Below are 532,500 nucleotides of genomic sequence, written 5' to 3'. Positions count from 1 at the left end.
AAAAGCCTTAACAGATGTGATGCTGTTCATGCTGCTAAATATAAACAGACTTAGGAGACAGTTCTCAACTGTTGGGACACAAAACCACACACCTCTGGTTTTAGCAAAGAGACCACTGTCCCAGTGGAAGTCAAAAATAAAAAAAGCTTCTCCAACACTAAGTGCAATAACTTATTGCAATGGTACATTATATAAAGTCAGAATCAAAAGTAGAAATACTTGATTAATATACAAAATGCTGCTTAAAGCCATAAGACAATTAGAAAGAAATTTCAACTTAAAAGTCCAAAATAACACACAAAACATAATTTTACAGTTTTTGGCAATATTACTGCAATACTTTTTACTGGTTTATCTCTGGAGGTCCATTATTTGACAAATAAGCAAAACAATGTACAAGCACATTCACACAATACAACATTATAACTATGGATTTCAATTGCTTTATTTCAGTAGTATCAACATGGACGGAGCTGCAAAGGAGTTAACTGAGGGAGGACCAGCGAGAAGACAAACTCAACTCGACAAAGTAGGAATTCTGTCACATGTAGTCATGCAATATATTTTGTGACCACATCCTGCTTTTATCTTGAAATTTTTAAGATAATTTTCTGACATTTAGTCCTCACATCCAACAAAGTCTATAGTGAATTCAAAATATGTTTTCCTTTATTAAATGGAGACAGAAAATTAAATCAACAACTATATTCATAATAATTTTAAATACATTTTCAAGCAAAAATGGCAAATATTCTCTGGTTCCAGACTTACACTTTGCTGCTTTTCTTTATCATATGGATAGTAAACTGAATATTTTGGGGGTTTGGGGCAACAAAACAAGACACGACGACGTCATATTTGGGTCTTTAATTGATTTTGAGAATTTTTCCACAATTTTCTGGCATTTTACAGACCAAGCAATTGATCGACCAATCGATCTAATCAATACTGAAAATAGTCGTTAATTGCAGTCCTTCTCTCAAGTCGGAGGGCTGGATTGGGCACTCATATCTTACAATGATCAACCAGCTATGAGGAGCAGAAACGGACTCTCTTGCCATTATCCTTACCGGGGAAAGAAAGCAGATACGGTATGTAGCCCAGCGGGCGTCATAGAGAGATCAGCCAAAAGACTAATGAAGCCTGTCTCTAGCCTCAGCCTGCAGCCCAGCCCTGGTGACAAGCTTATTCCGACGGGATAACACACAGAGACACCCCTGCAATCACGGGACATATTCACCACATTCCTGCAGTCCAGCTCTAAAGTCATCACATTACCTAAACGTGATGGAGTGCTCTTCGGGACGATTGGAGCCACTGATTTGGCCTGCAGTCTCTGGCATGTGACAGATTCTGTGAGCGAGCTACAAATCCAAGAGTCATCTCTGCTGAGCCCACATCTAACGATGAATTGATTATAACAACTTGTGGAACTGTGTGTGCAGTAATGTCCTCACCGTGTACACTGTGATATACTGCGGTGTTTGCAGGGCCGGACAGCTCACTTTGATGCTAATTAAGTGTGTCTATTCCTGTTGGTTGCTGATTGAAGTTGGCGTGGCTAGTTGGTGTTGAAGGCTGCTGCTGTGCATTTCTTCGCCTTGTCTGCCAGTGGAGACAGTGTTTCCTGTAATCTGAGGCCTGAGCCTAGCAGGGGAACCTGTGGAGGCACCCCTGAGAGAGGAAATGACACGTTGGTTTGAAATTGCTGCCAATCCAATGCCTGCCCTCCTCCCAGAATAATTGGCACAGGCCATGTCTGCTCAATTAGACTGTTCACTTATTGCATTCAACCTCTGTCCTTCTTAGCAGGGACATAAACTATCCACCGCAGGCTTCGACAAATTTAATGTTTTTCTTTTATAACCAATTATTTTTTGCTTTAAAGGAGAGTTTGCAATGGCAAGTGACAGAAAAGAAACTCTCAGCACTTGGTATTCATCCAAGCTTGGCCTTGTTTTTAAAATGACTTTTAAAATGCAAATACTGAATGTCCAGATATGCAATTGAACTCATGTATATGAGAGACAAGTCTAAACTGACACAAACAAAATGAGTGGGTTAGGATGGGTGGTATAAAAAAATAAGCTAACGGAATTAAAACGAGAATCAAGCTTACTTCTGTAAATTAAAATACTATATGATATGGTTGCTTTGGCACTGAATTCTTGTATTCTATGATACTATTTTGTAAACCATATTTTTTTTCTTATTATTCTGAAACCTATTACTATCATGAATTATAGACTAAACCCCGATATTTCAATGAGACCTGAGAGATCAAGGAATCAAGAATGAACACATCTCAGTAACATCTTCTTCTGAGTCACACCTCTGTATTTCTCTCACTTTCAGCATCTGCTGATTGTCACAGCCACAGTTGTTATCTTGGTTGCGTTGGCCGCTGTAATGGCCTCTGTAATCTCCACAGTCTCTCCCTGTTCATTTGGCCTGTGTTATCATTAGTGCTCTCAGGAAACACCCCCCCCCCCCCTACACATACACACACAGCGCTCACTGATGGCTGCTCCAGAGAAGAGGGCCATAGGGGGCAGGGTGGAACTGGGCTGAGACATCATGTAGCCCAAGAGATGGCTGCACTGTGTTCCTTGGCCTTCATACGCAGCGCAGCTATGCTGGAAGACTTGCGGTCTGGATCAAGATTGAGATCATAGCCATTGATTCCCCCGCCCATCCCAGGACCCCCAAAAAGGCTGCCCATATGTGTCTGTCCCATGTGGCTGCTCCCTGGACTAGGCACACCCAGGAAGTCAGAGACTCCTCCGGGACCGTGAGGGTGAGGCGGCATGCAGGAGGGGACGGAGTCACAAGGCACAACGCAACCCGGCACTGGAGATGCTCCACTGCTACTCCCAATCCACGAAGGGTTCTGGATCTGGAGGAGAAGAGCAGGGATTATAAATTAAAGTGGCTAGAATTGATATTTTTTTTTAAATAACAAAATCAAATGATGATTTGAAAGAGGTCGCTAGTAGTGATGAACCTACAGAGAATCAGCTCCTTAACCTGCAGCTCCCCCATTTATGGAGCATTATAGCGAGTTTCAGATCATTGTTTAGCTGTCCGGCCCTCAACTTTACTGTTTTGATTCACTCTTGCTGCTCTCATATTGTGTTGTTTTTGGCCGCAGCAGGCAGCTGTTTTCAGCAAAAAAAAGCTCTTAAAAACCCTCTGTACACTACCTGCTCAGCACCAAACAGCAGACAGACATAGTTAGCGTCGAGCTGGTGGACATAGTGGAGCATTTAGCAGCTTAAGATAGCCAGCTATTTACCTCACAAATTGGTAGAGACCAAACATGACTCCAAATGAATGATAATGTTGCTCCGTATCTGCTGGGTGTGTAAATAAGCAACGAACAAAGTTTGCCATATGATATGTCAATGTTGTGTTCGCAACTTGTTTCTGCTGCTCCCTTATGGTTAGAAAAATCAGGTATTGCAGGTTTCCAGGTAACAAACCTTACTCATAACCATTTATGATTTGTGATATCTCAGATCACCATATCAAGTACCTGTGTTTAGTAATATTCAATGAGTCGACTACCACTTATTTTCCTTTACCTGTGCATAGTTCTCGGGCCGAGTCAGTAGAGGCAGCTCGTAAGCAGTTGAGAAGTGTGTCCGGACCTGTTGCATCTGGCCATAACGCTCCCTCTTCCTCCACTTGGCTCTGCGATTCTGGAACCACACCTGCAAAGAAAACAATCCATCAGGAAAACACAGACCAGCCATTACCAAATAAAACATAATTTTAAACGCAGCTCTCATAGATCTCCTATCACGTGCCAACCCAAGTACTTTCTTTTGCAAAAAACAAAGGTCATCCTCTCCCCTTAGCAAGACAAAGTAACTGAACCACATAAAATGAAGATTGTGAAGCAAATAAATTCTGCAGCACATGAAAGTCCAGGCCCAGGTTTTAAGACTTGACGTGTCTTTAAAGTGCCATCCACACGGAGCTATTGATGTGAAAATGGTGAGTCTCCCCTGGTGCTGCACGAATCAGCTCCTCCCTTTGATACACAGGCGTCTGCCTCCCTTCAGGCTGCCAGCGTCGACAGATCCACATCTGGGCCTGTAGCCATTCATAAATCACTCTGAGAGAGGTGTGCTCTCCCCCACATGTCGGCACAGTGGGATACAGTGGGGAATCCCTCTGTATAATCCATGAAACAAAAGTTCAACTTTTGACCAAGTACATGTTTTTCTTTGTCCGTCTTTGGAATTGGTAAGTGTTGGATGTGGCTTATGAAGTAGGTTGCTACTCTGCAAAAGGTTGTACTTTCAGTACCTGCTGACAGACCAAGTGCAGGGTACATAGCTGACTTCTCCCTACTGTAGCTGTGAAACTAGAGGAAGCAGGACTGAAGGGCTAAAGGCAATGATTGTTATGAGCAAAAAAGTTAAATTTGTATCCTGAGAGAAATTTCCTGAAATATTTCTACTGCAATCTTGGTATTCACTGTCAACGCTGTGTAATGTAATCATTTCTACCTATGGTAATTTATGTCTGCATATACAACATCTATTGTATGTCTGTCCTGGAAGAATAATTCCTCCTCTGTTCTTCCTGATATTTCTTCCTAATTTTTCCTTGTTAATGGGGGACTTTTTCATTATCCAAATCGAGGGTGTAAATATAGAGGGTGTCATATGTTATACAGAGTGCAAATCCTTTTGAGGCAAATTTACTGTTTTGTGATTTTGGGCTATATAAACAAAATTTACTTGGCTCATTGATATTGCTGATAGATTTAACCCCTCTAATGCCATTTCTTTTGTTTTAAGTTGTGCTAAGAATGTTACATTGCTTTATAATCGGTTAAATATGAGCTATTTGGACACCTACTGTACGTAGCCTCCAACATGAATGCACTGCTTGTGCAGATTGGCGATCGGATCATATATATGTCGTTTTGGGAGTCTCGACAATGGACCAATTCTGTCGTTTAGGTACGAGGACGTGTTGGATCATTTGATGCTTTTGCTTGTTTTTATCATAGTTACTTAAATATCTTTGGGTTTTAGATTGTTGGTCAGGCGAAACAAGACATTTATTTATGTCACCTTGGGCTCTGTGGATTCTGTGGCTATTTTTATAGATTAAGCGATTTTGTTTTTTTTAATAATCGAGAAAGTAACTGCCAGAATATTTAATAATGAAATAATTGGTTAGTTTCAGTCCTAGCACGCTATATTTTATGTAGCCCAGATATAACTTACGTGTACAATAATCATTTAATGTGGAGATAAAGTCAGACTAAAATCATCAATCAAATAATATGATTTAATGTACTTCAATAATTTAAATTAAGACAATGATAATATTATTACATTCATTTTAATAAAACATAAGCCATTAATTTCTCCAAATTTTCTCCTTTCCTAACCATGCATATCTGCAGTTCCTAAATATAATCAGTTGTAACTTTTGCTCAGCTTTTTTCTACAAAGTCTTCTCACATCTCTATGCAGGAGAATAGAGGAGCAAAGGGGGGTACTGGATGTCTCCACATGTTTATTTGTATGCATTTGTTGGTTGTCTGAATCTTATTCTCCCAAGAGGGAAAGGGAGACTTCTTCAAAGAGAAAAGAGAGAGTGATCCTGCCTCGACTCACGGGTTTGAACTTGGATTGTGGGTTGATTCCCAGCCCAATCAGCTTGTGGTTTTCACAATCCCTGACATGCAATTTCCCCTCAGTCAACCTCCTCAAATCCCCCCTGATGTCCCTCTCTCACCATTTCTCTCAATAAACTTAAACACTAGAGTTTAGTGACAAACATGAGTAGTGTCCCACAAAGATATGATCCCATATTGAGTATTTCTTATGGAGCAGGAGTGAATTTTTATCAAATGAAATGAGACCAACTATAAGCAGCACTGCAACATGAACACAAATATATTTTCTGACTGGATAAAACAACTAGCTGGCTCATTTTCAAAGAGAAAACCATATATGGCCTCTTGTGGCACATATAGCCGTTGACTGTGTTTTTGTGAGAAGGTGACGTAAAGAAATGTCTTCTGACTCCAACATTCTTCGGGTCAGCTGGCGAGTTTAGAGGACAGCTCACCCTTGCAAAGTGGTAAACTGATATCTGAGGTTGTGGCTGAACCTTAGTGTCAAGGTGAGGGGTTGTTGCCCTTTGAATTATATCATATGTTTGGAGGGGGGCTCTGAGTCTATGTAATGCTCCCCCTGAGGATTTGGGGTCTATTATTGTTTAGGGTTTGTCATGTCTTTCCTTTGGTTCTTCTTTGGTTATGTGAGCTCATAACATCCCAGGTTTCCAAATATGATCCTCAACACAAAAGGCCCTGATTGGACTTATAAGCGTAAAACTCGCTTATAGTTTTAGTTTTAAAGTTATGGCACGGTTTGATTTGTCAGAGGTTAGGTTTAGCCTATTACGTATTATTACAGACAGAGAGTTAAGCATCTGATTTTCCTAAATAATAAACGCACACTTAAATCTGAAAAAGCATTAACCAACAAAAGCAATCCTCAAAGACTTTTCTAACCATCTGGATTAAGGAATATTTGGTCTGCTGCACGATAAATACATTTTTAACCTGTTTCCCAAATAACGCCTTTTTTTCTTAATCAAAACAAAAATAGTAGCCTTGCTCAATTTGTGCAACATGAACACAAATTAAAACTCAAATTAAAATGTCTTATATATTATATTGGTTTTTATGATGTTTCTTTCCAATATTTTCATACAATATAATGCGCCACTATTTTGCTTGTTTTACAAAAAGAGTAAAGAAGTCATTTCGGATTTTCTGGATTAGGAAATACTCTCACAGTTTCAGGAAACGGGTCAAATATTTTTTTATTGTGCAGCTGATGCAATATGTTTTCATTCAGATGGTTAGAAGTCTTAAGATTCTGGGAATACTTTCAGCACCGCGGTTAGTGTTGTTAAACGACCTTCTTGGTTTTTAAAAGATCACCAGGAATTTATTTGAAGGAAAATCAGATGCTTAGCTCTGTGACTCAAATGTAATGGTAATACATGAGGCACAACTGGGGCTAAGGTTAATGTCGTACAAGTATTTCAAAGCTCCACGCTCCTTTTCAAAATATAAAATTTTATCATTTACAGAGCTGTCAATTTATTTGTTGATGGATCAAGATAACCCAACTTTACTCCTCTACTTTTAATCTCTTTGTCGTCCTCCTACCCCTCTGTTGAAGCTCAGCCTCTTCTCTCCCACTCCAGCAAACCCCCCCCCCCCCTTACCGCCGACCCTTCTCTCCATGTCTCTCTCCTCCCTCCTCCCTTTTAAGTCAGCGAGGGGAAGTGGGGATATTGGAAAGTGAGATGGGAGAATGTTCAAACTGGAGCTTGTTTTCATTTCATGTTTAATTTCCTGACGCCTAAGCCCTTGGCTTTCCGCAGCTAACCTCTTTGACCTTTCGAATGCATGCAGACGAGAGCGGCGGACTAAGCGCGCACACACATTTGTATGTGTACACGCAAATCACACGCATTAACATACCATGTTATATACAAAATTCAAAGTCAGTCACTAACAAATGCATTCTTTTAACCTGGACACTCTCATACACTTACTAGAGCCTTTTATAAACAAGCAAACAATGTCTGAGCACATATATGCCCCTTGTCTTGGCTTCTGGGTACTGAGTGTGTCATGTTTCACAGAGGGTTTGCTCTACGTAGCTTTGCCTTTGAACGGCAGTAGGAAGGAGACCCAAGCCAAATAGTTTGGCAGGGAGATCATTCGGGGAACATTATGAAGTCAGATGTGTCCTTTGCGGCTCCATGTCTCTTATTCCCCAACTTCTAAGTTTGTTGGAAAGGGAAGCCAGTGGTGTTTTTGCACGAGCAGAATTTCAATTAACACAAATCATTTGTATTATTTCTCATAATTATCCACAATGACCCGTCCTATATATGAAGCCTAAAATTTCTTTATTTTATCTAGCAGACATCTGCAAGGAAGGTGGCTCAGAGCTCTCTGAGCTCAAAGTGCTTGGCGGTGATACAGTAATTGCTAAAGACGTTGACAGCAAAAGGCAGCTTACAGAGCCATTAAAGAGCTTTATTTATGCTCCAGAGCCAGCAGGCGGAGAGAGAGAGAGGAAGAGGGAGAGAGGGAGGGCAGAGTGCACAACTTCCAAAAGCAGCTTTGAAGTCCAGCCGTCTCACCTCATCTCTGTCATCCAGGACCACGGCGATTGATAGACTGCCTCAGCAGTCACTCACACACAGCCTCCCTCTCCATAAAATGTAGGCAGTGTGGTGAAGTTCAAGTCTGAGGTTCAGAGCTAATTGTACTAAATAAACTAATGGCAGCAGAAGTCACAGATGTGATTATGGAAAACTGCAGCCGGACTTTATGAAGACATTCATCATCAAACTGAGGATGAAACTGTAGGACCTTGACATTGGCATTTTGGTAGAAAACATCTGTACTCTGGTTTTCAATGGCTGTTGTTGCGGAGATGAAAAGGATTCTCCGATTGCTTGCCAAGCTTCGAGTGCCCCTTGATATTCAACAATTGGATATCCCTGGACTTTGTCTTGATAGACCTTCAGTTAAAATTGTGGGATTTAGTCTTGATTGCATACATATTTAGGGTCTGATTTTAGAAGTATGGGTCAAACCTCACAGTGACTCAACAGAGTCTGCTGTGTGCTTGTCAGATGAGAAAGTTAATTATATTCATCTGGGGAATAGATGGGTCTGTGTGAACGCAGCATGAATGTACTTATTTTACTGTACCACCACAAGGACTAGGCCAGGTTCTCTGTCCCTGACTATGTCTTGGACCATGCGTGGAAATTGAAAGTGGCATCTCAAAGTGTTTTTTATATCCTTGCCAAATAGCTTTGATGACTCTTTTTTTTCTCCATGTGTTTTCCCTCCCTGCCTCCGGAGTTGTGCGGAGAAGTAGTTTGAACATGGTAGTGCTGGGGAGAAACCCTTGGCCTCTGACCCTTCTGCAGAGTCTGAGCTAAGAGCAGAGTATTCCCTTAGTCCCACCCATCCCACTCTGATCTAAAACTGGCAGGCAGAAAGAGAGATGGGGAACAATAGGCCTCGCTGTCTGCTACTCCGAACAATCTTTGTCAACATGCCAGTCTTAACTCTCCCAGCTCTCTCTGTCATTTCCCCGAGTGATTATTAGCACGCAAACCTTAAGGACTGCAGTTATTCAACACGGCTTATGGAGAAGGAACGGCAGCATTCACTGTTCAGCAAGTGCCCCAAAACAACATGTATGTTTACACTGAAGTGACAAAGCCCTCCAGTGGCCGTAGTAATTTTGATTGAAGCCAAGGAAGAAATCAGATGACTTTTAGTTTTTCACGTGTAACCTGGTGTTATTCCCCCATCCTTACCTGTACACGAGCCTCTGTCAGGTCTGTCCTCAGTGCCAGCTGCTCGCGGGCATAAACATCTGGGTAGTGTGTCTTCTGGAAAACCTTCTCCAGCTCCTCCAGCTGGTAGCTGGTGAAGGTGGTGCGATTGCGTCTCTTCTTGCCTTTGTTGCTCTCGGCCTCACTTTTGTCCAGAGGGCTGGAGAGGTCAGAGCCCGGCCGCTCGCTCAGCCCCTTCTCGCCGGGCGCCTTTAGGTTCAGATAGCTGCCTTCCATCCCGGAAGAGTCGACACTCTGGGTCAGCTCAGAATCTGTCAGGCCGTTGTTGTCTTTTCCTGTAAGTAGATTAAGAACGACACAGTGTGAAGGATTACGATCAATCGTATTTTGTCCTTTTAAAGGGGCACTTCACCAATTTGACACATGAATTTTAGGCCGGCTACACACTGCCTGCGTGGCGTGAGCGTGGCATTTCTGTTGCGTGGCAGCTGCGTGGATTTTTCTTTGTCTTTACACACCAGAAACGTGTCTGACGCGGCACTGCTGCTGCTAGCCTTGTCTGTACACATGTATGTTTCCCATTGATAAAATGAAATACCATGTTAAACATAAATATATATACTGATTTGATTACAGCAAAGACAACGTCAGCAGTATTGACGGCAAAATAGGCTACAGAATATTTCGTTCTGTATTGACAGGTGCAATATTATAGAAAATCTTTTTATTTATTTTTTTATTACATTTATATCTGCATTTATATCAAAACCTAGACACTTTCAAACATCAACATGTCATTTATTAATATGTATTTGTGTCAAAATTACATATAAACATCTTTTCCTATTCTATTTTGCCTGGAAACGCTTCCAACACGCTTGCGTGTCGCGTGAAAAATAGGCGGCAGTTCTATTCCTAGCATGCAGGGTGCTGACGCAGGTAGTGTGTAAGCTCTAACCTGTTAACATGGGAGCCGAAATATAAATGGACACGCCACGCAGCTGACAGGCTCACGCGACGCACCAGTGTGTAGCCGGCCTTAGTTTACTTGTCACAGTACTACTCGGCCAGCGAAAACAGTTAATACAATTAATATATGATTTCATTTCTTTTTCTGTGGCTCTGGAGGGACCAAAGTTTGAAAAAAATGTCTCCTCTTGGACTCACGCCTTTTTTAACAGAAAGCCTGCATTACACACTGAAGGTGTGGAGTTTAAAAGACCATTTGCATTGTGGGGAAGAGTCCCTTTAATTCTGATGGTACTGTTCTGAAAAAAAACATAAAACACATTTTAAAGTTTAGATGTTACACTGTGGTTCTCATAAAAAAAACATTTGATCAATTTTGGTTTTGGTTGAAGTGCGCCGTTCTTACGATTTTCATATGAAGCATGAAAATAACCATAACAGTTTACTTAACTGTGGCTTTACATATAATACAAAATAATTTTCTTACTTTAATATCATTTTAAAAGAAATGATTATAATCAACTTCCTGACCATTTTAGTGCTGAAAAAAGGGTGCCACATGTTGTCAATAATAGTCCTATAATTATAGTTACTACTTTACAATATTCAGCAGAACAATACTTTCTTTAAAATGTGGCTGAATAAAATTGGTGCCTCAGGTTCAAGTCAGGGAGTTCATCTGCTCATCATCACGTTACAACATCCACATGAAATGACATTTACTTTCAGCTTACATCACCTCTGTAATGTTTTATTTTAAGGTTCAAAGGCCTTGTCTGTTTGCAATAAGAGAAGAAATGTCTTTCTGTTTGAAAGCTATGTCACTACACATTGGCGTGACCTGTGACACAACCCTTGAAGCCCTCTCCCTCACATCTCTCAATCATGCCACCTGAAACCCGAAGCCACTCAAAACCTGCTCCATCTCGAGCCGTGTATGGCGGGCCTTGTGTACGGCCACGTTTGACCTGCAGCCTTGCCCCTAAGATGTAAACAACATTGTGTTTGTCACCTTCAATTTCGAGAGCGTCCATTTTGTGACAGACCCCGCTCTGTTCCTGTCAGCGCTTGCTAGCTTTTTTGTTTCCTTTTAGGAGATGAAGAAAGCTGTCCCTTCTCCTTCAATAAACAAACAGCTGTGTGAATAAATAAGCTGAAGGGCTCTGGTTGCGGGCCAGTAAGAACAGTGTGTTCTGTCAGCCTCTGTGTTTGCCTTTCCTGCGACTGGGCAAGGGGAGCCCCACCATGTATTGGTCTGAAACCAGCTCATAATGGTCTCCTCCACATAACTAGACCTGTAAGTCTTGTGCAACACCAGGATTTCTTTAGTCCAACAACATTTGTCTCTGAGTTAGATCGTGTTTAGGATGATTAACACATTTTACTTTGTCACTTTGCATTTTTGTTATGAATAATGTCAGTAATGGCCTCCTGTAATTCTCGGAAACCCAGAGCAATGAGGGAAAGAGAGTTGACACCTTGTGGCACTGGTGACTCTCTGAGCCAAGTGTTTTAGTGGTTAGTAAGATGACTGAATAGTTTTAGAGTGATGAAGCGAGGCGGTGGCCGTCTGCAATATGCATGTTTATTTTCATGGCTTAGCACGCTTTTGGCTAGTGTGTCCCTAAATGAGATGTCAATAGCCATCCTCTTGATACTGCTGCAGCCCTCCCCTGCTCTCTGGCTCAGACCTACCCCGACAGAGACACTAATGGAACAACACAGCTCGCCCAGCTGGAGTTCATGACCTCATATCGCTGTGGCCCACCTGTCAGACCCTCTTACAGTCTCCGCGCAGGCAGATGTTCTGACATCACCTACCCCTGCACTGGCCTCTAATGCGTATGCACTGTGCAATATTTTCTTTCTACCCCTGGGCAGGAGCATGGCTGCAATGTTAGGAAGTAAGACAGGTCAACTCTAGGTTCCTGCTTGGTATTTGCATCTGTTGAAGAAAATGCAGTTATGCCCCTGAGCAAGGTATACATCCTGTAAGGCAAAGTGTGCAGCTGGGCACACAGATGAGGGGATGGGAAGATGGTGGGATAGTGGGTGAAAATGTTAAAGTTCTCAGTCTTATACACATGGTGCCATTTGCCAGGGGGGATGCAGGGGATTTCCCCCTTTCTGATCTATATATCTCTGCCTCTGCTGAATTATTTTAATCCCCAGTGGAGACTAAATGTATCCCCCCCTCAAAGTGATCAATGCTTCACCAATAGACCATATATTATATACCTAAAATAGAAGTATTTTAAACCCTTAGTAAAGCGCTGTAACGTGAACACATTGTGCCATAGAACGATAAAATCCGAGCTGCAGTTGCTGGTTGTATTTTGCCTCTACAGAGCTCCGGGATGCCGGCTACCAGCAGCAGTTGTTTAGCCGCCAATAGGTGACTGCGAGCCTGCTACAGGCATCGCCAGATGGCGGCCCTTTCAGCAGCCATGGAAGTTGAGTTTACCCAAAAAAGTTAGCATCATGTGGCGATGACTGGTAAGTTTAGGCACAAAAACGATGAGTTTAGAAAAAAGATGGTGGTTAAAACACTCCTGAGGAACAAGCGTTTCCTGGGTGAAAGTACCTAGGCCTATTTTGTTTTCGCTGCAAAGTGAACTCCGCTGTCTGGCTTGAAAGCACTGTGTTATATGTTAACACCACGTTGTGGTATTTCATTTTGAGATTATTTTTCATTGCATATTGAAGTTCATAAATAAGTGTTTTGGCATGGCTGGCCGTGTGGCACTATATCCATGGTATTGAAAGGGGGATTTCATTCTTGCATGTTTTGTTTTGCAGTAATACAATTACAGTTATTTGTTTTCATACTGAGAGTTAGATGAGAATAATATTCATGTCTGTATGGTAAATGTGAAGCTACCTTGAGCAGGTGCTTACCTTAGCATAAAGAGCTGACGATTCACCATTTTAAAGTACAGGGGTTATGTGACTATTGATTGACTGGGACCAGTTGGCAACCAGCAAAGGCTCCAGGTAACCTAGTTACTGGTGCTGACCTAGAAATAGTGGCACATAACCCCCCGTAAAATGATGAGTTGACATTTATTTTTATTTTTTTTAGTACAGATTAAACAGATGAGACACAACTTTTTAATTAGTCAGTTTTAAAGGTGCTGGTGGGTGGATTTTGTTACCTTTGGACAGCTGTTTCCAGTCTCTGCTATGCTCAGCAGCTAGTGGTGGTAGCTTCATAAATAGACATGAGAGTGGTATCGGTCTTCTCTAAGCAAGAAAATTTAATAAGCGAATTTCCCAAAATGTCCTTTTAAGGTTTCCAGCCTTATACAGATTTATATCACCACAATGAACTAGAACTAAAATCTGCTCTTATAAACATATTTCTCGGTCTACTCCAAACTCAACAACACAGAGTCCTTTGCCACAAACATCTTCCAGTATTCCCGCATGCTGAGCTGTCTTTTCTGCACGCTGTTCTGGAGAACATTGCCATCTCACACTTTCTTTTGCGAGCCAAGATTCCACTGTGTTGGCTCCAGTTTTTTGGGGGGGGCATTTAGAGGAATGTGTTTTTGACTGCTCATTTCAGGATTCATCAACGTGTATATATAAATGCAGCCAATATGACCAGTTGATCCTGCAATTTGCCAGAGTTACTCTGTGACAAGCTGCAGACCTCTTCAGTTAGCCAAGGTCAGATGTTTACTAGGGTCAGCAATTTAATCACTGCTGAAAACAGAGAGAAAACATCAAAGTGTAATTTAACTGGTTGTAAAGCAACAGGGCACCCTCTCAGTTTTTATGGAATGGGACAGGGAGGGTCAAGTGAAGCCAAATAAAAGAAACACTATAAATTAGTAACCTGGGGAAGGGTTAATGACCAAACACTAAATAGGGAAGGGAATGCTTTTAAACAGAGTGCTCCAAAATGTTCTCTCAAAACACTCAAAGCTGTCTGCCACAATGGCTCTCCACTCATCACACCTTATATGGACCAGATAAAGTCAAATATTCTACTGGCTTTGGTAGCTATTCATTTTACATTCATTGCTGGTTCACAGACATGCTTTGGGCTGGATTATTTTTCCCGCAGCAGAGGCTAAGACCTGATGTTGACTGTTGTTTCCTCAGTGAAAGGGAGGCTCCCAGATGTTCCTGAGGAGAGAGCTATGCCAGCGGCTCATGCAGGAATGCAGATTCCCTGGGAAACCAAAAACTCTTTCTGTTCAGCCTCAGCTCCTGATAAATTGACACGATCATGACCTCACTACTGTCATACAGTAATAATACCTTGGGCTGTGGCTGTCACTGTCTCATATCAAAGAGCTCAAAAATTGTTTGAGATTTTAAGGGTTTTGTTGAAATGCAGGAAATAATGGTGGAAGTACACACATTTTTTTCTTAAGGGAAAACTACTTGTGGAGCTTCTTGAAAAGTGTATTTTGGTAAAAATATTTCATTTTAAAAGGAGAGTTTTGAAGTATTTGCAGCTTAAATGCATGTGCCATAATAAAAAAAGTGCATATTCAACCTAATGACATACAGCAGTCGATAGTTAAAGCATTAACCTCTCAAGGTCATGATGAAATAATTTGTCAGACTAATCTTTTCATTGCTGTGATTGTGTTCTGTATTATCAAAATTACAAGTAAGTTTAGAGTTGGTGATAAACATGAAGTTAAAAGCAGACAAGGAATTAAAATGAGGAATTGAAATCACATGTGATTATAGATCATGTAATCAATCCGTTAGCCTCTCCCTGTCTTCCAGTAGTCATGAATTCATTCCACGACCACATTTATACTGTCTAGAGATCATATTGGAATCCTGTCTTGGTCCTGGTATTTTGCCTCTTTGAAATCATAGAAAAGCATAAAGAAAGTTTGTGGTGCAGGCAGTGTCACTCGATGAGGATTTGGGTTACTTTCCAGGCCTGGCTTTTATTAAAAATATATATCAGACACAGCTCATTTGGCTTGTTTATCTGCTGAAAGCAAACTCAGAAAGAGAACAAGAACTTGTTACTCACGGACCCGAAGTGATCATTCCTACTTTTGCGTTGCCCGGTAGTTTCCATTGTTAGTCTGTCATAGTTGGCTTTCTTGAGTGAACATTTTGTGATGTGTTATGTCCCTCTTTTGACCAAAACATAGTACTGTGGGGCTGGATGTTTACATTATTCAAGAATTCCTATAGAGGTTAGATTAATCCAATGATAAGAATCAAGGAAGTCAAGGTAAAGACACAGCGCCAGCCTCAACATGAAAGGCACAGATCAAAACGTGCACCAGCTGGTTAAAGTTTCCAACGCATCTCTTTAATCTGGCCTGTGTGCGTTTCTCAGGTAGACGGTGGGGAGTTAGCTTCCCCAGGTGGCTCAAAGTAAAAGGCCAACCCATGCTGTGTTAGCTACACAACAGCATGACAAAAAATATGAGTGGCGATAAGAGGAGTTTTAACAGAGCTCTCAGTAAAATAACGCCTCACGAAACAAAACACTCAGAGTTGAATGTTTTTTCTTTCAATGGCAGGCAGATTGCTGCTGCTTTACCTCCTGCGTCACACATTTATACAAGCCATTACATTTTAACAAGCCATGAATTCATCCTTTCAAGCATTCTCATTCTATATTCTAATTTATTCTGCTTCACAGACACACGCCTGCACGATCACAGGTGTCATTCAGGCTTACTGTTAAAATGGACACAATGTGTTAGTCATCAGTACATGCATATCCTGTGACATCACTTCCCCGAGCCTTTTAACATGTACTTAGAGTACTATATTTTGACAAGAGGGTTTTAAAACGCTGCCAGGACTTTTTTTGGGGGGTCTTGTTTTGGTTTTTATACACAGAGAAAAATGTTTTTCATATCACAGGATGCTTCAATATCCTGCTGAAGGGAGGAGGGGTGGTTTGAAAGTACAAAGATTGACAAAGCTGTATGTTATAAATGTTTAATTTGCTTTAAACTGTCATTTTCTGAAAAGACAAAGAGGATGAGTCATAAACAATTTTAGTGAGCACCAGTGTTCCTACAAACACTACTGTACATCAACCTCAGTATCAACTACAGGCCTATAAACACAATGATTTCTACATTTCACATTCAGCCTTAGTTTCACTTACGTTCCCTCAAATGTCTAAAGAGAGTGTGATAGTATTTTTATCATAAGTTTGTTTTTACAAAATGTTATGGTTTCTCTATGGCAGCAAGCAATCTGTATCAAGGCTGAAATCTCATATATGCAATGCATCTCAAAGCCATAGAGTTTAGTAAAGTGCGTGCATGTAAACAGTCATTCCCACACGTGTGCAGCTTTCCCAGAAACCCTCTCATTTCTCCCAAGCCCTTCAAATCATTACCCAATCTCGATGTCCATTTCTGACTCGTTGCTTATTTCTACACAGTATTGTTGAGACAGGGTTATGTAAACCAGTCCCACTTTGTCATTTCAGGGACTCTCTGTAGCTTTGGAAATCTGATGTTTGGGGAGTATGAATAATAACTATAGGAGCCAGTAATGCACATCTGCCTTGGATTAATGCAGACCTCTCCTGCAGTGCTGACCTGCATTCCTCAGCACTCGATCAGCTCCAGGGGTTTTATTTCAGTCATCGCTGTGTGTGCAGGTAGACGGCTCCATCCCTGTTCTCGCTGTGGGACAGTCTCACTGATTAACATTGGCCCAGGGAAACAAACCCACCACCCCTCGCCACTACTGTGCAGAAATATGTTCATTCACTCCTCCAGAGACAGATTAATATAATTTAAAAATCTGGTTGTGACTACGTAGGATTTTCATCCACACAAAACAACCGGTACCTTGCAAAACTTTAGAGATTAAACAGTAAAAATGTACAAGAATATCTGAATATGAATTTTACAAAAGCTCTTACATTTGTATATTGTTTTACCACAGCTGAATCCTACTTACTGGCATTGGAGAAAAGTAAAGAAATAATTTGTTTGTATAAATTAAAAGTGTGAAAAGAGGTGTGAATATCATGCAGCATATTCCTGAATTCTTTTCCCATCAGATTTAACACAATTAATCCACATCTTTTCTTTTGCTTCTCTTATTTGTGTTATTAAATGTAAATATTAACATATCAGTTATTTTAGCATAGCCTATATCTACACATTTTATTCTCCTTTTTTGGTGTATTTTGGTGTACCCAAACACAGTTTTGCATGTAACATCCTTAGAATGACACTAATAAAAAATGTTAGGTTGACATGTAAACAGTATTACAGTTGTGTTGTACTGTAGCTGAAGTTGCCACACAGAAAACTCCCTTCGGGTATGACATGACTTTTGTCATCATGATGGAGATAAAGAGTCATCATTGAGCAACATATCTCCCATTTAGGACCACACATAACAGCATAAGCCTGTTGACGCCTTAGGCTTTGGCAAAAGCCAAAAGCATCCTCTCCAGGGCCATGATGCCTTCATCTGGCTGCAACATTTTCAATTATAACATTGCAGAGCTCTCCTTGAGGGAGGCATGTTGCATTTAATGATGTTGTTTAAATGGTTCTGTCAATGCACTTGCCAAATCAATTCACTACAGTGCAGGGGGGCTCCAATCTGTGTGGAGACATTGCTCCCAAACTCCAGAAAAAAGTGACAGTTCAGCTTAAAGTAAGGAGTGACTCATGAAAACAGATTACTGTGCATTTTGTGGATGTATTTTGGCAAAGTGTGGTACTGGCTACTGCGCAAATAAAATACTTATTTTGCAGGCCATAGTTGGTCCCACTGAGCATTAGGGCAGTTCCATTTAACTTGTTACAACTAATTTTTACATTTACTTCCATATAATTAAGCATTTACTGTATTAACATGTTTGCCATTGTTTAGTCTTTTTTCTGAACAGTTTTTCTCCTAGTGACTGGATCTAGTTTCCAGCACGAATCACAGATTAAAATGTCTAAAGTTTGGTTTACTGCATATATAAGTTTTAAACAAATTCAAATTTCAGCCACGATCATAACGGATGTTTTCTTCTGTAATATCCGCATCATGATAAACATCTGGATTTGAAATATATAGGCGCCAAGGAGTCTACGCTGATAACCAAAGTATTATTTTTAATGTAGTTTTTCTAGTGGGATATATAATATATTGTATAATTACCATATGCATATATGCAAACTTAATTATTTACACGTAGGCTAATAGATTCTTTTTTTTAGGCTATCGGCTCTCTCGCGTGGACCTGTTGTCACACCGAGTCCACTTCGTCTGCTCAATAAGAGAGATTCTATTTTTATTTTAAGCCCCCACGTCTCATAAAAGGGATAGTAAAATGGGTCGTTTTCTTCAAACGATACATTTGTAGTGCAACGAATTGTCGGAAGCTGTAAATCATTCGTTTTAAATGTTTGTAAGGACGTCCAAGCAGTCTCTAAATGTTTAATTTCGTCATTGACTGTTGTATTATAGTCGACAAATTGTGAGGTCTCGGCCTATAACTGCAGCTGGATGAATGTAGGCTATATTCCCTTTAATAGTTGCGCCAGTTTTGTTATCAGTTATTCCCGTTAAAAAATCACTAGTGCTATAAATAAAAAAATGAAAAAAACATAATGGACTACGTGATACATACCGTATAGTCCAGTTGAAATATTTATTTCTTCATTTTAAGCTACCACATAGCGCTTGGACTTTAAGTTTGTGCGCGCGTGCCTCGGCTGTTAGTAGTTCATATTTAAGTATTAAAATAATTCATGTATGCCTATATTTGTCAGTGGTAAAGAGAGTTTGACTTTCTGTAGGCTAGTCAATAGCACACTGCAGTTGTATAGGCCAGTGAGATCAGTGACAGTGATGCTGCGGCTTCCGGTAGAAATTATAAACTTAGTGATGTGGATAGAAACGTCATAAGGTAAATACAAAAGGGCAAACATCCATTCAAAAACAGTTTTAAATACCTTCTTCGCCTCTCAGTCTAAGCACACACCTTCATATAAGAAATACATTTCTATATGTAACGCTACATTACTATAGCTCTTGCAGGGAGTCTTTCCCTGCAATATTTCAAATTCATTCAGGGGGTTATTTTGTCAATAAATGGTTAAATTCAGTTCTCCCAGCACTTATTGCATGCAAATGTTATCTGAATTTCTAATGGTTTTAGGCTTTTAAGGTATGCAAGGAATTCTGTTATATCTCGTCTTAGCTCACAGTTGCCCACTTTGATAAAAAAAAAAAAAAAAAATTGTTACATTAAATAATAATTTCTTTTAGACACAGTTTTGTTCAGTTAAAAAATGGATTTCTGATGGGAGTCATGGGTTTACCATCTCCTTTTCTCTGCTCTGCGCTCACACATGTTACTGACTATAAGGTTTATTACACACTACAGTTAATTTCCATTATTGCTTGCCAATATCCTCTTTTTTTTCATGCATTTCCGTTAAACTCAATGCCTCATATAGTCTCACTTTGTGCCTCTCTTATAGGCTATGTGCACTCACCATAGCAGGGAATGAGCGTCCCATTGTGTCCGCTGTCCGGGTGCAGCTTGTTGCCTTCGGGCGGAGTTTTGCAGGTCGGTCGCTGCATGAAGAGCTGGTATTTGTTGAAGGTGCCCTCCTCAGCGCCATCCAATGACTGGCACTCCGGCTGGAAAGGACTCCGGGACTTCTCTCCGTAAGCCTGTCCTTTACCCGGAATGAACGTGGGGCTGTATTTGGTTTCAGTAGTCGGGAAAGTCCTGAAGGGGTTCGCCTGGTCCCTACCTTGCGCAGTAGACGTGCTATAATATGAATCCATCGATGTCATATCGCAGTATGAGACGCACGCTGCGTTCATACCTAAAAAGTAATATTAAAAAAAAAAATCCACACGCTTCTTCTTTCCCTCCCCTTCTTTAGACAGCAGATATTCTCCCCAAATTCTCATGCACTGACAAACTCACACTGACGCGCTCATGCATACACTCTCACGCTGCCGCATCTGGGACTGGTTAAAAAAATGAATCAGATGTTTTCCAGAGACTGCAGACTGAACAAATGCTAAAAGCCCCCTGAAGGTTTGTCGGGGTAAGAAGAAATGCCTTGCTCAAGCTAATGCCGCCTCAGTAGCCTATCTGTGACACACACACACACACACACACACACACACACACACACACACACGCAGCACTCCGACCTTCAGGCTCCACACACATCTGAAGTAGGCCCAACCAGCTCCAGCCTGCGCTATTATGCAGCCTGCAGAAATGGGAGGTCAAGCTCAGAAGGGGAAAAGCTTTTTTGGTAAACACGCGGGGGACAACACATGACATTAATGTAATTAGAGGATGAATATGTCGGCTTTGATTCCTGCTGTTACATGACTGAAGACCCTAACATCTGACTTTTTTTTAGGCTATATCAAACTTTAAAGCATTTTAAAAAAAAGCGTTGTTTCCATCTCTGTCACAGGAGCCACACTTTGTTATTAACGTGTCTTAAAGAAGACCTTAAAATGAAGTGTAAATGAAAGGATTAAGCCGGTAATTTGGCTTAAAGCAAACCTCCTTAACCGTTTGACCAGGACGTTATGTGAGAAGTCAGTCTGTCAGTGCGGATATATCCACTTATAATGATGGAGAATTAGAGCCAATCGCTGCAAACAACTTTCAACCCTGCAATTTGAGAATTTGCTACTTCTTAATATTCAATTAATTATAAACCATTAAGCCTATGATGCTCATTAAAATACTTGGCCTCGTTCGCTTTCACAATTTTGTAAAACGACGCTGCGCCAGCAATTCCTTGCCTTTCCTAGGCTATACAAATCTGAATTAAAGCTTAGGCTACTTTAAGGAGACAAGAGGCCTTTATGCGGGCTGGTAGTTAAATTGGATAAATTATCTCAGATCACGTCCTTCATTTTTTTTCTCTTTAAGCCAATATCGATATTTGTAGGTGTTAGTAAAGTAAATTAAGAAAAAAATCCATCATATTAAATGTGACACAACAGAAATGTTTGATTAGTGTACAACGAAATATTAAGTAGAGTTTATAAGTTAATAATTGAGGACCGAACATATTATTAGTAAGCCTATAAAAATGTATATGCCTGAATTATATGGCAATATAGGCCTATGGAAATATTTCTTGTTTGAACTGCGGCTGTCAGATTAATTCAGATTGAACACTGAAATTTCACTCCGCCCTTCTCTCTCTCTCTCTCTCTCTCTCTCTCTCTCTCTCTCTCTCTCTCTCTCTCTCTCTCTCTCTCTCTCTCTCTTATTTTCCGGCGTAATTAACTCATTTATTATGACTCGCAGTCCAACTTCACCCAAGAGGAGAATAACATTTCTTAAAAAAAAAGATACAAATGAAACGATGAAAATCACAAGCTGTGTTTTTTTCCACTTTCCCTAAAGCAATACTCTTTTAGCATCCAATACGTTTCTTGCTGTCAGGAGTTCACATTTTAAAATTGTTGTTAAAAACAAACAAAAACAGTTGACTGGTTTAGGCCCAGTGCATGTGCAGTCTCTTCCGTGTAGTCTGGTTCTCTCTCGCTGTGCAGGTATTCGTTAACGAGACTTTGGTCTATATTCTTTATTGGTTTATTACTACATTTCTCCCGTTAAAGCTATTTCTAATATATAATGCGCTGCGACCCCAACTTCCTTTGCGGCTTTTTAATATGAGGAGAAGTTTCATTTTATCCTCGTGTTTTCGCGCTCAATGCTGCAGTTTATTTCAGTCGATTTTATTTTTAGATAGCTTTTGTCTGCATTATGTATCTGCATATCAATATCATTATCAATGTGTGATTGACACAAACCAGCAGAAACACCTAAGCTCTTTGTCAGTTGATCTTAATTTGTACATTTTACGTTTTTCAAAGAATTTAGTGAAACATTTCAATTTGTTCTCTAAAATAGCAAATTGATGTTGCCTTTGACTTATAAATAATAATGTTGTTAGATCTATTTAGATTTTTTTTAGCATTACAATGAAAACGGCTCTCATAATTCTATCAAACATTTAGTGAAAATTACGTTTTATTTTCACTTCATACTTGTGTGCACAGGGCATGTAAAAAAGGAAGTGGACACACATACATGCACCTTTGCACATGCCTGAGTTTTGGAAGTACCAGTGAATTGGAAGTTGGTTATATTTATATTTAATTTTCTTTCTGCTGTTGTTTCCTCTTCACAGTAAACTATCCTGCAGAAAAAGCTGAGACAAACAGATAACAATGTCACAGTAAAGAAACTAGTCGAATGGTTGTCACACAGCTAAACAATCAAGAATGACAGACTTCTACTCTGAGTGCAGCGTATATGCAGGCCTCCCTTAATATAAACCACTCCACTGCTACAGGCTAAAGTCTCAGCTGTCACAGATATGCATCACTCATGCGTGGCATTCTCTCTAAAAGGTTTTCACTAAATGGCGACTAGTCTGTTTAACTTCCAGCAGGAACCATGTCCAGGTATTCGGTGCTGAGGGGACGGGCTCTCCACTGATGCAGCAGCTCAGAGCCTCTGGGGTTTATGTTGGCACAGGTCTCCATGTGTATCAGCAGCAGGGTCCCTGGAACTCCGCTGGCGATCAGTTTCTTGTATGAGAGGCGTGGCGGTGCGGGTAGTGGGCTGGAGAAAGTGCTTTAGGTTAGACTTCATGCAGTTTGGCTGTGGGAAAGGCCAGACAGGGGAAACGCATAGCCTATATGTTGTTGTTATGGGAACATTTTCTATACAGTATATAATAGTATTTTTGTAAAACAGCACATGTATCGAAACTTTCTTCAACAATGACAATCAAAGTCTGTAGTTGTGTAAGATTTAAAGTAGCAGTCCTTCAGTCCTGGTTGATTTAGAATTTGTATTTGAGTGCTAGAAGTGTATGTGTCTGGAGCATAGAATGAATCTCTTTCTATGTGTATGGTCCAGAGTCTTGTTGTTGATACATGAGCTTCAAGTTTTCATAATTGTGTGCATAGTTCCATTTTGTGTGTGTATACTATGGAAAAAACTAATACAGCATTTTTTTTCCAGGATATACAGTATAAATATTGCAATACTTTCATCAATGGGCCATAGGCTCAATCCCCATTTAGTCACCTGCTTCAGTGATAGTATAGTGACTTAAGAGACATTTATATGAACAAAAATTATCAGGAGCACATCACAGCAGTAAGAGCAGTTTATTGAAACTGGAGTTGGACTTGAACATGTTTCCTGTGATGCAGTTTCGCTCATACTGCATATGGGAATTTTAAGTAATTAGAAGAATGTTGGGAATTTATAAACCATCTGTCACATAATGGCTGCAGATCAGATCTCACTCTCATATGTCCCAAAGTCTATTTTGGGGTGACGTGTCTCTGTGTCCTCTATGAACGGCTGCAGCAATCCCTGCTGTAGCAGTGTCCTTCATTCTCTCCGTCTCCTGACATTTGTCAAGTCCATCCTAAAGCAACACTTTAGGATGCCCATATTGAAACTGTTTTTAATGCCGTAATTGTTTCTACTCTAAAGTGGTTGTGAAGAGATTGATAATGCGTTGTCAACTGGTGTTCAGACAGAAAACAGCATGTGTTAAAACAGTGCTGCATTGGTGGGAGCGTGTTGTTTCAGGTAACAGTGAGACAAAGAAATATGATCCAGGAGGGCCGGGTTAAAACTGCACAGCGTTTTATAATACTAAATGACACAGGATTTTACAACTCTGGATAGTTATCACAGTGACAATCATTTTATCTTTTGTCACGAGGTGATCAGTAAAAATACACTTTTCACGTCATAAAATAGCCCAATATACCAGTAATGTGCACATGTATTTGATTGGCCAACGCAGCTTCACAGGGGCGTCGGACTGGGGGGAAAAAGGGGACAGAGTACCCAGAGCCCTCATGTGAGGAGGGCCCAAAAATATGCTATAATGAATAGCTGTGGATGCGGGGAGGGGCCCATAGAAAATGCCTTTCTACAGGGCCCAGAATTTTGTGCTACACCCCTGCAGCTTCATGTCAGATGATGTTGAATTGCTTTGCAGCAAAAGGTTGTTGTTTTTTTTGCCAGAAGACTGCATTGTTAATCCTTTTTAATGTGAAATTCCATCTTTTTGTTTCTGTGGACAGTGTTTCCTTACTGAGCCTAGTGGAGGGATAGTAACACAAAGTGGCCTTCGCAAGAATCCCATCACAACCGAGACAAGTCAAGAGATCAAAAACAGTTTCAATTTGGATATGGGAATGTGAGTGTTTTTAAGAAGAAGAAAAAAATGTGAATCTTACTTTTGACTCATAGCTGCAGTTGAAAATATATTGCACACGTGTGTGACAGCCATTACTTTGTTGTGCTGTTTATTTGTGTAATTTTACACGTAAACAGAGTTCAAGTTCTCATGTTAATTAGCTGAAGTTACATCTCTGGTCTCACCATACGAACATAGCTCGTTCCATCCAAAAAACTGTTGATCCGTTGTCATGGCAACAAGACGATGAGCCTCGGGATGTTGCCACAATATTTATCTGCATGTGGTGTAAATACACAACCCTTCAAACCACATACATTTTTGTAAACATGGCTGTACTCACAGTCATTGCCAAATTGCTTTTGTGTCCAGCTGACTTTAAGAAACCTCTCTCTGTCTCACCTGTGGACATCACCTGGCGAGATATATACCGACAAATTCATTCTAGAAGAAGGTCTCTACATCTCTCACAAATGGCACACACACCACACCCTCTGTCTGTCTGTCTGTGTGTGTGTGTGTGTGTGTGTGTGTGTGTGTGTGTGTGTGTGTGTGTGTGTGTGTGTGTGTGTGTGAAAGAGACACCAGATTTGTATGTGTAGCTTTAAATTGGTTTCACATGAGCTGGGCACACACTGCATCAGCAGATTCTCTGATCAAATTAAGCAGAGATGAGGGGAGAGCAAAAAGAGGCAGCGGTTGTACTGATGTATAATTCAATAAACAGGACCAAGCGGGGGCAGACAGAGTGGATGCTGTACTGCGTTTATCTCTCTGTTCTATATCTGGTTTAGCCACGGACCGTTAACCCATGAGCGGGAGACACACAGCACAGGAGTCCTACACCTAGTCAACTGAAAGAAATTAATCTGCATCTGTTTTGACGATTGATTACCGTTTCAGTCATTTTTCAAGCAAAAATGCCAAACATTCACCAGTTTCAGCTGCTCCAACTGGAGGACATGCTGCTGTTCTTTATCATTTGACAATTACATGACAATATTTTTTTTAAGATTTCACCTTTTTTTGATTTTCTGACATTGTACTGCTAAAATCATTAAACAGTTTATTGAGAAAGAAATTGTCAGATTAATTGATAATGAAAATAATCATTAGTTGCAGCCCTACATCATAGTGTCTGGCAACTATGGATTTTATAAAAGAAAGAATTTGATGCATTTTTTAAAGTACTGGGTTACTTTTTGTGCTGGTGATTTATTCTCTTGTGGTGTTCACTTTTATTTATTCATCGATGTATAGCTCTTTTAGCTCTGCATTGCTGGAAGGTTAGGATTATTTATTATCGCTAATGTTCTTTATAAATTATTTGGAACTGAAACGATTAGTCGACTGAATTAATCCACAACTGTTTAGACAGTCGATTGTTTCAGTTGTTTTTCAAGAAAAATGTCAAACATTCATTCTTTCACTGCATAAACGTGAGGATTTGCTGCTGTTCTTTGTCATATTTAACTGAATATTTTAGAGGTTTGGATTCTTGTCGAATTTGGAGATGTCACCTTGTGGTCTGGGAATTTAAAAATAAATGAATTAAATAAAAAGTACTTCAGTCAATATTCTTTGCTGTTTTATAGACCAAACAATTCATTAGTTAGTCCAGAATCAGAATAAGTTTTTTTCAAATTCTGATTCTAAAAGAAAATAATAATGTGCAAAATATTTTATAATGAAAATAATCGTTATTTGCAGTTCGATTGTTATTACTATTACCATCAATTCATCGATTACGATCAAGCCAGATTTACTGTCCTCCTTACTGAACTGTAATATTGATCTACATAAAATCTATAATCAAAAAAAAAAGTCTGTTAAATCCATGCTTATATCACCTCAGAGGAACACTTAAATTAATCAATGCATATTACAAAGGGATTTTGCTAAAAATAGATCAAATGTTTTGCATGTGGAAGTTTGAATGTGGAATATATTTATCGTTCCACTGTGTTAACATATTCATGGATGTGCCTTTCTCTAATAACGAAAAGAATTGAAGCAGCACTCGATGGTTGTTCAAACATGCAACATATGGAAGACTTCAGAGTACGAGGCTGAACAGTTGTGGCCACATGCTGCAAATATCACAAGAGATCTCACACACACACACACACACACACACACACACACACACACACACACACACACACACAATAGCAATGTATTCCAAAAGAAGAAACATTTTTGCGCTGGTGTAAAATGTCTTTATAGAGCACTAGTTGATGACAGCCAAAGGGCATTTTCGCCATGAGCTTGCGCTGCAAACAAACACAGGAGATAATGAAGATAATGATAATGCAGTGCACCTTCTGAGCGATTTCATACAGAGACTCACATTCAAGGCCAGCCTAATGCGAGTCAAATGCTCTCGATCTGAAAATACTACTTGTTGCATTTCCATCTACTAATGTTTATTGTTTACCGAAGCTCTAATTCACAATAAGTACTCAAGGCCAAATTACCTGGAGTACTGATTACACTTCAAACACACATCCTTTCTGATCATTATGGAATAAGCTGCTGACGATGGCAGACCTCTCCGTGGATATCTGTGTACTTAAGTCAAAATTATTATGATTGAGCCTAACAAGAGAATCTATTTGGTGTACATGTCGGTACAGTATTTCTGCAGGGAAAGTGGCTGTGTTCATTTAATTTAAACGTAACACGGCTTGCATTGTATCTAAACAATGTAATTGCCCAATTACATTTGACTTGGGTTTGTGAGTCTCGGAACTAAATAAATACACAGGGAATTACACTAGCCATGTTTGCTTGTGTTTTAAAGTCTGAAATGAATGGCATTTTATTCATTGAATCTCTGTGTAAATCAGCCACTGCTGTCATCTCAAGACCATGCAAGGTAATAGTCAAAAATACTGCAACATTATTTGTCTTCCCAGGTCTTTTCTATCTGCCCGTTTGATACAGTTTTAGTTAGTGTTTGGATTGTAACAGAACACCATGTGTGTACTGACCCAACCTGATCTTCCCACAGCAGTGTCTGGACCAGGCGAGGCGATGTGTGCAGAGACGCAGCACCAAAACAGAACAAACGGGTCTGAGGAACATGTCTGTTGATCCAGGGTTCAGCGCAGCCACACAGGGCTCAAGGAAGACTCCTATCTAGATGGGGAAAGATCCACATTCCCCTGAAATGAGCTTCTCTGGGATGAAAGCCTTGTGTGAGCTCCCCAGATGACCCACGACCCCGTCTGTATTTGTGCAGGGGGGAGCCCTGATCCTGGGTTCTCTGCCTCCCTGCCAGGATCCTGGGGAGTCGGGTTGGGGTGGCCTGACAAGCCCACCATTCTGCCCTTTGGGTGTTTTGCTTTTGGGGTAAAGAGAGACCCTTAGATGAGCCGGCACTGTCACAGCAGTAACCTTTCACCCCAGGAGTTTCAGAGGTGGGCCATAGACGGCTGTTCCTGGAGCGCCGTGCTATCCCGTGTCAAGAGTTGGCAACACACTAATATTTCAACAAATCTTGAATCTGAAAATCTGTTGTCAGTGTTTTGCTTCAAGACACAGTTTGATATTTTAATATTGGCTGAAAATCATATGTATCTGAGTTCAAATCGCTGTCATGTGATTTTAGCATATTGCACAGGCAACATGATGTTCACATTTGGCTTGCCAGTAGCTGTGAGGAGCCTGGCATGTCTCTGCGAACTGGAAGACAGCTCTAGAAAATCTAATCTGTGAATGGAGGCGAGGAGAGAAGCTGTCATCAGAAACCTGTTTGCTCCTTTAATGTCTGCCAGCGACGGTGTGCTGACATCATCACACCCAGAAGCCTCTGATAACTCGCTCAAGGGATCAGAGGAGCAGAGATGCAGCTTCACAGGTCAGAAAAAAAATCACTTTTATACCCAAACCTGATATGTGAATGCCTGAATGTGAAATGGACGGATGCTCAAAGTTCAATAGCAGCGGTCAATGTGCAGTTTCAGGCATGAGCACCGTGTATATACCGGGACTACAATGGCTAACCTCTGCCCTAGCCCTTAGGCTTTGCAGGATGTCAGAGTCAGCCCCAAACACACCCAATTACAAACAAACACAGATGCCCCAAATTCCACTTTCACTTGAAACAGTTGGCTGACCCCCCTTTCCACTCTGTTCAGGTTACCTCTACCCACCCTCACCCTTAGGCCAGCGTTAATCCAATAGAGCGGTCACTTTAAAGGAGGTTGAACAGGAGGACACTGTGGGTGACCGGCTGACTAACCCAGCCTCCCCCTCCCCCCCAGCCTGCATATGTTCCACGGGGGACACAAGGATAGAGTGCATCTTGACCCGATTGTTATCGTCACCGTGGCCCACCCCAGGTTACCTACACTTCCTTCCAGCTCTGCAACAAGACAGTTTTCCCCTCATAGTCAGTTCTATATTTTTTTCCCATTTTTACGACCATTGAATGAAAACGTTAAAATTAAGATTTTGAGTTTCATCTTTAACCAAAACACCTACTATTATACATAGTTTTCCATTATGGAAAGTGCAGAATGTTATTGATTAAGACAATAGAACAAGAGTCTACAGCACTTCTAGCAGCTCTTTGAGGCTGCACACCTCACAATGACGATGTCAATATGCTAATGTTTTAGCTTAACATGTGTGCACGCTAACTTTTACTAATTAGCACTAACACGAAGTAAAGCTGAGACTGATGGGACTGTCATTTAGTTTGCAGGAATTTGATCATAAAACAAAGTGCTGGATGAAATAAAAATTGTATCTGATGTTGGCATCATCCTCCGGGGATCACGATTGTATGCGCAAAATTTTATAGAAATCCATTAAATAGTTGTTGAGATATTTCAGTGTGGACCATGCTGCTAGCACGGTTAAACAGGATCCTCACCCAGAGATACTTTTTTTGGTTTAAAGAAAGTTGGATGACTTGGTGTGCTTCTGCTTGGCTGATCTGTCCTTATGTTGGCTTTTCTAGTGAAGTGGAGATGAAGCTGCAAGGTCACCAAGGGTCTCATTTATAAAACTGTGCGTAGGATCCTTACTAAAAGTGTACGTACGATCAAAAGCCAAAAATGGCGTACGGTAAAAAAGAATCAGATTTATAAAACCGTGTGTACGCACATCTGTAAGCAATGTTCCCTTTATAAATCACAGATTACCCACAAGTGTGCATACCTGAATCAGCCTCTTATCCCGCCCTGTACACGCCCATTTTTAACCATAAATAGTCAATGCAAAGCACCTCATGAATGCTGATCAATATGTTAATGGCCTGGCAGTTCTTTACACTGAATCATGACAACTGGTGGGGAAAAAGCAAAAACTTCTCAGACGCTCGGGAATTGCTGCAAATTGAATTATAATTTCGGCCTGTTCTCGCACAGTTTAGGGAAACCTGATCTATAGACTACCTATATTAATAATATCTTCCAAATCAGCAGGCATTACGGCACTTAGGGACAGTTTCGATATACCAGACCCAAACGATAAGATTTAACAATACTATACATTAGGGTGCCCGGATAGCTCAGCTGGTAGAGCGGGCGCCCATATATAGAGGTCTATTCCTCAACGCAGCAGTCCCGGGTTCGACTCCGACCTGCTGTCCTATCCAAATAAAGGCTAAAAATGCCCAAAAACATAGTCTTAAAGAAAAAACAATACTATATATTATATCCAAACAAGCCTTAGCGATAAAGTTGAAGATTATATGTAATATTTATATAAAACACTTAGCTGTCTGCCATTTCCCTCTGGAAACAGCCGGTTGCCCACAGAGTGGCAAGGCCCTGTATTTGGACCAGGATGGCACGGTTCCGGCATGTTGCCCTCTCTACTGGACCCAATTCAGTACATAGATCCAAGAGCACAGCTTTAGGGAATTTCAATCGTCACATTAGCCAGTCATCGTCATTGTCCCTGAAGCTTCTTTCTCTCCTGTTACTTCCATTAGCGTAGTCCTCCTGCAGGGCCAGCAGTGCCATCATGCAGCATTACGCACAGGGTCACACCAGTATTTATGTTTACAACAATTTGTGATTATAGACACCTTGTCAAAATCACAGCATCAACTAGTGGTATCCCCCACCCAGAGATACAATTTGAAGACGAAAGTGTAATAGGCAAACACACTTTTCTTCATGGAGGTTTTGTCACTAACAGTATTAAAGTTCGGACTGATAACAAGGACATTGTGTAACGATTGCGCGAGAGCTTAACGGCTGTATTTCCAGACTTTGACATTTGATGATATATGCACAGTATTAAAGACAGATATTTAGTTATTTACACTGTGTTCTGCCGTTATCTAATGCTAGGGTATTTGATGCTATCCTGTATTCCATGCAGTCGGGTCATCTCCTCCTTCTGCGCCCCGTAGCGGACAATGTGACGGCGAGACAGCGCCAATTAAATATTAAGAACAAATTTTGATTTAAGATTTGAGTTGGATTTTACAAGGTTTATGGAACAATTATCACTCAGTACAAGCGCAAATAACACTGCTAGATTTAATCTTCATGGTAACGTGGATGATATGGAGTGAAGAAATGTGCGTGAGACATCAATACTTGAACATATTACGAGTCGTAATTCCCACATTTACTTTCTGCAGTCTGACTTCAGTTCACCACCTCACCATCTGCGTCGCCAATTCCTATTTTGTCTCCAAAATGTGCATACGCATGGGTCAGAATTTGCGTGGAGGACCGCACATTCTCCCGTCAAGTTTGTTTTTTATAAATCACAACCTTTGCGTGGGAAGTGGCGTTCGCACATTTTCAGCCCCGTTTTGTGCGTACGCCACGTTTATAAATGAGACCCCTGGTGTGTTCTTGTCTTAAAGAGACCTCTGCTCCCCAGTTGCTTTTGCACACCTGAGGGTTGGGCCCAAAATATTTTGGGAAGTTTATGTGTCAGACAACAAAATTTCACTCAGTCACTCAGTTTTCTCCTTCCTTGCCCAAACTTTGTCTCTTTTCCTTTTTCATCTCTTACCAACCCCACTCATACCACTTTGATTATCTCTCTTTTTTCCTCGGACACTTCATCGCTCACATTGTTTCTCTTGCTTCTAGTGCAAGTGTTTGGCACCAAAAGTGTCCCAGTAGATGATATGCGGATTCTGTTTAGTAGTGGTTGCACCATAAGATATCCTGACCATGTGACATTCCCGTCTATGCTCTTTGGATGGCTGCAGCTAAGCATTAAGCCACCTAACTCCAGTCATATAAGGGCTACATTAAATGAAATTAAAGTTTACTCTTTGTAAACCAGATTTATCTGTTTAACGTCTTTGCTGCTCGTCATGATCAATAATAATAGCATTTACTGTAATTGCTGTAATTTTGAATTTGGGTGAATAGTACTTAACAGATTGTGGCTCTTCACCTGCCGTTAAGATTGACAGTGCAGAGATGCATACAGATACATCAAATTGTTCCTGTGCATCTTCGACTCCCAGGTGGTCACTGACCCAACAGACAAGGTTGCCTCCGAGAGACAAACAAAGCTGTACTCATCCTTCTAATTGTCAGGAATGTCCTCATTGAGACAAGAAAGAAGCTCATTCACATGGCTTTATAATCAGAGTCATGCTCCTTGCACTGAATTTCGGAGAACACTTGTTGAACAACTGCCTTGTCCTCTTTCAAATAGCTCTGTGTCACCCCTACTCACCCCTGCAGAACCACCACAGGACAGTGTTAGTTCACAGCCTCCTTGCCCATATCTCAATCTCTGTAATGTCACATCCGTTCACTGCCACAAACAATGTGTCACCTTCTACTCTTGTTGATTATTCTATTTGTTCATGGTTTGAATTTTTTTTTTTTTTTTTACAGATTTACAGATCTCCCAGAATAACTTAATCAGGTTGTGTTGGGGTTGAACCCAAGGACACATGTTGGCAAACAGATTCCTGCAGCTCGGGTGGTTAGCTTTGAAGGCTAGAGACATACAACCAAATGTTAGTGCAGAATGTAATCAGCTCTTTAGCTGCTAAATGCTTATCGGTGTTCCCCGGCTAGTTGATTACTTTCTCTGTCTGCTGTTTGGTGCTGAGCAGGTAAAGTACAGTGGATTTATCACAGCCTTTTCACTGAAAACAACTGCCTGCTGCAGCTGAAAAGGACGTTGATGAGAGCTTTGTGAGAGAACCAAAACATTAAAGTTGCGGGCTGTAAAACGCAAACAATGAGCTGAAAGATGCTAAAACTCTCTATAGTTGTTGAGGGGAACTGCAGAGTTGGGTGATAATTCTCTGCATGTTCATCACTACAAGCAACTCCTTTCACATGACACTTCATTTGGTGCATTGTTAATAAAAATAATGAGTGCAGCTTTAAAAAGAATGGCAAATTATGGCTCATGGCATACTTTGTGTATACATGATTTGGTGATTTGCCTGTCTGTATTACTATGTACTATGTATTTCTTTCATAATATTTATATTTCATTGATCTGGTTTCATCCAGTATTTATTTTCCTTGTAGTTCTTGCCTACATATTGCTGCTTTATCATTCTGGAAACACAGACCCTGAAGATCTGATGCCTTATACTGAGAATTCACTATTAGCAGTAATAACAACGTAGGTATTCTTATTTTTTGTTAACTTTTTTTTTTTTTTTAAACAACATAGTTTTTTTTTAAGACTATTCATTCCTTATCATACAAGGGAATGAATATATTAGATATTACAAAATGAGCATGTCAGTCATAAATATGTCAGTGTCTGAGCGTCGATTACAGCCCCACTTTGCTATGCTGATAGAAACACACACGCTGACTTAACTGTGATTTGTAGGTTCAGATGTGATCTGAGTCAGCTGCAGTAGTCATCATTGTATCCAGGAGTCTGTAACAATTACAGTAACAAAGCTTTACAACATATAACTTGAGAATAGGGCCTCTGGCTGCCCCACAGGGCTCTGCTCTCACTATGGTGCTGCAGGGTATTATTGTAAATCTATGGGCCTTCTTGGCACAATCCAAAGAGGGTGTAGTCTATCTTTAACAATATGACAGTTGGCAAGTAGGCTGACCAAGCATTAAAGACATATGTTGGATAATACACTTGTCTACACACACATTTGCCAAGATTGCTTCCACAAGTCAGCTCCTCAAATGGTGGCGAGAATTTTCTGACATTACAATCCTGGATTTAGGATTAACATTTTCTTTTATATTTTATAACAAGCCTTGACTTACTAATCCCAATGAGGGCTTGTGTCCTTTTGGTTCAGTAATGATCCATATTTTACAAACTTTGGCTCCTCTAGGGACTTTGATTTACTCTGAGAATTAGCAGACTTGAAGTAATTTATGGAATTATTTCACTGCATCATAGTAAAGCTATGGAGCGGGCCATTTTCATTTTCTTTATTATAATGCCAGCCATTTCCTGCCAAATTTGCATGAGCTGGGGCAGATTGACAGTAAACAGCTGTGTGAATGTGGGGCTAATGGGGCCACAAGGGTACAATTTCAAACTGGGATAAGTTGTGTCACAATTCGGAGTAATTTCACAATCCTGTGTCACTGCTGTTTTTAAATTTGAAGCTTTCTTCTTTCAGTTGTTGAAAGCAGTCAAGTCGATGTGCTTATTGCTTTAGACTGAATATAGGCTTATCGGAGTTAGCTGATGGCAAACATGGTGGGGGTGGTGCAGTGGATATAACACATGCCTTTGGTATGGGAGATCTGGGTGCGATTCCCACTGCGATACATCAACCAATGTGTCCCTGAGCAAGACACTTAACCCATAGTTGCTCCAGAGGCGTGCAACCTCTGACATATATAGCAATTGTATGTCCCTTTGGATAAAAGCATCAGCTAAATGACATGTAATGTAAAAACATTCCCATAAACTTGATGTCTCTCAGCAAAATGATTTGTAGAAATTCTGCTCACAGAAAATAACAATTGGGATGTTTCTGTGTGGTTGATCCCAGTCTAAAGATAGTGACTCACATGGCAAACACAAGACATGGCAGGCCAGAGCACTAAACCTGCATGGTTCCTGAAATTGGTGGCCTAGAGTGGAGGGGTCCACACAGGAGTGCTGGCCAAGGCTGATCAGGCCTCGTGATTTAGCCTGAAAGGTAGCAGCGATGATGGACAAAGGCTCCACTCACCAGTGCTCTTTTGCTTTACGCCTCAAACTCACGCGCATTGCCCTTCGATTGCTTATTGAATTACATCTAATCACTCAATTAGAGTCACATGGAGAAGCAGCATACGTTGTCTCAACTGAGCCACTGGACCCTGGATAACGGGTGGTGTGTTGTTGTTCGTGGGAAGTTTCCAAACAAGATGTCTGAAATGTTAGCACTGTGACAAGCGTCTCAATCACTGGCTGCAATCGGTTTTGTTTGACGACAACTTGGAAAAGCACCACCATGAACCTAAATCAAACACGGGCATTTTTCTAAAAACTACATCCCATTCATACAAACAGCTCACATAGTAGGAATTCACATAGTTAGATGGTACAGATTAAATGATACAGATTTCTTTAATATATATATAATAATTATATAACATCTGCCAAACCGTCTTTCAAGTTAGACAGTTATTCAAATGTATTTATTTATAATTGAATATAATTAGTGTCCAGACTTTACAAAGAATCATGTGATCAGCAAAAATTATCCTGTGAGAGAAAAGAGTTAGGAAGAGAATCGTCAGACTCAAGCTTGTCGGGTTGTCAACTAACATCTCAGTACAGTGCTTTGCCGAAGAATTGTTTTAATTTGAATGTGTCTGGGCTGAAGCAGTAGAAGACCCTGTCTCTTGTCAAATAACAACAAGACGATCAGTCTTCCCCGGGCAAGTGATCACCAACATTTCATAATTGAGGGTTCTGAAAATAGAATATGTTGCTAATGAATCATGTTGATATGCTCATGCTTGCATAAACAGCATGAGTATATGCATCCCTCCTACGTAGTGTCAGCTGTACAGGCTGATGTAATATCAAATCAACGTGAAAAAATATTTTTGCAAAACATTGTAGCACTTTTTTTAAATCTATTAAAAAAAAAAAATGCTATATCTATTCTGGAGGATGCCGGTGTCCTATCCTATCTATAGAGGTACATGTATGGTGAGTGCTTATCTCTTAGGGTTTCCATTAGTAATTATTGTCCTTATCAGTTAATCTGCTGGTTATCTTCTTGATAAATCAACATGAGATGATTCAATTGATTTCAAATTGTTGCATTATACCATTAAAATGGTCCATCCTACATGGGATTGCATGACACACCACAATAGGACATAAATAACAGCTTTGACATTCATGTTCTAAAGAAAAGCAATACTGCATGTAGTTCTTGAATCGAAGGGAAAAAATGAAAAACATGTTTTTCACAAAAAAAATAATGTAAAGTTACTTATACAACACGTTTGTTTCTAATGACCAGGCAATGTCCAAATACTTACACAGAGCAAAAGTGTCACAAAGTGTTTTCATAATTTCAACATTTTCCTAAAGAAAGTATTTTTGTTTTGTTTTTACTGTATAACCTCTGTCTAAAGTTATGATACAGAAATAGTAAAAATGGCCATTACAGTTTTGAATGTTCAGTTGACATTTTCATGTTGCTTGTTTTGTCTAAGCCTAAAACTTAAAGCCACTGAGGGGCTGCTATGCGGACTTAAACAATCAAACAAACAAACAAACAAACAAACAGTCACGCGCTCTCTTCTACCGGACACCGCTCAGTAGTCTCCTGTTGAAATCACAGACTCCAATAGTCATCGTTGCATTTTGCTGGGCATTTATTGATCACAAAGTTCTTCATATCAACGTGCAAGAAACCATGTGTCCATCAAGCTCCATCAACAAACATTTCATCATCCACATGAGCGTTGCGCACTGTAGCGATTTGATGCGGTCAAAAACAGTTTGTGCTCCTTCGCTTAACAGCACCCCTAGTTACCTGTTCCTATAGGTTCCTACCTATATAGACTTCACTCATATGCCTACCAGTGCCACCAGTGGACAATTTGTGTCCTACACCCAAACCAATGAAAATGGCTCTTACACCAACCATATTCATATTACCAAAGCAAGAAAATGCAGCAAATCTTCATCTTCGTATTTTTAGATGTTGGAACCATGAATCTTTGGTCACTTTTGCTTGAAAAATGACTTAAACAACAAATTGATTGTCAAAATAGTTTTTGGTGATTAGCCAGTTGATTAATCAACTAATTATTTAAACTGTAGTTTACGTTAATAAATGCAATTTGGTGCCATTTTTTTGTGCATATAATCAAACATTATAAAGTATGTGAAATCACTTCTCCTGTTGGATAACCAGCAGGATCTGGTAGAACGATGTATCTGTATTTATCATTATAATCAGACAGAAACATCTTAATCATATGTTCATATTGCAACAAAGTAAATTACATAATATTTGGGAGGAATGGGTAATTTATTGGCATAGTTCCCCATGTATGTCTAAGGCCTTATGCAGGGTCATTGCCAAGGTTTTTTCAATCTATACAAGTTCCATGTGGAGATCTACTGTGGCTGCAGCCGGTTGGGTGTTGAGAGGCAGCAGTGAGTGAGGAGGAAATGGGGTCTGGCATGTTGACTCAGGAGTAAATCCCCCCGGACTTCTCAAAAGGCTGCTATTAGTGTTTAATCATCCTGCGATCGTGGATACACTCTAAAGCTGAGAGGGATGACTGATGAGCATGCAGCATACAAACTGTAGGCATCAACTCATCCAGAAGCTGCAATCAACGCTTTGGATGGATGAGTGCAATCCAATGATGAGGAAACAAAATAGGCCTTGAAAAAAGTAAAGTTACACTCTTCTTTCCACATTTCACACTTCCTATTTTATTAAAAACGGGCCTGCTTTGGAACAATTGGTGTGTGAAGCCATTATATTATACTAAATGATACTTAAATGGCCAGTGCAAGTTATTCTTCCTCGGAGTTATATTTTATTATACCTCAAATTCTCAAGGCCTTTGCAACAGTGTTTTCAATCTCTCAACAAGCCAGGCTCTTAGTTTTCATTATGCCTAGCTTATTTTTTAGACAAAGGGCCTATTCTTCAGCAAAAGGCAGAGCACCAGTGAATTGTTTCAAGGACATTTGCATAATGCTTAGTGACTATGAGTCTCTATTTTAAGATGAATCTTTTCCAGGCATGGCTGCTTGAGCTACCAGGGAAAAGAGAAAAGAACAAGTGTGGAGAGAAATGGACTATCAAAGGAAAGAACTGAGCTTTCATGTTAGGACACTTTGATTGTGTTACAGATTGGTTCCAGGTGAGGCAACTCTGAAAGAGAGGAAATCCAAGGGAAGAGAGAAATGCTTAACTAAGGATGGCATTGCCGGGATTTAAGCATTAAGGGAAGATTTAGAACAGCAGGTGTAGAGAATCGATGACGCTCAAATATTTTATATTGTGGTGGGTGGCAACTCCCTGCAGTGCTTCAACAGTTGTTTTTTTTATCATAGACAAGATTTTCACAGACGAAAACCAGTGGTGGCAAGTAACTAAGTACATTTACTCAAGTACTGTACATACGTACAGTTTTGAAGTATTTGTACTTGAGTGTTTCCTTTGTATGTAACTTTATACTTACTACTCCACTACATTTCAGAGTTGAATATTGTACCTTTTCTTCCACTACATTTATTTGGCAGCTGTAGTTACTACTTATATTGCAGATTAGGATTTTACACATAAGACATGTAATCAGCTTCATTAGTTCTACAACTAACGATTATTTTCATTATCGAGTAATCTGTCCATGATTTTCTGATTACGACTAATCGATTAAACGACTAATCGTTGCAACTCATGGAATAGCTTATTAAATATTATACATTTAGATGAAACTACCCAGGATACAAAGCAGTTAAAATTGGCCACATCTTAACCAGCTACAACATAAAAGGGATGCTTACACACACACACACACACACACACACACACACACACACACACACACACACACACACACACGCAGGCTTTTACTTGGAGTCAAGTATTTTTGCTTCTTCCATCACTGAAAAAAGCAATATGAAGCCTGCAAATGTGTAATTTAAAATCCCTGCCCAGTTGGTCGTGATCTGTCCAACCGTCCTGCCAGTGTTCTTGCCTGCGCTGGCTCTCTGCAGTGATTGGAAGCAGGCATTGCGTGGGAAGTCCAATTAGAGACGGAAATTGCACTGAGCCCGACGCTGTGTAGCCACAAGTTTGCCGCATGGTCACTTACCTGCACATCTGCACTGATTTTTTAAAAGCAGTAGCCACCTTTTTCCACCACCTTAATTGGAATTTCCATCGCTGATTGCTTGAAAGAGAAACACACTGTTACGGTCTGCTTCCTGGTAACGGTCTGGCTTTTCACTGATGTCTGATGAGAAGGAGGTGGGAGTCAGGTTTAGATTTATACCAGGAGGTCTTTTTTTTATGCTCATCTAAATAAAGCAGGTCCAAACTTACGAGGTCCCCACAATGTGTGGTGCAAGAGGTCACCTACTGTCACTGAAATAATGTGTAGATAAAATATGATATACATGATAGTGTTGGGTTTTAATGAGAACATGGGGGATTGTTGGCCAAATGAAAAGAAACCACAGGAATAAATCACTAAATTGTTAATAACTGAAATAGCTTACGTATTCACATGTAAAAGAGAATAAATCACAAACATTATGTAAGATTCTCACTTGTGAAAATCATTTTTCTACTTTATTGGACAGGTTTACTCTTTATAACGAGCCACTCTCTCTGCTTGCAGCACAGAGAAACTTCACCTTTGACCCGTAACACCGTATCCACTTACTCATGGTCATACTGAACTCTCGAGAATGTTTTCATGTGTCATGTTGGTTCATTTTCTTGGCAATTCATCCATGAAAGTACAACAAGTCAGTAGTATGAGTTATAAAACGCATAACATCCATGATTTCAGTTTCTAATCTATACTATGTGGTCTTGACATGCCGCTACATTTATTATTCTGCAATATTGCTTCTTGCCTGTGTCAGTGAAAGAGAAAAAAAAATGGTTCTCCTATCACCCCACCCATTACATTTTTTCCCCCATCCCATAAGGGCAGCATGTTTGACGCAGGTCTTGGGACAGAGCCTCATGTGCTATGTGTAGTTGGTTCATCAGAAGCCAGGAACACTGCTCAACATATGGGGATCATTTTAGGGAGGAAAAATGACTTATGGCCAAAGAAACGTATGTAAAAAACATACAGTAGATTGGCTCAAAACAGATTTACTACACTAGTATCTCAGTGTATGCATGTGTTCAGACAAACTGCTTTGACAGTGGTGGAATGTAACAAAGTACATTTACTAAACTGCTATGTGACATCTTGGGAAATTTGCTTATTCGTTTTCTTACCGAGTTAGATGAGAAGATCGATAACAATCTTATGTTTGTACACTGAATATGAAGCCACAGCAAACAGCCTGTTAGCTTAGCTTAGCACAAAGGCTGGAAAAAAGGGAAGCAGCTGGCCTGGCTCTGTCCAATGGTAACAAAATCTGCCCACAAGCACCTACAGACAATTTGGGGCCAGGCAACCAGGAAGAGGAGAGTCCAGGAAGTTACTGGTGCCACATATCCCCCTGTAAAATTATTATTTTTACTCTTTTTTGTACAGCTCAAATCAGCTATATTTTATATATAGCTATATATTTTATATATGAAATCATTTTTTATACCTTTGGACAGAACCATGCAAGCTGTTTCACCCTGTTTTCAGTCTTTGTGCTAAGCTAAGCTAACCAGCTGCTTGTGGTAGCCTCATATTTACTAGTGCTATTGATCTTCACATTTACCTCTCAGTAAGAGTGCAAACAAGGATACTTCCCAAAATGTAGAACTATTCCTTTATGAACAAATGTGCAGTTATTTTGCGTGGTATTCCCACTTTATGCTACTTTACACTTACACTACAGGTCAGGAAGAAATATTATACATTTCACTACACCACATTTATCTGACAAATAAAGTTACTACACATTAAGATACATATAAAACATACGCTCATCTTGTAAAATGTGGTGTATTTACACTGATTTAACTACAGTATAGAACATTAGCTCCATCTTGACCAACTACAATGTAAAATGCTTATACATTAATGCATCAGTATTAACCATTCAATAATATAATATATTATAGATAACACCCACAGGGATAATTGTTCTGCATTGAATACTTTTATTTTTGATACTTTAAGTAACTTTTTCTGATTATGCTCTGTGCTCTAGTCCCTAGTCTCTCTGCAGGCTTTGGCATGAAGGCTGAAGCAGTAAACATAATAATAATCACAGAATCCATCACATCACACATATATACACAAGGCTGATGGGAAGGTAGATGAAAATGGTTGAGAGAGATTGTGTGAGGTAGGAAGAGAGAAAATATAAGGTGGCAGAAAAGTCGAGGTGGAGGCAGCTCAGTTTTGGCATTTTTCTGGGGCCCCAGAGGTCTCCTACATAATAAATCCACAGCACATATTTAATCCAGTCAGAGGACAAGCCCGGCGAGAGCTAAAGGATGCACGCTTATTACTCACCTATCCACCTCTAAATGTGCTGCCGTTACCCCATAACCCCCACCCCCCAAAAAACTCTATTCCCACAGCCTGTCCTCCATCCAGACTGCAGGCGCTACAGGCTATCAGAGAATCGGAGCAGGAATGTGACTCCTGACAGACACATCTCTCAGGACCACAGACTGAATATGTTCCCAATTAGCTCCATCTGATAAAGTGTGAGTGCAAGGGAAACCCAAAGCGGGCATGATCAATAGCACTTGACTCATTTTGTCAGATGGGTTTGACATTGACAGGCCGCGCTGTGATTAATCACCACGGTGCTGCAGATAATTGTCCAACCACATCTTCCTTTGTAGGTGTTGTTGAACTCTCACTGTCATGTCTGTAGTGCTTTGAATATGGCTCGTCACTTTCAGTTCAGTTCTAATTATTCTTTTCTTGAACTGGCATCCATACGAAAACCAGCTTTCCCCTAATCTGCCTGTCAGTTATTTTACACACACACACACACACACACACACACACACACACACACACACACACACACACACACACACACACACACACACACTTTTCTTGTGCATTTTCCCCAAGAACATCTACCTGGACCAGAACCGCCATCTGGTGTTCACACTGCACACTGCAGCAGAGTGAGGTCGATGTGTGGTGGTTGTTTCAGTGGGTTGAGTTATTTGATAAAAACAAGCTGCGAGCCTTGCGGTTTCATCCTCAGAAGGTCTCCTTGGTTTTCATGCCCACAGCTGGATGTTTTTAGGTTTACCCGTACGGGCTGCTGTGACATGGGCACTGGAGATGAAACAGGCCTCCCTCAGCACACAAACACGGCACTACACTCCTGGCCTTGTGTACAGCTGGTAGGGATGACACAAGAGGCACAGGGCTGTATTGAGTCCTGCTGAGGCTGCTGTGCAAGTCAGGGCAGTGCTCTGGTAAAGCTCAGCCTGCAGGGCAACAGAGGAGAGCTGGCCGATGGAACGCAGGCCGCTTGGCTGATGCTGTGGGTCTCTGTAGGCCGGTGTGTTGTGTGTGTGAATGTCGTGAGATGAGACCTGGCTTCCCCTCAGCTCCAGTCTCATTAAACTCAGTGAACTCTTTGTAGAAAGGGTGCCACAGATAAAGAGTACAACACCCTCCTTTAACACTCACATTTGGGAGTCCCAGCTTTCCTTGACAGCTCAAAAAACATACTTAACGTTGACTATCAGCTTGAAACTTAATAACTTTTCCTGATTGTATGATAATTGCTTATGAACATGTTTTTGTACTGATGCCATGCCTGAGAAAAATGTGCTTTACTTCAGTTTGAGGTCCAGCTGTAAATAAGAGTCTACAGTCATGCTAGTGGCTATTTGAGGCTGTGAGTCAGCACAGCAGTGCTTGGACTTGGGTTTACCATGTTATCATGCTAACATTTGCTATTTTGATTGAGAGTGATTAGCAGTAATCACTAACTATAGATGAGGCTGAGTGTAATTCATTTTGCAGGTATAATTTGCATTATGTAATATAAAAGTAAACCAGATGATGGAGCCAGATGAAAAGTTTAGGGATCATCAAAGTTCTATTATGAAGTATTATGAATGTCTGTACAAAATGTCATTCAAAGTAAGAGAAATCACCTTTTAGGGTTCATCCTCCAGGTACCATGGGTATCTGTAGCACATTGTATGCCAATGCATCCAACAGTTTTCAAGATATGTTACTAAAAGCCCAAAATGTCAACCTTCTGGTGGTGCTAGAGGAAAGTCAGGGAATCACTAAAGTTAGTTGGATTTATCCTCTGAGGACCTTTAATGTCCGTATAAAATGTCACCTTAATCCATTCAATCACTGTTGAGATTTTTCAGTCTGGACCGATCGACCAACAGATCAACATTCCCATCCTAAGAGCCATGCTGCTATCATGGCTGAAAAGGGTTATCTATCTGTCTGTTGGCATGTCTGTTATTGACATTATACAGTATAATAGTTTGTTCATAAGAGATCGAACAGGGGACAAGAGTTAATTGACCTCAAACAACATCACTGTGTAGGACATCACTTTGTCTGTAAATGACAAATAAAAGGAATAGTTGTTCATGCTTTGCCTAAATGACGAATGAAGAAACAAAAATAATATATGAAGGAAAGATTTCTGGGTTTTGCAATTATTTTTTACACACAGCATTGAGGTTTATGAGACCTCAAACAATGAGGAAGTAATGTCAACAAAGCACAGGGGTTAACAGCCTTATGTCACCAGTGTTGTAGATGTTTTAGACTGCTGAGCTGCTTCCAATACTATTGTTTATGTAGTTACTATGTTATTTATTCACCACACATATCTTAAGCCTGGTGTTCAATATGGAGCTGATTTGTTGTTGAGACCACCGTGTAGTAGATTTTTCTTTGCAGCCATTCCTCAAGCATTGCTTAATGCCACACTGACGATTCTTGAGTCTGCAGACCTCCAAATGAGCAAAGGCCCAGTATCCCTATGTGTGCCTATACAGTATATTCCCATCTCTATTGTGGGAAAACGAGTTAGTTTCACCATAAGCATCTCTTTTAGCTAAAGCATCATCTAAGCCTGGGTGGGTTTTTAACTCTATCTGTTCCTTCGCTCCTCCCTCGTCTATGAATAAACTACTGTCAGGCCACGCTAGAGACACCATCCTGGATTGTTGTTGCTCTGCCTTTTTACCCTACTCTCCTGTTTTTCTCTCTCCTATGTCTATGTTGCAAATAACATTTTTCACCCACTTTTTAAAGTCACTTAACGCTGCTTCTCTTACCCACTAATACGGTGTGGTCAGGCGCCTTCGTGCCCAACCTCACACGCAAGAGCAATTTATGGATTCAATTATTGATGTTATGCCTGTAAATATAACGGGATGGCAGGAGGTTGTGGGATGGCACTGGAGGAACACGCCTTGTGGCTGTCAGAGTGAGTTGGCAGCTGGCAGACGTAAAGAAGAGAGCAGAAACTCTGTCAGGGTACCAGCTTTGAAGGAGGGGAAAGCTAGAGACAGTGAATGTTACAGGCCAAAACATCATGACTTCATTATCATTATTTCTTCTGTTTCTCTCCCAATAATTCATTCTCTCTTTTTGCCCTGCCAGGAGAGTTTATTATGAGAAAAAGCTGCATCCCACAATGGTTTTGCAATAATTACTAGTATAACGTCCAGCAGCTCTCCTTGGCCTGGCCAAAACAACCCTGATAACTGAACAGTTATTCATCGTTGGAATTTATGAATAAATAAATTTTTTAGTGACCTCTTGTGGCTAAGACTGGTATAACTACTACTTCACCATACAGAGCTACTGTTATTGTTTTAAACACAGCAACAGTCATAGCTGTGTTCTTTTTGGCACTGCATTGTGGGAGATCACTGTCCCTCAACAGTTTACTTAGAGTATAGTATACTAGAATTAGTAGTATGGATTGTTGTTGGTGTGTTGGTGTCTTAATTGTTCCTTTGAATGACTTTTAAGTTTCTCTGTAACTCACAGGAAGACACTCACGCCAAAGATTATCAATGTTTCTCTAATTGAAATTTATTTAAATATTCAAAAAGCCATGGGTGCATATGCATATCCAGAGAGGTGTAACAATTACAAAAGACAGACTAGAAACAGCTCCAAAGTCAGTCAAATCAGTATTGCATGGGATACCTCGATCACTAGAGGGTGTCACCAGTTGAACCTGGCAATACAGTGCAATCATTCTGATCAGGACTTTTCAATATGGACTTTGTATTCCATTTATAACATGAAAATCTGGTACTGCTTAATTTTACAGGTCTGTAATTTACTAATAAATTATCACTATTTTCCTAGGGAAGTTTCATACAAAACTAGTCATATAAAGAGAGTCAGTGCAGCAGGTTGAACATGCAAGTATAATTCAACATATATGAAATATTAAACTTCCAATAATGAATGAATAACGAATAAATATTTACTTGGATTTAAAATACAGCAGTTCCTTTGATGACGTTTCTATTTTCCTTATAATTAGTACCAGTGGTGGAATGTAAGTACATTTATTCAAGTATGTACTTAAGTACAATTTTGAGGTACTTGTACTTGAGTATTTCCATTTTCTGCTACTATATATTTCTACTCCAATAGCCTATGTTTCAGAGGGAAATATAGATATACAGAGGACTTTTTACTGTACTACATTTATTTGATCACTTAGGTTACTTTGCAGATTCAGATTAACAATACAAATATAGTAATAATTCTCAGGAAATTACCTATCCATAAAATAAAACCTCATTGAACACTTCAGACTCTGGACCAGACTGAGGTGATGAAACAGTGTTTGACTACAAGAAACTTGACAAAGATTTAGTTTTTGTTCATTGCTAAAGTTCTAAAATTCCAATGTGTATAACAAACGAGTATTATTGGATGTTTAAGTATTTCCAGTATTTAAGCATTTTTTGTATTTAAGGATGAAAGCCTTAGATGAAAAGCTTTGTTATTGCTGGTGCAGTCTTCATTAGTCTCCAGCAGGGAGCCATGCAGAGATATAGCTCTTTTAATGTTGAATTATTCCATGTAAATGTCAGATGCATGATAAAGCCTGCACAGGCTGCAAAAAAATCAGTTTACCAATGGTTTGTTCCCTTCAAAGCCAATATGGGAAAAAGACAGGGTGACACTCCATCATGTTGAGCAAGAGATTCTGCTAAACCATGTTGTTATTGTTGAGTTTGGTCCACTCAAATATGTCCTGCTCGCACACAATGTCTGAGTTGATGAGCAGGTAGCGGTCACCCACGCAGAAGTGCTTCTGGCAGGCGGCACACTTGAAGCACTCCAGATGGTAAACCTTGTCCCGCACACGCATTGTCATCTCAAATGCTCGAATCCTCTTCTCACAGGAAGCACAGAGACCGTCCTGACCAAAAAGCCTGAATGGATGAGAAGATATCAACATACTGAGAAGGAGATCGAAAACATGAAACTTTAAGGAATCCCTTGAGTCTCCATTTAACTACTGTGGATCTATTTCCCTGACCATATACCTATACTGGAATAATACTACTGATTTCTGTTTGTGGTCACTTAATTAAACACAACTTTATCCAGGACTACTGGTGTATTTGTAAGTATTTATAGCACCAGAACAGTGTATGTGACTCAAAGTGCCCATGTTCATCGTAGGGAAGAAACATGTCACCTAATGCAACAATGTTGCTCACTGATGATTGACAGCAATGGGGGTCTGGCTATGACAGGCTTCGGCTACATAGACATACTTGTTGGTCTTTGGATTTGATGATAATAAGAACAAAACTGCTAACTAACAAACCACTTGATTAAATCATGATGTTACAACATTGCACCATCAGACCAACCTGAGGTAGTCTCTCCGACATAATTTTCTTCCCAGCTTGTAGTAGAGCCGGCGGCCCACCTCCCCGAGTCGACAACCACACAGGTCGCAGCTCAGGCAGTCCTCATGCCAGTACTGCTCGATGGCCTTTAGGAAGAATCTGTCACCGATGCTCTGCTGACACCCACCACACGTCAGCAGAGACGGGGGCATCTGGAGGACCTCATCCACGGGCTCCCTAGACCAGAAAGAAAACTGGTCAGAAAAACAAATATATCCTAGGGATACACCGTTAGTTATCTACAAAAGAATATGATTGAACATTTTTTTGTTAATTTGTTCATATTTTGAGATTTTCAAAATAATAGAGCTTAGAGCCCAGACTTTCAAAATGGTCTCACAATGCCATGTATTGGTCCACTGATTCTAATCTGTCCATCCTGAGTTACTTACAGTTGCAGTTTGATGCTGTCCACCTGAGGGAGCCATTGGATATTGTAAAATATATTACTCTAGCCACAAGGCAAGGCAACTTTATTTATATAGTACATTTCAGCGCAGGGCAACTCAAAGTGCTTTACATAAAACATTAAAAAGCAAAGAGCAAGATAGGAAATAAAAAATAAAGTGAAATATTGGGCGAATACAAATATAATACAAGATGAAATACAAGAATAAAATTTACAGTTCAGTATAAAATGTATACGAAATAAAATAGAAGAATAAAATTAACAGCTCAATTAAAAAAATTAAGAATAGGCAACATCAAAAAGAAAGGTCTTTTGCCTTAATTTAAAAGAGCTGAGAGTCGCGGCTGACCTGCAGCTTTCTGGAAGTTTGTTCCAAATATATGGAGTGTAAAAACTAAAAGCTGCTTCCCCCTGTTTAGTTCTGGATCTGGGGACATCAAGCAGACCTGTCCCAGATGACCTGAGAGGTCTGGGTGGTTCATAGTGCACTAACAGATCAGAAATATATTTTGGCCCTTAGACATTTAGGGATTTATATACCAGCAGAAGTATTTTGAAGTCTATTCTTTGAGGCACAGGAAGCCAGTGTAAAGACTTGAGAACTGGAGTAATGTGATCCACTTTCTTGGTCTTAGTTAGAACTCGGGCAGCAGCATTTTGAATCAGCTGCAGCTGTCTAATTGATTTTTTAGGGAGACCTGTAAGGACACTATTACAATAGTCAAGTCTACCAAAAATAAAAGCATGGACAAGTTTTTCTAAGTCCTGTTGAGACATAAGTCCTCTAATCCTTGATATATTCTTAAAATGGTAATAGGCAGATGTTGTTATTGTCTTAATGTGGCTGTTGAAATTCAGGTCTGGGTCCATGACTACACCTAGATTTTTTGCTTTGTCTGTTGTTTTCAACATTGCCGCTTGAAGCTGAGTGCTGTCCTTCAATCGTTCGTCCTTTGCTAAAACAAAACAAATGCTACTTTATTAATCCCTTACAATTCAATTTTGCCGTTTTCTTTCCCATTAGGAAGCTTACATTTTAACATTAAGCTTGTATATACAATATACAGATGATCTTATACATCGTCTGTATATGTATATTGTATATGTTGTTCCAATTCTTCATTGATGATGGTTAGTGAAATATTCAAACCCAAGACCTCTTCATGTTTTTTTGTGGCTTCACCAATAATCAAATGTAAATGTTGATGTCTTGTGCATCAGCTCAAAGCCTGACAAATTTGGTATTTCATTTTTCCACTAGAATTTCGAATAAAGTTCATCATGTTTAAATAATGTTTGGATGCACATGTTTTAAATTACTGACCCTTGGCAGGCAGCTGCTTTTGAAGGAGAAAGCCCTCTTATATACAGCATATTATGCTTTTATGCAAAATAGACTATACTAAACCGCCTGCAGACTTAAATATCTTAGGCTACCTTTAGGACCCTTCACTCACACACTGAACTTTTTCTTACTTGAGCTATTTTTATTCCCTGTTAAACACACTTTTAACAATCTGCTTCTGGACATGAACGTGGTCATTTTTCTTGCCCATCAGCAGGACAATCCTGACCTATCAGCCATCTGCAGTTATAGTCACAATGATGATGCATGCGTCCTTGAATGTCTTTTTATATCAGAAATAATAATATTGCCTGTTTATGCCTAAGCTACTTACTCATTGGCTTCCAGTGTCTTCCTCTCTATAGTGGATGCCATGTCTAAGATATGATGTCCAGCCGGATCCAGATTAGGTTTCAGAGTCCACAGCAGCGGCTACCTGTGAAGCTGCCTGCGGGCAGACCGAAGCCAAGACGCGCTGCACCTGCTCCCACAGCCCACAGTTTAAGCTTTTCGTGTGTTAAATTAATAAGCAATTGAGGAAATGGCCGCAAGAGAAGGCAATTTCGCTGTAAACAGCTAAGCGATGATGGAGGAGACTGTCATCATTTCCTAAGGCAATGACCCGCGGTGACACTATCATGTCTAACAAGTCTATATTTGATCATCCTGCAGCGACTTTGCGGACTATCCGTTTTGTAAATTAAAACACCATCAATCCGATCAAAAGGTCACTTGCGGGGATCTCCGTGCCCGTGCGTCTTTTTTAACTGAGCGGGCTGCAGACGCGCTCCACTGTATGCAGCCGTGGTCACCGTTATTGTGCGGCAGCAGCATCGTGTTTAAATACGTCGGGCTCCCTCGGTCTCTGCTTTCGTTTCCCTCTTCCTGCTCACGACTGTTTGACAATGGGGGGAAATCGGTCTTAAAGCGACAGCTAAACACTGCACAGCCTGCTCTGTCAGGCCAAGCGGGGAGTTTTAGGTCGTGACTGAGACTAATGAGTTCATTATAGGATATGCTTTGCTTCACCAAAGTGCCGATAGGACAAAAGATAAAGAGTGGCATGATACAATTAGTACAGGCTTCGTGTATTTTCTTGGTAAATACAGTGGACTGTAATTAACAGGGACGAGAAAATGTAGTCTGTAGAGAGTTGTTCCACTTTCAAATGAAGATTTAAACCTTTATAAAGGATTTATAGTTAATAAATAATGTCATAGGCCCCTAATGTTTTATAGATCAGTTGGCCTATATGACATTAATTAGAACAACTTTTGGGTTAACAAGTTGTGAAACCTCTCTCTGGCTGGTGAGTCATTAACAGTGGTGGAAAATAACTAGATTCACTCAAGTAGCCTACTGTATTGCAGTACAATTTTGAGGTAGTATACTTGTAGGCTTACTTTGCTACTTCATACTTCTACTCCATTCATAGGGAAATATTGTACTTCACTACTTTTATTTAAAAGTTAACATTATTAGTTACTTTGATTTCACATAAAAACGTGATTAATTTGTAAAATATATAATTATATATATTACAGATCAGAGGTACTGCATAACCACACAGGTGTTTTCTATTATGTGGCTGATTAGACCTATTCAGGCTGAAGTTGTACACATCTATGTTGGGATTTAAATAAGGTCACCAATTTGTAACTTGTCCCACAACAAAACTAACAGGAAAACCCCTAAAATTCCCAAATCATTATTCTTTTTTATCTTGTTGCACAAAACTGTGTGCACAAAAGATTAAAGATTCGACATTGAGGGCTCCAGAATTTAACATTCTGGTTCTGCATAATGAGTACTTTTATTTTTGATACTTTAAGTAGGCATTGCATCACATAATTATGTCAACATAAGTTCATAAATTGCAGTTTCCAATATATATATTCATCTTTTTTCCCTCTAGGGTTGTCTTCTTACAGAGCTTTTCGATTACAAGATAGGCCTACAAACTAGTAAACTGGTGGAGGAGAGAAGATGACTAATGCTATAAAATACCCCAAAATATGATCTTTTGAAAGTTGTTTCTGAGAAATGAATGCAATTATATTTGTAGTTGGTGTCCTCACAGCCTTTCTCTTTCAAACCAGAGCTGCTGTGGGCTCTTCCTCTTATCTGCTGCCAATGCCTCGAGGCTGCCTGCAGGAGGGAGGGACACTGACAGCAGTTGGACTGGGCAGGGAGATAAAGCACCTCAACTCAGCTCCTCAGCCAGATGCAATGGTGCAAGATTGCAGGCAAACTCTAAATTCAGGTTGAATGCACCCTTGGGCTAAACAGTTGTTGGACTGTGTAGGCTCACTGAATAGATACAGGGGCCCAGAAGCAAGGTGAGCATGGCACCGTGTTGTGCCAGCTACACAGAAAGCAGAGCAGCTTGACAGAGATAAAACTCACTTCATATCCCTCAAATGAAAAACATTTTCAATGCAAGGTTTTTGCCTACTGTCTTTGTACAAAATAACAGCACAGTGCAAGGGCTATGGTGATTTTCTTAGTCTTAACAAAATAAAAAATGCCACACATTTGAACCCTAAAATCTCCCCTTTTACTTCCTTTAGGTAATCTCACCACCAGGTCCACTCTGCAGCTGATCTGGAACTTTCCATCATATCACACAATCTTCCTCAGCCAAAAGAGTTTGCAGTTGTCATTTCAATGTAAATGTTCAAATACCCATTTTTTATTAGCACTTTAAGGATCTATCGTCCATGTTGGTTTACAAATTGAGATTTAAAGTTTTTTTAAAGTCTTGACAATCTTTCCACATGGTCTACTCTGTAGCTGTTATGGAGTTTTGGATCGTATCACGCAATCAGTCTCAACTTTTAAGCCATAGACGAGAAGTACTTAAATAAATTAAATAATGGAAATGTGAAACATTTATATTTCATCATCATATTACATCTCCTGAGGAAGATGGTGCGATACAGTTGAACGCTCCAGCTTAGCTACTGGGTGGACCTTTTCATAAGAGTTTTTTGTCAACTGCTGTTTCCAAGGTCAATAATGAACTTTCAATCTCAATGTCTCTAAAGTAGATTAAACATTGTTTAACTAGCAACAATCTGATCACATAGCAATACTGTATACTCTGTATCTACTTATTCCAACACTGCATTCAAGCTATGTGACAATACATCATTATCAACATTATCAACATCTGCACAGTTACATGAAATGTATTTTGCATAATTCTTTGTCTATAGAATTCTTGGCTTCTCAACAGGAATTTAAAAGAAAGTTTAGTGGGTTTGTACAGTGTTTATTTTCACACGTCTTTGCAATGATGAACACAACTGATAGTCTATGAGGAGCTTAATCAGAAGCAATTAATCAGAAGTACACATCATTACCATGATGTCTCAACCCTGCAAAATGTCATGTTGCACAATCGCAAAGCTCAACGAGAAACAAGAGAAGAGAAAGTTAGTACTGATATGACACCCAAGTCATACTTCCTGTGGAGTTGACTGAGAAAGCCCAGAGGATGTGCAACTGGCATGCAGAGATGAAGCTTTCCTGTGGGGTTGGTGCACACTGTAATCACTTCCTACCCCCTCTCTCACGTGCATGATGGCACCCCTCACATGGCTTCCCAGATAGACAGGTTGACTTCAGATGGTCAAGTACGATAGGAGTAACACTGCTTACAGAGCACCATAAAAACTAGCTTCTGCTCATTAGGCTTCCTAAATGTCACCAGAAAGCACATGTAAACTTCATGTCTCAATCTGAATTTTCAAAATAAGATCTGTACATATGTCATGGGCAAGCGGACAATCTTTTCCACTTTTATTCCAATTTAAGGTAGAATTTGGGGAACAAACAGTTAAGAATGTACAACCTTTTGGGAAGTGGTGTCACTCATGTCCAGTTTCCTGTTTTGCCTGTTTGGTACTGAGAGTATAATGGAGTTGAAAGCAGTGTGGAATTTGAAGGCAGCTGGAAAATGAGTGTCAGCACTAAGCAAACATACTATACAGCTATTTCTCTTATTATTCAGCAACTTATGTGAACGTATTACAAGTTACAACTTCCTCTACTAAATAGCAAAGCATAGCAAGGCTGTTGCAGGAAATACAACCAATATCCACCAGCTTGCTGAATCATAGATGGCTCGTTAAATAGATATCATTAGTAGTGGAATAAAGATGGTTATCCATACATCATGGACTATCTGGGCACAGGCTTGCAGGCTGATTTCCTGAAATAAGGGGACTCTGGATGTATTGTTGACGCTTTGATAGCACGAACTCTGGAACAGCAATAGCAAAGCCAACCGCTTCCTGCCTAATCTGAAATGAAGTGATAATTGGCAACTGTTTCAGGACAACTAAGGTGGGAATATTTTATTGTTCACTGTTACCACATGGGTTTAAATTAGAGTGGGATTCATTATAAGTTTTATGGTGAGTCTTAAAATGTCAAGGTGTAAAGGTCAGAGGTCAGACGAGGAAACACCCTGGAATTCTTTTAGAAAATGGCCGGTGGACTGTGTTCAGTGTTGTTGTTTGATTGAAATACAGCAGGCTGCGGAAATGAGTCACTCGTTGAAAGGGAGCTTCACTTACCCTTGGGATCCTCCCATAATCAGTATTATCCCTAAAAGAAAACACTTTCAGTGGAACAGTGCAATCAAAAAGCTGTGCAGCCATGTTAACTGTTTCCTGTATTTGGCAAAACAAAAGAGAGCTGGTTTCACATTCTTCTGGTTAGTTTGCTGCCCTTTAAACACTGATAAGTCTGTGCTCAAAAGTGAAGAAAAAACAGAAACACCTATTAGTGGCCCAAAAGATATTAGAAAAGTTAGATAATCAAATATGTATTCATTTGTTTTCAGCATTGTGTGTATGCATATGTCCTCTGTGTTTATAAGGAAGCTATTCATTTTGTCTTATAATAGTAAATGCGTCAATCAATTTATTAAAAATAGATAGTGTTTTTAGTTTAGTTTAGTTTTAGATTTCAGAGTCAGAGGATGCACACAAACGATACTTTCTCTCTAACCACAGTTTCACTGTATCAGTGTTTTGTTGTTGATCATACTGCTGAGCTTTACTGCCACCTTCTGAGGTAAGGTGGCAGTAAAGGTAGCAGCATTGGAATGATTTCTGGAACCAGTTTTGTTCTTGCACATATCTGAGACTTTCCATTCATTTAAGTGCTTGCACAGCTCATTATATGATATAATTATGTAATTAATTCTCAATATGAGAAACATTTAAATTAAAATTAAACATTTGGATTTTGTGGTTGTAAAACTGGCAGAATGATATTTGTTTGACATGTTCTAAATGTGAACAATAGATTACAAAATACTCAGGATTAGGATTTCTATAACATGTTTTTGGAGCTAGCCTTTAAGTTCTTGAAAATACAATGCAAAAGAAATCCCTACTCATATTTACATGATGACTTGACATCTCTCTTCATGCTGGAGTAATAATTTTAGGACTTTAAAAACTAGGCCATACCTGTCAACTCCAACTCCTCATATACATATTTGTACTGCACTTATTACAGGTTCCGTAGTAAAGTAGGTACAAATGCTTCACAATAATTTATCATTAAGACCAACTGAAAAAAAAAATCAGTCATACAGTATTACAGGTGGGGCTCTTACAGTATTTGTCCGTGGTGAGGGATTTCAAAGTAGCAATGTTGCAATCTTTCAGTGGTCAATTTCACATCCATCTTAATTTAGAATACTTGAATGCATTTCTCCAGCAGGGGCAGACCACATATTAACCAATCATATAGACAATTTCTGAGCAGATATACTTAATGGGATTATACATGTTTTTATTATTCCAAGTTACAAATGTATAACTTTTGTTTAATAACAACCGTGAAAAACTTGAGTCAAACAACCCTAGATCTTTCTGACTTTCACTTTCAGTTTATTTGTGTGGTCCCTACGGCTTCGTGCAGCTTATTGGGCCTATTCAGAAATCCAAAATAACCTTTTGACCTGTTTAAAATGCATTACATAATTTGTAATTATCATTATTATTATTATTATTATTATTATTATTATTATTTGCTTCATGGAGGATTTTTTTTCATTCCTAAATATCTATATTTTGGTGTTTCTGGATTTGGAATAGGCTTTTGTCTAACAGCTTGCAACTTAATATTTTGCAAGGTAGTAAATAAAGCTTTAACTTCACAATGTAGCTAACTTTAACTAAACTTTAACTTTAAAAGGTATTTTCAGTGACAGTCATCTTCAGATATTTAAATCCCAATTTTACTGTTGAACTTGAACTTCAAACTGATGTGGAAAGATAGTACAGTATTGTCATGAGTCATGACTAATTGTGTAGTGAGACATCTGTAAACCAGCACATGCTTACAGCGGGATGGGACAGTTGCTGCAGAAAGAGGAAGAATCATAAGGAAGAATAGCTTTATCAAAGCTAATGATTGTGCAGATTTTTTGCCAAGAGGCTGTTGAATGTTTTTGCCTGACTACAAATAGCAACTTCAAAATGTTTAATTGCGGCAAAGTTAATCAGTTATTAAACAGTTGGATTAATATGTTTATCTTATATATGATCGTGGTGTTATTTATAAAACTAATCTCTATCAAGGTTTGTTTTTGCAGTTGATTTATTCAGGCATATCTTTGACAGCTAAAAACGGACCTTCGTCTTTATAAAGAGTTTCTCCGTCTTTTGCACCGTCTCAGTTGTCGGTGAGGCCGGCGGGGCGGATCCCACGCTAGAGTGAAAGAGAAAATAAAGCAACATAACAAATATAATAACTTGGCCGTTTTTTTTACATTGACTAGCAAGCTCCCCTGTGGATATACACCATCAAGGTGGGTGAATCCGGACTCGTGCTACCAAGGTAACGCAGCCCCCGGCCCGGCTGCTGATTAGCACGCGTCGCTGTAGCTAACGTTACCAGACAACCAGGCTAGCAATGCGTGAAGATACTAGCTAACGGCAATGGTCTATGCTAACGGTTGTGTGGCCAGGGCCATTTTATCAAACCTCAGAGATAACACAGGCCTTACTGTTAGGGGGGCTCTGACCACAGAGGTGGTAGATATAGCTTTGTAGCTGCAGTTATAGTGAAAACATGTTGATGAGGAGAAATGCAGGGTTCAAAAACATCTCCTTCCAGTTTACACACAGCTCGGACTGAAGTTAGCCAGTTGCTATTAAGATGGATTTTTGAGGCTTATGGATAATTCTGAAGCTATACTAATACTTCACGTTTTGAATATCGTTTACACCTAAGAGATAGATGATTGATAATGCACCACCTGTAGTACATGATATTGCTGGGCAATATATCGATATCGTGATATGAGACCAGATATCGTCTTAGATTTTGGATATCGTAATATGGTTTATATGTGTTGTCTTTTTCTGGTTTTACAGGCTGCATTACAGTTAAAGTGATGTAATTTTCTGAAATTGCCTTTACCCACTTAGTCATTAAATCCACATTATTGACGATTAGTTATCAAAAATGTCATTGTGTAAATATTTTGTGAAAGCACCCCTACAATATCAATATGGAAGTATTTCTTTAAAACATATTGTGATATTTGATTTTCTCCATTTCGCCCAGCCATAGCTGTACTGTTTTGCTTGTCACCTCAATACCTCTTTCGTTATTACAGTTTTTTACTTTTGTCAATACATAACTAATCTCTCTAACATTTGATTCCTGTGGCATCTATCTTTCTGTCAATCTGTTTATCTAGACCCACTGTATCATGCAATCTGGTGTTTCTTTATATAGAACTGAAGAAAATTAACCAGCCTCAGTTTAGATAAACAATCATTTCAATTATTGTTTAAGCAAAATGCCAAACATTTTACAGGTTTCAGCTTCTCAAATTTGAACACTTGGTGGTCCACTTGCTTGATACCTTCAGGTTTGGGGCTATTTGTTATATAAAAATAAGCAATTTGAATATGTGGATTTATGCTTTTTGAAATTGAGAGACAGTTTTTCACTATTTTCTAGGAATGCACAGATCCAACCTTATCTCTCCTGATACCGGTATTGATACCTCAACTCAGAGCAGCTGCTGATAGCAATTGCTTATATATATATACATACATACACATTTGCTTTCTTTTTCTTACATTTAAATTCTGTTTACTGCATGAAATTCATTGGAATTGTTTTTAAGTACCCATAAATCAGTTGTGGGTCTGCTGTGGCTGAATTAATGTAATGAATAAGGACATTGATAAATAGCTGTATCTGCATTGATACCGATCTGGAGTATTGGATTGGTGCATTTCTACAATTATTGGACCAAATGATTAATTAAACTGAGAAAGTAATCGGCAAAATAATCGATAATGGAAATAGTTTGCTAGGCAGCCCGAATCCCATGACATTCATTCCAGTCATCATGCAGCATTTATTGACTTTTATATTATATTTGTCTATTCAACCATAGTTTTGCCATGTTTCAACTCGTGTTCATGACATTTATTTTCAATTAATCCTTTGTTTGTGAATTTTTACAATTTTAATATTGATGGATGCATCTCTGTTACCACCGAACAGTAACCTTTCACGCTTTAATTTCTAGATGCCCTCAGCGATGAATGCAAATCGGACAGTGCAGTCTGCCAGCCCAGATGTGGGATCCGCTCCAGGGTCAATGGTTAATTTTGCACTTGGTGGACAGTCCGAAGTTATGAAGCAAGTGCTGTGTGTCCTCGACAAGAAGGTCCGCAACATGGAGAAGAAAAAGGTGATTACTGTTGAGAGCCATTTGTTCCAGATCCTTCCTGATAACATGTAGCTAGCTATATTTCGGTTGTGTAAAATATGAGGCATGACAGGTGTCCCACTTAGAAGCAATCCATAGCTGAAGTTTTGGATATTCTATTACAGAGTAAACTGGATGACTATCAAGTCAGGAAGGATAAAGGGGAGTGTCTCAATCAGGACCAGCTGGTGGGTGCACTGAAGCCTTCATCATTTTATACATAAGCACCACTAATCCTGTTATTCTTACAAAGATTTTACAACCTAAAATGTCTCTTTTCCTTTGTCTTTTTTAGGAGGCCCTCTCCAAATTCCAGGAAATCACACATAACTTAGAATTTGGCCGAGAGTTGCAGAAGACGTTCATCACACTAGGACAAGATGTAAGGGTGACTGTTGTTTTGTGAAAAAGAATACAATTCTAGCGGAATTTATGGTTCGCTGTGTAGTTAAAAATTTAAGAGGTGCACGTCAGGCTATGGTGTAGGGTCTGTATCTACACGTACTTACGGCGTAGATTTAACGTAACATAAATTGGGCTGCCTTGTAGTAACTTGACTTTGTGTGGCTCATGTATATTATCACTAGATCCAGAAGGTGGTGAAGAAGTCTGCACGGCGGGAGCAGCTGCAGCGGGAAGAGGCCGAGCAGAGGAGGCTGAAGACGGTTCTGGAGCTGCAGTTCCTCCTAGACCGGCTGGGAGAGGACGCTGTGCGTCAGGACCTGAAGCAGGGAGTCGGTGGCTCAACGCTGCTGACAGATGCAGACCTCGCAGCTTTTGACGAGTTCTACAAGCTAGTGGGGCCAGACCGTGATCAAAACGTCAGGTAGGTCTGAGGCATTGACATCTGGATAAAGTTGAAATGCCAAAGACTTGTTTTTTCGTGTTTTTTAACAAGGTGATCCATACAACCTATCTCTACACTCGCAGGTTGGTTGACCAGTATGAAGAAGCATCTGTGCACCTCTGGGAGCTGCTGGAAGGGAAGGACAAGGCTGTGGTTGGAACAACGTGTAAGTGAAATGTAACTTGGAGCCTCCAATGTTTGCAAGCAGTAGAGCTCAATATTTTGGTTAAAGATTGCTTTAGCTAATTCTTTTCAGCAAACAGCATTTTAAAGCTGAAACAATTAGTGTCATTTGACAGAAAATTAATTAGCAACTATTTTGATAATCAGTTAATTATTTCACTTTTTAATTTTTTTACATTTTAACAAAATTTTATAATCCAACCATAATTTATTTGCTATATTATATTACACATCCATGATCAGAAAGGAGCTGGATGAAGACAAAAAATCTTATTTACCCAGCCCCTTTCTCAGATGAGACAACAAACAGAAAAAGGTAGACTGTCCGTTAGTTAACATTTAATTTTACAGAGAAGAGAGAAGACCAAGAAACAAAATTAAAAAAAGAGTCAAAAGCCCTCACCATAAACCAATTAAAAAAAAAAAAAAAAAACATTGTGATAAGAATGCAAATATTGAATTGTATTGACTGTAATATATTGTAGCCCCTGTTTGAAAACTTTTAACAATTTCTTTCTGAATTTGTGTTGGAGTTTTTTCTCTATTTAAGTAAATCTTTTAAGAAAAAGATTCAAAAAATCCACTTGTTCCTACTGTGCTGTTTTTGTCTTCTGTGATGGTAGACTGAATATCTATGGGACTTTGGCTTTTGTACAGACAAAACAAGCAATTTGAAGATATTAACTCGGGCCCTGGAAAACTGGTGATTGATTAATCAATTCATAGTGAAAATAAGCTTCTTTTTTTTTTTTTTTAGATTCCCAGTTGGTGGTGAGGAAATTGTTGGCAGGACATTTTATCAGATGGTTGGTGACACAGCAGTCATCGGCAAGCTTTTTATTGTGTTGAAGCTGGCCATAAGTAATTTGTCATTTGAGTAATCCCAAGGCAAGGTAGATGAAGTTGTCAAATGCTCAAAAACAAAACCTTGTCATAAGGTACTACAGGCCATTAACCAGTCTTAATATGTTCATTTAGCATGCACTTTTTTGTTTTGTTAATGCAGCATTTGTGCAGTGATGTGAATAATCAGGACTTGGGGATATTGGTGTACTGCATTCTCAGCGATCTGGCCTCAGGACTCGCACTGCTGCATTCTGCTTGGGGGCTGAGCGCTGTGGGCTTATCCTGACTCAGCAGCGAGGCAGGGCAGGGTGCCAGTGGCCCAGTCGCCGGTGGTTTCACTGGTGAGATCTCTGGAGCCATATTAGGACACTGGTGACCCAGTTCACTGTAGTGACACCAGCTAACCCTTTTACCTCAGCAAGGAGGTCCCACTTTGTGACTCAGGGTGATATTTATTCAGGCAGATGCAGACTACATGGCAAGGAAATGACACTGACCTGCTTTGCCTGAAGAGCCCAAAGTGTAATTGTCTGAGCTAGCTTAAATGTTCTTTTTAGGGTTTGTAGTTAATTACAAGTCATGATTGTTATTTTAGCATATATCTTATCTAGGCAGCAATTTAGGACACTTTAGCTCCTACCAGGTTGTGGAACCTTTTTTAAACCATGAGTAATGTTGATGTTGCCATAGTTTCAGTTCATCTTTCAGTTTTTGAACAGTTGGGGAAAAGATTATGTCCCTTGCATTTGTGCACCAATCAGGATTAAGGAACTGTTGATAATTGTGGGGTTCCTTGCTTATGTTGTCAGACCACCGTCAATCAAACCATACTCACACTGTCTGGAGGAAGTTTTTGTGTGTTAAATAATACCTAAAGATGTTTTTTCTGAACTTAAGCTTTGGTTGTTGCTTATTTAGTTTTAAATACTGAATTATATAGATAGATATGGAGATTTGAAACAAAGTTTTGGGGGGGGCAGGGGTTTAAAATGGTTATTTAAATTAGTTCTGGTCATGCACGCAATGTTTGGGATCAAATAAAAGCACTGTATTTGGCTTTGCTTGCTGCAGTGTGCTGTGTGTGTGTGTGTGTGTGTGTGTGTGTGTGTGACATTTTCATCTATTCTAAATGTCCCTTGATTTCTTTTTGTCTTTCTTCTCATTTTAATGCTCTTATCAACATGGAAAAGTGGATTGGCTTGCTTTGTGCGAATGTTTTTTAATTGAAAACATTGGCATACTGTAGCATTCAATTTCACACTCACATTCTCACTTGTAGCAAATAATCTCTCACACAATGTAACGGCTTTGACGAGGGGGCGGAGAAATCGCATCAGCTGTGTGCTTGGCCATCAAGTGGTATTTCAGACTGGACGTGCTGCAATGATAGCTCAGTTCACAACGACAAAACACACAGATCACTTTGGTCTTGTTAATGGAACCATTTGGCAACTTTTCAAAAGTAAACTTTTCATTCAGAATCTTATTGGCATCCATTTCGGCGTCTCGCGCTCGCCATCCACTCAAAACGTAACGGTAGCCTACTACTCTTTGGCTGGCTCGCAAGCCCAAACAAGTGTGTGCGGCGTGCCTGTTTTGTTTCCAGTCTAGCTAGATCCGGTGTGGTGTTGTAGTTTTTCCAACGTTACTAGTTGTTGCAACAGCATGTGAAAAAACTACAAAGTTTGCTAGGCCAAAAATGTTAATCTCGCGATAAAAAAATTTACGCCGTTAAAATGGGTTTGCGTCAAAGCCGTTAACGCGTTTAACTGACAGCACTAAAATATATATATATATATATATATATATATATATATATATATATATATATATGTATATGTATGTGTGTATATGTATATGTGTATGTGTGTGTATATGTATGGAGGGACATATATATATATATGGAGGATATATCGGCTATTTGCATTTTTGTTTTTCTTTCTTTGTTCTTCTATCTGACCAGCAGTCCCAATCACAAAGAGTCAGTTAACTATCATAGAAGACTACAGAAACTAGCAAATATTTACATTTGAGAAGCTGGAATCAAGTCATGTTTTTATTAACGGCAAACTGAAAACACACCAGTTGAGATTATGTTTTGAGAATATAGCTGCGTTGTTCATAATTGTCATCTTAGTTGGTGGCTGGTTGAATGTTACTAGGGCTGCAACAGAAAAATTAACTATTTTCATTATTGATTAATCTGCAATTATTTTCTTGATGTACTTAATATTAATTGTTTGGTCTATAATAGAAAACGGTGAAAAAAAGCCCGTCACGATATTCTTAAAAAGTGATGTTAGTATAGTGTAAGGCAAATTCTCAATTTAAGATCCTTGAACCATCACGTTTGGTATTTTTGCTTTAAAAATGACAAACAATTCATTGATGATCAAAATAGTTGCAGATTTGTATTTAGTTTTCAATCAATTAATCAACCAATCATTGCTCCTCTAAATGTTACTAAGGAGTTTAAAGGACTTTTTAAAGAGTATCTTCATCTATTTTGCAAGTGGAGTTGTGAAATCTGTTCAACATCACTCCACCCTAAACGATGGTTATTAGTTCCAAGCTCACAACATAATGGTTTGATCATTGTGATTTGTGCAACTTGCCTTTCCAATAAATTGCTTACTATGTTGTTATTCTGCTAGACAAGGCACTGAGAGAGACTTTGGACCAGGTTCTGCTGAGTGGGTACTTTGACCAGGTTCCATCTCACCAAAACGGTGTGTGTGAGGAGGAGGAGGAGGAAGAGGAAGAAGAAGAAGAAGAGGAAGAGGAAGAAGAGCCAGCCGCCGCCGCAGCAGCAGCTGAATCGTCAGAAGCAGGAGAGCAGGCTGCTGATCCAGGTCCTGACCATTCTCTCAAGTCATGCTGCATTAAACTTGCTATTTTTAAAATGTTATTGTAATGAAGTCATAAAGAAACCAGCACTGCATTCTCTAAATAGATTTTCTCTTTACAGAAACTGAAATAATTGAGGAATTTACAGAGCCCATTGCAATGGAAACAACAGAGGTGAGATTAAGTTTCCCCTTTCCAGTGAAGCCTTGGGGCTGATCATTTTATTTTTAGCATTGTGCTGATTTTTGCTTATTTCCCTCTAGTTTATAAACAGACAGTTCATTCCAGATGGCACATACAGCAGCAGTGAGAAGGAGCAAGGGGATGAGTGGACCACGGAAACAGAGGTATGCTGCAGGGATGTTGTTTTTCTGGGATTGAAGTTTACTTTTCCTCTAGTTTCGGATTCCCACTTTTATTGCATCCTTAAGCAATCTGGCCTCGAATTACCTCAGTTTTAAGTCTGGTTTTAGCTGGCTGGGACAAAATCCATATCGCAAAGTATTTCGGTGGAAGTATATCCTAATCTAACGAGCACATTTTAAAATGATAAATTCAGGTAATTTTATAGCATAATAAACTATGCATACATTCAAGGAAGTTAAAACCTTTGCATGAAAAACCTTTGAATGTTTCATCAAACAACAAAATTCTCTTTGTGGATGCCCTTTTCTCAAATTATCATTGTATTGCCAAGTGGCTACTTCTGTTATCACGGGACATCTGCATTTTCTTCAGTCATGTTCAAACTGGTTCAAAATGTGATGTTCAGATTAGACTTGTCAGTGCTTAGATTTAGAGACTTAGACTTCTCTTTATTGATCCTTTTGGGATGACTCCCACAAGGAAATTAGATTTACTGCAGCAGATTTCAGCAACTTACAAAACACTTGTATAGAAAATAAAGAGGTATGAAAAATACAGTATAGAAAATACTGTATAAGAATAACAAACTTTTAGCTAAATATAGGAAGTAAACAAAAAGTAAACAAACAGTAAAAAACAAAACTACAGATAAAGATAAATATATTGGACTGTGTATGGCATTGTGTTATTAATCAGTGAATAAAAGACATTTAGCATAAATTAGCAATCATATCAGACTATTTTTTTCCCCTGTGCCTATATTAAAGGTAAAAACGTCAAAGTACGGGCTTATCTGCTAATGTTAGCTACCGACTGTTACCTTGAAACCATCCAGCAAATAGACGGTACCGTAGGGTCACCGCTCATTTTACACACAGTTTAACAACAAAACGCTAGTGAATATTACTAGCTACATTTCCCACTAACCTGGAAAACGGTTTTAAAACACTAACATTAATACAGCGTGTCGGAGGAATACAGCGTCTCCTGCAGCGGGGAGTCAAAGGCAGAGGGACCGTCACTGCAGCGTTCGCTAATGTTAATTTCATCAACTTCAGTGTCCACAATGCTATTTTCCAATAAACTGTAGCTGTCATATTTCACGGGACCCGCGTGAGTGCGGATTTCATGTCACAGCTTTCGTTACCATTTGTCACTTTGCCTAAGATTGAGTGACAAGTAATACTCGCCCTGTTGTTTATTTGGTTGTCATGACTTCATGAGTGATGACATCCTGTCACTGTTCCAGTTGCTCACCTTAAGGGGAGAGAGAGCGGATGACAGTTCGCTTGAGTTCAGTAGAGCAGACGGCTCTGCAGAGTCGTGTAATTACGACTATGACTTTTCATAAACAGCTGAAGGAGCGGCGGTACGTGGTGTACATAGCAGAAACCCTGTTGTGTGTCTGCCCTATTTCTGATACCGTGGCGGCAGAAATTTTACCGTGGCGGGCCACCGCGGTAACAACAGAGGAAACACTGTAAACATTTGACATGCAGATCAACAGAGAGCATGAGAGAGAAGCCATTGCTAACTGCTAAACTAAAGTAGCTAACAGAGCTATTAGCATATAAGCAACTGTGGGATTAGCAAGAAAGTCGCTGAAATAAGGAGAAAGCTATGAGTGCTTGAGTGAACTAGTGTAGGTTTAAATATAAAGCGGATAATTAGCAAGTGTAATGAAGAATATGACAATCAATTGTGTCAAGCTACCGAAGCGAGACGCTATCAGCAACACAGAAAGCATCGTCAAAAGGAAATGTAGCAATATGCTTATCGCTGCATGTCAGTCAAGCAGGAGGCAGGACAGCAAAGCCGGTGTAGCCAGTTTCATTGATTAAAGTGGATGCCACTCCGCATATGCATAATGTTTTGTCCAATTACTTGTGCAATGTAGCCAGAACGCATATCGGCGATCTTGAGTAACCATGATTGGATCATTTGAAAATATAAGCCATCTCCCAAGCCTAGGCTGCAGTCACAAAGTCACAAAAAGGCCATGGTGTCCCTGGCATGCAGTGTAGCCTGTTTTCTAAGTAGAAAGTATCGGATCCGAGATGGGCATTTTTTTTTACTTATCCGGGATCGGAAGTCTACCAGTTTCCAATTATTTCTCCTGTATGTTTCTTCACCTGTTTTTTGTCTGTCTTCCACTCTCAGGCAGTCAGTGCAATGCAGCAACAGCCTATGCAGCCTTCGGCTTCACCTGTTGCCCTGGAGACCCACCCCTTAAACCTAGTGTCTCCTGTGCCGCCTGCTGACCCCCTGGTCAGGAAGCAGGTGGTGCAGGACTTAATGGCACAGATGCAGGGAACGTACAACTTCATGCAGGTGGGAACTTTGTCCTAGGAACGACCTAAGCAATCGTCCACGATCAAAAACGGCACCTCTGATTCATATTTAGATAATTTAATTACCGTAAAACATAGCTTCTTACCGATTTTTCCTGCTAAAAGCTGAGGAGTTAGCCATCACAGGGTGTCTTTGGTGTCTTTCTAGCCTTTACAGAAGGTTTTCTATCCAGCCTGGAACCTGTGCCTTTTTTCGGAGTTGTTGAGCAATAAATCCAAACTCTTACATCCGAGATTTATCCACTTGATGTCCATAATTTATCACGTTTTCGGTCATTTCTGCTGCTAGCTCCGTGCTAATGTCTACCATAAATCTCCCATAATGCTTTGCGAGATTGTGTTGACGTCTTTCAACCAATGGGAAGGCAGGTCCATCATACAAAGACTATATGGAGTGGAAAAGATCGATCACTCCAGCGAATCCGAGCGAGAACAAAGACTATAGAGTGGAAAGATGGGTCACTCCAGTCTATTACCGTTCTACAGAGAAGAATGTTTTGAGATTTGGCATACATTTGGGCCTTTTTTGAAGAAATGTAAATAGTTTGTCCTTTTACATGAGTTATAATGTTCATTATGTTTATTTTTGCACTGCATGACTCCAAATATATAGAACTGTTTGATTTCAATAAATATGACATTATTATTTTGATTATTGGCATAAGTGAATGTCATGAGGGCAAAAGCATCTGGACTTTTTTTTGAAAGAAATTATATATTTTGTCAACTGTATAAGTTATAATGTGTATTTTTTCACAGTTTGACTCCCAAGACATATGGGAACTGATTTAGACAGGAGATTGGCTTAGCTTTTATTGCTGTTTGTGTGATATCAATACATATCTGTGAGATTCATGTTCCGTTTTATTTATTTATTTGTTTGTCTTTAAGGTCATACAACCTTACATTCAAGTGACCTCACTGCAGCACAAATATTCTAATAGCCCAGTTTTTCCTGAAAAAAAATTATGTTCATAAATTAGGTGCTTTCCGACCTTTAGCGAAAAGTACACTTCTAAGCAGTTCTAAGAACTACTCTTCCCCCCCAAAAAATGTTTCCGTTTGCATTCCCACTGGCCAAATGGCCATAGGGACTGGTAGGAGGGGTAAGGGAGTGACGCAAGCACGGCAACGGTCTTTATAGCATCGTCACTAGACCTTAGCGCCACATACTACAACAACAACAACAACAACAACAAAGCAGCATTCCGTCCATTCTCGTAGTAATTCACGTAATGTTTTGCTCAACACAGACGGGGCTTTATTATACTCGGAACAGACCCCGCCTCTGCCTGCTGCGCTGTGGACGTGTGTGTGTGACGGCCGGCGAGCCGCAGGATACGCTTGTGGAGTTTAACGCCACGTGTGATATTTAAACAAACGAACCGTCAACGGCGAAATAAAAGCCTCTTATTTACGAGAGCGGTCTGAGAGACCTCCAGCTTACAGCGAGGTGTCTGAGCATGACTGGCCGAGCTAGAGGCCGGGGCAGGCGCTTGCTGGCTGTCGCCTCACTTGATGGAGGTTCTCAACTCCGAAGACGCAAATTGTCAATTTGGCATCAATTTTCGCAAGACTGCCTATATTCAAAATCTAAACAGTTAATTTCTCGCCTAAAACGTTGTCAGAAGTGAATTTAATGATGAATAAGATGGTGAAAAATGTCCCGTTGTTGGTTGTTGCTCTGTCTGCAAGTTCCGAGTTGGCAGTGGGCGTGACTTATAAGTTCGACCAATCAAGTACACCTGATTGGTCACCCCAATTGAGGCCAGAGGAACTTAAAAATCCTCTAGAAAAAAAGTGTTCTAAGAACTGCAAAAATCCCTCCGGTCGGAAAGCCCCCAATGACTGTAGACAACAGGGTTGATGTTTTACAAGCTTTTTTAGAAAATAAAACCAGACGGACAATGTACTGTAAAAATGACCTTAGGTTTCTGAGCGTTAAGCACAGTGCTCATCACTTCTCTGCTCTCAGGACTCTATGCTGGAGTTTGACGGACAGCCCATTGATCCTGCCATTGTCTCAGCACAGCCTATGAAACCCGCTCAGAACATGGACCTACCACAGATGGTGTGTCCTCCAGGTACGTTTATCAAAGAGAAGTCAGTTCTGATGTCTTGTGTAAACATGACACTTGAAAGCTTGAAATTACTTTTCTGGTTTACTAAGGTGCAATGCTCAAATCTTCTTAGTTCACCCAGAGTCCCGGCTATCGCAACCCAACACTGTTCCTGTCCAACCTGAGCCCACACAAGTAAGTAATCAAACTTGAAAAGTCAACACTGATTGTGTAGCCATTCTGAAGACATTTTAAACAAGAGACTTTTACTCTCTCTGTTTTCAGGTTCCTATCGTCTCTCCAACTCCGCCCCCTATGTATCAGACCTCACACACGCCAGATCCTCGACCCTCAACAGAAACTATCGACCCCATCCAGGTAAACCATGCTGTTTTGTGAAAGAGTACCTTTTGTGAGAAAAATATTACTGGGTATTTGTTCAGATTCAACCTGATTTTAATTAAGGAAACTTTTCTAACTTGAGACTCTTTTATTAAGGGAAAGGTTTTATTTAACATGCATTACATTGCATTGATATATTTCAAATTTAAAAAGGGTCAAAATTTGTTTATAATCTTTAAAGCAAGGTACCACATAAGCATACATAAAGAGACCCAGCCCCAGTCCTGTATTTAGTTGACTAAAAGTAGTCAAATGTAGGTATATGGAGTCTAAACATAGTGGAATCGGTCTGTAAAATGCCCACCTTGTGTACATATTTAACTGTAGGTTGGTACAAAGTATATGACCTCAGTTATCAGCATACTTGTTTCCCCTCTTCAACAGACCTCCATGTCCTTGTCGTCAGAGCAGCCTCCTCCCTCTACAGCTCTCCCACCTGTCCCTCAAACTCAAGTTTTCCAGCCTGTTTCCAAAGCTCCACACAGCAGTGGCATCAATGTCAACGCAGCACCATTCCAGTCAATGCAGACAGTAAGGCCCTTGTGACGACACTTCAAAATTTACTGAAGAATTGCCAGTGTTATCAAATAATACCTGTATTAAAAGCATTTCATGTTTAAGGTAACCCAAAGGCCAGAATATCTGGCCTGTCATGCAGTTAAGAGGTCTTTGCAGGACTTTGTGCGTCACTGCCAGTGGAATCAAAATGGAAAAGCATTAATGACTTCCATTAGAAATTGCTTGTGGAGTCCTAAAGTGCCCTCTCATCATATTGCAGTTTGTATGGGTTTGTAGTGAAGCAGCTATATCCAGGAAATGCTGAGTAATGGACTTTACTCCTAATGAGCCTGTGAACTTTCCTCTGGTTTTGGCTTCACCACAATGTGACCGTTGTTCTTCCCTCAGGTGTTCAACCTCAATGCCCCAGTCCCGCCAGCTAATGAGACAGAGGCTTTGAACCAGGCCAGCCAATACCAGAACACCTACAACCAAGCCTTCAGCAGCCAGCCGCAGCATCCTGTGGAGCAGACAGAGATGCAGTCAGAACAACTGCAGTCTGGTGGGCAGATTTTTCATTTATTTTTCATTTTCATTATTTACTTACTGGATTGATTGTGCCAGATTTATTTTCCTGTAATGACTGGAGATGACTTTTATCTGTTTTGGGGCACACAACTCTGTTTCTTAGTAGTCGGTGCCTTCCATTCCCAAGACCAGTCAGGAGGCCATCCACAGCCTCCCCAGCAGGGCCCAGGCTTCGTCAGGCAGGGTCAGTCCTTCTACAACAGCAGAGGAATGCCTCGTGGTGGACCTCGCAACGCCAGGGGCATGATCAATGGCTACAGAGGCTCATCGAATGGATTCAGAGGTAAGCTCACAACCTACAGCCACAAATGAATCCTTTATTTTCACTGAAGCCCTTTTCAGACATAGAATATGTAATAGTGCTGGCTTCCCTTACATGTTAACGTTATGGCTTTCTTTCATTCAGACAGGTGTCAGTTACATTATGGCTTTATTCAGACATTACAGGACCTTTATGGAAAGAAGTGGCATCACTGAGTTGGAAAGTATTTGATATCAAGGAAAAGTGTTTCTGTTTTCCTACAGGCTACTATGTCAGTGATGGATTTTACGCTTGATTGTACAACTAGAAAAAAATAATTTTCAAAGACTAATCTCACATTAGAATAATCTCTTCAATTTATTAACTATTAAACAAACGTTATTGTCTTGTATTAAAGATAATACTTGATGAGTATGATGATAAATATATTGCAGTGCTCTTAAGAAAGAGGAATTGCATTCAATGTCTCTGTGTGTAGTTAACCTCATGCTGCTGTTGCCTTTAAGTTAATTTTAAGGCATTCTGATTCAATTCAGATTAGTTTTGTGGAGATGTTACTTGGCTCTGCCTTCTAACATTGCCGTTGTGACTTTTACGTAAAAGTGACGCAGGCACTCATTACATGTAAAATGACATGCATGTCTTAAAGGGGCTAAAGAGTCTGAGCTTATTTTATTGTAAATCTCAAGAAGCATTTTAAGTTTTACATCTTCCTGTTTTCAGGTGGCTATGATGGTTATCGTCCTCCTTTCGCCAACACTTCAAACTCTGGTTATGGGCAGACTCAGTTCAACACACCTCGGGATTACTCAAATGGGAATTATCAGAGGGTAGGAAGGAAGCATTCAGACTTCACACTGGCTCTGTGATTTTGCTGTATGTTGGAGTAGTTTCTAAAATGCCTCCTTTCTTTTTTTGTCTCTGTTGCTCAAGGATGGTTACCAACCAAACTACAAGCGTGGAGCTGGTCAGGGACCCAGAGGAGTGTCAAGAGGCAACTCTCAGGCAATACGATCCTGAAAAGGCCTTTCATAATGACTGTGACTGACTAACTTGCACCACACTGAAAATTCAAGAATGCATTTGCCCCAGCTCACTCATGTCCTCTTCTTTTTTTTTTTTTTTTTTTTTGTTCATCAGTGGTATTTTTCCTGTCTCTTAAATCAAAGTAATGCCTGCTTTGATATTTGGAAATATTAAATCATTTAAAGTCTGAAACACAAGCTGAGCTGTAAATCCAATCATCGACTTACACAAGCTATGTGTTAAAATATTCCTGTAAACTTGAAAGATTTCATAAGTTATTTTTTTGTATAAAAAAATGCACCTGCCACTGCTGGTCCAACCCTTGGGAGTTTATTCCCCTTCTCAATTCTTTTCTGTCATTTTGGTTCTTAAAAGGCGTTTTATGTTCAATGAGCTCCTGTTTCCTTGTTTGTAAATTGATGTTGCTTCATGAGTTTCAATAAAGTTGTGTTGCATACCCATGTTTCAGCCTGTTTTCTGCTGTACGGTCTTCAGTTTTATTTATTACCCTAGTTTTCAGCAGCCTGTTATGAATGGTACCGCGTGGCAAGCCTTTTTTCTTTTTTTTGAAATTATACAAATGTAAATTAAAGTTACAAATGTCCTTTTTAATTATTGTATCAGACCCGAGTATTAGTAATCCAAATTTGTTTCATTTATTTATTCTTACCACGACTATAAGCAGTAAGTACTATAAGTGTAACTTGACCGTTGCTAAATGTCATTTCTAGTGCTAACAAATTCCAGACACTGCTTTGAAAAGCAACTCCTTGTTCGTGCTGTGTTTGGTAGGTATGTTGCCACAGACAACCGCGTGCTCAACCCCTCCTCCTTTGGTCCCAAATTTAAACCGTTAAACTTGGATCTCTCAATTATCTCTTATCTTCTTAGTATAAATTAAGCAATAGGCTATGATCGCCATTCATGTAGTTTGATTGAAGAATAGATCTAACGTATTAACGATTAGTTCATCAAATTGCTCTTCTATAGAATATTAGAAAAAAGCTTAAAATGCCCATCACAATTTATTGGAACTTTTAAAATTGCATTCTTAATCTTTGACCATTTATCAGTCCAAAACACAAAATATATTTAACTTACTGTACTATCATCAGACTAAGAAAACCAGCAACCTATTCACATTTGAAAAGTTACAACCAGTTCATATTCGACACTTAACGCTTAAAATAATTACTTGACCAATAATCAGGATAGTTGCAGTTTAAAGTCTAGTTTTAGGTTCTATCGAACGTTCAGTTGTAGATAATTCCACCTAGCAGACCAAATTCTGGGCATCACCTGCACACTTTCTAGGAGACCGTCGCGCAGTTTTTACGTCACGCCGGGGGTCCTCCATTAACGTCTGTCTCCACGTGAGTGTATCAACCATGGCATCAACAGCATGATGGCTGGCGTGTGAATTCCTAAATTCAGCCCTCGACTTGTTGGAAGTGCATAAAGATTAAACAACAACCAGTTTGTCTGTAACAGAAGGTAAGTTGAGTGTTTGAAACGATGCTTTAATTCTGTGTTTCTTCAGATTTTAGTTTCCCTGCTGCCATTAACTCATTTGTTTTGGCTGCAAGTTAGCTCCACTCAGTCCTCCTTCCTCTCGGTTTGACAACACGTTGTGGATGTTACTGCGCCGTTTATGTCGCACTGTATTTTTGATAATTTGCTTTTAACGAGATTTTTCTGACCTCTCTCAGTAGCAGTGAGACGATGGCAACAGTCCGCAAGAAGGTAGACAACCGGATTCGTGTCCAGATAGAGAATGGAGTCGCTCTGCAGCATCGGTCCATATTTGTGGTGGTGGGAGATCGAGGGAGAGATCAGGTAATCTTTCCTTTCCTGTTCTCTCAGGCAAATGTATCAGTTTTAATTCAATTGTATATACGTGTCTTTGCATTTGACATCAAAACCAATTAAATCTGCCTCTGATCCAGGTTGTCATTTTGCATCACATGCTGTCTAAAGCTGCCGTCAGAGCAAGACCTTCTGTACTCTGGTGCTACAAAAAAGACCTGGGATTCAGCAGGTGAGTGTAAACTCCCCTCAGAGATGTAGCTGTTTATTGTATCAAAAAGGAGATATCTCTACTTGCCTGTATTAATGTATGGTGGTTCTGTTGTGCTGCTGCAACATCCAAATTCCCCCGTTCGTGATCAATAAAGGTGTATCTTATCTATTTGATTTGTCAAAAATGTCTGAAACAGCAATCGGAAGAAGCGTATGAGACAGCTGCAGAAGAAGATAAAAACTGGCACGTTGAATCTGAATCAGGATGACCCGTTTGAACTGTTCGTCGCTGCAACCAACATCCGATACTGTTACTACAACGAAACGCACAAGATCCTGGGAAACACCTACGGCATGTGCGTCTTGCAGGTGAGTTACTCCTCTCACCTGTAGACCAGGGGCTCCCAGGACGTATCAAAGGACACGAAATATGTTTAATTTTATTGGGTCACAATCCAAAAAAGGTTTGGAACCACTGCTGTAGACAAGTTGATGTAGCAAATATACTCTGAAGAGCGTTTGTTTTCTGTGTCACACAGGACTTTGAAGCTCTCACTCCCAATCTCTTAGCGAGAACTGTTGAGACTGTAGAAGGAGGTGGTATAGTGGTGATTCTGCTCAGGACGATGAACTCTCTCAAGCAGCTGTACACAATGACTATGGTAAGTCTATAACCTGTTCCATCTCCACACATGTCAGACTCTGTTTGCTTGACTTGGGATCGCTGCGGTTTGTTTTCATCTAGGACGTGCACTCTCGTTACCGCACCGAGGCTCATCAGGATGTGGTGGGAAGGTTCAATGAGAGGTAAGAAGTGTTCCGCTGACTCTCGTGGAATTTGGTGCATTTGTAGCCAACAGTGTAACAATATTCATTAGTTTTGTTTCACTGTTTCTAGATTTATTCTGTCACTTGCATCCTGCAAAAACTGTGTTGTCATTGATGACCAACTAAACATCCTGCCAATCTCCAGCCACATGGCAAACATCACGCCTGTTCCTCCAAAGACTCAGGTAATTATATTAGAGTAGAAATGATTAGTCGTTTAATCAACTAGTTGATCAGCAGAAAATGAAACTGCAATTAGTTTGATAAGCGATTATTCATTTGAGTCAATTATCAACCAAACATGACGAACATTTCTGTTTCCATCCAGCGGCTCGGAGATCCACAACAATAAAAGCAAAAAGCACAATTCAATGCTTGTTTGTACAAAATGTAGATCACATTGCATCTTGTTGCTTCTCTCCACTGGCTCAATGTCTCCTTTAGGACTGCTCTCAAAACTTTACTCTTGTGTTCATGCCTCTTTAATGAGTTGTTACCACTTGGAGGAGCCTCAGGTCTCCCAAGGAGACTTCTGGCTGTTACAATATCATGTAAAGGTGATGATCTGTTGTTGCTCATTGACGTTGGAATAGCCTCATGAAGACAAACCAGTGCACTTTTTACAAAGTATCTTCAAACTTGCTTATTTTCTGTGGATTTCTTTTTTGATTTTATAAGTTAATAGTTTGAGTTGTGTACACTTCACTCTCTCTCACTTCCATTAAGTACTTTGTGCTACATAAATACAGTTTGCTTGTTACTTTACCTCTTTCGATTAAGGCGCCCTGATTTCCCTGTCTCATTCCCTTCAGGAGGACGGTTTGTCTCCACGAGAACAGGAGCTGAAGGATCTGAAGGAGTCCCTTCAGGACACTCAGCCTGTGGGTGTGTTGGTGGATAGCTGCAGGACTATGGACCAGGTGAGGACCTCTCACTAAAGAGCCACTTTATACATTTACAAACTATAACTACTGATCAATGCGCCAATACAATTTCAAGTAACCAGCGCTTCACCAACTAGAGAAATAAAACCTCAATAGTCCTCCCATTTTATATCGGCATTTCTAAATGTAACTTTTGAGGTTTGTTTTGTCCTTTAGGCTAAAGGAGTGCTGAAGTTCATTGAGGCGATCTCAGAGAAGACTCTGAGGAGCACCGTGACTCTGACTGCTGCCCGTGGCCGAGGCAAGTCTGCAGCACTGGGGCTGGCTGTCGCTGGAGCTGTGGCTTTTGGGTACAGATTAGTTTTTTATGTAATACAAATGTCATACAAATATATCAGCATTGTTTATTATATTGTCTAAATTTTTTTTGCTAATGATTTCCTGTCATTCTTTACAGCTACTCCAATATCTTTGTAACCTCACCGAGCCCGGATAACCTCCATACCATGTTTGAGTTCATCTTCAAAGGCTTTGATGCTCTGCAATATCAGGTAGGCCGCCTGAGAAGCTTTTCCGTATCAGCGACCGTACGTTCATGCTCTTAGCACACACCACCTCATATCCCCGTTTTGCATTTGTAGGAGCATCTTGACTATGAAATCATCCAGTCTTTGAATCCAGAGTTCAACAAAGCTGTGGTGCGGGTGAACATCTTTAAAGAGCACCGGCAGACAATTCAGGTAAACAAGACCAGACCACTCTTCTCCATCTCTGCTGTTCTTTACAATAGTAAGTGAATTACCCCTATCTGACCATCCTGTTCATTTGACCAACAGTACATCCACCCAGGTGATGCATTGAAGCTGGGCCAGGCTGAACTGCTGGTCATTGATGAGGCTGCAGCCATCCCTCTTCCTCTGGTTAAGAAACTGTTGGGGCCTTATCTGGTTTTCATGGCCTCCACCATCAATGGGTCAGTAATAGAGCTGGATGATATTTACATAATCAAACGCCGTCTTACTTTTGTTTGTAACATAACACACAAGGACATTTTAAGAAACTATTTTGAGTAATATGGATTTAATGAATAGGGAAGTATAAGCAATAGTAATGATTATTATTTGTAGGGCTGTAAGAAACGATTATTTTCATTGTCATTCTCGATTCATTGTTTAGTATATAAATTGTCAGAAATTCACGAAAGAAATGTACGCCTTTCACGTAAGTTTATATATTCAAATAGCTTTGCAAATTGTTTTGTTTGACCAGTTGTCCAAACCCCGAAGACATTCAGTTAGTTAGTATAGTAGAAGACAAAGAAAATTAGCATTGAAAAGCTGCAACCAGTGATTACAAATGGTTAATATTTCTGTCGATCGATGAGTAGCCTAATCAGTTCACCTCTTGCTATTTGAATTCCTGACCAGTTTTCCTTTGCCTCTCTTCATCTCGCAGCTATGAAGGCACTGGGCGCTCTCTTTCCCTCAAACTGATTCAGCAGTTGAGGCAGCAGAGTGCAGACAGTCAGCAGAGCATGTCAGCCGAGAACAGGAGCACCAACACAGAGAGGCTAGCAGCAGGTAAATCTGTGTGTTCAGTCAGTGTAACCATGGCCACCCCTCCTGGAGCCAGACCTAAAAGGGAAGTTCGCTGGTGAGGGTCTGGTGGCAGGTAAAGGCGGAGACCTAGGCATCCTGCCCTCTGGGATCATAGACTGGTTCTAGGGACGTGGAACCAGCGCTAGTGTGGGATATGGACTAGATTTAGCTGGGCTCACCTACACATGGCACTGGGTCTGGCACCAAACTCAATCCTTTTCTGGAGTTGCCCAGTGTGGTCTCGGCCCCGGATAAGTGTCAGAAAATGGATGGACTGACTGCTGTTTATCTGTCTCGGTTCACAGCTCGCTCTCTCCAGGAGGTTTCTCTTCACGAGTCCATTCGGTATGCTCCAGGGGACGCTGTTGAGAAGTGGCTGAATGACCTCCTCTGTCTCGACTGTCTGAACATACCCAGGCTCATTTCTGGCTGCCCACTTCCACAGACTTGTGACCTGTATCCTTTGTGCACGTTAAAGGGCTCTCACCGTCATGTGCATTTAACCCATCCTATAAGCCTACATAGGAGCAGTGGACAGCCACAACCCCCCAGAACCAACTCCAGTCTTTTTGCCAGTGTCTTTTTGGTCATGGGGCACTGACAGACAGGGATTTTTGAACATAACTTAAAAGTAACGATAACCAAGGCGACATGTGTGATAGAGCTGGAGAATCAACGTAAAGATGGTGTGACAAACAGCATTGGAGTAAATGAAAGTGTTTCCTTGGTCACTATCTGTAATCGGACATTTAGAGTAGGGCAGCAAATGATTACTTTAAATGTTGATCAGTGTGCTGATTACTTTCTTGATTAATTGTTTGGTCAGAAAATACAGAAATATTATTATTATTATTATTTTCAATTCACTATCAAATAAGACAAAAAAGCAGCAAATTTGAAAAGCTGCAACTAGAGTATGTTTAGTGTTTTTGCATGAAAGTCAAAGTAAATGATGACTTGATTATCGCCTGCTCTTTAATATTAACCAGGAGGTATTAAAATAATAAACGATTCATCTCTGTGCTCTTGTTAATCACATATCCTCTTCAAATATTTCTAAAGGTGTTACTTACCTTGGGGCTTACCCAGAAAGCTTCTCATATTGGGCTAAAACAGAATCTTATGTGAATCAGATAATCGGACAGATCATTAGAGGTTCAAATTGCAGGATATTGGATTATTTGTAATAAATCTGTAATTTTTTATATCCAACTGTAAATCATGTAACTAAATTCTTCTTCGCTGATTTGATAGTGACACACTCCTGAACCCACACTGTCCAGATATTATGTGAACAGAGACACACTGTTCTGTTACCACAAGGCATCTGAGGCTTTCCTGCAGAGGTTGATGGCCCTCTATGTGGCATCGCACTACAAGGTGAAATTATTAGCTTGTGTTCACATAACTTGTTTTTACCCCAAGAGCGTAATGTCCTGCGTACAGTGTTGTGTCACCCTTGTTGTTCATTCACCGACTTGAATGTTTTCTTGGATCCAGAATTCACCAAACGACCTGCAGATGTTGTCCGATGCTCCGGCCCATCACCTCTTCTGCCTCCTGCCACCTGTTCCTCCCACACAAAACTCACTACCTGAGGTCCTCGCTGTGGTGCAGGTGAGACACCCCCCCACTACATTTAGTAGTAGTTGTTTGAGTCTTATTTTTTTCATTTGTCAAGTTTATTGACTGGACTTATGTTTTTGTTCTTCCTTTTTCCCTCAGGTGTGTCTGGAGGGAGAAATATCTCGGCAGTCCATCCTAAACAGTCTGTCCAGAGGGAAGAAAGCCTCTGGTGACCTCATTCCCTGGACGGTGTCAGAACAGGTACACACTAGTCATAAAGCTTTTGACGAAATCATTACAGCTCACGTTTCCACAGACGCAAACATGAATTAGAATCTGCTCTTTTCTTTGTAGTTCCAAGACCCAGAGTTCGGGGGCCTCTCTGGAGGCAGAGTGGTGAGAATTGCGGTCAATCCAGACTACCAAGGGGTAAGAGCTTGCAAAGGCCTCAGCGTATTTGTCCAGTGTTTAATTAATCTGGATGTAATATATGTAACTGGTTTTCCATCTAACCACCAGATGGGCTACGGCTCCAGAGCTCTCCAACTGCTGCAGATGTACTATGAGGGCAAGTTTCCCACCATGGATGAGAGCACACACTCAAATCACAATGAGATCACATCCGTCAGCAGTGAGGTAACACAATTAAATGTATTCAGCTGTATTTGAAAGATATCCATTACTCGCATGACGTGTAACTAGAGTAAGAATACAATTTAGAGATTACATGAGGCAGATTAAATGCACACTTCTGTGACAATAACCTTGTTGGTGTCTCTTGTTGTCCAGGCGGTCAGTCTGCTGGAGGAGGTGATCACTCCACGGAAGGAGCTCCCTCCTCTGCTGCTGAAGCTGAGTGAGAGGAGAGCAGAGAGACTGGACTATCTAGGAGTTTCCTATGGTCTTACTACACAGCTACTCAAGTGAGTTTCTTTGAATATGGAGAATGGAAAGGGGGTCGTAATATTTTTTGCAGATTTAGAAAAGTAAAAAAACTCTTTTTGCAACCTAACAGGTTCTGGAGGAAAGCGGGTTATACTCCAGTCTACTTGAGACAAACCCCTGTAAGTATAAAATAAATGTTCTCGTATGTTTCTGTACATTGTGCTGTTGTCACATGTTGTAATGATTGGTGTCTGGTTGTCTCTAGAATGACCTGACAGGAGAGCACTCTTGTGTGATGCTGAAGGAGCTGAACACAGATGAAGCCCCTGAGCAGAGCCAGTGGCTGTCTGCATTCTGGAAAGGTGAACTTCCACAACTTTTCCTGCACTACCTCTGGAGATCTGGTTTGTTTAAACTTATTATAGACTGACTGAACAGTTTTTGTTTTCCTCAGATTTCCGCCGGCGCTTCCTGTCCCTCCTCTCCTACCAGTTCAGCCGCTTCCATCCGAGCCTGTCACTCAGCATCCTGCAGAACAAGAAGTCCAAGGAGGAGACGAGCAGTAAGACTCCTCTACTAACTGACCTGATCAGGTTTTCTCTGCGTCTCACAGACCTGATCTAACTTGTCTTTGACCTTCACAGCTCTCAGTAGCTCCGAGCTGGCATCTCATTTCAGCCCCTACGACCTCAAACGTCTGGAGTTATATTCGAGGAGTATGGTGGACTACCACCTCATCATGGACCTGATCCCAACAGTGGCTCGCATGTTTTTCCTCAAGCAGCTCGGTGACATCTCTCTCTCAGCTGCACAGTGTGTAAGTTTCCCCATTGGTTATGGTCTCAGTTGTTTGTTGTGAATACAGTTTTATTGTGATAGAATATATTGCGATACAGTTGTTGATTGTCCCTGTTCTTTCCTAGGCATTACTGCTGGGCATAGGGTTACAGCACAAATCAGTAGAACAGTTGGAAAAGGAAATTGAACTCCCAAGCTCACAGCTCATGGGCCTCTTCAACCGTCTGATCCGGAAATTTGTGCAAGTAAGTCTTTAAGTCATAATCCATTGAATAATATGATATAAAGAAGATGCCATTAAAAACTATTGCAACAACATTAATACCTTTTTAATGCGTTTACTATCCTAGGTCTTCACCAGCATCCAAGAAAAAGCTATTGAGGCACAGATGGCGACCACTAAAGACGTTGCCATGGAGCCGACTGTCAGAAGCCTTAATGATGATCTGGTATGTGGTCAACAATTTAGAATCATTATTCAAGTCATTTATCAAGCGAAAATGCAAAACATTTGCTGGTTTCAGCTTTTCTTGTTTTAATACAATTGTAAATGAAATATTTTTGGATTTGGAGCCATTTTTCAGGGTCACCTTGATCCCTTGCAAAATGTATGTTTTTTGTTTTTTTTCCTCCATTTTATAGACCTTGCAATTGACTGTGAAAAGAATCGACACATTAATGATAAAATGTTATTTGCATCCCCTTACCTTTTTTATGATGTTTGTTTGAGAAAAAAATGTATCTGTCACTAACAGAATGAAGCAGCTAAAGAGTTTGAGGAGAGACACAAGCAGGATGTAGAGAAAGTGAAGGAAATGGACATGGAAGAGTGAGTATGAGGTTTGGGAGGGATGTCCTTGGTCATTATTTGTGTGTAGCATTTACTGTAGTTGTAATGATTTCCTTTTTGTATTTACAGGTACAAGATACGTGGAGATGATGAGGAATGGGACCAGGTGTTGAAGAAAGCAGGGAGCACCGCTATCGTCAGCATCAAGAGGTGCAGTTGCATTCATACTTTTGGCAAAAGTGTGGTTGTTGTGGAAATATGTTCGTAACAATTTCCTACTCTCAACAGTGACAATAAGAGAAAGTTGGACGGGGGAAACGCCAAAGCAAGCAGTGGGGCTCCCGAGCACGGGAAACTAAAGAAGAAGGAAATGCAACACAGCAAATTCAAGAAGAGCAAGGACAAGCATGGCAAATTTGGAAAAAAGGCTTGACAGTTAACGGTGCTGTGTTGACAGGACAGTGTGTAGGCACAAAGCAGCATCAATATGATCTGTTCTTTTTTAAGTTTGGATAATCTTGGACCGACTTGCAAATGCTGAAGAGCACCCAAAAGACTGGATATCTGTTGAATTCTGCTGTCCAGATACACCTGCATTTCTACAGTATGTCATAACAAGTTTGTTGCTTTGATTTGTGTGCAACACTGCACATAAACTTAAAAAACATACACTTAGTATCTTTTACTTTCAGTTATTTCAAACATTTTCACAGTATTTTAGTTAATGTCATGATTTCTACAAAGACTTGTAAAAAGTTAAAGGAAAAGTGTTTTAAACTGAAATTTGAGGTATATGGTTGGCTGTACGTTTGACTGAACCGGTCACTTGAACATCTGAGGCTGTATATCAATCCACTTCTGTTTGAGCTGCTGTTTCACGGTGTCTGGTGCAAATATATAGTCTATGGCCTGCTGGGAGAGTTTCCATACGGCTTCATGACTGAGACCAAACGTTGACGCTGCCAGCTGATATTCCTGAGACAAGTCTGTACTGAAGACTCCCTTATCATCAGTCTGTAATGTGACAAAGAATAAAAATATTCATGGTGAACCTTTGATTTTTCTCACCATTAGGCATTATCTCAGGTTACATTACATGTCAGTTAGTGGACGCTTTTATCCAAAGCGACTTACAATTGCTATATATGTCAGAGGTCGCACACACCGCTGGAGCAGCTAGGGGTTAAGTCACTTGCTCAGGGACACATTGGTTGATGTATCGCAGTGGGATTCTAACCCACGTCTCCCACACCAAAGTCGTGTCATATCCACTGTGCCATCACCACCCCGGTTCTACATCGGGGGTTCTCAAAGTTTTGATGACAATTTAAGGAGCCAGCATATTTCCAAAAAAAAAAATCATAGTATGTCATAAAGAACGTCAGTGTAGTATGCGATAAAAATGTATGCCATAAAAAGTCATAGTATAGTAGCATAAAGAAGTCAGTCATACAAAATGTCATACCGGTAAGTCAGTAATAGTATGTAAAAATAAATAAATAAAACAAGTCATAGTAGTATGTCATAAAAAAGTCAGTGTCGTATGCCAAAAAAGTCATAGTATAGTAGGTCATAACAAGTTACAGTAAGGTACGTCATAGAAAGTCATTAAAAGTCATAGTATAGTAGATCATAAAAGTCATAGTACAGTATAAAAGTGGTCAATTGGTTGATTGTGGGATGGGCTAGTTATCAGTGCCTTCTGGTGGCAACTGGGCCCGGTGCGCCAAGATTATAAATGTAGGCCCTGCTACTCATTCTCTCTCCGACAGGTACCCTCCATGGTGATGTGGCATCTTAAGTTTATCCTTGGTTCTCATTTGCTCATTTTGTACAATCACAATATGCACACACGCCACATTGTCATACATGCACACCCTACATTACTGATTTACTGACATTCCCATTCCTTTGTTATGCTTTGCAATTACCTCACTTGTTAAATAAATAGCATTGTTTCATACTTCCAACTGGTGCATCTCTGATATAGTCATAGTATATATGGTCATAATATATGTCATAAAAAGATATAGTACGTCATAAAAAAAAAATCATAGTATAGTATGTCAAAAAAAGTCACAACAAAAAAAATATTGTATAGTAGGTCATACAAAAGTCAGTATGTCATAAAAAAGAGGTTTAGTTGAAAATAAGGATTTTGTGCAAAAAACCTGTAACAAATACATTAATTAATAATGTTGGCATCACTGTCTGTGAGGTGCAAAGAGAGTAAACTTACACATATCACACTTGGATGCCCCATTTTGTACCAGTAATTGAAATGATGTTTAGAGTAACATGATACGGTTTGTCCTTTGACATTTGATGTCAGGCAAAGCTCTACAAGAAAAAGAAAGTTAAGAAATCAAAAAACAAGTCAACTTACTGTGCACACCAAAGAAATGTAATCATTTCATATCACTCTTACCCAGCGGTATGTTGTTCTGCACCACTTTGTCAACAAGACTTTGAGATCCACCCACTTCAGGATGCAAGAAGGTGCCGTGACCGATCCTGTCTGGAGGAAGGTTCAACAGTAGATCTGACTCCTCCAGCTGTGATGGTACCTGCAACAGTGTTTGTTGTAATGTCAGCTCACTCACAGATAATGTGACTACAGATAACAAATAAACATTAAAAATGTTATGGTCATACTTCTGAGAGGTGCAGTGACAACTTCAGTCCACAGTTCTTGGCCCTCTGTAGAGCAGGAAGTAGGTATTTTCCATGACCAACCTTAAAATTAAAAGTACATTCATTAACAGAAGTATTGTGACAAAATCCAGCAGCAATCCTCCCCTTGGAGGAAAAACACACTTGTTTTTAATCTGATTGAATATTCCATTTAGATAGTTTTGATATGATTTGCTGAAGTTTGGAGGCATCAGCTGTACTTCACCATCCCAAAACGTTGCGCTCAATGGCATTTAATTTGTGAAACTCAAGATTGTCAAAAAGCAGCATTTTAAAACAGCAATGTATCTTCGAAAACAAGACAAAGCTGAAATATACAAGAGATACCCTGTTCTGATCTGTTTAGGAAATACACCCACCAACTGTAAACGGTAAAAACTGTTAACAAGGTCTAAGTCATATTTTTTGGCACTTAAAAAAAAAAAGTAATCACCATACTGGGATAAGTCACAGCTATTACCAGAAAACCTTGGCAAATTGTACTGTAGCCAGCAGGATGGAAAGATCACACTTTCGGTAAGCGTTAAAATTAAGTTTTGCTATGCTGCTTTTTTACTAACTTTAACTAACTAGCGAGTAGGTGTTTCAAATTTTCATGATGCTCAATATTAGAAGTAAAACTGTAATTTTAATCTGTTTGAGAAATAAACCTACCACCTGTAAAAGGACACCAAGATCCAAGTCATTATATTTCCAATAACAGTTTTTTTTGGCACTTGAAAAAGCAATTGAGCTCCACCATACTGGGATAAATTACAGCTATTATGAGAAAACCTATAGTAATCAAACAGTGGGTGCTTCAACTCAAATGATGCATAATATTCAGAGTAAAACTATGATTTTTACTGACCGTTGGATCTCCACTGAGGTCAAGTCCTACCACCAAACCATCAGTGGACAGCATGAACTCCTCAGCAAGCTTCACTGTCTCCATGGCAACTTCAGTCCCATTCCTGCGGTCAATTGCCACCAGAAACCTTCAAGACAAATGGGCACATTAAGAACCATGCACTACTGTGGCCAGCACTCAAGTTACTGGATCATTATAGGAAGACATTATGCAGTGTTTTGTTGGTTTTATCATCAGCCAATGATGGTGACGTGAGTGTGTCCAACACAGCCACACATCACACACCTGAGATACATTTCTGGATTTGTTGCACACTGAAATAATACAGTCTAGGGCTGCACAATATATTGTTTTTTTTTTTAATAGCAGTATCAACTGGCGCAATAAACACATCGCGAAAGGCTGCGACATATCGCGAAAGACACTCCGAGATTTTTTGTGTTAGTTGAAAGAAAATATCAGTAGAAAACTGCACTTTAAAATATAACTGTCATTGTTTTTTAGTGGTGACTTTTATATTCTAATCAATGTTCACTTTGTTCAATAAAAGAATGTTGGAAATTATTTACTTTCATTTGTTTTAAATTCAACAAGCAATGTGTTGTATTTAGCAGAGTACTGAAAGCAGCAGAAATGCAGAACTTTATTCATCGCAAGTAATATTGCGATATTCAACAACTTTTTCGCGTATCGCATATTTTCCTCATATCGTGCAGCCCTAATACAGTCTATGCCTACCTGACATCAATGTCCACTCCCTCGCTTTTACACTGTCGGATGGCTTTTATGACAGTTTCAACGTATCTTTTTTTTGTCAATCCTATAGGAAAAAGATGATAAACTTATAAGCGTAATAACGTAACGTATAATGTTAAATCACACCATCCAAGTATTAGGCTCCATGTTAACATCTTTACCTGTGTTTTCCTCCTCCCTTGGTGTACTTCTCAACTCTAAATATTTGACACCATCAGCTGCAAACTCCTTGATAACATCTGTGGCCACCTGGGAAGAAAGAAAAGAAACACCTGTTACTGATACTCTGATAAGTTAGCCAATTTTAGTTTAAACAAAGAGCATATCCTCACCATCAGGATGTCCTCCTCCGTGTCCACCAACTGATGGATGACCTTGAAGACCTGAAAACACCTGCGGACATGCGCGCCATGTTGTTTTAATGTTTAAGACCCCCCTCTTCACACTAGTTCTGCACAATAAATCTGTTTTTTTTATGTCATTACGCAATAAACACATTGCGAAAGACTCAGGTATTTTTTTCATCCATCTTCATCCATCCATCTTCATCCGCTTATCCGGGGTCAGGTCGCGGGGGTAGCAGCTCCAGCAGGGGACCCCAAACTTCCCTTTCCCGGGCCACATTAACCAGCTCCGACTGGGGGATCCCGAGGCGTTCCCAGGCCAGGTTAGAGATATAATCCCTCCACCTAGTCCTGGGTCTCCCCCGAGGCCTCCTCCCAGCTGGACGTGCCTGGAACACCTCCCTAGGGAGGCGCCCAGGGGGCATCCTTACCAGATGCCCGAACCACCTCAACTGGCTCCTTTCGACGCAAAGGAGCAGCGGCTCTACTCCGAGCTCCTCACGGATAACTGAGCTTCTCACCCTATCTCTAAGGGAGACGCCAGCTACCCTCCTGAGGAAACCCATTTCGGCCGCTTGTACCCTGGATCTTGTTCTTTCGGTCATGACCCAGCCTTCATGACCATAGGTGAGGGTAGGAACAAAAACTGACCGGTAGATTGAGAGCTTTGCCTTCTGGCTCAGCTCTCTTTTTCGTCATAACGGTGCGATAAATTGAATGTAATACCGCACCTGCTGTGCCGGTTCTCCGACCAATCTCCCGCGCCATTGTCCCCTCACTCGCGAACAAGACCCCAAGGTACTTGAACTCCTTCACTTGGGGTAAGGACTCATTCCCATCGGTTTCCTGCTGAGAACCATGGCCTCCGATTCAGAGGTGCTGATCCTCATCCCAGCCGCTTCACACTCGGCTGCGAACCGATCCAGTGAGTGCTGAAGGTCACAGGCCGATGATGCCATCAGGACCACATCATCTGCAAAAAGCAGCGATGAGATCCCCAGCCCACCGAACTGCAACCCCTCTCCACCCCGACTACGCCTCGATATCCTGTCCATAAATACTACAAACAGGATTGGTGACAAAGCGCAGCCCTGGCGGAGGCCAACTCTCACCTGAAACGAGTCCGACTTACTGCCGAGAACCCGGACACAGCTCTCGCTTTGGTCGTACAGAGATTGGATGGCCCGGAGAAGGGACCCCCTCACCCTGTACTCCCGCAGCACCTCCCACAGTATCTCCCGGGGCACCCGGTCATACGCCTTCTCCAGATCCACAAAACACATGTAGACTGGTTGGGCATACTCCCAGGCTCCCTCCAGGATCCTTGCGAGAGTAAAGATCTGGTCCGTTGTTCCCACGACCAGGGACGGAATCCGCATTGTTCCTCTTCAACCTGAGATTCGACTATCGACCGAACCCTCCTTTCCAGCACCTTGGAGTAGACTTTACCGGGGAGGCTGAGAAGTGTGATACCCCTGTAATTGGCACACACCCTCTGGTCCCCCTTTTTAAAAAGGGGAACCACCACCCGGTCTGCCACTCCTTAGGCACCGTCCCAGACTTCCACGCAATGTTGAAGAGGCGTGTCAACCAAGACAACCCCTCCACACCCAGAGCTTTAAGCATTTCTGGACGGATCTCATCAATTCCTGGGGCTTTGCCACTGTGGAGTTGTTTAACTACCTCAGCAACCTCCACCAGGGAAACTGATGCCAATCCCCCCTCATCCTCCAGCTCTGCCTCTACCATAGAGGGCGTATTAGTCGGATTTAGGAGTTCCTCAAAGTGCTCCTTCCACCGCCTATTACCTCCTCAGTTGAGGTCAACAGCGTCCCATCCTTACTGTACACAGCTTGGATGGTTCCCCGCTTCCCCCCTCCTGAGGTGGCGAACGGTTTTCCAGAAGTACCTTGGTGCCGACCGAAAGTCCTTCTCCATGTCTTCTCGAACTTCTCCCACACACGCTGCTTTGCCTCTTTCACGGCAGAGGCTGCAGCCCTTCGAGCCCTTCGGTACCTTGCAACTGCCTCCGGAGTCGTCTGGGATAACATATCCCGGAAAGACTCCTTCTTCAGTCGGACGGCTTCCCTGACCACCGGTGTCCACCACGGTGTTCGTGGAGTTACCGCCCCTTGAGGCACCTAAGACCCTAAGACCACAGCTCCTCACCGCAGCTTCAGCAATGGAAACTTTGAACATTGTCCACTAAGGTTCAATGCCCCCAGCCTCCACAGGGATGCACGAAAAGCTCCGCCGGAGGTGTGAGTTGAAAGTCTGTCGGACAGGGGCCTCCTCCAGACGTTCCCAATTTACCCGCACTACCCGTTTGGGCTTACCAGGTCTGTCCAGAGTCTTCCCCCACCCCCTGACCCAACTCACCACCAGATGGTGATCGGTTGACAGCTCCGCCCCTCTCTCCACCCGAGTGTCCAAAACATATGGCCTCAGATCAGATGAAACTATTATAAAATCGATCATTGACCTTTGGCCTAGGGTGCTCTGGTACCAAGTACACTTATGAGCATCCCTATGTTCGAACATGGTGTTCGTTATAGACAATCCATGACTAGCACAGAAGTCCAACAACAAACAACCACTCTGGTTTAGATCAGGGAGGCCGTTCCTCCCAATCACGCCTCTCCATGTGTCTCCATCATTACCCACGTGCGCGTTGAAGTCCCCCAGCAGAACTATGGAGTCCCCGACTGGAGCCCCATGCAGGACTCCACTCAAGGTCTCCAAGAAGGCCGAATACTCTGAACTCTTGTTTGGTGCATATGCACAAACAGCAGTCAGAGTTTTCCCCCCACAACCCGCAGGCGTAGGGGAGGCGACCCTCTCGTCCACCGGGTTAAACTCCAACGTAGCGGCGCTCAGCCGGGGGCTTGTGAGTATCCCCACACCCGCCCGGCGCCTCACACCCTGGGCAACTCCGGAGAAGAAAAGAGTCCAACCCCTATCCAGGAGTATGGTTCCAGAACCAAGACTGTGCGTAGAGGTAAGCCCCACCAGATCTAACCGGTAGCGCTCCACCTCCCGCACAAGTTCCGGCTCCTTTCCCCACAGAGAGGTGACATTCCACGTCCCCAGAGCCAGCCTCTGCTGCCCGGGTCTGGTCCGTCGAGGCCCCTGACCTTCACTGCCACCCATGTGGCAGCGCACCCGACCCCAGCGGTTCCTCCCACAGGTGGTGGGCCCATGGGATGGAGGGATGTTCGCCACGTAGCTTTTTCGGGCTGTGCCCGACCGGGCTCCGTGGCAAACCCGGCCACCAGACGCTCGCTACTTCACACTTCATTTGCTTACCATTGAACAATGTATAATCTAATATCACATCATTTAGGTTAAATAATCAAATAAATGAATGAAATGACGACGAAATAATCATCAATTAACGTTAGTTAGCTAGGTAACGTTAGCTCTAATTGATGATTAATTCGTCGCTCGCCAGCACTTAGCTATATTAAACTTTGCATTCAAGTTATACACACTCATCCAGTGTCCTCCGCTGGCCTTTGCCGATAGCAGTCATGCCGTGTTCAATGTTGAGATGCGGTTTTCGGCTGATGAGTTTCTCGATGGTTTGGAAGCTGACGGAGCCGTTGAGATGAGCGTGAAGCTCCTGGTGACGGTTAAAACACTGACGTTAGCATGTAGCCAGCTATCACATTAACTAACATACATTTAATTATTTTTAAACTCCTCCGAGTCCTTTTTCTTCTAAAGATTTACCAATGCATTTGTGACTTACCACTTTTGGCAGCTCCCGATAAAAGACATCAGCCTCATTATCCATCACAAAGTTAAACAAAGCCTGGGTTTAATAATCCGTGAGCCTTGAGTAACGTTAGTCTGTCGCTGACAACTCGCTTGTTTTCAGTCTACATTTTCCTGTAGCACCACCAAGTGCAACACAGAAATAAGTCCCCTCCTTAAGGTTCCGCTAAGAGGGACCCGGCAGCAGAGCTGGCCGGCACCTAAAAACTAATGTTATTCAAGACTTTTCCTTTCCTTCGAAGATATCACCTTTGGATTATTTCTGGTAATTACGTTTATTTCCTTATTAATTCATGTATTTTTGTGGCAGAATTTCATATTCACAAATGTAAATTTTGTTTGCTGTTTTCTTTAAAGAAATTGTAAATTACAGAGCCACTATCCTACCTTTCTTAAATAAGAAAGCTCATTTCTTGATGGCACTGTTGCCTTGTTTGCACACTGCACTGGATTGCATCTTTTTTTATTTTACAAAATTTCTGAAAACATTTTGTGCTTTTTAACTTAACTATAATATTATAATAGCTGTAATTATCAAGTTATTAAGTTTATTTTGAGAACAGGGATTTCTATGCAAAACACATGATAACATAGTAGGGCGCCTGGGTAGCTCAGTTGGTAGAGCAAGTGCCCATATATAGAGGTTTACTCCTTGACTCAGCAGCTGTGGGTGCGACTCCAACCAGCAGCCCTTTGCTGGATGTCATTCCTCCTCTCTCTCCCGTTTCATGTCTCCATCTGTCCTATAAAATAAATGCCTAAAATTCCCCCAAAAAATAAATAATAAAAACTGTAGTAAAATATATTAATACCAAAAATTGTTCTGGTAACAATTAAAAGTATTTGAGTAACATTAAAGTACACATTCTTAGTTTAAATTACAATTTACTACTTCCATATTAGATAGAAAATACATTAACTAAGACAATTGATTTTAAAAAAGGATGCTAAAAAACTGTTGTTTTTGCAAAACTATTTTCAAAATGTATTTTCTTTATTGTTGAAAATGCCAGCACAATACATTTAACCTCACATTCTCATTTTCTCATTACATACAAAATCCAGAAAAATTCAGTTCAACCTGAAGAGTCCCAAAATAAAACATTTATTGATGTTGGATGGAAAAGTCTGTACATGGAAATGATGTCTACATGACTAAGCTGAATGATGTTATTATATCAATAGTAAAGTTGGCATTTGTCCAAACTTGTGCTTACCTTTTTGACTTATAGAAAGATCCAACACATTCAAAATTATATAGCAATGAAAAAATAAAGCTGCATAATTATAGTTATTTTAACTTAGTCCTTTTAACAAAATAATTAAACCTTCATGCAAAAAGGTGTACCTGGAAACCGTAAAAAATAATGACGTATTAAAACTGTATTCCTACTTTTAAAGCATCTCTCCTCTTTAAATGGATACCATGGTTTCAGTCAACTTAGTCAAATTATGTTACGGTCTACATGTTCATAAAATGTAATCATGCCATCAATATGACCAAGTACATCAACATAAAGGACGTAACATATCTATTTTTTTAAACAGGTCAAGGCACTGTGGCTCTGAGGCAGCACTGTGTTCTAAGGAAAGAATTGTTGATATGACAGTTAATCATTCACTCTTGATAACCAAGCGCAGAAATACTCACTAGAGCGACTGAGCCAGTAATTAAGAGTTACTGCAGTTTAAACAACCTGAGGTGAGGGATGACGCTAAGAAACATAAACATTGACAGTTTTAATTAACGGTTCATGGACATTGTGTGAAAGCAGACTTTGTCGTGAACTTTGCAAAATAAAAAAGTCCTTTGAAATCAATTTTTTCCTCCTAGGTTATAGTCCAAGTGGTCAAAATGAAATAAGGAGAAAGTCCCTTTTTGTGTCTGTTCTGTCAGATGTATCATTGTTTTTTTCCCATCCCTTGGCTGATATGTTGTAGCCACTCCTTCAACATTTGAAAGCTTGGTCGAGCAGCAGGATCCAAGTTCCAGCACTGTTTCATGATGTTATACACCACTTCAGGACAGCCATCTGGACAGTCCATTTTGTATCCCTTCTCCACTCGAGGCACAACGTCTTTTAATGGCTACAGAATGGAGAAAAGTTGTAAGAGAGTAGACAGTGTTGACAGAAAACTTAACTTACTTTGAAAAACTAGTGTGTTCCCTGTGTTCTGTATTTGGGGCGAGCAATGCGACTGGTCAAAAATACAGTCCACATTAAAGAACACAGTATATACAGTACTTTTTCTAAACAAAAAATATTTCATTAGAAGAATGCAGTTTAAAGTCTCTTTTTTAATTTCAGTTATGTACATTACGTCAAAGAAAACCTTTTTAGATGGTATACATATTGTACATTGTTAAGTTCTATAAGTCACAATAAAGTCACAATACCACATCGAAATTGTACCCTTTAGCATGATAAACTATACATCATATAATCTGAAATAGGAAAGAGTCTAAACTGTAAATGCATTGCCCTCTCAAATCAAAGCCCTAATTCCTTCTTTATATTTTCTGTATGCCTCTTTCCGAAAAAATACTGATACTTACAATTCTCGGGTAAGGCACTCGGCCAAAAGAGTAAATCTCCCAAAGCAAAATACCGTAGCTCCAAACATCAGATTTGGTGGAAAACTTCTATTGATGAAGAGAAAAACACACATGTAAGAGTTTGTTTCAATCTGTGGGAGCTACACTTGGCAAAGCACACTACTCAACATGGAAACAGTTCTTGTAAACAACACTTCACCTTTTCTCTGAGGGCCTCTGGGGATGTCCACTTCACAGGCAACTTAGCAGTGTCCTGAGTGGAAGAGGCCTCCTTGGTCAGACCGAAGTCACTGACTTTGGCCATATTGTCTTCTGACACAAGAACGTTGCGAGCTGCTAAGTCTCGGTGGACAAAGTTATTTGTTTCCAGGTACGCCATGGCTTCACAGACGTCTCTGTAAAAGTACAAGAAAACAAAGTTCCAAACCTGAAGGACTTTTCTCTCTCTCAATCCTGGGTTAAAAAACATGCAGCACAAATTTCCTTATAATCCAACAAAACATAGACAATCTTTAAAGGTTCACTGTGGAGTTTTCTTGCAAATAAACATGGCTTAGTTCATTCAGTGTTTCTTGCCTACAATTTGTTGCATGCATCTCCACCTTAATGAAACATTTGCCTATTGTTGTCGTCTTCTTCTCTTTTACTGGTGCCGTGCTGCCTTTCAAACTTCTAATCGTCACCAACTGTCAATATGTGGAATTGCATGAAACCGAGAGACATCACACAGCTGTTCTTGTACCTTTTATTTGGTAATAATGATCAGTTTTTAAAGTATACCTATGCAAGAGATTATTTTACAAACGCATTCAGTAATTTGACATGCAGATCACAAAATACAAACAATTCGGGGAGCTGCTCATCAAAACATTGCTCCGTAATCAAAAACTCCACAGTCTACCTTTAATACAGTATAATTGTAGCCAACTGTAGTCATACGCACAGTACAAAATTAAGTAGAGCATCTCCACCAAGTACTGTCCGGCCTCTGGAACGTAAGTAGTCAACCAAACAGCCCTGAAAACAAACAAACATGTGACATCTTTATAACAGTACTCTGGATGCTGACAAATTGTCAGACAGACAGTCTGCTACCTACCTTGGCCATGTACTCAGTAACTATAAACAGACTCCCATTCTCCTCTACAATCACTCCAAGCAGTTGCACCAGGTTATCGTGCCGTAGTTGCCTGAGGAAGAAGAGGAGCACACAGACATGTTATGTGGTTTACATGTGACTTGTGTATTCATGTTTCTAAAAAAAAAATAAAAATATTTTCTTTACGTCATGACTGAAGCCTCTGCAATAAAGGCCTGTGCTGTAGCATCATTCTTTATGCACTTCACAGCTACTTTAGTCCCTCTGTAGTCTCCCACCATGACATCTGGAATGATCACAAACAATAACAATGAACTGTAACTCACATTTAACACTGTCTACATGAATTTTTATTCACCATTTATTCCTGATACAAAACCAACAACAAAAATAACATAACCGTCACTTAAACCATACGGGAAATGAGGGAATAGGATTTTTTGTTAAATGTTATACCTGGAATTCAATGCAGTTAGGCAAGTTTGCATGGTTAAGGTTTAACTTTACTTTTAACAAAACCTTTGTACAAATTAAATACACACAAATGTTAATTCTCAATTTTTATTCATCATACATATCTGATCTCTGAAACAATAAATTAAAATTGGGCCAGCTGTAAACTTGAAGCTACTTGCCTCCAAACTCTCCTTTCCCAATAACCTGCTGCAGCTTGAGGTCTTTTCTGCTCATTGACCAGCCACCTGTTCAAAGAAGAAACAACATTCAGCTGAAACATAACAGGCCCATGCATGCTTCTCATAAACAAAAAGGCTACAATGATGTGGTTGCATAAATTTACTTACTCCTGGAAAACTCATCTTGAGCGGCCACCGTCCCCTCCTCCACCTTTGGCTTTATCAGTTTGGTGCACAGGCCATCGGCATCTTTGGTGTAGTGCTACAAAGAAAGCAACACATTAAAAAAAATTAAGTAGAAACACCAGCATTACAGCACTTTTAGGGCTCTCCAAAAGGTTGCTCATTGCATATAGCCTTATAAAAGGCAAAGACAATTTTATTAGAAAACACCAGAACTGCCTTCAGTACATCATTGGCTAAATAATCTAATAATAATGATCTAATAATCTAACTACGTAATCCTCCAACTGGACAGAATTGTCTTTGCTCTAAAGGACAAACTTAATATATTGCTGGATTATATATTGGAAATATATTGCTTTTCTGGAAGAACGCCATACCAATTTGAAAGATAAGTCTCACTTCTCATATATCTCTATGAGGGTCTTAATTTATTTAATTTATGCACTTCTCTTTTGATTTTTTTGTTGTTTTGTCATCTTCAGCTCTTCACTTTGTTAACTGTTTCTTAATTCACAATGTTTTTCTGGCGTTATTTTAAGGAATATTTAAGCATATAGTACAGTACAGTTTACGCAGCGAGCAGTGTTTCACAATGACCAATAGAGGGCTGTAAACGACAGACAAGGTTCCCCCTTAAATAGGTCAGACTAAAATTACTCCTCTATTTTAACTCTGTAGAATATATAGTATGCGTCTGTTCAAAATAAGCATGTTAAACAGGGAAAGGACTCATTTTGAGAGCAAAAGGCCTGGTGTATTTTTGAGGTTACAACTCTGCACCTCAGCATACGGTTCACTCTTCCTCTTTGACACTTCCTGTTCATTATTTGTTCCAGGAACTTTATGTGATCTACTGTATGAGGTGGAACAGACACGCGGCGGCTCTAAAACAGGAAAATACAACAAACATACAGTAGACAAAAGCTCTATATAGCACCAGAGCAAACACTAGAAACACCTTGTTTTATTTATAAAACAAAGCCTAATTTGAATGTCTTACCTCAACCAGCTGCATGAGGTTTTCAAAGTAGCCCTCGTCATCGATAGTGAGCTTGCCGTTGTGGTAGATGATGCGGTAGTGCTCCACCTTGCTGTCGCAGCTCACACACAGGGTGTAGTCACCGGGGAAGTTGGTGCTCTCTCGCACCAAGAACAGGCCTGTTTCAGGAGGGTAAAGCAACTGCTCTGCCTGATCCCGCGTTATCTTCCCATGAAACCATCTGCGAGTGGAAGAACAAGAGAGGTAACATCAAAAAGAGACCATTACAACTCCGTCAACACCACTCATCTAATCAATGTAAATTGAAAAACCACTCTGAAATGTAGATCAATAATCCTTAAAATTATGATAACTCATACATTTTAAACACCTAATGATTGAAATCTATTTGGATCCTTCTGTTTGCATCAATCATTGCAAAGCATGCCAGTTTATAAAGGTACACAAATCTAAAACTATTGCAGTGTAATACAACAGCCCTGCAATAAATCTGCCTTTCATGAAGTTTATAATGTTCAGTTATTGTGTTGGTTCAATTTTATGGTCGTTTTGGCACCTACACCTATAGTGCTGTTGATATTGATTATACCGCATTGTACTGATACTGAGAAGTGTTTCTAATATTTTGTCCACCCTATTTTTATCAATGAGGGGAGACTCAAATATTATAAACACCACTCAGTATAACGCTGAAGCACTGCAAAACTACAGCCATCAAAATGAGCATGAAGTTATTTGTAATATAAGTATGTCCCCTGACAGCAGCGGAAGGGAAGCCTCTAACTGTTTTAAGAGGTATTAATCAGACCGACATCAGTGTGTAAAAGCAGAGAAGGCCAAATCTGAATCCTGCCAGTTAATAAGGAAAGACTGACGGGATCCATGTTGGGCCTGTGTTGTTGATGATTCTCCAAAAGCCTTTGAGACAATAAACAAAACAAATTCTGTTCTGAAGATCCAGAGGTATAGATTACAGTCATTTACATATCCACTGTGACCAGTTTTATTTTGGAGAGGGTCACAGAAAGTACAGTAAATTCATTTGCATCTGGGTTTATGAGCAAGGTACATTTAAATATCACACAGGAAACCTTGTTGGAAAGCTGAGAAAGAGCCTTTTTCTCCCCACACTAAGAGAAGCAGCTTCCCTTCGAGTTTTAGGAAGAGGAGTTTTCCTTTCAGTTATGTGTTACAGGGATTTAATATTTCATAGACATAATGCTGCTTCCACTCAGAGGCCCCTAGATCCCCTTTACCATTCTACTCTCACATTCATGACTGGTGATATTTACAATAATGAAAACAGTTGAATTCCGCCACTTCTGTCTGTTCTTTTAATATTATTTCAGTATAACTGTCAACACACAATGTTCTGCATGTATAAATACAACATTATAGTCCGTAAACATACTACATACACATACTAAGAGTAGCTCAAGTAGGGCTGTCATGTCTTTCTAACGGCTATATTTTGTCATGTTATGTTTCATGTTACCTTTCATTGTGTATTGTTTTGCCACTAGGTACGTTTGTCTTCATCTGATACATTATTTTGTGATCAAGGGCTCTATAAATAAACATGTCATTCATTTACATGCTCACATGCATGAAAACGGAAACCAGTCATGTGGACAAACAGGGAGATTTTTGAGATTACTTCAGCCTGAGATAGAAAAGAAACAACAGGAAACTACACAGAGTTCAAGCAAAGCTGAGCTAGAAACCGACACAAGTGCACTGCAATTACAACACAGCCCGACCAATTGTGGTTTCCATTCACATAACTCACTAAGCGTCGCCATAGGAAGAAGGCAAAGCTATTTTAGCCGCTTCTGCAGACGCCACACAAAGCTGGTGTAGTGGCAACTTTTAAGATATAGACAGCAGATACATTAACCTAATCTGGTTTGTATTGAAAGTATAAGATTACATTGGGCATCAGAAATAAATAAACCATGATAATCTGTGTACTCACGGCATTAGACTCAGCTTGCCTCCAGATTTCACACCTTCTCTTTTCATAACATAGTTGGCTGGAATGGTTCCCTCGCGACCTGCAGCATTTTTAGCTTTGTACCAGTTTGGATCCTAAAACACAAAATGTCAGAAAATGTTAAAATGAATAAATGTAATATTGTGGAGTAGGAAACATAACTATGATGTCATTTCATGTGTTTTCATATAGAAGTGTCAGCATTGTCAAATTCACATATTGCATGAAATCTCAGAAGCAAAACTCTATATTTATAGGAACATAAGTTAGGTCATGAAACGTTACCTTTGTGACGATAACAATAGTCAGCACATCTCCTTTGTTAAAGGGCAAGTCCTGTTCTGATGTGCCTGTGAAGTTGTACCTGGCCACACACTCTGTGCCCTGTGGCCATGGAGTCTACGGGAACATGGGTAGATCACTAATCAGTAAACAAATGTCTCACAATTTACTCATCAGACATGTCTTGTTGTATCTGAGTTTTGACATGCATGTACTCTGGAGGCCTATCTTACCTGGACCTCGGTCATGATGAGGTGGTTCAATCCTTTCACAGGCGATGTTTTCTAGCTGCTACCATTAGAGCTGGTAAACACACAGACACACACACACACACACACACACACACACACACACACACACACACACACACTGCCTAAGAAGAGAAAGATAATTTTCAGCCTGCTTCGGAGATATTTACTTAACCACCAACAAATTCTCAGGAAGACAGTGAATTTGTGGTTTGTCTTTGTAGGTGTAGGTGTTATTTCATAGTTAACAAGTCAGCTATTATCAGAACACACTAGAGTAGTGTCAACTCAGACAGTGCCAGTAAAAAATAACTTGCCAATACAGAAAGCAGAACTAACGAGTCTTCTTTTTTTTTTTAATCTTTTTTTAAAATCACACTTTCACAACTGGGGCAGAATGTTTCCATGACGCAGGATAACAGTATGCACATAAAGACATGGCCTCAGTGTGTTGATGGATAATAACTCAGAAATATACTATAAAGTATATTTTTGGAACAATATTCTAGCTGACTAGCCACTTTTACTTATTTATTGTTTTTATCTCACGTATTCTAACCCATGGCAGAGGAAGTCTGTGTCTGAAGTGTATGTCTGTGAAATTTGTAAGTGTCAATGCATGTCCATGTCTGAAGCCAAAGGAACATTTTCACACGAGTGGACAATAAAGATGTCTAAAAGCCATATAACTTGTAGTTTCTATTCTGTATGTTAACCCAACACATTCTCCAACTAAGCCCCAATGACTGGCCCTTGTAGGAATCAAGATAGTTCTCTTCAACTCTGGAATGCAAACTTGTGGTGAGATCTGACCAGGCCCAAGGGACTCATCCAGCCCAGCGTTTCTTTACGTCAATAAAGCAGTCACTACGACTGTAACTTAAGTTCTGAGTCACCCAAGGGCAGTGTTTCCATGATACATGAACAACAAATCAGAGCAGAGGATGACCTTTGGATTAAGTCATGCTCTAACCCTTTCAATCTTCCCCCAAAACCCCACTTCCTCTCTTCCTGTATCAGTTCCGATGGAGAAGAGGTGGGGCTCAATTGTCAGAGCTCAGGGAAAATCCTGGCTCTGATCAATTCTGTCACTGAGATCACATCCTCCGACATGTCCGTTACTATGCAGTCAACTGCCTGCCCAGATTTAGAATACTACAATATTTGTGTGGGGTTCTTGGAAACATGAACAGATACTCTGCTGATATCACTCTCTGAGCTCTTCCTTTTAAATTAATCTTTCATTCACTGAAAACATAATCTGGCATGTCACACATTCAATGACCAGCCCCTTCACAGACACCAAATGTGACACTAAGAACTCTCACATGTCCCAGAAAGGACTGTCATCACTTAGTATGATGAGGATGAGACGGTTGTTGTCCCCCATAGAGTACTGCAGCTGTCTATCTAAACACATTTCCCACGCCCATCAACCCAGCAAGGACACCCCCATTTAGCATCTGCTCATTCGAACCCCATCTTTTCTACATTACACTTTGACATTTCACACTGTGCAGAAGTTCTTAACAGTAATAGAAGACTTAAAATCTGAAGTCATGCTAGCAGTGCTTTAAGGCTGTAATACTCATTGTGAAGGAAACCAAACCAATCTGTCCAGCTGACAGTTTAAAATGTGTATCTTAAATCATGAGCAGTTCAGCCAAAGAGATTTTCTCTCCTCAAATTGTTTGGTTCAAATTTTGTTTAGAGGCCTGGGAGGCTAAAAGTATCCAGTATTTCACAAGAAAAAAAATTATAAGAGAAAAGTAAAGAAAAAAAAAAGTAAACATAAATTGTGTAGAAGAAATATTTTTTGATTCTCTCATAATCCATTAATCATCTCGTGGCCTCTCAGATGACCCCTCTAGGATATCCCGCCCCCCAGGTTGGAAACCACTGCGCAAGATACAAAGCAGTGGTGGAATTAACAGTACTTAAGTACAATTCTGAGTTATTTGTACCCTAATTTTATGCTACTTTTTACTCCACTACATTTACTTAGTACCTGTTGTCATGTGTTACTTTGCAGATTAAGATTTGTAAAACCTATAATGAGTATATAAAATACAATCCATTGTTATAAAGTAAATTAAACCATCCAACTGTATAAAGAATGAGTAAAATGAGCTCTAGCGCAGCCAGCTGCAACATAAAAATACAGCTTACATGTTACTGCATCAATAATAATAATCTAATAGTATAATATATAATAATGTAACAGAGCCCATTTTAGCTGCATAGTGAGTACTTCAGTTTTTAAACTTTAAGTACATTTTCTTGATAATACTTATGTACTTTTACTTAATTAAAAGATGGTAAAACACTTCCACAAAGACCACATGGTCTTGTTAAACAAAGATCATGAATATCTGCACCAAAGTGCATGGTAATCTATCCAACATTTCACTCTGAATCACAAATGTCTACCTGCTGGTGGTGAGACAGGTAAAGTCAGTGAATCACCAAGGTCAGTAGGCTTCACCCTGTACTGTCATGAATGTCTGTACAAAAGTTTAAGGCAACCATCCAGTAGTTGTTGAGATATTTCAGTCTGGACCAAAGTGGTTGACTAACGAATGCCATGCCTGGAGTCATGCTGCTAGTGTGGCTAAAAACTCATCTAAACTAAGTGAGAAATCTTCTGACTTAAATCTCTAAGACTAATTTATAACTTGAAGCAGGACATCATGCTCACAATGCTCTGGAAACAGAATCTGTCTGGGCAAAGTCCTTGAAGAAGCAAAGTGATCTCACCAAGTGAGGAACAGATCAATGGGGCCAATGCTGACACACAACAGCACATTTTAATTCCTCTGAATGCATCTCAGCAGCAGGCCACCAGCAGCTGATTGAATGGGACAGAACTCAGTCTGTCAACGTGCAACATTGACATTTCCAGAGAGCTCTACATGAAACCACAGCTTGCTATTTTCAGGAAGCCGACAAGGCTGTCATTGTGAGTCAGTCGAGTTTCTACTGACCTCCGGGCTTCTACTGACCCCTGTCTCAATGAGAAGTCCATCATCCTCAGTCTGTCCAGTGAGTAGCTTTAGGGGCAGCAATGCTACAGTTCTGCAGGTCTGAAGATATACATTGTATTTCACGTTTTATTACAATCAACAGAGTACAATCAACTTGTGTCTGCTGCTTTGTTATTGTCAGGTAAATTCTCTTTTAAACACAGACAAAAAAAATATACCTGATCAATACCATGATACAGCAATGGCAGTCAGTGAATTAGTACATTTAACTGAGAGATAGTCTGCTACAGGAGAAGCTATGCATGACATAAGCTACTGAAAGCAACAAGAAACCAGCAAACTTAGTGACAGACTAAGTGAATGGAGTCAGGAAAGAGCACAAACTTGCTCCAAATTTAACAAGTCACTAATAAATATAGGTGCCATATCTCTTCAAACAAAGCTCATGTAGCTATTATAGTCTAATTTCACATATTCTTGGCATCCATAACAATCCTATTGTTCAAACCAAACCGGTTGATCAACATTTGACTCTTGTCTTGTGCAAGTCAGTTGTAGTCTAAACTGTACAAATTAGCAGTAGCCTGCCTGACTGCAAGAAGCAAGACAGGACAGGAATGTAGAACTATCTTCTTTGGTCGTGTTTAAATCTGCCACTCCCTCGTCTATCTGCAGAGGTGAAAATGCTGACCATGCAAGGTGTTGCAAAAGCTGCTGTGATAATATGAAGTGAGGATGGCTGGAGGTCCTGTGGACACATTTGCAAATGTATCACTCAAAAACCGCATTGTATGGATGGACTTTGAAATGTTAATTTAGGGAATAACAGGGCAACCTTCAAATAGATATCCTCAGTTGTGGAAAAGAAACAAAGTACATTTACTCAAGTATTGTACTTAGGTTGAATTTCGAGGTACTTGTACTTTACTTGAGTATTTCCATTTTAGGTTACTTTATACTAGAGCTGGGCGATATGGAGAAAATCAAATATCCCCATATTTTTGACCAAATACCCCGATATCGATATTGTGGCGATATTGTAGGGTTGACAATTGGTGTTTTCACAAAATATGCACACAATGAGATTTTTGATAAATAATCATCAGTTATTTTGAAATAATAACTATGTGGGTAAAAGCAAATAACAGAACAGCTAGAACAGTCTGGTGTGTTCAGAAAATTACATCACTCTACTGTAATGCAGCCTTTAAAACCAGGAAAAGACAACACTTGTGTCATATCAGGATATTACGATATCCAAAATTTAAGACGATATCTAGCCTCATATATCGATATATTGCCCAGCCCTACTTTATACTTCTACCCCACATTTCAGAGGGAGATATTGCACTTTAATCTCCCCTACATTTATCTGACAGCTAGTTACTTGTTACACTTCAGATTAGCATTTCACATTTTTATATATATATATATATATATATATATATATATATATATATATATATATATATATATATATATATATATATCAGTCACAGGGCCATTTATTTTTTACTTTTGATACTTTGAGTGTATTTTGCTGATAATACTTCTGTGCTTTTACTTAAGTAGGATTATGAATGCAAGACTTTAACTTGTAATAAGTATTGTTACATGAATGTATTGTTCCTTGTACTAAAGTAAAGGATCTGAATACTTCTTCCACCACTGGATATCCTGTAATAACGTATCAATGAGTATCAAGTCTGTGTTATTGACTGTGTGCTCCTGCATCCCTCTTCTATGTGCAGCAGGGGGGCCTGGGTAATCTGCCCCACATCTTGACCCCTTCAGCCTCAGGATGCTCTACGACTGCTTTGATGCTGCTGCCCTGTCATCACCATTGCAGCAGCAGGGTGGCAGGGCCAAGGGCAGAGAAAAAGAAACAATGATTTCTGTCCATGCCCCCTGAGCTTTTATCTGGCTGGTAGACAAACCAACTCACAGAGTGGTGAGAAATATACACTAAGAGAAAGAGTGCATGCCAACAGTTCACCCAGCTGAGTCTGACAGCCTGCAGATGTTCTTGAGGAACCTCAGACAAGCAAATCACCTCTTCCTCCAGGACAACAGCTGGACTCTGGTGCAGCACCACTGCTCACTGAAACAACTGTCTGCAGGATATAAGACAGGAAGTGTGAGTCTAGTGGTAGGGCCTGCAGCACAAGCAGTCATTGTATCACTTTAATGGCCGTCAGTTTTGCCTGTGAGGCTCGGTAAAGGCACGAAAGCAAATGACAGGGTACACATGTGAAATAGCATCCTGTTTGTCATAAATAAATGCAAAACCTAACCCTGAAAAACAAGGCTGTCTTCAGAGAAACAGGGAGACAAAATAAATTGTCAGTCAGGGGAAAATCCCCCTTAAGTTGGCATCCAGGCATTACAGTTAACTTTCCATTTTACTTCTATCCAAAGTTCAAACAACATAATGAAGGTCTTGACATTTACATGCATGGCACTATTGGCAATTAATGATATTACAAAGTAAACACGTCAGAAAAACACACCATGTAAGGCAAAGCTGCCATGCCTGAGCAGTGGACGGACACTTCCTTGCTGTGGTGCAATGCAAACGATGCAGTGCAATGCTGCTCTGCTGATGCAGCCATGCATACACATTACAGGGTAGCAGCTTTGCTGTGGTTTCATGAGCTTGTTTCACCAGCTTTATTCTTCTTAACAGTTTTGTCACACTCTAAAAGAAGACTTCTCTATGGAAGAAGCTCTACGGATATGTCAGCACCTGACTGGCTACTGGCTTCAGTCTTTTCCAGAAACTTAAATGCTGCCTCAGCCGGAGGGGCATGACCCTGAAGCAGACCCAATAGGTCCTTAGTCCCTCAGTTCTGACAAATGCTGGTTCCATTGAATTTTTAGTTTTTTGTTTGGCACTTGCTTTTGATGCAGTGGTTGCTTGTCCACATTTTTTTGATTAATCGTTTCCTGAAAATGACAGACTAAATGGGAAAAAGCAATAGCAAACTGAGAGGCATTACCATTTAATACTAACCTCTCTGCAAGTCACACATTCCTGCAAGTGCAGACAGTTTTACAAAGTCAGTGTTAGTTTAAAAGAAAAAGAAGTCAAAAATCGCAGGCTCCCAGTTCTGATATAGGCTACCATCTTAGTCATCAGTGATCATTATTACACAAATACTACCATTATCTACCATGTTGTGACAGGCAATTTGGAGAGTTGCATGCTGTGCAGCGGAACAAGATGTGAAGTGGCAGAAGTTTGAAGGGGGAGGATGTTAATAAGGAAATCGCATATTTATTAAGCCAATTTTTGTTTTACTGTAAAGCACTTTGAGCTGCACCTATATACAATTAAGTATATAAACGCTTGATTATCTGTCACAGGCTCCAAACACCAGTGCTTTCTGATAAACTTCATCAGAGCTGTCAGTACGAAGTGTACACGCTGACAGGCCCACAGGTTAGCTCTATTTTGGAAAGGTATCAGGCTACCACAACAAAACAGCGTTACTGCACAAGATACGGCTCCATTACAAGATGAAACTCTTACCTGTTTGCAGGCAAAAACCAAGAAGCTTGAGGTAATAACAGGTGATTCGGCTACTGCCCAAAGTCCGTTTTCATTTGAGCAACGGCAGACAAATTGCCATTCACGAAATATATAACCGACAGTTGATGTCGACGCGCAAAACACAAGTCCCGGTGAGGAAGTGATATCTGCCTAAGGTGACTCCAAACTTCAGCACTCCAAACGTACCTCAATAAAACCGGCATAGACTGTTGTTGCTGCGTCTTCTCATGTTAACATAATTTTGAAAAGTCGCCTTATATGATGAAAAATTAACTTTCCTACAAACTTATCAGCAGCCTCGACGGTGCTCCTATTGAAAAATAGTAAAATGATTGAGAAAAAAAACACGATAACTCCGAATAAAAACTGCAGCGATTAAATAAACGCGATTCAGACTAATTTGAGTCTACTTCAGACTAACCCACTCCTTTTCCCCGTCAGAACATTCAAGTTTTTTGCCCCACCTTGATTTTGCAGTGCACATGCGCGTTAATGAGAAACTATTCGGGATAAAAAATGGATCATTGAATTAATTTCAGTCAAGTTGGTGAATAATTTGATCGTCAATGATTACAAAAAGTCCACAAAGTTAGAGCAACGGTAGAAGTTTTTTATTGTTTCAATCTGCAGACATGACACAAGAGGACTGCGCAGTCTTTTGAACCTCGACTTCGCTCCCAAAAGCAAACAGTTGTCCTGTATCGATAAAACCTCCCACTAGTTATATAATGCGATATTCTCGCACGGACTAAACACCCAGTGCAGATCTGAGGATTTAAAACATATAAACTAATTTAATAATTCTCAAGAAGTAAAACCTGCGTTTAAACAATTATTCTTTTAAACAGGTGCTTTCCTGACCAAAGCCAGACCACCTCGTAGTTTCTGACGCTTCACATTTCGTAGAGAAATAACACTAGTGTTTGTAGACGTAGTACATAAAGCTGCCATTATAACAGAATAAGGAAGAGCCACCCAAAGTGTGGTTTAATGGCCCCCTGGCGGCCACAGAAAAAAACAACTCATTACATTCAGTAACGCTGGTGGATGTTTTCAAGCCAGACTTGTCTCAACAGACGTGACATAACACATCAGGCCGGAGGAATGTTGGAGAAAGGACAAACCCTTTGTGCATGAAAGTAATTTTCACTGAATCAGTTTGTGAACCCTGTGCAGATAATGTGCACAGTGGGAAAAAAACCAACTTCTTTTTAATCCTCCTGAGATGTTAACAAGTTAATGTGTGGACACAATACCACACCATAAACCATATCCCAAATTACATCATTTGTAACTTCTGAAACTGCTTCACTTTAGCCTTTTCTAGACTACGCTGACCTCAACGATACAAGATTTAAGTACATGTTGGTGTACACAATGTGCATGTCCAGTAAAGCATCTGTCCTGGACACATTTCAACATATATGTGATCTTTTCAAATAACAAGCAAAGGGGTTGACTTTTGTTGTCAAAGAAATCTAGGAGTAGAGATGCCTACAACCTGTCTGAAAAGGCCTCAAGAAGCAGCTCAAAACAAGCAGCTCTTCTTTAATTACTCAAAATGTTGCATCTTGATCAAACCCCAAATATACAGAGCATTTATACTTTAGAAAAAGGCAGCTTGTTTTGTCAACCAACACAACTTTGTTAAAAAAAAAAAAAGTTAACTGTAGACAGTCTGACCTGCAAGGTGGTTTGAAACGTTGAAGGACCATACCACCATTTACAATCACTTCCATTTTACATCACAACTAACCATCTGAAAATCATGCTACTGTTTTTTTCAGAAAGGTTGATGCATTTTGTCTTTCAGGCATCTATTAGCTTCTATTCATTTCAATAGAACATGAAAATGTACGAGGATACTCTTGAAACTTTAGTCCATCACAATGTCAAATATGAATTCATTTTTGTTAGTGTAATGCAGTGCAGATTTTTTTAAATATGCGATTATCTACATTACCACACAAAAATAATTTAACTACTGCAGACTTTATGTTCACTGTGATGGATTAGCAACATAACAGAGCTCTAGGAGTCTGCTAATTAATTTCTTTTATACTGTAATAACTGGAAACCAATAGAAAAATATATCAGTTTTTTTTAACAGTAGTCTGAATTAAAAGAAAGGTCAGAACACATGATTTGCAAGGAACTGAAACTTGGTATGGTCCTTTAACAGATACAATAGAGAGCCAAAGTTAGCCAAAGTGAAACTGCAACTTCTTTCTGGGTACTATTCCCAGAAAATGTCATTTAAAATCTCACTGACATGTGTTACTACTCTACAGTAATAACTAAAAATCTAGCTTTGGAACGGTCTTTCTCAACAGTATGTCGTGTGGCTCGCTTCAAGAGTTTAGACAAGGCCAGTAGTTTTTTTATTTTTATTATTCAATATTTGTTTTTAGCGGCCTTTTCACACGTTTTATGGATATGGACAAAACCAAGTTACAATGACCGAAGTACCCGCGCTTGTAGTTCTTTCATGGGAGCAGTAGTTTTGTTCTATGCTCACATAGTAAGCGTTTAATTTTGTTAACGTTAACAACTGCAGTAGTGGATGGCGAATTGTCTTGATTGTCTTGACGCGACCGATAAAATAAATGCTGAACGCATTGACTTACAGAAGCTAGTGGAACAGAGGCTAGCCCGGGCAAGACGTTATGACTTTGGCTCCCCACTGTAACAAAATTTAGTTAGCAAAGGTTTTTCATTAAAAGGAAAGATTGCTAGAGGTTTTGCATGCTGGGTCATCCTATCAAATGGAAAATAAATGGATTTTCTATCCTAATAAAACATAAGACAACAGTAACAGAGTGCTGAAGAGTATGGCAGGCTATAAACCAAGTCATTAGCAATGGTAACACCAATGCAAATTGGTGTTATGTGGTCTCATCCAGATTATAGTAATAACACATTTGCATGTATATGGTGGATCTCCATTTCATTCAACTGATGGCTTTGATATGAGGTTAGATTACAGAGACATTAATAAATGTTTCCATTTGAAATCAGATATTGTCTTATTAAATCTAAAACTACTGAAGACTATGTGGTATTATTTTTGACACTTGAGCTGTATTTTTTTTGAAAAATCTATCTTCCAAATATCTTGTAATATCATGTAAATACAATGGTATCTACATAATTGCTGAATCCTCTGATGGTCAACACATTTACTTTTTCAATAAAGCGCTTTCCTATCCCACCCAAATGCACTTAGTCCTGGTTGAACTAATGTACCAAACAGTGGTCCCATTCACATGAGTTAGAAACTTGATGGATGAACTCTGGAATACAAGGTGCCAAAACCCAAATGGGCATGGAGGGATGTTGACCATTAGTCCCATTATGGAGAGTGCAAGGGGATGACAAATTTGCAGCCAAAAGGAGAAATGTACTTGATTCCCACTTCCTGGAACACCTGGCGAGGAATACCTATGTCACACAGGTAAACCCTGCCAGCTCCCTCAGCCAGGGGAAGGGGGAGGCAAAGAGAGAGAGACCACTTGGCCTCTACAGCCTGCCCCTGTCCCCTACCAGGAGGGTCTAAGCTGAGTACAGGTGCTCGGTTCTGGTTAGCCCAGTCTGCAGCTGCTCGGTACCAAGGCTGATCCAACAGGAATGTGTTCTCGTGGCAGTCCAGGCAGTTTATGATTAAGTCTACTGGGGTGTCTGGAAGGTCTGTGGATTCCGACAGAAAAAAGGAAAAATATGACCTCACCTAGAATGCAAAATGTAAAATAAAACTGAGTAAAATATAAAATTAGAAAAATATGCCCACCTTTCATGCTTGACACCTGTTTGCCACTAGTCTTGTTGAAGAGTGTGAGCTCGCTGGTGACTGAGTCGAGCATCTTGACAAAGTTTGGCAGAAACAAGATGACCTCCACTTCATGATTGGCCAGGTGACGACCACAGCTGATGCCCTGAGCACCCTGAACATGAGGGCCACACAGCAGAGCCACTGTGGGACGCTGGTGTAAATTTTTTGGAGTGAATCTAGACGAAAAATATAACACAAACTAAGTTGCTTTCCTGAGATTTTGCTATCTCCAAGCACTGAGTGCCTGTTAATTCATATTTGGTATACAACACAATAAGCTGCACTAGTATGGAGGCCTGATGTATCTTATATAAAAAAAATAAATCATGCTTCTTTTCTGATAATTTAATAATGGCTTATTTTTTCAATATTGAACATTTGAGGTGTTAAATTAAAACACTACTATATTTAGAATTTTGTTACAGCTGATAATGTACCTTGCTAACAAAACTTAGCCAATGTAAACAGGGAGTAACTAATTTCTATGAACATTAAACCTATACTGTCCAGATAGATTCTTGGCAGATTTGTATGTAGTATACTAGCACAGCAAGCAATAAAATACAAGTAGGCCTTAACTGTCATGTAGCTAAGGCTGCTTTCATATGTGCTTATAAACCATCACCATACATGCTTACCTGTTGGGCCCTCCCAGCAATGTAAGTGCCATCTGACTTGCACACACTCCAGTCATTTCAAGTCTTCGCTCCAGTGAGAGACCATGACGCTCAGCGACTGACAACAGACGCTGGTGTAGTTCATAGGATATACTGGGTACAACGAGCCCAGAGTCTGTATGGAAAAAAACAACACAAGTATATTTAACAGTACACTTCTAATAATTTGCCCTCACTACCATTTGTTTCATTACTATGTGAAACAATTTACCAGTGCAGTACTCTTTGGCCCCGGGCTGCGGTACAGTAATCTGTCTGTACACAATAGGTTTGGCCTCCAGGATGTTTTCATCATGACGGTACCGTGAAGGGGTCTGCTCCTGGGGCGTCCCACGCGACCTTGCACCATTGCGGCGCTCTGATATGTTGATTTCTGAGAAAACTGCTGCTTTGTCAAAAAGAGCCAAGTTTCCTTCAAAATCAAAGTCTGTATCTAGCCCATCGTCCATGCCATCCCCAAAACACTCGTCGTCTCTGTGCTTCATCTGACCATTTTTCACCCCATTCTTTTTCGGTGTCGCTTGGTTTGCCCCTCGGCTACTAGATGACCCTGATGGGGAAGATACACAGTAAATCTCAACACAATCAGCAATATCCAAGGAAGGTTAAATTCAAGGGCAACTAGACTTGGTTAATGTTCTTAAAACCGTTTTGTCTCTCATCCGAGACTTCCTTAGTTCTGACTGAACTGTAGGGAACCCCAACTGTAACAACGTTACAACAGCCAGGGAACGAAGCCCTGACTGCTATGTCATCTTGACAACGACTCCACAGAGGTTAAATAGCTGGGTTTCCAAGTCTCTCAAAGTCTCTCGGATGAGAGACTAAACATGTTCGAGAACCTTTACCAAGTCCAGTTGCCCTTGAATTCAACCTTCCATGGATAACTATGACCTGGATGACTGAGGACCTTCACAGACAATCAGCAATATCTGACCGAGCTGTACTAAACTGCACTTACAGGAGTTGTGTCTTTGACGAAATCCTTTTGGCTGGCCGGGTACGTCCAGGTGACGTTCTCCATAGCTTTTGGAGCAGTGCTGAGGAGAGTTGAGTTTCTCCACAGGCCTGGGGTCACCCTTTGGGACTGCAACTGGAACACTGCTTACCTTCGTAGAAGAGCTATTCTTAGCGTTGCCTTTTCTGATATCTAAAATCTTTAGTTCCTTTATGTCAATGGCACTGCAGAAAGAAAGACAACGTAAAGTACTGTATTTCGTAACAGGAAGAAACAGTGGCTGTCTATCAGCCCAATCTGTGAAAAACATCCGGGGAGCATACAACTCGTGGCTGAGCTTTACCTGAATGTGACCTCAGGAACAGGGCACTTGACTCCATTATGGAAAGGTTGTTTTAAGGAGATGGTTTGGCTGGACTGGTCCACAGACACCACCTCTCCTTGATAGACTCCCAGTGTTGGTCCACAGTTAATTGACACTAAACTACCCAGCCAATCCGCTGCCATGGCTGCACAATATTGAAAAAAAAATGTTGTAACAAAAATATAAATAAATAAATAAAAAAGTATGTTAAATTAATAATCTATCAGTTGTTATCAGTTATTTATGTCGGTAGGACATCAGAATGTTACCGAATACTTAACGTTATGCTAACTGACTAGCGTTAGCGTAGGCCTGTTATTTAGCATTAACGTTGGCTAGCCGAGTTTCTATCTCGTGTTTATTCCAAGAAGCAAAAGCTGTATTTGATTAAAGGCGTGGTGTTAAAGTGTTATACCTTTTCGGAGTTGATGCGAAGCACACTCTTTTCAATAACACAAATGAATTAAGTGTCAAATTAAGTGCTGAGAGGGAAATTGTAGTATATTTAGACTGCTAGCTTTTAGCTTATTGATAGATGCTGTTGCTAGCTTCTGGATGACTACTGGATGACTACTTCCGGCGTCCGGTGCGTTTATTTTTTTCAAAATAAGAGCTTAACTGTATAATATATTTCTTTTTTTACCTAAATGTAAATGAGCGAAATCTGACATACTGCGATTTCTATTATCCAAATGTATTTGATTATCAATACCGTGTGTTTTTGTTTTATTTAATTTTAAATGATGAGTCACATGTAACGCTTATGACTGTTTGAATAAATTGTGGGACGTGCAATATTTTGAAGGATGGAGCTGAATAATGGTCTGACTGTCACATGCAAAGAAACAACTTTGGATTTAATCAGTTGCATGCAATATTTCACACTAAGATGTAGAATATTAGCATGCTTATATAGCCATGATACGATTCATCACATGCTTTCGTATCCCTGGAGCTAAACTATCATCATCATTCCAAAACCAAAGCCCATAAGAGCATAAATATAAAGCATTTTTCTCTCTGTGTGCCCAAAGACAATCCTAATCAATCATGACACATCCACTGCCATACATAATTAATCAGAGGTAAGCTATGTGTGTTATGATCAGTGTTTGTGAGATGTTCTTAACAACTCATGTCAACAAACAGCCAGTCAGCAGGCTGAGTGAGATCATGTGGAGACTATCCCAGAAGTGTTTAGCACATGACACATCCACCCCACTGCGTCCTGTGTACATGGTTACCATGGATACTCAGTTCAAGCGCTGTACACTGAAAAGCTTGCAATCAAAGCTGTGTGAGGCTTACAAGCAGAGCAATGTGACAAAAATGACCATTGTCAGTGAACTGGAGAGGGTTTCTACAGCAAGGTACTGTAAGAGAAAGTCATTTTGTGCAGACTACAGCTATTTAATCAAAACATATGTTGTTTCTTTTCTTATCAATCAGCATTTTATACAGACATACATTTTGATATGGAAAAGGGTGTTATTATAATGAAAGTAAATCACAAACACATTGTAATAATCATGCAGTGTTAAAACTAGTTGTTGACCATCAAGCAAGTGGTGGAAATATCAAGACATGATCTAAGAATAGCCACACATCTCGAGCTGCCACCTTTGTGTGAAAATCTATCCCTGACGCGTGGGAAGATACGTGGGGAGATGAGGACTGTAGCCTCACCCATTCAAAGGGAAGAAATAACTTGGATCTAGGAAGACACTCCAAAAATGTTTAGACCCTCATACAGAAGTTCAAGTCCATTTTCTCTCACAGACCTCAACATGTGGGACACCAAATCTTGCGTTTCAGCTCAGGTAAGACCCAGGTATGGTCTTTTATCGGGTAGAGCAGGTTGATCAAAGTGTAGGCTAGTTCTTTAAAAAAAATTGTGCTTATCTTTCTTAGACCTCAGCATGGTATGGTATGGCAACTGTCTCTGGAACGGGGTTTCTGTCCAATATCAGTGCAAGGTGAGGCGGAAATGTGTACAGTTTTTAAATGACAGAGACACAGTAATGTTCATTTTCAAGTCAGGGTGGTGTAAATTCTGACTGATATACTGTATTCCAGCACATCTGGGAGCACTGGTGGCTTCAGACAGGATGACCCAGGTCTAAGGAAGTGGCAATCATTGTCCCATCTGTCACCTGAGGGTGCTCCACGACCTTTTCCTCCATCTCCAGGGAAAGAATTAAGGGCTGCCCGAGGTGAAAGCAGCTTTAGACAAGCAGAAGGGGTGCAATGGCTGCAGGCTGCTCACGAGTGTTTAGACACTCAGCTGGACCAACTGAGGACCAGAAATTCACAGCTGAGCTACAACATAACTACTGCACAACTGCTTGACATGAAACGTAAGGTAAGTGAAACAGTAAATTGTGTTTAAGTGAAAGGTGCGCTTTTGTTCTATTCTATTTTATTTTAGTGTGTATAGCTTTATTCTATTTTACTCTAATTGGTGTAATATATATAGCATTATTGAAATCTTATTCTATTCTTTTTTTATTTTATTATTTAAAATAAATTATTTATAATCATATATTTATTTTTGTATTTTTATCTTGCTTCATTTGTATCATTACTTTGAGCTGCTGTAACATGTACATTTTGACCGGTGTGGGATACATATTTTTATCTTATCTTCATTTCTTCACTGATGTGTTTCACAGCAGCTGTCAAAAATTATGAACACTCTTGAGCAAGAGAAGGAGGCAGCTGGATTATCCCAATTTGAAAAGAGTCGGCAACGTGGAGAGCTTCATGAAAAGTAAGTGCAGCAAAAGACATGGAAGGGAAATTTAAAAAACAAACAAGACTTTAGAAAAGATTGAAAGTCTTCATGTGAAATTCACTCACAAGGGTCCTACAACTGGAGAAGGAATTGTTGCAAATGAGGTCTTCTTTGGACAGAGCAAGCAATGATCAGCCAACTGAAAGAACTCCTGGCTCGCTCAGCAGAACATTACCAATGAGTCAAGAAGACTTTAACAGGCAGGTGTGTAAGCTTCATGTATTATGAAAATAGATTTGTGTTCTAAATACTGTATTATTCTGTATTTTTGCTTGCCAAACACTGCTTTTACACTTTAATTCAGGAGAGGCAGAAGGTTGACACAGAGCTGTGCAAGCTGAGAGAGGCTCTGAGAGATGCTGAGACGAGGGCAAAGACACACGAACAAGAACGAAACCAGGCACTCCAGAAACTCCAGACTTCTACAGAGGTCAGTTATATAAGGGAAATCTTAAAATGTTGAAATCACAAAGCTACACTGCAGTTGTTTGTTGTACTGCCATTTTCTTTTTCGTTACTTTTACGCCTCTGGACTCTGTGTATTTTTTTTCTATGTATCTAGACACAGAGGGCGCTGTTGAATCAAGTAGAGGATATGAATCGTAAAAGACAGAATCACTCTGAAGTGCAAGAACAGCTGAGTGAAGCTAACAACAAGATCAGCCAAGCATGCCTGGTCAGTTTGCCTCAGATTCAATATTATCTCATCCTACAGGTACATTACAACATTTTATATTGTGTGTAATAAGAATGAGCACCTTGAAAATGGTCTTTAATTCTTCTCAGGAAAAAGCCCTCTTGTCAACTCAAGTGCTAAAGCTGGGGCATAATATAAAAGAACTGAAGGCCAAACTTACAGGGGCTCTGTCTGACAAAGATTGCCTGATCCAGGTATCATATATAATCTTAACTACAATGTCTGAAGCATTCAAGATCAAAATATCATGATTTGGAATTATGACTAGCTTTATTTTTTGCATGTGTGTTGTATAGGAGAAAGCAGATCTGCACCAGAGGGCCCAGGTCCTGGAGCGGCAGCTGCAGAGGGCCCAACAAGGTTCAGAGGGTTGTGACACTGAGTCCCACAACAAACAGGATCAGGAAACTGTTCTGATGAAGGGAGAATTTAAGGCTCTTAAAGAGGTTGAAAGTTCTAAGTGGACATCTTTTTTTGGGGTTTCACCTTTTTCTGAATTGTTTATTAAATGATCCCTGTTGTGTCTTTACACCAGGTAAATGAAAAGCTGTCATTTGAACTTGAAATGATTGAGCAGAAACTGAAAACATCACAGTCTCAGCTACAGGAGGTAACAGCAGAGAGGGACACCAATTCCAAACAGATAACAGATCTGGAGGCAGAACGATCTCAGCTGATCACAGAAAAAGAGAAGCTGTTGAGTAAAATTAATGAATGTGGACATGAGGAGTTAACGGAGATGAAAGAAAAGTGCCCGCAGCTCAGGTGAGATATTGATTGAACGTATTATAATGTAGTATAATTACCCTCTTTTTACTGAAACCCTCAAACTATTTATCCAGGCAATCTGTGGCCGTTTTGGTATTAGAAAAACAGAAACTGCAGGATCAGTGCTTGTGTTTGGAGGCTGAGGTTCTTGAGAAGGAGGAGAAGCTTCACCTGCAAGACAGACAGCATCAGGAAAAAGATGCAGTGAGCATTCAGAGCATCGAGGAACTAAAAGCTGTGGCCTCGCACTGGGCAGAGAAATGGCAAAAGGTGGCTTTGACCCTGCAATCCACACAGGAGGAGCTAGAGGAACTCAAAAAGAACAACTCCAGAAATGAAGTAAGACCACTGCTTTAAATAATGGTGTACTACATCAGTGGATTTAGAGACATCTAAATAAAAAAAATAAAAAATCTAAAATCTAATTTCAGCTCCAAGTGGAAACTGAACATCTGGAAACTGAGATTGAAAAACTTCAGAAAGAGGGCCAGAAAAGCAGGTGAGTCAATATTATAAATCACAACTTCCCCTAATTAATTGCTGTCTAAATCACACATTAGCTTTTGGACACACATCCCACATCTTGTTTTGATAATGCATATTTTCCTACCTATAGGGAAGAAATTGAGAATCTGCTGCAGCACAAAGCTGATTTGGAGACAGTCCTGACCAAAGCAAAGGTAATGTATCACTCAGCGTTAGGGCACTGAGATAATCTCATTGTTAAAGAAGTAGCATTATTTAAATATGTGCTTTTTAACAGAAGGAATCAGACTCCCTGCTAAGGGTTGAGCTTGACGCATGCAAACAAGAGCTTGAGCTGGAAAGGAGCAGGAGTCAGGTTTTGCTTCAAATATATAAAGATAAAGGTGAATGTACATATTTCTCAGCAGTCTGTGGCACCTTTAAATATTCCATAGACTGTTTAACAAGATTATTGTCAAAGCACAGAAAGTGTTATTTTATTCTTTAAACACAAGAGGATGTTAAAGTGCTGTGACCTTGTATTTGCAGGTGGTGAAGCCTCAGTGCAGACTGAGGACACAGAGACACAGACAGAGTGAGTGGATTTTTATGAGATTTTCATTTTCAAAATGCATCAACAGCAAACACTCATAATTAAATTCTGTGATCTGTCTCTGTCTCTTCATCGTGTTGTCCATCCTGTCTGTTCATCAGCTTATCAGAATTCTCTTTGTTATGGGAGCAACCATCAGACTCCCACAGCAGCCAAAACAAAGCCCCTCAGGTAACAAGATGTTCCTCCCTCACTGAATGAATTTGATCTTCATAATCATCATCCTTACTGTGATAGGGAAAAGCATTGAAGAGTCTAGAAAGGCTGAGAGAGACAGAAAAAATTAGGCTCAACTCAAGTTTTCTGCTCTGGAGCTCAAGGTGCAGTCGTTACACTCTTAACATGCAGCCTCACCAAGCTATGAATGTAATAGATCTCTGCTAACTCCCCTCTTAACCAGCAGATGTGTTGAATGGGGGATTAACTAGCATATCTCTTCTTCCTTCATCATCTGTTTCTCATGAACGCTCATGAAAAAGGCATCTCAAGATCAAGATGATGGAGGCCAAGCAAATGTCTCAACCACTGACTCACTGAGGACCCAGCTGGAAGGTATGAGCCTGCTTTTGAAAAAAAGCTACAGAGGATAGCGTGTTGATTTTCCTCATTGGCTCAGCTCTAAAACTTCTTCCTCCACACGTTTTCAGAGAGCAGGAGGAGGATGAACCAGCTGAAGCAGGGGGAAACACTAGCAATCCAGAAACTTCAAACACTGAGGCAGCTTTACCTGGTAAAGTTCATAAAACAAAAAACACCTATCGTGGTGATGAACATATTAAATGACAGACTCCTTGTCTACAGGTTAAAGATGACAAACCATCTGTTGAAGGCAGAAAGGATAACACTGTCGGTCCAGTTAATCTGGAGACAGACCAGCAGAGGAGGATGGTCACTGAGCAGGTATAATTGCATGATGCCAACATGATTTCAGTTTTTTTAGGAATGTTAATGTCCATCTATCAGTCTGTCGGTCTGTCGGTCTGTCGGTCCACGACTTCAGAATGAAAAACTATTGGATTGATCGGTCATATCCCAGAGGATGAATCTTAATGATTTGCTGAAATTCACTCAATTTCAGCAAGCAACCCAGAAGTAAATAAAGTTATTAAAATTAGCCCCACCTTTACCAGCTGCAACGTTGTGATGTATTCTACACATGAATGCATCAATAATTATAATGCAATAATAGCCAATCATATACATTATTTTGAAATGGCCCATTCTTTTACTTTTGATGCTTTTCCTCTAGTAAAAACTTGTATAGCTGAATTGTACTTGTAACAGAGTTTCTCTACTCTGTGGTACTGCTACTTTTACTTAAATAAGTACTTCTTTCACCACTGAACATAAGGTGAACAAAAGGTGAACATAAAATGATATCTTTATGTTAGCATTGTCATTATGAGCATGTTCAAATGCTGACATTAGCATTTCGCTCAAGCCCCTTAAGGCTGCAAGTGTGGCTAGTCTTGTTTATACCTGTTGTTAATGTCAACAAGCATCACAAGAGGAATGTACTGTATTTTACCATATTTGTAGTTAAAGAGTCTGTTTAAGGAGCGAGAAGTAAAGGAGGTGGAAAAGGTTGACAACAGATCAGCAGCAGGTCAGACTGGAGCATCCTCACTACAAGACTGGTCCCAACCATCTACAGTTTTAAGGGTACAGAACCTCTCAAGCAACCAACAAATACTTATAGAGATTAAATAGATTACACCAATGTGAATATGTGCAGAAATAACTTGTTTTGCTTTTTTTCAATCAGAATCCAGTGGACAGGAGGAGCTGGCAGCAGGGCTCAGGTTTGATGCCAGTGTTTGAGGAGGACGAGGAGGGCAGTGACTGGCCAGGAGGGGAGGAGGGAAGGCCAGCAGAAGAGGCTCATGCTGAGGAAAACTTCCACAACCAAAGCCAACAGGTTGTAAAAGCTTAAATTACACCAATTGGAATGGTTACCAAGTTGAAAATCCGTCTATACAGGCTATATATGCAACAGCTAACCATCATAAAACCTGCAGCCACCACACCACTCAAAATACCAATGTCTATCTGCCTGTCTGCATGCTAGGATGTTTCATAACTAATGCATTAGCATCTGCGACAAAATCATTGATGGCATAATCTTGGTATACAGATATCATAAAATTAACAGAACTACCTGCACATTCATTCATTGTCAAACACACACACACACACACACACACACACACACACACACACACACACACACACACACACACACACACACACACACACACACACACACTAAACTAATCCCAGTTTCTGCTTTAATCAAAGAGCATTCTGGGAGGGGTGTCAGCCTGGCTGCATAACCTCTTAAAATGTGAAACATTACTCTCACATATGACTCTTTCTACTCGGTAAATAATCGGATTTGAAGCTGAGGGGTTAACTGGTCAGCTGGAACACATCTGACTTTGCCGTAAGAGGATAGGAAAGAGTTACAGTGCATCACTGTCTTAAGCAAGCGGTATACCTGCCGTTCCTGACCTGTCGCACGACAATGTGACGTCATGGGAGCGCCATAACTATTTATACTCGCGCGTGGTGGTCGCGACACTAGTTGCAGTCTTCTCCTGAACAGAGGTGTCGCAACTGAGGAAAGGCTACCGACTTTGCTATTTCTACGGACTAGAAGAAGAAGAAAAAGGTAAACAACGGCAGAAGTGGCAGCAGCATTGACGTCAATATTTTGATTCAATGACCTACTTCGTCGGATCAAGCCTTTCGTTCACCATAAAAGAACTCATCTTAACCGAGTAAGTTTACAAGAGAGACTTGCAGTCACTCTGAGAGTACTGCATCCTGTTGCCCTCGAACTCGTCCATGCTTCCTGTTTCCGCTTTGTCGTGCGCCGCTGAAAAAAATTGACTTTAAATCCTGGCGTGCCAGCGAGATCTATGTAATTTTTACGTCACATTGTCGTGCGACAGGTTGGGAACAGCGACTGTAAAGAGGCCTTTATACTGTAGGCCTATGACTACAATAGTGTGACAACAGAGAAGCAGTCAGTAACATCCAGCCATAATATGATAAAGCCTGTATCATCATTAAAAAGTCCTAATGGTATTGAGTGACGATAAAAAAAGAAATTTCCAATGCCAACTAAAAACTACAGACTGTGTGACACAAGATCAAGGTCTTAAATTTCAAACAGGAATTGCACTTTACAATAAAAAATATGTTGCCCTCTTTTGTAATTCATTTTGAGCTGTTATTTGAAAAAGAGATGTGAAAAAATAATAACCCAAATCTGCGTTAAAAAGCATTAAATGAAAAATATAGACTACGTTTGTAAAAGAGGTCTTACAGAAGCATCTAATATAAAGATAAAATGAGAGATTTGAAACTGTTCCCTCCTTTGCCAGATGTCAACTATGAGTGCAGAAATCCGCAATCTGAAGGCAAAAAATGAGAATCTGCTGCAAGGTGAAGTTGTGCATGAATGGATGTAATAATCATTAGTGTAGATGTGTGCTGTAATCTGTTTTGTGTTTGTTTTTTTGAGTTTTTGGGAAAATCATGGGATTCATATCTTTATCTCAGACAGGGACATATCCACAAATACCTAAGTTAATTATGAAGCACATTGTTTAATAAAATAACCAGCTTTTCCCTGACCTTAATTAATGTATCTTCTGTCCATGACCTTCTACCTTCTGCATGTGTAAGAATACAAAATTGATATTTTGAAATAATAATTTTTGTGTAATTATTTCCCCAATTTAGCCACACTAAGCTGCAAGCAGCCAACCCAAGACTGCCCTTCTACTGCAAAGAAACTAACAGACAAGTCCTCTCACTGGTCAGATGAGATTGACTTGCAGCAGAAGAGGCCACCTTTCCTCTATCCTGATGGAATATTCCTGGCTGAGCTTGTAGATATCTGTAGCCCTAATGAAGATGAAGAGGAGGGAGAGGACAAATGATGTGTTTTGTTAAGACTCCTGCATTGCTATATACAAGTCTATACATAGACCAGTCATTACAGGGTGAGCCAACGTGGTGCCTTATAGCTTATACTGTATGTTTGTTTTACTCAAATGAAATTTAAGGACTAATTCACTTCAACAATTTAAAGACAAGATTCTGCTTAGGTGATACTTTAACCTCCGACAATAGCGTTAATAAAAGTCACCAAGCTACCTCAGGCAAAAGTGTGTTTTATTTATGTGACATGATATGGTTCTTTACATCATTCTGACATTCATCATTCATCCTTTAGCCAACAAGATATTTCAAACGTATCTCAAAAGAACAGTGGCATTATGTAGATGCACATAAGAGAATACAAAGTACATTTGTGTGTATTACATGTTTTTTAGGACTGAATGCTGTAGTAACTCTTCAGTATTTCTAGATAAATGTCCATTCAATTACCATAATGTTTTCCCTTTGTTTACTAGGAGAGATATTGAATGCTTACAAGAGATAAGTTTTCAGAAATTGTAAAAGATCCATTTCGAAAGTCTGTTCTAGGTAATATTACACAATACATTGTTCTGTTATAAGCCTTCACATTCTGAACTTACATTTACAAAGGTCATTTTGTGCATATACAGTACCTTTTCCATATGTGAATTCACAGGTTGATACATTGAAATAAGGCCATCGACAGATTTTTTTGCTGAGTGCCAAATATACATCCATTAGAACTCTCAGGAAACACATCATTTGATATACAAAGTGAAACATTAGCTGTGTGCACTTCGTGGTAAAGGTGACCTATAATAGCGTAGCTTGGATGCTCACTTAGTTCATACAGTGTGTCAGGTCCACTGTTCACAAAATAATTATTTCAGCACACTTGTCAGCGCTTTATAGGTCTGGTTGTACAGTGTGCCAGCGTGCCTGCTCCACCTGCAGGCTGCACATGTCCCTCCAGTGAGCACGTCCTGCATCTGCAGCCTCTGCTCCAATTAGGACTCGACCAAGAACTTTACCTTCTGAAAGGACCTGAATTTGTCACGGAAAAAAGGAGTAGGAATGTGGAAATCACAGGGTTACATCACAAATAAATGTAGTTATTTGCAGAATGCATTTTATTCTGTAATTGTGAGCCCCCAAAGTGATCTTTACCTGCGTGATTATGAACTCGAGCATGAGGGGCAGCTGACTGATGTCTCCTGGAGGCAGGTCAAATAGGAAAGAAGTATTCCACACAGAACAGGACCCTCCTTCAGTTTCTCTGCTGCTGATCACAACTCCTTCATGATGCAGATTGATCACCACCTGGTATTCTGTGCACAGGCACACACACACACGTTATAAGGTGTGGAATTCTTCTAATCCAGAGTCTCTGTATTAGTTATTAAGATCTAAAACACATTTATCAAAAGGTGGAAATGTTGAAAAATCACATCTCACAAGAATGTGTATGCCCAGTCCAGTTATAAAAATGTAAAAATAAAATGAAACCACTTTTTTTACTGTTATCACACATTTTCTCCTGTAAATTCACCATAAGTTATGATCAGGTAAAACATGGAGCTAGAATGCATAAAATACATATTTTCCTTTATCCATACTACGCACTTCTGTCTATTCTCTCATACGGTAAACAAATACTTTCAGAATCTGATAAAGAGATTATCCAAGTCAAATGCATGTGACATAATGTACATGAAACTGATATCATACAATCTAATGGCTCTTTATACATGATGTGCTTGTCTGCAATAAATGTAATGCCTTGACAGGCTAATGCAAACAAAGATTAGATCTGTCAGATCAGAGATCCAGAGGAGATTGGAACATTTTTCTGAGGATTGTGAATAGTGAGGGATTAAACCACAATGTCATTATAAAAAGGGATGATCTCCTGCTGCATTCAGGCCCTGTGAGACATCATTTAATCCCCTAAACATTAAAAGCAAACATAGGGAATTATTTTACCTCTGCCCCTGAAAGGCAAAAAGTTAGTTCTGCCCACGCATGCTTACATAATGCCTCCATGCATGATGTCCTTATGGGATCTCAAAATATATATTTTGTCAAATTCAAGTGACATTAAATGCTGGTTGTACCTGCTGCAGCCAATGTGTAAACGAGGTTGTCTAGGTTATCTGCTCTGAGGACCGTAGCTTTGATGCGGTGGGCCAGAGTCTGATACTGAAGCAAAACAAAGATCTGTGGAGGACACATCGGTGCATCCTGTGAGATCAGACCCTGCAGTCAAAGAGCAGAGAGGGGAACCTCGATCAGCAGGAAATGCAGCATGAGACTTTCGCTTTGTAACATGTGGGAACAAACAAAAATCACATAAATCACCAAAGGATTATTTTAAAATTGCACCGACCACGGAGATCACATGTCCATATGCAATGCAGCACATGGACATGTCTCCATGTTTACCCCTTTTTGCTTGTTTAAGCAGATCATTTTAACTGGTAACCTCCATGCAAAACTGGATTACCAACCAGGCAAAACAGGCAACTTTCTGTCCCGGGCCACCAGATCCACAGAGACCCCAAAACCCCAGGTTCACTGTGTGTTTATTTATTTTTGTTTTTTATTATTTTCAGGACAATGCACATTTGATGAACATGTACAACAGTAAACGTATAAGTGCCAGATTGTAGCCCAAGGGCTAATTTCCATCTGTAGTCCATTAGGCAGGTTGAAATTACAATAAAAAAGGACAATGTTATGTTACAATGTTATATGTAGACCTTGAATGTAGAGCTTGATTGTTCATTCTTGACCTTTTTATTCTTAAACTGATGTTGTAAAAAGTGCCAAAAAGGGGCCCAGCAACAGATTTTTGCCTCGGTGCCTCCTAACAGGTTAATCTGCCCATACCTCTCTATGTATCTTAAAAATATAGACAACACATCGTCACATATATTAAATAAATCCACCGATACCTTTTTTAGCTGGCACTTGTTTGGGTTAAGCTCTTTTGTCATGTGAAACGGGTGCTCTGCTCCCCATTCTTTTCCTCCACATTCAGCCTCCAGTTCACCCAGTGTGGTGCCTCTCATGCTGGAAGGTTCCTGTGTGGATATGGCTATTCTCAGAACACACTTTTGGAGCTCCTTCACAGAGCTCACCTTCAAAACCAGCACCAGGCTGTGGGTCTCAGGGCTGAGGCTGCTCTGGGCAGAGGCCTGTATGGGACAGGGGTACAAAGGCGGCAGGCTGCCCAGCACAGACACATTCTCCAGTTTGTGGGGCGTCCCAGTGAGACTGAGGACAGTGACTGCCAGGGTTTGCTGCTCTGGAGAGAAGGCCATAGTGAAATGGAGGCAGGGTTTCAGTGGTATTGGCTGTTGGCAGCTGGCACTGGAGCCATAGCTTAGCGGAGCCAGCGGGATTGGTTCTTCAGGCATGGAAGGAGAGACAGCACTGGGGCTGGTGAGCCTGCTGTGTTCATTATAAGATATTTTATCTCCAGTCAACATACAGCGCCTCTGCAGAGCCTTGCATGTTTTGGACAACATTCCCAATTTGGGAAATGTATGCAGGGAAGCATGACTGGGATCAATGGGTTTATAAAGGGGTGCTGTTAGTGGTGGTGTGCTGAGGCGGCGGAGGGAAAAATAAGACTTTGGCTGCTCCTTCTGTTCAGAGGCAGCTCTAGCTCTTTTAGAGAATGACAGAGAGGTAAATTCTCCCTCCGAAGGTGCAGGACTGGTGAAAGTGGAGGGGTACTCCACTATGTCTCCATCTAGCTCATGGTATTGCTGCCTGGATGCTGTCGTCGCTGCTGAGGGAGGTGGGCTCAAGGCAAATGTCACAGGTTCAGCATGAGCTGGTGCTGACATCACAGGATCTTTGTCTTTCACTGTACAAATCTGACTGTTCCTCCAGCACATAATACATCCCAGGACCAAACACAGACAAAAGACTATGAGTCCCACCAAAAGAAGAATTTGGAGGTGAACTGTAGACATAAAAGAGAATAATAAGATCAGTCAGATGGCCGCAGTTTAGAAACTGTTCTCATGCAACCCCTGGATTACATAACATAGGATTATTTTACATCATCTGCCCATTGACCCCATGTTTCATATTAAAGTACTGTTAAAGGAGTGGTCCACACTTTTTCAAGTCTGTCTTAAAACAATATTCATGTATCTATATGTACACAGAAAAAAACATTGTGTCAATAACTCTTTTAATGTAAACAACATGGACATGTAAGTATTGTTTTAGACTTGAAAAAACATGACTCCTTTGAGCCCATACCTTCTAATTGTTTGGTGAACAGGACCTGCACCAGAAGCCAGAAGAAGAGTATGACAATGATGCCCTCAATCATACCCTTACAGCAGAAGAGCAGCACAGACTGCCACAGAGGCTGACCTGGGTACTCCTCATCATGGTAAGGCATGGTGCCAACAGTGTGCTGAAGGTTTCTCAGAGCCTATTTTAAAACATCCACAAGTAGCCCAGAGGTCCCAGTGAAGAAGATTGATTGTTTGATTTATGGAAACACATTCTGGCTTTCAGTCCTGGAGAAATCTCCCCACAAGTCAATCAAAGCCATTGTTTTGTGCCTAAGCCACAAAAGCACAAAAACATCCCATTAAAATATCTTGGATATTTAGAATCACAAGTTTAAGGTTTAAGCAACAATGAGTAACAAAACCTACACATTACATGATTTTAAAAATATATAAATATATTTCTCATATAGCTATATTCAAGCAATCTTTAGCAGCTGCAGGTGTCTTTTGTTGTTCAAAGTTGAAAAATACTCGCGCTGTCCTCACTTGCTACATACAGTATATTCCAGTCTTCGTCCCAGGACAGTGATCTCCTCATCTGCAGAGTGACTTGAATGGTATTATTCTTTCCTGGCGGGCGGGAGCCGTGGGCGGAGATATCATCTCATAATACCTCTGAATTGTGCCTGTAGCATCTTTCTTCTACAGTGTTCCAGATGCCAGTCCAGCAGTGTCACTATAGAATAACTATCCCAACAGTAAATCCTGCGACCCATCCCCCACCCGCATTCTCTAACCCATGAGCTCTTATGTCCATTAGTATAACCTCTGTCATAGTTCTGCTGCAGAGTAAAGGAATTAACTCTCAATACAGTCTCTTTCTGTACTTCTTCCATAATCGTGTGAATTTTCAATGTTTTACACAAAAAACATTTACAACAAATTCCAAATCAGTACAAGTTGGTTTGTGACCAATGTAGCAATAGAAACAAAACTTAATTGACAATAAAAATCCAGGACAGGATTAAGAGATGTCAAAATGATGATTGATCAATAAAATATGGATAAATGTGATAAATGTTTATGGATGCATTATACCCCCTGAACTTGTGTGGTGTCTTTATAGAGGAAATACTACCCCCATCTGGCCACTTACTTAGTATTCTTTTCTATTTTGGTATGTACCTCCCAGTGATGAAGGAAGTTTTCAGATCTTTTATTTGAGTAAAACTAGCAATACTGCAATATAAAAATACTCCATTACAAGTAATAGTCCTGCAAATGTCAAAAAGTGCATATTATCAAAAGTAAACATACTCATAAGTGTGTGTTTTACTATTATATATTATATTATTGAATTTTTCTTTTCTTTTCTTTTTATTGGTCGTAACCAAAGGGTAGGGTCGGAAGCTTCAGCTTATATAAGGCCCCCCCCCCCCTTGTCACATTTTTCACATTTTTCTCAAAATTGAGATAAGAGTGAGACCGGTCTATAATTTGTATATCATTTTTTATCTCCAGCCTTGAACAGTGGAATTACTTTTGCTGTTTTAATTTTGTCAGGGAAACAGCCCAACTGGAATGATAGGTTACAAATGCACGCCAGAGGCACTACAATGTCTGAAATGACTTCTTTTACTATTGCCATGTATATCCCATTCCAATCTATGGATTTTTTGTTTTTCAATTTATTCACAAGTTCAATTATCTCATTCTCTCCCACTTTTCTCAGGAACATTGATTCAGAATTTCTGGCTCCATAAAATTGTTCTACACTGCCCCCATCTGGCGGTATAATTGCCCCTGCCAGATTGGGGCCTACTGTTACAAAAACTTATTAAAACCTTCTGCCACTGCATTCATGTCATCAACAACTTTTCCGTTGTCAATAAAATGACTGGAATATGTGGTACCAGTTGATTTTTTACTAATAATTATATTTAGTATATGTATGTATATGTTCCCTTAGTGTTGTTTTTATTGATTTCAAGTTTATTATCAAAATACTCCTTTTTACTTTTTCTTATTATGGTTGTTAGTTTGTTTTTGTATCTTTTATATTTGATTTCTTTGTCTGTGGATCTATATTCAATAAATTCTTTGTAGGCCTACATAAGGTTCTTTTTTTACATGCATTCAATATACTCCTGGTGAGCCAAGGCTTAGCCCTACTTTTGTTTTTCCATTTGCTTTGCATGACTGGACAGCTTTTGTTGTAAAGTGCTAGGAAGGAGTCAAGAAATGTATCGTACGCAGTATTTACGTCCTTGGCCTGTAAAACATCACTCCAATCGTGAGACATGAGATCTGCTCTGAATGCATTCACGGCTTCAACAGTTCTTATTGTTCTGTATCTAATGTTGCTCTCCTCCATTAATTTATGATTACAGTCGTATATGGCAAAGACTGGTAGATGGTCAGTAATGTCTTTCACAAGAAGCCCACTTACTACTTTATTCTCCATACTATTTACAAATATAGTATCTATAATTGTGGCTGAATGTGATGTAATTCTACTTGGTTTTGTTATTGTGGGATATAGACTCACTGCATAAATAGTTTCCATGAAATCATCTATCGCTGATTTCTTGTTTGGGTTCAGTAAGTCTATATTGAAGTCCCCACATATAAACATGACCTTCTGTTCAGTCTTTGCATACACTTTTTCCATCCAATCCTTGAACATAGTTATGTCATAACTCGGAGCCAGATAAACACAGCTTATCATGATATTTCTGTTCCTGCTCTTAACAATCTCTATAGTTATGCATTCACAAACATTTTCCACAGCCCCTGTCAACCTGTCTACTACGCTATAATTTAATCTTCTATCTACATACAGCGCTGTTCCTCCTCCTGCTTTTTCTGTTCTGTTTATGTGTTTTGACCCATATCCTGGAATTTCATATTCCTCACCCCTACCATTACCAATCCAAGTTTCAGAAATTGTTATAACACTGAAAGGCCTCTTAAATTCACTTAGGTAATCAACTATGTCCTGGAAGTTCTTATTTAGGCTACGACTATTGAAATGAATAATTGAAATGTTGTCTTCTACTTTAATATCATTGTTAAATTGGTCCACAGAAAAATAATTGCAATTGTCTAAATTGTTGAAAAAGTTAATTTCCGGATCTGTATCTTGGTTTACGTTCATAAGCTTGTTTTGTATTCGTGGCCTTTATCATAGTGTTACCTCGGCTATAAGGCCTCATCTTCCTTTATATTTTCCTAGGTCTTCTAGGCCTCTCACTAGCTTCACTTCAGCTGTTTCAGGAGTTCCATCCGTTTGTATATAAACTTTACAGTTTCTGTTCCACATACCCTTATTTTTTTTTCTCTCTGCACAGCTGTCTTGCACGCCAGGCTAACTCAGCATTGTTTTTTGTAAGATGCTCATTTAAGAATACATTGGTCCCCTTGAGCATTTTCCCTTTTCTTAGTAGGCTAATTTTAGACTTTCTGTTGGTAAATCTCACTATTATGGGTGCTATCTTGCCCTCTTCTTTCTGTTTTCTTGATTGTGGGAGGGGGTGGCAAGCTTCAATGCCCTGCTCATTTACTAGGATTTCATTTGACTGTAAGAACTTAATGAGTTGCTGTTCAATTGACTGGTTGCCTTCCTCGTTGAACACGTCACCCCTTCGTGAACTGACTGCTGCTTTGGAGTAGGACTGAGGCTTTGTTTTAAACCCTGTCACCACTATGTCGTTTATTCTGGAGTACTGCTCTAGATCATTGATCCTGCCCTCCAAGGTTGTTGTCTTTCTCCTCATTCTGTCGTTCTAGCTCATCAACCCTCTTCATTAAACCCAACACCATTTCTACGTTTTTTTTTTTTTTATTTCACCTAGTTCCCCTTGTAAAAAATTCCAATGATGTTTTCAGTCCATCGAACTTGTTTTCGATGAGGCTCCTGACGTCATGAATGTCTTTCTGTTTCGCGTTGGTGTTTGCCATATTTCTCTCTTTTCAGCCTGTAAAAAGAACGGCGGCAGTAATGTTGTATATTTCACCCAATCGTCAGTAAAAACACACTCGTCTTCTATTAATAACACCGTTTTGAACCGGGACTTACTGGCCAGGGAGGGACAAATTCCCTCCCGGTGTTTTCCCTCAGCTTATCACATTAATGATGCAACAATGTGTAAGTAGCACTGTAATAGCGTAGTCAAGATGGAGCTAATTAGTTTAATCCACAACACTGCATCATATTTATTAACTTATGTTTTCTGTGCAAAATCTTACAAACTACAGCTGTCAAATAAATGTAGTGGAGTAAAAAGTGCAATATGGAGAACATGTATGAAGTAGAATTAAATGAATAAACACACTCAGTTACATTCTACTACTTGTACTTTCATTTGTAACCGTGAAGCACCTTGTAACCTACGTTTTGAAAAGTCCTAAATCATTTTGAACATGGACGCTTACTCTTGACATTGGGATCAGTATGAGTGTCAATCATTTCAACTCAGTCACTGATAAAGACTGTTAGATGCAGTTTTTTTCAAGCCGAAACTATAAAAAGATGCACGCCATGGGATATATTAGAACATCTGTTTTGGAAGAATGATCTTTCGACTTATCTTCATTTTGGCAAAAGCACTGAGGAGTTCACAAAAAAAGAACAGTCTTTCTACAGAGCACACAAGATTGTTTTATTCCTCATGGCCACATGTCCAAGAAATACGTTAAAGACCAAAACAGAGATCACAGTGACATTTGTTTGCATGATTCATATGTCTACTTGATTGTCCACATACAATATATTTCAGCAGATGGCTAAATCAACACCCCCTACATAAGGTATTGCATATTTCTCTAGAAGAGTGAGGTAGCACTGTTTCAGTGTTCACTTGTCAAAAGTTTGAGGTCATTAGCGATACATTCTCTGCGTTTATGCAAATACAACACAGCAATATATTATGAGATACAATATAACAGTAATGAGTCCAGAGGGACATTCCTGAGTCCAGAACAAATTCCAGAGAAACTTACCAACATGGGAAGTTAATTGAGGTAAATGTTGAATCACTTCCATCCTACATATAATTTCCAGCAAAACCTTGTTTCTAATGTTTTGCCTTTGATTCGCACTGATATGAAATAAATGTTCAGTAATTTTGAGGCTGAGCCAAATGATTAAATAAAAAAAAGTGAATGAAATGAAACATAAAAAAAGATAACAAAATCCAACCAACTTGCAACAAAACTCTAATTCTTTAAGAAACCGATGGTGTACATAATCCACGAAAGCTGCTATGAAAATGAATTAACTATGAGCTATCACTCGGGTTATACCAAATGTTTACTAAAGGGGATACAAAATGGCTTCAGCAAAATAGATATAGACAGGGGCTATGTCATTGAGCTAAAGCTTTTTGGACTTCATTAGCTGCACTTTGGCAACCACACTGTTATGGGAAAAAGGCAGCTACAGAACGGTTTGATAATTAGGTATAAATGCGGTTGACACCCAAAGAGGCTCTAAAGACACTTCTGAACAAATCTTGGAAAGCCTTAGAGATGGATGCCACAACATTAAAAAAAAGCTTCTAACAGGCACAAAGTGTGATCTGAATCTATATTATGGTCAGTTTGAAAGACTTTGAGGTTAAACATAAATGCCCTTTGACAAAACCCATTTAAAGTACATTAAACTGTCAAAATATTGGAAAAACAATGCTTTCCTCATGCGTTACGGCTGACTGCACTGCAAAAAGAAAATCAACAAGTACAACTAGAGGTGTACTAGTAGACAGCAGTATAGTTAGAGTTCACACAGTTATTGCCTGACAAAAAAAAGTATGCTTTTTGTATTTGCTGAAGACATTTAAGGCAGAAGACTGTGAGGCTTAATTTGGTCCCTTAGAGGAGGTGGAAGATGAAGAGGAGGGACTGTGTGAGGAGGACATGGCACTGAAACCATTTGTTCCTGCCGGAGTTACGACCTGTGACGCCACAGGTGCAGCTGACTTCTGGGCAAACAGCATTCCTGCAATGCAGAGATTAGAGAGTAGATTAAAGTTAAAACAAACAGAAATTAAAACGTATGTGTTGTATGATTCATTTGATTAACATATTTGTTTTTGAAATTACAAAATGTAAAAGGTCACGTTCAAGGGAGAATTTTGTGTCATTAAGTACGTTGTATTCAGAGGAATGAAAGCCTTTAGTGCTGCAGAAAAACAGATTAAAAAAAATAAATAAAAAAAAGGTACAAAAGACAGTAAAACACAGTACTATTTAAATAAGTAGTTTTTTCGCTTTCTTGCTGTGAGTTAGATGAGAAGATTGATACCACTCTCATGTCTGTGCACTACATAAACAGTAAAGCTAGAGCCAGCGGGCTAGCTTAGCTTAGCATACAGACTAGAAGCCGAGGGAAACAGCTAGCCTGGCTCTGTCCAAAAGGTAACACATCCGCCTACCAGCACCTTTAAAGCTCACTAAATAACACGTTTTATATCTCGTTTATTTAATCCGTACAAAAAAACGAAATGTAAAAATGACATGTCGTGGAAGGAAGTCACTGCTCCCAGCCTTGAAATAGTCCGGCACATAACCCCCGTAAAAACACAACTTGTTCTTTTTACACTGTTTTTATATGGTTTAAACAAATGAGATATAACATGTTATTGCTGAGGTTTAGAGGTGCTGGTGGGCAAAAATGTTTTATTGTCTGACAGAGCCGGGCTAGCTGTTTCCAGTCTTGACACTAAACTAAGCTTTAAAAGGCAATTACTCACCTGAGTAAACAGTGCCATTGACCTCCACAGATACACTGATACTGGCTGCTCCATTAGTGGAGATACTCAGAGACAAATCCTGTTTGCTCTCTGTGGGGGGAAAAAAAGAAAGAAAGTCCAATTAATTGACTTTCCTGAAATTATTTCAAGTAATGATAGTGCCTGCATCATTACAGCGAAGGCAACTCACCATGTCCATTGTTAAGTTTGAGGTTCATGGGGTTGAAGTGAGACGCAAAGGCCAGGAGGTTTTGTTGGAGGGCCTGCTGCATGAGGCGTTGCTGCTCCTCTGCAATCTGCATCATTTTCTTCTCTGGAGTGCCAGCTGAAGCTGCCCCAGCTCCTCGTTCCAGCCTCTCTCTGAAATGCTCCAGTGTAGCAGCTTGTGCCAGCTGTTGTTGCTGTTGCTGTCCCAGGGCCAGAGCCATGGGCAGCCGGCTGGGTATTACAGGGGTTGACATCTCATCTGATTAGGGGGGGGGAAAAAAATAAAATAAATCACAGTGAAAACTATTTTAAACACGTCATGAAATCAGAAGCACAAAAAAAAGCTGGATCAAATGCATTTTCATAATGGCGATTGAAGTACCACCAGGTTTTCATTGAGAATGATTTTCAAAATATCAAATAAGGGATACCATTTCTCTTACACAGCACACACTGTGTCATACCTGCGTTTCTCTTTAGATTTGGGCTCGGCGATGTATTCAGGCTGTTGTGTCCGGTCGGGGTGGTTCGCATGGTGGGTGAAGAGTGGAGGGTGTGTGGAGCGGAGCTTGGGGAGGGAGAGTAGCGGTACAAGCTGTTGGTGTAACTGGGACGTCGACCTTCTCTGCGATTACTATCAATGGCAGCCTGCAGCTCACCTGGAGAACTCAGGCCCTTCTTCTCACACTCAAACGGGTACAGGTACTTCATATACCTGAAAGGAAAAGTTTCAAATAAGTCACAGGATCTGGTGCTAATGAGCACTTTTTCAAATAAAGATGATCTGGGTGTAAAAGATTGAAAATGTTATTAATACTTAAGAAACTATTTTACTTGAAAGAGCTTCAATTCAAATATTCAGTATTAAGAAATGTTTGTTTTAGTTACTGAAGCATGTGACTTTGAATGTCACCTACTGTAAATAATACTGAGAAATATAGGTTAACTATTACTAAAATGTTTAACAGAGGTCAAAACTTTGACATTCTTTGATTACTATTTCATGTAGACTTGCACACATCATGACACCAATTCTTAACTAATCTGAAAGAAAGAACAAAGCTGGTGGGTTTACTTTATAGTAATGAGCGCCACAAAATGCTAATTTTTTATCATTTACAAGATTAAATAGCTGCCTTCAAGATGTAAAAAAAAAAAACAAAAAAAAAACCTAACAGCAAATAATTAATAATTTCTCAAAATGTAAACAATGTGTCTCTAATAAGGGTGAAAATATATATATATATTTTATATATATAAAAAAGTACTACAGTAATACAAGTAATACATTTCATACATTTTTATTATTCTAATAGTAGTTTAATTTTAAGTTGGTAGACCCAATGTTGAGTAATATTTGCAATCATTTAAGCATATTACATTTTAACCCATTTAGAGAGACTTTTGACAGATTTTATTCTTCCGATTGTTCCTGAAGAGAACGAGTGTCAATTCAGTTACAAATGAGAGAGACACCTACTGGGTGCGGAGGGTGAAGGCTGCGCTGGTGATGGATGTGGGGAGGTTGAGACCTTTGGTGATCTCCCTCCAGATCTTCTTGTTAATAACCTCCACCAGGCCTCCCTTCTCCGTCACAAGCTTATAAAGCCTGTATAGGTCCAGCACCTGCTTCGCCATGATGGGGATGCGGTTTACAGGAGTTCCTGAAGCATAAGAGGATAAATACAATAATAATAAATTTTATTTATATAGCACTTTACATGGTACTCAAAGACACTTTACAGTAAAACCAGCACCTTAAGCATATTAAAAACAGATGAAGCAATAAAACCAACACATGAAACAAGAATATTAAAAGCAAGTGAAACACTACATGTTTTCATTTTCTTTGGATTCTACTCCTGAGAAGTTGGCATAAAACAAGAACAAGATCTTGTAAGAGCACTATTAAAGACAGCACGAGGAGGACGAGAATCAATCTACGCCCCTGAGGGCCTGAGGATATTGTTGGGTCATAGGGCTTAGCTTGTATAATCTGTGTGGATAGACTTCTCTAACGAAGCTTATTTCAGATGGATGAGGGTGGGGATAATTCCAACACAGCAGCTCTGTTGCTGCATTGATTTGAGCGCATGGGGGAGGGGGAATTTTACAGCCAGCAGTGCATGCCAATCACAGGGTTGACAGCTAACCCTTCCAATCCCGATTTGGAGTAAAGTCAATGAAGCAAGGAGGCTTAAAAGCAGTTGTAGAACGATTTCTCTGTGCTTAAGATAAACACATGTCACAGACATACACATTTGCCATGACCTTTACACACACGGGTAAAGATTGCAGACAGTGTCCTGCTGCATCTACTTCTTTTTGACTGGGATTTGTTTTAATTGGACCACATTTATCTGCATTACTTTAACATACAGTACTTAATACTGGTAAACAACTATAGGATTGAAGGTATAGACAAAATGCTGTAAAAGCTTCAAGGTATTTCAGCTGCATTTCTATTGATAATTGTGGCTTAATGTTAAAATATTTGCTGTTTTTAGCTAATTAAAAATGCCCAGATTTTTGTAAGATTTGAAATATGAGTTTCATTATTATGAGTCTTTACTTAATAGGACTCGGTAAAACCTAAAGGGTTCGACCCGTAGACCTTCAGGTTTGTTATCATTCTATTATGTATGTATCTATAAAAAACTGTTTGTATTGCTTTTAAAATTGATAATACAATCTGTGTCACCTACGTGGAAATAACATCCAGTACAAGAAAACGGACAAATTTTATAAACCATTTTCATTCATTACTTAACATTTAAACCCTTTAATCTTTGCATTTATGGATCAGGATTTATCTTTCTAATATTATATATTGAACACATTTTGGTAAGAATTAATTTACTTAGTCATTTGATTCTCTGATTGTTTTGATGAACTCCTGGCGTATTTAAAATGTCCTCCATTTTTTAATGGCGAATCTATAAATAATAAGGTTGTATCGTATATATATATATATATATATATATATATATATCTAAATTTTTTTTCTGACAATTCTTTTCCCTAGAATCAATATATAATTTAGTTTTTGTTTTTTACCAATGATACACCTAAATATTTTCTGTTTATACGGTATCGCTGATGGCGTTTCCAGCAAAACAGACCGAAAGCAGAAACTGTTACGTACTTCTTTACAAATGAAATAAATGTCAGACTGACTGACTTGTGATGTGCCTTCTTTTTAGAGAACAATTAGTTTTTAGAAATGTCTCATGATATATTGTCTCCAGAAGTGTATTATTCAACTTAGTTTTTTGTTAAAGAAGAATAAGAAATTCGCAACACTCAGTACTATCGAATTGCAATACTTCTAGAATTGCAATACAAATTGAACCGGCACCCATGTATCGTGAAAGAATCGAATCGGGACTAAAGCATATCATTCCAGCCCTAATAAATAAGAGATTAAATTATTTACTTTATAATCTAAAATCAATTTGTGAGATAATAGTCAACTTAAAAGATAAAAAGGCACCATCATTTAAATGAATAAAATATATAGAGCAAAGCCTGCGAGCTAGTTCAGCCAGTGTCAACATGTGACATTAACCAAACCCACATAATTATATCTGCAGTGCCTCTAGAGCCAGCTCTGTCTCTTATATAAATTACGTTCCCATGCAACTAAACCGCATTCTCAATTACGTTGAGGGAAATGGAGTTTGTTTGATTTATGACGTATCACAAATGCATTTCTAATCAAAGTCTGCGTAGGGAGGAGATTGGGCAAACAGACTTTTGTGTCCCGTTTGAAGGCTCTAACTCTGAATCTTACCTCGTGTCTGCATAAAGACAAAGAGTTGATCAAGAAACTCCTTCCGCTGTGGGTCATTATCCAGTTCATAAAGCTGCAAGTTAAAAACAAACATCAGCAATAGCTAGTGAACAGTTACTTTGATTATTGCAGACGTTTTCTTGTTTACATACATCAACTAAATCTACTGACCTTGGCAAAGTCCCTGGATGGTTCTCCTTTAACTTTTCCTCCGTCATTCTCCTCAGACCAGATGGCACTTCCTCTCTGTAAATACACCCACAGAGAAACATTAGTGAACAGTTTGTCCTCCAGATTGTCCTGTGTCTGCGTTATATGATGAATTCAATAAGAGCATGGCAAAAACAATAGCAATTAAAAACAAACACTGGGATGTTGTATCCTCAGTGAGATACCATTCCTATTTAAAGCTTCTCAATATGTGTCACCTTTTCCTCAAGGACTCTGTGCTTCCCACCTTGTGTCCAAACCGGTTTTTTTCCCAGCACTGAAAACACTTTTTTCTGCTGGTGTTGTGTGTGTGCAGATGTTTTAATTTGTTTTAACTGTTCTTTAATGTTTTATGTAAATCACTTTGAATTGCCTTGTTGCTGAAATGTGCTATACAAATAAAGCTGCCTTGCCTATATTAAAACAAACCCTAAGTATTATTACTTGATCGTTTTATATATCATTCTGGTTTATGCTGTAATAGTAAGTGGTATCATATTACTCATATACTTTGCAGCTACACATCACACCACGGTCACGTCACTTGAAATGCACTATTAGTTTACAGTATGTACTCTGTGTACTGCTTGCACTGTAATTTTGAGTTTGCTCTTGTATGGTTTCTATTTTTATTTGTATTCCTATTTTATATACTTCCAATTATCTCTATTTATCTGTACTTATTTCTGTCCTCATGCTGCTGCAACAACTATTATATACTATATTTTCCCCTCTGACATTCAATAAAAGGCTTATCTTATATTTCTTAAAGGTAGTGTCCGTTTAAAGCTAGGCACAGTAAAAGGAAGATTAATGTGACATGTTATTCCTCCATCTCCTCCCCCTTAATGACAATTAAAGGTTAAAAATGTGTGTGGAGGGCAGTGTGTGCAACTGTGTGGAAAAGCCCGCTGAGATGTTATTGTCCTGCTAACGGGCGCAGAGGACGTATGCAAATCAAACATGGTTGGAAGAACAGTCTGTCATTACAATTACATTAAGTAGATGATGTTTTTTTATTCTATTATTCATCCTATATCTTTATTCAAAACTGACATTACAAATCAGTCATTTCAATTCAACTATTGTGGATCTTGTTGCAGTTTTTCTTCGCGGACTTCTATCACTGGTTTGCTTGCTGTGGGATTATGAGGGCTTAAAAGCCATTCAGTTCATGCTTTTGTTTTATGTGAACATGTTTTATATTAAAACAAGCATGTGTTTTTGTATTTGACAGGATCAAATGCTTCTATTGTCATGCTTGTGGTTTATCAAAAATAATGGACTATTTTTGTCTTTCATTGTCTTCCCTCAAGAATTTTACTTGATACTTGCATTTAAACGTATCATTGTGTACTTTAAACACATTATCCCATTTACAAATTGTTTGGTGTGGCAACCTGATTCGACCTGGGGTTAATACCCATTACATTTCACCCTTTAAGCTACAAAATACATGGGAACCAATCACGTTTTGGCTTCCAGTCCAACTCTCCTGATGTTTACAGTAAAAACACTATTCAAACTGCAACAGCTGAGACACAAACAGCTGCATGATATTGTAACGCAGAGGTTCCCAGCCTTTGTTGTCAGATGTAAGCTCACAGCCCTATCAAAAGGTAAATTGAATTTATTTCAAACAATCACTTTTATCCATTACAACAGAGGTGATACAGGTGGCTGATGATATATTTTATAAATCAATTTCTAACTCTTATTCTCTTTTTCTTCTTTCTACAGTACCACTAAATGCAGAAGTAAGTTGCCCGTCGGGTTGAAAATCACGGTGTAATGAACCCCTGTAAACACCAACTTTTCATTTTCTATTCCTGTTTTTAGTTGTTAAACTAGTTAAATATTACAACTGTATGTATTCGCTATACATAAAACTGCCCCTGTGGTGGCAGAGCTGTCAACACATCTAATGGCTTCAGTTTAAAATTTCTAATAAAGGACTTCTACTCCCCCAGCAGAAAGCTTATTGATGTGAAGGTAGATAAGGTCTTTTCACCATGAAATGGAAATAAAACCCATCCCCCCTTATTGATGAGCAAGTGAGACCTACTGTGGCTCTATTAACAAAGAGCTTTCAGTTAATTGCTCACAGAGGTTTCACACATCCAGCCCTGGGAATCCTGATTGTATTCAGTATGTAGGGCAGGAAAAGGTTTCTTTTGTTTTCTTAAAAAAGGCTAGTTTTATCAGGTTTTTAGATGTTTTATATATTCAAATTATCAGGTTAATGCATATCACTATACACAAAGTAGTTTTTGAAAGAATGTCTGTTCAGCAAGTCAAGATAAAAGTTAATAAATTAAACCTTATTTGAAATGTCCCATTGAAATACTCAAACATTTACACTAACCGGAAACTGCCTCATATAATGAGCTTCATCAGAATCATTCAGCCACTCCTGCAGAGCAACAGCGAAAACTTTTCCCTTGCCTCGTGTCATAACCACAGGGGGAAGGAGGACCAAATTTTTAATCCAAATCAAATTATTGGGCATTTAGTCACCCGAATAAGTCAAGATCATTTATCTGGCCCCTTGCTGTGCTGTAAACCGGGACTGAGAGCAAAGATGGGGCCATTTGTCCCCCCCGCTACATTTAAGGGTGTACAGTGAGACCGCACACAACGACTGAACAATGGCTGCCCAGCATGGTAAGGCTTTTACAACATTCCCAGATCTTCAAAGATAATGATTAATGACTGAAAAGAAAAAGCTAAAGAAGTAGTAGAGAGGGACCAGATTTTAGGGTGAAGAGAGTAAAACAAGAGTAAATCTTTACAACCATTTCAAACTGTATGTAACAAAGTGAACTTATTCATATCATATGCATGTCACATAAAATAGCTTCAAAAGCAAAACATTGAAGGAGTCCTGTTTCGAAATTCACTCTTACAAAAAACAAAAATCTACATTTTAGCCAAAGTGGAAGACATTTTTGTGTCTGGTTATATGTTATATTTAACAATAGGTTACTAAGCTCAATAATGTTAGCAATGATAACTCTTTTTAGCTTAACACGCAGGTAAATAGGATTAAGTTAAATATCACAAGCCTCCTAAATTTTGACACAAATGGGTCAATGAAAACGCTGCACATACGTATGTTCTTATAATAGATTAAGGTTCTGAGATGTTTCTTGTGCTTTAAGCGATGGAAGAAAAAAATACAAACCTTTTCGCACACATGCAATTAAGTTTCTTTTCACAACAGTCTTTAACAACTCATTATTTTTGCTTTAGTTAAAACGGAACAAATGTTCTTCATTGCTCTAGGTGTTGTCTGCTGGTCTGACAAAAGGACATGCAATTCTCATTACAGTGGCCATATAATGTATTGATTACTTGCTGCCATTAAGTGTTGCCAAGAGACGACTAAATTATGCAAAGCTATCCACTGAGCTACGTCAGCAGTGAGGTTTCTGAGCCTGTCAAGTTTTAAAAGAGGCTAACAAACACATAAATTACATTTATAAAGAGAACCAGTAACTTTTATCAACATAAAGACAATAGTGGGGAAAGAAAAGCACAACAAAATATTAAATATCTCTAGAACCTCTCAGAACAATAGATGTGTAAAACTGTTTCAAAAGCCGATTCTGCTCCACTGAAACTACTGTAAGTAAACTTTATGGGTAGTAGCTTGCTGTGAGGCTCTAACCCAGCTCACACACACACACACACACACACACACACACACACACACACACACACACACACCTCTCTATTACCTATTTGTAGTCAAACATATATGTTGGAAAACAATACTGTACTAGCTTTGCATCTCATTTAAAAGGAGATCTGTCTGATACAATGAGAGAAAAGTCTACTCCCTACCTTACAGTAGTTAACCCTTGTCCATAAATACACACCTTAGGCAATTTCATCAATCCTCTGCTCTCATTTTAACTTCATCTTTGTCAGGCATGAACCGGCTGCTTTGAACAGTTAGGATTGGACCACAGCCAAGACCAATTAGCTTGGTCGGTGGCGAGGATGTATTTTCAAAAGTGTGAGACGAGAAAGGTGTAGCAGAAGGAAAGATCTCTGGCCGGGCCAGTCATTAAACACTATCGAGTTTGGGCATCTTGCCAAAGGGACACGTTCCTTCCCCTAACATGTGAGAGAACAGGAGGCAGGTCAGGCAGCAGGAAGAAGTCAACTGTTCATAATAACAGAACACATAGCAGCCAACACAACAATGTTTTCACTGTAAAGATTCTAACTACTATAATATATCCAAGAATAGACGGAAATATTACAATGGGATTTTATTTATCTGTAATCTATGTGAGAAAACCTCCACTATAAAAGATGATTAACAATACATCAAAGTGTGGTAGAAAATCTTAGTAATGGCATATGTTGTTTAATCACCCATCCTGTGTGTGAACTGTTGTACCTTGATTATTGTGTAACCAAAAAAGTGCCAGTAAAATGCAGCATAACATCTTAAAATGCAATAACAAGATCGGAACATAACAACTAAGAGGTCGAGGTGACCTGAACTGCTTAAAACATTTTATTATTTTCAGTTATTGCAACACAATTCTAAAGAATTGTGTTGCAATAACAAGGGGGGGGGGGAATACTCTGATGGAGGCTAACATCAGGATGGTGGAAGATGAGGGTGTGTTTTAATAATCTTCACAGTTTATGTCATGTAGCCTATTTGCACTTTTTGGGCCGTGGCTCTACAGAACTAACTCAGGTCTTTGTTCATGAAATAAAGATCTTTGTATTGCACAATCTCTGCCTCTTCATATATATTTGGTAAAATTGGAAAGTCTTCAACAAAAGAAAAACAATATGGCCTTGATTTGGGCAGTTCTATCAATGAAACTTACTTGTTTAAATGGCTCGTCATAGCCCCAGTCAGCGAAGCCATTGGGTGATGTGAAGGCGTGCTGGCCTGCAGGAGACAGCAGCTCCTTCTCCTCCTGCTCCTGTTTTATTGCCAAAAGTGGAGATTCGGACATTGGCATCGCAGCAGACGACCGAGGTGTGGAATAAGGAGCAAAGGGAAAGCCTGCAACCTGCTGGAGTCTAGGCTTCGCCTGCTGATGAGGCCCGTCGTCCCCCTCCTCACCATCATCGTCTTCCTCCACCTCATCATTCTCTTCAGGCTCCACCATTTCCTGTTCCTCCTCATCCGAGTCCTCATCTTCCTCATTGGGATCTATTCTGCTGTTCAAAGCTTGTTGAGCTGCTTGATAAGTCTGTCCATCTGCTTTGCCAAATAATGCGGAGTCTAGTCTGGAGCCAGAGGCTCTCGCTGCAGCAGCGTGTTGAGCAAACAGGAGCTGTGCGTGAAAAAGATGTTTCTCTTGCAGATTCATCTCCAGTTTGGCCTCTTGTTGTCTCTGCAGATGCTCCATCACTGCCTCCAGCTTCACCCCAGCATTACTGGACGGTGTACACCCAGCTGAACTGCCCTCCTCGGATAAGCTTGACTATGGACAAAAAAGAAAGAAAGAAAATCCCCAACTTCATTGAGAAAATGTTTGATTAGGTGTTTTTTCTTTTATATGTTGCATACAATTATCCAAAGTTATAAATAATGAAAACTGCATTCAACAAGCATAAAAAGATTGAAAGAGGCACATTAAACTTTTGGTAAATTGTTGAAATAGGCTTACTAATAAATAAAATGTATTACTATTATTATTATTATTATTATCATCATCATTACTAGGAATGTAGAGTGAATAAAGTTATACATATTTGTTGTTTGATTCATTAAAATCGGCATGTTGAAGTGAAACTTTTTTTAAGAGAGGCTGCCCTGGCCTCAGAAAGCACAGTAATGGTGGATTTAAGTGAACCAAAGCTTGATGGCTTGAGACAATAATTAACAGAAAATACATTAGGCTACTTCAGTTGAGAATAAACTAGTCTGTCTACGATTTTCTGTGTCCTTATTTGTTGAAAGGTTACTTAAATATGAAGGTGATGGGTTATTTCACAAATAGATTATTCGGTTTTATAAACCAACTTCATTTCAAAGTATAGATAAATGCGAATGCAAGGCATACACTAATAATCATGAAAAACAATTAAACACGAAAACTAAATCGTTAAAGTGCAAATGTTGCGGAAAACGTCTACATAAATCGCCATTTGCTTTGTTACTGTAACAAACACGAGTAGGAGCGCTACCAAACAGTCGTCGACACTCACCATTTGCGCCTTTGAGTAATCCATCATCGCCAACAAATCTTATCTAGTTTTTCCTTCTTCCCTCCGGCAGAAATAAATCGCATCGCATGACCAGTTTCTTTTTAAACAGAAAAAAAGATTATTCTCATTAAATGTGATTTAAAAGCCCGTGAAGTGTGGAGGCCGGAGTGATCGGACCTGGAGGAGGAGGGGTAAAACTGCTCTGCGCTTTACATCCCTGGTCACTGAGGGCGCATGGAAACTCAAACATCTTTGATTGTCTTTGACTGAGCGGCCTACACCCCCAACTCGCATGAATGAAAGCCCCGCCCCGTGCGTAAAGCTCATAAAGAGGGTTTTCTTTTCTGCACGTGTGGAACTACCCACCCACTTCACAAGGAAACCACACCTTATGCTATACAATTGTATGGTTATTGAGGTAACACGATCTTTACTAAAAACATTACATTATTTGAGTCTTCATTCACATTGCAACCGGGTCTGACCTCTACACCCATAGGACACTTTGTTTTCTCTCCAGTGCTAAATGGGTTGCCTTTCATAGCAGAAACCTGCATGGAAATTCAGTCTGGCTAAAAAGTCATGGTTCATTAGTCATTGTCCTTTTTTTCTTTGGAGCAGGATTAAGTCAATTTAACAGAACGTGTGTAAAAGAGGCTGGCAGAGGTCATCTGTTGGAGGTATTTCTTTCCCCTAATTCCCCCCTAATCGTCAATCTTTAATTCCTATACACATGGTGGCATTAACAAATATGTGTTGCAGTCAGATCAACTTTATCAATTGGGTTCTTTTGAGCTTCAACAATAGAAAAAGGGCTCTTTTGCCATTTGATTGGCTACAAAACCAATTTTAACTGCAATGTGGCACCTTAATGAACATCTACTGTACATATGCTTCTATTTTGAACAGTCCACTGCCATGTGACAATACTGGAAATATTGGTTTATAGAGACACAAACCCCTCTATGAAAATCCGAAGGCAGATTCTGTTGACATGACCTGATTGATTACAGGATAAGAGCAAAAAGTTCTTTTTCTAGAATTAGCTTTCAATTAGCTCAATATGTCTGAGGGAGTTAGGCAGACATGACTTAAATTAAGAAATAAATCACAATTTATTCACACACACTAGCAGTCAAATAGTGTATTCATGAACCTGACATTTGTTGCTCTTATATTGATTCAGTCAGTGACTTCGTAGCAGGAGCGGAAACATAACAGTGGCTAATTTAACAAGTATAAGCAGTTACTCATATTCTGACTGGTAAATCATGGTTTACTTGTACTGCACCGATTTATAAATCATATGCAGGTGAAATTGGCAAAAGACCTGCTCGTTAGTAGCTGGTTTTATTATACAATTATCACAATAATTTGAATCCTCCCACTCCAGCAAAATGTGTTATCTACCTTTTTAATCGTGTCAAAAGAGAACAAAACACTAGAGCCACCACTCAATTAACACTTTATAGTACCTTTGACTTGTTTATAGTACCTTTGACTTGTTAATACCCCTTTAACTCTACTGCACACAATTTTGCTTGATAGCGAAAAATAATTGCCAAAATTGCAGTGAAAAAAGAGCTCCAACACTTTAATCAACTCAGGTTACTTTAAGTAAAATAATCTTACCATTGAGTAAATCTTTTATTTGCGAATAACCTTTTTTAAATAATTGTGTACATTTCAAAATGGTACAACTCAACTACAATTGAGTTTGAGACAAGCCCATTGAACATTTGATACACTTTGGAGGTATTTTTTTGCTCAACCCAGTAAAGGCAGTATTCATGGTATTATAAGCATAACGTGCCAATAATCAAAGAATCTAACATTATCCATAATACAACCCATTATCTTTTAAATCCTGAAAAGTCCATTGGACTGTAAGAATTGCCTGTTTGAACAACAAACAAAACTGAAGTTGTCATATTTAGTATAGCTTCGGGCAATATTCAAGTTATGTGTTGATAATAACATTACACCATTTGCCATTAGAACATGTTTATTTTACAAGCATGTACATTTTCCCTGAAATGAAAACAGATGTATAGATTGAATACAGTAAAATGATTTTTACATTCATGTGAAAACGCTGCTCCCTGGTGGCAAAATGTGACTCTCACAAGAATGTCCAGACACACTCAAACTAAATTCACCATAAAAGCAATGTTCTGCTTTCCATTAAAGCAACTTATGATTTGAGTGTATTGCTTCAATAAGTACCGAAACTGATTAAAAAAATCCCAAAATGTGTGGCACTTAATAACGATACACTTTCCTTTATTAGGTTCATCAATATTATACAAGCAAAAGAACTTAATAAAGGCCAAATTAAATATCACACAATTTATATGAGGCAAACATTTAAGAACAAGGGTTGTGTGTCCTGGGATATCCACTGTCATTAGATCTAAAACAAAACAAACAACATTTCTGTTAGATTGCCCTCTTATGACAAACCTTGAAAATAACACATTAATGATGAGAGAATTTAAATACCTACTCATCTACACTTTGTCAATGCCAAGCTCTTCAGGTGTAGGGATGCTAAGCTCGTGTAATGTTGGCTGCAGCTCTTGGATCAGATACGGGTAGATATCTTTATGAGGGCCGGATTTATCCTGAGGAAATAAAAATGTATAACCCATTATTCATTAACGTATGACTACCAACTGCAAAGATGCTGGTTGGCAACATTCCCAAGCTCAGAAGGTGTCCTTTTTCTCTCACCTTCACAGCTTCCAAAATCCGGATAGCGCTGGCCAAGTCGTTTAACCTCCGACAGGCTCTCAGTGCTGCCTCGAGAATCTTGGGCTCAGGTACAAGATCGTAACCAATCAATGTGTTCATCCCTGAAAGAAGGAATCACATCTTTTAAATCAGAGAACAGAGACAGAAATCAACACTTACTATAAGCTACATTTATCTGTTGCTTAAAGGATTAGGCCGGCGATATTCTATTTTCCTATGTGAATAAATTCAATAAAAAGGCCAAAACCAACAATGAATCCACTAAGAAGTATTTTCTTTGTGGTAATAGTCTGATCGACTGTATCATATCCCATTTGTACCACAGCAGGGTTCAACACTAACTTTTTAAAGTGGTTGCCAGCTTGGCAACCAGGCATCAGCTTTTGGTTCCCGAACTTGACAATACGGTTGCCATGTTTTAAACTGCCTATATTTGGAGCAATTCATTTCTTATGTAATTATACTAGGGCTGTCAGCATCAACACGTTAATTGCGATTCGATTAAGGGCCGAGCATAATTCGTAAATTATTATTTTTTTTTATTTTTTATTTTTTAAAATCGTATTAGTCACATGCCACCATTTATTAATTTATTTTCACTTCACTCGGCTTTGCGTCGTGCCTAACAGGCTACTATTTTGCCGTACTTCCTTGTAACACATCCTGCTGCTGCAGGAATAGCAACGAGGATTTCGGTGCCTCATTCCGGTGCCACTGATATGTCTGCGCTTCTCTCTGATGCTCTGAAACAGACGTTACAGGCAACAGAAACATCGCTGCATGTGACGCTAGTTAACACTATACTCGACAGCAGCTAACGTTAGCCTACCGCTAGCTAGTAGCTGGATTAAACACGGTTAAAAAGCTGACAGCTAACGCTAAACGGTGTAAAGTTTGTATTTCACTGTAGAGGATTAAACACCGGGATGTAACAATCTGCAGCTGCCGTTGTCGGAAAAACAGACAGTGCGTTCAATGAAACTGGTAATTTACAGTCTCGTGGTGCATTTAAAGTTGTTGTTAAAGGCCCTTTTCCCATCTGGTGGTTGTTTTTGTCATTCAACAGCTATTTACTAGTGAAATAAGTTATTGTTATAGTGATTACATTATTATTAAACATATTTTGACGATATGGCCTTAGCAATAAACAAGCCGTTCTTTAATGTCGCCAACTGTTTAGTACCCTTTAAACTTTCTTAAAAAGTATCGGTTCAGGCACCGTTACCGTTTTAAAAAGTACCGCTTTAGCAGCGGTATCCAAACCAAACAATACCTAACCCTAATATTGACTCTAGATTCAAATGTGTGACTAGATTAAATATATAATAAACAAATACAAATCTTAAAATCAAGTTCATAAAGTCACTTTCTTTGCATTCATTTGATTCCCAATCAAGATACACTGGTAAGAATGGCTTTCCATTGTTAATATGTACTTAAAAACAGTTCTGAAATGCAAAATAGAATTTTAATCATGTGATAAAACATGCGATTAATCGCAATTAACTATAGAAATTCAACGATTAATCGCGATTAAGAAAATGTAATTGTTTGACAGCCCTAAATTATACCACACATTTTAATAATGAAACAATGAGATAATGGCTTGCAATATAATTTCCCATCTCTCTCAAATAGGGGTGCAACGGATCACAAAACTCACGGCTGGGATCACTGTTTTGAGTCACGGATCGGATACATTTTTGGATCAGCACAAAAAAGGGGGGAATTTACATGATTACTAAAAATGTAATAACTTAACAATTACTACTTTCACCAGTAAATTGCTGTTAAAAGAAAACATAACAGATGAGAAAAGGGTATTTTATAATAACTTTGAATGCACCACGAGGTTTACCACTTTACCAGTAAACGCAACATTTTGTCCCGTCTGTGTTGTTTTTCAGACAACAGCAGTGACCAGTGCTAGTTTGTGTCTTTTAGCTCATAGCTTTAGCAGCAGACAGTTGGAATCCTCTACAGGGAAATACTTTTACACCGTTTAACTGTCAGCATTTTAACTGTGTTTAATCCAGTAACTACTGTAGCTAATGGTAGGCTAACGTTAAACTGCCGCTGAAAACGGGCGAATCAACAAAGCTGGAAGCTGACGTCAGCATCCCAAATCCTAGTCTTTGTCACGCCCCAACATTTGCATAGGCTACACCACTGACCTGAGGTCAGCTTAGTCTTCTGAATCTAGCTAGATTATGCAGATCTCCAGAGGTCCGCTATTTAATTACTAAATTCAATTCTGAGACTTTTTTTATGGGAGAAATCAACTATGTTGAGGTCAAATATGGGCCATTTTACGAAAATTGATGGCTAATTGCAAATTTTGTCCGACTGTGTGTCGCAGTTCAGCAGGAGCTCAGCAGGCTACGTGACAGCGGCCGGTGCTGCCCCGCCGCGTCCTACTTCATAGACTCCGGCTCGCTGTGAGCAAGCTGGATCTCCGTCACGAAGGGAAGCCCGAGGCGCTCCATACCCGCGCAAAGTCACCGGTTCTGGGTTACTGGACTACAAAATGCCGAGGCCCTGATGGAGCTCCAGGGCCTGCAGCTAGCCGCGATTCATAGGATTGAAGGGACAGTAGCAGCTAACAAAATCCCTGTTCACAAAAATGCATTAAATTGAAATCAGACTCCATTCTTAGCTTTATATAACATTTACCCCATGGTCTTATAAGTGGCGTGACGAAATTCAAACTGTAACTATACTTTAATTATGCCAAAAGTGAAGCTAACTAGCCGCGATCTGTACACATAGGATTGAAGGGACAGTAGCAGCTAACGAAATCCCAAATGTTCACAAAAAATTCATTAAATTCAAATTGGACACCATTGTTAGCTTTATAAGACCTTGGGGTAGATGTTATATAAGTGGCGTGACGAAATTCAAACTGTAAATTAGGGCTGAACGATCATTGCATTTGCGATAATATCGCGATATGTTAAGACGCGATTTCCTAATCGCAAAGGCTGCGATTTGGTCACGTGACTCACAAGAGTAAATCAGTCTGCACCCGCAGAGAAAGCATCAACTTAGCACGCTAGCGCTACACCGTACCTTGAGCAGATTTCTGTCATTCAAACAACTCAAAGTTGTAGTTTAAAACTTTTGCAGCCATTTTAATAAAATTAAGGGTTTTATTCGCTCGAGTCCATACATGCAGTTAATGGATACAGGCACGGAGAACTGAAGGCTCAGTTAGCAACGATTAGCTCTGATTAGCAGTTAGCTCCAGTTAGCTAGCTCCGTTATAAAGATATGGAGTGGAGGAGACTGCCACGGGGAGGGGTAACAACCAGACTCTGAGAAATGACGTTGGGGGAGCTTTTACAGCAGCGTGGCTGCATTGTTTCAATGGTTTTATTAGTACAGTTAAGCCCATGGCAAAACCAGCAGCAGCATGCTACTACTAACGTAACGATAGCCTCTCTGTCTGAGTGTGAGTGCAATGTTGACAGCTGTCATGCACGCGCACGCAACTTCATGAGGGAGGGAGGGGCTGGAGGCAGCTCCTCTGTGTGCGCTGTAAAAAAAATAACACCGTTGATATACTATAATTTTTACTTATTCAACTGTCTAGTAAAGTTCAAAGACAGTGTTTAAAAAAGTGCAATCCACATGTTTACATATGTTTATTACAGTAAATGATAATTACATGTAAATACTACTAAGTGTGGTAAAGCCACATATTTGTTTTTACTGCACTTTAGTTTGTGTGATTTGTTTCTGACTTCAATGTTTTACACCAGGCTTGGTCAGTGCTCAATATACTACTGTGACTGAAGTAGTTAAATAAAAGATGTCATTCATATAAATTCACGCATCACCTGATTTCATCATCACATACAGGCCTGGCCTCCAGGAAAGAATAATTTGTTTAATCTATGTTCATACTATACAATGATTTATTGCTTGTCTTTGCTGAATAATACAGAAGACAAAAAGAGCTTAAAAAATAATCGCATATTGAATCGCAATATTTTTTTGAAAAAAAATCGCAATTAGATTATTAACAAAAATCGTTCAGCCCTACTGTAAATATACGAAAGTTATGCCGAAAGCGTAGCAACAATCTTTTCATACGATTAAATGGGACACATAGCCTAGCTTGCAGCTCCGGAGCTCTGCGGAGCCCCGGTCGTCCAGTAACCGAGAAACGGTGACTTTCACTGGGTATGGAGGTATTTCTCGTCAGACTGTGTGGAGCTCCTAAAGTCCGACATGTCTTACTAAATTTGCAATTAGCCATCAATTTTCATAAAACGGCCTATATTTGAGCTTTATATAGTTGATTTCTCGCTTAAAAAAAGTCTCAGAAGTGACTTTAATAACGAAATAGCCCGACAAACAACGTATAACTTTGCAGTGTCTGAAATATGAGACCTGCTGTCTCGTCTCCAATGTGTTTCTATGGGGTTCGCTCAAACCTATCAGCGCGCAGCTCATCTAAATATTCATGAGCATACCATATTTGGAAGAAAATTTTAACATGCGCCGTTAACGTGAACACAAATATTGCGTTGTCTATTTCTTTTCAAGGCAAACACACGTGTGTGGAAAGCGGTCACACAACAGCTGAAATGTGTTGCACACAAAACGTAGTGTTTAAAATTTAGGGAGACAACCAAATAAAATATTTACTTTAAAAATAAATTTTCCAGTTTTGATTTGTTTTTCTATATAAAAAAAACAAAAAACAAATATTGAACAGGTGGTTGCCAAAGGGGGCAACCAGAGACCACAAAACGGTTGCCAATTGACTCAATCTGGTTGCCAAGGGCAACAGTTACCGTCGAGCCCTGCATAGACCTCTATAAATTAGCCACACAGTTACTGGGTGCCATGCTCCTTCATTACGATGAACATGAGTTAAGTTGATCCCACACACACACACACTTTCCTGGAGCTAAAATTACTCCCTTAGTCATGTGTGTAAATGTGTATTAAACCACTGCTGAAAATAGTCCCCAATAAACCCACTATTTCCTTACAATACATTGTCCAACTGTTTCAGGTAATTACTGAACCTGTTTTAACAATGAAACTACATTTGCTACCCGTATTTAAAAAAGGTTTAGATCCTCAGTTGGAGCTAATTGGCTTGCGGCTGTGAGCCATTGTAAGTATGAGAGACAGACAACATTTAGCTGGTTTTGGTCTTTTCGTGGATATTGTTGACAAAAGCTACATGGAATAGTCCCTACCTTATCCTTAAATGTTGTCGTAATGTACAAGTTGAGCATACAAACATTTTTTAGGGTGAAATTGCAAACCGACCACATTCACAACACTACTTCCTGCATATGTTTTAGTGTGACGTTCAACCACTAGGACTGCCTACTGAACCATTTCCGTAAGTTTCTGATCTTATCATTTCTCACCTGATAATGAGCCTTTCCCTATTTCGCTTTCTTTCCTGCAACTGAAACATCTCTTCTGTTGTGCTTTTTTCTCTTCAGACCAAAAATAGCCCTGCATTGAAAGAACGCATGATGCTTCAGGGGCCACTGAGATGATGAAATCCAATCCAGGAAATCCAGGGTCAGTAACAGATTAATGTGTCTGAAGGGTTACAGGACGCCAAAACACTGTACAGTTGTTTATTTTACTCTTTGACAGGATTTTATTGACTATGGCCAGGTAACAAATCTTAACAGCTTTTGGGACTGACCAAAAGGTGTCAGTAGCATGAAGTGTTGAAAACTGTCGAGTACCCAAAGATGTCATTGAATACCTGCTCAAATTGGTACTGTTCTTTACTTATTCTTTTATCACAGTTTCTGATTTTAATCATCATTTTGTCAATTTTAGAGTGTATTTTAGTTAAACAAAGTTATTGTACAACTACTTGTCTAACATTTAACATTTGAGAAATTAGGATTCTTTCGTTAAATGAAAAAGAAGGGTTTTGTAGAAAAACGTGTACATTTCTCAAAATGAGTTAACTCCCATTCAATTATAGAGACAAAAGTTATGACAATACTGGTCACATTAACAGACAGATCAGTTAAGTTACTCATTCAAAATGAAGTGCACATTTTATGGAAATAAAATAAGCATACCTGGTAAATCCAAAATATTTGTTTACCATGTTTGCAGATTAGTAATCGTACTACAATACAGTATCCTGTGTACTTTCTTAAAGCAATATCCCAAACAAAATATCAAACAATTTTCATCACATTAATGCACTCATCCTGTAATCTAACACTGTCAAAGCAGTCATCCTCACCGATTTGTTCCAAATCTCAGATCAGACCAAATCTTTATTAGTTGACAACTCTGTTGACTCAAGGTAAATATTGTCCAAATATTAGCTTCGACCTACTAAACTAGCAAAAACAACTTCCTTGAGCTATCCCCTGCAATAACTGTTGGACACTATGTATTAGGTCTCAGTTTTTAATGCTAATAACTTTAGTGATTTAGCTTCACCGTCATCCGTAAACATACCTTTTCTCAGCTCCCATGCGTCAATGTCTGGCTTGTTGAAATAGGTCACCCAGCGGGCATCAAACTCCTCATCGGTCTCTTGCTTCCCATGTGAGTAACACCTTGAGGCCAAAAGAGCTGCAGGAGGAAAACAATTTTTAGTTGGACAACCTATCACCAATAGAATACAGCACTTACAGTGGCACCTAGTGTCAGGTAGAAGGGCAACTAGTCAAGGATATCTTATCTACACTGAATGAAGTGGTTACGGACTAAACGCTTTCTAATAATGTAGCTAATGCAGCTAGATCATTGCCAACGTCCTTAACGTGACCTACAACTGCACCTACAAGCCCGAATACACTCTGACAAACAAACAGGACATTTCTATTAATGTTATGTTTCTTAGGATATATTTAAGAGCATGCGGATATCAAACGTGAATTAGCAATGTTTTTGCTAAAACATCTCGAAACATCCGAATAACGTATGTTTCCTGATGGTTGTTGCTTGCACCAACCCATACATTGATGTCAAGAACACACTGGCGACTAGCTAGTTGACTGAACACAACTAACGTTATCAACTAACCTAGTTAGCATGTTAGCAACAAGCATCAGCAGCAGAACCACAGGCCCCAGATTGAGTTTACCAACTGGGTCATTGCAAGGACACAGCCACCACCGAGCTTAACACCGGGACATTTTCAGAATAGCACACATTCAGGTTCTGTGGTTTATGGAAGTATTGGACGAAAGTCTACATAATTTGACTGACATATTAACACGCTTAACAGTGCGGCGTGTATTTATAAGGGATAGATACACTGGCTAAGCTAATATCAGCTAACGTTAGCTAGCTATTAGCCGTGCGGGCACCGCAATGTACCGACATCACATATAATTCCCGTGACAACTTCGCCCTGACAGTTTCATTAGCTAGCTAGCTAGCTAACAATACAAAACTACAAAATAACATTCAGAGGTGAACAAATACCTTGACACCCTGGTTGCGTACGGGTTAAACTCCGGACACCGGAGAACGAGAGTTGGACGGCGGCTCTGAACATGATGCGGGACAGCCAGCTACACGAACTCGAACCGGTGAGACTTTGAAGGAGCAGCGAGCAGGAGGAAGCTAGCGCTAACTTGCTTAGCCTGTCACGTACGCGATCCCGTGCTGCGCATGTGCAAACTGCATGTATTTTGCTTTTGTCTGACCTACCTCTTCCGCACAGCTGTGAAGGTAGCTCTGACAATGCGAGACTATTGACCTACTGGCTCTGACTTTGACCTAGAAATAATACAGTGCCGAGCCTTTTCATGATTTTTCGGTCTTTATTTTAAGGACAGTTGCCCCCAATGGAAAATGGATCGACATGTTTATACATTATTTATCTCACAGAAAAGTTCAGTAAATATTAGGATATAAGGATGCTATATAAAAAAAAAAAATCCAATCAGTTTAAAAATACAATGCAGCTGCTATAAAATGCAACACCCAATTGATATAATGAATTGCCCTGTGTATGACAGTGTGCTGTACTTTCCTCACCTATGCCCACTACTAATAAGTAGGCTACCACACACAGTCCAAAAAGCTATAGGCCTATCCGATTTTTGATAAGGGTTGCCTATACAGTAGACTATATTCTGTCAGGATGATAATAAGACAATGGGATGTACTCCTAAAGCTTGGGGTGGATACTATTATTTCACTGTGCATTTCACTACAACACAGAAAAAAGGTCTGCCAGATGACTACTAACTACTTGAATCAAAATGAATTGACTGCTGACAGTATACAAGTGGTAATATGAATAAAAAAAGGTTTGTCTCTCTGTAAAATTCCAGGTTTAGACGTTTTAAACTGCTTCTAGTCCATAAGGGGATTTTATTCAAATTAAAGATGTTTATACACTCTCCATCACAGCCCAACACACCAAAGATGAAATGCAGAGTTAATTTATTTCAGTGTTGTTACATCTGTAAACAGGGACAGCATTATGATGAAAAGAAATCCTTAACAAAAACAATCTGGTCCTATGATCTATGAAAACGTACATGCTTTCCCTCCAAAAGTAGAAAACGGAATAATGACTATTGATAAACCTTGGCGTTTATATTTATAATGACTGTGACCAACTTTGTGTACTTTTGCATCAGAATAAGCTCTGATGTGCCCTGTATCACTTGCCAGACAGCAGCAGGGTGAACATGCTGTTGCTGAGGGGGGTATTGTCTTAGTATCCTTTGGGCTCTGTGCAGGCATCTGCATCTCATTGATATCACTGATGCTCAGGAGCTGTTTTATTCACCCGCTGCAGAGCCCTCCTGTCCTGCCCTGCCCTGCCCATCTCATGCCAGCTTGTAATGTTTCCAGTCAGGATGCTTTCTATTGCTCCTCTGTAAAAGTTAACAACTTATCAGACTTTCATGGAGACGGTAATTGAGAACATACACTCCAGTCATCCAGACAGACTTTCTTGGCTGTGTGCTGTGAGAAGGGACAGTGAGCTGGCCTAATCAGAGCTCTACCTCTCTCTGCGTCCTCTGTGGGAACACTTAGGGTTTGGGGGGGTTGGTATCCAGTCTCCTGGGGATCCAGAGGGTCTTTAGAGAGCAGGATACAGATGGCAGGTACTGTCCTCTGCATGGTTATACCTGGTACTCCTGGTTGTTGACTCTCCCAGACCTCTTTTACTGTCTTATAGTAGAGCTTGGACACCTGGTGGAGCCCTCCAACTTTACGTTTTAGAATCTCCACACAGGTGATGGTCTTGGTGACTCCTCTACCTGAGCCAGTGAAGACCACTTGTCTCAGTAATGTCCCATTGCAGTCTTTCCCCTCTCCTTGCATGCGAGCTGTTGCAAACCGCAGCAAATTGCGAATCTTGCTTCCTTCTTTCACTCGCATGTGCAGGATGTCTGCTGCCAGCCCGGGGATTGGATAGGGACTGCTGTCCTCTGTGCGGCTGACTCTTCTGAAGTTGCTCTGGTCAGAAGATGGGACATCAGGGTCGAATGAAGCAGACTGCAGTTCCATTACAGCGCTGCTTGTAGCATTTGAACTCTTCATCTGACCCCTTGGTTCAGTCATTGTTTAGAAAGCAATGGAATATCAGTGCAGGATGCTGTTTCTGAGCCTGCAGCTTTGGATTCTTTGCATACCTCCCTTGAGATTATTTCTTGTTCATTTAGTATACAAAAATAAAAACTCATCAGCTTTAAAATCCAAAGTTGTGACTTATCCTGGTCTTCTTTCTGTCCTCTGTCCAAACTGCATTTCTATTTTGTCTTCTGAGCACCAAGATGACAGCTAGCAGTATGGAGAGGGTATTTCTTCCTCTAATCCCACTGACGTGAAGGAAAAGATGTCCTTGCTCCATTCAGCACTGAGGACAGCTGATGCCAACAAACACATATGAGGCTCAGAGAGAGACATGTAGAGTGGGACATAGGGCTCTTAAAGGCACATGCAACATTTCATAATGTCTGTCACATTCTAGTTTGTTGGTTTTGGAGGGAAGCTTTTGTTAAACCCTAAAGGGCTCAGAGATTTAATTTGTCCATGTGGATGCTTGACATATATGGATGAATTAACATGAGTTAATGAGATTTAACAAGGCATGCAGTTGACGATCCTTTGTTTTAACTGAATTGGTTTTTATGGTTAAAATTCTTAATGTGCATTTTTGCAGATATTGCACCAAACTACAATGTCACTGGGGTAACAATATTTAAAAAAAATATAATAGTTATGGAAACATACAGTATATCATGTTTTCAAGACAACTTTCCCTCTGCACTATCATCAGAGAGCCATATGGTCCTTGAGAAATGTCTTCCTTTAGGCTATATAGCAACTTCACAGTTCTCCTCCCTTCAGTCCAACGCCTGCTGAGCTGACCCAGAAAATACTTGATTCACTCATTTGTGCCTCTTTTGAGTCACTGATATTCAGGACAATCACACCTTGGAGCTGCTGCTTTTTTGTGCCAAAATTGTAAGGAAACATCTGTATCCAGATGCAAACAGAGATGTTTTTTCTAGAGGCTTTCTTTAGAGGAGCTGCGCCAACAGAGGATGTCAGGAGGAGGCAGCTGTGGGGCTCATTTGGAACCAGTATGCTGTTATAATGGTGCATTTCTGCCTCACAGGATGGCATGCACCCCATGATATTCACTGACTCGAACAATGAGCACACAAATGTGTCTCAGTGGTGTTAATATGGTTCAGAATGTCAACGATGTTATGAATGTTAACTGTCCATCAGTGAGTATATTCCCGTCATGAAAATAATAGGCTAATAACTGTGCTTCATCAGAGTAACTGCATGTGCCACAAATCCCCCCTATTTCTTCTTTATGTGTTATTTTTTATTGAAAAGCACCCAATTATTTTTGCGTGTGACTCCTGTGACACCTCTGGTGGGTAATTCAGTTGTCTAGTTGTTTTTCCTGAATTAAAAATATAACACAGGCTCATGTCAAAAACCCAAGTTTTTAATTTACTATCTAATTTAAACATCTGTAGCAGTCTCTACTTACAGACATTTAGAATCATAACTCTCATAACATAACAATTATGGGGTTTTATTGGCTCTGTGTTAGCAATGAAAAAGCCCTCAGTAGTTGTGATTGGTTCACACTACCACCTTGTGGTACAAAACAGGTATTACACAAATAACAAAGTGGCCCTTCAATCTGCTAAAGGAAAACATTTGATCTGTTGGACACAATAAGCTAATATTGAAGTCTTTACTTTGAAAATGTGTGGTTATAAAAACATACAACATATGTTTACAGTACAGAGTTATGACACCAGACTATATTTTAAGATATAAGGCAAAAAAGCTTTTACAGGTGCATGACACAACAAACAATCTAATATTATTGCAGTTGATAGCCCTCTTCCTTTCGTGGTGATATTTTTCTTTCTTTGTTTTAGCGTTTTTCATTCAAACAAAAGTTGATAAAAAGAACTGTTTTATGTCCACTTGTCAAACCAATAAAAGTCTAACTTAATACCGTATGTTTAGCCACAAAGAAACTAAGATCTATTATCAGTATTAAATACTGCACTCTAATCATAAATAATTTGTTTTCTTAGCACTGTTTTAAAGCAATTACTTGCGAAATTTCCCTGTGGATCCTGGCTTCCTGAGTGTTGATGTGGACATCTCCCACCTGGCCGTCCTCATACCTGAGAAAGACAAAAGCAGAATGTGTTGGATATCTGCAATTTAGTCTGGGAAAGTATCAATACACTGAGAGGCATAATGGTTTCTCAGGCAATTCTGTCTCTTCATGTTATACCCACACAAAAAAGAAACGTGTGCACACGTGGTCGGATATTGGACACACCCAAATGTTCCCATGTTTTTGAAGGTCCTTTGAAGTTATGACTGTCAAGACATGCAGACAACATTTATAAAACACTGTCACAAAATCATTCATTATCAAATCAAGGCTCTTTGTAACTTTTTTGTATTATCTCAAATGTACCTTCACAGAGAGCGATGCAGTTTAGATTCCTGTTTTGCAAAAACCTGGCTTGCCCCAGCTGTTCCTAAGACATGTAGTGAATACAGGATGAGATACAAAAAATACAAAAGAGAAGAACGTCCTTGTACAGAGAGCAACTAGACACATTTTGGACAAAATGTGAATACTAATCTACCTGTTTGTTTTTGTTTATTTGATTGTATTTCTGTATGAGTTCTTCTTTGGTGGGCATTTGGTGTCGCCCTTTGCCCATCTCTGCACAAAGAGGAGGGATCACTTTAAAAAACATGCTAGAATCAATAAGTAATGGTAATCTTTGTATAAGTAGGTCATGTATGTATGCAGAGTATTATGAAAATAATTACAGTATACATTCGTACCAGAATATCCAAATGATATGCTTGAGATAGGACTCAGATAGATGCCTTTACCATATGCAGCTCCATGAAGCTTGAGTAAAAAACAATGTGACCACTTCAGTAAATTTCAAATCCTAAAGGTTTCACACTTAATCTAAGTCTGACAAAAGATAAACTTTAAAGTCTGTTGAAATCGTCACTGTGACATGACATTACGTTTAAAGGCTTATATTATAGCTCAAGGAATACAAGACTTGTTGGTATTTTCATACTCTACCTGTAATTTCGTATAAGAGGCATTAATCAGCCCATTTCTCAGAATAGAGTGCCAGTTTTCGATGTGGGAACCACTGTAGGAAGAGAAGATGAAGCAGGTATCACAATCTGTATATAGTGTTGATATGAAGGTTTTATATTAGTGGCACACCCTTGTTTTTACTCACTGGAAAGCAAAGGTGCTGCCATGAAGTTTCCTGGCAGTTTGAAAACGAGCCTCTTTAGATGGAGGGCTGCTGATCAGCAGGAACTGATGGGGTGTGTGCATGAACTTAAGTTGCTATTGTGTACCAAGTGATAAAAAAAAATAGATGAGAGAGCACAAACAGAATACAATTTAAATAAAGTATAAAACCCAGTAGCCTATATCACATAAAATGTAGTTACTTATTCTAACTACTACTGCTGTAAAACTTGAAACTACTGTGCTAAGACATCATATCCAAACTGTGAACTGCTCTATCATACCCTGTTGAGCGGAAGCTTGACAATGTGTGATCTGTTGCTTGCTAAAATCCTGTTGTCAAATACACAAACACACACCAGGATACGTATCTAAGAAACATTCATATTTGATGACATATCAAGTTTTTGAAACAGAATAAAAAAATGTTTAGATTGTGTCACTCACCATTGTAGTAAGGGATGAGCGAGAGGGTCTGTCTTGTCCATCTGCTTCTTTATTTCAGAATATGGACCCTGGAAATGATAAAATACAGTTGCATCCATCTACTGTCAAGGAAACATTCACCAGTTTTCAGATTATTCTCAGGCGAGGAGATTTAGATAAGAATTTTTAAAACAGTGTCATGAGTGTAGGATTTATTTTAAGATCAGTCACCTGCGACATTCTCCTGATTAACAAGACACTGTCCAGTGCTTTTTGCAGCCGATCATAGCTCTTTCTCTGCCACAACAAAACAATACTTTATTCCTTCAGAATGAAAAAAATACGTACTGAATAGTTCATTAGAAATCAAGTCAGTAATAAGTAACAGCTGATACTTTAGGATTAAAGGCAAGGGTTTGGGGGTTGCACGGATCAACAACAGAAGGGTATGGTTCAAATATGATGCTCTTGCGTGAAGACTGAAGGGCAGCTTTGCACATGGCAACCAGCAGGTCAACTACCTGTAGAACAGCCAATAGTGCAATACATCAATCTTATATTATGACAACCCACACTATATGTGTATGTGTGTGTAACCAACCTCGGCACCAGTGGCAACCTCCTCTGTAGCTCCAGACATAACCCCCAACGTATAAAAGGAAAACACACATAGCTCCCTGGTGCAAACTGCTGGCTACAAACACACACACACACACACACACACACACACACACACACACACACACACAAACAAAACAGTGACAATATATTAACAGTAAACTGCATTTTTAGTTTTCATTCAGTAGATTAGCCAGTAAATCACCGGCAGATTTGTTTTTTAGGAGTGTACCTTTAACATAGGGCCATTTTGAAACACATGTCGCTCATCACATACAACACAGTATTCATTCAGCGTGGGGAGTCTCTGCTCAGCATACCTCATTATCTGTGAACACAATGGAAAACATCATTATAGATTTTGTTTAAATTCCATCTTAGTATCTATGGGCAGATTATGAGACAGTTGGCCCCTGGGCGCAGATATGCAAAAGGCCCACGACACTTTGGGCTCCTGGGCCTGTGACCAGATGTGGAAAGAGTATATGGTAACCACTAGAGACTAGGTGCAGTTAATCTTTAATTTCCCTCTCTGACAGAATATAATAGTACTTGATTTCTTATGCTTTACCTGCACCAAGAAACCGTGCTGTAGAGTTGGAGGGGTCTTACAGTGCCTGATGGCCTGGGAGGAGAAAAGCAGTTCTATCAGCTGTTTGGTACTAAGCCGTGCTGATGACTTGACTGCTGACACCATCACTCTCTGTGGAAGAAGAAACGCAAACACTTTTATAAAACACTTACAGAACCTATTGAGTAATAGGAGAGACAAAATCTTCAAATACAGCAGCAACCATAAAATGTCCCAGAGGTGTATTTTGAATTCACCTTTCCACTGGGTGTGTAGGCGAAAAGCTCTCCTGTGGGATTCCTGATAGTGTAGGAAGTTGTATGATTCGTGAAACGGTTCAGTTTTATTGTTGGTGGAATGATCCTTCCTTTCACAGCAGGTTCCTGGAGCTCACTGGACCTGCTCACAGTGAGTGAGGAAGCAGTGAATAGATACTTCAGAACAGACTAAATAACGATAAAACTGCTGGATTCATTAGATTGTAACATACTTTGATGGTGGGAGCCAGATCTTAAGTCTTGCATGGAATTTCTTAATGGTTCCACTTGGCCTGAACCAGCTGTGTCTTCTCTTCTGTCGGACTCCGACGTTCTCATTGGTCAGATGTTTCCACTCCCGAGATAAGAAAACAGTGAGAATACTGAGGAACAGAAATAAAGACTAAGTCTGAGCAATCATCAGGCTATGGATACCACAGAACTAAAAAGTTTATCATCTAAAAAAAGTGGCATCTGTAATAATGTGGAGGGAGTCTATTGCAATGGGAATTTACTGCTATACAATTTATATTATGAACACTCACTTCTGTAGTTGTTTCCTAAGGCTGAAATGATCTGTGTCGGATGGTTGAAAGACTTCGACTGAAGGTGCTGTGGTGAAAAACATTACTTACAGTAATCAGGTGTCATATTGATTTGTAGTAAAAGTTTAAATGTATAGAAAATCTGGTTTGCAGCATTATTGTTGATGCTCACCCGGTCCATCCAGATACTGAGATGGAGAAAAGTGCAGACGGATTACAATGGGCTCTGATGGGTTAATCCTCCAGGCCTTGGCCACTTCCTCCTGTGGACACCACACAGCGCAATCATATTAAACATGCTAAGATGCCATCATTGACAACAAACATGTCAATATATTGAGTGTATAGTAAATTTAACTTACATCCAAAACGTTGGCATTTATGTTTAAGTCAACATCCACATCATCAATTGACCAATACTCCCTAGAAGAAGAAAAGGAAGTAAACATTTGACAATATAGAAAAGCAGCAGCAATCCTTTTAAGACCATAAATAAGAAAAGATGTTCCAACCTGATGGAGACTGCAGAGTCTGAATACAAAGTCCTGACTGCCTCAATGTCAGCATCCAGCTGAGGGTGGTGGGTCAGGTCAGTGGCACAGCTCTCCTGCTGAGACAAACACTAACACACTTACCTTATGATCCAAACAGCTCAGCACCACAGGGGGCCGAGGGATTAAACCAATCACATAGTTTTACAATGGCTAAGAAGTAGGCTTTTACTCATTCTTAAGACATAATATGTGGGTGACACTTTTATTGACCTTTATTTGGAGCATACAAAAAAACGTAATACTTACTGTAACAAACTATTCCATAGTTGTCAGCAGATATAAGGAACATTTGAAGTATTTATCAATGTGTTTGTCAAATACATTTGCACAACTTCTGTGTTGCATAATTGTTGCATAAATAATGATTCAAATAACATGTTTTAAATAATTATGACTAAGTGTTTATTATATAAATTAATGACATATTTATCAATTTATAAATACTTCTTTACTCTCATAAACTGAAGAAATCTAGTAAGTGGATCTTGAGTTATGAAGTTTTGATGATAACTGGGATTGTGCCAAAATAACATTCAAACCAGCACAAAGTAATGCTTACATGGATTCCACACAGGATCTCCTCTGAGTCACTGTCCTCATCAATTTGGCTCTCTGTCCACTGCTGGCACTCAGTCTCCTGTCAGGTTAATGGGAGACGCTGTCAATCAAAAGATCCTCTAATTTAGGCTACTCCGCTAATTACTTCCTTCTGTCCACCCAAACAAAGTCAAATATCCATGCAGCTCAGACTGACACTGATTCCAACACATAATGCAGTTCAAACCATTGATCCATTATCAAAATTGTTGCAGACTAATTCTGACCAACAAATTATTTAATTGGCTGAAGATTTCAGTTCTAAAAAAGAGAGGTCCATTGCTTGTCAATGCAAACAACTGACTACCCTATAACATATCCAGACTGTGTGAAATTAAGAATAGAATATGAATATATTATGGATGGGAGAGGGATATTTACTTATAGACTCACCATGTGTTCAGTTCTCTGGCACTTTTTCAGCAACAATCAACAGTCTCTGCTCCCTCCACTGTGAGTGACACAATTAAACACCATGCTAGAAAAAGACATGTGACTTAATTAGTTCAGCTACCTCTACAATATGAACATATTACAGTCAGTATTTTCTTCACAATTTAAACTATATTTTCATTACCAAGATTATTCTGTATTACTTTATCTCAGCATCATTACTGCACATGCAAATTAAATCATTCAAAAGACAGAAAAATATTTGGTAAAAATGTGTAAATGATGTCAGTGGCACAAAGCCCAAAAAAAAGCTTACCTTTCCATCCTGGGAAAACTTTGAGTTTTCACACATTCCAATTGAACAAACATCATAATGAACATTGAATGTTCCTGTGTGATGGCTCGACTGGCTGTCTGTGTTTGGCTGTCATCCTCTCCCCCTCTGGTTTTGAACAGCAGGAAGTCCCACATGTTCAGTCTCAGACATGATTGGCTCAGATACTGATGGCCTGATCAGCTGAACCTGGTCCAGAGAGAGGAGAGGCTGACAACCAGACCTGCAGCTCCAGGTCTAGTCAAGTCTATGCTTTTATACAGACTTACGGTATCTCTGTCCTATTTATGTGATATAAATGCTATCCTTTCCATCATGTCTGTCTGCTGTGCTGCAGTCTGACCTTAATCGGCAGTTACCCTTGTTAGCAGGCGCCTGCTGCTCTGCAGTCTGGCCAGATTAGACACTTCTAGTACTGCATACATCTGTGCAAGTCTTCTCTCAACAAGTACTTTTCTCAGAGTAATCCACTTAAGACATGAGTGGGTATTTGTTATTTGGCGGTGTTTATTTATAGAGGGTGGGCACAATAGCATGAACCCCTGTACTTTACACTGTATACTGCCATTTTCAAGACAGTGCATGAACAGTAAGAACATAAAGCATCTGACATTTCTGCTGAGGTGACATCTCAGACACTGCAGAACATTAGATTTTAGATTGAGATTTATTGTCCCAAAGGTATTTTTGTTTTCACAGCCAGTACACAAAATCTTACATTCTTTCAATTATCCCATCTTACAACAGTGTCAGCAAGGCAGATTGTTCAGGGCTGCTATTGTAGAAGGAACAAAACTTCTTATGAGCTCCACAAATGTATTCCTTGCAGGTTATATTGATTTCTGTTCTATTATATTGTGCAGTTTTTGTGTTGCTTCCACCCCCTTCTCTTTTGACACATCTACTGTTATATCATAACTTTCAGGCCTTATCTGTCCGGCCCACAAGATAAACGACAAACGGGTTCACAGTGAACGATAGAGGAATCCGATTTCCACAGCAACCAGCTCTATACAATATCTACTGCATGTGTTGTAGACATGGATGTACAGTATAATAAGAAGGTTGTAGACACCAAACAGTCAACATCAAGGATGATCAGGATCAGTTTTATGGTATGGGTCTTAACCACCAGGCGCCCCAGCAAGCTAGACCTCTTTACATTTACAGCATAAAATCCTATAGACAAACAAACACATGCACACAACATCCAAATTTGTTTCAGGTCACAGTAAAGACAATGATTATAGGATTTAGAACATCTGAGTATAATGTTTTAAAATCATTCAACAGAAGGAGTGATTTCATTGAAATTTGTTTTGTAACTCATGCCATTTGTAAAAAACAGTGTGGTGCAGCTAAAGTTAAAGTAAAATTATAATTATTGTAATTACTGTAGTGAAGAGTTTTTTTTTCAAGTAGAGCCTTATTGATGTACAATAACTTAATTATTCATCCAGAAGACACTTCTGGACCACTCGTCCACAAGAGAGAGCTGTTGTTGAGAGAACGAGAGCGAGAGAGAGAGAGAGAGAGAGACCTAGATGGACATTGTGTCCTAACTCATACTATGAACAGTATACTGTGTTCTAAAATCCAACAGTAATTGTGGAATGTTACTGACAATTAAACTTCACAAATATTTCCCACAGATGTGATATTTATTTTTAGTTTAACTAGGTTAGTCTTGTGTGTTCACAAAGCTGTTTTCCAAACATCTACAATTATTTTGAATGTTTTGCAGAGTAATGCAGCCTTTTCCTTTGCACAATGCATTTTGGTAGTGTCCATCACTAGCACACTCAAAAATGAAGCAGATTTAATATGCATGCTGACTGTATTGAGTACATTAAGTCACTTATGCACTACAGACTTATTAGAATTAGTATGTATTGTGTGTGGTTACCATACAGATAATTTAACTGAAAATGTAGAAACTTAGATAAATGTAGGTAATTTTGTTAAAGTTATGTGAAATAAGAAGGGGACTTTTTACTTGTGTCAGAACTGAACACATACAGTTGAAGCACAAGTGAACTGAAAACTGCTTTACTGGCCTCAGTCCATCTTTGGGTTGTACATGTATCCATACATGGACGGAAGGAGGGGGAAAGTCAGTTTGGAGTCAGATTTAGACCTCTTGAAGGCTCTTAGCATCCACACGTTCCAAGAATATACCTATTACACATAGGTCCAGATTAAATACTGTGCAACATTGATACCTTGTTAAACAGCTTTAGGGCATAAACATTAATAGACATTATTTTTCCATTATTTCTTTTTCTTTTTAATACATTTATTTAACAACTCCAGTAGATAAGCAAATCTGAGTCTTCCCGTCCAATGACTACATAGTAACAAATATTGTAGACAAAGATTCTTTCATTTGTTCAATTATTAGAAAAAATATGGCTGTTACAACTTGAGGAATGTAAAAAATAATGTGCAACTGACAAAGGATTTTGAACATACACACAGAGAGATAAAAACACAAAACAATGAAGTAACCCTATCAGTAAAAGACATTATTGGATTCCTGAGCAGGGCTGAGAAAGCACGTTTTGTTTTATTACATTACTATGAGGCGAGTGCACATATATGTTAAACATGGCACTGGGTGGATTTAGTTTTATGTTGTGGTACGGTATGTTCCTAACATGTTCTTTAGGTTTGGCTCAACTATATATACACATCTACCATAACAAACATTGACAGTGACAACCAGATGGTGGGGTTGCACTATATTTAGTAGTTTAGGTGTGTCATGTGTTGATATTCCTGAGTATAATGCATGCATTTGTGCATCTGTATAATATGTTAGCTGGTTGATAATAAGTTTGCATCTCTGCAAGCGTTTACTGTTATGTTTGACTCATCAGCGGTCATACCCTCACTGCATGTTTTTTCAACTTGGCTGCACCTTTCTTCTCATTTTGAAGCAACATGACTGTATATCAAGGTCTTAGTGAATGCATCAACAAGTGCAACCATAAAATTAAATATATAAATATTAAATAATAAATAAAAAATAAATAAAATGCATCTATGAAATAAAGAAAAAAACAAAAAACATTGAACAAAAAATCAAGTCCTGACATACTTGTGGCCTGGCATGCATCTGAAGCAATGTGGAATCTTAACAAATAACATTTCTTATTAGATTTTGCATGATGTAAATGATAATGTAAACTATCCCGAAAAGGAAGCTAAAGGGACCAAATCAAAAGAAGGCTATGTGTGTTTCTGTATTTCTGCACTCAGCAAATTTCCTCACAAGACGGCGCGCCATACCACTTGAGGACCCAGGCTCATGTTCAGCTATATCAGCGGAGAGCTTTGTGATTGGCCAGGCGAACAACCTGCGCTGTATCCTTCCTCAATATCTGTCCAACTTCTGTGATTTTATTTGGAAATGTATCATTGGATGTGGTATTTACGTAGCCCTATAAAAAACATAAAAAAAAAAAATACGTTCAACTGTTCAGCTGTCAAAACAGTAAACGGTGCCTGAACTCTCTCTATATCCTTTGTCACCGGGCGTTGTTAACACAGGAAAGAAGTCCCGGTTAGTGAGGGGAATAAAAACTGTCGCTCCAGCAGAACCATTGGCGTCTTGGTCCATGCAAAGTTCATCCAGTAGGTGAGTAGCAGCATTACGACTCAACTATATGACAGAGAGAGCAGAGCAGAGTTCGTTTTTAGTTCAACAGTTTTACCTGAATGTTTAAATCAAATTATAATTTCCTATCATGTTTTTAAAAATGTAAAAAACTAATTTCAATCACTGATGAAACTTTTACTTTGAAGAACTCTACATCACTTATGAATATATTTAAAGTTATTATGCATGATCATAATAACAATAATAATAAACAATAGTATGCATACATTGTATTTATAATATATATTTCAAATATACAAATAAACTATCTAAAATGTCACTTTGATCTGGAATAGGGTGCAGTGGTTTGCACATGCAGTTCTTTTATACACACTGCACAAGGGTCCCACAAGTCCCATACAGCTTTCTAACTTTGATTTATTTGTTAATTGTATATATTTTATGTATTTATCTGCATCATGCTCTGGTATATCTGCTCTGCTTCTTGTGCAGATACAGAAATTAGTTTCTACTCAAACTGCACATTTCGAGAAAGTTTTCTTTCTTAATGAAATAAATAGCAGCTTAAAGTATGACCTGTTACTCTGTCATTTATGACACAACTATTCATTTTTAAGAATTATCTGTTTAAAGACTGTATTTCTCAAACATAGCCTACTAATGTGGCTTTGATCTTGTCATATATGGTAGGCATATATCTAAAAACACAGTCCTTTTATCATGCAATTATGATGAATTTCACTGATGATTTTTTCTGATATAAATTAGCTTTAGCCTCTGTCAAGTGACCAGCTCCTCTTCTTTAGCTGCACATAAACGCCCGCTGGAATGTGGGAGAGTGCAGTCAGGCAGGCACATACTGTTGTTGTTACTCTTTGCACAGGCTGTTGGGTCAGCTTGCACAGTCACGCTGGAGAGGTCACACCGTCCTATAGGCCTAAGTGTGTAGGCCCTACCTTTCCATTTAGATAATTGATAGAATCTTACTGTAGTTTCTGATTTACTTTACACACTCTTTGAATATATGTGCTCACGTTTATGTGATTATTTATGACCTTAATGTAGCTTCTATTACACACTCTTGGTTTCAGGAGCCTTTGTGTCACCATTTAGATCACAGCTGACCTGAACTGTCTGATGAAGAAAAAAAACTCCTACATCAATCAATCAATTTATTATTTGTCAAGTGAAATTATATAAAAATACAATTAATAACAATAGGCCTACATAACATATAAAATATGTCAGGGGTCGAGTTGTCAGGTTCTAATGGATCATCACACTCCTCTGTCTTCACAGGACGTTTCCTGCGAACACAGATCCAGTCATGTCAAAGTCAAAGGATATGAGCTCTTCCATCATCCACACCCAGCAGATGCATGCTGCCATGGCAGACACTTTCATTGAGCACATGTGCCTGCTGGACATCGACTCTGAACCTGCTGTGTCTCGCAACACCGGCATTATCTGCACAATCGGTCAGACTCATTAACAAACCCTATTGATTCATCTCTTGTTACACACTCGTAACAATAAAGAATATCTTGTTGTATCTTAGAAATATCATATTTAGCTTTGTATTAATTCACCTGTCTTGATGCAGGGCCTGCCTCCCGATCTGTGGACATGTCCAAGGAAATGATCAAGGCTGGGATGAACATTGCAAGAATGAACTTCTCTCATGGCACACATGAAGTGAGTCACAGACATAAATATTTAGCAAATGCACTGCTTTCTTTAAGTATTTGCATCTCTGAAACTTTACTTAAACGTTCTAGCCTGATGCACTACACAATCCCAAATGGTGATGTCGCAGCAGGTTGGTGGCTGTCGAAGCCAAAAACACCTGCTGTGACTTTACCAATTCAAGTGTGTGCAGAGTTTGTGTGATTTAGAGTGGATTTGCCCTTTACTGCAGGTGTCAGTGTGTCATTACTCCTGTGGCCTGGTCTAAAGTATTCTAGTCAATTGATATGAGAGGAACGCAGCTCTAACTAACGCAGGGCTTAAAGTACTCGGGCCTGGTGCCGGATTTCTGGCGTATGACTATTAGAACTATTAGAAAAATAAATAAATTAAAAAGTCCACATGGGATTTGTTTTTGATGCGCTGGGTTTAACCAATCATCGAACTTCCACCTACCAATGAAACAAGTTCTAGCCAACCAGATGCAAAGTAGGGCAGGTCTTTGCCGAAAAGTGAGAGTGCGGTGTGGTCTCCGCATAGGGTAAAAAAAATGGATGCAGAGTTTATCTTAAACTTGGAGCATGTAGATAGCCTACAGCTTGAAGCTTGAAGAAAGTGCATGCTAGTCATTAGATGCTAGTCACAAAGCTTTGGTCCGTGCACTCTGTCATACGAGTACGTTACCGGCAACGACGGCCCTCGCTGCTACTGCGCCTTCACTGACCGACCGTGTTTGTGATACAAACAATACGTGTGTGCACATTCATAGAGGAACACGATTTGTCATTAACGATGGCCACTGTGTAAAAGCTATCTGAAGCCCAAACTGCCTTGACAAAGCTGTCTGTTTGGTATAACGGCCATGTCCCAGAGTTCAAGTTTTTAAGAAATGTACATGAAGCAACTAATGTCAACATGTACAAAATCATGAATGTACTAATTCGCTTTTTTGATGATGACCTGGCCAAAGTAACAACATCTAGAAAGTTTTGTTTTCACAATGATTCATTGTAGGATTATGATATTATTGTATGTGTAAATCTCCATTGACTCTTAATTTAACATATTTAACATATGGTTGGAAGAAGCAGGGGGGGGGTTAAGTATCAGGCTCAGGATTATTTTTCACTTTGAGCCCTGGGTCTGTCTGTGGCTGTAATGTGATCTGCGAGCTTACATGCCCTCTTCAGTACCACGTTTGTGTGATAATTTGAGATTTGGCAGCCAACTGCATCACAGCCAATTCTTTGGCTGATCTTATACTCTTGACCCTTTGCCTTTAAAAGTCATGCCTCTTTACCTTTTTCACTGTCACCTGAGCGGATTAGCCTTCAAATCTATCATCAACTGTAGTATGAATGCCCTCAGTTGATATTTGTATCTTCAAAGGTTAAGCAGTGCTGTTTTCCAAAGTATCTTAACTCCCAGAGTTGTTTTTAAGTTGTCTGTCCAGTCTATGTTTTAGCCAGGTTTTCAGCAACAAAGAATTAATAATTGTGATCCAGGAAATCACAACTCTTAGTGGATATATGATTTTTTACGAAAAGAGCAAAAGATATCTGACCTCTGTCTCATTGGTGTGTCAGTTGTCAGTACAGCTATAAATAGGTCTTGTGAGAGACAGCCTTGCAACAACAGTGCTAGTAGAAGGCATTTAGTGAAACCACAGTGAGGCGTTCATTATTGACTGAGGACAGTAGTCATGTGCAGATTAGACTTTGAATTTATTCTGTTTTTTTGCCTGTAGTATACATTTACTAGATCCATAGCTGTGGACAGACAATGTAGCAGTTGTACACGTCCATCACATGAAGTAGGAAATTAAAAGTATTTGGTTTTTATTACATTTGTCAAACACCCTGTTTTAAAGGCTATAGCTAGAGATGTAGAGATGATACCAGTATCGGTATTGGCTCCGATACTGCCTAAAATGCTGGTATCGGTATCGGGAAGTACTGGAGTTTATGCACCGATCCGATACCACGTAATAAAGCCCTAAAGAAAATCTACGTTAAAGTAGTTTATTTATGTTATTTTTCCGTTATAACTGACTGTCAAACTGGATAAAAAAAGAAAGTTCTGTGCCATTCATTGTTTGTGTTTGTTCATGTTTCACAAAGAGTTTAACCTGAGCCAGACCAACAACAAAGATAGAAATAATATCACATCCATACAGGGATAGTAGTATACAGTATACGGTATCGGCCGATACGCAAGTTCAGGTTTCGGAATCGGTATCGGGAAGCAAAAAATGGTATCGGACCATCTCTAGCTATAGCATCACGTATTTAGATAACTATTCATGTAATCCCTGACAGGTATTTATGTACAGTGAAACTGTCAAGCGCTAAAACTGTGTGGCAGTTGTCATTCAAGGTTTACTGCATATAGTTATGTAACCGTGCTGTCCTTGTGACTACATGACCAAGTTTGTCCACCTGTTGTACTCTCTTCATTTCAAGAATTTGACACATTTAGAGATAATCTTTTCTCCACCTAAATGAAACAAGGTATTATGACTTTACTAATGTCAATTATTTCGCTTTGTATGCTATTCTAGATTTTTTGAGGTTTTCAATGTGATAACATTTGTTGCACACCCCACGTCATACAGTACCATGCTGAGACCATCAAGAATGTCCGTGATGCAACTGAGAGCTTCGGTCCAGGATCTGTTGACTACAGACCAGTGGCCATCGCTCTGGACACCAAGGGACCAGAAATCAGGACCGGACTTATCAAGGGCGTAAGTTCTTGCCAAATTACCAAGGCTTCAATGAGGCCTTTTTTTGATTTATTGCACAAATAATTGTATGAAGATTTCATGCAGGGATTTTTCATCCTGACAATGAACAAGCTCTCTCTCCTTGGTCTTGTTTAGAGCGGTACTGCTGAGGTTGAGCTCAAGAAGGGTGAGACCATTAAGGTCACAATGGACGACCAGTACAAGGAGAAATGTGACGAGAAAGTTCTGTGGCTCGACTACAAGAACATCACCAAGGTTGTGCAGACCGGAAGCCATGTCTACATTGATGATGGTCTGATTTCCCTCAAGGTTAAAGAAGTTGGTAAGCACACAAACAATCATCTGTGTGGTTCATCTTGTCTATCTTTCATACAGATTTGGCTTTCAACTTTCTGCCTAACGGTGGAAATGAAGTAACTCTTCATTCTGTGTGTCCTAAGGCAACGACTTCCTGATGTGTGAAATTGAGAATGGCGGTACGCTGGGCAGCAAGAAGGGCGTCAACCTGCCTGGAGCTGCAGTTGACTTGCCTGCTCTGTCTGAGAAGGATATTCAGGACCTGCAGTTTGGCGTGGAGCAGGGTGTTGACATGGTCTTCGCCTCCTTCATCCGTAAGGCTGCTGACGTTCAAGCTGTCAGGAAAGTGCTGGGCGAGAAGGGCAAGAACATCAAGATCATCAGCAAGCTGGAGAACCACGAGGGTGTGCGCAGGTGGGTGAATTACCAGCGGTCACACTTGAATCTGCACAGATCTAAATCTTTGGAGAATTGTTGAACTGATGTTTTTTGCTTTTTGTCTGATAGATTTGATGAGATCCTGGAGGCTAGTGATGGCATCATGGTTGCCCGTGGAGACTTGGGCATTGAAATCCCAACAGAGAAGGTCTTCATCGCCCAGAAGATGATGACTGGCAGGTGCATCAGGATCGGCAAGCCCATCACCTGTGCCACACAGGTCTGTGACATCAGTGGGAAGACTGTCTTGTGGAAAACATTTTAAAAAGAAAAGTGTATCAGAAAGTCTTGTTGTTCCTCCTCAGATGCTGGAGAGCATGACCAAGAAACCCCGCCCTACTCGCGCTGAGGCCAGTGATGTCGCCAATGCCGTGCTGGACGGCAATGACTGCATCATGCTGAGTGGTGAGACCGCCAAGGGAGAATATCCTCTGGAGGCCGTCCGCACACAGCACAGGGTAAGAGCACCTCCGACTGGTCCCATTCCTTAATGTTTTTACGTGAAAATTGTGCCATTGGTTTTGATCCAACTGCAGCACCTGCGTGTCTCATCTGTTTGTGTGTTTATTAAAGTATATTTATTAAATATTTAAGCCCTCTAACACTTGTTGTGGCATGTGGTGCATTAATGTGCTCTTGGGAAACTGACATTTAACTCTTGAGAGTTGGCTGCCAAACAGCAATTTTTTTAAATGACAAAAGCTGACCAAATTCACATGATGAAGCAACACATTGGTCATGGTAACTTAATGGCTTTGCACTTTTGGCTTTATATACATAATCACACTGTTTGGGCAAACCTGGAGCTGCTCATTGCACTTAAAATAGAAAAATAAATACCATATAATAAAGGTGCATGATCAGCATTAGGAATAATAAACAATTAACCAAGACATTGATAGCTTTACCTACTCGCAACAGAACCGTCCATGAAAGCACATCACTTGTACCAGCTTGGGTTTTACTAACAGCTTGTTTAGTATTTGTTCAACTTGCTTTGTGTATCCCTGTTGCAACGCCCCCTCCCTCCATCCATCTGCTGTCTTCTTGCATTGTGCTTTAACTGTGTGTTCATATAACTCAATTAGCATGTGTCTGAGGATCTGCAGTGCACAGCAACATCCCTGGACATCATGGCCGTCGCTGTTGTTTAACTTCTTGTCTCAGTGTGCTATCAGGTATGAAGACTTCTGCACTGAGGTTAACTGCCCCTTTGTTTTGTCCTTTATAATACAAACTTACTCCTGCAGTTGAAGCTGGCTGTGTGACTGCAGCCTGACACTACTTTTATCAGGGATTTTTTTTTGTTCACATGTTCAGATTGCCCGCGAAGCAGAGGCCGCCATGTTCCACAGGCAGATGTTCGAGGAGCTGCGTCGCACCTCTCATCTGACTCGTGACCCCACAGAGTCCGTCGCTATCGGTGCTGTCGAGGCTTCATTCAAATGCTGCGCCAGCGCCATCATCGTGCTCACCAAGTCTGGCAGGTGAGACTCCAAAAAGAAGAAGTCCACCCTGTAAATCTTCTCTGTAAAGCTGTGACTCATAATATCCTACATGGCGCCCACTGTGAGCAAAGAAACTGGTGCATTGTCACATCTCTCTATCTCTATGCCTCCTCTCCCTCCCTAACACAAGCCCTTGGCTCAAATGATGTATGCCAACTATTACAGCACTCACAATCTGTGCTCCACTTGTGACCTTTTGAGAGCTGAACCCTGACATTTTACAAGTTAATTTTAACTCCCTGTTCATTCTTCAACACATGATACAGAAGGTGTGTCAGCTGGATGGATTTCTCCATTTCTAATGATAATGGCATAATTAAAGCAGCTATAATTAATGTTTCCATATTAACAATGGATCAAACAACTACTTTCAGGTCATTGTTTAGTAGTCCGAAATACATACACATTTTTTGAATTGGCTTTGACATTGATATAGTTTCAGTTCTACATCTTATAATAACGATTTGTAATGATCTGCTACCTGCAGGTCTGCTCACATGCTGTCGAGGTACAGGCCCCGTGCCCCCATCATTGCTGTGACCCGCTGTGGCCAGACTGCCCGCCAGGCCCACCTGTACCGCGGTATCTACCCTGTGCTCTACACCAAGCCTGCCAACGACGTCTGGGCCGAGGATGTTGACCTGCGTGTGAACTTTGCCCTGGAAGTTGGTGAGTGGTGATGTTTTTTGTTAAAATTAGTCTAATTAGTCTTTTTACAGTTAGGTAAATTGTTATAGACAGTAATTTTGTTTATTGACAGAAGTCACAAGGCTTTATATATAATTATTGAATCCTTACTTTTCCACTAACGCCTCTCTTTTTCTCTATCCGTAGGCAAGCACCGCAAATTCTTCAAGTCTGGTGATGTCGCCATTGTTGTGACCGGCTGGCGCCCAGGTTCCGGTTACACCAACACTATGAGAGTTGTGCTGGTGCCTTGAACTTCATCAAAGAACATTAGTAACTGCCCCCCCTTCCCTCTCTTGTAACCTGCCTCCCCCCTGGTCGGACTTTTCTTTTCTGGTGGTCTTCATCACCAACAGAAAGTCAAAACCAGACCACACCAGACTGCACTCAAACCCTTTTAGTGGAAACTCTTCTGTCGTGTGTGTGCCGACTCTGTTTGCATGGTGAACAGAGTGTAAATCACTGTTCTTATGCATTCACTGTACACGTTTTGTCATTTCCTTGATTTTTGGTTCTTTAATTATCCAGGGATAAACATAAATATGTACTGTCATTGTGTTCTCCAGTGTTGCATGCTGAACTGACAGTTGGTACAAAGTGTCATTGTGATCTGGCATGACCGGGTTTCTGTTCATTAAAAGGAATTCTTGGGTCAACTGTGTCTGTCTTCCTCTTGTAATCACTATCACACTAAACTGAGACAAGAGTAATTTCTTAATTTATTATCGTCAGTGCCAAATATTCCAGCAAGATACATTTTTCTTTAAGGGGTGGGGCGGTATTTTATGCCTTATGCCATTAGATAGCATTAGTAGGGAGAGTTCAGGAAACAAGAGATACCTCAGTGGAAGAAATACATCAGTGGTGGAAGAAGTAATCAGATATTTTACTCAAGTAGCAATACTCTGTTACAAGTAAAAATCCTGCGTTAACCAAAAGTACAAAACTATTAGGATCAAAACATACCTAAAGATTATTTTTTACTATACTGCCAGGTAGCTCGTGAATTTCACTAAGGGATTTGATAAAGTTTTATCTTTATCCATAATAATACATCATACTTTCTTTGTTAATTATATTATGTATCATTAATCTGAATCTGCAAAGTAGCTAAAGTTATCAAATAAATGCAGTGAAGTAAAAAGTACATTACCCTCTGAATTGTAGTGGAGTAGTATAAAGCAGCAGAAAATGGAAATACTCAAGTAAAGTAAAATTACCTTAAAATTGCACAGTACTTGAGTAAATGTACTTAGTTACTTTCCAGCACTGTCACACTATTAAACAATAATGTAATCTTCAATCTCATCTAGTGGAGTTATTACAGGACAGGAAACATCAGTCTGTACACTCTTTGTCTAGAATGACATGCAGTATTTGTCTGCTTTGGTTCAACTTTTATTTAATAGCACTGAGTTAAACATCTATATTTACTCACTAATCCAGCAATAATTAACTACATGAACATGGCAGATATTTGTTTTTGTACTTTAGTTGAATATGTGGCAGGTTACGGTACATCCTGGCTATTTTAAATGTTAGCACCGAACAACACCATGCAGTCCTCAATTCTTAACCCGGCCTAATGTCTTTATCACAATCTCTGCTATTGAAATGAAATCAACAACTAGGACGAGCATCATTGACCATATGTTATTTTATTGCACTGAATTCAGTAGCTAAAATAAAAATATGCCTAACATACGTACATAGGTGATGGAATCCTCAGATGTGTTGGTTAAAAGGCAGCAAAATGAGAAAACAAATATATAAATATATGAATGACTGACACCTCCTCTCCTACACACACCTTTGAATTGAATGCACTCAAAGTAACCTTACACTCAACCCAAGCTGATGCCTCTGACAGGTGGTGTGGGGGTGAGGGGTTGGAGGAGAATAGTAATGAGGGATCGATCGAGCCCATTGGCAGTGACTGGTTAGTGACTGGTAGTATCTCCTTTCCCCCTGGTTCAGTAACCAGGCAGATAAAGCCACTGGACAGAATCCTCTGATGGTTTGACCTGCTGACTTGCAACCTGCTCACAGTTCCTCGCTGGCCACAGGTCCACAGAGAGAGAGAGAGGAATATCATTTAAACACATGAACTTATTAACAAGTACAAGGATTTAAGAGTCTGGTTTAAAAAAAGCAGTCAGTGATACACTTATTGTTGATTCAGCATAGCATCACAAAGCAGCAATTGTTCAATAACATATGTCAAATCTTACAATCAAATAATGTAAAATGAAAGAGGTAAATATGCAGCAATATTACCCATCATGGGTTCTTATTAACCACGTGTCCAAGTAACTGCTTTTAGCCCTTTGACTGGTGCAAGTACCATTCAGATCAGTCTTAGTGCATTGCTGGTTTCAGGATGTTTGATTATCCACAATTGCATTTATTCCATTTAATTCCCTTATTTTAATCTGTTCTAACTAAAAACAGAATCTCACGTATTGACTCAAGTGCTTTGATTCACAGTACCTTTGTATACCCATAAAAAAACACAGATTATTGCATACTATGCTGATGGAACACAGACAAATGTTCTGTACCTAAATTATTGTCGGACTGAAATGAGTTGAAACCAGTGATGCCCCTCGCCACATGCTGGAGCAGTTGTGGAGGGACAGAAACGGAAATGTGTGTTGTCTCTGTTACACTTTCCAGTACTCAAAAAAACACATTTTAAAATGAATCCTGCTTCTCCCACTCAGATGGACAAACATTCATTACTTCAGTTTTTTTGAGTGTGATTGGATTTGTGTGACCCATTTGGGTGTGCAATATTGCTGAAACGCTATCTTGGAAGACGTGCCATCATCAAACCATTACGTTAGGTGATCTCTGAAACAAGCAAAGTGCACAGTCTGTCTTTCCTACAATCTCTTAGAAACCTTGCATACAAACGACACTCGGTGGCGGGAAAGGACATAAAAAGGGACAATCATTTTTGGTCTCAATCATAACTGGATACAGTTGTGGACAAATTTCCAACTAAACGGGTGTAGCTAAAAGGTTACACAAAATTGCCTGGACAATGGGGTTTAAACATAATACTTATAAGAAATCACAGTGTGATTATAATACAATACATAGAACAATTTATATTTTTATGAGGTGCTATATATACCCATCAATAGGTTTTGGATTAATTACTATATTCAAAGATGCAATATCCTGTAGAAAAATATCCATCATTGTCCATAATTATCCCCAATCCATTCAGTCTGATTAAAAATGAAACCACCAATCTCAAATCTGTTTAGCATTTCACACCCTCCAACTTTTAAAATGGACAAATTATTGGTTAAAACAATGCCAAGAAAGAGGTGAGTTTGTTCAGGCATTAAAGGAGGGTGTGTCTGAACCTCACAAGTTGGATGGAAGTTTGGACTGTTTTTCTTCGGTCTCTAACATCTTAGCAGGGGATCTAGCGAGGGAAGAGTGAAAACCAACGGACTGGTTCTGAGGTTCGGGCCCAGAATGTGTCCGACTGACAGGAGCAACTTGACTCGGGATTGGGCTGTAGGGTTTACTGACAGCCATGGGTGAGGAGAAGGGAATCGATGACTCTGCTACCCCCTCTGAAGAGCCGCTCATGGCCAAAGGCCGTTCCTGGTGTATAGAGCTGTGAGAGCCTGAGATAGTCTTTATTTCCTGGGTAAAGAGATCCACCGAGGACTCAGCCGTCTCTTTGGGTGTCCACGCCACCCTGGCAGGGCATGAGGTCTGAGGGGTTAGAGGGCTGCGAGAGCCCATAGCACTGGGGCGCTCACTGTTGTAAACTGTCCTTCCCCTCACAGGGCTCTGTATGCTGGGACTGTGGAGTGGAGGCGTGTAGCAGGGCGAGGCTTCAGCAGAGCCATACTGGGCCAGGGAGGCAAGGGCCGAGTGCTCGGGGAGAACCTGGGGGAGGAAAACAGATTGGAGACCTGCAAGGCTTTGCTGAGCCAGGGATGCTGCGGCCCCAGCTCCGACTGCAGACCCTGGTTGAATAAATCCAGTGGAGGACTGAGTGCTGGTGATGAAGGGAAAATGTGGGAGGTTCATACCACTGGATATTCTGCCTGCTCTGTCATGATTGTACCCCATCTGCTGCGCGGCGTGAGAGGTCTGCTGCAGCTGGCTTAGTAAGGGGCCAACTGAGCTGGAGATGAGAGGGTTTATGGTGGAGGCAGAAGGTGCTGGGAATATTCCTGCTAGCCTCCCTGGCGCCCCCTGCTGGAGTAAACCTATCGGGTGTGGTGGTGTAGTCATAGCACCGTGGAAGGGCTGAGGGTGGAGCTGAGCAGAGCAGGTGTAGGAGACAGTGGTCTGGTTGATGGGGAAGACTGAGGCGATGCCGGAGTGGGGAGGATGGTGCGGGAGTTGGTGTGAGGGCAGAGGGGCCAGCGGCTGCAGGCTGCTGGTGAAGATGGGCTGGGAAGTCATCGTGACTGACACAGGCCCACTGGCGAGATGCTGTGCCCTGAGGGATGCCAATGTGGGAGTCTCAATCCCAGATCTGAATTGGCTGGAATTGGCAGGAGAACCGGGCCCTGAACCACAGCTACTGGATGCGTTTGCTCCAACATGGACTCTCTTTGGATGGCTGGTGGGGTCCTTCAGGGGGCCTGGTGCCAGAGGATGGTGGAAGAGGACGGAAGGAAGCTTGGAGTGGTGGGCTAAGGCCAGAGCCAGGGGGGTGGTGGCAGCAGCAGCCTGGAGCGGGGCCTGAACCAGCGGGGCCCAGATGACCGGGGTGGGTGATGGGGGCGCAGGGGGAAGGTGTAGGCTCTTTGGGCTGGTCTGGATCAGCTGCGTGCATTGGGCCATGTCACGGTCATGTTGCACTATTCTTTGGATGATCTCGCTCTCTTGAAAGTTTAGTATGCCAGAACTTTGGTGATGCTGGACTTTATTTTGAAGAACAGAGTTCCTCTTCCCTGTTAAGAAAATACAAATAAGGTTACACTATTTTTCATTTTCTACTTTTTCATTAATGAATGGATACTAAACAATAATCAGTAATCTTATATTCAATTTGGTTATTATATCATGGTTTTGTTTGAGGTTTCAATTGTTTGGTTCATAAATTCAAATAATTCAATTCATCCTTAACTGCCAAAAACAAATTGTTGGATCCTGCCTTTAAATGTGCACCCCACATCACATCAGAAGATGCCACCATCACTGTAGTTTTTTTCAGTTTCTAAGTGTACAGCCAATAACACATATAGTAAAATATAATTGCTATAATTGAACCTAGACCAGCATTAAATGCAATATATGAAGATGAAGCTAGCAAAGTGAAATATCAACACTTAAATAATAAATAATATTTACTGTAAAACATCAAATTGGCTCCTATATACGTATATACTGTGTATGTATTTATCTCTTGGTAAAGGACTCACCGATGCGGTCCAGGCGGTCGAGAGCCACGGTCTCAAAGGCCCTCCTCATCATGGGATACTCCTCCAGCACCTCGTTGAAGTTGTCCACCGACAGAGAGTACAGCCGACAGTAGTTATCTGCTCGCACGCTGGCTGTCCTCCTGCCTCGGGTTAGCAGGCAGATCTCTGCAGAGAGGGAGGCGAAAACAAGTTTTATTATTTTACCATTTCTTTAGTATTGCAAATTGTACCATTCCTTGTGTCCTGCTGAGTGCAAGTGGGTTTAAATGGGTAATTAATATGAAGTGGTATATGATGATTTTCCACTTTTCTCATAGTTGTGTGATACATTACAACCACATTTATATCGTTTTAGATGGAGAAAAATATCAGCGTGAGATGGTAAAACATGAAAAGACCAGTGCCTCTGAACCCCACAGATGGAGCACTTAATGCAATTTCTGCAGCTTACAGTTTGTCCTGACCTCATCTGTCATGCCAGATCAAAAAAATAAAATAATGCGCCATTAAAAAAAAAGTAGACATATTTTTCAGGACAGCCATATTGAGGACACACACACACACACACACACACACACACACACACACACACACACACAAACACACTCTCTTTTAAATACATTTTCTGTCCTCATGTACCATTTTCACTTCTGTGCTGAGTAGCTTTAAGCCAAAATATATAATGTTTTGTGATTATCATTATCATTATCATTATAATGCTGGAGTAAACATTAAAGATTAAAATGTGGTTAGAAATAATTGCTTGGGTTGTCAGATCACACCGCTCCCATTTGCAAATGCAAGTAAAGTAAATCATACGTTTACAGGTTGATATTTGATGATGACATTTCACTTTCCTGCCGGATACGACAACAAGACGGCGTATCAAGGGTGACAACAAATTGAAAGTTCTGGATTTCAGCTTTAAATATGCCGTTAACAAAAGGGGAAAACCCCACAGATGGAATCAAAGACCGCAAAGCTTTGCTCCTCTTAGTCCTGAGCCCTTTTAAGGAGATGATGTGGACAATTTTCCCCAACTATAATAGTGAGGGAAGTTAATCTGCCGAGTGCCGGAGTAAAAATAAATCAAAACAAATCATAACATCAGCACTCCTTTACATACATTCAAACTGACCTACAGAATATATTAGCATGCAGTCCACACAGCAGGTTGAGTGCAGACATTACCTCCAAAATAAGAGCCATCAGACAGCTTGGTGTCTTGGCTGCTCTTGGTGATGACACTGACGACGCCGTGCTGGATGAAGTACATCTTTTTGCCGATGGTTCCCTCTCTGATAATGTAGTCGCTCGGCTGGAAGACCTCAAAGCGCAGTTTGGTCAGCATGGAGGTGACAAAGTTCGGATCAGCGTTGGCAAACAGAGGCATGGAGGCCACTAGTTTGCGACAGTTAAAGTTGATGATCTCCTGCAGAAGACACAAAATAAGTGTTTTAGATTTTAAGGTGAGGCCTTCACAACACACATGTCAGTGTTACGTGTTTACATTTCAATCATAAAAGCAGGGCAGTTAACGGCTTAGTGCTCCGTTAATGAGATTCTCTGTTCTCATGAAGTCTCCAACCATTACTAATCAGATTACATGACTATTAACATTATTGTGCAAAGTAAGGGAGGCATATTAATTGTATAAATAGGTAAACCATTTAGAACAAGCATGATGACTTCATTGATTCACATATTTGCAGCTGAGAAAACTGGATACAAAACGTAAAACATATCCCTCTATTTAGCATATATACACATTATATAAACATTGAACAAATGGTTTAACACAATAATGTAGTTGTAAAAGATAAAAGGACATTTTTAAAGTGTTTATTAATGCACAGTATATTTTAACAATCCTATGAGTACTAGTATTTTATACTATTACAACTTTTACCATATTGTCTGTTTGTACAGCAGCTCCACTTATGGGTGCCCACAGGAGGAGTTAGTTGTTGAGAAATGCATAAACAAACACTTAGAGCTTCTCTACATCTACATTATATTGTATTATATAACATGTATTTATGTTTATATATTGCTTATAAATTATAAATAGGAAGAGTAAAGTGATAGTGAATCTTTTCTTGTTTTGTGATAGACGGTGAAGCCAACATTATGATGACTCAGAATTATCATCAAGACAAAACAACAAGGTAGATGAGTTCTGACCTCTCGCAGTGGCTCATTCAGCTCCTCCAAAATGCTTTCCTCGTCAAACATCTTGCCCTGATAGCGGTGTTCATAGTATTCGTGGATCCTCTGACGCATGTCGGCAGGAAGCTTGTGGAAGGACATGTACTGCTCCACCTGCTTATACTGTAACAACAACACAAGTCCAATTATTACAATTAAAAAAGTATTATTAAAACACCGCCACAGAAATACTGGGAACTGTAATGTAACTCGAGAGAAAATGCAAAGTCATGTCAAAAAAAATATATTAAAGTGATTGATGTGTTGGCTCAGAGGTGGACTATAATGTGTCTCATTATGTTAACAGTCAACTGGCAGGCCATCTGTGAAACCTGCCCACAGAGCAATGTTGTGCCTCTGTCCCATCTGACCAAAATACAGTTGCGCTCTGCAGGCTGCAGCTAATAACATTAACTACTGTGTCCTTCAGCTGTGTACTCTACCAGCAAAGCACCATGAGCGGTCCGTGTACCCAATCTATGTCACTTAGGTCATTAGTCACTGTTTTGCTTTTATTAACTAGCTCCTTACTCTATCTAGTGTCTCTTTGTTTCTGTGTTGAAAATCCACAACGACAGCTCAACAATCTTTCACTGATTTCTCTTATACAGTATGTTGCTCTGTCCCTTCACATATATTTATAGTTGCCCACTGTGGGGCATTTTCTCACTTAAATGCCCACAGATGTATGACAGGGGGGCAAAGTATTCACACAAATACTTTGTCACAACGTCACGCATCATCCTCACCATTCAAACTGCATTTCAATCAGCCGTGGAATAACTATACAGATCCTTTATGCAAGTAAAAGCAGCAAAACACAATGGAAAAATAATAATAGCTAAAATGACTTACAAGTAAAAATCCTGCATTCAAAATCGTACTCAAGTAAAAGTACAAAGGGTACTATCAGCTTATTATACTTAAATTATTAAAATTAAAAGTACACATTATTTAGAAAAATGGCCCCAGTGACTGATATATTAGTATTTATCATATTATTAGATTATTAATAATAATGCATTAATGTGTAATGATCATTTTTCTGATGCAGTTTGTCAAAATGGAGCAAATGTGAACTAATTTATACTAATCTATAACAATAAATAATAATAAGTTAATAAATATAGCACAGTATTTGTATAAATGTACTTCATCACTGATTTCAACTCTCTTAGAAAGAAGAGAAAGTGACAAATATCAGCCATGCAGAGAACAAACACCCACCTTTTCCTGGTACTGCCTCCTGGAGGAGTCCAGAGACTGAATGAGTGCAGTCGCATGCCCCACAAACATGGCGAAGCAGGTAGCGCCCACAATCATGCTGAGGATGGTGAGCCACACGTCAGCCATGCCGATAGGGGGGTACAGGCCGTACCCGATGCACAGCATGTGACTCATGGCCTTGAACAGGGCGTAGGAATATTGCTGACCCCAAGTGTCATTCTGGAAGAGAAGAAGAGGAGGAAAGAGAAAGTTTATCACCACAACATTAATGCTGCAGCACACCTTCGTGAGCCTATTCACAGTTTAAAATCAAGACCACGGGTGATGACGCCTTTATTTTCCCTACTGAGGGGCTCAGACCGTCAGAAAACATCACCTTATAACATGCATGCTGACTAATCCACTGGCATTACTGTCGTAGTTTATTATTTGGTATAGGTCTATTTCAGTTACCAGTATACCTATTATTATATTCTCTAATTAGAGCGATAATTAATAAAGCGTATCTGTTGGATTCATTAGTTATTATAAAACATTGTTGCCATTCATTTTCTGTTGATCGACTAATCAATGTGACCCTAAAAACTGAGTTTCAAAACTTAAGTTCTCTATAATATTAAATACCCATCACTAAATATGCAAGTTTTGAAAACACACCTTTAAATATTATTTATTGAGAGTTTCACATTCAAAAACTCAGCTATTCTGCTTCATCAGGACTGTGAGGGTGTGATTTGATCTGATCTCCTGATTGGTGCATTGAAGTATTTGACATCATCTTTTTCCAGCTGAGACACGCCTACTTCATACCAGTGAAAAGAGCACATAAAAAAACAAAAAATAGAAAGAATCTCTTATTTGAAAAAATCAAAACTGTTATAACTTTGGCAGAAAGGTTTGTGTACGTGGAGGACCACATCACTCATAGTAAGACTACTTAGACCACTTACCACCATCTTGTTTCTAGTGACCCAGCAGTCAGGAGGGAAGTCCTGCAGCATGGGAACCAGGAACTGCAGACAGCCATCCCAGTGACACAGCAGCAGCATCATACCAATCAGGTTCATGATGCGCACCATGGCGCTGGCCAGGTCATAGGTCATATGGAAAACCTGTGACAGATTATCAGCATTAATGAAACAGAAACAACGAAACACATCTCTCTGTACATAAATCTATGAAATGTCAATTCTCTCTCATGCATTCAGAGGATTTGAAATATACAATAGTTGCTTTGTGAGCCGATGGAAACAAGGGTCCTTTACCAGATCACACACTGTTCTTAATCTTCTATAGACCAACAGAGGCTATTTCAGTATTGCATAACCATCTGCAAGCAACATTAATGGCTCATGGGTAGTGCAGCCTCAATTGGAATTATAAAATAAGATAATGCGGGAAAATATCTGTTATTAGGTGGTTGTGTATGTGTGTGTGAGAGAGAGCTTTAGAAGGGAACTAACAAAGGAACTCTACCCTTAACAATATGTACATTTGTTTTTGCAATACGCAGTGCAAGTTAGGAGAAATCTGCTGATGCAAGGGAAATACAAAATCATTTAATACAGCACTACAGTCAGAGGAACATTTGAGAGTAGGGCTGCAACTAATGATTACTTTCATAATTTCTTAATCTGTTTGTTGAAATGTCAGAAAACTCTGAGAAATGCCCATCACTTATTTTTAGAGCATGGTGGTGTCTTTGAGTTACTTGTTTTGTACAACCAGCAGTTAAATACTCAAAGAAATTAAATTTACTGTTGTAAAATAGTTGCATTTAAAATGATGGAGTCTGGCATTTTTTTTCAAAAAAAGGGACTAAAATGATTATCTAAATTGCTGCTGATTAATTTTCATTCATTCAGAGGCGCATCTCTATTAGCTAATGTGAAGTCTTAAATGAAGATCCAAAGAGCCTGTCCCTCCTGGATCTACCTCTTCCCACTGGTGGATGTAGCGAATGAGTCTGGAAAGGCGCAGCAGCCGTAGCAGACTGAGGATCTTGGTGAACCGGACGATCCTCAGGGCTCGGGCCGTCTTGTAAAAGTCTGAGTCGATGCGTGTCTCCACGATGAGAAAGATGTAGTCCACAGGTATGGAGGAGATGAAATCCACCACGAACCAGCTCTTCAGGTACTTGATCTTAATCTGATGCGGGTCTAGGATGATCTCCGTGTTGTCCTCCTTGACGATGCCTGTGCGGAAATTGAGGACCAGGTCCATGAGGAAGAAGGTGTCTGAGACCACGTTGAAGACAATCCAGGGCGGCGTGTGCTCGTCCTTGAAGAAGGTGATGCCCACAGGGATGATGATGAGGTTTCCCACCATCAGCAGCAGCATGGTTAGATCCCAGTAGAACCTGAAATGCACGGCCACAAACATAACTCATGTTGTAGATAACAGCAGGCCAAAGTCATTAAGGTCTTTAGATAAATCATCAGAAACGTCACTGTACCTTTGACAGAATAACTGAGTTGAATGTTAATGTGAGGATAAATAAGTGAGTTCTCTGTGTTTTTTGGTATTTGTATGTCTTTATTAGAGATTAGAGCAAAAATGCTTTCGCATTTGGTGGTTCCAACTTCTCAAATATGAGGATTTAATGCTTTTCTTTGTCTTATATGATAGTAAACTGAACATCTGTGGTCTAAAACAATGGCCTCTGGGAAATTATAATGGCCATTCTTCATAATTTGTGTACATTTTCCAGACAAAACAATCAATCAAGATAATAATCAACAGATTAATCAATAATGAAAATAATTGCAGCCACTCGTAAAAGTACTGATTATCAGTAGTTTGAACTTGTTGGTCTGTTTCCTCAAAGTAAAATGGTAGAAAGAATTTGAGAGACACAGCAACAGATTATGAATAGACACCAATTTTATCAGTGGACACAGGAGACTTGAAGTCAGTGTGTGTGTGTGTGTGTGTGTGTGTGTGTGTGTGTGTGTGTGTGTGTGTGTGTGTCTATGTGCATACTGAGACATTCTGGACGTGGAGGAGCTTCAAATAGAAATGAATCTCTCTGTGAGTTGCAGTCTCACACTGTAACTCAAAATTCAGTATATTTGTGTTAAAATGGGCAGAAACAATGCAAAAAACAGCGAACACAAACAAATATAGAAATGAGTTAATTCAAGAAAACAATTTAATTCAGTTCAATACTGGGCTTCTGGCCACAAGGCAAAGAAGGAAATCGGTTATTGGAATTCATCTGAATTGCTCTTGAGGAAATACTGATCTTCACACCTAACTAAATCTTCAAGTATCAGCAGCAGAGTGTTCAATTTCATCTAGAATTCCATGAAAAGGGGGGCTGTGTGTAGTTGTTGTTTACAGTGTGTTTATAATAAAGTCACCAAATTGCATTTCAAAGTATTGTAAAATATTTGTATTAAAATGTATAGCTTCATTAACAAATCTAATCAAATTATAGCCAACAGTTAAATATAAAATAGTTAGTGGTTATTTGACACCTTAGCTGTTTTATTCACTCTGTTTACTAACCTGACATTTAATATTGTCTTATGTCTTTATTCCCCTGATTTTGCAGACATACAGCAATGTACAGCTCGGCCACACAACGGGCCAGCCAAGATATGGAGTGTGTTTGTTTACCAAATACCATCTTGAGTGTGGAGATGCAAAGCATGCACACATGTGATTGCATGTCTGATCCATTTCAGAGACCTAATTAACCACTGATCGATCCAACAAGAGCCTCACATACCTGCAGGGCCAGCACAAACTGCTTGTAGGGGTGGGTGTTGGGGGGACAGACCTACAAGGGTTATACCACTAACTATACTAAGGGTACTTAAGTGGCATGTGAGGCAGCATATCCACAGTGTATAAGCCAAGTGCTTGTTGTAATGAATGCAAAAGTCTTGTCAACAGGTATAATTCAAAACCTCCATGATTGACTGAGAGTAAAGAGTAATGTAGTAATAAGGAGTATTTGATTAAATGTAGTGATGGTGATGGTGATGATGATGATGATGATGATGATGTTGCAAACAAAATCCATAGAAAAAGAGCTAAGAGGCACATGCAACTAAACTGTGTTCCTGTGACGTTTTCTGGACTCAGGAATGAGGCGATCAACAGTAGAGATGTGACCAGGCTATATCACCACCTACAAACTCAGATTTCAGAAACTTAGTTTTACCTATTTATTCTAGTTACACACACACACCTTACCTTCAAAGGAAAACATCACAAAAAGGGAACCAGTGTGGACAGGGTGGCCATTTTTTCTAATCAGCTTTCTGTTGTTCTCTGCCAAACAAAGCATTTGCATTCCTCTCTTCATCTGCCTGTTCATCTCTGTGGTGACACACTGGTCCTAATTGCACTTCCCCTCTCTAGCTAAATCCACTGTTATCTCCTGGGAATCCATGTCATCTCCAGAAGTCAGCTCCCACCAGCCAGATGTTGAGTAGTTAGCATTACTGCTTTGCACACATCACCGTACTGCAGAACACTGGAACAGCTGGACCAACAAAAAAAAAGTCTGCTGGGGACAGTGCATTACTGCCCCTGCAGAACATCCTGTTTGCTCATCAGCTGACTGTGCACGCAGCATTCTGGACACAAAGATCAGACAACTTGCTTGTGTAATCTGGTGTTACCATCAAAATAAAGCTGACAGTTGTGGGGTCTCTGGACCTCTACTGGTCCAGAAAGGAATCTTGCACTATTTGGGTCAGAGTGCAACTACGTCAAAGAGCATGAAAGCACAAGAGAGTGGAGTTACAAGCAAAGTGAACACAAAAAGGCTTAAAATGGTGAAAGAAGCTTAGATCAATCAGGACAGCTGAAAAAGGGATCACATTTGTACTAGAGATACTTATCTCTTGCTGCCAGGGTGCAGCCGAAGCACAACAGCCTGCATGCAGCTCAGTGGCTTAACACACACCTGTAATGTGGCTCAGGCCCACCAGCAATCATATTAACCATATTTACGCAGCGTGCCAGTTCAGTATGTCCGCTGCTGTATCCACGCCGGACAGCTTTAATAAAAGACAGCAGTTACTTATGCTCTAAACAACACAGCGACCGTGTTTATAAAAGATACAAGGAGAGTGTACATTTGTTACACTGTGCTGAGTTAATGCACAGTGGTCAAGGAAACACACGGTATGTCAGCACACAACTGTTACAGATATCAGGAAGTGAAGTTGAGTGTTTGCAGTATCGGATTCAACAGTGTCATATAAGACAAAAAGACAAAAGGTTTATACCTGTAACTTAAAGTTGCTTCTATAGGATAAAGTTATTACCTTAAGAGGCCCAAAACCATGCTCCTGCTCAAAGTGTGACCTAAATTGAGCATGAAGTAATGACACCTCATACCTCATACACAGAGTTAACAGCTGGGCATCCTGATTCCTCACATCATCATTTTCATTTCAATCTCTCTGTTTCGCTCTGTGTGTGTGTGTGCAGTGTTTTGTGGTGTGTCCCCTCCCTGTCCACACCATCTCTGCTCCATTAGACTAATTGTACTGTAATAATCTCCACTGATGTGTGCTTCTAATATCTCGAATGGTCATGTTACCCTATTTTGATTACCCCATTTCCAAGCCCCTGCTGCACTCTCTGTAATCCATTGCCCTCGCTAAATGATAAAAAAAAAAAGTGTAATTCAGATGAGTGGAGAAAAAAACTGCATACAACTGGCCGGTGCAAATATAATGACAGTGAGCCTCAAGGTTAAATGTCTTAAAAATCCCTTGATGACAGTGATGAACAGAATGCTGGTTTGCATGCAGCATGCAATGAAATGTAGAGCATGCATGTTAGCATGGCACAGCATGGCTGGTAAATTGGGGAATTACAGGTTGGCTTAGTTTGGTGCACAAACTATCTTCTATCTTAATTTATAGATAGAAAATTATGCAGAGAATTGGCTGGTTAAATTACCATATTACCCATTATTGTGTGAATGTATCCATATACACACACACTCATCTTGGCCAAACAAAAGAGGGATTTATATCCTACATATGTCATTGTGCTTCTAAGAGGATTTTGCATTGCAACTTCTTTACAATACATCAAATGTTTTCCCTGTAAGAATGGCCAGTATACAGTATGAGTGGTTAAGTCTTTAGAAAAGCATAATTTTCAGAAATTAAGACATTTATCTATGAAAGGTGTGTCTGGATTACTGAGGCACATTCATCACATTTATTCTGCACCTGTAGGCTCACACTCCTGATTATCATGTTGTTATCATATTATCCCCATGATCAAATAATAAACAGTCTTGGTGTGTAGGGGATTAGTTTGTGTCTATGACATTAGGTTTATCATGTTTAATGGCATGTGTATGTCTTATCAGAAGCAGGCTATTCTATGATCACAATTTTTCTACATGTGTAGACCAAACAAGCTTAAAATGTTTGACAGGATCACTGATGCACGTTTTTTGTAAAGAAAGGTTTTTTGCACACAAATTACCTAAAATCACTGTACGGGTGGATTATCCAGAAGCCAGCGGACTTTACTCGTTCCCTCTCATGCTCCACGGCCCTCTCACTCCCCAACATCCGCAGAGAGAACTTGTTGACTCCCGGTTGGAGCATCGCCCCAAACTGCCGGTGCATGAAGCCGGCTTGGTACAGCCGGTCGTCCTCAGAAATGATTTGCTCGGTACCCTCCAACTTGATAAAACTTGACTGGTCAAACATAGATTCTTGCTCGGCTGCGCCAGTCAGACCACCCGTTGCCCACTGCTGGGCCCCGGGGCTGTGCTCACCGGGGTAACTCTCGCTGACACCAGCCTCGGGGATGAGGCGCCGCTGCTCCGCTGGATCTGACCCGGGAGGATGCCGCCCGGTGATGGAAGAGATGCTGCCCCTAAATAAGCGACAGTCCCCGTTCAAGTTGGTCTTCACAGTAACGTCCCTTCCCAAGTCTTCGCTCCTGGCCTCATCAATGCTCCTTGCAGGAGACGGAGAGGACAAATGTTTTAGCCGAATACTTTTCCTCTTAGTGTCCTTGTCGCCGTTGTCTCCCTCATCAATCACGAATGGTTTTTGCCCAATGTTTTGCGGCAAGCTGTACAGCCGTTTGCGCATGGAAGACTGGAATTTTTCCATTTTGAAGAAAGAGCAGAGATGCGCTCTAAGGATAGCCTGTGAAAAAAGAGGGATGAATCATGAATTACATACACTTCGGGTGCTACTGGAGGCAAAACAGTGGCGGCGCATCCGCAGGACAGGTTGTATCTTATTTGACACTTGGGACGTGCCTCTCTCCCCCGGTTCAAACATTGAGATGCGTCAACAATACTTGGCCGCTTCAAACCGACGGTCATGTAAAAGCGGTAAACCGTAAATGCGTGTGAATCCAGGTAACTCCACAGCGTGCAGATGAGAGCGCATCAGGATGCAGCATGCTGAGCATCGGACGTGCCGGAGTGGGAGAACGCTGCTGCTGAGCTCCTCAATGACAAAGCATGATCTCCACCTCCTCAAAATATCTGAGCTCTCTTTCAGTCCAAGGTGATGACACGCAGCTGGCACCGGCATTCAAAGAGCGCTGACATCACTGATCCATCACCCTCCCCGCTTTCTAATAACGTGAATAATGATGGAGCTAATATCGGGTTGCCATAGGAGCCAGGATGGCACATGTACTCACCCCGCCCAGTCAGGACAGTGGGGAGGATGATTCAAGGATGCGATCCAGCCTTGGAGTTGATAGTTCACTAGTTGAGAGAAAGCGACGGGATGTCATAAAGTCCGGTCTTTATGCATCATAAATGTTTGTGTACGGGCCTGCATACGGAAGAAACAATATAGTAGGCTCCTCTGCCAGCCAATAGTCCTGTCTAGTCTATAGTAGCCTATCTGTTTAGACTGTGTAATTTAGGTATGCATAATGGCTTAGCCAATGAGTTGTTTTCCGCTTAAGACTGTAACAGCAACTGTCAAAGCGCGGTGATGATGCTCTAGTCTCAGAATAATGACAATTTTGCATTAAAGGTTAAGTCTTCTTCTTAACATTCTTACGGCCTTATGAGGTCATAAAACAAAAGAGTAGGCCTACTCATTTGCAGACTGGGTTAGAGATAGGCTATGGATTTAGAATAAGTGTACCAAATTCTGATATGAAGCACATATATGACACAAAATGAAGACGTGAAAAAACATAGCATGGCATCGTATGAATGTGGCTCGTTGGTCTAGGGGTATGATTCTCGCTTAGGGTGCGAGAGGTCCCGGGTTCAAATCCCGGACGAGCCCAAAAGTTCTTTAGTTTGAATAACGTGCTGTTTATTAAGTGTTGCGCATAAGAACTGTGTTGACAAATACCCACACGTATGGTCTAGTGTAATGTCTTTGAAAATCTGTGATTTTACATTAGGCTACAGCTGAAATGATGTGATTAAAAAATGTAATCTTTTTTTATTAAAGGTTTTTCATGGGGGAGTTTTTCCTTATCCGAATCGAGGGTCTAAGGAAGAGAGTGTTGTACAGATTATAAAGCCCCTTGAGGCAAATTTTTTATTTGTGATATTGGGGTAAATACATAAAAAGATGTGACCTGTAATCTATGAGCCCTCCAGTCACCAACAGAGAATATGTTGTTGGTACAGGGGCTGAAACATCTCAAATGAACAAAAACAATTTTACATCCCTGCATCTTCTGATGTGAACCTACATGAGGAGAGAAGTCAATGTGAATAATGTTTAATACTTTCCTTGTTAATGGTGGATTTGTTTAAACCTGCATCACTACTGTGATAAAAACACTTTGAGGTACAATCTGTTTGGCCACCTACTCCATGTATCATGGCAGATGCAATAATACTCTGTCTGCAGTGTTTCATTTTTATCCCCCGAAGAAGACATTTTCAGTCATATAGAAAGTGATGCTACTGTACAGTAGCGAATCTAAACACCCAGCTGACGAACCAGCACTCGTCCTCACAATGTTGAGTACTGGGTTACAAAGATGTTATCTGACAAGAACAGATTACTATGTTGTAATGTTGTGTTATGTTGTAAAACATGACTGGAGAGAATATTTTAAAGTAGATTCCGTCTGGTGGCAAATAGTAGAACAAGTCCAAAAGAAAGGCTGCTGTGTGAATTCATTACAAATAAAACTATGAATCTTTCCAACAAAGTTTAAATCTACTCACTAAATTTGTTATGTTAAGACAATTCACTGTCCTGTTTAGTCCTGTCTGTCAGATTTATGTAAACTTCACCTGACATCTCATTACCTGAATGAGAGATTAACCCACACAGACAGACTACAAATCATTTTTGTCAAAAGTTGTGTTCCAGTTTTATGTTCAGGGTTCACAAAGTCACAGATGTCTCTTTGCTGTAGAAATGGACTGTTCTTATTACTGTTTGAATCCCACTGACATATTAATCCAGGACACCATTAAATCATCGGAATCAGGTCCAGACAATTAAAAGACCAGTTTAAAAAGGTATGAAAACACATAACAATACTCTCCAGCTGGCAATAGTTATAGAAATGTTGCTGAAAGCCCAACAATGAGACCTACTGGTGCTACCAGCCAGCAGCCACCTGGTAAAAACTATAGCCAAGTCTAGCTAATATTTTGTCCACCACTTTCATATTATATATGAGGGTACAACATTCTATGAACAATTTTCAGTATAACACAATAAGTATAATATAACTCACCAACACCACAAACTACAGCCTCCAAACTAACCATACAGTTGAATTAACACCTTCATAAAGGTAGCCTATGATTTACAGCAGGAATGTCGCAAATGTACGCCATTAATTTTAGCTTAGTCTGGCTTAACGGATGTACATTGCTGGGATAAAGCTGTCTCCGATGCACCAGATGTTCCTTCCCTGTTGCTATCGGTGCTTCGCGCCGCCCAGAACAGTTTTGATTGGTTTAAAGAAATACAAACAACCCAGAGAGTTTTTTCCCCTATCCCAGAATAGATCATACTGCAGCACTGACACAGCGCTGTGGAGATGGGTCTGGCAGGCAAGATTATAGTTTTTGCTAGATATATCTAATTAAACTGAGTATATGCAGTGTTTCTGTGTCTAAACTATAAAATCGCAAAACTGCACATAATCGGTAAGTAGCAATATACTGTCAGTGCTTGGTACTAAAGGTTTAAACATATTCTAGATTGCAAATGGAAATGGATCAGTTGCCATCAATAAATTGATTGATTTGAACATTTCACATGTTCCTAGAAGAAGAGTTGCATACCTTTGCATTGTATTTGTTTTCTTATCAGAAAGAGTAATTCAATTCAGTTCAATTTCATGTTGTGTTTTTGGCATAAAACTTTAAAACTTTTTTAAAAATAATTTGGACTCTAAAAAACATCTCAATCAGGATTAAAAACTCACCATGTGTAATTTGTCTGTAATGTAGATATTGTTAAAAACTCCTATATTTCTTGAAAAGATAGTGAGGACATGACCTCAGCGTCCTCAACGGTAGCCTTTAATGAAAATACAGAATTAATTTTTTCCTCCACCTATCAGTAATCCTAACCAGAAAAAAACAAACAAAAAAAACACTGGAAGGAATGTGGTATGCGTAAAATAAAATAAAATATACTGGTAATGATAAATACACTCTTGAACTTAGGGGTCTGGTTTTAGAGTATTTTATTTTTTGATCAATGTTCATTGATCAAGAAAAAAAAAACTGAACTGTAAATGAGCCCAAGTTTGCTTCGTATGCCATTTCCATCATTATTGTTGGCCAGATGTTAAAAGGAACTCCAAAAATGTCTGAAGTAACTGATGTTATTGGTCTGACAGTGAGGATTTCTTCATCAAGATTTGTTGTTTCGTGTTCCTTTGATGTGAGGTCCATCATCATGTTCAACATGTCTGCTGTGAGCCACTCAAAATCTCACTAGAGGGTGCTGTTCTCAATGTGCTCCTATTTCCCTGCGTCCTCATGGGACAGCCAGGTTTGCATCATGAATGGTACAACTGAATGTCTACTGTTTTACAAAGAAGCCTACTTAACAGACACACTTTATTTTTTGAGATATTTATTCTTAAAAATGAGTCGGGGATCTTGTCAGTCCTGACGTGGGCTGTAGAGAATTCATGCAGCTGTGCAGTATGCCATCAACGCTCTATGGTGATCCTAGTAGTTTAAAGCTTTGTCACAGAGAAATCAAAAGCTGCAATGATTTTCAATATATTGATATGGATAATAATTGCATAGGATAATAGCCATGCTGTACAATACACATACTTATAAAACAATATGTTAGAATGATTAGTACAGGTTTCCTAAAGTAGGTTTTTACAGTTTTTCGTTATCCTCAACATTTAAGTGCATCAAATCATTTGAATAGTCTTCATATTAAAGGAGATCTGATACATAGATATAGTGATTTAACACATACAGTACATACAGTAAAATAAACCCTTAATCAAATTTAGAGGGACATTGCGAAGCCCTTAAAAATGTAATAGATAGTTTCTGATAAAATGGTATGCAGTGGAATGATAAAACTGTACATAACTGTCATACCAGATTATAGTGGCATTTTCTTTTACATTGCCGAGTTTTTCCTCTAGAACACACAGTACTGATTATCTAAATGAAGCCACTCTCAGAGAAAAGAGCAAAAAAAAAAGCCTTTTCTGTATCAAACAGAAGGTCAACATCTTGCATGCATTATTTTAAAAGTCGTAACAATGTAAAATTAGTGAATAAGAGGGAAGAATAAATGTCAGCAACTGCATGCAGCAACAATGGTTATAATGTTAATAATTCCATATTCCATTTCCGCACCGTCACACAATAAAATCATAATACATTCCTCAGTGAACTCCTCCACAACCATACTTGTAATGACAGATACTGGATTCCCTTCTTGTTTACCTTCATATGGTCAATACATGTTAAATGATGAATGAACCTGCGAATAAAGACAACATTTAACTCATTAGCCCAGTCACACAGTAGTCTTATTTTGGTTGACAAGAGCATTCAGGGATAAGATCATATTATGGATCATCTTGTAATCTGTGGCCACAGACTGTTAATGCATTATGTATCATCAGGCTTTCTCTTAATAATGTAATACTTACTCAGCAGACAGGCTGCTCAGTTTGTATTCCTCTGGCGAAGATTCTTGTCTTTGTGGTTATTGGTTGAATTAGTTTTCCTTTAAAAATGAAGCAAACGACACAGTCAGTTAATTGAAACATGTTTAGAGCTGAAACAATCAGTCAAATGATTGATTAATTGATTGGCAGAAAATAATTTGATTCCAATTCTAATAACTGTTAAATAGATGTAGCATTTATTGAATAAAAACACAAGATTTGGTTTGTCTGTTTCATGTTATTCTAAATTAGATACTTTTGGTCAGAATAAGTGACCAACTTTAAGTCATCTTTTTGGGCTCTGCCAATTTGAGAATCATTTTTTGACATTTTGCACGTAAAGACTAAATACTAATTAAATTTTAGAAAAAAATATATATATAACAAAACAGTAGATTAAAGACAAACTCTAGCTTTCTAAAGTCTGTGAAAATTATCAGTGGAATGAGCCTTTAATCAACAATGAACCAACACTTAGCTGCAGCTCTAGTGTACACTAAACAGCTGATTACATGAACACAATTTCTACTTTTCACTGTGTGGAGGAGTAAACCAGACCTGGGTCCAGTAACATATTTACTTATTTATTTTGATCCTTTAATGGGAACACTTTACTTTAAGTGCCCCATTTATAAGCAGTATACACACATTTAATAAATGGTTTATAACACATATAATGGAGTTGTAATAACATTAAAAATAATAACATTATTTATATAGCACCTTTAAAAACAGAGTTTACAAAGTGCTTTGACCGACAAAGCAAGGCAAAAAAAAATTTATAGCAGCTATAAGGACATGATAATAGGGGGTGGTCTTTTTAAGTTATAGAGCATCATGGGCAGGCTTCCCTTATCAGGACAATATGCAGATGGTAACTGGTCATTGACAGAAAAAAATGTCCTTCCTTGACTTTAATATTTTCCTGTGATTTACATGAATGCAGCAAAGCACCATAGGATGATGCTCCCAGTTGTTTGTGACCCATATTTAAGGTGTACTGTACACTGAGCTCTAAAGACAGCCAGGAGTAGATACATCATGACAAGTTACAACAAAACACACACTGTCAAGCTATAAAAAGATTATTGAAGGTAAAAATTGTATACTTACACTGGACCTGCATGGTCATCATCTGAGGCAACAAGGGAAAATATGGAAAAAATGAAGACCAAAAACTAAAATAATCGCAAGGAAGTTGCACACTGATGATGAAGTGACAAGTGTACATTTTTGTTTTTACAGAAAGCATCAACCATTAATAACAGTAGCTGTGACTGACACATGGTGCACTTGAGGTTTGAGGTGTTTTTATGTTTCAACTGTACTGCATGTGCAGACTGTGTTATGGGATCAAAACAAAGCTTAGATGAAGAAACAAAATAGTAAAGCGACAGACTGTCATGCAGCAGGAAAACCCACCTCATGAGGTCACTCACAAACACACAGAACGCAGTTAAAGGCATACTATGTAACTTTTCCCTTTTCTGTCCCCCTACCGGTTGTCTCATTGGAACTACAGCTTGCGTGGCTGTAGTTCCAATGAGACAACCTGTAGGAGGACTGAAGAGGGAAAAGTTACATAGTATGCCTTTAAATTTAGCACATCACCACAATAAAACAAACACAAAACTCCAATTAAAAAAATGTCATGCATAGACAAGCAGCGCTCACAAAGAACAGCTGTTCACTCAAAAGAGATTAGTGAGGAGCAGTTCCATCAATATCAGCCCTCCACTCAGGGCAATAAAGTCATTGAAGCAGTGTGAAACAGTGACAGTAGAAATGATTGATGAACACAAAATATTTTCAATTATTCACTGAATGACTTGCATGCCATCTCACTGCTGGAGTTTGATGCAGAAACCTAAAGTTACCATGTGAAATAAAATCTTAAAAACGGAAGATTTCGAACGGCACTCGACCCTTCTGTTGATGCTAAACAGAACGGTGTTGTGAACTGGAAGACGATGAGGCTGGATGCTTATTGAAATCCAGGAAGCATGCAAAGTCTCACACTTACCACAAAAATGGTTTAGGTTATGCAATTTGGGAAAAAGGGGAGGATATTACAATAATCTGTTAAAATATTGAACAGCCAAAGCTAACCTATGTAAAATTTTAGTATTAACATTTCATGCTTGAATTTGCTGTAGGACTCACGCAATCTACATCCATTTTGTAAGACTGTGAAGATTCTCAAGCTAACTATCCACCATGTAATGAGCCGCGATGAAAATATATTCTTTCACAGTGTCACTGACTGATTGTCGCAGCTCTGAGCCGTCAGTCATTCGCTGCACGTTGCATCTAATCAGCATGTCACAACATCAAAATTCTGTTTGAGAAAAAGGTTACCCAAATACCAGTAATGCATTATTTATGATATAGCTAGACTCTCAAAAAAAGTAGTACTCAGTATAATTAGAAAATCCCAGGCTGACGCAGGTTGTATAGCTAAATAATGCATCTCGTGGTTAAGCTGGCAGCAGCTTAGGGACGGCACAAGGTCCTTGAAAAGCTGTTAATAATTGAAACTGTCCACCTCCGCAACACCACAGTATCATATTTCTCATGAATATTAAATGCATGAAATTGTCCTGACAAGGTGCGACCTCCTGCAACAGTGTCTGCCTGTTGGGTCAACCTCGCCAGACTGAATTATTGAATGCAGACACAGCACAGTGTCAGGTGAAGGAATGATTTAAGCAGACACCAAAAAACTAATTGTGCCTCTTTCAGTCGTCTCATTGCCCAACGCCACACTGAGGGGGGTTGGGAATTCACAAGAGAGATCCATGTCAAAGCTGAACAATAAAATCAATTTCTCCTCAGATATATTAAAACCAGTGGAATCAAAAAACAGTCCTAAGCGCCACCGCTGGTGACTCACCGTCTTGTAAATCATCTGGCTTCTTACGCTTCTCATAAACGACGATGATGATGATCAGGATGATGATCTCAGCCAAAACCCCCAGAAGAGGCCATAAGGGCGCCAAGTGGCTGCGAACCCTCAGCACAATCATCTCGTCACGGCTGCCGAGCATGTTGGTGGCATTGCAGTGGTACTCGCCTGGATCTAAATTAATGTCCAGGTTGACAATGTGGAGCTCAGTGTAGTTGTCTCTGCTGCTGATTAAGAAGCGTCCACTTGAGTTGTCAATTTCCTATCGAGGGAGAAGAAAGAAGTGTACTAAATAATGTCGAGGGTTGACAGTGGTGGTGTTTACGTGGACACAGTTGCTTTTATATTCTTGTTAAGGTCATGAAGTAAAACCTCAAAACATTATATAATTTGTTTTAATGCTATATTACAGGATCATCTTATGAAATAACAATACAGAACTTCATGGACTAGCTACTAAATTGTATTTATGTTAAATATACTGTATCTATACATTTTATTTGTTTATCTTACTCTTTTTATCTTATTATTGAGTATTGAGTACTATTTCATTCTTTCTACCTTTTTTGCCTGGATTTTATCTAATCGTAATGCTGATTTGTTTTAATCTTACTTTTCCTGTGTAGCTTAGTTCTGAAAGGTGTTGTACAAATAAAGTTTATTATTATTATGAACTCATGTACAATACATGATTTTCTATTTGGTGTAATCGTGTAGTCACAAATAAATTGCTTCTTGAGCTTGAATATTTACAGTAACTCAGTACAAGTATGGTTTCGCAAAGTATCCTTTAAAACAAGCAGATAAGAATGCAGTTGTGGAAAATGTTAGCTTAAGCTAAAGTGGATTTTAACATCTTAACCTCAATGTTTCCCTTCTGATTAGGTAGCTAGTAGAGGAGTAGTGGACTTCTTCTAATACAGGTTTGTGCACATGCGACAAAACTAAGTTTACATGCTACAGTAACCAGTTACATCAGCCATGAACTGAACATGAATTCAAGTATATGCTTATTATTTGTTTCAATATAATGCAGTACAGTACAACACCACTACAACTACCTTAATAATTAACACATAGTTGAATGAATACCTCTCTGACAGTGTCAACAAAAACTAAACATTATGATCTTCCTAAATGTAGAATTTGTATTGGACTGCATGCAATTGTATAGGTGTACCTAATGAACACACATACCCTAGGAATGCCGTTGTCCAACTTGCGCCATGTCCAGACAGGGTGAGGGTAGCCCACAGACTTACAGTAGAGCACAGCAAGCTGGCCCTCGTTCTTATTCTCACTACGTTTGTGGCCTGTAATCTCAGGAGCAGCTTAAACAAAATAACAAAACAAATAACAAAGATCAATTGTTAAAAATTATTTAAGAAAGTCCCAAAAATAAAGTGTTACACATCTATTGTGGGCATACAGTAGGCAACAGTCATGTGAGTTGCAAGTAGAAACTGATAATAAGCAATGCTCTTTTTATGGCATCTATCTTTTAAATATTAGTTAAGTAAGCAATGCTTATGGAAAACAGCTGCTTCACTGTGTTCAGATCATAAAAATAATAAAAATGTATTTATAAAGTACTTCTCAAGCACAAAGCGCTTCCCAGAGATAGGTAGATAACAACACATATAATTAGCATTAAAACAGCTGCAGGGGGTAAATAATGCAGCAAACAAGATTGCAACAAGTAGAGAAACATGAAAGAAGAGAACTCCCAATAAAAGAATAAAACAGATACAATCCACCAAATAAAGGTAATTCCATTGATGTTTTCAAGCCATGATCAGGGAGCATAACATAGGAAAGACATTTTCAACATCTAATATTTCATCTGATCTATCAGGAGTGTGTGATCCAATCAAGCTGCCTGTATTATTCTATGTATTCTGTAAATTTGCCTGGCTTTTTTTCTCATCCCAGATGAAAAGAAATGCCCCATAAAATAAAAGCAAACAAAATCCTATTTGCCTTCATAGCGATGCGTGTGACAGCTGAAAAGGCTGACCAGATTTTGCCGTTGAGACATAATCCCTTGCCATCAGACAAACAAGACACCATCTGCTGCCACTGAGCCGGGCATTGGTTAGATGGAGGTGTCAAGGGCGCCGGCTGCCCCATGAGCAGCCAACAGAGCTGTATGAAATCACAGGTCTTCCGTGACAGGGCTGCTAGTGCTCAAGGCCATTTGGGCCATTTTTATTGGTGACGTCTCTAATGTGGCCGTGAAACTGACAAAAACGCCTGCAGCTCACAAATCAACACCTACATTTAACTTCGATGGTGGCGTTTGCTGCAGGAGCCATCGCGAAGGTGAAGACACACATGTACACTCCGGCGGCATCTCCTCTTGGTTTTTTCAGCCTGCAGAGCAAAAACACACCTCATGTGAACCCACACCAGGCTGCTAAACTCTATGTTTAACACTCTCACGCACACGCACACACACACACACACACACACACACACACACACACACACACACACACACACACACACACACAAGTTGTATAAAGTTTTGCTGTGACTCCTACAGGTACTCAGTGTTCTTATTTGGGCCGCGTGTTTCCGGGATCTCCTCCCCGTTCTTCATCCAGTAGCTCTCCTGGTGGACACTGTGGGAGCTGGTCAGGTTGCACTGCAGTATGTAAGAGTCGCCTTCCACAGGAAGTGTGATGGATTCAGAGGCGGCGATTGACGGCTCTGTAAGAGAGACACAGATCAGCTATGACAGAAGTGATGCTTGCTGGGACTCGTGGGTGAGGGTTTGTTGGAGGATGTATAAAACAAGGCACAAAGGGTTCAAACCCAGACACCACGCCAACCACACTTTATACAAACAGGACAGCACAGGAATAGAGTTGTGAAGTGGGAGGAATTATTTCTGGCATCCAGGGTTCCTGAAGTAGAAGTCATTTTCTGCATTGTTAGGTAACTGGGAAGTGGGAGCACTTCTAAGGCTGGGATGAAACTCCCTCAGTTGAATCATCAAAAGATGACCAACTGCATTAGAAAATATCTGGTTCTTTAAAGGTGCTCTAAGCGATGTTGGGTGACATTACTTCTTGTTGACGTTCAAAGTATTTTCAAACAAAACAAGACTAGCTCGCCCCTCCCTCCTCCTCATCCCGTCCCCTCCCCCTCCCTTCCGTGCTTCCGCGCATTAACCCCCCAACTCCTTCTTGTCGGTTATTGGCTGGAACGCTGGCACACTGTTTGTGTATCTTTCGTGGTGCAGGTTGGCCAGTTTGTTATTGTTGCCGTTTGTAGAGCCTGGGCTGTCTACAGAGATCGCGTTTTTTTACAGTGTGTTCAGGGTAGGGCTGGGACGATTCATTGACGCGTCACGCGTAGAAATATAAAAAAAACATAGCTGCCTCCAGCAACAGCGCAAGTATGGATTATTCGCGAGTTCAACAACACGTTGAGAAAAAGGCTTGCACACAGTCTTCTAAAGTGTGGGAGTATTTTACTCTTAATGCCAACAACAACGTGATAGACTGTAGACTTGGTAAAATGCGTCACTGAGTCAGGATAACAGCAGCAAAACACTAAGTTCTGCTCACCTTTTTGGTCTGCTCCCTTTCCCTCCCAAGTAGAGTTTAGATTCTCTGCCCGAGCCCGAACTTGACCCATGGGCCGGGTTGGGACGATATTTCCTGTCACTATCCCCGGGCCGGGCCGGGCCCTTGATCTGGACCTTGTTTTTTTAATCATTACTTTATTAGCCTAACTGGGTGGGAAGAAAGCAATGCCTCTCCAGCTTCTCCCGTAGCTCTGGGTATATGTCCTGCACTGACTTGAGTGTGAGGTAAACTGTGCTAAATTGTGTCTCCCCCATCTGTAGCACTGTCTTCGATAATTGCGCAACCAGGCCCGATTGTTTCAGATATCTCACGAGTCCTTTATAACGTCAGTTATAACGGCCCACGTATTAAAAAATTGTCGGGTTTAAATCGGGCTCGGGCTCATAATTCCAGTTAATGTGTCGGGCCGGGCCGGGCTCGGACACAACGTGCACAGGCTCGGGTAGGGTCGGGCTTGATTTTTTTGGGCCAGATCTAAGCTTTACTCCCAAGCATGTGCGATTATCAACATATCGACACAGAATGTGTTCCCAGTAGTAGCCCAATGGTACGTTAGTCCGTTGATTTGGTTTACCATCATCATGAGTGACCCAATCGATTACAGACTGTTATATTAGACACGCTGCAACTTGCCTTATGTTGGATTTATTTGATACATCTGATTTCATATGTTGCTAAAATTGCACTTTTTACTGTAAGATTAAAGGGACAAGAGCTTATTCATTATTTTACCTACTGTTAAAAAAAAGCAAATACAGGCTACTCTTTTTGCACTTGCTCTGTTTACTTTTATTATAATTCCTCCTGAAAGTGACTTTATTTTGTTGTTGGATTGATAGACTACATCTGGCTTCAAGTTGCACTACAAATTCATTTTACTTGAACAGTGCAGTGTTAAACAATTTTAATAAATAGAGATTTGAACCTTATTGAAATTAGTTTTGTGTAAATTATTAATAATTGAGCAATGGGAAAATAATCGCTAATTGAAAAATGAATCGTTAGATGAATCGAAAAATTAATCGTTAGATTAGTCGACTAATCGGTAAAATAATTGCTAGATTAATCGTTTGGGACAGTCCTAGTTCAGGGGACCGGCAGCTAGCAGATAGTGAAGAGATGTTTGCTGTATGTGACAAAAAATGTTGTAGCCTAAAAAACGCATGACATCGCTTAGAGCACCTTCAATAAAAAGTTACGGTACAAGCCTATGTATTTCAGTAAGAAGCATCCAATCACTGAGCTTAAATTTCTGTAACATGATGAGCAAAAGCTAAAGATTACGCTTCTTACACATTTTTCAGAACAATATGCAGCTAAAATGAATATTATAGCTCAATTCCAGATGCATTGCGCAATTATCACGCTGCGGTTGTGGTCTCACACCAGCAATGATGAATCCGCCGTACCACAATGAACACGACTTCTCAGCAACAAATTCGAATGAATTTAAACTGATGGTCATGACGTAAACCTACAGTATCATTACATTAAGGAATTTATTAAATACAAATTTTGGAACAGCAATTTAGAGTGGGCAAAAGTTCCTCTGGAACCAGCTTCTATACAGCATACAACTAGACATTCCACACTACTGGAATACAGACAGGTCTAAACTTTCAGTGATTCTTCTCCAAAAGCTGACTAAAAAAATGAATTCATGACCACATGTAATCATGTTGCAAGCCAGTGTGGATGACTCTAGGTCAAGGTCCATTCAACAACTCTCTTAGCTTTACTTTAGAGATGAGAGCTCTGAAGGAATGCCATACAAAAACACAGAAACTCATAATAACATACATTTGTATCTGATTGAAATTCAACCTGTGGAAATTGGAGTGTTGTATTTTGCTTAATCTTGATTATCTACATCTTCTTTTTACATTAAGACACCGTTGAACCTCTAAATCTGAGTAGTCACAAGGTGAAACACTTATACATCTCTGCATCATTTTGAATAATTTTTTTAAGCTAGCGCTAAGGCAACACCTCAGATTTGGTGTATAGTAAATACCAAAATGTCTTTTTCCAATACCTTACTTTGAGGAAATTAACATCAAACCTCACAACTGGTAAATCCTGTCTAAACCTAAACACCAGCTGAACAACTACTTTGCCCACAAAAGATCATCTAAAATTGGCATGATTATAAATCTGGAGCTATCTGATCAACAAATAAGAAACATTATGGCCGGCACCAAAAAAGTATTGAGATCCGAGACCCAAGTTCAGTACCCACAAGTTTTGGTTTCCATCTAGTTCTGTGCAATTCTGATTCTGGTACAGGATTGTTTTTGGGGAAATAAAGAATTATACTTTATAGAAAAACATGGCACTGATTGCTTGCTGCTGGTGGGTAAACAACAAACAGATGTTATCATTCATAAGATTCAGAAATAACAAGGTCACTCCAAATGCTTTTGTCTGTAAGTAGTCAGTCTGCAAAATTTGACCTTTTAAAAAACACAAATGAAACAGATCACGACTAACAATAACCAAAAGAAAAATGAAAATGATTATAATGATATTCAGTTCAGGGAAATGAGAAGATGAGAGCTAAAGGAAGAGCAAAATGAAGTAGAGAGGAAATGGCGATGGGGAGGAGATCGGTCTCTACGAGGTGCAGGTTGAAGGATCTGCTGAACCGAGGGATGAGCACAATGTATAAACACTACTCAACTATGCTGGTAAAAGTACATAAGGACTAGCTGGAGTTGTTATTCTTCATTTTCCAAGTCTGTAGGGGAGGATGGTACCTATGGAGGAAGCTAGAGGTCTGAGGGAGGCTAACGGAGGGGAGCTGGGGGGGGGGGGCCTCTACAGTGACCACTCACTCTGCAGCACCATTATAGTGGCCTGAGCGCGGATCCAGGTGGTGGCTGGATTTTGGTGCAGGTTGTTACGTCGCGGGTCATTGCTGGCTCTGCACTCATAGGTCCCGGCATCATCCAGCGTGAGACGAGAGACACTCAACACGCTCACGGCGTTGGAGCCGTAGGCCGTGCTGATGGATACTCGCCGTTTACGGGCGCCATCCCACAGCTGCCTGAAGGAATCAGCTTGGTTGATCTCAGCGTACCACCACTGGATTTCTGGGGTGGGGTTTCCCACCACTTCACAGTAAAGCTCAAAGGTGTCACCCGTGAGCTTAGTCTCAGAAAAAGGTGATTTCACAAAGCCCGCTGGTGGTGACGGTGGTGGAGGTTTATGGGGCAGCATGTCCAGAGATGAGCCCAAAAAAGAAAAACAGGTGGAGTATGGAAAGGCGAAACGAATAACAGGGTAAATTAAATGGGAACAAGAAAAGGAAAGACAAACAGAAAAAAGATAATGTGAAATAATCAAAAAGAAACTGACAGACAAATTATCTTAAAATGAAAAAAGGTTGATTTAAATAAAAATGTAAAATATACAGTAGAGATTACTGAACTCAAATTAACATCAAACAAGATCAATATCTTTGGTGAGAGAGATAGAGAGAGAGAGAGAGAGAGAGAGAGAGAGAGAGAGAGAGACGACCTCAGATCTGCCCAAGTCATTATTGCTGCTATTTCTAGGAAGCTCTCATTAAATTCTACTGGGACGTCTTTGCGAGGCTGCTCTCACTTAATTTTGTCCACTCAATGACATCATATAAATTTGTGCCGGGCTCGTGCAGCACTCACATCCAAAAGTCCTCCAAGTGACCTTGTCAGTATCTTGTCTGTATAATGAAAACATCTTTCGTGCTTGTTTATATAATTATTCAATAATGGGACACAGACGCTGGGCAAACTGTATACTGTTAATTATACAGGATTGAAATGTATTCCTCTCTGAACTGAAAGCAATAAAAGCGAAACAATTGATCATGGCTGCATAGAATGGAGGAGGAGTTTGGGGGCTGAAGTGATAAGCATGGTCTATAGGCACTGTAGAGAGCAGATGAGATTGAGAGAAGATTTATAGAAACTGCAGCTCTGGGTCTCTGGGGAGTGTGTGGGCGCATAGTGATAGACCTCTGTTTCCATAGAAGCACTCTACAGCAACAAAGTGGGAAGAGGAAGAGGCGGCCAACCAGACCAAGCAGATCATCACAAGGTAGACAAACATGTCAAGCTGACATCATAGCCCTGCTGTACAGGACACAACTGGTTATCAAGACCAACACATTTACTGCCGGCACAAATAGATTCCTACATACACTCAGTTAGTAGGTACACCTGCTGTTATGTGTGTCACATGTGGGTGATGGTACTGCATTGTACTTTTTCAGCTTTCTTTCATTCTCATCACTTGAGATAATCCTGATTAATCTGAAGTTGTCCACATATTCCAAAACTAATCGTTTTAATAATCAATTTATCTGTCAGTTGTTTTTTTTGATAGTCTCTAAAAATGTTAATGTCTTAAAGCACAAGGTGAGACGTAAAACAGCTTGTATTGACTCAAAATATATTTAATTTTAAGGCTAACTAACAATTATTTTTTATTATCGATTAATGTCAATTTTTTCCGATTATTTCTCCCAACTCTGTACGTCTTTAAAAGCAGGCTTACAAACCTGTTATTTTCTGCTGCCTTCCAATGCTGTTCATCACTTTAAATTTTTTATTTATTCAACAGTATTGCATTATTTGTACACATTCACACTTGCATTTATTAAAAATGTTTGCTTCCAATTTGTTTCCAATTCCTTTTAAAGTTTAAATGTCTGGATTTTGTTTATTTGTTTGTTTTCTTGGTGAATATGTAGAAAAGTGTGAATAAAATCGAAACTACTTTGAAACTGCCCGGTGTATCAATTATGCTATAAATTAATTTGTCTTTGCCTTTTTGCCTATATTAATGGTTTGGTCAAAAAATAATAAAAAATGTCTATCCCAAATTCCCAGAACTCAAGGTGACATCTTCAAATGTCTTATTTTGTCCGACCAACAATAATAATGTTCAGTTTACGATGATATAAAAACAGACAAAAGCAGTAAATCTCCACATTGGAGAAGCTGGGGACCAAAAAATAGTTGGAGTTTGAGCTTGATAACGAACTTTGATCTGTTGATCTACTAATCAATTATTTGGCTAATTGTTTCAGCTCTAAATGTGACTTCATGGTGTATTGTTATTTTCATACAAGCCTTTTATAATCACATACTGTACTTAGCTAGATAAAAAAATTGCTATGCTAATTTCTGGTTCATTATTCATCCCCTAAATCTGACAGCAACCTGACAACAGATGGCCATTCCTCACAGATATTTTCTCTGTATCTTCTGAATTCTGGCCACCGTCCCAGTTGTAATGTACCAACACTTATTGAGTAGCTAATTAGATGCTAAATGAATATTGTATTAGAACAGAAGTGAGACCTGATGGACAGAGACAACTAGAGATTAGAAAAAGCAACAGAAAGCAACAGAAGCATATATTGCATTTACATGCTGGTTTTAAAGTGAATGTTCTGAAATTTTCCTCCAGTGACTGATATTATTGTAATCTGATGTTTACAGAAAATAAAAGAGATTGTATATAAAATGATTATGAACATGATTTTATTTTGATGAGCTCTATGTTAATTAGTTATTTTGAAATTAAAAAACAGTATATTTAACACACACTGACAATACATCCTAAAACCTTCACTATTTCTATATTTCCAATTTGCTGACAAAGCTACAGTTTGGTAAACTATACTAATAAGGGTCAAATCTGAGACTAAAATTTGAAAAATGAAAGGAACCACAACTCCAAGGTGAATAATTTGTCTGCCAGGTTATTTTTCAGAATAACTGCACTCTGGCCTGTGTACTGATAAACATCGCAACCCGACTTCTTATACAATAATATGAACCCAATATTCATTGTATGCACTCTGCAATGGCAAAGCAAGAAAATCCTCTGTTTGCATTGATCAGTTTATTAACTGAGACTTTGTTATTACGAGTTTTTGTGGCTTCTGTATGGAAATGACCCCCAAAAATGGTTTGGCTTCACACGTGAACAGCTATTAGCAGACACAAATGGCTTCTGTGACGTGGCTGGCTACTGTGTGCGTTAATATCTTGCATTACCAGACTCAGCCAATGGTATATACAGTATACTGTGACATTCTCTGAACCATCCAGCCTTTCTATGAAAACAAGCAAAGAAGAAGATACGAAAATATCACACATTGTAGCTGTCTGTCAGATAAAAAGCCATTATACATTTAAGCAGAGCTTTATCCGCTTGGGGTGCTGATTGAAGAAGAGATAATGAGTGGGTGTGCTGTATAGGAGGAGATGTCTAATGCATTCCTACATACTGTATGGTCCACTGCAGGGAAGGCCAGCGATGAATAAATTCTAACTTGCTTGCAAATCTGCACTGCACACTTAAAGTATCCACCCCCCAAATACTCAGCTGAGATGGGTTTACACTGCCCTAAACTGTAGCTGTAACTGTCTGGTAGCGGGTGACATTTATGAGCAGAGTGGTCAATTGGACAAGTAGAACCTCGCTGAGAAATCAATGCCATTCTGCAGTGCAGCACATCACAGTGACAACTTAACAGATTCACTGTTGCAAGAAGACATTAAAGCCATGGTTCCCAGTGCAGCATCTCTGCGCTAAAAATAGAAGCATGCAGCAAAATGGACTGGTGCTATTTACAGCACTTCTGAGGCCCTACATCTAATTACATAGCCTACATGTTATGTTATGCACAAGAACCTGGACTGATGCAGGGAATTATCTCACCCTGTGAGGAGAGGAGTTGTTGATCTGCTGCTGATACTGATACTGAGCCATATCCTGACACACCTGAGCAGTGTGTGTGTGTGTGTGTGTGTGTGTGTGTGTGTGTGTGTGTGTGTGTGTGTGTGTGTGTGTGTGTGAAGGAAAACATGACAGATTGTGAACTTCAGTGGGACACCATTTCCCTGTCCACCTTCTCCTATATCCCAACCTAATGAGCAGGACTTGGAGCTGATTGAATGCTTATGTATGCAGCTCCACACTTCAAAGGACATTTTAGGGACATCGCACAGGCCTCCTTGTGGCCCACTTCGGCCCAACGAATACAGATTGTAGCACATTAATGATTTATTTACCCTTTATTTCAAAGGAATACCCAAAAACAGCGCTTCATTCGACTGATATCAGTTTATTTTAGTGTAACGTTAGAGATGATCTAATGAGACTTGGCGGCCGGTGAGATATTCGTGATGGACAGCGTTCTTATAACAGACACGTCTTGTAGTGATTCATATAAAAAAAAAAAAAAAGCCCCACTGCACAACACGACATCCCTCCCTAAAAACCCCCATTTTCGCCATGAAGTGAGATTACTGACATGTATTTTCTATAAGAGAATTTCCTACCGTTCTGGGAAGAGACGGACTGCAGCATCAGGGCTCCAAAAATCGCTACCGAGAAGGACATGACTGCAGCCCTTCGTTTGCCAGGTATCATCTTCGGAGACGGGAGATGGAAAACGCCGGTAGTCGAGCGCTAGGTGACCCGAGCGGAATATGATGATGATGCGGGATGGATTCTCCGAGGCTCGCACCTACACACACGCAATCGTATCACGCACAGAGTGAAGTGTCGCTAGGTAGACCGGCAGAGGAACCTACGGCACTACTGATAGCTACCTGTGCAGCTCTCTGCTGTCAGCCCAGCGCAGCAAGGGAACCACCTTTTTTAACCACCCGTTTAATCTTAGAATCCCGCGAGATCTTGGAGGAGCGCAGAGAAAAGTGGGTAGGATACATCACAAACACACACACGCACACACACACGCACACACACACACCGTCCTGTCATAAAGTGAAGCAAAAAATCAATTAGGCCTAGGCTATATGAAAAACAATAGCCTACACAAAATGGACGCTATTGTTTTCTCAGCCAGGTTTTACCATGGTCGTTTAACAATGAAAGCCACTTGTTAAAATGTCTTGAAACCAGATTAAGTAACTTTATACCTGCAATTTACAGGGCTTTTTTGATCGCTTTGGTTCTATTATCGCAACTATGTGGTACAATTTCACAACTCTTAGTAAAGTCCGATCTCATCACACTTGTAACACAGTCCTTCATTCAAAACTTGCCATTGTGCATTCATTTGGATTGTATCTCTCACCACACAACCAATGATTCAAAATATAATTGTTCTGTGAAACGTCATGAGAACATATGGTTTAATCACCAAAACACACCATAATAATATATTTTCAGTTTAGTCTTTTAACTACAAGTGAATCCAGTAACAAACAATGCAAAATAGGCCTACATGTTTCAAATCGCCATTAGAAGTGCTGAAAGTAATAGGCTATACTACAGTAGCCTAGTGTTAAAGACAGATTACAGATTTCACATTAGGTAATAGCCTACACTTACATTACGCAACATTTACAAAATCTATCATTTCCATATCTATCAAGTGTGTAATCAAGTTGCGATCAAAGAAGACATCCTCTACAATAATTTGGCCAAATTTGTTTTTACATTACTTTTCAGATATACTTTGTAACATATACTGTAAAATCAAATGTACACGGTTACAGTAAATACTATAAAACAAATTACTGTAACTAAATGAAAACCAAGCATAATACTGTATTTAGCACACATTACACTACAGTAATTTGGATCAAGCTTGTCTTGAGCTTTTGGCCATAGATTTTCATCCACATTACAATGAATGTCATCATTGTTCATTCACCTTGGGAAAAAAACATTTGGCGTGGCAAATCCATGTTTATATTGGTCTACACTGATGTCATCACATGCCCACCTCTCTGAAGGATCCCTTGTTCCTGAGCTCTTCATTTTCCTTGCTGTCTATCCCCCCCCCACTGTGTAATTCTGTGTGTTAGTCAATTGAACATGTGATAACATGTTTGAAGAAAACAGCCATTTTGATCTGCTTTGAGTTTTGTAGAGTTGTGATGTTTTACTTGCGATAATAGTACCAAAGCGATAAAAAAAACTAGCAGTGCAGTGATTTGGAACGTTAGTTAAACTTTTGACTGGAACTATGTTTTACTGGTTTTAACAAACGAACATCTGCGAACCAATCAGGAACGAGTATTTCTCAGGTAGCCTATTGATACTGTAAATGGTATCATTAACAAACCGCTAGGCTTGAAACTGTGCCATGGGTCAAGCATTCTCTCAGGCTGACTAAGCCCTGACCTCAATGGCACTTGGGCCTTAAAGTAGACTTTTAATCCTATTTCTCTTTGAACTAGCCTAATATAGGGTAATGGCAGCCTCACACTACAACATAGTAACCATAGAAATAAAATGGATAGAAAGGCCATTGGACTGTTTCCAGTGGTCATTTGATTGGTACAAAACAAAATGGCGATTGTTGTTAGTTGTCAGGGTGACAATATGCATGTTGTCAGACACTTAGAATATTAATCTGAGCCTGTGAAGGTAAATTCAAGCTAGACAATTGCCCTATTAACTTACATTGTAGCTTGTTTCGCTCCTGCCGACTGTAGCCATCTTTCTTAATACTGGACCAACGTCAAAGATTGTTGTACCCATCAGTCAGGAAAATAGGGTCCAGGTTAAAAAAAACAGTAGTTACCCTTTAAGTAAGTCATGTCTAACTTTAGAAACTTTTCCAGTCAGACCCAAGGTAATTGAAATAATTGATAAGTCATTCAATTGTCAGTTCTATGTAAAAAATAATAATACGAACTAGGGCTGGGACGTCATCGATTACGTAAATGCGTCGACACAAATAATTTGCGTCGACGCGTCACTAAATAAAATAAATAAATAAAACTTGCGTGCAAATTAAATAATGTAATGCGGAACTAATGTAATACGGAACTACTGTTAGATACGTGGGTTCTAGGGACACCTAATCTGTAGCCCCACCTTAGCTCTGAACTAGCAAAGGGGTAAGCTCATAGACAGTGTATAAGAATGGACCAACAGATCCCGCTGCTCTGGACGGAGACCAGTGAAGGCCATTAGAAGCACTTTTCCGGTGATGGCTGAGCGTTACTGCGTAGCCTCCAACTGAGAGAGACGACGTAAATGTGACGTGAGCAACGTGTCTGAAAGTTGTAAGTCTTCTGGTAGCTGTGCCAAGAGAAATCTCAATCATTCCGAATGTTGCAGAGACGGAGAGCTTAGGTATATGTAAGGAGATAACATGGACACAGGCTAATTATTGCTAACTAAAATGCTAGTTAACATTAGTAATTACACTTAAACAGCTAATGTAAGTCGAAACTGCCTGCGAGCTTCTCCTGTACTATAATTCCTCTACTATGCGACAGTAAGTTGCATGGTTATGACACAATCGTTGCCTATTTTTACAAAAACGTCTGCTACGGAGACATAACGTGAGGTACAAGGTAATTGAGCCTTTTATACATTGTCGTGTTTCTTTAGAAATAAACAATGGACAAATAAAGTCTTTAAAACGCTTCAGATGTAAAGTTATTCGCTGTCAAAGTGACATCAAAATGAATGGCAGTCAATGGAATGCTAACGGGGGGTGAGTGCTTATTAGCATCAAAATGGCGCCATAGGAGGTTCGGGTTGTGAGGAGACGCTTACCCCCTTGGGTAAGCTTCTTCTCGGACCCATGGATGTATTAAGAGAACGCTCGGAACACGTAGCTCCTATGGCGCCATTTTGATGCTACCAAGCCATCACCTCCTGTTAGCATTCCATTGACTGCCATTCATTTTGACGTCACTTTGACAGCGAATAACTTTACATCTGAAGCATTTAAAGACTCTATTTGTCCATTGTTTATTTCTAAAGAAACACGACAATGTATAAAAGGCTCCATTACGTCAATTATAAGTCTGGATTTTTTCCTAAACTCTTAATTTATTATTTTATTATAAAGGTAAAATTAAGCATTGGGTATGTGTTATTGTTTAATTTAAAAAAAATCTAAATCTACTTTATATTTTGTAACAATGAATAGAAATGAATAAATATAAAATATAACTAGTTCAATCACTGTTTTGGTGTATGCAAAATCCAATAATAATTAAAATTACTTTATAAGAAACACTGAAGGTGTGTTTGGGCTTATCATGATTTAAATATTCATGACAAAGAAAATTCAACATATCTTGAAATGGTCAGTGTGAGTTATAGGCTATTAAATAGGTGAACATATGAACAAAGAAATCAAACCAAGAAAAGCCTTCCTCAAAAAGACATTAAGGCATCTTTATATTTTCCTCATAGATGTTTTCTCTCACTTTACATCTGCACTTCTCTTTTTGTGTGTAGAATTCATTATGGAAGCAAACCAACAACTGAAGTTAAGACTCAAGGATTACTTTGAACACAGCCCTGTTGTCAAATGTGTTTTTTTCCTTCCGCCTGGCTCTTGTAGAGAGGGTATACAGTGGAGGGGGAATTTGCCTGCCCTTGCGATCCACAATGGAATGCCGTGTTTATGGCTGCATTTTTCGTAATTCCTGCCATCATATCTTTTCTGCTAATGGTGATAATCTATAAATGCAAGTCTCCAAGTTTGTCCAGCTTTATCCCTCCTTTTATTTGGGTGGTTCTCCTTTTCCTTAATGGCCAATACTTTATCTGTGCAAAGACATACTGGCCAGGCACATTTGTTTCTGTTGACAAAACTTATCTGAAGTGGTGTACGCCAACCAACAAAACAAGATACTCATCAGAACTCAGTTTGTTCTCAGGTGAGAAAATTATCTTTTGTTTCTTTTGGTTAGGCAAGATGTCAGAAATGTATTTGTAGAGTAAGAGCATCAGTGTTGATGAACATCTTGGTTCTCTGTCTTACTAAATTCTCTGTCAACTGTCTACTCTTTAGGCAATCGGACTTGGTCTGCTTACATTTTTATCCGTGGTTCTCTTTGTATATGCTATAAGGAAATGGCAAAAAAGAAGGGGCTATTGTTTCTGAATATATTGAACTTCAGCAACCCACAAGATCCAGAAGGAACAAAATAATGGATTATGTTATATTTCAGTATTAGATATGCCTTGTTATGCAGAACATAGACAGGAAGAGTGTCTTTAAAAACACATGATTAGAAAAACATACATATCCATCTGTTAACCCTCCAATCTTTAGTTTTATTTCGCCCATGTTGTTCTCCATAATTTGGTATTGCAAGCAGCGTCTTTAGTTCCTGCCAGCTGTGAGTTTTGCCATCTTTTATAATCCCATGCTCTATGTCTGTTGTATGGAAGAAGGCAAGTGTTTGCTAACATGCAGTGGTGGGTTGTAATTTACTCAAGTACTATACTTAGGTACAAATTTAAAGTGCTTGTACTTGTCTTTTCATGCCACTTTCTACTTTTACTCTAGAGAAATATTGTTATTTTTACTCCACTACATTATTCTGACAGCTTTAGTTACTAGTTACTTTACAAATTTAGATTTTTGCATACAAAACATATTTGTAAAATACGATGTTTATTATAAATTAAACTATCCAACAATATAACGGTCTACAAATCCAGCTGAAATGATTGGACAATTAAAAAAAAACCTGTTGGATCGTTTCCCGTTTGTAAAATGTGAGGATTTTTCTGCATTGAGTACTTTTACTTTTAATACTTTAACTACATTTTCCTTATGATACTTATCGTTTTACATAAGTAACATTTGCAGGACTTTTACTTGTAACAGAGTATTTTTACAGTGTGGTATTAGTACTTTAAATTAAGTAAAGGATCTGAGTACTTCTTCCACCACTGCTAACATGTCTGTTGGCTGGTTTGATTTGGCCGTCTCTTCTCTAGTGGCCAAACAATCAGCAGAAATACTGCTTTAAGAACATACATTACTCAGAGCTAAATTATTTTAACCTTGTCTGTTATGGTCTGTGATATATTTTTTATAAAAGCATATGTTTTCAGCTTTACCTTTGCTAGCACAAAGCATGGTGCGTAATAATGAAATAGATGATTGAAAATGTTTTTATTTCAATATATCAAGATTGTGGCATGTATATATTATAATGTAAGATGTTTTTTTTTTTTTTACAACTAAATAGGACACACACACACACACACACACACACACACTCTGACTTTACTGACAATCACCCCCCACACCTAAATAATATTAATTTGGTCTATATAATTTTGGTTTTATATTAGGGATGCACCGAATCCAGGGTTCGGGTTCGGATGAATTTTGGGCTTTTTGGCGTGGTTCGGTTTCGGCCGAACCTTAGAATTTTTTTCCACCAAACCGAACCCTACGTTTGCACGGCGCACGCTACACTGGTCGACATAATGTAGGTGGACTGTTCAATGCAGTAGGCTGTGAGAAAGTGAAAATGGAACTCGCGAGCAGAAAAAGCAGCGCCTGGCAGCACCCCTAGCCAAAAGAAAGCGGCCCAAGCTGAACCACACGCCCAACCCGCAATGACGACCTGTTCTGTGGCGGCAAGGACCCCAAACAACACACTACATAGCTGCTGCCAAAACACCTGCGCAGGAAACATCCGAAATAATATGAGACGCGCATGAAGGAATCCACAGACAGCAGCCAAAACACAGCAACCCCAGGTACGGCAAAGGAAGGACAGTCACAACTAAAAACTTGTGTTAACCAGACAGCCTCTCCCGGGCTGTCAGCTGTTCTCTCGGAGTTTCTCTATAGTGGGAGCAGAGCAACTGCTGCTCGTTCGCTAACGTTAGCTTTCTAATTTCACCCACCCAACATGCCTTCATCATACACTGGTTAGCGAAAATTTGCCAAACTAAATTGTCACTCATCTGGCGATAGCGATGTGCTTTCCTACGATGTGAAAAGAGTGTGTGAATTCAAAATAAAGTTGTTAAATTTAAGGTATTTTATTGTGTAACCTCTCAGTTGAAGGTTAAGAGGAAGTTACCGTGAACATAGAGCTTTTATTGTGATGGGATATATATAAGCATTATAGCCATGTTGACAGACAAGTTTACAGCTGGCATACATCGCACACAGAGAATTGTTGAGTAAATCTTGAATTTCCCACACAAATTTTATTCATGTTTAACCTTTGTCCCAACAAAAACAAATCTCCAGAGTAACCTTACAATTGAAATGCAGGTGAATGTTACAAGCAAAGCAACTGCCAACAAAGCAGCGAGCACATCAATAGAGTTGTAAACAAACCAGGACATTTTGTTAGACTGTGTCTGCAGATGACGGGCTCCTTTATGTCTGATGACATATTCTATCCAAAACACTGCCTGGTCCAGTGGTTTCAGGGGCTGATCTCTGTGCAGCCTTGAGAGCTTCTGCATGTTTTCCCTGTAAGATGAATTGTAAAGAGCTGTCATCAGGGCATCTGCAAACATGTGTCTATCAAGCTCGGCAATATCCACAATCACAGCTCCTCCCTTTGCTTTGATTCTGGAGAGGTTATCGGCCTGATCAAAGAATAAGGGAAGTCCAACTACAGGAACTCCATGGTAAATTGTCTCCTGAACCCCGTTTGTGCCTCCGTGGGTGACAAACACTCTAGTTTTGGGATGTCCTAAGAGGTCGTTCTGTGGCAGCCAGTTGACCAATAATGTGTTGTTGCCCAGGTTGGCTGGCTTCTGTCCAATATACCTCCATACAACCTTCTGAGGCAGCTGGGCAAAGGCTGCAGCAATCTCCTCAGTGACATCTTGAGGAAGCTTCTTGACTAAAGTTCCTAAGGTCATCATAATGACCCCATGGTCTCCAGAGCTCTGGACAAAATCCTCCAGGTCCACAGTGAGTGGCTTTGGGGGCTTGCACTGAAATCCAGCAATGTAGACTATATTTGGCATTGTTGGACGTGGAAATTCAAAGACAAAATCATTCCTCATAAGCCATATATCTGCATCCAAGAAAAATGTTGAGTAATCCACACTGGGACCAAAGTACTTCTTAACTACTGGTTTGTAATGAGGTTCTGTGATGTATGACATTATGTACATACCAAAAATATAACTCAAAACATTCTTTATTCTTTGAGGGAAGGTCATCGTATCTGTCAACTCTGTTGCAGTGAAAGGAATGTATGACAGAGGTGAGGGGGCAATAAGGAAATGAGCTTCACCTTGAATGGTCCATCGGACATTGTAAACAAGAGGAACTTGGAGCCGACGTGCCAGCATTGCCCCTACGCCGATGCCGGGGTCAGTCAGAACCACGTCATATTTGGCTTCATGGAAAGACTGCATCAGGTTTTCATCTTCAAACATCTGAATGATCAGTTCACTCATTCCCTTATGGAGCTGAGACATCTGGTTCACAACCAGCTGCTCCATCTGAATATGAGTCCAGATTTTAGACCAAAAGGATGTATGCTTACCCTGAAGCCGGATCTCCAGCTGTCGAGACAAAAATGCTTTAAAGTAGTTTTCCTCAAATCCACCAGGGCTAGGAACAGTGACAGAGGTGTAGAGAGGAGACTTTTCGCTGACGTACCAGCTATCGGACGCACAAACTACAGTGACCTCATGGCCTTGGGCATGCAGTTCCTTTATGAGTACTTTCATGTTTACCCAATGGCTTCCATCCAATGGGAACACCAGGATTTTGCCCCCAGATGCACTGGATAGTTGAATCAACAGTAGAGCAAAGGTGATCAGAGACGATTGAGGCACCTTCATACTGACTTCCCTCAGAGACCTTAAAAATACACAAAAATAATTCAATAAGAGACTACTGCTTGTCTGGTTTGCACATGTTTGTGTTTACAGTCATAGTATAACATGAAACGCAGTGATGGAAAAAATCTGAGTACATTTGCTCAAATACTGTACTTGAGTACAATTTTGAGGTACTTTGTAATTTGATGTTACTTTATACTTCTTCTCCACTACATTTCAGATGGATATATGCACTTTTCACTCCCTACATTATTTGACAGCAATAGTTACTTCTTACTTTGCAGATAAAAAAATCGACACATAACACAAAAACATACCATATGCTTGTAAAATAGAATACACTGTTTGAAGATTAAACCAGTGGCTGGGACCTCTTGTCATGTTTCAGGTGTCTAAGTTGTTGAGCAGTTCCACCAGAGACATTTTCCCTCTAAACTTCTCAGATGGTCTCATTTAAATAACAGTTTGATGCCAAAAGACACAACAACTGATGAAATAAAATTTTAAAACATCAGTTGATTGCAACAACTGTTTACAAGATTACCTTGTTAAACTTTATATATACAGTACACCTAACTACCAAGACTTGCACAAACCATGTTTCAACAAAACACACACTCCATGTCTGTTTTTACTTTACGTGTGCATAACACAGCTTTTTATTAACACTTACCCAAATCCAGGTACAAGATAACCCGCCTTCAAATGCCAGTTCAACAACAGTTTTAGTTATTTGATAAGATGGTAGGTGTACAGAAAGAAAGTGAATGCACCTCCTAGTTGCATGACTGGCTGGCATGTCCTGACATGTGATGTATTATGAACTGCTCTGTTGTAAAGGTGTGTACTGCTGCTGCAGCTAGGGGCCACGTTGTATAATGGTTGTATTTTGTGTATGTACTTCCCGTGGTACTGCAACAGCAGGAGTTCATGTTTAGTTGTAAGCAGAACATATTTATCCATCCATGGGCGTCCGTTTGGTTTGAAATGTGCTGGGGACAGAGACGCATTCGGAAGTGCATTTCCAGAAGCGCTGGGTACAATGACGCATTCTTTTTTTTTCTCTCTCTTTCGCGCAGGTCATGTTTTGAAAGACGCTGTCCTGTAGCTTACTAATGTAGTGTAGAGTGTGTGTGTGTGTGTGTGTGTGTGTGTGTGTGTGTGTGTGTGTGTGTGTGTGAGATTCAGCCCAGTTTGTTATCTTTAAAAAACGAGCCAGCTGTTCGTGGAGCAAAAATACATAATTTGGCCCCTTGACCAACAGTCAGGCCATCCATGTGTTTCGTTACTCACGTTATTGTTGACGTCGGTGTCACTGACTAAGGTAACGTTAAGGTTGGTAGCTGCAGACTCCTCATTAACGCTGGCTCTGGCACACGCGTTGTTTTGAAGCCAGGCTAATAATAATGACTTACAAACTCGACACACTTCGTTTTAGTTTCTAGGTTTTCAGCAGTGAAAAATCTGTTGCGGTCAGGCTGCAGGCATCAGACAGCTTTTCCGAACTACCGTCCGTGGCTAAGCGAACTTCTGATAGGGTGGGCCGACTGTAAGTGTGGTAAATGTGGTAAGTCACATAGTGCCCTCTGGGTAATGTGTTTATGTAACGTTAGGGTTAATCTCTCTCTTTTTTTTTTTTATTTGCAAAACTTTACAAACATGTAGTATAGTGTTTGAACAGTTCGGCATCAAACACACAAAAATAATCATTTCCTAGGGTTAATCTTTCTGACACTGACGCTTTCTCTGTCAGTGGTAGAGTACCGGCTACATGCGAGAAGTAGTGGTACGCAAGAAAAAGTGCAGGTACGCTTTTAAGAGTAAAATGTAGAAGTGCCGGTACTGCGTACTGGTGAGTACCGGTCCACTTCGAGCACTGGTGGGGATAGAGATTTTTGTAGATTTGTTGGCATCTGTCGCTCAAGAATTATATGTGTTATGAAGTTTATTTACTTATTTTTTTAACTAAATTGAGCTCGAGGTTTTCAAAAAAAGTGGTGGGTACAAAATGACTCATGACACAATCTGATAGGTACGCGTACCCACCGTCCCCACCGAAATCGACGCCTATGGTGCCATCTAGTGTCAAGTCAGTGTATTCAATGTTTAATTGCCCATAATTGTTTACCTGAACAGAGCAGTAATATAAACATTGACATATATACTATATATATATATATATATATAATGGACCAACAGATCCCGTTGCTCTGGACGGAGACCAGTGAAGGCCATTAGAAGCACTTTTTCCCGGTGATGGCTGAGCGTTACTGCGCAGCCTCCAACTGAGAGAGACGACGTAAATGTGACGTGAACAAACTGTCTGAAAGTGTAAGTCTTCTGGTAGCTGTGCCAAGAGAAATCTCAATCATTCTGAATATTGCAGAGACGGAGAGCGTAGGTATATGTAAGGAGATAACATAGGCACAGGCTAATTATTGCTAACTAAAATGCTAGTTAACATTAGTAATTACACTTAAACAGCTAATGTGAGACGAAACTGCCTGCGCGCTTCTCCTGTACTATACGGTAATTCCTCTATTCCTCTACTATGCGACAGTAAGTCGCGTGGTTATAACACAATCGTTAGCCTATTTTTACAAAAACGTCTGCTACGGAGCCATTACGTGAGGTACGAGGTAATGGAGCCTTTTATACCTTGTCGTGTTTCTTTAGAAATAAACAATGGACAAATAGAGTCTTTAAACGCTTCAGATGTAAGTTAATCGCTGTCAAAGTGGCGCCAAAATGAATGGCAGTCAATGGAATGCTAACGGGAGGTGATGGCTTGGTAGCATCAAAATGGCGCCATAGGAGGTTTGCGGTCCGAGGAGAAGCTTACCCCCTTGAATATAAACCAGTCCGTTGTTTCACAGCTGCACCCATCCTAAAATTACAATTTTCCAAAAAGCATTGAGCCATAAGAACCATACTTCTTAGATACAATCTTGGGTTTTAAAATTACACATATACTGTATACATAGCATACTCATTACGCAAGGGTGGGAAAAAAACAGCACTATAAAGGTTTTCAATTAGTAGCTATCACCTTTTTTACAGTAAGCTCCATACATTTTACATATTGCTTTCACATGATCTAATCCGGTGTTTAACAACCTTTTTGGGCTTTTAACCCATTAAAACTAAGTTCCTTTCTACCCCTCGTTACAGGTTGCATCCTCCCAGAATGTTTTATCTGAATACTTTTCAGGGACTTGAAGATGTACAATTACAGTACACAGTAATTCAAATCCAAAGCAAGGATTAGAAGACATAAACATAACTTGTGCTTTAATGTTTGTTCTTTTAATCAACTACTGACCCCTTAGATTTATTTTGGCCCCCAGGTTAAAAATGTATTGCTCCAATCTATTGCACATAAATGATGTTAACACACTTTACAGTACTGTATCAGTAAACATTGGGTTAGGTATTCATCAGCATAAAAACATTTAAATTGATATGATAATGTTCTATATAGGATAGGAAGAAGAAGAAGAAGAAGAAGAAGAAGAAGAATAGTCTTTGTTGTCATTGTACATTTACAACGAAATTGGATGCAGTCCTATCAGTGCAAACACCAGCAAAGGTGCAAACCAGGTGAATAAATAAATATAAAAGAGCCTCTAAAAGTCACTATAAAAACATATAAAAAGAGACAGAAGATTGTAAAAAAAAAAAAGAAAGAAAAGAAAGTAAAGACACAAAAACACAAACATACCACACATACAAGACATTCACTGTAAGATTCATGGCGTCTCTGAGTCTGTTTGTCCGTTTTTTTTATTTGTCCTGAAACGCCTCCCCAAGGCAATAGTTTAAACAGTGAGTGTCCCTGGTGAGATGGATCTTGTAGTAGTCTATGCTCTGGACTTTTTTGAGGCAGCAGGAACTGTAAAGACCTTCCAGGGAGGGGATGGGGCAGCCAATGATCTTCGACAGCTGTTAATGTAACATGCACACATCATGCATTTATTTTTTAGTTTAGTTAGCTTTTATGACATTGTAAAAAAGAGGACATAGGAGGACACACACAACTACAAAAGAAACCAAGGATGACACTATTAATTCCAAAAAATGTGGTCCTTGATGTGAAGATAACAAAGATGCAGGGGTTCAGGCCATGGGCCAATGTTACCAACAAGCCAACACAATAAATATCATAACCATTAAAATCCCTCCAAGTGAAACAACCAAACAACTATAAAGATTTCCATACATACTTACCAGCCAGAAGCCAATACTTCTAGGGGGAGATAGGACAAGGACTATGAACTATGGAAAATTTACTTTTGGTCATATGCTCTGATCGATACTTTTTGGAGCTATATAGACGTTTTTGAGGCCTTAGTTTGAATCATTTATTACTTTAAGACATATTTAACACCTCTATGACAGCCTAAAACATCTGAAACTGTTTGACTTCACAAAGGTAGTACAGGTTTGTGTTGGACTGCATTATACTGTGCTGCTAGTTATCTGAAAGGAGCTTTAATCATACCAAAGGAACAACTTTTCTGGTAAACAATCAAACCCTTTTTTACATGGTTGATTAACCTGTGTGCTGCTGGGCCCTGTTGCCTGAAAGTTCCAATTAAATACCCTGCACACTATAAATGGTAGCTTTATTATATTTTGCACATAGGCCCAGAAACCAACCAGTAGTCCTTTACTGAAAACCTATTTTTGAATGACAGTTTGATTATGCACACTTTTATTAAGCCATAAACAACCTGTGAGCACAGTATTCCCAAAGAAATTTGCAATTAATCCAAAGCCAACCAACCAACACACAGTTAACCTGCGTCTTTTGGGGCCCCTAGAGGTCTAGGTCCCCAGGCCAGCTGCCCGCTTTACTCTATTGGTAACCCAACCTTGCTTTTTTTTTTTTTTTTTAAACATTCTAAAGGTTTTGTTTGCTTGCATATTATATCTTGCATATTTATTGTATGTAGGCCCTATATATGGGCTCCAGGTTGTAAGCACAACTACGAAATGAGTGCTAAATAAAATCATGTCATGAAATAATAACAAACTAACACAACAAACATTAAAACAAAATATAATTAAGTTAATTTAAAGTGTCATAACTGTCAAATACCACTGACAGTGTTCATCATAGACCTAACCCTCCAGCCCTTTGTTGTTGTTCTCACGCTAATGTGCGAGATCCGTAGACCCGACTTAACTGCGCGGTCACATTCCGCCCCGACTTCCCCTCTGCCAGCGGCCTGGTGGTTTGAGATGAGTAGAAGATGTCGGTTTCGGGGCTGAAGGCCGAATTGAAGTTTTTGGAGTCTATTTTTGACCCAAACCACGAACGATTCAGAATAATAGACTGGAAACCCGATGAACTTAGTTGCCAATTTAACGTAACAGGAGAGAAGCTGCTGATCATTCACTGCAACATCACGGTGAGTCCAGGCCAGCTCTGCGCACAAGCTAACCTAAGCCACTGACTATCGACTGAAACCAAATCATTCCGCGGAAGGTTCCGTGTTTACAAATGAACTACGATTAAAGTGTTCGCTTTTATTTTCATTTTGTGTTTAAAGCCATCAAGGTTTAAATAATCCCGTTTATAAACAAGCCAACAAAGCGCCAGTGTTAAATCCACTTTGAAAAAGTGTTCAAGGAAACGTCGTTTAGTAACGTTGACGCTAGCCTGTCTTGTTAGCCACAATAACTGCGTTACTGTTTGCAGCACTACGGCTGCTAACTTTCATACTTCTGAACCGTATCTAGTTTAATTTTAACGGGTTTTAGCTAAGTCATATGGGGACTTTAACTACATCACAGCTGTTTTAAAAATATAAATATTTCAAAGAACACATCTATCTGAACAGGCATACCGCTGAATGTCCCCTTAATATCGTTAACGTTTAGCTAATAGAGGAGGTTTAATGGGATGTTGGTTTTCTGCCTTTTCAGTAAATAGACCGATCCCTGTGGCGGACTTATTAAAGCTGTGACGTTAATGGTTCCTTTATCAGGACACCAAAATATGTGGAAAGCGATATAATGTAGAATAGATATTAATGAGTCTGCAATCGTATTATACCAAAGATGCCCTAACTAAAGATAACGTTAGAGCATTACAAGCTGCGCCAATGGCATGAAACGGTACACACTTCCTGTTTCCTAAGTGGGCGTGGCCTCGTTTGTAAGCGTAATGACCGTCATGTGGATGGATGAAAAGTTAATTTGCATAAATAAATTATATTTTCTTTTGTTAACATTCGATATTTATACAGGTAAAAGACATATTTAGCATGACGACAATGTCTATGGCATGGATGTACAATAAGAACTGGATACAGCGTTCAAGGTGGAGCCCCGTTGAAGTGGCGCATGAAGCCAAAAAAAGTTCAACTGTTTGCCAAAATTACCCGGATGATCGGCACTGCTTCCGCATTGTGTGGCCCTTAGAGCAGGCGAACTAGACACTCCAACCGACACAGCCGGCTACTTCTGGTTTAGCACTCAGGCTAACTTGAATGGGGATTAAATGATTTAATGATGCGTCTCTTCTAGACTTTCCAAATGTTATCTGATCGAATGGATCAAATTCTGATAATGAAATGAATCGTTTCGCGGAGGTTGTGACGCTGTAAAAAAAGACATATATAGCCAGATGTTTCTTTCGCAATGTAAGTCTATGGTAAAAAGTCATTTTGGGCCAGAGAATATCACGTGACGGACACAGAACATGTAATGCCACCGTTTGGCCTCTATGTCAAATTGGCTTCAAAGCCCAGCACACTTCCTGTAAATACATTATAAGTAATGGAAATAATCTTCAATCTTGTGCAACACTTGAATTTAACCATCAGAAAGTATAGATAATGTCCCTTATTACTTAGGCTCACTCTTGTCATGGCTCCTGTATTTGTGTATGGTTCAGGTGGTGCTGCAGATCACTCATCCTAACATCCTGACCACATCTTCCTCTTTAAGCATCCTCACGCAGTTACACAGCAGTTACACAGCAGTTACACAGCAGTTATACAGTGGCTTAATCCACTTGATTTAGCTAATCAGTTATAAGAAGAGCAGGTAGAGATGGAAAATATGCTGGGATTTTAGTACCGGGGATAAGGATTGAGATCCGCTGCCTTGATACACTGATGTGTTGACCAGGTTGTATGGGACATGATCCAATGTGAGTGTCTTCTTTGAATTTGGGTTTTTGATGCTTAGTGCTAGATCCCAAAAAGATAAGGAGATGAAAGAAACTGAAATGTTGATTAGCATTCACTTCAACAAGTCATTGAAATGCTTCCAATTTTCCTGAAAGCTCTGATATATGTGACTTGGCGCTTGACAAGACAGAAAGCCTCGAAGCCTCATGTCAGCCACAGTCTGTCATTCAAGGTATATAAGATCCAATGTAATGGTTGTAGAGCTATATTGTCAATGCACAGTACTTTAAAGCCTCGCACGACTAACCTAATTATACAACTGTCTTGAGTTGTCCGATGACAATGATTCAGTGCGATTTCATTTGATGAAACCTAGCAGTAGCACATAGAGGTGTTTTTTTTTTCTGCGATCCTTGCCACCCCGAGCATGAATGACCCTTTGCGCACATTCACACACGCACACGCTTCTGGCATTGCACACACAGCAGCAGCTTCGTTAATTTGACAGCAAAGCTTCAGTCAACCGATTTGTAACGTTAGGATCGGGCCATCGGCCGATTCTTGGTCCATTTAGATAGATCCAGGGGTCCATGTATCAGTGTAGACGTATCTGTGATAATACAACCGGATACTGATTCATCTGTGAATCTTTACTCCCCTAATCCTTACCACTGAAAATGACCAGTACATTACATGACGTACATTCCGCACAGCTTGAGCTTACTTGCTACACTACACAACAGTCCAACTATATTTTTTCCCCCCCACTATACCATAATCTCCTAGAATGAAGAATAAACCCTTTTATAAGTCATTCTCTTGCATCTTCAGTCATTTAAACTGAAGGTCACACATGATGACAACTGTAACATTTGGTCTGAAATCATTTATAGCTTTGGAATAAACTTTTAACATTTTATGTAGATTAGATATCCCTGGGCAACATTTTGGTTTCATAAACGCAGAGTTCTCTGTTTAGTGTTAATATACAATCTGTAGACAATAAAGCTATTAACAAACAAGCATGACTGACTTCATTTCCATGTCCTACTGTTGACTCTGTTGCAGGAATCCTATCCCTCAACACCCCCAATATGGTTTGTTGACTCTGATGATCCTAGTCTGGCTGAAGTGTTGGAGCGCCTAGAGGATGTGAGAAAAGGCACCACATTGGTAAGTTGGTAGAATTGTTACAGTTGTTGCAGTTTGGTTTTCAATATTAATGTCTTATTTTTTTTTGTTGCTGATTACACCCACAGCTCCTTCAGCAGTTGAAGCGCCTCATTTGTGATCTTTGTCGGCTTTACAACCTGCCACAACATCCAGATGTAGAAATGCTTGACCAGCCTCTACCTGCTGGCCCGATTACCCAGGAGCGAAAGGTACTCACTTAAAGCCAGAGTAAAATTCAATGTGTTTTTGTTGCATTTGAAAACTCACTGCTTGTCAACTCACAATGTTTTACCATGCTCCAGAATGGGCCATCAGATGAGGTGACATCTGAAGAGGAAGAAGAGGAAGAAATGGCAGAGGTACCTATGCGTATTAATGACTGAATAATGAATTAATATTCTTCATAGCTTAATGGTGTAATTTGTTTTAAATCCTGTTTCTAAACATAATTGATACACTGACAGCAGGACATTGATCTGGACCAAGATCTGGACCATTACGACATGAAAGAAGAGGAGCCAGTTGATGGAAAAAAGTCAGAAGATGACGGGATAGAAAAAGAGAATCTGGCCATCTTGGAGAAGATTCGTAAAAACCAGAGACAGGATCACTTGAATGTAAGTGCTCATTCAGGTCATGGTTTTTCTTTATTAAGTTCTGTTGACTGTGACTGTAAGTGGAGGAGCTTCTTTCACTGTAAATTCTCTTTTTGATTGTTAACTTTTGGCAGCAACCTCAGTACCACTCATCACAAAAATGTGGGAGTCTCCTAGATAGCATTTTATTCAATCTGAATCCAGTATCCAATCCACTTACTGAATCCAAGTCCTTTCATATAGGCCTACCTTATCAAATGTAATTAGGATTCACATTTATAGGTAACTTAAGTTGTAAAAAGCTAAAACTCAAAAGAGTCAATTTACATTGGTTATAACCGTTTGTCTGAAACACTGTACTTTCTAGTGGCATCCCAAATAATGTTCACAACCTGGAAATGAGATCCTTCTATATATTAGAAATGTTTCTGCTTCATGGATCAATTGTTTTCTACATTGCTCTGTATAGAGAGATAAAAGGTTCGGTAAGAGATTCGTTAGCGTTGGAGTTTAGAGAATCTGGATATTTTGTTATCAACCAGGAACCGTTTGGCAAAATGGAACTGTTTCTGGAACCCAACCCTTCTCCTGGATAGTTTCACACTAGTACAGGATTAAACTATAGCCACTGGACACACATTCTTTTTTTTCTTCCTTCTGTCAGTTTCACCATGTTCAGATCAACAGTATAGCACTGTGTCCAAAACGCAGACTCATCGTTCCTTTCACTGCTGACACAGTGTGGCTGCTGCCGCAGAGGGCTCCAGCAGAAAGAAAAGCTAGGCTGTCCAGCAAAAAGTTTAGTGAGCTCTTAACTTTTTCAGCAGCACAGTCCAACATTATCAGGCATTGCAGTAGATAAAAGATGCATGCTGAAATCAGGGGGGAAAACACCAGAATGTAGTTGTGGAAATGATCCAAACTTAATAAAAAAAGAAAAAAAACTGAACTGATTCAAATTGCTGAATTTATTTAGATTATTTAAAGGTCAGTATCTTAAAATAACTGTTATCATTACTGCATGGGTACGCTTTATGATCAAAGGTGTCTCTTGTGGGCTTATGGTAGAAAAGTTTAGCAACTTAGTAACTTGTTTTTCACTGGGAAGTTGGTTGTCCTTTCAAGTGTTTGAAAATGAATCAATTTATGCTGCCATCGATTGACAGACTTTCACGTCAGGATTTGTGATTACCCTGATGTAGCCCTGTTAACCTTTTTATAGTATACTGCTTCTTCTTGTTTGTCCAGGTGTCTTACCATCGGTGTGATTCTCCTTTGTGATTTATGTTGCAGGGTGCAGTGTCTGGCTCTGTGCAAGCCTCAGACCGCCTAATGAAGGAACTCAGGGAGATCTACAGATCACAGAGTTACAAGACAGGTGACGGCAATGACATACTTCCCCACAGTGGTGACTTTTATTGTTTTAACATCTCCTCAGCAGATTGAAGTGAAGCTCTGTGTTTGTGTCATGTATTTCACAGGTATTTATTCAGTCGAACTAGTCGGTGACAGCCTTTATGAATGGCACGTCAAGTTAAGGACGTAAGTTCTCACATTCAGTGGCTTTTTAAATTTTCAAATATTGTGTTGTATAGTGCTTTCTGTTAGATTTGACTTGTCGTTCTTTTTTTACAGGGTAGACCCAGATAGTCCATTACATAGTGACTTGCAGGTCTTGAAAGAAAAGGAAGGAGTGGACTACATTCTGCTCAATTTCTCTTATAAAGTGAGTCCCGTAATAATAATTGTCAATTGTTTTATTTGGGAAAAGTTTTCTCGAGACTCAAAGTTTGTTTGTTTTTCTTCATATGACAGGATAACTTTCCTTTTGACCCACCTTTTGTACGGGTTGTCTCACCTGTGCTCTCCGGAGGGTGAGTGTGTAGTAATACCCCCCCACAATTTCTTGGTACATCCAAAAGTTGCATTCACAACAGTTCTTTAGATTCAAATGGTCTCTTTGTGAAAATCTCCCACAAAGCAAACCAAGATATTGTGAATTCAGTTTGAACAAAGTAGCAAAAAGGGCCAAGCGAACACTTACGTGATCAAATGTACATACCTGCTTTTAATATATATTAATTAACAGTCATTCTTTGTACTGATTGTTGTTGTTTCAGTTATGTTCTAGGAGGAGGGGCCTTGTGCATGGAGCTTCTCACAAAACAGGTTTGTGAATGAGTTATATAAATTCTAAGACAACTTTCCTCAACTTAAACAGCATTAATGGTTTTGTGTGTGTGTTTTTAGGGCTGGAGCAGTGCCTATTCCATAGAATCTGTCATTATGCAGATAAATGCAACTCTGGTTAAAGGAAAAGCCAGGGTGCAGTTTGGAGCCAATAAGGTAACTGATGTTATTAGTCAGATCTCAGTGTGCTTAAAATTCATGAGGGTTCACAACATTTCGAAAACGCATTTTAAGGCAAACGTGTTTATAGCGGGCACCTGGGTGGCTCACCTGGTGGAGCAGGCGCCCGTGTGTGGGGGGTTAGCTCCTCGGCGTGGCAGCCGCGGATTCGACTCCGCCCTGTGGTTCTTTGCTGCATGTCATTCCCCCCCTCTCTCTCTCTCTCTCTCCCCCCTTTCATGTCTTCAGCTGTCCTGTATGGATGGAGCCTGGAAAGCCCAAAGGATAATCTTAAAAAAAAAAAAAAAGTGTTCTAGCTATTTCAAATGACCACACACCAAAAAGGCTGTGAATCCTATAAATGGGAATACCCAGCCACACTTTAGGACAGTTTCTCATCAAAGACTTTCATGATGTACACACGACAATTCGTTGTCTGAAAAATGATGGTGGAGTGGGAGGCTGTTTCAGTCGTTGTTTGACGATTGAACAAGCAGTATATTTGAAGCATACTGAGGCCCTTAGACACCTAACTGTGTAGCAGTGGTGTTTCAGTGAAGCAATCAGGTGAAGGGAAAAGTATCTCATGTTAAATCATAGGTCCCATTTACACCCGTCATTTAAAGTGTGTTGTACCTGGATACATTAGCCGTAGAGGCTATTCCCGCAGACCTGACATAGTTAAACTTTGGAGGAGTAAAGGGTACTTATGCGTTTTGCCATATTATGCCTTTATTGGAGCCAATATTAGAAAGATGACAAGAGTAAATTATGGGAGAGAGAGATGGGGAATGACATGCAGAAAAGTTCAGACACGAACCAGGAACATTATGTTTTGTGTTTGTAGTTGTTTAGCGAGCAATTTCTGTGCATCTAACAGAACATTATATGTTTTCCAGAACCAGTACAATCTTGCCAGAGCACAACAGTCGTACAAATCCCTTGTGCAAATACATGAAAAGAATGGTGAGTAAATATTCCTAAATGTTTGGGCCTCTGTTGACATACAGTGGTATGGATCCGTTGGCAAAGGGGTTTCTCTTTCTGTTTTTACAGGCTGGTACACACCACCTAAAGAGGACGGATAAGGAGCTACTACCACTATGCACTGGGAAAATGTCTTTGGGTCAAAGTATCTTGTTTTCTTTGGAATATTCTCCCCCCCCCCCCCTTCTGACTTAACTGGGGATATATCATCTTTCTCACGGAAACCATCTCGTTGGCTCATCTGACAAGTATTCCTTCGCCCGCTCCAGGAAAAAGACTTTTTTCTGGTATCACCTTGCTTCTCCCCTCAGTGTTTTGGTGAGGAGGATGATGAGAGGGTATCACTAGTTTTCAAAATATGCTCATTTGTCTTTAAAAAAAACAACAACAAAAAACTTTTCTCACTTGAAATGTGGGGAAATGCTTTTTCTTTAGCTGCTTTGACAAAGTGGGCTTCACAAACAGTCAGTTATCCCTCTTTAAATGGAAATTTTAACAGAAGATTGATACTGAAGCTCTTGATGTGGCACCTCCCTGCACCTGTTTTTATTGGCCACAATTTTCTCCCCTTTTTTTTCTTTTGGAAATGAACTGGTACATAAATGCAAATATTGTAGAAATATTATCCAGCAATTGTTTTTATTATTTGAGCATCCTAGACAATAAATAAATAAATAAATAAATACATTTCATATTTTGGAAGCTTATCTTATAATTGAGATGACCTACCACTCGATTATCTTTTAGCTCTTTTTAGAAATATGTGAAGAATATCGGGCTGGGTTGTTAAACTAAGATTTAACTGTTGTCTGTGAACAAATCCACCAGTGGTTCATAATAAAACGGCGCCAATGGACATGAAATATCTCAGAATCTGCATGTTGCATACCTTGAGAAGAGGATACATAGATATATTTTCACCAGAAGACGACTGTCATTTTGGAAATTGTAACAGATCTAATGAAGTTAAAGAGCGCTTTTTGCCTCATTCCTGTTAACACAACAAGGCCCTACAAGCACTCAGTTTCACTAAAGCTGCAGTGGTTGATGCCTCATTTGATGCTGAAAATGAAGCCCTGTATGTGCAAAGCTAACAGCATACTGCACGGGAGCCTCCTCTCAACCGCTGTTATAAAGGATAGTTGGATTTGATTACAGTCACTTTGTTAAGCAGTATCACACTGGGATTGGCTTTTTAGAGGGAATAAACGAAGTGTGTTTGGATGTGATTTTATTTTTTTCCCCCATAATTTTGCCCAGTTTAGCAGCATATTTCTGTGTCATATCTTCCTGGCATACATTGATTGTAGTGGTTTGCCCCTGCCCAGTTTACATTCAAAACTGCTTCCCTGTTACATGGCGTCACATGCAGCTAGATTCGAGCTACAAAAACATCTACTATTTGCAGGGCATTCTTTGCCACAACAATGTACCATAAATATGTTTCGGTATTGCTTTTGGTGTGTAACAAGGATAATTTAGAACTGACCTGAAACTCTGTATGAAACTGTACTTTGACCATGCAATATGCCGTAGTACATCATCACTACACTGTATCAATCTGTCGGCTCTTTTGCAGTTTATTTGTTAACGCTGTCTGCAAAAGTATGTTTGAATGGCAACTCAGGTAACAAATACTTAGGAGGGGAATCTGTACACGTACATGTTGAGTATTGGGTTCTTTTCTTGGATTTATTAATGCTCTGTACCTCTGCCGTTTAGGCTTACTTGCCGACTGATCTGGTGTCAAAAACAGAAAATGTATAATGAGCTTTATTATAATATGGGCCAAATTTCTTTTAATCCAAGTGATGTAAGTTGAAGGACATTTACAGAAGGATGCCTTTTTTGACAGGATTGGAGTAGCATGATGACCACCCCACATGTAATGGCTCATCAATACCATACATCATAATAAGTAGATTTGATTTCAGTGTGTGATATTCCTGATAAAAAAAATATTTGCACAACTGGCAACAATGTGCCTGGAAAGGTCAATTATAACAACCAATGCATTCTGAGAGAAATATTTTAAAATCAGGAAAAAGGCTTTTTTTTTTTTCTCAGCACACATCCTTTGTTACATGTCTGATATAGCTGAGGGGGGAGGAATCAACAGGTCTCATTATCAAGAAGTGTCCTCACCTGAAGGGCCAAGACTGGTCAGAGGGGATATTAAGAGACTGTTGGAGTTTGATAGTGATGCCGTGGTGAATAGACTTGCAACTTCTCTAACTGGACTGTGTTGAAAAGATTCATTTATCACATAACTGTCAATTTTCTGGCACCAACAAAACATGATCAAGTCTGGCTTTGGTTTTTCTCTTATTTCTCATTTACCATTTGAAGAAATGTTGACCATGTACAGTAATTTGTAAACTTGCATCAAGTTTATAAATAAAGAATTTTAAGATTATTGCTGTTTTACTGGGGTCCCCTGTGTATTATTTTTCAGTTGTTACTTAATGGATTGCAGATGTATTGGGCTGATATTGATATTTTATTAAATGAATAAAATAATTTACTGCTGACACGACTTTCATACTGATTTGATTTTGTATAAGTGATGTTTCCTGTCTTACAGCCCCGCAAATTCACATCACAGATCTTTTGTATTTACGACGAGGTTGACAAAGCAAAAAACTCAATTGCCGCTGAGGCACTTGAAATCAAAATGGTCTCAAATAATTTGAATATAGTCGCAGTTTGATAAACATCCACAGTCCCTAGAACAGAGAAAGCCAACCGTTTTAGTTGCCATATTCAGATATTTTTCTTTCAAATCTACCTGATTTTGAATTGTTTTATTATAACAGGCGATGTCTCTTTCCAGGTGGTTGAATAAGTCTTCAGATCCTTATTAGATCCTTTCCTAATTTTTAAATATATATATTTAACTTAAGGATTTATGTGTGAGCAGCATTTTTGTTAGTTGGTCAAAGTATAATTTGCAAAAGGCTCATTCTAATTAAGTCCTGAAAATAAGATTTTATAGTGCAGAAATACGTTTTCATCCTGTTCTTTAATTTAAATGTTTACAATATTTTCTGTATTGAGGCAAAAAAGAGTAAGGCAGGTTGTGGCACTTATATGATTATGATTGTAGAGCATTTTACTTTTCATAAGAAAATAAAACTCAGGACTCCATTCCAGGTGAAAATGACTTCAAAAGGGAGCTGTTTTTTTTTTACTGAGCAATGTATCATGTTTTATATGAAAAATAACCTGCAAAATAAGTAACTCAAGTAAAGTACAAGTACCTCAGAACTGTACTTAAGTCTAGTACTTGAGTAAATATAGCCTACTTAGTTACAATTCACATGACAGTGGGAACATCGGCCCAAATCATTCCCAGATCTTTGAAAAGCAGAAGTCATGTCTATCCCTAGCTTGTGTGAAATAAACAAAGTTATTGTATACTGTACATTACACCTCCTGCCTGAGTCTAACTACAACATGCAGCATGTTTATTTTGAGGAATATATTTTATAATTTAACTTTCAAAACAGGTTATTCTGTCCTTTAAAAGCAAACTATTCATTAAAGGCCTTTGGAGTTGTTGATGTGATTCGATACTTTAACAACATTTCAGTATTCATCAAGAGTAGGAGCCACTCTGTTCAGAGTAGCTCACACTAAATTAGAGTTTCACTCAGGTTTAACCACAGGCACAATAAATAATTCATATTTTGTTTGAGGCCAGATGAAGCTTAGAATTATTATTTTTTGGATAGGAGGGTGTTATAATGTACGTTAGCTGTGGTCTGCTTTCCGTTATTTTATTAGATAAAACAGTCTTGTTTTAAGTTTTGTGGCAGTTTTTATTTTCTTTTTTAAACATAAAAATAACCTAATCTAAAGATCCATGGTTCTTCTACAGAAATGTAGGATCTGTGTGCAAACGCATCAAATAAAAACACAGGATGCAACAAGAACTGTTTAATATCTATTAGGGTAAGACCAAATTATACAAAAGTAATACACAAAAATGTATTCCTCATTTACTTCACTCATGGAGACACAGCCTCCTCAAACATTTAATTTACCTAATTAGAGCATGAATGAATGTGTTTATCCATGACAAATATTTTCCTCACCTCAAGTAATTATATATTTATATCCAGTTATGATATAATACATGATGATACATATCAAACAACATACAGGACATGTGGGAGCTAATGGGAAATGGCTTTCAGAAGCATTGATACAGCAGCATTAAATGTTAGTAGTAGTATCCAGTACACTGCAGTTCCTGCTGCATGATACCTATACAGCTGTAGTTGCCATAATCACATTAACCGTGCTGTATATACATATGGCAGAAAAGTTTGGACTGATTCACAATTCACCTTGATTACTTGCTACACACAGAAAAGTAGTTTGTTCATCTTTTGGCAGACTTCACACTTAATTTATAGAACGGATCTGCTAAACTTTTAGCATTTGCTAACAGATGAGCGTGTGGGTGGTACAGTTTACAGGGTTCATAACTACTGTGTGTGCATCTGCTGGTGAAAATGTTGTGCATTTGTAAAATTATACAAGTGGTGTCAACACAGGCCCATTTTATTAATTCATAACAGTTTATGTTATGCTTGTCTTTATTTGAAGCCTGCACAACAGGATCCCACTTGATCCTTATAAGTCTACTGTTTAATATATTTATGTTTGTATTGCTCCACTGTGGATTTAGTTTGCACTGATGTCAACAGGTGCCAAACATTATCTAAGTTTTTATTAAATTATAATAAAAATAAAAAAATAAATACTCAAAGTCTGTTACCTAAACTTATTGAAAGCCAACAAACATGTGCTTCAAACTCATCCACACATCATCCAAAATACACATAAAATGTATAGGTTGGTACAAAAAACAACTAAAAAGTAAAACAGTCTATTGAATACCACATCATCACAATCAGACAAGACAACTCACAGGTTTTGAAATAACGATCATTCAGACACGATTCTTCACATCTGTTTCAGGTCTAATACTATATTACTGTAATAACCATCTACTGAATCTTAACGTTTTCAAAGAAGACTTGAGTGACACTGAAATCAATATGACAGGCTCTGACTGAACGGCGACACACAGATATTCCCTCTTTCAATTTCACCTCATGAAGAAATAACTGGCTTGAATTTTATATTTTCTTTTATATAAATATCATATTACACCTACTCATAGAATAACACCAACAGCCACGAAATGACACAATAAGGCCTGAAATCCAGAGCTTCATTTAAGCATTTACATGTAGGGGTAAGTGGGAGAATTTGCCAAGGGGTGAAAACTTCACTTCATACAATGCTATGACCACCTACAACAATGATTATTAATATTCACTGTATGTCCTGCAATTGTTTTGGTTTTCATTCACTTTTAACCTGTACAACGTTGATTTGGAATGTTTTATCCAATGAACTGCAATCCTAAATACTGCATGTGCATCACTTTAACATGTAATAATCATTCATTTCACCGAAATCAACTTGCTAAACACATAACCAGTGTGTAATGACAAAACCAATGAATAATGGTGATTAAAAGGAGACAAGCCTGATATGTTGACACTCTTAGGGCTTTACAGGTAGAATTTAAAACCCGCTATCACATCTTTCCTGAGAATGTTAAATAAAAATGTTGAAAGGTTCACTGACGCAGAGCAACTTCACATCAGTGAAAAAAACACAATCAGGTCACCAAAACATGAACTGTTACTATTTTCTCTGGGATTTAAAAGCTTTTGAGTTGGAAAAACTACATGCTCAATACATTTTGTGCTAGATATCACTTCCAGCAAATGTCTTATGATTTAAATCATGTCAGAGACAAAGTATTTGGTCCTTTTATTCATCTTCCTGTTAAATTTGCAATTTTTAAAAATTTGAAGATTTTGGCCAAGTTCAACTTCGTATTTTTCAACAAAAAAGTAACAAAGTTAAGATAATAAGAAAAAGATTGGCCAGTATCTAAACTGTACAGACATGAGAGTGGTATCTATCTTCTCATCCAACTCTCAGCACAAAAGTAAATAATCGTATTTTCCAAATTGTCAAACCATCCCTCTACTGAGACTTGTCATCAGCAAATTTATTTAGCATTTGATGACCCTAAGGCTAATGAAAGTAAAACTCTTAACAATATAGCTACTACTTTAAATAAAAAAAACACATTACAACGGCAATTAAAAGATGTTTTAAAAGTGGGACACAGGCATAGGCAGAGAAGTCACTGTGCTGACCACAGGTGAACCTACCTGAATAAAAGGATGAAGCTCAGAGGATGGGTTTTAGTTATATTATGTGTCTCCGTTGGAAAGCTACACACACATTGACCAGCTAAAGTTGAGCAGTTTAAGAGAGAAAAAAAACTGCTTTTTAAATAACCGTCTATTATTTTAGATGTGAAGTGACTTAAATTATTAACTCCCATGTGTGTCAGAATTCAATAAAAGTACACTTCCACCAAAAACATGACTTTTCTCTACATTGTTCTGGTTGAATTCAGCTTGTACAGTGTTGTAATGAAGGGCACCTAATTCTGATTTGTGTTCTTAACTGATCCCTTTTTATCTCTCCCACTCAGCAGCCTGGCCTCCTCATTGGCCCTACATCGGGTCGTCGTAGTTGTAGGTGGGAGCTGCTGAGTACTGGTTCTGCTGCATGGCTCCCTGTGCAGCTCCCATGGCCGCCTGCTGAGCTGCCTCCTGGACGTGGGGGTTCTTCCAGGCCCCACTGGCCCACTCCTCCTGGGCTTTACCCATGCTGCCACCACTGCCACGGTATAAGTTATGAACCTGCGAAAGAAGTTGTAATATCAAAGGCATTTTACCATTATTACTGTCTTTCAGGAAAAAATATCTACAGTATTAAAGTCAAACTGAATTAAAATCATTTTTGCTAAGAAGTGAAAAAGAAACTTTTAATTTTTTTACATGCAGTGATAGCGCCCCCTACATAAGTGTTCTCTAGATGGCATGAATTTGTTTGTACCACTGATGATGTCGGGTCTGTGTGGGTGGCCACCAGACGGGTGACAGAGCCTTTGCTTGGACCCATCTGTGATTTGAGAACTCAAATTATTTTTTATTATGCAGCAACATTTTGACCTCAGTTTTGGAAAAAAATATGGATTTGTCACGTTTTTTGCATTATATAAGAATTTTGACGTGTTTAACTATCAGGTAAATATATTGGCCATCAGGCACTCAAATAATTATCCTTGGTGGACTGGTTTATATTGGTCTACAGACATAGGAGGGTGGAATATTTTGAACTAAGTTAGCCTTATAGCTCTGTGAGTGATCCAGATTTAGCTAGCTAACCTTCTACACATAAACAGAACTTTTATAACTATATAAAATATGTTTTTACAAATATGTTTCTTTTTATCTGACCAACTCTCTTCATAATTTAGCCTGGGTGGAACTTTAAGAGTGTTAAAAACTTTAAAAATGAATGTCACTTCCTGAATTGAAAGTCTTTTTTTTGGAAGACGAGAAACTGTATATGACTGAATACTATGTCAATGACTTAAGTTCCCATCATCATGAAGGTTATATGATTATAGAGTTGGTTGTGTGAGGATTAAAATACTGTGCACTGACAAAATAACATCATATCAATTAAATTTAGGTTTAGAGGTCCTTTGACATGCTGCTTTTTGGATGCTTTTATATAGGCCTCAGTGGTCCCCTAATACTGTATCTGAAGTCTCTTTCCCGAAATTCAGCCTTGGTGCAGAATTACCACTAGAGCCAGTCCCACAATGAGCTTTCCTTAGTATGTGCCATTTCTGTGTCTGTAGCTTTGAATGTTATTGAGGAGGAGAGAGGGGGGGCAAGGTGGAGGGTGGGTGTGTGGCCTTGACCAACCATGCCAAGCCATGATGCCTCTCTCTCATGGGTGGGCCAAATTCTCTGGGTGGGCAAAGCAGAGAAAGGGGCGGTAACCTTGTTCCTTATGACCTCATAAGAAGAAGATTCCAGATCGGCCCATCTGAGCTTTCATTTTCTCAAAAGCAGAGCAGGATACCCAGGGCTCGGTTTACACCTATCGCCATTTCTAGCCACTGGGGGACCATAGGCAGGCTGGGGGAACTCATATTAATTTTAAAAAAACCTCATAAAGTGAAATTTTCATGCCATGGGACCTTTAATTACACTGAACAATAGTGTCTGGCTGATGTGAGGCATCCATATTGGTTTGGTTTCCAGTCACTTCCACATTAGTGCCAACTCAGATAAATCGTTTGCTAGTCGACTTGGATACGAATCACTGGTTAACATAACAAGTGCTAGGGTTAGCCTACTTGTTGCTGTTATTTTAGACCAATTTGCCATCACTGCAGTTGGACTAATGAAAGAAAAATACAGCTAATGCTAGCTCGACCCCCCCTTCTTTGTACAATGTGGCACACACTGAGTGTGTGGGAGCTGGCAGTGATTCAGCAGGTGCTAAAATAACAAAAACAAAAAGTAATTCCCACTTGAAGGGAATCAGTGCTAACATTAGAAAGCTAGGTTAATTAGCTTTTACTTTCTGAGTCAAAGCTATGTAGCCTAGTTTGCTAGCTTCCACTTTTCGAGTGGAATACAAACTTAACAGCTTGATGAGTCCATAACCAATGACTTGTATCAGGGTATGTAGGCTACAAGGTTATGCTGTACTACTAGCGTGTCTCCTAGCAACACTGGACCTAAAATGTCAGTCAACCAACCACTGCCAAGTGAAACGCCCACCCAGAGGCTTGAAGCTGAGACTAAAGCTGGAGATAGAAAAACGGTCTTATCCTCTTTTGAGAAATGGAAAATAATGCAAAATAGTAGTATAATAGTATAATAATAGTAGCAGTATCTTAATAGTTTATAATTCCTTACACAAGAATTTCAGTTCAACTTTAAAGAGCCTTTTTACCAAATGAAGCCCACAAAATGCTAATTTCTACTTCTGGAGAAGAAGCTAAAACAGTTCAGAGTTTCTTTTACTTAAAGACTTAAAGAAGAGAAGAAATGTAAAGGTCACCTTTGCGAGGGCAGTGAAGGACAGTACAGCCACCGCAGTAAACATGATGGTGGGAATCAGCATGACCACAGCGGAGCCAATGTTGGTGCTGAAGAAACTGATGGTAGCTAGCCAGCCACTGATGGGAACAACAAAAGAGTTAGTAACATCTCACACCTATGGCACTCATGACCAATGACAATACAAAATAGTTTGAAAATATGTGTAATTATTAGTTTAGGTGGAGGTTTTTTAAACTTTGCATGGTGGTCTGTGGTCTGTAAATCCATGAGCACATTGCAAACAGGGACTGCTAGTAGCGAATTCAGCATACTTTTAATGGTCCCAATTTGCCAAAAATGTAAACAAATGTAGGTATATTGTCTGAGGCAGGCCACTGTTTATTTTAGTATTCATTCCCTCTTTCCTTGTTTTTTATTGCCTCATGTGTCTCTGTAGTCCTTACCTGCTTGTCTCACCCTTGTCAGCTTGTCTTTGTGTTATCAGTCCTTGTGGTATTGTTCCCACTATCATGTCACTTAGTTTCCTCTTTTATGTTGTCTATTCATTTCCTGTGTGTTAATGTTTCCCTGTTGTTTAGTCATGGTTGTGTGTTACCCGTGTTCTTTCTGTGCTCTCTGTTTTTCCGTGTTCTATCCATTTGTATGTTTTCATGCTTCAGTTTCCTGTTTTATTTTGTAGTTTCTCTGTTTCTCCTGAGTCATGTCTTGTTTTACTTCCTGCCTTGTGTTTTCTCACCTTTGTGGTTGTCTGACCCGTCCTGATGTGTTTCACCTGTTCCTCATCCCTCATATCACCTGTCCCTAATTACTACCCTTATTACCTTGTGTATTTAGTCTTGCTTTCTGTGTCTGTTGTTGGTTCATCAATGTTTCTCCTGTTGGCATTCCCTGCGTCTCTTCGGCCTTGTGGTTTTTGGTTTCCTAGTCTTCCTAGTGTTTTTTTGAATTTTGTTGGACTTCCCTTTTTGCCTGCCTGCCTGCCTCAGGACACCTTTCATTGTAAGCCTTTTAATTTAAATAAACCTTCTAAAACTGCTCACTGCCTCCGCGCCTCCACACTCTGCACTTTTGGGTCCAAGCCTGCTATTCCTCAAACGTGATAGAGATACTCAACGTGCTTTGCCTGAGAGACACTTTTGCAAAATGACAAGAGGCCAGGGACCAGTTAATAAACAAACATTAATATTTATAAGATCAATATACAAAAGGCCTATAAATCATCTTTCTTTGAAATTTGGATTTGAGGACATTTGGTGCTTATCCCGAACTTCTGTCAGGGGGCACTTTTTTAAATGAACAATTTGTCAGGGGGCACTTTTTTAAAATTAACAATTTGGCACCCATCTGTATTTATGCTTCATGTCAAACATATTAGATATCTGTGTTTGTCAAAGCTCTTACCACACTCCCCAGCCTGGAATGCCAACACTCTGGATAATACTGATCACCACCTGGGCCATGAAGACGAAGAAGAAAGCCATAAAGTTGAAAGAGCTGTCTGTCCTGCATAGAGAGAATAATAAATGTCAGAAATCATGTGATCCAGCAGAAAAGCAGGTACAAAATGTTGAGTAAGCTCAGAGTAGGACCAGCTCACTTGAAGGCCTTGTAGATGGGCCTGAACCAGCACACGTAGGAGCAGGGGGTGAAGAGGATGAGCCACAGGAAGGCCATCCCAAAGTTGGTCACCCCGCCACCTCCACACATCCACGCCAGACAGCCAATCAGATTAACAGCCAGTGTGGCACTATTCACTGTCAACATCAAAGAGAAGGTGCAAGGATGACCAAAACATGGCAAACTGAAAACAAAAGCCTCTATAGTGAATACCCGACAGGCTGCATTACTCATAATTCAGCAGGATTGAATTACTATGATTTTCAGCAACTACTCAACACCAGATTTTCAGTTCTATATTAAAGCTATAATGTAGCACACACAGCACACAGTTTCTACTCTACATGTACCAAACATTTTGTGTAGACTAATCTACTTATTAACCAGACTTACATTCTTGTTTTCAAATGGCAGAACCTATGTGATAATGAAAAAGATACCATGATGCTCATGTGAATATTACAATTTGACACATTACTATTATGTACTATTATCACTAAGGGCTACAACTAACAATTGTTTTCTAAATTGATTAATCTGCCAATTATGTTCTTGATTAATAGATTAGTCCTTTGGTCTATGTAACCACAAGAAATTGTGACAAGTTGCCCATAGCCTGAGATGTCTTCAAATATCTTGCTTCTTTTTTTTCCCGACCAAGACTCAAAGAAATTCAATCTTCAATGATTTGCAACAAAGAAAAGCAGCAAATCCTCACATTAAATTAGCTGGTGTTGTTGTTAAAAATCAACCTGATCTCCTGTTTAAAATTTGTAAAGATTTAGTTTCTCAAAACAAAGAGCAAATGGCAAATGTGTCAAACAAACTTAGACACAATATGTCAATCTATGCATAAAAATGCACACAAAAAAACTGAAAATATATTAATTGGCTCTGTGTCAGTGACAGTGAGACCAGTCAATCTGGTCTCATGATGTTTTGGGTAAAACAAAGGACTGGCATGAAAGCACGGAAGCGGTGGACAGGTTCACAGCTTATACCTTATACTTTGAACAAAAATGTTGAAATAGGCCTGAATATGAAACTGTACTGCACGCCAACAGTCGATACACAAACTTTTACTGCAGGTACACTCACAGATCCATAGGTAATAGATCTTCTTGCACATTGTGCGATGCTGGTCTGGGATCTCATTGAAGTCTTGGTAAAAACATGGCTTGAGAGGGATGAATCGAGGCAGGGGAGGGAAGTTGTTTTCTAGGGCACAAAGAAACAGTTCAACGGAGCTGCCGTGCCCACACACCAAATACATAAAGAAATCAAGACAGCTGCATGAAGGATTACAATTTGTAAATAGGTTGGTTTTGTGCTTAGACTCTAAAAGCACATGCACACAATGTAGTTAAGAAAGCTTACCTGCCATGATGACCGTTCAGTATTTTCCTCCACTTGCAAACAGCAGGCACACAGACTTCAATCTCAGCTGCCTTGAAAACCAAACTGCAGAGAAAGAACAGAGCTGTTTTATTAAGGGCATCATGATCACTCACTCACACTGCTCTCTTTAGGCAATAGGGCCACAGACCTCCATGGGCCTTACTGTGAATGCATGCACCTACTTCATTGGAATAAACTACTTAAATCCCAACATGATTTGATTAGAGGTGGTGCTAGCCCTTCCAGTGCACCCATCCCTATTGCTGCATCATGAATTAAATCGACAGAGACAAACATGATTTTTGGCCACATATTACAGCTGTGTAATCCGCGCGGTTAGAAACTGTGTGGCCTTGTCGAGATTCCTAATGTAGCATATTCATAAACCCATGGGCGCAAAAAAGCGTTACAGGCCTACAGAGTTTACAGATTGGACTTCATATGATAAAGATATTTGTTTAGCTCTTAAACCTGCCAATAAGCTATATTTGATTGTGTTTCTAAGCCACGTTTCAATGCATTTGATGGTGGATGTGGAATAGCATAGCTCTGAAGGGCATTATTCTGCCACAAAATAAAGCAATCACTGCCATGAATAACAGACTGGCCCCGGTTGGTTTTTATGCAATGATGCAAAAACTGTCTTCTATGTGTATTTGTTTTGGGCGGAGGGCAGTGATGATGCAGTAAGACACAGTGCATCGTGATTACAAACGATGGAGAAGCGTCCTTCAGCCTGTGCGACATAGTGCTTCCTCATCATTCGGACGCGCTGAACAGGTCAAGCCCAAACTCCTCACAATAAACCACACAGGATACAGATTTTACAGGTTTTACTGAAGATAGAATCCCATTTATTGTAATAGATTAATTTCCCTCCTCCTGTAGGCTAATAGCCTACATGTAAGTGATTAAAACGCCTTACCTCCAGTTTAGTCCGAGAATGTCGCTAGAATCCCTCCGTTTGTTTAAATAGCATCCTGGATTAATCTGCATTCAAACACATTGGAGGAAACGGACAGATCTGGCGCTGCTCAGACCGAAATATGTTACGTTATTCCCAAATGATGGATTTGGGAGTAAAAGGCGGTCACGTGACGTAAGGTCTTTTCTTTACGCACATCGGAACGGAATATTTCAACAAGCCCCGCCCCTGGCTGATGCTGTCCACAGTGCTGAAAATCAGAGAAGGCATTACACGATCTGATCTGATTGGCTGCCTGTTAGCACATTATTAAATATACTAGGCTACTATCACAGCGGAAAAGAAAAAGGTGTAGCCTATGGCAGTCCTACACTGAGGGATAATAATATCACAGGGAATACAACCTTTAGCCTATATCAGAGTTACATTTTTCAGTCCAAATAACATGGCAATGAAGTAGCATATTTGTGTCGCACATTTCATATAGGCTAACCTACAGAAACAGCTCAAAGAACTATAAGTAAAGCATAAAATAAAACAAACAGAAAAGACAGCATAAAACATTGAAATAGGCTACAAATAAAATGGATAACAATATTAAATAAAAAAGGTAAAACAACTAAATAATTACAAAAATTGTAAATATATAAGTGCAAGGGGATAATGTTTAGTGCTCATGGTTTAGTGAAAGACAGCGAAGAATATCAGAAGAATTGCAGTACCACGTTATAATAATTATTTCAATAGATTATTTTATTATCATATTATAACACTTAAAGGGATTATACGTTGTAATTCATGCCTTTATTATCAGATGATTGATACATTAGTTACCAATACTTTATAGATCAGTTATAAACCATTATTGAGAGCAACTTTGGGGTTGCTAGGTTGTGAAAAATCTCTCTCCCTTGAGGGTAGTCAAGGTCTTACATCTTCTGAAAGTTTGTTCAAGCTTTATAGTGCATGATGCTTCATTTCCATGTTTAGTTTGGAATGGTCAGCAGACTGCTAATGATCTGAGAAGCAGAGAGGGCTCATATGGCAAAAGATGTATAGACAAGCAGCAGAAGATTTCATTTTACTTAATGTTTTACATTAATTTACTTCTTCGTCTTTGTTAGGACTGTAACATAATAATTCTGAATGAGCTCAAGGTGCATGAGATCCAGATCCAGATGGCAAGAATGAGAAAAGAACATAACAGTTGTCTGTCCTGCTGGAAATTAAAGCATGCACATGTTTTTCTAACTCAAGCCTACGCAAGAATCCTTTAATTCTAAGATCACATTTTGTAATTTAAATTGCTGGAAGATTTCAGTTGATTTGTCTGTGCAGGTTCATGACAAATAAGATTGGTTTATCTTTTTTTTTTAACAAAAGCCTTTGTGTTGGTAGGACTAAGAGTCAGTGTCAAGGTAAACTTTGGATGATGGATTGTAAGCTGTAAAAGGTCAGATTTTACTCAACACACAAAAGATTTTTTAAATCAGACCTTATGTCAGCATCAAAATAGTCTTCAGGTAATGTGTCAGCGCTGAACTGTAAAAGTAGAATGTAGGCTATAGCATGCCCTGTTTTAGTTACAAGTTGACCTCCCCTGCTCTTTTAGTCTTGGATGCAAAAAGTGGTAGGCCTATTTTTTAAGCGGTAAAATGAAACACACACACACACACTGCCTGTATCTACTCCATAACTACAAAAGCTGTGTAAGTATGTGTCTAATGATACTATTTTTCTTCAAAGACATAAGAACACAAGATTTAAGTTTATGCATGTTTGTGCCTGCTTTCTCTCTGTGGAATCTTTTAAAAAGCAGCTAAGAAGCCAACTTAGACAGGCTTTTAGGTTTAGGCTGTTCTCCTTTTATGGTGTCTCATAGTTTTATCTTTTTTATTTTTATTTGACAGTATTAGATTTTATTTATTTGTCTATGAAGCACTTTGTGTCTGGTGTCTGAAAACGGTGATACATAAATAAACTTTGCTTGCTTGCTTTGCTTCTTTTACAATCTACCAAACCCTTTTTGTTTGGGGTTTCTGCTTTTGATGCCCCTGTATCTGACAAAGTCTGCCTATGGCTCTGAGAAGCTGTTGGGGCAGGGAAAAAATAAAAAATAAAAAATATATTTTTTGTTTTTCTGCTGTGAAACTTAAAAAGCTCTGTGGACATCCAGTAGCCTATGTGGAATGCTGCATTCAAGTTTCTTCGGAAATGTTACGTTATTGGTGCTTCTGGCACATAATAGAACGAAGATGAAAAACGCAAACAAGACATGTATTGACTATTTTACCTAAGTTAGCTGTGTGCTTTTCCGCTATATTAATTTAACGACACGGCCCTCTACGCCTTCCCATTCGCTATCTGCCACGTTTCGTCCATGCGCGAAAATCGCATAATTTTACGCTATTTCTACAGCACTGGCATGAACGCAGCAGTTCGTTCAGCTAGCATTAGCTCTTCCTGCAGTGCTATGAGTTGAGCACGACTGAAGGTAAGTGCAAATAATGATATACAACTAGTGTCTGTCATGTAAAATAGGTCTGTGTGCCACAGGGATGTATTCCTAACGTGTGTGTTTTACATAATCAGTAACGTTACCCGGTGACGGATATATGATCAGCTCTGCACTTGTTGTAGCTTAGCTAACGTAAGCTAACGTGGCTTCCTACTTTCCTATGCTAGTAAAGGGACAACATTACTTGCTTAGCTAGCTACCTAACACAGCAGTAACATAGTGCTTAACTTGACTGGCAAGTGTTGGATTGTTCAATTAGTAGATGAGCTAATCTTAGCAAGTTACCTGACCTCTTACGAACAGCTTCAGGGCTTACGTGCAGTTTAATGTCACAAATTATTTTCCAAAAACTGAGTGTCCCAAATTATGAGTGTCTTATTTTAGACAGGTTGAGGTTAGGGTAGCACAGGTGGTTTATCAGGTTCATAATTAATTAAGGACATTGTATGGGGAATTTGTGACACTAAACTGCACGTATACCGGTCTGGTCATAAACAATAACAAGTAGTCGTTGGCAATGGAAATCTCAGGCCTCAGGCACCTCCAACAAGGCTCATTAAATACAAAAGACAACAACACACAAGTAAAAGCAAAATCTGAACAAATAAAAAAATAGGGCTAAAATATAAATAAATAATAAATGAAGTAATATAGTTATATAATTTTATGTAGACAGTATTGCAAATTAATAAAACCAAATGTAAAAAGGAATGTTATGTATATATGCATAATGAGAAGTACATATACTGTATGTACAGAGGTGTAAACAGTTCATAAGTGAAAGTATATAAAGATAACGTGACGGTTCATACAGCCAAAATATGGGTCCCCCTTCTTACATTTTAAACTATGATGCTGTTAGAGCAGAATTAGCACAAGTCATTTTAATTCATTAATCATGTAAGTCATTTGGTGTCTGGGAATTGTGATGGAGACACTCAATCAGGAACAAACTGATTTGGATGGGAGTACACATTTTGGCACAACATAACCGTGTTTAATTTCTGTTAGCACTCCCATACGTTGTCATGAGGTACTTGCTGTGCTTTTAACACATAACTTCATTTTTGACTTTGCTCCCTTGTGTGCTATCTTATCACCTCTGTTTGCAGTGCTGGGAATGCAGCCACCGCTCCCACCTGAGGCGGTCAGAGAGCTGGTGTGCTCCTGTCTGCACAGAGACCCAGTAGCAGCAGATCTCCGCTGCAGCCTGTTTGTTGCCGCTGCACAGAACTACAAGAGGGACTCTTTGCTCAGACCCTTTCCCTCTAGATACATAAGTGGTGACAATAAGGACTTTGAGGAGCTGGTAAGATATATATATATATGTATATGTATATATACACACAGTTGACAGTCAGACACTTTTTAAACACCCTATATTGTAGCAAATATCAAGCACAGACATCATTTGAAGTACCTTAATATTAGATATAATAAGTAAGCAATAAAGGCAGCAAGTAATTGAGAAAAACGTAACTTTTTACTTTTGTTAAGAACGAATGCCCATGCACACCATGAGTAATGGTGGTGGCATTATACACGTACATGTGCTGTTAGAGGCAGCAGTTTGTCAGTAAACAAAAGGTGAGAACAAAACTGCAAGATGATGCAGATAAAAAACAAACATTTGGCTTTGCAAATGTTTAAAAGATATAAGAAATATATAATTGGCGAGAAACATAGGAACAATAAACAAAACTGTGTTTATTTACAATAAAACAAAACTCAACCCACACTTTAGTAAAGCACAAATTGGGACCAAAGATCTTTGACGGTGCTTAAAAACATATATTTATGTCGTTGGTGGGCCACCTTAAGTGACTAAAGTGTCAGACTTATCACAAGTAAGTTTATATTACTCTGAGAAAGGAAAGGTTGAACCTTCTGATCCACTTTACAGTATTTTTTATGATTTTAGGCTATTTGCAATGAGCATGTCTTCAACATTTTCATCAAAAAATGCCAATACTAAAGGTGTTCAGAACGTTTAGGTTGGCAGTGTACATATGCTGTAAATTACAGATTTGTATCTTGGTTTCTGTGGGCATGGTCATAATATAGTAACACTTACAGGGACAAATGCAATACAGACATTTGTGATGACATTAATTCAGAGATGACAGTCAGAGAGACACATTCAAAGACAATACAGCTCCCCCTACAGTGAAAGGGAAGATGAGACCTATTATGGACAGGTGTGGCTACTCCTGTTGTGGCAATATGAGCAACAAAAGTTAGTTTTCTTCTCAAGTTGGCAGATGTGCACTCTTTGCCTGGTGTGAGAGAGCTGGTGAGACTACGACCCAGAGAGGGAGATCATCATCTGGCTCTCACACACTGGATTCTCTCTTCAAAGAGCTTTGCCGTGAAGACATTACAGAAAGATGAGGTACATCACTACAAGTATAAATACAGAAATGTATTTTACTACTTGCTTTTTTTGTTTACAGCAACTTTCTTCGTTCTCTTCCAGTATGCCAAACTTTGTAACCTGACGGAAAATGAAGGGATTTCTGCACCTGTGCCAGACTTCCTGTTTGCCCTGGAGTACTGTGATCAGATGAATGCCAGGTTTGAGAAGATGAGGGAAGGTAGAGACGTCTTCTATGCATTCCACGGGAGCCGCCTGGAAAACTTCCACTCAATCATTCACAATGGGCTGCACTGTCACCTCAACAAGGTTAGTGCAGTCATCACTGCTCCATCTCTTCTGTAGCACAAAATGGCGGTTTTATTATTGTGTGTGTGTGTGTGTGTGTGTGTGTGTGTATATATATATATAATATAATATATTCCTTGTAGACCTGTTATTGTGCAATATAATACATAAAGGTTGATTTATGGTTCTGTGAAGGCTCCATGCAGAGCTTTCATGGTAGCCTACGTAAGTGGCCTGAAGTTTATACTTGTGCGTTGGTGTGTGCGTCGAGCTCTTTAAGAGAATAGCAGGGCCAGCGTGTGTGTGCACGGGGAGTGTGTGGTAGAGCGAGTGAAAGGGTGACGATGATTAGCTTCGGAGCGAGTCCTAACTAGAGGCATAGTGAGAGAAACAAAATGTGTCCTCAGTGCTTTCTGACCACAGTCGGAAATCTGTTGCAGGAAAAGTTATCCCTCTACTCGATTTGATGTTGTTTATGGAGAAGAAGAACCAGGAAATGAGTAGGGGGAAATGCAACGCTACCAAGTCAGGGCCGAGCAACGTCCCATGCCACGACGTGTAGTTACATTTTTTTAAGAGATGCACGTCAGGCTACGACATAGGGTCCGTGGTAGGGTCGGTATCTCTACATACCTACGTACATACCACGATGTCAATTTAATGCAAAAGCATAAATCGGCCTTAAGACTTCCCGGAGATGTTGAGATATCTGTTGTTTGCTAACACAAAAGCTCAGTCAATCTGGTTTCTTTTCTGCATGTTTTGTGCAGAACTCAGTGTTTGGAGAGGGGACCTACCTCACCAGTGACCTCAGCATGGCTGTCCTCTACAGTCCCCACAGCAGTGGCTGGCGAGAAAGTCTCCTGGGTCCACTGCTCAGCTGTGTTGCCTTGTGCGAAGTCATTGATCACCCAGATGTGAAGTGCCAGGTGAAGAAAAAAGGTATGTAAACCGTGTGACTCGCAGAATAAAACACATTTAAAATCCTGCAACGCTGATTTTTAAATCGCTTCATGTTAAAATAGAGGATGGATACCCGAACCGAGCCTGTCGGGACCCGGCGGTACCTGGTGGGCCGGGCTGGGTTCGGACTGATATTAAAAAATGATGTTCGGGTTCGGGTCGGGCTCAGTCACATCAGCGCGATAAGGCATTGAATATTTTAAATTTAAAAAAGCTTATTATGTAGGTGCGCGCCTGTGTTAACGTGCGCTTGTTGCCCCATGTGCACTGATGCGCTCATCTGTTGACATTTCCGAAATGCCTTCCTACAGTTGCTTAATAAAAGCGGGCTTTCCACAAACAAACGTACATGTGTCATTAGTATGAGGGAAAAAAATTTGATTTTAACTGTGTCGGGCTCGGACATAAATATCTTAATTCCTGTCGGGCTCGGTTACTGCTCTGTCGGACGCGGGCCGGGCTCAGACAGAAAAATGCGGCCCGATCCGCACTTTATGTTAAAACTCGTTTCCCATTTCAGATTCTGAAACCATTGACCGGCAGCGCTCAAGAGCAAAGAACAGCGAAGGAGGGGACGTACCGGAGAAGTACTTTGTAGTCACCAACAATCAGCTTTTGCGAGTCAAGTACCTGCTTGTTTACTCTCAGAGGAGGCACCTGTCCAGGTAAGAGTCACCTGTGGGTAAAGGATGTAAATGCTGATAAAGTATTTAAGCCACATTACACATGTTGTTTCGGCAAGGCCATTGTTAGCCTCAGCAGTGGGGGATGGTCTCTTTCAAAGACTTGAAAGGCGCCCAGCGACCTGGTTATTTAAATCTTTGGCAGAAATAAAAATGTTTGCAATATTTTTTGCTGCCTCTCTACAAATAAAAGGAAATGGGAATATAAAACAGAAATAGCGTCTCAGAAGCTAACAGAAATAAGTAAATTTAAAAACAACATATGTTATGAGAGATATATATATATATATATATATATATATATATATGTATATATATGTATGTGTGTGTGTGTGTGTGTGTATATGAACTACAACCATAGTACAATATAGGCCTCTTGTGTTTCTGGAAACTAAATAAAAAAAATAAGTACATACCAGTTTCTGTTGGTGCTGGTAAACAAAAGGTCATTTTTGTGTTTTTCTTCTTCAGACGTTCCCGCAGCACGTCCTGGCTCCTCAGGCACCATTTTGCCATCATGATGAGTCTCTACCTTCTGCTGCTCATATTCATCGGTGCCTTTAACTCTAACACCTTCATATCCTTTTGGAACAGACTGTTCAGGTGACAAGACAACAGAACAGACGGCCTGGATGTTTGTTATCCCCCATGCCTTCCTGATCACAGACTGACTGGAGGCTTGAGCAAAGATAAAGTTTTATGCACCTTTTTATACTGTTTTCTCTCTACAGTTGTTCTTTATTTGTACAAATGAAATGGGTAATAAGACAATGCTGCATTTTGAAATTGTTATGCAATTTTTCATCTGTGATTTGTTTGGTTTATTAAACACTGTTTTTTCCCCGATAATATTTACATGTGGATTTAGTCCTGAGAGAACACAGTCCTACTAACCAAAGGGTTAAAAGAAAAAAACATCATGTTGTTGGAGTAAGTGCACAGCGAAGGGTCAAGCATTAATGCCGCGTTCTATTTACCTTGGAACTCGGAAGCCGGAGCTAGGAATGACGTCATACCCGTGTTGAATGCGTTCCAAGTCGGATTTTCATTGTTTTCATTAGCTCTAGCCTGGTTAGCTATTGTTAGCAATACCAGTTGATAACAACGCATTACACTGTTTTTTTGTGCATGCAAACAGCGTAACAACATGTCCACAGATAGAAGTTGAACATGCCTGTGTGAACGACTGATTTAGTGACACAAATAAGACAGAAGTGCTTATAACTTTTTGTTACTGCAGCTTTCACAACTGTTGATACAGGGGGCAGTCATGTTGGATTTTGAACTCGGGCTACTGCGAGGTTGTCCGAGTTCCGAGCTCGTAAATCCGAGGTCAGGGGGCGTGTTTCCGACTTTCACCTCCAAGTTGAATCCGAGTTCCGAGGTAAATAGAACGCAGCATAAGTTGTCTTTTTTTAGTTTGTTAGGTCTTAAGTTCGGAGACGTATTACTACATTAACTGATCGCATTGACTCATTAGTGCCAGTGACTCCTGATCTGTTGATCAGGTTCTAATGACAATTTGTCCCAGTTTAAATTCTTACTTTGTAATGTTATGTTTTTGTGTGACTCAGTTATGTGTAGAGACCTTTTTATAACCCATTATTTAAGTGTAACTTTAAGGTATTAAATATAATGGTAAGGTTTAATAAAGGAAAATATGAGGTTCTAAATACATTTTATAATCATTTTAGATATGCTTTTAATAAACTGTATATTCGCTTAAAGGCAACACATTCTGATTGAATGAATTTGTTACAATTTTTGACATCAATAAAACAATACTTTTTAAGTTGTTTGAGTGAGGTTAGTTTCTTACAAAGTTGATTTAAAAAATCTTCAAAGTGGTAGCGGTTGACTTAAAAGGAATATTGCACAATATTCTGAGAGATTAATCATGTCTCAGAGAAAGCTCTGCAGCTGCTTCCCGTACATCAAAATCTACTTGAAGGTCACTCCTTCATAATAGTCTGTTGTACTTTTCTATTGTTTTGTGTTCTATTAAAACTTTAACATGGGTTTCTTCTGACAGGAGCATATTTATTACCGCTGGCACGCTGACGGCCCTTTGTTATCCGTTGTAAAAAAAAAAAGTGACATCTATTGGGATTGATAACAGAGGCGGCCTGCTTTGGTGACAGATCCTGTCCCGGCAACAGGAAAGTTTGTGATGTTTTAGAGTTAAATATTATATTATTATTTTTTTCTGGTAGGTCTATTATAAGCAGATTTGTAAACGATTAGAGTACCTTGTATTTAACAATTATTTCATTCATTTAAGCATAATTACTTGTCTAATATTACAGACACAGGACAAGGAGCTGCACACTCCTCTTTTCTGTCTGATTAAACACCAGATACAGTATTATTTAGATATCACAGTGATTTAGTGATGCAACTGACTGACAAGTTAAAAGAAGATGAAAGAAAAGGCAGGCCTTTGTTTTGGTATAAAAACAGATTCCTTATTGTGAAATCTTTCAGATAAACTGCTTCTCCTCTTCAGAAACAACTCACATTTGAAGGACACAGAACAAACTGCCCATTGTTAGTCCACACTTTATTCCCTTTCCGTACAAGCTTCATTATTGCTGCCTCATAAACCGTCTGTTATTCAATAACCATCAACTGTCAGGGGGGCAGCGATGGCAAAGGGGACTCAAGACGCTTCTCCAAAATGAGAACAATCCGATCAGTGCTAGACTGATATGATGGTTACATTTACCACATTGCTGTATCTGAATGATTCCACTTCATTTCTCTGCCCCGTTAGCATTGTTTCTACTTATTCCAATGCAGGTGTCCAAACTGGTTCACTCATTCATGGTTCAACATTCACTATAAAGGGAGTTACTTGTAGAAGACTAAGCTTGAGACGATGCTTTGAGCTAAATGCTAATATGACCATGCTAACATACTCAAAATGGCTGTGATGATGTTAAGCGGGTATAATGGTTACCTTATTCATCAACTTAGTTTAGCATGTTAGCATGCTAACATTAGCTAATTAGTAGTTAGTAAGATAGGAATATCGTTAGTTTTACAGGAATTTGGTCATGAACCAAAGTATTGGACACAATGTTGTGACCTGATGGTGGTGCTACTTGAAAAGTCAGAGGACTTATTCTAAGGGGTGGCATGAAAGTCTCAATTGAGTTTTATGGCAATCCATCCAAGTTGTTGAGATATTTCAGTGTGTACAAAAGTGACAAACAGATAGGGCCATCTCTAGAGCCACACTTCAAAACTGTATCTTACACTGTTGCACTGTGGGATTAATTGAGACCAAATGCATGGAGTTTGATCATTTTCAATAGAGAACTTTTCAAAGCAGGGGAAATGTGTCTTGCAGGACAGTAAAAACATAGAGCACACACAGGCTTAAACATAAGATACACAAAACATACGATAAACTATGTAAAAACAAATGCTAAAATGTACCACACAAGCTCCCTAATAACAAGTGATATACTGTAAACTGTCAATCCAGTCATCAAGGGTAAAACATCGCCAATGTTCCCACTAGATGAATAAAACCAAAGAAAGTACAGAATGCCATGTCATTTTTATTCCTCATGCTTTAATAATAAATTATGTTTTACATGTTTATATTCATGTTTACATTGCATACAAAATAAGATTGTTTTCAAGTTATACACAAAGTTTATAGATAGCTGCCTTTTTGCACTTTGCTACATGAACTAGTGAAGATTTCCTCTCTTTACAAAAGGTAGTTACTTCGTTCCGTTTAGACAGGCTGGGACCAAACACAGAAAATGCCCCTCAGGATGACTCTACAGAGTTAAAAAAGAAACACAGAGTGTTAGATTAACTCTTGAAGTGCTTTAAGGGAGTACCGTATAATGAAGAAATACAAGTTATTAACATAGCTTTTCTCCCACCTACCTGTAGGTTGTTGTGGCATACAGTATTATGAGTGGCTGTCAGGTGATTGTGCACACACTTCCCAAAGTGGTGTAGACAGGAGGAATCAGACGGGGTGCAGGTCTGAGGGCATGATGGGGGTTTCAGCAGCAGACAGCTTGAACAGGAGGTGTGTTGGCAGGAGCCATGGCATGCTATCCGCTCCAGAGAGACAAACCTACAGAGCAGGACATTCAGATTTCTGTTAGAAATGCAGCACAAGAAGATATTAAAGGAAAAAATTCTCCTTTTTTTAGTCACCTGGCAGCGCAGATTTCCGAGGGGTTGGCCTGACAGTATTCCCTGGTGCACTCTGGGTGACAGCTCTCTGGATCCAACAATTCAATCACTGCACAAAACATTTTAAACACCGAATAAGAAACAATTCACAAGGCATATTAAATGCATCAAATTTAATATTTACATCTTTTCCCGTGCAGTAACAAAACATTAACATCTCTAATTTCGTACTACATCTGATACAATATCGATAACGGTGACAACTCTATTCACCATGAGGAGATAAGCGGTGTAATTATGGCTTAACTGTTAGCAGAAACCTTTGAATCAAAGGAAGCTTTGACCACACTATCAGTCTTCACAGCTCATAAACAAGATTTACCACATTGGCACCGTTCCCACTACAATGATACTAAATGATACTGAATTTCATAGGAAAATCTTGTTCTTTTTACTTTTATTTATTTCATGGTTGTAGTTATTGGTTAAAAAAAAAAGAAAGTGTGATAGAATAATGCATTGCTATAGGTTAAACAGTATATATAATACAGTAATACAGTATGTGAAATAATCAAAACTAGCTCCCCCTCCAACAGTTACAACATTAAAATGCAGCTTATATTTGAGTGAATCTGTAATAATTATACATTATTATTAAAAATAACAATTCTACTGCATGATTAGTACTTTATATTTTATACTGTAAGTGCATTTCACTAATAATACTTCTGTACTTTTACTTAATTAACATTTTGACTACAGGACTTGTTTGCTTGTAATGGAGTATTTATATTACAACATTAATTTCATTTCTTTTTCATATAAATGAAATGAAATGGGGGATTAATGTATCAATAAATTTGGCTCACTGTGGCATATTATATTAATGAATGATTAAAAGGTCATCGCATGACCTGCTTGTTATTAATTGAGGTTATAAACCATAATCATCTCACCTGCTTTACAGATTCCTTTGCGCTCTGGGTCTGGTTTGTCAGCTGCTGAGTCCTGGTAAACACACACCAGTCCCTTATCACACTTGCCCAGATAGTCCCATGTTCCTCCACAGGTCTCTCCCTCTGCTCTGGCACAGACGGGGCAGCAGCCACACACACCTGTCGTGACACCACCTTTACACTGGAGCTTCAGCGCCCGCCGGGAGGAACAGTGTATCTGCTCGCAGGGCGGGCAATGAAGGGCCTGAAGCTGCTGAGATGCTCCAGAAGGCATTTCCTGTGACCCCAACACTCTCAACAAGGCACTCAAAAAGAAGAGCATCCACATCCTTGAACGACCAAATGTTCTACTTGAGGTGAGAACACCTGGCAGCACTTTTTATATACATGTCGGCCCCTGGGATAACACACCAGCAAGGCTTCATAGTTTATGAGCCACAACCTCCACCCCCCCCCAGCAGCCAATAGACAAGGACGGGGGGGGGGGTTCACTGGGTGGATTAACTCTATACACAGTAAATTATCCCCATGTCTTATCTTCACACTATCAACAGTGTGATTTTGTTTTGAAATAATTCTTCCTTTTGAACACCTGCTAGATAAGTCTGATGAAGACTGGCCCCCTTTGTATTTGGAGTCTAATGACCTCTGGAAGGGGCAATTCAGTGCACACCTACAATCAGGTAATGACCTATTTCTTGAAAGAACAAAAGCAGGTTATCTGATCAGAACATCTCGTAAGTTTCGTATCTCTAAATCAAAAGTCAGACAGGTTGTGTACATAATAAAAGATACAAAGTTACAATGGAGGTTTCAATATAAATGCCCTATTATTTTTATCTGGCTTTCTTTTTACAGAGTGGAAAGCAGCTGAAGAGAACAATAAGTTAACTCATAAATCACACTTATGTATTTCAGGCAGGCACAATGGGATTGCAAGGTGATCACATAATTACCAGCTTATTCAACATAAAAGGGTACATTTCTTAATTGTTGTGATTTCAACAGCAACTAAATATAAAAATGACTTGCTTTGCACTTTAAGAATGAGGCAAAGCATTATGCAGCATTTCTGTTTTTTTTTTTTAATTAAACAGCCTTATAACAAAGTAACAGCACTTATTTGGCAACACTACACTCAGATAATTAGAAGTGTATCTGGTTCATTACAGTCACTAATATCTGTGTAATGTATGTCGTCAATCTTGAAATTATAGATTTTACTCTTTAAAATCTGAGATGAGAAGTGTTACACTTGAAACAGGCAGTAGAGCCACACATGCCTTTGTTTACACTGTGACTTCCTTTAGGATACTTTTTCTATCCTGCTTAAAATCTTTATTAATGTTTGCAAAACATCCAACTGTTTTTGGAGGTCACATGAGTAAAGAACGTTTCAGAAAGCTTTATTTTTTATTACACATTCTAAAATTGTTTAACAGATTCCATTTTTAAATAATTACTTTGTGGTAATGATGAAACCATCTCAGTGCTTAAAATGGCATTAGCTTTCAAAACGAAATGAAATAAAAAGGCAGTGTGTTTACCCCAAAACACCATAGGTTGCCATATTAAAAAAAGTTTTTTTAAAAACATACTTAATGATTTGAGTGGCTCTAAAGTATTCAGTTTTTAAGGTTCTGTGTGATGGCTGTATATTAGATCTGTCTATCCACTAACATATCACTACAGCCATTCCAGTTAAACTTATGAATGAAGCTGTGCAAAGTCACTCTTCTGCTGTAGAGTTAAAAGATTGTGGACTCTAATGTGCAGCAGAAAGAAATATTAGTAGTTTGTTCAAAAGCAATTTGATTTTTTTTTTAAAAACAGTTTAACAATGCAAAGGGAAACCATTTTGGGGTTCAGTAGTTTGTCCCAATAGACCCTTTTCACTGCAGACGTAATTACACTGACAAAGGAAGCTTTCAGGCAGATCTACTGGATTTCAGTTCTTCGTACTTGGAACTCATACAATCATAGGGCAAACCGGGACGATTGAAACATTCCAGTTTGCTCCGAGTGCAACGACCATATAGACCAGGGATGCCAAACTCTATCTTACTAAGGGCCACACTGGAAAATGAGAATCACATCAAGGGCCAGACGTGTAGAGTTTATTGACATGCTTTTATATCGTCAAAAGAGTCAAATATCTTTGACTGTATTGTTGCATGTCTGAAATAGCTTTCTCACTTAAAGTTTGGTCCACATAAAGCACATAAAAAAAAGTCTGGAAAAATGTTCCCTAGCCATCATAGAGTTTAGTCAAGCAAACAATCATGATGATTACATTTTTAAAAGGCTACCCGACTCACACCTGTTTCACAGGTTTGAATATTCAAACTCTCTGGGTCTGTGGGAATTTATGAGTCTCAAAGTCGGCAAATCTGCCAAATTCTGCTTTGAGTTTCGCGTAATTACTGTCTGAAAAACTGTTGCCCATCCTTTTGGTTTGGCGCACAACAAGGCGGGCCATAATTTATTGTGAATCTAAAGGCCGTTTTACGGTTTTGCGCAAACTCCACGCCGTAGATACGCCGTCGCTCCTACGGCGTCGTGACCCTTTCGGAGTTCTGCGTCGGGGTTGAACGTTTTTCTTTGCATCGCGGTGCATTTCACCGCCAGAACGCTAAGGGTTGTGTGGTTTCCGGAGGGTCAATCGCGAAACTCTTTGTTTACTTGTGCATTGGTGTGTGCCTCAAGCCAGCCCTATGTGTGTGGGGGGAGTGGGTAATTGAGCTAGGGAGAAAGTGAGAGAGTGACTGCAATTGTCTTTGGAGCAAGTTGTGACTCTAGAGTGAGAGAAACAACTGTCTCCCCTGTGCTTTCTGACCACTGTGGGAAATGTGTAGCATATGTGTATAGGAAAAGTTAACCCTCTCCTTGATTTCATGTTGTTTATGGAGAAGGAGAACCAGGAAATGAGTTGGGGGAAATGCAATGCTACCAAGCCAAGGCCGAGTGTAGTTAAATTTTTTCGAGAGGTGCACATCAGGCTACGGTGTAGGGTCCGGCGTAGACGCAGAGGGGTCTGCGGCGGTACACCGACTATAAAACGGCCTTTAAATCTATTTGTGGGCCGGGTCAAAATTTGCGAGGGGCCAGGTTTGGCCCGCAGGCCATGAGTTTGACACGTGTGATATATACAGACATCATTTGGACAAAACATAGAACATATTAACCTCCTTTGCTCAGCCAAATACCTTCCTGTTACGTCCTTTTATCACGGAGTTACAGGCGATAAACGATTTTTGATAGTCTAAAGTAAACTTAGCGGTTTGTTTTTTCAAAGTGTTTTTCATCTAAAGGTTCGACGCCATGTTTACTCAGTAGACCATTTAGTGCTCTCTCCAATCCCAGACTTTCACATTGCATGTTTGTTTGCAATGGATGCAAAACAGCCTATAGGTGCTAAATGTCCGGGACGAATGAAACAGCTGTTTCATAGTCCCGACCAGGCAGTAAATCCCATGTATTCTAAGTAATTGCATACATATCTGTGTTTATACTATATTTTATGCAGGTGAGACATGGAAAAGTGGTTTTAGAAATATGTAAATATATTGGGGCTATCAGGTAGGGGGGTCGAGTTTTGCCATGTTCACCTATGGAGACTGACGGGATGTGCGGTGGCCTTACCCACATAAGAACAGAGTGAAATAACATTTTGTACTATAGAAACATTATATAATTGGAAACATGTATTATTCTAGCTATATAAATGGCATAATGCATGGTATTTCCATAACCGCGAGATACGCGCTTCACGATGACGGCAATGATCAAGTTGTACATTCACCAAGTATAGCCCTGCAGCAATCTATCTGCAATAACACCTATCTGAAGTACCATTCATGATATGTTGCCAAATATTGAAGTTGTGGGAAGTGTACATAGCTTAAACGTTTCTTTCGTCCCCCATGCCTGTTTCATTAGTCCAGGCCAGGAGGGACGAATGAAACAAAACGCACGTCCGACTTCTGCTTAAATAACTCCCGAACGGTTTCGTTCAGAGCTGAACAACATGCTGTTCAGAACTGTATTTGACAGAGGACAGATGTAGGTTGCCAGTGATAAAATATTAGCTTTCAGTATTTTACGATGTCTTTGTAAATGACGTTTGATTAAAAAACTGTTTCATTCGTCCCGGTTCTCCCTACATGTTGTATCTTCAACCCTTCAATCTTTACGTTTTTCAGGTTTTTCTCAAGACTCCCAGCTTTAGTTGTTCAGGTCTAACAAAAGAGACTGTTGAAGTGGATACCTTCGAACTTAAAGTTAGCTTTACCTTCTAAGATATTCTTTCAGAGATAATAAAAAATGCATACTGAAATGCAGAATAGTAAATCAGAAATTTAAGTCTCATAATTTTATTAAATTATTTGTTACACTGCGACATAAATCTTCCTCTTGTATGTCGATAAACCAATTACAACTCAAGACTTTTGTTGTTTGTTGTGGAGCCATCAACCAGATCAGAAAGTAACAGCTACAGCTCCATGACAACTGAGCAAAGTCAATGTGCTGATTAGGACAGTGCGATACGGTCAAAAGCGCCAAAACAAACAAGTGGCCTTTGAGTTTAGATTGTCTGACATGTCAAGCTCAATTATCTTGCATGCTGTAATCACTGTATTGTTCAGCTGGAATAATTTACCAACTACCAGTGGCCAAAAATAACAGGTATTTTCATTTAAAAAAAATAAATAATAATTCATAAATATACCCAATGTTGTGTATTTTAATTAGGAGGCTCTGAGTCATATAAAAATGTATTTATTTTCAAGGAAACCATTGAGTAACACTGAATACAACAGGAGTGATCGTTCAATAGCCAACAAAACTTGTGACTCCTACATCATAAAGATCCCACATACGAGACGTCTTGGAAAACAAGATTTCAAAGCAAACATGTTGGCAATTTGCTGGTGCTTTAATTTCATTCCCCCCACATAACAAATTAGAGGCGATACACACCTGTATAGAAAAGTGACAAGATTTTACATCAACTTACAAAGGGCTGGATGCCAAAGTGCAAGATGCCTGAACCCTCTCTCTCTCTCTTATTGTAGAGGACAATAATCAGGAATGGACTGTCAAATACAAATCTCCAAAATTAAAATTCAGCCATTGTGGCTTTGTATTCAGTTGACCCAAGTCTAGCTTACATTACACAGATTTAAAATATTGTTTCAGAAACATTTTTCTCCAAAAGATACTTTTCTTTTTTTTTTTAAACTGCACCTTATTACAGACAACTGCATGTAATGGAGTAAAGCATCACAGAAATAATGCAGGCATTAACAGAAAAGCAGTTTAACAACTTCAAACAAAACACACTAACGTGTTGTTGGTTTATAAAAGCAACCGAATCAAAGAATACATACTAAAATCTGAAGTGAAAATAAAATGCCTTAAAAACCTTGAAGAAAAAAATCTATGTACATATATTTACAAGTAAATAGAGTGACTATTATACAGGTTTGACTGGCCGTTCAAGGACAGGCTGAAGTCACCAGGGTCCATATAATCCAACACTGCATGACATTCAGTTTTGTCAATCCAAAATTGTTCTTAAAAGACAAAATACCTTCCAGGAAGCCGCCTTCCAAGTCGCACTTAAAACAAGCGAGCAAAAAGTCTGCCGCAGTGTGCGGGTCTGTTTGTTCTGAATCTGGTTTGTGTGTGTGTGTATAAAAACATCCACGGCTTTTTGACTCAAACAAACTTAAAATTTTTCTTTCATGATTACATTTTTTTTCTTCTTTTTTTTTATAATGGCAATGTTTGCAAAAGAGAAATCTGTTGAATATATTCTTCTGGAAGTTTTTTTTTTTTCAATGTTGTTACTATCTTGAACTAAGAGAGGAACACGAGGTCATCAGTCTGGAGGAAGGAGGTTGTGCAAACGAAACTGTTCTCGAATGTGCGGTCTGACATCTTCATTCTGTGATAGAGCGAGAGAACAGATCAAAACTAGAAGAAAACAGACTTCAGTTCAGTGTTGATGACTAACACTAAGTTTTTACGGGCAGCTTTTTTCAACTGCGAATTTGCTAAAATCGGTCACATGCAGCAGATTCCAAATGGAACTGTGTCACCACAACATGGTGCTGACGGTGTACACGTTTTGTTGTGGGTTTTGGTGGTGTTGATACTTTACTATCAGTTTCTATCTGGCCTATCACAAACTATTTATTAATGGTTCTACTCCAAGCCCACATTTTGTCACATTAGAGTTTCTGTCAGTCTAACTAGACAGAGGTCTTCATACTTACCAACTCCACAAGCTTCTCGAGGAAAGGAACAAGCTTTAGAAGCTCATTGTCATTTCTATCCACAAACCAGCTCTCAATAGGGATTCCATTGGAAAGCTGCAAAAGACACATCTGTGCTTTAGTATCAGTGACACAGAAATATTGATAGACGTAGCTTTTTAATTAAAAGGAACACGCCGACTTATTGGGACTTTAGCTTATTCACCGTAGTTAGATAAGTCCATACATATCCTTCTCATCTCTGTGCGTGTTGTAACTCTGTCTGGTGCCCCCACTGCTAGCCTAGCTTAGCACAGATCCTGGAGGTAACAGGCTCCATCTAGCCTACTGTTCCCAATAAGTGACAAAATAACGCCAACATTTTCCTATTTGCATGTTGTGATTTGTATAGTCACAGCGTGTACAAATAACAAGGTCACATGAGACACAGCCATCTTCGAATCGTATACACACTGGGAACTATGTTCTCAGAAGGCAAAGCACTGCTACTTGGGCGGAGTGATTAGCGCAACACCTGAAAAGCACAGTTGTTACTCTCTGCTCCTCACCACAGGGCTTCAGGTGCTGTGTGCAAATCACTCCACCCAAGTAGCAGTGAATAACACTGAATAAGCTCAAGTCCCAATAAGTCGGCGTGTTCCTTAAAAAAAAAAAAGTTTTACCTGATAGGCAAAGGCTTGAGGAGAGTTGTCGATTATTATAGTCTTGGAAAGATCCCGTCCGAGAATGTTTAGGTCTTTAATATAATTTCCTTGAACACACACACAGTGCTCACGAAATAGCCTATGTCTAAAAAATTTTTTTTAAAAACAGAGAGAGAATATTCCTTAGTTAAAACATGCAGAAACGTCTTTTCAAAAAGTTCTTGAGATCAAACAATGACAAACAAACTGATAATCTCCCGAGTGGAGTATTTAAAAAGGTCATATTGACTAAAACGTGTGGTGATTATCCTCATTTATTTGACAGCACGGTTACATTTTACATAAGACTTCTTTACCTATTGATACAAACTTTAGAGCAACCAGTTATGTGAACAGTGATTGTCTGCTTTCTATTAGCAAAACAGGTTCTTTCCTCTCATTTGACAAAAGGGAGAGGAAGTTACTGCTGCATCCTCCCAGACTTGTGAACATACTGTATTTATTGCTGAGTATAACTGACAAGTCAGAGGTGTGGAGGACCAGATCACTGAGTATGGGTGCGTGTGGATGATTAACAAACACATCAATACATATATCGATGCTTGTTCAACTGTTGCTAGCTTGCTACGACAAGCAAACATGATTAACTTGAAAAACAGCAACAGAACTACAGAAACATACATTACAAAACACACCAACGAGGAAGTCATTTTGGTGTTAAGCAGCAAATGTATTTATTTATTCTCAATTATTTGTGAGAATGTTTAAAAGGTTGGAAAAGAAAGCAGCGAAGAGATCAAGCCTTCTTTGTCAGGCAGACAAACATATGTCAACTCTTTAGGTTGAATCATGGATTGCAAACAAATTTCTCTAGCTTTATTGTAGCTGTACATCCTGTAAAATCTATATAATTTATTATAAAAGCTGTTTCAGAGTCTTGGGTTGTCACTGACCTGACCAACTGTTTTTTCGGATCCAGGATGTTGAGCAACTTGTCTGCGTACACTTTCTTTGAAGCCGTGAAGAGAATAATCTGAAATTGTAATGACAGCAGCAATAAATGAGTAATACGTCAATTTAGAGCAGGTCAGATTACACAGATACTGTCTAGAGTCTCATGGGAATTAGAGTTGCATCTCACCTCATACATTTGAGACATGCGCTCAAGAAACTCGCGGAAAAAGGGCCTCAGCCGAACGTACACCTTCAGATTAAAACCAGAACAGAAGAAATGTAATCACAGCAGCAAGACAATGGAGACCTTTCGATTAGAGAATGACATTTAACAGTTAGTACCTGGTATATTACATCTTGAAAAAGCACAGGGAATGTCAGGGCTGCGTCTTCTAGCTCATTCAAACTACAGTGGACCAGAGTTTCGTCCTGACGACAAAAAAACAAAGAAAATCAGAAAAAAATCCATTACAGTCAATTTACTTTTAATATGAGATCCAGCACAAGAAACGATTTACTGCTTACCAGATCCAAGACGAGAGAAAACTCTGGCGTGCTGCGTGTTTTCAAAGGTAACGCTGGCTTGCGTGTTAACTGCTCTTCTGTCAGCGGAGGCACGTGCTTGATGAAGAAGTACCTTAAAGCAGAGAAACAAAAACGACCCTCATTTAAAAAAACAAACAAGGAGTGTCCCAACAAAGAGCAACGCTTTAAAAACAAGGAACATTTTAAATATGGTGTTGGTCATCCCGGCTGAAATGTTAACTAGTAAGGGCACTGAGTTGGTCTTTTCACCACTTAATGAACAGAAAATGTTGACTCCAATTTCAATACTACAGGGGTCTGAAAAGATTTAAATAAGACTTTAAAGTGAATTAACTGAACTGCTACAAAAGAAAAGCTTTAGTCCAATGAAGCCACGTAGTGGTGTAACATCAGAGTCCTGTCTTTGCTGCCACCTAGTGGTCGTTTCACATTACAGCGAGCTCCGGCCACACACCAACGTGCAATGTCACCTTGGAAGTGAGACTATACCTCGATCACAGTCTGTGTTGTAAAAAGGTGCAGAGTTGAAACTTTAACCCAAAAACCAATCTCAATTTACAGCTCCTTATTTTTTTTAAAAATAATTTTAAATAAATAAATAGCTATTGTTGTTTTAAGCTGCTGAAAATTCAACTTACGGATCAAAAACTTCCCATTCCTCTTCATATGAGGTTTCTGGAGGAGCTGAAGGTAATGCATGTGGGTAACCACCGTCTGGCATACAACCAGGAGCTGATGAAGGCAGAGAGATGGAAAAGGAGTTCAAATATTATGTTCTTGAGTAACGAAAAGCAGACATCATCGTCCGGGGTAACCTCTGTTCCACTAGATCCTGTAAATCAATCTCACATTCAACATCTCTGTCATCGGTCTGTCACGAAGCCTCACCCTGAGTTCTACTCTCCATATTCTAACACAAATCAGCATCCACTACAGGATCTGCTATAAGAAGTTGAAACCAAAGTTAAACAACAATTAATCAAGCAAGCATACGTTTACCCACAATGGACCAGGGCTTATGAGAAATGATGTTTGTTAAAGGCTGCTAAAGAACCGACATGTTGAATATTAGATCATTCTTTTAAAAATGGCCGCCCTTATCTAAACATATGGAGTAAGTCACATGACATACTGTTGAGAAAGGCTCTGTTCCAAGGCTAGATGTTGTAGTTTTTCAAGTTATTACAAATGTCAATGGGATTTTGAATGAGGTTTCCTTACTTCTGAAACAGAACCTGGACGTTCCAGTTTCACTTCGGCTCTCTATTGTTAAATCATAAAGCAGAGGTTACAACTATGTTAGCAGTTTGATTGTTAAAAGACACAGACAGTGAAACTAACTTAGCATTATGTTTCCAAAGAGCAGAGTCATGGTTACAAATCTGTGTGTCCAAAAGACGATTCATTTGATTTAAACATCCTATTATTGTAAACCCCACCCATCAAAGCAGGTTAAAATAAATAATAAGAACTGTCTGCATTTAGTATTTGCTTTCTGAAAGCATATCATGACACTCTAATGTAAGAATGGACATACCCGTTAATGGTGGCATGTCAGTTTCAGTGACTATTTCTCCTTCTTCTATGGTTGTATCAGAGGTGATCTGAAGCCTATGCGGTAATATTGGGGTAGGGTGACACGGAGTGATGCCCTCTGTAGATGTGAGTGTGCTGCTTGGCATTTCTTCTGCCGGCTCGATGTCCAACTGCTTCATGATTTCCTCTGCCTCAATCGCTTGGCCCGGAGAGTCTGAACCAGGAGTGGCTGAATAAGTTACAGTACAGTTTTGTCAAATATCACAAAAGGAATTTTTTATCAATCCAAAACATTAGATATTTTTTTAGACATGAATATCGAAGGACTTGTTTGTATTACCAGTTTTAGTTGCTGGTGAGAAAAAGTTGAAGACTGGAGAGAAGATGGTTCCGAGCAGGGTGGTGCGTGTTGGGCTGCTTGCTGCCTCTACAGGGACCTCTAGTTTACCGTTCGGTTTCATGGGTTTACTGTTGCAGGTCATTGTGTCTATATAAAAAATAATAAATAATAAATAAATAAACTCTTGAATAACAACCCAAAAACAAAATCTGTATATGGTTTCTTTTTTTGTAAACTTGAAAAAGGCATTAGATGTCATCTGTTAACGCTGTAGTCAAAATGAGACATTTCTTTTATAACACTTCTTACTGGGTCTTTAATACCTTTATTTGGACTTTTCCGGCAAACTCTTGAGACTGTTTTGTTGGAAAGGCCTCTAGTCTGTGGTGTTGACGTAATTAGATCGCTCTCAGAATTACAATCAATACGACTCCTCTTTGCAGGGATATCCTGCTCCACCTGACAGAAACAAAACCAGGAATACAGAACCAATCAAGGTTACAAATCATTCACATTTCAGCTTTTTGGTGGTCTTTTAATCTGAAAATCTCAAATTTATTATAATGAGAAATACAATTGGTAGCATTGTAAAAAAAATAAGTTATGGCAGGATATTTTCAGAACAACAATTAAATCATGGTACTATTGTGTCTCTAGCCATGCCAAAAAAGTAAATAAATAAATGCAATTTGATTTAAGTGTCTTGTAAGTAGTAGTAGTAGTAGTGTATCTTACAGCAGCAAAAACTAAATTATGAAAGAGCAGCTGTGAATTCTGATGTAAGCCCACCTTGACAGCATTTCCTCGGATGAATTTCTTTATAGTGGAGAACAGGCCTGTTTCATTCTTCTGCATTTTGCCTCGACCTCTCACCGGGGATGGCTCCACTTCCCGGTGTTTCCGTTTAGCCTGGGTCAGGTGGGTTCGACGGCCTAAGTTCGGCTGCTGAGGAGCTTTACGCACTCTCAGCCTCATCATGCTCCAACGTCACATAGAAAATTCTGACAAGGGGGAAAGAAAACTTAAGACACCTTGCTTTAAAAATAAAAAAGGTTGTCTCACTCTTGAGAAAACAAATATTTCACTAAGAAGCACTAAATTTCAGAGCGAAGAAGTAACCTGTGTCATATTTGTCCAGTGTAGCAATATTTCTTGGTGTTGATTAAACAGAAGCTATTGGAAAATTTGCCAATATTTTCTATTAAAATATTTGTGTAAACTAAATGAATTAAGAGTGACGCCGAGATCGAAAAGTGGCTGATGGTCATATGCCGATGCCCTGGCGATGCATGCTGCTCACCGGTGGCTGATGGTAGGGATGTAACGAGACCGGGTACTTCGGTATCAAGTCGGTACTCGTTTTTCTACAGTACCGTAGGTACAGGGAGATGCAATTCTTCCGGACCTGACAGGGGCAGCATATGCTTACAGTTTTCCCGACTTCACCTGGAGCTCTGAATTTTGTGTTTTCTTTAGCAGAATTACATTGTGTTGTTCTATCCTATCCAATATTTCCTATATTTCTAAGCAGATTTTCAGTGCTGTATTCTGACAAAATGCCCCCCGGCCTAAAAAGAGGGACATCCGGTAGAATTCTCAGCGGCACTTCAACAATCCCGGATGGGAGGTAAACGCGCTCAATCGCGGAAGTGAAACGTTGATATAGAATAGGTTAAGGTCGGTCTATATTGACGTTTTATTTCCGGGATTAAGCATGTTTTTCTCCCATCCTGGACTAGCTAGCCCCTTCTCCGCAGCACTGTGGAGGAATGTCTGGCAATGTGAGACTAACCTTAACCAGACCGGTTCTGTGTGAAAAACAACAACGGCAGAGAGAAACAGACCAACTAAACATGCTTGCTGTCTGGGAGTTCTAGATGAACTCATGGAAGATGGTACAGCATGCTTTCTGTGTGGTGATGCCAGGCTTCAGAGCAGCGGGCTGTGGGTCCATAATACAAGGTGTTTTCTCCTGCTGAAATTACGCTCTCCTTGCCCCCTCCACACCAAAACAGTGACAGAAAGTTGAGAGAAAAAAAAACTGCCACTGGCAAGGGAATATATGAAATTACTTTACCGTTAACTTTGTTACTGAGCGTTGCCAACGTTACCACTTCCACCTGCCGTTAAACGGTGTGCCGGTAGCTACCATGAATTAACCTTACATATTAGTAATCAAAATGAAGTGTGCTACATGAGACCAATTTAATAAAACGGTTTAATCATTATTTCACTAATATGGCATGACTGTACCTTCAGTGTGAGGATCAGCAAATCAGTTATGATAAACTCATATTTCCCCATTGATTGTCACGGCGAATTAACAAGATTACAAACTAAGTTTAGAGCACAACTTGTTGTCATACCAAATGAATGTCAGGCAGCCCCGTCAGTGGAGTGGGCGGCGTGCACGCGATAAACATTAATGGTAAACGGAAATGCGAGGCCTTTAATATATTCAAATTGAGCTGGTGTTTAGTAAAAACGGGTGATGTATGCACGTTTGGTCAATTATGCTGCAGCTTTATTAGCTACTTGTTGCTAAATCAGCTCTGGTAGCATAACAGCAGCGCTGACGGTCGTTATGTAGCTAACGTTAACCGCGACGTCAGAACTTACTAAACCAGATGCTGTCGGTGGGTTTGTGGCTAGTTAACACAAGTGGCTACAGTTAGCTTTCAGCCTAACAAAACGCCAATGGCAGCAAAAGCAAGGCCGTGACATTATTCACGTCAGTTCCCACAGCACGTCTTACACGTGCGCCGTAAACAAATGCGTTTAACATTCAGACTATCCGTTAATTCATCGGTAAAATAAAACTATTCATCAGCTAGCTGCACTCTGGCTATCGCGTCATTTTGTTCGCTTCCATAGTTATGTTCAGCCATTAGACTACGCCCCCTTCGTTGGCCAACGTTAGCCGCTAGCTAGCAGCAGTCAGGCTAACTATTTTTGTTTACATGTTGACGTTGTTTGTTACTTACTGATGATCTAGGAAGCTCTTCAAAACTTGCCGCAGCTCTCGGCCGCGACCGTGGCGGCCACCGGTAGAGGTCGGGCCGTGGTTGTTGCCAGCTGTGTCTGTAGCTCGGTAGCTACGCTAGTCACAGACCAAACATGTCTGCGGACGCCATTTCCCGCCTCATCACAAACATAACGTTGGTGGTGCGCTGCGTGCGCAGGGGAATGCGACACACACGTAGGGGAACCAACGTGGCGGAGTCAACAGAAAAAAAAAAATGGCTATGGTGGGTGTGCGCAGCTCATGGCGCAGCTGGATTGGCTCACTACCACACTTTATCCCTGCTGGTATTGTTGTGCGACTACAAGGAAGCTATAAATAAAGTGTAGACTGGTGCACGTATTAACTAAACACCATAGACTGCAACCTATAGATGTGTGCATTATCTGTAATTTCGTGTTACATTAAAGAAGGACCAGCTCTGATGTTGGCATCTTTTTGCTTAAAGAGTCCCAGAAGATTTGATCATTTTAAATACGTTTTTGCATACATTGTTTCATCACCATTACAGTGCTTGAGAAGTCTTTTTTCTGTAATGGCCTAGGAGTAGTTCTTGCTGTGCAAACTTTGAAGAGCTGTGAAAACAGACTGTGCACTCAGCTGCCTAAGAAAACTTTAATTTATTAAAGCAAATTCTCAAGCAAGTTTCAGGCTCTAAGTTCGACTTTCATACCACAGTGAAACGAACTGCCTTCCTAGAGGGTAGAAATACTAATCAATCAACGCTCAACTCTGTTATGTACTGGGTTCTAAATCCTGTTAACCAAAACTCTGCTGATAACTTTTGATGCCTGGAATGCAAGACAAAGTTCTTTAATCTAAACACAATATTGTAAAATTATGGGAATTTTCAGATACTATACAAGAATCACAGCAAAACTAAGTCAAATATAACATTCAATATTTCAGTAACACTGTTGGATGTATAATTATAAAGTGCAACAAGGTTGAAACTATACTGAGTAAATATTTATGATTTTTCATCAAACATTTCAGTTTTTACTTCAATAGCATAATTACATTTGGTTTTTAAGTGTACGCTCATTTTAATGATCAAAGATTAATACAATAATGAAGTTTGCACTGACTTTATAACCACAAAGATGTTTAATATCTCAGTTAAGCACTCGTGGAAAAATAATCACTATGCACAAAACTATATCTCTGTAAGAAAAGCACTTGCATGTTAATGGTCAAGCATTCCCAAAGAAAATCACTCGTACAAATGATTAACATCGTACTGTGAAAAAAAACACATTTTCAGACTGAATGCTGAAGCATTTAAGCTAGAGACAAACCTGAAGACTATTAACATCCTAAAATGGCAAGAAAATACACACACAATAACTGACTTCCGTCAATATACACAATTGTTAGTGTAGCAATCTGAAAAAGACTATTTTGTATACTGAAATTAGGAAATACTGTCAATACAACGATTACAGCTATAGCGTTGAGCATCCCTCCAATATCCTGAAAAAAACAAATCATGGATCATGTCATCAAAAACATCAACATTTTTAATTGTTTATTTATGCTATGTGCCAATTAAAAAAAACAAATTGGGTCAGTTTATTGGATGTACATGGGCAACATAACCTATATACTCTGCAGCAAGAAGGAAAGAAGAGCCTGGCTAACTTCAGTTAGGCTGTGGGACTTAGGTGAAACCAACTGACTTATAAAAAGGTACGGTTGCAAATCAAATAATGTTCTACAAACCTTTGTTCTAGGCTCCTATGAAATTTCACTGCTGGTTGGATAATTGAGTGGATGACCGCAGCAAGACCTTACATTCAATGTGTCGCCAAAAGAACCAAAAGATTGACATATAAGCAGCTAAAAGACACAGAACTGCAGAGTGGAGTGTTAATTCTCAGTGTTTTCCACTCTCTCATTACAGAGAGTAATTTTATTCCATGGTAATATCAATGCACCATTTAATGAGGGTTTAACTAAACCTAGATATTTAAATATTCATGATAACTTCATCAAACTTGTTGTGATTAATCATGATGTCCAGGTCATACATATTACCACCACCCAGTATGTGTCCACCCTTTTTCAGCATGATGGATTTAATGCGCTACTTCTTTCCCTAATAGTTTAGGGAATATAGCTATTTACTTGCAAACTGATGGTGAGGTTTCATTTCATCCCAAGATGAAAGAGTTTCCTGTAAGGTCCTGGTCCACCCCACAGGCCCCTGATGTAAGACAAATACAGAACATTAAAATGTTGTATGATTCATTACTACCAACTATTAACATGTTGTTAATTACGTTTATACATACCGTAGAAGCCCATGCCAATAGAGGTGAGGCATCACATCAGCTTTCATGTGGTACATGGTTCTTCTTTCTTTGGCTTGGTTGATGGGGAATGTTTCCAGTGGTTGTCCGTTGTAGTCAAACTCTGCTAGAATCACTGTGTTGTAGCTTGTAACCAACGGACATGAGGTGTAGCCATCATACTGTAAACAAGGTGGTTACTGATTATGTGTTTGCACATTTTTCAACAGAGGTACTTCCAACAGAGAAGTTCTAATATTTTTCAAATTCAAACAGATGAATCATAGTTGATGTGTCACTTACCGTCTTATCTGGCTTTTCATTTTTCATTATTTTGCTGATGGTTCTGTTTAAGATCGCAGTCTGTGCAGCTGAGAATTAGAAGAAAAAAATTGTATGTGTAAATTCTCTTTTAAGACTAAAAATGTGTTCCAAATCCATCTTACATACTAATTCTGTACAATATGTACTACATAATATCTGTAAATAGTTGAGTGTTTTAGCAGTTAGTATACAAAAAAAATACTAACATCATTTTGTCACTTGTTCACACTCCAGTGTGAACATGTAGTCTGGATCTTGAACACGCCATAGAAGTTTACAGACATGTTAGCAGCCTGAGGTGCTGTAGTAATACACAGCAGATAGGAAAATTGTTGGCCGGATAAAAAATGAAGATGCAACATAGCTATAGGTGCCCTACCACTAGTGGGGCAAATCATTTAAAGTTTGACATTTGGTGGTGTAAAAGAAAATGGTAAAGTTTTTTCCCCATCCCAACAAGCATGTTCATTATCCACTTATCATGTGTGTGGTTGCAGGGGCTGGAGCGTATCCCATTACATTCTAGGCAAGAGGCAGGGCACACACACATAAACACTCACATCAGTGGACAATTTAGAGTCACCAATTCACCTAACAGGCATGTTTATGGACTGTGGATCGTAAGGAAAACAGGCAAAAAATGCAAAGTTAAAGCGTAACTCTTGCCAAAATGCAACCTAGGGTCTTTTTGTGAATGTACCCGAGTCAAACTTTCATTTAAAAGCATAAGCACTTTTAAGATTCACTGTATTCTCGTTTTCGGTCAAATGGCCTTTTGAATAGGAGAGCTAGGGGCACTACTATTATAGCATCAAAAATCACTATTTTCAAAACACTAAGAAGGCTCGATACAACATGAAACTTTGCTTGAAGTATTACCAGGGTCTCTACACATGAACTCGAGCATTGAGAACATTGTTTGTGTACACAGAGTTTACTAAAAAGAAAGGTTTTAACAACTCACTATAGCTGTTGGTTTTTCCGGTCGCCGTCCATCTAGCCAGTCAAAAATAGTCGATCTCCGAATGTAACGTAACAAGGAGGAGAGTAAAGATGGAAAGCTCTTAAAGCTTAGTTCCATATAAATGCACGGATAATTTGTTCTTTTGTCATTAGTGAAAAACAACATTGACCTTGTAGTTGAAAAAGGAGCCTCATATAAGAATGACATTTCCTCCTATGGAATCCGTTCATTCGCATTCGGAGATAGACACTTTTTGACTGACAAGATGGCGGATAGCGTAAACAACAAAGTGAGTCGTTTAAAACCTTTCAAGCAAAGTTTCATGTTGTGTCGAGCCTTCTTAATGTTTTAAAAAAATAGTGATTTGATGCGATCATAGTAGTGCCCCTAGCTCTCCTATTCAAAAGGTCATTTGACCGAAAAAGAGAATACGGTAACTCTTAAAAGTGGTGTTTCCGTCCTAATTATGCTTTTAAACGAAAGTCTGACTCGGGTACATTCACAAAAAGACCCTAGGTTGCATTTTGGCGAGAGTTACACTTTGACATCAGCAGTGTACATATTCTGCCTCAGTGGGCCTTCATTAATTGTCATGCCTGTACAGGAAGTCCTCAGTAGATTTGAACTGATCTTACTTTATTCCATATTACCAGGTACAACAATTAAACGGCAAGTTGGAGCCAAATAATGAAAGTGTGCTTTATCATTTAACACAACGCAAGAGAAAGTACACAACCGCTAAACATTCAGTTCCATGTAATCCGTGTAAATTGTGTTGACCATGACTTCACTTTAATCGAGGGGCAAATGCCTGAAATGCCCTGACCAAAGCAAACAAAGTGAATTTGGTTTACATTCTGGCTAGTTTTTTTTTTGTTTTAAAATTTAAAGAAGGAGAAGTTCTTTTGTTCTTCTTTTTGTAATTGCAAAATGTGTTTTTATTTGATGAGATAGGTGTTTGATTGGAACTTAAACTGATCTACAGTCATGTGAACAAATTAGGACACCCATGCTAAAAAAAATCATCTTTAGGAAATTGATCTTAATGCCTTAATTAAATAAAATGAGGAAAAATCCAATCTTTAAGGACACCAATTTTCTTTGTGAATGAATAATGTATCGTAAATAAATAAATGTTCTTCCTTAAAATACAGGGGGCATAAGTAAGTACACCACTATGTTAAATTCCCATAGAGGCAGGCAGATTTTTATTTTTAAAGGCCAGTTATTTCATGGATCCAGTATACTATGCATCCTGATAAAGTTCCCAGCTATTAGGCTAACTGAAATAAAACCAGGGTGTACTTACTTATGCCCCCTGTATTTTAAGGAAGAACATTTATTTATTTACGATACATTATTCATTCACAAAGAAAATTGGTGTCCTTAAAGATTGGATTTTTCCTCATTTTTTTAATTAAGGCATTAATATTTGTTGGGATATTTACCTCTGCATCCAATGAAAGACAGATGGATTTAGAGCTGTAACAATTCAAAATTTTGCTGTACAATTAATTGTCTCAGAAATAATTGCGATTAACAAAATAATTGTCTCTTTCCGTCAAATTTCCAGGATACATCTTTAGTTATTTCACTGTTATGTGACCCAGATGTGATAACACAAACACACAGCCTGAAGTAAACAACTCCTCTTTATCATCATAAAACATTTTTTCGAACTATATCCCCCTGTCATTTTTGTTGCTATGAATGTGTATAGGGTCAAGTGCCAACAACTAACATCATAATAATAATAATAATAATAATAATAATAATATAGTCTGACAAATAACTATTTCAATAATTACAATTTGGCCTATCTAAACAAAATCGACAATTACCAGTCAAATGCCTTAAGACCTTAGCTAATGTTAGCAATTAATTGCAGTTAAACAAAGAAAATGCGTTTATGTAAAAAAAAAAAATTGACAATTATGTAATAATTTACAGGCCTAGATGGATTGATTGATTGATTTTCATTGCCAACCCTACAGCCGCTTATGTAGCACTGGCGTAGACAGAGCTAGTCTAGAAAGGATAAGATATATGGCTAAAAATACCATGCTCCACGATGAAAAAAGCATTTAGCATGACATACCTTGCACGAATACACAAAATGTAAACATGATGAGCATGATTAGGCTAAATTCTTAGATGCAGTCTGATTGCAGTTGAGCAGAAGGTGATAAGTGCTAAGTACAGATTTAGAACACCCCAAGTTGCCAGGAACTTCCCATAATTTAATCCACAGTTAACAGACAGGAACTGGCACAAACACAGGAAATTCAAATTAGCTCGGCACAGAGGGTTAAACTTTTTCACCATGTGTCTGTGTCACGTGCAAAAGCTTTCTTTGTCAAATCGAATGGTACACAAAGGTAAACTGAGATAATGATACAATTAACATTAAATCTTGATAAGGTGTGGTGTATGCTTTTAGTCTTGTGTAATAGGTAATTGTGCAATACACTTACAGTACTGAGGAAAGTACCTCTCAAATTACAAGAACCACAAGCAGTTAAAAAGAGATATAAATGTGTGAATCGTATGTAGCAATAAAGTGCATTCCAGTGTTGGGTTGATGCAATGTTCAAACTGACACAACAGTCACTTACCGACAGCAGCACCCGTTTTGGCTGTGGGCAGGTTGGTACAGTCTCCAATCCCAAACACATTGGGATACCTCTTATGTTGTAGGTGGTCTTTGTTGACATCCAACCAGCCAGCCTTATCTGCCAGTGGACTTCCTTTTATCACCAAATTGGGTCCCATTGGTGGTGTGACATGAAGCATTTCATACTAATAAAGAAAAACAGCAAAGTGTAAGCATTTTTCACTGGAGTCTCTTTTTCTAATTTGGCATATATTTAGGCGCAAAGGTAGAAACAATGTATAGTGTGTTAGGTTGTTCATAACAGGACATATATATTAAAGCGGAAGGAGGTCACATGATGGAAAAGGTTGTCCATTATACAAAGCCGTCAATACTATACTACTATGTAAAAGCCACTGTTGAGGTAAAGTACAGTAATACAGTTACCTCAAACACTTTGGTTTCGCCTGGTTTGTCAAGATTTTCAAATACAGCTTCTTTCTTGTCTGCCCGCACTTCAATCAGGTTTTGCCTAAGGTTCACTTGTAGGTCACGCTGTTTTACAATGTCCCACAATGAGTCAGCATATTTCTTGATCCCAAAGAGCACGGGTAGGGATGTGTTGTATATTACATTAGCCTTATCCCTTTTTCCTGTCTTGGATAGAAACATAAAATATCTTCATTTACTGAGAACTTAGAGAACCACACTTGATAGTTTCAAAATGTACTACATTATCATTACAATCTAAAAATTAAGTACTTTTCTGAGAAAGGCATCTGTTAGATACATGATCTTCTGTGGAGCTCCAGCACATTTCACAGGAGTATTTGGGAAAGTGAACACAGCGTTGCCCTCTTTGAAGTCCTGCAGTGCTTTCCACGTTTTCTCCACAGTTTGGACTGAGTAGTTTGAACCAATCTTTGGATATTCAAATCCTTCTGGCAGTCCTTTGATCTACATATAAGAACAGTGCACATTTAGAGGTAATAGAATTTATATACAATTGAGAAAGTTTACTATAAATGAAAAAAAGCATTACTTCACCTTTTCAAAATGCAGTTGTAAACCAAGAGCCACAATCAAATACTCATAGGAGATCTGCAATGTGAAAGAAAGTCTAAGTAGGGCTAGATCCACATAAAATCCTCATCACTTAAAAACGACTCAATGCCAAGACAGTAGATGACACAATATACACATACTGTCAAACAACAATTTCTTAAAGCAAACATACTTCAGACCCATCATCTGTGCGTATAGTATTTGTGTCTGGGTTTATTTCCTGAACTTTAGATTTAACCCACTTCACTCCAGACGGCATAACACTTGCAGTGGAACGACTGGATGAGGTTAAAGTTTTTGCACCAGCACCAACCAGGGTCCATATTGGCTGATAGTAGTGCATCTGAAAAAATAGGAAAGTTATAAGACACCAGCTTTACAAGACGGTGGAAAATATGATTATGTTTCTGAGGGACTAAAACAAAAATGCAAACATAAATTCACAGCTGAATGAAAGGCACCACATTTCATAAGTTGTAGTTTTAATCGTATTCTAGTGATACACAAAGAAAGGTACGACAAATTATAATCATAATCTACTGGATCCTTGCCTCACTGGGCTCCACAACAGCCACATTCTCAGCTCCCATCATCCTCTTCATTCGTGCACTCATTGAAATGCCCCCACTTCCTCCTCCCAGCACAAGCATTTTGTAGTGCTGTTTGGCAGAGGCCCGGCTGCTTGTGTGAAAATGAGAGATAGCAATGCGCGTGAAGTGGCACTGCCCCAGACGATGCAATGCAGCCATTCTGTGTCTGAAAGTAACAAGTCATTTTGGTTCAATTCAATTATGCTGTCTGGGACTCAAACGTACAAAATCTGTCAACAACATGCACTTCCCATTTGGCTGCTCCACATTTACATTTTGACTATGAGTAGGTAGGAAGTAGAACTAGTTTTGTCTTTTAGATTAATGCGTACTATAAATGACCTGTAAATAATACTGTAAATTAGTGGGGTTGGATGGGGAGTAGAGTTTAGGCATCTTAAAAATTTTGTGTTCTGACATGCAATATGACAACAATGAGATCATGAATTGATCGATTGTAGCTTTAAGTTAGTTGCCACCATAGCTTTTGTAAAAAGTGATCATCCCAGATAATTTGGAAAAACACACACGCGCGCACACACACAAACACACCATAATATCTGCTGGAGCAAATATGACTTTTCTTGACAAGTTGTAGAGTAACGAGGTCAGCATAATAAGGGCACCTACTTTAGCTTATGTGAGAGATTCTCACTTTGACATATTTCAGTATATGCCAGTTTGACAGAAGCCACTGTCCTTAGCACAAGTAACTGATTATATAATGATGTAGGTTACATTTATTTGGGGTGTTTACATCCTCTTCCGTGAAGCCTAATCTGAGCTGAACCATTGCTGCTGCATACTGCGTAATCAACTGACAGAGCCTTACTGTAACGTCGAAAAAGAAAAGACTTGTGTGATACTTGCCTTGACCAGCACTGCTGCCCGTTTAACTGTTTGTCTGAGTGTCAATTTAGACAAAAAAAATTCCGGGAGAATTAATTCCAACCTAATTCGACTGGGCGAAGAACGCAGGACTTCCACAACCAGCAGCTACCCCGTTGTGAATGTGAACCTTCAGTTGCCACCCTTTGAGGGGCGGACGTAGCAGAGTTGAAATCATTATTTATTCCGCCTCCTCCATCGTCCGACCAATCAAAAGCGATCATTAGCCTATAAACCGGCAGTTAACGTTGTAGCCACCGACTCAAGGGCCATTCACATTGTATGCGCAAACGGCAGCGCTGCGCTATGAAACCCATTATTGTCAAAGGCTTTCGCGCGCAAGAACTGGTCTGCAAGCGGCATTTTGCGGCTGGCCATTCTTGCACGCGCAAGAGCGGCCGCGGTGCGCTGTGACGTGCATTCAAGTTTCATTCAAGTGCAAAAAAACAAAACAACAAAACACAGAATACCCGTGGATCCACAAACGGAACATGGACGAGAGGTTGATTTTGGCTGTATAGGCTACGACACAAGTTCGAGGTCGTACAGAGACCTCGGACGCAAAACTATGCTGTGGAAGCATATTTCACTATAATAGGCATGCCAGCTGTGTAGATTATTGTAGCCTCTTAATTTAAATCATTCAGGTTTGTTTTAGCTATGTGAAATCAACATATATGTCTCCACTGAAATACAATCCTATGTTTTTCTCAGTTACTTTGGTGCATTTGTCAAATCATAATTGCATTTGCACAACAGTGAGTGCATTTCTTAAAACAATTGGTGTAAACTGCACCGCATAGTGACTGACCTGAAAAATCGTGTATCTTGCTGGAAATCTTTTGTTTGTGTCCAAAGCAAGTATTTATACCAATGAATCAAACTGACAAGTCCTTACGCCATTGTTCATACCAAGATAGTGAAATTGCTTTGTGTTGTTGTCCATATTTAACAGTTCACTCTGTAAGTATAGTCTAATGAACAATGCACATGAAAGGGAGCACTATTCCCTATGTAAGTTACACATTATTGTCATCTCTGATCTGAGAAATGCGCCAGAGCAACTGAGAAGAACTGTAGCCTACTGTTGTGAGCTGCGAAAACCAAATACCAAGTTGATTATACAGCTCCATACAGGTATTTGTAGGATATAGCCTATTTGTATTTTTTATTAAAAAATTAAATAATGTATACTCTTTATTGATCCCCAATGGGGAAATTACAATTTACACACCGTTATTACACAATAACAATATTGTATTTGTATGTTTATATGATGTAAAATATGTTTGGACTGATTGACACAAGTCATGTTCATTTTCATTGACGTTCACATATAGGTAGGCTATATAGGTAGGTATATGGCTTTTACACAGAATAACTACCCATTTCCAAATGTGTAAGCTCCAGTTTTGGAGGAATTAATTGTGTTTTCCAGAGAATGAATGATGCATGTATGAATGTAGGCTAATATCTTAACTTTATTATACCCAACTGCAATGACTGCAGACCTCTTACTTAAGTATATAAACATGCAATGACACATAGTGTTGAAATGCTTTCGGCAGCAGACTGTCAAATTGCTCCCTGTTGAGCCGAAAGTACCCCTGGAACCGGTCACAGTGAATGCGGAGCTCCTTCACTATGGGGTGCCGAATGTACAATTTTTTAGCTGATAAATTTTCAACATTTAGCCCACTTTCCTCACATTTAGCGCATTTTCCTCACAGAAATTATAATATATATATATATATATATATATATATATATATATATATATATATATATATTATATCTAAATGTTAAATGTTAAATCTAAATGTTACATCTAAATCTAAATGTTATATCTAAATCTAAATGTTAAATCTAAATCTAAATGTTAAATATATATCTAAATGTTAAATATTAAATCTAAATGTTATATCTAAATCTAAATGTTAAATTTATATCTAAATGTTAAATCTAAATATTATATCTAAATCTAAATCTTAAATATATATCTAAATATTATATCTACATCTAAATCTTAAATATATATCTAAATATTATATCTACATCTAAATCTTAAATATATATCTAAATGTTAAATGTTAAATCTAAATGTTATATCTAAATGTGTCGCCAAGTGTAAAGCTAAATATTTAGAAAATATTCAAATCTCCAAGGAAACCTCGCCCACTGCAGTGGCTTCAAATCACGCTGCACCGCAATTTTCAGTCAACACCTGTTGGTACAGTAAATACTGACTACAGTGGAGCTGTTCGACTAATGTTACTGGATTAAAACACATTTCGGTCAGTATTTTGTATTATTGACTTATATCACAGAAATGTCTTAATATTTGTGTGTACTATAATGCCGTTGGTGTGTTTAACGTTAGTTTGACTCATCCTTCACAAGCAATCTAGCTCACACACTGCAGCCGACATGTCATCTGAACAGGCCTCGCAGCACTGTAACTAGCTAAGTTAGCTAGGTCTCGCAATGCGAGACTGAACAGCAGTAGGCCTGTCACACTAGAGCCACATGTAAGTAGTTTTCAATACTTTGGTTACATTACCGTTTTTTATTAACCTGAATTATGTTGCTATATTAGCTTGCGAAGGAGCTGTCCGTTGCTAACGCTAATTTATCTCAAAAAGCAGAAATGTTAGCTAACTACTGCCAAGATATGATTTCACTAGAGACCAGAGAGGTGTTTTAAGACTCGTCAAGTGTTGTCATGTGTTTACACTGTCTTACAATGAAACCATATCTTGGCAGTAACATTAGTTAGCTACTGCTTTTTGACATAAATTAGCTAGCTAATATTAGCGTTAGCAACGGATAGCTACTTTGCAAGCCAATAAAATATAGCCTTGGCAAACAGAATTAAGGTTAATAAAACACGATAACTAGCTTTGTAACCAGTATTACAAACTTCTTACAAGTGGCTGGATTGTGACATTTTAGTTGTGTTCGGATGAATATGTTGGATGCATAGCTGGACTTTATCCATGCTGGGCTAATGTTAGATTGCTTGGGAATGATGACGTCGCACACGGAGATATGTAATTCAAACAATGGTATTGTGATTAACACAACTATTAAGGCATGTCTGTAATATACCGGTCGGTCAATAATATAAAATACTGGAGATCAGTGCTTTCCAACCCTTCTGGTCTGAGGTTCCCCCACAGCCCTGTCATATAAACTCACATACCCCGCCCTATCAATTCCCAATGTGTTCACACTATTTATCATATTAAAGTGAATATTCTGACATTTTCATGCAATTGAACTGTAAACATTTAGGTTGGTTTGGTCAGAAATTCTACTAACTAGACCTTTTACTTGAAGTGTGATTAATGTTTCGAAAGTCATCCATTACTTTTAGCTAATCATTTCAACTGTTAGCTAAGTCAGTAGGCCACTTTTAACTATTTTTTTCTACCATTGATTACTTCGCTATATGTTTTAACATATGTGTTGAGCTGTTTTAGCTGATATATTGTTTTAAATCAATCATAATTCAATTATTATTTTGATTAGTTAAGCTGCTCCACAATCTTTCCAAGTACCCACTGGCTACAGCAGAGATATCCCTTGTTGGGGCATCACTGGGTGCAGCGCAATTTGAAGCCACTGCAGTGGGCGTGGTTTCCTTGGAGATTTGAATATTTTCTAAATATTTAGCTTTACACTTGGCGACATATTTAGATATAACATTTAGATTTAACATTTAGATATATCCTTCAAAAATCCTATGAAAAATCGAGGAAGGGATGAAGTGACCCTGCCCGGAGGAAGCCTGGGGCCCCCGTCTGGAGCCAGGCCCAGATGGAGGGCTCGTCAGCGAGCGTCTGGTGGCCAGGTTTGCCACGGAGCCCGGTCGGGCACAGCCCGAAAATGCTACGTGGCGGACATCCCTCCATCCCATGGGCCCACCACCTGTGGGAGGAACCGCTGGGGTCGGGTGCGCTGCCACATGGGTGGCAGTGAAGGTCAGGGGCCTCGACGGACCAGACCCGGGCAGCAGAGGCTGGCTCTGGGGACGTGGAATGTCACCTCTCTGTGGGGGAAGGAGCCGGAACTTGTGCGGGAGGTGGAGCGCTACCGGTTAGATCTGGTGGGGCTTACCTCTACGCACAGTCTTGGTTCTGGAACCATACTCCTGGATAGGGGTTGGACTCTTTTCTTCTCCGGAGTTGCCCAGGGTGTGAGGCGCCGGGCGGGTGTGGGGATACTCACAAGCCCCCGGGCTGAGCGCCGCTACGTTGGAGTTTAACCCGGTGGACGAGAGGGTCGCCTCCCCTACGCCTGCGGGTTGTGGGGGGAAAAACTCTGACTGTTGTTTGTGCATATGCACCAAACAAGAGTTCAGAGTATTCGGCCTTCTTGGAGACCTTGAGTGGAGTCCTGCATGGGGCTCCAGTCGGGGACTCCATAGTTCTGCTGGGGGGACTTCAACGCGCACGTGGGTAATGATGGAGACACATGGAGAGGCGTGATTGGGAGGAACGGCCTCCCTGATCTAAACCAGAGTGGTTGTTTGTTGTTGGACTTCTGTGCTAGTCATGGATTGTCTATAACGAACACCATGTTCGAACATAGGGATGCTCATAAGTGTACTTGGTACCAGAGCACCCTAGGCCAAAGGTCAATGATCGATTTTATAATCGCTTTCATCTGATCTGAGGCCATATGTTTTGGACACTCGGGTGAAGAGAGGGGCGGAGCTGTCAACCGATCACCATCTGGTGGTGAGTTGGGTCAGGGGGTGGGGGAAGACTCTGGACAGACCTGGTAAGCCCAAACGGGTAGTGCGGGTAAATTGGGAACGTCTGGAGGAGGCCCCTGTCCGACAGACTTTCAACTCACACCTCCGGGCGGAGCTTTTCGTGCATCCCTGTGGAGGCTGGGGGGCATTGAACCCGAGTGGACAATGTTCAAAGTTTCCATTGCTGAAGCTGCGGTGAGGAGCTGTGGTCTTAGGGTCTTAGGTGCCTCAAGGGGCGGTAACCCACGAACACCGTGGTGGACACCGGTGGTCAGGGAAGCCGTCCGATTGAAGAAGGAGTCTTTCCGGGATATGTTATCTTAGACGACTCCGGAGGCAGTTGCAAGGTACCGAAGGGCCCGAAGGGCTGCAGCCTCTGCCGTGAAAGAGGCAAAGCAGCGTGTGTGAGAGAAGTTCGGAGAAGACATGGAGAAGGACTTTCGGTCGGCACCAAGGTACTTCTGGAAAACCGTTCGCCACCTCAGGAGGGGGAAGCGGGGAACCATCCAAGCTGTGTACAGTAAGGATGGGACGCTGTTGACCTCAACTGAGGAGGTAATAGGGCGGTGGAAGGAGCACTTTGAGGAACTCCTAAATCCGACTAATACGCCCTCTATGGTAGAGGCAGAGCTGGAGGATGAGGGGGGGATTGGCATCAATTTCCCTGGTGGAGGTTGCTGAGGTAGTTAAACAACTCCACAGTGGCAAAGCCCCAGGAATTGATGAGATCCGTCCAGAAATGCTTAAAGCTCTGGGTGTGGAGGGGTTGTCTTGGTTGACACGCCTCTTCAACATTGCGTGGAAGTCTGGGACGGTGCCTAAGGAGTGGCAGACCGGGGTGGTGGTTCCCCTTTTTAAAAAAGGGGGGACCAGAGGGTGTGTGCCAATTACAGGGGTATCACACTTCTCAGCCTCCCCGGGTAAAGTCTACTCCAAGGTGCTGGAAAGGAGGGTTCGGTCGATAGTCGAATCTCAGGTTGAAGAGGAACAATGCGGATTCCGTCCCTGGTCGTGGAACAACGGACCAGATCTTTACTCTCGCAAGGATCCTGGAGGGAGCCTGGGAGTATGCCCAACCAGTCTACATGTGTTTTGTGGATCTGGAGAAGGCGTATGACCGGGTGCCCCGGGAGATACTGTGGGAGGTGCTGCGGGAGTACGGGGTGAGGGGGTCCCTTCTCAGGGCCATCCACCTCTGTACGACCAAAGCGAGAGCTGTGTCCGGGTTCTCGGCAGTAAGTCGGACTCGCTTTCAGGTGAGAGTTGGCCTCCGCCAGGGCTGCGCTTTGTCACCAATCCTGTTTGTAGTATTTATGGACAGGATATCGAGGCGTAGTCGGGGTGGAGAGGGGTTGCAGTTCGGTGGGCTGGGGATCTCATCGCTGCTTTTTTGCAGATGATGTGGTCCTGATGGCATCATCGGCCTGTGACCTTCAGCACTCACTGGATCGGTTCGCAGCCGAGTGTGAAGCGGCTGGGATGAGGATCAGCACCTCTAAATCGGAGGCCATGGTTCTCAGCAGGAAACCGATGGAGTGCCTTCTCCAGGTAGGGAATGAGTCCTTACCCCAAGTGAAGGAGTTCAAGTACCTTGGGGTCTTGTTCGCGAGTGAGGGGACAATGGAGCGGGAGATTGGTCGGAGAATCGGCACAGCAGGTGCGGTATTACATTCAATTTATCGCACCGTTAGACGAAAAGAGAGCTGAGCCAGAAGGCAAAGCTCTCAATCTACCGGTCAGTTTTTGTTCCTACCCTCACCTATGGTCATGAAGGCTGGGTCATGACCGAAAGAACAAGATCCAGGGTACAAGCGGCCGAAATGGGTTTCCTCAGGAGGGTAGCTGGCGTCTCCCTTAAAGATAGGGTGAGAAGCTCAGTTATCCGTGAGGAGCTCGGAATAGAGCCGCTGCTCCTTTGTGTCGAAAGGAGCCAGTTGAGGTGGTTCGGGCATCTGGTAAGGATGCCCCCTGGGCGCCTCCCTAGGGAGGTGTTCCAGGCACGTCCAGCTGGGAGGAGGCCTCGGGGGAGACCCAGGACTAGGTGGAGGGATTATATCTCTAACCTGGCCTGGGAACGCCTCGGGATCCCCCAGTCGGAGCTGGTTAATGTGGCCCGGGAAAGGGAAGTTTGGGGTCCCCTGCTGGAGCTGCTACCCCCGCAACCCGACCCCGGATAAGCGGATGAAGATGGATATATGGATGGATGGATTTAGATATATATTTAAGATGTAGATTTAGATATAATATTTAGATATAAATTTAACATTTAGATTTAACATTTATTTATATATATATATATAATTTCTCTGGACCTGAGGGTCTCGTGCACCCACACCCTTCTTTCTGCTGCCTTCCTCCGTCTTCTCCTCACAACCAGGGCAAGTGCCAAGGCTTTCTTTTGTTTCAAAGACAGAAACATCGTCTCCACCAAATCACTACTGTGTATCCACAATGTCGCATGTACTGCACATTGACATATACAGTATAATGAACCAACAGATCCCGTTGCTCTGGACGGAGACCAGTGAAGGCCATTAGAAGCACTTTTCCGGTGATGGCTGAGCGTTACTGAGCAGCCTCCAACTGAGAGAGACGACGTAAATGTGACGTGAGCGACGTGTCTGAAAGTTGTAAGTCTTCTGGTAGCTGTGCCAAGAGAAATCTCAATCATTCCGAATATTGCAGAGACGGAGAGCGTAGGTATATGTAATGAGATAACATAGACACAAGCTAATTATTGCTAACTAAAATGCTAGTTAACATTAGTAATTACACTTAAACAGCTAATGTGAGGCGAAACTGCCTGCGCGCTTGACCTGTACTATACGGTAATTCCTCTACTATGCGACAGTAAGTCGCGTGGTTATGACACAATCGTTAGCCTATTTTTACAAAAACATCTGCTACGGAGCCATAACGTGAGGTACAAGGTAATGGAGCCTTTTATACATTGTCGTGTTTCTTTAGAAATAAACAATGGACAAATAGAGTCTTTAAACGTTTCAGATGTAAAGTTATTCGCTGTCAAAGTGACGTCAAAATGAATGGCAGTCAATGGAATGCTAACGGGAGGTGATGGCTTATTAGCATCAAAATGGCGCCATAGGAGGTTCGCGGTCCGAGGAGAAGCTTACCCCCAAAGAATTTCTAATAAGGGAAGAAGTTCCACTCTCTCGTTACTTCCGGCTTCTGAACTGGTTGCAGTTCCACCAGAGTTCCATATAGGGGGCGCTCACAGGCCAGTGCAGAATGAATGGGACTCTATGGAGCTATACCCCTCAAAATCCACTTTTCTCAGGATATTTTTTGTCTAGTAATTTGAATGTTGCATTTGAAAGGGGAGGCTAAGAAAATACACACTGCTGGGTGTTAGATCTTTTTAAAATGTCAATGACGTCATACACCTATACGGCCAGAGATACTGCTTTACGGCAAGCTCTGAGTCGCTTCCTTTGTTCTCTCGAAGCATCGACAACACAGCTGACAGGTTAGGCTCTCCCTGTTAATACACGTGCTAGAAAGAGGTTTGCTAATGTTTTAAAGACCACGCCAAAATATTCACTCTGACATTCTGGTTCCGCTTCGGATGCCGTCAAGCGGGATCTCCGGTCGTAATCAGTCCTTCACTGACCAATCAGCATTCATTAGCAGAATGCTGGCGTGTTATGGGCAACAACAACTCAACCTGTAAGAAATCGAAAAGACACAAGTACTCGTTCATTCAACTTTTGACCTATAATCCATGTTGAACTTGCAAAAACTACAATCAAATCTGAGATTTCTCAACGACAATCAGGCGAAAGAGACAAATTTAGCCGTCTAGCGCCATAGAGTCCCATTCATTTTGCACTGGACCGCGATCACCCCCAGTGGAACTCTGGTGGAACTGCAACCAAATTTGGTACAATGGGGCTGAATAGGGAGTGGAACGGATTTCCGTAGACAGGCTTTGTTAACCCCTTGGTACTGCACGTCTGATGTAAACACCGGACGCAGACGTGACGTGCATTCAAATATTGGCGCATGTATGACGTAAATTTGCGCTGAGCCCGGCGGCAAGTACAACAAATATAGTTGGGAATAGGACAACCTAGCGGCGAGCGCAGCGCATGCCGCGTACAATGTGAAACGGAAATACATCCTATTCTTTGGATGTACATGGTTCTCTTCTATATACAGTCTATACACGGGTTTCCTGTTTACAAACATTACAGGGTGCGTGCGCATACCAGGGGCAGAAAGCCAGATTGGTGAGCTGGTCTGCTACTGCAACAACCTTAAGTATTGAAGCTTTCCTTATTGTTTGTATAGAACTGCTGACTCAAAACGTGATTTTAGTTGGATCTGTTTGTCTGTCATTAATTTTGAGGTGTTACTGTGATATATATGTATGACTATAATTGTCATTTTAGGCATATAATAGCCAATGTTAGCAGCAGGGTTAGCTACCCCTGAGTGTACCCCTATGGTTGGTTTTATGCCTTAAACCAATGGCCAGGATTTCCGGGAAAAGGTACGATATGTTGTTAAGAAAAACTAAAAAGACATGATCTTTTGATTCTTGAGGACGAAGGAGAGGCTTGGGTCCAATTGAAAGAATTAACAAAAGGTTTTTGTTAAAAAAAATGATGAAAATGTTACACTGCAGCTGACAGCGGACTGAAATGACATGCTTCCTCTTCAGGAATTACATCAAAACAGTCTTGTGACATGACAAAACAATACAACACTAAAACACTGCCAGCAGTGGACTGCAAAAACATGCCTCCCCTTCAGTAGTCATATTCAAACAGTCATAAAGCTATCACCCCCCATAAATCATGGACTAACTAGCCAGTCTCCTGTACATTCACACAGATTTGTATCACAGAAATGGTAGCCTCGCATTGCCAGACCTTCCTTCAAAGCGCTGCGGAGGAGGGTCTGGCTAGTCCACACAGCATAGAGCTCAACAGTGACCGCCCACTTTTTTCGGCTCTGTCTCCGGAAGTGTTTTTTTCCCATTCAACTGTTTCATTGACGTTTCGAAAATTGCTTATATAGAGAGTTTTAAGTCTGGAACCAAGCCAACCAGCTACAAGATGAATAGTGAACATAACACATTTGATTCGGCGCAAAAAAAACATTTTGAAAACGGCAAAAAAAAGGCAAAGGTACAAGACCGAGTACAGAAACTATCATAGACTTCAATGGTAGAAGCTTGCTCTAGCCGTTTGCGGTTTCACGGTACGGTAAACGTTTCTATGGTAACAGCGAGTTGCTGTTACGTTTAGGATTGTGGGTAGTGTAGTTTTTCTCCATTAAATCGCGGATAAAACATGTTTTTTTTAAAACAAGGTTGATTACATACAGACTTCTAGCTTCAACAGGAGCAGAAACCTTCGTTTCACAACCACGTAGCTCGTGGTCAGTCTACCTCGGATGGTTTAGACATTATGACTGATATTCTAAATCATTATGGAGAAAATCAATGGGATTTTTACTTCCGGAGTCGGCTGTGGGCGGGACTGTTGAGGTCTATTTCGGGATGGGAGATAAACGCTGATGCAGTTTTAAATGTTTTATGATTTCAGAAAGGAGGAGGTTAACCAATATTTTATATTAATCCTAATTTTTGTTGTCAAATTTCAAATCCATAAATGCAGCTTTCGAAATTAGAAGATTAAAAAGATTCAGCCTATAGGCTAATAAAATATTGGTTAACCTCCTCTTATCTAAATTTTAGATATCAGATCCGCTTCTAATGGGAGGCATGAAAACCTTTTTTATTGTAGCCTACTCTTCTGTGGTCTCATGTTATAATTGTAAAAGAGTATTCATTTTAGTATTATGTGGGTGGCTTCATTGTTGAGCTATGTGTTTTTGCATTTATACATGTTACGCTTGTCCTTTTTTCTTACTGTTATGAACTTGCAAATAAAGCATTAATTAAAAAAAAAAAGTAAAGTCATTGCAGGTTTCATCAAATAAACAACAAACATTAACATCTTGGAGACAACATTAACATCCACAAATCTGCCAACTATAGGCTATGTAGGCTATGGCTATCGTTAATTTTAGAGATGGCCTGATACCATTTCTTGCTTCCTAATACCGATTCCAATACCTGAACTTGTGTATCGGCCGATACAGCGTACCGATCCGATACCATTGTTTTAGGCATTATCGGAGCCGATACCGATACTGGTATCGGTATCGGCTCCGATAATGCCTAATACCGGTACCGATAATGCCGATACCGATACCGGAACATCTCTAGTTAATTTGAGTTTAAACAGCGTTCAATTAATTGCATCATGCTCACTAACTTAACCGTGACTTCATTTAGAAAATAATTAACGATTTCGTATTCTGAACATCTGAATTATCGTTGGACACGCCCAGGCATGAGACAGGAGACATGAGACAGGAGGTCTCCAGGCTGCAGCCATACACTCTTGGGTTTATTGGAGAATAAGCCATTGTTGTGCCATAAAGAATAAACAGGCATGCCCTTTGGAACAGTTTAATTCCTTTGCAACAGGTTTTATATTACCACAGGCTAAGCCTCACCCTCTGCTAACCTGTTTGTTTATTAAACAGTAAAGAAACACAAGTTGAAAATGAGTAAGCAGAAAATAAGAGTTATGTTGTAAATTGGTGCTGACAGTAGAGGCTTGACTTTCAGTTACAGTATGGGGCCATTATTGCAGTTAGAGCTAGTTCCACATGTGCATGTAAGTGTATCTGGAAAATGATGTGCAGTAGGCTATGTGTGTAGGCCTATATTCATAGCCTACATTTTGAAAATCAACATGAGACTGCTCTAATATTGTCTGAGTGTTATTCTGAGCTGCTATGAGCCTGAAGTGAAATGAGTCTGCGTAAACAGGAGTTTTTTTTTTAAACATAGCCTTAATTAGAGATTTTCTAGGGATTTAATTTTGAAAACCTACATACATCATTTAACCATTTCATTTAAAGGTCCCATGGCATGAAAATTTCACTTTCTGAGGTTTTTTAACATTAATATGAGTTCCCCCAGCCTGCCTATGGTCCGCCAGTGGCTAGAAATGGCGATGGGTGTAAACCAACGGGATAAGCTTCTTCTCGGAACACATAGCTCCTATGGCGCCATTTTGATGCTAACAAGCCATCACCTCCCGTTAGCATTCCATTGACTGCCATTCATTTTGGTGCCACTTTGACAGCGAATAACTTTACATCTGAAGCGTTTAAAGACTCTATTTGTCCATTGTTTATTTCTAAAGAAACACGACAATGTATAAAGGCCTCCATTACCTTGTACCTCATGTTATGGCTCCGTAGCAGACGTTTTTGTAAAAATAGGCCAACGATTGTGTCATAACCACGCGACTTACTGTCGCATAGTAGAGGAATTACCGTATAGTACAGGAGAAGCGCGCAGGCAGTTTCGCCTCACATTAGCTGTTTAAGTGTAATTACTAATGTTAACTAGCATTTATTTAGCAATAATTAGCCTGTGTCCATGTTATCTCATTACATATACCTACGCTCTCCGTCTCTGCAACATTCGGAATGATTGAGATTTCTCTTGGCACAGCTACCAGAAGACTTAGAACTTTCAGACACATTGCTCACGGCACATTTACGTCTTCTCTTGATTGTGTCATAAATAGAGATTTTCCGATACTGATACCAGTATCGGTATCGGCTCCGATAATGCCTAAAACAATGGTATCGGTATCGGGAAGTACTGGATTTCATGCACCGATCCGATACCACGTAATAAAGCCATAAAGGAAATCTACGTTAAAGTAGTTTATTTATGTTGTTCTTCCGTTATAACTGACTGTCAAACTGCAGAATAAAAGAAAGTTCTGTGGCATTCATGTTTCACAAAGAGTTTAACCTGAGCCAGACCGACAACAAAGATAGAAATCATATCACATCCATACAGGGATAGTATACAGTTCTTAAAACATAATAAAATATATGACACACTGGTATCGGATCGGTACTCTGTATCGGCCGGTACGCAAGTTCAGGTATCGGAATCGGTATTGGGAAGCAAAAAATGGTATCGGGCCATCTCTAGTCATAACCACAAGACTTACTGTCGTACAGTAGAGAAATTACTGTACAGTACAGGAGAAGCTCGCAGGCAGTTTTGACTTACATTAGCTGTTTAAGTTTAATCACTAATGTTAACTAGCATTTTAGTTAGCAATAATTAGCCTGTGTCCATGTTATCTCCTTACATATACCTACACTCTCCTTCTCTGCAAGATTCGGAATGATTGAGATTTCTCTTGGCACAGCTACCAGAAGACTTACAACTTTCAGACATGTTGCTCACGTCATATTTACATCGTCTCTCTCAGTTGGAGGCTGCACAGTAACGCTCAGCCATCACCGGAAAAGTGCTTCTAATATCCTTCACTGGTCTCCGTCCAGAGCAACGGGATCTGTTGGTCCATTTTATATATGCCAATGGTGTAAACCGAGCCCTGGGTATCCTGCTCTGCCTTTGAGAAAATGAAAACTCAGATGGGCCAATCTGGAATCTTCCCTTTATGACGTCATAAGGGGAAAGGTTACCTCCCCTTTCTCTGCTTTGCCCACCCAGAAAATTTGGCCCGCCCATGAGAAAGAGAGAGACATCATGGCTTGCAAACAAGCAAAGCATGGCAGTTGGTCAAGGCCACACCCCAAGTTTAGGGTCAAGTTTCCACCCTAATGGACCAAACTGTTCCCCCTTTCTACCAGCAGGTGGAAGTATTTAAATGACTGACTGTATTGTGTCTTTGGTAACTGTTTTAAATCAAGATTAATGATAAAGATGTATTTATTGTTGTTCATTTCATTTGGATTTTGATTTTATTTGCAACCTAGTCGTCATCATCATCATCATCATTCACCCCCAGCCCAGAGTTAAACCTGCATGCCCTTCTGTTTTAACCTGATTCTAACACTGCTATCAGCTTCTTAGCAGCTCAGACAACAAACTCACATCAGAAATGTCATAATGTAGGCCATCTGACCAAAAGAATGATTTACCAGTGTGCTATATACTGTGTGAATCTTTCTTCTCTATACACATTCCAGTGTGTATAACATACAACACTCCCATTGTGTCATGCAAGTGAAGAGAATCCATACAAGTAAACTTAAACATGTATTCAACATATATAGCACATACATGCTTTCAAAGGCATTGCATGTACAATCTATGGCTGCAGAACATTTACTGTGAAGCCCTAAGGTAAGTTCATTTTACAAGGTCCTCAAAAGAAAGTCCAAAAACATAATTACATTACTAAAAACAGGCTGTCAACGCTGAGTACATCAGCAATAACTGCAACAAAACGTTTCCAGTAACTTTTGAACCGTCCTGCTTATTGACTTGGACGAATCTTTGCCCATTCCTCTGTACAGAACAGCTTCAACTCTTGGATGTTGGTGGGTTTCCTCACATGAGCTGCTTGCTTCCTCATCCTTCCACAACATTTCAGTCATTTTAAGGTCAGAACTTTTGACTTGGCCTTTCCAAAAAATTCACTTTATTCTTCTTTAAGGTAGGTGGGTAGATTTATTTTGTCACAATATAACAGGTTATATAGTATAAAGTATAAATTGAGTTTGTAACTCCCTTCTGCTACATAGCAGACAATATACATTAATATAGAAGCAATTATAAAAAATGGTAAACAGAAATAAACTATAATCAGTGGAGCAGTGCTGAGGATGAACTAGAGTTTAAGAGTCTGATAGCTTGGGGGGAAAAGCTGCTCTTCAGTCTGGTGGTGCGGCAGCAGAAACTTCTATATCTCTTCCCAGAAGCCTGTTCACCCTGCTGCCTTCTGGGAAGAGATAAAGAAGTTTCTGCTGCCGCACCACCAAATGAAATGAACAACAATAAATACATCTGTATCAGTAATCTTGATTTAAAACAATTACCAAAGACACAATACAGTCAGTCATTTAAATACTGCCACCTGCTGGTAGAAAGGTGGAACAGTTTGGTCCATTAGGGTGGAAACCACATTAAATATTAATTTAATTATATAATATAGTGCTAACAGTAACAACTCTGCACACACAATAAGTTCTTAGGTTAACTATTACCAACTGTATTAAACCAAACAATGCGCTCATTAAACGTGACTGGTGATGTGTACGTGGATAGGCACGATATTAAATCACTGTAGTATTGGCAATAACCTCATACAGGTAATGTTAATACTAAATACATCCATCAACAATTGTCTGTTTATTTTCACCTGCTTTGCTCCAAATCAATTTGCATGCATGAGTTCATCTCTACAGTGTGCCCTGGCTTTTAAAAGGCAACACAATTTAATTAAAATTTAAACCCAGACAATATTTTGTGTATATAAATGATATGGTGTTACACTTTCTTCCCCTTTTTAGCATTATATTTAGCTGCAATCACACAGTGATATCAGTAGTAGGCTATCAGCATATCTTGAAAAAGTTATTAAATCAATCAAAATACTGCTGAAGAAGCTACCATTAAACAATACAAAATACCCCTAATATAAAAGAAAATAAAGAAGAAATGAAAAAAAGAAAATATTTACCAATGATGTAGGCCTATCATCCTACACCATGGCATGTGAAAAGATACCAACCACAAATGTGACACTTTTATTTCTCTTTTTGTATTTATATAATTTAACTGAATCATGAAGGCTACATCTTTGCATTGTGTTTTGCGTTTTAAAAATATAGTGTAAGTCCTTACAGGGGCGATAGAGCAACATTATAAACTAATAATACAGTTATAGGTTATTCATGTAGTTCTCCCCATGATTTGTATGTGCGAGACCGGAAGATGTCTGTGGTGTCTTGAAAATAATATGGGATTGGCCAAAAGTTTGGCATGACACAGAAATAAAATTGAACTAACTAACTAATTTTAATCTACAACGTAACGTTATAAATAAATGTAGTGGAGTAAAATGTACAATACAGTTGTGCTCATAAGTTTATGAACCCATGCGATGACTAAAAAGAGGAATAAAAAAAATCATCTTTTGGAAATTAATCTTGATGCCTTAATTAAAAAAAAATTGAAAAAATCCAATCTTTAAGGACACCAATTCTCTTTGTGAATGAATAATGTATCGTAAATAAAGAAATGTTCTTCCTTAAAAGACAGGGGGCATAAGTAGCCTAAGTACACCGCTATGTTAAATTCCCATAGAGGCAGGCAGATTTTTATTTTTAAAGGCCAGTTATTTTATGGATCCAGGATACATCCTGATAAAGGAATTAAAATAGCCCCACATCATCACATACCCTTCACCATATCTAGAGATTGGCATGGGGTACTTTCCATAAAATAACATGAAATAACTGGCCTTTAAAAATAAACATCTGCCTGCCTCTATGGGAATTTAACATAGGGGTGTACTTACTTATGCCCCCTGTCTTTTAATGAAGAACATTTATTTATTTATTTTTAATTAAGATCAATTTCCAAAAGATGATATTTTTATTCCTCTTTTTAGTCAACTTAACATGGGTTTATAAACTTATGAGCACCACTGTATTTCCCTCTTACATGTAGTTGTAGCCTACCTCAACATTCTAAAGTAACTAATTACATTTACCCAAGTAGGCCTACTTGGGTAAATGTAATTAGTTACTTTCCAACACTGCTACTAGGCTATAACTCAATGAGAGCTTGTAAAATCAGTCAGGATATTTTTTTCCACATGGAGAGAGCGAGAGAGAGAGAGAGAGAGAGAGAGAGAGAGAGAGAGAGAGAGAGAGAGAGAGAGAGAGACACACACACACACACACACACACACACACACACACACACACACACACACACACACACACACACACACACATCTCCTCGGTGAAGCCTCCATGTCGTCGCTCTCGGTGTGTGATCATCAGTTGGTGATTTCTCGTCAGTCTCTTTCTTTTTCTCGGAATATCGTGATTGCTTATTGTTTCCTGCCTGCTCCATTTCCACACACCGTCTGCTGTCTTCTTCTCACCACAGCTGAACAGGATTTGTTGGTTATTAAGACGAGTGCATCCCTCTCTGGTGATTTTTTTTTTATTAAGGAGGATAACAGCGTGAAAATCTGCGGAATGTATAGTTATTTGAAATAAATGACAGGATATATGGAGACAACACAAGACTGCGCTTGTCACAAACTTGTTCAAGGTAAGAAAGCACAATTTATTTTTACCCTAAAAATAGGCTTTTGAAATGAAGTAACTCCACATCTTGCTAAGGTTACACTCCCAGCTTTGTGTTTCTCACCTGGGATCTTTTGCTAAGGAGACACCGTTCACTGGGGAGTCACCTGCTGCTGCTGCTGCTGCTGCTGACACCAATAGTTTAATTAATGTTGCTCCTCTGAACAGAAGAGAAACAAGACACCACTTTGCTTTGTGTCTTAACTCAGATGTTATTACACACACACACACACACACACACACACACACGCGCACACACACACACACACACACACACACACACACACACACACACACACACACACACACACACACAATCCTTTACATTCACTCCCAGCACTAACTACTTTTTCATAGTAGAGATGGTTAATGATGGTTTCTTCCAGTGTTGGAGAATATATTCATGTTCTTCACTTTAAGTAAAAGTAGCAATGTAAAAATACATGACAAGTAAAACCCGTGCATTTAACAAAATTATGAAGAAAAAAACATAAACAAAATGTAGCCTACTTAAAAATCAAAAGTAAAAGTACTCATACGAACAGAAAGGGCTATTATGTTATATATACTATTATATATCATATTACTGGATTCTTTTTTACTGATGCATTCATGTGTAACTAGCATTTTATTGTTGTATTTAGTTTAGCTAATTTGATCACTTGTATATAGGCTACAGGATAAATTAAACTAACAATCCATCAAATTTCATAGGCTCAGTATGTTTTGTATGTAAACGCTCCATCTGTAAAGTGACTAGTTATTAAAACTGTCAAATAAATGTAGTAGAATAGAAAGTAGTTCAGTCAAGTAAATTGTACAGTACTTACTAAATGCAGTGGTGGAGATATTTTACTTCAGTAAAAGATGCAATACCACAGTGTAAGTATAAAAGTAGCATCACAATATACTCAAAGTACAAGTAAAAGTATCATTATGCAGCATGATCCATTTCAGAAAAATGTGTATTATTGTATTATAGTTATTGTTGCATTAATCATCACTTTAATATTGCCCAGGATACATTTTATCTTCAAAGATATGAGGAGATAAGTGGAGTAAAAAAGTACATATTTGCCTCTGACATGTAGTAAAGAATAAAGCAGCAGAAAAAGGAAATACTAGGTAAAGTATAAGTACCTCAAAATTGTACTTAAGTACAGTACTTGAGTAAATGTATGAATTATATTACACCTCTGATTTCTTGACATGACATTTAGGTGTCACGTCTAGCCCCCATTTCCTGTTTTATTTTATAGTCTGTCTTTTCTCCCTAGTCTTGTCTGAATTACTTCCTGTCTTTTGGTTTTCCCGCCCTTGTGATTGTCTTATCTGTTTCACCTGTTCCCCAGCCCTAGTGTCACCTGTCCCTCGTTTCCTCATTACCCTGTGTGTTTAGTCTCTGTGTTGCCTTTATGTCTTGTGGGCTCATTTCATTAGGTCTGTGGTCTGTCGGTGGGTGAGTTGCGGGTTCCCCTTTTGCTGGTTTTTCTTGTGGTTTTCATGTCTCTAGTTTCCCCTGTGATTTTTGGAACTCGTTTTTTGCTCTGCCAGTTTCTGGACACTTTTTGTTGTTTCTTTGTTAATAAATTCTCACTCTGAACTGAACTGCATTTGGGTCCAAGCCTCGTTACTTGCATTTGTGACAGAATGATCCCATCCGAAATGGACCCAGCAGTGTGCAAGTTTAAACCATTTTTTTCACCCCCTTGACTCGGTCAGTGAGAGTCTGGTGAATTCTTTTAGTGAGATTCATGAGGATCCCACCTTTGCCAGGCACCTCATGGAGGCTCGCTGGCTGTCTACTGAGCAGGAATTTGGCCTTCCTGTCTCCAAGCCAGGCAGCTTTCCAGAGTCCGCGTTGACGTGCAGCTTTCCAGAGTCCGCGTTGACGTGCAGCGGCCCAGAGTCCGCGTTGACGTGCAGCGGCCCAGAGTCCGCGTTGACGTGCAGCGGCCCAGAGTCCGCGTTGACGTGCAGCGGCCCAGAGTCCGCGTTGACGTGCAGCGGCCCAGAGTCCGCGTTGACGTGCAGCGGTCCAGAGCCCTCGGTGTTGTGCAGCGAGCCGGAGCCCGTGCTGTCCAGCGTTCCAGAGTTGACTAGTGTCCCCAAGCTTTTTAGTGTCCCCTGGCTGTCCTGTGTCCCCCGAGCTATTCAGTTCCCCAGAATCCTGGCTGGCTAGCAGTCTCCCTGGATCCCGGCTGATGTCCAGCCGCCCAGAGTCTTCGATGACCGCTCTTCTAGAGTCTTCCAGTCGCGCAGAGTCCACGCCGGCTGACGATCATGAGTCTGTGGCGCCTCAGAGACTCCTGCCCCCCGTGTTTTTTCGGTGGTCCGGCCGACTCCTGACCCTGTTGCCTGTTACTGATCCTGTTACCTTGTTGGCAGACAGTGGCTCAGCTGACCCGTCGCCTGTCTTCAGCCCAGCTGACCCTTCACCTGCTCAGCCTGCCTTCTCTTCAGAGGGGATTCGCCTTCGCTGCCGACCTGCTCGGCCTTCAGAGGGGTTTCGCCTTCGCAGACGGCCTCCAGAGGGACATCGCCTTTGTCGACGGCCTCCAGAGGGTTTTCGTCTTTGCCGCAGACCTCCAGAGAGTCTTCGGTTCTGTCCGTCCTCCCGAGGGACTCCGCCTTCGCTGTCCCGCTGTACAGCCCCACTGTTCTCAGTTCCTGAGTTCCAACAGACCTTGGTTCCCTAACCCCGTTGACTCTTGTTCCTCCCTTCGCCCCTCTGTGGGTTGACTTTTGTTTGTCCCTCCTCCGTACCCCCTCCGCCCTCCCTGGGCCTTTTTGCCCTATTCTGTGGACTATTTTTGTGTTCTTTTTTTAAGGGCCGTCTGGTAGCCGTCCCTTGAGGGAGGGGTACTGTCACGTCTAGTCCCTGTGTCAAGTTTCTTTGATTAGTTGGTTTCCCATTTCCTGTTTTATTTTGTAGTCTGTCTTTTCTCCCTAGTCTTGTCTGAATTACTTCCTGTCTTTTGGTTTTCCCGCCCTTGTGATTTTCTTATCTGTTTCACCTGTTCCCCAGCCCTAGTGTCACCGGTCCCTCGTTTCCTTATTACCCTGTGTGTTTAGTCTCTTTCCTTTGTGTCTTGTGGGATCATTTCATTCTGTCTGTTCTGTTGGTGGGTGAGTTGCAGTTTCCCCTGTTGCTGATTTTTCTTGTGGTTTTCATGTCTCTAGTTTCCCCTGTGTTTTTTGGAACTCGTTTTTTGCTCTGCCAGTTTCTGGACACTTTTTGTTGTAGTTTCCTTGTTAATAAATTCTCACTCTGAACTGCATTTGGGTCCAATCCTCGCTACTTGCATTTGTGACATTAGGAAAACCAGGGGGTCCCTGGAAAAGATGGCATTCTGGAGGAGAAATACTCGCATTGGTAAGATTTCTTTTTTTCATAGATCCAAAACGATGTAGAGAACAGAAGAAAAAATTTATTAGAGAAATTAAATGAAACGCTATACTTTAGTGTCTCTGTCTCTCTCTCTCTCTGTGTGCGTGGTGTGCATTTGTTTGTGATTTGTAAATCCATTGCCTCACACACAGACTTGGATATTTCCATGTGTTTGAATAGAATTTGAGTATATTTAAATTTCCTTAAGAACTGAGATGGAAGTACAGTTTTTGTGTTGTCGTCATTTTGAGATTTATATTTCTTTTCTGTAGCTACAGAAACTGAGCATGTAAAAGCTTTCTGTATGGATGTTGCTCTCAGGAAGGTCTGAATTATTTCCTGAAGCATTTATGAATCATTTCACTGTAACCTGCCCAAACTTGCAGTCTTACTCAAAAGAAAAAGCTCCTTCAGAAATCAGTCTGTTTAAAAAAAAAAAACAACTTTGTGCTATAGAAAAACAATATTACATTTACACGTCTTCTAATTAAATGTTTAAATAGACCAACGCCCTTCTTAATAATAAATTGTCATAGTAACTGATAGCAGGACGTGGCCAGTCTGTGTGAGAAGGTATATCCTGTTGCAGCTCTGTGAATGTGCATTATGCATAATTCAACATAATGATTTAACCTCGTTTGGAAACAACAGCTCTAGCAGCTGCTTTGGGCATTGCTCCAAGTTTAGAGTGCTTTGATAAGTTTCGTCATCTTGTAGATGACTGGCATTGTTTGTGAGTGAATATATTGCCTGTTTTAGACTGTTTATAAACAAACAAAAAAAGGCAATGACCGAGATTAATGAGCCTTAATGCATCACCTTGACAGATGAGCCATGAGAGAAATGCCAAAGCGTGTAATGGCAAGCTCAGACAGAGCCTGCATGCATGCCACAGACACTCTTACACATAGGCGTCGGGTGAGGTGGAAGGTTGGGTAGGCTATGGGAGGGAGGTAGATTCGGATAGCCGGCCGCATACACGTGATCCGTGGTAAAACCAGAGACTGTTTAGAAAGAATCTTTCTTAAAACCGCTCTGAGGACGCACTCGTTGGGTATTCCTACTCAAGCCTACATTACCCTCCGCCCCTGCTCTTACATCTGAATCATACAAAACCTTCCAGACCTTTCTCCAAAGCGCTGCGGAGGATGGTCTGGCTAGTCCAACATTCCTGGATGGGAGAAAAACATGCTCTGGTTTCTTGGCATTTCTTTAAACCAATCACAATCGCCGGACAAAGCAACGGTGCCTCTGCAAAATAGCCTAGAGAAGGAACTTGTTTTGGTGGAACGTGGTCATTCAAAAGTTGTTTTGTCATGCAAGAGACAACTTTGATTGGACAGATTGTCAAGCTAGCTGTCTCGATTTACCCTGCAGAGCTCTGAGAAGCCGTTAACCATAGTCCTCATAAATCAACCAAGTTGCCAACACCAAGAAAGCGGAAGGTGACGTACATACGGCCAAAAATTGGGGACATCCGGCGGAATTTCCAGCGGCAACAATCCCGGAAATGAAAAATCTTTCATATAGACTAGATGTCGCCTAACTGACAGCTAATCCAAATATGGGCAAAGAAGTGGAGCATGGATGGAGCTGAGGCGGGCCTTATGAAGCTTAGTCTATGCTAGCCTCCCTTGACAGCAGCCACCTTTCACTCAAAGCAACACACCCTTAATTATACATAACTTTAAGCCTTAATATAATTAAAACGGTTGTCATGAAGGGAAAAATTAGCTATAGAGACCAAAGCCGTTCTTTGTACCAGGCTTTAAACATGTTTAATTCTGCTGTAAAGTTGGGCATTTTAACATGGATGTGTATGAGGATTGACTCCCTTTTTTGAGCCAGCCTCCAGTGGACATTCGATGAACTGCAGTTTTTGGCACTTCTGCATTGGTTTTATCGTTCAGCACCAGAGGTTGCCGCTTGGTCTGTCCACTGAATGTGATGCTACAGCGAGGCGACATTAGCGTGGCATAAAGACTGGAAACGGGGAGAAACAGCTAGCCTGGCTTTATCCAAGGGTATAACAAAATCTTCCAACCAGCTCATGTTATAACACCTGGCAACCAATTTTGATCTGCTGAGTAAAATTTTAGATGTATGTCAAAGAACAGTCAAGTCCAAAAAGGCATACAAGGGTCATAACAAGACCAGATGGATAGGAGAAAAGATGGGCTGGCAGGGAACAATGGCTAAAGAGCAGGTAGCCTACATATACTGTAGGACGGGAAGGGAATGGCAGGTGGTGATGTGACAAGAGGTAGGCCTACTCAAAACCTGTCTACGGAAAGCCTTTTCACTCCCTATTTAGCCCCATTGTACCAAATTTGGTTGCAGTTCCACTGGGGGTGATCACGGTCCAATGCAAAATGAATGGGACTCTATGGAGCTATATGGCTAATTTTTATCTCTTTCGCCCGATTGTCGTTGAGAAATCTCAGATTTGATTGTAGTTTTTGCAAGTTCAACATGGATTATAGGTCAAAAGTTGAATGAACGAGTACTTGTGTCCTTTCAATTTCTTACAGGTTGAGTTGTTGTTGTCCATAACACGCTAGCATTCTGCTAATGAATGCTGATTGGTCAGTGAAGGACTGATTACGACCGGAGATCCCGCTTGACGGCATCCGAAGCGGAACCAGAATGTCAGAGTGAATATTTCGGCGTGGTCTTTAAAACATTAGCAAACCTCTTTCTAGCACGTGTATTAACAGGGAGAGCCTAACCTGTCAGCTGTGTTGTCGATGCCTCGAGAGAAAAAAGGAAGTGACTCCGAGCTTGCCGTACGATGTGTATGACGTCATTGACATTTTAAAAGGCTTTTTAGAACAAAAAAAGTGACTTTAAAAAAATCTAACACCCAGCAGTGTGTATTTTCTTTGCCTCTCCTTTCGAATACAACATTCAAATTACTAGACAAAAAATTATATCCTGAGAAAAGTGGATTTTGAGGGGTAATAGCTCCATAGACCAACATTCATTCTGCACTGGCCTGTGAGCACCCTATAGTGGAACCAGAGTGGGACTGCAACCAGTTCAGAAGCATCGAGAGAGTGGAACTTCTTCCCTTATTAGAAATTCTTTGGCCTACTTTTAAAATGTGATTAATTCCAAACACCATTTTCATTGTATGTAAAACCCACTTATTAAAAGGTACTGGAAGACAGGAAGAAAATTCAACTTGTGATGTTTCTGTTGAGACCCTCTGACTTCACCCCTCTGTAGTAAACAAAGCTGCTTCCTTTACTGACGGCACTCTCTACTTCAGTGGATTCAGAGAAAAACCTTCTATATTGCAGTGGTAATTTTACAGTCTAAGTTTACAGTTCTCACGTCTCACTGCTACTTTATACATAATAGTCTAAAGTATTAAATATTTTTATGAATGTGTACTTTTAACTTGTCTCTGGATAATGATGTGTTGTCTGTATGTAGAGAAGGAACGCCATGTGAAAGCCAACGCGCAGGACTACAATGACAAGTTCTCTTATGCAGTAAGTAAGCCTCAAAATGACACCAGGTTTGCTTTACTCACAAGTATAGGCTGTGGTTATTTCATCAGTGCTGTTTCTGAATGTGTGATTCTTCAGGACAATCGCATTAAAACCTCAAAGTACAACATCCTCACCTTCCTGCCCATGAACTTGTTTGAGCAGTTCCAGAGGGTGGCAAATGCTTACTTCTTAGTACTGTTGATACTGCAGGTAGAAGAAACATATGCATTGCATTTGTGTGGATATATTTGCTTTTTTGGGAGTTAAAGTGAAACTGGGTGAGCTTACAACCTGCTTTTCTTTTCTTTAGTTAATTCCAGCAATTTCTTCTCTGTCCTGGTTCACAACCATCGTGCCTTTGGTGTTGGTGCTGGTAATCACGGCTGTCAAGGACGCCACAGATGATTATGTAAGTGTAACTGTTCTTCTAACCCAGCTTCTAAATGCTCCTCTTATCTCCCATGGTAAAATGATTACTCCTTTTTTTTAAATTTCAGTTCAGACATAAAAGCGACCAGCAAGTCAACAACCGCCAGTCTCAGGTTCTCATCAGGGGAAGGTAATTTAACCTCTGTCTTTCTCATATAGATGCTTTTTGTAACTGCTGAAAAGCCATACCACATGACTGTAGACTGTGTTCAAGGGCATTTATGTGGTTTAATTATGAGTTTTTAATTCCAAGTATGCAGAGCGAGAAGTGGATGAACATTCGAGTGGGAAATATCATCAAACTAGAGAATAATCAGTTTGTTGCTGTGAGTAAAAATTCTGTAATTCAGTTTTTCCATTTTGTTGCCTCTGTGTCTCTCACGTTCACACATAAGAGAGGTTGAGGTCAACAGTTAAAGGACTGACTTCTCTTGCAGGCTCAGTTGTGCATTTATACCTTTTCTCACCACTGACTTGTTTCATATTGGTTTTACACACAGGCAGACATCCTCCTCCTCTGTAGTAGTGAGTCCTATGGACTGTGCTATATTGAGACTGCAGAGCTAGATGGGTAAGTGCTGCACTGGTTATGTAAAGTAAAGCTGAAGAAATCTGAACCGTAATTGGCCACTATATCACATGTGTGAGGAAAGAAACTGAGATTATGATTGTTCTAGTTCATTGTTTTTGCAGAAATTTAAAGTATGTATGTGTAAGTGTTTTTTTTTTTTTTTTTAAGTAAACTGGTTTACTGTTACTTTTATACGTCATCATAGAAGACAAATTTAGTTATTTCTATTTCTCCCCAAACAGAGAGACAAATCTGAAAGTTCGTCAGTCTTTGACCGTCACCTCAGATATGGGAGATATTACAAAGCTGATGGACTTTGATGGTGAGATGGCGCTTGGAGTATTAGTTTATGCTTCCATTTGTGTAAATAAATCACTTGTGGACACTTCAGGCTTTCTATATGTGGACATGTTGACTTTTTGTGTGAATGCATGTTTATGAATTTTCTCCTGAAATGATGATTCATGTTGGTAAGACTGTATTTGCTTTGTTCCTCAGGAGAAGTCATTTGTGAGCCACCAAACAACAAGCTGGATCGATTCACAGGCACTTTATACTGGAGAGACAATAAATACCCTCTGGATAATGAGAACATGCTGCTGCGAGGCTGTGTACTCAGAAACACTGAGTGGTGCTTTGGGATGGTCATCTTTGCTGGTATGATTTTTATTTTGATGCTTTTGATCTCCAGATCCATTAGCCATAAACCTCTTTAATTGTTAATGTTCTTTCAACACTGATAGTTGTTTCCTCATGCCAACAGGTTTGCAAACCAAACTCATGCAGAACTGTGGAGGGACTAAATTTAAAAGAACAAGTATCGATAAACTGATGAACACTTTGGTTTTGTGGGTAAGTTGTTATGCATGGACACTATTATTAAACCAAAAACATTTTTTTACAGAACATAAAATTATGATCTATATTTCAGATCTTTGCCTTCCTCATTTGTATGGGAGTTATTTTGGCCATTGGAAACACTATTTGGGAGAGCTGGATTGGCAGAAACTTCCAGGTGTTTTTGCCGTGGAATGCATTTCAGAGCAGTGCAGTTTTCTCTGGCTTCCTTACCTTCTGGTCCTACATCATCATACTCAACACTGTTGTGCCCATTTCACTTTATGTCAGGTAAGGACAAAGTTTATTTCCAAAATGCTACATAACTATTCTGAAAACTGTTTGTATTGTTGCTCTGCCAAGGTCTAATATTTCTTTCATGAAATCTAAAAGTACAACCATTTAATAGCAATAAAATGTTTGGTTAAACCTTCTTTCAGTGTGGAGGTTCTGCGGCTCGGCCACAGTTACTTCATTAACTGGGACCGGAGGATGTACTGCAGTCGGACGGACACTGCGGCGGAAGCTCGCACCACCACCCTGAATGAGGAGCTGGGTCAGGTGGAGTTCATCTTCTCTGACAAGACGGGCACCCTCACCCAGAACATCATGGTCTTCAGCAAGTGCTCCATTAATGGACAGATGTACGGTATGATCTTTTATGAAAAATTAGAATACCTTTCAATTTAGAAATAATAAATATTACTGAATATTTAAACAAATAAATCAAAAATAGACAGACAACTATATCAACTGACACCTCCATCATACCACTTAAAGACCACACTGACTGGTTAATGTCCTACCAAAGAATACTGAATGACTTTACCAAAACAATTTTGTCAGTTTAGGTGAACTGGTTTATGATAGTTGGATAATTCACTGATCATTAAAAAACACGACTATCTATTAGATAGAGATCTCTAGAAAAAGGGAAATTACTTTAATGATGTTTGCCATGAAAATTGTCATATTGAATGTATTAGATTTCTGGGCAAAACTTTTAGCAATCAGTGGTTTCTCGCTAAAGAAATGGTGTTAGTTTGAGCTTCAAAACACCCACTTTGTTCCCCAGTATAGAACTAATAACATATCACAGTGCTACATGTCTGATATCTAAGTCATTACATTACCTTTTCTTTCTCTTAGGTGACGTCTATGATGAATTTAAGCAGAGGGTTGAAATTACAGAAGTAAGTGAGGCGTAACAATCTCAAATTCTTAACTCTTAATAATAAAATAATAACTATAATAACTAACACTTGGTGGTTTCATGTGCCCTCAGAAAACAGCCTGTGTGGACTTTTCCTTCAACGCTCTCTGTGATAAAAGGTTTAAGTTTTATGATGGCAGCCTGGTTGAAGCCCTTAAACTGGAGGATCCTGCAGCACAGGAGTTCTTTAGACTGCTGGCTTTGTGCCACACTGTCATGCCAGAGGAGAAGAGTGAAGGTAAACTGTGCACACGGTCCAGAAGTAGCAGTAATAACAGAAATAACTGAATATATTGAAGTGATTCTGATTTGATGTTTCTGTTAACATGAAGGAAATTTGGTGTACCAGGCCCAGTCACCTGACGAGGGAGCCCTGGTCACTGCGGCGCGAAACTTTGGGTTTGTCTTCCGGTCCCGAACCCCCGAGACCATCACACTGTGTGAGATGGGACGAGCCGTCACATACCAGCTGCTGGCCATACTGGACTTCAACAACGTGCGCAAGAGAATGAGCGTCATTGGTTAGGTCTTCACTTATAACAGCACAACAACGCTCCCTTTGGTTAGGGTTAGGGTTAGTGTTAGTAGTCATCATGACATATTTAACATTTTTTAAATAATACCTGTGACAATTAGTAATATATCTTTATTTTCTAAGAATAGAATGAAGTTAACAGTCTTGATGTACATGCTTTGATCAGAAAAGTTATGTTGTGTTCTCTTGCTCATGTTTTATAGTAAGAAACCCACAGGGCCAGATTAAACTATACTCCAAAGGAGCTGACTCTATTATCTTTGAGCGTCTGGATCCATCCAGTGAAGACCTCATGCACACTACCTCAGAACATCTCAGTGTAAGTGTTGTCAGATTGGATAACATCCCTCAGTGACTACATTTTTAAATAAATGCACTATGCAGTCTACTATGCACCTGTATTTAAAGTCTCATAAAAATCGATAAACCAGGCAATGTACTAAAAACATCAGTATGCTTACATAGTACTGATGACTGCTGCAGCTTGTGGTGCAGGTAATGTTTTGACAAAATTTCAGAAGTAGCTGGTTTGAGATTATATTTGTGTCTCTACTGAAAATATACTATTTAAGTTTTTAATTGTGTGTCCTTTTGACACAGCAATGAATGGTCATAAAAAAAACTGTTCTTTCTCAGTGCACTAAATAATTCATCCCACTTTTGACAACACGGACCGTGCACTGGTACAACTGTTACAGGTGTTTGTTTTTCACTCATGTTCTCTACAGGAATTTGCTGGAGAAGGGCTTCGAACATTAGCTCTGGCCTACAAAGATCTTGATGAAGATTATTTTGATGTTTGGATGAAAAAGCTTCTGTTCGCCAGCACTGTAATCGAGAACCGCGAGGATCAGCTGGCTGTTCTCTACGAGGAGATCGAGCAGGGCTTGAAGGTAACATTGACATCTTTTTGTTGACATCCTTGAAGCAATCAAACTCATTCAGCCTCTGCATACTGACTGCTGTCATCGTTGAAGCTTCTAGGAGCCACAGCAATCGAGGACAAACTTCAGGAGGGAGTCCCAGAAACAATCACCTGTCTAAATCTAGCTGACATAAAGATCTGGGTCCTCACAGGAGACAAACTAGGTAGCATAATTCACCTAAATGACCTTTTTGAACAGGACAACTGATGCTGTGAAAAGCTATCGAGATGTAAATTGTGTAAAACATTTCAGAGACAGCAATGAACATCGGCTACTCCTGCAACATTCTGCGAGACAACATGAATGAGGTGTTTGTTATCTCTGGCCACACACTGCTGGAGGTGCAGAAGCAGCTCAGGTGAGTTTATGGCCCCATGTGTGGAACATCTTGAAAATTCAGTGCCTATAAGTAATAGTTTATCCAGTTGACAAAAAATATTCTGTCATTGAGTACAGGCTCGATAGAGCTTTTATTAACATGCTAAAAATGTGTTTTTTTTCCTGGCTTTCCTCAGGAATGCTAAAGAGCACATTCTTGGCCTGAGTCGAGTTGGCAGTGCAGGAGATGTTGAGAAGTCAGATATGTTTGCAGAAAACTCTGTGTTTGAAGAAAGCATCATTGCAGAGTATGCCTTAGTCATCAATGGACACAGTTTGGTGAGATACTCAAATGTGTTGCATTATATAACATGGTCCACTGTTGATAATCCGCTGATGATAATTTTATCAATTATAATTATATGCTATCTGCTGAGTCTGTACCTGCTGTTGTGACTGTGCCGAGTCTTTAATGAGCCGCTGTGCTGCTTAGGGCCCTCGGCTCTATTACAGGTTTTCATTAACGTCCATTTCCTCACACAGGAGCTGCTCCCTCGCTGCGACTTGAGCAGCACGCATGATGCAGCAGCAGCTCGGTGGAAATGTTACATTGAACTGTTGCACGGTGTTGCCTCTGCAGGGGGTTGACGTTGTAGGATGGTAATGATAGGTCTAACAGGTGTGATGTACAGTATGTCTTCTCCCTGCAGGTTCATGCTCTGGAACCACAGCTGGAGCACGTCTTCCTGGACTTGGCCTGTTTGTGTAAAACAGTCATCTGCTGCCGGGTCACTCCGATGCAGAAAGCCCAGGTGGTGGAGCTGGTGAAGAGGCACAAGAGGGCCGTCACTCTTGCCATTGGAGATGGAGCTAATGATGTCAGCATGATCAAAAGTAAGTGTCAGTCATAGACCCAAATCTACATAAACATTAGAAACATTTTTACAGCATCATAAAATGTTAGTAGCTTGATTTTGTTTTATTTTAAAGTGACATTTGGAGTACAGTTTGCACTTTTAACACTTTGTGTATGTTTAAACAATGTTTTAATATTTATTTTAACAATTAGTTTCAAAGGGAAGTACTGCGTGTTTCTTCCTCAGCTGCTCACATCGGTGTCGGCATCAGCGGTCAGGAGGGGATGCAGGCGGTTCTGGCATCAGATTACTCTTTTGCTCAGTTTCGGTTCCTGCGGCGGCTCCTGCTGGTGCACGGACGCTGGTCCTACTTCCGCATGTGTAATTTCCTGTGCTATTTCTTCTACAAGAACTTTGCCTTCACACTGGTACACTTCTGGTATGGCTTCTTCTGTGGTTTCTCAGCTCAGGTAAGAATACTGTTTTATATCATTAAAGAAAGTTGTTCCTGTATGTGCTGAGTTAACTGTTCTCCTCATTGGTCATAGCGGTTAGTCAGTGAGCCGTCTCTAGAATTACATGTTCTGCTGACAATAGTCCTTTGACCGAAACATTCACTTAATGTCACAATTTTCACACTGTTACCTTTTTTTCTTTTTGTATCTTAACAGCCTTGTCTACTTTTTGTCAGTGTGCGGGTAATTTTACTCTAAAATGGGACACCCTTGAAAAGCCTGGATTTAAAGGCACAAACCCTTTCACATTTTTATAAATTATGCATATAACTGTCCTCTCTCCACAGACTGTGTATGACCAGTGGTTCATTACCCTCTTTAATATAGTCTATACATCTTTACCAGTCCTGGCGATGGGACTTTTTGATCAGGTAATATGCTCAATATCAAATTACCTGAATCTTTTTAAAGAAACTCTTTATTTCTTAATTTATTTTTCCAGCAGTCTCCAATGGCAACATCCTGAGCCAACCCTTTACTTTCCTTTTATGTTTTTCTTTTCAAGATACTGTCAAGTCACACACTGTTACTATAGACCTCTCTTTCACTGTGCCATGATATCTAACCCTACACTAGGTAAATTATGTGTCTAGAACTCTGAACCTGATTAACCCATATCAATATACAATATTGTTCATCTATCATACTTTATATACTGTCTGTTATACAACTACCATTAAGCCCCCAATACTTCAATCTATCCCTACCCTTATACATATTAATCTCACATAACACACATTATATCTGTTTCCTACAGGATGTCAATGACCAGAACAGCCTTCGCTACCCGAGCCTTTACAAACCTGGCCAGCAAAACCTTCTCTTCAACAAACGCCAGTTTTTCCTGTGCACACTGCAGGGGATTGGCACATCATTCCTGCTTTTCTTTATTCCCTACGGAGCCTTTACTGTCATTGTGAAAGAGGATGGCTCCCACTTTTCTGACCAACAATCATTTGCTGTTACTATAGCAACATCCTTGGTCATCATCGTAAGTGTTCAGGTAAGAGTTCAAACAGACAAAAATAGCCATTGTTTAAAAAAATAAACACTGTTTATAATGCATGTATCTGCTCCTAGATTGGACTTGACACACACTACTGGACAGCTGTCAATCACTTGTTCATATGGGGGAGCCTGACAGTGTACTTTGCCACATTATTTGCAATGCAAAGTAATGGCATATTTGGCATCTTTCCAAGTAATTTCCCGTTCATAGGTAAGTTTAGTTCAGTTGGATACATGAAGAAATAATACTGATGCATGGAAATTAAATATAAATACATTTGTGTGTCCTCCTCAGGCACGGCACGTAACTGCCTATCAGAGAAGAGTGTGTGGTTGGTCATTCTGCTCACCGCTGTGGTGTGTGTTGTGCCCGGCTTAGCAGTCAGCTTCCTGAGAGTAGACCTCTTTCCAACTCTTACAGATAAGGTACAATAACTTTGATGCATCTACAGCATTGGTGGAAGCAATGAACGCTTAATTAAAATTTCTCCCATGGCTGTATTTCAGTGGTGGTACAGTTACTCACAGTGTTGAGGTAGTTGTACTTTACTTGAGTATTTCAATGTTATGCTACTTTATACTTCTACTCCACTCCACAAACAATCTATATTGTTTTTTTAATAAAAGAACACATTGTTAAAGATTAAACCAGGGATTCCCAACCTTTTTGACTTGTGACCCCTTACAAAAATGGCAGAGTTGGGATTCCATCTCACCTTTCAGATATCTGAGAGTTATCAGTTTCACCTGAGACATTTCCCCTCTAAACTTCCCAGATGATTTCATTAAAATGACTTTTTGAGACCTAAAGAGGTCAAATTATCCAATAGTCCACAAAAGAAGCAAACATCTGTGAAAATTCAAAATAACAGATCTGCGTATCACAACTTTATTTTTCCTTCTTTCCTGCCCCTTTAATCATCGTACGACCCCTCAGATGCCTCCTGTGGCACTTTGGAGGGGCCTGACACCTAGGTTGGGAGCCACTGAATTGAACTACCTACCTGTGCTGTATATAAAGCAGTTAAAACTATCTCCACCTCGACAGCTACTTTGATGCATCAGTATAACAATCTAATAATGTTATATTTTATCAGTCACAGGGGCTACTTTATGCAGAACATGTACTTTGTCTACTTTAAGTGTATTTAGCTGATAATACTTTAAAATGCAAAGTATTGACTTGTAATGGAGTATAAGTGGAGATCTAAGTACTTCTTCCTCCATTGCTGTATTTTGACAGGTTCGTCATCTCCAACAGTCAAGGAAGAGACAAGGACCTCAGGAGCAGAACCTGAGGCGAGTACGCAGGACGAGCTCCCGCCGCTCTGCGTATGCCTTCTCCCACCAACAAGGCTACGGTGAGCTGATTACCTCAGGCAAAAACATGAGGGTGAGCACAGTTTCCTCTGCTCGCTCCCCTGAAGGAGCACCACAAAGCCCCACCTGGACAGAAAATATGTAACAGAAAAAGAACGAAGTCTCTGATGAAATCACAGGAGCAAAACAGACTCAACAACAGCAGCACACTGACTGAACTCGACCTCTGACTAACAGTGTATTCACTACAGGATACCATATGCGTGGTTCTCACAGACAAAGCACAATGTATGGGTGTCCTTTTGGGGCAAAGTTATGTTCAACTCCAACTACACAGGCGTAACTCATTTTCTTTATTAGTGTGGATCATGTGGTCTCTGTTTATGTTAAAGTGCAATCAAAACATGATTATCTAGAGGAACCATTTACAAAAAAAAGGCCAGCTGGTTAAAAAATTATAATGGACAACTCTTCTAATCTTCATGTAAGGTGTTCAATATGCAAACTCAGTCTGACAACAGCCAGTATATTTTAGGACATTATGCATTAGTTGCCAAAATTAAAGAAATGTGTCTCCTGTTTTAACTGATCCAATTTGATCTGGTTGGTGCATTTATTCGATATCATTTTAATGGCATGTCCTATTTTGATTAATAAAGAGGTTGGGACATTTCAGCCTTTAGCCGTCACAAACATAATAAATGACAAAAATAAAGGTAGCCCCGAGCACCAGTACAAAAAGTTTATTAATAATAGTCCGTCTATAAAGCCTATGCACTAAAAATCTCCCTTCAAATATCCAAAGTGCTAAACTACAAATGTTTCTGTAAATACTGATGAGTATGATTGGCACAACTTAATTATTAATTTAAATACATTTTACTGACTCCATGTTTTGCCAATATATATTTGTTTTCCCTGTGCTGTGCCTTGTATGGTTCATGTTAAAGATAATCACTTTTTTTTTAATTTGATATTCAACGGTTCATTGGCTTTAGTTTGTTCAAAGCAATTGAATGCATGGCTTGAATCTGATATCCTCTTTATAATACCGATTTATCCCTTGTTTTAAACATTGTACAGTTGCTACACATTTGAATAATCATCAAACTCCAAACTAGTGTCAGTTTTAATTTGGTTCTGAGGCTGCTTCTTAACATACATTGAATAAAAAAAAGTTTAGTTCAAAAAACTTGTATTCAAACTGACAACAATTATATCCGCTTTTATCTATCAGGTTTTTATTCAATATTAGACCAGAAAGAGGAAAAAGGAAAACTGATTATAAAAACTCTGGTCAGATTTTAATGCTGCAGTTGCATTTACAATACAGTGTGCCTTAGACCGCCGAGCCTCCACCATCACTGCTCTCTAATGAAGTTAAAATTGCTCCTGTGCAGAAGCTCAAGGCCAGTGTGTGATTGTGTGTAATCAGGACTTCACTACCATGATTTCCCCATGGCTCTCTCAACACAAACCCAAAACATTTTACCAGCCAGAAGAAAGGTCTGAGTGATGCTCCAATGATCTCTACTTCAACTGCCCATGTAACGCCTGAAAATATTCGGTTTATTTTATTCTTAAGGATGTATAAAATGTAAACAAAAAGGATGGATGGATTTTATACAGCAGCACAAATTAAACAAGATTATTTTCTCATCTTTTCTGAGCTAAACAGTGAGACAGTGCACAAAATCAATTTATTACAAAAACCTTTAAAAACATATTCCCTTTGTAAGAAATAATTCACCACTGTTAATTTTTTGGCCCTTCTATTCCAGGATAATCTTAATAGAGTAAAGTAAGGTTTACATTTTGGATTAACTTGTCATTTGTAAGTGCCTTCTGAATCAAGTGTAAGCAATTATTTATTCCACTGCATAGTGTATTTGAATAAATGATTATATAAACGGATAATGGATGATGCATTTTACTCAAGGAAAATTGCAGCTCCCCCGCCCGGCCTTGACACAAACAAACTCTGTTTTTCCATCGCTGCTCTGCGTGGATCAGGGAGGTAGTAGGCCTCGCTCACTGCTTGTAAGAAAGACTCCACCTTCTCATCAGGAACCATGGAGACAGCACAACCGCCCCAACCTGCTCCTGTCAGCCGGGATCCCACTGCGCCCGACTTCCTGTAACCACGAGAAACAAGAAAAATCTGTTAAGTAATTAGTAGTTTAGTAAAGACAATATTTCTGAATCCACTGTATACAATACACAGGGCTATATTTATTACTGACCAACTAGCACTAAAGGATGAAAGGATAAAACATGAGGATAAAAGGTCCACACACAACATTCACTGTCAAGTTTATTCTTATTTTCATCCAACTTGCTTTTCAATTAAAACAGCCATGCTGCTCCTGTGAGGCTGTGCTTTGGCACAGTGGTGCTTTGAGCTAAATGCTAACATCAACATATACAGCAGGTATATTATTGCTGCGCTAATTAGCAATAAACACAAAGTACAAATGAGGCTGATACAGTGGCGGTTCTACAGGGAGGCCTGTGCGTCTGTAGACATGTCCCTGGCCACCCCTGTGCCCCCCCCCCGTGCTGACCAAATAAAGAAAATTATGAATTTATTATGATTTTACACACAAGCGCCAAAAGCGGAATAAATGTGCGACGCAATGTTCTACACGGGTAAATTACAGCGCCGCACCAAAACACTGTAGCCTGTCTGCAATATGTGGTGGTGCCATTGACAGTATAGAATGGACCAACAGATCCCGTTGCTCTGGACGGAGACCAGTGAAGGATATTAGAAGCACTTTTTCCGGTGATGGCTGAGCGTTACTGCGCAGCCTCCAACTGAGCTTGAAGACGTAGATGTGATGTGAGCAACCTGTCTGAAAGTTGTAAGTCTTCTGGTAGCTGTGCCAAGAGAAATCTCAATCATTCCCAAGAGACGGAGAGCGTAGGAATGCAAGGAGATAACATAGGCACAGGCTAATTATTGCTAACTAAAATGCTAGTTAACATTAGTAATTAAACTTAAACAGCTAATGTAAGTCCAAACTGCCTGCACGTATTATACGGTAATTCCTCTACTATGCGTGGTTATGACACAATCGTTAGCCTATTTTTATAAAAACGTCTGCTACGGAGCCATAACGTGAGATACAAGGTAATGGAGCCTTTTATACATTGTGTTTCTTTAGAAATAAACAAATAGTCTTTAAACGCTTCAGATGTAAAGTTATTCACTGTCAAAATGAATGGCAGTCAATGGAATGCTAACGTCGGGCGATCGTTTGGTAGCATCAAAATGGCGATATAGGAGTTTCGAGTTCTGAAGCGAAGCTTACCCCCTTGGGTGGTGCTCGGTGAATGAGAGAGAGAGAGAGGAGCTACGATTTCTCCTGTTGCAAGAGTTGAAGGTAAGAAAAACGATTTCATCTCCTAAGTGACTTGTTGTTCTTGCACATAACCGTGTTACTTTTGTTCCTCACACTGATAATTAAATCAAGTTTGTAAATGTCTGGTCTCGATGTGTTTAGAAACATAATCATATCTAAGCAAACTCATCAAAGCAGAAGCGAATATCCAAATGTCAGTCTCCTTGCTAGGTCTACACAATGATGTGATGTAAACCACGTAACTTCATCCGTCTTGGCTGTTGCATTGCGATAAATACATTTGAGTAAAGTAATCAACAGGCTATCTGCCTGTGTTAAGTAGGGAGGGATGGTTAGGCAACTAAATGTAATGCATGCCCCTATTTATTTTTTCTTATAATAGTTATCATGAAATGAGGAAGGGACATAGCGTCCTTTTTCCCCCCAGTAAACAAGAAAGTGAGAAAAACAGCAGTGAGAGAAACAAATGAGGAGCAGGAAGAGGGAGAGCCAGAGGAGTCGGTGGAGGTTGGAGAGAGGGCATGTGATGAAGGTGAGGGCTCTGACACAGAGAGGGAAACTCCAGAGGGTGAGGAGGATGAAGAGGGTGAGGAGGAAGAAAACATACAGGGACAGAAAGAGGAACAGCAAGTGGATCCATGTGGATCAAGTACTGCACCATCAGGTTTGTGATGAAGAAGGTTCTTACTATTTGAAAAGTAGTGCAATTACAATTTCATTGTAGGCCTACTGTGTGTCCTTAACATGGTGCTTTCTGCTGTTAATTCTTTTTTTGTGTCAATATGGCTCTGTTTCTTTTTTTTAAGTAAATATTGGCCTACATTTTGAAATACATGCAGATATACATGCATAAGTAAATACATGTTGTACTGTAGTTGTGCTTTACTGTACATCTTTTTACAGATATCAGCAAGTCCAAGAATGATGTACCACTACAGCCCAACTTGAATATATTCCCAACCATTTTGATGGGGGACAGAAGACGGAGCTTCAGGCCAAACTGCTATAATCTTCATCCATGGCTTGAGTATTCTGTCATGATGGACTCTACATATTGCTTGCATGTAGACATTTTTTAAATTTTTCATTTTTTATGGCCCTACCTCTCTTGCACCTGCACTCACTCTTGTACAAAATAAATGTTTATATGATTTTAAAGTAAAATAAAGTTTATAATCTTTAAATATCACTTGCTGCTATTTATTTATGTGCCCCTCTGGTTAAACACTGGCCCCTCCTTGGCCCCCCTAGTAGAATTTGTCTAGAACCGCCACTGGGCAGATGGGAATGTAAAAAACCACAACTTATTTTTGAGTGTGCTGTTTGTGTACGATTCTCCCATAATGCAATGCACAAAGGAAATGGAGGAGCTGCTGACGGAAAATTAAACTGAAAAAGGAAAATTTGTACGCTGATTTAACAGTCTTTGTTCTTTTTAGAGTTGCAGTTTGATGTATGTCTGACAGTGCAAGTATTGTATCACTTTCTGTTAGTATACAATAGTTTCATATGTTTTCTTGTATACCAACAGCAAAAAACAGTATACTGTAAAGTTTAGTATATTAATACGATTAGAATGTAGGATGGATTTTGAAGCCAGCAAGCACAATACCTAAACCCTCAGTCTAAAGTAGCTAAATGGAATTCAGCCACACAACATGCACATTTTCCTAAAGTTGGTTGTTATTCACTTTTTTATAATTTAAGTCTCTAAAACATTGGGATAAAATGAAATATTATCCATTCTGTTCTGAGTCTAAATCTGTGATAGCAGTGAGTGAAGGGAGACGTTGCTGTACTCACAGACAGATGTCCACCAGTTGATCCAGTTCAGGGCAGCTGCACTCATATAGGTCTCTGCAGCTGGCATGGCTCTGGTTCATCAGGTCTCCCAGTAGCTGTACGGATTCGGCAGGTTCGGAGTCACACACGTTCTTAAACCGCAGCACCCGTGCAGCTTCACCGTACACGTGCTTGGCTCGCTGGTGCAGCTTGAAATGTTTTACTAAGAGAGAGGAGAAGAGGCAGATGGTTGTCAAGTCATTCATCTGCTTGGTTGGGATGAGGTCCACATAGAGCTGGGTTACACAAACCAATTCAAACATCATGGTAGTTATGAACAAATGCCACAATATCAGTAGAATGTGATGATATTTTCTGAGTCATTTGTTGCTCTTAAGAGGATGTATATATTACATTATACATATATTACATTTTACTGAGCTAGAACAGATTAAAATGGTTGAAAAGTTGTGTTGCTTAAATATATAATAATAATACTCAAGTATAATTAAGTCCAGCAAAATACAGATATCACAATAGGTAAAATTCCAGATATTTACTCTCATATCACAATACTCTATTAATATTAAAAAATGTATTGCCCAGTTCTATGTCAAAGTAATAATGGCTGCAACTACCTATTATTTTCATTATTGATTCATTCGTTAATCATTTTTTTATTTTCACCTATAAAATGTAAAAAAAATGACAAAACCCCCACAATATATTACATTTAGAATGATATTAAAAAGAGAAAACAAACAAGTCATCACATTGCAAAAGTTCATATTTGAGTTTGAGGAATATTATGAGATAACTGACTTCAAACAGCTTATCGATCAAAATAGTCATTGTTTAACCTTTCAATCCACTACTCAACTGTTGTTTCCATATTAGACATGATTCAGTTCTGAGATATAAAAATTCACAGAGGTTTCTGTGTACTGTTGCTCACCATGCTGAGTGTTGGCGCTCAGCAGCTCTGTGGAAAACTGCTCCGAGGTGATGCCCAGCGCCTTGCAGATCTCCTCTCGGCTGTACGGCTCAGGATGCAACACCTCGACCACCAGAGCCAGCATCTCCTCCAGGGAGGCCTTCAGCTCCATCTGAACCTGCACCAGCTTCATAAACCTGCTCGAGTCCAGACCTCGTGCCTGGGCCAGCATCTGAGTTCACACCCGACAAGACATTGAAATGTGAGATTATTTACCTTCTCTTGATTCAAACTATATTGATATTTACACATATTTGCTGAAGGTCGATCATAAGGATTGCTTGTAAGAAAACATACTTTCCTGTTTCTAAGTAGTACATTGCTTCACTACTTGCAAAATCCTTAAATACATAGTAATTATAACGTTAAAAGCAGGTGTTTACTTAATTAAGTCCAATATTGCAACAAGGAAAGTCTATGAGAAATGTTTATTCATGCCAGATGATGCTAAAGTTCCACGATAATCTGTTTAATATTTCTGTATTTAATTTTAATTGATCTCTCCACTCGAGAAGATCTGCACCAAATCTTAATGCTTAGAAACTGCATTGAAATCTGAGAATTTTCATCGTGTTCATGGACAAAATATTTATGTCGAAAGGTTCTTGTATGAAGATTCAAAGAGCACAAGGTCCTACAGATTACTGTTTCTAAGCCTTTTTAAAAGACTACCATGAACATACCATATCATGACCATATCATGAAGTGTAATAAAAGGTACCAGCAAGTAATTATTTTACCTTTTCAGTTTGTTTGATTTGATTAATTGAGTGTTTAAGATTTGTGTTTAAGAAGCATTTCTAAACCGCAAACAAATCTGAATACAGAGACATCTTCATAAACTTCTTAAATATTTTTCCTGCTCACTGGACTGGGCAGGATCACCGTACCTTTGTGGCGATTCGACACTCCACCACACGGATGTTGAAGTGAGAAGAAGCAGCTTTGTTCATCTCCATGCAGCAGTTGGAGATCACAAACACAGCTCCATCTGGAAGTTTGACATCAGTGGCCCGCAGAGGCTGGAACTCTATCAGCTTGGCCTGACAGACAATTGAGAAAATAAAGGTCATAAAACAAGTGGTACCTGATGACTACATGACATTTTTTAGCATTATTCAAGTGAAGTCATACTTACAAGGTACTTTACACCTATAAAACATCTTGCATTCTTTCAGACATCTGTTCAGTGTATTAATAGTTTGGATGAATAAATGACCCTGATCAACTTGTTCCACTTGTTTGACCAAAAGTACTTAAAAGGAAAGTGACATACAGTTCCTCTCTCTGCCAGGAATGAGATGGACTGGTCCATGCCGCCTCCCTCTGTGCCAATGTAGCGCTCACTTTTGGCACATATCTCAGCCAATGCCACCTGGAGGATTAAAGAGTATAATAATAATGAGAAAAAGATGAAATGGAACATTTGAAAATGACAAATACAATCCTATATTGAGGAGTGGCATAAAAGACGAGCCCATTGAAGTCTTTTTGCTTGTAAGATCGTTTATATTCTGCTGATTTTTATATTTTTCAATTTCATTTTTTTAATTTTTACTTTGTGAATATTACATAGTGGAAATGGTAACACTCATTAATCATTAATACATGGTAAATTGATAGTTACAAAACAATTATTAGCCATTGACAAAATATTAACTATCTAAATGTAACTAATTATTTTTATTTTACACTTAACTAATGATAAAATAAAATAAATTATAACATTACTTATAGCAAGTAAACATAAATTATATTTTCCTTGTGGGTTAACAGAAAAATAACTAACTGAAGTTTAATTAACTATCAATCTACCATTTATTAATGTTGGTTATTATAAAGTGCTACTGTGAACATTGATTTGTAAAGAATTTTACCTTGGAGAGGGCCTTTTGATTTGCCTCCATTGTTATGAGCCCGGCACAACAAACTAAAGCACTAGAACTGGACAGGCCGGAGCTCGGAGGAATGGTTCCATCTACGACACACGACATCCCTGCTAAATGAGAAATCCCACATTTCTCCTATGAAGAAAACACAGCAGGAAGGTTAAGGGAAAGTATCACTTTACTACGGTATTGAATACTAAATTGCCATGAATGAAGAAAATGTAGCTCTTACCTGAATACCTTTGACTCCACAGAGAAAATAATAATGCCACTTTGGATTCTCTCTGTCGATGGCAATGTCCTCTGAACACGACACAGTGAAATCCCTGCAAACAGATACTGTACATGCATTGCAAGCACAATGTAAATAGTCACCAATAATCATAGTTTCAAGCCTTACTTGTACTGAGGATTTGTGTTGGCCAGTGTGATTGTCCCTGACTTGTTCACTGAGACGGCTGCGAGGATATTCGGTTCAATGGCCATTGGCAGAACAGAATAGCCACAGTAATCGATATGCTCTCCTGTTAAATATGAGAAATTAACAAAGGCAGAAGCCATCTACCAATTAATACAAACATGTTTTAGCATTGAACAAATGGTAAAAATGAGTGTGAAAAAAAATTTCATCGCAGATTTGAAGAACTTAACATTTGTTTTCATAATATAACTTTGTTCTTGTACATAGACTGTAAAAATAATGGACATAGCAGCAGTGACCATTGGTTTGTGGACTGACGTTTTTTTTCTGTTTAGTTATTCATTCACAATCAAAAAGACATCATATTCTAGAGAATACAGGTTACAAAATTACAGGTTATGGAAAAAAAATCAAAAATATCACAATATTCTTGACCAAATACCTCGATATCAACGTCGCGACAATATTGTAGGATTGACTATTGGTGTTTTCACAAAATATTCCCTCCATAAAGATTTTTTTTTTTTTATAGACATGAATTTATTGAATTTTAACAGTTTACAAAAATACATGTTGATACATTTAACAAAGCATGTAACAGTCAAACTATAAAAGAATCCACTCCCCCCCACCCCAAAGGAAAAAAAAAAACAAAAACTGGGTAACGACATTATATAATCATACACAGCTTGGCATCACATGGTTAAGGAGGTATCGATAGTTAGGGATATATCACCTTCAAGTTTCCAGAGTTTCCTCAACTTCACAGTTCTCCAAGAATGCAAGAAAGGGATTCCAGATCTCTTTGAATTCGGCAGATTTCTTTTTCATTGTGTATGTTAACTTTTCAAGGACAAGGCATGCTGATAGTTCTTTCAGCCAGCGACCAAGACCTCATTGGTCTTGACATCTTTCCAACAGAGAGAAACATAAGTCTGTAATTTTCCTCTCTTTGCTGTTTAACATACAGTCCTTGGGATACAAATTAAGAATGCAAAGTGCAGGATTGTCAGGTACTGGATTTAAGGTCATCTGAGAAATACATTTTATAACTTCATTCCAGAACTTTCGTATGTCAGGGCAGTCCCACAGACAATGAAATAAAGTGTTCTTTTCAACATTGCATTTAACACAGATATCAGGAATATTTGGATTCTAACTCATTCAGTCTTTCCGGAGTAACATAAGTTCTCATAATCCAATTATATTGAATCAGTTTGAGATGGGTATTTATTGTTAGGAGTTGTGCTCTAGAGCACACCTCTCTCCAGTCCTCCTCTGAGATATCTTTTTGTAAGTCATTTATCCATTGAGTTTTCTTATGCTCAGTAGTGTCTTTATGGTTTTTCACCAGAATGTTATAGAGTAAGGATATCTGTCCCTTGCCAGTACAATTATTCACTGCTAGGTTTTCTAACATGGACAAGTGGGGTTGCATATAGGAGTGTGTCTGTGCATAAACAAAGCTCCTTAACTGTAAATATTTAAATAAGTGTGTCCGAGGTATATCATATTCATTTCTAAGTTCCTCAAATGAAGCTAGTTTGCTTTCCTTATATAGATCCATAACTTTACAGATGCCCTTTGTTGCCCACATTTTAAAACCTTGGTCTTTTTTTCCAGGAGAGAAGTTATCATTCCCCCATATTGGTGAAAAGCCTGAAAACAAAGTAGATTCACCAAGAAATGACTGTACATTGTGCCAGACATTAATTGTGTTTCTCACAAAGGGGTTATCAGTGAGCCGCTTCAGTTTTTTGACAGATGCAGAGTATAAATAAGTGTCAAGTCGCTGGCCTTTAGTGCAGATACTTTCAATTTGCACCCATGGTAAGTAAGGTTCAGGCGAAAACCAGTACATTGCAGCTCTAATTTGAGCAGCCCAAAAGTACCATTGTAAATTGGGTAATTGTAACCCTCCTCTCTCATAAGGCAGGTAAAGAAGTGACAGTCTCAACCTTGACCTCCTGTTATTCCAAATAAACTTAGTAAATAGTTGCTTCATTTTGGAGAAGAACTGTGGCGGCGGGGGTAAAGGGATGGATTGAAATAGGTATAAAAACTTTGGTAGTATATTCATCTTGATTATATTTATACGCCCTAATAGGGAGATTGGCATTGACGACCAGCTATTCATGGATTCAGTTACTGTAGAAATCATAGGAGCATAGTTACAGGATACTAAATCTTTAATGGTTGGGGTAATGGTGATACCGAGATATTTAAATCCATTTACCGCATTATTGAAAGGGTGGTTTATCACCGAATTTATTCGCTCCCGCTTATTCAAGAACATAATAGAGGATTTAGTTTCGTTTACTTTAAAGCCTGAACATTTCCTCAATGTGTCAATTAAATTAGTCAGATTAAGAATTGAGTTACTTAGGTCTGTTAGAAGTAAAATGGTGTCATCGGCCTACATTACAATGCGATGTTCGGTGTCCGATACTTTTATACCTGAAATTGAGGGGTGCGATCTCACCGCAATTGCAAGCGGTTCCATTGCCAAAATAAATAGCATTGGCGAGAGAGGGCACCCCTGATGAGTACCTCTTGTGAGTTTGAAAGGAGATGATATTATATAGTTAGTGGAGACCTCTGCCATTGGGTCAGTATAAAGTGTCTCAATCCATTTTCGAAAGTAGTTACCAAAGCCAAAGCGAGATCCTCCATAAGATTTTTGATAAATAATCATCAGTAATGTGGATATAATGATTAAGTGGGTAAAGAACAGCTAGAACAGTTCAGAAACATTTAAAACCAGGAAAAGACAACACTTATGCCATATTACGATATTACAATATACAAAATCTAAGATATCTAGTCTCATATCACGATTTTGATAGATATAATATTGATAAATTGCCCAGCTCTAGAAGTTTGGTCCATTATTTTTACAGTCTGTTCTTGTAGGTCCATTGTATAAAGCAACATCAGCCCAATATGCTAGAATTGACAACTGATCAACTAAATCCTAGGCTATATAAAATTAAATTACCTATTAGATTGACCCTTCCAGGTGCACATGCATAGAAGTGAGGAGATTCTCCATACTTTGTTTCAAAAGTATTTTTCAAGTTTTGCAGCCTGTAAAGAATTATAAATGAAGAAATAAAGTGAGTATCACATTTCTTTCCTCGTCCCTCTGTCTCACTGACAATCAGCATGGCTTCCTGTTACTCACCTTTCATTGGCAGTAATCGCAGTCTTTAACTTTGGTGGGTTTGTGGCCATTTCTACCCGTATAGAAAAACAATGAATGTACTTCTTGTCGTCAGACAGGAGAGCTCAAAGCTTTCTGCAGATCCTGGCCGCGATCAGCTGACTGTCACAAGAGGATCCCGGATGCCAAAATGCTGACCTGTGGTCAGTTCTAAAACGCGAATTCAGCTCAGTTAATCGATGTTAAGTTCCTGTTTGTAACAGAGGAGCTGACTCTGAAACAGTTGTTTGAGTCTGCAGGAGCAAAAAACACGGAAGTTGTCTGGAGGACAGGAGGCGTGGTTGGCACGCAGGACGATGACGTAACAATATACTTTTTCAGTTCAGGGTAAATTAAAAAACTCCCAAACCTGATTTTATTATTTTATTGTCAAACTCCCGCAGACTGGTACCGTCATTAAAGATTGAACGAACATAATAAAGCTTAGAAACATTTTTCATACTTTAGAATATGGTTTAATCTGAATTAATGGACCTTAGAGGTGGTAATGACGGACCATATGGACCCATAAATGTAACGAATTACTTGATATTAACTGGCTTGCACAGAATTCACAGATGTAACCTATTTTGGTATTATGCTGTTAATACAGACGTTAAAAAAAATGTGTATAGCAAATGTATTACATTGACCCAGGTGTTGTTTCCAAGACAACATTTGTGTACAACATCTACACTAATTTGAGAAGAGAACCAAAGCAATGTAATATATTTCCCTCAATTAGAGACCATGTTTATGCACATATAGTTACTGCTTCTCTGATTATGGATGAACATGAACACACACAATGTCATATTTGTTTTACTTGCAATAATCACATTTTGTGATTTCATGTATCTGCAATTTGTATGGTCAAAAATACGGATTGTACTTTTGACAAAACCTATGCAAGATCTATGCAGCGTATGCTGTTTACACATTATTTTAAATAAGCCTATCAGTTTTTTTAGTAATACCCATTAGCCTATGTTTACAGTTTATAACCATGAAAGACGGTTGCTCTGTTTTCTTCTTCCTTGTTCTTCTTGTTCTTTTCTTGTTAATCAATGTTTGAAGAAACAGGCTACTTCTTTGAGTTTTGTCAGGTAAAAGCATGATTCATAACACTCGAAATGTTCTTTGAGGCCTGATCGCATGAGCGACAGGTCGTCTCCGCTTCGTTTACAAGCAAACACGGCGACTACATTTCCCACAATTCTAGAGACGCTGTTACCATGGAGGCGTGGATAGCTTTAGTTCTGGGGTTGGGTCGGCTGTAGCAACAACAATAATGTTTAGGAAATTACTTTCTACCATGCATGTTTTGTTATAGCGAATGGTAGCTATATAAACTTATATATGCGTACGTTAGTGAAATAATGTGGGCTAAGTTATATATTGTGTATATGAATGTGTTGAGCTCCGACCGCAGTGGTTTGGCGCTGCTAATGCGCGCGAGTTTTCAAAGTGGGCGAGTCTGCGGCTCTTAAAAAGAGGACGTGCAACCGGCTAACCGGAGTTAGCTCATTATACCTCACATTCTGCTAGGCCAGATTACACGCAAACTGGTACTAAACGTTGTATCGGCTAAGGAATGTAATGTTACACCGTTGATCAACGTATTCGGTGGAGGTTTTTCAAAGCACGACCAGGTCGTTTTTATTTTATTGCCGGGCTCGTTGTTGCTAAGGCAAGCTAAAATGGACAAGTTAACGCTACTTGCTAAGCTAGCATCTCTGCTTTGTAATGTAAACAGTCGTGTGGTTAGCAGTTAATAGCGTCTCTTAAATAAAGGAATACGCAACTCACCAAAAGACACGTCTGTCCCATTTATGCCAACAGGTAAGCCAACGCTATGTGTCTGTTTTGGCTGGTTCATATCAGTGCTTTTAACTTTTACGCTAGCTAACTTGTAACGTTAATGTTAGCTAAATTAACAGTGACCATCCAATGCCAACTTCGCACGTAACAAATACTTTCCCTGGTTGTTTGAGATGTCCTCTCAAGTTTGTTTTGCACCTCTTTTCGCAGAGCACTCTACAGGCTCTGCATCATGTCTATTGATTTTGACAGTGCTGCTCTTCAAACCCAGCATGATGAAGAAGAATACGACCAAGAGGACTATGCAAGAGAGCAAGAGGTATAACGCATAGCTGCAGCATCGCAAAGTTGTTGGACTAACGTTTGTGTTACAGTAACGTTTGTGTCTAGTTGTTGAACCTTCTTGCGTCACTTGCCAGTGGGATTTTGTCAAACCGTAACGCACTGTGATTGCTTGAGCTCCTGCTGGTTTCTTGATTGTACATATTTTAAAACATCAGTTATCTAACATATCAGACGACAGCATATATCCAGGGCATGATTAAATTATAAAACAAAAACCTGTTGTATGTGCAGTGATGTAGGCATTACCTGTCTCTACTTCAGTTATTACGCATTTACTATCACCATTGCAGATTGTCATGTTGACATATTTACAAAAATATGTATGCTCCTTTTTTAAGCATTACTTTTGCCGTCTGTATTTGTAGTTTTTCTTAGTTAATGTTGTTTATTTGCTAAAGCATTTGAGGTGTGAATTTCACAAGCACCATCAGCTTCACAGCTAGACAGTCATGCTGTGTTATTACTCACGCCTACAATCTGTTGCACCATTAACCTGAGCTTTATTGGCTCAAGGAAAAATCCTCCTTCCAGGTGTGTCACACAGAAACTAGCTCTGCCCTAGGTTTCCCTACTTTCTCTTTATAGCTAACTTGTTTCTGTGCTTGGCCACACTTGTACTTGCAAGCATGAAGAAACTGTCACTGAATGTCTTACCAGTGGGTTTCAATACTCTGAAGAATGGGACTTTAAATATTAATTGTCAAATGGGGTTTTTTCCCTTCGGTATAGTCTAATTACAAGTTGGTCAAGTGGAAATTTTGCCATCAGTAATTGGAATGTTTCTGCTCCAGTTAACCTTGCTATATGTTTTGTCTAAACGGAGAATGGAGTTCTTTGGAAGCAAACCACAGCAATAACGCAGAGAGCCTACAACATGCCAGGCACTTTTTGGATGTTTCACACAGAACGTCTTCTCTGCAGAAAGATTAGGCTAGGAGCTTATCATGTGGCTTCACAGCTGAAGCAGAAGTGCCTCTTCAATCTTTGTTAAAGGTGTAAGCGGGATAATATGGGTCCTTTGGTTGTGGACACAGTGGAGGATTTGAGGAATATTCAGCGGTCCTTGTGGGAAGTAAGTCCAGCTGGCTCTGCTTGTTCCTTCACACATGGCAGGTTGTAAAGCAAGTCTGGTCAGTCTCTTTCTAACGCAGAGGTGGATGTGACTTGTTTTTGTTTCATTAAGAGCTAAGATGTTTTGACAGAAAATACATTATTTGTCAGTGGTGTTTCTTAGTTTGATTGTATGGACCAAACGAGTAATCTGTGCATTCCATACAAGCAGTACAAATATTAGGGCTGCAACTAACAATTACCTTCATTACTGATTAATCTAAAAACCTATATGCGGAAAATCCTCACGGTTAAACCACAGACCAGATAATGTTGCTTGATAAATGACTTAAATGATTTATTGATATGATTACTAGCAAAACTCTAAAAATGTACCCCTGGCCCTGACACATTCTTTCCCTCAGACTGTCAGTAATTGTTTATCTGTGCTGTTTTTTTCTTCTATCTGCATTACTTTATAATTCGGTTGTGTAGCAACCTTGATGACTCATTTCCATGTGCTATTTTTCCGCAGCTGCACAAATTGCTCACTGACCTGCCCGATGACATGCTGGAGGACAGCAGAGACTCCTCCTCCCCAGAGCTAGAGTACTCTCCCTGCAGCAATAAAAACACTGGCAACAGGTAACACACATATTGCTGTTGACACTAGAAATCTCAGATTTGGAGAACTCTGGGTGTGGTTCCAAACAATCAGACATACCTGATTGCATTTTGATATAATTGTGCTTTTTTACTCTCTCCACTCAGCCCACAGTCCACATGGACTCAGCAATGGTCAGATCACCCAAGGCCAACTACTCATGAACAGGTAGGTTGTTAGTTTTTTTTTTTCACTGATAGATTTTTGTCTTCTGAACTTCCAAAAAAAAAACATACCACATCACTATCACTCTCAATGTCTCTCTGAAGAACTGTGAAGTTGACTATGATCAACGCTCCCATGATGAGTACGCTTATGAGGATGGAGCTGTTCAGATCAATGGATATCACCCTCAAAGTCAACCTCTGCCTCACACCTGGAGCCAGGACCATCCTTTCACCCAGGGAGATTATATATACACCAGCATAGGCACAGAAAAATCTACAGAGACTTCTCTCACAGACGAGTATGAGTCCAAACCCTACCCTCAAGTCACTAATACCGCTGTTGTGTATAATGGAGAAGGAGAACACGGAGACAACCAAAACCATGGGGACCACAACAAGGGCAGAAAGAATTTTCAAGTGAGTAGAGTATGTTTGGTCTATTTTGTCATTTCAGGTGTTTTTTATATTATATCATACATGTGACTTAAATGTATGTCATTGTGTATGACATATTGTACATTTTCCTTTTAATAATTTGAAATAAACATATTGATATCTGGCCGTCCACCAGTTGTCAGCATAGTGTACAATTTTTGTGTGTGTGTTTTTAAGAAAAGGTTTATTTGTGTAACTTTGACTTGGTTTATTTTTGAGTTATTGAACACAGTACTATTTTTTTATTTCTAAAATACTGTGTTACTTATGTTTTGATTTTCATAATTTAAAGTCTGGAGCATTGGACAGAGTGGATCAGCACAAGGCCAGCTACAGTCCTCACCATCCTGCCCATCAGCCAAAGATTTTTAACTCACAGGCCGTCCACCAAGAAGGTCAATTTGACCATCTACAAAGAGAATTCCTTGACTCGACACAACGTGAGTCTTACAGTCGCTCACATTTAGTTGCTGGATTAATAGCACAGTACACAGTACAGTGACATGTAAACCACAGTTATAGTTGAAAAGTGATCTTGTTACCATAAATGTCAATTTAGGAATTTATCAAATTTAAACAAATTTATCCCAAGTGAATAATCAGTAAGTATTGTTTTGTTGTTACACTGCCATTGAGCAATCGATGAACTCTGAGCTGCTGCACTTGTTCTGTGGACAATAGTACATAACATTGGGTTGTTTTGACTGAGACAGACTGAGAAAGGGGAATTAATTAGAAAATATTGAACAGTGTTTCCTTTTAGGATTTTTTTTTTTAGCAGTGGGGGCAAGTCTGTCCAAATAACAACCCCCCTGCTGGCTTCGGTATATTGTTTCTAAAGTGACTTATTTAAAAACAAAAACAAATAACAATTATCTTACATTATGTCTGTGTCATAAAAGATGTATTCAGCCAGACTGCATGTACTTTTAATTGCCATTAGGAAGTAGCTTTAATAGCCTTAATTAGATGCCTAAAGTGTTATTATATAAAATAACCCCTCTCAAATGACATTGCTGAGAAATTAAAATGACTTCACACAGTTTAAAGGGGTAAGTGATTGATGTGTTGAATATACATGTTGTGCTGTGTTACAGAAACTGCTGATAGAGAGCAGCTTGCCCAGCTGCAGATTTTACACAGAGCACAGCAGAGGCAAATCGAAGACTTGGAGCAAAAACTAGAGGATTCAAGGCGTAATATGAGATACATCGAGCATCAGTTTGCAATTGCCAAAGGTATGTTTCACAAACTGGGGGGTGGGAATTGTTGTTCACTTTATTGCAGTACATAGTCCATGTAAAGTAATATGATTATACTTAGATAGTTAAGGTTTTGTTGCATGTTATGATTTATTGATCTCTTTTCAAACATGTATTTTAAGCTAAAATGTAAGCTGTTGTAGAAATTAAACAAACCGCTTGAACTTGGAAAGAATAAATAATAGAGCCTGACCGATAAAGGATTTTTAAGGCCGATATTGATACAAATATTTGGTGATTTAAAAATCCGATATATCGGCCAATATACACTACCAGTCTAAAGTTTGGGGTCACTTAGAAATTTCCATTCCACTCCGTTATAGACAGAATATGGAGCTGAGATCAGTTGCATTGTTTTTTTAACCAGGGCAGAGGTTTTCGGATTACATTATGTGTTTACATAATTGCAAAAGGGTTCGCCAATGTTTTCTCAGTTAGCCTTTTAAAATGATATCAGATTAGTAAACAGAATGTGCCTTTGGAACATTGGATTAATAGTTGCTGATAATGGGCAATGTAGATATTCAGTCGAACAAAAACACAACAACAACAAATCTAAGTGTTGCCAACAGGGACGTTGTAGAGTGCCCTCTGGTGGACAAACTATGCAACACCAACACTCATAACAGGGTTGAAGGGTGTTTCGTACGTTTTTATTTTTTAAATATTCATTTATCGGCCATTATAAATGCAGATACCGATAGTTTGGAAAATGCCTAATATCGGCCGATAATATCTAATAATATAACTCCAGGCTGCCTTGAAGACTTATGAGGAAGAAATAGTTTTTCCTCTGTCTGACCATTGTGTTTAACACTTATACTTTCCAAATGTTTTGTTTTTGTTGATACACTATTAAAAGCTAAAGAGCTGGCTATCTGTCAATCTATAGCATTAATTGAGATTGATAGAAGGAAATAAAATAGGATACGTCTTCACTTACTTGTATATATGCCCCCTTGTGGCTGTTCAGAGGTCTTGCACTATCTACAATAACACTGGGTCCTGAACTGGTCTCGTGTGTCCTTAATCTGTTGCTGGATGTGCTTGTTGGAATAATAATATAATCTTATTTTCTATCATCAATAGATGAAAAGGAGGGCCTAGCAGTAAGCCTAAAGGAATCAAGTCAATTGGTTGAAGAAGCCAAGGAGAGAGAGTTTCAAATGCTAAACAAAGTGAAGGCAATGGAGCAGCAAGTACAGGCCCTTACTGCAAGAGACCATGAGGTAAGTTCTGCACTGATACACACCACTGTTTTCCTCCTTCTCATCTTCTTAATTGTTAAAATATCAATACAAGAAAGTCTGCAATACATCAGCTTATCTGTAATTAAGGAAGAGACTTATAGAGTAGTTTTATTGTGTTTGCAGAACATGAAGAAGCAGAGGTTGGCAGAGGCTGCAGTGGACAGCATGAAGCAGCAGATGCTGGAGCTTTGTCGCTCTGACACTCTGTCCAAAACGCGGCAGCAGCATGACCGAGACCTTACCGTCATGAAGGAGAAGCATGAGGCTGCACTGTTGACACTAGAGCAGAAGCTAGACTCTACCTCTGAGGCTCTGAACAAACAGGTCTGTAGTGTTACTGTCACAGGAGATATAGTCGACTCCAAGTCACCTGCAAACATAGTAAACTCCTGTGTTGTTTTGTTGCTTCCAGGTTGATGTTGGTCAGAGGTTACGGGAACAGGTGAAGCAGCTGGAGCGCCAGAGAGAAGAAGAGCAACTGGAGAGAGCCCGAGTCGTCAACACCCTCAGTCAGCGTCTGGAGGAGAGTCAACAACAATGTGCCAAGCTGCTGCAAACAAGTAAGTTAATGTGGACGGCAACCACTTTTTTTTGTCTTTGACATACTTGCTAAAAACTCTGTCGAGAAGAAATCACAGAACATTAATGAGCAACTTCTATCTACGTGTTTTATTTGAGCTATTCCAAATCATTGTTTCTTCTCTGTTGTGGTTCTGTTTTCTTTAGGTTCAGTACAGGAAATGAGTCAGATACAAATCAAACTACAACAGGCTCAATCAGCCAAGGCACTAAGCGAAAACATGAACAAAGTCTTACAGGTTTGCTCTCTGATTTTCCTGCCCTAGAATGGAACCACTGTCAAAACCAATATTGTTTAAAAACAAAAGATGTGCTTAAACTTGGTTGATTTAACTTTTCACCTTTTTATTTTTATCCTAAAGGAGGATCTGGCCGAGTTGAAGGAACAGATCACTATGTATGAATCTGCTGTGAAACACGGTGTTATTGCATTAGATCTGGACAGTGACTGGGAGAACCAGCTGTCTGACTCCTGTGTGGATTTAGGATTAAAGAAAACAAACAGGAAAAATGGCTTGCTTCACAGGTACACCATGATTATATATTATTATATGTATATTATATCTTTACACTGTGTCCTTTTTCTTCATGCAATGGGTGCTAGTATATACTGTGAAACTTTAACTCGCAATGTTTCTACTTCATTATCACCACTCCCATCAATAAAATTCTAACTTTCCCTACTGTTTGGTCAGTGCTGCCCTGGCTCACCTGTCGGACTCCAAGCTGCCCAAAGATGAAGCTTTGCGGCTGCTGCGAGTGGAGATGCAGCGCTGCCTGGGTAGTCTGAAGGGGAAGCGTCAGAAGATCAGTCAGCTGCAGGAGGAGCTCCAGCTCTGTCAGGGTCGAGTGACCGAGCTGCAGACCCAATTGGATGAAGCCAAGCTCTGCTCTTCAGTGAGGACTGCCTTCTACTGTCTATGACCAGACACAAGCTTTGATGTTGCCTTGCTGAGCAAAGCATTTAAAACTGTACTGTCTGATAGCTATTATTCCGATTGAGGTAGATTGGCCAATTTGATTTCTTGCTGGTAAAAAAAAAACAGAAAAAAGGAAAAACATGCAATTGGTTAAGTTAAGGTGACACAACTAACAAAACCTATGGACCTGAACGGATTAAAATAAAATATTCATTCATGTTTCCTACCAAAACTATCCAGTTGTGTTGGCATTTAAAAGGAAACGGATGATCAAAATTCTCACAAACGAAATGGTACAAGCATAAGACGGAGAGATTAAATGGCTGTAATGCAACGGTGATCATAAAAAAATTGCATCTGTGTTCACAGGTCAGAGAGACCAATCAGATGAAACATCCAGACGTAACTGGAGCGTCTCAGAAAGAGTTCACGAAACTACAGGAAGACCAACGACGCTTGCAGGAACAAGTGGAGGTTGGTTGAAGTTTCGTCAAGTCAGTTATTTTTTTAGACTATCATGAAAGATTGGTGACGCTCTATCCAAACTCTAGCTGTTAGAAAAGAAGAATAAGGAGCTGAAACAGAGTGAGGAGAAGGTAAGGTCTGCCAACTTGGAGCTTTGCACCAAGATGAGGCAGATGATCCAGGAACTGGACCAAGAGAAGCAGGAGGCTGCTGAGAGGTAAGGCACAGAGGAGGGAAATAATTTTTTTTCTCTACCAAAAATTATCATAAAGAGTGTATTTTTATATATATATTTAAATAAATAAATAAATAATGTTTTTTTCTTCATGGAGAGCCGAGCGGATTCATCAGCAGTATAGGGACGATGTGGTGGACCGGGTCAGAACCGAGATCATGCTGGAATACGATGCTCAGGTTGAACAGCTGACTGCACAGCACCAGCAACAGGTCCAACAGTTACAGTGAGTCCTCTGCAGCTGTCACTGAAAATTGCCATTATATGGAAACCATTGCAGCTAATTTACAGTACTTAATACTTCTTCACAGGACCCAGTTGTCTGAGGCTAATGATAAGATGTTGGCTGTGCAAGAGTGTTACCTATCTGTCTGCAAGGAGAAGGACATGCTTGAGAAGGAGAATCTGATCAGAGTAAATGAGGTATACAAGATCCTAAAATATGTTTACAATATCAGATTGGACATGGTTTTCGTGCTAATCGAAAGGGAGAAATTAAAAGATCAAAATACACTATTGTAGGGTAAATTATTATTTGGAATGGTTCTTTATTGATTAATATTAGTAAGTTGGGACAAGGAACTTTACTATTCATATTTGACAATTTGTTGACTGTATGGCTACACGCTGTATTTGACAAATCCTTTTTTTAAGTGATGAAGTTTCCTGTATCCAACATAGATTGCCTGTGGACTGAGAAAGATTTATGATATTGTTCTCATTCCCAGCAAAAGATGACAGAAGAGAGTGGTACAGCTGTGGAGAAGCTGAGGGCTGAGCTTCAGGCTCAGCATCAGGCCTCAATAAATAAGCTCAACGCTCTCTGGTCCAAAGAAAAGGAGACTGAGATCCAGCAGCAGGTGAACTCTCACGTAGCCTTGGCCAAGGCTGCTTGGAAGGAGGAACTACAAAAGGTATAATTTCCCATAATAACTGTCCAGCTCCTCCAACTCCCTAAGGTGAATTTACATCAGATGGTGACCTGAAAGTTTTTACTGCTTCTGTGCAGGTGGAGAAGACCTGGGTCCAGAGGCTGGAGGAGGCCAGGAGAGAGAAACACAGAGAGACTGCTGAGGCAACCTGTCAGGCAGATGAGATTGAGGCCAGCAGCGTGACAATTACTGTTGAAGAATTGGACTCCAGGCTCAGTGCCCAGAAACAGCAGCTGCAACTGGAGGCTGACAAAGTCAAACGCAAAGCTGTGGAGGAAGCCAGGAAGCAAGCCCAGAGAGAGCTGCACAAGAAACATCTGGAGGACATGGCCAAACAGGTCAGTGTTTTTTTGTTTTTTTAAATAATACTTCTGCTAGTTAGCCAAAGTGATTTACTGTACATTTTATGAGTGGCACCAATCAATTCAATGCCACTACAGTTTCCATCGCTTTATTATTCATACACAGTTTTGATTTTTTTTTTTTTCTCCTTTTATATAATTTTAGATTTACCAGCTACATAATGTTTTCCCTGGTTCATCCCTCCATATTTTGAAATGAGCAAATCAAATAGTGGTCCATCAAAATTAAATGTTGCACAACTTTTCTCCAATATACCTTGCTTAATTCCCCAAACATGTATTATGTTATCTTGCCTTCATCATGGGTTGCCAAATTTAGTGTTGGTTTTGTTTCAGGTTGAAGGTGCAGTTACCAGGGCCTACAATCGCTGGATTGAGGATTTGACTTCATTACCAGAATACCAAGCCTCTCTCCAAACCGAGAGGGAGAAATGGGAAGAACTACAAGAAAAATGCACAGAACGACAGGTATGACAGGGCTTTATCTGAGTTAAAAAGTGTCACTGCTGTCAACTGGCTTTTCTTTTTCTGATAATGTATATTCCTCAATTTAAATGTGCCAGGTATCCCAGGCCCTGAGGGAGGCAGAGGAGCAGTGGAATAGGACGCACAGGAATCAGCTGGAGGAACAGAGCACCGGAACGCAGAGGGTGGAGGAGCTCCAAGAGGAGATGGCAGCTCTCCAGAGTCAGCTGGAGCAAGGCAGGAGAGAGCACGCTGCCCTGCTGAAGGCTGAGCTGGCTGGAGCTAGAGCAGCCTGGAATCGAGACAAACAACAGGAGATCGCTGTCATCCAGGTCCGCAGCGAGCAGGCGTACCAAAGCAAGCTGCAAGAGCAGCGCAAAAATCTGGAGCAGGCTTTGCAGCAGGCCAGAGAGGATGCTGGTCTCCATAAGGAGCTGCTCCTGCAGATGGAGGCCAAGCTACAGCAGACTCTGACGGCCCGAGAGGAGGAGTGGAGATGTCAGCATGCAGAGATGGAGCAGTCTCAGAGAAAGCAGATGAGAGAAGAATTACTAGCAGAGCTTCAGACTCATCTGGCAGAGGTCCAGGCACAACTTCTCAGGGACCCCAAAACAAATCAGCAGGGCACTGAAGACACCAGAAGGACCAGCGGGGCCACGTCAGAGGACACAATAACACACATCATTCAAACATCCTGCAAAGACATAGTCAACAGAGCAGTATCTCAAGCCAAGAAGGAATGGGAGAGGGTGAGTTTTTATTGGATTATCTACTATCTAAAGATAAAATAAGTGATTTTATCTGTTAATGATTTTGGAGGACTTACTCTGCTCAATGATTAAATGTTGTTGCAACGCAATAAGTACTTAAAGCAAAAACAGAATTGGGTACGGACACATCAAACCCCAGATGGGTACAATTGTTGGACAAACCAACAAAGGAAAAGGAGAACACACTGGAATGTGCAAGTTCCCAAGTATTTATTAATACAATGTTTCAACCTACAAGGTCTTCGTCAAGTTGAAAGTCGAAACATTGCATTGATAAAAACTCGGGAGCTTGCATATATTAGTGCACAAACTTTTCCTTTTCCTTTTTTATGTGGTGGCTTGTGGCTCGGAGGTAGAGTGGTGGCCTCATAACCACAAGTTCAATCTCAGGCTCCTCCGGCCACATGTCAAAGTGTTGCTGAGCAAGACACTGAACCATAAGTTGCTCCTCGGCTGCTGTATGTATAGCTGCCCTCTGCTCCTAATACTTAGGATTAGAATTTCACTACAGTGTGTATGTGACAATAAAGAAATAGTATTTTTTTTTTTTTTTACCACAAGTCCTGCTATATTTAAATGCTGTAGCATTCAATTAATGTGCCGTTTTTGTTGTTGTTGTCATTATTATTATTATTATTATCTTTCGTGTGGTACAATGTTTGAGTTGCTTTTCCATTTAGGCTTTCATTTATGCCCCCACAGATAAGTGAGGAGAGACTGAGCCGTGTGTTAAAAGAAACACAGGAGCAGCATGAGAGAGAAATCGACAAAATGCAAAGTATGTAATGCACTCTTATCTTCAATAAGCAGGACATAAGACCGGGCGTCATTTGATTAGACTATAGTGTTTACATGACAATATTGTCCACTGTTTCCAGGCTCTTTGTCCCAGAAGAAGGAGCAGGCTCGTTGCAGGAAGGAGTGTGCTGAGACTTTAGGTAAGCTGCAGAAGAAGAACAAGGAGCTCCACAGACACTTGGAGAAAGCCTGTCATCAACTCCAGCACAGTGTTCGTGAGCACAAAACTTCCTTGCAGCTTCTGAAAGGTATTAAATGCATTTAAAATGTTTCTTTTTAAATGGCATTTAAATAGATTTACTCAACATGCAATGTATCTGTGTATTGTAGATGAGCATGAAAGCAGCTTACAAAAGGCAAAGGAGGGACATCTGCAGCAGCTGGAGGAGGTGAAGAGAGCCAAAGAATCCTCAGGGTTTGTGTTGTTTTTAGTATTTCTTATCTTTAGTTGAAATGTCCAACGATATGAAATATTGTTTCCCTGGCTCTTTATTGTTGCTCTGTTTATTGTTACATGCCACATAAATCAAAGTGAATCAAAGGTATACATTTCTTTATGTCATGTTCCCAAAAAGATGTCAAACAATTTTGCTTAAGCATCTTGCATTTGGGAAGATGTTTAGATATTCCATCCAATAAAATGTTATAGATTTTTGGGACAACAAACTCCTACTGTCATCATTATGATGACTAGCTCGAGCAGGACTTTTACTTTCAGTAATATTCAACTCAAGTCCTTCTAGTCATTATGTCCAGCCCCCAAATCATGATCCATTCAGAAACCGCATCAAAAAATGCATTTGATGGTTACCACTTTATACTTTTACTTACAACATATAGTAATTGTTAAATTTATAAATATTCTGTGTCTTAAGGCTCCATACGGTTTTATTTGTGTATAAACCTTAACTTTAAGATTCTGACTTATGAGTGAACAAGGCTGAAAAAGCCAAAAGAACTCTTCAATTTACAAAAGATTTCTATGGTTAATTTCTACTCCACTCTTTCGACTATTTATAGAAAGGGAAAATCTCATTTGGAAGCTTTAATGTTTAAAAATGTAAGAATGAATTCCCTAAGCTACACTCTTTGTATTGGGTGCAAAACAAAATGGGTACTTTAAAATAGCTGATAATACACCAAGGTTCAGTTTGCACTCACTATTATGATGGATAAAGTGCTCTGAAAAACATTATGATCTACTGTAAATAATTTTTAGACATTAAGTTTTTTTGAAACCTGACTTCACTAGATAATAAAGTTCTGCTAGATTATAAAGTTCTGCTAAGCGTGAAACTGGGTATGGTGGTAGTAGCACTCCTAGTGATAACAGTAGTTCATGAAAAATTTATTTCAATGATGGCAACAAATGAATTGTTCTTGCTTACAGGAGTTCTAATCTCCAACAAAATGCTCATCAAGGCCTCGAGGAGATGAAGCAGCAATACTTGATGACTGTAGAAAAGATCAGAGGTTGGTAATGGTGCTGATTTTTATTTTTTATATATACACACACACACACACACACACACACAGGTGTGGATTTAAAATATTCTGTATTCTAGGACACCATAATTCAATGTTACACGGTGGAGATGGTACAGACAAAGCTAGACACTATGATGTCCTGTACCATACTATGTGTTATGTCCTCACTTGTGAATCTGATGCAGGTTTTCATGATTATATACATGCGCATTAAACCTCACCATGTCATTTTCTCGTATGTGTACCTAGTGAGAAGCACAGGCCATAATTGTGTTTTTTATGGCAGGAGACATGCTGCGTTACCTCAAGGAAAGTCGGGAGCGAGCAGCAGAGATGATCTGCATGGAGGTGCAGAGGGAGAGGCAGGACACTGCCAGAAAGATGCGGCACTATTATCTGACCTGTCTGCAGGAGTTACTGGAGGACGGAGGAAAGACTTCAGGGCAAGTGGCCATAATTGTCCTAATCTTGTTTGCTTGCTTCATCATGGCTCTTCAGGCTAATTGTATTGATCGTCTTGTCTTTTGCAGGGCTGAAAAGAAAATAATGAATGCTGCAAGCAAGCTGGCAGCCATGGCTAAAGTGCTGGAGACGCCTTTCAAAAGTAAATCTGGAAAGAACTACAGTTTACAAAGTGAGTCCTGTTGTGCAGAACTGTTTTACTGTAGAGGTTTCTTTTTTGTTTGTTTCAAAATATCAATGTGGCGTGAATCTGTGTTTTGTATTGACAGGCTGTTTGACGGCTGTGTCCACAGGTAGAAACGCAGGTTTCAGTAAGAACCCGCCAACACTAACTGAGCTTCCTGACATAAGGCAGGAGGAGAGATCCCACAGGGAAAAGACTGATTCAGAGCAGAAACAAGCTGCTGCAGCGAGGAATAAACCTTTGAGTCACCAGGACATTTCTGCATCTGGGAAGGAGGAAGCCTCAGTAGATGCAGTGCTGAAACCCCAAACTAATGCTCACACTCACCTCCGCTCTTACAAATCTTCTCAACAGATGGCTTCTCCATCCCAGGTGGATTTAGTTAATGTGTCTGTGAGAAGTAAAAGCAGGGAGCTGTACCTGCAGGGGGTTGACTCCAGCAACGCAGACAACCGCCTCGACTCAGAGCGACAAAGTAAACCGTTCCTCATCCAGGAGGCTCCTGTCAGAGACGAGAGAAGGACCGACTGGAGCATGAGCAGCAGTGACTCGGACACAGGCTTCCAGGTTTCAGGACTCTCGTACTCGGGGAAGAAACTAGAGCCAGTGAAGCCCTTTTCTGTCTCTGCTGCATCAGCCAGTGACTCAGGAGAGTTTGGCGGCCTCACCCCAGATGTTTCTGACCTGACTGTCTATAATGAAATTGCCAAAAAGACACCTCACACCCAGACCTTGAACTTTCAGCATGCAAAGAGAAGTACACACAGAGAGCCCACCCCAGGCTCTGAGGCTGAGAAGCAGCATGGAGTTTGTTCCAGGCCTCTGTTCTCTGAGTTGAGACAGCGCCAGCAGGACAGCGGCTTCGACAGTCCATTCTACCAACATAAATGACAAAAGGAAGGGCAGGTATGACATGAAATAGGGAGACAAGCTTGAAAATGTCAGTTATTTTACCAAATAGTGCCTTTTTAATACAGTGTATAAAGTTTACATGATGTAGAACCTTTGCCTTCATGGCTGCTTTCTAATGTCTTTCTGTCATTCTAATGTCCAAGAATGTTCAGGTTTTTCTTTTGCAGCTGTACGCTTGCTTGGAAGTGATTCTTACATCACAAATAAGTGCACCCGTTAGAAAATGTTTATAGGTCAAAAGTTGTAGCTCTGCCCACACTGTTGAACTTGTGAGTTCATTGGCTGACACAACAGCTTACTGTGCCCTGGCCTTTACCTACCTACCACAGACTACTAGATCAAGTGCAGCTTTATAATCTCATGTCACTCTGTTTTGTTTTCTCTCTCTGTTGGATTTAGATTCTAGTGTCTGTGTTTTTTATATTTTTTAAATATTTTATATCACGTTAATGAGATGCTGTGCATTGTGTTGTTTTTTATATATTGATTAAAATCATTTTTAATAAATTCTGTTTAAAAAAATTAATTTATATCGGATTACTTTTGGTGATATCTAATGATATAAAGTCAATACAATACGTTTAACTACAGTTCAGTATAAACCAAACGTAGTTTAATTTTCAGGCATTTTATATGCTAATCAATTAATGGACAAAATAATGAAATGTTAGTATAAAGTACACCAGCTGCAGGTAATGAATTACCGGTCTGATTAGTTAATGTTACTTTATAACTAGTGTTTTAACATTTTCCAACCCTTGATATCGCGGTGATCCTCCTATACACACTTCAGTAGTGTCTGAGGAATTCGACGCGCTGCTGATTGAAGTTTCACACAGATCAACATGATTGTCTGGATAGTGATTGCGGCTGTGGTTTTTCTCGCCCTTTTGTGCCGCCATCCGCACTTTTTCCAGGATGTCCAATACGTATGGAATAAAATACAAGCGAGGCGTCGTGTCTTAAAATACAAGCAGACTAATTACTCTATCCTGGACCGGTTTTTAGAAGCGGTGAAGGCGCAGCCACACAAGCCGTTCATCCTTTTTAACGATGAGACTTTTACCTACCAGGATGCGGATGAGCTCAGTAACAAAGCTGCACGAGTTTTCTTGCACAATGGATTTGTTAAAGAAGGAGACACTGTTGCGCTGTTCCTCAGAAATGAGCCGATGTTTCTGTGGTTGTGGTTAGGGTTGGTAAAGATCGGATGTAACGCTGCTTTTCTCAACTACAACATCCGATCCAAGTCCCTGTTCCACTGCTTCAGCAGAAGCGGAGCCAAGACTCTGGTCGCAGCTGAAGGTAAGGATGCAAACACTCAGTGTTCGAACTATACCGTGGCCTTTGGGGAGCCCACTTTTTGTTTTTCACCAGAGGGGGGTCGTGCGCTTGCGACTTGCAGTGACTTACAAAGATGCATAACCGCTAAAAGTGTATGCATTATACAGGATTTACCCTATTATACTTTATCGCCAGGACTTGATAGGTCAAACAGCAAGCAGCCACCCACAAATAGCATCAGGCTGTCTTTGAGATTTCACATGAACAACGGTTAAAGTTACTTAGGCTACCGAAGAATAAGCTACCATAATTCCTCCGTTCAATTGGGCCTAAGCGACGCACCCCGAGCTTCCATTCGTTTTGCCAGCAGCGTGTTAGCATTTGAACAAAGTGCTGTGTGTCCACAGTGTGTGCAGACTGTAGTTACAGTATTACCTGAGGCCTTTTGGAGTTTGTGATCTCCCTGCAGGGGAAACGGTCTCTGACATGTTCCGTTTGAGCTTCAACTTTACTCTGCAAACAAAAGTGTATTGGGAGTTGCACCTGGAATTGCCTATAGCCTGAAAATAAACAAGAACACCAAAGGATGCAGCCAATGTCGAAGTGTGACTTTTCTCAAGATGCAAAGGCTTATACTGTCAGCTATTCCATCAATCAATAGATAATCTCTCTCAAGGGTTAAAAACGACAAGGGTTAACAGACAGCCATGTATATGGGCTCTTCCAGTCTCTTCACTGCTGGCTGTTATAATTTAACAGGAGAGAGGAGCAAGAAGGGTTAGGATCGTGACCGGTGTGCCAGTTTAGCTGCTGATCATGTTAACTGGTGATATTTGAATAAAATCAGTGACCATTCAACAAGGCCCTGCCTACTTTTTAAGAGTGTTCTGCTCTGCCTCCGCCCAGAGTGCCAGAGGTTAACATTTCCACAAAGTGTTTGCAAGTGAGGCAAAATAATGGATATCGCTGAAAACCTCACCAGTTTATGTGTAATACATGTCTGTTTAAGCATTATCCACACAAATACGACACATACTGTATGAACGGGAAAAGAAATAAAACGAAACAACTAGAGATCTAGCTGGGATTCGAACCTTGGATGTCACGGACAAAAAAGTTGACAGACTAGCTTTACATAAAAAGTTACATTGAATGTAACTTTTTTTTTTTTACTAATATTTTTTACATTGATATATGGTTTTATTTCCAGAGTTACACTATGCTGTAGAGGAGGTTCTGCCCAGTCTGCTGGAGCAGCAGGTCACTGTTTTCATCCTGGCTGACAGATGCAGAACTGCAAATATGGAGAGTTTCAAAGACAAAATGAGCCAGGCCTCCTCTGAGCCTCTGTCCAAAGATTTAAGGTCACATTTAACCTTACAGAGTCCTGCAGCCTACATATATACATCAGGGACAACAGGTAAGCTACTTTAGATGTTAAATGTTCAGGATTCAACAGTAAAAGACAACAGTACCTACTCTACATGTGCATACCTCTGGCTTCTCTTTAACAGGTCTCCCTAAAGCAGCAGTAATCTCTCATGTCAAACTGTGGAGCCTAGCTTGCAGTATGTCTATGGTAGGAGTGACCTCTGAAGATGTGCTTTTTATTAGTCTCCCTCTCTATCACACCACGGGTTTCCTCGGATTAATTTCGGTCATTGAGAGGGGTATGCATTCATATTATTTATTTGATAAATTGTGATGGAAAATGTTTTAATAGGATCAGTATTTTTGATAAGGAATAAGGCTGGTGTTATTTCTTACTGTCAGCATCTTCAATGAAAAGACCAAAACCAAAAATGCATTAGTCAGTCTCTCAGTACATTCCAACTTCCCTGCTTTGTGTGTGGCACTCAGGCCCGAGGCCATTAATTTCTACAGAAGACCTAAATCTGTAAAAAGGGCAACGTAATTTCCTTAAACAGCTGGACACTGTAGTTTTTGGCAAACAACACTCAAACGGTAGTAAATTATGTATTTGTTGGGGACTATTTTCAGCTGCAGATCAATACACATTTAGTGCACTGATTTCCAACTGGGGATAGCTCGGCAATTGGAAAAAAATGGAGGCTTTTCACCAGAACAAATAAACCACCAGCAATCACAGGCTGGTTGCAACAGGACCCACCTCCCTGAGTCTGTCGTGGATAAATGATTGAAACCTGCAGCTTCAATTGCAAACTTACTAAAAGACCAAACGGTCTATGCTTAAAGTCCATGCTTAAACATTGACATATCCAGGAACAGTGTGTCACTTTTGTACAATTGATGGTGTTGAATAACATCCAGTTTAAAATCTGTTCAAAAATGTGTCATGAGTGGTGTTAATGAAGTGAATGAAGGGGTACTTGAGCTCAGACTGTGGAGGTATATCAGACAAAAAGGTCAGGTGCTCTAGTGATTATTCATAGCAGAAATGTAATACATTTAAATGGAATATAGTAAAAAAAAAAAATAGTTCATGACTTTTCATTGTAATGAAGTGCAACAGTGTCGCTGATTAATGTGTTTTTGATATTTTGCAGAAAACAATGGAGGTCTATGGCAAAGAGGAATAAGCCATATCAGACTTTGGCTACACAGATGATATTCATTAGTTGGATCAATTAATTGCTTAATTTGGTCTTTTCATGGATTTGTTGACAAAAAGAAAAATATTGACTTATGTTTTAAGATTATTTGTCATCTTGTTGCTGTGTGTAGGTAACACATTGGCTTTGAGGAGTAAATTTTCTGTATCTCAGTTCTGGGACGACTGCAGAAAATATAACGTCACGGTCATAATGTTTATAGGTGAAATGATGCGTTACCTCTGCAACACACCAAAAGTATGTATGTCACAGCACTAACATTGATGGCACCATCACATTAAAAGGTCACCGTGACTAAAAAAACAATGAAAGGTCTTGATTCTTTCCCAACAGAAACCTAATGATCAAAGCCACAAAGTGAGACTTGCGATAGGCAGCGGGGTAAGAGCCGATGTTAGGAGGCAATTCATAAGCAGGTTTGGAAACGTTCAAATCAAAGAGGTTTATGGAGCAACTGAAGGGAATTTTTCTCTGCTGAATTGCACCGGCAAGATTGGAGCTGTTGGCCGAGACACCTTCCTCAACAAAGTAAAAGTCCATATTTAATTCCACATGATGAAGTAAAAGCTATTAATCATCAATAAGCAATGTTTTGGCTTTTTTTTTTAAATTTTATCTTGCAGTGGGTTTTTCCATATGCTGTGATTAAATTCGACGCAGAAAAAGGAATACCTTTGAGGGATTCTTCTGGTCTCTGCATAGAGGCTGCCAAAGGTTAGTACCAGGGCTGTAGCTACCATGTCCTCAGTTTTCTCTTCTTTTTTTTTTAATGTCTGTTTATTGGTATTTTAGAGAACAAAGTATTGGACAAAATTAAGTGTTGACCTCTCCTGTATTAACTTTCCACAGGTGAACCTGGACTTCTGGTATCCGAAATATCAACGATGGCTCCGTTCGCTGGATATGTGAGAGACCTGCAGCAAACTGAGAAGAAGAGGCTGCATGACGTCTTCAAGAAAGGAGACTTGTACTTCAACACTGGTGACCTGCTGTGCATTGATGAAGATAATTTCATTTACTTTAAGGATCGAGTCGGAGACACTTTCAGGTGAGTTAATCTTTCACTTTCAGCCACCTAATTCAAAGTGACACTTAAAAAAACGTTTATTGTTATAGATGGAAAGGAGAGAACGTGGCTACAACTGAGGTGGCTGGTGACTGAAGTGCCAGGTAATGTTCACTGTTCTTTGTTCTTTCTTGTCACAATTGCAGTAGTCTATATCCTTGACGTTTCACTTCCGGGATTGCTCCATTCCCGCCGGAAAATCCGCCAGATTTCACTCATTTAGGCCGGATATCCGTTGCCTTGGGCTTCCTTTGTGTTGGCATTTTAAACTCCGGTCGATTTATGAGGACTATGGTTAACCTTTTCTCAGATCTCTGTAAGTTAATCCAGACAGTTAGATCTGTCCAATCTGAGTTTTCTGTTGCTTGACTAAAACAACTTTTAAACGTACACATGTTCCACGTAAACAAGTTCCTTCCGAGCCTATTTTGCAGCGGCACCACGGCTTTTCTCCAGTGCTTAGCAGCGGCTCTGTACGGAGTTTAGCACCGCCCATGACGATTGTGATTGGTTTAAAGAAATGCCAATAAATCAGAGCACGTTTTCCTCCCATCCCTGAATGCTATGTGGAGTAGCCAGACCCTCCTCCAGCACACCTTGGAGGAGGGTCTGGCAAAGCGAGACTCCAATTGCAGCAGCAAAGTGTGTGGGCAGAAATAGTTATTTTCATTACTGATTCATCTTGGAGTTATTTTCTCAATTAATCCTTTGGCCTATAAGATGTCAGAATGTAGGAAAAATGCCTTTCATAATGTTCTAATAAAGACCAATATACCTTTGTCCAAAGATATTAACTTTACATAAAACAAAGAAAAGAAACACATTGTTTCAGCTCTAAGGTAAACTTTATCTCGGGAAAATGAAAAACCTTTGGTCATCTTTGGTAGAAATAAATGTTAGCTTTATTTAACTTTTCTCATATTATATTTGTCTCTTTGCCTTGCCAAAGGTAATAAAAGCCCCAAAGAAATCTTAAAAAGAAAAAAAAAAACCTGCATTGAGATCCGATCACTCGGACCACATTCGTAGTGGTCTGGGCCAGATATGGCCACATTCTTATAGCAGTGTGTACGCGTTATGTCCCGGGCCTCATTAGGATCGCCTACTCAACTGTGAACGGAACTACGTACTCATTCACACAAGTATTTCTCCTGTCACAAAAACCACTGATAGAGAATTGTGTGTTTTGGATGCTATTATCATACTGTCGGTGATGTGTCGATGTTTTTGTGCCGGGGCTGCCTGCCTTTCTATCCCAGGCTGTCTGGAGCTCTGTGCTCTGCAGTTGCCTATAAAAGGCAGCCGCCGGTTGACAATAACCTCATTTTTAGTTTCATAAAACGTCCCAGATTTCACGAATATGTGGGATATTACTACAGACAACCCTGCTCTTACGTCGCAACTTCTCATTTTGTTATTTAGTAGTCTTGCATTGCCAGACCTAGCTCAACAGCGCTCGTCAGTAGACATCCCTATTTCGGCACACAGGCAAAGACTGTATAGCAGTGCTTTTCAGTTAGTCATTGCACAATTTTAATGAATGATTTATGTGAGATTAACAACTGTAATGTATACACACAACCCTAACACACACACACACACACACACACAACCAGCCTACCGGTATGTGCCAACGGAAATTATGTACATGTTTATTTGCATATAGAGCAGGGAAGTGAGATCCGATCACAAGTGGTCACTCGAGACACATTTGTATACTCCTTCTACTGCCAGGTGAAAATACGCGTACTTGGAGCTGTCCGCTTGTAATCGGATCACTCAGATCGGATTTAATACCAGGTAGAAATGCGGCCTTAGAGAAAGGACATGCAGCCTTTTTATGCAAAGATTTGAAGCACAGAACTAGTCTATCCTTTGAAGCCTCAGTATCCTATATTATATTGTGTCAGTTGTTAAATAGAGTGTTCAGGTGGTTCAAAATCAGTAAATATCTTATAAACGCATCATATTTAGCAGGAATTTGCACCCAGATGGCTGTGATTCTGTGGAACAATACAATGTGAGTCAGACACTGTTTGCTTATGTCTGGATGTTGCAAATCAAAGGGCATTACAGGGAAATGCAAGTTTGGATACATTTACCATTAACCAGACACACGTTTGCCAGGAGTCGATTCTCCAAAGGGACAACTCGTACCATAAACTCAGGTATCATGTCTCTTGTCCCAGTTTCACAGTGTTATTTACACTTCGCCGGTCAGTTAAAATCAGTGTCCTAGTCATAAACTTTGGCCAAAATATTCAACTTTACTAGTATAGAGAGCCTAAATGCATCACTAGTCTCTGTGAGACAGGATGGAGCAGGAGGAGCAGGTTCATCCTGACTGAAGACATCTCGCAGCTAATTCTCTGCAATGCAGACAAACTTAGGTTTAAATAAACAGGGCACAAGTTGTAGCCCAGTGTAACTCACTGAATCCATGGCAACTTCCTGTTTACATCCCCCAAAGCACCCAAATTATGGGAACTGTAGTTCCAGAAGTTGGAGCATGATTATCCCCCATATACAAGTAAGACAAAGGGTAATAGTAGTAGGAGTGATAAAATGTACAAAACCATTAACATTAATGTTTTTCGTGTTGCACTATCAAGCGCTTCTCTGTGACGGCAAGCTTTTTTCTCCGTTCTAGATGGAGATGTTCAGAGCAGTGTTGAGACTTTAACTTTTGGTTGTAGATGTTCATGTTGTATGAACTAGTCTGAAGCCCAGGCTGAGATAACCTCTGCACCACATGTTCATTTAATCAATAATGTCTTACATCGGTAAACTAGTGTCATCTGATTTAACTACTGTTTAACTTTTAAAATGTGATAATTGTAGATTGTCCATTTAACGTTAGTTCACACATTTTGAGATTTTATAGTCTTTTTTATCCTCTAACATCAGTGACCTTTTGGTTGATAAGGTTGTTCTACCTGCCTGAGCTTCCCGTCCACCGGTCAAGATGTCCCCATGCTGCTGATCCCCCCCACCCCCTTTTTTTGGTCAATCAATAATGTCTTACATTGGTAAACTAGTGTCATCTGATTTAACTACTGTTTAACTTTTTCCAGGTCAGGAGGGGAGAGCTGGAATGGCTACCGTTACTTTAAGTGAAGCACAGAGATTTGACCCTGCAGATGTTTTTAAACATGTTGTAAGCTTCCTGCCGGCCTACGCAAGGCCATGTTTTCTGAGGATTCAGGTATTTTTACTCCAGTCATTTTATATTTTTTACAAAGCATCTTGACAGTTTCAGCCTTATTTCAATGTCCTCACACTAACAATTAATTTCACTGTGATTGCAGAGCTCCTTGGACGTTACAAGCACGTTCAAGCATATGAAGGTGAAGCTGGTGGAGGAGGGTTTCAACCCAAATCAAATGACCGACCCGCTCTACTTTCTGGATGAAAAAAACAAGAATTACGTCCCGCTTACGATGGACATATTCAACTCGATTACATCAGGAAAGATCAGAATTTAAAGTGGCTTTTGTTGCCTATCCTGCTTGCACTGTAAAACATCAGCCACCTGTGATGTTCAGTACATTTGAAGTTCAAATGTACTGAGTTCAAGTTCAAGTTGTTTTGTGATGAAGTCTTGTAATTTTATCTTTATCCATTTACTTTTTTGTACTTCTACTTCAGTAGTAATTTAATGCATATCACTAAATATCACTTTCATTCTCCTCCAGGGAACATGTTTGAGCGTGTTGCACTGAGATGTAATAGCTTCACTTAGAAAGTAGAGAAAACTGACAGCTGTAAGCTCCTTATTCAAACAGTGAGGTGTCGCTGCTTATCATTCTGATCTATTGAGGCTATTGTGATTATGGTTGTTGAATGTTTGTTGGCAAGTCCCTTCCCTTTCTTTGGGGCTGAAGGATTTTAGGATAATAATTTAGATTTAAAATGATTATTTTAGATTTCTTTTTTTCTGATCTCTTGTTTTATATAATTTAAACTCCTGGCCTTTATTTGTGCTCTACATAGTTTTAAACGATGATTTGAAAATATTTGATTGTAGCAATCATAAGCACAAATTCATCTTGTTTCTACTTAAAGCAGCTACAAGGACTTTTAAACTGGTTATGAAACTCAATTTAATTATGATGCCTCTTTATGACTATCAGTGAGAATATTGGCTACTTTTTTATATAGTTATTCTTAATGCTTGTCTTAAAATAATCACATGACTGGTTTATCACAATGAATGACGTTTAACAACCTGTTTCTTCCATGTACCTTTAAAATAAATCTTCATCTGGGTTCTTTTAAAGCACAGCAAAGTGTTTCTGATCAATATGAGCTACCAGCTCCTGGGACAGAAACTCTTCTTTCAGCCTGTGTTTGGGTGAAGGGGGACCCAGGCCGGGGGAAGGGGGTGTTTTTTGGATGTTTTTCTGGATGTTTTTTTCATCCAGAAAGTAGAGCGGGTTGGTCATTTGATTTGGGTTGAAACCCTCCTCCACCAGCTTCACCTTCATATGCTTGAACGTGCTTGTAACGTCCAAGGAGCTCTGCAATCACAGTGCAATTAATTGTTAGTGTGAGGACATTGAAATAAGGCTGAAACTGTCAAGATGCTTTGTAAAAAATATAAAATGACTAGAGTAAAAATACCTGAATCCTCAGAAAACATGGCCTTGCGTAGGCCGGCAGGAAGCTTACAACATGTTTAAAAACATCTGCAGGGTCAAATCTCTGTGCTTCACTTAAAGTAACGGTAGCCATTCCAGCTCTCCCCTCCTGACCTGGAAAAAGTTAAACAGTAGTTAAATCAGATGACACTAGTTTACCAATGTAAGACATTATTGATTGACCAAAAAAAGGGGGTGGGGGGGATCAGCAACATGGGGACACCTTGACCGGTGGACGGGCAGCTCAGGCAGGTAGAACAACCTTATCAACCAAAAGGTCACTGATGTTAACAAGAGGATAAAAAAGACTATAAAATCTCAAAATGTGTGAACTAACGTTAAATGGACAATCTACAATTATCACATTTTTGACTTTAACTTCATTGTCCTTTTGAGGCAATAGTCTGACGTTAACCAAATGTCTCATATGATAGTTGAGTGTCCACTTGTGGTTCTCCTCTTAGCTTGTGTTTGATTTAGACTTGTTAGTGGTGAAGCTTTAGGGATGTAAAGGCAGTTGGTCCTTCACTTCAGTCGACTTCATAGCATCACTAACTTATACTCCTGTCCTTGATAAGATGGGTCGAAAAAAACTTTTCCTCTTGCTGCAACATACAAATCCTAATTTGGTGTTTGTCAGTGATTCACCAGCAATTTATGTAGGCATTAAATATCATTAAACCACAATTATAAACAAAGCTTCACAGCAGTGTCATACAAGTGTAAGTTAAATTCCACTCAGCCATATGTGTCATTTTTACCATTGAATTGTCAGAGCAACATAAAGAATCGGGCACATGTACAGACACTTGGTGCATCATGCAGTCACAAACACTTAAGTCTTAAAAAACAACTTTTATCACAATCAAATGACAATTTTAATTATTTATTATTCACTGATCAACAAAAATGCCAACATTTGCCGACTCCAGCTTGTTAAGTTTCAAGTTACTCGAGTCCTTGAGGGCAAGTAATCAATAAATTGCAAGTCATTCAGGTCTTTGATGCTGCTGACCATTAAAGTGGCATTTACATTTTTTATTTTAAATCTGTTATTGGTGTTTTTTATATAGATCAGACCAAAAAAAAGTGGGCCACATAACTCAAAAGGCAGGGTGTGTGGCTGTCTTATCTATTGTTCAGAGATTGTACCAGGTCAAAACTCAAGACTTTTATGTTCTCTTTGAATTCTCAAGTTATGTCAAATCTTTGCAGGTAAGTCTCAACGAGTCTCACAGAAGTGAAGTCTAAATTCAAAGCCTAAGGTTGTATGATTTCTGTCTCTGTGGTCCTGTATGTCCGTCAACCTACAGTTTAGGATTTACCGTTTTTCTTTGTTATATATAGTTTTGAATTTAATATTTTTTGGAATTTAGGACTGTTGGTCGGACAAAACAAGCAATTTGAAGACATCACCCTAAGTTATGGTAATTGGTGAGATCTGATAAACATGACAATTTTCTGCAGTATTCTGACATTCTGTAGACTTAATATAAGAACATTAGACCCTCAACACCAGAGTAGTTTAATTGATTAGGCATCCCGGACAAGGACAAGATGGTTTAACCTTCATGTCTTTCACTGTGTGTGTGTGTGTGTGTGTGTGTGTGTGTGTGTGTGTGTAATGCACGCCCACCACTTGCTGCGATTGCGGATTGACGCGGGTTGCCATTTGCTTCTGTAGTGGATTATGACTTTTGGTAAATCATATATTTAAGTCACTGGATTTCAGTCTACATTCTGCTGCTGGCACTTTATATCCGTTTTAAAATAAAAAATAAATCGCAAAAAAATAAAATGCAGTTACCGGCTGTAACCTGGAGGTGTCGCAGATGTAAATCAGTGAAAAAACAGATTTTCCTTCCTTTATGTTTGTCAGTTTATTTAATAACTTTTCTTACTTTTTAACAGAATCAGGTTGTGCGGCATAACAGGAGAGTAATACAATATTCAATACATTGATACAAATTAGTTAAAATCAGTTAAGAGTGAATGTGGGGGAAAAAAACCATCTGGCAAGTACAAAACATTCCGGAATGAAGGAGGGGTCAACGGGCCAGAGAGTTGAGCACCGCCCCGGGCTGAGTGGGTGAACTTCGTCACAAATTTGTTTCACTGACTTACATAACAATATCCACCACTGCCTCTCAGTGACAGATGCGTCCTGCTGCCTTGTGCGCTCTGCAAAATGTACATCTGCTTCACCGTTATAGCCGGACTGGCTATTCTGTCCTTCTTTCTCAGGACACGTTTCCCTTACTTAGGCGAGGACTGCGCGTACATCCTGAGGAGCATTAAACTCGGCTTCAGGCTCCTCAAATACAAGAAAGTCAAACCTTTTTACAGCGTCTTGGACTGCTTCTTGGATGCAGCGAAGAGGCATCCCAGTAAGATCTTTCTGCACTTTGAAGGACGAGAATATACTTATGGAGAAGTGGATAAACTGAGCAACAAGGTAGCCAGAGCTCTGCAGGCTGAAGTCCGGCTGAAGGAGGGGGACGTGGTCGCCTTGTTTCTGGCCAACGAGCCCAGTTTCGTGTGGACTTGGCTCGGTTTGGCCAAGCTGGGCTGCCCGGCTGCTCTGCTCAACTTCAACATCAGATCCAAGTCTCTGTTGCATTGTTTCTCTTGCTGCTCGGCCAAAGTGATCATCGCCTCTTCAGGTGAGATACAGAAAGATGTAAAAACATGTGTCAGGGGCGCAGAAGAAGTAGGGGGTCGTCAGCTCTCTGTGCTTCTGGCTTCTTCCACCATTCATCTGTAAGCATAAGAAGGGCAAAATACATTATGAGATACTGGTACTTTCAGTATTTCCATTTGTGTGCAACTTCTAGCGGTGCATTTGCTAAAAGAAACTGTACTTATGTACAATTTACAAGTAAATCCTTGTTGTGCTGTTTTGTTCCACTATGTTTCAGAGGGAAATATGGCACTTATATGTGCCCATATATGCCCATATATGGCATAGTGTTCTCCACTAGATGTATTTGACCGATATCTACTTCACAGTTCAAATGTTTACATAAACATGAACTTCTCAAATGCAACACTTAATGGTTAAAACTAGTGGTTCACAAACATGTTGGCTTTTGACCTCTTACTAAGGAGCAGTGTCTAGTTGGGGCCCCCTTGTCACATTTCAGAAGTCTGTGTGAGTTGTTAACACATCATCCAAAGAGACAATTCCCCTCTAAACTTCTCACATAGTTTAATGGTTTAAGCCTCAAAGAGAAAACAACAATATTTCACAAAAAAAGATTAGGGAATATTCCAGAAAAAAAACCAATACAAATACTAAACTACTATATTTAAACTAGCTCCGCATGAACAGCTACAAAAGTAAAATGCTGCTGACACATTGATGCATCAGTATTAGCAATCTAATAATGTCATATAATACTGTATTAGTCACAGTACATTCTGCTGATAATACTATAATAATATTCAAAATAGGATTTTAGATAAAGAACTTGTACTTGAAATTGTGTATTTTTCCATTGTTCAGTTGGGACTTCTACTTATACTTCTTCCACTGCAAAGTTAGACTTGCATATAATAACTCAAAATTCCAGATGGATTTTTGTTACTTAAATACATTGCTCTGGCAGCTGTATACAGCTGTAACCTTGCAGCTAATGATTGTTTAGGCATTACGTTTACATACAAAGCATCTGATAGGCTATTAGGGCTGGAGTGACCTGTCATGTGGCCCTTCAGATGCAAACAGCAGACTGCACATGGTAGTTTCGGTAACACTTGAAGGTATCTACATAAGCGTGACATGACACTGTCATGACACATGAACCCTAACTCTAATCCTTATCCTAACCCTAACTTGTCATGACAAAAACCAAATGACACTTGCTAAAAGAAGCATTATGTCATAAACGTTTATGACATAAACTTGATTGAAACTTGATTTTGCAGTACACAAACAATCTGGACTCCCATGATAAAGAACAGTCCAATGTCCATGTAGGATACTGTGGTGCTGCTACTTAAAATTAATTAACAGATCTGAGTTAATCTTCCACCACTAGATTACAACACAAAGAGATCTTCATTTTCACATCAGGTATCAGGCGGCCACATATTGCCAGTAATTGTAGGTTTGTGGAGGTAACAACTCAGACAGTACTAATCAGCGTTTATTAACAACTTTTAACATCGACAAAAGGCTGTTAATGATTAGTTTGTTTGAGTCAGCATTAGATGAGAGAAGTAGGCTACAGGCAAAATTTAACAGGATAAAAACTGAAATACATGTTTACTGTGTTGATTGAAATTTGCTATTTTGTGTTTTAGGACATTTAAATCCCAGTGTCTTGATATGAAGGTTTCGTCACAGTAAGATTAAATGGAAAGACAGAAACTGATCAAATTGAGTAATCACCCAGTCCTCATCTCTACAGTTATAAACCAAGATTTTTCTTGTCTAGGATTTCGTCCTAGATAACACAACAGTTACCACATCATTATTAGTTCAAATGTTTTATAACAGAGCAGTGTAATTTCAAAGTAGTAAGTATTTATAAGAATATAGACAAGAAAATACATTTTGACAGGACAATTCAACGTCGGTACCTAACAGCTTCCTCAGCAAATGTTAAAAGTTGAATCACTTGTTTTCCCCTCATGGTTTTAGTCTGTGTGCTGTACATTAAGTCCTGATGACTGAGTTCACATGAAGCACTCTGCAAACTTCTTTCTCTGCTCTCCTATTTTGGCGCTAGAGTTTCACCCCAGAAATATGCATATATTTAGGCTGAAGTGACTGCACCATGTGCTCGTGTCCCAGTGGGATATGAGGTAACATGATACAAGCCTACATGTGCTGCATTGCGCAACAAAGCGCTCTGATATATTGTGTAGAACTTGAATGCCTCTCTGTGTTTGCAGAACTGCAGGATGCTGTGGAGGAGGTTTTACCCACACTGAGAGAGCAAGGCATCAGTGTGTACCTCCTGTCAGAGGCCTGCAGCATTCAGGGCATCAACACTTTGTCTGACAAGATCTCCCAGGCCTCAGATCAGCCGCTGTCCCGGGACCTCAGAGCCAACGTCAACATCAGGAGCACTGCTCTGTACATCTACACGTCGGGCACCACAGGTACACCAGGAAAGTCCTCTGAACACACAAAATGTTTTATTCAAAATAATTTAATTCACTCTTCTAACTTTGTCCTCTATTGACGTTGGTTTTACCTTGCAAGTTGTTTTATGATGTTGTGTTTATGTACTTTTTTATTTCATTTATGTAGCCTGCTTACTTCACCCCATCTGCCCTGGTTGTAAAGCACTTTGGGTCAGCTTATGCTGTTTTAAATGTGCTATATAAATAAAGATGACTTGACTTGACTGATACAACAGTCCTGCAATAAATCATAATGTTCAGTTTTTGTTGAAGTTGTTGATTCAACTCTATGGTCATGTTGGAGTTTGTGGTCCTGTTAAATTGTATTGCATTCTACTAAGAGGTGTTTCTAATATTTAATCCACTGCAATTATACCAATGCAGGTAGACGTCCGATTACTTGTATATTGTCCGATTACTTGTATATTGTTGTATTCAAGAACTTGTTGTATTCTTTGACCCTGGAAGGTTTGCCTAAAGCAGCCGTTGTCACCCAGGAGAGGGTTTGGGCCGCCTCCTTCATCCAAGCGGCATGTGGAATCACATCAGAGGACATCTTCTACGTCAATCTGCCTCTCTATCACAGTGCAGGCTTTCTCATCGGGATGGTCGGATCCATCGAGAGAGGTAGGCTAATAATTTTATGAAAAAAGGTAGGACAAATTGCAACAGAAGCAAACTCAACTGATTTTTTATCCTCAATATGTCCTGAGTAAGGAAAAAAAGCCCAGAAGAATCCCATTAGGGGAAAGTTTTGAAAAAGACCCAAATACATACATTCATACGCCTATTCATTCTTTTTCTCACGTGAATAGGGTAAACATTTTAACCTTTAGATATCACCATGAAAATTACTAAGTTGATTACTTACATTAAGACAAACAAAAAATGGATTACACGTTTTTTTAAATTGTTTGTTAACATGGGCAAACGGTGCATAATCTAATTATGTATGTGCTAATTTGCATAAATACCACAACAGATCTAAACATTGGGTATAGCCAGATGAACATGTCTTGTTGAATCTTATTGACATATAACAGTAAAAGACTTATTGTTAAGGTCTGAATAATCTACCCAGAATCTCATCTTCATTCTCGTCACAGGCCATCTGCATTGAGTTTGTGCAGCTCACCAATAATAGTCGTACCACAGCTCAACACACATCCAGATGTTCCCAATAAATTGTAGTTGATCACCAGGTATGTTTTATTAATGTAGGTTGAATAATCCATGTAGGAGAAACAAAAGGAAATCTGTCTTACCTGAGTGACAGCTTAGTGACAGTTGATTGACAGTTGAGTGGACCTTGAATGAATGACTGAATCTCTGCCCCTTATGGTGACATTTGTTTGCCTCTAAAGTCTTTTACTGTAAGATGTCAACAAGATTCAACAAGACATTTCCACCTGGCTATAGCCAATGTTTAGATCTGTTGTGGTATTTATGCAAATTAGCACATACATTATTATACACCGTTTGCTCATGTTACCAAAACATTTCAAAAAACTTTTTTTTTTTTTTTTTGTCTTAATGTAAGTAATCAACTCAGTAATTTTCATGGTGATATATAAAGGATAAACATTAACAAAGAATGAATAGGCGTATAAATAGGCTATATTTGGGTCTTTTTCGAAACTTTGCCCTAATGGGATTCTTTGGGGCTTTATTTTCCTTACTTAGGACATATTGAGGATATAACCAATCCTAGGTTGACCCCCATTTTGGCTTAAAATGACTGGACTATAATCCTCTTAACTCTCAAAAGCATTCACACACCTATTTGGGCACTTAAGAAGGTTCTGTTTAAGTGTACACTAAGCTAAAAGCTGTTATGTGATGTTAATTGCAGGTAATACCATCGTTCTGAAGAGAAAGTTCTCTGCCTCTCAGTTCTGGAGCGACTGCAGGAAGTATAATGTGACCGTGATGCAGTACATCGGTGAAACAATGCGCTACCTCTGCAACACGCCCAAGGTAAGACGAATCAACTTCCGGTTAAATTAATGAAGTGTTGTTCTGATGCGAGATATGAAGCTTTGCATCTCTTCCTTGACTCTGAGCCAATGTCACTTTTTGCAGAAAGACAATGAGAAGAACCACGGAGTAAAGGTCGCCATCGGGAATGGAATCCGGACAGACATTTGGTCGGAGTTTCTGAATCGCTTCGGGGACATTAAAGTTAGAGAGTTGTACGCGGCCACAGAGGGAAACATCGGCTTTATCAATTACACGTCCAAGATCGGTGCAGTGGGGCGAGTCAATTTTGTCCACAGGGTAAGTAGAGAAACATGCCCGCTGCTTTTAGCAGCACTGCTTCAGTCCAGACTGAAATATCTCAATAACTATGGGATGATTTGGTACAGATATTTCCAGAGGATGAATCTTAATAACACTGGTGATCCCTGACTCTTCCTCTAGCGCCACCATGAGGTTGACATTTTTGGTTTTAAGTAAAACAACTATTAGACGGCTTGCCATGAGATTTGTTACAGACATTCATGTTCCCCTCAAGATGAATTGTATTTATGTTGGCGATTCTTTAACTTTCCCTATAGCGCCACCATCGGGTCATAATAACACCACTGTCTGAGTCCAGCCTCACAGAGCTGCTAGCGTGGCTGAAGACTCTCTGTCTTGTTAAAGGTGCTGTAGGTAGGATTTTGAAGATCCAGGACTTGAACATCGAAAAATGTGAACATCGACAACTTCTCGGTCCCTCCCCCCTTTCCGCTAAGGCCCAAAACAGTCTCCTAAGCTCCTCCCCCCCACAAGGGAGAATGAATGCGTGTGCATGAGCAGTGATTGACACGCAGTTAGACACCCCCCCACCCCCTGATTGGTGCATCTGAACAGGGAGCTGTGGATTTTTTGCAAATCGCACTACAGGCTGTAGGTGGTGCCAGATGACCTGCTTCATGTAGTTCTACTGGAACATAGGGTCAGTTTCAGCAAATATGACAGAAAGTTAGTTTTATAAGTCTTACCTACTGCACCTTTAAACCAGCAAAGCTGAACTTCATCAACTGGAGGCTCTTCCATTATTCACAAACAATACACCTTTTAAACAAATTCACTTTCTATTTCTTCTGTCTAGTTTTTCTTCCCATTTACTTTGATCAAGTTTGACATTGAGAAGGAGGAGCCGGTCAGGAACTCTGAGGGTTTGTGCATCGAGGCAGCCAGAGGTGAGTCTATATTACAGGTGTTTTCTTATTTCTCTTTTATTGACACAAGAGCAGTACGTCATTTGTTGTCTTCAGTGCTGAAACTATTAATCGATTAATCAAAATGAAATAAAACTAATTGATAACAATGTTGATAATCGATTCATTTTTTATTTTATTTTTTTAATTAATCAAGCAAAAATGCTTCCAGCTTCTCAAATGTGTGAATATGTTGCTTTTATCTGTTTTATTTATTGTAAATTTGTATAATGAATATGAATATGTGTAATATGATTTGGTTTTGGATTGTTGGTCAGACCAAACAACCTTAAAGTGTCACCTCGGCTCTAAGGGAAACTGTGATGGACATTTTTTATGCATCTTTTTGTCAGGTGAGACGGGACTTTTGGTGGGAAAGGTTACTCAGCGGTCTCCCTTTGTTGGGTACGCTGGCAACCAGCAACAGACAGAGAAGAAGAGGCTCCGTGACGTGTTGAAAAAAGGCGACCTTTACTTCAACACTGGAGATTTGCTTCGGTTTGATCACATGAACTTTGTGTATTTTCAGGATCGAGTTGGTGACACTTTCAGGCAAGTAGTGACTCATTTTGTGTTGATCTGTTAGTTATTTGAATTCTCTTAAAGGAGAAAGCCATCGATCCAGTTAGTGAGTTCCACTTTATTTTACAATTTTATCTTTTGCTAAACGAGAAACTAAGAAGAGAAGATGTAACCGTTTGATCGGTGGATGAGATTTAAGCGGCTTAGTGTGAAATCTTTTAGGGATCATGCATTGTAGCTGTGTGAAATTTTAAAGCTTCAATTTATTTTATTGTTTTTACATTATAAAGACTTGCAGAATTGGGAAGTTACAGTTAAACGTCATCATTTCTGACTTTGCACGGCCCCAATTTATACATCATAAGCTCAGTTCTTTCCAAACACATCAAGATATCTTTTCAGTTTTTTGTCTAAATTTGGTGCCAGTCAGGAAGTGATTTGGTATGAAATGAAGCAAGTTTTTTCTTAATTATTTTTTTCTTCTGTTGCTTGTTTGTTGTTACAGATGGAAAGGAGAAAACGTTGCCACATCGGAGGTTGCAGACATTCTCACAATGGCTCCATGCATTTTGGAGGCAAATGTCTACGGCGTTAAAGTTGAAGGTAAAAACACTGATCGAGATGTTAAAACACATTTTAAAACTGCTGTATTCTGTGCTTTTTAATATTTTCTATGTGTTTAATTCAATTGTCTGATAAGGTCATGAGGGGCGGATCGGCATGGCAGCTGTCCTTTTGAAAGAAGGAGAAGATTTTGACTGTTTGCAGACCTACAAGCAGGTCGTCAACTACCTCCCAGCGTACGCAAGACCTCGATTCATCAGGATTCAGGTAAGGAAAACAAATGAATTTGCTTTGCACTTATGTCTTACTTTGTGCCCCTGCAGCCGTGTGCCACCTGTGGCAGGTAGAACATGACCTATCTACCAGGGCTTGTACCTCATTTTATACAATGCCGAACCTGTTTGCTCAGTTCAGGTCACCTCAACTCTTCAGCATTTCTGGGTAAAAACAAAATCATTCAGCTGTTTTTTATTTACAGATAATTCTCCTAAAGGGAAGCTGGTGATCAATCAAAGTATAATGCAGAATATGAGTATCAGGGTCTATCAAGGACATTGTAGGTGATTATTGTGTTAGTGCATTAATGCAGCAATTTATGTGGCTTTTTTCTATACTTACATCATGGAAAGCATGATAACCAATTTAAACATGGCTAGATTATATAAATATAGAAAATAACATTTACCATGCATATACCTTTTTAAAATTTGATTTAAGATCCTCTTCATTTTGTCGCCCCATTTTTGAAACCAAATCTACACTCATGTTGATACCTTAACTTAGATATCAGTGCTCTTCTTTTCCCAAATTTAAAATCTGTACACCTCACTGCGTGGAACTGACTGGGATCATTTAATGCAGCTTAACATGAGGCCAGGGATTTCTGTGGCAGTACAAATTGAGTCAGCTGCCTGCAAGTGTGAATGTAGTGGAAACACTGAATTTATAAGGACATTGATAAAGAGACAAATGAGGATGTGTGACATCTGGTGGTTACCCGATCCGATTATTAAGATCAGTATTTGTGGTGCATCCCTAGAGCGTTGTTCCTGTTTGTTGCTGTTTGTTGCTGTTTTTCAAACGTTAAGTTGGAGAAAATATTTTTTTTTTAAATTCACAACGTGTCTTGTAGCCCTGCCTGGAGATGACGGGGACATTCAAGATGAAGAAAATGAAGTTGGTGGAGGAGGGATTCAACCCAGCCCACATGGAAGATCCTTTATACTTTTTAGATACTGAAAAAAAGACGTACGTTCCCCTGACTGAGGACATCTACAGAGCGATCGCTTGCAGGGAAATAAAACTCTAACACAGAAACGTTAATACTCAGAAATGAACCAGACGACCCGTTTGTTTACACAGATGTGACATCTCATTTATGGACCTTTTGTAATAGTGAACTAATCTCAGGGACAGACTGACTTTGAAACGTTACATCATGTTTTAAGAGCCTTTTTTTAATTAACACAACTACCTTTTACAGTTTTTGTGAATGTATTCCATATTGCTGACAATATATGCTATACAGGCATGTCTTACTGCCACTGTTGTACTTTTAATAATTAAACTCTGGTTGTCTTTTTTCCCCTGACTATTAATTTATGATTCGCCAGATAAATTGTAGCATTTCAAATTTGTAGTTTTTAGGCAACAACAAAAAAAGATTGCATTAGATTGAAAGAACTCATTCAGGCCAGATATTACACAGATGTACATAAACCTTTAAGACCTATATGTGTTACATATTTGTACAATCTGTGGTGGATTTATCAGTGAACCTTTGCACTGTTATGCACAGCCCGTCTTTGCTTTATCAGCTTGTGTGCACTAACATCACATACTGTTTGACTACAGCTTTATTGTGTAACGTAAGTGAGGGAGCGTTTGGGTCTTTAGGTTATTCTGCACCTAAATTCTCTCTAAACCTAGACGCCTCCGTAATGTGCTCCTGCATCTGCGTTTATGGACAGGGCAACTTTCTGATTCTGGTGGGGTGGTTCACTCATACAACCTTTGACATACATTAATACTCAGACTTTGTCACAAGCTTAGTCACATGGCAAAAATTTTGAAATCAGCTGGTTTCAGAAAACTGAAAGTAAAGACTCTTTACTTCTTGTTACTTCACTGTCTCATTGTTACTTCACTTTATAGTCCAGTTATTTTATGAAAAAAGGTAGGACAAATTGCAACAGAAGCAAACTCAGCTGATTTTGTATCCTCAATATGTCCTGAGTAAGGAAAAAAAAGCCCCGAAGAATCCCATTAGGGCAAAGTTTCGAAAAAGAACCAAATATAGCCCATTCATACGCCTATTCATTCTTTTTCTCATGTGAATAGGGTAAACATTTTAACCTTTAGATATCACCATGAAAATTACTAAGTTGATTACTTACATTAAGACAAACAAAAAATGGATTACAAGTTTTTTGAAATTGTTTAACATGGGCAAACGGTGCATAATCTAATTAAGTATGTGCTAATTTGCAAAAATACCACAACAGATCTAAACATTGGGTATAGCCAGATGAACATGTCTTGTTGAATCTTATTGACATATAACAGTAAAAGACTTATTGTTAAGGTCTAAATAATCTACCCAGAATCTCATCTTCATTCTCGTCACAGGCCATCTGCATTGAGTTTGTGCAGCTCACCAATAATAGTCGTACCACAGCTCAACACACATCCAGATGTTCCCAATAAATTGTAGTTGATCACCAGGTATGTTTTATTAATGTAGGTTGAATAATCCATGTAGGAGAAACAAAAGGAAATCTGTCTTGCCTGAGTGACAGCTTAGTGACAGTTGATTGACAGTTGAGTGGACCTTGAATGAATGACTGAATCTCTGCCCCTTATGGTGACATTTGTTTGCCTCTAAAGTCTTTTACTGTAAGATGTCAACAAGATTCAACAAGACATTTCCACCTGGCTATAGCCAATGTTTAGATCTGTTGTGGTATTTATGCAAATTAGCACATACGTAATTAGATTATGCACTGTTTGCCCATGTTAACAAACAATTTCAAAAAACTTGTAATACATTTTTTGTTTGTCGTAATGTAAGTAATCAACTCAGTAATTTTCATAGTGATATCTAAAGGTTAACATTTTTACCCTATTCATGTGAGAAAAAGAATGAATAGGCGTATGAATAGGCTATATTTGGGTCTTTTTCGAAACTTTGCCCTAATGGGATTCTTCTGGGCTTTTTTTTCCTTACTCAGGACATATTGAGGATACAAAATCAGTTGAGTTTGCTTCTGGGTTTTGTCCTAGGTTGACCCCCATTTTGGCTTAAAATGACTGGACTATTACTCCAATTGGTCCGGTACACTTGTTTGATGTGGAACTTATACAAATAACAACAAATACAAAACAAATCTACTGAGAATGGACTTTTCACTAAAGTAGGAGACATGTTTTATCTAGTTAAACTTAAATATATTTAGATTTGGAGGTAGAAGACATAGATGTGATTTTTAAGATTTTTTTTTGTAACTCAAATGATTTTGTTGTTGTCGTCAGACAAATTATTTTAAGCTGAGTGGCTTTATACATTCAGTTGCAAGTTTATCAGCTACACCTTGATAAAGTGAATGCAGTCTAATACAGCAGTATGAAATAAATGCTATCGTCGTGAAGGTTATAATGTACAGAGGTGTTGATTCAACTTTATCATTTTGGAGGCTGTAGTTTTGTAAGCTACTGTATTGCATTATGATGGTGTTTCTATTATTTTGTCCACGCCACTGGGGGTAGGTTAAATAAGAAACACCCCTCTGTACTGTATAACGCAATAAAATTAAAGGTGCTCTAAGTGACGTTGGGTGACATTACTTCTTGTTGACGTTTGAAGTATTTTCAAACAAAACAAGACTAGCTCGCCCCTCCCTCCTCCTCATCCTGGCCCCTCTCCCTCCCTTCCATGCTTCCGCACACTAACCCCCCCCCCCCACCCCCAAATCCTTCTTGTCGGTTATTGGCTTGAACACTGTTTGTGTATGCTTCGTGGTGAAGGTTGGCACAAATTGTTTTTGTTGGCGTTTGTGGAGCCTGGGCTGTCTACAGAGACTGCTTTTTTTTTTACAGTGTGTTCTGGGGACAGGCAGCTCACGGATAGTGAGGAGATGTTTGCTGTATGTGACAAAAAATGTTGTAGCCTAAAAAACGCGTGACATCGCTATTACAATATCTTTATTGTGACTATTATTGCCATTGTTCATCATACCCCCAACCAGCACCGTCAGACACCGCCTACCAAGAGCCTGGGTCTGTCCGAGGTTTCTCTCTAAAAGGGAGTTTTTCCTTGCCACTGTCGCACTTGAGTGTGGTCTAGACCGACTATCTGTAAAGTGTCCTGAGATAATTCCTGTTATGATTTGACACTATAAATAAAATTTAATTGAAAAATTTAATTGAAAATTGAATCGCTTAGAGCACCTTTAAACAACAATACAAACTACCAAAATAAAATAAAGTTGAGTCAACACTTTTCTACATTATAACTGTAATGACAGTAGGATTTATTGCAGGACTGTTGTATTAGACTGCTTCAGCTTTAGCTAGGTGTACCTGATAAACTGGTAACTAACATGTCCTAAAACACCTAGGTTTTTTTTAATTATTATGCTGTTTGGCTTTTTCCTTTTCCTTTATAGTGTTATATATCTTTTTAGCACGTTATAGGTTTACAAAGTGAAAAAGCCCAAAGGGACTTACCATCTTCCAGAGAAAACACTGTTCACAAACTGCTCCAAACAGCTCTATTGTAGTCCAGCTTTACTTCCGTGATGACCGTGCGTGACTATGTAACACATGTTATAATGCTCACCTAGCTGGTAGCGTGGCACGACCTCATACTCTGCTTCTGACTGGCTAGTAGTCCTTACCTAGGTCCTGCGCATGTGCGACTCCCAACAAAGATGGAATAGAAGTGAGATGCCTCACTCTGTAGCTAAAACAGAGAGCTCAACACACAGGGGGAAAAGAGGAGCTGCAGCAATGTACAGTACAACAAAAAATATGTTTTTTGAAAATTAAACCATGTAAACCTATTCTGGTACAACCTCATAATACAATTATGAACCTGAAAATGAGCATAATATGAGCACTTTAAAAGACAAAATGAACTTATTTCTGGCCTTAAAAATGAATTTTCTGTTTCCGGTTCACTGGCTGTTTAAGGAACATGAAATTATGTTGTGGTTAATATGCCACTAACTTGACTGTTAGCACTGGATTTACATTAATGCGAGAAGAATCATCCACCTGACAACTCGGTTCACTGAGTTCACATGTGGAACAAATTGGGAAGCCGCTGTGAATGGCAGAAGCGTTGCATAGTGACAATACAGTCGGCAACTTCACAAAAGGAGTCCTTGGAGCGGTTTGGCAGAAAAACAGTCTGGGTGTGTCGATATGTAAAACATCTGGAAGTTTATATCAACAAGACACACTAATCGAAGCAGCAGTTACTTTGAAAATGAATTTATTTATTAATACAGTGGTATACTTAGAAATGTGTCGCAAAGGAAAAAAAAGAAGTTGAACTTAAGAAAAATCAAAATAAATAAAACAAATGTCAGCCACACGGGAAAATAAACTAGTGTTGGGTTGAAGCAGTGTTATCATATCAAAAGAAAATAGTACTGATGTGCCATAATAAATTGTCTATTAGTACAAAAATACATTTCAGGGCACACAATACAGCATCCAGTATCACAAATAAAGGAAGGGACCACTCTTCACAGCAGACCCCCTCAAGTACATCTTTTAAAATCATTTAAACCAAGCACTTCTCTATTTTGTAAATAAGAATAAAAAGTTTTCTGACTGTTAAAAATGCCTTAAGTAGTGTGTGTAGATGTTGGTAGAAAAGTCAGACTTATTACTGCTTATGTCAGTTCCAAGGCTCAGGGGTATAACCAGAATACAAACATAACCAATGTAACTGCTTTCTCTTTTTAAACAAACGTTTTCTCTTTTATACAAAATAACAAAGATGTACAAAAGTTCATTTACAGAGAACCAAGGCCATATACTAGCAATATGTACAGCCACAATTTAAACATCTTCTAGCTTTTTGTATTTCCTCAGACTTCATATGCATAGCAGTAAAAGAAAGCATACCTTTTCATCAGCCTCAATTATTCTCGTGTGCTAAATCCAAGTTCACTGTTCATGAGAAAATGCAGAGACAACGTTTTCTTTCGTAGTGATCGCTATAACTGAAGGATCCAATGTTTTAAAGTTTCACTGAAAAGTTAATATGCAGATAAGGCATCACTGCTTGCAGTGTACGATGGAATTTTCATGTGTTGAACTTAGTAGTAGCAGGCTTCTGGACCTGAGTCATAGCACATGCATAGATCTCTAGACAGCAGGAGTTTGTAAAATCAAGTCAGTATATTTATCTACGGTAAAACATTGCTACATCAGTTTTAAACAGAGAGAGCCCCGGTAGAACAAACGGGCGTCTGATGCTAATCCTTCATTCTTCTTTATTATTTTTTTCATCTTTGCGATGCCTACTGTACGTCTTCCTTCATGAGTCAGGCTCAGCATTTCTCAAGTCCTCAGAGATCCTTCATGAGTGAAACGCATGACCACAGAACTCACAAACAAAAGTTTTGCATATACCAACTTTGCTGTTTGTGAGTGTTCTTTTTTTAAATTTTTTTTTTTTTACAGTACGCAAAAATCCCATTGCAATATTAAACGAGTTTCCAAAATTCTCCTTTTTCTTGCACCACTCTGACTTTTTACAAAACTAGCTAAAAATGTCAAAACGGATTATTCAGTCTGTGGCACTGGTCATGCATTCCAACTTCAGTTCCTTTGTTTAAATAACTTGTTTTAATCTTTATTTTTTGCAAGCCTTGAAAGCACCGGAAAAAAGAAAGAAAGAAAAGAACAAGAGTACAGCGTTGGGGATGCTGGACTACTCCGACTCTCCTTGTGTGTGTGTAGTTATTTTTTCTTTTTTAATTTGTGGGCACAGTAAACAACGTGAGAGTATCAGGTTCATACTTCATCGAGCACCCCGCTACGGTGGAGGGAGTACGGCAGGGGCACCTGAGGTCCCCTGCTTATCACATTCAGTAACAGGCCAGCTGTTCCTCTTCAGAAGTGGTCAATGAGCACAGACACACAGTTTGCACCCACCAGGTAGTTTGGGTCTCCAGGGAGAGATTTGTTCTGCCAGGTTTTGGGATCACCTGCAGGAAATAGAGACATGATATCAGCTGCTGGAGCACCTCCCTTCCTCTTAAAAACACAGAAAAAAAAACACAGTAGATGTTCAAAACATATCTGATAGATGTATCATAAATAAAATATGTCTCAATAAGAACATGTGCGACTGATGGTGATTTAATGCATACATTAAAGCAGGAAAGGAATTCCCACTGCTTACTATGAGGTTATGCGATTAGTTAATGCTTAATGGATTATTTAAATTATATGATACCAAATTAGCTAGAATCCAGTTCCATAGGAAAAGGGCATCTGATCATCTCTGAGCACTGGTTCTCATAAAAATATGTAGCTACACAACAAAACGGTCTTTTTTCATCTTTATGAGGCTGGTGGCTCGAGGCTACCTTAGCAGCTACTAGCATACAGTAACTTGAGTTGCACTGTGGGTAACATAAGCGTCAGGTTTTGACAGGGAAGAAGAACGTATGGAATAGAAAAACGACGTTATCTCTGCAGCATCATAGGTCACCATACTGTAGGTGTACCCAATAAAGTGATCAGTGAGCTTAAATAAGACAGATAAAGTTTCACACAAGATCACCATTACAGTGTAAGTTACCTGGTTCAATTCTGTCCCCTCAAATAAAGTCATGATACTAATTTACAGACAATTACTTAATGTATATCCACTTTAAGTATACAGTACATAGGCATTCATTAATGATTCGCTAATCATATAAACCAATAGTGAAATGATAAATTCATAAGATATATAAATCTTATAAACCTACAACACATGCAGCTGTTCAAAATACTTAATTGTCATGTTAAACAATAGTATACATGTAAAAGACGTTCAAGGCTGCAAGTAATGATTATTATAATTACAGATAAATCTGCTGATTATTGTCAATTAATTGTTTGGTCTATAAAAAGGACAGAAAATAGTGAAAAATGGCCATCACAAGTCACTTGATATAGCTTGTTGTGTCCGATCAACAGTCAAAAACCCACAGATATTCAGTTTACTGCCATATAGGACAAAGAAAAGTAGCAATAATTAAGGAGCTGGAAGTTACGTAATGTCTGACATTTTCTGTTGACTGGTTCAAATCTATTATTCAACTAAATGTTTCTGCTCTAGTGGTATTGTACTGTTTTTTTCATTACAACTGCGTGGAAGCCCACATTTTGGAAAAAAAGGCTCTTCAGTTTACATTATGCATTAAAATAAGAAAACAACTCAAATCTTCAAACAGCACATGCATGAAGAAGAAGGGAGGGGAAAAACAGAAAACACATGAGATGATTAAAATGAGTCAGAAAGAAACTCTCCTCTCTAATCACAAAAGCCAGCCCAAAGACCCCAAAAGGACAGAGGACAGCGTACCCGACGAGGAGTCGGAGGATTTTAGAGCAAAAGACCAACCATCAGGGGTCATAGACGCACAGTGAGGTAAGCGCAGCTCCACCGGCTTCAGGAACTTGAGTCCATGGGGGCCACACATCACCAGCGGACTAAGCAGCGTTTCTCCTGCACGGAAAACACAACAAGATTTAAATTCCACGACTTAAACATGCAGGAATTAATCAGCACAAAGGGATTATTTATTACCCAATCAGGAGGCAAAATGGATTTTGTTCCCAGGCCTTCATGGTGAATGAGAATTAACTGTTAACCAACTTGCCAGGTTAATTAAATTACCATACTCCCCTGGTGCTTGATGTTAATTAAAAAAATCCTCTAAATAGAACTTTCTAACTGTATAACCACTGTCTTGCTTGTAAATCAGCTATTTATTTAGTTCCATCTCTTTAGGGCTTTTCTATCCCCCGTTCATACTTCTTCTCATAAAGATATGGTCATGCTTTTGTTTCATTGTAGAGCAGCATCAATGTGAAGTGTAAACTGTAGTTAGTCACAGATACATAAAATATTAGGTCATGTAGGCAAAATCAAATCTACAATTAATTATCCAATAAAATGTACTGCTGAAACTTTATCCTGATGTAGCAATTCATTTAAAAAAATACATGTACATGTATTAGGGGGGGGGGCCTCCCGATACAATATCATCACGATACTTATGTCACGATATGATATTACTGCCATTTTAAACATATTCTATAATATTCTATACATTATAAAATATAATATGCTGAGATACACTACCGGTCTAAAGTTTGGGGTCACTTAGAAATTTCCATTCCACTCCGTTATAGACAGAATATGGAGCTGAGATCAGTTGCATTGTTTTTTTAACCAGGGCGGCAGTTTTCAGATTACATTATGTGTTTACATAATTGCAAAAGGGTTCTCCAATGTTTTCTCAGTTAGCCTTTTAAAATGATATCAGATTAGTAAACAGAATGTGCCTTTGGAACATTGGATGAATAGTTGCTGATAATGGGCAATGTAGATATTGCATTAAAGATCAGCCACTTCTTTCTACAACAGTCGAGAACCCTTTTGCAATTATGTAAACACATAATGTAATCTGAAAACTGCTGCCCGATTAAAAAAAACAATGCAACTGATCTCAGCTGGTATTCGGTCTATAATGGAGTGGAATGGAAATTTCTAAGTGACCCCAAACTTTTAACCGGTAGTGTATATTGCAATTTATTACCTTTTTTCCAAATTAAAATTTTTCCCAAATTTCAAATGATGTCCCCAAAAGGAAACTTTGTCAACATCGGTTTTATCTATTTCTCTGTTTGTTCATCTCACTTAAATTTTATTGTTGCAAAATGAGATTGTCAAGCAGACAAACTGACCAACACATATATAATAATAGATCGATACTTGGCGTCTGTGTATCGATACAGTATTGCCACGGAAAATATCGCAATACTGTGCTGTACCAACTTTTTCCCCCACCCCTAACATGTATGCAGTGAAATCCTGCATTAGCTCTAAAACTAGAAAGTCACCAACTCCCTTTTTTACAGCGGTTATTATATAACTTCAAGTGTTTTTTTTTTCTCTCAGATGTAGTTTGTTTCAGGATATAAAGAAAGGACTGACCTTTCTCCTTGTCGAGGGGGGGCAGGATGCTGTTGTCCCGGCACACCTTGAAGTAAATCTCCTGCTCCACGCTCTCGGGGATGGCACCCTGGGGGATGATGATACTGACACCCGTCTCGATGGAGCTCAGGACCCCTCCGTTACAGTTGAAGATCCCCCGGGCGGTGGCCACCACTGTGTGTCCTTCATCCTCGTCGTCATCGTCCAGCGTGCTGGGGCTGAGGGACGGAGGCACAGAAGTCAGCATCATCAGTCAAAACAGTGTAGGTAGGGAATAATGCACAGCAGAGGACACGAGAACAAACCCCCTGTGAACAAACAAGTCTCTTTCTGTCTTTCAGCAGCTCAGTAATTACCCTCAGAGAACTTCCTGCTGCTGTTGAATGGGAAAATGTATGAGTTTCTCACCTTACAGGGATGGCCCTGGGGATGGCGTTGATGTTATTGTGCTGGTATTTGGGCCTGTTGTCCATAGTGCGCGTGAAGGTGTCCAGGCCACTGTCGTGATCCATGGGCTGTGGTGACAGCTGAGGCTTCCCAACGCTGTTGCTCACCACAGTGGGCTTACTGAGGAGGTCCGTCTTCACCTGTGTGTCGTTGGGCAGCAGGTTGTGGTTGAACTTGGGGCTCTCAAACTTGCGCTCAAAGGGCCGGGCTGAGCTGGTGTACGGCTTGGGGACGTAGCGGTTATAGCTAGTTGGAGCAGGAGCACCCAGCGTCTTTGGGGGTGCTGCATCGGTGCCGTTGACCGGGAATTTGTCGGGGAGGCCCCTCGGGGGCAGGTAGCCACCTGGTGCGGGTTCGTCCCTGCTGGCCGGCCAGAGAGCTGGGAGCTCAGGTTTAGGATTGGGTGAACTCAACGGCTCGGGTATGGAGTTCACTGGAAACGTATGAAGGAAGATACGGTCACTTAAATACAGTCTTTGCCAAACTATTATATTCTTGCATTTTAGATGTTTGGATAAGGCTTTCGTTGTATTTACAGTAAGCACAATACAACTGCATTGTTAACATTAACAACACTATATATATTTAATTATATATTATAATTTAAGGCTTCACCTTAGGCTTAAAAGGAAATTGTGAAGAACATTTTATAGACCAAAAGATGAATTGATCAATTGAAAAAGGAATTGGCAGATTAATCAATAATAAAAATATACGCCTTAGTCGCAGCCCTGAACAGTAAAAGCGACACATCCTTGTATCTCTACAATGTCAATAATGTACACTAGATAAGTACATGATGAAGAGAGTCAGGCAGGAAAAGTAGCGAGAGCTTACCGTCATTGGGGCTGAGCTTGGGCAGTGTGTTGGGTGGGATGGCAGACGCGGGGGGCCCATACTGTGATGATGGGCTGATTTGGGGCAGGGGTTCATACCTTTTTTCCACTGGACTAACCTTCTCTACAGATTCAACTCTGCAGTAGGTAGACACAAACAATACAGTTAACAAAAACAATAATGAGTCTGCAGCTGGTGTAACTAAAGAGCTCAGGAGTTGTGTACATCAGCAACCAGTGCTGACATGAGGTGTGCAGTTATACCTGTTGTATGGGTAGGATAGTTGAGCTGGTTTGGGCATATCGTGGAAGCGGTTCATGCCAGGACTGGGTTGGCCCATGGCCTTGCTGTCAAAGCTACGGCGATCAAAGTAGGACAACTGCTTCCTGTAGTACTCCTCATCCTCATCTGGGTCATAGTGGTTGGAACGCACGACATCATCCAGGGGTTTAGAATGGGGCTTCTGTGGCTCAGGGGCCCTGGATAGGAAGCAAAAAAGAAACAAGTAAAACAGCTGCAGAGATTTAAACAGTAGGGACAGACAGTAGGATTGGCCCGCTGGACAACGTTCTGATGAAAGAAACCTCATAAATCCTAATTGCCATTTCAGTCTTGATGCTACTAACAGTGCGCTCATTGAAAACAATGTGAATATCCCAGACAAGGTGAGGAGCTCACACGGACAATGTGACTAGTACTGACCTTCTCACAGCAGGGAGAAATGAGGTTCCTAGTCTGGATCAAAGCAAAGGAAGTATATTGCCAGAATAAGCCTGACAAGCCGGACATCCAGCGTCCGGCTTTGCCCATTCCCTGCTGATATCTGTGTGTCAAAATCCCTTTCGCTACGGGAAACAACAAGAACAACCTTGGAGCTATCAAGCTCACGCCACAAATAGCAAGTTTGGAGAAAAAAAATTGAATCATGCAATAAGGCAGGTCTGCTTGGTGCTTTCGGGAAATGATTGTAAAGATTTACAAAGAATATCTTTATGTAATTTACTCTCTAACTGGGACGTTTCAAGACCAATTGTCAGGGATTGCTACGGACTAAGTTCACATTGCAATACACTGGTAAAAGCAAATTACGTTATCCAGCTAATTTAAATAGCTCACATTACTGTATTGTGTGTACAGCTAACTTCATGTGGCGTTTTCTTTTGCAGGGTGCAAATGTTCCACCAAAACAAGTTCCTTCCCGAGACTATTTTGCAGTCGTTGCGTCCAAAGCTTAGCACAGCCCAAAAGGATTGTGATTGGTTTAAGTAAATGCAAACAACACAGAGCTTTTTTCCTCCTTTCCTAGAAAGTATCTGTGGTGTAGCCAGACCTTACTCCACAGCGCTGTGGAGATAGGTCTGGCAATGGGAGACTATGAGGTTCCCAATGACCATGCTTGGCCTTTGGATGCCTTTTGTGTCTTTGCACACCGAACCAGAGTCTGGCATGCTGCACAGTGCCTTGTGTCCATTAGGTGGAGCTCAAACAGCAATAAATAAATCCTTAGCAAGGATCTCAGAGTTGTTCTTCAATCACCTACTCTGCAGCCTGGGGTGCTGTAATGAGGACTACATACCTATAGGTGGATTTCTCTTGCTCCAGGTTGCTGAGGGAATTGGCTTTGAGGACTGGGCCAGGTGCACTTACAGGTTTAGGAACATCTGCAGGCTGAAAAGCAAAGGAAGGGCATCTCTTCAGTGCTTCTTGGATCTGATCCAGATTTTTGTTCACATGAATGGATTGCATGCATATATATATATATATATATATATATATATAGCACTGTGCCTGACATCTTACACAATTACAAAAAGTAATAGAGTATTTTACTAAAACAAGCTTGCAGTTTCAAGTCTTCAAGTCTCTAGACTCATTCTGCAGTTTTTTGACTGATGCATCTGTAGTTTGTGAAAATACCATTTGGCCTCTGTCGAGTAGAAATTGTTAAACATCTTTAACAGGTAAGAAAGGCTCCTTTCTGACATTTAACCTAACATGACCCATTATGGTTCTAGTTCATTTTAGGTTTAGGTTTCTAGTTGAGCTTTAGGTATTTATGTTTGTATTATTCTATTTTCTTATCTACCTGTTTGAGTGTTTGACATGGATAGACTACGTTAGCATCTTTGTTAGCCATCCTTATAACTGTGATGAAGTTACTTTGGACTTTAGAGCATAAATAGCACAGGTTTGACCCATTGAGGTGACAGCTGTACACCTCTGTGAAGAACTTACCCTGAGTGCTGATTCTCCTCCTTCTTTAGCCCTGTCCATAGAAACAGACCGTTTATTCTCAAACATCTTGACTCTGTTCAGCACCGACTGCGGTTTCATTGCCGGGTCTTCGTCCAGGTCTTCCCGCGGCGGAGGAGGGAGGGGTTTGGAGCCCGGAGTGATCGCTGGCTCACCTGGAGATTGCAGGGTCTCTGGTTTAGGGAGGGGAATTGTGGGTTCAGAGTTCATCATAGGGTCATGCATCCCTGTCTTAAAACCCCGATTTGGAGGCCCAGAAATGTAGGCGGGCCTCAAACCAGAGTCACTGTAATACTGCTTTGGGGGCTCCGGTGATCGAGGTGAATTAATGGGAAAGCCGTGAGGTTCTGCCTCATAAGGAGAGCGGGCATCATAGGCAGCTGGGGGGGGGGGGGTGGGGGTTCATCATAACGAATGGGCCCAGGTTTACTGTGGCGTCGTCTGCCATCGTAGCCCACTGGTGGGGCCTCATCGTAGCGCGGCTGAGGGGGGCTGTAGTCCCTCCCTGGTCCGTCGTCGTAGGGGGAACGTGGGTTGTAACCCATGGGTTGCTGGTGGCCCGGCTGGTACCCTGCGGGCTGGGAGGATGAGGTCTGCTGGTCATAGGGGGGCCACTGTTCGTTGTAATGAGGCACACGGTTGTCGTAGTGCAGGTGTGAGTCAGTGTTGTGAGGCTTTGGTTCTGTGTAGCCGCCTCCATCGTATCCGTAAGGCGGGTGGTCGTATTCACGGTATGGCTGTTTGTCCTGGTACGGCGGCTGGTGACTGTAGCTCAAAGACTGCTTCAGGCCATGGTTGATTCGCACAGGGTCCTCCATATTGTACAGATCTTTCTTGTACATCTGTGAAGAAACACAGAATGAATACGTCCATTATATCGACATTATTTTGAGCTTTTAACTATCACCAGGTTGGAGGACAGAATGCAGTCAGGGAAAAATGCTTTCCCAACACTAGATTAAGAATAATTTAAAGATTAAATTCAATACTGGAATATAAACTGAAACCTTGAAGAACTGAACATGTATAACATTGACCAAATCATTACAAAATAACCTTCTACCATTTAATTAAATAAATGTAAATTCAAAGTGCAATTACACAAGCAAACCTTTCTCCATTATTCAAAAAGTGTTCTGAATGCCTGTTTGACAAGATGCCTCTCAAGAATGATGATAATAATCCATATGGACACAGCTGGGTTTTACACAATAACACATTTTATAAATAGTGAACTAACAAGCATTTTGCACATTTCTGAAAGGCCTCATTTCAAACATATGATGTGTAGCCTGTAGACAGCAAATTCAGTTAAAGTACTTCCTATGGAGGAGGATTCATTTGTTGACATCTACTCAGGACAAAACTACTAAACAGAAGACACAATGCAGTGTGCTGATCTGCTGATGTAAGTTTGTTTTTCCATAGGGTGAAATGCTTGATAGAAATCATTACCAAGAGTACTGTCTGCAGGTTAGCTTTCATCATGCAACCAACATTCAGTTTGCATCTAGTGCAACGTCAAACTACTGGCACTACAACAGACGACACATTACGATGCCACTGTAAGTGCTACTATCGTTCATCTACAGAAGAGAGTTAAAGCTAAAAAGGAACCCAAAAAACATTAGGAGCCATGCAAAGGAAGTAAAAGGCAACAGTTAGGGCTGGTTGTGGATGTCTTCACCCTGGTCAAAGACTCAGATGTGCCAGTCCTTCTGGTCTCCCAGCCCACTGTGGTGCATGTGGACTAGTCTGTCGCACATTTTCTCTGGGAGCCAGAGGCACACAGTGGGCTCAGTGAGTCACACAGTGTGGGCATGTCATGCAGAGAGCGAGTGGAAAGCATGTGCGAGAAGACAGGCAGTTAAAACAGCAGGCTGGGGCCCAGGCCCGGTCCGAGTGGCTGGTGAAACAGCGGGTACCTTTGGTTCTGGACCAGGCGGTCCAGACGGGTGGGGTTCATGTGGTGTTGGTGGGGGCTGAATAAGCTCAGGGGCAGGGCTGGGGCTGCTAAGTGAGTCAGCCTGAGGAGCTGCGGCTGCAGCAGGCGGCTCCTCGAGGTGCATACCCTCAAGCTGTACAGGCTGCTCAACAGCAGGAGGCGCTACCACCGTCGGAGGCAACGAGGGCATGGGCAGAGCAGCCTCATCTTGCTGTGAAGTATTGTTAAGAGACATTTATAAAACAGCCCGCCTACGGCACACAAAGTACAGCTCACCGCAACACCATGATCTTCTTCCTTACACTGAATCAGTTTTACACCAGCCAGAGAATGTGGTTAGTAGATAACATACCAGTAGCTTCTAAAACATGTTTATTACTTAGCAAAGGACATTTAATCTTAACAAAAGGTCAGGACACAACAGTGAACACAAAGGAGCTATTCCTCAGCTCTGCAGTACTTTTAGCCATTCATCCATCTCTGAAGGATGCAGCCTGCAGTGGCCTGCCTGCCAAGCTAGATATGAACTTTACCTGTTGCGGAGCAGCCATCTTGAACCCAGCAGGGTCTATGCGACTGGCTGGGTCGGGCTGCACAGGATGCTGGTATCCAGGGTAACCAGGGGTGTCCTGAATTACAGGTGGGTCCTCTCGCACAGGCTCGGAAGAGCGGGTGATGGCGGGCTCCGTGGGAAGACCCACCTCGTCATTCAAAGTCTCGTCCAGTTCCTGGTCTGTGTACGCTCCACCCTCTGTGTCTGTGTCCTCATAGTCAGAAGTGTGGCGGCTGTCCGTGCTATACATGGAGTATTCACTACCTGGCGCCGACAGGTAGGACAGACGGTCGTCGTGGATGTCCAAGTCATCCTCTGTAGTGCCATCCGCCTTAGCAGAGCAGAGAAATGATCATCTCATGTGTCGCTCAGTCAGACTAACAGGAATCAAAAAATATTGTTCAGCGAAATGGAATGAAAAAAACCGTCTCTCACCTTGCCCTCTGACACCCACACCAACTGGTTCTGCTGTTGCTGGATTGTTTCTTTCAGAGCTCCATACCAGCCATCATTCATATTGTTTAAGTTGATGGTGGCTAAAAGAGAATCATTTTTAGTCACAGTCACTTCATGAAGAATCAAATATGTAAAAAAGACAATTTACACACTCTGCACACTCACTGGTGAACAGGTGGTGATTATTCTTCCTCAGTTTGATGGCTCTCTCATAGAGCTTCCTGGCACTCTTCCTGGACTCTGGACACAGTCTGGTCCTCATGTTCTTCACACCCTGCTTAGTATCGGGATTTAGGAAGACTACAATTGGATACCACTGAGCATAGTTCAGCCTGTCCACAGCATTCGGCGTAATGTCCAGGACAGCATGTTTGTCCTTTATGAGATAAAGACAGGAAAGAGGAGGGATTAAAAATATATCTGTGACAAAATAATCTAAAAACCTACAATGCTGTTTATTAGGAGGCATACTCACTCTGTCAATGATCTGCTTGATGGTGTGAAGACGGATGATTCCTGAACTACGCTGGTCTGTTCCAGCATCTCTCGGCTCACTCTCTGGAAACAAGGTTAGAGGGATTTATGAAGAAAACATTTTTAAGTACTAAAAAGTTTAGTGTAAGTTGATGTTCACAATCAACTGATCTACAGTGTACTGTATGTACAGTATAATACATACAAACATACTTGCTAGCTCAAAAAGATCGGGCTCTTCTCTGGAGAGCTTTTCTCGAGCAACATCAGCGATCGGCCCAAATATCACCACAGGTCTCAGGAAACCAGCTGCACAAAAGAATAAAATATTAACAGGCTCAGAATGCAGCTTCAGTCTCACACTGACATATTAGATGATTAGATTATATGTTAGATTCCTCACCCTCTCTCAGTACAACTCTTTCATAAGCCGGGAACTTTGTTTGGACAGGCTGAGAAGAGAGGTCCTCTCTGCTTTTCCTCAGGTTCCTCTTTGAGCTGCGAAGACCACGGAACCTCCAGAAGTCAGCCCGGTCACCCCCTGCTGTTTTGGGGAGAGTGTATTGCACACTAGACAGCTGCTCCGCTCTGTTGATAAAGGGCAGAAAGAGACAGTTCTTAATGTAACACAAGCTAATGGATGTGTCATAATTTTGGCACAGCTAACCTTAACTCTGCCAATACCTAAGGACAATACATGGCAATGATTATCATTCCAGATTTAATATAAATAGGTGGACTGACTGTCCACTGTTGTGACAAACATTTATCAAGCATGTCACTCTTTGAGATAACTGACGATTCAAGTCAAAGCAGACAGGTGTGTCCGTCAGGATGCCCTTACCTGTTTTTGTTGGGGATGATGCCCCTCTCCACCTCTTGGTGGTTCTTGCCAATGCGAATAGCCAGCCAGGAGCCCAGTTTCCCGTTGTAGAGGGTGTCCACCACACGGAACACCTCACCCTTGTTAAAGCTTAACCCATACGGAGATTCCTTCTCATACTCAAAGTGAGTCCGAATGTAGAAGGAGTCGCCAACATCCGACTCCACGATCCGCCGATACACTGAACAGGAGAGAGCGAGTCAGAAACATTGGGCCAATGTGACCGATATAAATTAATCTCTTGTCTCATTTCCTTACTCACTTCACTTACCATCTTTCTTCTTCTGGGCCAGAATGGTGACCTCTTCACCCTTAGGAAGGTCAAGGAGGAACAGCACCGCCTCCTCTCGGATTATGTTTGCAAAATCTACATTATTTACCTGAAAGTTTGGGAACAAAGAGGTTACTGCTTTATGCTTTTGACAAAATAACTTCCCTGTTGTTCTAAGCTTAAGTTAAGGAGTAGGCTTCATTGTTCAAAGCGTGGGTGACAGGAGGTGTGACTCTCCATTTAGAGAAAGGTTTACATAGCTCTTCCTGTTCTCAGTATTGCCTGGGTAACTGCAGCTTTTACTGCACTGCAAAAACTCAAGCCATTCCTCTTTATACTTGGAAAAAGGAGGAGGTACAAACAGAGAGATATATGGCTTTGAGGAAATGGGACGAACACAGCGAGAGGAAACATGGTTTTCTGTGTGTGCTCCTTCGGGGCCATTGCTAAGAGACCAGCCTGGAGGTACAGGAATTTTGGAGCCGCCAGTGTGTAAAACCATGAATAAAAAAGGGAAGAACTTGAGGATGCATACCCAATAAAACATGGCTGTTTACAGACACTATTAGTTAACCATTGTAAAAACAAGGAGAAGAAAAAAATTATCTTTTGTGACATTTAATAACAGCTCTAAGTTTAGGAAACAACTCTTAAATTCAAAAACAACTACTTGATTTCAGCTGTCAGGTTATACACTTGCTGTGTTAAAAATAAAGTATCTTACCCTGAGAATTTGGTCGCCCTCCTCCAGGCCCTCCTTAGCAGCTGGGCTATCCTCAAGCACTCCGGCTACGAAGATGCCCACGTCATTCCCCCCAGCCAGCCGCAGCCCCACACTCTCCCCCTTCTTGAACTTCACCAGCTTCATGCTTGGCCTGAGGGAGGGGAATAAAGACAATAGTTAGGCTGATTTTCTTTGACATGACAACATTTGATGGCATTTCCCTCCTTGCAATGCAAAATTCAATTTATGAATAGTTGAGTGACTCTTGAATGGAAGCCAGGTTTCTCTTTTGTTTACTCTTCAGTGAGATTACAGAAGATGTACAATTGTTCTGTAGAAAGAGAAAGTCAATAGTTTTGCTGAAGACAAAAATAACCACAGTAAACCGTTCGTCTCACGCACAAACACTGATAGTTGTGCATCCAGTCATATTCAAAGCTGCTTATTCAAATTGCCAGCAAACCAGTGAGCTGAACTCTATGCCTTGTGGGAGCCAAACTAGGACAGTGGCCGTTCAAAACGTGCCTGTTTGGTAGAGCTGATTGCTTGGCCAGTGGTATTGCTGCTTGTAGCTTTCTCCAGATCCATTGTACCCCAAAACAACTTAGAGGGACCCCAAAGCACTTAATATGCAACCCCACTGTATACTACTGACTTACTGTGTACTTCTACTTCAGAGGAAAACATTGTACTACTACATTTACCTGACAGAGAAATGTTACTGGTTACGTTGCAGATTTAGATTTTACTCACAAAAATTCACAATTTAAATGTGGAGTAATCACATTTGCCTCATGGACTCATGGCGGTGTGCCATGCGCCACCCAGCTGGCCCAATAGGAGAGCCAATCAGCAAGAATATTTGTTAATCAACCACCAGAACCATATCTTGGCTCAACAGCATTCAGTGGCTTTATTTCAGCTACTTCAATGTTAACACAGTCACAGTTAAAACGGAATGGCAGGATGAAAACGACATCGTAGTTTATAATGATTCTAGTAATACATGCAACGTTGGCTAGGCCTGTAACAATTATTACATAATTGTTTAATCGCAATTATTTTACATAAACGCCATTTCTTTGTTTAACTGCAATTAATTGCTAACATTAGTCCTAATGACCTGTTGATGGTAATAGTCAATTTTATGTTAATTTAAGAAAACAATACAATGTTTTATGATAATAAATCAATTACAGTGATATAACAAAAATATGTAACCTGGGGTTCATTCAAAACTATTTTTTGTTTGAAAAAGTAACTAAAGTATTTTTAAATTTGACTGAAAGAGACAATTATATTGTTAATCGCAATTATTTCTGAGACAATTAAAGCTTTAGTGCGTAACTTTTTGATATTGCCCGATACATTTAAGCCATTGCTAAATAAGTTGCTACAAAGCTAATTAAGACTATTAGCTCCACACAACTCTCTCTGTATTTCTCAGTATGGCTATGTTCAGAAGATTGTGTCGTCTGGCGACTTTCGCACGCAGAAACTCGAGTGAAGATAATGACCTCTTCTGAAGAGTCCATCATGTTTTATTAATCCTACGTGTCCTCCTTGGCTACAAGCAACTGCGTGGGGAAGGGGTGGGGGCTGTGCGCGATCAAGGAAGGCTTGTATCATGTGGACGCGCCGACAGTTTTGTTGTCATTACTTAGAATTCCTCATGGGGGCGACAGAAACTACGCACCATAGCTTTAATTGTACAGTAAAATTTGGAATTGTTACAGCTCTAACGTTGGCTTCTTGTAATATATTGCTCATATTTTCGCCTTGTGTGAGGGAGCTATAGGTGTACTTAACATCAGATTCAAATAGGCATATTATTTGCTTGTTTTAACGGAGGTATTAACATTGCATACGTTTTTAGTGGTGAAAGTTAGTATGGCAACCTCACACAAGAGTTGCGATATTCCGGTAGGCTTTCCACGTGTGCTCGTAAACTCCAGGAAAGTGAAGAAAATGTTGTTGGTAGAGAGCCGGAGCTGGTGAACCGCAAAATCAATGAGCCCACCAAGGATGTAGCAACCCCGCTGCTGTACAGAGCCTCGTACAACAGCTTGCTGCGTGTAACGTGTTTTGCGCTCGGATCGGTTACACACACACACACACACACACGGAACTGAGAACTTATGGAGTGAGGCGCTTATAAAGGTCAGTGACCTATGTGACTCACATAGCAGTTTTTGTTTTGTAGATTTTAAGAAGACTTTAATATTTGATGGATGGGACATAAATATTACCGTAGGATGCTATCATCATGGGCAGCGCTTGGCACAGGGGCATCAGAGGGACTGACTGGCAGGTCTACATCTGGCTGTCCAGGCTGAGCATACACCGGCTTGGGCTCTGAACAAAAACACAAACTCAGGTTATTGATGAAGATAGATGATGAACATATAAAACATGTTTAAAAACAAAGGAATACTCCCTCAAACACAGTCACAATCTTACAATACCACAGACACATGTTAGACTGAGAACAAGTACACTAAAGAAAGACTGTTCAAAACCACACACAGGCAAAGTGTTATGGCACACACACTCAAGGCACAGAGTGTCCTAAGCAGGGAGGTCAAACAGAAAGGCAGCAGAGTGCTGCAGGCTGGGGAGGAACGTCAGACACGATCAACTCATACGGTTTATTTTCACTTGGCTCCAGGCAAACTCAGCCAGGCTCAGCAGGCGTCTGGATCTAACTTTTTTTCCGATAGTCGTGCTTTTAAAAAGAACAAAAAATGACTGGTTTGAACCATATGGATTTTTTTTTTTACTGTCATGAAGTCATTTAATGTTGTACTGCTTATTATGGACAGGGAAACCCACACCAACATGTTGTATTTGCTCGCAGGTACAAGACACAAATTATAGGTGTACCAACATGTCTTACACAAAATGATTAATAGCTGATTTGTGTCTGACCTGGGAGTGGTGGGAGCGTTTTCTCCTCTCTAGCAATAGCCGACTCCTTCGGTTTGGGCAGAGGAACCTCCTCTGGTAGCTTCACTGGCGTTGAAGCCGGCTTCGAGATCCGGTCGTCATCACGACTTCTATGACTGCAGACAAAAATAGATGTTTTTGTACGATTTATCTTTATAAAAGGAATATGTAAGATTATAAATAGTGTATTCTGGAGATGTAGAGCTTGGAGGCAACTGGGGAGCTTTAAGGCTACATCTTGACTACAGGCCGTAAACAACTCAACACAAAACCCAGACTGGATGAAATTTTCTCCTGACCGCAGTCAGAAAGGAAAAACAGGTAAAAGGAACGTCTCACGCCTGAGGCTGAATCTTAATCCTGAAGGTCACCACTTTGTCTTTCCACTCTTTTATGCTCTATTTTTAGAGCAGCTTATCTAAGGTGCCAGAGTGGATTCTGTCCTCCAGGTGAATTTTACTGTGTGGCTCTGGCTGTAGACCAGTAACAGTTTGACTTCAATGCCAGTTTTAAAACAGTTAGGCCACGTAAACTGATACACAGTGACCCTGGCCAATTACGAGTCAGTAAATGATGACAGAAATTCCTTGTGTTTTGATAAATACTGACAATCCCGTTGTGTTTGAAAATAAGTATTCAGACGGGAATAGAAGTAGGCAAAGCAGGTTTTATGGCTCTGACTCACAAGGCTGCTCACTGGCACAACTTTACTGGCAAGACACTGCTTTTATTCACAGGCTGAGTGACCAAGTAACCATCCAGGACTCTGTTTGAACTGGCTGCGGAAGAACAAACTTTTTCAACCTATCCAGGAGGAGGCCCTACTTTTAACTGCCAACTTCCTGAACTGAAAAAAAAGGTCACAGGTCACAGATCCAGGTTCAGATAAACAGTATCATCCTGTCCCAGCATCTCCTTTCTGTTAATTAAAATACTTATTAAAATGTGCTTCAGTAGCCTAGATGTGTCATAAATAAATTATTACAACATATTGTTGGTTTTGGCTTCTTAGTGAATCTTTGTGAATATTGCCCCAAAATATATACTGCAAGCGAAATAGAGCAAAATCAAGCCAGACATTCACAGACATAAAGAAAGAGCTTACAAAAGCTCATATACATGAAAAAGGGGACAGTTGGTGACATTCTTTTGTTCTTTCATTGTTGGAGCCATATTGTCGTTGTGCCAAACGTGCGGTTTGCCAACCAAAACATTCAAGAGACACAAGGATCCTGTGACACTTTCACAGGACTCTGTCATCTCAAATCAAAACAAGACGTGTCACTGAATAATTGATGCTGTAAAGCATCACTTCAGCAATATTCCATTAAGTAATAATTTGCAGTTATAGTCATCGTTGCAATAGAGAAATTATACATTTGAAAATTAGTGATTTGTTCGTTAAAGTCCTAACACCTAAAACGAGACCTACTTGTCTATTAATCTACATTAAATCTATTCAGGATTTACTACCACTATTATTAGTAACTACTCACACTGAGTAATGGTCACAAACTTACGGTATTCTCCAGCTGTTGACATATAAAGGGAATAAAAAGGGCAGACAAATCTCATTAAGTGACTGTTGCTGTTCTTAGAAGCATTCTTGCTTTTTGCATTGCAGTTTTCCTGTATTTGGCATATAGCTTCATCATCAAGACTTTTCCAGTTCAAACAAATTAGCAGTTTTTGAAACTGATGAATAAAATCACAAAATCACAGAGGACGTTAAACTCCAGACACACAGTAATATAGGTTGAGCAATGAACCTTTACACTAAGTAGAGTTTTGACCCTAATTTTGACCAAGAATGTCTCTTTTGCAACTTAACAGTTGACTTTTGCTCGGGTCAATAAGCAGTGTGAAGGGGGAACAACTCTGGTGAGAGAGATTAAGAGTGGTAAGAATTAATGAGGTACTTTCAAACAAGGTTACAGTCACAGAATTACTGAATGGGCTGATGGCTGGTATAATCCTTTACAACCGTAAACAAAAAAAGGCCTGTCTTAATAAACGAAGCACATACATTATGACAAGATCAGTAAAAGCTTTTTTTAAATATTAATATAGGGCTGAAAAAATGTTTTAACTATTAATTAATCTGCTGAATATTTTCTCAATAGTAAACAGCACCCATCACAATTTCTAAGAGCTTACAGTGATGTTATCAAATTGCTTGTTTTTTCCAAACCTAAAAAATAAGTCAATTATCACAACACATGGTGAATATTTTTCTGTTGATTGACTAATTGATAAATTGTTTTAGCTCTACATTATTGATATGGAAAACAGGGTCGACCTCTAGCTCACCCGGTAGAGCGTGTGCCCCATGTAGGCCGAGTCCTTGGCCTGGGTATAAATCCGACCCACGGCCCTTTACTGCATGTCACACCCTCTCTCTCTCTCTCCTGTCTATCTGTAGTATCCAATAAAAATGCATAAAAATGGCCAAAACATAAGGAAAAAAAAATATGGCAATTTCAGTCATAAACATGGCCAATTAAGTGGTTATAATAACCTAGTTGTATTAATATTAGTAACATTTTAAGTGGTAATTTGTCACTGCTGTGGTGTTTCTGATCAGTTTGCAGTCAAATAATAATTTTCCCCTACTGAGACCTCAATTTGTTCTTAGATTTTTTAAATTTGAAATCTTAATTATTGTTGGTACTCGATCGCTCCTTTTTATACTAAGTGGAGAGAGAAAGTAGCAGAAATAAACAAAAACTGAATCTATATGAAAGTGACCGATTATAATTTTACACTGTTGCCTAAAATATCAATTTGTGACGTATGGTCTTTACCTGCCATTGCTGATTTGTGGGGGCGAGTGTCTGGAGTGGTCTGAGGGTTCAGATCTTCTGTCTGGAGAGCGAGAGCGGCTGCTACGATGTCTGTCATGTGATCGATTGGATTGGTCGGATGCCATAGAATGGATATCTGAAATGTCTGATCAAACAAGAGCCACTGTTCAACGACTGAATTCTGAAATACACACTGACAGGTCTGGCTTTTCAGCTGTGCCCCATTTCAGCTGAATCTAACACTTAACACCACTCTCACCGTCTCTGTCGGAGGCGTTGGCTGAAGGAATGCTGTCATCGAGGTCAGGGATGTTCAGCAGGGTCGCCCTGTCATCCCTCTGAACAACCATTTTTAACTTGCCCTTTGACCTTTCTATGAGCTTCTTGGCATCTATCAAGGAGAGGTTCTCTGTCACTGTGCCATTGATCTGAGATAATCAGAGAAAGACGCTATTAGGCATGGCAAAACAAAGAACAGACCGATCATTTCAATTCAAAATAAGATACATCAAATAAAGAGGTCTTTGTTTCACATTTGAACCCAATAAAATGGTCATATGAGAAGTTAAAGCACAAGATCACATGCAAATTAAGTGCAACACTGATTATATCTGTCAGGGTCAAATCCATTTGTAAGCTTCAGAATGAGCTATCCAGTACTAACTTGCACATCATTTTGACAATTCTTCCTTTAATCATTTGAGTAACCTTTTTATTTCCTAAGTGCTGGCTTTTAATGAAAGTAACATGACGTGTGAGAGGGCTGGATGTGAGAAACAATTGATTCAGAACAGCTATAGTTATGCACAAAAAGCTACATAAAGCTGTTAAAAGAACTGAGTTACATCAAGCAGATCATGCTGCAACTGTAAGTGATGTTACGCAACATTAGACAGTAGAAAATATAGACTAATACATCAGTACAGTGAGTACTCGTCAATTCCATAACAATAACAATTCTTCTCTCCATTTTCATCAATACAAAAATGGAAAAAAAGCTAATGTAATGTAATTTCAATCTTTTTATTCATGTTTAGTATTTTATGATATGAAATGAAATGTTCACCAGGCTTCTTGTCTCCCTCTTCCTCACCTTCAGAACAACATCTCCTTCCTGGATGTTGCCGTCCCTGGCTGCCAGGCTCTCAGGGGAAATGTCCTTGACAAAGATGTGGCTGGCCAGGCGCAGGCCATATTCTGCTTACAAAGTGAACGACAACAACAAAGACCATGTTAGCACAGAGTTCACGTGTCCACACCGCACTGACTGCACTTTACTGTCAAGCTGCTGCTCCCACTTGGATTAACAGTACTGAGTAAAGACGATTAATTGCTCTTTTACTTAGATTTACTTGAGGAAACTTAAGATTTTGCTGTGGCTGGCAAGTTTTGTTTACTCTGGCAGTTGACCAATGCTGATTTGGATCTCTTAGTCTCTCCTTAAAGGCTGGCTGTCTGGTAATAGTTGGTATAAAATGGCAGGTGATTTCCTGGATTACCTCAAAAAACGTTGCCTTCCTTTTTGTTATCCCCGACTTTGTGAGCCTCACCTTCATTTTTGCGGGATTTGACAAGTGTGACCTTTGCAGGACGTGGGGGAAGGTTGTGTGACCGGCGGTCTGAGCGTGGGGAGAGACTTCTCTCCCGCGAGCCGCTGCGTTCACGTTCGCGGTCCCTTCGCCCGCTGCTCCGCCCGCTGCGCCTGCCCATGGCCCCGCCCACACCACTGTAAGCGCCGCTGCGTCCGCTCCGCGTCTCGTAAATCTCTTCATCATAGCTGTCCTCCTCCTCGTCATGCTCTGACATAGTTTCCCTCTCCCCTAGGCGGCCCATGGGGACATGCACCTTCCTCTTCCGCCTGATTGTCTGGCCAAAGGAAATGAGATATGAGATCAGTTACAGTAAGAAGAATCAATCATGTATATTTCTCCATTAATCAATTGTGAAATATATAAGAAATGTCTAAATGTCATACATGTTAATATACATATGACAACACATTGTAATTCCTGACTTTAGTTTTACTTTCAACAACTAACCACAAAATAGTTTCCTAAAGGAATTCACAATGGGAATTTTACACTCACAATTTTGGCAATTTTCCCACTTTTACGAAGCTGCTGGACTGCATACGCGTGCTCCACATTGTCCATGGAGACAGCATTGACCATAACAACTCTGTCATTTTCCCTAGAGAGGGGACACAGAGATATGCGACATGCTGGAGTCTTTCTGGAGCAGGAAGGGTAATTTAATACGAATAACTAGCAATCTGACCGCACTTCCATTAATAGAACAAAATCTTACTGCAGTAGGCCTTCTGCTGGGCCTCCTTTCAGCACATCTGAGATGACAATGGAGGTCTCGCCACTCTGAAAATGAGGGTTATCCCGACCTCCTGATATGGCTATCCCGAAGCCAAACCCTGGTGCCTGCACACAGAGAAACATAGATTAGGATGTTGATTTAGCAGTCTGTGCGGACTAAAATCCTGAACATTATACAATGGTCTGACAGAGCTGACTGACAAAAGAAAGGTCAACTTGTACAAATGCCATTGAGACTCTTAATCAAATCTACAGTATTACAAAACATACACAAAATCCGTATTTTTTTTTCACTGCCAGCAAGCACATAGACTAATAGCCATAGCGAGTTGGCTTCTTCGGAGTGGTTTGTATGCAAAACATGCACAAAATGCAGTTTATGTGTAGGTTTTTTACGCTCTACAACCAAAAACGTGGGAGAGAATCATGCAGAAGAAAAGCTCTGTGATAACTGTTAAATCTGCAACTGGGAACAAAGTAAGCCATTTCCTACATGATGTGATCCTGAAAATAGGAGGGGGGTGCAAGCAAAGATAGCATAGAGATACTGGGACCAGGACAAGTTTCAACATGGACCGATGTAAAGAGCATCTGAGGGAGGATACCTACCCTGTGTAGCGTTACTGTGTGCTGTTCCCAAATGACAGTCTCCTCCATTGCTGCGCTCTGGAAGACAGAGACACAGTACAGTGCGATTAACACAAGAAGTTGATAAACACAAGAAGTCCAACCGGGTTTAGATCCAAAGATGCAAAATTAGGCAGCCGGAAAAACTGATGTCGTCTTATGACACACAGATTTAGTCATTCACTGTAAATTATGTTTTGAGCAAAAATGGCAAAAGCTCACTGGTTCAAGCTTGGTTTTCCAAGTCTTCTAGGATGGTAAACTCAATATCTTTGGGGTTTGGACTGTTGGTTAGACAAAACACTGCATTTTAAAAATAGGACTGGAAGTAATGATTACTTTTATTAGCGATTAATCTCCAAACCATTTTTTTTTTTTTTTTTATCAAGAAAAAAACAAGTCACAGACAAAATTATTATTCGAATTAATAAATTGCAGTCAATCGGTGTTCAAGCCAGTTTGCTCCTGAAATGGATATACACAGCAGCATTCTACCAGAACTGTGAGTTTAACCTTTTATCTAGTTCTGCAGGATGGCCCATCATCATCATCTTTTTCAAGTGAATAATGTGGATGTTATCAGCACAATCTAGCTAATTGCCTTTCTAATGTGTGCACTTGTGCTTTCAGGCACAGATGTACAGTCAGTGCTTCTGCAGTATAAACATTATCTTGAGTTATGGAAACGAATAGCTATCTGAGGAATTTTGGTTTTATTTTATGATTTGCATCACTCCTGCACTGCAAATAAAGGATGGAAGACATAATGCTTAGAGAACAAAATCCCACACAGAAGAATTAAGTAAAAATGATAAACAGTCTAAAACTGTACACATTTTGAAATTGACTGACTCCCATTTCCCCTCTACTAAATTAAGAGTTTGTTAAAAGAGGGAAGCAGTCTCTGTGTTTCTGGGCTTCTCACATGCGAAATCTAGTAAGGATGCAAACTGTCACAGCCACTATACACATACAGGGCCGCACACAGCTGGTTATTGGGTTTGTTTCAGGTTTTACACTGTTACCTATTTACAGTGATACAGATAGCACTGTGTTGTGCTTGGTACACTCACACATCTTGCCAAACAGACCACACAATATCAACATACTCCTTTATAGTAGATCCACAGTATGAGGTCCCATGTTTACAGTGCATTGAATACAATTATACAACAATGCAATGACAAAAACAATGCTAGATACAATGAGGCCACGCTGACAGTACGTCTTTGATATTAAAGCACACCCTGCGTCATATGAATAACCAGAGAGGATAAGATGAAGGTCGACTCCTTCAGCTGTTAGGTCAACACTGTCCTCTGCCCCCCACAGCTCACTTCTTATCTCATCTCTTCTTCTACAGCATTTTACCTCCACCACAATCTCACTTTATACATTCAATGGCCTATAAAATACTATCAGGTCCATCCCTTTGAGGGAAATTACACCCCACATCACAGCACCTAATGCAATAATCCCCATTCGTCATGAAAATTGATCCGAGGAGTGTGACCTTAATAGGTGAGACGATTACACATTTTCCCTTCTGCTTTGCTGGTAATTTCTTTGACACCTCAAACACTTACAGTACGGCCACCTAAGCAGAGGACTCATTGGGAAGAGCGATCTCATGTTGCGGCATATACAACAAAGTGTGATGACAGATGAGCGAAGGGAGATGAATCTTATGAATCGGTTTCAACGCGTGGACCCTCAGCTGACATCGTTGCCACCTTGTTGGCAGCTTCAAACCCAAAACATCTAGTGTCAGTCCAGCAGCTTCATGTTGAAGATTCCTCTGCACCACATCATCATGACAACCTGCCTAATAGCATGGCTATATATTTCCCAAAAGTTATAATGAGCAACAGGCAGAATACTTAAAAATTAGAATAAAAAAATAAAAAATAAATAAAAAAAATCTTTCAGAGAGACAATGTCTTTTTTGTTTGTGTATGATACAAAAGTGTAAGGAGGTAATTTAGCCAACTGTCTCTGCTGCCATACTGTTTATTTGTTTTACCACCTAGGCTTCCTTCAACACATCGTCCTCATGTCTGTCGTGACTTGTCGGCCAAGTGCCAAATGTTAGCTAGTGTCTGGGAATACAGGCAGCTGAATAAATCGCCACAAGTGGCCCCAGACGTTCTCAGCTTGGCAGCAACAGTCACAAACTCAAGCAGCTTATGGTGGGACTCACTGAAGGAGGGGGAACAAAGGTTTCAACAGGGGAACTCCGCTGGCATTTTACATTGAATACACTGCACTAGAAAGAGGAAAAAAAGACATCTGAATATTAACAAGATTGCTGAAAACAGAGGCATGAATTCTCACTGGAAGGTTTGCTCTTTGGGGAGGAGGATTTATGCCTTGTGTCTTCTTAATCAGCACTGTGAAAACGCTGATGCAAAGAACTCGAACATTTTGTCTAAATTTATAGATGGTTGCCACTAAACTGCAAAGTTATGGGAGGTACTTGACATTCTTACTTTCAGAAATTCTTTATAGGCATTTATGCAGCATAACAAAAATGCACACACACAAACGTATAATGTTTAGGCTCTGTGTTGCAGCGGGGTTGTGAGAAATGTGATTTTGTTGTCTGGAAAATATGATTAGAGAATGCTTACTGTGTCTGATCCTATACAAATAAATCACCATGAACTTAATGAAATGTATAATCCCAAATGGAGCAAAACAGAAAGAATCTAAATTGGAGTAAAAACTGAACGTAATTTAGGAGGAAAAAAACAAAACAAAAACAAATTTAGCAGGGTCCAGCAGTGAGCATCTCTCCTTCTCCCAATCCCCCTCTTTCCCACACACACACACACACACACACACACACACACACACACACACACACACACACACACACACACACACACACACACACACACACACACACACCTACCTTTCACTTTGAAGGGATGTCATTTTGCTTTCTCTGCCTATAGAGTGTGTTGCTCTGGTAACAGGGGGAACAGTGTGGTGTTGTTCAAGCCTGACATTTTCAGGCCGCGTCTGAAGGTTCCTCTCAACCGTGGGAGGTTTAAAAAAAGACACAGCTGAATTAAATTAGAAACAAAAGCTTTTTTTGCATTTTAGATGAGCACACTATATTTGTTGCTACATGTACATCTAAACACAGTCTGCACTATTGGCCTTTGTCAAAACCAAAGACCTCAAAAGTGCTGTTCTTCGTAGGAATTAAGAATGATAAAAAATAAACACTTTGCAGGGGGAAAAAAATTGTTTGTATGCTCATGGCATTTTGTCTCACTACCAAACCAACACGTTAGTGCCCTATTCAGAGCCAAAGACTACTCTCAAAAGTCAAGTAAACGTAAAAGAAAGACAAGGGAAAAGTCTGAGTCAACTCTCTGCTGCTCCTGTGTACAGTCTGTACTAAAGTTGGGTCAGCATCCATGGACTGATGAGTTTTTGTGGCACTGTTGTGTACACCCTTTATGGCTACAAACAACTGGTGCCAACAGAAGCTTCATGAAATAAGCCAGAGCCAGGGCTGGCAGCCGCTCCACAGCGGAGACACACTATGTCGGTTGGGTCAAGCTTGGGGGATTACAACCAGGCAACTTGGGACCCAGCACTACAACACAGATGGACTACAACACAGATGGACTACAACACAGATGGATCACACAGCTGAGTGGAGAAAGGACAGGAAAGCTGTGGTCAAAGTGGACTGTGTGAAGTCAATACACAAATGGTAAATGACACAATTCTTCAATAAGTCCACTGTTCTTTTATTCCTCGGCAAAACACTGTCTGTCAAATAAATGCTCTAACATTAGCCTTTTAAGCATATAAATCAATTTGCAACTGATTAATTTCCTAAATTGTATAGAAGAAATGATTAGTGAATTGATCAATAGGTCGATCAACAGAAATAATAATTTTCTGTAAATTATGTTTTAAGCAAAAATGGCAAAAACTCACTAATTCAAGTATAAATTTTATCGGTTTGTTTTCCTGTGACAGTAACGTGAATATCTTTTCGGTTTTGCACTGTTGGTTTGAAAAAAACACTGCATTTTAAGTAGGGCTGCAACTTACATTTACTTTTATTATCGATTAAGATGCAGACCATTTTTTGGATTAATAATTTGGTCTATAAAATATCAGAACATAGTAAAAAATGCTAATCACATGAGTGAGTCCAAAACCCCAAGATATTCAGTTTACAATTATATAAAACAGGAAAAAAACTATTAAAATATATTTTTGCTTAAGAAATTTGATGCAGTATGTAATATATTTACTGTATTAAATCCAAAAATGACCCCATGCGTCATCAGATATTAAGGAAAAATGCTAAGTTGAAATACTCTCGTTTTGAAATTTATGTTCCGTGACGGAATGTCTGTTTGTGTTTTGGCCTGTGTATTGTTATCAACTGCCCAGCTTGACAGTCAGGCCGGGTTGCCAAATATACCTGTAAAAACGTAAACCCAGCGCACTACAGCTGTAGTACAGCCATGGAAGCAGCAAACAAACGAACGGGATCAATGGATTCTATCAGACCTAAAAAAAAACTTGGCATGTTTTTAACAGTTGCCTGACCAGAGACGTAACAAACCCTGGGTAAATATTGGAGATGTATTTGAAAGATGGAGACAGCTTAGAGCCCAAAAGGACGCAGAGTTGGCTAATTTCCTCCTGAACAGGTAAGCATTAGCTTCAGGCTAATTTATCACGGCTACTAGGGACGGGCATTTTATGTCATTTCAAAATTTGTGTACTCAAATTGAATTATATAGTACCGGTACTCAAGTTGGTTACTCGCAAAAACAATTGAGACACAGCCAGTAAAGTGATCCCGACTTGTCCTGGCTAACGCCGCCATGCTAACACCCCATAACTGCTAACGTTAGCTAACGTTACCGGAGGACCAGGCAAGCGGGCCACGGCTGTTTACAACGTGTAGCCTGTTCAGCGGCCGTAGCATACAACAGTGTTATTTTAAGCCAACAAAGGGGGGCTGTAAATCGGGAAGAGAGGACTGTGAGTTTGTGGTGTGTTTAGTGATTGTTGCAGTAATTCTAAGCCAATAAATTGTGTATTTCAGTCGGGTGGAAAAGGATGGCAATGTAGTGGTATTTTTATCAGTTTCTACTGTAATTCTAAGCCAAGAAGTGTGTCTGTCCGGCGGGTGGAGAGGAAGGCGAGGTTGTGGGGGTTTTAGCGGTTCCTACCGTAATTCTAAATCGAAAAAGTGCGTCTGTCAGTATGGTACAGAGCTCCGCATGAGCACAGGCTTTTATGACTGTCAATATAGCCAGCGTCTAACGTTAGCTACTCCGCTGTGCTGTGGAGTAATGTCTGGCTTTGTGAGACAAGCATCTAGCAACATTGTTGTGGATGCTGCAGTCTCAGCCTGGCAAACTCCATGAACTTCGAGTCTGGGGAGGAGGAGCCGGGGCGACGACTCTCTCCAGTATTTTGAATTTGGACTGCAGTAACTATTTTAAACGCTAGCTGTCAGTATTACATATTGCACCTTTAAACAATGCATCAATTATCAGAATTTGCAGATTAACTACAAACTTGACTAATCAAGTAATTGACTAATCATTGGAGCTCTAATTTTAAGACTCTCCATTAGCTCTGAGAACTTGTATTTGGTATTTTTGGCTATTTGCTTACATTCTATAGACCAAACAATTAATTGTTAATGAATGATAAAATTACCAAATTTGGCTGGTTAAATAGTAAAAGGAGCTGCTCTTTGGGGCTGCATTGCAAGTTATTCTTCACATCTCTTTCTTTCCTTTCCAGATTCTGTACTGTAGCTACCACAAACACAGAAAACAGTCAACCCTAACCCTCCCTAAAATGATAATTTTCTAACCGATATAGCCAATTCATATGTGGTAAGTAAAAAATATGCATCATAAAAAGAAGAATATCTCCACTTGGAGACAAAAATCCTTAATAAACAATAAGTCATCACAATACTAACCTAATACAACCCATGAAGAGGGAAGCTAAGATGGTGTTTCAGTTTGTATTCCCTTAGGAGTATCGTTTAAATTAAAGAGTGCTGGCTCCCCAACTCTCTATTCAGCAGAAAAACAAAATCATATTTCTTCCAAAGAGGGAGCAGAAGCAGTATGGTGGGGCGTTCAAATCTCTGACAATAGATTTTGTGCTGTAGTATGGTTTAGGGGTGAGGCAGAACCTTACTCAATTTTGACCGCTCTGGGACAAGAGTAGCTAAAAATAGCTCTTATTAATTCTGCCGTTGTGATGCTGCAACAGAGTGATTTAAGGGAAACTTTCAGCATGAACACTGGAGAGCGTTTAATAACCTCTTGTTATATTAAATGCCACGGAGTGACTGGAACAAATGATGCAATACAACATATAAAATACATTTACTTTCTCTCTCTAGTGACCATTTTTTGGATTTGTTTGTAATGCCTGAGGAAAACAAAGAGAGGTAGTTTAGCATTTTCACAAAGCCTTTACAGTGCCAGTGCAGTGAAAATGTAGCTATTGCAACAACTACTACAACAGAGGATACTTAATGTAGATGCTGTGCTACTCACATGTTACAGAATGGTACTAAATGAAATTTTTAGTTCTGAATTGTGCTGATTAATTGAAACAAAACCAAATTAGGAAAATCACTTAAATAATTTAATAAAACACGATAATGGTATGATATAATATGATCCATTAAAGGATACAGATAACCACATCTCATCTTTCGAGGACCCCCCCCTTAAAGCTTTAGTGCGTAACTTTTTGATTTTAATGAACGTCCGTTACATTCAAGCCATTGCCAAATGAGTTGCTACAAAGCTAATTAAGACTATCAGCTCCACAACTCTCTCTGTATTTCTCAGTATGGCTATGTTCAGAAGATTGTGTCGTCTGGTGACTTCCCCGCGCAGAAGCTCGAGTGAAGATAATGACCTCTTCTGAAGAGTCCATCGTGTTTTTTTTTTAATCCTCCGTGTCCTCCTTGGCTACTAGCAACTGCGTTGGGGAGGGGTTTTAGAATTCCTCATGGGGGGGGCGACACAAACTACGCACTATAGCTTTAAAAAATAGATGATTCATCTCAAGGGGTTTATCCTTCTAATAAAATACTCTTAAAATCTTATTTTATTATTTTTATTTCTAGTATCAGTGTGAGATAACACCACTTTTTTCTAGATCCTTATTTGGGACCCAAATGTACTTCCACAGTCCAACTACAGATGGGTCACCAAATGATAAGAGCAGCAATAAAGCTAATGAGGCTCAGCCTCTCCAGCAAGGAAAGAAACAACTCTCATTTGCTCCAAAGTTCTGAGTAGTCAGAGCAATACAACCATTAAATCAAACCAGGAATGACACTGACACAAAGACGAGCATGCCAGCAATGAACAAATTGCTAAGTCAAAACGACGATACTTTCAAGACACTGTGCAAGTTGCACTGCGGCCAAAGACAGAAAAAAACAACAGGATCACACTCCACTGTAGCTGCTGGCAGTGAAGCAGCAAACAAGTAAAAGAAAATGATTGATCACTTCAGAAATTGAAAATGATGTGCAGGGGAGTGCTGACAACTGCTAAAACTCCCCTGCCTCGAACATATTCAAATGCTAATGAGGGCCCATGCCTTAGCACCAGTCAGCGGGTCCCCTGAGAGTTTAGTGACACTCTGCACATACAGCACGGTTAGACACTGCACTGTGGATCTCTAATGGAGGGGAAGAGATGCAGCAATGCACGAGTAATAAGAAGGTCAGATGAAACATATCAACTCGGACATAAAACTTAATTACCAACCATTACAAACATGAAAGACACACACTTGCATTATTTAAAAGGTTACAGTAAAACAGACCTCCACCTTATTCCCTTCTTTTTTTTGATTTGTTGCTTCAGTATTCAGATCAAACTGGATGCATCCAAGCTCAGAGGTACTTACATCAGTTCAACCTGGTCACTACAGAGGACACAGAAGAAAACATCTCCAACCTCCAGCTACTCCTCAGTAAATCCAGCAGACACACATCAGCAGCCTTAGTGCATAACCGCACCAATCAGTGCTAGGAGGGACTTGCCCCCACCTTCCTTTCCTTTCTCTTTTCTTGGCTCTGGAGCAACTGAAATTATGAACACAGGTGAGGGGTTAAGAAACACACCCCGCAGTTACACCCCAATGCTTCCTCTGCCCCGCAAAGGTCTCTTTCCTTTTCCAACATCTTTCTTCAAAATGTATCCCATTCCTCCAATTCTCTCCTTACACGCTCATGGGATCGAAGCAAATCCCCTCTGGCTTGGCAGCGATCTGTGTGGGATCTGCAGTTCCGCTACAGCATGGGACTCCTCTGTACTAGCGAACATCCATCCGCAGTGTAAACTGCTGTATCGGACTTAACCCCTGAAGTGCTGGTTGAGCCAGAGCAGAATTCATCAATTCTCTTTGCATGTGGAACATTATTACGGCCCTCCTCCCCAGGTGTGCTGCATAGCATGCATACATTATGCTCAACATGTCAGTGACATCCCATAGAGGATTCCTGACCATCAAACTGATAGTTAATAATAAAAAACACATAAGGACATTATACTTAGTTTTAGTTTTTTTTTTTTTTACACTGCATCTGAAGACAACACAAACACCATTATATTTTACCTCCAACAATAACATTTGCTAAAATTAGCAGGCTGCTAATAAAGCAGATTCAACTAATCTGAGAGGTGGAGGCAGAATGAGGAGAAAGCAAAGAGGCACGTGTGTAACATCCCAGGTTACACACGTGAGGAAAGTTGCTTAGGAAATTCTGACATCTGTAGGGCAACATATGTTTAACAGCCAGTTTATTCTAGATTTAATTTTCACTTTATTATTTCAAAAGCAGTTCAATAAATTCAACTATTCCATGGGAACATGAACTCAACAACAGCCTGCACTTAATATCCCCTTCAGGAAATGTTTATTACAAACTACAGCCCAGGTTATAATGGTGTTATTGACAAAATAGCTTACTGCATTGCAGTTTGCAACAAAACTAAAAACATTGTTCTATCCTGTGGAAAACGTTACTTGTATCTAATCAAGCAGCATTGCGAGGGCACAGTTAGACAACTTGTCAAGTGTTTATATTTATTTTAGTAATTGAATCATTTCACCCCATTACTGTTAAGACTTCTCTGTTTTCTATAGAGTGGCATACTGTATGGTTGCACACACATGTGAATTCACCCTAAGGCAACTTTAAGCATCTGCAGTATGTGCCAACCACATACATACTGAGGCATTCCTTGTTGTCTAAGGACTGCATTTTCCGTCACCACCAACAGGAAATACATTGTAGACAGAGTTGTTATTAAAGGCTGGGGCTATCCTTCTCTTTACAATGCAACTTTTGTTCCAGCTCATATTGAGAAGACAGGTGACACAACGGCAGAAACTACTGTACTTCTATATCAGACAGATGTAGCAACACTTCACTGTGCACTTCATCCTAACGCATGACATGATCAGTAAAGCAGCTCAAGATGCTTAAGTTTAACATAAAACATCTACTCACCCTCATGAACTTAAACATCCCTTACTGCCTGTAACAGACTGATTGTTCCTCATCAAATTCCTGACATCTATGAGATGGTTATTACCGATATTGCTTTATGTAAGGGCATCATTTGCATACACTATCTATGTCCTGTTCTCTGTGAGCAGGAGGTAACCCAGCAGTGAACACTGAAATGTGCATCCAGATAAAGTAAATCGGTGACTCAGCTAAGAAAGGATTTACATTGGCTGTTACAGATTTGATTGTGAAAGACAACATGCATCACAGTAATATCCAACAAATACACAAAATGCAATGACATAAGGAAGATAAGAAAAACCTGTGATACAGGGAAATTACAAATTGGCAAAGAGGAGCATCCAAGGTTGAACAGACAAATATTTAGCCCAGATTCATCATCAAGGTAGAACATGGATCTAACACCAAACCAAGGCCATGTTGGTCATGACATCCCACTTATCAGTCAGGATAATGAACGAGTTGGACATGCCTGACAGACACCCAGGTTAAATTTACATCCCTCAGAGCAGAGCCTGGGAGTGGTGAAAGATTCCACACATAGTTTGCTCTCTCCACCATCTTCTGCCTACCAGGCAGCCTACAAATTAATTTCTACATCAACCAAGGGGCATGTAGGGATCCCAAACTGCTAATTGCCTCAAGTCAGCAGTTGAGCCACTTCTAGATCTTCTTTTTTAATACATTAATGAGGACAAAATGCAAAGGTGTGATTACACGCTGCAAATTAAATAGTCTTTCCTCCTTAGCTCAAGCTATATTTCTTTTCCCAGCACATTTCTTACTTAATTATTTCAATAATCAAGAATATCACAAGAATTGTGGTTCAGACAACTGGACTTAACCATTCAAGCTTTAAAGCTCTTCTACTGTTGCACTCAACAATTCTGTGACTACAGATAATTTACAAATGTGTTTTGTTTTTAATTTCTATAACACAATGCACATTTTGATGGGACATTATATCTATACTTTCAACTTCAATCTGTATTTTTATGTTGACCTTTCTTTACTCTAAATAAATGTTTGTTATAAAAAAAAAAGTCATCTTTCTATCCCACACGTAGTGGTTATGTCTAGGGAAAAACACTTGACATAAAGTTAGTGGAGTGCAAAGATTTTTGTGCAGGATTCTCAGAGGCAGTCCATGTGTCAAATGGACATAAAACATTGAATATGACTTTAACACATGGATACCCAATGAAACCTGTCAAAGCTGCTTTGCACTGAGACAATGCCGCAGTACTTTTATCCACCAATGATTGGGTTTCCAAAATGGAGGAAACCAGCAGAAAAACCTTATTTGATGTGCTTAACATTGAGGATGACAGTCAACACTGTAATTAACAAGTGGTCAGATAAAATTTGTGTTTACACAGTATGACCAACACGACATCATGACTTTGCGTAAACATACACGCCACTTTCCTAAAGCCAAGTGGCGTGTTATCTGTACGCATTTTGAGCTATCCGCATGTATGTCTACGCCCGATTGACAATGAGGACATACGTCATGGTATCTCGCTGTGACGATTTGGGAGGTGCCTGAGCCCGCCCACCATTTTGGGATCCTACGCTATCGGTTGACAGGGGCAACTGTGTAAGAGCGTCACAGAGACAGAGCAGGAAAGACGGCTCGAGGAATTAGCATCACCGCGAACGGGTTGGGTTTAAGAAAACAATAACGGGATTTTTTGCCCTTCATACTACTCGCTACGGCGTAAATTCACACGCAATCGTAAGGTAATGCAAGTCAATGGAGGCCAAACGGCATTGATAAACACGCTAAAAAGTGAGTATGCGTCTTGATAACACGCCAATAATGGCATAAGAATTGGCATGTCATACATACTCCACTTCATGAGATCAGTCTGGTATGACAGTGTGTTGTGATGGAGAAGGTGTTGGTTGAATGAGCACAAGCTTAAGACCTATTTAATGAAGAATTCCTAGGTGTAGTTGCTTAAATGAGTTTGCAATCACCACAGATAGTCCGGTAAGAACTGGAGAAGATGTCCTCAAATGGTGCTTTATTAACTACTACACACATAATGCAAGCCACTCTGTATTACAGAGTTCAGATCAGTGAAGTGATGTGTGGTTTCTGCAACATAATGAAAAGGTAGGAATAACATGCTTTAATTATCACAGTAATTATGTAATGTACATACATAACTGCTGTATAATGTGTACAACAGTAACATATTAAGCAAACAGAGAACTTACTCAATTATGAAAGCAAGTTACTGCACCAAGGCCCTTTAGCTGTAACCAAGTTAAGTCACACATACATTAAATGAAATAAATGAGGATTGTACATAGAGTGTAGACCTGGTACATGTTCCTCAGACGAGACAAGACATCCTACTTCATTAAGGGCACATATTGTATTGCTAGAAGTCTCTTCTTTTGTCATAATAACACATCTTTACATTCCAAGTCAAGTTGTGTTGAAATCATCAAAAAATACTTTAATCCAGCACGAGTAGTCAGGCTGAGTTACATTATTACATGTGGTTTTAATGGTCTCCACCAACTCCTGATATCTGGCTCCTTAACTGCTAAATGCTCCACTATGTTCACCTACTGTTAAGTGTTGAGCAGGTAGTGCACAGTGGGTCTTTAGAGCCTGTACACTGCCTGTTGTGGCTGAAAGCAAAACATTTTATTATAAAAATATTTATTATAGCTGCTTTTAGTAAAGATATGATATTCCTTTTTTTTTTTTTAAGTATGCAAATTATGCAGTACAATTTTTAACAAAAAATGCATAATTTAGGAATCTGCTTTGAGTTTTAGATTTCTACAGATCAATGAAAAAAAGGAAAATAAATTACATTCAAACCTTAGATATTTGCTATCAGGGATAGTGGCTCAGTGTGAGCAGTCTATTTCCGGGCTTCACAGCTGGAGTCAGTGATCATAACCAGAGCCTGAGTGTGTCCTAAAGACATGGAGCAGGAAATCAGCCCCTGAACTCAATCAGCCCTGTGGAAGTTATCAGCACCCAACACAGAGCACATAAGAGGGCAGGAATGTGCTGATAAGCTGAGCCACTGACCTGCACCCCGCCTCCTCTCCGTCACAGTGATTGAAATGAGGATGACGGAGCCAATGAAAAACACTACTGATAAGGGATCTGCACTATAAGAAAAAGGAGGTTCACGTTGAAATGTGATTGATGAGAGATTTTGCAAACCTCTTCATCCTGATAATTCCACACCCCTTTCAAATAGGGATTTACGATTGGACTTGAGTTAAACAAGCAAGCTTCTGTATAACTGGAGCTATAAACATAACGAAAAAGGGGCCATTTGTTGAAATGGAGACTTACTGTTCGATGGGGACGTGGACTTTAAAGTCATATTTTAAGAGGCGTTTGCTAGGAAGTCTTAGCTTCGCCATTTAACAGAGAAATTACCTTTCAATGTTCACAGCACCCATCAATCAACTCAGACCATCTCCAAAAAGTAGCCTAAAAATGAGGTAGTATAAAATCTGTAAGAAGCCAAAGAAGATAGATACCAACTATTTAAAGCCTTACCTTTGAAATGTCATTTGACGAGGCCTATCAGTACGTGTAGTACAATATACTATGAATCAAATGTTGTCCATTGATACAGTTGGTTGTGAAGGTTGACAAAAACAGACAACACAAAAAACATTATTACAGTAAAAGATCTTTACTAGCTGAATGTGTCCCTTTTATGTTAGGAATTTTTTTAAACTGTCTATTGACACCAGTTACATTATAATTACATTCATCTCGTGCCAATAGAGCATGCAGAGAAACATTTGAGTGGACATAAAGAGGTGGATGGGATTAAACTGGGCTGCAGTTTATATTGAAAAAAGGATGAGATCTATTAGCTCAACCAGAGGGTGGCCATCTCAGTCTGAAGTTACACCTCTCAGTGGATGAAAATATCACAATGATACTAATTATAAAATAGAATCCATGGTGTAAGCAGAGATATAGTACTTCAGGATAGCACAGGCTTACTCATTAAATCATTTTTTTTCTAGTGGCACCTCTAGGCTATCACTAACAGTGAAACATGGCTCTCTCCAAAGTCTCCCACGATTTTTTTGGCATTGTTTTTCAGCACCCTCTCTCTTCACAGTTAGACCATTACTCTCTTCAAAGAAGCACCTGAGGACATCCACTTTGTTCTCTTTTATATTATTTTAAAAAAGCCATTTGGTTTGGCATTAACCAAGCATTATGCCAATGCATACCTACGGTTTAAAAATATAGAAAGTGTCCACACGATATTAATACAGTAATGCAGTCTCATCGGTACATCTGTTGTCATGTAGGTATGTTATAACCAGCAACGGATACGCCCCTTATTCCACAGTTTCTACAGATACACAGTACTACAAAACTGCAGTCAAATTTAACTTAAGTAGGCTCAATATCGGATACATTTGTCCTTCCAAAACCATGATGACTCAGGTGACTGCTGTTCCCATGACAGCTTAGGTCAACATGATTTACAGGCCAACATGTATGGCTGCCCTTGAGCAACTAAATATTCTCTTCGTCTCAAGCGACATGCTTGACAGAAACATCCCCTGCACAACACTGCCATCTGAATTATAAAAAAAAAAAAAAAAAAACGGTTTAATCATGCAATAAAAAAAATCTAATGGCTGCCACAAATATCATCTGTATTGTGCCTTCCCCACTTCATTTGACAAATCTGTTGTCCTGCCCAGCTCCCATTTTATATACCCATGACTATCACGAGGCCAGTGATGACATGTTTAAGTCATAGACCCAAGCTCTGGGGATGTGTAGTAATAATTCATCATACTTCCACTGAAAGATATACCAATTATATGTTGTGTTGTACATATGCTATAGTTAGAGAAGAAATGTAATGTATATTCTCTGAATAGTCTGTTGTGAGCATCCTTTAAATTCAAAGTCTGTTATCCATTATAGAAACTTGACAAATCAGAGACAATACAATTCTATGACAGGACTAGCCGATCTACCTTTTACAAAGTAAGTGAACACAACTCGATTGTAGAGGTGGACGATAATGACAACATTAAGAGCATATTTAATACCTAATAATTTGGACACTGTTAATGATGCTTGCATACATTATGTAATCTAAGCCAAGATTGTGAGACATGTTTGTGAGATATGTTGGCCAACCAGGCAGAGGCCATCACTGTTTATTTCCCACAGCAGTAATTAGTTCACTAATTACTTATCCCTTAAGGGGTTTTATTAGGATAAAGGTAAAGAAATGCAAACCGAATCATGATATTGTGATAAAAAGAATCCCAGATAATATCTAATTTTATATGTTTATATAAGTTTTTATCTCCCCACTCAACATGTTTTAATGTTGCACACCAGATAAATGTAAATGGGCAGTGTACAATGTTATATGTCCATATACTAGCTGTAGTTATGACTAGTTTACACCAAATGTAAACTTACAAAACAGAGATAACAATCTACAAAACGATAATGTCCAGCGTTAACAATATTCAACAGGTGATGATTGTTGCGTTTAGTTCATGTTAGCAGCAGTAACTTAGATACATCCCTTGGTATGGAAAAGTAAATAGAGAGTTGGTTAGACGGGCTAAGCTAAGAAAAACGCCGACTGTAGCCCACAGGAAAGCCCACAAATACAGCTGACATGACATTATTATGACAGCTAGTACAGACACCAGAACAGGCAAGCAGGTATTTAAGTGTCACCAAACTAAAGCCAGCTAACAAGCTAACGTTAGCCAACTGCTACCTAGCTTTACCAAAGCCCCACTTTGGTTTTACAGACAGAACATCAAAACAAGGTAAGCCACCGCTTGACCTTCCCTTTATTAAAAAAAAAACAACCGATGTCATATTTCTAGCAGCCTCACGATACCACTCCCTCTTTGCCTCTTGCAGTCTGACACTTTATTAATCTTCTGACATATTTATACCCTCTTGGTCAAATCAACCCCTAGCTGGCCGACATTTTGTTCCAGCAGCTAGGCTAGCTCATCCCAGCTAACGTTACCTGGACACTTGACGTGCGAACAACCCGTCCGCCCGATGACAGCTCGACCGCAAGGCATTTTGTGACTTGACATTATCGCTTATGCAAGCTCAACAAAAATAGGACAATGAGCATCGTCATTCATGCTTTAAACTAGAAGATAACGTTAGCATGTTGGGCAACTAGCTAAGAACTTAGCATACCGCGTAGATGCAGTTTTGCTAGCAGTGAGGTAGTTCAGTTACCTCGGCTTGCACCGTTATCGCTCGCTCGTACCCGCAGAGGGACACACATCCAGTCAGCTCCTGCGGCTACAGCGAAATACACTCTCCCAAATAACGTACTCACGGATAGATCAAGAAACCCATTCACCTTTCGTAAAAGCAATGATCCTCGCGGCGTGCTTGTGAAAATCTTACAGAAAATGAATGGAAAGGTCTTCCTGGTGTGGCTCCAGAGCAGCAGCCGCCGCACTGCAATGGCAGGCAGTGGATGAAGCCTTCCTTCTCCCACCCTCTGCTCTCACACTTCGGCTGCCGTCACCGCCGCGGTGACAGTGACAGGTTCGCCTGCCTGGAAGAAACCATTCCGATTTGTCCGCGAGGGGGAGGGGTAAGGATGCAGAGAGGCTGTCCGCCGCCGCAGCAGCAGCAGCTTTCCAGCAGCATCAAGCGCCATTCTAGCGTGAGAACAAGCGGCCGTCGATGTGGGAGAAAATACACCGAAGAAGCTTTATCAGTTTTTCGTGAACACAGCAGTGCCTAGTATATGTTGTCATAGATGACAAGATGATAACAGCCGCATCCATTTAAAACATGGATTTTAAATAGATCTATTTAAAATCCATGTTTCAGAAAGTCTACATCAATAAATAAGTAAATCACCCTGACTAAAAAACTGTCCAGAGGTCTACTGCATTGCTATCAGATTAACGTCCCAGTGTATAAATGTAATCATCATGCCAATGGCATTCTCACTGCGGGATATCACACTTTTCCATATTAGACCATATTAACGAACCCTATTTTTAATAGGGTATATTATTAGTTTTTACAAAATAATTCGACCAACCTACAGTATTTTTAATGTATGGACTGATGTCAGGAATCATATACGTTTGACATTAACAATAGGCCTATTGCCTATTGCAAATAAGAAATAGATGTGCTTGGTGTATTTTGCTGAAAGGGGGTCTTTTCGATTGGCCCATTTTTAGCCTCTACAACAACACCTATAGGCCACTGCTTTTGTCTTGGTGTTGATTGGTTAATCAGAAAATAAATTGGAAGAATTGACAGTTAGGCTAGTATCTCAAAAATGGATTTTGATTTTATTTACCGGTAGGTCTAACAATTTTCATAAAGATAGCCTATATATGCCCATAAGAACTTTAGAATGTGTTCAGCAGAATAAAACTATTTTGAGAACCTGGTACTGCAGCAAGGCAGCTTAAAACATAGTCGTTATCTCTGTTTTAACTTTGTATGAGCTAGTACAATAACTTCCTTTTCCATTATTATTGAATAATAATAGTATACAAAAATAGATTGAAGAAAACAATACTTGACCATTACAGAAAGGTGACCTGAATATATTAATGGGTATGTATACACACAGTTCATAGTTGTATTAGTGTATGACTTACAATTTTTGTATGCTGTATATGCATAGCTATTTGTTTTTTTTCTGTAATAATATGATATTGTAAAGTAGGGGCAGGACTTTATAAGCATTATGCTTCTGCCTGCTCCTTCTCGAACTCATCCTCGGAATCGGATTGATTTGTATATGATTGTGTTTTATCTATGTGTTTATTTGATTTTTCCTTTTTTCTCTTTTAAAGTATGTTGATTGTTTGAGATAAATAAATAAAAAACAGGTAATAAGATTTCGCTATTGCATCAGCAGTGCAGTATTTACAGGTAGAATGCAGAAGGCCTAACAGACCTTTGTGCACGCAATGCATAAACTTTGCCTTTGCTGCATGTGATGTATGGGTTATATTTGATCTTTAAACATCTTTTAACAAGCATTCAGATCAAACAGAGAGCTAATTGATCATTGTGAGAATGAGAGAGCTATTGAGAGCTATGTTTGTCGTGAAGAGTGAAGCTACATTGCCCTCATGCACCTTAAGAGAGGGGTGTTTACAATTGTTCTTTATATTATAGTTTTAGCTTTGTTTGCACAATACATTTCAACCAGGTGCTGAGCAATACTGCAGTACTACTAACCAAGACTTTCCAAGATACTTTTGAATCTTTTTGACAAACTATACAATAGGGTTTTTATACCTGGTACGTAAACATTCAACAGCAAGATACAGTAGATGTTACATTCATGTTAATGTTAATACCTGTACACCCTGAACTTCATATCCAGATGCATATTATCTATATGCCAAAAGAAAAGTATATGAGAAACTTCTCACTTCATAATATTTATATGACAAATTCAATTTTAAAAACTGAGTGGTTTAATTGATTAGGCATCCTTTGAAACAAAGGACAATATGGTTTATTCTTCATGTTTCTCTCTCTCTCTCTCTCTCTCTCTCTGTTTGTGTGTGTGCGTGTTCATCCCCATAATCAGGAAAAACAGCTATTAATATATAAAAGGATAGCTTTCTGCAAAATATGCTGCTGAGGATGAAGATTAGAGGCCCTTAATGTGGAACATATTTCACTTTGATGTTATATTTTTTTGAATGCGAAGGACGGTATAAAAAAATCTATTTGGATATCACTTTTAACTACCGTGAACTTAAACTCTTTACAGGGAAAGCTGAGGTAGGCTACTTAAGTAGTAATGACATGCTGCATAAAGCCATTTAAAATGCAGAGGATAGAACTAAAATCCACCCTACAGTCACGATGCTCAATACTCCTTCCCATGGGGTATACAGATTTAATCAATATACAGTAGAATGTAAATTGTGCACTGCACCAAACTCCACTCTTAAGACTCCATCGCATGCACTTTAGTTGTTTGTGCTGGATTTTCCAGAAGTACCTAATTCTCTGCAGCACCTTCTGTTGTGTATTTTATCACTTTGAGATTGTATGACTGTTCTTGTCACCTCTACCTCTGGCACTAATGAGCGCAAGAGAAGATAGGGGCTGAATGTAATGCTGGAGGAGCACAGAGGTCCTGCAATGTTGCTGACGTAGGGAGACTTGCCGCAGATTCCATTGAAGGATCCGAAGGGTTCGGAGGGAGGCGGGGGCATCTTGAATGGAAGAATGTGAGTTTGACAAGGTCATAAGAATTAGATAAGCAGTCATATATATTCTGTGGAAAAACAAAATATGATTAATAGCAGTCGTAAATATAGGAACAAGGAAACTGCACAACACAGTAAATGTATCTGTGACCTGCACCTCTACAATGTCCATTGATAGCATTAACATGCAAACCTTTGGCAGTATGTCAGGATAGTATATGTCATTGAGCATGAATGACGGTTAGATGATGGCATCTTTAGTTGTCATCATGCATTATGGTATTAAAACTAGCGAAAGTATTAAAGCAGAAAAACTGAATCAAGCTACCAAACCATTCTGGAAATGCATGAATGTAAACTTTTTGTCAGTCTGCACGCGATTGAATTGGCTCTGATGTGAGCTTATGCTACTTAACGTATCTCTCTTGAAGCCCTTGAAATACCCTCTGTTAATGCTATGACAGTGTTTGCATCACTGGCTCCAACAGCACAAAGGGAGTTTCAAATGCCATGCAATAAAAGGATGTAGTCCATCTCCCCCATCAGCACATTTAGACACACACAGACAGGATCCGAACCAGTGTAGAACTGCAGGAACAAATCACACGAGTGGAAAAGCAAATTACAAATTCACAGCAGGTTGGCTTTTTGAGTGCACTGCCTCTGACGGTGAGTGAGTCACCTCTCAGCTGCACAGGTCAGGAAAACAGCCTACCAAGCAAAGGTTGGCGTGGCTATCTATGAGCTTTAATGACTGCAGCTATCATATGACATGACGTTAAACATAGCACTGCAGCAGAGGAAAATAAATGCATTTTGTCCAATAACAGTGTGAGAGAATAGATAATATGTGACACTGTCGTGTTGTCAAAGCTGCAAGAAGATCCTCAAAACATTGTGCTTCTTATCTTGTTATCCAGTCTTTGGTTTTACAAATTGGAGTACATCAATATAATCTCACAATGGAGTGAGCTGGCTACTGTACAGAGGCTTGCATTTCTGTGTTGTCCTCTGTCAGCATTGACCTCTAGCATGAGAAAGCAGCACACTGACTTGACAGCCAACCCATTTGTTCAGGACAGAAATTCCTTACACAGTGTGTCATAATGCCTCACGATTATGTGGTGTATCACATTAAGAACTGAGGAAAGAGACAATGGTCCATGATCTAGTGAGCACGAGATTTCTTGTAAAGTCAGCAGTTGAAAAAAAAACACTTATCAAAAGGTGCTTTATAGAGGAATTAAGTGTGACCTCGGTGAAGCAGAGTTGAGGATGTATAGCAGTAAAATGCAGGTGAACCATGCATGACACAGAGTTTGGCTGCAGCCTCCTGATCTCTGTCCAGCATATTAGCAGCTGATTTTACAGTACGTGACTGTAACACTTGTCCTACAAAAGAAGAAATATCTCATCTTTCATCTTCAGTATAACATTGACATTCTACATTAGAATATAGAGATAATAATGCAGCTGACTTTGCTCTTTGGGCTTTTGTGTACTCAGCTTTTATGCAACAGCTAACTAAAGCAATTAAACAACAGATTTTGTAGAGGACTAATGTAGTTCTTTGTGATTTGCTTCCTTGTTCAAATGAAATTAGTAGTTTATATATTTGTTTTAATTAGATTGGCAACTACCAGGAGATGCGTATTTGACATTTTTTTTGTGTTGCACTGGCTGCAGTGGAAATGCTGCAATTAAATAAGTAAATCAATATAAATCATCAAATAAAAAAATATCAGTCTACTGTGTTTACAACATCCAAATCAGTCCCACTTTAAAAGGCAGATATTTCATGGAATGGTAAGAAAAGTGACGTACAGTAATGGTGTCGAACTAGAGGCAGTAACAAAAGGAGACAAATGCCATATGACACTAAAGGATGTGATTGACAAAACACACATCTGGATTTACTGATGCATACAATTGATAAAATAAAATCAGAACCAATGTACAGGGAGGAAATACATATTTTACAAGATTCCACAATTGAACCTATAATCTCCATCTAATATTTCCCCACAAACAGCTGAGAGCTCAGACATATCAGGTGACATGAAATGACCTCACATCTCCGGCTCTGTGGATCATGTGACAACAGGCCACGACATCCAAATCCTCTCTGGATCAAACTACAGCATCATGTACAGTTGCAAAGAAGCAATCACCTAAGTATGTTTATCCAGGAGGGGAGCACTAATGCTAATAAAGATGAACAATTCCAATCAGTTAATATGGATACATGTATGAGAGAGAGGTCTTTAACAGCAAAATGGTAAGTTAGGAATTATTTTGCTTTTGAAGACTAGATCATAGATTGCAGTGCTAAACATGAAGCTGAATTCCTTGAGGGGAATACAACCTTTTAAAGCAGCAGGATCCTGATCAATCCAATTGTGATTTCACGGACAGCTGGAAACTGTGACGGCAGATTAATTATCTATGTTAATTAACCAACAAATACTCTGCAGCTCTTCTCACATAAGCCCTGGGAGACTCACTTTTCTCAAACCTAAAATGTTGTTCAAAAACGCAAGATATGAAATTATTTTACAATCAGAGTGGAATCACCTCACACACAGTGTGACCCCTGATGTGACCTACCAGTTAAATTATTATTGACGTGGCAGTATTTTTTAATTTCCATCAACCAGACCTTTAAATTAGTTGGGATTCATACAGTAAGAAGTTGTCTATTCATGTTTTTTTCCCAAGAGAGCACCATCGCTCAGAATGAGAGTAAAGCAATTAGAGGCCTTGGTGGTGTGGGATCAGGTACTCCCTTCGGACCAGACCGAAGGGGCATTGTGGAGGGCAGATGACGGGGGTAACAGAGACAGGGAAGAAAAAGGAAGAAAAATCACCTAGGGGTAATTTACCGCACTGCGGAAAGAAGCCAGACAATGCTATAAATCACAACCGCTTCTCAATTCAACTGGAAATTAATCTGATCACAACTACAGATTCATAAATAAATAAAACACAATTATTTTTCTTTTAACAGAGGGAAAGGTGCAAGGTTGCCCCCTGTGCAATGCATTAGGTGAGTGGGAGGTTAAACTGTATGATTTCCTGCTTGACTTCACCAACCACATGAGCATGAAGAGTCCTACTAATAAGTCTTCATATTCTAGTGGCTGCACTGCCCATATTTATCTTAGCAACTAGCAACTAACATTTCTATCACCACATGTGAAAGCTAAACATTCATCCAAACCCAACATCCCAACTGTACATCCAACCCCTACTCTATATGCAACATGGATGTTTGACTGTGTTCCTGAACATATAGGTAGTAAAACCCTGCCCTCTGCAGGACTTCAGCTGAACACTATTTATCTGTGTCGAGCATGACTGTCTCAGCCTTGCAAGAGGAAATCTACATGAAGAATTTTTCATGGTGCGGTGAAAAGTGGATCTGCGTGATTTCAACCCCTGCTGGCTGATGATGTAGGCGTGAACTGATGGAGGGAGACACAAGAAGGAGCCGGGGTTGTTCACCCACGGGTCCGCCGTGATGGGATGCTCCTGAGTCTAAACAGCATATGGTGCCTCCCGGGGCATCAACACACATCCTACATGTCCAGCAACACAGCAGGCTGTGTGACACACCCACACACACACACACACACACACACACACACACACACACACACACACACACACACACACACACACACACACCACACACACCACTGACACAGCAGACACTTATGCACATTTCTTCCTTTCATTCATTCTCAAACACGGAATAGACATTTTGGCTTCATGTAGGAAATGAGAATTAAAAAAATGTATTTAATATGTTTGTGTGTTTATTTCGTTGCAATGGAGCTCTGTTGTGTTGTAACATGTTAAATCTCACAAAATTTGAACCAGTATTGTGTGATTTGAGACTAATAAAAGGCTTTTATGCATAACAGTGCATGCTTTATTTCAACTATCAGTGAATGAAGGATAAACTCACTGAAGTTTTAAAATAAAATAATAAGTCAATTAATCCAACAAGTCTCAATTATCCATCAGCCGATAAAATCGTTTGAGTAACAATTTCCTCAGTTTCATATAATTAAATTGAATTTTGTTTTTTGAACTTTTGGTTCAATAATTGAAATTCAATAATTAGCATTTTCTTTTACAATGTTCTAACATTTTATAGAATAAACGATGAATCTCTTAATCAAGAAAGTAATAATCAGATTACTGTAATAGGTAATACAAATATTTTGTAGGTGCAATCCTAATAAATAATTAACATTCATTTATATTCAGGGCGTTAACGAAGATATGTCCATGACTATTATGTTATACTGGTGTTTGACACATGCAGGTAAACACAAGTAAATCCAAAGCATATTTGCTGCCTGTAAAATCTCACTTTTGTACATACAAAATAACGTCTCTACAAAACAGTGCATGTTCTTCTTATAGTCAATCAACAGACAATGTAATCTGCAGAGCGAACACAACCGTGAGCCTCAAATCCTGCAATTGATGAACCTTCTAGTGTTTCATTCTTCATGCTTGACTTCCCCATCATGGCCACCATCTTGATCCCTACAAACATGACATCATCCTGCTGGTTGTCCTTCACTTGACCCCACACTCAATTGCTCAAATGGGGGGAATAACATGGACATCAAGTCCTCCTTGAAAATAAGCCAAAATGATGATGAAAACTTGTTATTGTGGTATAGACTGTATTTTTGGAACAGAAAATATTGTATGTGATGTTAGTTTAGTGCTACATTTTCATTAATCCTCTGCTGCTGATAGTGCTTACTGTCCAGGTCTCTTCTCCTGACATACATCATGTGGGAAAGTCAATAAAGCTGTTGGGATTTATGTATGTTTGAGTCTTCTCTCTTCAAAATGATTTGTTGTAGATGAGGGACATGAGCCCGACCACAAAAACAATTCAGAAACATGAGTCATTTGCTTCAAAACTTCCACAGACAACCAAGGTCCATGCTGTTTATAATCCCATCCCAGTCTTTAAGAAAGGAACAAGAGGGTATTTTGACCCAACTGTGTTACTGAGAGCTACAAGAAATCCATTTTAGGGCATCTTGACTTATGGATATAATATAAAACTGAACAGTAACCACGGAACACACTTAATAATCACACATTATATAAAAACATAGCAATTATCCATTTCAAATGTGTCTATTTATTCTGCTGCAGAGGCTCTAAAGTCAACATATTGCTACAATATTTGTCTCATAATGCTACAACATACAAACAGTGCGTGAGTGCCTACAGTCTACAGTGCCATATGTCCCATCAGATGACACATAGGCAGGCCTTGCTCATGAGTCACAGCCTCCAGAAACATACCCAACATCTGCCATCTCCTCCACGCAGCCTGTGGGATCACACACGCGACCTTCACATGCATCACACATGTTGCCAGCTCCACCTCAGTGTCACATACAAACCCCCTCCATCACCTCCAACCATCCCCAAGGGCTTATCACTTAAAGAACTTAAAATCATCCATTTGACTCTGTTTTTACATAACAGACCTGTCCTACCTAAAAGAAAATCAGCAGCTGCCCCAATCACAGCGCCCCTTCCCCCTCCTTCCGATAAGGCCTCCTACAGTGTTAGTCGTGATAAATCTCCTGTGCCCACCCTCCACGCTCTGCTCCTCCCTCCCTCCATCTCTTTCCACAGCCCTTGTGGTGTGTCTCACTCAGGTCCAGCCCTCCGCTCCCACTGTGCACCTCTACGCCTTCAACACACGGGAACAATCTCCCTCTAACAGGCCCTGAATATGCAGATTGGTTAATTCAGCTGCAGTTGCTCTCTGCGTAAATGCATCTGCAGCACTTTCCAAAGACTGAGCAGCGAATAAATGCTTACGCTGGATCTTTTTTTTTGGTGGTGGTTAGGGGGGAGTGCCTCTGTCCACGGCACACTGCAGCCAAGGATGGGATTTTAGAGGTGGGATGGGGTGAGCAGAACTAATAAGAGATTAGGACTTTGACCAAGGCAAAGCTCAAGGCCCAGTTGGTGACCGATCCTGATCTGTTAGGGAGTAATTAATTTAATTGCACTTTTCATCTTGGCTTAGTTGCATCTGCTCCTGCTGATACCATCTTAGTTTCTCTGCAACTCACCTGGTTATAGCCTCTGCAGCAAACATTCCTTTAACATTTTCCAAAACAGCTGAGAGGGCAGGAAAAATACTGCATTAAAAACAGATCGTTCCCCAAATCGAGGCACATGGAACAATAAACAGCAACCTTAGTTTAGCATCCACACTGCATGCACACTGTGTATTTAAAATGTTTTTCCCATTGTCATGATGAAATATAATGCACATAAGAATAAGCTGCATATTCAGAATCATCTCAGCATTGATCCACATCCCAAATCCCCTGAAAAAGGTGACAGTTTACTATTTCTCATTATTAATCACTGAGGTTGTCTTTTTTAGAACAACAGAGAAAAGTCACAAACTGTTTGGATATGCGAGACTAGTGGTGTAAATGATAAAGAGAATACGATTTTGTGTAATACTAGAACAACAGATGGACCAATGCATCTCCCTAAAACATTAAGAAATGCTGATGAGGTGCTGTTGATGAACGTAGAAAAAAAACTCCTGCTCTACACAAAGGCAATGGGTGCATGAAAGACTGTAGTTTTCCCCCTCTCTCCATCTCTGTTGTGCTTTCTGCAACCTTAGCACTAAAATCTGATTCAAGCTTTCTGTGAACAAGTGCGATGCTTGCCAACACAAATGACAGTGGGAGTGGGCCAGGTGCCAAAGTCCTCCCCTGACTATCAAGAGAGAAAAGCAATCAAAAGAAGCAATCAATATAAACAAAGTCTTAACTACTATTGAATATTTAGCTATACGCTGATGGGCAATGATAGTTATGGACCTAAATTCATACACTCAGTTGATTAATATCTTCAGTTTTCTGTTAAAATGGCCAATCAGGAGAGATATTCTGTTAGAAAACGACCGCAGATCACCCAACGGCTCAGAGGCAGTGTTGTGTCTGTTGTGACATTTTAGTAGGATGCAATGGAAACTGCTCCTCAGCTCAGCATCCTGCAGTCTCATCACTCACTGTAAGGCGGACCGTTACTTCCATCAGCTGCATTCGAGTTTGGGCAAGTCAGCAAGTTTTCCTCTAGTGCACACACAGCCTGTACAAAAGAAATATACCGTGGAATGGCCAGGAGCCTTTAGCTAGGCTTTCAGTCTCTGGTGAGATAGTGGCCTCCTGAGCCGTTCAAAGCGTCCTCTGAGTGGCATGCCATAAAGACAAATGACATTGATGTGGTAAATCGCTATCTATATGACTTACAGAGCAGGAAAGGATGTTAGAATACAGTGACACTATACTGCCTTTTTCCATTCAGATGAAGGCTTATGATTGCTGTGTATGGCTCAAAATCAAGGCCACCACTAATCTGTCAATTACAGCCTAAAAGCATCCAATGTCCAGTTCAATAGACAGGAACTGAATGGTTATGTTGCAATAACTTTTCAAATATAGGTCTTTTGCTATTCATTTTTTGATTTAGACAATGCACATTATCATGCTATAATACTTTCACAGTTTTTAGCCTTGTTAGTTGCATGGTTATAGGGATGGCAATGTCAGTCTGTCAGTCAGTTGGTTCACCACTTTGGATCAGACTGAAATATTTCAACAACTATTGGATGGATTTCCATGACATTTTGTACAGACTTAACGGTTTCCAGAGGATGATTCCAGCAGTAATGACTTTGATGATCCTCTCCAGATTACCACCAGCAGGTTGATATTTTTGTGAAATACTGTATCTCAACAACTAGTAGACACACATATTGCCATTACTTTTGATACAGATATCCATGTTACCCAGAGGATAAATCCTACTAACTGTGGTGATTCCCTAACTTTTCTTCTAGCGCCACCAGCAGGTCCAAATATTCAATTACCTAAAATAGCAACATCTACTAAATGGATTGGCACACAAATTGGTACAGATATTTATGGTGCCCATTTGGTCCCCTGACTTTTCCTCTAGTGCCACCATGAGGTTGACATTTATGGTTTTGAGTGATGTGTCTCGACTATTGCCATGAAATTATATTCAGACATTGATGTCACCCTCAGGATGAGTTGTAATAACTTTAGTGATCCTCTGATTTTACATCAGCACCATCATCAAGTCAAAAATGTAATGTGTCCAACACTTTGGTTTATGACCAAATACCTGCAAAACTAACGACATTCCCATCAGCCTCCGCTGTACTTAGTGTTTAGTGCTGAGTAGCCAATATAAGCAAGCTAACATGCTAAATGATGAACATAACAAACATTACAACTGATTAACATAATTGCCATTTTGAGTATGTTAGCAGCCTCACAGAGCAACACGCATGTTTGTCACTCTTTGCCTCGTTAATAAATCAGCATGTCAAGAGTGACGCAACGCTCTGTGACACACAGCAACAACTAATCTGAGAGTCATTACTTAAAGATAGGATAGAGGTACGTAAAGATAAACCCTCTGGGTACACTAAATGGTATTTCAAACTTTTTTCTAAAAACATAAAATACTAGTTTAACATGGTTTTAAGTAGCTATAAGTATAGTATATTTATAATATAAGTATATTTTGCTGTATCAGCAAAAACAGCCGTAAAATATTTCTTCAAAAACTCCTGTTCTCAACAGCTTAAGTGACATCAATAACTTACTAAATAGCCTTACTGTAAATGACATGAAGCGTTTGAGCTGAATTCACAGTCAGGTAATAGCTAAGCTGTCAACACGATATAATTCTCCGGAGTCACATGCTCTGTCTTGAAACAACAAAGTACATGTGTGTATTACAACTGTGTCTGCTTTGATTAATGCACATCAGATCTCATGCTTACACGCTTTGTGAATTGATATGCCTTTTGTATCTGACAACACTCAGCAAAGGTTATTTCATGATCATTTAGTGTGTCTAAAGACAAGAAAGAGTTTCACCTCAAGCATTTTGGAACATTTTGAGCTATTTAAGGATCAAGACACCTCATATCTGAATGTGATTATGGATGAAAGATGTGCGTGTGTGTGTGTGTGTGTGTGTGTGTGTGTGTGTGTGTGTGTGTGTCAATAAAATAGCAAACCAAATTTCCTCTTAGATACAGTACCAATATAGTGAATGTTGAACTTGAACAGTTACCTTTTTAATGCATTTGAGAATACCACAAGAGTTTTATGAAAAGATCAAACCCTCTCATGTTTGTGGGGTCAATATGAAGCTACAGCCAGCAGCCAGTTATCTTAGCTTAGCACAAAGACTGGAATCAGGGGGCCAACAGCTCTGTCCATAGGTAACAAAATACCTACAATACCTATAATCCAAATGGTGATCATATTTGTGGAGTGTGGTGCAACAAAACCATTTCAAGACTGCTTCAAACAAAGCATTGTCATCATGTCTAATCTGTAAATGTGAATCTGTTTCACCAAATTTGCAACATGCACGCTGCAATTTGCAATATCATTTTCCTATTGCTTACATTTTGACAAATTTCACTCATCAAAGCAAACTCCATACCTGCAGCCAATGAGAATGCAAGAGCCCTGTAGGACTTACACAATGATCTGCAATTTGCAAGGGATGATCATTCGTGAAATGTGCCACTATTTGCCACCTGTGTGTAAGCAGCATTGTGTGTTGCGTATCTCACTGCTTTTATGTTTTTACCCAAGACAAATAGATCCTAACTTGCTTTGTACAAACTTTTTAGGTGTTAGATTTGGTGTATGGTTGGATTTACTTAAACAATGTCTGTAGTTTTATTTCAGTTACTCAAACACAGATATATTAAAATGCCTAAAAGACTTCTTCACTACTGAAACATATTCCTGAGGGACATGTTTGTATTCGTCAGTACTATAACCAAATATATCTAATGTCAGGATGTTGTTTGTTCAGTACATTTTAGTCATGCATTATAGTGTCTGTGGTTAGGTGGTACAGCTCATTAACGCATTGGCTTAGCCTTGGAGACAGTTTACTTACGTTAGAGTCAAGGAGATCAATGCTGTCCAGGCTCTTGCTCCTGTGAATGCGGCCCTTGATGCGGCGGAGTGATGGTTTGCCCTGAATGGTGCTCACTGAGGAGGCTGCTGTGATGGAGCCAGCAGTCGGGCTGGGGTGTATCCTGATGTCAGCACGGAGGGATCAGGAGGAGGAGGACAAAGAAAAACAACAGCACTACATCAGGGCAAGTAAGAACACATCCAGCATGGTTGTATCACAGCAGGACAAAGTGCCATGGGCAAGACTGAAGAAGAGGAGGATGAACACAGTGGTCAAGTTTTCCCTTTTAAAAGGCCACAGTCCCCCGCTGGATAAAATGACATTTAAAGAAATCTATAATTGGATTTAATGTCACAGAGGCCCTGTAGGGGAGCTGGTTGGAGCTCAGGAAGGAAGCACTGCAGCTTTAAACACAGAGGGCCTGTGCAGCTCTGTGGGCCACAACCAGCCAGACTGTAGCTGGGTCATGGTGAGATGTGGGGAGGAGGCACACTTGGCTGACCTATCACCAATACTCTCAGGAAATGTTTTACCCTTCACAAATGACATACTTAAACAGCACTGTTGGAACCCTGCTGACCACATTAAACCCTCTTATTTCCTTTGTGTTTCTCATGTTTGTTGCTTAATTGCTTTGTAATGTGCTGTGTTTGCCACAAAATGAATTGTCCCTGTAGGGATGAATAAAGCTGAACTGAACTGGGAATTTAGTTTAGCAATCCATCTACAGTAGGGTTACCTTTTGGGGCCAGCTGCATCTATCTCCTAAATATTAAGCATTTACATTATATCGGTATCACCTTCTAATAACATACCCTTTATAAAGGGTTTAAAGGTTGCAACTAACTATTTTACAATCAATTACTAATGTTTTCTATATCAGCTATAAGACATTCAAAAGGTCAGGTTGTGAAAAATCTCTCTGGCTGGTGTTTATCTCTTATAAATATTGGTAATCTATGAATAAATGATTGTGGATTTCACACTTTCTAATGTGTTGTCAAGTTATACATGTTAACAAGATGTTATTAACTTGATTTTGGTCCAAATATCTGTAGGTTTTCTTCCATTTGCAGGTCCATTAGCTGATTAACTAAACACTATTTAAAAAAGACATACTAGGTGTCCTGTGGCAACCCAAAAGTTATTCTTAGAAATGGCTTATAACTGATGTATTTAAAGTGTTAATAAAAGAGTTATTAACCATGTATAAATGCTTTAGTTTTTTTAAATAAAAGTGCCCTCTTAGAAAGTGGTACCATTATATATATTACATTATACTAGTTAGTAAAGCTAAAACAATGAATCAACAGAAAAATAATCATTAACTATTTTGATTAATCGTTTCTAGCAAAAATGCCAAAAATACATTGGATCTAGATTTTCAATTGTTAGGGATTATCTGCTTTTCTGGATTTTATATAAATGTACACTGAATCTCTGACTGGCCAAACAACATCTCCTTGTTATTTCATTTACTATAGAAAAAGCTGTTTCTCATTAATGTGCAATGTTCAGCACAGTGTAGCTCAAATTAGTACTATTGTCACTGCCTCCTTCTCTTCAGTCCTTTCTCTAAGTGCAATGGAGGACAGTCACTCTTAATGAGGATTTACCTAACACAATATTCAATGAGGAAAAATCCTGTCTACACAGTGTGGCTCAGGGACAGTAGATATCCATTAGCGAACTCAGCAGCAGGCCCAGAGAAGCTCCCGAGGTATGGAAACTCAGCGAGGGGTGATTACGATAGAAAGGAATGAACAAAATGGAAGGAAAGAGAAAATCACCTTCTACTTTCTCTCTGCATTAAGTCAATAGTTGCCTGAAGCGGTGTAAGGTGCTTACTGGCTGGAAATGCAAGGTAAAAAGCATTCTGTGATACGTGCAGTCAATTGCAAGCGACCTCAGATTGTTCTCATAAACAATACAATACAGCAAACATAACTAGATGTTGATTCTGAAATGGATTTCAGCCAAAACACTTCAGGGCACAAAAGCAGAATGTAACATAGTGCCAGCAACTGTGCCGACTCAGATATGATGTGCAGTGAACGATTTCATATTGCTTTTGTGATGAATTCTTCTTCTCTTTCAAATATGCAGGTGTAATGTGTTTCTCCTGAGGTTTGAGAGAATACATTAAACTGTGAGTGAATGTTAACATCTCCTTTTCGCTTTATCATGGTAATAGGTACATTTTAAACTACACATGGATGAATGCCATTTGGCATATGAGTCCAAAACATATTATGGAAAGTCAAAACCATTTACCTTTGTACTTTTTATGACACAATTTCATGAAATAGGACATACTCTTAAAGGAATAGTTTGACATTTTGGGAAACGTGTATTTGCTTTCTTGCCGAGGGTTAGATGAGAAGATGGATTCCACTTTCGTGTCTGTACGCTAAATATGAAGCTACAGATAGAAGGCAGTAGCTTCATATAAGCTCACGGACATGAAATGCGTGATTAGTTTGAGTGCAAAGACTGGAAACATGAGGAAACAGCTAGCCTGGCTCTGAAATGGTAACACAATCCAACTACCAGCACCTCTAAAGCTGACTAATGAACACGCCATACCTTGTTTGTTTAATTTGTACAAAAACCATGTGCCGGACTATTTCTTGGCCTGGTGCAGAGAGAATCTTGTCATCACTGTTGTCACTGATCCCAGCCAAGAAATATTCCCAACAGTAACTCCCCGTAAAACCACAACTTGTCAGTTTTAAACTTTGATTTATGTACGGATTAAACAAAGAAGATATAATGTGTTAATTAGTGAGCTTTAGAGGTGTTGGTAAGCAGATTTTGTTACCTTTGGACAGAGCCAGCCTAGCCAGCCTAGTTTCCAGTATTTATTTAACAGACACACATGAGACAAGAATGCATATAAGAGCATGTTCCCAAATGTCGACTTATTCCTTTAGGGCAACCGTGAAGCAGAGAACAAAATGCAAAACACTTTGAATTACTGTATCTTCTTTCTGACTGAGCTTGTTATAATAGCTTATGCACAATATCATTGAAAGGGCAGTGTGTAATTTTTTGCAGTGTAAAGACTGGGAAATCAGTATCTTTATCATTAATGTGCTAAATAGAAACCTTGATCCTTTATTCACTGTTTTGTTTCAGCAGGTGTTTGATGTGTGGCGAGTTCACAACACAATAAATGTCTGCCTGACCCTGATATGATGACGGTATTGGAGTCTTTTGCAGTCTCTGTGGAAAAAAAAGAATCCACTTCAAAATAAAATGGAATAAGATCAATGGAAAGACCCCTGATGGCCCGCACCGTCCACCCAGAGTGTGATAATGCAATTCACAGATAAGGTAAGGTCAAGCAGATGCCTAATGCTATTACAAAGAAAGGACAAGGGACACACACAGGACCTGATGCCGTCCCTCTGTTCCCTGTGTGCCTGGAGGAGCCATCAGGTATGATTAGTTTGAGCAATAACGGCTACTGCTTAATCAGCAGGTCAATAGGCAATGTTACGCTTCATTCCTCCCATCTTACCCACTACTAATATAACACTTAACGAGGAGAGCAATCCTGACCAGTGTCTGGTAGCCACACACAGACACAATAAAACACACACTGTAAAATACACACAATATTAGATTTAATTGTAACCACACTGTCTGTTTTTAGTTTTTTTTAGGAGGTTAAAAATAAGAGGAAACATTACATAAACACAATAGACTTGTTGTAATATCCCTGCAGGCTTGCAACAGAGTGTAAAGTTCATTAAGCCAGGTTAATGCTAATCTTTGGCTGTGTGCAGAAGGGAATGTGTTTTAAAGACTGCAGGCAAGAGTAACATCTGTTTGCGAAGACTATTCCTAATTTAGAGAACTGCTGCTTCTATTTTTCAAAGGCAAGTGGAGCTGTTCCTCCTCTGATTTTGGGAGAATGTGATACACATGGCACACACGGTCTCTGCTCGATGGATGGTGTAAAAGTGTTCGGGCAGGGCGGTGTGTAATGTCACGCTGAGAGATCAGTAGAACAGGAAGCAGCTCTGACCATTTGACCAGATATGGCAGAGAATTAATTATTAATTTTTTTTTTTAAATGAATTATTGCAATTATGTAAAGAGCTACCTAAAAACAAGATGCCTAAATGTTGTATTCAAATGCAATAAAGCATATCCGTGTATTCTCTGTTTAAATCTGTCTTTCAGCAATCCTGTCGTACATCTGTATGTTAAATGTATTTGTGAATGACGGAAATATAATCTAACAGCAAATATATACTGTGTAGTGCCTTTTCAAATCCTTGATAGGGAGTCTATGAAGGTGACAGATGCAACATAATAATTATATTTATAGAGGTAACCTATCATATGTATATATTATTATTATTATTATAAATCTATTATTTATTGCTCAATTAATTATTTATTCTAGGAAGTAAAAAATTATGATCTATGGTGATCACAAGATACCAGAGCTCAATGAGATTTCTTTAAATTGAACACAATTTACAACAATGATGTCAAAGAGGAAACCTGCTAATACTGTTGGAAGCTTTAACCATAAACTACTTGATAAAAAATACTCAATTATCATGCCATTTATAACTGCCATAGATTAATTTTCAAATAATAGCTTCAGCTTCAGCTGAGTTTATCTGGAGTATTTAGTTTTTTACTTTTCTGAGTATGGACACAGTGTTAATGAGTATAGAGCAGGATTTATCTAAAAGGTCACTTTAATCAAGTTATCAATATCATTAGGTTAAAAAAAGGTTAAACCAATAGAGAAGATGAGTGACATTTGTTTCTCACAACATTGTTATGTAAGAATATGAATTACAACTAAAATATGAATCAGTATGCAACCCATGGCTTTCAGTTGCAATAAATCTTAAATCTTTTTTGTGCTTTACATCTGATACTTATAAAGAAACTTGATGGATACTTACTGGCTTTAAGAAAACTAAATGCAGGATTCATTGAGTGCTTGTGAATCATGTACTTCACCTGAAACCCGCCAATTTTTGGTGACAAAGTTAAGCTATTGAGTGGACGATATCACTATGCTGCATTTCAGTAAGGTGGACAGATTACATGTTTTACAAGGTCTCTATCTAAACACAAAAACACAAGCCTATTAAATGGGGACACTGCATAACATTGCAGGAGTGGAATAACTATGACTTAAATTTACACACATTCTGTAAATGGTGTGTGGCAGCTTGAGCCACAAGGAAGGCAGTTCAATAGTACTACCACTGTTATAGTTAAACTATTACTTGGACTATTATTTGAACTACTAATACTACTACTACTTTTACTGATGATATTAATGCCAATAATAAAGCTAAGGATGACAACGAGGATAAACGTTTACCATGAATATTAACTCCAGATTCTGTTTCATGTGTTTTTGAACTATCACCATGTTCTGTACTTGTTAATATTATTGGTAAATATGATATAAAACAAACTGTAGCTGCTGTTGTCTCATTGTAGTCAACAAGCCTTTATGTTATATTACAATATTAGTTCTTAGGCCATATTATCAAGAGATTTTCCTACTAACGTTTATAGAAGGGACGCATACCAGTGTTTTTGCCAGTTTTATGTCCTTATCTACAAATGATGTACTGTATACTTTACTGTTGACAATGTTTACGTAGCCTACATGACTTTTACATTACAGCTAAACATTCTGCAAATCATTATTATTATGGTTTCTGTATGATATTACGGAATAAGCAAATAAGTGAATTAGCACAAATACGAATTAGTAGACCCTTGAAATTTGCTGTAGACAGCTAATCTAGTTAGATTTATTGAACATAAATTAAAAATTAAAAAATCTGTCAAAGATTTTTACATTTAAATGCAGATTGGTTTAAAAAGTCTCATACCAACACTGCAATGATATTCAGTGTTGTAAATTACACCACTAATGCAAATTTAAAGTGGAATATAACGTTTAGAAACAAAAATACCAATTATGAATCAGTTAGCATTTCTAATGGATTATTGGAGGTGCATGAAGATCTCAGCATTTTCACTTCATCTCACAAAAGCTGGGGCTGCTAATCTTTTACTCTAACTGAAAAAAAAAAAATTCAATTGAACAAGGTCAGAGCTTGCTCTAAGAATTAAATAACTAGCCTTTTGAAGGGCACTGCTGTAGATGAAAGAAAAAGGGCTCCTTCCAAAGTCTACTCGAATATGGATATGTAAGTAGCAAAACAACAATGACAGAAGAAACATGAAAGGAGTCCTCTGTCTCAGTTAAATCCCTTATCTTCTTCCGGGGGGGGGCAATTAGGCTAATAGGAGGATGACTAAGCAATATGATTAGCCAAAGAGACCAAGAGATACAAAAGCTGCATGTGATATGCGTCTGACCCCCGATGAGGTTACAGCAGCACTTTGACTTAGGTGACATCACTCCTCTCAGAGTTTATAACACATGTTCTTGTAAATGTTTGAATACAGATAAACACCTTATTACGAAATTAATAACTGCAAACTGTAAAAACATTCTGTTGTACACACACTATTTGTATAATGTAAACTTGGAGGTAATTTCACATGTTATGAAATTCAGGTTGTGACTGTGTGTCTGTAAATCTCTTTTCATCATGATATTCTTCAAAACAATATGACGCTCAGAGATTTTCTGCATCAGTGTTTTGTCCTTGCTTCAGTCACAGAAATGGTTTAGGTTGGCTTTAAAGAGATGATGATAATAGGAAAGCCTCTCACACACTGGAGCCACGCCAATGTAACTGCATTATGTGGTTAAATGATCCACACCGTGCAATAGATTTTGAGTTTGTCTGAGACACTTGTTATCAGAGTGCCATTGAGACTCCTAATTAACCGTCTTCGCTTTCAAACAAGATGGTAATCCGGTGGTAATTAAGGATACTATGTCACACACGTTGCAGCCTCGGCAGCAATCTGCTTACAGCCAGAAAAGGAATGAAAGGAGGACTGTCTTAAAGTAAACAAATGAACGAAGCCGCAGGAAAAAGAGAGACAATGAGAGGTGGTCACTGCAATAAACTGTAGCATACAGACACACAGAGTAATGAGGACACTAAAAAGGTGGATAGACAAGACACAAACACACATGCTGAGAGCAGATGGGTAGAACATGTTTAATAGACATGACAATGAGATGTGTACAGAGGCCTGGCTACAGCACAGGAAATAAAAACAGGAGAAGATCATGTTTCATGCTTTACATTTTATTAATTAGTTACAACACAGCAGTGGGGATAAGAGAGAGGAAGGGTGATGGTTTACCACATGGTTAGCTTGATGATGGCATTTCTAGTGACAGCAGCAGTGCAGTGAAGGCCATACAGTCCATTAAAGCACATGAAGTTGGGGGCAAAGAAACAATGATGAGGCTATGACATCATCCCTACGCATTCAACTTTACAAACTGATGGAGAAGGACATTGCTGGCCACTGGACTAAGTGTCACACACGCGCACGCACGCACGCACGCACACACACAAACTCTCAGCATGTGTATCGATCATAGTAGGTTTGTGATGCTTGCAACATGGTGCAGACTGGCTGCAGTGGCTGAAAGGAATATTATGTCATTTTGGAGAGTGAACGGGCGCACCGTGGTGACCCGCTCATCTTTTGACGAGATGTGGGAGGCGACAGCTCGGCTCATCGCAGCCCCCCTTTTTTTCACCCAACCTGCATCATCATCATCATCATCATCATCATCATCATCATTATTATAATCATCCGCAACAAGATTCATACTCACCACATACGCTTCCTGGGTGGAAGACAATGTTCTTTGTTGGAGGCGGTCACCCCCAGAGCCAGCTGCATAACAGTAATGTATTTCTGGTAATTCACCATGGTACTGTCCACCGCTACTAAAAATCCAACCCAAAGAAAAGCACAGGTGATCATATACTTCTTTATTCCCTGGCATCCGCCTCCGCTGCGTCTTCCATGCTCAGCATCACAACGCCATTTCCAGCGCTGAAGGACTGACAGTGAAAACACTCCCCAAGGAGCTGAGCAAAAGGTGCCGTACTGCTGCGACCCATGTCCGCAATGACACTCTGACCGTGTTTTAGCGCTCGCAAACAGATCGCCGATCCATCCGATTTGTAATTTCTTAGTGTTTCTTTTTTTAAACGGTCAGGATTTGGACATTATCTCCTTCCTCCTGCCTCCTCCCTCCTATCCAGGGCTAGAAACACTCTTAAAAACGCTGCAGCGTCCAGGCGTCCGTGTGTGTGAGGTAGGGGAGAGAGTGTGTACAGTGTAGTCAGAGGGGAGCGACTGGGAGTGAGGGGAGGAGGAAGAGGAGAGGGGGGAGAGGGATGAGGGGAGGCGAGGGACCGATTCATTTGGAGGGGTTCAGTTGTAGCATCTGTTTAGGAAGTCTACAGTTTGTCTTTAATTGGGCTACTTGTTAACGGGAGCTTATTTAGAAAGTCGAGTTACACAATAGCCTACTTCCTGGAACAAGTAATGACCAACATGGGCGGAACTATAAGGTCTGAGCCCCCTTCCCCCTTTTCTTTGGAGGTGGGGGATATTTTTGTGCGCATTTCCTGTTCTGTGTCGTTTTTCACAAGACATTTTGACATGTCGCTGTAGGAAAAGCTCAGGTGCAAATAATAAAATAAATGATGGTTGAATTCATAGGCATAATTTACAGGGGGGGTGAGGGTGTTACAACCCCCCCAATAACCAAAACTGGCCACTGCAACCCACCCCCCAAAAACTATTATACATTTTCTTTACATAAATAAAGACATTTGCACCATAAATTGAGACAGAAAATGCAGAAATTGTTGCAGAAAAATTCACCAGAATGCAGATTTTCAAAATTTCAATTTTGCTCAAAAGTGGAGATCTCAAACCCCCCCAATGTTGAACCCCAATTTACGCCCTTGGTTGAATTCCATTTCATTGTTTCGGTTTATAGCACACATTTTAACAGAACTTCAAGAAAATGGTCAAAAGAAAATGCTAATTAATGTGTGTTTCCACCACCATCACCATGAGAATATTAGGGAGTTGGTTTATCGACGTACACAGTAGGGGGCCCAATTCTTCAGTTGGGTACCATTAAACCACTGCAGAAGAAGAGGGGGCAACAAAATGACATAGGCCTAATTAAAAGAGCGCCAGTCACACCTCAAACTAATGAAAAATAATGTGTAAAACATGATGTTAATGTGGCATTTATGTTTGTTTTGTGTTATAATTTAAGGATGGTTACAGTCATCTCTCCACATATTTATGTGTGACACAAGCAAAATGGCAGATGGTAACATGATACAGTTGGTGGTTAATTAAACTGAAATGTCACATTGATTGAAATTGGGGAGCAGACTATGGAAAGTGGTACCATCCTTCTGTTAATCTTGTGTTTCACGCAACATATGTCCCATTTTCCTGAATGATGTGGCCAGCGAAAGTTTTAATTCTGTACATCACACACATGATACACCCAGTGTTACTGATGGAGCCTATCCCAGCTCACATTGAACAAGAGGTATACTCTATAACATAGAGACAGACAGCCATTGACACTCACCACCACACCTACAGGTGTAAGTTTACTTCACCTGTGTATATATTTGGACTGTGGTTGGGAACTACAGCTCCACACAGAAAGGCAGGGCACAGCTGGTCCATTTTGAATGAACTGGACCTCATTGTTACATAGACATTTGCTGCACTCAGTATAACGAGCAGGGCAAATATTATTGATGTTTAATGTTACTGTACAATCATCTTATATACTGCGAAAGAAAGTAAAAATCTGTGGCATTTCTCTTTAAGTTGGATGCGTGAGAAAAAATGAAAATAATGCCAAAATCACCAGTTTCATGTCTCCCCACCTACCTGACACATGGATGTGAACACCATATTAATTGTAGCCCAGTTAAAAATATGCATACATAAATAATTGTCTGTGAGAAATAAATAAATAAATAGGGTTTGTTAAAAGAATATGGTAAAAAAAGGCTTTCTTTTTCATTGTGTGATAAAATGTCAAGTTCATGGGTAAAATGTTAAGAATGTTAAAAATGCACGTATGTAATTTTATTTAATTTCTTTGATTAAACGATGCTAAATAAATAGAGAATATAATATAATAATATTTGTTTGAGAAGTGTATCGAGTCATGTAGGCTTTTGCTCGTTGATTGGCTTATGTGTGTGTGGTGTGCGCGCAAGGGAGGCAGGATTGTGAGAGGAGAAAAAAAGAGCTGAGAGGGATTAACAAGGGAGAAGTTTGTATTTCCTAATGTCTTAGACTATCAACTCGATATTCTGCAAGAGGACATGCTTTTGGAGCAACACAAAGTTGACCTGTATGAGGCTGCTTGTGAAGTGAGTGGTAATTAGCAAGGTGAACAGATTTTAGGCTGCTGCTAGCTAACCCAGCTCGACACAGTAGTTTCGTCTGCACTGTTTCCGACCATTAAACGAGTGACAACGACCAGATAACGAATTGAGCTACCAGGGAATGCGCAAAGGTCCTCTGGCAATGCTGGATAACCACCAGACACCGTGAAGTTGCCCCATGCTGCCGTCCTGCCCATGGACATCTGCTAAAGTTTTTCTCTGGAGAACCACATAACTCTTAAAAAGGTACCACCCTGCTTTATGTGTTTTGCTCCAGTTTGAGTGAAGTAGTCTGGATCAACAGAAGTAGCCTACATTTCCAGGATAATTGCCTGACATTGTGCCAGATGTCCCTCACCTTCCGCTCTCTGTGTTGCCGTTTTCAAACTCTGTTCGCTTCAGGAAACAACAACAAATTTCGAGCTAGCAAGCTACACGCTGAAAATGGCAAGTTGCAATTGGATTATGATTGTGCAACAAGGCAGGCCTGCTTGGTTGTTTTTGGGAATGATTGTAAAGATTTACAAGTAATATGTTTACGGCATTTACTATCTAACTGGGATGTTTTGCGACTGATTGTCAGGGATTGCCGCGGGCAAAGTATACAGGATGATACACTGGAGCAAATTACGTTTAACCATGTATTCAACTAATTTAAATAGCTCACTTTACTGTATTGTGTGAACAGTAAACTTTATTTAATGTTGTATATGAAGTTTTGTTTTGCGGGGTGCAAATGTTTTACCAAAACAAGTTCCTTCCCGAGACCATTTTGCAGAGGCAACATCGCTGTGTCCGGAGCTTACCACTGCCCAAAACGATTGTGATTGGTTATAATATAGTGTGCAACTATTCTATATCAATGAATGTCCGTTACATTCAAGCCATTGCCAAAAAACCCTATCAGCTCCACAAAATTCTTTGTATTTCTCAGTATAGCTATGTTTACAAAATGATGCAGTCTGGGGACTTTCACGTGCAGAAGCTCCAGTGATGCGTTTTACGTCAACAGCAGCATTCAGCTTTGGAGACAAAGAGGACACAACAATAACAAGATTATTTCCTCTTCTGAAAAATCCATCATGTTTTTTTTAATCCTCCGTGTCGTCAGTGTTGTTGTCATTACTTAGAATTCCTCATGGGGGAACAGAAACAGAAACTATGCACTATAGCTTTAAAGAAATGCAAACAACCCAAAGCGTTTTTTTCTCCTATCCTGGAATGTATGTGTGGTGTTAGTCTTGCATTGCCAGACCTTACTCTACAGCGCTATGGAGATAGGTCTGGCCATGTGAGACTAGAGTGAAGTGATCGCTATGTTTTTGGTCTCTACGTTTGCAAGCAACGAATCAGGGCTTCAATTATTTTTATTTTGGTTATATTTTGCTGGCCTAGCATAGAGTGATTATTGTGGGCACATTGTGTGTTCGGTTACAAATGTAGCCTAACTCAAGGGAAAGGTAATATATTTAGTTTAGAGCTAGAAAAAGAGAAAAGGAAGATGGTGTATGAGATGGAAGTGATGTAATCTGAAATGCTTGTTTGAGAACGGAAAGTAGAGAAATAAAGTAGAGAAGTAAAGAAATTACTTTTAATTTTTTAAAACTGTTTCTGGGTGTGTTTATCATTTCAGAGTAGAAAGGACATATATAGCATACATACATTAGACTGTGGTGCCTATATACTGTGTTAAAGGTTTAGTACACTCACATATTTGCTATATGGTGGTCTCCTAATATTTAATATTCAAGGAAACCTAGAGCAACACAAGACAGATTACACCTCTCTTACACCTCCATAAGCAATTTAAAGTTAAAGTGACATGTTTTGATGGCTTCACCCTCCTACGTACATTTTTCATTTTCCTTCAGTACACCATCTGGGTTTACGGTATATTCTTGGGTTTTCTCCGGCCAAATCTTTACCGGTCTAATCAGCAAACAGAGGGAGTGGCTGAGAACGGTGACATTGAGGTTGTGCGCTAGTTTGAGTTTAGTTCCGTAATGGCGGCGGAGAAAGATGCAAGCAAAGCCATTCGGTCCGTTGTGGCAACGTTGCCGAATATCCAGAAGTTAAAGCCAGAGCAAGAACAGCAGTTTGATTTTCCAGCTCGCTCCGTTAGTGGTGAAGGAGTTGGCTAAGGCGAATGCTAGCGATGCTAAGCCGATAGTTGTTGTTAACATATGTCACGACCAAACGTTAGCAATTGGTTATGGCAGACCCAGAGTGGCTCTGGGCAGATCCAATAGTTTTAAACTTCAACAGAGTACCTGCCTTCAAGGAAGTCAATGGAGAGTGGCCAGACTCTCTATACAAATTAAATGTACGAGAGTCTGGTAGGACCAGGCTAATGTTTTGATGCTTGACACAGAAAATATGCCTCTTAGTTCTGCTGCAGATTATACAGTGATTTAGTGTTTGTTACATTCATAGAGGTGCAGTACACAGCAGTTCTTTCTCAGTGCACTGTGCCCACACAACCTGCCATTAGAAGCAAATAGAGGCTGGCGTGGGTTGTTTTTCAGTCAATAGACTGACACACTGGTGCCGTTATAAGCTTCAGAGTAAGTCGATTAGTCTAGACTTTGAAGTCTTAGAGGAATAGAGAAGTGCTCACCTGAGTAGAGAAGTGCACTTCCTTACTCTCACTTGACCAGACAGACTTAAACAATGCTGAGCAGCAGAAGAGGTCTGAGGAGGCCAGATAAATGGAAGCTGAGGATCTTATATTTATCTGCCATGACCAACACAACACTACAATAGCTGTGAATAGCTGCCAGTGACAGTGGAGTGAATCCCTCTGTGGCCTACGTTGCTAAAAATGTATGCACCCATGACACTGTAGTGCTCTAAGGATGAAACTACCCTCCACATAGTGTGCATTATACTAACCTACAGTACATACAGTGTAAACCTCTCTTTGGCAAATGTAAGGTAAACATAGAGGACTGCCTGTTTAAATACACTACAGTGTGTGGATATGTAAAATGAAGTCATTGGTAAAAGTACCTATTTCTAAAATAAACATCTAAGTTTATATAGCTTATGGTATTTTATAAATTGCATTTACAACAGAGCCCATAATATGCAGAGAATGAACATCAGACCTTTTCTGTTATTTAAAACAGCTCTTTTTGTGGATGCCAGTTAGTTACTTCTGGGTGACTGGAAGCAGAATACCCTTCAGGGCATTAAGGGAACCTAAATTCATCTAGTGCTCATATGTCCAAAAAAATCTCCCATGCAGTATCTGCTGGTGAGAAGGCTTCCAACCTAATATGTGTACTGAAATTGAAATTAGTTCATTTTGAAATAAACAATAATACACAAGCATGGATTCTACAAAGATTTTGAAACAGGGTTTGAAACAATATGTATCATAAAATCAGTACAGTTATAGTCTTGCATTGCCAGACCTATCTCAACAGCACTGTGTCAGCACTGGAGCATGGTCTGGCTACACCGTTTATCTATTAAAAAAGAAAGAAAGAAAGAGGCTATGGCTTGTTTGTATTTCTTGGCTAAGCCCCGAATGCAGCAACAATGCCCTTGCAAAAAAGATAACGGAGATAGCACAAGGGGAGGGACATCCGGCACGTAAGAGATGCGCTGGATGTAAGGCTTTAACCCAGCAATGTACATCCATTGAGCCAGACTAGTAAAAAAATCATATAATGTCATGCAATAAGCAAGAGTGTAGCTAGTGACGACGCACATCTTTTCTGTGAAATTTGGTGGTTTATCAAAGTTAAGATTACACACTTGCATTTCTTCAGTTTGATTACTTTTGGGCCAACAAAGTAAATTAAGAGATTCAGTGTTACGATGGGAAATCAAATGGTAAGGCCTTAATTTACAGGTCCTTAAGTTCCTAATTATTCCTTAGAAAGAATTATGTAATTTGGTACTAACTAAAGAGAAAAAAGAGACTATGTTCTGAGACTTAAGTTAGTTTCGATAAATTTACTTAGTTACTTAGTTTATAAGCATTTATTTTATTTCTAGAGGATTTTCCTTGGCCACTTGGGGGAAGCAGACACAAGTTGACCTACATATATTAGGTAAGTTGATATGGCAAACATTTTAGCAATCAGTTGCTTATTACTAGGGCGGTCAAAATTAACACGATAATAATGAGTTAGCAAATTTCTTTTAACAATTACATTTTTTTTTACGCTTGATTAATGCACACGCGTCCTGTCATTTGGGCCTTGGGCCATTCTGTAGTTTGGGAAATCAGGAAGCGATGCAACCATAATGTGCTCCTTAATAACATCCAGGGGATCACCAAACCGCTGTCTGGCTCGCTGCCGCGGAGTGAAGTACATCTCCGGTCTGATCTACGAGGAGACATGTGGTCTGCTAAAGGTGTTAAGCCAAGAGGAAGACAGTGACCGCCATGGATGTGGTGTACGCTCTGAAGAGGCAGGGCCACACCCTGTACGGCTTCAGAGGTTTAACCTAATCCTGAATCACAAACAGATAAAAAATGTGTGATTAATTTGCGATTATTCGCAAGTTAGCTATGGACAATCATGCAATTAATCACAATTAAACATTTTCATCGATTGACAGCCCTAGTTTAAAGAAATGCAAACAACTCAGAGCGTTTTTGTCTCCTATCCCAGAATGTATGTGCGGTGTAGCCAGACCTTACTCTACAGCGCTGTGGAGATAGGTCTGGCAATGTGAGACTAAGGTATTCCCCATACAAAAAACATCTACATTGAGGCTTGGCTGAATGCCGGCAGTGGCGTCGCTGCTTCCTGTTAGTAGCCTCTTAAATCCAGTCAACACTCAACTAATACACCGCTAATGGAATCATTAGAGCAGCAAAAAAACTAGCAGCAGCACACTCTGTCACCTCCCATTGACTAGGGACGCCATTCAGATATTCATTACAGGGAGCGAGTATGGGAACCAGTAGTAGTGTGTCAGTGGAGAAGCATTGAGACAGCAGTGGGTCAGTGGTTGTGGTGCAGTCTGGAGCTTGCTGCATACCCATGCACACTCCACTGCAGCACTTTGATCCCCCTCTCCATCTCCACAGTAATGGCTTGGAGCAGCCTGCCCCATCATTACCCTTCTCACATGAGAACCCACTGCTGACATCTTTTGTTGTACGCCGCACACTCACACACACAGACACAAACATATTCCCACAGAGATGCAAAGGCACACGTGCACGCTAATAACACACTAAAGTCATTTTTTTTTCTCCAGCAAGTAAATAGGACAGACGGGGCTGCCCTTCTTTCTTGTGTCCTTAGACTCTCTTGTCTATTTTATTCTGTACAGCAAAATCAAAGCTGGTTTGTAGGACTCAGAAGCTGCTCCCAGAGGAGACAAACCTGGACGAAAGCCCTAAGAACCGCTACCGCTGTAACACAGTGATTTATTTCTTTTGCACCAACAAAGAGAAGTTCACAGAGAAAGTCCTCTTCACATGAATGCACTGCACCAAGAAGAACAAGAGTAATGAAACGCATGCACGCACGCAGGCACACGCACGCACGCACGTACGCACGAACGTACACACACACACACATACACACACACACACACACACACACACACACACACATACAGTCACACCTCAGTGCTGTCGCAGTGCTTTCTCTCTATGTGCTGTGAGGTGAGTCATCAGCACAGAGAAGCATAACCTCACAGCTCCAGCTAATCTATCCTCTCCTCCTTCTTCACTCCTCCTCAACCTGCCAGCATCTCATTTTCTCCACTTATGGATGAAGGCATGGTGACTTAAATCATCGCTGCAGCCTCACATGTACGTATAAGGCCATGGATCCAAACACATGGCCAACACATCCTGGTGAATCACACACACATCCTCTGTAGTGATATATCCTGCAGTAAAAATACAGCTATCCAATCAATAATTCTGCGTAATCATGCATTTAATGCACTTAAATCAGCACTTTAATTTAAGAGTTCAGACTGAGATGATTGCTCAAGATGGTTTATATGCTGGTTTAAAAAACTACAACAGTCCCATGAAAACAATATGGCAGTCAACGGCCCTTAAACTGGATTCAGTCAGGTTCACATCAGTTCCCGCGCAGCTCTTACAGAGATGCACAGGTCCTCTATGCCCTTTAAGACTGAAGCATAGAGATGTGATTAAATGCTGCATATTTGCTCTCAGTGAGCAGGATACTAGTCTATATCCATGACGTTCCACTCCCAGGATTGCTCCGGTGCGGTCGAAAATTGGGCCGGATGTTCCTCTTTTCGGCCGGATGTCTGTTACCTTCCGCTTTCTTTGTGTTGGCATTCAAAACTCCAGTCGATTTATGCAGACTATGGTTAACTGCTCCTCAGATCTCTGCATGTTAAATCGAGACAGCTAGCTAGACTATATGTTGAATCCGAGTTTTCTGTTGCATGACTAAAACAACTTTTGAACGTACACGTTCTACCAAAACAAGTTCCTTCCCGAGGCTATTTTGCAGCGGCACTGTGGTTTAGCACCGCCCATGACGATTGTGATTGGTTTAAAGAAATGCCAATAAACCAGAGCACGTTTTTCTCCCCTCCCGGAATGCTGTGTGGACTAGCCAGACCCCCTCTGCAGTGCTGTGGAGGAAGGTCTGGCAGTGCAAGACTAGCAGGATACTGACCAGAGGCGGACACGAAAAAAGCCTTTTTGAACCCATACAGCCGACAATTAATCTGCTCTTCTGCTGTGGATCAGAGAAAGTGTGCAGATCTGAAAGGTGAAAAAAAACACACACATCTTCTTGCGGAGATACAGTTCATCACAAGGAAGATATTCCGAGGTTGTTTCCACATTTATAACAAGCACGGCTGCGGACATGCTTCACTCTGTCACACAGGGACACATGTTGGCACACAAATTCTGAAGCCGAGCATCCATGACTTAAGGCAGTTTCTGTCCTACTTCTCCTAAGAGTGAATATACAACAGATTATGCTGTTTTTATCTAGTGATATATGCAGCCAACCTTACCCCACACTCTATTTTAGCCCGTCTGTATTACCAGGTAACACACATGCAGGAATACATCAAAAGACACAAGAGCAACACAAACATTCTCTCTAAGTTGTACCCTTTCTAACATCAACAGATGTTAGCATCATCACATAGAGCTGTATTCAGTCTTAGACATAGGTTCACATAAACTATCTAACTCTGATATTAAATTTTAAGAGGACTTACATTGCTTTGTTAGCGTACTGCATCTCCTGTGGAGGCTCTGTGACTATTCTGGCTGTGTGCTGCTATGCTGTGTTGTGTGTGTTGGTCTGTTTCTGTCAGCCTGCCTGTCTGTGTGTGTGTGTGTGTGTGTGTGTGTGTGTGTGTGTGTGTGTGTGTGTGTGTGTGTGTGTGTGTGTGTGTGTGTGCGTGTGTGTGTCAGTGCCCAGGGCAGGACCACTGGGATAGCTGTCTCCATGCTGACTTAGCTGTCATACATTAAAGAGGCCTTCTTAACAGTCTATGGAGCATAGCTTGTCTGTCCCGTCACTTCAGGCATCACATCCAAGCAAGCACTCTACCTCACACACACACACACACACACACACACACACACACACACACACACACACACACACACACACACACACACACACACACACACACACACACACACACACACACACACACACACACACACACACACACACACACACACACACACACACACACACACACAGTCACACCTCAGTGCTGTCACATACATATATACACACTGTCGACTGTTTCCTGCATCTCCCCTCCCCCTGCTGTGTTAGCTGGGCCAAGGGTACTCTCCAGGGGTCCACACACACACCCAGAAAGACACCAACACTCAGTCATGATGCATTCACAGGGCCTGACACACAGTGACAAAAGCAGCCTCGCAGGACTCTGAACCATATACCGGACTGCTCTGGCCGCTCTCTCGTATACAAAAGAAAAGCTCAGCAGATGTCATTTTATGCTCCTCTTTTCTGTCATTTCAGTATCGCCATTTTCAGACATGAATATAGTGCTGCAATAGCCTTCAATTGAGTATGATCATTTCTGCCAAATTAGTAAACTTACAGATGGGTGGCAAATTAAAGGAAAACCCAATATAAATGAAAGGAAAACCCAACATAAAGTGTTGTAAGGTTGTAAGTGCTTTATCGGCTCAGTGCTCCTTGGCATAGATTGAAGTCTCTGGAACCATTCTTTCAAAACATCCAACACATCTTTTCATGTCTTAAAGTTTTTTATGTATTTGTATTTGTAAGGACAACACACACTAATCAACATTGTTGTAAATGTAATGTAATCAGCCATCTAATTTTCAACTGTAGTCCAAAATGTTCTAAGACCAATGCAGTAAGAATGAACACAAAAGCAACATCAGCATGCACAAAACAACAACATCCATCATTCAGGTAATGCAGGCATGCACAGCAGTATAAAGCAACAGAACACAAATGAGCAAGACTGCCACCGACCACATTTTGCACACAGCCATGCAAAGCAATAAGACATAGATGGATTAAAATATACAGCGATACAAAATCTCCCATAGCTGCTCAAATTAGCTGTGATCTGGTGACTGGAAAGGCCATATCAATCATTTACTCTTCAAACTATTCAGTGAACCCTTGTGCCATGCATGGAATCATCTGCATTTATTATTGTTCAGAGCAGACGGTGGCTAGGAAACTGCAGGGCAATCATAGATGCCTGCAACTGGTTTTCTAGACGCAATCAACTAGAATCAGAAGAAGAAAAATGTACTATTTCTGATGGCCCCAGGATTTGTGATTATCATCGTAAGGGTCAAAAACATTTGTAAAGACTCTTTAAAAACACTAAAGAGTAGTTTTGAAATGTAAATGAACGAATATTTGTACCTCAGCTCTTAGATTCTAAAAAGCCTTAGATTTATTCTCATCACCAAGATTTAGTTTATCTAATGTGGTTTGGGAACAACTTAATAACACAGGGGTGATTTTATCAACTCATAGGACATTAAGTGATCCAGCATAAATGAAGGCACTCCAGATGTAAGGCTTACACACAACATCAGTGAAATGTAAAGTGGCTCTCACCTGGAGTTAAACACAGGGTCGGTGTAAATGGAAGGGGAGCACAGAGTTTGCTCTCCTGGACTGTTGGGGGGCACAGGGAAGCCCCCTTTTCTGCCCTGCCCTGGGGCCCCATCTGTAGGAACAGATTAATGTATTAGCCACTTTTTATGTCTCTGCTAATTCATACGTCTTCCCCTCTGACTGGGTGAGTAAGTAGAAGGATTCACAGGTTCATAATTGTGGGATTTTAGCCACAGATAACACTGAGCTGTAAATGCAGCTCATTTTATTGAGAGTACTCAGTTTTATGCGTACTTTTATGTAAGTAAAGCATATTAATTTGAAATAGTACAGCATAGACTGTAGACTACAGCCACGTTGAGGCCATATGTTGTCAGAGGCTAGTTAGGAACGTTGGCGGCTCAGTAATCCCCTCAGCCATCCAGATTTAAGAAGCTATTTTTGCTGGCTCTTAGTCTGTGGTGTTGGCTTACTATAAAGCAATTTTCTTCCCTTGCTATTGTTTTTTTGTTTTCAATTTCTCACAGAAAATATAATGCAACACAAGATAAGTAAAAATACTGGACAAATAAGTGGAACGCAGCTACAAATCAAATCAAGCTGTAACTCTGTTTTGTTCTGATGCACATTGAAATGTTTTTCAAAAAGAACATCAGTAAACTATGACCTTTGTGTTGGTCATTATGTAATTGATGTCATAATGCTAATCAATGCCTGTACCTTTTTCATCCAGCAGAAAGGAGGTTAGCAGGTGGGGACACACTTCCTCCAAAACAGAGCAGAATGAACAGAATGCAGCAGGCCCCTTTGAGGACAGATAGTCCAAGAATATCTCTGTCTGTTTCTTGCTGGACTCCTGTCCCAGTATTTCCTTGTACTCCCCCAGTGAGAAAACCTTATCATACACCAGGTAGGGAAGTACCGTGCTGACGTCCAGCTCGCTCAGGATCTTTTGTCGGTGCTGTTTGAGGATCTTAGCTGCCCATCTCTTCTTCTTCCTGGTGCATGGCCTCCTGCCAGACCTTTGGTGCTGCCTCTTCTGCTTCTTTACAAACCACTTGTTGGTGCCGCTGCCAAACATCTTCAAGTTGAGGAGACCCACCAAAACTTCTTCCACGGCTCTGTCAACAAAGTTCCCAAAGGAGGGGAGGTGCATATTTCATACCAGTGAAGTGACCATGCCACATATTTCCTCAAGCCTTGCTTTGTTGTTGTCTGGGGCAGGAAGAGACAATCTGGACAGTAGCTGATTTCTAGCTGGGTGCTTACCGACACTAAGAAGATTATCAGACTCGTAAGTACACCAATGCAACTGCTCACCACTGCGCAGACAACATATTTTACATTATTTTGCCCAGAAGATCAAACATTTGAGCTATACTTAAGTTGTCATTTAATCACCATATGCCCCCTTTAATTAAAAATGTGTCCAACTAGTTTCTCTTTTCTGTTAGTTCCTTGGAGGTAATTTAGAGCAACCACGTCACAGGCCCCACAGTTATTTTAGGTAATGCTGACTTGCCTAAAAATCATCAGGGAGTTACAAAAGAAGGCTTGTGGGGGGTTCAAATCCACTCCCCATCTTGGAAACTCCGTGATGTAATTGAAACAAGCTGCCCCTGAACAAGGCACTTAACCTCGAGCTGCTCCACTGACCAGCTCTTCAACAACAACTCACCTTCCTGGTTTTTGCTGTGAATGTGAACCTGATTAAAGCAAGATTAAACCATTTTGTCATGGGCATTGACCCGTTACATCGAGATGTCAACGTTGCATTGAGGAAAAGCATTAACATATAATAGAATGGAACAAGGGCATTTAAAGGGGAGCTTAATGCATTGTACTGAAAATCTAAAAAAAGAAGAAGAAAAAAAAAAATAATGCAGCACAAACCAGCATGACCTTGAATCACATTTGATGCAGCTGCTGTGTAGAAGGATGGAGGATACTCTTTACCAGAAGAGGGTGCCATTTGATCAGTGAGTATCACATATACAGTAAATCATGTGGTGACAGTGTATATGTGTATCAACTGACCAGTACAACCAGTCGGCTTTAGAGACACACACCGGTGTCATCACAGTGTATTGAGTAACTAAATGAGCTGCTAACAATCCCTCAACAGAGACATTTAACTGGCAGAATAAAAATTAAAATATATTTTTTACGAAAAGCTAAATCTTAACTAAATACAGCATGAGTGACCATGAACTGGAGGAAAAGAGGTCACTATCTGAAATCATGGAAACATCAGAGGAACATATCTGTAACTGATATCACCAGGAAACTGAAACACAGATGCTTTTCCTCTCGTTGTGTCCAACATGAAACCACTTAGATGGAATGGAAAGACAGACAAATAGCAAATAATCTGTCAATTGTTTTAATGGCATACGCACGTGTCTAAATATCAAATTAACATAAATGGAGCTTCAATCCACTGCACGACACTGCGTGCATGTGAACTAAACCATATTAAAGGTCATTTTTTAATCAAAATTCCCCAAACAGTATTACCTTGCTGAGCTGAAGTGGAGGGAGTAACACAAAGAGGATATTTTGTAGCAAAAATACTGTAACCTTTGGAAATACCTGCTTGATTTGACTTACTCAGACTGACGAAACGTTATATTATCTTTGAGTGCTGAATTTGACAATGCATAAAACAAGGTGGTTGATTGCTTCAGGGTCAGTACGCATCAATAATCCACATTGCATCAGGACAATTTCCTAAGAATTGCTGAGTCACAGAAGTTAAACTTTATCTTAAACACATTCTTGTAGTTGTCTCATTTGTGGTCGCCTCCTTTCTATCAGTGTTACGATTAGCCCAAATACAAGTATATCAAATAAAAAAAGAAGCCTCTTATCTCATTGCCCAAGCATTCCTTAATATTGCAAAGTACCTTATAAAGGTGTGATTGTATGCACAACAGCTGTTTGATATAAAAGTGGAAAGATATCAGGCTTCAGTGAGTGTTCAGTGTGTCAAAGATCAGCAGAAATGATGTGACATAACTCTGAAAGCTGTTCCACAGATTTGGTTAGTTATTTCCTCACAGCTTGTTTAATTCAACTAATAAAACATTATCTATGGCAGTAATTATGAAAATTGCATAAAAAAATGTTGTTAATTCTTATTGATACAAGACCAATGTGTTCCTTCTGACATGAAACAGTACCAGACTGTCTACAGTGTGATGAATACAACATTAAGAGGACTTTTAGCTTTACATCATATTTTGTACAATATGATTTTCTCTCTTCTCCCTCTGGTAGGACACTAGCTGTGTAAAGGTGAATAAGGCTGTTTTAGAAAAGAGAGAGAGAGAGAAAAGGTCTCAGACCGACCACTGCAGAACTTGAAAGCCGAATCTCTATTTTCTAAATAATTGACTCCATGTTCAAAGCATCCCATTTGGATGGTGCAATCCTATCCAAACACAAAAGTCAGTATTGGATAAAATATGTGTAGTGACAATACCAGTGTTGTTTGTATTTTTTCCCAGCTATTTAGTATTGCACTTCCATAAAGTTAAAGGAGACTTATAAGACAGCTCTTTAAAAAATGAGGGTCAAAATCAGAGTAGCAGAGGCTGAGCTATCCCTGACTTTCTATCCCTATAGGGATCACGCTCCAAAAACACTGAATCCAACACTTCCCATAATACAACCAATATGTGATCGATCTTTTTTGTTAAATAAGTCTTTATCATAAACAACCTTATTTCAACCAATAAAGTGGTCATCTTTTTAACTGAGATTTGGCCAGATTAACTAGTGCTGCTAAAAGATAACTAGTTTAGCTGAGCCGCTGACTGTAGTGGAATTTAAGCTGCCTTAAATTACATATTATTATTATTAGTTTCTATCTTGCACAAACCTTAGTCAGATAAAGGATCAATGAGTCAGGCAGACTAGACTAACATATTCAACTTAACAACCCCTCTGCCCCTGCACTCTCTCTGATACTAGGAATGGAGAGGCTGGATGGCAAACAGGGGCATGCATTTTGGTCATTTTGCTAACAAGGGGGATGGCAGCCCCCCTCATATTGCCTAGTGAGTATAAGTAGGCCTATCGCAATTAAGTTGAGAATGATAGTTTAAAAATGCAACATGTACAGTTTGGATCAGTTTTAAAACAATGTATGTACATGTGAGCATGTGAACAGAAATTTCAATCTTGGCCCTTGCCATATAATGTCATAAATCTTAAAAATAAATTGCCTCGTTTACAGCATGTACAGTAACTGGCATACAGTGTGAATGATGTAATCCCTTTGTTGTCTATCTAAGCTTTCCAAATGAACATTTTAGCAAGAAATGTCCTTCCGTGATCAAATAAAGAAAAGGCTTATCCATTATCAGTAATACATTCTAATATGAATGATCATGACTTCAATATCTGGCTTGATACTTATTGTTTGAATAAGGCTCTACTATCTGTTCTCCCATTATGCAGCTGACAGTAAAATTCTTGATCGTTTTGTGCTCTTATCAGTTTTATCAATGCTGGTATATGGACATCCACTGTTTCAATTTGGTTTTATTTCTTGGAAGTTGAGTCATACAGTCGTGTCAGTGGTGGCCTAAAGGTTAAAGAAGCGAGCTTGGCAGGTTCAATCCCCAGACCGACAGGATCAAATCTGGGTGGGGAAAGTGAAAGAGCAGCGCTTGCCCCTCCCTCATTACCACCACTGAGGTGCCCTTGCGCAAGGCCCTTAACCCCAAACCGCTCCAGTGGAGCTGCTCAGTGGCCAGCATATCAGACTGTGGTTGTACTGGGCAGCTTCCAGGTATGAATGTGTAACTGTGTGAATGTGATCAGGGCGTTCCTGCAAAAGAGAGGCTGCCTCTCAGCAAACCTTCCCTGAATAAATAAAGGTTATTAAAATAATAAATAAAACAAATGTCAGCATTTACTGAAATTATTGCTTATCTTCTGTTTGACTTGTTATATGCACTATGCCAGCTGTACAAGTGTTTGCAAACAAGTGAAGGTGCCAAGGGAAAAGACTGGGCAATGCAGAAGCCATGTCACACAAATGTCTGCTTTTCTAATATGTCTAAACCCCTTTCTTTTTTCTGTTACTCTTTTATGTAATTTTTGGACCAAATATTAACCTTATTTACAACAACTTTTTTCCAGAGAACAAAAAGGGATTTGAGATTCGATTAGATTAAATGAGATTATATTGACAGTTGAAAGAAATGTAGATGTTGCATGAACGAACTGCAAACAGATAAGAACAGAATAATTATTGGATGTCTGCATGCGATTACAGTAAGTATTCAGGTAAAGGGAAGTAAACGTGCACTTCTGGCCTCCCATATTACTGTATTAATGTCACAAGTTTATCAAGGATATAATGATAACATAATAACGTTTTTTATCGTGATTCTAACAATAGTATAGGAGTGCAATGCTGAATCAGTGCATACTGATTTCAAGTGCTAATATGATATGGTTATACAGTGAGTCTCATGATTTTTATTGTTCCAGAATGGGGAAAGTACATACTTTTATTAATCTGGCTTGTGACGAGAAGCAGCAGTTTGATCCTCAAACTGGCAAAATACATTTTGTTGGGGAAAATAAAATAGCGGTGCTTGTTCCTTGCTCATTACAACTGCTGAGGTGTTTTTGATCAAGGCCCATAACTCCTGACTGCTCCTGTGCAGCTGCTCAGTGGCCACCACCACATCAGATTGTGGTTTAGCAGGCAGCTGCCTGGTGTAAATAATAATAATAATAATACATTTTATTTAAAGCGCCTTTCATGACACCCAAGGTCACTTCACAAACAGTCATCAAACATTGTTAAAATTATAGTCATCTCATCTCATAAAAATAAAAATAAAAATAAAAAATAAATAAAAAACTCAGTCAGTCCATAAGCCATCTTGAAGAGATATGTTTAAATCTGTTTTTAAAGTCAGTAATTGAGTTATAGTGTCTGATGTGGTCTGGCAGTGAATTCCACAGCTTGGGGGCGATGTAGCTGAAATCCCTCTCTCCATGGGGGGTGAGGTTCACAATAGGGACATGCAGTTGGCCTGCTGAGGAGGATCTCAGCAGGCTGGTGTGTAAACTTCCAGGAGGTCAGTGAGGTAGGTGGGGGTATAATTGTGTGGGGCCTTGTATGCCAGGAGCAGGACTTTGAAACATATTCTGTAGGCAAGCCAGTGCAGTTGCATAAGCAATGGTGTTACATGGCCAGTGGATTTGTGTGATAAATGTGTGTAACTGTGTGAATGGAGCAGGGCGTTCCTGAATGAGCTCCCAGTGAAACTACCCTGAGTAAATAAAGGTTAAGAAAACCTGTTAAATTAACTTGCAGGTTGATTCTTGTAATTGCAACCATAGTCTGTATATAAAGATATGGCAACTGATTGTAATTGCAGCACACACTGTACATTTCTGTATTTCTTTCTACTTTTTTTGTAAATGGGGAAACTTCCTGGTGCCTGTGGGGCCACTAGTGGTATAATGTCTCACTCAAAGACACTTCATGCTAGAGATGATCATTCACGCTTTTATACAAGTATAATCCCGGCTGGAATACTGCAATTCCCTTTTTACTTGCCTCAACAAGTCATCCCTGGACCGTCTACAACTGGTCCAGAATGCTGCTGCAGGCTGTTGACCAGGTCCAGCAGGATGACTCACATCACTCCCTTCTTATCCTCTTTACATTGGCTTCCTATCAACTTCAGGATTCATTTTAAGGTTCTTGTTCTGCCAGATAGCCTTGCATGGTCAGGCACCTGTGTACATCTCTGACTGGCTCCATCCTTATATTACCAGTATGTCCCTTAGGTCTCCTGACCAGGGCTTACTGGTTGTCCCTCACGTTCAACTAAAAACAAAAGGTGACCATGCCTTTGACGTGGTGACTCCAACACTGTGGAACACCCGTCCTATTGTCATATGATCTGTGGTCTCTGTTGACGCTTTTAATAAGCAGCTGAAAAGTCACCTATTTAAACTGGCCTTTGTTCTAATGTTTGTAATTTGGTTTTTAAGTTTTGACTTTTCTTTATTATTTTATTCTGTTTTATTGCATGTTCTTTTCACTGTTTTTTTGTCTAATTTTTAAAATTCTTTCTCTTGTGATGCACTCTGTGACTTTATTTTGTAAAAGGTGCTATATTAAATTAACTTTTTATATTATTATATCAATGCAGTGGATGTTTTTGCTTGATCACACACACACACACACACACACACACACACACACACACACACACACTTGAATACATGTCCTTAGGCTGAAGTGCAGTCTCTTTATTCGTGCCACTCAGATGAAAGTCAAACAAAATATACAAATAGAAAAAGTACTTCTGTGGATGAGTAAGCTTGTTTCTTTTTTCCTGCTCAGGACGTTTCACGAGGCAGCCATGATATTGACTTCTAAATCTCAGCATTAATTTCAAACAAAAGCACAAGAAATGAATAACATAAAATCAATCGTACATTACTGACCTTATGACTCAACTTCTGCTTGACTTGGACTGGACTACCATGCCAGAGCAATTGTTTTGCAGCGTACAAGTGAAGTGTCATTAGATCAAATTACATTATACTGATAGCTGAAAAATGTAGTTGTTGCTTGAACAAATTGCAAACAGATAATAATAGAATAATTGTTGGATATCTGCATGCCATTACAGTAAGTATTCAGGTAAAAGGTTAACCCTCTGAGCCCTAAGGTATTTTTGACAATTTTAATGTCACAATACAACACAATACAAACCTTTTTAATCGTCTATCGTGAGTCTGACAATAGTATAGGTGTGCATTGCTGCATCGGTGCAGTACTCTTTTAGTCGGTAAATTGCATTGATGTGGTTATACAGTAAGTCTCATGATTTTTGTTACATCCTTTTATTAATCACAACGGCTTGGGACAAGAAGGTCAGCAGTTTGATCCCCAAACTGGCAAAATAATGTTGTTGGGCAAAATAATATAGCAGTGGGTGCCCTCCCTCATTACAGCTGCTGATGTGCTAAAATGTGAATTAATTTGTTACAGATATTTCAAACAAAAGCACAAGAAATCAATAACATAAAGTTCATCGTACATGACAGCAAACTCCAGTTACTCTCTGAGTCAAACAACAAATAAAAACTCACATGATGCATGATTAGACATAACTTGTGAATACAATTCTGTATTTTTATATTATATAAAATTCCCCATCCTTGACTGATTGAAATAATTGCAACAATAATATTAATGATTAGATAATACAGATCATGTAAAGTAGTAGACATTTAACCAGTAGGCAACAAATATCTTTCACTCAACATTACATTAAATCAAGACTTCCTACATTGGCTCTGTGATTTTGTCATTAACTGCTGCAGTAGCTCATATTCTCCAGAGTAAAGTGGCTCATCTTTCCTTCTGTAACCATGTAGTCCAGTGCTGAGGACACGTTAGAAGTTCTCATAGTGATGTAGAAAATGGGCCTGATCCCTTTTGTTCATTTGCTGGCAAGCTTTCTCTACGTTCTTGGTCAGTCCAGGTGGTCCGCAGCTGAATACACCAATTTTACCCACCTAAAGAAAATAATACAAATTGATAAGTCGGACAGTGTATTGGGCAATGTTTCAGACAAACACGAGTTAGATGAAGATGGATGGAGGACAGACCTCGGGATGAACTTCCTGCAGTGAGCTGAAAAAGGAAACCAGGGGTGGCCGGCCGAAGTGAGTGACAGACCGCAGGCCAGTGAAAAGACTGCGGCTCCACACCTTCTGAAAGTGGCGCTCGCACACGTACTGTCCACACATCACAAAGACAGGGGTGAGCGGTCATTATTGGATTTCATTATTATTAAATATTAAAGGAACTGTATAGGGAAATATGCTATTGGCCTTCTTCCCGAGAGTTAAATGAGAAGGTCAATGACACTCTGTATGCTAAATATGAAGTTACATTCAGCAGGCGCTTAGCTTAGCATAAAGACTAGACAATGTGGAAAAACAGCTAGCATGGTTTTGTCTAAAGGTGACAAAATCCTTCTTACCATCACCTCTAAAACTCTAGTATAGCATCTAATATCTGGTTTGTTTAATCAAGTTGCAAATTGTGGTTTTATAGGAGGTTATGTACACAAATATTTCTTCTCTGGCCGCAGTGACCTGTTGAAGTCCTTTTTTTCTTTTTTTTTTAATTTACAGATTAAACAAAGAAGATATAACGTGAGCTGTGTGTGCTGGCTGTAATTTCATATTTACTGTACAGACATGAGAGTGGTATCAATCTTCTCATCTAACTCCCAGCATGAAATATGTCTCAAAATGTTAAACTATTCCTGTAATATACAAATATACAATATACACGTATTTAGAAATCAACATTAAAATGAATGTTTGTTAAATATTTAGTAGAATTTCAGTCGACTTTCTATTTCTACACTTGGAAATGGTGACTGCAGGTCTTACCAGCATGGTGGTGCGGAGGTCGAACTTTTCAGCCACTTGAGTGATGTAAGTGTGGACAGAGACCAGTTCCTGGGTGTCCATCTCCTCCACCTCTCTGATAATGTCTGACACCCACTCAAACTGACGCTGTGTACGTGTCACCCAGATGAAGTACACCTTCAAATAATCAGTAAATGTTAGAGAGAGAGTAGAGAGAAAGAGATTGAGGGGGCTTCTTGCACAAATAAATAATGCTTTAGGGAAGGATTCAAGACAAAATGTATGGTAGGTTGTTTGATTTTAAGCAGCACCTTTTTACATTGAATCTTGGACTTGATTGAGGACTTGAACACCAGGTCTTTTAGGATGGAGGTGAATGGGGTGACTCCAATTCCTCCTCCCACCAGAACAGACACCTCAAAGTCAGTCCACTCCTGATGGCCCTCACCAAACGGGCCATCCAAGTACAGCTTGATGAAATAAGTTATGAATATCGGTGTCATCAAAGGACAAAGAATGGAGAAGCAGATTAAACTAATTACACACACAGAATAATGCTTAAACCTACCTTTGGATAGGCTCCGAGCTCAAGCAGGCTTTCTTCGGTGTAGAGGTCTCTGAGCTGGCTGGTCCAGGGCCCCACAGCTCGGATGTGCAGGCTCAGGGTTTCTTCGTGCGGGGCTGACGTCAGTGTAAATGGGTGGTACTCATCTGTGCCCAACATCAGGCATGCAATACGAACCCACTGGCCTGAACGGTACACAAAGCCCTGTGGTCGCTTGAATTCCAGATGTGTCACACCTACAGGTAGGACAGCCAAGGGAAGTGTGAACTTGAATGTGCTAGAAGTGCACCGAAAAGTGCAAATTAGTTAGCAAAGACTAAAATAAGGAGAGACAGAGAATAACGAGACATTTTAAAGAATTTCTAGAAGATGCTAAGTGTCACCTGAAGGCAGCAGCTCAGCTCTGACCACCGGGATCTCCAGCTTCTTCCTGCTCAAGCTGATCAGTTTGTCCAGCAGGAAGAGCAATGCAGGTGGAATTAAGTAGATGTAGAAACGGGGCTCTTGGAGCAGGGCAAAACTGCCATGAACAACTGTCTGTTGACAAAGCCAGCATCACACTATTCATAAAAACGGCCTCTCATAATGAAAACCACATGACTACAGAGTGCATTTGGGGTATTTTTAAAGTCAAAAAAGTACTTACTAAAATGTACACAACAATGTAGAGGTAATGTGTGATCCAAAATCCTTGAAAGCTGATGCGACGGAAATAGTGTGAGGCAAAAACATATATAAATGCAAAAGTAAAAAGAAGCAAGACACCAGTCATTCCTAGGAAAAGGACCAAAAAGAGCAAAAAACAGAATTATTGCATAATATAACAAGCAGTCTATGTACCACTGAAGGTCTAAAATCAGTATCCTATGATACCTGGGACAGTTTGAAAGAACCACCAGAACCACTTCAGAGGGAGCTCAGACCTAAAATGAAAACTTAAATCAGTGAACATAACTCTCTGCAACGTGTACAAATGTCTGCTAAAGTCAGGCAGAAATTTCTAACAATACCCGTTGTTGGATAAGATTTTGGGAAACAGACAAGACAGGATGCTGAGATCGCTGATGGAGAAGATGTAGATGTTGACCACATGGCCCAAACTATGAACAACTACAGTCAGAATAAAAAAAAAGAGTGAGCTCACACTAGTAAAATGTAAACATGTAAAGATATCACAACTTAACTTTCCATCATCTCTATTAGCTATCATCTCCTCCGGTCTACCAACCTGAAAGGAGGATGGCAGTCATCGCCATGAAGCGATGGAAATCAATGGCAGCGTCGAAGGGGATGTATCGGTTGAGGAATGTCTCTCGGCACAGTGTGATGAGGTTGCGACACACAGTGAGGAGCATGTAGGGAAACAAGAAGGAGATGGCGGCGGCCGAGCCACGGGAGACGATGATACCCACCACTGAAGTCTCGGGTATACCTGTAGAATCGGCCTGCAAACCGTAGTCTGAAAACAATTATTAATCAGTTTAGAAAAGGCTAACGCTGACCAGAAATATATGATGCTGAAGGTAAAGAGGGAAGCTAAACAAGGAGAAGAACGATTTCTACTCACAGTAACATCTTTCAAGTGCCACACCAGCTGCGATGCCGTACACGACGATAAAACAGACGATATGACGGCGATAATTCTCAATGAAACGTTTGAAATGCTGGATCTTCTTCTGGATTGGGTTCCTTATGTACTGCTCACGCTTGGGCTTCACATAGACATTTGGAGTGTTGACACTTGACCTGAAAATATTTAAATCCATTAGACTTTGATACAGTGGATACTTGTTGTTCTGCCTATCATTTAGCTGTTTAGGTTTTGACCATATTCAGGTCACCCAAAACTACAGAGGAAGTTGGGTGTGACATTTTTTTTTTACTTTGTAATGTGAAGCCTTTGTAGTTGGAGAGACTCAAATGTGCAACTTCATAAATTTCTAAACATTTTGGTAAACCACAAGCTGCCATGGTTTTCCACACAACCACAGTTTCCTGAACACATAAATACTAGAAAAAAAACTCATGAAAAAGTAACTAAGATGTAAGATTTTAACCCATTTCAGTAAATACTGTGAGACAAAATAGGAACTACTTATGTGTTATACTTCTCTATAGTAAGTCTGGTCCATTGTCAGAAAGTCATTTACAGAAGCAGAAAAATCAAACAAGAAACAAACTTTTTCCGTCTGCGTATCTCCAGTCCATCTGTCTTGATGTTGCTGCAAACAAAAAAAGAATAATATTGTAAGCTGGGACACAATGGTCACTTGGGATGAAATGAGTAAGTGGATCATTGTTCTTATCCATAGTGACAAGCAACAGTTGTTTTATTTGTCATCTGGATGAGTGATTACAGCCTGTGTGTCCTGTTCTCTGACCTGTTTCCTGGACAGATGAAGGACACCCTCTGGTCTCGACTTAGCCGCTTCTTGCCCTGTTTCTCCATTCCTGTACACACAGCAAACACATTGATTTCATCAGACAAGGTCAGAGAAATGAGAATTAAGAAAAAGCTAATTTAAGACAAAACTTTCTCCAACCTTTGACATTGAGTTGGGCAAACTGCAGCTCATTCTCGTGGTCCCGCAGGAGGAAATGGAAGTCCTCCCATGTGAGTTTCTCCTTGTCATCAAAGCCTGCGGCCTGCATCATGGCCTCAATGCCGTCCTCCGCCTGGCTCTTTGACAGAGCACCATTGGAGATTTCAATGAAAGACCTGCAGCACATCAAAAGGGCAAAGATGAACCATCAGACAGAAATAAAGACTAGGTGCAGTTATTAAAGAAAAAATGGAAAAATCAATCAAACCTGAGCATCCTGGAAAATTCTTCTTTTGATAAGAAACCAGTTCCACTGATGTCGTTCATGGAGAACATCATTTTGGATTTTTCCTCAGGAGACCCTGGTTGAATACAAACATCATCAATGACATAATGTAGGACTAGACTAATACTGTTTACTGGTTTATGACATCAACTTTCTTTCAACATGCCATTCATGTAGTCCATTGCTTACTCCTGGCTATCTAGATCTACATAACATCATCTAAAACCTGGAATGAAATGGACTTTGCTTTACTTTATTTATTACCTCCGCCAAGGAGGTAATGTTTCGGTTCGGTTTGTCTGTAGGTTTGTTGGTTTGTTTGTTTGTGAAATTCAACCTCACTCAATTTGAACCAAAATCCTCCAACTGCAGCATTTTTAGATGTACATGTAATGCAGTGGCCTAGACACACAAAACAGCTACAACATTTTGGAGTCATGAATTTTACCTTTCATAAAGATAACCATCACATCAAGAAACTCTTGGAAGGAGAGGTAACCGTTTCCATCTTTATCAGCTAGTGTGAACATGGAGTCTACAAATAAGGAGTCAGACTTGAGGCCCAGTGCATCAGCAAACTCAGACGCTGTCAGCTCGCACTGGAGAACCTCTTTGGCTTTCTTGTAGGAAATGCCACTCATGTCCCCAGCGTCACACTTCTCAATTTCCAAGACCTGTGCACCAGAGGGACAGTGAGGGACAGATCATTATATGTCACCATAGTGTCATTAGTAATATCACCGATGCTAACTGAGGTTACTGTATGTCCATCACAGATGAGGTCACCATCAAAACCAACAATTAGTTCTTTTGGCTGGAGGTCGGACCTAATTCGACCTCAAACAAGGATTGACGACATTTTGTGGCTGAGCTTAAAGCTGCTGCCGCTGTAACAGAGCGGAGGATGAGGTAAACATCCAGAGGCTGATGGTACCTTAGAGAAAGCATGTCGAATGAAAGTTTCCACAATCGGAGCCCTCTGCTCTTTGGTTAAAGCCTCCTTCAGCAGCTCCCTCTCTCTCATCTCCATCACTCTAATCTCCTGCCCGATGTCTGTCACCTGCTTGACAAACGCTGCACGTTTGCTCTCATCATCAAAAAACAGCACCTGGATGTGCAGACAGAAGAAGAAAAACAGGAGTGAAGTAAGATAAAAAGTGATTTAGATACATCTGCAGAATCATGCTTGCATCAACGATTGGATGAGTTGAAAAATATGAGTATTTTCTAGTTTATTTATGTTATTTTTCCGTTATGACTGTCATAATAGATAATGAAAGGTTATATTGCAATCTCTGTTATCTCTGTATGTATTTGTTCATGTTTCACAAGTTCCGGTATCAGAATTGGTTTCGGGAAGAAAAAAATGGTATCGGAACATAGTCTCTGGGACATAGTCCTCATAGTCTCTCAACTCTAGTGAAAACCACCCCCTGCTCACCAGGTCGTACTCTTTTGATACTTTGAGCAGCAGAGCTTTATGGTGCTGGTCGTTGGAGAGAAGGACATCTAGGTAGTCCTGGTTGCCCAGATTGAGGCAGCGATGAATGGACCCAGATCTGTCAAAGACCTGCAGCCTCCTCTTCTCATCGACCTCCACGCTGACAGGATGCAGGGGTTCTTCATGACCCTGCCACTCGAAGGCTGCAGAGCAAAAGCAGAATGAGACCAGGTGCAGGACAGGACTCTGGATGATGAAGAGGACAGGTGTAAAAACAAAAACTACCAGATTGGTTTCACTGTCACCTGTGAATAACTCATTATCAGTTGAGTTCAGTTTGTCTAGTGTTTATGAGTTGGGTTTTGAAGCTGACAGAATGTAAATCTAGGAAGATCATTAACACTTAAATCCATATTATCAGCTCAGTTTTACAATTGTGTTGATACCTATGTGGCATATACATAATGGCTTCTGCAGGCCGGCACAGCAGTAAATCATAGCTGCTGATAGTCAGCTGATGTTTATTAATAATTGACATTGAGTCAAGTATAAAATCTGACTCATAGATATTATGTTTTTACTAACATTAGACATAATAGAAGCAATAGAAGAATTTTTTTAATCACACAGATTTCATACCAGTGATTCCCACAGCTGGCTCCTCTGTTCTGTCACCAGCTTTTCTTCTTCTCTGGAACTTCCTGTACCTGTACTTGCGGAGATACGCCACCATACAGGCCACCAGAAAACTAACTGAAAGTAAAATAATCAACAAAAATGCTGATGAGTGAAATCAGTAGTATTGCTGTGCCAAAATAGATTGATTTGTGAGTGTGATACTGACCAACAGGAAAGAGGAACAGAACAATGATAAATATCCCAAAGCCAGCTTTGCTCCCATCAAAGTAATTAAGTTTGGTGGCATTAGTGCAGGGATGGAGCATTGATGCATTCAGCTGTGTAGGCTGAGGACAAGGGTCACCTAGGACAACAGAGAGACCGTTTTTTTCAATCCAAGCTTTAAATATTGTATCACTGATTTGAATGAAAGCCTTGTTTGTTTATGAATCAAAAATAAAATACACGTTTTTACCATCCTTCCAGAAGAACACGTTATTTTGTATATCAGTGGATTCTGCATTTGTGACTGCGATAAGGACATCATGAAAGGTCACACTGCGGATCATTTGGATCTCCTCATGTGTGAACAAACTGGAAGACACCCCAAAGAACACAACTGTAGTAAGAGAATTGGCATCACTGTAATGGTAATTTACACTTTTGTTGTTTTATTAATGGTAAATTATAGGTTTGTTGTTCTATTGCTTAAACATTTCACAGTTTCTGCCTTCAGCCCAAATGTTTCCAAGTAGAAGATGTGTTAGTGCTTCTTGACCTTCCACAGGTTGCTATTCCCTGATAGTCAGAACTGGTTCAGACCAGACTTTCCCTCCTTCCCTTCGCTTTCAGCCTTCGAGAAACTAGATAGGGATAATGCTCTCCCAAAACTCTTTGTTCATTCTCTCAGACTCTCCTGATGAACTAAACCTTCTTTGCGCAAAGAATAAATACTTAAAAGATTTTGTTGAGTGAAGCCTCATTTCAGATCTCACCCTATGTAATACAATTTCCACCACATCACGCAATACTGTAGGATCAGATACTATGACAGCTGTTTTTATTTTGAAAAAGCTTCAAAGAGGATCTTACCCATTCTGTTTGTTCTCGAACCAGAAGCGGTCTCCGTTTCTGATACGTTCAAACTGGTCCAAGATTATGGCGGAGAAAACTTCACCCGGTCCATCAAGAGACTCCAGCAGTCCTCCAGGGAAGAGCTCCAGTTTTGAGATGTCTCTGTTGTACAGTTCTGCAATATCGTGGAGCAACTTTTGGACACAAGAACACACACATAGGATTACTGTTAAACTATTTTAAGCAGTTTGATCATTCTTTGTTGAAAGACTTTACCTGTGGGTTGTTGCTGTTGAGCTCAAGATTTATGTCTTCAAATGTCTTGACAGGAGGCAGATCCAGAGCTTTTCTGATCTCAGTGTAACTACGTAGGCCAAAGTCTCTTCCTCTTTGGACGGTCATGGCCACCAGATCTGTCCGGCTGAACCTCAGGGGTCCGTACATGAAGTCTGTCAGGGTGCAAATCAGATCAGAGCAGTGCATATTTGTTTATGACTTGAATACATTTTATTGAATGATATGCAAATTGCAAGGCCTTGCATGTGAAAACCAGTTCCTGTGACATGCAGTGAATAAGAGTGATTAAACACCTCTCAGGTCATCAACAACAATGTTGTCTTCTCTCTCTGCAATCTGGGAAGCCATGCCCATGAGGAGGTTGTCTACGTCCTGGCTCCTCTTCACACTGTCACTCTAGAAACAAAATGACAAAGGCATTAATATATAATACCGCTTAATACATAATATATCTCCTCTCTCTAATGGGTTTCATCAAGGAGACCATTCAAAATACACAAGTCTATGTTAGTCTTATTTGCTTGCTCTATCCTGGTAAACAATTTAACAGACCACAGATATCCCTAATATTCATTAGGCAAGCACTAGATATGGCTGTGGCTAAGACTAGAAAAGCGCTATATAAATACAGTCCATTTACATTTACAAAATGAAGCAGGTAACTCTGAATTTATCAAAGAGAAATATATTCAGTTTAAGACTTGATAGACTGTGCCCAACAAAAAACTATGCTTTTCTACCAACGGCCCCATTTGTGCTCAGAGACACACATTGTTTAACTTTCCTGCATCCTGAGTCAACAGTCAAATTACTGTCAAATCCTTCCATACACTCTTATGAAAATGTGTGAAAAGTATGACCATGATATACCTGACGTTTCCAAAAGCTGTTACAAAGACGCATTGCTGGTGATAAGCTGCCGTCTATGTTGACAATCTTCTGAAAATGGCAGGTTCTGTTTCTGTAGGAAAAAGGAGAGCCAATGCGGAGGGTTTTATTTCTAATATTTAGTTCATACTGTATTTTAGATGGTGTCTGGCACTGTTCACAGCAGAATCTTGATATTACACTCAACTTAACTAACTTTGATTTTCCAGTGCCAGGAGAAAAAAGAATAATACCTCATGTAAACACCAGGTGGGGCCATAGTGATGCCAAATCGTATGGCAGCAGCCTGGAACTCAGGAGAGATCCCTGGATCAACAAACTTCTGGTAACCTGCATACAGATAAATCATCATCACATAATACAAAACAATAGAAGAAGAACAAAATAACCTACAAGCTGAATTATAAACAACCCTTATGCATGCAAAAAATCTATACTATCATCTGAATAGCCAAAGTGAGGCAACAAAAGCAGTATAGATATGAAATGAAGAGTTATTAAGGTGATGGGCTCATCTGACCATTGTATGTTAACTTTCTTCAGCTGCGGGTGCTTATTCAGCAGAAGAAGGAGACTCAGGGTGATGCTTTGCTGACAGAACACATATTTGTCAAACACCGACAACGATAGCTCACCTCACCACGGCTTGTGGTCACCAGTGCATTACCTGTTCCCCTCCACTTGTACGCACACGCACTCTGGCTGAGTCTTACCTGGGTAAGGAGGAAGCTTTTTGTCTCCAAGATATCCAGGCAGCCATTCGTAGAGAGCAATATTCTATGTGGAAAATAGGAGGGATAAAAGTTATTGCAGTTTTTGTGAATCCATACTAAATCTCAACATGATTGTATGTTTGATGGTAATATATATGATTTACCCCCTTTTTTGATGGTTTCTTCATATAATTGAATTTTAGCGTGTTATTTTGGATTTAACCAAACATATAGTTTGATTGTAGTTTGTTAACTCGTGTTTTCAATAGAAGAAGAAAAAGTAACGTGTGTGGTGGTGTTCAGGAAAGTTTTTGCAGAGGACAGACTGAACTAATCAAACAAGTGAGAGATGATGCATTCACCCTTAAACTAAAACCATCAATTTCATCCATAAAATCACGACCACCTGGCGCTGATGCAACCTCTCTCTCTTCAGAGTGCAAATTAAATCAGCACCTGAGTAGCGAGAGGATTACATGGAGACTTTTTCTTCTACCTGGAACGTGGCCACAACGATCTTCCTGGCGTTTTGAAACAGCTCTTCGTCTGACCACTCTGGGTGTTCCTCATGCAGTTTGGAGGCTACATAATTGTGGTAGCGAAACCAGATAATCCCCTCTGCTGCTGTGAAAATGTTCTCATTCGCCCAGGCATTTCCCATCTCTGGACACAGAAGATGGCACAAATTATAGGGAATTCTGCTCTCCCTTCATGTGAATCAACATCACACAATAAACAGAGAATAGGCTGTAAGGTGTTTTTATACAGAATGCTAAAACTTTTCGCCATAGTTTCACACTCCAATTACAGTGACTGATGAGCATCTCTAACCACTAATGGAATAATAAGTTGGCTGTTTGTTTTTAAGGATGTGACAACAGGGCGGTGACAACAGAAGATCCTCCGCCTTCACCCCAGATAATAACTACACACCTTTAACAACACAAGCAACAAACACTGGTTTCATGACACCTGCACGGCATCCTCTATGCTATAGAAAGAGGGATTTACTGTGGTGAGTGTTACAAGCCATTTACACAATAATTAAAGAGTCATAACACACGTCATGTAGGGCCTCTTTTGACTAAGCCTCACAGGGTGATGTATATGAAATAATATTCTGCTTGTTTTCAGCTGCTTGCAGTGTTGATTGGATGGGCATTACCACATACATTGTATTAGACAGTTCAGATTTCAGATTGTTTAAAGGTGTTATTCATCCAAACAGACACTAAAACACATTTAATCTCATCTTGAATGAAATGCATCCAAATAGTTCAGTGTGATTTGCTTCGAGATCTATTATGTGCAATTAGTTTGTGAGCGTAATAATGACCTTCATTCACTAAAAAAAAATGTTTTAAGGAGAAGAGAATTCAGTCAGAGCAGGCAGAGCTGTGGATTAGTGTGAAGTTGGAAAGAGACGTTGCAGATGAGTTTGGGGGCTTTAAAGGCCATAAATGTCACTGAGCTCCACTCTTTTGGGCTGAGCTCCAACCAATACACACTAACACACTAAGTCACACTAAACTATATGGTTGAACTGCACTCCAGGTACAGAGGAAATTATGTTTGAGTAAATCAATGACATACAGTAGAAGTCAGTTTAGTGCACTATAGTAAAAGCTCCCCTGTCATATTTATAAAATGCCCCTGATGCTATAAACCCCACTGTCTGGTACTCTGTGGACAATACAATGAATCATTTGCAAACAGTATTTGGTGCAGGTCGGATGTGAATGAATCTGTAAGTATAAAATGTCTCACCATAAAGGCCATGGGGTCCATGATCTCCTGTAGAGGGGTCAGCAGCACTCCACATGAGACTGTGTCCTGTAGCCTTATTTGGCATGTTCCACTCAGAGCCTGAAGTCAAGAGCCCTCCAGAGAAGCTTCTCAGGGAGTCAGACCAGGACGTGGTGGGGCCATAGATGGAGCTGCCATCAATCCATGCTGTCACCAAGTTAACCTGCATGTGATGCATTTGTTTTTCTCAAATTATTGCACTTGTAGGGTAACATAATGTAAAGTATCCACCAGAACTGTGACAGTACTTGATCTACTCTTCATATTTCCTGATTGTCTCTGGAGGCATGTTGGCGATTACATTAACAAACATGTTATTTCATATTGATACCTGTGTGCGAGGGTGACTGGGACTCTGGCCAGACTCTTTGTCCCACGGTCCTCTCTGGAAGGGCAGCAGGACTTTTCCAGTGCCAGTGGGGTCAAAGACAGGGTCACCTTTTGGGACTGGGATGTTTATGAACTCAGGTGGACACCCAGGAGTTCTTGAGTCAAAAATTTCAAAAGAAACATGATAACCTGAGAAGTAAAAAATAATAAAGCCATTACTACAAAAAACATTTACCTGGATGCTGAATGCTTGTTTTTTTTTTTTGGGCTCACAGACAAGACATTTTAGATTCTGAACATCTTGACATATTATTGGATTAGTATCCGCCAATATAAGCTTTGATTTGTCGATGTGGGTGGAAAATTATTAAGCCATATTGGTGCATCCTCACAACAAAAGTTCATTATGGGTCAGTTTGTTTATCAATTTTGATCTCTGGCCTACTTTTCAATGCAACAAAATGCACGATATATTTACCAAAGAACAGAGAGAGTACGGTCTGGTTGCGTGTTGAGGGCAGACCGGACGGCCCCCCGGCCAGCAGGCAGCTCAGTCTGCGGGGGTTTGGCAGCAGCGGCTCCTGGACAGGTTGGTAGACTCCGTCCCGGTAATGCGCGGGCACGAGGCGCATAAGGTGAGAACCTGCGCGAGCACAAACACAATGAAGTGACCAGGTGTGTTGGCAGGCTGTGAGCTACTGCTGCTGCATACTTTGGCACCTTTGTACTGTAACTTACCGACAGCTCCGCGTCTGGGATATCCCAAACTGTTGTACCAGCCGTCAAAGCGACGAACCTCCCAGGTTATTTCACAGCGTGAATCTGTTCAAGACATGTCGAGTTTAAACAGCATTTTCTAGGTTAACTGAGTTGTGTTAAGTGACTCTGAATATGAAGTACAACTCTACTTACGTTCACTGACTATGAGCACCAAGCCAACCGCTGCGCAGATACTCCAAACCCGCTTACGCAAATCCATTGATGCGAGAGATGCTCCTCAGCTCAGTCTGCAGCCAAGAGGAGTGAAGGACTTCTGAAAAGTGAAGACACGGTGAAGGTAACTGACATTTACTGTCATATTTCTATTATATTTTCATGTAATATACTTTGTTGGTTTAGCACAGATTAGAAAGACAAACCAGGAATTCTACAGCTGACACCTTTTTGTCTGTTTGAATGAACACACTTTACTAAACTTCGACACTGTTCCTTTTGGTCATGTCTGTAAACTGCAGACATCCAAAGGTCCTGTTTCCTGTAGCACTTCGTGTTTGATAGGAGAAGATAAAATAGTTGAGTCTTACCCACTGTAGAGGCTGAAATGTAGGGCAGAAGTAGTGCAGGAGCACAGGTGCAGGTGAGGAATGGTACAATACTAAAGCCAACATGTGTTGCACAACTTATCACAAACTGCATGTGACCTGTGTTGCCCAAATGGGTATGGTCCTTGCCTCTTAATCACACCTCTTTTCCATACCATTCCAGTCAGTGCATCCTCCTCCTCAGTGACACAAAGGGGACCGGCGCTATAAAAGAAGTGTATGTTCCCTCAACATTCACACTTCACTCTCTTCTTCTTCTTCTTCGGTCCTCTTCTTTCAACTTTTGGGTAAGAAATTTTCTTTTTTCTTTGTTTAATTGATTGATTTTATTTGAAACTTTTCTTGTCATTTAGGTTCAAATAAATGTATTAAAATCAAAAGCACCTATTTGCATTACACTGACTGAGGTGTTCACGTGGATGTATAGAATTGCATGCCTTTGTGCATTATACAGATGCATTAATTTCTTTGCTGTAAAGATACACATTGCCAGAGAATGTTAAATGATATTACATGAGTCGGACATGGTTGTGCTTAATCATTTGCCATGTTACACAGCAGTAATATTGTCCCATCTCCTATCTACTGTTAGGAACAAGAGCTCCTATCTCTGCATCTGGAGGAAACTGAGAACCCCGCCACTAACACTGTCTTCTCTGTTACACTGTCTAGTTTCAGCTAAGGAACTAAGATGACTTTCTACGATGACATTTACCCATTCTACCCTTTACAAAGGACCTCCTTCATCTTCAGTGGCCGCTTGCTCACCATTATTCTGGTCTTCCTTGTGCTAGCAGTCAGTCTTCTTCTCATTCTGCCAGGGATACGAGGGAAGTCGGTGAGTTCAAAGCATCAGATAAGCTATTACTCACTGCAAAAAAACTCATGTCTCCTTCTGTCACTTTTTTTATTCAATGCACCTGAAATAATTTTGATCCTGCTCTTTCTTTTCCTGTCAGAGGCTGTTCTGGATGATTAGAATCATTATCAGCTTGTTCATAGGCGTGGTGATAGTGGGTGAGTTTTGAATTCTTAATGTCATTTAATAAATCAAAGATTTTCCTTTTTCAGCCAACATCTCTCACCTTTGTGTCCTTTCTCCGCAGCGCTCAACTTTACCAATGACTGGGCTGAGGCCAGAATGACCACTAATGCCACCTACAAGTCTTTCAGCAATGCAGTGGTTAACGCTGACATCGGCTTGCATGTTGGACTGTACGGCATTAATGTGACACTAAAGGGTTAGTCACTGTTGCTGTTCTTATGTGCAGATATTATGTGTATAATACACTCGTACACTGGCAGCTTTAACAACTTAGATCTTTGATTAAGATGTTTGCTCAATAGTCTGATAAGATATTTCCGCAAGTTCTGTCATAAAAACTTTAAACTACAACACCATTTTGTGGGATATTTAAGGTGCATGTGTCATAAATGTGCCTCTGTTTTATCTCTCAGGGAATCCTGTTGTACAGTTCAATGAGACCATTGACTACAACGAGATGTTCAACTTGCATGACACTATTGATGAAGAGTATGAGGAAGCTCTGGAGAAAGGTTTACCAAACCCCATCCTGTACATCGCTGAGAAATTCACCCTGAGCAGCCCATGTGGACTCATCTTTCAGTACAGATACTCTGGACGATACGCCTCCGCAACCCTCTGGTAACAGAAATTGTATTAATATACTATCAGTTTCAGCAGATGGTTGTTAAAAGTAGCAGAAATTAAAATGGCTGCATGCTTTCACAGGATGGCGTTTTGCTGCTGGATGCTCACCAATATCCTCTTCTCCATGCCAGTCATTCTGTACGCCGGGTACATGATGATGGCCACCGCTGCCTTCATCTTCTTCTCCATGGCCTCCTTCTCCACCATCATGAATGTGCCACAGTGCGTTTTCTCCATAGGGACCGACTCCTTTGAAACAGAGTACAGCCATTCATTCTGGCTGGCTCTAGCTACAGGTAAAGCTGCACATTCATTTCATATGTTTACTCGTGCTAACTAATATACAGTACAGAGCCAGCTGAAGGGTGTTGATTTCTACTAACTGAAATGATTTCCAGGTGTGTTGTGCACCCTCATTGGGACTCTGGTGGTGATGTTGAACTTTCTTATACCAGAGAAGATGAAAGAGGCTTTCAGTGTTGGCGTCGACAGTTATGAAGACGAGGATGTTTCTTATGGGCAGGGCTACCTGAATTCAGTTTTCCTTGATGGAGTGGCAATTTCACCATTGACATCAAAAGGCACAGCGGTAAGTTTGCAACACTCAGAGGGTAATATTACTTTGTCATTTATTTACAAGCGGTGCATTATTCATTGTTCTTTTATGAACTTGTTGTAAAACTTTGACATTGATATACATTTATTGTTGCAAAATACATATTCAGTTCTGTGACCATTGCAGTATTAATAAGGGATGCAAGATTAAAATAAAATAAATCACTGCTATTATAGCCACTACAGCATATACGTCCTGAATCCTGAGTGCTGCACTTGCTGCACTCATGTCCATAAAACATTAAGGAAGTTATTTCCACCTTTGCTGCTAATTGACTAAGATGATTTTGTTTCTGTGTCTTAGGAACATATATGAAGCCATCCTGGTTTCCCTCAGGGAGCTTTTTCAGCCAATACTTGAAGATATTTTTGCTGAATGTGTTACAGATGGAGTGTCTAATTTCACACCGGTTTCATTATCTATGCGAGCCTGTTAAGTGTTATGTGTTATTAACGATTTAACTGTACATAGTTGTATTTGTAAAATTATTGTCATGTTTCATTAGTTGTAAGTACAATATATAAAGTTGTATGGGATCCATACACTGTGTTTATACATGGATCAATAAGGATTATAGGTCTCTCATTGTTCAACTCTTTTTGTTGTTTTTGCTTTTTTCAATGCAAAATTAGACAAAATAGTAATATTGTGATATTGATTACTCTTGATAGCTTCTTTGGGATTTCTTGCGATACATGCACATTTCCATGGCAACAACGTGTGGTTTAATGTGCGCATAGTTCCTGAGCAGCGTCGTCCTTTATTCACAGCTTCTGAGATTAAAATAAATGTGAAAACACGAAAGGGAAGAATGAATACTAAACTGCTTGGATAAGAACAATTGATTAGTCTCTAATTCAGGCAAAGGTACTTTGCATCTTGTCTGTTTGTAAGTACTTTTTTTGTAGTAACACCTTAATAAAATAAAAACAACAAGCATTCATCTGTGACATTGTATTCTTAATGTGTTATAACATTACATTCATTCAGTAGTGTATATTTTGATACATTCTTGTACTGTACTCTCTGGTAAAGGTAATGATCACCCATACTGTATGTCTTTGAAAAGTGTGTGTCTTTGGCCTTCAGCATCACCATAATACACACAATGTAGTGCCTTATACAGCATATTAATATCTTCTTTTAATACTTACTGTAATAGATTATCATGTCAGATTGAGAATGAATCCCTGGTCAGTAATTCTTCATAATAACATGCATATACTGTAGTAGTAATATGGCCTTTCCAACCAAGTCCTTGAGTAATCCAAAGTATTTACAGTACAAGTACATTTTTAAACTCCATACACATTATAAAAATGACTAAATAAAAAATAAATGTACTAATTTATCTCTTCATAAGAAAATAATCATGACCTTAAAGCTACTTCTCTTCAACACCAGAAACTCACGTACAGTACCACAGACAGTGTTCACATTGTAAGGCCATTATGACAATGTAATTCAAGATAAAACCTGAAAATGAGAACTGGATGTTCTTTACAGCGTTGCAACAAGAGGCAGAGAAAATAAAATGATAGAAAAATAAATTCTCCTCTTCCCACTGAGCCACCTGTCGGTCGTCTGTCCATCGCCTCCACACAGCCAGACATGCAGAACTACAGTGGGCTGATCCATGCAGGGTCTCTATATGTAGATAGGCGTCTCCTGACCTGTCAGCAGTCTGAACATCACAGCAGGCATTGTCTTCATGTTGATCTGGCAGAGAGGCAGAGATGAGAGGAGCGGGGACAGTTACACTGTCAACTCAAGAACCCCTTTATAGAGGCACAGTCCTAATGACATCACTTGAATCCAGGCCTAATTTACTCCCTTTGGTGCCACCAGACACTCAGAGGAGAACTTGAATCCATTACTGACAAAGAATAAGCTTCTAGGCTTTAATGGAGATACATACTGGGAGAAATTGGGGGGGAAACACACAAACACACACACACACACACACACACACACACTAAAGAAAACTCACCTGGCCATAAATTAAGCAATTTATAATGTAATTTATACTAAACTGTCATCTATACAGTAAGAAACTGATTCATGCCCTCTGGCTTAAATCAAGGAATAGTTTGACAACTTGGGAAATATACTTGTTCACTCTCTTGCCCAGCATTAGATGATCCAAAGGTTACAAAAGCTAAAGCTAAAGCTTACGAATTAACATGCTGTATCTCGCTTATTTAATCCGTACAAAAACAGAAGACACATGTAGAAAAGACACATGGTGGTTTTACGAGGGTTCGTGTGCCAGACTATTTCCTGGCTCAGTGCAGGAACTTCCTGGGGCCTTGAAAAGAAGAGCCTTCAACACACACATTTTCACACTTCCATTTGTATTAAACAAACAAGATTTAATAAATGAACTTTAGAGGTGATTGTTGGTGGATTTTGTTACCTTTGGATGGAGACATGCTAGCTGTTTCCCCCTGTGAATAAGTGCATTTCCCAAAATGTCAAACTGTTCTTTTCAATCACAGCATCCATACTGTGTTTCCTAAATTTAACAGTGTACCATGACTGGAATTACACATTGCTTACCAGGCAAGTTTCCCTTTAAACAATCTGCTGCACCAATTACACTTGATTTTATCAGTGTTTGCATAAAGATTTAACTGTTGTTGAGAATGTCCAAAATAAGACCCTGAGGCCGGTCAAATCTGACTCCTATTAATTAATTCCCGCTTCTTCTTTTATGGACTTACGTTCACTCTACACAAGGATCAATCAGAGACGATGAGTTCAGTCAACCAAGTTTACTGAGACCGGGTTGGTCCAGCATAAGAGTTACAACACAGCTGTGGGTTCACAAAACAGAGACTAAGTTTCCCTTGCAACATAAAGTCAGGGCCCCGTCTTTCCCTAATCTTTTATTGTCTTCCTGCAGGGCGGTGTCTTCTTTTCGCTAGGCAGAGACCATCATCTATCACAACACATGCCAGGTTTCAGGCCATCAGTGTTGCACAGCTTCCTTTTTTAAATACACATTTTCTGGTTCATAATGTTCCTTTCGTACCATATACCGTAAGGCTTACTCTATTCTAAGACTTACTGTAAGCTTAATCTTCTGTGCATCAGAGTTCTTCTTTGTGCGGGCAATGCAAATGTGCCTCACCCAGAGTACTTTTAACCACTTCCTCAATGACTTCACACAGCTCTTTTGCAATGAGCACAGTGTAACTTTAATTGTTAATATTCTACACTGTGCACTTTTGACCAAGGACTTTTACTGATTTTATTTATTGATTAAATGCATGCAGTAGTAATGTATGTTACCAAAGGTCTATGCCTGAAACTAATTTAAAACTGATCTAATCTGTACGTATAAGGCCACCTGCATGGTACAGTGATTTCTGTGGTGCAGTAATCAGTGAAAATTGCCATCTTGTGGCATGATGTCTTCTTACCTCACCGACTGAGACAGACAGGGTTTGAACAATCTTCTCATGTGCCATGGCGACAACACTCTGACCATTTATCTCAATGATTCTGTGTCCAACGCGAACACCGCCTCGCTCAGCTATGCCACCTCGCATCAGACTGCAGATCTGAGGATGTGAAAAAAGACACTTTGCATTCAACTGCATAGTATATAACACACCCCTCACTCTTTAAAACAGCGGGGCTCTTCAGAAGCTGCCATTCATTTTGAGCCTCAACCTAAAGTGTAGTGCCATGCTTCATACTAACAGAGGCTTACTCACAATGCCATTCTGCACACTGAAACCAAGCTGGAACTTGAGATCGGGTCTCTTGATGAGGACAGTGGTGACAGGAGGGCAGCTCACAATACTCAGCTTTACCTTCACCTGGTTCTTCAAACCCTGGAGCAAAAAAACATAAAACCCCATTAATGTTCCAGTAAAGTATAAGTCTCGTGATATTTCTTATTTTCAACCAATTCATTTATCCTAATTAGTATTACCTACCTATTACTAAAGTCTAATATAACTGATTCCTCTATCAGTGTATAAATAAATGATAAAATTATATGATAAAAGCTGCAATTTCTTTTGATCTGATCCCACATACATCTTCTTGCTTAATGCTTACTAGTGCACTAAATCCACAGCTAAAAATAGTCTGCAACAATTGCACTATTTACTTCTGTTTGCAAACAACTATGAAATTGTTAAAAAATATTTACTGAGTGAACATTGAATATGTGAAAACCGGAGGTGCCTGATGTTTCGTACCTTGATGATGCCCTGACAGGTGGCAAGTGGCAGCCCCACCAGGCTTGTGTCATTGATGGACATAATCTGGTCCCCAACACTGAGTTTTCCAGAGCGAGCTGCAGGGCCGCTGTTCAGCATACTGGCCAGGATGACAGTGGGCAGAATGGAGCCCCAACCAGACTCCACGATCACCACGCCTAGGCTCTCCCCTTTCTGCTTCTCCACATGCAGCTGGAACAAAGAAAAAGCATTTCTTAATCATTTTCAAGCACATTTCGAACGTCACATGCCGAGGTTCAGAAGATTTGTGAGATTCTGGTACAGCAATTTATGTTGAGGGAAATTCATCCGTCATCATCCACAATTCGCCAAATAAAAAATGTCATACCTCTTTACAGTTGTCTGAGTTTGAGAAATGGACGAGGTCATCGTGGTACATTTCCTGGGAGTTGATGATGTCACTGTATTGTTTCTGGCTCAAGTCAGTCGGGTTAATGCCGTTGGCTCGCAGGAATTCTCTGTAGGCCACGCTAAAAGCCTGACCGATGGACTGTGCAATGAGCTGTGCCTGTGGGAAGGGGAGAGTTTGGGGAAAGCTACTCAGCAGAAACGCTATCCAAGTTGACAACAGCAAGGAGGTGAGACAGATCACAATAATGTATTAAACAAACTATTTAATTAAACATTTTTAAATTTTAAACAAACAAACAAATATAAAAAGGTATGTGCAGTTAAGCAGCAAACACTCACATCCTCTGACTCAAATACATAGCAGATCATCCTGTACTGACTCTTCCCTTCGCTGGCAGAGTCGGGAGATTCTGAGAAATCCTCTGATGAGGCCTGAGACATGCGCCTACGTGCCATCAGAACCACAATACTGCCAATGTCTGCAATATATGAGATGGTCCGTAAGGCACTGTCCATCATTGTCTCCTACGTGGAGCAAAAATAATGACAATCGTTACTCATTATGTCTCAAAGATAGATTTAACACAGAAGGGCTGAATCAACACACAAATAGTTACTCACCTGTGTGTCAGCATTCAGCACTTTGACAGCTTTAGTGGAAATAAACAGGTCCACTTCTGTCATCAGTTGAGAGTCTTCGTCTTGGCTCTTTGAAATAAATAGCATATTGTTTTATTAGATATTTAATATGTCTGTACTTTGTCTCACAATGCAAACTTTCAGCTCATTATCAAAACACTAACATGAGCAGGTGAGCAAAAAAGGCATGCAACAGCTCCACTGTGTGGTGAAGAAATGACTCTGCTGCTGCATGGCGTACCCTGCACAAATAATTCAGCTGACAATACAGGTTTATACTGTAGTGTATATACCTGTATATCATAGAAATTCCATTAAAATCCAAAGTTAAAGGCACTTTGTGAGAACAGGCCTCTGCCAGTGCTGAACAAGTACCTTGTTTTTATACCCAGAGACATTATTTCTGATTTTTAAACATGCAAACACACCCTTAGGATTTGGAATCAAGTCTCTCTGTTAGTTTGATGGCTAAAGCTTAAAAGGAAACATGTCTAATGGCAAAAATCCCAGATACAGATCACCAACTTTCAATCAATTTCTCACACAAGGTACTAATACAGAGTACAGATACTAATCTGTATGCCAAATTTCTTTGAAATTTGTTGCTACATTTTTGAGACACAGAAACAGGGAGAGCGCGTGCAGTAACCTCTTTGGCACATTTGAATATGCATAAATTATATCAATGGATGTTAACGATGAAGCGGCAGATTACCTTGATACGACTGACAGCTTCATGGGCTTGGGACATACGGACAGACTTGGATGGATTTTTATCAGACAACACCTGAGTGCAGCCAAGGTAGTTAGCAGCAAAGATGATCCCATCAATAAGATCCTCTGGCTCACAGGGACCTGGGACTACTCAGCAAAACAAATCTCATTGTAAAACATTGTGATGTTCTGCAAAGAATTATAAAATGTAAGACTATTATGAGATAATTACCATCCTCAAAGCTGGGGAAAGAAGCTGCTTCCTGTGTGTTCTTTAGAATAAGTTAAAAAATGTTTAGACTTCAATGGAAAACGTTTTCATGGTCATAATACTTGAAAAAGAGATATCAGTTATCAAAGTCAGTATTTATTTAAGTATTGTGGACCATTTATAGTCACAAAAACATTCTCCAAACAGTGTGTATGATTAAAAATTAAAATTATAAAGATGGAAAAAGACAATTATCAATAACGACATGGTCATGAATTTAAAGTGGTTGGAATCACATTTAAAAATCATTGTCTATTGTGTAATATGTCTTCACCTTGGATGTGTTCCTCTCCTCTGCAGGGACGAGTTCTGGACACTGAGGCCTCCTCGACTGCTCTGACATGTCCTCAGGTATCACAGCTGTGCTTGGTTTCTCATCCTGTTGTATACAAACATCTACTTTAACTTCAGCAAGCCTTGTTTGCAATGTTTCTTATTGTCCTGTGTAGATGTTAACCCCATGGGGAAAAGGTGAAAAAGACTATGTGGCAAAGCATTTAATTAAAATCTTACTTAATTCACTCTGGGACACAGAGAAGGTAGATTGTGCAGAAACAAACACAAGCCACAGGGGAAGAGATCTGACAAAGACCTGCCCTATTTGCATTGGTTACCTGCTGGGGTTTCTCTGGCCGTCTCTGCCTCTCCTCAAGAGGCTCCCTCTGTTGTTCTGGTGTGTGATGAGGAGCCAGGGATGGTTTGATAACCCTGGGTTCGCTCTCCCGGCTGTTAGCAGAGGAGGGACTGGGTCTGGGAACAGGAGGAGTCTCTCTACGAGGCGGGGCCTTCTGGGTGTCAGCAATCGGCTGAACATGGGAATGACGAGGTGGTGGAGGAGGATGTTGCTTACTGAAACCAGACCTAGCTTTCGTCCGCACAGCGGCTTTTTTGCAGTCCTTTGACAAAGTCTTTGGGCGCTGTTCAGAGCTGTCGGTGGTGCATCCTTTGATCCCAGAAACAATATGCTCAATGTCCTCTACCGCTCCCCTCCTCCCTCGTCCTTTACCCTGCCTCTCCTTCTCCTTTGAACCCATGTGAGACGACTCACACTTCTTACTGGCTCCCGGGATATTATGGTTTCTTGTGACTTGAGTGTCATCTACTGTTTCCCTTTCATCACCTCCCATTCTGATTCTTTCATTCTCATTATCCTGATAAAGGCTAGTCTGCCTTTGAACACTGTTCTCTGTCTCCTCTAAATCCTCTATAAATGTGGCCCCATCCAGCACATCTTCTATCTCATCTCTATCACTGAAGAAGAACTTGTTCTCCTGGCCCTTTTCCATCTCCCTCTCTGCTTCATCCCCAGCAGTTGTAGCACAATGTGACCTAAAGCGATGGCCCGTCTTGTGAGGCTTAGTGTCTGATTGTGATCCCTCACATATTTCTGTGCCATGACGAGGCCTGGGAGTGAACTGGCCAACAGCACTGCTGTTCTGATTAATATTTTCACCTACTGCATACTTTATATAGCCACCATCCTCAGGAGAGTACTGTTTGTGGTACCTTGTGTCTACAACGCCCTCTCTGTTTAAATGCAGCACCTCATCATAGTCCTGCTCCACGTCAGAGCCCACGTTGTCGTACTCAGAGCAGGTGTCCTCCATGTCCTCAGGACTAGGGTCACAACTCATGTAAAAGTGGCTTGCAGGGACAGGAGGAGTCAGCTGCTCATAGTTATCATTCTTCAAGGTACATGGCTGTTTCTCAGATGCCTCCTTCACCAAACCTCGCTGCTCTTCTTGGCTCTGTTTAGTGAGTCCTGGACTGGGGCACAATGGAGGGCTGGAAGCCAATATCTTGGTAATGGTGCCTGGCCTTTTTCCATGAGCCATAACTGGCCCTGTAAGCCCACTACCCTCAACGCTGTGAACATAAATAATAACCAAAATTAAATTTTTGAGATGCCTTATGCTCTATGTACATTTTCACTTGATACCTTTACCAGCACATTGCTTTTTGATTCACGTACGACCAGAACAATCATTGAAAAAATACTAGGTTTTATGAGAGAATTTGTACAAATTTGTTCACTGAAACCAACATATTGTAAACAATTAACTGCCACAGATTACAATATGTCTCTCTCTCTCTCTTCCATAAATTGTGAACTTTTTTTAGCCATTAAGATTTTGTTTCAGATACAGGACAACCTCTTCCGTTGATTACTTTACAAGCTATTACAGTACAACCTAACAACACATTCCCAGAGCATCTCTCAAGCACTTTACACTATATCAGATTTAAATAACATATAATCAAAGATTTGTTTCCACATTTACACAAACATTTGAAATGAAAACGTATCAGAGTAAATGTCTCTGTTTCACACTTTAAACAAACACAAATCTATACTTCAAGGACAAACAGCCACTTATTAAGGTGATATTAATGTACATCCATCTATTACTTCTACATCATCTAACACACCATCTCTGTCCTTTTGTCTATGAATGCTGATGTTGTTTGTTATCTGTCATCTTGCTTTGTTGTATCTGCTCTAATTTTATCTTGATGTCATGCAGAACATGAGACACACAGCAAAACCGTGAATCAGGCCAGCAGCATGTGATGCTTTTCTTATGTAAAATAAGTCTTATTTTTTCTACTAAAAGTATACCCTCACTTACAAACTCATCCCTGAAGCATTTATATAATGTAGTTAGTGTGGGTACCAGATTTATGATCCATGACATATGTCCTCTGAGGAAAATCGTTTGTGGAATATTACATCATTCTTTTGACATCTGAAAAGCATCTCTGAATTGTTTGCCCTGGACTAAGGCACAACATAACATCTGATCTATGGGCAAATGGATAGATAATGCCACAGGTCGATGAGAATGAAAACACAGTTGGTGGAAAATGAATTTCTTTGCACTCCTGTGTTTCTTTTATGATGTTTTAGTTGTTTAAGGAGTCAAACGACAACAAAAAAAAGAAAAGTCACAACAGTGTTATGCTAAATCAAAGTCATACATTACTATATAGCTGAACTGATAAGTGGATTAATCAATTAGTCGATTGACAGAAGATTCATCTGCAACAATTTTGATAATAATTTTTCAAAAATGCAAAAATTCACTGGTTTCAGCCTCTTAGATTTCTATAATATTCATTTGAACATCTTTAAATTTTGGACTGTTGGTGAAAGCTATTTAAAGCTGTTACTTTAGGTTCTGGGAAAATATGATGGGCATTTTCAACTATTTTCTGACATTCAATAGGCCAAAGAAAATAATTGGCAGATTGACTGATAAACGAAAATAACAGTTAACTGCAGCACTACAGTATGTATGACACCACCAGAAGGATATTATCGATAATTCTTCAATTCAAAATGGCAAACAAAATAAACAAAACACATTGAATTATACTTGGGGACCAATACAGTGATTTAGACTGACTATTGTCTAAATAAGACCTTACGAATCCCCTGGGCCCATTAAATGTATTCTCTATTGTGATTTTAAACAAACCCAAATACCCATGAAATGTGAAAATGCTGTTCTCATCCTGGTAAAGGCGTTATCACTTGATTAGTAGCCTACTGAATGTATCAGAGCTATCACTATCATACTGAATGGAGTTGTCTGATACCCGCCCAGTCTAAATATGTCAACACCCTTATCTAAACATGAATCATGTACGCTTGAGGCTGAACTGGAAAAAAAAAACAGAAGAAAAAAAACAGTACGATTGCGTAGCTTATGTATCGTAAATACGGTTGGGCTTAAGCTTTTGGTTTATCACACTAAACACAATAAATCCTAACCGCTCACAGTGTTGATCAGATGATCATGCAACTTAGAGGTATGAGAACAAAAACCTAATCCCCCACCAGATCACCTCCAATACAGTATAACACGACCTAATCATGACCTCTCCATGGTGCTGAAGTGGACAGCAATACGGTTCATTGTAGCCTTGAATTGAGGTTAATATTTCACGCATTTCGCCCTGCCCTTGACGTATTTGTGGTGGAATTTTATAAACCTATTATGCTGAACTTTTGCCGCAGATGCAGGAGTGGTTGTTGTGGTTGCTCTGGTTTCCCCATAAGTGGACGCCGCATTCCCATCTGCTTAAATATCGATAATATAATCGCATGCTATGGTTTCCCTGCGCATTTAACACGCAGTGATGGAGCTGACTCCCTGTACACACACACACACACACACACACACACACACACACACACACACACACACACACACACACACACACCACTATAGTTTCACCATCTGAAAGCAAATATTACCCTACTGCTGCAATTCACATCGACCTTGATTTGAAGCATCGAGACTGCACCATGCTGACATCCAGCTTATGGGCTGATGTTGTACCAGATCGAGGAGCACATCTAGAATTGTCTTCAGCTTTGTTATCGCAAGCCGAATAGGCCTATATGCAATAATTGCATTCCCCCCACCATCCATACGCAGACAATCCTACGTGACACTTACCAACATCAGTGCTGTCGGAGGCCCTCTTGTAAAATGCCCGTGTGCTGATCAAATCCGATTGCTCTCCGGAATGGTGATTTTTGAATAAAAGCCGCACAGCAGCCCAGGAACCTGTGTAGAAAATACACCCCCATCATGTGCTGCACTGCTCTGTCCCTCTTTACACTCTGTCCACAGTGACAGTGAGAGGCATAATGAGCACATATAAAACTGACCCATATTATTTTAGTTTAAAACACTTAACAGCAATTTCTTGTATTTTTAAAAGTGAGGTGCCTTTTAGGGTGTAAAGGGGGTTATTCATGTTTTGCATTATATTATCATTGACTTTCAATTTTTAAATATATACAATTAAATAGTCTACATCTAGAACAAGATGTTTGATTTATTTATTTTTGTTTGGCTTTTGCGTTTAGGTAGTTGACAAAAATATCGATGTAGTTGGGATCGATTAGTACACCCTAAAGGCATTCTGCGCTCCGCTGGATAAGCCTGAGAAGCGAGAAAGGGAAGCGGGATTATTATTATTGTGCACCGCTCCTCTACGGTATGTTAGCTTATGTTTTGAATTGACAGTCTTTTTATATTAATGTTTTGTCGTTTTTCTAATGCATAGAAGCACCAAACTACAAATGTGTGACAATATAAAATGAAGCGTTTCTTTTTGAGCTAACGTAGGTTCGCTAGAGCTATCATTAACGTTATCCATCGACCCTGTCCACACCGATAATTCTCCTCAGAGTAACGAGGAGCACAACTTCCGCCTGCATCATGACCGAGAGAGCCAACAAAGACAAACTCAAGCGAAGTTTGTCATTGTCCAAGAGTAAGAAGAAAGGAAATGTCAAAAGTGGGATTTCTGCCAGTGCTGCCACCACAACTCCTATCACCTCATTCTTCAGCAGCCAGCCTCCACCTAAACTGTCCTGCCCCCTGTGTGCTCAGTTGGTACCAAGATTCAAGATCAATGAGCACATTGATTTGCAATGTCAGAACTTTGAGAGAGGAGGCAGCAGTGTCGCCTCAGCAAGTAATATTGTTTTGCCAAGCATCCAGCTGTCACCCAGAAGGAATCCCCCAAAGTCTCCAGAGCTGGATCCAAAGAAGGAAGAAGAGATCAAAGAGACAAGCCCCTATTTCAAAAGGAATAATTCTCAGCAGGCACCACGGGAGATAAAAGGAAAAAGTGTGGTCAGGACGATTGACCTGGGAAGTCTCTCCTCCAAGTTCTCAATGAAATTTCATAAGGTACCTGAGAGGACGCAGACAGAGGATAAACATGCACAGATGTGTCCTGAAAACAAGATATATTCTTCTGAGGCTCTCAGCAGCTCACAGAAAGAAAATCAGAGTTTAGAAGACAAAAAAGACTATGTGGCAGGCATTGACCTTACACAAACTAGTGCAGGCACTCCAGTGGAAGATCTCACATGTTCAGACAAAGGATGTCATCTTGAATACAAACCATTTAAATCAGAGACTTTTGAAAAACGAGTTGCTCCAAAGCTGCGCTCTTCCTCCAAACTATCAAAGAGAAAGATGGGAACAATTTCCACTGGCAGGTCTGATTCCAGAAAGAAAGCAAAATATGAGGGGAGCAGCAGGGAGCCAGAGGAGTTGTTGTCTAGTTTATATGTGGCAGAGATGACTGATATGGACCAGATTAAAACTGAGGTACCTTCTACCACTACTTGTGACCCCCCTCTGAGTTCAGAGGAAATTTATGAGAAAGGTGCGGCAGCGATCAATAGTAATTCACTGGCAGAGTCGGGTGCTGAGAACATCAGCAGTGACCAGGTTGTCGAGAGCTTGCATCCCCCATGGCTTCCCTACTACCTCCGTAACTTCCGGACTGTACTACAGGCTGTCCTGGAGAATGAAGACGACAGGTCATTGTTTAACCAGGATGATATGTCACTCGTACATGCATTTGAGAAACTCTCAGGTATGCTGATATATCACTACTTATTGTTATTTAATATAAAAAAGGCCTCATCACTCATATGTATGTTTCCCTCTCAAAGTCATGGGGCAGAAGCTGTATGTGAGACTCTTTCAGAGGAAACTGAAGTGGCTCCAAGTAAATAAACTGGATTATGAAGAGATATGCAGTGATCTGGGACCTGTTGCTCAGGAGCTGGTTCAAGGTGGTTTTCTACAAACAGGTAAGTAATCCATAATAATATGTTTTTCACATTTTGTCGCATCTTTAGGAGAGTTAGCTAAAACCTATTGTATTATTGGCATGTGTATAATTATGCTGTTAATGAGGATTGTGTTGGTTACATCTTTACAGAAGAAACACAATGAAATGTTTGAATAAAAAACTGGCTCCACTTCCTAACACTTTGTAATCCCTCCTGTATTGTAACTACTGTTCCTTAAAGGTGGTATAGATTGTAGATCGGAAGATAGAAAAGATGCATGCTGGGATAAGTTCTTCACCGCTCCCCCCTGCTATTCTGCACAAAATCCTCCACTGCTTAGATAATGAATGGATTGATGAAATTGTTCTATATCTAGCACTGGGTTCCCAAGGGCCCCCAAACTCTGGAACAGTCTTCCTGTTGAAATTCGTTTTTCTACCTCAGTGACTTTCTTTAAATCTCTACTAAAAACTTATTTTTATAAATATGCATTTCTACATTAATTGGTCTTCATGTGCCTAGTCGCTTTTTAACTTCTACTTTGTATTGTACCAATCGTTTTTGCCTTACTATTTTTTTGTTTTTTTGTTTTGCAAGCGCTTTGTAATATTGTTTTGCAAATGGATTTACAAATAAAGTATATATAATAAAGAATATATGTTATCCTGCTGAAACATCACATCACCCCAAACATGTACATTTTCTGTTTTTCTCTTGTTAATGCCCTCCTGTGCTGTTTTTGTATATCAAAGAGAGCGACCTTCAGGACTTGGGGGAGGCTCTGGAACTCCTGCCTGCTCCTGAACTCAAAGCTCTGGCTAAGACTTTCCATCTGGGCAATTCTGGGACTCAGAAACAGCAGCTTGTGGACGGACTTCTCCGTCTAAGCAGGCAAAAGTCCTTCTTCTCTCTGACCCCTGCTCAGAACAACATTGGGGCTGTCATTCTCAAAAGGTGAGATGATCAAACACATTGTGCTTATTCACAACACTAGTATTGCAGTAATGATCTCACCCCTGTTCTCTCTAACCTTAAAGGGCAAAGCAGCTGGCAAGTTCCTGTGTGCGCCTGTGTCGTGGTCCTCGGGCTGTCTTTTCTCGTATTCTTCTCCTCTTCTCTCTGACGGACACCATGGATGAGGAGGAGGTGGCGGGTGGTGGGCAGAGCCAGCTCTTCACCATTCTACGGGTTAACTCAGGACGCCTGGCCTTCCCAGACTACACAGTGCAGCGCACAGCCAAGGTGTTCCAGGACAGAGAGGATCTTATCAGGTCTGCCAAAAGAGTTACATTTATTGTATTTTATCTAAGCAGGATAGCCAAGAATAAATACTCACAATTCAATCTATCACACCAGATATGAAGCATCCATGCGAGCCCTGCAAGAGGTAGTCTCAGCTATGCAGGGAGGTCAGTGGGAAGAGGCCATGGAGCTTTACACTGCTGCCAAAAGTGTCTGGCAGGAGCTGAGGAAAAACCATGACCTCAGGTGACATACTGTACATGTATTTGTTTCTGTCTAAAACAAAGATATAGAGTCCCTGGATATAATGTTAACATTATCATTGTGTTGGATAGTCACCAGGAGGAGCTGCCTGTGTTTCTGCGCAGCTTCACTACAGGATGGGCTTATACTCGGATCTTATCCAGAGGGGTAGAAATCTTGCAGAGGCTACGTTGCTATGAGGTTTTCTGACCATATCCACTCTCACACAAGTATTTCATAAGTTAAAAGTATGTCATAAAGACATTATGGGTCTACTTTTGTGTTGCAGGAGGCAGTAGAGGAGCTGCGGTCCTTACTGTTGCAGTCCGTTTGCTGTCCTGACAGCCGAGGACGATGGTGGGACAGACTGGCGCTAAACCTTCACCAGCACCTAAAAAAACCTGAGCAAGTGAGCATCAGTATCTGTGGTTCCATTCACCTCTTTAATATATTTTATTTTATTTTTGTGTGATTGTGTGCTTTGTAACAGCTGTTGTGTTTTCATTTGTTTGACGGTGGTCTTTTCCCATTGCTCCTAGGCTATTTGTGCTATCAGAGATGGGCTGTCAGACCCTTTGGTGCGAACTGGACATAAACTTTCTCTTCATCAGAGAGCTGTGAGGATGAAAGAGTCTGCCAGCTTGAAGAAGTATCACCTGCACCTAAAAGACCTGCCCACTATTCAAGTCCAAGATGTCACACATGTGAGTTTAGCACAATACAGTATGTCAGTATTTGGGTTTCTAGGAAAGTGCTAATTGTTGGGTGTATGCAAAATAGTACATTTATGAATTTGTGTTTGTACTTTTGTTTCCAGGTGACCATCCGGGGACAGTTGTTCCCTCATGAGGGGGGCATGGGGAAATCTAGGTTCCTTTTACCAGCAAATGGAGAGGGGGAAGAGGGTGATAATGCCACTGTAATATGCTCTGTGGAAGAGCTGTCTTTAGCACATTACCGTCAAGAAGGCTTTGACCAAGGTAAGCAGTTTTGCTTCACCTATTAATTAATTAATATTTCAGTATCCTTTTATCACCTTACCATTGCATTGCCATTGTTAATGTGATAGGGATCCATGGAGAGGGGTCAACATTCTCAACCTTGTTTGGTCTTCTGCTATGGGACATCATTTTTATGGAGGGTATTCCAGATGTTTTCAGAAATCCATACCAGGTAAAGTAAGCTCTATGTGTGTTGTTAATGTTTGCAGGATATCTGCATCTACTGAATACCAGTTTAACTTCTCTCCTTTCTTCTTACAGACATGTCCACTGGATCTTTACACTGACTGTTTCTATGAGAACAGAAAAGAGGCGATCGATGCTCGTATGCAGTTACTAAGGGAGTCATCTGTGGAGACTCTGCATGACATGTTAGAAGATGTCTGGACCTCCCAGGAGGGTAAAGTGTGTTCACTGGTCAACTGGGAGCTTTTCTCATCCCTTCAACAGGCGCAGGTATTTTAGTCACTCTTGTAAATATACACTTTGTGGGCACACCTGTAAAATCTAATGCAACAGTTAAGCCATGAATTATACTTTTACCAGGATAATAGATAGATAGATAGAGCGAGAGAGAGAGAGCGTTACTTTATTTATCTTGAAGGAAATTAATAATAATGTTAATTTGTTTTGATTGAGACTGTCAGCGAGGTATTCATTTTACTATATCTTTATTATTGATGTTATAGTTTGCAGTAGTGTTGAACTGGACTTCATTATATTGAGATATGTTTAATGTTTTGCCCACCCCATTTACAAACATAAGGGGGGAATGAATATTAGAAACACATTTCAATATAATGCATCCCAGTACAACACCACCACTTACTACGACCTCAATAATAAACATTACATCACATTATACTTTTTATAAATGTTACTGATGCATGTGTTACTGTAGGTACTAACATAACCGCTTTTATACTCTAATTGCAGTCTCTCGTGTCATGCCTGGGTGGAGCCTTCTTAGGAGGGGTAATAAAACGAATGTCGAAAGACTACAGACACTGCCGTGGAGGCTTGCCTGATCTAGTGGTGTGGAACACCTCAAACATCAGTTACAAGGTGAGCTGTTGAATTAGATAGTTTCCTTCATGTATGGCTTCAGACACTGCTACCTGATTCTTTTAAGTCTGGTTACATGAATTATACCGCAGCATGCAATGTGACGTGGGGTGTCTTGTTGTAGCTGGTGGAGGTGAAGGGGCCCACTGATCGGCTGTCCCAGAAGCAACAGATATGGCTGGATGAGCTGCAGAAGCTGGGGGCTGATGTGGAGGTGTGTCACGTGACAGCTACTGGAGCCAGAGGAGCTCGTCTGGAATAAACACAGACACGGGAAAACTGACTGATAAGACTTTGCTGCTAATTATTCAGAGTGTGTGTAAAATGGAAACATCAGCAGACAGAAACTCTGGGAGCTTTTTCTGAGTCTGGTCATCTAGAACAGATGTTGATGTTTATCTCAAAAAATACATCTATCGTCCATCACAAATGTAATCCCTTTTGAGTATAGTGAGTATCATAGCGGGGAGTGTGCCTCATGACATGTGGCATTAACATCAGGGAAACCACTGCCTTCAACAGGAAGAGGTGCATCACAAGATGAAGATCTTTGCTGAGAATGGCCAGGATCAGAAATAGCTTGCCTACAGATAATCAGAACTGATGCATGAAAGGAAATGCATCCAACACCCACACCAAACTGATGGTATTTCCATTTCTTTGGCAACACTATTTTCAGGATTTTGGGTTGCCAAGCAATGAAAACACACATTTAGTTGGCTGCTTATGACAGCTCTACAAGTTTGTTATGCAAGTAATTACTGTGATAACATGCCTTTAAATAGGGCTGGGCGATATGGAGAAAATCAGATATCACAATATTTTTGACCAAATACCTCGATGTCGATATTGCGACGATATTGTAGGGTTGACAATTGGTGCTTTCACAAAATATTTTCACAATTAGATTTTAGATAAATAATCATCAATAATGTGGATATAATGATTAAGTGGTTAAAGGGAAATAATAGAACAGCTAGAACAGTCTGGTAAGATCAGAATATTACATCACTTTATTGTTATGCTGCCTTTAAACCCAGGAAAAGACAACACTTACCATATTATGATATATATCTAGTCTCAAATCACAATACGATGTAATATCTATATATTGTCAACCTTACCTCTAAATATGCTGTTTTTCCACTACTCTACCAGATAAATTAAATAATAGGGCTCCAATTAATGATTTAAAAAAAAAAAAAAAAAAAATTATAGATTAAGTTGCTAAGTTAAGCAATTTCTCCATTAATTGATTAACCTTTTGGAATGTCAGAAAATGGTGAAAATTAGAATTACAGAGAGCCCAAGTTGTGATCATCACATTGCTTGTTTGGACTAAAACAACAGTCCGAAACCCAAATGATTCAGCTTACTACTACAGCCATCACATTTGACAAAGAAATACACAGTTGAGAAGCTGGAACTTGGATGAGTGCTTTAGCCAATGGAATTGGCATTTTTGTTTAAAAATGACTCAAATGATGAAATTGATTATCAAAGCGAACCAGTTATTCATTTTAATAAAATATAATGGTATTAAAAAGATCTGTCACTGAACTGTCTTTATACTGTATGTATAATGTAAGAACTGATTTGGACACTGAAATATTTAAAGACAGCTTTGGTATTATTTTTCTGTTTTCTAATGTAACTTTAATGGTGGGGGGAAAAGATGTATACATCCATTGCATACATTACATTACACCCAGGCATAGTTAATGGTGTGCCTGGGCGGACTGTAATGTATGCAGGCCTGGATCATGGATGCATTTGGGGGAAGGGATCATGGAGGAAGGGATGCCAAGCTGCCGTGCGTCTGACGTCACGACGCTGGAGCGAGAGGAGGCGATGAGAGGAAGGTGCAATAAACACACAGGGCGTCTGCGCCTATCTAAGTAGGACAATAAAGTGGAAAAGGTATCAATGTTCTAACAATGGATTTGTCAGACATGCTTCTTCTTGAAGTTTTCCTTTTCGTGTACCTACTAAACTACACCCAAGGTGAGTGAGGCATCTCCAAAGAAAACCTTACAAGTTGTGTTGAATCCATGAAGCTAAGAGGAGAAAGGCTGATAGCCCGTTAGCTAACAGGAGGGATCAGCAGGGCCTGCTTGTTATGAAGAGGACTGCACCCTTTTGCAGTATTACTTCAAGCTAACAAATGATATATAGTGCAAAAGCTTACTTGGATTCGTGCAGTTGATTGAAATAAACCGATATTGATTAGTTATTTCTGCGTGTTGTCACCGTTTTTCTTGTCAGGTTTGGGTCGGTTTTGTTGTTATCGTGCGAATAGCGCCGACAGCCATTGTTATGTGAAGATGGAGATGCCGACTGGGTTAACGGACCGTTAGCTTTGTGCTAGCTAACACTTTAGCCTCTAACGTTACGATTTCTGTCAAAAACAATACAGGAAGCCACTGTCATTATGTTACCTGCACCGTGTCAGGGTTTACGCGTTCATATGATCGACAAGTTTTCAGTTTTGCAGGCATCATTTTGTTTCTGTCTTGAGACTGGCCAGTGCTGTGTCTTATGCTAGCGTTATACTATTGTCTCTATTCTCTAACAGTAATTTAACGTAGCATACGGTACTGTCTTTTACTTAGGCGCAACAACTCTGTGTTCAGTATTTCGAAAATAATTGGTCTGTTTTTTTTTTTTTTTTTGGAACGAAATTACTCCTCCGTAAAAATACTGTATTTATTTGTGATGTAGCTACGTCACGGCATCATTTATCCGCTATATGCCGCTACTGTTATATTGTTGTAACGTTACTATATATTAAGTTCTATACTATATTAACGTACTACTGCACCTTATTATGTCTCATCTCCTCACTATATCATTATACTATATTGTGTTATAATGTTAACGTTACATTGACTATTGCACTATATACTATTATATTAATACAGACACAACACTTGCGTTTCATTACTTAACCGTATCAGTCTGGTGTAACGTTACACTGTTTACATAGACCTGTTGACTGCTGCTATAAATCACACCACTGTCACTGTATCATGTCATTTGCCTCCAAATACTCTTGTATAGTTTCTATTTTATTCTATTCTACTTTTGTTTGTGTACTCTTATGTATTTCTATAATAATCTGTATACATTTTTGTTGAGTCTGTTGTACTGCTGCATTTCCTGCTGGGGATCAATAAAGGTGTATCTTATCTTACTGTGTTTTTAAATCGTTTAGCAGTAAAATACAATTAGCCACATAGGACTCAAATTTACTTCTAGAAAAGTCTCAGTCAGTTGTAGAGTCCATGTTTATATTTGGCAATCAGAATATTTTAAATCTCAAGCTGGATCCCTTGTCAAATTTTAAAGTATCAGTCCCAACATTTTCACATAATATGGCCACCTCCTGTGGTAAAAGTAACATCAAAGAATGTGCTTCACCACATCATGTTATCAATCATATGTTGTTTTGTACAGGTCTTTAAATAATTTGTATGATCTATGAAGCTGTTTCTTATTTTTGTAGGCCTTAAGAGATTAAGCTATTTCAGAATAGTCATAGCCTTCACTTCTCATAGTCACCTCAATGAAAAATTTAATGTTAGCACCTAAATATTTCATACTTCCCATGAACAGAGAACTAGCTGAAGCCTGGTCTACTTACCCATGTTTCTTACATAGTTACACTGAATCCTATAATTTATGACTCACTAGTCAGGCATAATTACCTCTCAGACAGTCCTAATTACATATACTATATTTACTGAAAAAACTTTCTCTTGGTTTAAGGGGCAAAGATCAGATCTTATAGACTCGCCGCCAGTATGCTTAGTTTACTGTCTAAACATAAAAAAACAATATAACTTTAAGAAGGACTTAAAATCAAAATTACTGTTTTCTTGAAATGGAGTCTGTCAGCTTTTGAGTGTGATGCAGTGAAATGGGTGGGAATCTTTTTTCTTCAAGCCCACCACCCACTCTTCTGGTGGCGAAGTAATTATGCTGTGACGCTGGAGGCTGTTGTTAAGCACAGTTCCAAAACTGGCTGTCATTTGACTTAAATATATTTAGCTGAATTTTAAAACACGGACCATACTGGTTATCTGTCATTGTACATCATTTTAATCCTGCCTGTCAAACATCTGTCTGATCATCGAATTTTTTGGGGACCTAAAATATAACTTACTCTAAAACGTAGCTGTTATACTCTAATATCACCTTAAAGACTCAAATAAGATGATCTAATGCTAATCTTTTTTTCTGCCATCTGCTAAAAATAGTCGATGTGACAGACACACTGTCGTACCAAGGCGTTAACAAACTTATGGACTTTGATGTTAGTATTTTCTTTGGTAGTGTGCAATTTGTCCTTATATGTTGGTTACCTTTTTCTATAATCTTTAATTTAATTTCTGTGTAATGAGGCACACCTATAGACATCTTATTTATTGGTCCACTTACGTACAGACAAGTACACATACATGTACAACCCAGAATGAATGACAAAAAGATTGTGTCCATACACCTAGGGTGTCTGTGTTGTTATTTTCTTTGATTCTATAAGGATATGCATTGAATTGCGTATCATAATGCTTGTCTTTTTTTTGTTTTTGCTGATAACATGAGTTCCTCTGTTCTTTTCACACAGGACACTATAGAAATCCCCTGAACAAGTACATCCGACACTATGAAGGCCTGTCCTACGACACAGAGCTTGTGCACAGCAACCATCAGAGGGCTAAGAGGGCGCTATCTCATGAAGACAAGTTTCTTCATTTAGATTTTCACGCCCATGGAAGGTTTGTCTGTTTTCCCAGATATTACCCTGAAGGGACATTCTGTCTGGATCTCTGTCTATTTTTAAGTCTCCTCATCTATATCTTTATTTACCTGACTGTCTGTTTATTTGCAAAACTCCTCCCCTATGCCTACATTGTTTTTGAATAAAGCTGGAGGTCAGGATTGGAGGATTTTAAATCTCATCCTTAGTTTCTTCCGTGTAGTTTCTGTGGTCTCCATTAGAGAAAACATGATTAAATCAATTGGTTGATCATCAGGAAATTACCTAGCTATATTAACTACTTTTAAAAGTCGATTAATCGTTCAAGACTTTTTTAAAGCAAAAATGCTACACATTCCCTAGTTCCAGGATTTCAGTTGCAAGGATTTCCTGCTTTTCTTTGTCATATTAAACTGATCATTTTTGGGTTTGGGACTGTTGGTTGGACAAAACAAGTTATTTGAAGACATGAATTTTGCCCAAACAATTAATCGCTTTTAAAAAGATTATTTAGCAGATTCATCGATAATAAAAATGGTTGTTAGTTGCAGCCCTAGTGAGGGTTTGTTCCAATTTCCTGCCACAATCTCAACATGCAGGTTAGGTGAAGTAGAAACTGTAATGTGTTGGTGTGTCTGTTAAGCCCCTGACACACCAACCCAACAGCCAACCATTGGCAGAAAAGGCAGTCGGTCTGATCAGCCGGCTCCCCGAGGTCCAAAAAGTGTCTCGGAACACACCGAAGCGACGCCAACTTGAGCGTACATTCTGCGCGTGCGCGAGACGTAAAACATCTCCATAACAGCAGGCACTAATCTGTATTGTCGCCCAAAAAATTAAAACCGGCAGCTGATTGGACGAACGCGTCACGTGGGTCTGGCTGCTCCCGAATTTTTCAACCGGGCATAATGGCGGCTTCATTCGGAATACAATCTCATATTTTACGAAGATAGTTCACCGAAACGTGTTTCTGAAAACATTTTAAGCGAGAAATAGGCCATGCAATTGCTGAATCTGTCTTCATTTCAGATCGACAAAGGTCAGTTTAAAAGATTTTCGTCAGATTTTGAGAGGCTTAGTCACGCTCATCCCGCTTGTCATTTCCGGGTTAGCACTCCACCAATCAGATTGGTCATTGAGTCCGACTGCCCAGCAAGTCAGACCGGCAAAAATGAAGGCAGACAGCTCCTCCGACGGACGACGGCACAGAACACACCGAACAGGCTCGAGTCACTGACCTCGCCAGACTGTCCAACGGCCGATTATCGGGTTGGTATGTCAGGGCCTTTAGTTAGCCCTGTGATGAATCAGGTTTTTTCAGGGCGTTTCTGTACACTTGATACCTGGGTGGGAACTCCTTTTAAGGTATAGAAGATGGATGGACAAATGGAGTCTTTTCATGGTTCTTCAGCCAGCACTTTGAAGAGGTGGTGTTGTTTGATAGAAAGTGTCCACACTCTCCATGACAAAGTCAAGACCGTCTGGCTGGAAGCTTGGCAAAGGCTGTTAGTCGTCCTGCATGTAGCAGGGCCTGCTGTTCCCAAACTCTGATGCTGCCTAATAGGGAAGAGAACGAAAAGAGCTGTGCAAACAAACACAGAGAAGGAAGATGTCTGTTCTTTTGAAAAGAAGGAATGTGTCAGCTTCTTTTCCTTTGAATTCATGACAAAGCTCAAAACACAACTCAAATTCTTACATTTAATTTGCAGCGCCCCATCCACCTTCCACTTGCTGGTGTTGTGTATGTATGTGTTTTAAAGTGCTCATATTATGCTCATTTTCAGGTTCATAATTGTATTTAGAGGTTATATCAAAATAGGTTTACATGGTTTCATTTTCAAAAAACATCATATTTTTGTTGCTGCAGCTCCTCTTTTCCCCCTGTGTGTTGAGCTCTCCGTTTTAGCTACAGAGTGAGACATCTCACTTCTGTTCCATCTTTGTTGGGAGTCGCACATGCGCAGTACCTAGGTAAGCACAGCTAGCTAGTCAGAAGCAGAGTATGAGGTCGTGCCACGCTACCAGCTAGGCGAGCATTATAACGCGTTACAAAGTGACGCAAGTTCGTCACGGAAGTAAAGGCTGGACTACAATAGAGCTGTTTGTAGCAGTTTGTGAACAGTGTTTTCTGATGGAGATGGTAAGTCCCTTTGGGGTGGACTTTGGGCTTTTTCACTTTGTAAACCTATAACATGCACAAAAAAGATATATAACACAAAGGAAAGGGAAAAAGCATAATATGAGCACTTTAAGTTTAACATGTACCTTACAAGTCATAACAGAAAATAATTTTGGTTCCAGTATGTTCTGTACATTTAACCGATTTATGTGCCATCATGTCTAGTTTGACTATACTTCTGATCTAAAAACCAACCCCTGTTTTCCTGACCTATAGTAACTTACACACAATACGAGCACAGAAGCATGAGTACTGTGTAGGTGTTATGTGAAACCCAAGGTTTACTGTAGTATCTTGTTATCCTGCCATTATGTTTGATAATGTTTGTTTGTCAGCATTATTTTAAGATGTCCTTATTTTCTGTTCCCTGTCTTACAAGAGAAGACAGCAGTTTTCCTCCTGCAACAGAAAACAGCGTAGATGTTTTGTCTTTGCCAAACCATGCCATGCTCTTTCTTTCACCTTTTTCCCCTTTCCTTTGCATTTTACTTTTTCTCAAAGACCGCGTGAATATTGCTTACCTTCCAAAGTGAGACCACTGTGTGAAATGGATAACAGCAGCAGACGGTTTCGGAAACAAACTTCTCGCAATATAGATAACACTTCCCATTATTATCACCTCTAAAATGTCTTTTTTCCCTATTGCCTATAGTTTCATTTATTTGATTTCAGGCATTTTAATTTACGAATGAAGAGGGAAACCACCTTGTTTGCTCAAGATTTCAAGGTAGACGTTTCAGGAGATGAGATTCCATTTGATACCTCTCATATCTACACTGGAGAAATCTACGGTAAGATTGTCCTTCTCATTATAATATACTTGTTTTTATGTGTCACTGCAGTGGTGCTTGATCTTGTGTGAATCCTCTGTAATTTGGATTCCTAGGTGAGAAAGGTACCCTGACTCATGGCTCCATCGTGGATGGTAAGTTTGAGGGCTTCATTCAGAGCTATCATGGCAACTACTACGTGGAGCCTGCTGAGAGATACCTGGAGGGCAAAGACGTGCCCTTCCACTCAGTCATCTATCACGAAGACGACATACGTGAGTCCCCAGCTACTTCAGCTACACAAATACTTTGACGTGATGAAATCATTAAGTCTTTTTAATTGGATGCACACATATGTAAATGTGTGAACTGGGAAGTGCAAGGTTAGGGCAGCTCAGCTGATGGAGGCAGACTGGTGTGATCGACCCCCCAAGGAGCAGAGATACCCGGGGTACTCATTAGCTGAGTAACACAATCTTGCTCTCGGGCTACTGGCTGATTTTAGAAGTCTTTACAATGTTGGTACTGTTAGTGAGCACCAAGCATACTTCACTACACTGGCACCCCCTATTTTTCAAATCATTTGTGCACATATTGTAAGTGGCTGAGGGCAAATTAAATCCAAGTGTGAGAGGAATCGCTAATGAGAGCAACATGAAAGTAGCAGCTCGCAAAGCTAGGCTCAAGTGGCATGTAAGTAGATCCATTAGCTGATCATGAATAGCGCCAGAAATAGAGAGACTCAGGGGGTTAAGTAGCTAACATTGTCTCCCATAATCCTAACTGTGTTGTGTCTGCCTCTCTCACTCAGACTACCCGCACAAGTATGGCCCAGAGGGAGGCTGTGCTGATAGCTCAGTGTTTGAAAGGATGAAGAAGTACCAAGCCTCAGCCGTAGAGGAGCCACCCAAGGTGAACTTAACCACAGTAAACCCTTTCAGTGACTATTAAAAGGAGTTTGGGGGGAATTTACAGTTTTCTTTCTTAGTCAGGTTCAGAGATACCCATGGATGCCTTTTAAGTCTCTGTGTGCACTTTGAGGTTATATTTACTGATGAGAATAGCCTATCTCAGCTCAATTCATTTTAATTAATTAGTAGCTCATCACAATAGCAGGAAATAAAAGTTGGTTACTAAATGTTTTGTACTTTTTTTGTCTAAATTAGGGATGTATGCAGTTATGACTGGTTTCCTGTTAGAATTTTAAAACTCAGAGCCTGAAATATGCAACAAATGGCAGCAAATGTCCAAAAATTATAATTCCCATGGAAATATTGTATGTTTAAAACTATGAAAAAAGTGACATTACTACTCATAAACACACAATATTAAACAAGTAAGCTTGGATGCTGTTTTGTTAACTGGTCAAACATTAGTTAACACTTTGACATTCCGACGGCCCGCCGGCGGGCCCGGACAATCTTTTGTCTTTCAGAATCTGTAGCAGGCTCAGATGTGAAGATAGAGTGAAGATATTCATATCATACGAAACTAGACGATCTAAGGAATCCAATGGTACCAACTATGTAATGCTTGTCGGCAACGTGGCTAAATAATGCTCCAAAGTTAGGCTAAAGTTTGGTGAGGGAAAACTAGCGTGGTCATTTTCAAAGGGTTCCCTTGACCTCAATTTAAAATATCTGAATGAAAAGTGGTTGTGTGGGTACCACAAGTCTCCCCTTTACAGACTTACCATACAGACCTTACAGCCATACAGACTTTATGCTAATCCTATGCAGTTTGGGCAATAACCATGCAGTTTTTCTCATGCAGAATACATGTGTTATTTTTGCCTATTCTAAAATGGTGTATTTTAATAATGTTGCATACTGTGGTCTTGGAGTTATACTTATAAATTGGGTATGACTGGAAAGCTGCCACTCTTGTGTATTAAATGAGGGGATTGGGAATTGGAGGGACTTGTATTAATGTGTGATGATGTCAGTCCCCATTGTAGCCATTTCAATTTAGTGAGACCATTTCAATCAGGAGAGAGCTCATTTTGAGTGAACAATTATTTATTGACATGCACAATAAAAATTATAAATTAGAAAAGTCTTTGGCAATTAGGTCCCATCATGACATCATCAAATTCCTATTCTGACAGAGATCTGGATGAATGAGAAGAGGAGCGAGCTCTGGTTAGCTGAGAGCTGGAAATAATGAACTGGAGGTGAACGGGGGGGTCGCGGCGATTCACACTGAATTGAGAGCTGACGTCAATGGAGAGGATTTAAATACACATTTAAATATTGACAGCAAAGATGTGCTTGGCTGAGAGATATTGTGGTTAAATCTGGATGGTTTAATTGGTTGGTTTAACTAAAATAGTAAACACCCCTAATCAACTGATAAGAGGAAGCAGGAGAAGAGGGAGAGTGAGGGGAATAAGAATGAGTAAGTAACAGAAGATAGTCTTCCTGGCTTACTTGGTGTCTTAATGCGGTATTTTGGAAGGATTTTTGATAATTTCTATCAATTTTTGAGTGGCAAAAAATCTCCATGAATTGTGGAAAGCTAGTTTAATCTCACTGTCCAGTGATCTTTGAAAAACCCTGCAGGCCAATTTACAACACTGACTGCTGTTCTGAATATTTTCCAGAATCCTCAGGGACTCCTCTAAACAGCTTCATGAAAAAATATTCAGTCCACTGTACGACAAAAACAGATGCTTGCTGGAAATTACATATGTCCTTCAATGTTTAATTTGTATCACGCAAACCAAAAATAAAATATTATCAGTTATATAAATATATATTGATGTTTCTTTCCAATATATGTTTCCCAAACCAAAACATCCGTATTATATTATATTATATTATATTATATTGTTCTTATTTCTTACTTTTTTCCCACCATATTATTGTATGTGACACATACAGTACATTTTCCACAGCAACATACTGAACTGCAGCTGAAAAACCACAGCCTAAAAATACCGGACATTATTTATTTAGCCACGATTTGGTTGAAATGTTATGTTTATGTTTTATTTAACTTGTCTATTTTCTACTCTTCATCTTCTCACACCAGGTGCTCCACACTGAGGCGGGCTTTAATGACCCAGTGCTGCTGAGGAAGAAGAGGATGGCCCAGGTTGAGAAAAACACCTGCCAACTTTTCATTCAGACTGATCACCTCTTCTACAAGTACTACAAGACCAGAGAGGCTGTGATTGCACAGGTAATACACAGTCCCTGTCACTCACTTGACACTTGACACACTTGATGCTACTGTTGTGCTGTTAGAATGAGATTTATACACATTTATACAGTCAGTATTTTTTTTTTGGACTGTTGGTGGAGAGGCAAATTTTTAACCAAGCAGTAACATCATATACAACACTATAAAGGCTAATTAGTAGTGATGTTACGTTCTGTGCCGAGGCTTCAAAGCGTGTGTCAAGAAATCCCGGAAGTCTTCCGTGAAGCGTGTATCGAGGCTTGTATCGATTTAGACAGATGACGTCATTGATGACATCCGAAGCCTCGCTGCCCGTCCGTACCACGTGACTGGTTTTTGATGTGGTTCAAATCCACACGGTTTTATTATACATCCATGATCTACACACGCACATTCACTGCCCTCTGCCCAGTTAAACCATTGCCACGTACCAGTTTAAGAATGGCCTACTAAAATTACCCCTCCTGCTATTATATTATGACCCTATTGATGTAAACACGTTTGATAGCCGCATTTCTCTCAAGGAAATTGGTTTATTAGGGACTGTTCGTTAATTATTTCAGGGACCACCGGAGGAGTTTTGGGATCTTTAGTCAAAATAGACCTGACCCTCCCTTCATCAGCAACACATTTTGGATGACCCTCCAAAATGATATGGAAAAAAAGGGATGACCCTCCCCAACTATTTGTTGATGCCTTGTGTACTGGTTTGCACTTGGCAAAGATATACAGATAGACATTGTTTATTTACAGCCATGACATACTTGACTAAACCTCTGCATTCTCATCTTATGCATCACACTCCTCTGTTATGGTGTGGTGGCCATTTCAGTAGATTTACTCACTAACATTGTTGTGGAAACACAATAAGCATGGAAACTAAATGCACACTTACTGCATTACTTCAAATACTAAGTTACTCATCTAGTAAACTAGTATTCACACAAAATAAAACAATAAAACATTGAGACCATTCAGCAACGCTTACTTGTTGCTATGGATTCGTCACTAGGCTTCCTCAGTCATTGTATATTTTAGCATATATGTAAAGCTGCCAAAGCTGAACATTATCCAAAACTACATTTCTCAGACGAGCGTCAATTTGGGAGCTTGCATGCTACCACTCCTTCCTTTTCAAATGCCTTGAAAAGGCTGTCGTTTATATATAATATCACCGGGACCGAAAGGATATTTGAGTCGGGTAAGGCTGCAGCCTTGAGACCTCCCGTCTCATGCCCTCCTGGCTTGGTGCAGTCCGCAAGCTTTGACTTTTCAAAATAAAAGCTTGCGTCTGGTCCGTTATGTTTTCGTATGGTGTTTTGGATGTTTTTGAACTAAACAGTACAGCAATCATGCTAATGAATACAATAATTTTTTTCATCAGATGTCTTAGTTACAACACAATGGAGCTAGCAAAGCAGTTTTGTGTTTATATGTGCGAGCGGGATTTATTCAGTTTGGGAAATCCCACGGTCTCTAAAGCTACAGTTAAAATTGTCTGGCTGACTAAACAGGGAGGCACCTATCTGCTAGCGATAGGGGCTGAGACTGAGAGAGCTACATGGAGCTACATGGATAAATATGCACCAAACAAGCCACTTTGAAATGTTGCTGTTCTCATGAATACAAAAGTTGGGTAACCCTCCCCCCTAGACAAAAACAATTGGATGACCCTCCCCTCAACAAAGAATAAAAAGACATGACCCTCCCCTATTTTCCTCCGATGGTCCATTCCATAAATACCGAACGGTCCCTTATACAGTTATGTTAATTATATTATACCACCAGAAAATACACACAATATTTATATGAATGGATTACGTGGAAATTCGTATTTTTAAGTCTTTACTGGCGCAAAATTCAGTCAAAAACTGTCTCTGATACAGTGTATCACAGATCACATAGATCATCTGTAATATATCTGCCTGTTTTACACTTTTTGACCAACAGGTGTCAGGTAATTAGTATTGTAATAATATTCACACACTATAATTTTCATTCGTACTGTAGTGAGGCCGGCTGTGGGAAACCACACTGCAACACTAGCAGGCTGAGGTGGACAAAACACAGTAGAGTACAGTAAAGTACACTCGTAGTTGAAGCTTTTTTGTTACATCTTACTCTTTCAGATATCCAGTCATGTCAAGGCCATTGATGCTATCTATCAGGGCACAGACTTCATGGGCATTCGCAACATCAGCTTCATGGTGAAAAGGATCAGGGTAAGTGTCATACCTACCGTATTTTCCGGACTATAAGTCGCTCCGGAGTATAAGTCGCATCAGTCAAAAAATGCGTCATGAAGAGGAAAAAAACATATATAAGTCGCACTGGACTATAAGTCGCATTTATTTAGAAATTTATTTCACAAAATCCAAGACCAAGAACAGACATTTAATCTGGAAAGGCAAGTTATTAAACTACACTACACAATAGCACACAGAACAAGGGGCTGAATACGGTAGGTGTCCGGTATGTTAACGTAACTGCACTGTTGACGAGCCTCTCCCAGCAGCACGTTGTTCAAGCACCCATCTGTGGACTCGTTCCTCCAGCTCTGGCCATCTGGATTTCAGCACGCGACTAGCTTTCTTTGTTTTCTTCATTGCAGTAAGACTAACCTTTTCGCCAGTCCCTCACAAGTTTCTCACTCACTCCAAACTACCATTTTCGGCTGCGTATTTCACTACCTGCAGTCGCCTGCAGTTTGTTTTCTTTCTCAGTTGTCTTTAGGAGCAGCATATAGTTGTCACAAGCCTAGAGCGCCTCTCGCAGCTGTAGACGGTAATGTTTTCAGCATGAAATAACATTTAAAAACATGTTAAATTATATATATTTTGATATATAAGTCGCACCTGACTATAAGTCGCAGGACCGGCAAAAGTATGAAAAAAAAAAAAAAAGTGCGACTTATAGTCCGGAAAATACGGTATTTTAAGTCTTTTGTTGATTTTAGATTTGGTCACTTCCTCTACCCTCTGACCTCATCATCATCATCCTCTTGTGTAGATAAACACCACCAGTGATGAGAGGGACCGATCCAACCCGTTCCGCTTTGCCAACATCGGCGTGGAGAAGTTCCTGGAGCTGAACTCGGAACAGAACCATGACGACTACTGCTTGGCTTATGTGTTCACTGACAGAGACTTTGATGACGGGGTGTTGGGTTTGGCCTGGGTGGGAGCCCCCTCAGGTACTGAAAGACAGTCATCAGTGATCAGAAACTGCAAATAATCTGTCCTTTTTAGATGAACAGTTTTTATTTTGATTCATAACAAAACACAGATCATACAGCTCACAACATGAACACATACCCCCCTCAACCCCCACACACATCAAATTGGTCCTATTTTTAAAGCATTATATATCACATAATGTAATGTATAATATTCATTGTACTGGGTTGGATGCACATTATCATAAGGGACACCCTATCTTGTTTGAATATGAGATTATTCTAAGAAAGCACCTGAGATTTACAGTATTTACTTATCTGAATTACACATTGCAGCTACAGCAAGGAAAAGTCTCAGTGGTATTTGGGATTGCAAATGCTGATTCTGATGTTGATTTGTGCTTCAAATATCAACTCAGACAATATGCAGATGTGATGATTCCCAAAGGTTTTCATCATGGCCCTAGCTATATATTGGTTGCACTCTAACTGGTGAAATAGTAACTAAGATGTTTATGTTCTACATTCTTATTTTGAAGTTTTAACAGAAAATATTGCACTGTTGAAATCTTCAATTTGCTGTTGGAGGTTATGTGTCTCCTGCTGGCAATGACAAATAATTTGAATTTAACATGTTCTGTAAACATGTTGACAAATACACTCATTATGTTTTGAAGTAAGCCATTATGTCATCTGGACATTAGTTGAAAAACTGTCATGACATTTATCAAGATTCTCCCTCTTTAATGAACAAAATCCTTCAGGTTTTGTAGCTGTGGTTTGGAAGGTTTGTTCTAACTTGTGCTTTTCTTTCCCAGGGAGCTCCGGAGGCATCTGTGAAAAAAGCAAGCTGTACTCGGACGGAAAAAAGAAATCTCTCAACACCGGTATAATCACTGTACAGAACTATGCCTCCCACGTACCTCCAAAAGTCTCCCATATCACTTTTGCACATGAAGTAGGACACAACTTTGGCTCCCCGGTGAGTTACTTAGATGTGCCACATTTATGCACAGTGAGAATGAATTTATTAGGCTCGCACACTTTCTCCCTTCTTCTTTTAACCTGTGCTTTTTTTTTTCTTTCTCATTCTCAGCACGACTCTGGATCTGAGTGCACCCCAGGAGAATCCAAGAGCCAAGACAAGAAGGAGAAAGGCAATTATATCATGTATGCAAGAGCTACATCAGGAGACAAGCTCAACAACAATAAGTTCTCCATCTGTAGCGTGCGCAACATCAGCCAGGTGCTGGAGAAGAAGAGAAGTAACTGTTTTGTCGGTACGTTTTCATCTTAACTGTCCAACTTGAGGTTTTGTAAATTCTGATTCTGCTCTCCCTGTACTAATGAGTGTGTGAGAGTTTAACCCCGGTGCCCTAATTAGTGATTTATTTACACATAACACATTGGCTGGTATTAGCTTTGAAATGCAATCTTGGCTTTAGTCCAGTGTTATTTTTACTGACAGTATTTGGCATATTGCAGAATTTTGCTTTGTAATCTTGTTTTTTCTTTTTGCAAGTGTCACACTTAATACAGCTGTCAAATCGGTAACATAACATAAACAACAACTAAAAAAGCTTATTTAGCACATGCTGTTTGAAGTCTCATGCATATCCATCTTGGCTGATATAACTGGGAACATATTAGATATTGGTGTAGGCTTCCAATACCTCGGTACACCCGTGCTGCATTCTGTTTTCCCTTTCCTCTGAGTTTAATGTTGCATTTGACTCTATCAATGGTCTGCTTCTATTTAAAGACGTTGGTATTGTTTCCATGTTTTATTGCAGCAACTAACTCTCTAACAGTATTTTCTTGGTTGGGTTTTGTAATGAGACAGATCTCATAGTAAATGTCTGATTTCTAATACACTTTTAGCCTTCAGTCAAAATATTAAACATGTTCCAGTTTTTGGGGACCAGGCTCAATATTATATTTTTCCTTCCTAAACAGAGTCGGGTCAGCCCATCTGTGGTAATGGCCTGGTGGAGCCAGGAGAGGAGTGTGACTGTGGCTACAGTGATCAGTGCAGGGACCTGTGCTGCTATGATGCCAACCAGGCTGACAACAAGAAGTGCAAATTAAAGCCCAACAAAGTCTGCAGGTAGATGTGGATGTTATTTTTGTGTTTTTGTTTGCCTGACCGTTTTGATTTGTCATTATTCTTGACCAATCTCTTCTGTTTCCCACCAGTCCCAGCCAGGGTCCTTGTTGTACTGCTGAATGCTCTTACAAGGGTCGTAATGAGAAGTGCAGAGAGGAGTCAGAGTGCGCTCACCAGGGCATGTGTAATGGAGTCGGTGCCCAGTGCCCCACATCTGAGCCCAAGGCCAACTTCACCGCCTGCCACGGAGAGACTCAAGTCTGCCTCAACGGGGTAAGTGGCTGAATACTTCACACCTAGAAGAACTGGTTATTATAGCATCTTTATTTTCATACCAGTCAGCCTCTGATCTTGCCTGTCCTCATGCTCCTCCCCCCCACAGGGCTGCTCTGGCTCCATCTGTGAGAAGTATGGGCTTGAAGCGTGCACCTGTGCCAGCCAAGATGGCAAGGATGAGACTGAGCTTTGCCATGTGTGCTGCATGGAGAAGAGTGAGTCATTTACCTTTCCCCCCCCCCCACACACACACACACACACACACACACACACACACACCTTGATAATGTGTGTATATGATTAAATATAATGTGCTTGAGATTTTGTCTTTATAATTTAAATGGTGTTGACTGTCTGTGATTCATCTCCACAGTGAATCCCAACACATGCAGCAGCACAGGATCAGAGCGCCTGGCTCGTTTCTTCAATAAGAAAGTGACCACGCTGCCAGCCGGCTCGCCGTGCAATGACTTCAAGGGCTACTGCGACGTTTTCATGAAGTGCCGTCTGGTAGATGCAGACGGACCGCTGGCCAGGCTGAAGAAGGCCATCTTTAACCCAGAGCTCTATGAAAACATTGCAGAGTGGATTGTGGTACGTATCAACTTCTTGATTCTGATTGAATGATTGGTTATTATAATGAGGTGTTTTTGTATTGACTGTGCTTGATTTGTGCTTCATTCTCTTCTCTAGGCCCATTGGTGGGCAGTGTTATTGATGGGTATCGCCCTCATCATGCTCATGGCTGGCTTCATTAAGATCTGTAGTGTGCATACACCAAGCAGTAACCCCAAACTTCCCCCTCCCAAACCACTTCCAGGTGAGTCCAGAAATGTACAAAGAAAGATAATCTCACCAGAGAAAATTGAACTTATTTATAAATATTTTCTAAATGGTTACACATGATTTACATCATTTGCCATTTGACTGATAAACCATGTTTTTGTCATGCGTGTGAACAGTTAACCTGTTCACATGGATGTACCACCTGCTACCCAACTGCACTGAAACATGTTCATTTGTAGTTGAAGGGTTGTTGTATTAAAGGTGTTTGTGATATCGTGTCCATCCCCTAACAATAAAATGTCCTGGTTATTGCATATGTTAAGCAACATGCATAGTGTGAAAAAAGAAAAAAACTAAAGGCATCTGTTTTTATTTATTTAACATACCTCAATAAATAAAAAACATTAGGCATAATTACAGGTATGTTAACCAGATAGTACACCAAATACTGAAATGATAGTAACTGTTGTTTTTTTGTTGCCTCAATAGGCATATGATCAAATTGTTAATGCATTTGATGATTGTTGCAGTGGAATAAGCTCAAATTCTTAAAATGTTCAATTACAATGGTCACAGTGTTTATGAAACTCTTTTTAGGTTTCAACTTTCAGCATTGAACTTTTTAAAATAAGTTATACTCCGAAAGAAAGTTAATCTGGCATGTTTGCACAGGCTGAAAGGCCCATACATGAATGTGAACAGTATCATATGTTTGATTTATTTCTATATATTCTTTTCTATATATGTATTTTTTTTTATTTCAAATTCTTAGGTTTGGTATGAATGCCATTAAATGAACATAGAGGGAGTTTAGTAAAATCTTCTTTATTGCCATACTGATTAACACAAGTGTGAGAGAAACTTGTTGAAATCTTTGGTCATCAAACACAAGCAGTGGTCCTGGGTCACACTGTGAGACATGTCTAATGGACGATTTAAAGCTAAAACAACCAAAAAAGGCTCAGGTCAGATATTTAGGATCAAAATGCCACAATGGGACTGCTGCTATGACCTACGTTTGCTAACCAATCATTTTGCAGAATTGCATTTCACGTCCTCTTTTTCCACAAGCTAGTCCACACTCTCCTCTTTAGAGGTTTTTCAGTGCGAAGTAGCAGCACCATGGCCAAAACTTGAGTTGTTCAAGCACCCATCTGTGGACTCGTTCCTCCAGCTCTGGCCATCTGGATTTCAGCTCGCGACTAGCTTTCTTTGTTTTCTTCATTGCAGTAAGACTAACCTTTTCGCCAGTCCCTCACAAGTTTCTCACTCACTCCAAACTCCAACAGTGCAGTTACGTTACGTTAACATACCGGACACCTACCGTATTCAGCCCCTTGTTCTGTGTGCTATTGTGTAGTTTAATAAGGAATGACTCAAGTTTAATTTTTTTGTGATTGTAGTGCTACGATTCTCCACACTTTCATCACATCATCTGACATGCCTCCAAATTGATATCGGACGTACAGTCTGATACAGCCTGCGGCCACAATTTTATTAGACTCATCTCTCACAGTGTCACATGTAATGAACTTGCAAGATTGTTGTTATTGCAGTGTAGGCATCAGTAGCAGAGTGTCAGTAGGTGCTATTTAGTTTGCAGTAAACCCACAGTCTGTCTTTTAACAGGCTCAATTAACGGCCTCTCTCCTGACAGGCACTTTGAAGAGGCGGCGAGCGCAGCAGCAGCAGCAGCAGCAGCAGCAGCAGCATGCTAACTCCCAGGTGCAGCACCAGTCTCAGCACCCGCACGCCCACCAGCACGGACACGGCGGCCAGCGGCAACCCCAGAGGCAGCCTCAACGGCAGGCACAACCCCAGAGGCACCACCGTCAGCCCAGAGAGAACTATCAGATGGGCCAGATGAGACGCTGAGACCCCGCATCCTGCCCCCCTCCCCCCAATGCCTTGGCTCCTCCTTGTGCCTACAGTGGGAAACAAAAGCGTCACTCCATCCAAAGAAAAGCCTGACATGGTTGTTAGTCGTCATCATATCCTCCATTTACAGACAAAACAGACACGTGAAAAAGAGAAAATACTATCTAGCAACTCGATTGGCTCTTTGTGGAGTGGACTCAAACATCAGCCATTTCCAATGCAGTGCTATCTAGCATCCCGTTCCATCTTTCTTTTAAGGAGTGCCAAGGAGTTAAGGAATCATCTGTAGCTTTAGTACATTCTGTGATGTGTTTTTTGTTCTATTGCAACGTCTTCTTGAGTGACACGCTCGTGGCTGCTGGTGAATTGTTCCGTGATTTTCTTTCGCCGTTCTAGCCAGAAATGAGAGACACTCAGTGGGGATTTGCGGCACTTTTGTGATTTACACATGTCAAACGGCAAAAGACCCAGGCTCCGGTCTCTCGTGCAGACCATCTTCTGCATGTGACTGTACATATTTAGTGTATCATAAGTGAAAACAAACTATTTCTTCTACTGTAAATGTGTAATTCTTCACTTATTTTCTTTTATTTTTCGGTTAGTGCTCTCAGGACTCTTAACACATAATTGAAGGAATGATGGTTGTGATGAGTTCCTTGGACGTTGCTGTTGAGGATTTGGCGCCATCAAGTTCTCTTCGCAGCCTTCCAGTCAGGTGGATCTCTTTCACTTTGGTTAGATTGCTACATTTCGAATTTGAACAAGGTCACCATATCCCACTTTTTAGGCCTTCTCTGTTCAAGGTCCCTTTGTTCATTTTTCTTTTATTGTCTTGCTAACATCATGATTTGCTCATGTTGTGTAACAAGCTAGATGAGGTAAAGAGTCATGGGAACAGAAAGGGAAGATCACCTTTTATTGTCTTTACCGATTTGTTTTTGATAATGAAGAATGAATAACCACTAACTGAAGCTGATGATGATTCTAGATATGAAGGCGAGGGAACATAAAGGCTGCTGTGACTTAGTTTAGAAGTGAGAGTGTATCATGTTACAGAGTTAGTAAACATGAGTGTGGAAATACATTTAAAAATGACTCCAGTGTGGATGTACAAAAAAAAAGTAATTATATTATTCTTCAGATAGCGAATCTAAGAACTTTTCAATGTGGGCATGCAGACACATTTATTAAATGTGACTAATAATTGACCAAGGTCTGTAATATTTGTATGTCACGCAACACTATTTACTTTGACAGCTATTAATGTTAGTCTTAAAGCTAGTGGAAGGAGCAGTATAAAGCAGCAGTATTGTCACACTATTCACACATTTCCTCAGTGTGTTCACTAGTTTCACAAGAGACAAGCTGCTGTTTTATTTACAACTCACCTGCAGTTATCTCCCGGTCAGATTTCATCACATACTCAATCCCCTTGAGAGCTCATGAGTGCAGGCCTCTGTGTGAGTTAACATCAGCGTGCCATAAAACTTTATACAACTGATCTTTTTGTGCACAAGTTTTATAAAAATACAGGAAGCACCTGTAAAGTTTCTGGAGCCACTTTAAAGGAGTGAAGGAGATGTGATTGTTTTTTGTTGGATCGTTTGACCTCAGGTGTTTTCTTTCTCCCCTCGCTGCAGCACAGCATGGGGGGCATTTTTGATAATGATAACATGATAACACTAACCAAAAGGGTGTGATAATCTGGCCATGATATGTTGTGCAAAATCTCATGATTTATTCACCGCGCAAGCATTTCACCCACCATTTAGATTTGGCAAGTGGGTGAAAGGTTTGTGAATTTTGCATTACATATTCGGCAAAGTACGTTTTGTGCTCTGACTTTATTTTATCCTGGCATTTTTATTTGTAAACGCATGCAATACTAATCACAACTAATATCTTACAACACTGTCCTGATAGTTGTAATAATCACATGTGCTCTGGAGGGGACATTAAAATCAATGTGTCTCACAGTTAAAAGTTTATTTCACATGGCAGATGAATTAGGCAGGTCAGCGGTCACTATAACATGTCTGTACAATATGGAGCTCTTTTTAAATTTCCTCTTCTAGGCTAGATCGCGCCTGTTGAGCCTCGCGGATTTACATGTAAACTTGTACAGTACTTCGAAAATTTGCATTTCATTTGAAAATGAAAAATTACATTTTGATACATCAGTTTCATTTTTTGTATTCTAATTACAGAGTAAGTTGTTCAAAGATGTTCATATGTGACAAACTTTCATCTCCTCTAAGTTATTTATGTTCTTATATGTGCTAGTTGAACTGAAGTCTGCTTATGATACTTTTCTCCACCATCATCAATGGAAAAACAATTCAGGGTGATGGAGTTAATGTTACATTCTCATTTTTGTCTTCGTTCCCCCTGTGGCATGGTTTGGGTAGAAGAGCAGAAGAATAATGCCTGTAAATTTATTTTCTTTTTAATTTCGTAGTCTTGGTAAAGTTTTTAGATAAACGTGCACTGAAAATGTCCAAATTGAGTTCAAATGTTGTAGGTGATGTAGGCCGAAAGAACACAAGATTAAAAAGTAATACTACTGTCTGATTTTAATGTTCACTGTGTTTTATACAGTATCGGAAATTTTTGTTCACTTTGAACATTTTTACAAAAAAAAATTTCAAATTGTATTGTGCAAAGAGATGTAATTTTTGGAGTACTTGAAATGCATTAATTAAAAGACTTGTTCAAAATAAAATAGACCCCTGTTTACTGTCTGTAATGTGTGCTCTCTTTTTCTATTCCTTTGGTGCAGCCTGTGAACACCGTTGTATAATGTCCTCTGGGGTTCCTGATGATGTTGGTACAGTTGTTTCAGATTGGGCTTGAGGTCTATAAACTTATGAAGTCTGCATTAGGACTAGTGTTGTGGAGTTTGAAAGATGTGGGCATTTTGGGTCTAAAAGACGCTATTACAGTTTTTTCCAACTGCTTACACACGTTTTCAAAACTGTCTCCTTTTTTTCAAAACTCTACACGCAATTCCCAAAACTGCACACACAAAATGCAAAATACCTCACATCTCCTTCAAAATGAAACACTGCATTCAAAATACCATAAACACATCTCAAAATCAAGCATTTGCATCAAATGACAAACACTTTTTTCATAATAGTAAATTTTTGGATATACCATGTACACACTGTTGTTCTAAAGCTAAAGCTCTTTTGTCTTTCACAGGCCTATATCTACATTTACAATGTTCTAGAGTGAAAGTAATCTGCTGAAAGTGGTTGAAAAGTGCACTGTAAACAACAATGTAATGTTACAGTAAAACAGAAAATATTTATTGGGCAAAACATCACGTTTGTAAGAGTAGCACAGTGTTATATACAGTAGCATGAAACGAGAAAACAAAAGTACAAACATGTAAACCAAAGGTATCATTTTTAGAATAAAGAATGTGTGTGTGTGTGTGTGTGTGTGTGTGTGTGTGTTTGTGCGTGCTTGTGTGTCATGGCGGGGGGGTGGTAGGGGAATTGTATGCACAAACAAAGTCTGACTGATTTGTAATGCTGAAATAGTCATTAGATAGTTGCATGCAGTATGGACGCCATATGAGCTATGTCCGTGGTTGATCACATGATGAATAAGTGTGGCCATGATCTCATCAGAGATGGCTCTCCTTCCTCTTCTTCCCTCTTCCTCCTCCTCGTTGTCGTCCCCTGTCTCTCCCTCCTCCTCCCCTTGCTCTCTGTCTATTGTCGGCATCCATTGTTCAAAACAGGTACTCTGACCTTTCACCTCTGTATAGGCCTGTACTAAAGCAGTGATTGATTAGTGTTCAGTTATGACGTAATGTGTTTGCACATGTGAGGAGTGTGTGTGTGCCCTGGTAAATAAGTGTAGCATTTTGATTGGTTGTGTTTAGAAAAGGAAAGCAAGTCACTTCCTGTTAGAATTTTGTGTCTTAGGTAGAAAATTGTGTGTAATGTTTTGAAAAAAGTGTTTTATGCAATAGAAATAGCTTATGGTTTTGGAGATGTGCTGTGTAATTTTGCACTTTGAGTGAGAGGTTTCAAAAATCGTGTGACATGAAAAGATTTTGTGTGTAAGCAGTTGAAAAAAACTGTAAGTTGCATCATGGGAAGTACAAGTTTCAGTGTGTTTTGGCCTTGACTTGTTTTATTGTACCTTGAACTTGTTTTTGGTTGCATTCGTGTATGAATGTATACGGCTGAAAAATAACAAAAATGCATCAAATGTTGTTAATACTAAGGATGGAATGGGTCAGATTTATAACATCTGTAACATATGTTCTTTTATGCTGTAAATGTTGCATGATGAAGTGTGTGGTAAAAAAGAAAGGATTTTAGTATGAATTATATTGTATTCAGATGAACTGATATGAAGAAATGACATAAATCTGACCTTTGCTTGTTGATCTGCCTCTCCTCTAGTGTTGGTCTCTGGAAGCTGTATTCAGGATTGGGTAAATCCCTCCGTATTGTTAAGTTCCTGTACAGTAAACCTGCTCACTCAGCTGTATGCAGTAGTGGGGCGTCCACAGCAGAGGGAGCAGCTGCTTGGTCAGATGCTGAAGTGTTGGGACCTATACAGTCTATGGTTGGGACCAGAGGTTGTGGAGCAGCCTGTGAGTCACCAACATCAGCACAACCAAGCCACATAAAGTACAGTCTCATCCTCTCTGTTTCCATCAAAGAGAACTTCAGTAATTATTGAGAACTTCAACCAAGGAACTCCAAATATTGGGTCACGCTATACTTTTGTGAGTAAAGTGGGCAGACATTTATTTTTATTTTTAGCCACAATTAAGCAGTTTATTCACAGTATAATTCATGTTTTTGTTACAAACTTTATTTACTCATTGCCTAAACTTATTGATGACTTTTTCCTCATGGGTGTGTTTGATTATGTAACAACCATAGGAAAGTGTCCATGCCTGGAAGCACGCATTTGCACATGCAGTGGAATGTGGCCTGCTATTGATTTTCAATGCGGATTCTCAGCTGCAGTTGCTGGTTGTGACATGAACAATCACAGTCACCTCAAACAAGTTTAGGTTCAATATTTTCTAGATAATGCAGCCGGCGAGTTGTATAGCAGTAGGTTTATGTTGTTGTTACTGTAATGTAGTCCATTTTCTCACAGCTCTCTTCAAGCTGATGTCTTTAAACAATGTCCCTGCAGAGAGGACAATGTTACTGGTCAATGTTCTACATTTAGAGTTTCAGCTCTGTGCAAGGAGCTGACGACATGGCCGATGAGCGAGCAGCACCTTTTGTCTCTCCTGGCAGTGACAAAGCATGATTGTAAAAGTGGCTCTGGCTGACACTCGCTCCAATGAGCATATGACCCTGAACACTGCAAATCAAGGAATGGAAATAGAATGCAACTCCCAGTGTATTGTCCAGTATCAGATAATGCCCACTAGATTTTCAAGGTGTAGATTAAGTTTGTATGTCTCATGAAAACATTAGATGCTGCAAGAAATAGAGCTAAAATATGCTGCCAGTTAAAGGAATCCCCATTATTATCAAATCTGGCCAGTGGTGGAGGAAGTATTTAGTATATAGATACTTAAAAAGTAAAAGTACTGTAAAAAGATAGTAAAATCTTGCATTGAAAATGTTGCTTAAGTAAAAGTATGTAGGTATAATTAGGAAAATGTTCTTAAAGTATTAAAAGTAAAACACTTTATACTATTGTATATTATATAATTAATGTAAAAGCAGGATTTTACTGTTCTAGCTGGTTGAGGTGGAGCCAAACTTTAAACTATTTTGTGCAACTAATAGTTTACAATTAGGATTATTTAATTTAAGGATTAATCTGCTGATTCTTTTCTTGATTAATGAATTGAGTTTGTTTTGTAAAAGCATTGCTGTCACAATTACCCAGAGCTCAAAATGACACCTTTACAATGCTTGTTTTGTCCAACCAACAGTCAAAACCTCATAATTATAAAAAACAAAACATATAATAATAAATTAAATTAAATTAAATGTTTTTGCATGAAAAATGACTTAAACGATTAACAAATTCATTACCAAATAATTTTCTGTCAATAGATGAATGGACTAATCGTTGCAGCTGTACTTGTACATTGCCGTATGTTTTGTAGGAAATAATCTTAATTTGTAAAGTAACTAAAGCTCTCACTAATTGTAGTGGAGTAAAAAGTTTAATAATTTCCCTTTACATTGGGGTGGACATGAAGTAAAAAGTGGAATGAGAAGAACCTCAGATTTGTACTAAAGTACAATACTTGTAAATGTAAATTAACTAGTACTAGTAAATGAAGCATTAAAAAAATAAATATGTCAGTTTAATTGAAGGTAACAGCTGCTTTGGAGAACTTCAGTCCTCAATAAACTTGTTAGTCCATGTGATACAATTTTGAGGCACTTTGTACTACTGTGCAACTACTTCTACTTCACTCAAGTGGGAATTGTTCTTTTGACTCCACTTTATTACTTTTTTTTTAAAGTCAGATTGTATACACAAAACCTACAAACAGCCTCTAAAATATAAATATTTAACAAAGCTGCTCAAAAGTATGTAAAATGTGGTTCCAAGTTGACTAATTGAACAGTGAAATGCTACTTAGATGTAAGTACGGTACATCTGCGCTAATAATCCAATATGTACAGTATAATAATAAATCAACACAATTTGCACTGAATAATACTTCTTTCCGATAATACTTAAAACACATTTTGCTTTTTTGTTACTTCACTGTGCAGAATAATAAATGCGACACTAGATGGATGTTTTAAAAATTTTTGATTTGACATTCTTGGCAACTGAGCCAGTCATGGTCCAGTTCACAGCTTATACAACAGTAATGTGGAAACATATAACGTATACTGTATGATGTAATAATGTATAAAAAATGTATATTTTCAGTGAAGTAGGAGACATCTTGTGTCCAGCTGATTAATGTTTAAAAATGAAAAAACATTTGTACATCCATAGCTTCTGGGTTTTTCAATGTGAAGAATTTTTAACGAAATATCTGAACTCGTTGGTGGAGTCTGGAGGGGATCTATAAGTAAAAGTTTGAATTCAGTACCTTTACCTTAACATAGTAGGTATATTTGCATTGTGGTATTGACACTTTTACTCCATTAAATAGTTTGAATACTTCTTCCACCACTGAACAAAGGTGTGAGGAGTCTCCACAGGATGACAGGAAGGCTCCCTTACAGAGACTTAGACTTTAACTTATTCATTTGCCAACCGCATTGCTTTTACATCTTTCACTCTCAAACAGTTCCATCACCGCCTGCGAGTTTGAATCAGACGTACCACTGTGACTCAGATAATCTTTGATATGTACAAGGACATTATCTAGAGTAATCAGCTCATGCAGGACATATTTCACAGCATAATGCACTGAGCTGACACTGAGAGGTGTAATCATCCTCTGCCATCATAACAACTAAAAACAAATCATCCATCACTTGTGTCGGTCCAATTATAGTTGAAAGTGTTCAATCTTAGACTAATAAATGTACCTGTCTGCTGGTGAGGTTTACTACAAAGATCCATGTCTGTTATTGTCCTCTTTCACTTAATCACACAAGCCTACACAGCAATTTAACGGACGTATGAGGACATATGGGGTAATGGTGTAAATGCTGAGATGGACATTACATGGTCAGCTGAACTGCAGTTTTCGGTGATAAAAGTAACAGATGATGGTGTCTCATCCCTGAAGTGAAATATCTCTTATGCAATCGATATTTGTAGAAACTTTAATGTAGACAAAACAACACAGAGTAAAATACAAATATTATTAACGAACAGGGAGGGAGGATTCCTCGTGGTTTGCAAAAGAACAAAACAATCACGAGTTAGAAAAAAACAAACTAAAAGTTTTAAGTGAAAATACAGATAATATCATCACAATCACTGAAAAAAATGGAAGCAAACCTAAAAGGAGACTGGCAGGCATGTTACACTATTAGTCCATTACCAATTGTGAATATAGCCAAATAAAGGGTCTAATATCAATAATACAGTATTTACAACATATATATATATATATATATATATATATATATATATATATATATATATATATATGAAAAGTCATAACAATGTGAAGCACATAAGACTGAAATTTTCATGTGTTTATGAAACATAAAACGAGACAGTCCAATATTGGTGTAGACACTGAGAGAGGACGCCTGTCCGCTCTTCACCTGACTGACAGGAAAAACTGCTGAATCTGACCAGTGAGTCCTGGAGGTTAATGTCTGTTTTTTAGCTCATGGTGATCATCTCATATTTGTCCTTCAGACTGATGTCCTCTTCATCCTCGTCTTCCTCCTCCTCCAACTCCTCCTCCTGGGGCTTTTCGGGCTCATCGCGCTGGTGGTGCAGCTCAATGAGCAGATAGTAGATGAGGGCTGCGACCAGCCCCCCCACCATGGGCCCCGCCACAGGGATCCACCACCAGTGGTCTGCAGTGCTGTATAGTATTTATTTAAGTATAAGTATGAAAAGACCAAAAGACAGAGTTAAATACATCTCTGGCAGTCACACAGAGGCCATCACTGGATCATTCACAAGCATTGACCGCATCTGTCCAGTGCATGTGACATTATGTAACACACATTATTGTCTTTATTAAAATGTTCACAGATGCTTGTTTTTTATTTGCATCCTACAGTAGGCCTATGTAAAGAGTCTTTGAAGACTTTGAAAAGCACTATATTAATCAGATTTTATTTATTATTATCACTATGGTTCATGTCAGCAGTTTAGGTCTCATCCGTTTGCATGATGACAGTTGATACATTATATATAAAATAATTTAAACTGAACTATAATTATTCCTTGTTTAATTATTGGACTAAATGTATTTGTTAATAAAGATCAGATGTATTTCTTGAAATAACCAAAATCACGTATCACAGTAACCAAATAACATCTACATAAAGTTAGACAAACCAACAAACATCCTATTTCTGAAAATTAAGCAAAAACATCTCTTTGTTCTCACTCAGAAATAATGATTCACAACATGCCATTATGGACATAATTTAATTTTGTTCTATAATGTAGCTATATTACAATTCATCTGTCCACAACATTGTATGCAATCCAAAGGCTAACTCAAATATTTTTTTGTTAATATAATTATATAGGTTGATAAAATTTTAAGCATGCCCTTCAGATGTAACATATATTTTTTCCATATTTCTTTATAGTTCTCATTTTTTCATGGTTCTCTTTAATAACATTATCTCAAATGACGTTGCGCTAATTAATAATCCAGATGTGGAAGAAGTACTAGCAATACTACAGTGTAATAATATTCTGTTTTAGGTAAAAGTCCTAAAAGTCAAAAGCATCAAAATATATTTGAAGTACGAAAAGTACTCATTACTAATAATTTTAATTAATTTACATGCTGCTGGGTATCTTAAATCATAATTTATAGGTAGATTTATTTTTGGTATTAATAATCTGAATCTGCTAAGTAACTGGTAACTAAATATCAAATAAATGTAGTGAAGTAAAAACTATAATATTTCCCTCTGAAATGTCGAAGTATAAAGCCGCTAAAATTACATTTCTCAAGTAAAGTACAAGTACCTCAAAATCGTACAGTACAGTACTTGAGTAAATGTACTTAGTTACATTCCACCACTAAATAAATCTTACAACTTTTTAAATGAGGACGTATTTGGACATACAAAGTATAATTTCCTGTATTTGATTTAACCCAGGCACATGAGAAAAATTAAAGTTAACGTAATGCTCTTGGGGGAATCCTCTGCTCTATGTAGTTACCTGAAGACCTCCATCCCCCATCCGGCTACAGCTGTGAACAGTCGGGGTCCCAGGTCTCTGGCAGGGTTCAGGGGGTAGCCACAGTTCAGTCCCATGGACACACCGATGGCCATAATGACCAGACCAATAGCCAGTGGCTCCACACCTTTGGGAGCTCCAATGTTTCCACCATCAATAATAGCCAGGATACACAGGACCAGCATACCTGTCCCAATCACCTGCAGAAGTGGAACGTCATTCGTTTGGTGAACTGCAGAGTTTAGGCAGATAAGGGATCAACGTAGCACTAGAATTATATGTAATTCTGTTTATCTTCCTACTTCTCTAGCACAGGGGTTTTACATTCATGTATATCTGAGAATATGTAGGTAAAAAAGGTGTCTGTATATATGCGAATGTCTTTGTGTACATATTATGCATTTTATAGAAATGGTATTTTTAAAAATGAATAAAATATGTAGAGTTAACCTGTATAGTGGTCAGGCTGTTTTGGGCACAATAAGATAACATTTGCAACATTTTCTCTGCAGTCATTCAGCATATGACTCCTTCTAACTGTGGAATCTGTAATATGTATCTCTAAAACAAGTGTAATCTTAATGGTTCAAATATAGGTTTTAACTGCTATTATTATTTAGTATTTAGGGAGCGGAGCACACACTGTAAAGCACCATTGTTACAAAGATATTCAAAAGGAAACATTAACATGAGCACAATCACACTAACTGGACTTATTTTAGTGGTTCACCTGATGTGGTTTTCAACGGTTTTAAGATAATAGACATGTTATTTATGGATCGCTGCACCAACTAAAAAGGCAGAAAATGGTGTTAAGTATAGATTTGACCTTCCAGTGAATGCCAGGAAATGGGTCATTAAACCCCAAACTGAAACAGAAGAGGGGGTGTTTTCAGAGTAAATGGGGCAATCAATTTTGCATTAGCTACTTTTGCCAGACTTCACAGAATTTAGACCATGAATGGGAGCGGCGATGCACAATAGACAGGAGGTCATTATTTCACAGGGACCAGAGCTCACCTGATCAATAAAGCCTCCAAGGATTGACAGGTGTCTCGAAGGGTAGGAAGCAAAAATGTGACCTGTGGCATTGATTCCCGTCACTGACAAAATCCCACTGGTGAAGTCCATGAAAGCATCTGTGAGGAGGACAAATAGCTGTAACAATAGCTGTAATTAACATATTATTATTCTAATATTTCATATATAGTCATTACCCACTGGTATGGTTTGATATGCATGTGTAAGGGAATAAAGTTGAGGTGTATTCACCATGGTATAATCCAAAAACTGCAGCAGCTCCAACAAAAGCACCAAGAAACTGAGCCATGACATAGATGGGAAACTTCCAGATCTTCAGTTTGCCCAGAACCACCATGGCCAGAGACACAGCAGGGTTCACATGCCCCCCTGGGATGGAAGACAAAGCAGAGAGTGGAAGAGGGGCGCAGTGGGTGGGGGTGTCAGGCATGATATCCTCTCCATCATTAGCGAGGCTGTCACATTTACGAGGGGCAACAGAAGGGGAGCTGCCCCCGGGGCAGTGCAGGGTTTTGTTATGCGTGTTCACAAGCAAAGAAGCAGAATAATGGTCACACATTAGAAATTTAACCTATAAGTAAAAAAAACAAAAAACAAAAGGGCGCATTATTCTGTTCCTTTTTTTAATCAAGCTGCACTCGCATCCTGCCGTTTTTTTTATTTTTATAAACATCTGTCATCTGTCAGTGATCTGTCTTCATTAATTCAGTTTGGTCCTTTTGATGTAAAATTGGAAGTAGCTGCAGTCTCGTTTGGACTGAGCCTGGTCTCTGTCAGATGAACGTAGCCTATGATCAATGGAGTTTGCAGGACATTTAGTGCCCAGGGTTATGTATGACCCCAGAGAGGATGTGCACCAGTGCTAACAAATCAATGGTCAGTACACAGTCATTGGATCTGGACTGAGAGCTGGAATGTTCCTGCTGACACTGTAGCTGTGGAGGTGGCACATGACTAGACAGGAAGTCATAAAGTTATATTATTACAAGCTGCAAGCCTCATGAGTACGTACAATGTTTTCATTACAACATATACAAGCGAGCTGTGTCAGGTTGTTTGCAATAACTATGAATTATATTAATGCAGTCTGTGGCGCTAAACAGTAAATTAAATGCTGCAAAGAAGCTGAATATCCAAAAAACAAACTTTGTTATTCAAACTGATGATATTTTTCACTTGTTTTGACAGGATGCCAATACCCAGCAGAGTAGGAAGTTAAATTATTCATTTAATGGAATTGCTCGTTCATTAAATCCAAAGTACCATATCGAACTAGTGGCGTGTGTGGTGGCTCATGTTAAATAAGTTCTACTTGAGTGGAAATAAACAATTAGGTGCAGAAGTTTCAACAACAACATGAAACTACATTTACCTGACACTCCACCGGCCACGTACGCCGCCATCATCAGTCCCACAGAGAAGCCGATGTGGATGGTGAGAGGCTCACCCAGAGTGTTTCGACTAAGGACGGTCTGAGCGACTGAGCCACATCCAAACAACTGACAAACAAGAGAGGAAGAGAACAGCAGACTATCACCAACATCATAAAGGGACAACAAGATTACTGCAGTCTGGAGCTCAACACTTAACTGAAATAAGCATATAAAGAAGATCACAGACTTGAAACAACTTTTAAAGCAAATATGTATGGCGATATATTTTATATTTTGATTCCTATCCTGAGTATAAAACACAGTTTTATAACATAAAATGCTACTTACAACCAAGACAAATGTCCCCAGGAATTCTGCCAGGAATTCCTTGAGTATTCCATGTTTGATAGCACAGTGTTGCCTCATGCTTCTCTTGTGTTGTATTTCCATGTATCACCGTGCCAACTGCTGTTAAAACTACAATATGTCCAGCAGTGTGAACCTCTGGAGATGTCAAATCTCCACCTCTACCCGACCACAGCCATTCAGCACACACCATTGATCCATTTGTGAAACCATCACGCTCCTATCAGCCTCGTGAACACATAAAGTTGTGACTTGTATCGTATCTCCATCAAACGCAACTTCAAATCAGATTTTCTTTATTTGTGTGTGTCATCAGAGGACAAACATACAGCTGGATTTGTTTCTTTTAAGAGTTTCTGGAGGTGTATAAACATGAGTTAATGTTGTGAATGTATCTCACACACATTTATTCATCAGTTTAGGTTTTTCAGATTGCATCATATTAACTCACACTGCAAAGTAATAACTTAGGAAACAAATTAATCCATTTGAGATACATGTAAATAAGCCAGTATGTCAGTTGCATTGTAAAAACATCAGTTTGTCAGGTATTATATATATTGTAGTTATATGTGTTGCCACAAGAGGTCAGCCTTGGTAAGGTGCCACGCTATTCACAACTGGAAACATCATGAAGTCACCTGAGTTTGTTAATGAAATTATGTTGAATCATGGTATCATGGGTTCTTCACAGTATGTCCAACATTTATTAATAAAGTCCAGAAATTGTTGTTGGACAGCATTTTGTTTTAATCACACGTCAGTCAATCAGATCCAATGTCATCCACGTCGTTCACATCGTCCTCCACAACCTTAATGAGAGGAGGTGATTTCCTCTTACGCCTGTTAATGCAGAAAAATAAAATGACTGGAGTTAAAGAAAGACATGATTTGATGTGAACACTGTATATTCGAGGCAGAAACTCAGTGGCAGAAGGTGAGTGGTCACCTCATCTCGTTCCGCAGTGAGCTAAGTTGGCCATGAAGCTGCTCGTTAGCCTCGATCTGCTCATCCAGTTCTCTCTGCACCTTCTTTTTGGCATGTTCCAGACGCTCAATCTCCTCCTCCGCCTCATCCATCTGCCTCTTCGCTGTCTTCAGTCTCTGAGTCAGCTGCAGAGTTCACAAGAGTGAGATATTGAATCACAAGTCTGCAGCTCCTGACTACAACTTTGTTTTTTTCTATATAGTTAAAGACGTGTCTACCTGGTCTCTCTGGCTCTGCAGGTTGATGTGTTCCTCATCCGTCTGCATCTTCATCTCCTTCACTTTACGCTCCAGCTTGCGGTTCGCTTGTTGCAGGCTGTTGTTGTCTCTGAGAGCAAAAAGCACCAGGAGATCACATCGCTGCTGCAGCTTCCTGTAACTCAACACCTTCCTAGTGTGTTTCAGACCAGAGATACTCTCACTCTTACAACCACAGGGAAAGGGATATGAGTGGGTTCAGTGCTCGACAGCTACCATCAAGTATCTGATGGAACCATAATCCAAAGTGTTATCCTGCGCTGGTAAATACAAACTCTGTATATATTTATTTTTGTTAAGAGCTATAAGGTCATTATTTAATGTGCAGGCTTTCACCTCTCTTCTCCTTGCAACCTTTCCTCGAGTTCCTGGATGCGGCTGTTCAGTTTGGAGACGAGTGAATCCTGGTTTGGCCTCTGCGATCCTTCCAAATTAGTCACTCTGCTCTTCAGGTCTTTATTCTGACAGAGGGAATAAAACAGAAAAAATATCATAAATTAGGCAAAGTTTAGAGGTACCCTGGGGAGTCTTCGACCAATAGTAGTGCTATGGAGCATTGTCAAAGGAGGACACACATGCATGCACTCAATCAGGCAGATGGAGCAATACACCGTCCAGCCAATGGTTTCACATTATTCCATTGAGGAAATACAGCATTGTGCCAGAAAAGGCAGGAAAGAAGAAAACTGCTAACTTGTAAACGTGGATGTAAACAACGCAGGTTTCACATTTTCATTTCACATCAGCTTTCACATCAGCTTTGCAAATGTTTTATGAGGAAGGAAACGCATTCAACACGATACAAGTTGATTTTCTTTTCACTTGCGATGGCATACTCTAGAGGACGTGCTACAAGGCCAATGTGCAATCATGATAACAGTAAAAAACGGGGAAGAGAAAAAAAAATATTAGTAATAATAATAAATTCTAAAAAAGTAAAAAGTACATGTGTCACATCTGTGTATAATAATAAAATCAGGGGACCCAAGTGTGGATTTTCATGCCAGCCGCTGCTCCTTTGCGTCGAAAGGAGCCAGTTGAGGTGGTTCGGGCATCTGGTAAGGATGCCCCCTGGGCGCCTCCCTAGGGAGGTGTTCCAGGCATGTCCAGCTGGGAGGAGGCCTCGGGGGACACCCAGGACTAGGTGGAGGGATTATATCTCTAACCTGGCCTGGGAACGCCTCGGGATCCCCCAGTCGGAGCTGGTTAATGTGGCCCAGGAAAGGGAAGTTTGGGGTCCCCTGCTGGAGCTGCTACCCCCGCGACCCGACCCCGGATAAGCGGATGAAGATGGATGGAGGATATGACATATCTGAGCCAGGATCTGTTGTCAAAATAAAGAACTTTTTTTTGTTGTGCATGGCGTCAGAGGTCAGTACCTGTCTCTCCAGGCTCATCTTGTCACACTCCAGGTCCTGCCTGACTGCTCTCTCCTTCATCAGCTCGTTCCTCATCTGATCCATCTGTCACACCGAGAGGGAACAGTTTTCAGCATTCAGCAGTGGAAAGTAACTAAGTACATTTACTCAAGTACTGAACTTAAGTCAAATTTTTAAGTAGTTGTACTTTCCCTGAATATTTCCATTTTATGCTACTTGATACTTTTACTCCACCACATTTATCTGATAGCTGCAGTTACTGGTTACTGACCAGATTAAGATTTTACATAAAGAAAAATCAATTCAACACATCCATATGTGACCTCTCTTGACATGTTTCAGATGTCTATGAGTTGTTGGCAGATCAACCAGGGGGACATTTAGTCTCTAAACTTCTCATGTGGCTTCATTTGAATACGTTTTTGAGACTCAAAGGGGTCAAAGTATAAAATATATTTTACAAGACAAAGCAGAAATTCAGTAAACATTGCTGTATTGGTACTGTATTAGTAAAGGATCTGATAATTCTTCCACCACTGGCATTCAGTCAAAATATACTGTAAAGCATAACGTAAATGTAAGAAGCGTAAAACGTGGGCTCTGAATCCCTAACTAATTCTTTATGCCAATTTCTAACCATAGACTTCAATATGGGCTTGCACTTTCTATGTACTGTCTTACATATTGACTGAAAACCCAGTCATACCTTATTAAAAAGGGCAGCACCTGTTGACAAGCACTTTTCAGGTTAAATGAAAAGTTTTCAGCTTAATTCCTTAAGTCAGAGGAAATGCTGTCTGGTCTGAGCAGCCACATCAGATCTGAAGGCTCTCTCCTCTCTAATACCACCCAGAGGCCCAGTGAAGGGAGTGTGAATAGCTGCTCACAATAGTTTGCTGTTTTTTGTCTTTGCCCTGTGTTTTGTGTCAATTAGTCTGCATCACTTTGTTCCCATGAATGGTGGCCTACTTTACAGGCGCACTGAGGACGTGAGGCGACATCAGAGATAAAGAAACATATATGAAGTCTGGTATGTGATGGTATAAAGTGAACGTTAAGAAACAAAAAATGTCTGAGAGGAAATCTGAGTACTCAGCTCTAAATCTGTTTATGATAGAAACAGATGTAGGGCTGGGTGCTCAAACTGAAGATTAAAGGATTGTCTCTTCACAGTTGGGGAAATGTATGAATGTTAGCAAATACAAAATGAGAGTGAGGGAGTGGACCTGCCTGCTCTTTGGTTTTGTCTAATCTTTCCATCAGGCGGTCAGCACTGCTGCGCTCATCATTAAGAGCTTCTTCTAGTTGGCTGATACGTCCCTGAGAGGAGAGGAACACATGAAAAATGTGTCAAGTTTAGAAATATTGCATTACGCTGTAATGTTTACAAGTACAGAGGACATGATGAATCTATCTCTTGAGGCTGTGGTTAGAAAACTGACTGACTTATTTTTGAAGGGTATTGGGTAATCATTTATGACTAAAGCTGTGGAAATAAATGCAGTGAGACAAAGTAAACAACATCTGAAAAAGATTTTGAACGTTTCTTAACTGCTGAATGGAAAAGAGTGTTTGACACTGGAAAAGGGGGAAAGAGTGAAAGAATGAGAACACCCAGACAGGTCTGATAACTTTGTACAGTAAACATGAGCTTCCTCAGTCGATACGCCGTTCCAACAGTCATCACAATGATGTCACGGTGTTTTGTAATCAGCAAGACAAAGAGATGCTGAGAGATGGTGTTGCTACGGCACTTTTCAGCACCCTTATAGTTCACAGTGCAAATACTGGCACCTGATCAGATAAACACTTCAAAATGTGAAAAAAAACTGAAGCACATGCACTCTAATGAGAGTAAGTACAGTTTCTAGTTGAAAGCTTCAGATGATCATCAGTTTTTAGCAAACATATACCTGTATACAGTATGTTATTATGCCATGGAACATTGCTGTTGTCATCTAAACACACTCCACTTATGTTTACAGTCCGACTTAAGGATGAGATCTACTGTGAGCTTAGAGATATTTGATTTCATTTGGCATTTGTTAAAAAACGAGGAGCATCATAAATTCTTTGCAGGTGCTGAGTAACAATAATCTGCACAAAAAGACGGTCAGACCTGAGGAAGACAATTTGTGGTCAAAATATTGTCCAATATTTGCACAAAAAAAAGAAAAATTGGGATGAGAGAGCAGTGTGTGGGTAATTTTTCTTCTTCTTCTTTCTTCTATATTCATCCATTAGCAACAAATTATTAATATTAACGTAACATTTATGCAAATATAATTCATTTTCACTAAAGATGAAATGTAGGATCCAGTGTTTAGACCCATGTTTGACCCATACTAGAGACTAAAAGTCAGGCTTTCTAGTTTCCTAAGTTAAGGTTGCTGAGACCTTTACCTCCATGACTTTGAACTGGCGCTCTCGCTCTCCCACCGTGGCTGTGTTCCTCTCCTCCAGCTCCTCCACCCTCTGCTCCAGCTGCCGGCCCCTCAGCTGGGCCTCCTGCTGCTCCCGGCGACACCGCCGCAGATCCTCCTCCAGAGGAAGCAGCTGAACACATAACAGACCACAGAACAAACACACACTGTAAGATAAGGTAACATGCAATGTCTGCTGTTTATTTTTTTTATTTATTTAACCTTTATTTAACCAGGTAGGCCGTTGAGAACAGGTTTTCATTTGCAACGATGACCTGGCCAAGAAAAGCATAAGCGTGCAAGACAACATACAGTTTCACATTCAATACAATACAATAGGCTACATAAAGTGCAGATTAGGTAGGCATTACAAAGCCGGCGCAAGGTGAGGTGTAAGTAAGTCGGACGATATGCAAAAGTGATAAGGTAATAACAACACAATATACATGAATAGACAGTCTATAACACTGCTGAGATGTAGTGAAGAGTCAAAATACAGTTAGTGCAAATAGTGGTCTAGGTGGTAATGTAGATCAGGAATAACACAATATACATAAATAGACATACTATATAAATGTTGAAAGAGTCAGCAAAGAATCTGTTAGGTAATGGTCAATCAGTCAGACATTATTATAGAATTATTTAAATCGGGTAATACATCTGAGACTAGCTTTTATATATATTTTTTAAATCTCACAAAAAACTTTAATTGAATTGAAAATTGTTTTAAGATCCATTTAGACCTAATAATAAGAAAAATACTTAAAAAAATGACATAACTCCTTTTTATCCTAGTGTTGACTTTTCATTTTATGTTATTGGTGACTCAGGCAGTTGTACCCACATGCTGATGAGAGACAATGAGTACCACACCTCTTCCTGGAGTTTTTTGGCTGCCTGTCGGTATTTCTCCAGCTCTGCTCCCTTTTCCTGCAGCTGTCTCCGCAGCTCGTCCAACTCCCTCTGACTCTTGTCTCTGGCCTCATCAACCTGGTTCTGAAGTACATCTGTAGACGCCTCGCACTCCTCTATAATGCTATTCATCTGAGACAAACAAAGAGCTTCTACAGTGAGATAAGTGGACCTCTTTGGGTGTGTGAACAAGACTGGCTCCAGAGTTAAGATAACAGTTTTGAAGGTCTTATTTGGCTCCAAATGTTGCCTTGGGGCCAATAAATAGTCCAGGTCCACCTCTCACCTTCCTCTGCAGTTGCTCCACAGTCCTGTCCTGCAGCCTCCTCACATCCTCTAGCTCAGTTTTAGTCTTCCATAGCTCCTCTATTTGTTTCCTCTCCTCCTTAAGCTTCTCCTTCAGGTCCCTGTGTTCATAGTTTAGCTTGGTTAACTTACCCTGGGAAAAACACACAAAGGAAACGGAATGACTGTGAGCTTCCAAGCAGGGCTAAAAAGACGGTGTAGAGAGGCAAGAAACGTGGAGAGAGGGGATGGCATGCAACAATGTACGTTGTAGTTACATGGTATGCATGTGAGACTTAGGCCACCAAAATTCCACCAAGGGGTTACTCAGAAGCTAACAGCAACCTTGCTTTACCTGCACGTCCTCTAAGCGAGTGAGCAGCGACTGGTTAGACTGACACATCTCCTCCTCATTCCTCCTCACATCTTTCAGCACTTCCTCAACCTGCTGCTTTTCTCTCTAGGGAACAAGGAAAACATAGAACATGGCAGAATAGATCACATCAGTAAGATAAATGTGGATAAAAACATTTAGAAACATAACAATAAAAAGTAAACTACATATGTTACTCTTTTCTCCATAAAGTTTCCCACCTCCAGCTGCTTTTCTCTCTGCTCCAGCAGTCTCTCTGTGGCTTTAGACTCCTGGATTGCCTGACTCAGCTGATCCACCTTGTTGTTCAGCTCCTGCACCTTTCCTCTCAGCTGATCTCTCTCCTGGCTCAGCTCCTTTAACTGCACCTTAGCTGCACTTCTCTCTTCCTCTGCTTCAGCCTTCTCTTGACCCAGCAGAGCACTGCTCTGTGACACAGGACGGAATAATAAATTATGAAACCATGTTTTAGCTTTAGAAAATAAAGAGAAGTAGTAGAGATGCATGTCATGCCCTGTTACCTCTTTAGCCAGCTCTAAATCCCTGAGCAGCATTTCAAGCTCATTCTCATATTCATCCTTCAGAGCGGTCATGTATGTGTCATGAGTCTCCACCTCCTCTTTGAGCGCCCCCTTCAGGGCGCTGAGCTCCCTCTCCCTGCGGTGCAGCATGTCCTCCTGCTCCTCCTTCCCCTGCAGCATCTCCTGAAAGTCCACACGCAGCTGCGCCATTTCCTGACAGACATCCATCAAAATACCACATCACTGCCTAGAGTCCAGTGAAGGAGCTTTACAGCCGCTGTTGATTTGTGAAGTGTATTTTGTTCATGTGGTTTTGTTTACCTCCATAAGGACTTCTTTCTCTGTATTTATCACCTCGGCCTTCTTGGCTTGGTCCAACTCATCGTGCATCTCAGAGAGCTGCTGCTGAAGGTCTTTCATCTCCGTCTTAGATCTCTCTCTCTCTGCCTTCATCTGAGTCAGTCTGACGACATACACAAAAAAGTATGCAGAAAAGACAGATATAATTTTAGTTCCATATTTTACATCAAGGAAAGAAGCCTGCTTAACGTACTTTAAAGTTTTAGAAAGGTGCTAGATAGAATTAGATAACAAAATAAGATATCTGCACACTTAATCCAAATGGTATTTGACCCTGCTTTCGGTCAAATGACTGTCATCAGATCATACATCACAGTTCACTTGACTGACCTTAGAGTATGAGCAGAAGCTTAGTTAAATGAAGTGGAACATAGCATCGAGGTATTCTATTTAGTTCTGCATTTCAAAACCGTCCCATTTAATATCAATGAAAAACATCTGACTTAGTTTGATACACTTGCGACACTAAACACTCAGAGGAATCATTTAAAGGAATAGTTTGACATTTTGGGAGAGTATAGCAGCCCTCATTTAGCTGATAAGATTTGCATATTTTTTACATAGCATAGTTTTCATTGTAAACTTCCTGAATGACCCAGAGGTCAGATTCTTACTCGTGTTTGGTAGACTGAAGTTTGGCCTCGATCTCAGCCAGTCTGTCGCTGAGTTTGCAGAGCTCCTCCTGACTTTTGGCCAACTCTTCCTGAAGTTTCTTCTTCTCTGTCCTGGCCCTTTCACAAGCCTTGGCTAGAGTCTTTTCATTCTGTGCAACACAACAACGTCATCAGTCACAGGAAAAATAAGTGAGTGTTTAAGAGATGAACCAGCAGGATGGGACTGCACTACACCTTAATCTCTGTCTCCAGTTTTTGCTTTAATTCAGACACTTCTTTCTCCAGCGCTGCCTGTTTCTCCTGCAAAAGCTTCACCTCGGCTGCACAATCCTACATATGTGGAAACGCCCAACATTATGGTTAGTTTCAGACCAAGACATTAAATCATGCTAACCAGTGATCAACACTGGCAAACATCTCATCCCAACACACACTTTCTCCTCCTCCTCCACATTTTCAGCAGTCTTCCACTTGACATTGTTGACCCTTTCAAGCAGCTGGGTGACTTTCTTCTGAGTGGTGGAGTCATCATCAGTCGTCCTGAGAAGCAAGAAAAATATTTCACAAACACGCTAACAGTACTGACAGGGTGTAATGATAACATTAAATGTAATCAGTTGCTAAACAAAGACATGGCAGTGCAGGACCTCTCCATGGAGTGAAAGGAAAAGGTGTAACTCTTTTGACGGCGGTTTTTAAACACTCTAGTTCAGCAAATATATTTTTTAAAAGCCACTGATGGATCATAAAAACTTTCCATGTGAAGAAGTTATTTTATCAGTGGAAAGAAGTACATGCTCTGCATTCCTGACAGCTGCGTGAGCACACACAGCTGGAGCAGAACCCCCTTATCTGACTACACTACATGATCACAACTACAAGCTAATCACTAAAATGTGTTGGGTTAAAAAAAAGAGAGAAAGTGTTAAAGAAAACAAATCTTTTCATTTTGGAACTTTGGAGCTGAAAGTGCAAATGCAAACTCATTCATTGAGCCGTTTTAAAGGAATAATTCAACATTTATGTAATATGCTTTTTCGCTTTCTTACCAAGAGTTAGAGCAAGAAAGCAAATAACCATATTTCCCAAAATGTCAAACTATTTCTTTAACTAAAAGTGCTCAGTGCTGAGTGGCACTTACCCATCCTGGAGGTAAGTGAACAGCATTTGTTTTGCTGTGTCTTCAGGTGGGTCTACTGAGAGTTCTTGCTGTCCTTTCAGAAGATCAGGAGTGACCTGTTTAAGGAAAATACAGCAAATAAATACACCCTTTTAAATTACAACTGTGCCCTGGTGCTAATCTCTTTACCTGTGTTTCTCTTTCATCAGTTTCATCAGTATGGTCACTATATAACCTGGAGATGAGGGGTTTCTCTGCTCTGTGAAGTAATTTTGCAGCATGTGGAGACATTGTCTCTTTTCCATGGTGTCCTTTAAGCAGTGTGCTGGGCTTGTTCTCCTCCCTTGCCAAAGAGGCTTTTCCGTCAAGGAGTCGAGCCCTGGCTGACCCCGGAGGATATATCCCACCTGGGGTCTCACCCCTGATGCCCTTCAGAGATGATGCACTGCTGGAGGAAGAGGAGGACGAGGAGTATGAGGGTGGACCGCTGTCCGCGCTGCGCGACCTTCGACACTGCTCTGGGTCCAACCTGTTCCTTGGGCCTGCCCTTCCCCTCCGCTGGCTGCTGTTGAACTGGCTTATTAGCTTCCCTACAGATAGGAAGGAGTCTGTACCCACCGAGTTTGGGGACCTTGCAGGGGCTTGTCTACATGAGGAAGGTGTCTTGTTCTGGGCCACCTCACTCTGGTCTTCCACTGTGCCCTCAGCAGGCAGAGGGATCCTGGGTTTGGTCACATTAGCAGTCTCAGAAGGAAGGCCAGTGTTTAGCTCTCCAGGTTGAGCAACTGAAACTGCTGAATGAAGGACTAAGTTCAGGTTATTACTTTCAGGGTCATAAGGTCTCAGAATCTCTGGGTGTTTCTGATAATGAAATGTGGAGGAGGTTGCAGTCCTCTGTGACTCAGAGAGAGAATGTCTTTCATCCACAGACCTCCTCACCATGCCAGGATTGTACCCCGCCTGGTGAGTGATGACTGAGATGTCCCGATGGATCTCCTGGCCAGAACTGTTCAGAACCACGTAGGGTTGACCTTTAATCCCTTGGATCTGCACCCTGACTCCAAACAAGTTGTCCTGGCTGCCTCTGGGACTGTGTTGCTGTATGCAGCTCTTCTGTATCCTGATATCCGGTGAGCCACTCAGTCTGTGAGACTCCATCGTGACTCCGCTAGATTAACAGATGAACTGGTGAAAAAACAAACCGACATGTTAAAAATGACACTGAAGGAGGCTGTCAGACCCTGCATGGGAATTGTAGAATCAGAGGTTAGTGTTTACACAACATTGGAGCAGGGTCACAGCCACACTGGGACACAATGACACACATCCAGGGAGCTCCTCACACAGCTGCACTCAGCCGACATGAAGAATAAATGGACACTGACGAGAGCCTGATATTGCTGTGCAATGAAAACAGCTCCTCCTGTGTGCTCATGACAGTGTACTATTGTATAACTGCATGACGACTACAACTGGCCGGGGTCTCCAAGTCGTCATCCACTTCATGGTATGGACATGGACACTTGAGGAAAATGTTTGTCATCAAATATTTTATTGTGAGCCACAAAAACAAAGGAGGTGTTGTGCAGCAGACAAAACGGTATCTTCTTAAGAGCACTATCCTGATGGCTTTAATTAATAATACAACAGTTTGCAGATTATTTACAATAATAATAAAAAATTGCCTATTGGTACCACTTTCTAATAAGGCACATTTGAAGGTTTTAAAGTTTTAGGTTCTATAATTGTTTTAATAATGTTATTAATGTTTTATAGATCAGTTATTAAGTCATTAACGAGAACAACTTTTGGGTTGCCAGGTTGTGGTAAATCCTCCTCCAGCATTGCTTTGACACTTGCTTTGTCTTTGTAGCTGTTTGACCACCAAAATCCATTTTTTACCAACTTTAGGTTACTAACATCGGCTACTTAACAGTCATACAGTCAATTCAAGAGCTAAAATGACAAACCCAGTGTCATGGTGGACGAGGATTTTGTACAACTTGGCAACCCAAATTATGTTCTTATTAATAGATTATAACTGTTCCATGAAACTTTAGTATAATATTTATTAATTATTAGTAATGCTACTAGTTACAGCATATAAACCTTTAATAACGTGTGCTTTATTAGAAAGAGGAACATTTTAGTCCAAATCAAGTTCCTATGCATTTGTCCAATAGCCTATAGGCTATATAAAAGGGATTTTTCTTTTATTATTTTTATTATATTGGCATCACACTTTTGAACACATTTTTGAAGTTTCACTGTTGATGAGTGAATCCCATGCAGGTAGGCTGTGAAAATGTGCTGGGGATCTGCGTTTTTCCGGTTTTACTAAATAAACTTTACATCACCCTTTTAACAGTAAACAAAGTCTAGCCTACAGTTTGCGAAAACATATACTGGCACATTAAATTAAGGTTAATTAATCTAAGGAACATCAATCAAAAAGTCTATCACACAAAAACTGTAACTTTATACTCACAGATGAAGAAAGAAGATGAAAAAATACCTCAGAGTATCAAAGGCTACATTAAGATCCTTGAACTCACCACTGAGCCCCGCAGATACACTACAAGTCGCTGTAGAAGAATATCGTGTTGTTATTTTAAGGAAGCATGCGTTGTAAAGACATCGATCTGAGCTGAAATTTACCAGCTGTGTTCCCCGTCTGAGTAGTTTTGAACAGAGTCCTCCTCCTCCTCCTCTGTGGCTTAACGCGTCCTGCCTCCGCCCGGACACGATCCCTGTCCCGCTCAGAGAGGCGTTCACTGCCGCCTCTGTGTCAGATATTCAATCCATATGACTTTCTGTAGCTAAGTGCTTAATATGCTGACATATATATGGATTTATAGGAAACGAAAAATTATCAGAACAATAGGACCATTTATTACACTGTAACAGAGTGATTTTAATCCACTGAACTGTGTATAGAAGGAAATATGACTAACAAAGACTGTTAGAGGGATGAAGGAGGTTAAAAGTTCCCATAACAGTTTAAGATCACCTGGAGAGACGATTGCAGATGTTTGTTGTTTAGGAGGCCTAGTAGCTTACTGTTAGCTTTGAATATTCCTAAACCGTCACTGGTCCTGTAAAAATGATTTTATATGTTTTTATTGAACAACACATTAGAGGAAAGTGGCAGTAGTTGTCCTGTGACATATTTAGGGTTTCAGTTGGACTTTTCTGTGTAAAAAACATGTTAATGTGGGGATAATGGTAAAAAGATCCTCATCAAATACTTATTTTGGCTCATTCGGGTGCCCCCGAGTTACATCTTTGTATGATGGCCTTGGATAAATGTTTTTTTCTGTACTGGTTTCTGAATAGGAGCCCTTCTATAAATAGACCACAAGCTATGTGAAAGTCCTTTATTGGAGAGTTGACAGGAGAGAACTGACAAGAAATGAAGGGAGAGACAGGGGGATGACGGGCAACAAAGATCCATGCAGAGTCAAACCTAGGATGTTTCGATTACATGGTCAGCCCCTTGAAAAGTCCCCTTTATAGGTGACCTTGACTCTGGGCCATTTTTTAGATCGTAAATGTGTAGTGTTTAACAGCAACTTTGTAAAAACCTGTTTCTTTTAGCTGATGTAGTTTGTAATGTTTGGTCTTTGCTGTCATACAGCTCAGGCTTTACTAAACGTGTTAAAGCTACATTGTATCATTTTCAGTTTTTGTGATCAGCAACAACTATTTTGTTTCTTTTAGAACTTTGTACTTCACATTCATTACCTTGATAATTTTGGCTTTTTTTACTTTCCTACCCCATTAATCATCTCACAAATCCCCAGATTTGTCTCGTGACCGTTCGGAGGGAGGGGCCCGACCCCTAGGTTGGAAACCACTGGAAAAAAACTGTAACGAAAACTAGCTGCACATGGACTAGCTGCAACAGTTAAATGACAATAACAATCTAACAATGACTACAACCTTCTTATAATGTAGTTTATGATAATTTATAAGTCACAAAGGCCAAGCACTTTTACTTTTGATACTTTAAGTGCATTTTGCAGATAATATTTAGGTATTTTTCCTTAAGTACACTTTTGAATGCACTTATAATGGAATAGTTTTACATTGTTGTATTAGTACTTTCACTTATTCCTACACTATGCTGTATGTATACAGTACAGTAGGTGTGTGTGCATGTGTTTTACTGAAAGATATTACAGAACATACAGACACACACTATTTGAAAAAAAGACATTTATTGCTACATTATCATTTTGACATGCCTTTGGGCTACTTCAAACTGTACACGTACTGTACATATTATGATATTATTCAGATTATGTTTGATTATTATTTGTTATTTGTTTAGCAGTGTGATAAGCAAACAAGACATCAATTATTCTGGAATACTGTATTGCTCAGAGCATGAACTGTGGCTACATCTAGTGAAACTGCACAAGGGTTTTCTTATATAAAAGTAAATAGAGACATTATGAAATTCACAATATTTGTATAAAAGATAAGTTACATAACTTATAAAAAAAAAGAGTGTAATGTTCTATTAAAAACTCAAACATGCAAAAAGCTTGGACTATGTCTGAAGAGCAATAATTACACTGAGAAGAAGGATTCTGTCCACCAGCGTATCAAGTGTAATCCTGTCGACAGTGCTACAGTATAACACATATTTGTAACAAATATACAAATGACAGATAATGCCCACATGTTAAAGAACATTCTCGGAGATCTGTTCATTCACAGAATGGTCAAACTCCCACACACACACACACACACACACACACACACACACACACACACACACACACACACACACACACACACACACACACACACACACACACACACACACACACACACACACACACACACACACACACACACACACACACACACACACACACACACACACACACACACAGGAATGTCAGTCCTCTGAGCTGGTGGAAATCACGAGTGTACCTGGTAAATAGTGATACACTGTCATAAACATATCTGGATCTGCCAAAAAATCTAAAACTGCAGATGACACCTCATCACTACTGGGTTTCTTCCTTTCAGATATATTCAAAAACGGACAGATAATCAATAAATATACAAAATATGTACAAAACATCTGCAGCTTACAATGCATTTGTCTGTTACAAGTTAAGTTTAGGCACAAAGTTAGAAGTCCGTTTGGGAAGCGGGGAGATGATTGTTCAACTGAGAGGTGGACACCTTCCACTCTGGTCCAAATTTAGAAGAAACACTGGATGTCCAAAACAGCCGGACGCTTCCTGGGATGCACTTCACGCAACATCTGTACATCAAAGACACAGAGATAATTACAAAATGAGACTTTTCATATAAATATTATTACAGTAATGTTCAACAACAATATTCTTAAAAAAAAACAAAAAAAACATATTTTCTGTTGGCTAAAAAACATATAACATGCATCTATCATTTTGGAAAATGCTTATCACAGATGTATAACTGTTTACGTGACTGTAACTGCAAAAGTGAATGTTTCCTACTTGATTGCTGGATTTGCAGTAGTTATTATTAGATGCTCAGAGGTGGCCCATGGGGTTTGCTGGGTCTGTCAGGCTGGGATGGAAAGCGAGATGCATGGACTGTGGATCAGTCATGACTGCAGACGCCTTCTCTTCCTCTCTTCTCCGCAGACACGCTGCCTTCGGGTTCAAGTTCCTCTCTGTGGGATTCAACAATGGGTTAGCATTTGACTAAATAAAGAAGTTAAAGACATGTACCCCTTTGTAATGCAGATTCAGGAATTTTTGTTCTGGGGAAACCATTTGAAAATACCTCATGAATTCTGCTTTGGATGTCGACTTTTCTGTCATTATTAATCTTAGTGTATCACCAATTATTGTGTCATAGTGGCTTTAAAGCAGCTCTAATCAATATTTGTATATTACTGATCAATTTGACTACATGTATTGTAAAATATGTCACTCGTGACAAACCCACGGACAATGCACCAGATTTCTCTCAGTTTATTGTTTTCATTTTACGGCTCGCAATTTTAATGTTTTGGCTCTCTCAGCTCTCATCAGTGTAGTTTTGGGTGAAAAGGCCCACTGTACACTACCTGCCTAGCATCAAACAGCAAACAGATGAAGTTAGTGACTAGCTGGTGAACAGTTTTTTTCATGATATTTCCCTCAGGAGTTGGTGGGCAGAGCTAAAACTTACATTCATCAGGTGGATATGATTTCTGCTAATTGTGTAAAAAGCCAACTGTGTTGCCCTCAAGGTTTAAAAAGATATTTCACTCTGGATAAACTGTGACTAAAAACATGTTTAGAGTCTGTAACCAACTGGTTACTGTCCTACACTAACTCCCAAACCCTTATCTTCACTCTCTACATTATGTATTTGACTTGACATAGAAACATCTTAGGATACACTGACCTCTGACTTGTTGTTCCAGGCTAAGGATCACTGCCACGGCCTGGTGCAGCACCAGCAACTTGGTCTGTGGCTTCTCACTCTTCAGGTGCAGCTGGCACATGTGACCTAGCTCCTTAAAGGCCTCGTTGATGTCCCGCACACGCAGACGCTCACGGGCGTTGTTGGCCATCCTCCTGTCGCGCTCACGTTCGGCCTTCTGCTCCGGGCTCAGATCCTCATCCTCATGGATACTACAACATGAATCGGATTTAAATGAGAAAACACTGGTAAGGATGCTAATTAACAGTTACAGATTTAACTGATGTAAAAGCTTCAGTGGATCACACATAAGAGTTGAGTTATTTTGTGGGTCTCTCTGCCCTCTGCTGGTCACTGAGCTGACATCATGTAATTGAGTCTCCTATTGTCATCTGTGATACCCTCATTTGTTCTGTGAAAGGGGCTTACATAGTACATTGACAAAATGCTAATGTAATCAAGGGCACATTTATTAATAATTAATCCATGAGTGTATTTATTTTTGAAACTTTTTGTTTTTTGCACATCTCTACTCTGTCAATAACTATAGATATTTAAGAGATGCACTTTTAGTCAGCTTTTTATAATTATTTTCAATCATTGTCTCATTAATTTGAAAAAGAAACCAAAACAAAGAAACATGTCCAGTAGAAAAAGTGTTGCTGGACCATCGTTTACATATGCCAACATCGATTTCCCTCAACTAGATTATAGATCTAAAAAAAAGAAAACATGGTTTGTCCTTAAGTGACCTTTGAAACTGGAGACACCAGGACGTACACTCAAATTAATATGTGAGATTTTCAACAGTCTGGCTCATCTAGACTAAAAAAACAATTAATAATTAATAAATCTAAAATGCCATCCTTCATCATCAACGATTAAGTCTGATGTCACAGATGGAGCTGAAAACTATCTGCTGATTAATTGATAGTTGATAAAACAGAAAATTAATTGGCAATTGAGTGAGTGATGTGCAACTGAATGCAAACATTTGTTAAATTAATTTATTAAGCAAAAAAAAAAGTAAAACACTCCCTATTTCCAGCTTCTCAAATGTGAGGATTTGCTGCTTGTGTAATTTGAATATATTTTGGGGTTTTGGACTGTTGGTCAGACAAAGCAAATATTTAATATCACACTGGCATCTGGGAACTTGTAACAGGTTTTTTGATTAATTGAGAAAAATAATCGGCAGATTATTCAGTAATGAAAAAAGTTGTCAGTTGCCATTCTAGTTACAAATAATACAAGTGCAGTGAAAACTCATCCTATACTGCATGTTGCTCTTATACTGAGGACAGTGGTAGGATACCAGTAGTATAAAAAGACTTATTTTGGCACCCCTTGTGTTTTGAAGATTTCTTTCTGATAACCCCACCACCAAAATACACCTTTCAATGATTTATGTCTTAAGCATTCACTGTATGTCATGCCAGCTCCTCTTTTTTTCCTCATTTAATTTACTGCAACATGAAGAAGAAATATGAGGCAGAGCTAAACAGGCTCGCTTGGACACAGCTGCCCTTCACAGCAGGGGTTCTGACAGACAGTGTTTTAAATTAGTGGAAACCGAAAGGCAAGAAGGCTCTAATACTTGCCTTTGAGTGAGGGACTTTTATTTTGAAATCTGCTGTACTATTTTACTGTAACAAAATACATACATATATATTCATAATTATTTTTTAATGAATCATGCAAACCACAATTATTTTAGCACAGTGAGTCTTCAATGATCACACTGAACTAGTTTTTCCAACCAGGGGAATGCTGTTTTTTTCCTACTAAGTAGAAAAGCAGGAAAGTGGTACTGTTTACCTGTTACATCCGCTGTTTTCTCCTTGTGTTTTGTGTTCGCTCTCCTCATCTGATCTCTGGCTGTCAGAGCTGTGACTGTGATTGGTGTGCATCATCTCTTCCCTGTGCCCACTTTCCATTTTCAGCTCCAGATTACTCTGAACTCCCAGACCTCCTGTGGGAGATCACACATAATTAAGAACATATACAGCATACATATTAAAAATGTGAGATCTCTTAAGTCCTAATGGCTCAAAGGTTCAAACGTTCAGATAAAAGAGGTGAAATATATGAATGTAGCAGCCTTTACCTCCACTTTGCATGAGCTTAAGAGTGGCCCTCTGTCTGGCTGAATATGGGTGGCCATTTTGTGTGCGGTTCTGGAAGGCTGAGTGGTTGTTGTTCATATTGACGGCTTCAACCTTTATGACACACAAAAAAAGGAATGAGATATTAATATGTTCATAAGACAGCGAGCCTGGCTCGGTCAGTCACATACAACTTTTAGATCCAACCAATGACAAATAAGTCACAAAACCAACATCTGCCTCCTCATTTCCGGCGTAATACTGGGTAGATCTCTCTCTCTCTCTCTCTCTCTCTACAGAATTAATTTAATCTCAGACAATCTTAAGCCTTCCCTTAAAACTACTATATACTCCCTACACATATCACTAATTCTCTTCAGGAATGATTCACTTTGGACAGACACATCATTTGGAAAAATAAAAGTGAGAGAATTTAATACCCCGCCTCCCCCAAAGGATTACACTAAAAATCCTTTCCATATATACTTCCACTCCAGCTGGGCCAAAATCCCCATGTCTGCTGAAAGGGAAACATGCTGGAATGGGAACTGCACAATACAGGCGTCCCCCATCACCCCACAGTGGAATTAGAGTCTGCACATAGTGAGCACTCTCCATACAAGGGTGACGCGTCACAGCGCTCTCCCATTGTGCTCAGTTTCCTATTTCAAGGACAACAACCTTTACATGAGGAAAACATGCAGACATAGCGGGTGGAAAATTCCTGAACACACACACACACACACACACACACACACACACACACACACACACACACACACACACACACACACACACACACACACACACACACACACACACACACACACACACACACACACACACACACACACACACACACACACACACACACACACACACACACACACACACACACACACACACACACACGTGTCAAAGGAAGAGTTGCTAACCATGGCTGAAGTGTGGCAGGTGAGCGGTAGAGTGCTGGCAGATACCAGATGGCCGTGGAGGTTCTGGTTTAGCAGGCCGTGGATGTCAGTGGGTAGGCCGGCTGTGGGGCCCACAGCGTGGTTCCTCAGGACGTGGATCACATCGTCCAGTCTGTCTAGTCGGTCCTCCACCTGAGACTGCAAACAAAATGTTTTTTGTAGCATTTGCCAATCTGGACACAGTTTTTAATATCCTCTGAGTTAAAGATGAGACATTTTGTTTTAACAAATTGCAGCTCTATAGTTCAATATTTTGAGAACTAGCATTATTTACATTCTTGCCAAGAGGTATCTGACAAAATCAATACCACTCTCATGTCTGTGCATTAAATATGAAGCTACACCCAGCAGCCAGTAAGCTTAACTTAACAGGCTAACCCAGTTTCCAGTTGTAATGCTAAGCTAGGCTAAGCTAAAGTACCAATCTTCTCTGCCAACTCTTGGCAAGAAAGCAAATAAGCCTATTTTCAAAAATATGAAGCCATTTCTTTAAGGTTACCATCATTCCAAAAAAAATTCAGTCCACACACTTTATGTACAGTGCAAACTGTAAGTTTAGTTTTAGTTTTCCTTGCTTTGTAGCCATTTGCAGTCTCTTCTGGGTGTTTGCTGCGGAGTATAAAATTATTATATTGGTATTTTTTATAATAGTCCAAATTCATGTAGGTATGTGCACATGTAGGTATTTGTTTGAATATACTTTTATTTAATATATTTATTTTTAGGTTTTTTTATACAGGAGTATTTATTTCTTGTCTTTCGTACTTTATTGCATTTTTTTCCTTATTATATTTGCTGCAATGCTCGCATGAGTTTCATTTATTTATATATCCATTAATTCATGACACAATACTAATTTTAACATCAGGCATGTGATATCATATTAGGTCTTTACCAATGATATAAGTGAAGACTCATAGTGTGGTGACACTGGTGCCTGAACTGAACTCCGGGGCCACATGTTGGTACCTGAGAGGAAGAAAACAACCAAATTAAGACCATAAAAGGTTTGGAAAATACAGAATGTAAATAATATTTCACTCTGGGCAGCAGCTACAGCAGCATGTGTTACTCTAGTTTACCTGCAGTTTCAGCTGCGTTGGGCAGCGGAGACGGAGACCTCACTGGTGTGGACGAGCTGGAGGGGAAGCTGCTGCTGGTGTGATCGGGGGAATAAATCTGGCAGCAGACAGGGAGAGAGAGAGAGAGAGAGAGAGAGAGAGAGAGAGAGAGAGAGGAGGGGGAAGGGTGGAGTGTGAGTAAGGCATGGATCATTTTAAAAGCACAACTTGTCATTTCTGTGTAGGGTTTTACAGCTGCTGCCACAGCCTTTGGAGCAGGCTCGTAACCTGAACTAAACTCATCAATTCTGGTCATTTTACTAGTCGGCAGCCAATAAAAAGTCCAGCAGCACGAGAGTAGCCCTACATTAATATGCACTAGTCTGTTACAGGCAGGGACAAGCCACTATTTTCTTTTTGCATTATGCAGCTGGGGCTCTCAGGGCTTTGCTTTATGCTCTGATCTGACTGTTTGAACATAACATGGCATAGATGAGCCGGGCTAATTGGATTAAGGTGGTGCATACTTACAGAGGCCAGAGCTTTGCCCAAGGTATCGCCCGTCTGTGATCCTCCTGACACATGTCCCTTACTCCCTGAGACTGAAACCAAAAAAACACCAATTGTAAGATATTACAATAAAGAGCAGATTAACTAGAGCTGAAATAAGCAGTGAAGATTATATTCTCCATTTCCTCACCTGTTGAATTCTCTGAGGTGTTGATTGACGGAGTGTGTGACGCTGTATTGTTGCGGTGAAAAGTGGACATTGGTGGGAGACCCCTGTTCATGTCAGCAGCCATCACTGAATGTGGGGAGTAGTCCTGAACAGTAAGCAAACACACATTACAGTCAACAGGGGTTAAACGGTGCTGTGCTGTCAAGATCCAAGGTCCTGGAGGTAAATCTCACCAGGTGGCTGTGTTGTGGCGGCTGCAGGCTGCTGTGTCTCCCCGGCTGTGTTTGGTGGGTTGTGGCTGCTCCCAATGCACCTTCATAGCCCTGCTGGTTCAGCCCATTTACAGCATTCCAGATGTCAGGCGAATTGCTCGTCCCCTCTGAAATAGATAACAATATGTTATAGCCGGCACTGGAGCAGCATCTCAAGCAGCAGTTAAAAATCATAAAGCTCTACAGCAGCCGATCAGTCAATCAATGGCTGGGAAATGTTAATTTATATAACTGATGTGACAATCTTTGTCTGAGCTCTGAGAATCATAGGCAATGTGCAGTTTTTAAAGGCTCTTTAAATTTGATACTCACATTTCAATGTAATCTTAATTCTATTTTCATGCCATTGTTTGAATAGTTCTTTTAGGTGGTTCTTAAGACTAAAATATATAATAAACAACTATTGGATGGACTGCCATTAAATTTCCAATTCATGGTCCCCAGAGGATGAATCCAAGTGACTTGAGGGGATCCTCTGACTTTCCCTCTTGCGCCACCATGAGGTTGACATTTGTGGTTTTAAGTGAAATGTCAACAGCTATTGGATGCATTGTAGTCAAAGTTGGTACACACATTCATTTCTCCCTAAGAATGTTTGTTGATCGTCTGATTTTTTATCTAGCACCATCATCAGGCCAAATTTGAATTACTTTGGTTTATGACCAAATAGTTGATGGCTGTTTTGTTATCCCTAAAAACTCATATAGTATTTGTATATGTATTTAGATGCCACCATACTAAAAGGGATGATAGGTTTGAGTTGCTGAACCAAAGCAGAATGATTCTTATTATAGTCATTGCCCCGCTACTAAAATAATCATGGTTGTTGAGCTCACCAAAGAAGGTGCTTGCGAACACATTGCTGTGGGCCTTGTTGGACGAATGTGAAGATGAGTTCTGGTTGATGTCGTCATTAGTGGGAGACTGCCCATAAACCTAAGGAGAAGAGCTTGTTTAAGGCATTGTCAACTTTGAACCACGACATAATGTACACAAACAATATTTTTCTGTGTGTCTGTAATACTCACACCAATCTTACTGACAAAAACACATGAATATTGTGAGTGTGAGCTAAAGCAACAGTATTACAGAAACAAAACAGAGAGCTGATGCACACTTAGAGCATTTGCGATAATCCATAAGCTGCAGATCCATGCACCTCCTCATCCGGATTTACCATGAGAAATCCCTGCCCTAATCATGATCAGGTTTGGCTGGCTTCAGAAGACTGAGATACAATTTCCTCCCAAATAAAATTGCATTGCAGGCCTTCTTCTATTGTGTCCTCAGAAAGAAACGAAACAGAGAACTGAGTCTCACCTTAATGACCCCAAATAAAAGGAAATATAGTAAACAGATCTAAGAATAATGTTTTTTTTTTAATCTTTTAATTGTAAAGCACAAGGATAGAAACTACAAATATGCAGACAAAACACACCAACACATGCTCACTCACTCAAACCCACCAAGAGGTCTGGGCTGCACCTGCACCTCCCTCGATTGCTTTGATGTGCCCCAGGAAATGAAAATAAACCTCCCTGCACAGCATCAATGGGGTGTCAGTTACCCGGACAACAAGTTCTGTAAAGCAGGCTATTAAAGACTCTCTTGAGTATGCACATGCACACACACACACACATGCGCGCACACACACACACACACACGCGCACACACACATGCGCGCACACACACATGCGCGCACACACACCCCTGGTTGGCATGAGTCCCATGGTGATTGTGGGCTTGGCCAAACAGAGGAGCCCCTGCCGACACTGGGCCCGTCTGAGCCGCCATGGGCAGCATATGGCGAAGGATAAAGCCAATTGTCCTCCTTACCATCAGCATAGCAGGCGACCCGTTAATAATGGTCACACCCCCGCCCCAGCACGCCCTCTCTGGCCCCCGTTGGAGAGGGGTCGTCACCATGGCATCCTCTTTTAGCATAGCATTGATTTAGGAACCATCAATCACGGCATCACAAATGATAAGGGATTTTTTTTTCAGAAAATAAAAACCACAACTAAGGGAGAATTTAAATACTATATAACCTTCATAGTTGCTTGAAATACTTATTTTAAACATGTGTCCTTTTTGGGCAATCTATTAGTTGCATTTTAAAAGTTATTTTGATATCTAAAATGAAAAACAACAATGTACAAAAAAAGAAAAACCAGCTATATTATTTTCCCATTGTACTGTAAATGTACACAGCATTACCATGCTAGATGAGTGAAATATCAACTTGCTATTCAGGGCCTATGCTGTGCTCCATCACGGCCAACTCCAGCCACATGCAACCAATTTTCTGCCTCTGTGATCCACGATGTCTGGATATGGTTAGTCTCACAGAGATCAAAGCTGCCTTTGATAATGGCAGCAGCGGTGGAGGGACTGCTCCAACATAGCAGGGTTAAATCAAATAGAAATAGAAGCAATCTGCTTCATGTCAAGATGTTTGCTGCTGCTAGGCTTGACTACATGGTGCTTTGCTAACAGGAAGTCTTCACCGGTGCATTTCAACATGAGATTGTTAAAACCACAAGTGAGTGAGGTGTTACTGAACATTATTTTCAGTGCTGTGCATGGTGAGTTGTTATAAGTTGTTTGATTCGTAGCTAATTATGATTTTGATTCTCAGAAAATAAACATTTTCAACTTGGTTTAAATGCTTTTAATGGGGAACCAAACAAACAAGTGACCAATGGGCAACTCACAGAGAGTTTTACCTTGTTCTTGCACTACTGAAGTAAGAACAAGAATAAGCTTACATACCATGTACACACAACTCTTCAAGGAAGTAATAATGACACATTCCGCACAAACAGACATGACCTCCCCAAAACACAAAAACCTCACACACACACACACACACACACACACACTATGATTCAGCCAGATAAAACAACCTTACATCCCAACAAATGTTCTGTGCAGAGTAGGAAGCATCCCCACCAACTCTGAAAGGCCTCATTAAAAGGTATATGCAAATGAGAAAATGTTAAGTTACAATTCTCTTAACTTTTATACAGGTTGCACGTGAATGAATTTCCTCCTGATGCAACATTTTGGATGTCAGTTAGATAACAGGCTCTTCAACCAGTATTACAGTAATGGATAAAGCTGGAAACCAGTGTTTCATTATGCAAGTCAACAAACAAACAAACAGACCATCTGAGAATACCATCAAAGAGTATCATCACCAAACAAACTGACAGTTCCCTGTGTCCTCTGAAAATAAAACATAAATGTATATAATGTACTCACTGGTTTCATGTTGTAGCAATACATCAATGAGTTGTTGCCTGTGCCAGAGACAGGATGAGCACAGTACATAACTCCGTCTGGTTCAGTGCAAGGCTCCAAGCTCTCAATACAGTCCACAAGCAGCTTGTCTGTCCGTGTCTTCACTCATGTGGATGTAGTCCACATGCACTCCTTCCCCTAACCTACCCCTGCTGGTCATGCAGCTACCCGCAGACAACTTATGCAAATAAGGGCTGGACCATTCCAGGCAGCAGAGAGGGGTGGCCAAGGGTTGATGCGATTATTGTACTACAAGCCTGGTCTAGAATATTATAAGCAATCTTTTTTTTATTATTTTATTAAAGAGAAGTCTAAAAATAAACATAGTCAGGCTGTAGTGTTTGGTGTGTGTTGATTATTAAGGAGTATGTTTGTGCAAAATGGCATCATTAAAATATCTTGTAATTATCAGGGAATTCCCCACCGACGCATGATCAAACACCTTGACCACACCAGGGAAAAGAAAAGAAAAGCCATAACCAGAGTGGGTTATACATTTTGTTGTTCAGCTGTCATCATTTTCCTATGACATCCTATGTTGGTGTAAAATCATATGCAAGCAAGCTCAGAAATCCCTGTAAGCAGTGATGACGGTGACGATGATTATCTCCTGTTAGGCAGGTAGAGGTTTCCAGTAAACAGAGGCTACCACACCCCTTTCTGACCTACATGTACAAATAGATCCAGATCTTTAGTTTGTAGGCATGTGTGGCGTGTTGAGCTCCATAGTTATTTATACATAGCCTGCCTGGGTGCTGTGTTAATGTAAAACACTTAAACAGTCAGACTTCCTGTGATAAGTGAAATCCACTGTCCGCTGCCCTGGTGCTGAAACTGACAGTGACCTACTGCATGTGCCAACACACCACTAAGATTTATGATTTCATAGGAAGTCCACTGTTCATTTTCAAATACTTGAACAGCCAGAATAGATTATGTGTAAACCATACAAGGAACTGACCTGCTTTATTTGTGCAGTATTCTCTGTATGTTACATAAACACAATTTGCCAGAGAGGGAAAAAAAACACTGCAGTTGGCATGATGCTCAGTATGCCACACTGTCCTGGCAAGGCATTTTGTCCTAGAGAGACCTCACAAGAATCCAATCAAATAATTCCTACTGAGACATCAGCCCAGTCTTTATCTTGAACTCGTTCTCTTACTAACCCTCCAGTGTTTACACTGAAGCCGCATGGGACTGTTTGTAATGTGGAATCTTTCCATAACATCTATTTCTATTTAGGTCATTAGCAAAATGCATGTTGTGCTTCCCCAATGTATGACTTTTAATGCACAGCTAGTGCAGTTTAAAAATAGTCAACTTATGTTTGTAAAAAAAAAATATTTACCACTATATTTATGAACCAACAGTGTTTAGGAAGATATCCATCCTGTTATTTAAGCAGCATGATCATAATAAGAAGTCCTTCATCTTCAACAGAACAATAATTTTTGGACTTTTCCTTCTTTTTCTAGGAATAGTGTCTCTCCTACAGTTATTATTGTTTTCACTAAGTTAAGATGCAGGTTATAAAGGCAAATTGTCCTTAATGCAGGTGCCTTTAGCCAAAAATGAATAACAAAATTCATTTACAAATGTTCCAGGAACACCAGTGGCTACTGAATGACCTTTTCCTCTGACAGAGATCAGTTCTCCTAAGAATGCATAACACACACTCACGCACACGCATGCACACACACACACACACACACACACACACAGACACACATCTTGGGTAAATGATCCAAGAGCAAATATATACAGTCCCCTAACCCTGAACTTTGCATCAATCTTAGTTAATTGCAGTCTTGTCAGGAGTGCGATTATTCAAACAGGTAATGCAAATGTTAATGAGTTCAAATTTGCATATCTTTATTTTCCCATGGTTGAAATGTCATTGGTTATGACGCTCTACAATGAAGAATGTCACTCCTGATGGCCCCCTGATACGTTGTTGACCATTAGGAGGCCAAAAAGGAGCAACTGAAGGGGATAGTGGAGAAATAAAGAAGGAGCCATGCTTAAAATAAAAGAAAGGAAAAATGAAGACTTTTATGTGCAAAAGAAATAAAAACACATGCACAATATCACACCATCACTGCAGCCCTCAGTTATAAAATTCAATTATTGCAGAATATATTAGTGAAACGAAAACAATCTATATTGGTGTGGCCCAACAATAAGAACACAAAGAAAGCATACACCCATTTGCAGTCTGAAGTAATGGTTGTCCTTTTACTGTAAGATATGCTGTTGTGCATACTACGGCTGCAACACACATTTCAAGTGTTGCTGGCATATTGCTCATCGTCATGCGCCTGATTTGACATGGCTTAAATAACTATCTTCCTGCCAGTGATTGGCATTCACACAAGAAGGGGTGAGTGGGACTGGGGAGCAGATGGTGACATTCCACATGACCAAACTGATCAATCAGCATGCTGAGGCGCAGGTGCAGCACAGGCGGGCAGCACCACACCATCTATTTCACCATCTACAGGGCACAAACACATGGGCACCAATCGTGGCACCCTGAGGGTCTGCATGCTCCTCTGTCCCGCTGTGCCAAGGTTGATGACATCAGAATTTCCCATCCGCTCTTCCACAGGACGCCAAGAAAAAAAGGGAAAAAAACACTGTATAAAATTTGCAATGACAGCCCGGCCTGGGATAGGTTGTGTAAGTGACGTCAAAGCCAGGGACTCCCATATTTAATTGTGGTACTGAAATGATAAACCAGATGGAAACATGGCTTACCTACACATTTTGGAATTAACAGTGTTATTTATGGGACATGACATCAAAACAGTATTTGAGGGGTAAAATGTCTAAAATGTCTTCCTTATTGCAGGCACACTGTGGATACTTTAAAGCACCCCCATCCTAATATTCAGGTTGAGCATTTGCAAAAAGATAACCTTTAGCTTTTATTAATCTGCAGATTGTTTTTTTCAATTACCGGTAATTGCCTCAATTAATTAAGTTATTACAAAGCCTATCATCATTTACCATAACCCAAGGTGATATATTATGACAAATTGCTTTTTTTTTTGCCCATAAAGAACATTCTCATGACACCAAGTTTCCTTAAAACATGAAAAAAACAAGCTGCCAGTTAATGTTCTGTTAATGGACTAATCAATTAATCGATTAATCCTTTCAGCTCTAGTTGCATAGTTCCTATCAATTTAAACAATGAATCCACTGAATGAATAAATAAATGAATCCAATGAGCACTTGCATGCTTGAACTAGAAGTAGGTTACCAACAACAGTCGTGCTGATTTTGCCAGACAAATTAAAATAGTTTGGATTATACTGTACATCAACCATATGCTTTTCTTAAACAGTATTATGTTTCTACTAAAGCAATTCATACAGAAAATATCTGTAAATAATTCCCTTGAGCGGACATGTCAGTGATTGCATCTTAATAGCAAACTACTACTGAACCTACTACACAGAGGTAGGCATACAGAGAGAAGTGTGTTGGCGGTGGTGTTTGATACCTGCTAGCGTGACTCTGTGCTGAGGATCTACTGTATCTTCAGGATAAGACCTGAGCATGGCACGCTGATCTTAAAGTCTGGCCTGAGTGCAGGAAGAAGTGGGGGTTGTAAGAGGATTGGAGCAGCCATGGCTGCACAGTGCACGTGAGAGCCAGACTCACCGACCTCTGCACCACGGTGACCTCCCTGTCCCACATTCACCAGTTCCTACGAAGACGAAGGTAGCTTTAGGTCACTGCCGGTCTAATGTGTGACCTGCTTGATTTCCAGGGAGCAGGTAATGAAATCAGTGCTAGAGAGCAATTAGTGTGTTTAAATGTGCTATATTAACAAAATGTCCAGAATATTAGCTTTAATTTAAATAAACATTGTTGGGCTCTTGATGATCATCCTGAGTGGGTGGTTATGGTCAGCTTTTTCTTTATATATATTTTATGTATATATTTTGGGCTTTTTTCCACCTTTGGTTGATAGGACAGCTAGGTGAGACAGAGGTGGAAGACATGCAGGAAATCGTCACAGGTTGGAGTTGAACCCTGGACCTCTGCGTCAAGGCATAAACCTCTCAGTATATGTGCGCCTGCGCTAAACACTGGACCAACCCAGCCACACTGCATTATATATTTCTCATTATATTTATATATGTCTTTGAATTTTAAGTAGCCTGTATTTAAGTTTAAGGGAGAAAAGATTTGCAGGTGTTTGGCAAATATGGCACAGCATAGTGTGAAATGATTCCTCTAAAAAGTAACAATTTGAATAATCAAGCAATGTACACATGACTCAGAACTAAGTATCTACATTGAGGAGATATTGTAAATTGTTACTGTGTCATATTTGGCTATATAGGTAGAAATGGCCACAAAAATGGCAGCAACTTTGGTAAGAGTGTCTTAACATTTGGAGGAATGAGCAAGGGCAAAGACTACTGAGATGAGACCTTACAGCCCAAATCAGAAGTGACAGGAGATTGACAGTAAAATAAATCAGTCCAGAATAGCCAGCAACCGAAGGTCAAAAATAGAGTGAGAAAACAATGACTAACAAGGAAACAACATTTTCTTGAGATTTAGATGAAGTGTCACTGTTCCACACCTCCGGTGTTGTTAACAAGCCAGCAAATGATAAGGTTTGATAGATGTGTGTAATACGTTATGGAGGGAAGGAGAAATTGCCAAGAATATATAAATGTTGAAGCGAATTACACCAGCAATTAAAAATAAGACATTTTGGCCATCTGATAATAATTAAAGCCTATTAAGTGAGAAAATGTTTTACAATTTTCGAGACTATTACCCACATCTCAACCGTTTACACACCACAACTACATTAGATAATCCTAAAACTGAACATCGCTGATAGTTTTCATGTTTAAAAAAGATCACAAGATAAAAAAATAAGTCTTGTAAAAAATATATATTTTGTTTTTTTACAAGTTCAATGTCATTTCTATTGGCCTTTAGTATGATAAATGGAGGTTTTATTTGAATGTCATATACCAGAGGCTGTAAAGCTAAACTAGACCATACATTCTGCATAGAAGAGTGGCATATCTTATCACACATAACATATGTAATATTTGTAGCTGCTCCACGCCAACCTTATGGCTTACCTCACATGGCTTCCTCCTCATATGTTCACTAATTTGTGAATATTTTGATGTCTGCACAACATCTCTCCTTACTTGTTTACAATCCCCCCAAACCACTACAGCTTAGTCTAAGATCAAGCACAATATTTATAAAGTGGAGTTGCATATAGGTATCACTATTAAACCAAAATCTAAATCAAATATTTTTCTTGTCATAAACTTTCTTCTGTAATTAAGAAAGTGTATGACCAATATAAATATTTAACATGCTCTTCAGCCTTTTTAATATCTCAGCTACAAGAACAATATCATCAGCATAGTGAAGAATAAAAACTAACTGTGTGATTAGGGGCTCAAATTCTGTTAGCAGCCACCAGTAATTCCTTTTTATATATATTATTTAAAATTTAAATTCATATTAAGCACATGCTTTAATCCTTACCTGAAGTTCATAGGCACAGAGGCACTGTTGTATTTAGTTGTAGGCATATGTCCTATGGTTTAATGTTTTTTTTATGATTTCCCTTCTTCATTTTATAATGCCTATGTATTTATATATTTTATCTCCCAGGGCACGTGCAATATTTTACATATCATGTGCAATATCTTACCTTGTTGTATGTAACTTAAATACTGTGTCTTTTGTGTACCATTGTTTGTCTGGTGGCTACATATTGTTTTAATTTGATTGCAGCATGTGTGAAAAGGTTTGCACTATTGCTTAAGCAAAATTTCCCCCTGGGGACAATAAAGTATATCTTATCACTATAAACTGTGCTGGAAACAAACCTGTTCATGTTTAACGTTTTCTTTACAGCAAAATATTTTTATTTTCATTCCAAACTCAATACGTCTGAGAATAATGTCATCATTCATGCTATAAAAATCTTTTCTGAAACGCTAAAAAGTGTACACTAGATCTCCTTCTTGTGTTCCAGGGTGCAGTGGTAGGTGGAGATAGCAAGTATATTTGACAGCATTTAAGTCATCTACTAACAAGCCAGATGTTTCCGAATAATGGGAAGGTTTAAGGCGTACATTTTATACACACCATGCACACCACCAAAATACTTTTCAAAGACAATCCATAGGACTCTTGTGTCATTTTTGTGAATTATTTAAATTACTAATTATTTAAAACTAATTTGTGTCAAACACAGGGAATCAAACAATACTCATAACAAATATGATGTGATTATGCATGAATAAACATGGTGACATAAGTACCTTCACCAGTCAGTCTTTTCTTATTCTAGTGCCATCATTTTCATCCTAATACTGGTATTTAAATACATGATTACTGGAATATAGCCTACTGATATCCATGTTATCATATAAATCCAGTGTCCTTGTAAGGCAAACACACACCCAATTGGACTCTGAATTATCAGCAGAACATAAAGTACTTAAATCATTTTCTAATGTAAGTACTTCCTGTCTCTCAGATTTTTTAGTACAAGCAATATTTTTTATTCGTTGTATCCTTTACAATCCTTTATTCGTTTATATCATTACATTGTGTAAATTACTGACAATACAAAAATGTAAGGCATTACCTTTCATCCATTCAGACTGTACTGGTGCATTGGTCTATGTTTGTGCCAGTGAAACAGCTAACCAAAATAAACATTTGTCACACACACACACACACATACACACAGAAGTAGTCATGTCAAAGACTCCTCTCACTTCTGAAAAAAAGGTTTAGTCACTGCATAGGATAAACAGAAAAGTAGTAACATCATGTGCTAACAGACATTACATAAACAAAATTGGAGCAGAGGAACTTTACGTCCTGCAAATAAACAGAAGCCAAGTAGCAACATTTCTATTATCCCCTCTTGTTCCTATTATGCTTATCTTAAGAGTTACTGTGTAGGCTACTTGTCCATACATGCCTTTGCCATGTGTGCATGAGTCTATTGCTGTCTTGCATTATGTTTCATGACCATGGTGTCAGTGGAGCATTGGAGTAACGTTACTTGTTTCCATCAATAGATGGCAGCATAAAATAAGTCATGATGAAAGAATTTATTTAGGTCTTGTTTTTCTTGACCTGGTGGCTTCATTCCTCTGAATTTCCATATTTATATTTTCCTGAAGAAGATATAAAACATTATTAATTAAGTAGGTTAAAAACAGTAAATATGATTAAATTAACTGGACATGTGTGTAATATGTGTCATTTTACAGCAGGGTTACTGGTGTGGCATAAGTTAACGTTATATTTATATCTGGTACAGACAGCCTCAATCCAATTAATCCTCGCAGGTTATTTTTTCGCCAGCTGTGTCTCAGATTTCAACCGAAGGGAAGAAAAAAAATAGTCAGCTGTGTGATGAGCAAAGAGAAATCTTGGAACAATCTGTTTGGTGTTTCAGCACTTCCTCCGAGAGTCTGATCAGATTATCATTTGATAGAAACATATTGGTAGATCATTTAATCAATACACACACTGGTAAATGACCAGGTTACATGTTGAAGTGATATCATCTTGACTGTTTACCCGTCATTGTCACTATCTGATCAACCAGCTTCCTGCAGCAGCGCCCCTGCCGACTGACAGCAGAACTGCATAGCAAAGACCAGCGTCAAGTTACAGGGAACACAATGAAAAAATAAAATCCCCGTCAGGAATTTAAAATTAAAACTCTTAAAACAATGGCATAATAACAGGACAGGGATGCATTTGTTTATCAAGTATGTGCCATATCAGTAGGAATCCCACTTACGAGTGAAAATAAAACACAAGGATTTATTTTCAAACAGGGCTGCAACCAATGATTATCTTTATATATTTCTTTCTTTCAATATTTTTTTTCAATTAATTGATTAATGATTTTGTCTATAAAATGTCAGAAAGTTTCCATCATAAATTCGCAAACTGTTGTTTTGTTCAACCAACAATCCCAAACAAAAAGATATTCAGTTTGTATTTAAAAGATGTACATTCAAACAGGTTTTGATTGCTATAATCGTTCCTCCTGTTCATACAGGTCATTAAAAGACCCCTTCCTGATCTGCTTCCAATGTTATGTAAGTGATGGGGGGAACAATCTACTGTCCTTGTTCTGTGCAAAAATACACTCCAAAGTTTATCTGGAGCTGACGTCTTCTTACTCTTTTTAGTACTAAATACCCTTTCGGTGTTACTATCCCCAAGGAAAGCTGTCTCGGGAAAAACAAAGAAGTCCTCCTCATATTAGGCCTAACTTCATGAAAAAAAACTGGACACGTGAGGGGTTGTTTTAAAGACAGACTTGCAAAGAAATGTGAACCTTAAAACATGTCAAATCGTATGCTTTTATTTCGAAAGCAAAATCCCAGTGTATTTCCGGGCTTGTCTGTGCTACCTGTCTGTAACTTGACGCAGGCAGCTCGTCTGTAGCTGCTGCTGGCTGCTGCAGGCGTGCTATTTGCGGCAGCCGAGAGACCTCTGCGAAATGCCTTTTGTATTCCCGGGTGGTTTTTATGGTTTAATTTTGTGTTTTGCGAGGGTCAGATCACAGTGTTTGTAGCCATGCTCTGTGGTGGATTCAGCAGGCTGTCCTAGCTGACTGAGCCGCTCCAGCAGCGGTGGGTCCGGTGCAGTGCACAGCCGGGGATGAGGCCTACTTGTTAAAGCTCCCCCACCACCCCTCCATCGTGATGGCTGATGATCAACAACAACCTGGTCAGAAGCCTGCCTCGGGATTAGGCTCTCTTCCAGCGCTGGTGCCAGGACTCCAAGGGCCCGAGGCTAACGCGTTACAGTTCAAAATAAAGAATTCAATTTGGTAAGGATGAAAATAATCCTCAAGCAGCCACACTGTCCTTATCGCTAGCAGTAGCCTTATAATTAGCGTATATGGCTGTGAAGTGGCAGGGAGGATGTGTGCTGCACAAAGCGATTGAAAATAACACGAGTGCTCCCGTGCTAAACGCAGTTATTTAACGGAAATACGACATCAGCGAGAAAAGCTACGCTGTCTGCTACCTGTTTATGTATTAATAACACGTTAACGACTGGTTATTTACAGCAGTAGTAGCTATAATCATTAGCATCGAGCCATAGGAGGCCATGTGTGATAGATGACACCAAATCCACCGGTGGTGCTGATGCTCAGGATGACAGGTGTCAAACCAGACGGCTCCACAGAGAGACAGCCTCACACTGATTTAATGCTGCTCATAACAATACAAGGCACTCTGCTAATAAGGGTTTGGTTTTTACATGTTTAGTTTCTACAGTGGCTTTAGAAATGATTAAAACTCAATTATTTCTATTTGATTTCTCATTACAATGCAGTAGATTGTGATTAAAAGCAAGTGACGTTTTATTATCTATACATCTGACATACTGTACAGTGGTTTTGGAAAGAATTCAAACCCCATTCACATTTAGCTCACTTTATAGATGTAATTTAAAATGGATTAAATGTACTTACACTATAATGACAAAGTAAAAACGTGTTTTAGAGGCTTTTATTTAGCAAATCTATTAAATATTACTAAAAATTAAATTGCTCATTTACACAAGTGTTAAGTCTTTACTCTTTATCGTTTGGTGCACCTGCTTTGATTGTCCTTGAAATACTTCTAAGGATGTGTATGAAATTGCTATTAACTCCTATCAACTATGGTGCAAGGTCCAAAATTGGCCTTTTTTTGCAGAATACATTTTATCAAGTCACAGTAAGAAAAGAACGTGTAAATAAAAAACAATGATTCAGTTTTAGAGTCCTGGTATTGTGCATGCTGGTTCACTGTCACACTGTTATCACTTACTAGGACACTCAAATGGAACAGAGCCATTGTCACTGTTATTATTAACGCCTGGTTTTTGACTGCCATGACAAGTCAAAATGTGTGATGTTAAAAAAGGCCTATGGAACAAAAAAGTAATGTCCGCATGGACCCCACAATGCAATTCACTGCATTTTACAGATGCAAAAATGACAATCGTGCAAACTACACCTGCCTACAACGCAAAATGATGAGAATTCATAAGTGTCAAAGATTTAAATTAACTCACTCTACAATAAACTATTGAGGGTCCATTGTATAGGGAGCAGTGAATGAGGACACAGACACCTAGAACATGATTGGAGTTATCCTATGGCAAATTCAAATGATTGGATATGATTTAAAAAGACAAACACCTGTATATAAGGCCCCACAATTCACAGGGCTTTTCCCACCAAGCCATGATGTCCAAGGAACTCTCCGTGGTCCTTCACGATCAATTGGTGTCGAGGTTGAGATATGGGCGTGGGTATGAAACCATTTCTATAGCTTTGAATGTTCCAGGGAGCACAGTTGTCTCCATCATTGTGAAATGGAAGAAGTATGGAACCACTAAGACTCTTCCTAGAGCTGGTCATCCAACTCAAGGCATCACCTGGCTAATACCACTAATGATTAAAAAAAAAGCATCATGCCGTGGAGGTGCTTCTCTGCAGAAGTGATGTGGAGACTTGTCAGAAGCTCGAGAAAAATGAATGCAGCCAAATACAAAAAGGAGCTGGAAGTAAACCTTCTCCAGAGTGCACACGATTACAGAAGGTTTACCCTTCAGCACGACAACAACCCAAAGCAGACAGCCAAGACAACGCTGAAATTGCTTTGGGATATATCTGGGAATGTAATTGAATGACCCAGCTGAAGCCTGGACTTGAACCCCGAAAAAAACTTCTGTGGAAAGACCTGAAGATGGCAGTTCACACACTCCCCGTTTAAGCTGACTGAATTGTAGAGGATCTGCCAGGAAGAAGACTTGAA

At 39.8% G+C, this 532,500-nt stretch overlaps 37 protein-coding genes, 2 long non-coding RNA genes, 1 other non-coding gene and 1 pseudogene across 57 annotated transcripts in view; 17 read left to right on the top strand and 24 right to left on the bottom strand.

Moving 5' to 3' along the window:
- Positions 1 to 2,560: 2,560 nt before the first annotated feature.
- On the bottom strand, positions 2,561 to 20,352 carry alx4b (ALX homeobox 4b). Its single transcript, XM_078256089.1, has 4 exons — positions 19,815 to 20,352; positions 9,400 to 9,713; positions 3,585 to 3,713; positions 2,561 to 2,896 (listed from the first exon to the last, which is right to left on the bottom strand). The coding sequence occupies exons 1-4, from the start codon at positions 20,149 to 20,151 to the stop codon at positions 2,576 to 2,578; spliced, it is 1,101 nt and encodes a 366-aa protein (XP_078112215.1). The 5' UTR covers positions 20,152 to 20,352; the 3' UTR covers positions 2,561 to 2,575.
- Positions 20,353 to 44,640: 24,288 nt separating this feature from the next.
- On the bottom strand, positions 44,641 to 49,180 carry lmo2 (LIM domain only 2 (rhombotin-like 1)). The gene is made up of 3 exons (XM_078257252.1): positions 48,607 to 49,180; positions 46,480 to 46,695; positions 44,641 to 46,032 (listed from the first exon to the last, which is right to left on the bottom strand). The coding sequence occupies exons 1-3, from the start codon at positions 48,645 to 48,647 to the stop codon at positions 45,807 to 45,809; spliced, it is 483 nt and encodes a 160-aa protein (XP_078113378.1). The 5' UTR covers positions 48,648 to 49,180; the 3' UTR covers positions 44,641 to 45,806.
- A 5,778-nt stretch (positions 49,181 to 54,958) lies between these two features.
- Positions 54,959 to 69,766, top strand: caprin1b (cell cycle associated protein 1b). Of its 3 annotated transcripts, none has more exons than XM_078257251.1 (18): positions 54,959 to 55,107; positions 56,851 to 57,015; positions 57,159 to 57,221; positions 57,329 to 57,415; positions 57,621 to 57,859; positions 57,964 to 58,046; positions 61,564 to 61,761; positions 61,878 to 61,930; positions 62,020 to 62,103; positions 64,283 to 64,453; positions 66,449 to 66,557; positions 66,667 to 66,728; positions 66,819 to 66,911; positions 67,320 to 67,466; positions 67,842 to 67,995; positions 68,128 to 68,304; positions 69,007 to 69,113; positions 69,217 to 69,766. In XM_078257251.1, exons 2-18 carry the CDS (start codon positions 56,851 to 56,853, stop codon positions 69,301 to 69,303), a joined length of 2,079 nt encoding a protein of 692 aa, XP_078113377.1. In that variant the 5' UTR covers positions 54,959 to 55,107; the 3' UTR covers positions 69,304 to 69,766. The 3 variants fall into 3 exon arrangements, with proteins under 3 accessions (XP_078113377.1, XP_078113375.1, XP_078113376.1); XM_078257249.1 differs by having other exon boundaries at positions 68,125 to 68,304; XM_078257250.1 differs by having other exon boundaries at positions 54,959 to 55,136; positions 68,125 to 68,304.
- An 899-nt stretch (positions 69,767 to 70,665) lies between these two features.
- On the top strand, positions 70,666 to 79,332 carry nat10 (N-acetyltransferase 10). Of its 2 annotated transcripts, none has more exons than XM_078257247.1 (29): positions 70,666 to 70,803; positions 71,022 to 71,145; positions 71,256 to 71,347; positions 71,526 to 71,697; positions 71,868 to 71,990; positions 72,074 to 72,135; positions 72,227 to 72,341; positions 72,969 to 73,076; positions 73,257 to 73,390; positions 73,498 to 73,591; positions 73,682 to 73,780; positions 73,877 to 74,013; positions 74,496 to 74,620; positions 74,944 to 75,094; positions 75,922 to 76,018; positions 76,139 to 76,255; positions 76,364 to 76,465; positions 76,559 to 76,633; positions 76,724 to 76,840; positions 76,994 to 77,127; positions 77,220 to 77,268; positions 77,355 to 77,451; positions 77,544 to 77,651; positions 77,734 to 77,906; positions 78,013 to 78,132; positions 78,238 to 78,336; positions 78,643 to 78,716; positions 78,807 to 78,887; positions 78,966 to 79,332. In XM_078257247.1, exons 2-29 carry the CDS (start codon positions 71,032 to 71,034, stop codon positions 79,108 to 79,110), a joined length of 3,114 nt encoding a protein of 1,037 aa, XP_078113373.1. In that variant the 5' UTR covers positions 70,666 to 70,803; positions 71,022 to 71,031; the 3' UTR covers positions 79,111 to 79,332. The 2 variants fall into 2 exon arrangements, with proteins under 2 accessions (XP_078113373.1, XP_078113372.1); XM_078257246.1 differs by having other exon boundaries at positions 71,019 to 71,145.
- A 12-nt stretch (positions 79,333 to 79,344) lies between these two features.
- Positions 79,345 to 87,222, bottom strand: mapda (N6-Methyl-AMP deaminase). The gene is made up of 10 exons (XM_078257248.1): positions 87,073 to 87,222; positions 86,813 to 86,943; positions 83,310 to 83,370; positions 83,139 to 83,226; positions 82,960 to 83,041; positions 82,222 to 82,348; positions 81,333 to 81,413; positions 81,106 to 81,244; positions 80,917 to 81,017; positions 79,345 to 79,691 (listed from the first exon to the last, which is right to left on the bottom strand). Exons 1-10 carry the CDS (start codon positions 87,115 to 87,117, stop codon positions 79,500 to 79,502), a joined length of 1,047 nt encoding a protein of 348 aa, XP_078113374.1. The 5' UTR covers positions 87,118 to 87,222; the 3' UTR covers positions 79,345 to 79,499.
- Positions 87,223 to 88,463: 1,241 nt separating this feature from the next.
- LOC144522293 (tyrosine-protein kinase CSK-like) lies at positions 88,464 to 102,084 on the bottom strand. The gene is made up of 13 exons (XM_078257244.1): positions 101,615 to 102,084; positions 95,084 to 95,153; positions 94,854 to 94,967; positions 94,551 to 94,663; positions 92,576 to 92,795; positions 91,558 to 91,651; positions 91,390 to 91,455; positions 90,941 to 91,040; positions 90,755 to 90,845; positions 90,599 to 90,672; positions 89,855 to 90,050; positions 89,656 to 89,742; positions 88,464 to 89,186 (listed from the first exon to the last, which is right to left on the bottom strand). The coding sequence occupies exons 2-13, from the start codon at positions 95,096 to 95,098 to the stop codon at positions 89,001 to 89,003; spliced, it is 1,356 nt and encodes a 451-aa protein (XP_078113370.1). The 5' UTR covers positions 95,099 to 95,153; positions 101,615 to 102,084; the 3' UTR covers positions 88,464 to 89,000.
- Positions 102,085 to 102,224: 140 nt separating this feature from the next.
- On the bottom strand, positions 102,225 to 108,029 carry edc3 (enhancer of mRNA decapping 3 homolog (S. cerevisiae)). The gene is made up of 7 exons (XM_078257243.1): positions 107,879 to 108,029; positions 107,443 to 107,608; positions 107,103 to 107,323; positions 106,353 to 106,691; positions 106,103 to 106,256; positions 105,423 to 105,640; positions 102,225 to 105,322 (listed from the first exon to the last, which is right to left on the bottom strand). Exons 2-7 carry the CDS (start codon positions 107,604 to 107,606, stop codon positions 104,988 to 104,990), a joined length of 1,431 nt encoding a protein of 476 aa, XP_078113369.1. The 5' UTR covers positions 107,607 to 107,608; positions 107,879 to 108,029; the 3' UTR covers positions 102,225 to 104,987.
- A 679-nt stretch (positions 108,030 to 108,708) lies between these two features.
- LOC144521686 (uncharacterized) lies at positions 108,709 to 112,225 on the top strand. Its single transcript, XM_078256239.1, has 9 exons — positions 108,709 to 108,833; positions 109,540 to 109,825; positions 110,562 to 110,687; positions 110,820 to 110,933; positions 111,044 to 111,148; positions 111,251 to 111,400; positions 111,490 to 111,719; positions 111,797 to 112,061; positions 112,154 to 112,225. Exons 1-9 carry the CDS (start codon positions 108,709 to 108,711, stop codon positions 112,223 to 112,225), a joined length of 1,473 nt encoding a protein of 490 aa, XP_078112365.1.
- Positions 112,226 to 113,270: 1,045 nt separating this feature from the next.
- LOC144521685 (uncharacterized) lies at positions 113,271 to 114,733 on the top strand. The gene is made up of 5 exons (XM_078256238.1): positions 113,271 to 113,352; positions 113,448 to 113,530; positions 113,602 to 113,700; positions 114,340 to 114,462; positions 114,566 to 114,733. Exons 1-5 carry the CDS (start codon positions 113,271 to 113,273, stop codon positions 114,731 to 114,733), a joined length of 555 nt encoding a protein of 184 aa, XP_078112364.1.
- Positions 114,734 to 126,849: 12,116 nt separating this feature from the next.
- LOC144522291 (AT-rich interactive domain-containing protein 3B-like) lies at positions 126,850 to 138,396 on the bottom strand. 2 transcript variants are annotated; one of them, XM_078257241.1, is made up of 9 exons: positions 138,144 to 138,396; positions 136,811 to 137,416; positions 131,916 to 131,990; positions 131,745 to 131,817; positions 129,432 to 129,615; positions 128,416 to 128,666; positions 127,935 to 128,210; positions 127,745 to 127,834; positions 126,850 to 126,990 (listed from the first exon to the last, which is right to left on the bottom strand). In XM_078257241.1, the coding sequence occupies exons 1-9, from the start codon at positions 138,168 to 138,170 to the stop codon at positions 126,851 to 126,853; spliced, it is 1,722 nt and encodes a 573-aa protein (XP_078113367.1). In that variant the 5' UTR covers positions 138,171 to 138,396; the 3' UTR covers position 126,850. The 2 variants fall into 2 exon arrangements, with proteins under 2 accessions (XP_078113367.1, XP_078113368.1); XM_078257242.1 differs by lacking the exon at positions 126,850 to 126,990 and adding an exon at positions 127,019 to 127,173.
- A 1,734-nt stretch (positions 138,397 to 140,130) lies between these two features.
- Positions 140,131 to 148,433, bottom strand: cox5aa (cytochrome c oxidase subunit 5Aa). Of its 2 annotated transcripts, none has more exons than XM_078257240.1 (5): positions 148,338 to 148,433; positions 147,363 to 147,479; positions 140,877 to 140,998; positions 140,646 to 140,767; positions 140,131 to 140,556 (listed from the first exon to the last, which is right to left on the bottom strand). In XM_078257240.1, the coding sequence occupies exons 1-4, from the start codon at positions 148,408 to 148,410 to the stop codon at positions 140,654 to 140,656; spliced, it is 426 nt and encodes a 141-aa protein (XP_078113366.1). In that variant the 5' UTR covers positions 148,411 to 148,433; the 3' UTR covers positions 140,131 to 140,556; positions 140,646 to 140,653. The 2 variants fall into 2 exon arrangements, with proteins under 2 accessions (XP_078113366.1, XP_078113365.1); XM_078257239.1 differs by having other exon boundaries at positions 140,650 to 140,767.
- Positions 148,434 to 149,774: 1,341 nt separating this feature from the next.
- On the bottom strand, positions 149,775 to 150,440 carry LOC144521684 (ribonuclease P protein subunit p25-like protein). Its single transcript, XM_078256237.1, has one exon. The coding sequence runs from the start codon at positions 150,438 to 150,440 to the stop codon at positions 149,775 to 149,777; it is 666 nt and encodes a 221-aa protein (XP_078112363.1).
- A 2,008-nt stretch (positions 150,441 to 152,448) lies between these two features.
- LOC144521683 (protein mono-ADP-ribosyltransferase PARP6-like) lies at positions 152,449 to 158,386 on the bottom strand. Its single transcript, XM_078256236.1, has 22 exons — positions 158,321 to 158,386; positions 157,197 to 157,274; positions 156,596 to 156,690; positions 156,446 to 156,506; positions 156,256 to 156,346; positions 156,084 to 156,150; positions 155,772 to 155,921; positions 155,539 to 155,680; positions 155,282 to 155,413; positions 154,943 to 155,038; positions 154,694 to 154,786; positions 154,488 to 154,613; positions 154,324 to 154,389; positions 154,114 to 154,181; positions 153,951 to 153,999; positions 153,650 to 153,762; positions 153,484 to 153,556; positions 153,228 to 153,297; positions 153,023 to 153,102; positions 152,848 to 152,911; positions 152,663 to 152,747; positions 152,449 to 152,545 (listed from the first exon to the last, which is right to left on the bottom strand). Exons 1-22 carry the CDS (start codon positions 158,384 to 158,386, stop codon positions 152,449 to 152,451), a joined length of 1,962 nt encoding a protein of 653 aa, XP_078112362.1.
- Positions 158,387 to 161,581: 3,195 nt separating this feature from the next.
- On the top strand, positions 161,582 to 169,199 carry LOC144521538 (pyruvate kinase PKM-like). Its single transcript, XM_078256088.1, has 11 exons — positions 161,582 to 161,601; positions 162,883 to 163,061; positions 163,187 to 163,278; positions 165,884 to 166,015; positions 166,151 to 166,337; positions 166,456 to 166,726; positions 166,820 to 166,970; positions 167,056 to 167,208; positions 168,071 to 168,237; positions 168,746 to 168,927; positions 169,093 to 169,199. The coding sequence occupies exons 1-11, from the start codon at positions 161,582 to 161,584 to the stop codon at positions 169,197 to 169,199; spliced, it is 1,641 nt and encodes a 546-aa protein (XP_078112214.1).
- A 1,441-nt stretch (positions 169,200 to 170,640) lies between these two features.
- On the bottom strand, positions 170,641 to 184,894 carry LOC144522289 (potassium/sodium hyperpolarization-activated cyclic nucleotide-gated channel 4-like). The gene is made up of 8 exons (XM_078257238.1): positions 184,254 to 184,894; positions 179,721 to 180,144; positions 178,736 to 178,897; positions 177,786 to 178,004; positions 176,535 to 176,681; positions 175,542 to 175,782; positions 174,351 to 174,515; positions 170,641 to 173,879 (listed from the first exon to the last, which is right to left on the bottom strand). The coding sequence occupies exons 1-8, from the start codon at positions 184,892 to 184,894 to the stop codon at positions 172,324 to 172,326; spliced, it is 3,555 nt and encodes a 1,184-aa protein (XP_078113364.1). The 3' UTR covers positions 170,641 to 172,323.
- A 1,077-nt stretch (positions 184,895 to 185,971) lies between these two features.
- trnap-agg (transfer RNA proline (anticodon AGG)) lies at positions 185,972 to 186,043 on the top strand. The gene has a single exon. It is a non-coding gene; the product is annotated as a tRNA-Pro (tRNA).
- A 2,448-nt stretch (positions 186,044 to 188,491) lies between these two features.
- LOC144521537 (neuroplastin-like) lies at positions 188,492 to 204,048 on the bottom strand. The gene is made up of 8 exons (XM_078256087.1): positions 203,738 to 204,048; positions 195,345 to 195,513; positions 195,080 to 195,174; positions 193,999 to 194,132; positions 192,790 to 193,063; positions 191,010 to 191,031; positions 189,879 to 189,955; positions 188,492 to 189,706 (listed from the first exon to the last, which is right to left on the bottom strand). Exons 1-7 carry the CDS (start codon positions 203,826 to 203,828, stop codon positions 189,895 to 189,897), a joined length of 846 nt encoding a protein of 281 aa, XP_078112213.1. The 5' UTR covers positions 203,829 to 204,048; the 3' UTR covers positions 188,492 to 189,706; positions 189,879 to 189,894.
- A 6,127-nt stretch (positions 204,049 to 210,175) lies between these two features.
- Positions 210,176 to 213,538, bottom strand: LOC144522288 (UDP-glucuronosyltransferase 2C1 pseudogene; annotated as a pseudogene). 2 transcript variants are annotated; one of them, XR_013502392.1, is made up of 2 exons: positions 213,264 to 213,538; positions 210,176 to 211,989 (listed from the first exon to the last, which is right to left on the bottom strand). The product of XR_013502392.1 is annotated as a UDP-glucuronosyltransferase 2C1 pseudogene, transcript variant X2 (transcript). The 2 variants fall into 2 exon arrangements; XR_013502391.1 differs by lacking the exon at positions 213,264 to 213,538 and adding an exon at positions 212,644 to 212,802.
- A 3,609-nt stretch (positions 213,539 to 217,147) lies between these two features.
- LOC144522287 (ubiquitin-conjugating enzyme E2 Q2-like) lies at positions 217,148 to 226,748 on the top strand. 2 transcript variants are annotated; one of them, XM_078257236.1, is made up of 13 exons: positions 217,148 to 217,384; positions 220,181 to 220,285; positions 220,372 to 220,494; positions 220,588 to 220,644; positions 220,753 to 220,902; positions 222,175 to 222,259; positions 222,363 to 222,423; positions 222,517 to 222,607; positions 222,697 to 222,755; positions 223,002 to 223,050; positions 223,132 to 223,227; positions 224,130 to 224,196; positions 224,287 to 226,748. In XM_078257236.1, the coding sequence occupies exons 1-13, from the start codon at positions 217,226 to 217,228 to the stop codon at positions 224,316 to 224,318; spliced, it is 1,134 nt and encodes a 377-aa protein (XP_078113362.1). In that variant the 5' UTR covers positions 217,148 to 217,225; the 3' UTR covers positions 224,319 to 226,748. The 2 variants fall into 2 exon arrangements, with proteins under 2 accessions (XP_078113362.1, XP_078113361.1); XM_078257235.1 differs by having other exon boundaries at positions 217,149 to 217,384; positions 220,750 to 220,902.
- Positions 226,749 to 228,141: 1,393 nt separating this feature from the next.
- scamp5a (secretory carrier membrane protein 5a) lies at positions 228,142 to 237,401 on the bottom strand. The gene is made up of 7 exons (XM_078257234.1): positions 237,193 to 237,401; positions 236,247 to 236,330; positions 235,968 to 236,087; positions 234,850 to 235,006; positions 234,654 to 234,755; positions 233,251 to 233,368; positions 228,142 to 231,023 (listed from the first exon to the last, which is right to left on the bottom strand). Exons 2-7 carry the CDS (start codon positions 236,251 to 236,253, stop codon positions 230,835 to 230,837), a joined length of 693 nt encoding a protein of 230 aa, XP_078113360.1. The 5' UTR covers positions 236,254 to 236,330; positions 237,193 to 237,401; the 3' UTR covers positions 228,142 to 230,834.
- Positions 237,402 to 239,447: 2,046 nt separating this feature from the next.
- On the top strand, positions 239,448 to 246,036 carry parp16 (poly (ADP-ribose) polymerase family, member 16). Its single transcript, XM_078257233.1, has 7 exons — positions 239,448 to 239,686; positions 240,823 to 241,019; positions 241,965 to 242,102; positions 242,187 to 242,393; positions 243,143 to 243,314; positions 243,856 to 244,000; positions 244,490 to 246,036. Exons 2-7 carry the CDS (start codon positions 240,831 to 240,833, stop codon positions 244,623 to 244,625), a joined length of 987 nt encoding a protein of 328 aa, XP_078113359.1. The 5' UTR covers positions 239,448 to 239,686; positions 240,823 to 240,830; the 3' UTR covers positions 244,626 to 246,036.
- Positions 246,037 to 247,752: 1,716 nt separating this feature from the next.
- On the bottom strand, positions 247,753 to 249,466 carry LOC144521697 (insulin-like growth factor-binding protein 4). The gene is made up of 4 exons (XM_078256249.1): positions 249,139 to 249,466; positions 248,204 to 248,291; positions 247,925 to 248,120; positions 247,753 to 247,812 (listed from the first exon to the last, which is right to left on the bottom strand). Exons 1-4 carry the CDS (start codon positions 249,464 to 249,466, stop codon positions 247,753 to 247,755), a joined length of 672 nt encoding a protein of 223 aa, XP_078112375.1.
- Positions 249,467 to 254,360: 4,894 nt separating this feature from the next.
- On the bottom strand, positions 254,361 to 262,637 carry ctdspl2a (CTD (carboxy-terminal domain, RNA polymerase II, polypeptide A) small phosphatase like 2a). 3 transcript variants are annotated; one of them, XM_078257231.1, is made up of 14 exons: positions 262,424 to 262,637; positions 260,229 to 260,440; positions 259,763 to 259,898; positions 259,440 to 259,586; positions 259,101 to 259,313; positions 258,785 to 258,826; positions 258,202 to 258,295; positions 257,543 to 257,654; positions 257,360 to 257,446; positions 257,205 to 257,267; positions 257,017 to 257,096; positions 256,082 to 256,208; positions 255,420 to 255,515; positions 254,361 to 255,088 (listed from the first exon to the last, which is right to left on the bottom strand). In XM_078257231.1, the coding sequence occupies exons 2-14, from the start codon at positions 260,415 to 260,417 to the stop codon at positions 255,023 to 255,025; spliced, it is 1,452 nt and encodes a 483-aa protein (XP_078113357.1). In that variant the 5' UTR covers positions 260,418 to 260,440; positions 262,424 to 262,637; the 3' UTR covers positions 254,361 to 255,022. The 3 variants fall into 3 exon arrangements, with proteins under 3 accessions (XP_078113357.1, XP_078113356.1, XP_078113358.1); XM_078257230.1 differs by having other exon boundaries at positions 259,101 to 259,328; positions 262,424 to 262,636; XM_078257232.1 differs by lacking the exon at positions 258,785 to 258,826 and having other exon boundaries at positions 259,101 to 259,328.
- Positions 262,638 to 263,545: 908 nt separating this feature from the next.
- On the bottom strand, positions 263,546 to 271,322 carry sqor (sulfide quinone oxidoreductase). Of its 2 annotated transcripts, XM_078257228.1 has the most exons (10): positions 271,159 to 271,321; positions 270,250 to 270,454; positions 269,871 to 270,041; positions 269,681 to 269,734; positions 269,396 to 269,590; positions 269,081 to 269,290; positions 268,656 to 268,839; positions 265,056 to 265,123; positions 264,756 to 264,934; positions 263,546 to 264,667 (listed from the first exon to the last, which is right to left on the bottom strand). In XM_078257228.1, the coding sequence occupies exons 2-10, from the start codon at positions 270,445 to 270,447 to the stop codon at positions 264,610 to 264,612; spliced, it is 1,317 nt and encodes a 438-aa protein (XP_078113354.1). In that variant the 5' UTR covers positions 270,448 to 270,454; positions 271,159 to 271,321; the 3' UTR covers positions 263,546 to 264,609. The 2 variants fall into 2 exon arrangements, with proteins under 2 accessions (XP_078113354.1, XP_078113355.1); XM_078257229.1 differs by lacking the exons at positions 263,546 to 264,667; positions 264,756 to 264,934 and adding an exon at positions 265,283 to 265,377 and having other exon boundaries at positions 271,159 to 271,322.
- Positions 271,323 to 287,695: 16,373 nt separating this feature from the next.
- Positions 287,696 to 288,316, bottom strand: LOC144522281 (uncharacterized). The gene is made up of 2 exons (XR_013502390.1): positions 288,207 to 288,316; positions 287,696 to 288,024 (listed from the first exon to the last, which is right to left on the bottom strand). It is a non-coding gene; the product is annotated as an uncharacterized LOC144522281 (long non-coding RNA).
- On the top strand, positions 288,005 to 304,148 carry atp8b4 (ATPase phospholipid transporting 8B4). 3 transcript variants are annotated; one of them, XM_078257224.1, is made up of 29 exons: positions 288,005 to 288,107; positions 290,531 to 291,271; positions 291,463 to 291,518; positions 294,972 to 295,030; positions 295,127 to 295,240; positions 295,341 to 295,439; positions 295,528 to 295,589; positions 295,713 to 295,785; positions 295,960 to 296,030; positions 296,273 to 296,352; positions 296,529 to 296,687; positions 296,794 to 296,882; positions 296,962 to 297,158; positions 297,308 to 297,516; positions 298,017 to 298,060; positions 298,153 to 298,318; positions 298,413 to 298,601; positions 298,819 to 298,934; positions 299,344 to 299,508; positions 299,593 to 299,704; positions 299,794 to 299,899; positions 300,057 to 300,198; positions 300,570 to 300,753; positions 300,963 to 301,186; positions 301,519 to 301,602; positions 301,989 to 302,234; positions 302,312 to 302,450; positions 302,535 to 302,665; positions 303,483 to 304,148. In XM_078257224.1, exons 3-29 carry the CDS (start codon positions 291,488 to 291,490, stop codon positions 303,702 to 303,704), a joined length of 3,513 nt encoding a protein of 1,170 aa, XP_078113350.1. In that variant the 5' UTR covers positions 288,005 to 288,107; positions 290,531 to 291,271; positions 291,463 to 291,487; the 3' UTR covers positions 303,705 to 304,148. The 3 variants fall into 3 exon arrangements, with proteins under 3 accessions (XP_078113350.1, XP_078113349.1, XP_078113351.1); XM_078257223.1 differs by lacking the exon at positions 290,531 to 291,271; XM_078257225.1 differs by lacking the exon at positions 295,127 to 295,240 and having other exon boundaries at positions 290,531 to 291,518.
- Positions 304,149 to 305,107: 959 nt separating this feature from the next.
- Positions 305,108 to 315,479, bottom strand: galk2 (galactokinase 2). Its single transcript, XM_078257226.1, has 10 exons — positions 315,195 to 315,479; positions 315,009 to 315,097; positions 311,990 to 312,113; positions 311,822 to 311,915; positions 311,578 to 311,724; positions 310,977 to 311,075; positions 310,591 to 310,743; positions 309,662 to 309,872; positions 308,728 to 308,929; positions 305,108 to 305,694 (listed from the first exon to the last, which is right to left on the bottom strand). Exons 1-10 carry the CDS (start codon positions 315,242 to 315,244, stop codon positions 305,490 to 305,492), a joined length of 1,374 nt encoding a protein of 457 aa, XP_078113352.1. The 5' UTR covers positions 315,245 to 315,479; the 3' UTR covers positions 305,108 to 305,489.
- LOC144522280 (uncharacterized) lies at positions 306,206 to 308,530 on the top strand. Its single transcript, XR_013502389.1, has 3 exons — positions 306,206 to 306,945; positions 307,307 to 307,588; positions 307,828 to 308,530. It is a non-coding gene; the product is annotated as an uncharacterized LOC144522280 (long non-coding RNA).
- Positions 315,480 to 316,462: 983 nt separating the features above from the next.
- Positions 316,463 to 331,235, top strand: cep152 (centrosomal protein 152). Of its 3 annotated transcripts, none has more exons than XM_078257220.1 (28): positions 316,463 to 317,054; positions 317,244 to 317,352; positions 318,964 to 319,073; positions 319,200 to 319,260; positions 319,362 to 319,676; positions 319,987 to 320,134; positions 320,792 to 320,932; positions 322,046 to 322,185; positions 322,330 to 322,530; positions 322,619 to 322,766; positions 322,933 to 323,024; positions 323,148 to 323,311; positions 323,481 to 323,682; positions 324,075 to 324,179; positions 324,257 to 324,387; positions 324,503 to 324,631; positions 324,717 to 324,828; positions 325,134 to 325,319; positions 325,415 to 325,675; positions 326,036 to 326,167; positions 326,263 to 326,913; positions 327,637 to 327,712; positions 327,813 to 327,980; positions 328,063 to 328,147; positions 329,123 to 329,205; positions 329,507 to 329,663; positions 329,751 to 329,854; positions 329,976 to 331,235. In XM_078257220.1, exons 2-28 carry the CDS (start codon positions 317,266 to 317,268, stop codon positions 330,755 to 330,757), a joined length of 4,971 nt encoding a protein of 1,656 aa, XP_078113346.1. In that variant the 5' UTR covers positions 316,463 to 317,054; positions 317,244 to 317,265; the 3' UTR covers positions 330,758 to 331,235. The 3 variants fall into 3 exon arrangements, with proteins under 3 accessions (XP_078113346.1, XP_078113345.1, XP_078113347.1); XM_078257219.1 differs by having other exon boundaries at positions 329,952 to 331,235; XM_078257221.1 differs by lacking the exons at positions 316,463 to 317,054; positions 317,244 to 317,352 and adding an exon at positions 317,991 to 318,450 and having other exon boundaries at positions 329,952 to 331,235.
- Positions 331,236 to 331,623: 388 nt separating this feature from the next.
- LOC144522276 (long-chain fatty acid transport protein 2-like) lies at positions 331,624 to 338,878 on the top strand. Its single transcript, XM_078257222.1, has 9 exons — positions 331,624 to 332,083; positions 333,273 to 333,482; positions 333,577 to 333,732; positions 334,769 to 334,893; positions 334,990 to 335,184; positions 335,280 to 335,370; positions 335,506 to 335,704; positions 335,773 to 335,826; positions 338,797 to 338,878. The coding sequence occupies exons 1-8, from the start codon at positions 331,624 to 331,626 to the stop codon at positions 335,816 to 335,818; spliced, it is 1,482 nt and encodes a 493-aa protein (XP_078113348.1). The 3' UTR covers positions 335,819 to 335,826; positions 338,797 to 338,878.
- Positions 338,879 to 342,471: 3,593 nt separating this feature from the next.
- On the top strand, positions 342,472 to 351,370 carry LOC144522274 (long-chain fatty acid transport protein 2-like). The gene is made up of 10 exons (XM_078257218.1): positions 342,472 to 343,025; positions 345,262 to 345,471; positions 345,964 to 346,122; positions 347,348 to 347,472; positions 347,578 to 347,772; positions 348,593 to 348,683; positions 349,055 to 349,253; positions 349,729 to 349,826; positions 349,924 to 350,054; positions 350,920 to 351,370. The coding sequence occupies exons 1-10, from the start codon at positions 342,551 to 342,553 to the stop codon at positions 351,094 to 351,096; spliced, it is 1,860 nt and encodes a 619-aa protein (XP_078113344.1). The 5' UTR covers positions 342,472 to 342,550; the 3' UTR covers positions 351,097 to 351,370.
- A 5,083-nt stretch (positions 351,371 to 356,453) lies between these two features.
- Positions 356,454 to 393,739, bottom strand: tjp1b (tight junction protein 1b). The gene is given in 29 exon segments (XM_078257217.1): positions 356,454 to 357,010; positions 358,420 to 358,524; positions 360,019 to 360,236; positions 360,427 to 360,898; positions 361,303 to 361,439; positions 361,566 to 361,781; positions 362,879 to 362,970; positions 363,538 to 363,950; positions 363,953 to 364,397; positions 365,481 to 365,711; positions 366,034 to 366,384; positions 366,489 to 366,589; positions 366,675 to 366,885; positions 366,985 to 367,067; positions 367,197 to 367,292; positions 367,387 to 367,571; positions 367,828 to 368,047; positions 368,138 to 368,246; positions 368,862 to 369,012; positions 371,111 to 371,216; positions 371,790 to 371,923; positions 374,612 to 374,756; positions 374,871 to 375,039; positions 375,705 to 375,808; positions 376,162 to 376,477; positions 376,699 to 376,801; positions 376,919 to 377,043; positions 377,548 to 377,604; positions 393,526 to 393,739. Coding segments are annotated over 28 exon segments (5,181 nt in total). The 5' UTR covers positions 377,596 to 377,604; positions 393,526 to 393,739; the 3' UTR covers positions 356,454 to 356,915.
- A 39,424-nt stretch (positions 393,740 to 433,163) lies between these two features.
- On the bottom strand, positions 433,164 to 447,283 carry duox (dual oxidase). The gene is made up of 34 exons (XM_078257215.1): positions 447,189 to 447,283; positions 446,797 to 446,917; positions 446,623 to 446,706; positions 446,363 to 446,527; positions 445,886 to 446,073; positions 445,516 to 445,717; positions 444,245 to 444,411; positions 443,749 to 443,812; positions 443,269 to 443,365; positions 443,018 to 443,108; positions 442,441 to 442,543; positions 442,127 to 442,299; positions 441,869 to 442,044; positions 441,252 to 441,370; positions 441,003 to 441,140; positions 440,798 to 440,911; positions 440,159 to 440,361; positions 439,652 to 439,825; positions 439,166 to 439,391; positions 438,700 to 438,793; positions 438,432 to 438,607; positions 438,270 to 438,339; positions 438,069 to 438,110; positions 437,456 to 437,634; positions 437,117 to 437,347; positions 436,899 to 436,998; positions 436,762 to 436,811; positions 436,535 to 436,662; positions 436,272 to 436,425; positions 435,892 to 436,124; positions 435,635 to 435,793; positions 435,345 to 435,500; positions 434,550 to 434,678; positions 433,164 to 434,456 (listed from the first exon to the last, which is right to left on the bottom strand). Exons 2-34 carry the CDS (start codon positions 446,861 to 446,863, stop codon positions 434,334 to 434,336), a joined length of 4,575 nt encoding a protein of 1,524 aa, XP_078113341.1. The 5' UTR covers positions 446,864 to 446,917; positions 447,189 to 447,283; the 3' UTR covers positions 433,164 to 434,333.
- Positions 447,284 to 447,377: 94 nt separating this feature from the next.
- duoxa (dual oxidase maturation factor) lies at positions 447,378 to 450,424 on the top strand. The gene is made up of 8 exons (XM_078257216.1): positions 447,378 to 447,493; positions 447,879 to 448,044; positions 448,166 to 448,223; positions 448,313 to 448,447; positions 448,665 to 448,872; positions 448,960 to 449,174; positions 449,277 to 449,467; positions 449,798 to 450,424. The coding sequence occupies exons 2-8, from the start codon at positions 447,898 to 447,900 to the stop codon at positions 449,807 to 449,809; spliced, it is 966 nt and encodes a 321-aa protein (XP_078113342.1). The 5' UTR covers positions 447,378 to 447,493; positions 447,879 to 447,897; the 3' UTR covers positions 449,810 to 450,424.
- Positions 450,425 to 450,517: 93 nt separating this feature from the next.
- On the bottom strand, positions 450,518 to 457,560 carry apba2a (amyloid beta (A4) precursor protein-binding, family A, member 2a). The gene is made up of 11 exons (XM_078256086.1): positions 456,340 to 457,560; positions 456,000 to 456,104; positions 455,687 to 455,726; positions 455,456 to 455,601; positions 454,723 to 454,809; positions 454,441 to 454,626; positions 454,079 to 454,258; positions 453,709 to 453,921; positions 453,217 to 453,336; positions 452,920 to 453,060; positions 450,518 to 451,213 (listed from the first exon to the last, which is right to left on the bottom strand). Exons 1-11 carry the CDS (start codon positions 457,558 to 457,560, stop codon positions 451,142 to 451,144), a joined length of 2,511 nt encoding a protein of 836 aa, XP_078112212.1. The 3' UTR covers positions 450,518 to 451,141.
- A 3,121-nt stretch (positions 457,561 to 460,681) lies between these two features.
- Positions 460,682 to 467,524, top strand: fan1 (FANCD2 and FANCI associated nuclease 1). The gene is made up of 13 exons (XM_078257214.1): positions 460,682 to 462,136; positions 462,216 to 462,356; positions 463,091 to 463,292; positions 463,376 to 463,609; positions 463,695 to 463,826; positions 463,916 to 464,024; positions 464,113 to 464,232; positions 464,363 to 464,527; positions 464,641 to 464,803; positions 464,893 to 464,996; positions 465,086 to 465,280; positions 465,761 to 465,889; positions 466,014 to 467,524. Exons 1-13 carry the CDS (start codon positions 460,963 to 460,965, stop codon positions 466,149 to 466,151), a joined length of 3,006 nt encoding a protein of 1,001 aa, XP_078113340.1. The 5' UTR covers positions 460,682 to 460,962; the 3' UTR covers positions 466,152 to 467,524.
- Positions 467,525 to 467,715: 191 nt separating this feature from the next.
- On the top strand, positions 467,716 to 485,251 carry LOC144522268 (disintegrin and metalloproteinase domain-containing protein 10-like). Its single transcript, XM_078257213.1, has 16 exons — positions 467,716 to 467,893; positions 470,517 to 470,667; positions 473,500 to 473,618; positions 473,714 to 473,872; positions 474,409 to 474,509; positions 476,631 to 476,780; positions 478,910 to 479,002; positions 479,790 to 479,973; positions 480,774 to 480,937; positions 481,052 to 481,235; positions 481,912 to 482,062; positions 482,152 to 482,335; positions 482,445 to 482,553; positions 482,712 to 482,932; positions 483,032 to 483,158; positions 484,782 to 485,251. Exons 1-16 carry the CDS (start codon positions 467,827 to 467,829, stop codon positions 484,997 to 484,999), a joined length of 2,382 nt encoding a protein of 793 aa, XP_078113339.1. The 5' UTR covers positions 467,716 to 467,826; the 3' UTR covers positions 485,000 to 485,251.
- Positions 485,252 to 493,094: 7,843 nt separating this feature from the next.
- Positions 493,095 to 497,788, bottom strand: aqp9a (aquaporin 9a). The gene is made up of 6 exons (XM_078257212.1): positions 497,575 to 497,788; positions 497,226 to 497,352; positions 496,085 to 496,222; positions 495,833 to 495,951; positions 494,795 to 495,012; positions 493,095 to 493,466 (listed from the first exon to the last, which is right to left on the bottom strand). The coding sequence occupies exons 1-6, from the start codon at positions 497,674 to 497,676 to the stop codon at positions 493,259 to 493,261; spliced, it is 912 nt and encodes a 303-aa protein (XP_078113338.1). The 5' UTR covers positions 497,677 to 497,788; the 3' UTR covers positions 493,095 to 493,258.
- Positions 497,789 to 498,286: 498 nt separating this feature from the next.
- LOC144522266 (cingulin-like protein 1) lies at positions 498,287 to 509,587 on the bottom strand. 3 transcript variants are annotated; one of them, XM_078257209.1, is made up of 19 exons: positions 509,483 to 509,587; positions 507,014 to 508,009; positions 506,846 to 506,940; positions 506,139 to 506,244; positions 505,939 to 506,034; positions 505,705 to 505,853; positions 505,052 to 505,193; positions 504,731 to 504,943; positions 504,431 to 504,637; positions 504,192 to 504,296; positions 503,838 to 503,990; positions 503,513 to 503,683; positions 502,620 to 502,772; positions 501,447 to 501,536; positions 500,217 to 500,300; positions 499,174 to 499,298; positions 498,799 to 498,907; positions 498,542 to 498,705; positions 498,287 to 498,435 (listed from the first exon to the last, which is right to left on the bottom strand). In XM_078257209.1, exons 2-19 carry the CDS (start codon positions 507,980 to 507,982, stop codon positions 498,357 to 498,359), a joined length of 3,210 nt encoding a protein of 1,069 aa, XP_078113335.1. In that variant the 5' UTR covers positions 507,983 to 508,009; positions 509,483 to 509,587; the 3' UTR covers positions 498,287 to 498,356. The 3 variants fall into 3 exon arrangements, with proteins under 3 accessions (XP_078113335.1, XP_078113337.1, XP_078113336.1); XM_078257211.1 differs by lacking the exon at positions 509,483 to 509,587 and adding an exon at positions 509,380 to 509,403; XM_078257210.1 differs by lacking the exon at positions 509,483 to 509,587 and adding an exon at positions 509,313 to 509,379.
- A 1,561-nt stretch (positions 509,588 to 511,148) lies between these two features.
- LOC144522265 (transcription factor 12-like) lies at positions 511,149 to 521,781 on the bottom strand. Its single transcript, XM_078257207.1, has 13 exons — positions 521,600 to 521,781; positions 519,172 to 519,271; positions 518,297 to 518,442; positions 518,085 to 518,208; positions 517,916 to 517,986; positions 517,406 to 517,502; positions 517,219 to 517,292; positions 516,285 to 516,461; positions 515,352 to 515,463; positions 515,063 to 515,216; positions 513,227 to 513,456; positions 512,326 to 512,504; positions 511,149 to 512,108 (listed from the first exon to the last, which is right to left on the bottom strand). The coding sequence occupies exons 1-12, from the start codon at positions 521,666 to 521,668 to the stop codon at positions 512,362 to 512,364; spliced, it is 1,497 nt and encodes a 498-aa protein (XP_078113333.1). The 5' UTR covers positions 521,669 to 521,781; the 3' UTR covers positions 511,149 to 512,108; positions 512,326 to 512,361.
- Positions 521,782 to 530,109: 8,328 nt separating this feature from the next.
- The window catches only part of rfx7b (regulatory factor X7b), a 16,146-nt gene continuing 13,755 nt past the window's right edge, over positions 530,110 to 532,500 (top strand). Inside the window, exon 1 of the mRNA XM_078257206.1 lies at positions 530,110 to 530,516. Coding sequence (XP_078113332.1) covers positions 530,389 to 530,516 — 128 coding nt within the window. The 5' untranslated portion in view covers positions 530,110 to 530,388. The remainder of the gene's footprint in view (positions 530,517 to 532,500) is intronic.

Source organism: Sander vitreus, chromosome 8 (assembly GCF_031162955.1).
Source record: "Sander vitreus isolate 19-12246 chromosome 8, sanVit1, whole genome shotgun sequence".
Classification (NCBI taxonomy): domain Eukaryota; kingdom Metazoa; phylum Chordata; class Actinopteri; order Perciformes; family Percidae; genus Sander; species Sander vitreus.
Note: the sequence above shows the minus strand (reverse complement) of the source record. Positions and strands in the feature narration are given on the sequence as shown.

What these genes read in the sequence shown, in the direction of transcription:
- alx4b (XM_078256089.1), bottom strand. Translation starts at nt 20,151, where the DNA reads ATGAACGCAGCGTGCGTCTCATACTGCGATATGACATCGATGGATTCA. An exon ending in TGACAGAGGCTCGTGTACAG is followed by an intron (nt 3,714 to 9,399) that starts GTAAGGATGGGG and finishes TTTTCTTTGCAG; the next exon opens with GTGTGGTTCCAGAATCGCAG. An exon ending in GGCCCGAGAACTATGCACAG is followed by an intron (nt 2,897 to 3,584) that starts GTAAAGGAAAAT and finishes CTTCTCCTCCAG; the next exon opens with ATCCAGAACCCTTCGTGGAT.
- lmo2 (XM_078257252.1), bottom strand. Translation starts at nt 48,647, where the DNA reads ATGGCATCCACTATAGAGAGGAAGACACTGGAAGCCAATGA. An exon ending in AAGACACTGGAAGCCAATGA is followed by an intron (nt 46,696 to 48,606) that starts GTAAGTAGCTTA and finishes TTTCTGGTCTAG; the next exon opens with GGAGCCCGTGGATGAGGTCC. An exon ending in TGTCGGAGAGACTACCTCAG is followed by an intron (nt 46,033 to 46,479) that starts GTTGGTCTGATG and finishes TCATCCATTCAG; the next exon opens with GCTTTTTGGTCAGGACGGTC.
- caprin1b (XM_078257249.1), top strand. Translation starts at nt 56,851, where the DNA reads ATGCCCTCAGCGATGAATGCAAATCGGACAGTGCAGTCTGCCAGCCCA. An exon ending in TCCAACCTGAGCCCACACAA is followed by an intron (nt 66,729 to 66,818) that starts GTAAGTAATCAA and finishes CTCTGTTTTCAG; the next exon opens with GTTCCTATCGTCTCTCCAAC. An exon ending in GTCAGAACAACTGCAGTCTG is followed by an intron (nt 67,996 to 68,124) that starts GTGGGCAGATTT and finishes TCTGTTTCTTAG; the next exon opens with TAGTCGGTGCCTTCCATTCC.
- nat10 (XM_078257247.1), top strand. Translation starts at nt 71,032, where the DNA reads ATGGCAACAGTCCGCAAGAAGGTAGACAACCGGATTCGTGTCCAGATA. An exon ending in CTGTTCCTCCAAAGACTCAG is followed by an intron (nt 72,342 to 72,968) that starts GTAATTATATTA and finishes CATTCCCTTCAG; the next exon opens with GAGGACGGTTTGTCTCCACG. An exon ending in CTTCCACAGACTTGTGACCT is followed by an intron (nt 75,095 to 75,921) that starts GTATCCTTTGTG and finishes CACACTGTCCAG; the next exon opens with ATATTATGTGAACAGAGACA.
- mapda (XM_078257248.1), bottom strand. Translation starts at nt 87,117, where the DNA reads ATGGATAATGAGGCTGATGTCTTTTATCGGGAGCTGCCAAAAGTG. An exon ending in CGGAGGAGGACATCCTGATG is followed by an intron (nt 83,227 to 83,309) that starts GTGAGGATATGC and finishes CTTTCTTCCCAG; the next exon opens with GTGGCCACAGATGTTATCAA. An exon ending in GGCATCCAAGTGTGATATGT is followed by an intron (nt 79,692 to 80,916) that starts GTAAGTTTACTC and finishes GTCACATTACAG; the next exon opens with ACTGATGATAAGGGAGTCTT.
- LOC144522293 (XM_078257244.1), bottom strand. An exon ending in GGCAAGCTGAGTCTAATGCC is followed by an intron (nt 92,796 to 94,550) that starts GTGAGTACACAG and finishes TTCCACTCGCAG; the next exon opens with ATGGTTTCATGGGAAGATAA. An exon ending in GAGTGCCTTACCCGAGAATT is followed by an intron (nt 89,187 to 89,655) that starts GTAAGTATCAGT and finishes TCCATTCTGTAG; the next exon opens with CCATTAAAAGACGTTGTGCC.
- edc3 (XM_078257243.1), bottom strand. Translation starts at nt 107,606, where the DNA reads ATGGCAGCGGATTGGCTGGGTAGTTTAGTGTCAATTAACTGTGGACCA. An exon ending in TCGTCAAAGACACAACTCCT is followed by an intron (nt 106,692 to 107,102) that starts GTAAGTGCAGTT and finishes CTTCCCCATCAG; the next exon opens with GGTCATCTAGTAGCCGAGGG. An exon ending in TTGCTGGGAGGGCCCAACAG is followed by an intron (nt 105,641 to 106,102) that starts GTAAGCATGTAT and finishes TTTTTCGTCTAG; the next exon opens with ATTCACTCCAAAAAATTTAC.
- LOC144521686 (XM_078256239.1), top strand. Translation starts at nt 108,709, where the DNA reads ATGGATACTCAGTTCAAGCGCTGTACACTGAAAAGCTTGCAATCAAAG. An exon ending in ACAAAGATTGCCTGATCCAG is followed by an intron (nt 111,149 to 111,250) that starts GTATCATATATA and finishes TGTGTTGTATAG; the next exon opens with GAGAAAGCAGATCTGCACCA. An exon ending in GAAAAGTGCCCGCAGCTCAG is followed by an intron (nt 111,720 to 111,796) that starts GTGAGATATTGA and finishes CTATTTATCCAG; the next exon opens with GCAATCTGTGGCCGTTTTGG.
- LOC144521685 (XM_078256238.1), top strand. Translation starts at nt 113,271, where the DNA reads ATGAAAAAGGCATCTCAAGATCAAGATGATGGAGGCCAAGCAAATGTC. An exon ending in ACTGAGGACCCAGCTGGAAG is followed by an intron (nt 113,353 to 113,447) that starts GTATGAGCCTGC and finishes ACACGTTTTCAG; the next exon opens with AGAGCAGGAGGAGGATGAAC. An exon ending in GGAGGATGGTCACTGAGCAG is followed by an intron (nt 113,701 to 114,339) that starts GTATAATTGCAT and finishes CCATATTTGTAG; the next exon opens with TTAAAGAGTCTGTTTAAGGA.
- LOC144522291 (XM_078257241.1), bottom strand. Translation starts at nt 138,170, where the DNA reads ATGATGGATTACTCAAAGGCGCAAATG. An exon ending in ATTACTCAAAGGCGCAAATG is followed by an intron (nt 137,417 to 138,143) that starts GTGAGTGTCGAC and finishes TTTTGTCCATAG; the next exon opens with TCAAGCTTATCCGAGGAGGG. An exon ending in CAAACTTAACAATGGACATG is followed by an intron (nt 127,835 to 127,934) that starts GTGAGTTGCCTT and finishes TTCCCCCCACAG; the next exon opens with AGAGCAAACAGGATTTGTCT.
- cox5aa (XM_078257240.1), bottom strand. Translation starts at nt 148,410, where the DNA reads ATGTTCAGAGCCGCCGTCCAACTCTCGTTCTCCGGTGTCCGGAGTTTA. An exon ending in TACGCAACCAGGGTGTCAAG is followed by an intron (nt 147,480 to 148,337) that starts GTATTTGTTCAC and finishes TTCCTCCTGCAG; the next exon opens with CTCTTTTGGCCTCAAGGTGT. An exon ending in GGATTTTGGAAGCTGTGAAG is followed by an intron (nt 140,768 to 140,876) that starts GTGAGAGAAAAA and finishes TTATTTCCTCAG; the next exon opens with GATAAATCCGGCCCTCATAA.
- LOC144521684 (XM_078256237.1), bottom strand. Translation starts at nt 150,440, where the DNA reads ATGACTGAACCAAGGGGTCAGATGAAGAGTTCAAATGCTACAAGCAGC.
- LOC144521683 (XM_078256236.1), bottom strand. Translation starts at nt 158,386, where the DNA reads ATGTATGCAGTACTAGAAGTGTCTAATCTGGCCAGACTGCAGAGCAGC. An exon ending in GACTCTGCAGTCTCCATCAG is followed by an intron (nt 156,507 to 156,595) that starts GTTGGAACATCT and finishes TTCTTCTTCTAG; the next exon opens with GGAGTATTGGTCAATTGATG. An exon ending in TAATCAGGAGAATGTCGCAG is followed by an intron (nt 154,182 to 154,323) that starts GTGACTGATCTT and finishes TATCATTTCCAG; the next exon opens with GGTCCATATTCTGAAATAAA.
- LOC144521538 (XM_078256088.1), top strand. Translation starts at nt 161,582, where the DNA reads ATGCAAAGTTCATCCAGTAG. An exon ending in CGGCATTATCTGCACAATCG is followed by an intron (nt 163,062 to 163,186) that starts GTCAGACTCATT and finishes GTCTTGATGCAG; the next exon opens with GGCCTGCCTCCCGATCTGTG. An exon ending in CCATCACCTGTGCCACACAG is followed by an intron (nt 166,971 to 167,055) that starts GTCTGTGACATC and finishes GTTCCTCCTCAG; the next exon opens with ATGCTGGAGAGCATGACCAA.
- LOC144522289 (XM_078257238.1), bottom strand. Translation starts at nt 184,894, where the DNA reads ATGGAAAAATTCCAGTCTTCCATGCGCAAACGGCTGTACAGCTTGCCG. An exon ending in CACCCGTACAGTGATTTTAG is followed by an intron (nt 180,145 to 184,253) that starts GTAATTTGTGTG and finishes CGTGCATTTCAG; the next exon opens with GTTCTACTGGGATCTAACCA. An exon ending in TGATGGCTCTTATTTTGGAG is followed by an intron (nt 174,516 to 175,541) that starts GTAATGTCTGCA and finishes CCCTCTCTGCAG; the next exon opens with AGATCTGCCTGCTAACCCGA.
- LOC144521537 (XM_078256087.1), bottom strand. Translation starts at nt 203,828, where the DNA reads ATGATACCTGGCAAACGAAGGGCTGCAGTCATGTCCTTCTCGGTAGCG. An exon ending in GTCCGTCTCTTCCCAGAACG is followed by an intron (nt 195,514 to 203,737) that starts GTAGGAAATTCT and finishes TCTCTCTTACAG; the next exon opens with AGCCGTCAATCGCCGCCTCT. An exon ending in GCCAGATGATTTACAAGACG is followed by an intron (nt 191,032 to 192,789) that starts GTGAGTCACCAG and finishes TTGTTGCCTCAG; the next exon opens with ATGATGACCATGCAGGTCCA.
- LOC144522287 (XM_078257235.1), top strand. Translation starts at nt 217,226, where the DNA reads ATGTCGGTTTCGGGGCTGAAGGCCGAATTGAAGTTTTTGGAGTCTATT. An exon ending in TCATTCACTGCAACATCACG is followed by an intron (nt 217,385 to 220,180) that starts GTGAGTCCAGGC and finishes ACTCTGTTGCAG; the next exon opens with GAATCCTATCCCTCAACACC. An exon ending in TGCTCAATTTCTCTTATAAA is followed by an intron (nt 222,608 to 222,696) that starts GTGAGTCCCGTA and finishes TTCATATGACAG; the next exon opens with GATAACTTTCCTTTTGACCC.
- scamp5a (XM_078257234.1), bottom strand. An exon ending in CCCATCTACAAGGCCTTCAA is followed by an intron (nt 234,756 to 234,849) that starts GTGAGCTGGTCC and finishes CTCTCTATGCAG; the next exon opens with GACAGACAGCTCTTTCAACT. An exon ending in ATTCCAGGCTGGGGAGTGTG is followed by an intron (nt 233,369 to 234,653) that starts GTAAGAGCTTTG and finishes TGTTCCCATCAG; the next exon opens with TGGCTGGCTAGCTACCATCA.
- parp16 (XM_078257233.1), top strand. Translation starts at nt 240,831, where the DNA reads ATGCAGCCACCGCTCCCACCTGAGGCGGTCAGAGAGCTGGTGTGCTCC. An exon ending in ATAAGGACTTTGAGGAGCTG is followed by an intron (nt 241,020 to 241,964) that starts GTAAGATATATA and finishes TTTCTTCTCAAG; the next exon opens with TTGGCAGATGTGCACTCTTT. An exon ending in CAGAGGAGGCACCTGTCCAG is followed by an intron (nt 244,001 to 244,489) that starts GTAAGAGTCACC and finishes TTTCTTCTTCAG; the next exon opens with ACGTTCCCGCAGCACGTCCT.
- LOC144521697 (XM_078256249.1), bottom strand. Translation starts at nt 249,466, where the DNA reads ATGTGGATGCTCTTCTTTTTGAGTGCCTTGTTGAGAGTGTTGGGGTCA. An exon ending in TCGGAAATCTGCGCTGCCAG is followed by an intron (nt 248,121 to 248,203) that starts GTGACTAAAAAA and finishes CCTGCTCTGTAG; the next exon opens with GTTTGTCTCTCTGGAGCGGA. An exon ending in TATGCCACAACAACCTACAG is followed by an intron (nt 247,813 to 247,924) that starts GTAGGTGGGAGA and finishes TTAACTCTGTAG; the next exon opens with AGTCATCCTGAGGGGCATTT.
- ctdspl2a (XM_078257230.1), bottom strand. Translation starts at nt 260,417, where the DNA reads ATGATGAGGCTGAGAGTGCGTAAAGCTCCTCAGCAGCCGAACTTAGGC. An exon ending in GAATGGGAAGTTTTTGATCC is followed by an intron (nt 257,655 to 258,201) that starts GTAAGTTGAATT and finishes CTCTGCTTTAAG; the next exon opens with GTACTTCTTCATCAAGCACG. An exon ending in TTCAAGATGTAATATACCAG is followed by an intron (nt 257,268 to 257,359) that starts GTACTAACTGTT and finishes TTTAATCTGAAG; the next exon opens with GTGTACGTTCGGCTGAGGCC.
- sqor (XM_078257228.1), bottom strand. Translation starts at nt 270,447, where the DNA reads ATGGCTGCATTGCATCGTCTGGGGCAGTGCCACTTCACGCGCATTGCT. An exon ending in GCGAAACCAAAGTGTTTGAG is followed by an intron (nt 268,840 to 269,080) that starts GTAACTGTATTA and finishes TTTCTTTATTAG; the next exon opens with TATGAAATGCTTCATGTCAC. An exon ending in TATTGGCATGGGCTTCTACG is followed by an intron (nt 264,668 to 264,755) that starts GTATGTATAAAC and finishes GTCTTACATCAG; the next exon opens with GGGCCTGTGGGGTGGACCAG.
- atp8b4 (XM_078257223.1), top strand. Translation starts at nt 291,488, where the DNA reads ATGGCATTCTGGAGGAGAAATACTCGCATTG. An exon ending in AGAGGGTTGAAATTACAGAA is followed by an intron (nt 298,061 to 298,152) that starts GTAAGTGAGGCG and finishes ATGTGCCCTCAG; the next exon opens with AAAACAGCCTGTGTGGACTT. An exon ending in TCATCATCGTAAGTGTTCAG is followed by an intron (nt 302,235 to 302,311) that starts GTAAGAGTTCAA and finishes ATCTGCTCCTAG; the next exon opens with ATTGGACTTGACACACACTA.
- galk2 (XM_078257226.1), bottom strand. Translation starts at nt 315,244, where the DNA reads ATGGCCACAAACCCACCAAAGTTAAAGACTGCGATTACTGCCAATGAA. An exon ending in GAGCGCCAACACTCAGCATG is followed by an intron (nt 308,930 to 309,661) that starts GTGAGCAACAGT and finishes CCTCTCTCTTAG; the next exon opens with TAAAACATTTCAAGCTGCAC. An exon ending in CAACTGGTGGACATCTGTCT is followed by an intron (nt 305,695 to 308,727) that starts GTGAGTACAGCA and finishes TCGTGGTTACAG; the next exon opens with GAAGTCGGGCGCAGTGGGAT.
- cep152 (XM_078257219.1), top strand. Translation starts at nt 317,266, where the DNA reads ATGTCTATTGATTTTGACAGTGCTGCTCTTCAAACCCAGCATGATGAA. An exon ending in GGCCAACTACTCATGAACAG is followed by an intron (nt 319,261 to 319,361) that starts GTAGGTTGTTAG and finishes GTCTCTCTGAAG; the next exon opens with AACTGTGAAGTTGACTATGA. An exon ending in AGAGCCAAAGAATCCTCAGG is followed by an intron (nt 328,148 to 329,122) that starts GTTTGTGTTGTT and finishes TCTTGCTTACAG; the next exon opens with GAGTTCTAATCTCCAACAAA.
- LOC144522276 (XM_078257222.1), top strand. Translation starts at nt 331,624, where the DNA reads ATGATTGTCTGGATAGTGATTGCGGCTGTGGTTTTTCTCGCCCTTTTG. An exon ending in GACTCTGGTCGCAGCTGAAG is followed by an intron (nt 332,084 to 333,272) that starts GTAAGGATGCAA and finishes TTTTATTTCCAG; the next exon opens with AGTTACACTATGCTGTAGAG. An exon ending in AATTTCGGTCATTGAGAGGG is followed by an intron (nt 333,733 to 334,768) that starts GTATGCATTCAT and finishes TGCTGTGTGTAG; the next exon opens with GTAACACATTGGCTTTGAGG.
- LOC144522274 (XM_078257218.1), top strand. Translation starts at nt 342,551, where the DNA reads ATGTACATCTGCTTCACCGTTATAGCCGGACTGGCTATTCTGTCCTTC. An exon ending in ACCTCTGCAACACGCCCAAG is followed by an intron (nt 347,473 to 347,577) that starts GTAAGACGAATC and finishes CACTTTTTGCAG; the next exon opens with AAAGACAATGAGAAGAACCA. An exon ending in CGAGTTGGTGACACTTTCAG is followed by an intron (nt 349,254 to 349,728) that starts GCAAGTAGTGAC and finishes TTGTTGTTACAG; the next exon opens with ATGGAAAGGAGAAAACGTTG.
- duox (XM_078257215.1), bottom strand. Translation starts at nt 446,863, where the DNA reads ATGGATTTGCGTAAGCGGGTTTGGAGTATCTGCGCAGCGGTTGGCTTG. An exon ending in GGTGCTCATAGTCAGTGAAC is followed by an intron (nt 446,707 to 446,796) that starts GTAAGTAGAGTT and finishes TGTCTTGAACAG; the next exon opens with ATTCACGCTGTGAAATAACC. An exon ending in GACTGCCATCCTCCTTTCAG is followed by an intron (nt 436,999 to 437,116) that starts GTTGGTAGACCG and finishes TTCTGACTGTAG; the next exon opens with TTGTTCATAGTTTGGGCCAT.
- duoxa (XM_078257216.1), top strand. Translation starts at nt 447,898, where the DNA reads ATGACTTTCTACGATGACATTTACCCATTCTACCCTTTACAAAGGACC. An exon ending in CATTAATGTGACACTAAAGG is followed by an intron (nt 448,448 to 448,664) that starts GTTAGTCACTGT and finishes TTTATCTCTCAG; the next exon opens with GGAATCCTGTTGTACAGTTC. An exon ending in TACGCCTCCGCAACCCTCTG is followed by an intron (nt 448,873 to 448,959) that starts GTAACAGAAATT and finishes ATGCTTTCACAG; the next exon opens with GATGGCGTTTTGCTGCTGGA.
- apba2a (XM_078256086.1), bottom strand. Translation starts at nt 457,560, where the DNA reads ATGGCTCATGGAAAAAGGCCAGGCACCATTACCAAGATATTGGCTTCC. An exon ending in ATGTATTTGAGTCAGAGGAT is followed by an intron (nt 454,259 to 454,440) that starts GTGAGTGTTTGC and finishes CCCTTCCCACAG; the next exon opens with GCACAGCTCATTGCACAGTC. An exon ending in TCAGTGTGCAGAATGGCATT is followed by an intron (nt 453,061 to 453,216) that starts GTGAGTAAGCCT and finishes TCACATCCTCAG; the next exon opens with ATCTGCAGTCTGATGCGAGG.
- fan1 (XM_078257214.1), top strand. Translation starts at nt 460,963, where the DNA reads ATGACCGAGAGAGCCAACAAAGACAAACTCAAGCGAAGTTTGTCATTG. An exon ending in AAGTCCAAGATGTCACACAT is followed by an intron (nt 464,528 to 464,640) that starts GTGAGTTTAGCA and finishes TTTTGTTTCCAG; the next exon opens with GTGACCATCCGGGGACAGTT. An exon ending in CATCCCTTCAACAGGCGCAG is followed by an intron (nt 465,281 to 465,760) that starts GTATTTTAGTCA and finishes CTCTAATTGCAG; the next exon opens with TCTCTCGTGTCATGCCTGGG.
- LOC144522268 (XM_078257213.1), top strand. Translation starts at nt 467,827, where the DNA reads ATGGATTTGTCAGACATGCTTCTTCTTGAAGTTTTCCTTTTCGTGTAC. An exon ending in CCGTAGAGGAGCCACCCAAG is followed by an intron (nt 474,510 to 476,630) that starts GTGAACTTAACC and finishes TTCTCACACCAG; the next exon opens with GTGCTCCACACTGAGGCGGG. An exon ending in GAGAGGCTGTGATTGCACAG is followed by an intron (nt 476,781 to 478,909) that starts GTAATACACAGT and finishes TTACTCTTTCAG; the next exon opens with ATATCCAGTCATGTCAAGGC.
- aqp9a (XM_078257212.1), bottom strand. Translation starts at nt 497,676, where the DNA reads ATGGAAATACAACACAAGAGAAGCATGAGGCAACACTGTGCTATCAAA. An exon ending in TTGGAGGCTTTATTGATCAG is followed by an intron (nt 495,013 to 495,832) that starts GTGAGCTCTGGT and finishes CCACTTCTGCAG; the next exon opens with GTGATTGGGACAGGTATGCT. An exon ending in TGGGGGATGGAGGTCTTCAG is followed by an intron (nt 493,467 to 494,794) that starts GTAACTACATAG and finishes AATACTATACAG; the next exon opens with CACTGCAGACCACTGGTGGT.
- LOC144522266 (XM_078257209.1), bottom strand. Translation starts at nt 507,982, where the DNA reads ATGGAGTCTCACAGACTGAGTGGCTCACCGGATATCAGGATACAGAAG. An exon ending in AGAGAGAAAAGCAGCTGGAG is followed by an intron (nt 504,297 to 504,430) that starts GTGGGAAACTTT and finishes CTTGTTCCCTAG; the next exon opens with AGAGAAAAGCAGCAGGTTGA. An exon ending in TCACTGCGGAACGAGATGAG is followed by an intron (nt 498,436 to 498,541) that starts GTGACCACTCAC and finishes CTGCATTAACAG; the next exon opens with GCGTAAGAGGAAATCACCTC.
- LOC144522265 (XM_078257207.1), bottom strand. Translation starts at nt 521,668, where the DNA reads ATGTACTGTGCTCATCCTGTCTCTGGCACAGGCAACAACTCATTGATG. An exon ending in GTTCGCAAGCACCTTCTTTG is followed by an intron (nt 518,443 to 519,171) that starts GTGAGCTCAACA and finishes TATCTATTTCAG; the next exon opens with AGGGGACGAGCAATTCGCCT. An exon ending in GAAAACAGCGGATGTAACAG is followed by an intron (nt 513,457 to 515,062) that starts GTAAACAGTACC and finishes TTCATGTTGTAG; the next exon opens with TATCCATGAGGATGAGGATC.